The sequence below is a fragment of the Saccopteryx leptura genome, chromosome 5 (assembly GCF_036850995.1).
Source record: "Saccopteryx leptura isolate mSacLep1 chromosome 5, mSacLep1_pri_phased_curated, whole genome shotgun sequence".
Classification (NCBI taxonomy): domain Eukaryota; kingdom Metazoa; phylum Chordata; class Mammalia; order Chiroptera; family Emballonuridae; genus Saccopteryx; species Saccopteryx leptura.
Window position 1 is genome coordinate 104,398,069 of NC_089507.1, and position 466,453 is coordinate 104,864,521.

The 466,453-nt window shown below is 42.0% G+C and overlaps 3 protein-coding genes, 2 non-coding genes and 2 pseudogenes across 15 annotated transcripts; 4 read left to right on the top strand and 3 right to left on the bottom strand.

Moving 5' to 3' along the window:
• The first annotated feature begins 8,226 nt into the window (after positions 1–8,226).
• LOC136407199 (U2 spliceosomal RNA) lies at positions 8,227–8,327 on the top strand (annotated as a pseudogene).
• Positions 8,328–27,030: 18,703 nt separating this feature from the next.
• Positions 27,031–32,802, top strand: RPP38 (ribonuclease P/MRP subunit p38). Of its 6 annotated transcripts, none has more exons than XM_066386661.1 (3): positions 27,031–27,050; positions 29,265–29,373; positions 31,160–32,802. In XM_066386661.1, the coding sequence occupies exon 3, from the start codon at positions 31,175–31,177 to the stop codon at positions 32,018–32,020; it is 846 nt and encodes a 281-aa protein (XP_066242758.1). In that variant the 5' UTR covers positions 27,031–27,050; positions 29,265–29,373; positions 31,160–31,174; the 3' UTR covers positions 32,021–32,802. The 6 variants fall into 6 exon arrangements, with proteins under 6 accessions (XP_066242758.1, XP_066242753.1, XP_066242752.1 ...); XM_066386656.1 differs by lacking the exon at positions 27,031–27,050 and adding an exon at positions 27,102–27,285; XM_066386655.1 differs by lacking the exon at positions 27,031–27,050 and adding an exon at positions 27,102–27,275.
• A 2,115-nt stretch (positions 32,803–34,917) lies between these two features.
• NMT2 (N-myristoyltransferase 2) lies at positions 34,918–124,673 on the bottom strand. 3 transcript variants are annotated; one of them, XM_066386654.1, is made up of 13 exons: positions 124,460–124,614; positions 72,099–72,234; positions 71,675–71,717; positions 68,192–68,336; positions 64,445–64,563; positions 64,259–64,350; positions 64,028–64,144; positions 61,747–61,917; positions 57,990–58,098; positions 48,297–48,467; positions 38,133–38,300; positions 35,753–35,890; positions 34,918–35,571 (listed from the first exon to the last, which is right to left on the bottom strand). In XM_066386654.1, the coding sequence occupies exons 1-13, from the start codon at positions 124,485–124,487 to the stop codon at positions 35,551–35,553; spliced, it is 1,458 nt and encodes a 485-aa protein (XP_066242751.1). In that variant the 5' UTR covers positions 124,488–124,614; the 3' UTR covers positions 34,918–35,550. The 3 variants fall into 3 exon arrangements, with proteins under 3 accessions (XP_066242751.1, XP_066242750.1, XP_066242749.1); XM_066386653.1 differs by lacking the exon at positions 124,460–124,614 and adding an exon at positions 77,913–78,058; XM_066386652.1 differs by lacking the exon at positions 71,675–71,717 and having other exon boundaries at positions 124,460–124,673.
• TRNAT-GGU (transfer RNA threonine (anticodon GGU)) lies at positions 115,858–115,932 on the top strand. Its single transcript has one exon. It is a non-coding gene; the product is annotated as a tRNA-Thr (tRNA).
• Positions 124,674–200,196: 75,523 nt separating the features above from the next.
• FAM171A1 (family with sequence similarity 171 member A1) lies at positions 200,197–377,984 on the bottom strand. 4 transcript variants are annotated; one of them, XM_066386649.1, is made up of 9 exons: positions 377,692–377,984; positions 341,457–341,689; positions 286,757–286,984; positions 269,045–269,137; positions 249,338–249,496; positions 242,948–243,124; positions 207,772–207,888; positions 203,738–203,852; positions 200,197–203,133 (listed from the first exon to the last, which is right to left on the bottom strand). In XM_066386649.1, the coding sequence occupies exons 2-9, from the start codon at positions 341,485–341,487 to the stop codon at positions 201,432–201,434; spliced, it is 2,622 nt and encodes an 873-aa protein (XP_066242746.1). In that variant the 5' UTR covers positions 341,488–341,689; positions 377,692–377,984; the 3' UTR covers positions 200,197–201,431. The 4 variants fall into 4 exon arrangements, with proteins under 4 accessions (XP_066242746.1, XP_066242748.1, XP_066242747.1 ...); XM_066386651.1 differs by lacking the exon at positions 377,692–377,984 and adding an exon at positions 342,625–342,729; XM_066386650.1 differs by lacking the exon at positions 377,692–377,984 and adding an exon at positions 342,341–342,487.
• On the top strand, positions 223,826–223,948 carry LOC136407370 (small nucleolar RNA SNORA28). The gene has a single exon (XR_010751913.1). It is a non-coding gene; the product is annotated as a small nucleolar RNA SNORA28 (small nucleolar RNA).
• Positions 377,985–378,039: 55 nt separating the features above from the next.
• On the bottom strand, positions 378,040–454,121 carry LOC136406533 (cilium assembly protein DZIP1-like; annotated as a pseudogene).
• Positions 454,122–466,453: the final 12,332 nt, after the last annotated feature.

Sequence of the window (466,453 nt, forward strand, 5' to 3'; positions counted from 1 at the left end):
CCAGTATACTAGGTACAGTAGAAACTCAGCTTTCTGGAACCCATAAGGAATGAGTCAATATAGACAGAAAATCATGTTCTGGGTTTTTAAAAACTATTTTATTAAATATTACTTATAAACCAATATATATACACATATAATAAAAAATTTTATATTAAGGGCACATTTATGAACCAACTAAGTTTAAGAAATTGTACATGACTTTTACCTTTGTGATTCTACTGATTCCATTCCATCCTATGCTCCTATTTGTTCATTAATTCATTACTTTCATTCATTCATTCATTCATTCAAATAGTTTAGTTTATGCAATACATTGAGTCCCCACTATAAGCCTGGTATTGTTCTAGATTTTTGAGAGACATCAGTCAACAAAATTGCAAGAATCCTTATTCTTGTGCTGCATTCTGGTAGGAAGTTACAGGTGATAAACACTACAACAAGCAAATTACATACTTATTAAAATATGTTTGGTGATAAGTTTCAATTTAAAAAAGAACAGAGCAAAAAGAATGGAAAGTCTTGAGTGTGTAGGACGAAGGAGGTGACTTGGAATTGTAAATGGGGTGATCATGGGTCTCTTTGGGAAGATGACATTTGAATAAAAACTTGAAGGTGAGAGAGCTGACCAGGAAGATCCCTAGGGAAGAGCTTACCTTGCAAAGGCAGCATCCAGCACAGAGGCCCAAATGAACGAGCTTCCCTGGTGAATGAGAGGAACAGCAAGGAACCAGTGTTGCCAGAGCACAGGAGTAAGAGCAAAAGTCAGAGAATAGGAAATGGAGACTGGCTCTTATGAGGTCTTCTTGCACAAAGGCATTTGGTTTTAGTGTGAGTGAAACAAAACCATTGAAGGGTTTTGAGAAAGACTGACATAATGTTGACTTTTTAAATTTATTTATTCATTTCAGAGAAGAGAGAGAGAGAGAAGTGGGAGGAGCAAGAAGCATCAACTCCCATATGTGCCTTGACCAGGCAAGCCAAGGGTTTCAAACCTGCGACCTCAGCATTCCAGGTCAAGGCTTTATCCACTGCGCCACCACAGGTCAGGCTGATGTTGACTTTTTAAAATGATCATTCTCTTTGCTGTGTTGAAAACATACTACAGGGGAACAAAATCAGAAGCAAAATCTTTACTGTCATAATAATCCAGGAAACAACTTAAGAGCATCTCAAATTCAGGTGGTAGCAGTGGAGGTAGTGAGAAGTAGTTCAGATTCTGGATATATTTTGAAGGTAGAGACAACAAAAGTCCCTGACAGATTCTACATGGGGTGTGAAAGAAAAAGAAGAGTCAGGATAACTACAAGATTTTTGACCTGAATAACTGAAAGGACCATAGGTGGAATTGGTTTGGTTGGTGACAAAGATCAGAAATTCAAAGATCAGAAGTTTTGGACATGCTACTTTTGAGATATCAGACATCCAAGTAGAGATGTCAAGTAGGCAGTTTGATATCCAAGTCTAGTGTGGGTTGGGTATATAAATTTTGGATGCATTTACGTAAGGATGATATTTAGAACCTTGAGACTGGATGGCCCTGGAAACTGAAGGTATATAGAGAAGAAAAGGAAAGAGGACTAAAGATTGAGCTGTGGCCAATTCCAGCATTAAGAGTTTAGGGAGAAGAAGAAGAAGAATAAGCAAAGAAAACAGGAAGTGGCCATTGAAGTAACAAGAACCAAGAGAATGTGGCGTCCCAGAAACCAAGTCAAGAAAGAATAGCAAGTGAAGCCCTGGCCGGTTGGCTCAGTGGTAGAGCGTCAGCCTGGCGTGTAGAAGTCCTGGGTTCGATTCCCGGCCAGGGCACACAGGAGAAGCGCCCATCTGCTTCTCCACCCCTCCCCCTCTCCTTCCTCTCTGTCTCTCTCTTCTCCTCCCGCAGTGGAGGCTCCATTGGAGCAAAGATGGCCCGGGCGCTGGGGATGGCTCCTTGGCCTCTGCCCCAGGTGCTAGAGTGGTTCTGGTCGCAACAGAGCAACGCCCCAGAGGGGCAGAGCATCGCCCCCTGGTGGGCAGAGCATGGCCTCTGGTGGGCGTGCCGGGTGGATCCTGGTCGGGCGCATGCGGGAATCTGTCTGACTGTCTCTCCCTGTTTCCAGCTTCAGAAAAATACAAAAAATACAAAAAAAAAAAAAAAAAAAAAGAATAGCAAGTGAGAAAGTATATTAGGTTAGATGAGGACTAAGAATTAATAATCAGATCTAGCAGTAGAGTGTTGGCCCAGCATATGGAAGTCCCAGGTTTGATTCCCAGCCAGGGCACACAGGAGAAGCACCCATCTGCTTCTTTACCCTTCCTCTTCTCCTTTCTCTCTCTCTTCCTCTCCTGCTGCCAAGGCTCTATGGGAGCTAAGTTGGCCCAGGAGCTGAGGATGGCTCCATGGCCTCTGCCTCAGGCGCTAGAATGGCTCCAGTTTCAATGGAGCAACACCCCAGATGGGCAGAGCATCGCCCTCTAGTGGGCATGCCAGGTGGATCCTAGTGGGGCGCATGAGGGAGTCTCTCTGACTCCTCACTTCTCACTTCAGAAAAATACAAATAATCATCATTATCATCATCATCAGATTTAGGTCATTGTCAGGTCAGCAATTTTCTACCTTTTCATGTCATGGCACTCATAAACTAATTACTAAAATTCTCAAATTTTGATTTATTCACACCAGATAGCTATTGTTGTGTTGGCTGTTGTCTTTTTTATTATTATTATTTGACAATCTGAGGGAAAAGAGGTCAGCATCTCTAAGCAAATAGTCAAGTATTAATGTTTCAAAAATTCTTGCAGCACACCAGATGAAAATCACTGGTTAAGATCACTGATGACTTATAGTGGTTCAGTGGATAAAGCATTGACCTGGAACACTGAGGTGGTTGGTTCAAAACCTTGGGCTTACTTGGTCAAGGCACATATGGGAGTTGATGCTTCCTGCACCGCCCCCCCCCCCACACACACCTTTTCTCTCTTACTCCTCTCCTCCTCTCTCCTCTGTGAAATGAATAAATTTTTTAAAAATCTAAAAAAAAAAGAGAGAGATCACTGATGACCTGAAGAGAAGTTTTAATGCAGTGGTGGGGGCCAAAGCCTAATTAGAGTGATTTTAAGAGGAAAAGTGAATAGCAATTATAGAATAGTTTTAATGGCTATTTGTTTATTCCTCCACTAATATCACACTGTCTTATTAAATCCTCCCCATTTTGTTCTCCAGGAAGAGTTTTGGCACTTTGCTCTTGCATGTAAATTTTAACATCCATGAATCAAATTCCACAAAATATAAATTTTTAAATATTTCTTGGAATTGCATTGAAACTCTGCATCAATTGGGTGAGGGTAGGAAAGCTGATATCTTGATGACACAAAGTTTTACTACTCATGGCTCATATATCTTTTTCAGTTTGTCTTATTTAATGTTTTCAGAGTTTTCTAATTTTCTTTATTGATGTTTTTGCACATCTCTTGTAGATTTAATTCTAAGTAACTTTATAATTTTTGATGATGTTGTAGATAGAGTCTTTAAAAAGATTTCATTGTTTATTTGGTATATAGAAAGGGAATTGATTTTTGTATATGATCTATCCAGCGGCCTTAATAAATCTTTTATTTTTCAGTAAATGATTTTGCATTTTCTATATAACAAACATAGTCTATGAACAATGACAGCTACATTTCTTCCTTCTTGTTTTTCTGCACTAGCTGGGACCTCCAGTATAAGAACAAATGGGAATAGTAATAGTGTACATCCTCGTCTTGTTTCTTAGATGTAACCCTTTCAGTGTTTTGCCATTGAATGTGATGTTTCCTGTAGTGGTTCATTATTTATAATTTGGTAAGAATTTGTTTTCATGAATGGATGTAGAATTTTATCAAAAAGTTTTCTATGTCTCTATCAGTATGATCACATGATGTTTCTCTGTTAGGCTTTTAAAGAGATAGCTTACATTAATTGATTTTCAATTGTTAAATCAACTTTGCATTCTTTATTAATCTCAACTAGATCTTGATGAAATATCTTTTTAAAAACACACTGAACAGTTTGCTACATTTTGAGATTATTTTTGCCTCCATGTTTATGAGTGACATTAGTTTGTAACTTCCTTTTTTCAGACTTCTTTCTAATTTTTCATATCACCATTATGCCAGTTCATACAAGTTGGAGAATCATCTTCCCATTTCTGTATTCTGGAAACAGTTGTGTAGAATAGAGAAAATTACAAAAAGAGACGAACATACAGTTGCCAATGACATACCAGCTGAATTTCCTCTTGCTGCCTCCCTCACTTCCAATCCCTGAGGTTAAAACACACTTTCATTTTTTCTAAACTGTGACTCCCACAGCAAATAATTATTTATATTTTAATTCTGATTAGAAGGAGGGTCTCATCCTGGCTCAGCTAATTGATGTTTACTACCTCTCTAATACATTTCTTTTTCTAATAAGGGGGAGAGACAGACAGAAAGGGAGAGAGATGAAAAGCATCAACTTATAGTTGGGGCACTTCAGTTGTTCACTGATTGCCTCTCATATATGCCTTGACTGGGGGACTCCACCCGAGCCAGTGACCCCTTGTTCAAGCCAGCAACCTTTAGGTTCAAGCCAGCAACCATGGGGTCAGGTCTATGATCCCATGCTCAAGCTGGATGAGCCCATGCTCAAGCCAGTGACCTTGGGTTTTGAACCTGGGTCCTCAGCGTACCAGGTTGCTGCTCTATCTAATGTCGTCTATCCACTGCACCACGTCCTGGTCAGGCAACAATCTCTCATTTGTTTTAATGTTCCTCATTAAACTTGCAAAATTCTTAGGCTTTGGTGTCAATGATAATATGTAGTAGCCAAAGCTGAATTAAAGTACATAGAGATAGCCTGACTGGTGGTGGCACAGTGAATAGAGCATTGACCTGGGATGCTAAGGTCCCAGCTTCAAAACCTCAAGGTCGCTGGCTTGAGTGTGGGCTCATTGGGCTTGAGCACAGCCTAGCCAGCTTGAGTGTGGGGTCACCAGCTTCAGTGTGAGATCATCAACATGATCCCAAGGTTGCTGGCTTGAACCCAAGGACGCTGGCTTGAGTAAGGGGTCACTGGCTTGATCTGAGCCCCTGGGTCAAGACATATATGGAAAGCAATCAATAAACAACTAAAACTGATGTAACTATGAGTTCATGCTTCTCATCTCTCTTACTTCCTCTCTCTCTCAAAATAAATAAAGTCTATAGGGCTTATAATTTTGGCTCTATTCTGCTCTTTGGTTGCATGTGTTTTACATATTAGTGTCCAGTTAATGTACTCTGCAGCTGAGTTCCGTCTTCCTACTGGGGATACCACTGGTTCCCCACCGAGAAGACATACTCCTCACCTTTTTTGTCAAGAACTCTATGTCTGCTTAGTTATGGAGCCCAAAGATGCTCAGGGAAGGTGGGTCCATCTGCAGAAGAAGAATCATAATTGGCCTAAACCAATTTTTCTTGACTCATTTATCTCTGCCAGTCATTGCTTTAGGTATGAGCATATAACCAATTCTGTCCAATAAGCCACAAAAGGAAGTTGTTGGGGATTCTTAAATTTTCTGATAAAAGGAAAGATACTTATACCTTATACAAGGAGATTATATAGGTTATGATGACTTGGTGCTGTGAACAGCTAAATTGTGACCTCGAGAGGACAAGCTTGAGGGCAAATGCCAACACTCTAAGGATGGAAAAGGGGAACTATAGAAAGCCCTTGGGATTTTGATGATCTGCTGTGTAGCCAAATGAGCCAATTCTGGAAAACTTCCAGACTTCCATGGCAGATAAGAACCCCTATTAAATAACCACTTTCAGTAGGAATGTTTTGTTACCTACAGACTGCCAGCATCATCATTCCTAAAACTCGATGAAAATACACGCACCTTTACACTATATTTAATACAGATGGTACATGTATTTGCAAAAAAGTGATCCCGGCCCTGGCCGGTTGGCTCAGTGGTAGAGCGTCGGCCTGGCATGTAGAAGTCCCGGGTTCGATTCCCGGCCAGGGCACACAGGAGAAGCGCCCATCTGCTTCTCCACCCCTCCCCCTCTCCTTCCTCTCTGTCTCTCTCTTCCCCTCCCACAGCCGAGGCTCCACTGGGCAAAGATGGCCCGGGCGGTGGGGATGGCTCCTTGGCCTCTGCCCCAGGCGCTAGAGTGGCTCTGGTCGCGACAGAGCGACGCCCTGGAGGGGCAGAGCATCGCCCCCTGGTGGGCAGAGCGTCGCCCCCTGGTGGGCGTGCCGGGTGGATCCCGGTCGGGCGCATGCAGGAGTCTGTCTGACTGTCTCTTCTGGTTTCTAGCTTCAGAAAAATACAAAAAAAAAAAAAAAGGATCCCCACTTTCCTCTTAGGCAAATAGAATCTTCACTGTGCTCTAGGCCAAGCCTTCTTATCAAGTGAGGGACTAGCCATGTCTGAGACAACAGACAAGCACTTGTTTTTTGTGTGTGGTAAAATATATGTAACATAAAGTTTATTGTTTTAACCATTTTTTAAATTTTAATTTATTGTGTTTACATACATTATAGTGTTCCCCTGAATGCATCCTCCCCTCCCCCATGTTCCCCACAACATCCCCCTTTCCCCCCTCTTACAACACCCTCCCCCTTTCCCTCCAGGATTACCTTTTCTGCTCTCTATAATGTTGTGTTATGTATGTATAATTTCACCAATCTCTTTCCCTTTTCTGATCCCATCCTATCATCCCCTTTCCCTCTATCTGCTTTCCCTCTGGTCCCTTTGATCTCACCTCTGTCTCTATTCTGTTCCTCAGTTCACATTGTTCCTTGGATTCCTCAAAAGAGTGAGGTCATATGATATTTTTCTTTCTCTGCCTGGCTTATTTCACTTAACATAATAGTTTCCAGGTCCATCCATGTTGTCGCAAAAGGTAGGATTTCCTTCTTTTTCATGGCCCCATAGTATTCCATTGTGTATATGTATCGCAAAAGGTAAGATTTCCTTCTTTTTCATGGCCCCATAGTATTCCATTGTGTATATGTACCACTGCTTTTTAATCCACTGGTCCACTGACAGACACTTGGGGCTGTTTTCAGATCTTGGCTATTGTAAAGAACGCTGCCATAAACATGGAGGTGTATTTCTTCTTTTGAATCATTGATGTGGTATTCTTGGTATATATTCCCAAAAGTGGGATGCCTGGGTCAAAAGGCAGTTCCATTTTTAATTTTTTGAGGAATCTCCATACTGTTTTCCACAGAGGCTGCACCAGTCTGCATTCCCACCAGCAGTGCAGGAGGGTTCCCTTTTCTCCACATCCTCGCCAGCACTTATTCCGTGTTGTTTCGTTGATGAGTGTCATACTGACTGGTGTGAGATGATATCTCATTGTGGTTTTAATTTTCATTTCTCTAATGATTAGTGATGTTGAGCATTTTTTCATCTGCCTTTTGGCCATCTGTATATCCTCTTTGGAGAAGTGTCTGTTCACTACATTTGCCCATTTTTTGATTGGATTGTTTCTATAACTGGTGTTGAGTTTTACAAGTTCTTTATACATTTTGGTTATTAACTCTTTATCAGATGTATTGTCGAATATGTTCTCCCATTGTGTGATTTGTCTTTTTATTCTGTTCATATTGTTTTTAGCTGTGCAAAAACTTTTTAGTTTGATATAGTTCCATTTGTTTATCCTGTCCTTTATTTCCCTTGCCTGTGGAGATAAATCAGCAAATATATTGCTGCGAGTGATGTCAGAGAGTTTACTGCCTATGTTTTCTTCTAAGATGCTTATGGTTTCACAACTTACATTTAAGTCTTTTATTCATTGTGAGTTTATTTTTGTGAATGGTGTAAGTTGGTGGTCTAGTTTCATTTTTTTGCAGGTAGCTGTCCAATTTTCCCAACACCATTTGATAAAGAGACTGTCTTTACTCCATTGTATGCTCTTACCTCCTTTGTCAAATATCAGTTGTCCATAAAGCTGTGGGTTTATTTCTGGGTTCTCTGTTCTGTTCCATTGATCTATATGCCTGTTCTTATGCCAGTACCAAGCTGTTTTGAGTACAATGGCCTTGTAGTATAACTTGATATCCGGAAGTGTGATACCTCCCACTTTATTCTTCCTTTTCAAGATTGCTGAGGCTATTCATGTTCTCTTTTGGTTCCATATAAATTTTTGGAATATGTGTTCTATATCTTTGAAGTATGTCATTGGTATTTTAATAGGAATTGCAATGAATTTTATAAATTGTTTTGGATAATCGCTTCTCGGCCTTTTGGCTAAGATCAAGTGTAGTATCTGTTCTTATCAGTTTAAATTTCTTTGGGTAATATAGACATTTTAATGATATTTTACTCTTTCTAACCATAAACACGGTATATGCTTCCACTTGTTTGTATATTCCTTGATTTCTTTTATCAGTGTTTTATAATTTTTCGAGTACAAGTCTTTAACCTCATTGGTTAAATTTACTCCTAGGAACTTTATATTTTTGGTGCAATAGTGAAGAGGATTGTTTTCTTAATTTCTATTTCAAACAGATCATTATTGGTGTATAAAAATGCCTCTGATTTCTGAGTATTAATTTTATATCCTGCCACCTTGCTGAATTCGTTTATCAGGTCCAGTAGTTTTTTGACTGTGACTTTAGGGTTTTCTATATATAGTATCATACCCTCAGCAAATAATGATAGTTTTATATCTTCTTTTACAGTTTGGATGCCTTTTATTTCTTCTTCTTGTCTGATTGCTGTGGCTAGGACTTCCAGAACTATGTTAAATAAGAGTGGTGAAATGGGGCACTCCTACCTTGTTCCTGATCTTAAGGGATAACTTTTGTCCATTGAGTATGATGTTGGCTATGGGTTTGTCATAGATGGCCTTTATTATATTGAGGTATGTTCCCTGTATTCCCACTTTGCTGAGAGTGTTGATCATAAATGGGTGCTGGATTTTATCAAATACTTTTTCTGCATCTATTGATATTATCATGTGGTTTTTCTCTTTTCTTTTGTTTATGTGATGAGTCACATTGATTGATTTATGAATATTCTACCAGCCTTGCCTCCCCAGAATAAATCCCACTTGATCATGATGTATGACTTTTTTCATGTATTGCTGGATCCGGTTTGCTAATATTTTGTTGAGAATTTTAGCATCTAAATTCATCAAGGATATTGGGCTATATTTTTCTTTTATTGTGTTGTCTTTACCTGGTTTTGGAATCAGAATTATGCTCACCTCATAAAAGGAGCTTGGAATTCTTCCCTCCTCTTGAATTTTTTGAAATAGTTTGAGAAGGATAGGAGTTAGTTCTTCTTTGAATGTTCGGTAGAATTCGCCTGTGAAGCCATCTGGCCCAGGACTTCTGTTTACTGGGAGTTTTTTGATAACTGTTTCTATCTCATTTGTTGCAATCAGTTTACTTAGGTTTTCTGATTCTTTCAGATTTATTTTTGAGAGATTATATTTTTCAAGGACATTGTCCATTTCACCTAGGTTGTCTAATATTTTGGCATACAGTTCTTCACAGTATTTTCTTACAATCCTTTGTATTTCTGCTGTGTCAGTTGTTACTTCTCCACTCTCATTTCTAATTTTATTTATTTGAGTCCTCCTTTTTTCTTGGTGAGTCTGGTTAAAGGTTCATCAATCTTTTTTAAGATTAAAACCAGCTCTTGGTTTCATTGATCCTCTGTACTGTTTTGTTCTTATAGCCTATATGTCATTTATTTCTGCTCTGATCTTCATTATTTCCTTCCTTCTACTTCCTTAGGGCTTTACTTGCTGTTCTTCTTGTAGTTGTTTTTTTATTTTTATTTTATATTGAATATTTTTCATATTTTTACAGTAACAGAGAAAAAGTCTGAGAGAAGGATAGATAGGGACAGACAGACAGGAGTGGAGAGAGATGAGAAGCATCAATCATTAGTTTTTTGTTGTGACACCTTAGTTGTTCATTGATTGCTTTTTTGTATGTGCCTTGACCGTGGGGCTGCAGCAGATCGAGTAACTCCTTGCTCGATCCAGTGACCTTGGGTTCAAGCTGGTGAGCTTTGCTTAAACCAGATGAGCCTGCACTCAAGTTGGCAACCTCGGGGTCTCAAACCTGGGTCCTCCACATCCCAGTCAGATGCTCTATCCACTGTGCCACTGCCCGGACAGGCTTTTTCTAGTTCTTTTAGTTGCAGGGTTAAGTTGTTTATGTGAGCTTTTTCTAGTTTTTTAAGGTATGCCTGTAATGCTATGAACTTTCCTCTCAGGACTGCTTTTGCTGTGTACCATAAATTTTGAGTTGTTGTATGCTCATTTTCATTTGTTTCAAGAAAATTTTTGATTTCTTCCTTGATCTCATTGTTGACCCATTCATTATTTAATAACATGCTGTTTAGTTTCCAAGTGTTTGAGTGTTTTTCAGTTTTTATATTGTAGTTGATTTCTAGTTTCATTCCATTATGGTCAGAGAAGATGCTTGATATGATTTCAATTTTCTTAAATTTGTTGAGGCTCATATTCTGCCTTAACATGTGTTCTATCCTAGAGAATATACCATGAGCACTTGAAAAGAATGTGTATTCTTCTGCTTTAGGTTGAAAGGTTCTGACAATATATATTAAATCCAGTTGATCTAGTGTGTCCCTTAATTCTGCTGTTTCTTTATTAATTTTCTTTATTGAGGATCTATCTGGTGATGTTAGTGGGGTATTGAAATCCCCTACTATTATAATATTGCTGTTGATCTCACCCTTTATGTCCATCAAAGTCTGCTTTCTATATTTAGGTGCTCCTATATTACGTGCGTAGATATTTATAATGGTTATCTCTTCCTATGGATTATTTATATCCCTTTATCATTATGTAATGACCTTCTGTATCCCTTTCTATAGTCTTTGTTTTAAAGTCTATTTTGTCAGATATAAGTATTACTATCCCAGCTTTTTTTTCCATTTTCATTTGCATAAAATATATTTTTCTATTTTTTTTTTCTTTCAGTCTATGTGTATAATTTGTTTTGAGGTGTGTTTCTTGTAGACAGCATATATATATGGGTCCTGTTTTCTTATCCATTCAGTTATCCTATGTCTTTTGATTGGAGCATTTAATCCATTTACATTTAAGGTTATTATTGATATATAGTTGTTTATTGCCATTTCTTTTTAAATCTACATTTCTCTTTTACTAGTTTTTTTCCCCACTTTGTTCTGTCTACAGCAGGCCCCTTAATGTTTCTTGCAGCTTTGGTTTGGTTGTGATGAATTCCTTGAGTTTGTTTTGTCTGTGAACCTTTTTATTTCTTTTTCAATTTTAAACCATAGCCTTTCTGGATAAAGAAATCTTGGTTGTATGTTCTTGTTCTGCATTACTTTGAATATTTCTTGCCATTCCCTTCTGGCCTCAAGTATTTCTGTTGAAAAGTCGGATGTCATCCTTATGGGGGCTCCTTTGTAGGTGATTGACTGTTTTTCTCTTGCAGCTTTTAGTATTCTTTCTTTGTCTCTTAGCTTTGGTATTTTGATTATGATGTGTCTTGGTGTAGGTCTCTTTGAGTTCTTTTTTAATGGGGTTCTATCTACTTCTTGAAACTGTATGACTCTTTCCTGCATCAATTTAGGGAAATTTTCAGCTATAATTTCTTCATTCAGGTTCTCTATCCCTTGGTCTTTGTCTTCTCTAGGAACCTTTATTATGCAGATTTTGTTTCTCTTCATGTTGTCAGAGAGCTGTCTTAGAGTTACTTCAGACTTTTTGATCCTCTTTTCTTTTTGCTGTTCTGCTTCTGTGATTTCACTTATCTTGTTCTCTAAGTTGCTGATTTGATCCTCTGCTTCATCCAGCCTGCTTTTCATTCCTTCTAATATAGTTTTCATTTCTGATATTGTGTTTTTCATTTCTGTCTTGTTCTTTTTTATGATTTCAGTGTCCTTTTTGATGCTTACAATTTCTTTATTTAGGTGTTCATTAAGTGCATCCATTGTAGCTTTGAGCTCCTTAAGCATACTAACAGTCATTATTTTAAACTCTGCATCTGGTAATTTGATTATTTCCATTTCATCCAGATCTTTCTCTGGAGATTTTTCTTGTTTATTCATATTGCTTACGTTCTTCTGTCTTCCCATTGTTCCTGTTTGTGGTTTGCAGGCTTGTTCAAGTTGTGGTCTCCTTAACTAGTAGAACCTCTTTTCTGTTTTATCTTCACTGGGTCAGGTGTAAGGAGCCTTCCTTAAGATGCCACTCTAACAAGGGTTTTTAGGTCCTGAACTGATGCTCTTCATATCTGGCCTCTGGATGTGCCCTCCCTGAACTTTCCTGGCCAGAGCCTGGTGCAGACCAGTGGGGGTCACTGCCTATAAGTGACCCTTATCTATCTTTTTGGAGCAACAGTCGATCAAGATCCTATGGTGCCTCTGCTGAGTCCAGGTGCCATTGTTAATATCAACTTAGGCTGGCTTTTATCTACTTTTGGCCTGGAGGATGTTTGTTTAAATGTTCAGGTTCCCTTGAGATCTGCTTTCTGCCACCTTTTATTAGTGGCTACTTGTTGGGCTTAGTACTATAAATCAGGGGTTAGGTAAGGTATTGGATGTGGCATTAGAGTCAGTTGTGGTTCTATCTTACCTTCTTTTTTACTTTATTTTATATTTTACTTTTTTTCAACCCTCACAAGGGTGTGATCACAGGAGTCCAATGGGCGTGGCCTTTGTGTTGCCGAGGTGCATTCTATTTGCATGACCACCACCACCACAGCTGCTGCCACCTTGGGCATTCAGGCACGAGCGTGGCTGGTGCCAGCCCGCAGCTGCCGTTGCTGCTGCTTCTGCCTCGTCTTGGCGGGTGGGACTGCATGCACATGTGGCCGTCTGCAAGCCTTGGCCAGCTCCAGGTCTCCGTCCTGCCACTGTGGGCTGGACTGCATTCACACATCCTGGCTGCAAGCCTTGCCCCCCCACCTCAGCCTCTGCCTCGCCCCCGCAGGGGGGGGGGGTACTGCGTTCATGCACTTGGACTGGAGCTAGGGCCAGTTCCTGGCTTCTGCCCCTGAGGACTGGACCGCTTTCCTATGTCCTGCCACTGACTGCTCTCCAGCGAGAACTCAGCAGTGTGGGGGTAGTGTTGTAACTCAGACCTCAGCACTCAATACTGTATCCCTGACAGGCTACTTGCTAAAAGTGACTATGCTCGGACTATAGCGGAGGAGCTTACATTTGGCTGGTGACCAGCCTCACTTTGCTGGTATTGATGGTTCCAGAAAAAATATTCACTTTAGATTTGGGGAGTGACTCAGCCCAGGGGTTAGGGTGGCTATTCCTCAAAGTGTTTCTCCCTGTGCCTCCTAGATTACACTATTTTCCTGCTACTTTTATCTTCTCAGTTCTCCCCGTCCCCCGGAGCCCTGGGTGAGTGGTTGTGAAAGAGGTTTTTAGTGTGGTCACTTTAAGACAAATTCTGGGTCTGAGAAATCTGTCTCTTTCTTGCAAACAGTATCCTGACTTGTTTCACAGCTAAATATTTTCCTTACACCTCTTCTAGGCTCCGGGGATGCAGGCTGGGGCTTCAGTCCTGGGGCCGAGGACCCTCCCCTCTCTGGTAAAACCCCTCTGCTACACGAGTCCCCCGGGCTGCTGCTCACTCCCAGTAGCTGGGCAGCCCTCTCTGCATTTCCACTTTTCCTGTCAGTCGCAGTGTGGCTTCTTCAGTGATCTTTGGTTATAGATTTTTCTTGGTTTAGCCCAAAGTTGGTTTTTCCAGATGATTGTTCTTAAAATTAAGTTGTAATCCACTTTGGTTCTGGAAGGTGGAATTTGGAACGTCCACCTACTCCATCGTCATCTTGCCGCCCCTCTATTTTAACAATTTTTAAGTGGAGAATTTAATGAAGTTAAGTACATTCACAATACTGTATTGCCACCACAACTATCTACTTCCAAAACTTTCTCATCTTCCCCCAAAGAAACTCTATATTCATTAAATAATAGCTTCCCATCCCCTCCTCCCTCAGCCCTGGTAACCACTATTCTGCCTTCTGTCTCCATGAATTTTCCCCTTCTAGTTACTTCATATAAGTGTAATCATACAACATTTGTCTTTTCTGACTGACTTATGTCACTTACCACAATGTTTTTCAGAGCTCATCCCTGTTGTAGCCTGTATCAGTACTTCATTCTTTTCTAATGACTAAATAATGTTCCACTTTGTGTGTATATCATATTTTGTTCATCCATTCATCTATTGACAGATGCTGGAGCTGTTTCTACCTTTTAGCTTTGTGGATAATGCTGCCATGAGCATGACCATATGAGTATCTGTTGCATCCAAGCTTTCAATTCTTTTAGCTATACAGGGGTGGGCAAAAGTAGGTTTACAGTTTTGAGTATACAAAACAGTTTATTCTTGTATTTTTATTTATTAATTACTGTATTATTTGCCCATAGGAACAACTGAAAATCTACTTCTGCCTCACCCTGCATACTGAGGAATGGATTTGTTGGGTCATATCATTAAATCTATGTGTAATTTTTGAGGCATTGACAGTTTTCCACAGCAGCTGCACCATTTCACATTACTGTTCCACCAGCAATGTAGGGTTTTGATTTCTCACATACTCTCCCACATATTCTATTTTTAAAAAATAATATCTTAGTGGGTGTAAAGTGGTATCTCATTCTGGCTTTGATTTTCATTTCTTTACTAAGGATGTTGCACATCTTTTCATGCATTTATTGGCACTACGCATATCTTTTTTTGGAGAAACAGCTAAGTCCTTTGCTTGTTTTTGAATTAGGTTTTTATTGTTGTGTTGGAGTTACATATTCTGAGTATTAATTCTTTATCATATTATGATTTTCAAATATTCCCCCATCTGTGGATTCACTTTCACCTTGATAGTGTTGATACACAAAAGGTTTTCATTTTGATGAAGATCCGATTTACATTTTTCCTCTTGTTATCTGTGCTTTTAGTGTTATATCCAAGATATTGCTGCCAAATGCAATGTCATGAAGATTTCCCCCTACTTTAAGAGTTTTATGGCCCTGGCTGGTTGACTCAGCAGTAGATCATCAGCCTGGTATGTGGAAGTACTGGGTTTGATTCCTGGTCAGGGAACCCAGGAAAAGTGACCATCTGCTTCTCTACCACCCTCCTTCCCCTCCTGTAGCCATGGCTTGAATGGTTCTCACAAAGTTGGCTCTGGGCACTGAGGATAGCTCCATGACCTCACTTCAGGTGCTAAAATAGCTCGGTTGCCAAGCAATGGGTCAGTGGCACAGACAGGCAATGCATCGCCTGGTAGAGAGCTTGCCAAGTGGATCCTGGTTGGGTGCATGCAGGAGCCTGTCTGTCTGCCTACCAGCTTCTCACTTAATGAAAAAAAAAGTTTTATAATTTTACTTCTTATTTGATCCATTTTGAGTTAATTTTTGTATAAGATGTAAGGGTCTAACTTCTTCCTTTGCCTGTGGATGCCCGTTTTCCCAGCACCATTTGTTGAATAGACAGTCCTTTTCCCATTAGCCTCCTTGTCAAAATTAATTGACCAGGTATGTGAGGGTTTATTTCTGGGCTATCTATTCTATTGGTTTATATATCTGTCTTTATGCCAGTATAATGCTATTTGATTACTGTAGCTTGGTAGCACTTTTATAAATCAGGAAGTTGGAGTCTTATAATTTTGTTCATTTTTAACATTATTTTAACTAATCAGAAGTCCCTTGAGATATTATATGAATTTTAGGATGAATCTTTCTATTTTAGCAATTATCTGGACAGAAAATACAAACCCAAACCCAATGTCTGATTCTCACCACCAGATTTTCTGAGTTAAGGGCTGTGAGGTAGGACACAAGCATCAGGTATGATGCGGCCAAAGTTGACCTCTATTGCCTGAAATAATTAGCTGGCCTTCTCAGCCACTGAATAATATACATGATGGTCCACTATTGTTCAGGTCCTACTGACCTTTTCAACCTCACCTCACTGCTTCCTCCCCATGGCATGCACACTCTACCCACCAGGTCTACTGAACCACTACTCTAAGTTCCTTTTTCCAGGTTAATTGGTAGCTGCTGCTCCACTTTCTGATATGTCCTTCCCCAACCTTCTTAACTGACCAATTCCTCTTTCAAGACTCAGTCTAGATGGCACCTTCTCCAGAAGCCTTTAGGACAAGAAATATGTTTAGTTTGGTCTATAAGCCCATATCCATCTCTCCTCTCCTCTCCTCCCATTCTCACCTTCCTTCAAGAGCTCCTGCTGCACTGCCCCCCCCCCCCCCCGCTGTTTTAACAAGCCTCATGAAGAAGTACAGCAGTTGAAAAGTGGAGACAAATCTTACAGAACTGGGGCCTTTTTATGGAACTGCTGTCATCTCTAAGCAGGAGGAAGCTGATCCTTATACACAGGTTGGCCCCTCCCACACTACCCAAGCACAGAAAACATGGACACAAACAGAAAACAGAGTAGTAGCTCCAGACAGGTAGCCCACAGTGGATTATAAACAACTGCTGACAGCAGCCTATACCTGAACACCAACCAACAAAGAGGACCCGGAATCAACACAACTAGTAGCGGGTGGCTGACTACACCAATGCTAGACTCACCTAGCTGCACAAGTGGCATGCCCAAAGGAGGAGTCCAGCAGACACCAGACACTGTGGAGAATAAATAGGCACAACAGGACAGACACTACACAGTGTCTAGTACACGTGATTGTTGTGGTGCAAGTCACAACTGAACACATCCAGACCCCAAACTGATTGAATTTGGGAAGGTTTATTCACTGGCCAGTGGTCTGCTAGCCGCGTCTCTTGCAACGGACAGCAATGAGCTCAGGGGGAGAAGGGTATTTATAGGCAAAAAACACAAGGTTACAGATACTTCAGCAGTTTGTACAATATCTTTGCAAAAGCACACAAGCATACACTGTTCTAAGATAATAAACCACCTTCCTGCAATATCTGCAAAGCTGACGCACAAGGAACGCATCCTGCCCCTGCTAGCAAGATTAGATTTGAGCCTAAATGCTGAGGCTTGTGAGAATTTACTACTTTAGCTGTGGCTATAAGCTAAATTGGGTCAGGGGTCTTCCCTAGCATGGGCTGGCATGCCAGCACATTCCCCACTGGTTTTATCAGGGAATCAAATCATTGTTTCCTCATTGGTATGAATGGACTGATAGTGTGCCCCTAGTACTAGAAGCTTTACAGCTTAAATTCTTTTTTGTATATACTGCGTAAGGCAGTTAATAATACACGGACCAAGGGTGACCCCTACTATAAGTAAAATGAGAGGTCTGATAAGAGCAGTAAGTAATGTAGTGAGCCAAGGGAATGAAGAGAATAAATTCTCATACCAATTTCTTTCTGCCTTGCGTTTTTCTTCTCTATCCTGGAGTCTTTTTCTAAGTTGGCTGAGACTTTCTCTAATTACTCCTGAGTGATTAGTATAGAAACAGCAAGTCTCTCCTAATACTAGGCAGAGACTTCCTTGCTTTAGGAACAGAAGGTCTAAGCCCCATCTGTTCTGTATAGCTACTTCAGCAAGGAAGCTGAGTGAGTCTTCAAGCTTCTCTGTTTCCTTCTAGAGTTTTAAGGTCATAGTCTATTAGGACACTTAACTTCTTGTACTTTTGATGCCCAATTACGAGAGCTGCAGTCCCTGTGGCCGCAGCACCAGCAATTTCTAGACCTACTACCACAGGAACTAGTACGGGTGCTCTTTTTATACGGCCTGTTTTTTCTAAACCTAAGTGCTCTCTTCTTCCTTCTCCTGAGTAGTAATAAACCTGTGGAAAGATATGAGTTAGTATACACAATTGGGGGTGTCAGTGAGAGACCAAGAAGAAATACAGGGAGTGATGCCTGTAGTACAAGCAAACCAAGTTCCTTCTGGTGCTGCTAAATAATAGCTACTGTCCCAGTAGCCTTCCCGGAACTGACGGTCTCTGATTTCGCTCCTGGAGGTGCAGGAATCCCGATAGGGGGAGGTGTCCAGAGAGTAATTGCTAGATGAGAAACAGGTGCCTCGTCCCTGAAAGTCTCTTAAGGTTAGTCTGGGGGTATGTCCCCACTGACAGTCTTTATCAGATATGCTGGTGACACTAAGCTTTCGAATGTCTCCTTCTTTGTTCCCTATGTTCCAGTTAGCTCCAGTTCCTATGTAATAAGGGGGTTCAGGATTAAGGCAAAGCCAGTAGTCCTTAGTCATATTAGGGGAGGTGTGATTGAGAAAATAAAAAACGATCTGGAGGGTGTTGAAGATTTGCCGCTGGGGTGGTGCCCCTCCTGGGGGACTTTGAGGAAGTTCCCTTGGGGCAACTGCATGGGGGCCAAGGAGCCAGATACCCTAGAAGTACTAGGGGGTGCTCTGGGTGGTGTGACTGGCCTAAGAGGGGACTGAAGGGGTAGTCCTTCAGAGATAATGTCCCTAAGGGGTCCTATGGGGTTATGGGCTCGCAAGTAAATAGGATTCCCGGGTCATGCCCATCAACATACTATCTGAGACCCCAAGTTTCCCCCACTTCCTACATGTCACTTTGAAAGTCTTTTGGCTGTACTACAGCCGGATTGCAATCACCCATGGCACAGTTTTCATTGGGGGCTTTATGGTGGACAGTTCTCTTGAAGTCGAGGAGGGGATCCTTGTTCTTCCAAGTAGCTATAGTCTCACAGCCCCATTCCTTGCAAAAATAGTCCTGCACTGCATTGCCACACATTGGTGGTCCTGATAAGGAGCATATGTAATGGTTGGTTCACCAAAGTCTGCGCTCCCCACTGAAGGTGCCATGGCATACTCTTTGACCAGGCATGGAATCATGTGTGGTCTCTAAATGTCCCTTCTGTTCCCTTTGAGTTGGGTTAGGAATTTCCTAGTAATTGGCAGAGATCAAACTCAAACCTTGCTGCCCAGGAGTGGTCAGTTGGCTGATTATTTCACCATCGGTGGTTCTAGTTAGCTGCCAGGTAAAGCTGGTTGGGGAGGGGTGGTCCTGGAGTCCTCCTGCAAAGACACTTAACAAAATGATTAGACTCGTTTGAACCTTAATCAAGTAGGGTTTACGGTCTCCTGGATTACCTATTTCTGGTTGTTTGGGGGGGGGTTCAGCCTTCTTGACTTGGGAGCGATGGATCCAATGTTTCTTTCCTTCTACCTTAACAACCATTGGTGTGTTAAGGATGACCTGAAAGGGACCGGTCTACTTGGCTTCAAGGGTGTCTGAGTCCCGCTTTTTCAGCCAAACAAATTCTCCTGGGTCTGCTATCGGCATTAAAGCTCTTTCCTTGGGGTCAGGGTGTGCCTCCTGCACTAGGCGGTTGGTTTTCTGTAAACCTTTATTCCAAGCCTGTAGGGATCTAGAATGAGAAAGACAACTAGACAAACACTCCCCTGAGAACGTATAGACAGACAAAAAACAAACCAGACAAAACCAAACCTGAAACCTGACTGGCCAACCAAACCTAAAACCTAATCTGAAACCTGAGATCTCTGGCCAAACCTGAAACCTGAGATCACTGGCCACCATCATGTGCCAGGATTGGGTCATGGAGGTTATGCTGCATCCAGCCCTGCCGCCAACCCCCCTGAGGGCACCCCAACCTGTCCAGACCCTGTTTACCGGTAAGATCCTGAGCTGCTCAAAGTTCAATTGAGTGCTGCCTCGTGCCTGAGGCTGAGGAATGTCTCTCAGAGATCTCCCTCTAGGCAGGGCACCTGAAAGCCCAAATAGGCTCTGATCAAAAGAAAAGTTTGGCGATCCTAGATGAGCCTTCAAATGTTGCAGTGAAACTCACAACTGAATGAAACCAGAACCCAAACTGATTGAATTTGGGAAGCTTTATTCACTGGCCAGTAGTCTGCCCGCAGTGCCTTTCACAATGGACAGCAATGAGCTTGGGTGGAGAGGGGTATTTATAGCAAAAAACACAAGGTCACAGATACTTTAGCAAATTTGTACAATATCTTTGCAAAAGCACACAAGCACACACTGTTCTAAAATAATAAACCACCTTCCTGCAATATCTGCAAGGCTGACGCACAAGGAACACATCTTGCCCCTGCTAGCAAGATTAGATTTGAGCCTAAATGCTGAGGCTTGTGAGAATTTACTACTTTAGCTGTGGCTATAAGCTAAATTGGTTCAGGGGTCCTCCCCAGCATGGGCTGGCATGCCAGCACAGTGATCAAGGCTGACCCTTAGAGCCAGCCAGCCTGAAAGGATAACCTTACCCACGAAAGGACCAACTGCACTCAAGACTCACATACAGCAGGAAGTAAAAATAACCCTCAAGAAGCATTCCTAGAGCAAGGAACACAGGTGGCCCAGAGGTCAGTACCACTGAGCCCATCTTCCTCATAGAGATACCACAACAAATTTGAAAGTCAAAGCAGGACTACCTAATACAAAATGGGAAGACAAATAGGAACCAAATGAATCAACAAGAAAGAGAAATCCCCAGAAAAAGAACTAAATAAAATGGAAGTAATCAAACTATCAGACATAGAGTTTAAATAATGGTTATTAGGATGCTCAAAACTCTTAGAGTTAGCATGAAAACTAACACACTGAGAAATTAAACAAAGAGAAAGTAAGCATTAAAAAGGACATTAAAACCATAAAAAGAACCAGTCAAAAATCACAAATACAGTATTAGAAATGAAGACTGCACTAGAAAGAATCAACAGCAGGGTGGATAAAGTGAAGGACTAGATGAGTGACTTCGAGGACAAAATAAATGTAATCACAGAAGCAGAGCAGCAGAAAGAAAAGAGGCTCAAGAAGACTAGGGAAACTCTAAGAGACCAACATTTGCATCATAGTGATTCCTGAAGGAAAAGAGAATGAACAATGGATAGAGAACTTGTTTGACAAAATCATAGCTAAAAACTTCCCTAACCTAATGAAAGAAAAAGTCACACAAGTTCAAGAAGCACAGAGTCTCATTAAAGAGGAACCCAAGGAGGCCCATACCAAGACACATCATAATTAAAATGCCAAAGTTCAGAGAAAAAGAAAAAATACTAAAAGCTGCAAGAGAAAAGTAAGTAATTACCTACAAAGGATCCCCCATAATGCTGACATCTAGTTTCTCTTTTTTGTTTTGCATTTTTCCGAAGCTGGAAACGGGGAGGCAGTCAGACAGAATCCCACATGCGCCCGACCGGGATCCACCTGGCATGCCCACTAGGGGGCGATGCTCTGCCCCTCTGGGGCATCACTCTGTTGCATCCAGAGCCATCCTAGCGCCTGAGGCCGAGGCCACAGAGCCATCCTCAGCGCCCGGGCCATCTTTGCTCTAGTGGAGCCTTGGCTGCGGGAGGGGAAGAGAGAGACAGAGAGGAAGGAGAGGGGAAGGGGTGGAGAAGCAGATGGGTGCTTCTCCTGTGTGCCCTGGTCGGGAATCGAACCTGGGACTCCTGCACGCCAGGCCGACGCTCTACCACTGAGCCAACTGGCCAGGGCCAACATCTAGTTTCTCAACAGAAATGCTTCAGGCCAGAAGGGATTGGCAAAAAATATTCAAAGTGATGCAAAACAAGAACCTACAACCAAGACTACTCTATCCAGCAAAGCTATGATTTAAAACTGAAGGAGAAATAAAGAGCTTCATAGAGAAAACTAAGTAAAAAAATAAAAGGCTCAAGGAGTTCATTACCACCAAACCAGTACTGCAAGAAATGTTAAAGGGCCTGCTATAAGAAGATGAAAATGGGAAAAAAAGAAATAAATTAAGAGAAAGAGGGCTCTAGGTTTAAAGAATAAAATGGCAATAAATAAGTACATATTATTAATAACCTTAAATGTAAATGGATTAAATGTTCCGATCAAAAGACCTAGGGTGGCTGCACGGATAAGATAAGAGGGCCTGTATATATGCTGTCCACAAGATACCTACTTCAGATCAAAAGATACACATAGACAGAATGTGAAGGGATGGGAAATATATTTCATGTAAATGGAAATGAAAAAAAAGGTGGGGTAGGGGTAGCAATACTTATGTCAGACAAAATAGCCTTTTTAAAAAAGGCTATAGTAAGGGACAAAGAAGGTTACTACTTAATGATAAAGGGAACAATCCAAAAAGAGGATATAACCATTGTAAATATTTATGCACCCAATATAAGAGCACATAAACACATAAAGCAGATTATGATGGACATAAAGTGTGAGATCGACATAAATACAATAATAGTAAGGGATTTTAATACCCCACTAATATCAATGGATAGACCCTCCAGACAGCAAATCAACACTGAAACAGCAGTCTTAAATGACACATTAGATAAACTGGATTTAATTGATATCTTTAAAACATTTTACCCCAAATCAGCAGAATATACATTCTTTTGAATGCTCATGGTACATTTTCTAGGATAGAACACGTTAGGAGGCAAAACACGTCTCAATAAATTTAAAAAGATTAAAATTATATCAAGCATCTTCGCTGACCACAATGGCATGAAACTAGAAATCAACTACTATAGAGAAACTGAAAAACATTCAAATACTTGGAAGCTAAATAGTATGTTATTAAATAATGAATGGGTTAACATCATTGTTAAGGAACATCTAGGAAGAAATAAAAAATTTCTTCAAGGCCCTGGCTGGTTTGCTCAGTGGTAGAGCACCGGGCCCAGCGTGTGGAAGTCCCTGGTTTCACTCCTGGCCAGAGCACACAGAAGAAGTGCCCATCTGCTTCTCCACCCTTCTCCCTCTCCTTTGTCTCTGTCTCTCTCTTCCCCTTCTGCAGCCAAGGCTCCATGGGAGCAAAGTTGACCCAGGTGCTGAGGATGACTCAATGGCCTCCGCCTCAGGCCCTAGAATGGCTCTGATTGCAGCAGAGCAGTGCCCCAGAGGGGCCGAGCATCGCTCCCTGGTAGGCATGCTGGGTGGGTCTTAGGCGCATGCGAGAGTCTGTCTGTCTGCGTTCCCCATGCTCCTCACTTTGGAAAAATACAACAACAAAATTTCCTTGAAACAAATGAAAATGAAATAACAACAACCCAAAATCTATGGGACACAGTGAAAGCAGTCCTGAGAGGGAAGTTCATAGCATTACAGGCATACCTTAGGGCAAAACAAAGCTCAAATAAACAATCTGCACCAAAAAGAACTAAGAAGTGCACCTAAAAGAAGTAGAAAGTGAACAACGAATAAAACCTCCAGGAAGTAAAAGGAAGGAAATAGTAAACATTAGAGTGAAAACAAATGATACAGAGGCAAAAAAAAAAAAAAAAAAAAAAAAAAAAAAAAAAAAAAAAGGCAATACAAAACAGCAATGAAACCAAGAGCTAGTTCTTTGAAAAGATAAACAAGATTGATGAACCTTTAACCAGATTCACCAAAGGAAAAAAAAAAAAAAGGCAGAGGATTCAAGTAAATAAAATTAGAAATAAAGAAGAGAAGTAACAACTGATTATCACAGAAATACAAATACTATGAAGATCTACATGTCAAAAAATTGGACAACCTAGGTGAAATGGATAATTCCTAGAAACATATAATCTTCCAAAACTCCCATCCAAGTACTAACCAGGCCCGACCCTGCTTAGCTTCCGAGATCAGACGAGATCAGGCGCGTTCAGGGTGATATGGCCGTAGACTAATCTTCCAAAATTCAATCTGGAAGAATCAGAAAACCTAAGCAGACTGAGTACAACAAATGAAATTGAAACACTTCTCAAAAAACTCCCAGCAAACAAAAGTCCTGGACTGAATGTCTTCACAGGCAAATTTTACCAAACATTCAAAGAACTAACACCTATCCTTCTCAAGCTATTCCAAAAAATTCAAGAGAAGGGAAGACTTCCAAGTTCATTTTATGAGACTAGCATTTTCCTAATTCTAAAACCAGGTAGATACTACAAAGAAAGAAAACTATAGGCCAGTATCCCTGATGAACATAGATGCTAAAATTCTTAACAAAATATTAGCAAACTGGATCCAGTAATACATTAAAAAGATTATACATCATGATTAGGTGGGATTTATTCAGGGGAGACAGGCTGGTACAATATTTGCAAATCAATAAATGTGATTCATCACATAAACAAAATAAAGAATAAAAATCATAAGATCATATCCATAGATGCAGAAAAAGCATTTGATAAAATCCAGCACCCATTTATGATCAAAACTCTCAGCAAAGTCAGAATACAGGGAACACACCTCAACATAATAAAGGCCATATATGACAAACAAACAGCCAACATTATCCTCAACAGGCAAAAACTAAAAGGAATCCTCTTAAAATCAGTAACAAGACAGAGGTGTCCCTTTTCACCACCCTTATTCAACATAGTTCTGGAAGTGTTAGTCACAGCAATCAGACAAGAAGAAAAAATAAAAGGCAGACAAATTAGAAAAAAAGAAGTAAAACTATCATTATTTGCTGATGATATGCTACTGTACATGGAATACCCTAAAGTCTCAGCCAAAAAACTAATAGACCTGATAAATGAATTTGGCAAGGTGGCAGGACATAAAATTAATATACAGAAATCAGAGGCATTTTTATACACCAACAATAAACTGTCAGGAATTAAGGAAACTAACTCTTTCATTATTGCAATGAAAAAATAAAGTACTTAGAAATAAATTTAACCAAAGAGGTAAAAGACTTATACTCAGAAAATTATAAATCATTGAAAAAGAAATCAAGGAAGATACAAACAAGTGGAAGTATATACCATATTCATGGATGGGAAGAATTAACATCATTAAAATGTCCATACTACCCAAAGCAATCTACAGATTGAATTCAATTCCTATTAAAATACCAAAGGCATACATCACAGATCCAGAAGAAATATTCCAAATTTTATATGGAACCATAAAAGAACCTGAATAGCCTCAGTAATCTTGAAAATGAAGAACAAAGTGGGAGGTATCACACTTCCTGATATCCCAGAGGGAAAGGAGTGATAGAGGTAGGGGGAGTGGGGCAAAGGAGGTGAAATGGGAATGGAGAGACTTTGCATGGAGCATGGAGGGCACAACGTCTGGGGTTGAGGGTGTTATATTGAGTGGTACACTTGAGACCATGTTAATACAATAAAGTAAAATATTTTAAAAAATTGATAACTTGAAGACTATGCAAAACACGAAAATTGTTGTATATGAAACAAAATGAAAACAAAATTTTACCTATATTATTTTTTTAAATATAAATGTGTGCAAAAAATGTGAAACAAATTAGGAGGAAACAGAGGAAATGTTTTGAGGTAATTATGTCATGAGAACATTTTTTTTGTTGCTGTTCTGTTTGTATGATATAAATGGAAAAGAAATGTAGTTATTCATTTTAGTAAAACTCTTGTGGAAATTTTATGACTGGTCTCAAACTAGAATGCAAGCACTAAAATCATAGAAGTTACAGTTAATTTTTATTAACTTAATTCTTAATTCAGATTGTCACTGGATTCATCATGGTTATCATTATCGAGCGCTTTCTATGTGCCAGGGCCTGTGCCAAGCATCTTACATAGATTAGCTCTTCTAATCCTTACAACAGGTAGTATTATTTTTATCGCTTCATAGAGGGTTAATTAGCTTGCTTTATGGTCACAGGCCTAGTTAATGATGCAATTAGGGTTATAACCTAGCCAGCCTGGCTCCAAAGCTGTGGACTGAGATGAGGCTCTAACTCTAACTCTAAATTTGGAACTTAATGGAACGAAAACTTACATACATTTCCTCCTCTTTACTCTAGCATTTCAATTAAACATGTGTGCCTCCATTTGTCTTCTAGCTTCAAAATGAGAGCTCTGAGATGACTTTAGAAGTGCATGTTTACAGTTCATCACAATGTGTTGGATTCATTTTATGAAAGAGAGCCTACTGTTATACTCAAACTCATGTTACTTTGTTCTTTTTAATCTTTCTAATTGTGATTTAAAAAAAACACCACACTGTACTTTTACCCTGTGCTGCAATAATCTTTGACAAAAAGCAACACAGCTCTTTGTTTTGTTCATTTTACAGCCAGTTAGGTACATAAAGGTGATGAAAATTGAAAGTACAGAAATTAAACCGAAAAAAAAAAATAGGGAAACTAAATTAGCAGTGAAGAGATTGAGAAAAAAGGAAGACTTTAAGAAAAGAACAAGGAAAGGCCCTGGCCGGTTGGCTCAGCAGTAGAGCATCAGCCTGGCGAGTGGAAGTCCCGGTTGGATTCAGGGTCAGGGCACACAAAAGAAGCGCACATCTGCTTCTCCACCCCTCCCCCTCTCCTTCCTCTCTGTCTCTCTCTTCCCCTCCAGCAGCCAAGGCTCCATTGGAGCAAAGTTGGCCAGGGAGCTGAGGATGGCTCCATGGCCTCCACCTCAGATTCTAGAATGGCTCCAGCTGCAACGGAGCAACGCCCAGAGGGGCAGAGTATCAACCCCTGGTGATCATGTCAGGTGGGTCCCGGTTGAGCGCATGTGGGAGTCTGACTGCCTCTGCTTCTAGCTTCGAAAAATACAAAAAAAAAATGGGAGGGGGGAACCTGAGTAGTGAGCAGGCTCATTAGATCATAATCAACTTACTGTCTCCAAGTTCTTGCCAAGGGTAAATCAACAGATTCAAATCCCTGGGCTTGAAAATGTTCTTCAGCCAGTTTTCAATTGTCAAAACCTTCCCATTAAATCCCTTCCTAACCATTCGTCTTTCTTTATTGAAGTAGCCACAGCAGACATGTGGAGTTTCCTGCCTGCTCTTGCAGAACTCAAAGCAGCCTTCACTCTCCTTTTCTCAGGGGGCTCAAGATGGCCTAATTATTGCCTGTAGGAATGTTTTTATCCTCAAACCACTCTTCATCCCCCATTTATCTTGATTTTCGTGGTGCTGGGGATTCCCAGAGGGATTCCATGGAGATAGGGGTACTAGGACAGCGCTAGGGTTTTGCATCCCTTAGGCAAGCCAAATACAGAAAAGTGGTGGTGGCGGGGGGGGGGGGGGGGGGGGGGCCCGGGGCAGGGCGGCTAAGACTGCCAGGCGCTGCAACGTAGAAACTGGGTCACGAGGGAGAGAATGACCGTGAGAGGACCAGGTTTCAGGAGGATATTGGATTCTGAATGGTTCCCAGATCAAGCAGGGGAGCTAGCAACAGGTAATCATGGCAACCATGAGATCTCGCGAGACAGACAGTGCGCCTGCCCACAGCTGCTGTAGGTCGCTGTCTGGAGCCTTCACCCCACCCCCAACCTCACGGCGTCCTTTTTCATCCGGCTCCTGAGTTTTTATACATTTTGTCCTCGCTCTGGAGCTTCCGGGTCGCGCGACGCAGCGAGGCGACTTTTTCTGTCGTGAGTGAGCTAACGGAGAATGACGAAATGTGAGATTTTGTGAGCACCTGAAGGCGGGGAGTGGGGTGGGGGTGGGCCTTGCGCACGCGCATGGCGGCTCACGTGGACCTGGCGCCGTCGCTATCGTGAGTGGGCGGGAACCGGGAACGTAGAGGGGCTGGAAGGGGCACACTTGGGGTGGGATCTTGGCTGAGACTTGGCAGTTCAGAGGCCACGGGCGCGCAGGGACTCCAGGACTTCCCCGGGGTCGCCCGCCGCCTCCCCGGCGTGTTTTCCCGTCTTCCAGCCGTGGCTCGCGCGCTCCGTGATCTGCCTGGAACGGAGCGTTTCTGGGTATGAGAAATACTAAGGTAAAGCTTCACCCTAGCCTTTCAGTACTCCACAGCGGAAAGTGGAGGCCGACAACAAAATAACAAAATAGTAAAAGTACAGAAGGCTCTAGGTTCAGGGGCGGCAATAAAGGAGGTATGAACTGCAGTCACTGGGACCCGGCCTGGCCTCCTTCCGCTGCTGGATCTAGAAACCGGGAGGTATCCCTGAGTCCACTCTCTGCTTTACTCCCAGTGGATCACAAAGCGGCCAATTTTATCTCTTAACTACCATGTATTTCTATTCATCCCTTCTGCAGCGACTCGACTGCAGGCCATCATCATTTCTTACCAGGACTTTTCCAGGAGCCTCTGCTGCTTCCAATCTTGGCAATGACACATGCTCAAATCCACAAAGATCTTTCTGTAGTGCTTTTTAATCCTGCCAATCCACTGCTATAAGGCGGTACAGTCACTTCCTACTGTAAGGCCTTTCAGGGACCCTCTCCATCTAGTTCTTACCTACTTTTCCTAATAACCTCACTACTCTCTCTGGCATCTGCCCCTGTGACATTCACTTATTTCCTTTAATGCTGTTCTCTAGACACCCTAATTGTTACTCCCTTTGTTGTCTTTTTCAGCTATCTAGACAAAAGGTCACTTCCTCCAGGAGTCCCGCCCTTATACCCTCGACTAAGTCAGGTTTCTTTATATTCTTGAGTACCCTGTAGTTCCCTGACCTGAATGTCTTATTAGCTGCGGGATCAAAGGGACCAGAGGGAAAGTGGACAAAGGGAAAGGGGATGATGATAGGATGGGATCAGAGAAGGGAAAGAGATTGGTGAAATTATATACACATAACACAGCGTTATAGAGAGCAGAAAAGCAAATCCTGGAAGGCGTTGAGGGGAACACGGGGGGGGGGGTGATTCGGGGGGACACTAGACTCTAAACACAATAAATTAAAATCAATAAAAAAATTTATTAGCTGATACATCTTCCTCATAGATTCTGAGCTCAGTGAAGCCAGTTTTTTCTGTAATACTTTATGGCTTAGTACCTTGTGGATAATCCCGAAATATTTGTTGAAGAATGGAAGTTGTGAGGCTGAGAATGGTAGTAGTATTCCAGGCAGAGGGAATAATGTGCATGAAGATGTCCAGAAGAGAAGCTGGTGGCCTCCTCAAATAGCATGTGGTTCAGTGCTGGGTGTAATGTGTGTAATGTGCATGGTGGGCACATAAGGAAAAAGGCTGGGGTTTGATGGGGACACAGTATGGAGGGCCTTTTCTGTCACCTTAAAGAGTTTGCACAGTGGATAGAATATCAACCTGGGATGCTGACCCAGGTTCAAAACCCTGAGGTCGCCGGCGTGAGTGTGGGCTCACCAGCTTGAGTTTGGGGTCACTGGCTTGAGCAAGAGGCCACTGGCTCAGCTGGAGCCTCCCGGTCAAGGCACATATGAGAACGCAATCAATGAACAACTAAGGTGCCGCAACGAAGAATTGATGCTTCCCACCTTTCTCCCTTCCTCCTGTCCCTATTGGTCCATCTCTCACTTAAAAAACAAAACAAAACAGAAACACTTGATCCTATAGGCAGTAGAGGCCTCTAAGACATAGTTCAAAAGGGAGCTCAGCAAGGGTTTCCTGTTTTTCTCCTTCAAAGCTGTTACTTCTTACCAGTGAGTACTTTGTTTTTGGTTTACAGGACATTAAGATTCTGCTTATGTCAACTTCTTGGTTCTCATCACCCCCATCCGATTCTGAAGACTAGAGATGTTAATGCATAGATTGCCTTTCCTCCAGAGCACATAACTGTAAGTATTTATTCTGTGGTGTTTGAATGCTAACACATTAACTGACTGGCAGTTTGGCAAGAGCTCTCAGATCAATTTTGTCTTGCTCATTTTCCTGACCACCTTGAACCTGATGCCAGCCTCTGCCAGTCACCCTTGGATTTGGATGAACTACTTTCTGGTTCCCGGAGCTTGAGGGAAGGATGGGGAGGGCTGTGCAGTGGAACTGGTTTGAAGGCAACATATACTGAGTCTGTAGCAGTAGACAGGATACTGACATGAACAAGGTCTGACCTGTCACCCCATGAAACTGTGGAGACCAGAAAAGGTCAGGAAACTATTTTTTTTTTTTCAGGAGACTATTTTTTAAGGCTGTCTAGTGTGGAAAGGCATCTTGTAGTTCTTAATTCCACTTCTGTATTACATTCATCCAGGCACTTTTGTAAATGCAGATGTCCTAGCCCTATTCTCAGGATTCCAATTGAGTAGTATAAGGACCAGCCATCTTTGTGTTTTAAAGGTTTCCTCATCGATACTTTGAACAGTTGTGCAGGAATTTGTGGTACCCAAGTTAATCAATACATGGGGCAAGTGCCTTATAAATTCTGACATTCCAGAGAAACTTGCTTGTCAACATCAGTAGACAGACCGTTAAGGGGGAGTTTAATTGGGGAGAACTTAATTCCTCATCCGCATGGGGTGTTTCACGGAGGGCAGGCCTTGGTGGGATAAAGGAGGGAATATCTAGATTGAGAAAAATCTTGTTTCCTAAAAATAGGGATAGTTCCAAACTTCAGACTTCTCCAGGGATGGCTTAACTTCCTTGGGTTTTGCCACGTGGGTCCCTGTGGTTCTTAGCTGAGCCCCAGGAGAATGTGAGGAACAAAACCGAGGGAAGGGAACAGAACATGCAGTTCCCTCTGGGGAAGGGAAACAGGACATACTCTCTAGACTAGTGTTTCACATTTTCCCAGTAAGGCTCCTTCTGGTTATTTTTTCTTAGTGGATTAGTATCTTCAAATTTCATTACAAAACTGTCATAGTTCTCATCAAATTGCCAGCTGGAGGAGCACTTGGCTTGGAATAACTGTAGGAATGGGGACTGACCACCTCCATATGTATCAAATGTTTTAGGAAGGATATACAAGAAGCTCAGGGTCCAGGAAGGCAGGCTTAAAAGAGGGCATAAAAGGAAAGTATCATTTGAATTTTAATCATGTGCCTGTTACTATTTCAATTCTTTAAAAAAATCACATCTAGTTTATTATAAATGGGAAAGGCTGCGAGGGTCCTCACAGATTGTGAGCTCCATGTAAGCAGACATGGGACTTATATGGGTAGATACGGGGACTTGTTTACTGCTGAACCCCAGTGCCTAGAACCCAGCCTGCACACTGGAGGTGCTCAGTGAATATTTGTTAAATTGATGAATGGAAGCCTAACTAGAGAGGAATTTAGAAAATGGTAACAAATTTATGTTAATACCATACAGTCATTAACAGGATACATAATTTTGAACAAGTATAAACGTGGAACACTTTTATAAACGAAATAGAATTTTACTGATTGCTGTAATACAAAACATTCACATATTGCCTGTATATGAATAATGAGGAAGTCGTATAAAAAAATGGAGAAAATAAATGACTTAATCTTAAAAGAGAGGTTAAGTATATGGCCACATACCTGGTCCTGGATAATCAGGCTTGCTGTAGCCTCTAAAGAATCAGAACTAATGCAACCAGAATATTGTTAAGACATGCATTGCTAGTTAACATGAATTTTCCTTTGTCATCCTGTTTCTCAGTGAAGGATTTTTGGAATGGCTGCAGCTCCGCAGGCACCGGGGAGGGGCTCTGTTCGGAAGACAAGACCTTTAACTGTCAAGACATCATTGGACAACCCATACACGATCTGCTGGAGTGCCCTGGAGAGGGAGGACATGCACTTCATCTTACAGACACTTGAAGACAGATTTAAATCTATTGGGCTTGAGAAGATTGAAGATAAGAAGAGAAGTAAAAAGCCTTTTTTAAAAATACAAGGCAGAGACAGACGTAGCATAGATGTTGGTATCAATGAGGAGGTGAAGGAGAAAAAACAGGAAGATAACCAAAAAGTGTCAGGGTGGACTTCTGTCTGTGTCAGAAGGCAACTTGCCATTGGCATTAATGAAGTCACCAGGGCTCTGGAAAGGAACGAACTGCTTTTAGTTCTAGTGTGTAAGTCAGTCAAGCCTGTGATCATCACTTCACACCTGATTCAGTTAAGTTTAAGCAGAGCGGTTCCTGCTTGTCAGGTTCCCCGTCTCAGTGAGAGAATCTCACCTGTTATTGGCTTAAAATGTGTCCTGGCCTTGGGATTCAAAAAGAACACCACTGACTTTGTCAATGAAGTAAAAGCTATAGTCCCCAGAGTACCCAGTTTAAATGTACCATGGCTTCAAGATAGACTTGAAGACTCCAGGGAAAATTCAAAGTCTGAATCTTTGGAAAGCCAAGACAAAGACATTTTGGACACTTCCTATGAAGACCTTGCTAAACATAAGAGAAAGCTCACTGAAAGTCAGCAGAGTATAGTGCTGCAGCCCCTTAAAATAAAGAAACTGATACCAAACCCTAATAAAAAGAGGAAACCACCCAGGAACAAAAAAACTACTTCAAAGTAATCTTGTATAAATGTCACTTTATACAGTTGGAAAAAGACACCTTGTACAAAAATGTTGAAATAAACTGAGTTACTTTTACATAAGACTTGTGGGAGATTGAGAATGTTCCTTTCAAATGTGTTTAAGACTTTTTAGATAGCACAGCTAATGCTGAAGTTTAAAAACAAGTGCAGAAAATGTTCAGAAGTATGCATATCAAAAGTTTATTGAAACTAATGTCATGCTTGTGTAAATTCACTTTTAAAAAAGGCTGATACAGTGCTTGTGAGCAAGAACATCTGTATCCTACAGCATTTAACATCTTTCAAACTTGGAAAATGTACCACAGTAAACATGGTTCTGGTTAGTAGGGTAGATGAAATTGGATTGCAGATAATCATCAGTTTTAAAGGAAATCCTAAATACTGAACAGTAGACAGTCTTCAGAAACAATACATCAGTTTTTACTTCCTGTTGATTTGACTTTCTTTGGGTAGGTATAAGCATGGGCTTTGGAGAAAGGCTTGATACTTATAGAAAAGCCAGACAAAGTCTTTTGACTAGTTAGAATTCACCCCTTTACATGGTTAACATTTACTTGGGCCTGACCAGGCAGTGGCGCAGTGGATAGAGCGTCGGACTGGGATGCAGAGGACCCAGGTTTGAGACCCCAAGGTCGCCAGCTTGAGCGCGGGCTCATCTGGTTTGAGCAAAAAGCCCACCAGCTTGAACCCAAAGTCGCTGGCTCCAGCAAGGGGTTACTCGGTCTGCTGAAGGCCCGTGGTCAAGGCACATATGAGAAAGCAATCAATGAACAACTAAGGTGTTGCAACGCGCAATGAAAAACTAATGATTGATGCTTCTCATCTCTCTCCGTTCCTGTCTGTCCCTGTCTATCCCTCTCTCTGACTTACTCTCTGTCTGTAAAAAAACAAAACAAAAACAAAAAACATTTATTTGGAAATTTCACATGTATTAAAAGTGTGATGGTCATTAGGGAGCTTGGATTCGCAGGTGGATCAGTGCAACGATGGGCATCCTTCACATCAGGTAATGGAGCATAGTGAACACTGTAGTGTCTCCTACTTACAACGTGTGCTTGAATGACTGCTCTAATTTAGGGGGGTTATCAAAGTTCATTCTCAGCTTAAATTCTGGCTGACACATGGATTATGCTACCATTCAATTTTAATACTCATTTCAATTTTACTGAATGGCATCCTGGCAAAAATTTAAAAAAGGATCCCTCATGAAATAGCATTTCCATTACTGACAAAGAATGCAAGACAATTTTTTTAATGCTATATAAAACACTATATTGAAATTCAGTTCTAATAGCTTCTTAGTAAACAAGCAGTTTTACTGATTATTATTAATGGTCATTGATAATGTTTAATTTAGAGGCAACTGTGCTAGTTATTTTTAAGTGACTGAGAAAACGTGACTTCTATAATAACTGGAATTTTGTAAATGAATAAAGGAACAATGGCACAGTTTCACCATGAGGTAAGCCCATTCATTACAAAATTTCTGACTGGATCCCTGGCCAGACCCCTCAACTGGTTGGAGTGTTAACCCGAAGCAGAGGTTGCAGGTTTGGTCCCTGGTCAGGGCACATACAGAAACTGCTCAGCGTTCTTCTCCCTCTCTCTCAAATCAATAAATAAAATAAAAATTTCTGGCTGGCAATTCTAGTTATTTGAAAACCTACCCTATATGACTCTGTGCCATAAAAATGAATCGAATGTAATTCCCAACTGAGCCTTGATTCCATATTAAGTTAAAATCTCATTTTCTTAATGCTGGTGTCTCAAAAAGGTTTCAGTGAATTGGTTCAGTTTGCTTCTTGAAGTTTACATATTCTGTTCAGAATTAATGGCAATATAATTGGGTTGATGCATCCTAAATGAGAAGTCTTCCTTGAAGTCTTCAAGGAAGTACACAGCTATGTGAATGAAGTAAGCTGAACTGTGGGCCCTATGTGCGCCCTCTACTGGTAGCCTCACAAGCTTCAGAAAGGGCTTTCAGCTCCTTAGTGTAATTCAGGAACACCAAATTATTTTTTTCTGTAAGGGCCAGAGAGCAAATATGTTAGGCCTTTTGGTTCATAGGGTTTCTATTGAAATAGCGCTGCTCTTTGTAGCATGAAGTAGCCACAGGCAGTACATAAATGAATGTGTCTGTATTCCAATACTTCATTTATGAATGCTGAAATTTAAATTGAATACAATTTTCATGTGTCACAAAATGTTATTTCCCCCCAACTATTCAAAAACAAAAAACTATCTTTAGTTTGTGGGCTGTACAAAAATAGGCAATGGGTTGGATTTAGTTGATGGGCCATAGTTTGCTAGCTCCTGCTTGGCATAAGATACGACTGGTTTCATTTTACTACATATAATATGAAGAAAAGGGTATCATGCTGTCTAAAATAATTAAATGTTTCTGGACTGAACAGCTAGGCACTGAAAGAGAGAAGGCAGGAAGAAGAATCTACCTTGTGGTATTTGAGTGAAGGCCAGTTTATGTGGCCTCATTTACCATCTTTCCCCCTTAGGCTATGGGCTATATATACATGTATGTACACTGTTAAACTTGGTTTTTCAAATTCTAGATAAAAACACCATCAGTAACAAAATTATGAATACTTATTTACAAATAAGATATTTTCCATTAGTATGACAGCTTTCACGGTCAAGTTAGAGTAAAGGACTGTACAATTCAGTAGAAGTAATAAAAACATTCAAACTATCAGTATCCTGATAGCACTAATAAATTCCACTGGGCATTTTCTTTGATTTCAGTGCTTTCATTTCGTGTTCTCACACATTCTTGCTGTTGCTGAGAAGAAACAAGTTAGTGCAGACTCTTTCAGAGAGCATATTGCATGTCTACACAAAACGGCTTTTGAACCAATCTACTGACCTGCTGAAAGTTAAAGTACAAATCTATGTGTTTATTTGGCAACTTTACTTCTGGAGAAATAAATGTAGTGCCAGTACATTTTTATCTCGTTCTGCACATTAAACATCCACCACCAATCACTGAGTTGTGAAGTGCTGATTCCAGAAATGTTTTCAATGGCAGCATGGAAGGTGACATAAGGAGAAACTTCCCAAACGGATCCTTTACTCCGTTACATGGACAAACAGACCACCACTTAATAAACAGAAATGCAGCAGTTTATTGCCACACATTAGCAAAGATTTTCTTACATGGGTCTGTGACTTCTGTTCCATTCATTAAAAAAATCCCTTTCTGGATGGAAAAATACCTTCTCTTCCTCAAAAGACAGCCAAAAGTTTGGAAATTAGAGAAATGCACTCCCTGTACCCTTTCACCCCTTCTTCAAGTGGGTACACAGTGGGAAGAGTAACTAGAAAGATGTAGTATTGGCCACATAAGGATGTTTTTTCATTTTTTTCAATTGTTACCGACTATATTGATTTCACTTGTGCTTTTATTCTTCTTTGGAATGGCAGTTCCAGGAATCATTAAATAAAATAATAACAAATGATGGTGTCAAGAGTTCTAGAAAGGGAAACGTCCACCTATTGTAATACCAGTCCAACCTAAAGGGAGGGAAGAAATGGAACAGTTAAGAACACATAAGCAAGAGAAATTAAATTATAATGTAGTACAATAGATCTGTATTTTTTAAAACCTACTAAAAAACTTAATAATCCTAAAGGAAGTATGGAATTTCCTAGGTAAATTTATTAAGTTTATAAAGGGTGTATCAACTTCTCTTACCTTTTCAGAATCTGTTCCTGGACACCTCCAATTGTACAAGTAATACTGTAAATTGCCATCTCCTATACCAAACTTGAGTTTTTCCAAGAATGTCTTATTTTCCATCAAATCTAGTGCATTGAATACATCAAATCCTTTCTGCCAATGTAAAAAGGATTTAAAGTTGAAAATTTCAGAAGACTAGAGTACTTACTCTCTGTATTAAGTATTTCAGCATAATATTTATTTCCTCTAATAACCTGAATGTGCATTTATAATAAGATCCAATGTCTGTATATATAGCATAGGTTAAAAATTCAGTTCAGGCCCTGGCTGGTTGGCTCAGCAGTACAGTGTCAGCCTGGTGTGTGGAAGTCCCAAGTTCAATTCCCAGCCAGGGCACACAGGAGAGGCGCCTATCTGCTTCTCCACCCCTCCCCCTCTCCTTTCTCTCTCTCTCTTCCCCTCCTGCAGCCCAGGCTCCATTGGAGCAAAGTTAGCCTGGGCGCTGAGGATGGCTCCATAGCCTCTGCCTCAGGCACTAGAATGGCTCCGGTTGCAACAAAGCAATGCCTCAGATGGGCACAACATCGCCCCCTAGTGGGCATGCCAGGTGGATCCTGGTCAGGCACATGCAGGAATCTGTCTCTCTGCTTCCCTGCTTCTCACTTCAGAAAAAAACAACAACAACATTTTTTTCCCCAGTTCAAAACTATCTCACAAAACCAGCAGTGAATCTGAGGGAGTCAGCAAGATTATCCAGAAATGCTGAATCAAAATACAGTATGCTGGCTAAGAATGACATAATGAAATCTATTAGGAGTTCAGAAAATATTTTGTTCCTGTTTTAGAAAGAATGGTCGCCTAGATGGCTCCATCTTCAGAACTGTTAATCACCAGTCTTTCTAAGTTCTGATTTAGCTCAAGTTACAGCCAAGAAACCAAAGGTGTAAAAACTTGAGTATATTTGTCTTGGAAATAAGTTTAGCAAAATTTAACAGTAAAAATCTAATGTACTTAAATGTTAGGCAATACTGAGCAAAATGTGATATAGATGAAGCACCTAATTTTCCATTTCTCAAGGTTTGTATCTAACTTATTACAGGCCTTTTTTGGGCGTAGTTGAAAATGAGCAATGGGATCAAAGAATCAGGATAATATTGACTTTGGGATCCAGTAATGGTTTTGTTTTTTTTAAATCGATCAAATACTAGACAGATGCAAGGAAGACACTTTGATGTACTGTCCCTAACTTCTCATGAACAATATTTTCTCATATTAAGTAACTGCATCAACATATCTATTGATTTCAATTTCTTTTTAAAGGAAAATGTTTCTTTGTAGCAGTAATTTTTTTAAAAAAAAGGTTTGTTTATTGATTTTATAGAGGGGGCAGTGACTAGAAGTAGTTGCTTCTCTCTAGCTGTTCACTGGTTGCTTGTCATATGTGCCTTGACCAGGCAAGTCCAGGGTTTCAAACCAAAGACCTCAGTGTTTCAGGTTGTCACTCTACCCACTGCACCACCACAGGCTAGGCTATCACAAGAACTTAACAATTAGCCTACTTACTATACTGAGGAAATAAAAAGCAATATAGTAAAACATATTTTGAATTTTGTACTTTTCACTTTAAATTATTTAATTTTAACAATAATCCCCTTAATTAAAAAAATTAAATCCCTTTAATTTTAAAATTCAGAGACCATTTATTTGAATCAAAAAACATATTCCCTGACTGGTGATGGCACAGTAGATAGAGCATTGACCTGGGAAGCTGAGGACTCAGGTTTGAAACCCCGAGGTCACTGGCTTGAGTGCAAGCTCATCTGGCTTGAGTGTAGGTTTGCTGGCTTGAGCCTAGGATCATCAACATGATCCCAAGGTCACTGGTTTAAGCAAGGGGTCTCTCTTGGCTGGAGCCCCCTGGTCAAGGCATGCACGAGAAGTAATGAATGAACAACAAAAAGTGACGCAACTACGAGTTGATGCTTCTTATCTCTCTCGCTTCCTGTCTGTCTGTCTCTATCTCAAAAAACCCACAACTTAACTGTTGTTAATTATTCACTGTAAAACAACCACGCATGTATTTTCCTTATATCATGGGACCAAGTATTTCTTATATTCCTTATGGGTTTTATGTCTTCTTATATGTGTTTAAAGTATCTACTTTATACAAAGTGTCTTTTTGGTTAAGTTGTAATAGAACTGATTATGAAAATAACCACTAAAGTTTTAAAAGAAACTATCAAAATTCTTCCTTTGACTAATGATCAAAAGTACAAAAAAGAGAAAACTTCAAATAAATCCCTTCTCTGTGGAAGAAAATACACTAAGATGCTTTATGTACCTTGACAAATATATTTGGAAAAACACAAAGCACAGAAAGGAATGAATTGCTTACCAATTTAGCAATTATGAGTGCATCATTCATGAGGTCTAGCAGGGGTGTCTCCGTGTGAATGTTGTAGAAGGAATAGGCAGCTTTGAGGCTCTTGTGTGCAGGATGGTGCATGACTGTGGAGGGCAGTGTGTAGAAGCTCAGGAAGTCAGTAAGTTTACCACTGGAGTTCTAAAGAATAAAGGTAATGTCAGGTAAAAACCTCCTAAGACAAATTTTCTCTATGTATTTAAGCTAACTTTTTGATCTTTGATGTTTTATCTTAGAACAAAAAGCAACAACTTGGTCCTGGCTGGATGGCTCAGTAGAAGATTGTCAGCCCAGTGTGTGAATGTCCTTGGTTCGATTCCCGGCCAGGGCACATAGGAGAAGCACCCATCTGCTTCTCCACCCCCCCACCCAGCCCCGCTTCTCTCTCTCTTTCTCACTCTCTCTCCTCCTTTCCTCCTGCAGCCATGCCTCAATTGAAGCAAGTTGGCCCGGGGCACTAAGGATGGCTCCATGGCCTCCACCTCAGACACTAAAATATGGCTCTGGTTGCAATGGAGCAAGGGCCCCAGCTGGGCAGAGCATCACCCCCTAATGGGCTTGCTGAGTGGATCCAGTCGGGCGCATGTGGGAATCTGTCTCTGCCTCCCTATCCTCTCACTAAAAAAAAAAAAAAAAAAAAAAAAAGGCAACAACTCATACCTCTCCTTTGGCAGTCTGATTGGGAGTCCTATAGAGCAGTGGTCCCCAACCCCGGGGCCACGGACCGGTAACGGTCTGTGGGCCATTTGGTACCGGTCCGCAGAGAAAGAATAAATAACTTACATTATTTCCGTTTTATTTATATTTAAGTCAGAACGATGTTTTATTTTTAAAAAGGTACCAGATTCCCTCTGTTACATCCGTCTAAGGCTCACTCTTGACGCTTGTCTCGGTCACGTGATACATTTATCCGTCCCACCCTAAAGGCTGGTCTGTGAAAATATTTTCTGACATTAAACCAGTCCGTGGCCCAAAAAAGGTTGGGGACCACTGCTGTAGAGTATGTTGTACAGAAGCCAAGAAAGATATTATGGGGTTATAACCTTAGGCTAGTGCTAATGATTTGCATAAAAATCTTAAGCAGTGGAAAGTTTTAAAAGGAAAGCTTCTCTTGGGATGACCAATGGATCTCCCTAGACTTACTGGAAAAATGATCAAAGGAGAATCATTGTTTTTAAAGAAATAAGAGTGCTAAGTATTAGAAGGCTGCGTTTTCCAACCAACAGACATTGTATAACATTTAACATCTTCCTGGCACAAGGTGAGAATTGTATTAGCGTAAAGCAAAGTTGGATAGAGTTTGGAAGCTGTTTTTAGAAGCTTGTGAAAGGGCATTGGTACTACACCAAAATATACATACATGATTTACCTGAGAAGATTTAAAGCTATCAAAAGAGATTCACAAGTGATACTGATTTCATTAACATTTAGTACCAGAAATTAGCTAGTATTATTTGGGTTGTTTTACTAGCTCTATGCAGTTTGAATAAAGTTACACAGCTGAGGCTAGTCCACATGCTTGCTACTGCTAATATTTTTTTTTTAGCAGAAAAGATAATTCCATAGGGATGAAGTAACTGGTTTTTGAGTGTTTCTGATTCATTAAAACCATTTTTAGACATTAAGAAGTTACAGACATTAAGCTAAAGTGATTCTCTATTGTGTTGTTGTATTAGCAGCTCAGTTTTAGAGATGAAGTATAGACCTAAACTTTCAGCTTTAGATAAAGATCTTCAACTTAAAAATCAATACCGTGGAAATTAAAAAAAAACCTCACTGGATGGGCTTAATAATAGAGAGGAAATGACAGAGCACAGACTCACTGAACTTGAAGAAGTTAGTAAAATTTACCTAATCTGAACAGAAAAGTGAAAACAGACTGAAAAAATATGCTAAGTCTCAGGGATCTATGGGACAGTAAAAAAGTTCTAACATTCATATCACTGGGGTCCCAGAAGGAAAGAGAAAGTGTGGAGCTGAACGAATATTTGGAGAAATAATGGCTGAAAACTCCCCAAATTTGGCAAAATACACAAAACAGATTCAAGAAGTTGAGTGAGCTCTAACAGGATAAACTAAAAAATATATCCACTCCAATTTTGAATTTACAAAGTATAAACACAAAAAATTGAAAGCAGCCAAAGAGCAACAATGCATAGCCTACAGCAGGGGTCCCCAAACTACGGCCCGCAGGCCACATGCGGCCCCCACCGCACTTCCGGAAGAGGCTCCTCTTTTATTGGTGGTCAGTGAGAGGAGCATAGTTCCCATTGAAATACTGGTCAGTTTGTTGATTTAAATTTACTTGTTCTTTATTTTAAATGTTATATTTGTTCCCGTTTTGTTTTTTTACTTTAAAATAAGATATGTGCAGTGTGCATAGGGATTTGTTCATTGTTTTTTTTTATAGTCCAGCCCTCCAATGGTCTGAGGGACAGTGAACTGGCCCGCTGTGTAAAAAGTTTGGGGACCCCTGGCCTACAGAATACCAATTCAACTGACAGAAGATTCTGCATCTGAAATCATAGAGGCCAGAAGGAAGTCTCAACATTTTTTAAGTGCTAAAAGAAAAGAACCATCAACCATGAATTCTATATCTGGTGCAAGTCTCCTTCAAGAATGAAGGGGAAGTAAGGACATTCTCAGACAAATGAAAACTAGAAGAATTTGTTGCTAGTAGACATATTTTTAAGACTGACCAAAGGAAATTCTTCAAATAGAAAGGAAATAATAAGGAATCTTGGTGAATCAAGAAGGAAGAACAAACACTAAAAACAGCAGAAAGTTTTGTATAAAGTAGACCCTTGAACAAAGTGGAAATTAGGGGCACTGACCCCCTGGGCAGTTGAAAATCTGCATATAACTTTTGACTCCACCAAAACTTAACTACTAATAGCCTAATGTTGACTGGAAGCCTTACTAATAACATAGTCAATTAACACATATTTTGTATGTTATATGCATTATATATTATATTCTTAATGTCAGCTAGAAAAAAGAAAGGTTATTAAAATCATAAAGAAGACAAAATACTCATAATTCTATACATAGTTATTGAAAAAAATCAGTATATAAGTGGACCCATACAGTTCAAACCTGTGTTGTTCAAGGGTTAACTGTATACTATAAATTATGCTTCAACTCTTAACTTTTATAAATTTATGTGGTGATTGAAACAACAGTTATAATACCATCTGATACTTAGGACATTGATATAAGTCAAGAATGTAAAAGGACATGAATGGAAGAGAAGTTACTTGAAGTGGTAAAATGTTGATACTAGTATACTATTATCAATCACACATACTGTAATACCCAGAGCAGCCATCAGGGAAACTATAAAAATATGCCAAAACTAGCCTGACCAGGTGGTGGTGCAGTGGATAGAGCAACAGACTGGGACATGGAGCACCCAAGTTCAAAACCCCAAGGTTGCCAGCTTGAGTGCAGGTTTGCTGGCTTGAGTGTGGAATCACAGACATGACCCCATGGTCTCTGGCTTGAGCCCAAAGGTCACTGGCTTGAGGAACGGGTTACTATCTCTGCTGTCGCCCCCCTCCGCCCCCCCCGCCCCCCTCCCCCCCCCCCCCCCGGTCAAAGCACATATGAGAAAGCAATCAATGAACAACTAAGGAGACTAAGGAGCCACAAGGAAGAATTGATGCTTCTCATCTCTCTCCTTGTGGGAGACTGCAAGTTGACAGGGTCCTAGCAGTTTAGATTTTTGGAGGGCAGAGGTGTGGAGGATTGGCAGTAAGCTGCCAGGGTCCTCGCTGCCCACCCCCCACCTCGCTTGCTTAAGTTGCTAAAGGATAAGCTCATCCCCACAACCTCTGATCTTTTGATTAAGTTGCTAGAGGCAATTTACATGCCCTTCCTCTCACCCTTTGTTCTGCTGTTGCCTGATTTAAGTTATGATTCCTGTTTATGCCTGTTTATACTTCATACATGTGACTTTGTATTGGAGACTTCCTTATTTTGCATACAGTGCTGCACTATATAATAAAGCAAACCGGGGGGTTTGTTCTTGCTCTGGCTTGCTATCAGCTTGCAGAGCCCTCCCGACCCCACACTTCTTTCCTCTTTTATTTCTTCATTCTGCACAGTTCTCACTCAGGGCCTGGACAATTATTAGCTATGCTGGTCCATGGCATCTCTCTTCCTATCTGTCTGTCCCTCATCTGTTCCCCTGTCTGTCTGTCTCTGTCACAAAAAACAAAAACTACCAATTCTATACAATCTATTCTAGAAAATAAGAGGAGGTAATACTTCCCAGCTCATTTTGTTAGGCAAGTATTATCCTGATGCCTAAACCAGACAACAACTGTACCAACCCCCCACAAAACACAAAAATACCCAACCCCCAAAAACCCTGCAGACCAAATAGCTTTCATGGATTCAAAAAATACTCAACAAAATATCAGTATTCCAAATTAGAAAATGTATAGAAAGAATTATACACTATAACCAAGTAGATTTTTTTCTAGGAATGCAAGGGTGGTCAAACATTTGAAAATCCATGTAATATACCATATATTAACAGACTCAAGAAAACTCAAATGATCATATCAACTCAAGCAGAAAAACTCAACACCCATTCATGAGAAGAACTCTTGGCAAGTTAAGAATGGAGGGGAATTATCTCAAATTAATATGGTGCAGCTACAAAAATTCTGCAGCTAACATCATACCTCATGGTGGAAGACTAAATATTTCCCCTTAATATGAAGAACAGTGCAAGGATGTCAACCTTCACCATCCTTGCTCAATAACCTACTAGAAGATCTAGCTGCTTCAATAAAGCAAGAAAAAAAAAGGGAGGGGGATACAGATAGGAAGAGAAGAAATAATACTTTCCTATATGCAGATGATGTGATTGTCTATGTAGAAATCCAAGAAATCTACAAATAAACTGTAATAAGTGGTTCAGCAAGACTGCAGGATATAAGATAAACACAGAAAAAGCAATTGTATTTGTATATACCAATGATGCACATGCAGAAACCAAATTTAAAAGCACAGTATGATTTATAATCACTCTAAGGAAAATAAAGTATTTAGATATACAATTAAAAAAATATGAGGCCCACACCAACAACACACAGTATAATTAAAATGACAAAGGTTAAAGACAAAGAATCTTAAAAGCAGCAAAAAGAAGATAGTTACCTAAGAGAGCGCCCATAAGACTATAAGCTGATTTCTCAACAGAAACATTTCAGGTCAGAAGGGAGTGGCATAAAATATATTCACAGTGATGAAAAGCAAGAACCTACAGCCAGGACTAATTTACCCAGCAAGGCTGCCATTTAACATTCAAGGAGAAATAAGGAGCTTCCCAGACAAGAGAATGTCTGTCTGTCTGTCTCTCTCTCTCCCTCCATTCTTCTCTCACTAAAATAAATAAAGTAAAATAAAATATCTAAGAATAAATTTAACCAAAGAGATAAAATACTATACTCAGAAAATAGTAAGACACAGAAGAAAGAAACTGAAGAAGATACAAAAAGTGGAAGCATATACTGTGTTCATGGATAGGAAAAATTAACATCATTAAAATGTCCACATCACCCAAAGCAATCTATAGATTCACTGCAATTCTTATCAAGATATACCAATAGAATATTTCACAGAACTAGAACAAATATTCCAAAAATTTATATGGAACCATAAAAGATCCCATATAGCCACAGCAATCTAGAATAAAAAGAACGAAACTGGAGAACTCACACTACCTGACAGCAAACTATAATACAAGGCCATAATAATCAAAACAGCACGGTACTGGCATAAAGACAGACATATGGATCAATAGAACAGAATGAAGAGTTCAGAAATAAACCCACATCTTTATAGTCAGTTAATATTTCAGAAAGTAGATAATAACATACAATGAGGTAAAGATAGTCTATTCAATAAATGGTATTGGAATATCCAACAAATACATGCAAAAAATGAAAACTAGATCACCTTTTTACGCCATAAACAAGAAAAAATTCAAAATAAATTAAATGTTAGACTCAAAACCATAAAAATCCTAGAAGAAAACACAGGCAGTAAAATCTCAGACATTCTTCATAGTAGTATTTTTCTGCTATATCAACTCAGGCAAGTGAAACAAAAGAAAAAATAAGCAAATGGGACTATATCAAGCTAATAAATTTTTGCACAGCAAAGGAACCCATCAACCAAAAGAAAAGACAACCCACTGAATGGGAGAATACATTCTCCAATGAAACATCTGATAAGGGGTTAATATCCAAAATCTACAAAGAACTTAAAATTCAACATCACTAACAACACAACAACAAAACATTCATTAAAAAATAGGCAGGCCCTGGCAGGCTGACTCAGTGGTAGAACGTGGACCTGGCATGTGAAAGTCCCAAGTTCGATTCCGGGTCGGAGCACACAGGAAAAGCGATCATCTGCTTTTCCCATCCTCCACCTTCTCTCTCTCTCTCTCTCTCCCTTCTCCTCCCACAGACATGGCTGAATTGATTAGGGTATGTGGGCCCTGAGTCCTGAGGATGGCTCCATGGAGCCTCTGCTTTAGGTGCTAAAGATAGCTCAGTTGTAAGCATGCGCTTCTGATAATCAGAGCATTGGCCCCAGATGGGGGTCACTGGGTGGATTCTAGTCAGGGCACATGTGGGAGTCTGTCTCTCCATCTCCCCTCCTCTCACTTAAGTAAGTAAGTAAATAAATAAATAAATAAATAAATAAATAAATAAATGGGCAAAGGACCTGAACTGACACTTCTCTAAGGAGGACATACAAATGGCCAATAGACATATGAAAAGATGCTAAATATCACTAATCAGAGAAATGCAAAATAAAAGCACAATGAGATATCACCTTGCACCTGTCCAAATGGCTATCAATAGGTCAGCAAGTGTTGCCGAGGATGTGGAAAAAGGGAACCCTCAAGCACTGCTGGTGGGAATGAAGACTGGTGTAGCCACTGTGGAGAGCTATGTGGAGTTACCTCAAAAAATTAAAAATGAAACTGCCTTATGACCCAGTGATTCCACTTCTGGAAATATTTCCAAGAAAACCTGAAACACTAATTTGAAAGAATATATGTACTCAGTGTTCACTGCAGTGTTATTTATAATAGCTAGTTTGGAAGCAGCCCAAATGTCCATCAGTAGATGAGTGGATAAAAAAATTATGGTTTATTTATATAATGGAATACTACTTGGCCATAAAGAAGGAAATTTACTCTTTGAGACAGCGTGGATGGACCTGGAAATTATTATGCTAAATGAAATAAACCAGTGAGAGAAAAACAAGTACCATATTATTTAACTCATATATGTACTATAATAAACAAACAAAAGAGAAACAGACTCACAGATAAAAGAACATACACCTGTCAGAAGGGAGGAGAGTTGTGTACTGGGTGAAAAAGGCAAAGAAATAAAAAAAACAAAACAAAAACCCCTCATAGACACCGACAACAATATGCTGATTATCAAAGGGAAGGGGGTGGGGGAGGAGAATAGGGTGCGGGGAGATAAATGGTGACGGACACTGGACTTTCGGTGATGAACACACAATACAATATACAGATGATTGTTATAGAACTGTACACTTGAAACCTATATAATTTTATTAACCAATGTCATCCCAATAAATTCAATTAAAAAAACATACAGTATCTGAATGCTGAAAATTACAGAATACTAATAAAATAAATGGAGACATACCATGTTCAGGATCATAAGACTTGTCAAATTAATCACTTTCTGAATTAATCTACAGATTTAATGTAATTTTTATCAAAATCTCAGCAAGTTATTTTTCAGAAAAGGACAAGCTTATTAAAATTTTTAAATAGAAAGGTGAAACAAATACCCTCACATGTTAGTGATGATGTGAGGAAACAGGAGTTTTTATGATCTACTAAGAGATATTTGGCCATCTTTAGTAATGCTATAGATGTGTGTGACTCTTGAGACTCAGCAGTTTGACTTCTAAAGACACGTGAGGGCAGCAATGCTCCAAATGTGGTCCGTGAATCCCTGTGGGTACCCGAGACCTGTTCAAAAGTCTGTGAGGTGGAAACTATTTCCATGAGAGCACTAAGAAGTTATCTGCATTGTTTGTTCATCGTGTGGACATCTACACTGAAGACTGCAAAAGCGATGGTGGTACAAGTGCTGGTGCCTCAACGCAAAACAAGGCAGTGGCACCAAACTGCGCCTGTAGCCACTTTATTCATCATCACCACACCCTCACAGTTAGAAACAGGTTTCACATAAGGATGTCATTGATTAAGAATTCTTGATTACAAATTAACTCATAACATTTAACTCATCTTTTTAATCTTCTGTGTGAAGCATTTCACTGCAGACTGAAACATGAAGACTGTCTCAAGAAGCCCTTCAGTGTGAGCTGTGAGCTGACTAGCCACTTTTTTCATGGAACATCACTTTAAAGTAGGACTGGCAAACTGTTCATTCAGACTTGGGTATTTGACACATCCGAAAACCTGTGATGTGACCCTGTCACTTCAAGGGAAAAACTTGCAGTTGAACTTTCAGGTGCAAGTTAGATGTTTAAAAAAACCAGTATCCTCCACAAGAAGCAATATTTTATACTTTTTTGATGATGACAATGGTATAATGTCAATGAATGTGATTTTCCTTGTACAGTATTATATAATAATACATCAATATTAGGAAGATCTATGTAACTCAGTGAACCAGTGTTTTCCAAATGATTGACATAATAATTTGTAAAACTCACTAGTAAAAAAGTCATTCAAAAAACAAGATAAACCAATGGATTTTGATCTAATAGAGTCTAAAAAGTTCATTAATATGATTTCAGATACAAAATATCCACAATTATCTGAAAATGAAAAACTCATTCTTTTACATATCTCCCATACTCTGTGTGAAAGACTGTTTTCATATTCTTCAACCAAAAGAATATACCATGCCCTGGCCAGTTGGCTCAGTGGTAGAGTGTTGGCCCAGCTTATGGAAGTGCTGGGTTCAATTCCTGCTCAGGGCACACAGGAGAAGCGACCATCTGCCTCTCCACCCCTCACCTTCCCCCCCTTATATCTCTCCCCCTCTCCCTGCCTCCTGCAGCTATGGCTCAAATGGTTCGAGCAAGTTGGCCCCAGGAGCTGAGGATGGCTCCATGGCCTTGCCTCAGGTGCTAAAATAGCTCAGTTGCAGAGCAACGGATCAACAGTCCCAGATGGATAGAGCATCTCTAGGTAGGGGGATTGCCGGATAGATCCTGGCCGGGGCGCGTGTAGAAGTCTGTCGGCCTCCCAGACTCTCACTTAGTTTAAAAAAAAAAAAAATCTGTACACAAAGATATCCATTCCAGCACTGTTTTAGAAAAAAAAGTTTAAAAACAAAAACTGCTCAACTGTTTTTAGAAAATGTCCCTGTCTCCTCCACCCTTCCTGCCCTAACTTGGCCATAATCTTATATCCAGAATATGCCTGACAAGGCTAAAAATACACTTCCACAACTAAATAGTGAACAGGTCTCTCCAGTAGCTTCTAACTGATCTTGTTCCTTTCTCTCCTCCCAGTACTTACCAGTTTAAATCCCAACTTCTGAACCCAAACCCACTTCAACCAAAAGAGCTTCTAAGTGAAATGGCCTTTGTACAAAAAATTCTAAACTTTTTAAAAAATGGTTTTAAAATCTCTTATGTTAAATTTGTCTAACCAATAATCAGAAAATCTAAACTGTTACTTTTCTTTCCTTCCTCTGACCAAGGTTATGTGGCTGAATCTCAACCAAAGGAAGTTCAGTTCCAGCTTTGCAAAACCAAAGGAATATTAAACCTTGAAATGTATCTACCTCTAAGGAGGTCACCCAAATTGGCTTTTCTCAAAAGTGAGAAAAGCAATTAATTTCACAAGTAGCAATGTAAAAGTATCGTGATTTTCTATTCACAAGCAGTACAAGTGTGCTTTTATCCAGGACTGGAAAGTGTAAGAAGAAAACCTGGTTCTGGCAGGGTGAGCAGAAATCTGGAATAGAAGCAGTAAGTCATGGAGGAAGAGGAACATAATGGCACTGTGTGATCCTCTTGAAAAACAGACTTAATGGTACAGTATTTTCATACTTTTCAGAACTACTGTTATCACCTTATCTTTACCTCCACTACAAAGGTGTCAATGATGTGCTCCTGGGGTAGGAACCAGTGGGCTACTTCCTCTTCATCCATCACAGGGGCGAGATGAAACCGCTTCAGGTAACCGTTGGTTAATTCTTGAACTGCTTTGATATCTCTTGGTTCCATTGGTCTTAAGCCTGAAGTTTTTGTCACCTTGTTAGAATGAAAACAAAACGGGAAGTTTAAATACAGAAGAGTAAAAAGTACTTTGCACTGAAGTGTGTGGTCTGCAGACCACCTATATAGGTGTCACGGGGAAGCCTGTTAGAACTGCAGACTCTTGGCCCCGCCCCAAACTTACCAAGTCAGAATCTGCTATTCAGCAAGATTCCCTGGTGATGCGTATACACATTAAAGTTGGAGAAGCACTGAGTTAGAATATATGCTAGACCAGGGGTCGGGAACCTATGGCTCGTGAGCCAGATGTGGCTCTTTTGATGGCTGCATCTGGCTCGCAGACAAATCTTTAATAAAAAAAATAATGTTAAAGATATAAAACATTCTCATGTATTACAATACATTTATTTCCTACCACTCATGTTCATGGTTGCGGGTGGCTGGAGCCAATCACAGCTGTCCTCTGGGACAACACCAAATTCCATATTTTTATTGGATAATGTGTAACGTACAGGGGTCGTTGTATGGCTCTCACGGAATTACATTTTAAAATATGTGGCATTCATGGCTCTCTCAGCCAAAAAGTTCCCCGACCCCTGTGCTAGACAATGTGCTGTATTTTATCGCCACGCGCTAAGTCCTTGGTCAATATTGCCCATGACCCAAACAAAATCAAAGGAATACTCCAAGCTAAGCTATAGACTAGTGTCAAGAATTTAAACAGCCTACATGACAGGGCAAGAGCAATCTTAGCATGTCTTCTAGAGTACTGTGCTTTAAAACCGCCATGTCTGACATTCTGAAAACAAAATTGAGAAGTTGAGAAACTTATTCAATGGCCTGTGAAAATGATGTAGCTATTTTGTTCTTGTGAGCAACAAAAATGAAATCATACTGATCAGAATGGGAAGGCAAGTGTTTTTTTTTTACCCTAAACCATGTATTATACCAAATTCTAGAGTCCTTATGTTTCCTTACACCTTCTAAAACCAGTGAGAATGTGATTTCAACATCGTATTCTTTTTTTAATTAAAAAAGTTATTAATTTTAATTTATTGTGTTAACATGGATTTAAGTGTCCCACTCAATATGATACCCTCACCTCCTACCCTTGTGTCCCCCATACACCCGTTGTACACCTACCCCCTTCCCTCTGATTTGCTGTCCTGTTTTCTGTATCTATGTGTTATGTATATAATTAACTAATCCCTTCACCTTTTCTGATCCCATCCCCTCAGCCCCCTTCCTTCTGACAGCTGTCCTTCTGCTCCTTGTGACCCCACCTCTGCCTCTATTCCATTCCTCAGTTCACTTTGTTCATTAGATTCCACATATAAGCGAGATCATGATACTTGTCTTTCTCTGCCTGGCTTTTTTCATTTAGTATAATAATCTCCTGGTCCATCCATACTGTTGCAAAAGGTAAGATTTCCTTCTTTTTCATGGCCATGTAGTATTCCATTGTATCTATGTCCACAAATTTTTAATTTCCTTTTCTACTGACAGACACTTGGGCTGTTTCCAGATCTTGGCTATTCTAAACCATGTTACAATTAGCATGGGAGTGTGTATCTTCTTTTGAATCAGTGATTTTGTATTCTTAGGATATATTCCTAAAAGTGGGACAGCTAGGTCAAAAGGCAGTTTCATTTTTAAGAAGACAAGTGTCTTAATAGCCAAGATGTTTTCTAAAGGCAAATGGCTGGCTGCCAGGCACTGGCCTGGGCCTCTCATGCCATCTTTTGATTAAAGGTGATCAGAATAGGCACTTGAGTTCATTCTTCCAAAGTGTCACATTTTCCATTAGGTTATAAGAATAATAATGGTCAGGATTTGTTTGATTTCCTAACCTGAAAAGAGCTCTAGACACCATTTAGCTCTCTAGGAGAACTATCTAGACACCAGGACACTTAAGCCTAGAATGCTTATTTATACAAGCAAAACACTAAAATCTTAGGAATGCAATTTCATTTTTCCAGTTAATTTTTTTTCTTGAAGAAATAATGGTTACATTTAAAGGATAACTTATATAGGAACATTGCTACTACACCTTTCCCCTCCTAATTATTTATAAATATATTTAAATTGAGAACTGCCTCCAAAATTAGATCACTACGATTCCTGCATGCCCCAGACTAGTACTACAGTAGAAGCCCAGGTGGAAAATAGGTTTTCACCTTGCATGCTGGCTCTGCTTGATATTAGTTGTGCTGAGGTTTCTAAGGTTCCATGACAATGAATGCTTATTGATTAGTGGGGGGAAGGAGATGTGTTCTTTGTACTGACAGACCCAATAATCCATAGCTGAGTGTTTACTGTGTAAAACCCAACTGTGATTTATGTAATCTATAAAAACATAATGCAGCTAAAATACTTTAATAGTTTAAGAGAATTTAAGTCCTTAACATTTAAAAGGGAACCAGTACTTCTAGCTTTTTGTGGCTCTCAAAGCCAGAGGATGAGAAATTTGCACATCCTGGTTCCCATCCCAGACTAACCCTTCAGGCACACAGGGCAATGGATATGAGTTGAATGAATTCCTATGATTTGTACCACACTCATTTACAAGGTGAGGTGAAGGCTACATACAGACATGGAAAAAGTCACTGCCAGCTATAAAAAGACAATACTTCTATGAGCTGGCATTTACACGCAAGCCAGGCGTGAAATTACATTTTTCTTTTGTTTCCCCTGAGCCAATTTTGTATTGGTAGTATTTTTATACTGCAATTCATGGGAAGAGGGAACCTACATGTTTCCCAATACTGTTACATGTAATAAATATGTATTTCTAAATACTAGTTGGAAGACCAAAATCATACAGAATGCATACTGCAGTAATTAAAAAGATTATTTTCTGCTATGAGGACGACCTTGATAAATTTTAAATAGCCTTTCTCAATATTAGACTTTTTTCTTTTATTACTGGTTGAGTAATATCAAGCAATTAGATTAACCATTGAAAGTAATAGGACACATGATACGTTAATAGAAAACAGAAGAAGAAAAGGCTTGTCAGCTTTCTAAAGCCAACGATTCTTCTGCAGCAGTTCTCACGCATGCAATATTCATATGCAAAACCACTAAAATCAACATCCTGGAAGCAGCTGTTCGTAAATATTTTGATCAGCTCCCCTTTATGCTCTGAAAAATCACTGAGTACTTACTTCCAATGAGCTTTGCTAATATGGTTACATTCCATTATTTGTCTTACTAGAAATTAAGTTAGAAATTTTAAAACAAAAGAACATATAAGCGCACATTTCATATAGGCTCTTGAAGATTTCACAGTATACTTGTGAGATAATGAAAGTAAATGCAAATTTTTTTAGTATTATAAAAACAGCAAAAAGTATTTTCTAGTAACTGAGAAAAACCTTAAATTTCATAAGCAAACTCTTTATCTCAATCAGACATCTTTTGCTATGGTCCAACTAATATGTATTACTCATTGGCCTCTATGTACATTGAAATTCGTGTGAAATCTGCTTATAAGGGTATAAAGGGAATAAAGCTCTGAATCTACCAAAAAACAGAAGCTGTGTTGTATGTCAAACTATGTGGCATGAATGTTTTAAGGCCAAGATTCCAGAGTAGAGATGTAAGCAATGATTATGGTTATTTATTTGATTTAAAAAGCCTGGCTGGTGGTGGCACGGTGGATAAAACATCAAACTGGAATGCTGAGGTTGCTGGTTTGAAACCCCAAGGTTGCTGGCTCTAAGCACAGGCTTCTCAGTGTCAGGTTGCTGGCTTGAGCAAGAGAATCGTCCACATAATTCCAAAGCTAGCCAGCTTAAACCCAAAGGTCACTGCCATAAAAAGCCCAAGGTCACTGGCTTGAGCAAAGGGACACTGGCACAGCCCCGGTCAAGGCACGCACAAGAAAGTCAATGTACAACTAACGTGAAAGCAACTACAAATTGGTGCTTCCTGCTCTCTCTCCCCTCTCTCTTGGAAGCACTCAATGCACAACTAAAGTGAAAGCAACTATGAGTCAATGCTTCTCATTCTCTCCCCCACCCAAAAAAAGGAGGCAGACACTAAAAAAAGTCTACTGCTGCTAAATCTGGAACATCTTATGTGTCTTAGCATGTCTTCACAAGTGTGTCCTTGCAACACAGCAAAAACACTGGAAGATTAATCTGATTCCTGTTCTTTATCTGATTCAAATTACTCCATATTTACAATCACTGACAAAAAAAATATCCAACTTTGTTTGGAAATGCTCAACACCAAATGAAAAACAAACTAACATTAAAAGGATAGAGAAATGACCTGACCAGGCGGTAGCGCAATGGATAGAGCCTTGGACTGGGACATGGAGGACCCAAGTTTGAAAACCCGAGGTTACCAGCTTGAGTGTGGGCTCATCCGGCTTGAGCACAGCCTCACCAGCTTGAGTGTGGAGTCGCTGGCTTGAGCCCAAAGGTTGCTGGCTTGAGCAAGGGGTCACCTGCACTGCTATAGCCCCCCCACCCCATGTCAAGGAACATATGAGAAAGTAATCAATGAAACTATGGTGTTGCAATGAAGAATTGATGCTTCTCATCTCTCTCCCTTCCTGTCTGTCTGTCCATCGGTCTGTCTCTCTGTTTGTAAAAAAAGGGGGGAGGGTAGGTAGAGAAATGTATTATTCTTGGAAAAACCTTAGTATTTTAGATAGCAGTAGCTAATGGCATAGCCTCCAGAATAGTTTTGTCCTCACTTTAAACTGGGCAAGTAAGTCTGGTGTTTCATGTCGTCTTCTGTGAAATGGGGAAAATGACCTGTATACCTAAGATCGTTATGAATAATAAACAAGACCACAGATGCGCAATGTCTAGCATGATGGCCACAATAAATGTTAGCTCATATTCAGAAGTCCACTAAAAAGATACAAAGCAGGCACCTTAAGCAGAAAAAGTAATAATGAATCCAAAAATAAGATATCCACAGAGCAATAATTAGTTTCAATGAGGTTCTTCTCTTCATGCTTAATGATACACAACTGTCCTAATGACACATCTGCTAGTGGTGGTTCTACCTGTGAAGAGGTGATCTGGTATATACTGCATTGTCCAGCTTCTAACTCAAGAGACTGTTGTCAGTACCTTCCAATTTTTCCAATACTGTACTTCCCTCTCTTCTACTTCTTTTTCATTAATAAATTCCTCTTTATCTTTCTTCCCTTCCCTATGACTTAAAAAGCGGGAGGGAGACTGGAACATGCCAATGAAAGCTGTTTGGACCTTGACAGTTGTCCTTTCCTGTCTTAAGCTATGCTCTAGTGGCTGCACAGTAAGACATCTGATGAGACTGAACCATGATGCCCCCCAGAGATAAGTTAGACAATGGCAGGAGCAAAGGGATCTAACAGGCAAATAGAGGCCTGGGGCCTGCATCCCAAGACCTCCACTTAATAATGATAGACCTTTGTCTAAGTGTCAAACTTCATAAGCCTTTTCATCTGTAAAATGGGTCTAAGAAGTACCAACTTCAAAAGGTTATTGTAAGAATATACTGAGCCTGATCAGGCAGTGGCGCAGTGGATAGAGCGTCGGACTGGGATGCGGAGGACCCAGGTTCGAGACCCCGAGGTTGCCAGCTTGAGCAAGGGCTCATCTGGCTTGAGCAAAAAGCTCACCAGCTTGGACCCAAGCTCGCTGGCTCCAGCAAGGGGTTACTTGGTCTGCTGAAGGCCCGCAGTCAAGGCACATATGAGAAAGCAATCAATGAACAACTAAAGTGTCACAACGAAAAACTGATGATTGATGCTTCTCAACTCTCCATTCCTGTCTGTCTGTCCCTGTCTATCCCTCTCTCTGACTCTCTCTCTGTCCTTGTAAGAAAAAAAAAAAAAAGAATATACTGAATAACATATATATGCGAGAACACTTTATAAACTTCAGTTAATTGGGGAAATAAAAACCAATGCCTAGCTTGACCAGGCGGTGGCGCAGTGGATAGAGCGTCGGACTGGGATGCAGAGGACCCAGGTTTGAGACCCCGAGCTCGCCAGCTTGAGCGCGGGCTCATCTGGTTTGAGCAAAAATTCCACCAGCTTGAGCCCAAGGTCGCTGGCTCCAGCAAGGAGTTACTCGGTCTGCTGAAGGCCCGCGGTCAAGGCACATGAGAAAGCAATCTATGAACTAAGGTATTGTAACGCGCAATGAAAAACTAATGATTGATGCTTCTCATCTCTCTCCATTCCTGTCTGTCTGTCCCTGTGTATCCCTCTCTCTGGCTCACTCTCTGTCTCTGTAAAAAATAAATTAAAAAAAAAAACAAAACCAATGCCTAACCAGTGACTTATTACCAACTGTTACCTGCACTGATTAATTCTTGTACAAAAACATAAAGGCTGAAGAATGAAGTCAAGTCAAAACTACTTTTAGCAGCTCAAATTCTAATCATCGAATACACCAACAATAGGTACTGAAACTCTCTAATCTTTATTCCCTTTTGGGCAACCTATGTATAAGTGGGCACTTTCCTTAGGAACAAGCTAGACTGCCTTAGGTTCAACATGCTGAAACTGGGGGGACCAATAAAGTACAACATTAGCCTCTACTGCAAAAAGCAGATGTGCTCAAAGTTTTTAATTCAAATCACAAACAGCAAAGTAGTTAACAACTGGCAAGGAGGACAGTGAGAATAAACAGTGCCTTTTGTCACTGTGTTCCATCTCAGCTGGGTGCTGTGCCCGTTTCTCACTGACATTTGTGCCCCTGTGACTCTGTCTCTCACAGTGGCTCTGGGTCTTAGCCATTAGCAGAAATTGTTTCCAGCTTTGGAAGAATCAAGAAATATTGACTGTCACAGTAGTGTGACCTTTCTGAACATTTTCCTATTTCTTAATTTCACAGCCTACACCTCCAAGCGCTTCCCTTCCTTTCTGTTGCCCTAGCTTGAGAGGCCCGCTCCTTCTTCTGCTTCTTCACATCACTGCGTTATTTTCACCTGTTCTGTGTTCCCCCTCTCTTCCTGGCGTCACAGAGAGGCAGTGAGCTCATTAATTCAAGCCCCTACTTCTAGCATCTACAGCTAAGATAGAAGGGAAAAACATGCCTTCTGATCCTTCTGCCAGGTTGTGAAGCCCAAGAATAATGACCCTGCTTTCCTTCACCTCCAGCTCTCTCATTATTAAATTCTGTGTAAGGCCAAACATTAAGTGATTTCTGTCTATTATCAGAAAAAAAAACAAAAAAAACACAAAAAAACACAATTTGTGCAGCCTCTGATTACATTCACTGACCAAAAGAAAAAAGGGACTGGAGTGTGCTGCACCCAGAATGGCCACAGGTGAGGTCCTTGCCACGTTTGAGGAGGAACATGGTCACATTTTGTATGACCTTAGCCAAATTAAAATAGTACTAAACTACCTTGAAAATACTACCAAAATAAAATAACTCAGAAGAAATAAAAACTTCAAACAAGATCCCATCTGTGGCAGATTCTAAAATGTTCCCCAGTGAGGTCTGCCTCCTGGTCTTTATGCCCTTTATCCACTCCTAAGTGTGAGTGAGACCTCTGATGTGTGTGTCTAACCAATGCAATATGGCAATAGTGATGGGAGGTTACTTTTGTGAATTGGGAGTAAGGCTCTTAACATCCATCCTGCTGGAGGATTCTTGCTACGGACTCTCCTCACTGGCTCTGATGAAGCAAGCTGGCATATTGTAACTACACTGCGGAGAACCCCATGTGGCAAAGAACTGAGGCAGTGTGGACTGCAGCAAGGAACTGAGACCCTCAGTCTAACTGCCCACAAGGAGCTCACACCTGACAACAGCCCTGTGAGGCTACGAGTGGGTCCACCCCTGCCCAGTTTTCAGAAAAGACCTGGCTGACTCCTTGATGGCAGCTTCGTGAGAGACACGGAAAGAGAGGCCTCAGCTAAGCTGTGCCTTCACTCCTGACCCACAGAACCTAGAGACAGTAAAGCTGTTGTTTTAAGCCTCTACATTTGTAGCTGTTACACAGCAATAGATAAACTAATACACCATCCCAGCCAAGACTGGTAAGCACATTAAAACTTTTACAATGAAATATTACTCAGCAATAACAAAGAATGAAATCTTGCCATTTGCAACAACATAGATGGACCTAGAGCAGGGATCGGGAAACTTTTTGGCTGAGAGAGCCATGAACGCCACATATTTTAAAATGTAATTCCATGAGAGCCATACAATGAACCGTGTACGTTACGCATTATCCAATAAAAATTTGGAGTTGTCCCGGAGGACAGCTGTGATTGGCTCCAGGCACCCGCAACCATGAACATGAGCGGTAGGAAATGAATGGATTGTAATACATGAGAATGTTTTATATATTTTTTTAAATTAATTTTTATTTATTTATTTTTTACAGAGACAGTGAGTGAGTCAGAGAGAGGGATAGACAGGGACAGACAGACAGGAACAGAGAGAGATGAGAAGCATCAATCATTAGTTTTTTAATGCGCGTTGCAACACCTTAGTTGTTCATTGATTGCTTTCTCATATGTGCCTTGACCGCGGGCCTTCAGCAGACTGAGTAACCCCTTGCTTGAGCCAGCGACCTTGGGTCCAAGCTGGTGAGCTTTGCTCAAACCAGATGAGTCTGCTCTCAAGCTGGCGACCTCGGGATCTCGAACCTGGGTCCTTCCGCATCCCAGTCTGACGCTCCATCCACTGCGCCACCTCCTGGTCAGGCTGAGAATGTTTTATATTTTTTACGTTATTTTTTTTTATTAAATATTTGTCTGCGAGTCAGATGCAGCCATCAAAAGAGCCACATCTGGCTTGTGAGCCATAGGTTCCCGACCCCTGACCTAGAGAGTATTATGTTAAGTGAAATAAGTCAGAAAGACAAGTATGGTATGATTTCACTTATACAGGGTGGGTAAAAGGAGGTTATAGTTATGAGTACATGAAACAGAGTTTATTCTGATACTATTATTTATTAATTACCGTATTATTTTCCATACAAATGGTAAATCACTTTTGTGCACCCCTATATGTGGAATCTAAAAACAGACAAACAAAAACAATGAAAAAACACAACAGAAACAGACCCAGAACAAGCTGATAAGTGTCATAGGGGAGGTAGTAGAGGGATGGGTGAAATAAAAACATTTTTAATAATAAAAAAATACATTTTCCCTTATTAAAATAGAGACAATTTTCTCATATTGGAAATTTGCTAGTTTAAAAAGATTATTTATTAAGACATTATTTCCTCTCTGAGGTCTGTCCTCTAAACCTTATACCTTAGTTCCATTGAGTTAAGATTTCATCAGAAGCCTGTAACTTTTCTTCTCTTAACAGACCATAATATTCAAAAGTTCAAAACTTACATGTCTAGAACTTAATCCCATCCAACCACAAACTGAATTAAACAGCCTTAAAAAAACAAACTGGTATTTCCAAGTGCACTCTCTTACTTTTCCTAGCCCCTGAGTTTTACACAGACCTTTCAACTGCCTATTCAGAGCCTCAGATACATAAGCCAGTTTTTAAGACTCCTGCAAATAATTGTCTACATTAAAAGCCTCAATATTACAGTCTTGAAAAACAGCAGATCATTTTTACTTACATCCGGAAGTCTGTACAGCTTCATTGTTCTCTGTAAAGTCATATTTCTACTCAAGTGAGAAAATTTCACTTCTACCAATTTTCTGGGGTTTAGTGATCGATGCCAGTATCTGGAAAACAATAAAGATTTGAAAATTGGACTGATTTCTAACCAAGTTTTTACTCTGTCTCAGCTCAGCGGCTGTAGGACGTTTAATGAACACTTATGTTGTGTCTGTTGCAACACTGGGTTCTGGCTCTCTTCCAATGCAATTATGTTAGCCCTTTTTACCTCTAAAATATGTCCTGCATTCCTAATTATGTTCCTTTTTAGTTTGTGACCATCTCTTTCAGTAAAGAGATATCTTAAAATTGTACAAGTTATAATAATAAAGACTAGTTTGCAAGTGTAAGGCCAGTGGCCAGAGTAGCCGATGAGTGGAATTAAGAGCTGTTTGGCTAGTTGCCCATAATGAACTTTCACCTCTGGTGATCTGCACTGACAGCTGGGCTATCATGGACTGACCCTTTGGATTGCTACTTAGCACACTAACCACAGGATGGTAATGCACCGTCCACTATGGGGTCAGGCCATGTGGCAGGACTTATGGGAAATAGGACACCAGAAGCAGGTGACAGTATATCATGTCACAGGGCATGCCCCTCTAGCCCATCCTGGGAATGATGAGGCAGACACCTGGGCAAGGGTGCGATGGTTGGAGACTGCACCTGCAGGTGATGTGGCGCAGTAGCTCCACCGGCGCCTGCTCCATGCGGGACAGAAAACTATGTGGGCTACAGTTAAAGCGTGGAACTTGCCTGTGTCCTATGCAGAGGTACTTGCAGCCTGTGAGCAATGTGCAGTATGTTCCAAGGAGCACCCTCAGAGACCGCTGGTGTCACCTGGACAGATCCAGAGGGGTCATGTTCCACCGACACGATGGCAGATAGACATCATTGGACCCTTACCAAAGTCAGAAGGGTACCAGTATGCAGTCACCTGTGTAGATACTGCCACCGGGCTGCTTGCTGCTTACCCCGCCCGTAACCCAGACCAAAGGGCAGTCATACAGGCTCTGGACCGCCTGAGTGCTGCATACGGGCGACTGCTGGTCCTTGAAAGTGACAATGGTACCCACTTCACTGGTTCAATGGTGAGGCAATGGGCTCAAGAGCTGGGGGTGGACTGGAAGTACCATGTTCCCTACCACCCCCAGGCTGCTGGTATCATTGAGCGTTATAATGGACTCTTAAAGCAGGGACTGTGACAGGAGGGGGGCACCGGCTCTCTTACTGGATGGACACGCTGCTTAGACAGTACTCTAGATTTTGAATGAGAGACCTCGATGGGGGAGCCCAGCTCCAGTAGAGGCCCTCCTGCATCGGGCAGCTGCCCCATTCAGTTGCAGATATGCACCAAGGACATTTTACTCAAGCCAGGTTTTGGACAGCAGGGCAACGTGCTCTTGCCTGCCCCAACAGCCCTTCTTAAAGGCCAACGGCTTCGATGGACTTGGCCCTGGACTGTACATGTCCCCCATCTGAGATGCGTGGCCTTGTTGGCACCATGGGAAAAGGGGCTAGAGGTGGGCCTCCAGTTAACTCCTTGGGCAACCAGCACCTGGCCACCTAAGGAAGAAGTGTATTATTCCTTCAGTGCTCAGGGGACAGCATTATGAAGGGCACCTTTGTAATTTCTTTATGGCCCATAATGAGTTCTCCATCTTGCAGCACATCCAACCAGCAGACCCTGGTGTGCAGGCCAATAAGGTTTGGTATGCCAGCCTGGGGCGGCCTCTGGTACCTGCTACTGTGCTGTCTGCAGATAGAACTCTGGCCTGTATTCTGCCAGAGGGAAAGATTTGCCTCTCTTGGTGCCGCTGACAACTCTCTTGTTTTGCCCATAGCTTATGATTTGTTAATTCTATTGCTATAGTTTGTACTGTTTCTGTTTATGCAATGTATCCCACTCTTCACACAAGGACCATTGTGGAAGATACCTGTGGTGTAGATTGTAAAACGAGCAAAAAGGGTGGAATGCTGGTCAAATAAGTTTGTAAAATATAATTTTTGTTTGCCTGGCTTATAGTTTGCATTGGGGGCTGGGCAGCACCAGGTGTATGTGGTCTGTGAAATTGCAAATTACCTTCCTGCTTGGAAGAGCCATTGTTTTGCTAATGTTTGTGCGGAGAGACAGCGGAAGAGATAGAAAGAAGCCATGTTTGCAGAGTGAGAGAGGAGAGAATGCAGAGTGCTGAAGCAGCCAGTTTGTGCAGAGCGAAAGGAGTGAAGGGAACCAGAGCTGAGGGTCTTTGCTAGCTCTGCTGAGTCTGGTGAGGCCTTTGATTCTAGGAGGAACCGGAGAAGATTCACCTGGTTGTGGAACCTGAGAATGCGTCAGGGCTTAGGGAGCTCTGAATGAGAGAGAAGTGTTTTCCCTGCCTGTTTGTTCACCGGCCAGTGCAAGACTTTTAACAAAGGAATGGCCCACCGTTTTTTTTGGCTGTACTGTTTTTTTACTGTCTGTCTGAATCCAATGGGAACCTGCATGGCGCCGGCGGTGGCCACTGGCCCTACAGCAAATATTTAATAATCATTGCTGATTCTACAGAACGCAAACCAAAACGTTTAAAAACATGAAATATTCCTAGATCAGTAGCCTTCATGTTTATTTAACACAAACCAAAGAAGACAACTCTTTAAGAAACCAGCGTGATTTATTAAGTAACACCAGTTAAGGTATTGGGATAAATATTTTGTATTAATATGTACCTGTGAAGCCTTACTTATTGTTTATTTATGAATAATAGGATAGTAATTTTTTGGTTTTATATTTCATACTGTGTTTACCTGAAGTTTCATTTTGAGTCAAAAATAGTGAAGGGAAAGAAACTGATTCTTCAGAAACAGGTTAGTCAAGTGACAAGCTGATAACAGCTTTCTCAGCCTATTAACTTTTCAAAGCTTGTTAAGAACAGGTGGAGTCCAGTAAAACAGGCTTTAAACCTCTTCTTATTCCTAGGGAGTAAGTATATCTGGGCTTTCCAGATGAAGTTTATCAAGCTTTTGGAATAATATGCAGAGCATGGTATAAGGCTGAGTATTAGTGGAGGAAAGAAACTGGTACCACTATGGATATTTCCACATCACGATGCCCTGGGTTTCCCCAGCACTAATCTTTCATATGGAAGAGACACTGAAATAGGGCTCCTGGTCACTGGACTCAAGTGGCTGCAAGGTCACTGGAAAGAAGACTGGGCCTGTGGTTCTCGCTGCTAGTCTCCACCTCTGCTACCAACCAGCTACATGATCACAGGGGAGCCAAAATCCCTATGAGCTACATGTAAGGAGAATAATACCATATTCCCCCATGTATAAGATACACCCTTTTCTGAAAAATTTGGGGTCTAAAAACTGGGTGCGTCTTATACAGTGGTTGTCAAGTCATTTAAGAAGTGTGGTATTTCAAATGCCATAGATGGAACTGAGGATGAGGCAATATATAAAGACAGTGATTCATCATCAGACACAGATGAGGACAAGCTAATGGATGGGAGTTTTGACAGTGATGAGGAGTTGTATGAATTTTATGAAGAATAAAACTTGAGTTCAATAACTTCATATAATACATTTTTTGTCAAACTTCAGGCCCCCAAATTAAGGTGCGTCTTATACATGGGAGCATCTTATATGAGGAAATACGGTACTTCTAAGCAACAGGGCAAGAAGGCTCAATGCTTCAGGACAGGTAAGATGCAAGGTAAGGGTGTGGCTATTACCTGCATGTGGCCACTGGCTTAGGAAGAACCACACCAGCAGTATAAACGGCCTGGAAAATCCCTTCCAGGTTCACTCTTCTAGTTATTTCTCGAATTAACACTGGGGCTACCCGTTTGGATCTCAATTTTTTATGAACACACAGAAAGTTGATTTCAACCATCTTCTTCACACTAAGAAATAAAGATGTCAAAAATCAGAGCAAACATAAGATGAAAACATTATTCAAAATGGAATGACACCCTCCTGACTGGTGGTGGCACAGCAGTAGATAATGCGTTGACCTGGGATGCTGAGATCTTAGGTTCAAAACCCTGAGGTGGCTGGCTTAAGCATGGGCTCATCCAGCTTGAGTGCAAACTCACCAGCTTGAGCATGGGGTTGCCGGCTTGAGCATGGGATCACAGACATGACCCCATGGTCGCTGGCTTGAGCCAAAGGTTACGGCTCAAGCAAGGGGTCACTGGCTCAGCTGGAACCCCCCACCCCTGGTCAAGGCATGTATGAGAAGCAATCAGTTAATAACTAAAGTACCACAACTATAAGTTGATGCTTCTCATCTCTCTCCCTTCCTGTCTTTTTCTCTCTTGCTAAGGAAAAAAAAAGATGACACCCATAAAATTTCAAAGAATAAGGAACTGAAAGACCCCCTTAAACACAATATTTAAGAAAAATATTCCATCATCTAGACATTTCACAAATTCACATCAGTACACTATTTCTCATACAACCCTACAAAAAGATTATAACTCTAAAGGAGATGCAAACCCCTTATTCTAAATAAATTTTAGGACTTTGGTTTTTTGTAAGTTTTTAGTTTAGAAACTGGATCCAAGGTGCCCCAAACCTGTAATGTATACAAATATGGCAGTAACTGGGTCACCAGATGCAGAATCTGATAAGATGTTACTTTGGATACAATACAATCCCCAGGACCCTGAGCGGTGCTGCTTTGAACCATAATAAACCTTCTACAGCTTCAAAGCCCATTCCCTGCTCTGGTTCAGGTACACAGGCATTGCATTCAGCACATAATATTCCTTAGGAGTAAATGTCTTTTAGCAGTAAATAACCTAATATATTAAAAGCTAAACAGATCTATCTATATTATGCATTAGATCTCTGACTTTCACAGCTGGGTCTTTGACTTTCTTGACGGAATACCCAGAGCAAAAATGCATCGCACTTTTATCCTATGAAATGGAAAGATTTTTTTTTTTTTTAACAGAGACAGAAAGAGAGTCAGAGAGAGGGATAGACAGGGACAGACAGAAACGGAGAGATGAGAAGCATCAATCATTAGTTTTTCATTGCACATTGCAACACCTTAGTTGTTCATTGATTACCCCCTCTTATGTGCCTTGACCGCGGGCCTTCAGCAGACTGAGTAACCCCTTGCTGGAGCCAGCGACCTTGGGTCTAAGCTGGTGAGCTTTTGCTCAAACCAGATGAGCCCGTGCTCAAGCTGGCAACCTCGGGGTCTCGAATCTGGGTCCTCGGCATCCAAGTGTGACGCTCTATGCACTGCACCACTGCCTGGTCAGGCTGGAAAGATATTTTTTAAATCTCTCCTAAATCCCTGGACAGTTAGCTCAGTCAGGTGAGAGCATTGTCCTGAACAAGGTTGTGGGTTCAAGCCATGGTCAGGGTGCACATGGGAAGCAATCAATGAATGCCTGACTGGTAGAACAAAAAATGAATACTTACCTTCCCCTTTCCCTCTCTCGGTCTCTAAAAATAAGTAAATAAATAAATAAGCCCTGGCCAGGTAGCACAGCTGGTTGGAGCATCAACTGAGTGTAGAGGTGGCCAGTTTGATTCCTGGTCAGGGCACATACAGGAGCAGCTCAATCAATGTTCCAGTGAATTTCTCCCTGCCTCTCTCAAAAAACAAACAATCTCTCCTACAACTTTTTAAAATAACCTTTCCCAGAAATATATCTGAAATACCTATTTACAGCTTTGTTTATTCCGCTACATACATACATAGGTATATATGTACACAAAACAGATGAGACTGAGAGGCAGAGGGAGAAGGAGGGAGAGCTGCCCTGTTCTGTGGTTCACAGACCAATGCTTGAAAAACTTAACAAGCTTTATTTTGTAGAGCAGTTTTAAGTTTAGAGCAAAACTGAGCAAAGTACAGTTTCCATATACCCTTACTTCCCGAACAACCTCCCCCCTATCAGCAGCCTGCATTAAGTCACTTTTAAAAGCCCGTTTTAATTGCAGTTCTTAAAAAAGCAACACATCAACACTGCCATAGGCAAGCTCAATATGTACCTGTCATAAATCCGAATGTTGGCTGGGATGGCACTTATAAACCCTACCAGTTTCTTGTTTGAAGACACTCTGACTCCACAGTGCCACTGAAGAAGCCAGCCCGGGGGACGCAAAGCCCTGAAGACAATGTATGCAAGGAAAACAGGCTCTGGTTAGAGTGCAAGAAAACACGGACAGACAGATGTGCCACCCCACCGCCACACCATGGCCCGTGGGACCAGTGAGACTCACCATAGCAGGAACTCAGGCGAATAGTCAAACCGAAACATGTTATCATCATCCTCTACGTAATTCTCGTTTAACAAGGTGTACAACTCCTTGAGCTACAAGATCAAACAGGTGTCTTGTCTATGGTGCTCAGACCAACTGAGAAGCAATCATGTGAGCACAGGTGATGGATTTAAGAGTTTTACTCACCACTTCGGCATTACCCAAATCTAAAGTGTCCCACATAAAACCCTGTGGCAAGGAATACGGTTCCTGACGCACGTTGTCTTTGTCTGCTTCAATTGCACCGTGAGATGTTATCACTTCATCTAGAGAGGGAGAGAAAAGACAACAGAAAGGGAGACCATTTGATTACAAAGTATTCTGATGATCCAAAATGGTCCATTACATAAAATAAAATCAAACTGAGGGTCCTTGGGTTTACTATAATCTTTTAAAAATGTACTGTTATTTCAGCTAGCTCTAGAGTGGAAAAGGGTGGCTAGGTGGTGGTGGTGGGGAGTAACTTATTTCACCGCTAAAAGGAGAAATCATCTCTCATGCAAGGACAAAGTGCATAATCAAACAATAGTAACTTCTCAGTCTCAATCCTGAGATTACAGGTTAACTGTACAGCTCTGTGGGAGACAATGAAGGTTTGCTGACAGAGATGTTCCCTTTATATTCTGCAAGTCAACAAACTGGGGGGTGGGGAAGGAAGGAAAGGGCTTGCAGACACCTATAACCCCTTCTAGAAAATTCTAAAATTAATTTCAGGACTGTTTATGTCTCTCCACCTGGATTGCTGGCACTCCAGTTCAAGTCATCAATGTCTCTAGCAATTTCCACAAAGGTGCCCTTTTCCAATTTCTTCTCTGCAAACTCCCTGTAGCTGGGATAAAACCCAGCCTCCTGACCATGCCGCTGCCTGGCCACCCTGGGCACACCCACTCCGCCCAGCTCCCCAGGCTTACCACAACGACTGCCCTTCGGCTGGCCCCAGCGCAGAGCTCTGGTGAGGCCCTCCCCGTGCTCTCCCAGGGCTGGCCCTGCAGTTTCTTTCAGATATACATGTATGCACGGCTCTCACACAGCACCTTTCCCTGACTGACGTGCCTTCCTGCCTGGAGCATGTCCTCCCCTTCGACCTCCACCAGCCACCACTTCTCCTACTTTCACACCAGTTTCCCCACTACCGTACCCCAGTGCCTGGCACTTAATAACACTCAACAAATATCTGCTATGTATAATTCAGCCATAAAATAAAGAAGGAACTCACGCCATCTGGACAACTTGGGTGGACCTTGAGGGCATTATGCTAAGTGAAATAAGTCATTAAAGACAAGTACAATACGATCTCATTTACATGTGGAATCTTAAAAAAATAGAAAAAGAAGAAAGAACTCATCAATACAGAAAAGAGACTGGTGGCCATCAGAGGCAGGAGGTAGAGGGTTGGGGAAGTGGGTGAAGAAGTTCAAAAGGTACAAACTTATAGTTATAAGATAAATTAGTCCTGTAATATAAAGCATGGTGACTGTAATTAACAGTACCATATTGCACTTCTGAAAGTTGCTATGAGAATAACTCTTGAAAGTTCTCATTACAAATTCTGTAGCTATGTGTGGTGAGGATGTTAACTAGACTACTTACTGTGGTAATCATTTTGCAATAGATATATACTGAATCATTGTTATACACCTGAAACTAATAGAATGCTGTAGGTCAGTGGTACCTTAATACAGAAAACAAGCAAACAAATAAAACCAAGGAGGGAAACCCTACTGTCTGCTGACTACAAATGACCCTCAGGTACAGGTTCTTACCACCACAGACCCTTTGACAGGAGGAAGTCACAGGGTTTGGATCAGCTCCAAGGGGTTTCCTTTTTCTTCTTTCCAATCCCTGACTTTGTTGCATGCATCTTATCTCCACTGTCCCAGTGCACCTCCAAAGGAATACTTGAGGCTTCCTCAAGTCAGCCCAAGTGGCCATATTCCCAGCTGCTCCCTTAGAGTCCTTGCAGACCGTTGCTTAGGGCTTAGCTATCCACACAGCATCAGGGGACCATCCCATTCAAGTAGCTGCAAACAGCTGACTGTGTGAAGACTGAACCAGGTCTTACCTCTATAGAGAAACAGAGAGGCACTGTCTCCCCGATGTTCACACGCTCTCCCCTACACCTCAGGCTCTCTCTTCAGTACCACGGACTCTAGAACTAGAGAGTCCTACAAGGATTTAGGGAAGAGGCCAAAATGTGGTGAGCACCCAGGCTATCCTCCCAAAGAGGTGTGCTGGGGTTAGGTGCCCTGGAGGAGGCTTTCTTCTCCTCAAGACAGTGACCTAAAAGCCACCAACAGCTGGCCAAGCACCATTCAGCTAAACACATACATTCAGATCAATATACACATCCTTTTAGCTAAAGGTCACTCAATTCAGTCATTTACAATCCTGTAAATTCATTCTAGAGTGTCTTTCTCTATTACCACATACACTTCCAGAGCCTGAAAGAAAAGAGAGGGAGAAAATTTTCTTTCTTCTTTCTTTCATATTCTGAAGCTCATGCTCTTGAAGCTGCTTGTGGTGGGCGTGGGTGAGAGATAAATGCGAACTTCAGAAGTTTGAGAACAATTATTTGAAGGCACAGAAAAAAGGATTGTTCCTTAATTTATACAAACCAATTATTTGTAACATAATGGGGCTATTAAGAGTTCTGGATGTCAAGTAAGCCTTTATAATACAAAGAATCTGGAACCCAAACAAACAAGAAAGAATAATATAGAAATTATATAATAATCTATTGTCACTCAAACATTAAAAGAAACAGCAGGTTTAGCTTATAACACATTTATTAATATTAATATGGCATTTAAATAATCTTTGTTTGCATATGTGAGAGGAACAATTAAATGGTGTTTATGGAAACTTAAGTGCTAAAAGTCTAAGTGAAATATCATGGAGTGGGTATAGCGCTGAGGAGAGAGCCCTATTATAAAGGTTCTAATGTGACCCAGAGCCCTTATGAAGTCCTTCACGAGGGGTCCCAATTCCCTTATTATACTGGAATATTATCACATTGGTTATAATCAACACCACTGCTGAGTGTTCAGAGTCTTATTGTTAAGCAGTGCAAAGAATTTTCATTTCAGTAAGATTCGATAGGTCAAATTTTCCATCTTTTGAACTGAGATGTGTGACTGCTAAAAATTTATGTGTAGGAAAAATAGCTCCATGAAGCTCAATACCAAAAAATAGGGGGTTGAGGAGACTCCTTTTATAGGTACTTTTTTTTTTTTTTTTTGGTATTTTTCTGAAGCTGAAGCTGGAAACAGGGAGGCAGTCAGACAGACGCCCGCATGCGCCCAACCGGGATCCACCTGGCACGCCCACCAGGGGCGATGCTCTGCCCACCAGGGGGCGATGCTCTGCCCATCCAGGGCGTCACTCTGCCGTGACCAGAGCCACACCAGCGCCTGGGGCAGAGGCCAAGGAGCCATCCCCAGTGCCTGGGCCATCTTTTGCTCCAATGGAGCCTTGGCTGCGGGAGGGGAAGAGAGAGACGGAGAGGAAGGAGAGGGGGAGAGGGGGAGGGGTGGAGAAGCAGATGGGCGCCTCTCCTGTGTACCCTGTCCAGGAATCGAACCCGGGACTTCCGCACGCCAGGCTGACGCTCTACCACTGAGCCAACCGGCCAGGGCCTATAGGTACTTTTAATATGCTAATGTTTCAAGTGAAGGAAAACTGGATTGTTTTCTTATAGGGATAGAAATTAGATTATAATTGCTGTTACTGAAAGGCAACATCACTGCCAAAAATATATATTTTAATTAGAAAATTATTACTTTTGTGTAAATTTCTGTGAAATAAAACAAGTTAAATTAGTGAAGTAAAGCCTCTTTTGTGTTTTTTGTTTGTTGTTAAACCAGCTTTGTTTCGGGAGGGGGCAGAAAAGCTTACTTAGTTTGGGTACCGGCTGTGTGTCCCAAAACTGGTATCTGTGTTTGGCAGCCTCATCGATGTTCCTGGCGGGGCCCTGGCAGGCCGATAACAGCTCCATTGCTCTCTGGATATCCTGCAACTTCTGCATGGGAATGGCAGGATTCTACAACAGCAAAGACACACAGACACAGGCTATGAGGAAACTGCCATTGTTCCAAAGCTTGGGGCAGAGACACATGCATCTGCCTTGGAGACTACAACACCAAAAAACAAAACAGTCCTCCTCTAAGCCGGTCAGGGCCCTGGGCTCATGTATACGAACATGAAAATACAAGCAAACATGTTATGTTAAAGATAACCATAGCTCTACAGTTTTACTGGGGCCCTGACAGTTTGGGAAATCTAAAGTAAATTGAACTACACTTCGCTTTAGTTTCCCACCCATCTGCAAATGGTCTTCACCAGTACTCATCTGAGCGGAGCAGCAAAAAGTAGTGACATGCAATGCATGCATTACTGTCATAGGGCAGCCAGCCAGCCACTAGCCTTGGTTTCATTGTTAGGGTTAATGCTCTACAGCAGCAACATGGGGACAAAGGAAATAACTTCCAGAATGAAACCAGGCAGACAAGGGAAATTTTAGTTCATCAAGAAGAAGAAGGAAGAAAGAAATCTGAATTTAGTTGTGAGCTGGGAAATGAATCAGGAAAGGATATCTTGAAGGATGCCTTCCTTCTGGACCACACCCTGCCCTCTCCTAACCCTGACACCCCTCCAGAAACAAACCTTCCAACAAGGACCCAGTTGATGTTTTTCTCTCTCTTTCTCTCTCTCTCTCTTCCCCCTCACACTCTCACAAATCCCCTGGAATATCACCCAGAACCATTACCATTTTTTGTAAGCTGTTTATCTTATATTTTGATTGAAGTCTAAATCATAAGGGTCTTATCTTAATTACAAATACTAATTTAACAAAATACTTCTGCTGCTCTAAAAAGTCTAGTGCATTTTTAAATTTCTCATTTGCATCTTTTGAACCTCCAAAATAAAAGTAACTGGTTTCCAGCAAAGTGAAATTTACATTGGACCCCCAAGAGACACAACCTGTTAGGAAACCTACACCTCAAACAGGAACTAAAAGCACCGCATATTCCAGCTGGTAACACTTGAACATGTATGTATCTATTTACCTTTAAAAAGGAAAAGTAGAACCCATTCTTACAGAATGCACGTAATTTGTCATGGTAATTCTTCTTTCCTACTATGGGGTTAAATTCCCTAACCCTTATATATCAAATGAAAACTATTTTGTAACACAATGAATCAGTACCTTTGTGCCAAAGGAGCCAATGGCATCCCAATTCCATGAATAGGCATTCAGAGTGCTTTCTACTTGACCTAATTAGCCTCAACAGGTTGACCAGTAGTGTTTACATGAAATCACCATTTATAAATTTATATCCCATTGGGATTAATTTATAGCCCAATAGCATATGATTACTTTAAATGCTTTCTTATAGTAGATTCAAGCAAGCACAATTTCAAATTCATGGTACCAACGCAGTAAGGAACACTCAGCTATGATAAATTCCTAAACCTATCCGTCCACCTTCAGTAGCAGCACCACCTGGGGAGGAATGAATTCGTGTTAGGAAAGGTGAGAGTGCACACCAACCCTGCATTAGCTTCCACTCCAAATCCCTAAGGAAATGTCAGATGGGCCTCTTTTCCTTCACATCTGCTCCTTGTAATATAAGTACATCAACTGTTCTCTTAACCAATTATTTTCCAAATTTAATACTTTGTAAAGCTACAAGAATCTAGACAAATAATTTATTTTGGTTCTTGAGTGTACACCAGAATATTCTCTAAAAATTAGGTCTCACTATAATTTACAGTGTTACCAAGAGCTGGCATCAGCTTAAAAGAAAGGAGCCTAAGTTTTAAAAAATGCAGTGGAGAATAGCCACATTAAAACAAGTTTAACTTGGCCCTGGCTGGTTGGCTCAGTGGTAGAGCATCAGCCCGGCGTGTGGGAGTCCCGGGTTCGATTCCCGGCCAGGGCACATAGGAGAAACACCCATCTGCTTCTCCACCCCTCCCCCTCTCCTTCCTCTCTGTCTCTCTCTTCCCCTCCTGCAGCCAAGGCTCCATTGGACCAAAGTTGGCCCAGGCGCTGAGGATGGCTCTATGGTCTCTGCCTCAGGCGCTAGAATGGCTCTGGTTGCAGCAGAGCGACGCCCCAGATGGGCAGAACATCGCCCCCTGGTGGGCATGCCGGTGGATCCCAGTCGGATCCCGGTCGGGCGCATGCAGGAGTCTGTCTGACTGCCTCCCTGTTTCCAACTTCAGAAAAATACAAAAAAAAAACAAACCCAAAAAACAAGTTTAACTTATTCTTAATTTAAAAAAAGAAAAGAATTTCTCTACAATATAATGCTAACAGTTACTCCAGCCTTGGCTGGCTCTAGTTTCTTATAAGTGACCAGAAACAAGGGAAGGGCTCAACATCACTAGGGGTACAGAGATGGCAGAAGCTGATGGCGATGACAGAAGCAATAAGGAAATGGCAACAACTGCATATAAGTGACACCGCATTTATCTGATGAAGCAACGTGGAGAAAGGGGGGAAATCTTGCAAGCTTATAGTATGCCTTATATGAGTTACCTTGGAAATGACATCCAGTTAATAGAATATTTATTACCTGAGAACTCAGGTGAAAAGCTAGGGAGGAAGAATCCATTTTCTTCTCTCCCCACAAAGGTAGTCAGGGGAAAATCGGGGCAAGTAATTTTCCTTCTCAGTGATTCCTGGTCCTTATATAAAACAGGCACAACAACAACACTACCAGCAAGATTCACTTCATGCATTATAGGAGGAAAAAAAGTTAAACCCCACAGAACTTGCATAATGGTTACAAATGTCATGTAGACAGAATGCTTTATAATATATAAAAACCATTTAATAAAAATGATCTAATTGCAACTTCATGACAACCCTGTGAGTTGGAGACAAAGCATCGCCCCCACTTTGCAGATGAAGAACTGGGCTTTAGGAGGGGCAGAACCCTGTGCAAAGGCCAAGCTGGAGAGCCATGGGGCCAGGACTGAGTCTGGGTTACCCATCCCACCTCCTGAGCCCTTTCCATTATATACATCGCCACCATCAGAATAACTCTATTTCATTATACTTCTAATTCTACCCCTTTTCACTGTGAGTTTCTTGCATCAAGAAGGCTCTGTGCTTCCCTGAATCCAGCAAACAAAGCCTGTGTTAACACTAGGGTGACTGGGGTTTGTCCTAGAGAAAGGGGTGCCTGCCATCTGTACCACCAATGTACCAATCTGCCAACACAGTGCCCATCCAGATAACTTCTGGTTTGGTTAAAAGGGATGTTCCTTCAGGGGAAACATTAGGAGCTATTTCCCACCCTTGGCAATGGAATTAAGAATGGCCACTGAAGACTGGTCTGATTGATTCAAAGTCAATGTAAGACTTACCCTTGGCTGCTCCCGCTGAAATCTGCTGCCAGATGGTGTTGTGCTATTCAGATAATTAGACAGACACCCAGAAAAATTAACATGTGAATATCTTCTGAACTAAAAGTCATTAAATATTAAGTGTAACTTCAAAAAAACCCTAATAGCTCACATTGAGACTGTTCTATGATACAATCTATGTATATGTTAACTTGCTGAGAAATATGCAGGTGATATCCTAGGACACAAAAAACACAGCATGGACCTCTTTGTTATCTGGGTGCTGATGTCAGATTTAAGAAGGCTGTCAGTACCCTCTGGTTACTATCAGTACAAATACAAAACCCCCCTAAGTATACCTCTGATCCACTAGGTGCTGAGCTGAACAAACCTGCTCTCATATGCATGAACCACCACACAGATTAAAAGAAAACAGGGCTCTCACTTTTGAAGGCTGCTGAATCTTAATCTCCTGGGAATCAGATGCAGAGTCTGACTTGGTGCCTCCAGAACTTGGTTTCTCCTTTTTTCTCTTCTGTTTCTTCTTTTTCTTTTTGGCACCCAAGTCCCCTCTGGAACTTCTGTTAGGAAATTCACAGAGGGTAAAACAACAAATCATTATATAAAATTAATCATTTAGAACATGTCATACATAGGGAAAAAACTATGTAAAGATGTATGATATTGTGATTTACAAGAAACATATATATTTGGCTTTTGTTTATGGTTCCTGGCTCACAAGCCCCTAAAACCCTTGGAATTTCCTAAGTGATGAGAGCTTAAAGATGTCCAGTATGATAATGAGGTGACTTTGGAAAGCTCCTACAGGCCCGTTTGCCAGTAAAGTCAACCATGTGATTAGCCAGTTGGAACTTTATGTGCGAACTCCCAACTTCCAGGGATAAAAGAGGGGAGGACAATGGCTGATGATTTAATTGGTCATGGCTATGTAACGAAACCTTCATAAAAACCCATAAGGAGTCTGTCTGACCAGGCAGTGGCGCAATGGACAGAGCATCGGCCTGGCACATTGAGGATCCAGATTGAAAACCCGAGGTTGCCAGCTTGAGCACAGGCTCATCTGGCTTGACCGTGGGCTCAACAGCTTGAGCAGGGGGTTGCTGGCTTGAGTGTGGGATCACAGTCATGACCCCATGGTCACTGGCTTGAAGCCCAAGGTCGCTGGCTTGAGCAAGAGGTCACTGGCTCAGCTGGAGACCCCTGGCCAAGGCACTTATGAGAAAGCAATCAATGAACAACTAAGGTGCCACAATTATGAACTGATGCTTCTCAGCTCTCTCCCCTTCTGTCTGTCCATCTCTCTCTCTCTCTCTCTCTCTCTCTCTCTCTCTCTCTCTCTCTCTCTCTCTTAAAAATAAACCCATAAGGACAGGATTAGAGAGCTTCCAGGTTGGTGGAGGTACTGCGAGGGTGCTGTGCCTGGAGAGAAGATGGAAGCTCCATGCCCTTCTCCATGCCCTTCCCTATGCACTTCCTCCACCTAGCTGTTCCTAGTTATGTCCTTTTATGAGAAACTAGTGATCTAGTAAGTCAAATGTTCCCTGAGTTGTGTAAGCCACTCTAGCAAATTAATAGAACAAAGGGTGTCTTGGAAACCTTTGATTTATAACTGGTCAGAAATATATACATGTAAAAACCTGGATTTCTGCTTGAAAGTGGGGGGCAGTTGGGGGAGCTGTCTTGCAGGACTGAGCCCTTAACCTGTGGTACCTGGAACTGTATCCAGGTAGTGTTAGAATTGAACTGAATTCTCAGAGGCTCTGCTGGTGTCTGAAAACTGTGTGGGAAACCCCTCCTCCACCAGCACCACCAGCACTAACACACACTCAAGAACTGGGTCCAGGAACCCAAAATGGGATGTAAATGGGAAATAAAATTTAGTCCAATTAGGAAGTTAACAGGACAAATATCTTAGTCTATACTCAGTCATCCTACAAGGTGCTTAGATATCATTTCAGCAGGAAAATTGTAGATATAAACCATATTTTATAACAGAAGTCAAAGAGCTTTCAAAATTATTACTGCTCCACTAATCTACTTCTTAGCTTTCTAAAGGGAGAGATACATGTTGTAAAAAATTCTTATAAATATCTCTTGGGTACAATAAACCACTGATCTTGACAAAACGGAATTTAAAAACTACTTCTCTGAAGAGGGGGAATTCTTTCTTGATAAGAATTTACACTAAAAGAATTAACAGTAAATAAACTACATGAAAAAATATTCACTGGTAAAAACACTTCTGTTTGGAACCCTTGTCATCTTATGACTGTCATCTTCTGAAGAGCAAAAGAAACACAAGGACGTTTAGAATTTCCATTTATTTGGGCCTACCCTTAACTATATTCTCAGAATGTAAGTTAAAATTTAGAGCCAGAGATTATTATTGCACTTTTGCTCAATGTAGGGAAAAGTGATGGAAATAATCAGTTACATTCTGTTTTTCCCAATTAGCTCTATCAGTTCCCACTCATTTTCTTTCTTGATTTTTTTACCTAATTGTAAAATACATATTCATCATAGAAGACACAAATGTCATTAATATATTAACATCCTTCTTATAACACCATCCCCCTAAAGATAACCAACAGTTTTTCTGGTATATAGTCTTCCAAAATCATCTTTCTTTTCTAAGCATGTCTTTGCTCTTACTAAAAACAATTTTTATTTTTTTTTATTTTTTTACAGAGACAGAGAGAGAGTCAGAGAGAGGGATAGACAGGGTCAGACAGACAAGAACAAAGAGAGACGAGAAGCATCAATCATCAGTTTTTCGTTGCAACACCTTAGTTGTTCATTGATTGCTCTCCCATATGTGCCTTGACTGTGGGGCTACAGCAGACCGAGTAACCCCTTGCTTGAGCCAGAGACCTTGGGTCCAAGCTAGTGAGCTTCGCTCAAACCAGATGAGCCTGCGCTCAAGCTGGCAACCTCGGGGTCTCGAACCTGGATCCTCCACATCCCAGTCCGATGCTCTATCCACTGCACCACCACCTGGTCAGGCTAAAAATAATTTTTAAACAATAACTGAATCTTAAACAAACCATTTTAAAACTCCCTTTTTTTCCCCTTTCACTTCACAATATGTTTTGGACTTCTTTCCATGTCAGGATATATTGAGCTACCTCATGTCTTTTTGGCAACTGGGTAGCATTCCATTGCAAAAACATCATATTTCATTTCTGTATTAAAAATGCTGCTGCCAAAAAATATTCCGGCACCTTTGTTCATTCATGTCCAAAGGTGGAAATGCTAGGTCAAGGGCCATGCACAGTCTTAGTTTTAGTAGATAATTAAGACTACTTTAATAAATACTGTGCCAATTTGCTCTCAACCAACAGTAAACTGAACAGTTTCTTGTTCTGCATGTAAGAGCTTAAAAGTCATCACTGCATCCTAACAGTGTGAAAAATCAACAATTCTTCTTAAATCCGTAAGAGGCGAGAATACAGGACAAATTGCTGCCCCGAAGGTTGGAGAGACAGAGAGGTGAATACAGAACCCCAGTTTCCAGGAGCAGAGACTCACCAGCTGAAACTACCACAGGAACCATCATCTAGGTAGAAAAGCCTCAACTGTAAATGACCAAGTGCTGGAGGCTACACGTGGACAAGTCTAAAAACTGCCTGGGACCAGTCATAGGGGTCTGTCACTAAAACTTTTGAGTTTTGCCTCCAGGAGCCCCAGCAGGTTCCCACAAAGAGTACTGAAGAAAAGTCCCCTTGGGCTTCCACCAGGAGGAGGGGAAAGGGAACCATTTTGAAATTCCTTCCTAACAAGGTGTGCCCTCAGGAGAGATTAGGCAACCACAGCCTAACCTGCTGGAATTACACTGGGGAACAATTTTTTTTTTTTTCATTTTCTGTTGCATGAGGTTTTAGAACTGTTTCTATATATTTCTGCATCGCTGATTCCAAATCTGAAATCCATTTTTTGGTGCATGCTCTAGTTTTTATGCAATTTTAATTTATTTTTGTTACAGTTAATGGCATGCATTGGTTTTTAAACTGGAGTTAAAGGGCAACCACTCTTGGATTGAACATAACCTCAAGGCAATTAATGTTTTACAAACCTCACTTTTACATAATTGTAGTTGTTTTTAAGTGTAAAAATTATTATCTGATAAAAACATCCTCTAATTTTGTTTTAAGATTGAATCATGGCTTCTTTGAGTAGGCATAAATTTAAGAATAGTCCTGACACCTTCTGTTATATATGTGGCTGTTACACACTTCAACGTCAAAGGCGCAATATTTCATCATTTGTGATACGTGTATATATTGCCTATTTTCAAGTTCCCCTTGGTGATCAAGACAAGAATTGGGCTCCTCATATTGTGTGTCATAATTGTGAGGAAATGCTTCGTGACAGGACAAAAGGAAAACGCAAAGGAATGCCTTTTGGTATTCCTATGGTTTGGCGTGAACCTAAGGACCACAGCAGTGACTGTTATTTCTGTCTGATCCATACAAAGGGCACTGGCAAGAAAAAACAGCATATGATCGCATATCCTAATATTCCTTCAGCAATACGACCTATCCCACACTCTGAGATGCTCCCGGTTCCAGTTTTCAATGGTTTTATTTCTTCTAAAGATGAAGAAAGTGAACATGGTGATCAAGTGTATTTTGATAAGATGCATGAGGAAATGGTTGTAGAATCTGAAGGGTCTTCTTCTGATGCCAAGCAGTCACGAACCCCTCAGCAGTTTAGTCAACCCGAATTGAATGACTTAGTAAGAATGACATAAAAATTGTCCTTGACTTTCTGAAGTATGAGGAGCATAACTGGATCATTTGTGTGAATCTTAACCTGGTAAATTTCCTGCTAGGACAACAGAGAGGTTTCACAAAGTATCCTTGCTTTCTGTGTTTGTGGGACAGCCAAGCTCAGGAGAAACACTGGACACAGAAGGAGTGGCCGAAACATGAAGCTCTGGAAGTAGGGATGCAAAATATTGTGAATGAAACTGTAGTTAATCAAGACAGGATCATTAATCTCCCATTTCACATCAAACTTGGCTTAATGAAGCAGTTTGTCAGGCTTTGAATAGAGAAAGTGAATGCTTTCAACATATTATTTCTGCTTTTCCTGCCTTGTCTTTTGAGAAGATAAAAGCAGGTGTATTTGATGGACCTCAAATTTGAACCCTCATACATGACGAAGAATTTGCCAGGAAGATGAATTAAGGAGGAAAAAGCAGCATGGCAGTCTTTTGTGGAAGTTACAAAGAACTTCCTTGGCAACAAAAAAGCAGAAAACTATGAACTTCTGGATCAAAAGATGCTGTTGGCTTTCCACGACATTGGATGGAACATGAGCATTAAAATTCACTTCCTGAACAGTCACCTTGATAAGTTTCCCAAAAATCTTGGAGCTGTTAGTGATGAGCAGACTACTGCTGGAGCATCAAATGAGATTGTCATCAACAAGTACACAAATGCAAGAGCTACAAACACAAAATTTTGCCTGAATAGAACTTAAATGTTTTATGCAAATTTTATGATTAAAATAAGTGTTTTAATATGTTCTATTTTGAAATTGTAGACAAATTCTGATGCAATCATATCTTTTAGTGTATTAGTGTATTAACTGCATTATATAAATTATATTTTCACAAAGATGATGCCCAAGAAGACATTCTATTCTACTTCATTATGTTAAACTAAATGTTGAAAATTTTACAGTAAGATGAAAACCTAAAATCTTGAATTGCAAAAAAACTGTAGCTTACAGAGAAAAACTAATGTCAGATTTGGGATCAGCACACTCAAATTAGGTAAGGACAAGTATTTTTTTGTGGATGCAACAAGAATTTTGTTCCCCAGTGTTATCAGAGCCTAACTGAATTGGGGAAAGGAAATATCCAACTCCAGCCCATGTATAAGGCGCATCCCTTTTCAAAAAATTTGGGGTCTAAAGAGTGGACATGAAAAGAGCCATTATATAGTTGTTCTAGCTTGTTGTGCCGACAGAACCAAGCTGCCTCCTATGCTGATTTTCAAATACAAAACAATGTCAAAAGAAGACTTTCCTCAAGGAGTGATTGTCCACGTTCATGACAAGGGTTGGATGGATCAGGATGGGAAGAAGATCTGGTTTGAGAAAGTTTGGAGAAGGAGACCAGGTGGGCTCTTACGCAAACCTGTCCTATTGGTGCTTGGTCAGTTCAGGGCACACATAACAAAAAACACAAAAAAGATTGCTGCAGAGCAAAAAACAAAACTTGCCATCATACCTGGAGGCTTGACATCCCAGCTCCAACCATTTGATGTCAGCATTAACAAACCCTTCAAAGCTGCCATGAGAGACTAATGGAACCAATGGATGAAGTCTTCTGGGGACAATTTGACACCAACAGGAAGAGTGAAGAAATCAACTATAGGAGAAGTTTGTACCTGGGTGAAAAGATCCTGGGATAATATTGAGATTGAGATAGTTGTTAAGTCATTTAAGAAGTGTGGTATTTCAAATGCCATAAATAGAACTGAGGATGAAGCAAAATATGAAGACAGTGATTTGTCATCAGACACAGATGAGGACAAGCTAATGCAGGGGTAGTCAATCTTTTTATACCTACCACCTACTTTTTTTTTTTAATCTCTGTTAGTAGTAAAATATTTTCTAACTGCCCACCGGTCCCACAGTAATGGTGATTTATAAAATAGGGAAGTAACTTTACTTTATAAAATTTATAAAGCAGAGTTACAGCAAGTTAAAGCATATAATAATAATCACTTACCAAGTACTTTAGGTCGGATTTTTGCTAAGTTTGGCAGAATAAATCTTTATAAAACAACTTACTATAATTAAATCTATCTTTTTATTTATACTTTGGTAGTTCCGCTACCGCCCACCATGAAAGCTGGAACACCCACTAGTGGGCAGTAGGGAGTAGGCTGACTACCGCTGAGCTAATGGATGGGAGTTTTGACAGTGATGAGGAGTTGTATGAATTTTATGATGAATAAAACTTGAGTTCAATAACTTTATGTGATATACTTTTTTTCAAATTTCAGGCCCCAAAATTAAGGTGTGTCTTATACATGGGAGTGTCTCATACATGGGGAAATATGGTACATAATGGGAATACCTAAAGGAGAAGAGAGAAGGGACAGAAGAAATATTTGTAGCAGTAAAAACTGAGAATTTCCCAAAATTAATGTTAAAAACCAAACCATGGATCCAGAAAGCTCAGAGAACATCAAACAGTATAAATGCCAAGAAAAAAACCCAAACATCTACATCTAGGCATATAATTCGAGACTACAAAAAAAATCAAAGATAAAGAAAATCCTGAAATAAGTCAGAGGGGAACCAGAGGGGGTTAAAAAACACCTTCCCTATAAAGGAACAAAAAATAGTAAATAAGAATGTCAATTTCCCTACTTGTTTGCCAGCACTAAAGTATTATTACAATTCTTTTGACACCTCCATCCACAGTCTTATAGGTGGAAAAAACTCATAAATTTAAATTTCTTTATATATAATCTAGAGTGGGGCTATACATTTATTGACCATGTATATTTTTCCCATGAATTACTCATTCATATCCTTTTTCTGTTAGCTGTCTTTTAAAAAATTGATTTTTAGGTGTTTTTTATTAAAAGCACAAATAGAACCTATCATTTATTAGGTGTTTTTACTTTGGGCACTTTAAGCTCATTTAATCTTTGCAACAGCCCTATGAGATACTACTTTCTCCTATACAACATGCCTAATTTGTTGTCTACTATTATATTACAAACACTTTAACCAGTTTATTTTTTGGCTTTCGTCTTTATTTATGGTATCTTTTCCTGTACAGATATTAAAATATTTTCTCTTGTGGTTTCTTGGCTTTTAAATCAGAGGCATTTTTATAACTAACAATGAACTGTCTGAAAGAGAAATTAAGGAAACAATCCCCTCACCATTGCAACCAAAAAAATTAAGTACCTAGGAATAAATTTAACCAGGGAGATTAAAGACTTGTACTTGGAAAAGTATTAAACATTGATAAAAGAAATCACGGAAGATACAAACAAGTGGAAGCATATACCGTGCTCATGGTTAGGAAGAATAAACATCATTAAAATGTCTATATTACCCAAAGCAATTTATAAATTCAATGCAATACCAATTAAAATACCAATTGACATACTTCAAAGATATATAACACATATTCTAAAAATTTATATGGAACCAAAAGAGAACACGAATAGCCTCAGTAATCTTGAAAAGGAAGAATAAAGTGGGAGGTATCACACTTCCGGATATCAAGTTATACTACAAGGCCACTGTACTCAAAACAGTCTGCCACTGGCATAAGAACAGGCATATAGATCAATGGAACAGAACAGAGAACCCAGAAATAAACCCACAGCTTTATGGACAACTGATATTTGACAAAGGAGGTAAGAGCATACATTGGAGTAAAGAAAGCCTCTTCAACAAATGGTGTTGGGAAAATTGGACAGCTACCTGCAAAAAAATGAAATTAGACCACCAACTTACACCATTCACAAAAATAAACTCAAAATGGATAAAAGACTTAAATGTAAGCTGTAAAACCATAAGCATCTTAGAAGAAAACATAGGCAGTAAGCTCTCTGACATCTCTTGCAGCAATATATTTGACGATTTATCTCCATGAGCAAGTAGAATAAAAGACAGGATAAACAAATGGGACTATATCAAACTAAAAAGCTTTTGCGCAGCTAAAGACAATAAGAACAGAATAAAAAGACAAACTACACAATGGGAGAATATATTGGACAATACGTCTGATAAGGGGTTAATAACCAAAATGTATAAAGAACTTGTAAAACAATACCAGGAGGACAAACAATCCAATCAAAAAATGGGTGAAAGAAATGAATAGACATTTCTCCAAAGAGGACATACAGATGGCCAATATACATATGAAGAAATGCTCAACATCACTAATCATTAGAGAAATGCAAATTAAAACCACATTGAGATATCACCTCACACCAGTCAGAATGGCGCTCACCAACAAAACAACACAGAATAAGTGCTGGCGAGGATGTGGAGAAAAGGGAACCCTCCTGCACTGCTGGTGGGAATGCAGACTGGTGCAGCCACTGTGGAAAACAGTATGGGGATTCCTCAAAATATTAAAAATCGAACTGCCTTTTGACCCAGCTATACCACTTTTAGGAATATAACCCAAGAACACCATAGCACTGTTTGAAAAAAAGAAATGCACCCCCATGTTTATGGCAGCATTGTTCACAATAGCGAAGATCTGGAAACAGCCCAAGTGTCCGTCAGTGGACGAATGGATTAAAAAGCTTTGGTACATATATACTATGGAATACTACTCAGCCATAAGAAATGGTGACATCGGATCATTTACAACAACATGGGTGGACCTTGATAACATTATACTGAGCGAAATAAGTAAATCAGAAAAAACTAAGAACTATATGATTCCATACATAGGTGGGACATAAAAATGAGACTCAGAGACATGGACAAGAGAGTGGGGGTTACGGGGGGTGGGAGGGGTAGGGGAGGGGATGTCGGGGGAGGGGAGGGGCACAAAGAAAACCAGTTAAGGTGATGGAAGACAACTGGACTTTGGGTGATGGGAATGCAGCATAATCAAATGTCAGAATAACCTGGAGATGTTTTCTCTGAACATATGTACCCCGATTTATCAATGTCACCCCATTAAAATTAATTAAAAAATACAAAAAAAAATCTTGCTTAGAAAAGTCCTTCCTATTCCAAAATTACATAAACATCATTCTACACTTTCCTTTCTCTATGACTTTGGGAAAAAAATATTTAGCTTCCTAATTCAGTTGGAATAAAAGGTATATAATGTGAAATATCTCGTCCTTCTTTTTCTTTTTCTTTTTTTGTGACGGAGAGAGAGAGAGAGACAGAGAAAGGGACAGATAGGGAGACAGGAAGGGAGAGAGATGAGAAGCATCAGTTCTTCGTTGCGGCACCTTAGTTTCTCATTGATTGCTTTCTCATAAGTGCCTTGACCGGGGGACTACAGCAGACTGAATGACCCCTTGCTCAAGCCAGAGACCTTGGGTTCAAGCTGGTGAGCTGTGCTCAAACCAGATGAGCCCATGCTCAAGCTGGTGACCTCAGGGTTTTCACTGAACCTAGGTTCTCTGCGTCCCAGTCTGATGCTTTATCTACTGCGCCATGCCTGGTCAGGCTCTTGTCCTTATTTTTCAAAAATACTTTATAAACAGTCACATTATAACATAACTCATTATTAATGGGGTTAATTAACACTGTATTGCCCAAAGACTAACAAGCAGATATAATAAGACAGGTGACCATGACTACTTCTTGGATGTCATTACACAGTAAGGCTCTCTTTTTGCCAGACACAGCTCCAGGTACAAGCAGTTTCAAAACATGTCCAAAATTTCTTTGATACTTCTTCCAACAAGAGCTTAGGTCTCTTCCCCTCCCCTTGAATCCCAGCAGGCTTGTCATTTTGCTCTTAACACAGAAGAAATGCACTATGTGACTTCCAAGGCTAAGTCACAAACACAGTTTCCACCAGGTTCCTTTGGTATGTTCACCCTTGGGGCATCTAGGAGTCACATAAGAGGTCTGACTGCCCCAACCACCAGGCTAATAGTGCTGCTGAACTTCCAGGCAGCTGCTGGTGCCAACTAGCAACCGTGGGAGGGAGCATTCTTGGACAGTCAGCTTGGTCAATCAGAAAAAGACTCTCCAAAGCAGTATCTGAGCACCTGCACAAGAGGCACTGTAAAGCCGGAGGCCGAGGCCAGGCGTGTTCACATTGGATTTGGGTAGATGGTAGAGGAACTGTGGAGCCAGATAGGGTAGGGTCATTCCTGTTAGTAGATTCTTGCAATGGCAGACGAGAAAACAGGCAGGGAAAACCGTTTCTCATGGCAGCAGGAGAATGAACAGCGAAACAGTCCCTCACAGTGGTGGGCAAGTAACCCACATCAAAGGAAAGCATCCGTACCCTTACGGGAAAGCACGTCTGACACATGGCTCATGCACTAATCATGCAAAGTGCAAGCGCGCAAGACTAACACACCTGTTTCCCCAACAGGCCCCAAGTAAGAAATTGCCTTTACCAATTTCCTTACCCATAGAATCTGTACGCATGATAAAATAATTGTTTTAAGTCACCAGATTGGTAATAAAAACCAGTACAGAAAGTTGGAACCTAAAAATGGAGAGCTGCTCTCACAAAAACCTAAAATGCAAGGCACTGGCATCAAGATCAGGTGTAAGAACCCCAAGGAGACACCGGAGTGTGACGGCCTCGAGGAGGCTGTTGGTGAGGGCTCAAAAATTTTTTAAAATATTTAATTGAATGATTATTTCAATGATTTCTTCATTCTCAAAGACTGAGAAAAAAAGACCTTTGTTATACAGTAGGGGAGCATTTATAAAACTGTTGCCAGCAAAAATGTGAAAAGTAGAAAATGTTCCTAATGAACTTGATCATCTAACTAGAAAGATTTCTGGGCAGAGGGCTCAAATCTCTCTGGCTTTTCCTAGCTGTCTGTAATAAAACGAGAGAGGAGAGAGTCAAGAATGAGCTACCTAGTTTTTGCTTGAAATTTAAGTAATATATAAACCCATTCAGTACTTTCTAGATTAAAAAAAAAAAAAAACACTTTTCCTCACGCCCAGCAACTCCTGAAAGCAAAGGAAGGATACATATAATATGGTGACAAAAACTGATTTGATCTTGAATGATGGGCACAGAACACAACAGTTAAAATGCTATAGAGATGTTCACCTGAAACCTACGTACTCTTATTAATCGCCGTCTTTTTTTTTTTTTTTAAGAGAAGGAGAGATAAAGAGAGAGACTGACAGGGATAGAGGGACAGGAAGGGAGAGAGATGAGAAGCATCAACTCATAGTTGTGGCTTCTTAGTTGTCCACTGATTGCTTCTCATATGTGCCTTGACCAGGGACTCCAGCTGAGCCAGTGTCCCCCTTGTTCAAGCCAGTGACCTTGGGCTCAAACCAAAGACCATGGGGTCATGTCTATGATCCCACACTCAAGACAGTGACCCCCACAGCTCAAGCTGGTGAGCCTGCTCTCAAGCCAGCAACCTTGGGGTTTCAAACTTGGGTCCTCAGCATCCCAGGCCAACACTCTACCCACTGTGCCACCACCTGGTCATGCTAAATTTAATTTCTAAATAAAAAAATAAAGACACATATCATATAATTTCACTTATCTGTGGAATCTAAAATATAAAATAAACAAAACAGAAACAAACTCATAAATATAGAGAACAAATTGATGGATGCCAGATGGGAGGGGGTTTGGAGATGGGTGAGAAAGGGGAAGGAAATAAGTGCAAATTGGTTGTTACAGAAGTCATGGGGATCTAAAGTACAGCATAGGGAATATAGTCAAATAACTTTTTAACAACTATGTATGATATCTGATGGGTACTAGACTTACATAGGTAACCACTTCAGTAGGTACATAAAATCTAGTCACTATGTGGCATACCTGAAACTATTATAATGCTGTATGCCAACTGCAATTTTTTTCTCTTCAGAGAGAGGCAGGGAGAGATAGACAGAGTGACAGGAACATCCAGCTGTTCCTGTATGTGCCCTGACCAGTGGTCAAACCTGCAACCTCTGTGATTTGGGACAATGCTCCAACCAACCGAGATGTCCAGCCAAGGCTCCAAGGGTAGTTTTAAAATAAAAAATTTAGGCTCAGTGGTAGAGCATTGGTCTGGCGTGTGGATGTCCCAGGTTTGACTCCCAGTCAGAGCACACAGGAGAAGCACCCATTTGCTTCTCCACCCCTCCTCCTCTTGCCTCTCACCTCACCCCCCTCTCCATGCAGCCATGGCTTAACTGGAACAAGTTGGCCCCAGCACTAAGGATGGCTCCATGGCCTCTGCCTCAGGCACTAAGAGGAGCTCAGTTACTGAGCAACAGAGCAATGCCCCAAATGCAAAGAACATTGCTGCCTAGCGGGCTTGCCATGTGGATCCTGGTCAGGGAGCATGCAGGAGTCTGTCTCTGCCTCCCCTCCTCTCACTGAATAAAAATAAATAAATTTTAATTTTTTGACCTGGAATGCTAAGGTCGCTGGTTCAAAACCCTGGGCTTGTCTGGTCAAGGCACATACGGGAGTTGATGTTTCCTGCTCCCTCCGTGACCCTCTCCTTTCCTCTCTAAAATGAATAAATAAAATCTAAAAAAATATATTAAATTTAAAGTAAATTTTAAAAAAATGGCCTCAGTACAAAAAGTCAAATCAGGGTGGCCTGTAAGACCCATCATTAGGTCGGCCTGGCATGTAGAAGTCCCAGGTTCGATTCCTGGCCAGCGCATATGAGAGAGGCGCTCATCTGCTTCATCCTTCCCCCTCTCCTTCCTCTCTATCGCTCTCTTCCCCTCTCACAGCCAAAGCTCCACTGGAGCAAAGTTAGCCCGGGTGCTGAGGATGGCTTCATGGACTCCACCTATGGCACTAGAATGGCTCCAGTTGCAATGGAGCAATGCCTCAGATGGGCAGAGCATCACCCCCTAGTGGGCATGCTGGGTGGATCCCAGTCAGGGCACATGTGGGAGTCTGTCTCTCTGCCTCCCCATTTCTCACTTCAGAAAAGAAAAAATAAAATTTTTTTAAAAAAAGGATCCTTCATTAGGGCCTTGGAAAGATCTACCATGCTACCTCCTTGGCCTTTCTAGACATAAGGCCTTATAAGTTTCTGAAGGATTTGCCTTGTCCATCCTCTCTAAACAAGACAGCTTCCAAGAATTTTTGTTACACAAAAGGATCCCAACAAAGAGAAAAGCTTATCTGTAAGAGATCTGTGGGTAACTTTTGCCTAACGGAGTGGATTAAAAATTGAAACTCAGGAAGCCCATGACATTTTTTAATGAATTACTTTGTCTTGAAAGAGCCAGGGCAGAACAGAATGAAAAGAGGCCTTTGGATCCTCAAGCCTTTTCAGGTAGGAAGAAGACAGAAAAAAAACGTACCTCACTCAGATGCAAAGTTAGTTTTCTTTTGGAAGGATCTCTTTTTCTTTAAGTTAGAGGAGGGGATAGTTAGAATCCTGCATGTGCCCCTATCAAGATCCATCCTGCAGGCAACCCCAGTCTAGAGCCATGCTCAAATCAACTGAGCTATTTTTAACACCTGAAGATGACATACTCGGGTCAACCAAGCTATCCCCAGTGCCCGGGGCCCATGCTTGAAACTATTGAGCCACTGGCTGCAGGAGGAAAGATGGAGGACAGGGAAGGGAAAGGGAAGCAAATGGCTGCTTCTCTTGTGTGCCCTGACCAGCAATCAAACCTAGGACATCCATATGCCTGGCTGACACTATCTACTGAGCCAACCGCCCAGACTGGAGGGATCTCTTAAAGCGCATGACCAAGAGCCCAAAGGACAAGACCAGAGCTGCAGAGAACAGCTGCGGAGAACATCCTCAAGAATAAGGCGGAACTCGAATAAGAACTGGCAACTAAACAGACTTCAAAACTGCTATGAACCAGACTGGGGTGTGCTATTTTCCCCTTCTTGAATGGATGTCTACAGTGGCTCTCCTACTTGTCCATCATATCACAACAGGTGTATGGAGAGCAAACACAAATATCTGCTCAGTTCACAGAAATTCTGATTGACTGCGGGGGCCTCATCCACACCTAGCCTGGTTTAGATCACGAGACCCTGGACTTCGAGCCTGAGCCTAACATATAAGCTAAAAACACAATTATGATTTTGGAGAAGGTCTCAAGGAGGGTAACTGTATTCTGCATGTGGGCGAATGTAAATAACTTTTGGCCAGAAGATGAACTGTGGTTCATCTCAAAATTTTTAAGACTCCTCCCAATGAAAGATAGAATCTAGTTCCCCCGAGGAGCTGGTCAGTCAGAAGCACAAGTGACAACCTGAACTTGTAACTGGTTTTTGAAGTAGGGAGGAGGCAGTCATGCAGGACTGAGCCCTCAGCCTGTGGGATCAGAAGCTGTCTCGCCATAAATAGTGCGAGAATTGAATTGAGCTGTAGGACACCCAGCTGGTGTAGGAACACCCCCCTCACATCTGGTGTCAGAGGTGCTGTGTGTGTGACAATATCATGAGAGTAAAAGAGAGTAAAAGGAGAACTTGGTTTTCCTACCCAGATATGAGGTACACATCATTCTTGCTTGCCAGGATTCCTGAATTCCCTTTCCTACCAGCAGTTGAGAGTATGTGGCATATACTTCCCACCCCTTGAAATGCACAAGTTGGCAGTTGGCTTAGCCAATGAAAGATGAGTAGATTTAACAGGTGATTCTCCCATGTAAAAGCCTGGAGAGCCATTAGACTTTTCTCTCTGATGAATTCCCCTTCCAGCCAAGTCCTGCAGAGCCTTGTCAAGATGATGGCATCAGGAGGTGATGGCGCCTGTTCTGGCCTATGCCCCTGAGTCCCTTTAAGGAGCAGAGGCCCCTGCCACCATGCATTAATTAGTGTAGGTGGGAGATAAACCTTTGATGACTAATGCAACAGAATTATAGTGTTGTTATTACCACTTCGTAACTTGGGATATCCTACCAAAGTGTTAGCCTCATCACGCAATATCTAGGCCATAAAGGGACTCTCTTTCTGCCAGTTATTCATGTATTAAAATCATACCCTTAAAAAAGTTTTTTCTTAGTGAGAGAGCAAGAGAGAAAGAAAGAGGGGGGGTACAGACAGGAAGGGAGAGAGATGAGAAGCATCAACTTCTTGTTGTGGCACTTTAGTTGTTCACTGATTGTTTGCCATACATGCCTTGTCCAGGGTGCTCCAGCCAAGCCAGTGGCCCTGGCTCAAGACAGTGAATTTGGGTTCAAGCCAGCGACCATGAGGCCATGTCTATGATCCCATGCTCAAGCTGGAGATCTCAAGATTTCAAACCTGGGTCCTCAGCATTCCAGGTTGGCATTCTATCCACTGTGCCATTGCATGGTTAGGCAAATCATATCCTTTTTAAATTTAAAATGAATATAATTCATTCCTCTACAATATCAAAATATGAAAGGTATGTTCAATAGTGAGAAAAACTGTTTAAGAGAAAAGCACTTGAGCTATAGCTTCACATTTCCCTATTCCAAATCCTAAAATAGAAAATAGTGCTCATTTTTGGAGATAGATTGAGACCCTGACAAAAGGCACCTTAGTGGTCTAAAAATAGTAACACAATCCCACCCCAAAATGGGTAGTTTATTTTCCTTTGTGAATAAAATCTGTACTGTTATGATGTTTATATTTAAAATCATTTGGTGGCTCAGGACTCTCATACATATCTGACTGAAAATTGGGCTTAAACAAACATATCACAACCAGATACTGGAGCTCAAAATATACTGTGGTTAAGTATGTCAAACTCTCTGATTTGGGAGTCTGAATATATCAGACGTTCCCCCTTCAATGTTCCCATGGCTGGCACCTTGGAAAGTAGTGAACTTGCTGTACTCAAGCACTGTGAGCCTGACCAGGCGATGACACAGTGGACAGAGCATCAACTTGGGACGCTGAAGTCCCAGGTTCAAAACCCTGAGGTTGACAGCTTGAGCGTGGGCTCACCAGCTTGAGCATGGGACCACAGACATGACCCCATGGTCGCTGGCTTGAAGCCCAAGGTTGGTGGCTTGAGCAAGGGGTCACTGGCTCAGCTGGAGCCCACCCTCCACAGGTCAAGGCATGTATGAAAAACATTCTGAACAAACTAGAGTGCTGCAATGATGAGCTGATGCTTCTCTCTTCCCTTTCCTGTCTGTCCTTAGCTGTCCCTTTCCTTCTCTCTAAAAAAAAAAGAATTGTGAATGCATGATTTATGTATGCATTTGTTGTGAGTGTGTGTGTGTGTGTGGGGGGGGGGGTTATAGGAGAAAACTATTTATATTTCTAGCCCTAAAGTCTCTGATGCTTCCAGGCGCAACACAAGTAGATTTTTCAAACAAAAGGCTTGTTGAACAAATGCATGAATAATTCTAGCTCTGTAGTTGGACCCAAGTATAGACTGTCATATGGTAAAATAACTCAGAAAGCTACAATTCTCCCTATCTGCATGGTCAAGTCTATTGCAGACATATTCATTCAGCATCTACTATATGCTCAGCATTGTGTCAGGGAGATGGCAGGAACTGAAGTCAACTGAGAGATGGCCTTAGCTTCACAATCCAGAGAATTACTCCTCTCCTGCCTCAATCCTTTAACTGCTGGTGTTTATGGCTTTTCTAGAAGCCACAAGGACCCCAGGAACTCACAGATTTCCTGTCCAATACAGTCAGTTTAAAATATCTCCAAATTTCCATGCTTTCATTCAGACAGCAGGCTGAGAAGTTACGAATGGCGTGGATGGCTATCCAACTGGATGGAATTATCTCCACCAATGAAGAATCCAGAAATAAATATCCTGAGTGTGAATCCATTTTTTTTCTGAAACAGATAAATTAAGCTCATGGAAACTGGTGTGGATATAGAAATAGAAAAGATAAAAATAGACTGTTTCAGCAAAAATTTCTTAAGTATATGTTTCTATCACCTACAAATCATAGGACACTTGGGCAAAGAAGTTTTCTATTAAGTTACATTTTGGTAGTTAATTGATAGCATGCACCAACTATATTGTTTAAATTATATTATCTTATTTTGGTATAATGTAGAAACTACAGTGTGTCCGTAAAGTCATGTGCACTTTTGACCAGTCACAGGAAAGCAACAAAAGACGATAGAAATGTGAAATCTGCACCAAATAAAAGGAAAACTCTCCCAGTTTCATACCTATTCAGTGCAGCTGGATGTGGGCTCACGCACAGATTTTTTTAGGGCTCCTTAGGTAGCTATCCCGTATAGCCTCTACAGACTCATCACTGACTGATGGCCTACCAGAACGGGGTTTCTCCACCAAACTGCCGGTTTCCTTCAACTGCTTATCCCACCAAGTAATGTTATTCCTATGTGGTGGTGCATCATTATAAATGCGCCGATATTCACATTGCACTTTGGTCACGGATTCGAATTTAGCGAGCCACAGAACACACTGAACTTTCCTCTGTACCGTCCACATCTCGACTGGCATGGCCATGGGCTGCTCCACTGTATACATGGTGTTACATCATCATCCTATAGAAACTGGGAGGGTTTTCCTTTTATTTGGTGCAGATTTCACATTTCTATCGTCTTTTGTTGCTTTCCTGTGACTGGTCAAAAGTGCAGCATAACTTTACGGACACACTGTATAAGTATTTTTGTTAACTCTAGTTTTTCAAGGACTTATTTTTCCCTCTCAAGTATAAAACTGTCAGGGACCAACATAAACTGGCACTAAATTAGCCATCCCCTCCTCCAAACTCCTAGATGTATCTGATAGAATTTATGCAGTGATGAAAAGCAGAGCTGCCCAACCACTGCGAAGGCAGAGCTATCTTCCATTCCCCACAAGCCTCAAGGAGAATAGAATCTAAAAATGAGAGCTGACAGGTGCACTGCCTCACATCATTAGGATAACTATAATCAAAACAGGTAATCCTTCTTTGTTGGCAAAAATGTGGAGTGATCATACACTCCTGATGGAAATGTGAAATGGTGCAAGAGCTTTGGAAAGAGTCTGGCAGCTCCTCAATATGCTAAACACAGTTACCATGTGACTCAGCAATTCTACAACCAGAAATATATATCCAAGAGAAATAAACATATGTCCACACAGAAATCTACACACCCATGTTCATAAAAGCATTATTCATAACAACCAGAAAGTGGACACTTCCCAAATGTCCATCAACTGGTGAATAAAGAAAATATGGTATATCCATACAATGGAATATTATTTAGCAGTACAAATGAACTGATGCATGCTACACCATGGATGAACCTTGAAAACATCATGAAAGAAGCCATTCACAAAGGACACACAGTATATGATTCCATTCATATAAAAATTCCAAAACAGGCAAATCTACAAGAGAGACAAAATAGATTGTGGTTGTCAGAGGCTGAGAGGATGAAGAAGTTGCAAAGTGTCAGCTAAGGGATATAGGGTTTCTTGGGGGATGATAAAAATGTCCTAAAGTTTATTTGGTGATGGTTGTACAAGTCAGTGAACTGTATTAAATGTCACTGAACTGTACAATTTAAATGGGTGAACTGTAGGGTATGTGAATTATATTTCAACAAAGCTGTTAAAAAAAAATTGGGAGGTGAGGCCCTGGCCAGTTTGCCCAGTGGTAGAGCATTAGCCCAGCATGTGGAAGTCCTGGGTTGGATTCCCGGCCAGGGCACACAGGAAAAGCGCCCATCTGCTTCTCCACCCCTCCTATCCCTCCCCTCTCACTTCTCTCTGTCTCTGTCTCTCTCTTCTCCTCCTCTCCTGCAGCCATGGCTCAGTTGGAGCGAGTTGGCCACGGACACTGAGGATGGCTCCATGGCCTCCGCCTCAGGCACTAAAAAAATGGCTCTGGCTGCAATGAAGCAAGGGCCCCAGATGGGCAGAGCATCGCCCCCTAGTGAGTGGGTTTGCCAGGTGGATCCCAGTCAGCATGCATGTTGGAGTCTGTCTGTCTGCCTCCCCTCTTCTCACTAAATTAAAAAAAAAAAAATTGAGAGGTAAAATTCCTATCCCTGGTGGGTGGTGAGATGCTGCTAAGGCCCCAGGATAATAAAGGAAAATACCTGTTTGAGAAGAAAAACTGACTCAGACTTCCAGTACTTTTTCGGCTAATTAACTGAATCACAGAAGTTTAGCCCTTTTATTGATTTCTCTTGGATCTTTAAGAACAGGAGTTCCATTTCCTACTTCCCCAAGCTTTCATATGAAAGATCACAATGAAAACCTCTCAATTTTCTTGCCCCAGGAAGGACAGATACTTCACTTTATGTCTAGAGAGAATCTCTGGCATATTCAAATCACAAGTGTAAACCAATAAACTCCTTAGCAATGCAGATGTCAAATACTTAATAAGCACATCCTTTCAAAGAAGTATTCAAGGCTTTTACAGATAGGGTTAATGGAATGAGTAAAGGAATACATTTCACAGATAAGTGTCAACTTGCTACAGTTGCTCCAGGAGAAACAAGAGAGGCAGACTGCTAGCTGCCCCCAAAATCCATTGTACCCTTTCTCCCTGAGCTCACAGCGAGCTCCCGCCCCTGGCAGTGAGACATGGCCATGTGACTGAGTTCTGGCCTGTGGGACAAGAGTGGAAGGGACGTAGGTACGCCTCTTTGCTGGCCCAGAGACCCTCTTGGGCGTGCTTCTCCACACTCCGCCTTCCCCATGCTGAATGGATGTGGGTGTGGGGTGAGACACCAGAGGATGGCACAGCCATGTGATAGGGAAGACTAGCGCCAGACTGCCAGAATGAAGACAAGTATCCTGGCCATCCATCTGAACACCTTGCACAGAACTGTCCTATGAATAAGAAGAAAACCTTCTTGGCCTGACCAGGCGGCGACGCAGTGGATAGAGCATCGTACTGGGATGTGGAGGACCCAGGTTTGAGAACCCGAGGTTGCCAGCTTGAGTGCGGGCTCATCTGGTTTGAGCAAAGCTCACCAGCTTGGACCCAAGGTCGCTGGCTCGAGCAAGGGGTCACTCGGTCTGCTGAAGGCCCACGGTCAAGGCACATATGAGAAAGCAATCAATTAACAACTAAGGTGTTGCAATGAAAAACTGATGATTGATGCTTCTCATCTCTCTCTGTTCCTGTCTGTCCCTATCTGTCCCTCTCTCTGACTCTCTGTCTCTGCCACAAAAAAATAAATTAAAAAAAATCAACCAATGAGTTCATAAATAAGTAGAACAACAAATTGATGTTTCTCTCTCGCCTTCTCTAAAATCAATAAATAATTTTTTTTTAAAAAAAAGAGGATAACCTGACTACATCCAAGTTAAGCATTTTGTGGCAAAGCGATTATAAACCAAATTTAAAAATACAGAATGAGGCCCTGGCTGGGTGGCTCAGTGGATAAAATATCATCCCAGCACATCAGGGTCAAAGGTTTGACTCCCAGTCAGGGCACGTACTAGCAGCATCAATAAGTACCAACTAGCCTGACCTGTGGTGGAGCAGTGGATAAAGCTTTGACCTAGAACACTGAGGTTGCTGGTTTAAAGCCCTGAACATATGGGAATTGATGCTCTCTGCTCCTCCCCATTCTCTCACTCTCTCCTCCCTAAAATGAATAAAATCTTTAAAAATATAGATAAATAAGTATACAACTAAATGGATAAATAGAACAGTGAATTGACTCTTTTCTGACTCTCCCTCCATCAGTTCTTTTTCTCTTGCACTATCAATGGAAAATTAAAAAAAAAAAAACACCGAATGAGGCAAGATTTTTATAAAACATGCAACAAAGTGCTAATAGTCAGAATCTATAAAACCCTCTCTCCTGACTTGTGGTGGTGCAGTGGATAAAGCGTGGACCCGGAATGCTGTTTCCAGGTGGCACATAGAAGAAGCAACCACAATGAGTTGATGCTTCCCATTTCTCCACCACCCCCTTCTCTCTCTCTCTAAAAATCAATAAATAAAACCTTTAATTTTTTTATTTTTATTTTTTGTGACAGAGACAGAGACAGACAGAGGGAAAGACAGGGACAAACAGGCAGGAAGGGAGAGAGATGAGAAGCATCAATTCTTCCTTGTGACTCCTTTATTGTTCATCGATTGCTTTCTCATATGTGCCTTGACTGGGGGGCTACAGCAGAACAGAGTGACCCCTTGCTCAAGCCAGCCACCTTGGGCTTCAATCCAGCGACCTCTGGGCTCAAGCCAGAGACCATGGGGTCATGTCTATGATCCCACACTCAAGTCTGCAACCCCGTGCAAGCCGGTGACCTTGGGGTTTTGAACCTGGGTCCTCTGCATCCCAGTTAGACGCTTTATCTACTGCACTACTGCAATTTTTTTTCATTGAAAAGCTCTTTCTTCTCTTTCACATTTTACCTCCATTACAAAATAGACAGGCAACATGATAGATATCCTGACCAGAACTGCAGGCATTAGTTAGGGACTGACCATCTAGTTTTGAATATTTAGCTCCACTACTTCCTAGCTGTGAACATCATATTACTTAACCTCTCAGTGCCTCTGTTTCCACACCTATAACAGGATGACCTTTTCAACAGTGTTATCAAAACTGTGAGGATGAAATGAGTTAATACAATAGCAATAGTAGTTGGCACAGAGAAATCAGTGTTAGATATTACCATGAATAATGTTTTGCTTTTCTTCATATAACATTGTTAGCTAAAAACGTATTACTTTTTATTTGTCTTCATCTAACTAGAACATAAGGTCCAGAAAACAGCATTTTTCTTTGTATTCTCAGCACCTACAACAGAGTCTGAAGGGGTGGCAAAATGGCGAGGGAGTAGGCAGACATTCCAACTTCCACCTCCCAGAACCAAAGTGGATTACAACTTAATTTTAAGAACAACCATCTGGAAAAAACCAACTTTGGGCTAAACCAAGAAGAATCTATAATCAAAGATCACCAAAGAAGCCACACTGTGACTGGCAGGAAAAGCGGAAACCCGGAGAAGGCTGCCCAGCTCCTGGGAGCGAGCAGCGGCCCGGAGGGACTCACATGGAGGTGGGGTTTTATGGGAGAGGGTAGGGCCTGAGGCCCCAAGACCGAAGCCCCAGAGCCTAGAAGAGGCGTAAGGACAGTGTTTAGCTGCAAAACAAGTCAGGATACTGTTTGCAAAAAAGAGACAGATTTCTCAGACCCAGGATTTGTCTTCAAGTGACCACACAGAAAACCTCTTTCACAACCACTCACCCAGGGCTCTGGAGAATGGGGAGAGCTGAGAGGACCGGAGTAGCAGGAAGAGAGTGTAATCTAGGAGGCACAGGAAGAAACACTTTGAGGGACAGCCACCCTAACCCAGGCATGGCCAGCATACAGCCCACGGGCTGGATGAGTTTATGCGGCCCACGATTAAAATTTTAATATTCTCCGCTACTTTAAAATCTCAGCTACTCAGAAGCGGAAGCGTCTTTGATCATTGGAAATCAAGATATTTGAGAAGATAGTAATATGCAGAAAAGAATTCCTTCCGTGTGTGACTAATCTAGGGTTAACTTCCATAATTGATCAAATAAATTTGCGATGCTTATTTTTAAAAAAAATTCCATTATAAAGATTTATAACTTTTGTACACGACTGTACTCGATATGAACTGTGTGACATTTAGCAGTGACGTGAAACCCACATTCTTTTAGGCGGAGTTTGCCAGTGCGCACCCAAGGTCAAACAATTCGTTATTTTTATGGTCAAGTGTGCTGAATCAAGTGATATTATAGCAAAGACAATAGCTGCAGTTGATAACTGAAAACATGTCCAGGCTATTTGTAAAACGAAATAATTGTTTTATTTGAGATATAACTCCTTCAAGTTCATTCTATTAATTAAATATGGTTTCATTTTATTGCGATACAGTTTGGATATTTATACGATATGTAATTATATTTTTTTTTTCTGAAGCTGGAAACAGGGAGAGACAGTCAGACAGACTCCCGCACGCGCGGGACTGGGATCCACCCAGCACGTCCACCAGGGGGCGATGCTCTGCCCCTCAGGGGTGTTGCTCTGCTGCGACCAGAGCCACTCTAGAGCCTGGGGCACAGGCCAAGGAGCCATCCCCAGCGCCCAGGCCATCTTTGCTCCAATGGAGCCTCGCTGTGGGAGGGGAAGAGAGAGACAGAGAGGAAGGAGAGGGGGAGGGGTGGAGAAACAGATGGGCGCTTCTCCTGTGTGCCCTGGCCGGGAATGGAACCAGGACTTCTGCACGCCAGGCCGACGCTCTACCACTGAGCCAACCAGCCAGGGCCATTTTTATTAAAATAATATTGTATAGAGAAGGCAGAGGAAGGGGCGGGAGGGGGCGGGTTGTGGTGCTGCTCCTGCCCCTCCCCCGTGCTCGCGGGGAGAGGTAAATAAACCGCGCGCGGGGGCTGCAGGCTGTGCAGCGGGGCCAGCGGGGGCGGCATTTGCTGCGGACAGCGCACAGGGGAGCCGCGGCCAAACTGGCCCGCCTGCCTGCCGCACATGTCCCGGGGCGGTGCCGGACTGTAGCCTCCTGCGGCGCCTCCTGTCGGCGGGGGAAGGGAGCGTGGAAAGGCCCTCGCCGCTACCACGGTGCCCATGGAGCGGGTGCGGATGCGGATGATCAACGTGCAGCGCCTGCTGGAGGCGGCCGAGTTTTTGGAGCGCCGGGAGCGAGAGTGTGAACATGGCTACGCCTTAACATTTCCCTCCATGCCAAGACCCGGCTGCAGCATTCAAAGCCCTCACGGAGGCTGAGCCGTGCACAGAAACACAGCAGCGGGAGCAGCAACACCAGCACTGCCAACAGGTCTACACACAATGAGCTGGAAAAGAATCGTGAGAGGAGGGGAGGCAGAGATCAACTCCTGCATGCGCCAGGACCAGGATCCACCCGGCAAGCCCACTAGGGGGAGCAATGCTCTGCCCATCTGGGGCCTTTGCTCTGCTGCAACGGGAGCCATTTTTTAGCACCTGAGGTGGAGGCCATGGAGCAATCCTGAGCGCCTGAAGCCAACTCACTCCAATAGAGCCATGGCTGCTGGAGGGGAGAGAGAAGGAGAGAGAGAGAGAGAGAGAGAGAGAAAGAGGCAAGAGGGGGAGGGGTGGAGAAGCAGATGGGAGCTTCTCCTGTGTGCCCTGGCTGGGAATCGAACCCAGGACATCTACATGCTGGGCTGACTCTCTACCCCTGAGCCAACCGGCCAGGCCTATAAATTAAATTAAAGACAGCCCCACTTTACACAGTGAGTGCTAACTATATAGTTACGTATTACCCTAATAAAAAATGAAAAAAATAATATTGTATATTAAAATATTTTTCATATTTATTCATAAATTATATAATAAAATTTTGTTTACATAAACGAACCATTTTTGTATTTAACATTTTTTAATTTTAATATTTCATCCGGCCAGTGAAAAAAGTTTTCTTTCTAATCTGGCTCAGGGGCAAAAATTGTTGGCCATGCCTGCCCTAACCCCTGGGCTGAGTCACTCCCCAAATCTAAAGAATATTTTTCCTGGAACCAGCAGTACCAGCAAAGGGAAGCAGGTCACCAAACGGAAGCTCTCCTGCTACAGTCAGAGCAAAAGAATCACTTAGAAGCAGGGAGTCCGTCAGGGATACAGTATTGAGTGCTGAGGTCTGACCTACAACGCCACCCCCACACTGCTGAGAGCTCGCTGGAGGGCGAGCGGCAGTGGGATGCCGGAGGGAGCGCAGTCCTGTCTGTGGGGGTCGTTAGCTGGGAGCCGACTGCACCTGCAAGCACGTGAACGCAGTCCCGCCCCTGGGATGGGGTGGAAGCCGAAGAATCTGCCCGGCTTGCAGCCCTGGCCGCCCCAAAGCAGTCTCGCCGGTGGAGGCGAGGCGGAGGCTGGGGGCGGTCAGGGCTTGCAGACCAGGCATGCGATCGCAGTCCCACCCTGGAGGCGAGGTGGAAGTCGCAGCGATCGCAGCAGCAGGCCAGTGATGGCAAAGCCCTTGTCTGAACAAACGAGGCGGCAGCAGCAGTGGTGGCAGGCCTGCGGACAGACCACACCTCGGGAACACAAAAGCCACACCCAGTGGACTGTGGCCACACTCTTCTGAGGGCTGAAAAAAAAAATTAAAATAAAATAAAAAGGAAGATTGGATAAAACGATACCTGAGGCTAAGGGTCGCCACATCCTGAGGCTTGCCACATCCAATACCTTACCTAACCCCTTATTTAGAGCACTGAGCCCAACAAGTAGCCACCAATAAGAGACGGCAGAAAGCGGATCTCAGGGGAACCTGAACATTTAAATGAACATCCTCCAGGCCAAAAATAGATAAAAGCCAGCCTAAGTTGATATTAACAATGGCACCTGGGCTCAGCAGAGGCAGCCACAGGATCTGGATCACCTGTTGCTCCAAAAAAATAGATAAGGGCCAGTCATAGGCAGCGACACCCACTAGTTTGCACCAGGCTCCAGCCAAGAAGGTCCAGGAAGGGCCCATCCAGAGGCCAGAAATGGAGAGTAACAGTTCAGGACCTAAAAACCCATGTTCGAGTGACATCTTAAGGAAGGGTTCCTCACACCTGACCCAGGTGAGATACAGAAAACGGAAAAGCGGCTCTACTAGTTAAGGAGACCACAACTTGAACAAGCCTGCAAACCACAAACAGAAACAATGGGAGGACAGAGGAACGTGAGCAATATGAATCAACAAGAAAAATCTCCAGAGAAAGATCTGGATGAAATGGAAGGAATCAAATTACCGGAAGCAGAGTTTAAAATAATGATTATTAGGATGCTTAAGGATCTCAAAGCTACAATAGATAGACTTAATGAGCACCTAAATAAATTGTAAGCATCAATAAGAACAGTGAAATCATAAAAAGGAACCAGACAGAAATGACAAACACAGTATCAGAAATGAAGACTACACTAGAAGGAATGAAAAGCAGGCTGGATGAAGCAGAGGATCAAATCAGCGACTCAGAGGACAACATAAGCAAAAGCACGGAAGCAGAACAGCAAAAAGAAAAGAGGATCAAAAAGTCTGAGGAAACTCTAAGAGAGCTCTGAGACAACATGAAGAGAAACAATATCTGCATAATAGGGGTTACTGAAGGAGAAGAGAAAGAACAAGGGATAAAGAACCTGAATGAAGAAATTATAGCTGAAAATTTCCCTAAATTGATTCAGGAAAGAATCATACAGGTTCAAAAAGCAGAGAGAATCCCATTAAAAAAGAACCCAAAGAGACCTACACCAAGACATATCATAATAAAAATACCAAAGCTAAGAGATAAAAAAAGAATACTAACAGCTGCAAGAGAAAAACAGTCAATCACCTACAAAGGAGCCCTCATAAGGATGACATCCAACGTTTCAATAGAAACAATTGAGGCCAGAAGGGAATGGCAAGAAATATTCAAAGTAATGCAGAACAAGAATCTACAACCAAGACTTCTTTATCCAGCAAGAATATTGTTTAAAATTGAAGGAGAAATAAAAAGCTTCCCAGACAAAAAAAAAAAAAAAAATCAAAGAATTCATCACAACCAAACCAATGCTGCAAGAAATGTTAAGGGGCCTGTTGTTGACAGAACAAAGCAGGAAATAAATCTAGTAGAAGAGGACTGTAGATTTAAAGAAAAAAATGGCAACGACTACATATCAATAATAACCTTAAATGTAAATGAATTAAATGATCCAACCAAAAGACATAGGAGACCTGAATGGATAAGAAAACAGGACCCATACATATGCTGTCTACAAGAGAACCAGCTCAAAACAAAAGATACACATAGTCTGAAAGTAAAAGGATAGAAAAAAAATATTTCATGCAAGGAAATGAAAAAAAAAGCTGGGGTAACAATACTTGTATCTGACAAAATAGCCTTTAAAACAAACACTATAGTAAGGGATAAAGAAGGTCACTACATAATGATAAAGAGAGCAATACAGCAGGAAGAGATAACCATTATAAATATCTATGTACTTAATATAGGAGCACCTAAATATATAAAGCAGACTTTGATGGACATAAACGGCGAGATCAATAGCAATACTATAATAGTAAGAGATTTCAATACCCCACTAAAATCAATGGATAGATCCTCAAGAAAGAAAATTAACAAAGAATCAGCAGCCTTAAAGGACACACTAAATCAACTAGATTTAATAGATATCTTCAGAATCTTTCACCCTAAAGCAGCAGAATATATATTCTTTTGGAGTGCTCATGGTACATTCTCTAGGATAGACCACATGAAAGGGCATGGAATGAGCCTCAACAAACTTAAGAAGACTGAAATGATATCAATCATCTTCTCTGACTACAATGACATGAAATTAGAAGTCAATCACAATAGAAAAACTGAAAAACAAACATCTGGAAACTAAACAGCATGTTATTAAACAACAAATAGGTCAATAATGAGATCAAAGAAGAAATCAAAAATTTCTTTGAAACAAATAAAAATGAGCATACAACAACTCAAAATTTATGGGACACAGCAAAAGCAGTTCTGAGAGGGAAGTTCTTAGCATTACAGGCATACCTTAAGAAGCTAGAAAAAGCTCACATAAACAACTTAACCCTGCAACTAAAAGAACTACAAAAAGAACAGCAAGTAAAGCTCAGAGGAAGTAGAAGGAAGGAAATAATAAAGAACAGAGGAGAAATAAATGACATAGAGGCTAAAAGAACAATACAGAGGATCAATGAAACCAAGAGCTGGTTCTTTAAAAAGGTAAACAAGATTGATGAACCTTTAACCAGACTCACCAAGAAAAAAAGAGAGGACTCAAGTAAAATTAGAAATGAGAGTGGAGAAGTAACAACTGACACAACAGAAATACAAAGGGTTGTAAGAAAACACTATGAAGTACTGTATGCCAAAAAATTAAGACAAATTAGGTGAAATGGACAAATTCCTTGAAAAATATAATCTCTCAAAAATCAATCTGGAAGAATCAGAAAACCTAAACAGACCGATTACAACAAATAAGATCAAAACAGTTATCAAAAAACTCCCAACAAACAAAAGCCCTGGGCCTGATGGCTTCCCAGGCAAATTCTACCTAACATTCAAAGAAAAACTAACTCCTATCTTTCTCAAGCTATTTCAAAAAATTCAAGAGGAAGGAAGAGTTCCAAGCTCCTTTTAAGAGGCGAGCATAATTTTGATTCCAAAACCAGGCAAAGACAACACAAAGAAAGAAAACTATAGGCCAATATCCTTAATGAATTTAGATGCTAAAATTCTCAACAAAGTATTAGTGAACCAGATCCAGCAATACAAGAAAAAAATTATACATTATGATCAAGTGGATGTATTCTGGGGAGGAAAGGCTGGTACAATATTTGCAAATCAATCAATGTGATTCATCACATAAACAAAAGGAACGAGAAAAACCACATGATAATACCAACAGATGCAGAAAAAGCATTTGATAAAATCCAGCACTCATTTATGATAAAAACTCTCAGCAAAGTGGGAATACAGGTAACATACCTCAACATAATAAAGGTCATCTATGACAGACCCACAGCCAACATCATACTCAATGGGCAAAAGTTAAAAGCAATCCCCTTAAGATCAGGAACAAGGCAGGGGTGTCCCCTTTCACCACTCTTATTCAACATAGTTCTGGAAGTCCTAGCCACAGCAATCAGACAAGAAGAAGAAATAAAAGGCATCCAAATTGGAAAAGAAGATGTAAAACTATCATTATTTGTTGATAATATGATACTGTACATAGAAAACCCTAAAGTTGCAGTAAAAAAACTACTGGACCTGATAAGTGAATTCAGCAAGGTGGCAGGATATAAAATTAATACTCAGAAATCAAAGGCATTTTTATGCACCAAAAATGATCTGTCTGAAAGAGGAATTAAGAAAACAATCCCCTTCTACTATTGCAACAAAAAATATAAAGTACCTAGGAGTAAATTTAAAGACTTGTACTCGGAAAGTTATAAAACATTGATAAAAGAAATCAAGGAAGATACAAACAAGTGGAAGCATATACCGTGTTTATGGTTAGAAAGAATAAACATCATTATAATGTCTATATTACCCAAAGCAATTTATAAATTCAATGCAATTCCTATAAAAATACCAATGATATACTTCAAAGATAAAGAACAAATATTCTAAAAATTCATATGGAACCAAAAAAGAACACGAATAGCCTCAGCCATCTCGGAAAAGAAGAATAAAGTGGGTGGTATCCCACTTCCTGATATCAAATTATACTGTACTACAAGGCCATCGTACTCAAAATAGCTTGGTATTGGCATAAGAACAGGCCAATAGATCAATGGAACAGAACAGAGAACCCAGAAATAAACCCACACCTTTATGGACAATTGATATTTGACAAAGGAGGTAAAAGCATACAATGGAGTAAAGAAAGCCTCTTCAACAAATGGTGCTGGGAAAATTGGAACTACCTGCAAAAAAATGAAACTAGACTACCAACTTACACCATTCACAAAAATAAACTCAAAATGGATAGAAGACTTAAATGTAAGTTGTGAAACCATAAGCATCCTTGAAGAAAACAGGCAATAAGCTCTCTGACATCACTGCCAGCAATATATTTGCTGATTTATCTCCACGGCAAGGGAAATAAAGGACAGGATAAACAAATGGAACTATATCAAACTAAAAAGCTTTTTACACAGCTAAAAATATGAATAAAATAAAAAGACAAACCATACAATGGGAGAACATATTCGACAATTCGTCTGATAAGAGGTTAATAACCAAAATGTATAAAGAACTTGTAAAACTCAACACCAGGAAGATAAATAATCCAATCAAAATTGGGCAAAAGAAATGAATAGACACTTCACCAAAGAGGACATATAGATGGCCATTAGGCAGATGAAAATATGCTCGACATCACTAATCATTAGAGAAATGCAAATTAAAACCACAATGAGATACCACCTCACACCAGTCAGAATGGCGCTTATCAACAAAACAACACAGGATAGGTGCTGGCGAGGATGTGGAGAAAAGGGATCCCTCCTGCACTGCTGGTGGGAATGCAGACTGGTGCAGCCACTGTGGAAAACAGAATGGAGATTCCTCAAAAAATTAAAAACGGAACTGCCTTTTGACTCAGGCATCCCACTTTTGGGAATATACCCCAAGAACACATCAATGATTCAAAAGAAGAAATGCACCCCCATGTTTATTGCTGCATTGTTTACAATAGCCAACATATAAAAACAGCCCAAGAGCCCATCATGGAATAGTGGATTAAAAAGCGGTGGTACATATACATAATGGAATACTATAGGGCCATGAAAAAGGAAATCTTACCTTTTGCGACAACATGGATGGACCTGGAAACTATTATGTTAAGTGAAATAAGCCAGGCAGAGAAAGAAAAATATCATATGACCTCACTCATTTGAGGAATCCAAGGAACAATGTGAACTGAGGAACGGAATTGAGACAGAGGAGAGAACAAAGGGACCAGAGGGAAAGCAGACAGAGAGAAAGGGGATGATAGGATGGGATCAGAGAAGGGAAAGAGATTGGTGAAACTATACACAGATAATACAATGTTATAGAGAGCAGAAAAGCTAATCCTGGAGGGAAAAGGGGAGGGTGTTGGGGAAAGAGGGATGTGATAGGGAACATGAGGGAGGGGGGATGCATTCGGGGGGACACTAGAATCTATGTAAACACAATAAATTAAAAATTTTTTAAAAATAAGATTAACAAAGCCTGTAATTGCACAGACTTGAAAGCAGATCATATTTCTATTTACAAAAATGTATAAAAATAAAAGACCAACTTCAAAAAAAAAAAGAAACCACAGAGTCTAACATATAAAAGGTCTCCATACATGTTTGTTGGAGGAATAAGGAATCACCATAAAAATCACTAAGAAGAAGACAAACGACTGACAGAACAATGGGCTACGGATAGAATAAGCGACTTGCAAAAGTGGAAACCCTAACAAGCTATAAACTTTGTAAAGAGCTACAATAAGCTACATCACCAGCAATAAGGAAAATAAAACAATCTCAGACTCTACTTTTTATCTACTGACTTGCCAAACATTTTGAACTCTGTTACTATCGGGAAAATGTGAGAAAAGGGAACATTCACATACTTCTGGTGAAATATGAACTGATGTAGCTACTTTGGAGAACAAGCTGGCAATGCCACCATCACCATCACCACCATTGTCATAGCATCCAACATTTAGCACACTTAGTATGCATCAGGCACTGTACTTAGTTAAGCACCTTACAGCCTTGTAAACTGTCGCAACTTTATGTAGTAAGTCCTTTATTATTATCATTTCTATATTATGAAATGATATATATTCATAATATATATTTCTATATTCAAGAAACTAAAATACAGAGAGGTCAAATAACTTGTGAGCGTCACATAATGGCAGAGCCAGGATTCGAATCCAACCATCCAGCTTCAGAATCCATGTAATTACTACACTACACTGTCTGTTGTTTATGCACTTCCACTGAATGAACATCTTTTTTAGGTATTTATTGGCAATTTTTTAGGTCTTCTTTTGAGATCTGCCTATTTACAACCCCTGAACACTTTTTATTAGCCTCGCTGTCTTTTACTAAATTGTAGCAGATCTTTAGTACTGTGTTTGTGTGTGCATGTGTGTGTGTATTGTTTGTGTGTTTAGAAAACTAAGTCACTTTATTAGAGGGAAAGGAACTGCAAGGGAGAAAATGGGAGGAGGTTTTGATGCAGTTTATGAAAAACAGCAGAGATAACTCGAAGGTGCACCCCAGAGCCCTGCTGATGGAAGAGCATTCACACACACAGCTGTGGGACGCGAGCCAAGGCAAAGTCAGATTCTCAACCCTGTACTGGCCACAAGCACGCCCTCATGCTAGGTCAGGGGCACCCATCTTACACAAGTTGATCATGTGGCCACCCAGGTCAAAAATGGGCTCTAACTGCAGTTCAGGTTCTTGAAGAAATTATATGAGTGAGTCTGTCTCTCATTTATGCAATTCCAGTAATGACTTCAGCCTTCTTCTCCCCAAGTGTAATTAATGCACAACACAGTGCAAGAAGCAAACCTTCCAGCTGCCAGCATCTGATGGGACCTAAAGTAATATTTCAACTGTCTCATCAGTTGGGCAGCTTCATCTCTTTCTCAGCATGTCCCTTCTCCTACTGGGACTGATTTAATATCTGTCAGAGTCTCTTCAACGTCACATCATCTCTGGTCAAAGCAGAAAGTCCTGAAGAAGCCCTTGGAAGGCTCAGAGTTCAAAGCCACCCTAATGTTTATGGCCGGTGAAGGGTGGAACATAATAATGACCTCTATCATTATAAATATCAATCAAGGAGGCAGGTGGCTGCAGCTACTGATGCTAAAGCACTGGGCAGAGGTGACAGTGAGACCAGCAAACTTTAATATTTACATGGATGTCAGTAGCAGAGGGTGGCTGCCTGAGGGCAGTGGCTGAACCAGAGTCCTGGATTCAACCCAGGCCTAGCTGGCACAGAACCAGGACAACTGTCTTGACTAGCTGCTGCTGCTTTTCTTTTTTTTTAAGTGAGAGGAAGTGAGACAGGGAGACACACTCCCGCATGTGCACTGACTGGGACCTACCCAGCAACTCCCATCTGGGGCAGATGCTCAAATCAACTGAACTATCCTCAGCACCTGAGGTCAATGCTTGGACCAAGCTATCCTTAGCACCCGGGGCTAACGCTCGAACCAATCAGAACCCTGGCTGCAAGAGGAGAAGAAGGAGAGAAGGGGGAGAAGGGAAAGAGAAGCAGATGGTCACTTCTCATGTGTGTCCTGACCAGGAATCAAACCTAGGACTTCTGCACACCAGGCTGACATTCTATCCTCTGAGCCAACCAGCCAGAGCCTTGACTAGCTTCCGATCTACACTTTGTTAACTAATCTCCCTCTTCGAGATACTGACTTATTCCTGTTTTGAATTCTTTCCACTGTTACCATAATCTAAATGTGGGAAAGTATATCTCATTAGATTTCTCTTCCTATGATTATTACATTATCAACAAACAAATTTCAACTCTACCACTTCCACTAAAAACCATATTCTGATGAGTTAATGTTGAATCATAATCAAATTTTATCAAGGCTCACTGGCCAGAAACTAGTCTAGTGTGAAGTTTAGTTTGTAAGGTAAGACTTGTCTGTGCAGATTGTTCAAGATCAAAATAAAGGACATATTTAAAAGCCAAAAAATATTTTTCAGCTATTTAACAAACATATTTCCTAAAGGTTTACTTCTTTGCCTCTTAGGTAAAACTGTTCCTAAAGATGGAATGATGAACAAAACAAGTAGAAAAGACAATTTTTTAAAAAAGGCTTGAGGGAGTTGGCAGAATATATCCTTCATAATAGTCCAAATTAGTAAAAAAACTACCTTATTTCCATAGTTTTTAACCACCCATGCTCGCAAATGTTTTTCTGATGAAATAGCTGATACATACTATCTCCTACTTATATGATTTTTCTCATTTCTGGACCTTTCAGAGTTTATTAAGGGAAGATAATGATAAAATTATTTTTTATGGTTGAGATTCATTTCAATATTATAATAGCATTTTTATTCAATAATATTAATGTATCAACAAAGTTAATAATATCATGTGCTTTTCAAACTATGGTCCTATTTCTAAATTCCCTTGCATATCTAATTTCCCTTTCTTACATCTTCTTTTCTATATCCCAATGCTGATCACAGACCTAGTCGATTCTTTCATTAAAGGAATGTTCCATATTTAGATAAAAATCCTTGTCATTACAGAGTGTGGCAAAAAATAAATAAATTTTTTTAAAAAAAGCTTTTCTCCCTCGGAAAAATCTTGCGAAGAGTTGAGGAGCAAACTATGAATGGTCCAGAAGGAACACCGCCATCTGAGGCTGCTGAGTCTGTGAGGAGAAGCAGTGAGGATGCAACAGCATAGATAACGGTCAGTTCCAAACCGGGGACAGACCCATGCATGTGCTGGCTAGGAGATCCAGGGACGAGTGGCTCAGGAGTAGAGAATGACTAGAATAGAGAAAATAGGACAGTGCAATCAAGTAGAAGGACTGAGAGAGAAGTCTGTGATATGTGACCAAGAATAAAGGTCAGAAGTGAGACAGAAAACAGGATTCAGTGGGCCTAGTGAAGGGTCACAGGCAAAGGTGAAGCTGTGCAGAGGACACCTTTCACCAGCATTATGAACCTGAAGTCCTCACACATAAAAGGATATGACCGCCCAAATCCAGAACGGAGCTAAAGGTCATGTCTGCTTTGGGGTGGCAGAGGAAAGAGACAAGGACAGAAACATCCCAGAGCTCAGAGAAATTGTCTAAGAGAAAAGAATCAATTGATAGTGTCTTCAAGAAACAGCTTAAAGTTGGGACAAGATAGGAGAGAAGGCAGGACTGCAGTCTCTCTTCTGCAACGTTTATCCCTCCCCTTTCCCCTTGGGCTGCAACAGCAGAAAATTCATCCAAGGAGAACAATGGCGCATGATGGGCACCTGAGGCAAAGGTATATGGTCCACCCACAGGCCTGTGTACTGATTATTCAACCCAGTTTTTTCCCAGCCTGTTATCCCTGAGGGTAGCGATAAGGCCCAGGTCAAGGTATGTACTTGTTTCTTTTTTTTATATTGATTTGAGAAAAAGGAGAGAAGTGAGGAAGCATCAGCTAGTAGTAGTTGCTTCTCATATGTGCTTTGACCGGACAAGCCAGAGGTTTTGAATCGGCAACCTCAGCACTTCAGGTCGACGCTTTATCCACTGCGTCACTGCAGGTCAGGCCAAAATATGTACTTGTTAAATCACAAGACTTTGAGATACAAACTCTTTAATTCACCAATGAGGACATGCACACCCAGAGAGATTAAATTACTATTCTAAAATCAAATTGGATACCAAGATGGCGCTGGAGTAGGCGGATGTACCAACATTCACCTCCCAGAACCAAAGTGGATTACAAACTAATTTTAAGAACTATCATCTGGAAAAACCAACTTTGGACTAAACTAAGAGAACTCTTCAACCAAGGAACACTGAAGAAGCCACACCGAGACTGCTCAGTGTATCCCAAAGTTCTCTTTGCCAAGCCACAGTCGCAGAGCTCCAGGGAAAAGCAACCTGGTCTCATCTCTCCCGGCAGAGAAGAACAGAAGCTTCATATCCACACATGCTGCAGATGGCTTTTCCAGAATCATTACCAGCTAGAAGCAGCAGTCATTGGGACTTGGACGTGAGCTGCAAAGTATAGAATTGTGACAACAATTCCAGTGCCATGCGGACTTTTCCTGGATGTGGACTTCTCCTGGACTCCTGCTCCTTGGGACACAGCTACTAACAGACTGAACTGGGGTTGGGTTGCATTTATCAGGGATTTGGCATGGTGTTAGGGCCAACTTGGACTTGGTGAACATGTTAAGGACACTACTGTTTTATGGATTCTTGCTGTACTGGCCAAGAGTTTGCTTAAAGGCTTTAATCACTGTAAAAAAAAAAAAAAAAAAAAAAAAAAAAAGAAGACTGGATAAAGAAGATGTGGCACATATACACCATGGTATACTATTCAGCCACAAGAAATGATGACATCGGATCACTTACAACAAATGGTGGGATCTTGATAACATTATACGGAGTGAAATAAGTATATCAGAAAAAAACAAGAACTGCAGGATTCCACACATTGGTGGGACATAAAAACGAGACTAAGAGACATGGACAAGAGTGTGGTGGTTACGGGGGGGGTGGGGGGAATGAAGGAGGGAGAGGGGGAGGGGCACAAAGAAAACTAGATAGAAGGGGACGGAGGACAATCTGACTTTGGGTGATGGGTATGCAACATAACTGAATGACAAGATAACCTGGACATGTTTTCTTTGAATATATGTACCCTGATTTATTGATGTCACCCCATTAAAATTAATAAAAATTTGTTTATTAAAAAAATAAAAAATAAATAAAATCAAATTGAAGATTAGTGACAGAAAGTTCATGATTCCTGACTTAATACTCATTTCAACACATCATACTGCTTCCCTAAAACTTGTTAGCTGAAAAAGATTTTAAAATATTAAAAAATATTCTGAAATTCTTAAAAAAGTATTCTGGAGAAGTGATATACATGAGCTCAAAAGACTGGAAATAACCTCAGGATCCATTAACATGGGCAGATTAAAAATAATGGTGTGCAGCCTGACCAGGTGGTGGTGCAGTGGATAGAGCGTCAGACTGGGACATGGAGGACCCAGGTTCGAGACCCCAAGGTCGCCAGCTTGAGTGCGGGCTCATCGGGTTTAAGCAAGGCTCACCAGCTTGAGCCCAAGGTCACTGGCTCGAGCAAGGAGTCACTCGATCTGCTATAGCCCTCCCCCCCCCCCCAAGGCACATATGAGAAATCAATCAATGGACAACTAAGGAACTGCAACGAAGAATTGATGTTTCTCATCTTTCTCACTTCCTGTCTGTCTGTCCCTATCTGTCCCTCTCTCTGACTCACTCTGTCTCTGCCACACACACACACACACACACACACACACACACACACAAGGTATAGCCATTCAACAATAGAACATACAGTCCTTTAAAAATGAGGTTTGTCTATGTGGTTCAATATATAGGGACTTCCAATACACACTGTAAAGTGAAAAACTGAGAAACAGGAACAGAACAACATGTCACCATCTGTGTTGAATGCATGTGCAGGCACCCGTTAGTATACATATATACATGACCTTGGATGTGTAGAGACCACCAGAAGGACAGGCCAAAAACTGGCACAAGCAGCTGTTTATGGGAGAGAAGCTCAGTGCTGAGAGAATGAGACTTACTTTGTACTGGATATTCCTTTGTGTCTTTTGAATTGTGTACCATATGCTCATACTATCTATTCAAAATACTAAATCATTTAAAAATTAAGGCCTCTACAAAACCAAAGCTGATATACACATGTAATATCATTTAGCATACAGGTCAGGCTGTGTGGGTCAGAGTCCCAAAACACCAGCAGCATCTGACACGGGAGCTTAATTTCAATTTTGTTTTATAGGAAAGTCTCAGCTCCCCTCCTGGGGGTTTTGCAGGAAAAGATGGGCCAGGGCCCCTCTACCTTGCTCCCAGCAAGCCCCAGTGTGTCTGCTGTACTCACCTAGTCCCAGATGATTGCCCACCACACTATAAGCAGAGAGAGAGAGAGGAGAAAGACACTCCATGTTCCAGTAAAAAATTGGTGCTGCTTTCAAGAAGGGGTCCAACAATAGCGACGTAAGCAAATGATGATACTCTCTTCATGGACTCGCCATCAATTTCACATGATCAGGAAAGAGCTGTACAATGCCTTGAAAAGATGTGCAAGGTACACCAAACGACAAACAGGAACTTCCAGGACACTAGGAATGGTATATCTGTGTTTTCGTAAACACGTGGTAATAGGAAAATATACATATAAATATACCATGGCATTGTCTTTTTCCTTGATGATACAGTCTGACATTCTATATTAAAAATGATGTGCTTGCCTGACCTGTGGTGGCGCAGTAGACAAAGCGTCGACCTGGAACACTGAGGTCGCCAGTTCGAAACCCTGGGCTTGCCTGGTCAAGGCACATACGGGAGTTGATGCTTCCTGCTCCTCCCCCATTCTCTCTCTCTCTCTCTCCTGTCTAAAATGAATAAAATTTTTTAAAAAAGATGTGCTTTTGCAAAAAACATTTTCTTAAAAAAACTTTCATTTGGAAAAACAAAAGTCTGCTTTCACCATTTCTTTCTTCAGTTTCCATAAAATGTTACTAAATACCCAACGAGTAGTAAAGAACAAGTATTACTCCTCACCCCTGCCTCCAGAAAAACAAATGAAGAAACTATGGGAAAGTATCATAATAACTGAGTTACCATCTTGTTTCTGTGAACACAGCTGTGGGAATAAAGCAGCCCATATTTCCCTGGTGTGTTTGTGCTAACCCAATATGAGAAGCACAGTGTGCTAACAAAACTGAAACTATAAAGTTAAAACCCCAAGTCAGTAAGGGACCCCCACCAGGTGACTTGTGATGTGGGTTTTCTCCTGCGGCTGGGAGAGCATGACAGGCCACTAATTTACAGAGACTAGAGCACCCACAAAAGCACTCAGTAATACTGTAATAACTATGTCTGGTGCCAGGTGGGTACTTGAGATACTGGGGGGATCATTTTGTAAATTATATAACTGTCCTACCACTATGCTGTACATCCAAAACTAATATAAAATGTTGGATGTAAACTGTAATTGAAAAATAAAATCAGATAAAGAAAGAAAAGCACCACCTGCCCACCTCAAATGCTAAAGAGGCCAGCATGAGAGCTGAGAACTTGCTTGCTGCCCAGGCTCCCTCTAGCATCACTGTCACCCAGAGATGCTCAATGCGCCACTCCCCAGACCATGTGCTTCTCACAGGAAACTGACTCTGTAGAGGCCTGCATGATCACAGTGCTGGAGGGCGGGGGCCACCAGGAAAACGATGCTGATATCCATGAGGCTACACTGGGACAGCTACTGCGCCTCATCCTGGAAGGAGATGAGACAGTCATGAAATAAGAATAAAAGAAAAGAGATCTCACTGCAAACTCTACGGATGCTATGATTAAAAGTGGTCGTTTACGGGACCCGAAGAAACACTCAAAAAGGTTCTTTGTAATCAAGCCACAGTATTTTTTAAACAAGGAAATGTATTCATTAATTTTTAAATTCAGTAACATTAGTGTGCCCATTACACTGGTGAATCTTGGCTCCAGTTGGTAATCTCTGACTTATGGGGAGATAACCTTGAACCATTGTCAGACAAATGACTTTATCTATGGTCCTTGAGCCCATGCAGTTTACTGCAAAGGCAAGAGTTTACAGTCAGTTAGAGGACTCAGAAACTAAGTTTGAATCTAAGATGTGGCCTGAATCAATTATTTAACTTTGAACAAGCCTCCATCTCATCTGTTGTAATACTTCAATAGGAAAAACTGTATATATAAAGTAGGAAGCACAAACCAGGAGTTCAAAAACTGAGCTGTTATCTTACCATGCTGGGTCCCACACAGCATAGGGCACACAAAACCAAACACTCTCCAGTAAAGTCCTTTCAATTAGAATTAGAAAAAGAAATCCTTCATATATTCCTAAAGCACAAAGAGAAAATTATTTTAATTAAAATTAATTTGTCAACTGGGACTAAGAATCCCTGGAACACATTCAACAAATCGTTTTTATTGATTGATTGATTTTAGAGAGAGAGGAAGCAGGAAAGAGAAACATCAATCTGTTTCTATATGTGCCCTGAACTCTCCCCACAACCTCTGCATATTGGGACGACACTCTAACCAACTGAGCTATCTGGCCAGGGCCATTCGACAAATCTGTACTAAGCTACCAATGTGTGCAATGTACCAAATATTGCAATGATGGGAGACTGCAAGTGCTGTCTCTGTGCTCAGTCTCCTGCAAGCAGACAGGTAGACAAACACTCCTGTTCTGAGGTGTCGGCCTTGTCTACTATCTACTAACTACATATATACTTTGAATACAGACCTCACTACAGGTGTGGCCCTAAGTAGCCTTGTTGTACCACATAATAATCCTTTCCCTCCACATTCCTACCCCCTGCCACAGCTGACTGGGCCAAGCCTTGCTGTTGCATAATGTGAAATAAGAAAGAGTCTTCTAGTAGGTGGTAGTTAACTGATAGAAGGAGCAAGGCTAGAGAGATAAAAGACCCTGAATTCATGAACTGCCGGTCCCCAATTCTAATTTTAATACAGTTCTGCCACACTTTATTTTGAGGTAACTTACTGTACGTTTAAAATAAAATGTCCTTTAATTTGAGTCAGTTTGTAAATGATGTTACTTACACACACACTAACAGATATGAAGAACTCTGTTGCTCATTTACCAGCTATGTGACCCTGGACAAGCCACTTCTCCCTGAGTCACAGATTCTTTTACAGTAAAACAATGATCTGCCTGAGAAGATGACTGGGGACAAGGGGACAGGGGGATGTGACCAGTGGAAAGGCACCATGTGAAGGATACATTCAGTAAAGGCTAGAGGGCGTTTGGTTATGATGACCTTGGAAGGCTTCATAAAGGAAACAAACGATAGTGGAGCTGGACCCTGCATTTGCAGAAAAGGCAGAGAAGTTCCCACAGGCAAGCTCAGCAATGCATATAAGTAACTAAATACATACTGCACAGAGGGCCCTGGCCAGTTAGTTCAGTTGGTTAGAGCATCATCCCAAAACAACAAGGTAGCAGATTCAATCCCGGGTCAGGGCACATACAGGAAGCAACCAATGAATGAACAACTGAGTGAAACAACAAATGAATGCTTCCCTTTGCCCTCCCCTCTCTCTCCCTTCCTCTCTCTCTAAAATTCAATCAATAAATAAAAAACTCAGCCCTGGCCAGATAGCTCAGTTGCTCAGAGGTTGCTGGTTCGATCCCCGGACAGGGCACATACACGAACAGCTCGATGTTCCTAACGTCCCTCTGTCTCTCCCTGCCTCTCTCTCTTAAAAAAGAAAAATATATATATACTGCACAGGGAACTACTTCAATTTTTTTTTTGGAAAAAAAAAAGGCAGTAGAGATAGACCTTGAATTTTGGACAATTAAGAGACTACTGTCAGAGGGTGAGAGGACTCCTAAGACGACTGCAGGAAATGATGGCCAACATAGGTGCATGGGGAGTAATAAATCCCTTTTGTGAATAATGATGTCTGATATTAAATTTGAAGTTTTTTCTACCCTATGCTATAATCAAACCTTCCCTCATTATTTACAAAACCATCAATAAATGATATGCACAAGCAAATGCCTTATATTAGTGGTTCCTGATGGGAGGTAGGGATGAAAGGGTCAAGTATCTAAAGAGAAACACTAAAGGGGCCCAAAACATTAGGAGACAGTGATGGGGGGGGGGGGGGGAGCTGGCAGCAGCATGGATGTGCCAGAGGGCCAAGAAAACCTCAGTCCCCCCAAAATCCCACCAAAATGTATGAGCCCAAGCCATTTTGATAATTTTAGAAGGTGAAAGGATGTGGAAACCCTTGGGTTATAGAAAGACAAAATCTTAGAGGCTTCTAGACTCAAAACAAGTAAAAACAAAGAAAAAGAATCAGGTTTCCTATATAAGAAAGAGAAGTAGATTGGCAGAGAAACAACATCTGTGCCACTAAATGCTGAAAGATAATGAAACAATGTTTATGGAAATTGAAGGAAAATAATTATCATAGAATTACATGCACACCAGCCTGTGGTTTATTCATGAGGGCAAAAGAAAGGCATCCTCAAACATATATAAAATCAGAAAACGTATCATATGCATAATCTAATAAAATTAAATTTAAAAAGGAACCCCAAAAAAGAGGATGTGGTTTACAAGGAATAGTAGTAAGCAATAAAAACAGTAAAGCTTTAAGGAAAGTCTAAGGTTATTTTTTAATGAACTTATTGGGGTGACACTGGTTAAAAACTACACGGGTTGCAGGCGCACAGTTCTACAACACATCTCTGTACACAGCATTGTGTGTTTATCCCCTCCCACGTCAAGGTGGTTTTGATACTATGGATATAAATATAATATAATCATTAAGAAAAAAGCTTTCAGATACAAAAATAAAAGAAGCCAAGTGGAATTATAATTCCAAATTATTTCAACAAAACCTAGGAAAACTAAAGGGGAAGTCAAAATACTCTACACATTTTTGCCTGTTCAGTAGTTTGTTTTGGATAATGGTTAATTTTTGACATTGACAGAGAAATAAGATAAATTATGCCTGTTCAAAATTTAAAGATAATTCCCTGAAGGACATAAAGAAGATATAGGGCTTTTAACCATGTTCAGACCTGTGGAGTCTGACCTGTAGCGGTGCAGTGAATAAAATGTTAACCTAAAATACTGAGGTTGCCGGTTCGAAACCGTGGGCTTGCCTGGTCAAGGCACATATGGGAGTTGTTGCTTCCTGCTCCTCCTTCCTTCTCTCTCTCTCTCTCCTCACCCTTGTTCTCTCTAAAATGAATAAATTAATTAAAAATTAAACCACCACCGGCCCTGGCCAGTTGGCTCAGTGGTAGAGCGTTGGCCTGGCGTACAGAAGTCCTGGGTTCAATTCCCGGACAGGGCACACAGGAGAAGCGCCCATCTGCTTCTCCAGCCCCCCTCCTCTCCTTCCTCTCTGTCTCTGTCTTCCCCTCCTGCAGCCAAGGCTCCACTGGAGCAAAGATGGCCCGGGCGCTGAGGATGGCTCCATGGCCTTTGCCTCAGGCACTAGAGTGGCTCCGGTCGCAACAGAGCAACGCCCCGGATGGGCAGAGCATCGCCCCCTGGTGGGCGTGGTGGATCCCGGTCGGGTGCATGCGGGAGTCTGTCTGACTGCCTACCCGTTTCCAGCTTCAGAAAAATACAAAAATACAAAAAAAAAAAAAATTTAACCACCAAAGGAAAAAAACACAACATATTCTGCAAAAATAAAAAAGAATAAGTATTCTGAGTCCCACATAATACCTACTATCCACACTGGCTATTTATTTATTTTTAAATGCCTTTTATTTTTTTTATTTATTTTATTTATTTATTTATTTATTTATTTATTTATTATTCTTTACAGAGACACATAGAGAGTCAGAGAGAGGGATAGATAGACAGGAACAGAGAGAGATGAGAAGCATCAATCGTCACTTTTTTGTTGCCACACCTTAGTTGTTCATTGATTGCTTTCTCATATGTGCCTTGACCGTGGGCCTTCAGCAGACCGAGTAACCCCTTGCTCGAGCCAGCAACCTTGGGTCCAAGCTGGTGAGCTTTGCTCAAAACAGATGACCTGCGCTCAAGCTGGCGACCTCGGGGTCTTGAACCTGGGTCCTCTGCATCCCAGTCTGACGCTCTATCCACTGCGCCACCGCCTGGTGAGGTCACACTGGCTATTTAAATTGAATTAAAATTGAAACTAAAAATTCAGTTGCTTAGGCACACTAGCTGCATTTCAAGTGACTAGTGACCTCTGTCTTGGACATTTCCAACATCATATACAGTTCTCTAAAAGAACAAATAATGAAAAATATAATGTAATAAATGAATCCATGAAAAGTATGATCCCATTTATGTTAAATATAGTCTTTATACATATATTAATATGTGAGTTAATTAAACTGTCAATAGTGATATCTGTGGGAAATAGATATGGGGGGGGGGGGGACTTGGCCAATTGGATTAGTGGTAGAGCATCAGCTCGGAATGTGGATGTCCCAGGTTCAATTCCCAGTCAGGGCACACAAAACAAGTGACTATCTACTTCTACATCCCTTCCCCCCACCACCCCTCCCCAGCCATGGCTCTGGTTCGAGGGCATCAGCCCGGGACGCTGAGGATGGCTCCGAGGAGCCTGAGCCTCAGGTGCTAGAAATAGCTCAGTTGTGAGCATGGCTCCAGATGGGCAGAGCATCAGCCTCAGAGAGGGTTGCCAGGAGGACCCTAGTCAGTGTGCATGCGGAACCCTGTCTTTCTATATCCCCTCTTCTCACATGGAAAAGGAAAAGAAAATTAAGAAAAAAAATACCCGGGGGTTTTCACTATATACTTTATTGTTTGAATTTTTTTTTTAAGATTTTTATTTATCCGCCCTGGTGGCTGGCTCAGTGGTAGAGCGTCAGCCTGGTGTGCAGAAGTCCCGGGTTCGATTCCCGGCCAGGGCACATAGGAGAAGCGCCCATCTGCTTCTCCAACCCTCCCCCTCTCCTTCCTCTCTGTCTCTCTCTTCCCCTCCCGCAGCCGAGGCTCCACTGGAGCGAAGATGGTCCGGGCGCTGGGGATGGCTTCTCGGTCTCTGCCCCAGGCGCTAGAGTGGCTCTGGTCGCAACAGAGCGACGCCCCGGAGGGGCAGAGCATCGCCCCCTGGTGGGCGTGCCGGGTGGATCCCGGTCAGGCGCATGTGGGAGTCTGACTGTCTCTCCCCGTTTCCAGCTTCAGAAAAGAAAAAAAAGAAAAAAGAAAAATAAAGATTTTTATTTATCCATTTTTATTGGAGAGAGAGAGAAAGAGATAGAGAGAAGGGGGGGCAGGAAGCATCAATTCCCATATGTGCCTTGACCAGGCACGCCCAGGGTTTTGAACCGGTGACCTCAGCATTCCAGGCCGATGATTTATCCACTGCGCCACCACAGGTCAGGCTGTTTGAATTTTTAATGAGGATAATTTACTCTTATAATGAATAAAAGTCATTAACATATTTCAGCTGGATTAACAATAAACCAAGCAACCAACCTCTTTCTTGAACCATGGTACAGAATTTGGCTCCAATCTCTTAAGGTAACCAGCAACTCTTATATATTTACTGTTTTGTGTTTTTTGTTTTTTTGTTCTTTTACAGAGACAGAGAGAGAGTCAGAGAGAGGGATAGACAGGGACAGAGAGTTGAGAAGCATCAATCATTAGTTTTTCATTGCGTGTTGCAACACCTTCGTTGTTCATTGATTGCTTTCTCATATGTGCCTTGACTGGGGGCCTTCAGCAGACCAAGTAACCCCTTGCTTGAGCCAGCGACCTTGGGCTCAAGCTGGTGAGCTTTTTGCTCAAACCAGATGAGCCTGCGTTCAAGCTGGCGACCTCGGGGTCTCGAACCTGGGTCTTCCGCATCCCAGTCGGACGCTCTATTCACTGCGCCACCGCCTGGTCAGGCTATTTACTGTATTAATAAACAATTTCAAGATGGCACCATATGTGTAGTTTAGCCAAGATCTGGGGTTTGTTCTGGTCCCAAGGATGATAACTCCATTTCTCTTTCTTTCTTTTTTTTAAAAAAATTTCAGTTAGAGGAGGGGAGGCAGAGACAGACTCCCACATGTGCCCCAACCAGGATCCACCAAGCAAGCCCAGTAGGGGACGATGCTCTGCCCATCTGGGGTGTTATGTCGTTGCTCAGCAACAGAGCTCTTCCCAGCACATAAAGCGGAGGCCATAGAGCCATCTTCAGTTCTAGGGGTGTAAAGCCAGTGGCCACGGCCGCCATCAAAGCAGCTTGGTCCATGCAGGTTCGCATTGGATTCGGACAGTCGGTAAAGAAACAACGGAGCCAAAAACTGGTGGGCCATAGTCTTTAATCCTAGCTTGCACCCAGCGGGCAAGTAAAAACACACACTGGGCTCCAAAACCCACTCACATTCAGTGCTCACAAAGCTACTGATTTATCCGAGTTTCCTAGAATCAAAGGTTTCTAGCTCACCAGCCTTATTCTCCTCAGTTCCCCATCTCCTTCCTTATCCCAGATACAAATTCTACACAAACTGGCATCTCACTCAGCACTCCGCCATCTTGGCTGCTTCTCTTGGCCTACTCCACGTGGCCTCCTTCTGCTCTCTGCTCTGCTCTCTCCTCTAAATGATAATCTCAGGAACCAAAGCGCAAACTCCCGCTCCGTCCCCATTTTATAGTGTAGAAATCCAAACCCTTAATCCAATATACAAAATAGGGAAGTCTCTAATACAAAGTCACTTCTCTGAGGCATGATTGGATTGTACCACCCCACATCAAAACTGGTGGGAGAGGCTTAATCCCAAAACCAAGCCCCAGGCTACAATGATCCTGCCTGCCCCCAACACACATTAATATCACCTGGGCGATGGCATCTTTAACAAAGTGAGCATAATACATTTTATCCGCCCAACAAGGGGTTAACTTGCTCCAATCAAGCCATGGTTGCAGAAGGGGATGGTGTGGGAGAGAAAAAAAGAGAAGCGAGAGGGGGAAGGGTAGAGAAGCAGATGGGCACTTCTCCTATATGCCCTGACAGGTATCGAACCCAGAATATCCACACATCTGGCCGAGGCTCTACCACTGAGCCAACTGGCCAGGGCTAATAACACCATTTTAAATTCAAGTCCGAGTGGACTTTCATAACCTCAAACTATAGTTCTTGAATTGGGGAAGTTCCTCGGGCAAAGGCTGTTAGCACACCTTTCTGTTTAGATTTACAGTTGATAAGAGATCAAATTTCAGAAACGGCAGCTTTGTATTATCTCTTAAATTTTCCATCACAAATAGCAAAAATAGAAAAATCAGTTGAGAGTTGTAGTTCTTTTTTTCATCTTCCCATTTATTTCACAAAGTTGACTAAGGAAAAGGTTCCCACACCTAATTTCAACAATTTCACAAAAAGTCAGAAGTTGAAATACTGCACAAAAATAAGTTCTTTTTCCTCCCATAAACTGGGGGTGGAAAAATAGAGGTTGTATTCTTTGTTAAAAAGAATTCCAAGTTTTAATCTTTGCCATATTTTAAATTTTCTGGAAAAAAATATTCTAAAGGTCTAGGAGTAACTCTCAAATACTAAAAACCATTTCATATCTACCCCCGGGAATAATTTAATCATGTATCTGCCAACAAAGGCACATTCATATATGCTTATTTTATACCCTATGTAAATAGTCTTGGCACAAGTCTCCTATTCCACCATAGTGAATATTGAGAACAAAGCTCTGTTCTTGGAAAGATGAAAAACATCACTTTGTCTAGGAAATGTGTATTATTTTTTTTGTTGTTTGTTTTTTGGGTTTTTTTTGTTTTTTTACAGAGACAGAGAGAGTCAGAGAGAGGGATAGACAGGGACAGACAGACAGGAACGGATAGATAAGAAGCATCAACCATTAGTTTTTTGCTGCGTATTTGCAACACCTTAGTTGTTCACTGATTGCTTTCTCATATGTGCCTTGACCGCGGGCCTTTAGCAGACTGAGTAACCCCTTGCTCGAGCCAGTGACCTTGGGTCCAAGCTGGTAAGCTTTGCTCAAGCCAGATAAGGCTGTGCTCAAGTTGGTGACCTTGGGGCCTCAAACCTGGGTCCTCAGCATCCCATTCCGACGCTCTATCCACTGCGCCACCACCTGGTCAGGCGGAAATGTGTATTCTTAAAAGTCAGTGCTGGTAAAGCAAGGTGAGAGATTTGGTTTTGTTGTTAACTTAAATGCCAATTTTTTTTTTTAAGATTTTTTATTTATTTATTTACAGAGACAGAGAGTGAGTCAGAGAGAGGGACAGACAGACAGGAATGGAGATGAGAAGCATCAATCATTAGTTTTTCATTGCGCATTGCAACACCTTAGTTGTTCATTGATTGCTTTCTCATATGCGCCTTGACCGTGGGCCTTCAGCAGACCGAGTGACCCCTTCCTGGAGCCAGCGACCTTGGGTTCAAGCTGGCAGGCTTTTTTGCTCAAACCAGATGAGCCCGTTCTCAAGCCAGTGAGCTCAGGGTCTCACACCCGGGTCCTCTGCATCCCAGTCCGACACTCTATCCCAGGGGTCCCCAAACTTTTTACACAGGGGGCCAGTTCACTGTCCCTCAGACCAGTGGAGGGCCAGACTATAAAAAAAACTATGAACAAATCCCTATGCACACTGCACATATCTTATTTTAAAGTAAAAAAAAAACAAAAAAAAACGGGAACAAATATAATATTTAAAGTAAAGAACAAGTAAATTTAAATCAACAAACTGACCAGTATTTCAATGGGAACTATGCTCCTCTCACTGACCACCAATGAAAGAGGTGCCCCTTCTGGAAGTGCGGCGGGGGCGGATAAATGGCTTCAGGGGGCCACATGTGGCCCGCGGGCCATAGTTTGGGGACCCTTGCTCTATCCACTGTGCCACCGCCTGGTCAGGCAAATGCTAACTTTTATTTGGGGCCAACCTTGGGGGCCCTGTCCCAACACTGGGCAGTAACTGCTTAATGTGAGATGGTAGGCCGAATAAGAGATAATGACCATGGCTCAATGTATATATTTAACAAGTGGATTAAATGAAGATCAATGGCCCAAAGGAAAGATATATTTCCCCATGTATAAGACGCACCTTAATTTTGGGGTCCAAAATTTGAAGAAAAAAAAAAGTGTTACACAAAGTTCTTGAACTCAAGTTTTATTTATTCATCATAAAATTCATACAACTCCTCATCACTGCAAAACTCCTATCCATTAGTTTGCCCTCAACTGTGTCTGATAATGAATCACTGTCTTCAACAATGAGCGCAAAAATAAGCACGAAAAAGCAGGAAGTGCATGTAAAGAATCTACAACCACTCTATAAGATGCATCCAGTTTTTAGTCCCCAAATTTTTCCAAAAAAGATCAAAGCTGGCCTTGAAGATCAAATATAGAGAAATATTGTAGATGAAATTAATTTTTATCTGTAGAAAGTCTTTGCTAGGAAAGTAACAGTTTTTTAAACATTACCTTAGAACTTTTAATTTTCTTGAAAGTTTTCAAGTTCCCTCATGATTTTGACAAAGATCTACTTACTTCCCCTAGTTGTAACTCATTTGTTAAAGCAAGTTACTTAAAGGATCTTTCCAGGTAATCCCCTGTTACTCTAGTCTTTAATTGCTGCATATTATTTGAAAATAACAAAACTAAACTTCTTTGATTACAGGCTAATTAAAATGAACAATCCATTCCCCATGATTTTGGAATTTTTATAGTGGTATGCCACTTTTGAACTTGAGTGGGCCAAAAAGCTAAACAAAGAACACAATTTCATGAAAAGGAAGATATAAAGAGACTAATTTCATCCTGGCATGCCAAGGTGGTGGGTTCAGACCCAGTGGGGCACACATGAGAAGCAACCAATGAGTACACAACTAAATGGAATAACTAACTGAAAAAAATGAGCTGATGCTTTTTTCCCTTTCTCTCTCTCTCTCCCTCTCTCTCTCCCAAATCAATGGGAAAAATTTTTAAGTGAGATGCAAGTATTTTATAATACATAAATCATTGCTTTTAATTGAACATAAATAATATTTCACTCATGGACTTCTAGCATTATCAACAAAATAAAAACAATCTTTTTAGTTCATAAAGAAAATTCTATGGGGCCCTGGCTGGTCAGCTCAATTGATCAGAGCGTCCTCCCAAAACACCAAGGTTGAGGGTTCGATCCCTAGTCAGGACATATATGGGAAGCGACCAATGAACGCACAACTGGGTGGAACAACAAATGAATGCTACTCTCTCTCTCTCCCTCTCCCTCTCCCTCTCTCCTCCTTCTTTTCCTCCTCCTCCTCCTCTTCCTCTCTCTCTCTAAAATCAATCAATCAGCCTGACCGGCAGGTGGTACAGTGGATAGAGCGTTGGACTGGGATGCGGAGGACCCAGGTTCGAGATCCTGAGGTCGCCAGCTTGAGCACGAGCTCATCTGGTTTGAGCAAGGCTCACCAGGTTGGACCCAAGGTCGCTGGCTTGAGCAAGGGATTACTCAGTCTGCTGTGGCCCTTGGTCAAGGCACATACGAGAAAACAATCAATGAACAACTAAGGTGTTACAACGAAAAACTGATTGATGCTTCTCATCTCTCTCGTTCCTGTCCGTCTGTCCCTATCTATCCCTCTCGCTGACTCCCGCTCTGTCCCTGTATTAAAAATAAATAAATAAAATCAATAAATTGTAAAAAAAAAAGAGAAAAATTCTATAAAGAAAAGCCTACATGATAATATTTACATTGGGGCAAAATAATCTAATATGGTAGCTTCCTTTCATTTGAGGCTCTAGTTTTAACTTAATATGTCTGAAACAACTAGAAAATACGTTATACTCAATTGTGAGGGGAAATTGTTTCAGGCCATAGCAGTACTATTTAATAAATTACTGCTTTGTGCACTGACCTAGTGGTCTCAAAGTAATAATTCACCTTTAAAAGGTAAAGCGTTTACCTAATCATTCCTCCAAAGGTTCTTTGTCACTTGAATGAAGAAGCCAAGAGCAAAAAAAGGAGAATCTTTCAAATTTTTATATTTACATGCATGAGTTACTTAAGAAAAAAACGTAGGCTCCTACTGAGCCAGATCATCAGAGCACGAGCCAAAAAAACCCACAATCACTCTCCCAAATTCAGCAGATATTATCTAAATTTAAATCCCAAAAAAGTAATTCAGCCTGACCAGGCGGTGGCGCAGTGGATAGAGCGCCGGACTGGGATGTGGAGGACCCAGGTTCAAGACCCCAAGGTTGCCAGCTTGAGCGTGGGCTCACCTGGTTTGAGCAAAGCTCACCAGCTTGGACCCAAGGTCGCTGGCTCAAGCAAGGGGTGACTGAGTCTGCTATAGCCCCCCGGTCAAGGCACATATGAGAAAGCAATCAATGAACAACTAAGGTGTCACAATGAAAAAATGGTGATTGATGCTTCTCATCCCTCTCTGTTCCTGTCTGTCCATATCTATCCCTCTCTCTCTCGCTGTCTCTGTAAAAAAAAAAAAAAAAAAAAAAAAAAGGTAATTCAACAAGCACAGCAACTTGGATTTTTACTAATTTCCTTATATCCTAATAGACTACAACAAACCCATGACATCAATTTCTCCCACTAGCAGCAATGTTATTGCTCTGGGTTAAAACATTTCAGTCCACTAGGCATTCCTAAATTTTGAGTAAGTATGCTAACACATATTTAATGTGCTAAAACCAAAAACTGAAAAACTAAAAAACCAGAATCTGAAAAGGGCATGGAGATGACTTTGGGTGCTAATCTGGGAGCTTCACACAGCCTACAGCAAGGCTGCTGGGGGCAGGCCAGGATCAACAGTGATGAGGAATTCTTTGTACCCTGGACATTCTTGACCTTGTAAGCAAAGAAGTACTAACCAAACTTAAAAAGAAAATGAAAAATAAACAGAAATTACAGGGAAGGGGAAAGCCCGAGGTTTGCTCCAGAAAGATAATGGACAGGTATGCAAGATTGGGGGTAATCTACCATATTTGCATCTAATCCCATTTCTGGCTATTGCTATTGTTTCAAAAACAGATCCATACTTAGATATCTATTATAGGCAAAATTCTATTACCACTTAAACAAAACTCAACCTCAGATTTCTGTAGAATTTCCTTTCCTCTCTTTTAAAAAAGCATTCTAGACTTGAATTGGGTACTTGCAGCTGCCATTGAAGTATTCACTACAAATTTTTTTTTTAAAAAAAGGACTCACAGCATACACATTTACTCAGCTTTTCTTTTCCTTGATCTTTTATTATTTTATAACACATCAAAGCTCAGTAAAGTTCCTTTCTTAAATAAATCTTCAAGCAGACGTTAAACAGAATGCAAATACTTTACACTTTAAATCACCAATCATTTAAAGATCCTCTGCATGAACTAAATAAACAAGCCATCTGTGACTAAGGCCTCCCGTATCACGGTTTTAAGCTGACCTACTTCTTCATTAGTTATCATGGTTTGCAAAATCTCACTTCTAAGGGGCAACATGAAGTACCCTGTGATTGCGCATAGTTTGAATCCAATAGGGAAAAGCAAACACCACCTTTAACGACGCCAGTCTTTATTTAAAATGACCGCCACTCCCCCCCCCCCCGCCCTTAAAAAGAGAACTTCAATGCCACCCTTAATCGGAAGCAATCTTTTCTCCGACGCAAAGCAAATCAAATCTGCGGAGAAGAAACGGGAGCCTGTGATAAGGCAGGAGAAACACGATAAGGTGTGAAAACGCACTGTGCTTTTGGCCTTGAAGATCAAAAGCTGGCCTTGCAAGCTGGGTCCGGTCAGGGCTGTGGGAGCTATAACCCCAAGACCGAAATTAAGTCAGGGGACAGGACCTGCTCCACAGACTCCGCAGATACGCTCTGCAGACGCGCTCGGCGAGGCGACCCCGCGAGCCGCCAGGGGAGGCCAGGCCGGGAGCCCGGGCGCCCCGGGTCCGGCTGGGCGGGGGCGAGGCCGGGGAAACAACTTTCCGCAGCTCCCCTCCAGGAGGACAAGGGGCAAATCTAAACAACTCCCCTGCCAGCAGCTTCTCTTTTTCTGGCGGCGGCGGCAGCTGGAGGAGGGCTGGGAGGGTCTGTAGGGACTTCAGGAGAGGATGACAAGGAGCGAAGAGAGGACTTTCTACAAACCTGACCGTCATAAAGGGAAAAGGGCCGCGCCTCCCCTCGGCCCCAACGAGCCACACAAGGGCCGAACCGGCGGTGGGAACCGGCGAGGGCTAGCGGGCCGCGCGACAGGTGACAGCGGCGTGGCGGGTCCCCGCACCCGGGCCCCGGCCTCCCCGCCCACCACGGAGCCTCGACTCCCTCGCGCCACGGCGCCCGCCAGCCGCGCAGCCCGACCTCCGCACGGCTCGGCGCCGGGCGCACCCACAGGGACCCCCGCCTCCTCGGAGCCGCGGCCGGCCGCAGCCCGCGCCCCCTGCCCTGCGACCGCCAGGCGCCCGAGGCGCCCGCGCGCTTACCCTTTGGCGTGCTCGGTCTCCTCCTCATTGTCTCCGTCTATCCCGCAAGTGTCCTGGTCGTCCAGCTCCAGGCTCTGCTGACTGGCCGCAGACTCGCTGTCCTCCGCCATCGCGGCGGCGCAGGCTGCGGAGGCGGCGCTGGGGGCCGCGGGCGTGGGGGCCGGCGCGGCGGTGACGGCGGCGGCGCGGCGCGTGCAGCTCCCTCTAGTGCCGCCCGCCGTCTTCTCGCAGCCAGAGCCGCGGGCGCTGCCCCGCCCACCCCGCCCCGTCCCGCCTGGCCTGGGCCCGCCCACCGCGCCGGGGGCGGGGCTGGTGGGGTTCCGCGCGCAGCCCGTAGCTGGGCCGAAGGGGCGACAGGGGCGATGAGGAGGAGATGTGCAGGCTGTGGTTGCAAGCCGCGGGCGGGGCGCTGGTTGAGCCCTGGAACCCAATCCTGTCCGCGCCTCAGCCCTGGGCCGGCTCTGAATTCTGCAGCCTGCAGATGCCAGATCCTGCGAGTCTTCATCTTTGGATCACAGGCCACGCGATTTTACATCTCTACATATTAGCGCTTTTAACCGTTGCAGAGATTTTTGATTCAGGAGCGGGTGTGTCAAGGACAGAGATTTCTAGAAGCCCAGAAGCCTTCTCCTCTCCTCCTCCCATGTACACTTTTTAAAAATTCCATTGTATATCTATAGCTAAATTTCCTCTGTCTCTCTGAACTAATCAGTAAACAAAAAAATTAAGCCCTGGCCGGATAGCTCCGGATAGCCCTGGTTGGAACGTCCCGCCCCCGCGGCCCCCCCGTCTCCCCCCCACCTTGCAGGTTCCATTCCCAGTCAGGGCACGGATCAGCTCAGTGTTCCTGTCTCTGTCTCTGTCTCTGTCTCTCTCTCTCTCTCTCCTTGCCTCTCTCTAAAATTAAAAAGTCAAAATTTCCAATACAGTAGCACATCAAAGTCAAAAAGGCTTCCAGCCTTTTCACTACCTCCTTCCAAACAGGCTTGCAGCCCTAAACTCTTGACAGAAAAACTCTAGATCTGCCTCTGTTTTCACTGGACACCACAGACAGTTGGTTTAGACCACAATGAACTTTTGGGGAGAAAACTGGAATGCTGTCTGTTATGCTAAGGATTTATACTAGGGGCTTGGACAGTTACAGGTACACCACTGTGCTTCCCCAAGTGAAGGTCATGACCTGACCTCCAAGCAGAAGTCGGTGGCTTTCTAGATTGACATGATCTCTTCCCGTAAAGGGAAGAGGGAAAGGATTGCCACATTAGAGGCAGGTGAAGTTCAGACTCCTATTTGCTGTTGCCATCTGTATACACAGCAGCTCTTCCTTTGCTTTCCTGTAATGGCTGGTGTTCAAGGTCTCACCTGGCCACAGAAGGTTTTACAGTGGCAGTGGAAAGATAGTTTATCAGAAACTGCTCAATAAGGGAAATAAGACCTTTAAAAAACATCTGAAATTTTTTGAAAGAAGGTATTGGGAGTGTTTTGTGGCTTTATTTTCCCCCCAACAAGGGTGTCTGTGCCCTTAATATGAAATGAGATAGAAGTATCTAAAAACAAAAATTGCAGAGCAATTTCAAAGTCCACCAGCTTTTTATGACTGACTGATGCTGAGCCAGCTGAGGCTCTGTAAGTGCAAAATGAGGCCAACACACATAGAAAATACAATATTCCCTTTCACAATTGCAACTATTTCTGAGGTTAAAAAGTCACATGTGGCTTCTGGCTTCAAACTTTAGGATAAAGTCAAATATAGATCAATGAGTTTCCTGCTGCTCATTCCTGTAAACATGAAGTGTTAGGTAACTGTAACCTGGTTGGGTGGTAACAAGTAGGGTCCTGACCAAGTCTATAAATTAGTTATGGCCCTGGCCTGGTAGGTCTGTTAGAGCATTGTCCCGATATGCCAAGGTTGTGGTTTCAAGCCTTGGTCAGGGCACATACAAGAATCAACCAATGAAACCCTGGCCAGTTGGCTCAGTGGTAAAGTGTCAGCCCAGTGTGTGGATGTCCCAGGTTCAATTCCTGGTCAGGGGACACAGGAGAAGTGACCAGTACTTCTCCACCCCTCCATCTCCCCCTTCTCTCTCCTTCTCTCTCTTTTCCTCCCACAGCCATGGCTCTATTGGTTCCAGTGAGTTGGCCCCAGAAACTGATGGTGGCTCCATGGCCTCTACCTCAGGTGCTAAAAATGGCTCGGTTGCTGAGCAATGAAGCAATGGTCCCAGATGGGCAGAGCATTGCCCTATAGCGGGGTTGCTGGGTGGATCCCAGCAATCCCGGTCAGGGCACATACAGGAATCTATCTCTGCCTCACCTCCTCTCACACACAAAAAAAGAATCAACCAATGAATACATAAATAAATGGAACAAAAAGTGGGTGGTTTTTTTTCTCTCTCTCTCTCTCTACCCCTCTCAATCTAAAATCAAAAAATAAAAAGGTAAAAAAAGATCAGTCACTATAGTCTATCAGAATGGCTCTCTAAAAGATTTCTAAAATACAAAGCAAAGGAAACTTAGCAGACATATTTATTTCAATTTTTAAAAAGCTTTGACATTTATTTTATTTTTTTAAAACGAGAATCTCTCAAAAACAATATAAAACAAATAATCTCAGAGGTATAAAATGAGAGCATCAAAAACACTAGAAAACAATGACAAATAAGGGAACTCTGTTCCCCAGAATGGAAAGGAGTTGGCCCAGACAGCTGTTCAATAGTAGATAGAGGTATTATACAATGTAAATGTTTGTCATTGTTAATCATTTTAGGGTAGACAAAGTTTGGAAATGACCCTGGAGATGACCTTAAATTCTATTGTCATGTGTAGAAACTCACCCTGGTTCTAAAAATGTTTGCTTCTTTCCTAGTTTAATTCTAGAGTTTGGATTGAAATCAAGTGGCACCTTCTAGAATCCCCAAGATGTATTTGGGGAAAGAGAATAGTGTAGAGTGGCTACCAGTGTGCTAAAAGATGCCCTTGGGAATTGCCTATCTGCCTAACTCATCTACTACCACAATAAGACCATAGTTGTATAATTGGTCTTGTTTTACTTAAATTATGATACCTTTTGCTTTCTAAAAAAGTTATGGTAAAACACACATAAAATTTACTATATTAACCATTTCTAAGTGTGTAGTTCAGTAGTGTTAAGTATATTCACATTGTCATATAACCAATCTTTAGTTTTTTCATCTGCAAAACTGAAACTATGAGGAGTAAACAACTCCCCATTCCCTACCCCCACCACTCTATAATCTATACCTATGAACTTGGGTACTCTAAGTACTTTATATAAATGTAATCATACATTATTTGTCCTTTTGTGACTAGCTTGTTTTACTTAGCATAGTGTCCTAAAGGTTCATTGATGCATCAGAATTTCCTTTTTTGTTTTTTTCTTTTTTTTTCTTTTTTTTAAATACAGGAACAGAGATAGAGTCAGAGAGAGGGATAGATAGGGGCAGACAGACAGGAACGGAGAGAGATGAGAAGCATCAATCATCAGTTTTTCGTATTGACAGCTTAGTTGTTCATTGATTGCTTTCTCATATGTGCCTTGACTGTGGGCCTTCAGCAGACCGAGTAACCCCTTGCTTGAGCCAGTGACCTTGGGTCCAAGCTGGTGAGCTTTTTTTTTTTCTTTTTTCTTTTTTGCTCAAGCCAGATGAGCCCACGCTCAAGTTGGCGACCTCGGGGTCTCGAACCTGGGTCCTCTGCATCCCAGTCCGACGCTCTATCCACTGTGCCACCACCTGGTCAGGCTTTCTTTTTTTTGTGACAGAGACAGAGAGACAGAGAGAGGGACAGGTAGGGACAGACAGACAGAAAGGGAGAGAGATGAGAAGCATCAACTCTTTGTTGTGTCACCTTAGTTGTTCATTGATTGCTTTCTCATATGTGCCTTTACCAGGGGGCTATAGCAGACCGAGTGACCCCTTGCTCAAGCCAGTGACCTTTGGCTCAAGCTGATAAACCTTGCTTGACCCAGATGAGCCCGCACTCAAGCTGGCAACCTCAGGGTTTTAAACTCGGGTCCTCCACGTCCCAGTCTGATGTTCTATCCACTGCTCCACTGCCTGGTCAGGCCAGAATTTCCTCCTTTTTTAAGGCTGAATAATATTCTTTTGTATAAATATGTTACATTTTGTTTACCCATTTATCCATAATGGAATATTTGGGGTGCTTCCACCTCTTGCAATTGCAAATAAATCTGTCATGAGCATGGTGTGTAAATGTCTGTTTATAATCCGACTTTCAATTATTTTGGGTATATACACAGACGTGGAATTTCTGGGTCATATGATAATTATATTTTTAATAGAATTCTATTTTGATGCACTGCCATAATGTTTTCCATAGCAGCTGCACCATTTTACATTTCCACCAACAGTGCTCAAGGGGTTGAAACCAAATTTTTAATAATGTGAAGTAATTGTGTCTGTCCATTGCTCCAAAGAGAAACACTCTCTCTCTCTTCCAAGGCTGTTCACTATGTGATTATTCTTGTAAAGATATTCCAGAACAAAGAACAGTTGGTGTCTTGCCTTCAAGACTTAGAGAGAATAATGTCAGAGTAATAGCAGTGTGAGAGATACCCTTGATCTCTCCCCTTAAAATTTCAACTAATTGGGCCCTGGCTGGTTGGCTCAGCGGTAGAGCGTCGGCCTGGCGTGCGGGGGACCAGGGTTCGATTCCCAGCCAGGGCACATAGGAGAAGCGTCCATCTGCTTCTCCACCCCTCCCCCTCTCCTTCCTCTCTGTCTCTCTCTTCCCCTCCCGCAGCCAAGGCTCCATTGGAGCGGGGATGGCCCGCGCGCTGGGAATGGCTCCTTGGCCTCTGCCCCGGGCGCTGGAGTGGCTCTGGTCGTGGCAGAGCGACCCCCCGGAGGGGCAGAGCGTCGCCCCTGGTGGGCGTGCGGGGTGGATCCCGGTCGGGCGCATGCGGGAGTCTGTCTGACTGTCTCTCCCCGTTTCCAGCTTCAGAAAAAAAATACAGGAGAAAAAAAAATTTCAACTAATTGAACACTTATAATTCAGCAAAGGAATCCCAGTTGGGCTTGCAGGCACACCTGAAAGATCCTCCCACTGAATCAACTAAAGGTAGGAAGGGTAAAAAAACAGGTGAGGGAGACAGAAGATAAGAAAGACTCACGATGGGGCTCTAAAGAAGTGAGAAACCCAGAGTGACTGGGTTTTCTTCTGCTGGGATGAACAGAGAGATTAGGGGGAATTTGGAGACATACTGAACAAAAGCAGCAGGGTGTGGGGTCACCACCAATGATCCCACACCAATGATCCCACAGTCTGTTGGCAGTCTGCACTTGGAAAAAGACACAAAAATACAAAATGCAAATTCCCAGCCTCCCAGATCCTGCCTCCCTCCCCTAACAGGTATGGAGAGTGACAGAGACATACCTCACAGCTAGCTCTACAGAGTCACTCACTCCCCTGAAGAATGGAGGTGCTTTGTGTCTGGTTCCCTGGTCTGGAGCAACCAGAGGTCTGAGATCACCATTACTAAAGCTATATACCTCATAGCACATCCCACCCTTCATCATGGTGGCAGCCCACCTCAATCATCGTGACAGCAGCTTCTCAGCAAAGGCTAGCTTGGGAATTTTACAGAGCCAAAACTTTTAACCCAGCACCACCTACTGAAACAAACAAACAAAAATGAACAAACAAACAAAAAATGGAAAAACCTCTTGGAAGTCCTTTTCTCTTTGGGTGTTGGGGGGAGTTTTCTTTTCTTCTAATTTTTTGTTTTTCTTAGTTTTTTGGTTGATGTTGTTTTGTTTGTTTCTGATTATCGCATTTTTGGTTTTTGTTCTTTGTTTTGTGAGTTTTTCTCTTTTACTTTTCTTTTTAAATTTATTCTTATTTTTGTTGTGGCTTTTTGCTTAATTTCTTAACAATACCACTCTCAAATATCCTCATGGCAGAAAAAAAAAATGAATACCATGGCTACACTATAAGAGACCAGATCAGGGGGCAACAAAATATATAAGACATCCACTAATAGAAAAAAAAGAGAGCCTGACCAGGTGGTGGCACAGTGGATAGAGCGTTAGACTGGGATGTGGAAGGACCCAGGTTCGAGACCCCGAGGTCGCCAGCTTGAGCACGGGCTCATCTGGCTTGAGCAAAAAACTCACCAGCTTGGACCCAGGTTCGCTGGCTCCAACAAGGGGTTAATCAGTCTGCTGAAGGCCCATGGTCAAGGCACATATGAGAAAGCAATCAATGAACAACTAAGAAGTCACAATGCACAACGAAAAACTAATGATTGATGCTTCTCATCTCTCTGTTCCTGTCTGTCTATCCCTCTCTCTGACTCTGTCTCTGTAAAAAAAAAAAAAGAGATATAGACAAAAACACAATCATATTTGGAGATCCCAACAAACATATTTGGAGATCCCCATTGACAACTTTAGATAGATCATCCAAACAGAAAATCAATAAAGAAATATCAGCCTTGCCTGACCTGTGGTGGCGCAGTAGATAAAGCTTCAACCTGGAACGCTGAGGTTGCTGGTTCAAAACCCTGGGCTTGCCTGGTCAAGGCACATATGGGAGTTGATGCTTCCTGCTCCTCACCCCCTTCTCTCTCTCTCTCTCTCTCTGTCTCCTCTCTCTAAAATGAATAAACTAAAAAAAAAAAAATTTTTTAAAAAGAAGAAATATCAGCCTTAAGTGACACAATAGACCAAATGGACATAATAGACATTTACAGAATATTTTATCCCTATATCAGGTTATATATACATTCTTTCCCACTGTGCATGGAACATTCTCAAGGATAGACCATATGTTGGGCCATAAAAAACTAACATCGACAAACTCAAAAAGATTGAAATTATACCAAGTATATTCTCTCACCATAAGGCTTTGAAACTAGAATTCCACCGCAAAAAGGAAGTAAAGAAACCCATAGATATGTGGAAATTAAACAATATACTTCTAAAAAATGACTAAGTCAAAGGAGAAATAAAAGCAGAGATAAAAAAAATATATACAGACAAAAACTAATGACAACATGATATATCAAAACTTCTGTGATGCAGCAAAAGCAGTAATAAGAGGGAAGCTTATTTCATTACAGGCTTATATCAAAAAACAAGAGAGATCACAAATAAACAAACTACATTACATCTGAAAGAACTAGAAAAAGAAGAACAGAGGCAACCCAAAGTCAGCAGAAGAAAGGAAATAACAAAAATTAGAGCAGAACTAAATGAAATAGAAAACAAAAAACTACAGAAGAAATTAATATAACAAAGAGCTGGCTCTTTGAAAAGATCAATAAAATTGGAAAAAACCTTGGCTAAGCTCACAAAAAAAAAAAAAGAGAAAAGACTCATATAAACAAAATCTGAAATGAAAAAGGAGAAATTACCACAGACATCATATATATATACAAATGATCATACTAGAATTCTATGAAAGATTATATGCCACCAAAATCAACAATCTAGAAGAAATGGATAAGTTTCTTGAACTATACAATCTTCTTAGCCTGAGTCATGAAGAAGTGGAAAACTTTAATAGACCTATAAGCAGGGAGGAAATAGAAACAACTAACAAAAACCTCCATCAAAATAAAAGTCCGGGGCCAGATGGCTACACTAGGGAATTCTACCTAACAGTCAAAGAATATTTAGCACCTATCTTTCTCAAAGTATTCCAAAAAATAGAAGAAGCAATACTACCTAACACATTTTATCAGGCCAACATAACCCTGATATCAAAACCTGGCAAGGACAATACAAGAAAAGAAAACTACAGACCAATATCTCTAATAAATACAGATGCAAAAGTCCTAAACAAAATATTAGCAAATTGAATACAATATATTAAAAAAAATGGTACCTCACGATCAAGTGGGAGTCATTTTAGAAGCACAAGGATGGTTCAGCATAAGCAAATCAATCAATATAATACACCACATCAAGAAAACAAAGGACAAAAATCATATGATCCTATTAAGAGACATAGAAAGGACATTTGATAAGATATAGCATCCATTTATGTTTAAAATATTCAATAAAATGGGTATAGAAGGAAAGTACCTCGACAAAATAAAGGTTATATATGACAAACTATCAGCCAATATCATACTAAAGGTGAAAAACTGGAAGCTATTCCTCTAAAATCAGGAACAAGACAAGGATGCCCACTCTCTTCATTCTTATTCAACATAGTATTGGAAGTCTTAGCCAGAGCCTTCAGGCAAGAGAAAGAAATAAAAGGCATCCATAATGGAAAAGAAGTAAAGGTATCACTTTTTGCAGATGACACAATCCTGTATATAGAAAACACCAAAGACTCCACTGAAAAACTGCTAGAAACAATAAACAAATACAGTAAAGTCACAGGATACAAAAGCAATATACAAAAGTCTATTGCTTTACTCTATACACCAACAATAAAACTTCAGAAAATGAACTTGAAAAGAAATTCCTTTTACAATTGCAATAAAAAAATAAAATACCTAGGAATAAACTTAACAAAGAATGTGAAGGACCTATATACTGAAAACTACAAAGCATTATTAAAAGTAATTGAAGAAGACACAATGAAATGAAAAAATATTTCATGTTTATGGATTGGAAGAATCAGCATAGCAAAAATGGCTATGTTATCCAAAAGATATACAAATTTAATGCAATTTTTATGGAACCATAAAAGACCCTGAATAGACAGAGCAATCCTGAGAAAAAAGAATGCCGCCAGAGGTATCACACTACCTGACTTCACATTATACTATTGAGCCACAATATTTAAAACAGCATGGTATTGGCAGAAAAACTGACATATGGGCCAATAGAACAGAATCAAGAACCTGAAATAAAACCACACGTATATGGACAAATAAGCTTTGACAAAGGAGCCAAAAACACACAATGAAGAAAAAAAAAACATCTTCAATAAATGGTGCTGGGAAAATGGAAAAACCATGTGCAAAAGAATGAAACTTGTCATGGCCAGTTGATTCAGTGGATAGAGTGTTGGCCCAGTTTATAGACATCTCAGGTTCGATCCGTGGTCAGGGCACACATGAGAAGCAACCATCTGCTTCTCTTCCCCTACATCTCCCCCTTTCACTCTCTTCCTCCTTTGCAGCCAGTGGCTCGATTGGTTCAAGCATTGGCCCTGGGTGCTAAATATAGCTTGGTTGATTTGAGCATTGGCCCCAGATGGGTGTTGCTGGGTGGATTCCAGTCAGCGTACATGCGGGAGTCTGTTTCTCTATCTCCCTTCACTTATAATAAAATAAAATAAACTAGAATAAAACTTGACTACAGTTTGCCCCCTACACAAAAAATAAATCAAAATGGATCAAAGACCTAAATATAAGATCTGAAATGATACATTACATAGAAGAAAACACAGGTACTAAATGTATAGACATTGGCCATAGAGATCAATTTATAAATTTGACGCCAAAGGCAAGGGAAGTAAAGGCAACAATAAATGAATGGGACTATATCAAACTGAAAAGTTTCTGCAGAGAAAAAGAAACAGGTCACAAAACAAAAATGCAGCCCACCAAATGGGAGATGGTATTCACAAACAACGACTTCTATAAGGGGTTAATATCCAAAATATATAAACTCACAAAGCTCACCAACAATCAAGCAAACAATTCAATTAAAAAAATGGGGAGAGGACCTGAACAGATACCTCTTCCAAGAAGACATATAAATGCCAACAGATAGATGAAAAGATGCTTATCCTCACTAGCTATTAGAGAAATGCAAATCAAAATTACGTGAGATACCACCTCATACATACCTGTTATATTGACTGTTGTCAATAAGACCGGTAATAACAAATGTTGAAGAGGTTGTGGAGAAAAAGGAACACTCACCTGCTGGTGGGAATGTAAACTGGTACAGCTGTTAAGGAAAACAGCATGGTGATATCTCACAAAATTAAGAATAGAATTGCCTGGCCCTGGCCGGTTGGCTCAGTGGTAGAGCGTCGGCCTGGTGTGCAGAAGTCCTGGGTTCGATTCCCGGCCAGGGCACACAGGGGAAGCGCCCATCTGCTTCTCCACCCCTCCCCCTCTCCTTCCTCTCTGTCTCTCTCTTCCCCTCCCGCAGCCGAGGCTTCATTGGAGCAAAGATGGCCCGGGCTCTGGGGATGGCTGCTTGGCCTCTGCCCCAGGCGCTAGAGTGGCTCTGGTCGTGACAGAGCGACGCCTTGGTAGGCAGAGCGTCGCCCCTGGTGGGCGTGCCGGGTGGATCCCGGTTGGGCGCATGCGGGAGTCTGTCTCACTGTCTCTCCCTGTTTCCAGCTTCAGAGAAATACAAAAAAAAAAAAAAGAATAGAATTACCATGTGACTGAGCAATCCCTTTACTGGATATCTAACCAAAAAACTTGAAAACATTGGAATGCAAAGACATATGCTATCTTATGTTCATCACAGCATTATTCACAGTGGCCAAGACAGGGAAACGACCAAAGTGTCCCTTGATAGAGGATTGGATAAAGAAGATGTGGTACATATATACAATGGAATACTCAGCCATAAGAAATAATGACATATTGCCATTTACGACAACATGGATGGACCTTGAGAACATTATACTGAGTGAAATAAGTAAATCAGAAAAAGCTAAGAACTATATGATTTCACACATAGATGGGATATAAAACTGAGACTCATGGACATAGATAAAGGTAAAGTGGTTACCAGGGGAAGGTAGGTTGGGGGAGGGGATTAAAGATGGACAAATATATGGTGACAGAAAGATTTGACTTTGAGTTATGGCACACGACGCAATCAACAGTTCAAATGTTATAGAGATGTTCACCTGAAGCCTAGTATTTTTTTTTTTTTTTTACAAAGACAGAGAGAGTCAGAGAGAGGGATATACAGGGACAGACAGACAGGAACGGAGAGAGATGAGAAGCATCAATCATTAGTTTTTCATTGCGCATTGCGACACCTTAGTTGTTCATTGATTGCTTTCTCATATGTGCCTTGACCGCGGGCCTTCAGCAGACTGAGTAACCCCTTGCTCGAGCCAGGGACCTTGGGTCCAAGCTTGTGAGCTTTTGTTCAAACCAGATGAGCCTGCACTCAAGCTGGGGACCTCAGGGTCTCGAACCTGGGTCCTTGGCATCCCAGTCCGATGCTCTGTCCACTGCGCCACCGCCTGGTCAGGCTGAAGCCTAGTATTCTTATTGATCAATGTCACCCCATTGAATTTAATTTCTAAATAAGAAAAGCCCCACCCAAAAAGACTTGGAAAAATATGAGTGACCCATGGAAAATTGTCTCTGAACCCTATGCTTTACCTCTTCAATCTCATCCCAATCTTCTTGAAGTCAGCAACCATGTCATACCATTTGTATAATCACAACTGTAGTGAGTTGATAGTGGTCCCCCCAATATATGTCTATGTTCTATCCCCCTATAAATGTACCTTATTTGGGAAAAGAATCTTTGCAGATGTAATTAACTTAAGGATGTCAAGATGAGATCAACCTAGATTACTCAGGATGAGTCCTAAATCCAATGACAGGTTCTTCTAAGAGTGAAGCAGAGGGAGATTTAAGAATAGAAGAGGAGGGCACTAAGTATTCAGGAATGTTAGTCATTAAAATGGGCTCTGGGAGAGAAAAATGAAGGAGTGCACGTGTCGATCCTCATTCCTGCTGTGGTTGATAAGCCGCTGTCAGAAAAGTAAATTAAAAATTCAATGATGTGCAGGGACTTGGTAAACATTTCCATGATGAGGGATGGAGGGCACACATATAGCACAGTGGGCAGCTAGGGTAAATAGGAGGAGTACTAAACTGCATGGTGGGAGGTCAGGGGCATTCAAGACTCAGCCCCTACTAGCTCTATGATCTTTGCAATTCTTTTAACCCTGTAGAGTGTCAGTTATCTTGGCTATAAAATGGGACAATATTGGCCACTTACCTGTACATGTGCTTGCTATAAGGCTGCCCAGTTCATGCAAGAAGTGGTGCAAAAGAAAGTACTTCAGAGACTGTCAAACAGTATGGATGTATAGAGTTAAAACAAGCTAGGAGTGATATCAAGCATGGCAGTGCTTACCTTCCAGGGAAAGACTGTCCATTTATTACTGTCCACACTTTCATTTTGTTTGTTTTAGTCCTGTTGAAGACTAAGTGTTCAAGTGGTCTTGTTTAGTGGGACAGATTCAAAGTCACAGCATGCTGAAACTCATTGGTATAAGTTTCCTGGAGGAGGTGGGCTTTGAAATGAGTTTGGAATAAAAAGAAGACTTCTTGGATCTTGGGTAAAGAGCAGGAGTGTCTGATGACATGTCAGAGGAGAAAGAAGAAAACCTAATGTCTTTTGCATAATTGGCAGGGAAAGGATCTGTGAGTTCAATTGCGAGGTGATATAATTAGGATAATTTGATAAGGAGTCTTGAAATCAAATGTGAATAAATTGGATCCACTGAAGAAGCTTCCACCCATTATGTTGTCAAGAATGCAGGTGGGAGAAATGAATTTAACTACAGTGTTTGGAACCTCTCCTAAGAAACAAAGTCTGGATGCAAAACTGCCATTTACTGTGATTTATTTCATATGAGAAATGATCTCAGACTGTCCCAGAGACATACAGTGGAGGGGAAAAAAAACAAGACACACACACACACACACACACACACACACACACACACACACACGTGACAGAGAGAGAGACAGAGAGAGAAACAGACAGAAAGGGAGAGAGATAAGAAGCATCAGTTCTTCACTGAGGCTTCTTAGCTATTCATTCATTACTTTCTCATATTGCCTTGACTGGGGGGCTACAGCAGACCATGTGACTCCTTGCTCAAGCCAACGACCTTGGGCTCAAGCTGGTGAGCCTTACTCAAGCCAAATGAGCCCACGCTCAAGCCCATGACCTCAGGGTTTTGAACCTGGGTCCTCTGTCCCAGTCCGATGCTCTATCCACTGTGCCTCTGCCTGGTGAGGTGGCAAAAAAAAAAAAATAAAATAAAATAACAAAAATCTCCTAACATTTAGCAATGGGCCAGCTTGAGGAAAGGAATGGGAGATTATTCAGAGATTCCATGCCTGAGGGAGAGTGACAATGGTTGATCAGATGACCTGGGGACATGTGTTGGATGCTGAAATGTATGCAGTTACTGAGCTTACTTGTCAATATAATGAGGCAAGCTTGCATTTTAAATTAATTCTTATCATGTCAGTCTTTCAGTTTTTAATGTTTACTGTTACTTTGCATGTCTGATTAATTTTTTTTAAATGTATAATTCAAGAGGATGTATTGGAGGTAAGCACTGTTTTATTAGTAAGTATTTATTATGTATATTCTCTGTAGCTGATAGCGAAAAGGACATGAATGTGCATCTACAGTATTTTAGATATCAAAGTAGAGACTTTTAAATATATCATTTCTGCCTGACCAGGTGGTGGTGCAGTGGATAGAGCATTGGACTGGGATGCAGAGGACCCAGGTTCGAGACCCCGAGGTTGCCAGCTTGAGCGCAGGCTCATCTGGTTTGAGCAAAAGCCTACCAGCTTGAACCCAAGGTTGCTGGGTCCAACAAGGGGTTACTCAGTCTACTGAAGGCCCGCGGTCAAGGCACATATGAGAAAGCAATCAATGAATAACTAAGGTGTTGCAACGCGCAATAAAAAACTAATGATTGATGCTTCTCATCTCTCTCCGTTCCTGTCTGTCTGTCCCTGTCTATCCCTCTCTCTGAATCACTCTTTGTCTCTGTAAAAAGTAAATAAATAAAATTTTTAAAAAAGTTTAAATATATCTTCTTTTTTTTTTTGTATTTTTTTTCTTGTATTTTTCTGAAGTTGGAAACGGGGAGGCAGTCAGACAGACTCCTGCATGTGCCCGACCGGGATCCACCCGGCATGCCCACCAGTGGGCGATGCTCTGCCCATCTGGGGCATTGCTCTGTTGCAACCAGAGCCATTCTAGTGCCCGAGGCAGAGGCTATAGAGCCATCCTCAGCACCTGGGCCAACTTTGCTCCAATAGAGCCTTGGCTGCAGGAGGGGAAGAGAGAGACAGAGGGGAAGGAGAAGGGGAGGGGTGGAGAAGCAGATGGGTGCTTCTCCTGTGTGCCCTGGCCGGGAATCGAACCCGGGACTCCTGCACGCCAGGCCGATGCTCTACCACTGAGCTAACCGGCCAGGGCCTAAATATATCATTTCATATTACTCTCTACAACAGTGCTGAGATGTAGGTATTACCCGTATTTCCCCATGTATAAGACACACCCATGTATAAGACACACCTTAATTTTGGGGCCTGAAATTTGAAAAAAAAAAGGTATTACATAATGTTATTGAACTCAAGTTTTATTCATCATAAAATTCATACAACTTCTCATCATTGTCAAAACTCCCATCCATTAGCTTGTCATCATCTGCGTCTGATGACAAATCACTATTTTCAACAATGAGTGCAGCCTGACCAGGTGGTAGCGCAGTGGATAGAACATTGGACTGAGGCACAGAGAAGCCAGGTTCGAAATCCCGAGGTCGCCAGCTTGAGCACAAGGTCACTGGCTTGAGCAAGGGGTTACTCGGTCTGCTGTAGTCCCCCAGTCAAGGCACATATGAGAAAGCAATCAATGAACAACTAAGGTGCTGCAACTAAGATTTGATGCTTCTCCTCTCTCTCCCTTCCTGTCTGTCCCTTTCTCTGTCCAAAAAAACCGAGTGCAAAAACACATGAAAAAGCGGGAAATCAAGTAAAAAATCTACAACCACTGTATAAGATGTACCCAGTTTTTAGACCCCAAACTTTTTGAAAAATGGTGCATCTTATACATGGGGGAATATGGTATTCGCATTTTCCACTTTGGAATCTGATCCTCAAGCAGGTTATGTAACATCCAAATAGTGCCTTGCAAATTCTTCTAGCATTACAGTGCTGTGCCACAGTTGCCTGCTTTCTCATTAAAGCAGGCACTCGTCTATGCAATGTTACACTCTGTACCTGGCATCAGAACCCACTGGCCCCTGTCGACACTACCAATGCCAGCCATTTATTCACTCTTGTCGCCTCGCTCCCACTCAGGTAGCACTTGGATCTCATTTTGTTAGTGACTCATAAAGGTGCCTCCTGGGGGTTGTCAGGGAAATTTTAAGATGCGCTGCCTTCACAGGCTTGCAGTAATCCTGTCCAGCCCTCTGGCAGAGGGAAAATAGGTGAAGAGCCTTATACTCACAGGTCATAGAGCCTCTGACTTGTAAGATTGCCACATCTTGGCTTCTTTTGGAGTAGAAAAAGATTCTCCTAGTGTGTAGTTTCCTTATGTTTAAATATTGTTTTTCTTGCAGCTGAAAGCATTCCACCAACAGAGGCAGGGCAGGCTGGCCCAGGTGTTGAATTCTCACCACCCGCTTAGAGGGAGAAGTCACTGCCATGGAGACCAGGACAGCCTGCCTGCTGCTGCCCTGTGTGAAAACACCCCCCAAAAGAGGGTCTGATGACCAAATTAAGTTCTCTCATATTGAGAATTTCAACTGGAAATATAAGGAGATGGTTCTTCATTCAGCAATGGAGGGAGTAATAAAAACAAGACAAAAATTAAAAACAGAGGCTAAGAGAAAGGCGAAGTCATGTCAAGGCAGTGGAGTGTACTCCCTGAATGCTATTCAGAAACTCTCCATGCTCAGGGGAGGACGGATAACCAGAGGGAAGGGATCACAGTGTGGGCCAGTTACCCTTGTCCCTCCATGATCTATGATGCTAAGGCCAGTACCCTTCCAGGACAGGGATTCAGGGAACCCAGAGCTACTTCAGCCTTCGTCTCCACCATCAATACCATGTTTTTCCCTTGCCAAATCTCCAAACAGACCAACACATTTGCTTCAGACTTTCATGTCATTCATTGTCCCTATTAGCCCCTCAACCTGTATACCAGTTGGCGCCAATGTCCTGGACCCAGAGCAGCTGCCCAGTTTCCTAGATTGTCTCTGTGAAGCCTGGTGGTAAGGCCTTTTCTATCTGGCTTATTGCTACTTCACAGTCACAAGTAGCTATAGGGGAAGCCCCCACCAACCTGATATACGCTTAGACATGCCTGCACACAAACCAGCCTGCCTAATGCAAATGATTTGCCTCTTCTACTAAACCCCAATCTCCATACGTATTAGTCTGCTTGGTCTGCCACACAAGATAAGTGGATTAAACAACTGAAATTTGGAAGTCCTAGATCAAAGTGCCATCCGTCTACACTGACTTGTAGATGGTCACTTTCTTGCTATGACCTTACACGGCCTTTCCTCAATGGGTGTGCAGAGAGAGGGGGAGTGTGAGTGAGCTCTGATGTCTCCTCTTATTATCCTACTGGATCAGGGCCCCACCCTTATGACCTCATTTAACCTTACTTCTTTAGAGCTTCATCTACAAACACAGTCATAATGGATGGTTTCAGTATATAAATTTTGAGGGAACACAATTTAGTCTCTAGTACCTTGAAAGTGGTAGCCACACCTGATTTAGCTTTAAACCCCTATCAGTGCACAGTCCTGACATACCTCAGTGTCCAACAAATGCTAGTTCAGGAAGTCATGAATGAAATGACAGAGCTGAGATTTTTTTAATTGATTTTTAGAGAGAGAGGAGTGAGAGAGAGAGAGAGAGAGAGAGAGAGAGAAGGGGGAGGAGCAGGAAGCATCAACTCCTATATGTGCCTTGACCAGGCAAGCCCAAGGTTTCAAACCGGTGACCTCAGTGTTCCAGGTCGATTCTCTATCCCACTGTGCCACCACAGGTCAGGCCAGAGCTGGGATTTTAACTCAGGTCGTCCAGCCAGCAAATCAAATGCTGGACACCTATGGGGAGTTAAACGAAAAATAAGACATGGTTTGCCTCCTGGGAGCTTAATCTTATTGTGGTGGCAGGTCAAATAATGAGATAAATTACATTACAAAGTATTATGCCATGGTGAGTGGGCCCATTGAGAAACACAGAAGGGGGTTTTGGAAGGGGTAGGACATGAGCTGGCCCTAAGGAACTGGTTTGCTTTGGGACCTTGGGGAGGAGAAGAAAGGGCACTCCAGGCAAAAAACCTTGGGATCTGACTGGAGATGGAGGTCTGAGGTTTAGCATGTGGTCCAGGGTGCAGTGCGGAGACCAGCTGGGCTGGACAGAAGTGCAGAGAACAATTGGGGCAGGAGGAACCAGACAGCAGGACAAAGATGTGGGGAGTTCAGGAAGATTCTGAATGTGAGGATGACACCTTAAGTCTAAAGTAACCTTTCCACTCAGACCAATAGTTCTGACATTTTAACTAACCATTTAAAGTTACTAAAAAATGTAATCCTTTTTTATAATAAAAGGAATTATTTCATGATTGTGATAATCAATGGTGACTAGCTTAGGAAAGATTTTTTTTATCATATAGATTACTGACTCGGTTTTGCAGAAGGTACTATGATTTTAAAATTTCAAGTGCATTTAATATTCACGATAACATTTTAAGTGAATTGTTTATACAACATAACTTTTTACATATTTTTTTCAACCAGTACATGAATTGTATAACCAGTTATAGTTGATACTGTAACTTGCTTTTTGTTTTTCTAAAATTATTTATTATTTGGGAGAAGTGAACTCATAGAAGTATATTTCAGAGTGCAAGCCTAACATCAGAATTTTTATGTATATTTCAGGAGAAAACTCTAAGAACATTATATTTTTCAAAAAAGAACAACATGAAAGACTACATGCAATTCCTTAGAAAAACTACTGAAAACCACACCTATTCTTGGGAAATTATTCAGATAGTGTGATAAAATGAACTGCTCTCTAAATGTTAAGAAATTCAAAGTTTGAAGGGCACTGTCCTCCCACTCCTCACTGTCTGCAGTGTGTCATCATATCATCCCCTAACACCTACCAAGAATCTGCTCTTAGAGCCAATGATGTTTGAAAATTATTATGAATGCAGACTCATAAGGCCACTGTAGAAAACAGTATGGAGTTTCCTCAAAATTTTAAGAATGGATCTGTCTTTGATCCAGCTATCCCACTTTGGGGAATATATCCTAAGAATCCCCAAACAGTAATTTGAAATAATATATGCACCCCCCATGTTTATTGTAGCATTACTTATAATAGCCAAGATCTGGAAACAGCCCAAGTGCCCATCAGTGGACGAGTGGATAAAAAAGCTGTGGGATATTTACACAATGGAATACTACATGGCCGTAAAAAAGAAGGAAATCTTACCTTTTGCAACATCAAGATTATTATGCTAAACCTGACCTGTGGTGGCGCAGTGGATAAAGCATCAACCTGGAAACACTGAGGTTACCGGTTCAAAACCCTGGCTTGCCTGGTCAAGGCACAAATGGAAGTTGATGCTTCCTGCTCCTCCCCCTTCTCTCTCTCTCCCCCTCCTCTCCTCTCTAAAATGAATAAATTAAAAAAATTTAAAAAAAAGATTATTATGCTAAGTGATAAGCTAGTCAGAGAAAGACAAAGACCATATGATATCAAGTATATGTGGAATCTAATGAACACAATAAACTGATAATACAAAATAAAAACAGAGGCAGGGTCACATGGAACAGAAAAACAGCTGTCAGAGGGGAGATGGAAATGGGGACTAGATGAAAGAAAGTGAAAAGATTATCCAAAAATACATATATAAATAACTCATAGATATAGACAACAGGGTGGCAATAGTCAGAGGAAAAGGGGGTGGAGCAAGATGGAGTTGGGCAAAGTAGGGGGAAAATTGGGAGGGAAAGAGACTTTGCTTGGGGCAGAGGGGGCACAATGTGGTGTGCAGATTATATTTTATTGAGTTATACACTTGAAACCTGCATGGTTTTACAAACCAATGTCTTCTCAATAAATTCAATTAATAATAGTAAAAAAGGAGCCCCAGCCATTTGGATCAATGGTAGAGTATCAGCTGGGCTTGTGGGTGTCTTGGGTTCAATTCCTGGTAGGGAACATAGGAGAAGTGACCATCGGTTTATCTACCCCTCCCTCTCTCCCTTCTCTCTCTCTCTCTTTCTCTCTCTCTCTCTTTCTTCTCCTCCCACAGCCATGACTCAATTGATTCAAGTGTATCAGGTGCTGAGGATGGCTTTGTGAACCCAGGTGCTGAGGATGGCTTTGTGAACTTCTCTCTCAGGTACTAAAAATAGCTTGGTTGCAAGCATAGCCCCAGATGGGCAGAGCATAGGCTCCAGAGAGGTGTTGTGGGTGGATCCCAGTGGGGGTGCACGCAGGAGTCTGTCTCTCCATCTGACCTCCTCTCATTTGGAAAAAAAGAAAAAAAATAATAAAAAAATTATTTTGAGACATTTGGAGTTTTTAATATATACAAATTTAAGTCAGACGATTCTAGGAAGTGTGAGTATTTAAGAGAGCTCCTGTCTATGTATGTATGTGTAGGCCTGTGACTTTTAATGGTGTAACATTAAAAGAAGTTAGCTTTTTAATTTTTACGTTGCTTTAAGGCAGGCTCCTTTTGGATGGTGTCATACAACTTTCCATATTTGGTTGGTATATTGGTTCTGTTTATTCTTTCAACATCTGATGCATACTATTATCCCAACCTTGGGCATATTTGGAGTTTAGGAGAATAGCTATTGGGATTATAAGAGTAAAGCTAAAGGCCCTCTCACTGTTAAGTTTAACATTCAATTTTGGATCGAATGGTCTACAACCCCATTCTTTTACCTGAACTTTCATTCTTTTTCCTTATTCATATCAGCATATAGTTGTCCTGCCATTCTCTGCCCATAGCCTTCTCCCTTTTTCTTTCTCTCCCTTTGGGTAACATACAAAGAAATAATGACAGGTGTCATACCACGTTTTGCAGATTCTTCAGGAACAAAACCTCCCTGGAAGGCAAATGCAGTATAATAGGTAGTGAAGGTCAAGTTGACTCAGGGTTTTGTTTGGTTGTCCTATGGGTTTGTTCTCTGTGGCCCAGAGTCTTTGACTGTTGCAGCTTTTAGCAGAGGAAGAACAGCCTTGTACTTAAAAGTTCTTCTGCTGTTTCAACACAGGTCAGCCTGAAGGTAGGGACAAAAAGAGTGTGTGTGAGTTTCAGGGAAGCTGAATTTCCAGTTCCCTTTCAAACTTCTTGTGAGCTATCCTTCCTTCATGGATAAGGGTGAGTAAGGACACTGAGCAGCTGAGGGTAGACAAAAGTGCTGGCTTACACTTACCACCTGTCTCCTGCCTGAACATTCCTCCCTGACTCTGACTTGACACCTTGAATCTGCAATGTTCATTCAGTCAGGTTCATTAAATTCCTGGCTCTGAACTGCTGCTTCTTAGCTTACTTCTGGCTGGGATCCTGGATATAAGAACCTGATACTGCTTCCTTCTTGCCAATCTTCTAGCCTAGATTTATTCCCCAGATGTTCTGAATTCTCAGCCTTGGTTTCTTACAGAACAGGGCTGGGGATCATAACCGTGTCCTTGGTGAATACATGTGTCCTTGGATCTCTGTGCAATCAGCCATTGGACACAGCCATACAGATGCATTTTGATTCTTAGACTCCAGTTTCCTCAAGTCCTTCAGGTGAGTCATCCCACAAGTGGCTGTGGTTAGTCACAAGCTGTACAAGGTCTCAAATGAGTCCTTGGTAGGGATTTGAAGGGCTAGCATTTAGCAGAATCCTGGTCAGACAGAAAGGTCATGGAGGCAGTAGAACACCTGCCGCTAGCTTGGTGGCATCAACTGTGAAGGCCATCTTCTGTTTCCAGATTGGGGTCAGGAGTTATAAACAATGGTTCTCCCTGCTTGTAGCTTCCTGGCCTTATGCTTGTGCGAAGAAGGGACAGTTTGGGCCTGCATTGGCCCCCTCCCACTCCTGGCATCCTGAATTTCCATCTTTAGATTCCATCAGAGATAGCATGCCATCCACCCAAGTTTCTAAAGTCCCATAAAACTTTTATTTCAATTTGGCTTTACAAAATAATGCCCTATGGTGCCAGAGTTTCCTCTGTTCTATTTCTACCTCCATATGACTTGATAAGCAGGAGAAGGTCTAACCTGTCCCTCTCTGTGAGCTCTTCTGTTCCCCACTATGGCTAGGAATCCCAGGGCCTGGTCTCATCAGCTCTGTACATCATGCTGAAGGGGTATTCAGACATGAAGCTGGAGAAAGTTTCCACATTACCTAGAAGTTGGTTATATCAAAAGAAGTTTGGCCCTGGCTGATTGGCTCAGTGGTAAAGTGTCAGCCTGGCATGTGGATGTCACAGGTTCAATCCCTGGTTAGGGCACAGGGCATGTAGGAGAAGCACCTGCTTCTCTACCTCTCCCCCTCTCACTTCTTTCTCTCTCTCTCTCTTCCCCTCTTGCAACCATAGCTCAATTGAAGTGAGTTGGCCCTGGGTGCTGAGGATGGCTGCATGGCCTCTGCCTCAGGCGCTAAGAAAAGCTCAGTTGTTGAGCAACGAGCAAGGCCTCAGATGGGCAGAGCATCTCCACCTAGTAGGCTTGCTGAGTGGATCCTGGTCCGGGCCCACGTGGGAGTCTATCTCTCTGCCTCCCCTCCTCTCAGTGAAGAAGAAGCTCTCTGCTCCCACAGTTATGTTGAGAGAATTCTGTTCTCCAACTCTGTTGTTGTCAGAAAGGGTCTACACTTGAGGTTCTACCAGACAACACCTTCCCTGGAGTGTCAGCCTGCCCCAAGAAGAGGTTCTACTACTTTATGGACAGAAACACTCCTGCCTTGATTTCTCTTTATGACCCAGAGCAGTGGGCTACTCACTGGTCTCATTTCTTTCAATCTTTATGGTCATTTTATTTCAGAGATCGTACAGACCTTTATTGCTATATGGGGTTTTTCCGTGTAGCTAACAGCCCCCTTCATAGGTTTCCCTAAGTTTAAGTACTGCAGAAAAGTGACCTGAAGTTAGTCACTCAAAATGGCACCAAGCATCTTACATAAATGGGACCACCCCCCAGGAAGATATTTTTGCCAAACCAAAGACAAATGGTCCCATGAGAACTTTCTTCCAGGTGATTTGCCTTACATTCATGCAACTTAAATGATTCTTCCTAGAATTAAAAAGGTCTAGCCAGGTCTCTACCTCTAGTCATTGTGAAGAAGTAGGAAATCTACATAGCAGCTTCTGCCTTTATAAAAATTGGGATAGATGTCCTTTCATTTTTTTTTTTCAAGAGAGAGGAAAGGAGAGAAAGTGACAGGATCATCCATCTGTTCCTGTATGTACCCTGACCAGGAACTGAACCAGGAACTCCCAGATGACGCTCTAACCAACTGAGCTATCTGGGTAGGGCAGAACACCTTTCTTTCTGCTGAAGGAAATGGATATCAGAATCTTACCTCCAGCACCCATGAGCTGTATAAACCTGTGTCGTATTTTCAATTCCTCTCTCTTTTAAAAGGTAGAGAGTGTTCTCTGTGTCTGCCTGGGAGTAAAATAAAACCATTGTGTGGTGGGTAATTAGAGATGAAGAAAGGTTTACTTTCATCAAAATTTTCTAAATTACCTGTTGTACTGATAGCTCCAATCACACCTCGTTTTCTTTCTAACCAACTGTGACAGTGCAAGCTATCACACAGCATATTCTGCATGCCCGGTTGTGGCATTTTCTCAGAGTTGTAATGCATTAGGGGTGATTTCTGGGGGTTTGTGTGAATAATCCACAGACATTCAATTACAGTTCTTTCTTGTACATTGAGTGACTGAATCAAATGACACATTCTTTAACATCAGACTTTGGGAAAATGTAAAGTTTATTGATGAGGATGTGAACAAAAAGAAAAGATAAAAATTACAAATGAAAAACATTAGCCCAACTCTAATTTTATAACTGGCTGCATAGGAGAAGGTTCTCAGAGGCTGAACATTTCTCCTCAGGAAAATTTGGTGGGAGAAGAATGCAATAGTGGCAATGACTTTCTCAGACCTGGACTTAGCTGCCTTTGGCTTCCACTTTCTGATAGTTTTTTCCTTTTAATAGAAGGTTAGGAAGGGCCACCTTGGTTCTCAAGATATCCACTGAATAAGCAAGATGTTGCTGCAGCAACCCCTCTGTGGCTCAGCCCTCTTGTGGAACTCTTTTGCCAGCCTGGGTCCCACTGGTTCTTCTTCCATAAAGCAATTACAGGACATGGGAATGGCTTGTCTTTTATCATCCCATTTATGTTTACATAGAGGTACAATATATATATATATATTGTGACAGAGGGAAAGACAGAGAGAGGAACAGATAGGGACAGAGAGACAGGAAGGGAGAGAGATGAGAAGCATCAGTTGTTGTTTTTTACAGGGACAGAGAGAGAGAGAGTCAAAGAGAGGGATAGATAGGAACAGACAGACAGGAACGGAGAGAGATGAGAAGCATCAATCATCAGTTTTTCGTGGTGACACCTTAGTTGTTCATTGATTGCTTTCTCATATGTGCCATGACTGTGGGCCTTCAGCAGACCGAGTAACCCCTTGCTTGAGCCAGCGACCTTGGGTCCAAGCTGGTGAGCTTTTTGCTTAAGCCAGATGAGCATGCGCTCAAGCTGGCAACCTCGGGGTCTCGAACCTGGGTCCTTCTGCATCCCAGTCCGACGCTCTATCCACTGTGCCACTGCCTGGTCAGGCGCGAAGCATCAGTTCTTTGTTGTGGCTCCTTAGTTGTTCATTGACTGCTTTCTCATATGTGCCTTGACCAGAGCTACAGCAGAGTGAGTGACCCCTTGATCAAGCCAGCAACCTTGGGCTCAAGCCAGCGACCTTGATCTTCAAGCTGGCAACTTTCGGGCTCAAGGCAGTGACCATGAGGTCATATCTATGATACCATGCTCAAGCCAGTGATCCGGTGATCCAGTGCTCAAGCCAGCAACCCCGCACTCAAGCTAATAAGCCTGTGCTCAAGCCGGATGTGCCCCTGCTCAAGCCAGCGTCCTCGGGGTTTTGAACCTGGGTCCTCTGCATCCCAGTCCGATGCTCTATCCACTGCACCACTGCCTGGTCAGGCAGTACAATATTTATTAACACCAGATCTTAATACATCTCTCTGTACATCTTGTGCTAACCACTATGTTCCATGGAATGTCTTTAAACCTTTCTATCTGAACCCTGAATATCAGCATGCCATACCAACTTACAACTTGAACAGCTCCAAAACACAGAGACACTGTTTTGCTGTTCATGGTTGCTTTGTGGACAGAACCCTGTCACACTGATCACTGATTTTCCGGACTTTGTTTAGTGTCCCAGTAGAGCCCAAGCTCTACGTCAATCAGGAGTCCCTGATTCAACTTCCCCGTGCAATGGTACACTCCTGCTTATCAGCAGGCTGGCAGCCTCTTTGAGACTACTCTTGAGGCGGCTATGAGGATGCTACTGATCAGTGCTAACCCTAACTGCCACCGGAGGAAAGACACAACCGACACACAGAGTTAGTTGTAATAATCACACAGGCAATTTATTATTCACAAATCCTTTTGGCGTGCCTGGGTACAGCTTAAGGGGGCCCCGTTGGTGTGCTCCTCTCAGCTGTCTTTGGTCAGAGCTCAGAGGGGTGTGGAGACAGTTCACGTTCACGTTGGAGTCTGGGCGACTACTGCAGCAGGGGCCCCTCAGCTTTAGTACCTTTTCTGGCTAACGCCTTCTAACAGGTGTCAATTTATAGAATTATCACCGTTTTGGGAGTTCCTCGCAGGGAACCCCCTCTATGCCAATTTATTGAAATGTTTACATCAAACCACTTTTAAAGATGTTCTTATATACGTTAACCTACAAAGTTATGACACCAACCCACTTCTTATCTATATATAACTTCACACACACACTAACTGGGCCCTGCTTGAAAGTCAGAGTCTGTTTATCACATCTGCACCCACTATATTAATTCCTATCCAGATGGCATAACTTTATTTAATTTTAATAATTATTTTTAATATTATATTTTAATTACTTCTATATATCTTCCATATTTTTGTTTTATATATTTCTATATATTTAATTACTATACATTATATTACTACAACATTTAGTGTTTACATCATAATTGGAATGTGAGAAATAACTTGTAAATATTGAATGACATTGCATGAACTAAAACAGCAAACACTGTTATTAAGAATTTATTTATTTATTATTATTTTTTTTTTTTGTATTTTTCTGAAGCTGGAAACGGGGAGGCAGTCAGACAGACTCCCGCATGATCCCGACCAGGATCCACCCGGCACGCCCACCAGGGGGCGATGCTCTGCCCATCCGGGGCGTCGCTTGATCGTGACCAGAGCCACTCTAGTGCCTGGGGCAGAGGCCAAGGAGCCATCCCCAGCGCCTGGGCCATCTTTTGCTGCAATGGAGCCTTGGCTGCAGGAGGGGAGGAGAGAGACAGAGAGGAAGGAGAAGGGGAGGGGTGGAGAAGCAGATGGGCACCTCTCCTGTGTTCCCTGGCCGGGAATCGAACCGAGACTTCCGCACACCAGGCAGACGCTCTACCACTGAGCCAACCGGCCAGGGTCATTAAGAATTTATTATCGCCTGATCTGTGGTGGTGCAGTGGATAAAGTGTCGACCTGGAAATGCTGAGGTTACCGGTTCGAAACCCTGGGCTTGCCTGGTCAAGGCACATATGGGAGTTGATGCTTCCAGCTCCTCCCCCCCTTCTCTCTCTCTGTCTCTCCTCTCTCTCTCTCTCTCTTCTCTAAAATGAATTAAAAAAAAAAGAATTTATTATCTACTACTTCAGCCTTAAAGGATGTAGATATGTGCAAGAGGAGACATTAGAAAAACTGGAAAGCTAAATATGGGCCAAACCTAACTTTTATTTGACAGGAAATTATTGCTTAGCAGAATTCACCACCTTCTCCGCCCATTCGATTCCCAGTGAGGGCACATACAGGAACAAATCAATATTCCTGTCTCTCTCTCTCTCTCTTCCCCTTCCTCTCTTTAAAATCAATAAAATAAACATTAAAAATATAAAAAGTAAAAAATGGCAACACAGATGTGCATAGATATCTTTTTAGTGCTCATTCCTACCTCAGTATCTTGGGTGTTGAATGCTTTGGACAGATCATACCAGGGAATCCATATATAGGGAAAACAGCATGGGGAAATTTTTACCAGCTGTGCCAAGTTCCTGGTGTATTATCTTTGAAGGTCCTCGAATAACTCTATCTTTAGAGTAGAATATCTGATTTTAAAGGGCTTAACTTGGGCTGGTTGCCCACTATTGCTGTTCACATCTGCATGCCGCCTGTATATGGACAGTAAAACCAGACTCAGACTTCCATTAAGTCTGCAGCCGAGGATATTGGACCAGGTGACGTCTGGAGGTCTTTTAAATTTTATTGATTGATTATGTGTATATATATATTGAGAGGAGATAGAAACATTGCTTTGTTGTTCTACTTATTCATGCATTCATTGGTTGATACTTGTATATGCCCTGACCAGAGATCAGACCACAACCTTGGTGCATTGGGACATTTCTCTAACCAACTGATCTACCCAGCCAGGGCTTTGAAGGCCTTTTGTCTCCTTGTTTTGTGATGACATGAATTTATCAAACTAGATCTGAAAGCACTGACCCTCTCTGTCTCTCTGCATGTTTTTCTCCCATTTCTCTGAGTGACAGGTTGGAGGGCAGTTGCTGAGATTAATTTTTTAAATCCCTTAAACTGCTCAATTTTAGTAACTTCTGCTCTCTCTAATCTTTACCTGAGAGCCAATGTAGAGATCTTGTGCTGTCCCAGAAGATGGTGAGTGGATGCAGGCTCCCCATCAGGAACATACTCTCCTCTGTGGTCATTTCCTCTGCTTCTTCTGACTATCCATGCCTCTTCTTCTGCTACTTTTCTTTTTCTTTTTCTTTTTTTAGCATTACTGTACAATCACTAAGAACAAATCCTCCACTGCCTAGGATAATAGTTTTCAAATATTTTTTGAAAGTGAAATCATTTTAGAAAAAGTAATTGTACAAGGCCCCTAACATGTGTAAATCAGTAAGGATTTTAAGATCCTGCCTTGGCTTCCAGTCTCACAGAATCCCGGAACTCTTCAGAATAACTTTAACACCAATTGCTTAAGGTACTAAAGAAACAGAAAGTATAGGAGAAACTAAGCATCAGTAAAAAGCACTTTCTTGCTCCCAAGAAGCTGTTAAGGACCTGGCCGGTTGGCTCAGTGGTAGAGCATCAGCCTGGCGTATGAGAGTCCTGGGTTTGATTCCCGGCCAGGGCACACAGGAGAAGCGCCCATCTGCTTCTCCACCCTTCCCCCTCTCCTTCCTCTCTGTCTCTCTCTTCCCCTCCTGCAGCCAAGGCTCCATTGGAGCAATGTTGGCCCAGGCGCTGAGGATAGCTCTATGGCCTCTGCCTCAGGCACGCTAGAATGGCTCTGGTTGCAACAGAGCAATGCCCCAGATGGGCAGAGCATTGCCCCCTGGTGGGCATGCTGGGTGGATCCTGGTTGGGCACATGCGGGAGTCTGTCTGACTGCCTCCCCGTTTCCAACTTCAGAAAGATACAAAAAAAAAAAAAAAAAAAAAAAAAAAAAAGAAAGGAAGCTGTTAAAAATGTATGGTAAAAAGAAATAAGACCAATCTAGGTCAACTTTTAAGTTTTCTTTGAGTTCTTTCATTTTCCCGTTTATATTTATGGAGGCATCATGATCTGAGTCAACCAAAAGAAAAAGAAAAGGAATAGGGAACCAAAGACTGTGAGTCATACAGAGCTATCACTTTACCAGAACTAGATCCAAGTAAAAGAACGATGAACAGGAAATGTCCAACATCATAGCATGAATTTGAAGTTAAAGAACCAAACTCTACTGGTGAGCAACAAGAATGGAGTTAAGGCCCTGGCCGGTTGGCTCAGTGGTAGAGCGTTGGCCTGGCGTGCAGGAGTCCCGGGTTTGATTCCCGGCCAGGGCACACAGGAGAAGCGCCCATCTGCTTCTCCACCCCTCCCCCTCTCCTTCCTCTCTGTCTCTCTCTTCCCCTCCCGCAGCCGAGGCTCCACTGGAGCAAAGTTGGCCCGGGCGCTGAGGATGGCTCTGTGGCCTCTGACTCAGGTGCTAGAATGGCTCTGCTTGCAACAGAGCTACGCCCCGGATGGGCAGAGCATTGCCCCCTGGTGGGCATGCCGGGTGGATCCCAGTTGGGTGCATGTGGGAGTCTGTCTGACTGCCTCCCCGTTTCTAGCTTCGGAAAAATACAAAAAAAAAAAAAAAAAAGAATGGAGTTAAGGGTAGGGATGTAACCAAAACCAGAAAAAATGTCTAGCATAGTCTTTGAATCTGGAACTTTCTTTCTGCTAGCTTACTTTATCCATTCCTAGACTTCAGTTACTGGCTACGCTTCCATGTAGGCTTCTGTCACAGTGGAATTCAAAATAATAACTTAGGAGGGGGAGGCCAGTTATCCTGTCCCCTGCCTCTACAATACAACCCACCATCCATGCAACTGGACTTCCTGTCTCTGTGTTTAACAGGAGAATCATACCTTCCTCAAACCCTGCTCATCTCTCCCACAAGAGTTTCCTCTGTTGATCTGAAGTAAGAATTTGGCTTTTCTAACCATATCAGACTCCAGATTTTGACACTCTCAGATATCTGGAATTGTAGGCTCTATTAAGACATTTGCTAATAACATATTTTTGCAAATTAATACTTTCTTTCTTTGGTAGCCCAGACAGGTCTCTTTCTTGTGGGATCTTATGGAATGCTGCAAAAAGCAATCAATATACTCCAACATTGAATTTTTCTAGCAAATTTTATGTTAGATTTTGCTAGGCACATCATCTGAGTCTCAATTTATTGCTGCTACATAAAAGGACTGCCAACTTCTTAGCCTAGTAAAAGTTGTTCACACTATTTTCCATTCTACTCAGTGAATTTTACATTTTAGGATCTATTACATATAATTTCCCTCTTCATGGAAAAAGAAAATGTACCCATCAGGATGGAGCAGAATACACAATTCAAACAGACAAATAATAAAAGGAGTTTATTAGATCACCTTTCTAAAGTCCAGGGGTGCCCTGGCTGGATGGCTCAGTTGATTAGAGCAGTGGTCCCCAACCCCTAGGCCGCGGACTGGTACTGGTCCATGGGCCATATGATACCGGTCCGCAGAGAAATAATAAATAACTTACATTATTTTCGTTTTATTTATATTTAAGTCTGAACGATGTTTTGTTTTTAAAAAATGACCAGATTCCCTCTGTTACATTCATCTAAGACTCACTCTTGACACTTGTCTCGGTCACATGATACATTTATTTTAATAAATAAATTTTTATTAATTTTAATAGGGTGACATCAATAAATCAGGGTACATATATTCAAAGAAAACATGTCCAGGTTATCTTGTCATTCAATTCTGTTGCATACCCATCACACAAAGTCAGATTGTCCTCCATCACCTTCTATCTAGTTTTCTTTGTGCCCCTTCCCCTCCCCCTTCCCCCTCCCTCCTTCCCTCCCCCCGCCCCCCCACCCCCCCCCCCCCCCCCCCCGTAACCACCACTTTCTTGTCCATGTCTCTTAGTCTCGTTTTTATGTCCCACCTATGTATGGAATCCTGCAGTTCTTGTTTTTTTCTGATTTACTTATTTCACTCCGTATAATGTTATCAAGATCCCCACATGATACATTTATCCGTCCCACCCTGAAGGCCAGTCCGTGAAAATATTTTCTGACATTAAACCGGTCCGTGGCCCAAAAAAGGTTGGGGACCACTGGATTAGAGCATTGTCCTGAAGTGCAAAGATTGCCGGATCAATCACCAGTCAGGGTATATACAGTTAATAATAATAATAATAAAGATTAAAAAAAAATCAAAACAACAAGAACAAAAGTAAAAGTCCAATGGCATTGGAAGTCTTTATTCAGGTTTGGTTTAATCAGGGTTCCAAATCAATTTCTATGTGATTCTTTTGGCTTGCCCTCCTGCTTTCTATCAGTTGCATCCTTGGACTTTCTTTCTGATAGCAAAATAACTCCAGCAGTTTCAGCTTTCACTGTGTAGAAAGAGAGTTTCTTTTTCCCCTAGTGGGTGAACAAGTGTGTTTAATTTCATTCTGATTAGACAAACTTAGACCATGTGCTTGCTCATTCTTCAACCAATCACTGGACAAAGAAGGTGTGTCTATGTTCATTATCTTGGGTCAAACCAGGGCCCAGCGTTCCAGTCAATCCTACCTGAGTTGCACAGCTGCTACATGACAGGGTTGGAAAGAACAGAAATAAGAAGACCACTAACCATGTGCACCATACTGCCTGGAGAATCTGTGTACCAATCAACTGTGTTCTACATATGTGGCTGCCTACTCATGTGGCCTAGCAACATGGTGAGATGTTGGTCAAATAAGTTTGTAAATATGATATATATGTTTGCTTGCTTATAGTCTGCATTGTATGTGGGAGACAGGCTTTAAACTGGCAGTTATTATAGCCTAAGGCTTAGTTTTAAGACTAAGATTTTCACCACACCCTTGACTGTTGTATGATGTGGGGTGGTGCACTCTCATGAGGAATCCCATTATGCCTCAGATAAGTGACTTTGTATCAGAGACTTCCTTGTTTGTATATTGGATTAAAGGTTTTGATTTCTATACTATAAAGTAGGGCAGACCAGGAGCTTGCTCTCTCGGTTCCTGAGATTAGCATTAGAGGAGAGAGCAGAGAAAGGAGAGCAGAGAAAAGCCATGTGGAGGAGGTCAGGAGGAGCAGCCAGGATGGAGAAATGCTGAAGGAGAAGCCAGTTTGTGCAGAGAGAAGGAGATAAGGAACAGAAGTGAATAAGGCTGGTGAGGTAGACACCTTTGATCCTAGGAAACTCAGATGAGTCAGTAGCTTTGTGAGCGCTGAATGAGTGGGTTTTGGAGCCCAGTGTGTGTTTTTACTTGCCCGCCGGGTACAAGCTAGGGTTAAACTAATGGTCCACCAGTTCTTGGCTCCGTTGTTTCATTACAACTGTTCGAATCAAATGAGAACCTGCATTGGCCAGGCGGCTGTGATGGTGGCTGTGGCTACTGGCTTTACATAAGATGAAAGAGAAGTTTCCAAAAAGAGGGGCCTGGCAGGCAACTCCAGGGGTTTTCAAAAACACCAAAAGAAGTACACATTCTCCTATTCCATCTAAAGGACACCATAAAATACCGTAACAACGCAATGTCTTGAGAAGAAAACAATTTTAAAATAGTACAATGTTGGGCGGATAAAATGTATTATGCTCACTTTGTTAAAGAGGCCGTTGCCCAGGTGGTATTAATGTGTGTTGGGGTGGGCTAAAGGCAGGCAGAATCCTTGTAGCCTGGGGCTTGGTTTTGGGATTAAGCCTTTCCTACCCTTTTTGGTGTAAGGTGGTACAATCCTATCATGCCTCAGAGAAGTGACTTTGTATTAGAGACTTCCCTATTATGTATATTGGATTAAGGGTTTGGATTTCTACACTATAAAATGGGAACGGAGCGGGAGTTTGGCTCTTGGTTCCTGAGGTTAGCATGAGAGAGCAGAGAAAGTAGAGCCAGCAGCGGAAGGAGGCCACGTGGAGTAGGCCAGGAGAAGCAGCCAAGATGGCGGAGTACTGAGTGAGATGCCAGTCTGTGTAGAGTTTGTATCTGGGATAAGGAAGAAAATGGGGAACTGAGGAGAATAAGGTTGGTGAGCTAGAAACCTTTGATTCTAGGAAACTCGGATAAGTCAGTGGCTTTGTGAGCACTGAGTGTGACTGGGTTTTGGAGCCCAGTGTGTATTTTTACTTGCCCGCCGGGTGCAAGGTAGGATTAAAGGTTATGGCCCATCAGTTTTTGGCTCCATGGTTTCTTTACTGACTGTCCGAATCCAATGGGAACCTGCATGTGAATGGCCGCGATGGCGGCTCCTGGCCTTACATACAAAAAAACTAAATCTTGTAACTTGAAAATCATACTTTGGCAAAAATCTCAGTTTGTTGTCTGCTTGCTGATCATTTCTTTGATTGCTCATTGGGTCTTAAGGCCAAAAAATATTTTCTTGCTATTGTGATGGGAATGGATCCCACTTTAAAAATTTAGGAAAGGAACATTTGTTTCTTTATTCTTGAGGGCACTGAGATATAACTCTGAGACCTAAATCCCTGTATTAGTGGGGAATTAAATCTTAGTCCTTATAGGTCACTTTCCATCCTTCAGAGTTGTATAAAGATGCCCTAAGGCCTTATCTGGCACCATTGCACCATTGCTTTGGGGTGCCATCTAGGTACTTCTTTGCTGTCTTTTTTCTCATGAGTTTCTGCTCAATAGTTGTGGTCCAGGTCTACATGGCTTCTCTTTTAGCTGCTCTATTGCCTCTGAGTCTTGCTTGGGCAGGGGCGTCTTAGGCAAGACAGCCACTCTGGTGCTCAGCATCCTTTCATATCCTTCCAGCCACCCCTAGTCTTGTCACACATCTTCAGTCTCTTTCACCCCTTCTTCCTACTGTCAATCTTTTAGTCCCTAAAAATACCATTCCTTTTCACCTGACCTGTGGTGGCGCAGTGGGATAAAGTGTCGACCTGTAACACTGAGGTTGCCGGTTCGAAACCTTGGGCTTGCCTGGTCAAGGCACATATGGGAGTTGATGCTTCCTGCTCCTCCCCTTCTCTCTCTCTCTCTCTCTCTTTCCCTCTCTCTAAAAATCAATAAATAAAATAAAAAAAATACCATTCTTTTTCTTATAACAGTTAAGAGTGTCAAAGGCACTCAACACAATCTTTTTAAATTAACCGATGCTTTTATACAGAATGGAAACCCAGGTGTTCCAAAGAAATGGAATGGATTCTGCTGAAGGAGAGTGGAGGAGAAAATATAGGTCACATCAGTGTAATCTGGATATCAAAGAAGTCTGACTTATCACATAATCAAATACAACTTAAATGTTTTTCTCCCATTGTCCTTTCATAGGGGTGGGGGAGTTTCCATTATCCATCCATTGAAAACTGTCACATGGGTGACATTTCTGGTTGCTATCAAGCAACGACAGTCTTACAGACCATTAGGTGACAAAATGGGTTTCAATTCATTAATCAGAATGCTCAATAAGTCCTGTGAGCAGTCAGAACTCCTGCTGGTTCTGCCGTTAAATCTTTTCTTTTTCTCCCCAGGTAGGATCAGCCTTCAAGGAGACTATATGCTCGGAGAGGAGGGTCATGGCCAGCACCTTCCTCCTGCAGCTCTCGGGTCTCTGGATCTGGGCATGGGTGTAGGTAGGTAGCTGGAGTTCACAGCACCATTTTCTCTAAAGAAATCCTCCAAACCACTCCCTCTTTCTCTCTCATGACCATTTTATTAGTGGGCTGAGAGCTGTGGAATCAGTTCGCAGACATTAGCTTTGAAGGTTCTGCACATTGACACTCTGCTACACCAGCATCAACTTTGGGCAAAGTCTTTTCTGTTTCTGAGTCATTCAATGAGTTGTTCACAAGATGAATTTATTCTTATGAATGCAAAGGCTGCACTTTATAGCTTAATCTGCCTGGCCTCCCTGATATCTCTGAGCTCTGCCATATGTGACTGCAACACTATTTAGCAAGAGGCATCCCTCCTCTGCTTCCACACACAGGCAGCTGATGTTCCGCATTAAGTATTAATAATTCCCATAGCATCATTTTTTCTAACAGTCAGAATTCGTCTTTCAAAGATGCTCACTCTGATCATGACTGTAAAACCTTGGACAATTCTAAAAGAGACACATTCTCACAATCTTCTAGGGGTCCAGGGCAGCATCCATCTTGCATGAAACCAACACTGCTCTTTCCCATTAGTTTTTTTTCTTTTGTTCTTTTTTTTTTTTTTAACAGGGACAGAGAGAGATTCAGAGAGAGGGATAGATAGGGACAGACAGACAGGAACGGAGAGAGATGAAAAGCATCAATTTTCAGTTTTTTATTGGGACTACTTAGTTGTTCATTGATTGCTTTCTCATATGTGCCTTGACCGCGGGTCTTCAGCAGACCGAGTAACTCCTTGCTCGAGCCAGTGACCTAGGGTCCAAGCTGGTGAGCTTTTCTTGTTCAAGCCAGATGAACCCGCGCTCAAGATGGCAACCTTGGGGACTCGAACCAGGGGCCTTCTGCATCCCAGTCCAATGTTCTATCCACTGCACCACCACCTGGTCAGACTCTCATTAGTTTTTTTTTCCATGTGAATTAGCCTAAATTCAGTCACCCTTCGGGGTGAAACAGTTTCATATAGAGTCAAAGTCTTACATACTGTCCACTTGCATCGTTAATATCTCAGATATGTGTATTTGTGTCCACAGCAGACTTTTAAGTCATCAGGAGAACCAAGGATGAGTGCTCTGCCTTCTGTGGGTCACAGCAGTAATATGGGTAAAGTGGTTGGAGCATCTTCCCTAGAATCAAATTCTGTGGCTTGTATTTTGGAGACTTGGACTGGTCAGGAGTTCCACAGCTTGAAGTAAGAATGTAAATTTCCCACCGCTTGGTCAGGCTGAATGGCAATTATTTATTTATATTTTTTCAGAGAGAGGGATAGACAGCGACAGACAGGAACGGAGAGATGAGAAGCATCAATCATTAGTTTCTCGTTGTGCATTGCGACACCTTAGTTATTCATTGATTGCTTTCTCATATGTGCCTTGACCACGGGCCTTCAGCAGACCCGAGTAACCCCTTGCTTGAGCCAGCGACCTTGGCTTCAAGCTGGTGAGCTTTGGCTCAAACCAGATGAGCCCGCACTTAAACTGGCGACCTCGGGGTCTCGAACCTGGGTCCTCGGCATCCCAGTCTGACTCTCTATCCACTGCCACCACCTGGTCAGGCCTGAGTGGCAATTAAAAAAAAAAAAGAATGTAAATTTCCCATTCATATCCATTCAAACAACTTAAAAACTGCCTTGAGGCTGTTATACTCGGAAGGAGGTAGCCAGATAGAATCATCACCTGTTATCTTGGTCATCAGCATGGGAGCATGTGCAGAGACGACAGAAGTACACTGTCAGGATTTTCATCTGCAGATCCACACACTGAAACAATCAGCAGTGACTTTATCAAAGAAAACAGATAGTGGATAATCATACTCCTGAGTCATCTCATTGAGAATGTGGTGACTTAATCCTCCAAGGGGTTCTGGAATCCTGAATTCCTAGGACAGGTCAATGTTGCAGGCCTCAGAGGACAGAGGGAGAAAAAATATTGAATCATACTGAGGCATTTTTCTATTTATCCCAACAGTTATTATCAAATAAAAAATATATATATTGTTACTATGGTATTCCAGAAAACCAAGAGATCCTGACTTATCACAGATGTCATCATCTGACAACTAATGCCTCCAAGGATAAAGTTAAAACTATTTTCAGTGAAAAGATTCTTACCATTTAGTTAATTAACACATCCATCATCTTACCTTTTATTATTATTATTATTATTTTGGTAAGAACAGTTAAGTTCCACTCTTAGCGAATTTTAATTATAGAATACAGTGCTATCAACTATAGTCACCATGTGTTTTTATGAGCTTGATTTTTTTTTCTTTTGACAGAGACAGAGAGAGAGTAAGAGAGAGGGACAGACAGGAAGGGAGAGAGATGAGAAGCATCGATTCTTTGTTGTGGCACCTTAGTTGTTCATTGTTTTCTCATATGTGCCTTGACCGGGGGCTACAGCAGAGCGAGTGACCCCTTGCTCAAGCCAGCGACCTTTGGGTACAAGCCGGTGACTCTGCACTCAAGCCAGATGAGCCTGCGCTCAAGCTGGTGACCTCAGGATTTTGAACCTGGGTCCTCCACATCCCAGTCCAGTGCTCTATCCACTGTGTCACTGCCTGGTAAGGCGTTGACTTTTTTTTCTTATAGATTCCACATATGTGATACCATAAAGTATTTATCTTTCTCTGTCTGGCTTACTGCATTTAGCATAATGACTTCAAGATCCATTTGTGTTGTCATAAATAACAGAATTGAATTTTTTATTCATTTAAAATAAATAAGATACAGTTCAAATATTTGAAATGTCATATGGTAGTTCACCTCTACATCTTCTAGGTACATCTACCTGGAGTCTTAGGCACAAAGAAGAAATATTCAAAGAAATGCATCTTGGGAATCAGAACCAAGTCCCAGCAAATAGATGGAAGGTCAACCCCGTCCTAGCCTGGGTTCCTGTGGCCTCCTCTCTTCTTTTCTCTGAAAACTCTCTTGGCTTTCAAAACTGAGTGCAAGTCTCACCTCCTTCTTGATCTTCCCAGGCTCTCTTTATTATCTTATCCCTTATCTATTTCACCTTTGTTTTTGGCTAAGTGTACTGGGATTTGTCTCAGAAGACATGGCACTGATTCCTAAAATGATAGCTGTGATTGACATTGACATATAAGCTTCAGTCAAGTGAGTTGGTAGTATGTTTATTCTCTGTCATTTGGGCTTATTATATGGGTGCGTATTAAGGCAACATGCAACCATAAAGTCAGTAACAAATGGATTTGGCCCTTGACAAGTTCATGGATGTGCTTACCAAGGTGTATATAAAAAGCTTAACGTATGGCTTAAAAGAAACAAAGGGCCCTGGCCGGTTGGCTCAGTGGTAGAGCATTGGCCTGGTGGTTGTGGAAGTGTTGGTTCGATTCCTGGTCAGGGCACACAGGAGAAGTGCCCATCTGCTTCTCCATCCTTCCCCCCTTCTTTTCTTTCCATCTCTCTCTTCCCCTCCCGCAGCCAAGGCTCCATTGGAACAAAGTTGGCCTGAGCGCTGAGGATGGCTCCATGGCCTCTGCCTCAGGTACTAGAATGGCTCTGACTGCAGTGGAGCAATGTCCCAGAGGGGCTGAGCATCGCCCCCTGGTGGGCATGTGGGGTGGATTCCGGTCCCGTGAATGCCAGAGTCTGTCTGTCTGCCTCCCCCCACCTCACTTCTCACTTCAGAAATAAAAAGAAACAAAGTTGCTAAATTAGTTAAAAAAAAAAAAAAGAGGGAGAGAGAAACAATTTTAAATTAATTAAAAAGATAAACACAGGCCCTGGCCGGTTGGCTCAGCGGTAGAGCGTCGGCCTGGCGCGTGTGGGGGTGGGGGCGGATTCGATTCCCGGCCAGGGCACATAGGAGAAGTGCCCATTTGCTTCTCTACCCCCCCCCTTCCTCTCTGTCTCTCTCTTCCCCTCCCGTAGCCAAGGCTCCATTGGAGCAAAGATGGCCCAGGCACTGGGGATGGCTCCTTGGCCTCTGCCCCAGGCGCTAGAGTGGCTCTGGTCGCGGCAGAGCGACGCCCTGGAGGGGCAGAGCATCGCCCCCTGGTGGGCAGAGCGTCGCCCCTGGTGGGCGTGCCTGGTGGATCCCCGTCAGGCGCATGCGGGAGTCTGTCTGGCTGTCTCTCCCCGTTTCCAGCTTCAGAAAAATACAAAAAAAAAAAAAAAAAAAAGAAAGATAAAGACATGGGATTTAAAATTTTATTTATTTATTTTTACAGTGACAGAGAGAGAGACAGATAGGGACAGACAGAAACGGAGAGAGATGAGCAGCATCAATTATCAGTTTTTCCTTGTGACACCTTAGTTGTTCATTGATTGCTCTCTCATATGTGCCTTGACTGTGGGCCTTCAGCAGACCGAGTAACCCCTTGCTTGAGGTGAGCCTTGCTCAAACCAGATGAGCCTGCACTCAAGCTGGTGACCTCGAGTCTCGAACCTGGGTCCTTCTGCATCCCAGTCCGACGCTCTATCCACTGCACCACCGCCTGGTCAGGCAACACATGGGATTTAAAAGACAAGAAAATTATTATTTTATTTTACTTTTTTAGTGAGGGGTGGGGGCAGACAGGGACAGACAGAAAGGAAGAGAGCTGAAAAGCATCAATTCTTCATTACAGCACCTTAGTGTTCATTGATTGCTTTCTCATGTGCTTAACTAGGGGTGAAGGTAGGGGCTCCAGCTGAGCCACTGGCCCCTTGCTCAAGCCAGTGAACTTGGACTTCAAGCAAGCAACATTAGGGCTCAATCCAGTGACCACGGGGTCAAAAGACAAGAATATTAATTTAAAAACTTACTTTCTTCAAGCCAGCAACATTAGGGCTCAATCCAGCAACCATGGAGTCAAAAGACAAGAAAATTAATTTAAAAACTTACTCTCTAGCCTGACCAGGCAGTGGCGCAGTGGATAGAGCGTTGGACTGGGATGCGGAGGACGCAGGTTCGAGACTCCAAGGTCGCCAGCTTGAGCACGGGCTTATCTGGTTTGAGCAAAGCTCACCAGCTTGGACCCAAGGTCTCTGGCTTGAGCAAGGGGTTTCTCGGTCTGCTGTAGCCCCATGGTCAAGGCACATATGAGAAAGCAATCAATGAACAACTAAGGTGTTGCAACGAAAAACTAATGATTGATGCTTCTCATCTCTCTCCATTCCTGTCTGTCTGTCCCTATCTATCCCTCTCTCTGACTCTCTCTTTGTCTCTGTAAAACAAACAAACAAACAAAAACACCTTACTTTTTATTAATTAAATAATTTCTGTGTCTTTGCTTTGATGAAAATCTTCTTTTCTCACTCCCTTCTTAATATCAGGAGCAGAGACTGCTTTTTTGTAAACTGAGTCAGAGAATGATTTTGATTACCATTTATAAAATTTGTGATTGTTATATACCTTTTCTGTATCCATCATGGTACAATATTATAATTACAAGGCAGAGGAAGTCAAGAATGCTCCTTAATTCTTGTTTATAGAATGGAAAGCATCTAAAATCCACCAAAATGAGGCCCTGGCCAGGTAGCTTGGTTGGGTTAGAGCATCGTCCTGTTACACCAAGATTGTGGATTGGATCTCCAGTCAGGGCACAGACAGGAGTCAACCAGTGAATGCATAAATAAGTGGAACTACAAATTGATGTTTTCTCTCTCTCTCATTCTTACTTTTTCCTCTTTTTCTCTAAAGTCAATAAATTAAAATAAAATAAAAGCCAGCAAAATGAGAACTGTTGTTCGGTCATGGTAACTAATGATTCCTAGAATGATGACTTATGAATTTAATAGATAGTATGAGTTATTTAGGATTTTATTTTTAAAGATTTTTTTATTCATTTATTTTAGAAAGTGGAGAGAGAGAGAGAGAGAGAGAGAGGAGAAAAGCAGGAAGCATCAACTCCCATATGTGCCTTGACCAGGCAAGCCTGGGGTCTTGAATTGGTGACCTCAGCATTCCAGGTCGATGCTTTATCCACTGCACCACCACAGGTCAGGCTATTTAGGATTTTATGATTAAAATATTTTATATACTTTCATAGAAGACAAGTTAAAAACTTCTAGAGATATACCGTATTTCTCTATGTATAAGATGCACCTTTTTTCGAAAAATTTGGGGTCTAAAAACTGGGTGCATCTTATACAGTGGCGATAGTTTTTTTTTTACTTGCATTTTCTGCTTTTTCACATGGATGAGGAATTGTATGAATTTTATAATGAATAAAACTTGAGTTCAGCCTGACCTGTGATGGCACAGTGGATAAAGCGTCAACCTGGAAATGCTGAGGTTGCTGGTTCGAAACCCTGGGCTTGCCTGGTCAAGGCACATACGGAGTTGATGCTTCCTGCTCCTCCCTCCCTTCTCTCTCTGTCTCTCCCCCCCCCTCTCTCCTTTCTAAAATTAATAAATAAAATAAAAACAAAAATTTAAAAAAAAACTTGAGTTCAATAACTTTATGTAATACATTTTTTTTTTTAAATTTCAGGCCCCAAAATTAAGGTGCGTCTTATACATGGATGAAAAAATACAGTAGATTCCTGTTCATTTACCTTCCTAAGCACAAGCATGCTTTCCAATGTCTAAATTGTAATGCATTTGCATAAATTAATGTAGATATCCCATTTTACTGACTAGGTTATTTGAAGAGCTGAGCCTCCAGGTGTGGAGATGCTCAATTAAGGCCACAAGCCAAACTGAAAGTAACAGTTAAGTCTTTGATCACTTACTGTTAATAGTATAAGCAAGAGGATGAACAGAGGAAAGCACCTGCTCCGTAGTGCTCCACTTTCCTCATGGAATGCACGAGGAGAAAGTCAGCCTATCAGCACTGATGTGGAGATCATCCTACTGCAGAGGGTCCTGCCATTTTACAGACCCAGGGGCGCAGGACAGGGCAGTGCACCAAGTCTGGAGTGGGGAGGGTAGCTTCCCCCTTGAGGTGAGGCCTAATGGGGTAAGCTTTGTAAACTGCCTATCATTGGACCTGAAAAAACACACATTAGTTTTTTAACCAGGAGCAAGACTTCTGAATTTATTGGGCTACATCTGGTCTATTGGATGTTTTATTTCTGGGTTCTATTAAATACTATTCTATTAAATACTAGCTGAAAAAAAAGGGGGTGTGTGGAATTTATTAGAAGGGTATTGGGACATTTTTAATAATGAAAAGAAGGGGAGGAATAATAAAATCATGGCAACTATAGCGATATAGTTGAGCTTTGGAATCAACCAGAACCTAAGTCTTGAACATCACCAGGGCTCCCTGCTCGGCCCTTCACTCTGTTTATTTTCTCTTATTGTGACCTGACTGCCTTAGAAAAAATGGAGACTTCACTGGAAAGTTACATGGGTGGCTCAGATAATGAAAGGAATATGACTAATAACAACATCAAGAGTTTCATATGTTGTAGCTCTACGATTAGCCCTATCTTTAGCTTTCCCAGTTCTAGTTAAAGAATAAAAACAAAACCAAAACACTCTGATTGGCCCCTATCTGGATTAATTGCTGTGGATGTGGACCAATCACTCTGCTCCTCCAGCAGAGATATGGCCACTGGGCCCTACCCTAACTATTGGGCATCATTTCTAGCCAAGAAGGAATTATTAGTCAGAAAAAGCATGTGTCATGTCTTTAAACACATGAAAAGAAATGTCATTTTGGTACTATATCTAAAACTGTAAAGGAAAAAAGATTATTGAGAAAAATTGGCAAACATTTTTCATCTGCCAAAATACTTATTTTGTAAATAGAGATGTCACCAAAGGTCACAACATGGTTCAGTAACTTCATTTTTATAACTTCTTGGTAAATGTATTTATCAGCCAGTGGGTATTTTGTCTGTGTGTTTTGAACACTTATACTGTCTCTCTCTTCCCCTTAACACACACATACACACACACCACTGTGCAAGTTTCAGGATACAAAATGAATGAAAAGCAAAGTTTCTGTTCTTAGAAGCAATTACATTTCCTCTTTCCCTCTTGATTTTCATCTTTCCTGTGCTACTGTTTTATTAGTTGAATAGCCCATATCATTTATTCAGTATAAGTATCTCTGAAATTAAACATGCCTTTCCAACCATAAGATTTTCCTGAAAGTTCAACTTTTATTCTATTTGCCAGATGATAAAGTTAAGTTTAAACTAGTATGTTGTAGCCTGACCAGGCGGTGGCACAGTGGATAGAGTGTCGGACAGGGATGCCGAGGACCCAGGTTCGAGACTCTGAGGTCACCAGCTTGAGTGTGGGCTCATCTGGTTTGAGCAAAAGCTCACCAGCTTGGACCCAAGGTCGCTGGCTCGAGCAAGGGGTTACTCGGTCTGCTGAAGGCCTGCAGTCAAGGAACATATGAGAAAGCAATCAATGAACAACTAAGGTGTCACAATGAGCAACAAAAAACTAATGATTGATGCTTCTCATCTCTCTCCCTTCCTGTCTGTCTGTCCCTGTCTATCCCTCTCTCTGACTCTCTCTCTGTCTCTGTAAAAAATTAAAATAGTGTGTTGTAGCCACAGGCAGATAGCTCAGTTATTACAGTGTTGTCCTTACACACAGAAGTTATGGGTTTGAGCCCCTGTCAAGACACATACAGGAACAGTTTGATGTTTCTGTCTGTATGTCTCTCTGTCTCTGTCTCTCCCCTTTCCTCTCTCTCTAAAATCAGTAATAAAACAATAAATAAATAAGCAAATAAACATTGTTTTGTATTCTTAATAGACTAGAAGGAATGACTGTAGTTCTGGGTCATATTAAAGGACAGCTGATGTTCACATAACTTAAAACTTCATTTTAGTTCACAGTGCGATCGTTGGCTATTTATCAATATTCTACCTCATTCCAGTAATGACTTGAAAGGAACAAGCTTCAGTTTTACAGAATAATAATCTTTAAAAAGAGCCAACAATCTTTCGTATGAGACTAAGTGTTCTATGGCTAAAAATTGCTTCTGCTCTGGGTTGTCCTTTCTCTGAAGATGCTCTCTCCAGCTTTCTTTTACTCTCCAATCCAGAAAAAGGCTAACCTCCCCTCTGAGAAATAATTTTTCTTTTCTCTCACGCAAGAAAATGAAAACCTGTTTTTCTGTCCTCTTTCAATGTAAAGATGTAATTAATCTCCAATGTAATTTGAGCAAAAAAAAAAAAAAAAAAGTTACTTTATATTCATCATCATATGTGCCCACTTTGTATGTCTCTTGATATCAAACATGAAAATTTCCACTACTGGGCATTTGATCTCACATTAACCTACTTTCTCCTACCTTATTTGGCCTTTAAGGTGTGACTGATGTCATAGGACGTGAAAATATCCCACCTTGGGGATTAGGCATCAAGTTATCTTTCTAAGGCTCACAGGATCACTTAGGACCTGTTATTACCACCATATTTCTTGAAGAAATTTGTAATTATATTATTTATCTGATTGTTAGCATCTGGGAAACAAAATTTTAGCTTTCCATAAGAAAATACCACTATTTCGTATGAATTTCAGAGTGGAAGAGAGCACAGGAAAGTTACTTTTCTCTAGTTTCCTTGTCTGTGACATGACAAAAGTACTGATCTCATAGGTCATGGTGAGGATTAAATGCATTAGTCCATGAGACATGCTTAGAAACCTGTTTGAAATATTAGAGTAGGTAGCTAATCAGACATGAGCAGGGTGAGGGGACAGAAAGGGAATGAGGGGACAGAAAGGGAAAGGAAATATCGACCTTAAACATAACTATCAGCTGATAACCAAGTGGCTGTCCATGGCTTTCAAGTTCCTGATACAGCCTATGGTAGTTACAAATCGGGGCGGAGCACGGCCAAAGGGACCAACAAATAGGGCAACGACTGCTACATGACCTAACACTGGGGATGCAAGAGGTAGAAGGGAAAAATGATGAAAAAGAGCATGCATGTTGCCTCAAAACATGAACAACACAGCCATATGACCACCCACTACTGAAAGAGATGTGTGCATGTGATGGACAGGAACAAACAGGTCTAGGAGGAGGGGCCAGAAGGGGGGAGGGTGCTCAGACAAGCTTAAAGAACTGACGTGTAATCAGATGGGGCACTCAGATCAGTTTGAGTTGCCTGCTTGAAAATCTTCCAAGTGTAACAGACTGAACTGGGGTTGGGTTGCATTTTTCAGGGATTTGGCATGGTGTTGGGGCCAACTTGGACTTGGTGAACATGTTAAGGACACTACTCTTATATGGATTCTTGCTGTATTGGCCAAGAGTTTCCTTAAAGGCTTTAATCACTGTATATAGAAAAAAATAGAAGACTGGATAAAGAAGATGTGGCACATATACATCATGATATACTATTCAGCCATAAGAAATGATGACATCGGATCACTTACAACAAAATGGTGGGATCTTGATAACATTATACGGAGTGAAATAAGTAAATCAGAAAAAAACAAGAACTGCAGGATTCCATACATTGGTGGGGCATAAAAACGAGACTAAGAGACATGAACAAGAGTGTGGTGGTTACGGGGGGCGGGGGAAGGGAAGGAGGGAGAGGGGCAGGGGGGAGGGGCACAAAGAAAACTAGATAGAAGGTGACAGAGGACAATCTGACTTTGGGTGATGGGTATGCAACAGAATTGAATGACAAGATAACCCGGATATGTTTTCTTTGAATATATGTATCCTGATTTATTGATGTCACCCCATTAAAATTAATAAAAATTTATTTATTTATAAAAAACCAAAAAAAAAAACCTAGGTAGAACAAAGGGCCGGTGCGCTCTCCCTCAGATTTCTGTCGGAGTTGCTACCGCTTGGCCAAGCTAGACAATAAAGCTTTGATGTATAATCAACAGATTTTGTTCGTGTCTTCAATGTTTCGAGTCCCTCCGGATTAGGTTTAACAGCACCCACTTCACTTGCTTGCTTAAGTTGCTGGAAGCAATTTACATGCCCTTCCTCTCACTCTTTGATTCAGATGTTGGTTAATTTTTCTTATGCATGGTGGGGGGATTCTTGTTTATGCCTTGGGAGAGTTCCTGTTTTTGCCTCAGATGTGTAGCTTTGTATCAAGGGCTTTCTTGATTTGCATATGGCTATATAATAAAGCAAACTGGGTCTATGGGGCACTCAGATATTGCCATCAGCATTGAAGAGGCCTCCCAATCCCATCCTTTTTAATTAATGAGTCTGTTTTCTTAATTCTACACCGTTCTCCCTCAAGACCCAGAATTACGAGCTGCGCTGGTCTGTGGCATAGAGACCTAAAGTAAACAAACAGGATGGTCTGAAATTAAAACTAATTAAAAGCCATTTATGGTGGGTAGTCATGGGGAGGTATTTTTCTCTAGCAAAGGTCCATGCTTACTTACCTTAACCAAACCTGTCTGTTGTCTTTTGCATCTATAATAATGAACCTGATAACATGTAGGTAATCTTCTTTTCCTGCCCCCCTCAGGGCTGGCATCCCACCAGAGCAGGAACCAAAAAACCTCCTTATTGTTATTATCATGTTAATTAACCATGAACTATTTTATTCCTGTCTACATAAAAGAACTTTCAGCCTATACATTTTCACATTTTAGCCAATCTCAGATATTCCCCTGCTTTGCTTTCTCCCACTTCCCTGGTCTGTCACCAGTGGATTTCGTGTGACCCCCTTATGTCCTCCCCTTAGATTTTGATGTATAAAATAAGTGGTGAAACTGCCATTTTCTGGAGCATTTTCTCAATCTGTTGAGACTTTGGTTCCTGGCAATTGTCAACAGTTTGGTTCAAATAAACTCATAAAAAATTCTTACAGGTTTGAAAATTTTTTACATTGACAGCATGAACAAGGGGACCCGAGAAGAGCCTTTAAGCATTAAGCCCCCAAGATAATGAGGTTCTGACCCATATCTAATACATCTAGGTCTCAGTTGTGTTTTAACTCTAGGCCCAGGAAAACAGCTGTTAGGTTTGGGTCCAGGGCCCCTTACCAAAAGCTTCAATTAGCCATATTGAACTGTGGGTGACTCTCCACCTGAAAAATCCTGATTGACATCTTACTTCCTCTGCCCAACCCTGGGGCATCCTGACAGTCACCCCCATCACTTATCTGAACATTCTTTACTTAGTCACCACCACCCTCCATGCCCCATTGTTTACACCACCACAGGTAACAGAGTTTTTTCCCTGTGGCGAGAAATACACCCTAAATCAGTCCTATAGGATGAGGCTTTTATCCTCTCCCTGCTGACACCATAGGGTCTCAGCCTATCCGTCTACAGAGAAATAAACTTCTTATAAAATTCACCAGGCTTTGTGTGTCCCTTCTTTTTTTTTTTTTTTAATAATTTTATTTTTTTAATGGGGCGACATCAATAAATCAAGATACATATATTCAAAGATAACATGTCCAGGTTATCTTGTCGTTCAATTATGTTGCATACCCATCACCCAAAGTCAGATTGTCCTCTCTCACCTTCTATCTAGTTTTCTTTGTGCCCCTCCCCCTCCCCTTTTCCCTCTCCCTCTCCCCACTCCCCCACCCCCCCGTAACCACCACACTCTTATCAATGTCTCTTAGTCTCACTTTTGTGTCCCACCTACGTATGGAATAATGCAGTTCCTGTTTTTTTCTGATTTACTTATTTCACTTCGTATAATGTTATCAAGATTCCACCATTTTGCTGTAAATGATCCAATGTCATCATTTCTTATGGCTGAGTAGTATTCCATAGTGTATATGTGCCACATCTTCTTTATTCAGTCATCTATTGACGGCTTTTTGGTTGTTTCCATGTCCTGGCCACTGTGAACAATGCTGCAATAAACATGGGGCTGCATGTGTCTTTACGTATCAATGTTTCTGAGTTTTTGGGGTATACATACTGTTGGGCAGATAAAATGTATTATGCTCACTTTGTTAAAGATGACACAAGGAGGCCGTCGCCCAGGTAATATTAATGTGTGTTGGGGGCAGGCAGGATTGTTGGAGCCTGGGGCTTGGTTTTGGGATTAAGCCTTTCCCACCCTTTTTGATGTGGGGCAGTACAATCCAATCATGCCTCAGAAGTGTCTTTGTATTAGAGACCTCCCTATTATGTATATTGGATTAAGGGTTTGGATTTCTACACTATAAAATGGGGACTGAACGAGAGCTTGGCTCTTGGTTCCTGAGGTTAACATGAGAGAGCAGAGAAAGTAGAGCCAGCAGCTAAAGGAGGCCACGTGGAGGAGGCCAGGAGAAGCAGCCAAGATGGCGGAGTGCTGAGTGAGATGCCAGTTTGTGTAGAGTTTGTATCTGGGATAAGGAAGGAGATGGGGAACTGAGGAGAAGAAGGCTGGTGAGCTAGAAACCTTTGATTCTAGGAAACTTGGATAAGTCAGTAGCTTTGTGAGCACTGAGTGTGACTGGGTTTTGGAGCCCAGTGTATGTTTTTACTTGCCCGCCGGGTGCAAGGTAGGATTAAAGGCTATGGCCCATCAGTTTTTGGCTCCGCTGTTTCTTTGCCGACTGTCCGAATCCAGTGCGAACCTGCATGGGCTGGGCTGCTCTGATGGTAGCCCCGGCCCTGTCTGCTGGCTTTACACATACCCAGTAGAGGGATTGCTGGGTCATAAGGTAGTTCTATTTTCAGTTTTTTGAGGAACCTCCATACTTTCTTCCATAATGGTTGTACTACTTTACATTCCCACCAACAGTGTATGAGGGTTCTTTTTTCTCCACAGCCTCTCCAACATTTGCTATTACCTGTCTTGTTAATAATAGCTAATCTAACAGGTGTGAGGTGGTATCTCATTGCAGTTTTGATTTGCATTTCTCTAATAACTAAAGAAGATGAGCATCTTTTCATATATCTGTTGGCCATTTGTATTTCTTCCTGGGAGAAGTGTCTGTTCATGTCCTCTTCCCATTTTTTTATTGGATTGTTTGTTTGTTTGTTGTTGAGTTTTATGAGTTCTTTGTATATTTTGGATATTAGGCCCTTATCTGAGCTGTTTGAAAATATCATTTCCCATTTAGTTGGCTGTCTGTTTATTTTGTTATCAGTTTCTCTTGCTGAGCAAAAACTTTTTATTCTGATGTAGTCCCATTCATTAATTTTTGCCTTCACTTCTCTTGCCTGTGGAGTCAAATTCATAAAATGCTCTTTAAAACCAAGGTCCATGAGTTTAGTACCTATGTATTCTTCTATGTACTTTATTGTTTCAGGTCTTATGTTTAGATCTTTGATCCATTTTGAGTTAATTTTAGTACAGGGGGACAAACTGTAGTCCAGTTTCATTCTTTTGCATGTGGCTTTCCAGTTTTCCCAGCACCATTTATTGAAGAGGCTTTCTTTTCTCCATTGTGTGTTGTTGGCCCCTTTATCAAAAATTATTTGACTATATATATGTGGTTTTATTTCTGGGTTTTCTATTCTGTTCCATTGGTCTGAGTGTCTATTTTTCTGCCAATATCATGCTGTTTTGATTGTCGTGGCTCTATAATATAGTTTGAAGTCAGGTATTGTAATGCCCCCAGCTTCATTCTTTTTCTTTAGGATTGCTTTGGCTATTTGGGTTTTTTTGTAGTTCCATATAAATCCATATAAATCCATATAAATCTGATGATTTTTTGCTCCATTTCTTTAAAAAATGTCATTGGAATTTTGATGGGAATTGCATTAAATTTGTATATTGTTTTGGGTAATATGGCCATCTTGATTATTTTTATTCTTCCTAACCAAGAACAAGGAATATTCTTCCATCTCATTATATCTTTTTCGATATCCCTTAACAATGGTTTATAGTTTTCATTATATAAGTCCTTTACATTCTTTGTTATGTTTATTCCTAAGTATTTTATTTTATTTTTTGCAATCATGAAGGGGATTATTCTTTTGAGTTCATTCTCAAATGTTTCATTGTTGGCATATAGAAAGGCTATTGACTTCTGTATGTTAATTTTGTATCCTGCGACCTTATTGTATTGGCTTATTGTTTCTAGTAGTCTTTTTGTGGATTCTTTGGGGTTTTCGATGTATAGGATCATATCATCTGCAAAAAGTGATACCTTTACTTCTTCTTTTCCGATATGGATGCCTTTTATTTCTTTGTCTTGTCTGATTGCTCTGGCTAGAACCTCTAGTACCACATGAAATAAGAGTGGAGAGAGTGGACAACCCTGTCTTGTTCCTGATTTAAGGGGGAAAGTCTTCAGTTTTGTGCCATTTAATATGATGTTAAGTGATGGTTTATCATATATGGCCTTTATCATGTTGAGATATTTTCCTTCTATACCCATTTTGTTGAGAGTCTTAAACATAAAATTGTGTTGTATTTTATCGAAAGCCTTTTCTGCGTCTATTGATAAGATCATGTGGTTTTTGTTCTTTGTTTTGTTGATATGGTGTATTACGTTAACCGTTTTACGTATGTTGAACCATCCTTGAGATTCTGGGATGAATCCCACTTGATCATGATGTATTATTTTTTTAATATGTTGTTGTATTCGATTTGCTAGTATTTTGTTTAGTATTTTAGCATCTGTATTCATTAGAGATATTGGTCTGTAGTTTTCTTTTTTTGTGCCATCCTTGACTGGATTTAGTATGAGGGTTCTGTTGGCCTCATAAAATGTGTTTGGAAGTATTGCTTCTTCTTCAATTTTTTGGAAGACTTTCAGTAGAACAGGAACCAAGTCTTCTTTGAATGTTTGATAAAATTCGCTGGTATAGCCATCTGGGCCTGGACTTTTATTTTTGGGGAGGTTTTTAATGATTTTTTCTATTTCTTCTCTACTAATAGGTCTGTTTAGGCTTTCTGCTTCTTCTTGACTTAGTCTAGAAAGGTTGTGTTGTTCTAGGAATTTATCCATTTCTTCTAGGTTGTTGAATTTAGTGGCATAAAGTTTTTCATAGTATTCTATAATAGTTCTTTGTATATCTACGGTGTCCGTGGTGATTTCTACTCTTTCATTTTGGATTTTGTTTATATGAGTTCTTTCTCTTTTTTCCTTGGTAAGTCTTGTGAAGGGTTTGTCAATTTTGTTGATCTTTTCAAAGAACCAGCTCTTTGTTCTATTAATTTTTTCTATAGTTTTTCTGTTCTCTATTTCATTTATTTCTGCTCTGATTTTTATTATCTCCTTTCTTCGGCTGGTTTTGGGTTGTCTTTGTTCTTCTTTTTCTAGTTCCTTAAGGTGTGAAGTTAAGTGGTTCACTTGGGCTCTCTCTTGTTTGTTCATATATGCCTGAAGTGATATGAACTTCCCTCTTATCACAGCTTTTGCTGCATCCCATAGATTCTGATATGTCGTATTGTCATTTTCATTAGTCTGTATGTATCTTTTGATCTCTGCACTTATTTCTTCTTTGACCCATTCATTTTTTAAAAGTATGTTGTTTAGTTTCCACATTTTTGTGGAATTTTTTTCCTCTTTTTTTTTTTGTATTTTTCTGAAGCTGGAAACGGGGAGAGACAGTCAGACAGACTCCCGCATGCGCCCTACCGGGATCCACCCGGCACGCCCACCAGGGGGCGATGCTCTGCCCACCAGGGGCGATGCTCTGCCCCTCCAGGGCGTCGCTCTGTTTCGACCAGAGCCACTCTAGCACCTGGGGCAGAGGCCAAGGAGCCATCCCCAGTGCCCGGGCCATCTTTGCTCCAATGGAGCCTCGGCTGGGGGAGGGGAAGAGAGAGACAGAGAGGAAGGAGATGGGTAGGGGTGGAGAAGCAGATGGGCGCTTCTCCTGTGTGCCCTGGCCAGGAATCGAACCCGGGACTTCTGCACGCCAGGCCGATGCTCTACCACTGAGCCAACCGGCCAGTGCCTTTTTCCTCTTTTTTGCAGTTGAATTCTAGTTTCAAGGCTGTATGATCAGAAAATATGCTTGGTACAACTTCGATTTTTCTGAATTTGCTGATGTTGTTTTTGTGGCCTAACAGATGGTCAATTCTTGAGAATGATCCATGTACACTGGAGAAAAATGTATACTCAGTCACTTTGGGATGAAATGTCCTGTAGATGTCTATCATGTCCAGGTGCTCTAGTGTTTTGTTTAAGGCCACTATATCTTTGTTGATTCTCTGTTTGGATGACCGATGTAGAGCTGTCAGTGGTGTATTGAGGTCTCCAAGTATGATTGTATTTTTGTCAGTTTTTGTTTTAAAGTCAATAAGTAGCTCTCTTATATATTTTGGTGCTCCTTGGTTTGGTGCATATATATTAAGAATTGTTATATCTTCTTGATTCAGTGTCCCCTTAGCCATTATGAAATGGCCATTTTTGTCTCTGAGTACTTTTGCTGTCTTGTAGTCAGCATTATCAGATATGAGTATTGCTACGCCTGCTTTTTTTTTGGATGTTATTTGCTTGGAGTATTGTTTTCCAGCCTTTCACTTTGAATTTGTTTTTATCCTTGTTACTTAGATGAGTTTCTTGTAGGCAGCATACAGTTGGATTTTCTTTTTTAATCCATTCTGCTACTTTGTGTGTTTTTATTGGTGGGTTCAATCCATTTACAATTAGTGTAATTATTGACACTTGTGAGTTCCCTATTGCCATTTTATACATTGCTTTCTGTTAGTTTTGTGTCTTGTTTGATCCTTCTCTTTCATTTTTCTATCTTTTGTTTTTATTTGGTTGTATTCTATACATCTTTCCTCTGTTGCTATCTTTTTTAAATCATGTGCTTCCATGGTGGTTTTTTCAATGGTGGTTACCTTTAAGTAATGAAAAGGGTTCCTACCCTGTTCATTGTAGTGCACTATTTTGTGAGTACTTTTGCATTCTATTGTCCTTTGCTACTGTTAATCTCCATCCTCTCCCCCCCTTTCTTTTTGTTTTTGTCATTGTTTAAATTTGGTTTTATTGTGTTCTTCTTGGAGCTTTTACTTGTGGCTTTGTGTTTTTTTTGTTCTTTGTATCTGATTGGAGAACCCCCTTTAGTAATTCCTGGAGTGGGGGTTTTCTGATGATAAATTCCCTCATCTTTTCTGTATCTGTGAATGTTTTTATTTCTCCTTCATATTTGAAGGATAGCTTTGATGGGTATAGTATTCGTGGCTGAAAGTTCTTCTCTTTCAGGACTTTATATATTTGGGTTCACTCTCTTCTAGCTTGTAGAGTTTCTGTTGAGAAATCGGATGATAATCTAATGGGCCTTCCTTTATATGTTGTATTCTTCTTTTCCCTGGCTGCCTTGAGAATTTTTTCTTTGCCATTGGTTTGTGCCAATTTCATTATGATGTGCCTTGGAGTAGGTTTGTTGGGGTTAAGAAAACTCAGAGTTCTGTTTTCTTCTTGAATTTGAGGTTTTAGTTCTTTCCACAGGCTTGGGAAGTTCTCATCTATTATTTGTTTGAGTATGTTCTCCATTCCATTTTCTCTCTCTTCTCCCTCTGATATACCTATTATTCTTATGTTATTCTTTTTGATGGAGTCAGATAATTCCTGTAGGGCTATCTCATTTTTTTTTTAATTTTTGAGTCTCTTTCTTCTTCTCTCTGTTGTGCCTCAAGTTGCTTGTCTTCTATTTCACTAATCCTCTCTTCTATCTGGCTTGTTCTATTAGCTAAGCTTGTTACCTCGTTTTTCAGCTCGTGAATTGAGTTTTTCATCTCTGTTTGATTTGTTTTTATAGTTTCAATTTTCTGGGCAATATATTCTTTGTGCTCATTGAGTTGTTTTCTGAGCTCCCTAAATTGCCTTTCTGTGTTTTCTTGTGTATCTCTGACTATTTTTAGGATTTCTATTTTAAATTCTCTGTCATTTAACTCCAAGGTTTCCAATATATTAAATTTTTTCTCCATAGATTTTTCCTCATCTATCTGTGTTACCTCTCTTTTGTATCCATGATATTCGATTTTCTCTTCCTTAATGGCATCTGAGGGTGGTTTTGTTGATAGTATTAATGAGATTTAATAAAGAATAAAAAGTTAAAAAAATAAAAAATTGAAAAGAGGTTTTTTTAAAAATTAATAATTAAACAAAGAAAAATAAAATAAAATAAAAATTAAAAAAAAAGGAAATTATTCCCCCCCTCCTTTTTTCCTCTCCTCTCCTCTCCCTTCTTTCTTGAGAAAATCTTGTGGTAAACTCTGAATTACATTGTACTAAATAGAACAAACAATGCCTGTAATCAAGGGCCTGAATTGGGGAGAAGTATTAAAGGGGCAAAAAAAAAAAGGGGGGTATGGACCCACAAAAAGCAAATAAGGAAAAAATTTGGGTCAAGAATAAAATGATCTGCTTTTAGGTGTTGGTTGACTAAGAGTTATGATGAGAGGAATAAGAGGGAAACAGGAAAATGGGGGGACAAATTAAAAAATTACTATTGTATTTAGTGGAACAAGAGTAGATAAAATGAAGAGGCAGGGATGGGAGCACTGCTTGTGAGTTAAAAAGGTAAAGTAAAAACCCCCCAAAATGCCACAAACATAAGTTTGAGTCCCAGATAAGATAATTTGTTTGTTATTGAGGTTTGAATGATTGGAGACATAAAGGAGAAAGAAAGAAACTAATATAGAGAAAGAAAAGAAAGAGAGAGAGAGAAAAAAAGAGGGTACCACTAAAAGAAAAAAAAAAAAGAAAAAAGACGAGAGAGAGAGAGAGAGAGAGAGAGAGAGAGAGTTAAGGGTTTTGGAGTGCAACCCTCATAGAGAGAAAGGAAGAGGAACAAAAAGATAATGGGAGATGTAACACTTATGGGTAGTGTAGTTCAAGGAGAGGAGAGAGTAAGACCGGCAGAGAGTTAAACGACCAAATTGGAGGAGGAAAGAAAAATAATCAAGAATGAAGATAAGAGAAACAAACGAATAAATATAATAAAATGGGATAGGTTATAAAGTCTGCAGATTATTCTTGATTTTGAGAGGTTATCTTCTTGCTTTTTCTTTTCTCTCCCTCTTCCTGGTCGGTGACTCTGTACCCCGGGTTCTGCCCCTTTGGCACGCTCAGGTAGATGTTTGCAGTTGATAAGTCTCTATGGCGATGTCATGTATTGTGCTTCAGTCTCGTTGGCAGTCGAGGCTCATTAGCATTTATAGGCTCCGACAGTGAGAGAGTCCATGTTCCTGGAGCCTTTTTCCTAGTCTTTCCTTCCTCAATTAGTAGCCTGATAATCCAGCTATGGGGTTGCTGCTGCCTCTGCCTGGATAGTAAGAGGCTCAAAGAGCTGGCCACTCCCCACTCTATTCCCACTCATCACAGGGCTCTGGGTAAGGCTTAGTCAGTCAGAGCTGCTAGCATAATCAGGCGGGGCTTCCGCCCACTCAAAGACCTCTGGCTCTGCCACTCTGTCTGGTAACACGGGTGGGCACTCACTCCCGGGGCACTTGGAGGAAACTCTCACTCACTATCTGTGCGCAGACCAGGATATCAGGCCGGCAGTCTCACACTCTGAGTGAAACCCCCGCCCGCATGGAAAAGTTCTAGTGTTGGAATTAGTTCTCGCTCCCTCCCCATGTGCGGCTTTTTCAGGGTCCTGGGGCGGCCTGGAGATTCCGCTTTTGGCCCACACAGTGGCCTCTGACTCTGCCCTTCTGTGGGATAACATGGGCGCCCACTTCCGGGGATTTCGAAGGAATCTCTCGCCCACTATCTGCTCGTGCCAACCAGGAGATCAGGGAAAATGGCTGCCCCACTTGTCTTTCTTTGTTTGGGTTTGCTGCGAGTGTTAGCTGTATTGCCCGGGTTGCCACAGGCACAGTTTTTCCTCGGCTTGGATCTCCGTGCCATAGCCTGGTTTGGCCATTTGTGCCGTGGCCTGGATCTATTCACCCCCTTTGCCCGCCTTAGTTTCTATATTCTCAGGTCCCAGTGAAAGCAGCCCTATTTAGGTTAGTGAGGAAGGCAGAGCATTTCTTACTCCCTATTTCCTTCAGGGTTTGATTATATATTTAGCCAATTTTTCGCTCAACCATACTTCCTGGTGTATTGCGACACATCTGGAGGCTCCAAGTATAGGTTTTTCTGTTTCTGGTTGAAGATCTTGTTGAGTTTTGGGGGAAATTTATCGGTATAGCTTCCTACCATGCCATTACTCTCTCCATACTCCTGTGTGTCCCTTCTTAGGTGACCTAACAGTTGGTGATGAAACCAGGGAGGGTCCCATGTGGACAGGACCAGATCAACACCCCAGTCCCTGACAATCTTGGGCTTGTAAGTGAGCAGTGGCAGCTCATTTCAGGCTTACCTCCAAATCTGTTTGGGCCTGTGGGACCAACGTGCACTGGCTGCCCCCCCATGATCTGATAGATAAAATGGCTACTTGGCCACCATCTTAAGAACAATGCAGGCCTGATGAAGGAAGAAGGACTTTTTTACTCAGTAATCTGGCTCAGACCTTCCTCGTAGCTGGGTGCTGATAAGGGACAATTGGAATTAGGGTACAAACAATTCTGAGGAACCATGGCACCACCCATGATCACAAACAGAAGAAGCTGTCTTAGAGCCACCTTTGCCCAAGGCCCTTTGATGAATCCATATATCCCCTACCCATCCCTCCCTTGTGGCTGAAACCCTTTGCTGGTCTCGGCCTTCCTGCATCCAGGTGCTTTTAAAATAAATTTTCCTTTTGGAACACACTACCCTTGTGTTTTCAGTTCATCCCATGGTTTCTGCCTTTCATGACCCTCCTGAGCTAGCCAAGGAGGAGGTCGGACATTGGGAACTTCTCCTCTCCATTGCTGATTTCTCAGTCCACACTGGTCAATTCTGGTGAGTGACCCTATGCTTCAGGTCTTCTGTTTTGGTCTCTCCTAGATTTGGCATCTGAAGGTCCTAGTGCTAGGCCAGAGGACTTGTCTGCTTCTGGGCTTGGGACCCCTTAGACTCGGGGACACCTGACCTAACATGAAGGAGGAGAAACCAGAAGAATGCAGACGAGGGGTCCTGCAATATCTGGGATCTTACGTTCCTGCCTGTGACCTTAGTGTTCAGGGCTAAGGGAGCAAGGGCAGACAGAAAAGTTTGAAAAGTAACAAACCACTGCTGTAGACCTTGCTTGTTATCAGTTCCTTAAAATGAACTTGCAGCTCCAGTAAGAAGAATGAGTGATAGGATTAACAAGGACAGACCCTCTGGCCTCCTTTCCCCTTCCCCTCCCTAAGACACGAAAGTCACACAAGCCTGCAAACAAAGAAGTCATAGAAATCAGGCATTTGTCATGTGAAAGCTAAGCTGTAAAGGTATATAAGATGTAAGAAATCTAACTTCAGGAGCTTGTGATTTGTTCCCTCTTTTGGGGTCACACAGCTCTGCTGGCTCTATAAATTCTACTTCCTTCTTGTCTGGGTGTTCTTTTGTCCTCCTCTTGAGGAAGGAGGGGCAGTCCCTCTCTTCCCTGAGAAGGAAGAAATGAAAAGAATATGAGGGAAAGGAGCCAGCAGGGGTAACCAAGTCAGCCAGTGATAAATGAACTATATCCCATAGTTACAATTAAGATGACCAACTTTTTTACAATGAAAAGGAGGACAAAAATAAATTGAAGAAAACAATATCATAAATAAAAGAAACATTTTATTCCATTGCAACAATAATACACTATAATATGATAAATGCATAATAAAAACATTTGTAATATCTATATTGTAATTATGCTTACATGCCTATTAGTTTTTAATAATAATTGTAAGAAAAAAAGTACTTTTCCATTGAATGAATATTTTTTGTCAATGTATTATCTTGTAACACTATATTGGAAATATCTGAACAAGAAATATCTTTCATATTGAATTTTAGGGCAAGTGCCGCAGCTAGAGGATCAATATTCAATCTCGATTTCTACTTGTCCAAAAATCATTAGCAATTGAAAAAACTCTTTCAACTGCTGCATTAGTTCCAGGGCAGCACAATGTAAATTAAACAAGAATAAATAATTTTTTCACATGGAATATGTTCATTTTTGAAATGGCTGAATATTTCCACCCATCTTTTATCAATTTTGACGTGTTCATTTTCCCATTGTATTAATTTTTCAGAATTTAAATATACATACAGTCTTCTAATTTCTTTAAAGAGATAATTGTCATATATTTTGATGTCTGGCATTTCTTTAGATAAAACCTCAAAACAATATTCAATATCTGTCCAATATATTTGCAATGAAGTGAAAAAACACCATTCAAAACTGTTATTTCCATGATGTTTGTTTCAGACCATTCTTCGATATATATTGAAAACATGTCCGGTAAAAAAAATTCTGCACTTCTTTGATAAAATTTCTCTAAGTCTGACAATTTTTTTAAAAATTAAAGGAATAAATTTTTCTTCAAAATGAGATTTATATTAAAGGATAGAGTCATTCAAAATAAGACTAACTTCCATAGCTGAGTAGCTGAAACATGTTCACCTTCAATCTTTTGAATCATTTTGTGAAAAATAGATGCTTGATTATGTACAAAATACATTAATATCTCAGGTATTTTATTATTGTAAAAAAATTCCAGGATTTTAGGACATTTGTCCATACTTAAAAAATATGAACAGAGAGGCTCAAATCATTATAGAACATGCTCTATAGCAGATGTTAGAGTAAGCCATTTAACTTTTGAATATCCTAAAAGTTTTTTGTATTCAACATTTGCTTCCTCACAAAATTGTTTTAAAGTAGCAACATGTATGATAAAATGACTAAAATGCAAATACATTGTAGTTATTATTACTTCTACATCAATTGGCATAGCACATGATGCTGTGTTGATTGCATTTGACAAAATATGTGCATTACAATCTATTCCTACTATTTTCTTTTGGAGTAACTCTTATAATTTTACATACACATTATTCATCCCTTTGCATCTTCGCCCACCAAAATTTGTATTTGTATTATTAGTGCAACAACTTTGGATTTCAAATTATTTTCATTTATTACTCTGTATAGATGGTGTTGGTCAAATAAGTTTATAAATATGATATATATGTTTGCTCGCTTATAGTTTGCATTGGGTGTGGGGGACAGGCTGTAAGCAGGCAGGATCATTATAGACTAAGGCTTAGTTTTAAGACTAAGCTTTTCCCCACACCCTTGACTGTTGCATGATAGGGGGTGGTGCACTCTTAATAGGAATCCCATTATGCCTCAGATAAGTGACTTTGTATCAGAGACTTCCTTGTTTGTATATTGGATGAAAGGTTTTGATTTCTGCACTATAAAATGGGGCAGAGGAGCCCATGCAGGAGGAGAGCAGAGAAAGGACACATGGAGGAGAGGAGAAGCAGCCAAGATGGCAGAGTACTGAAGGAGAAGCCAGTTTGTGCAGAGTTTGTGCAGGGAGAAGAAGATAGGGAACAGAGGTGAATAGGCTGATGAGGTAGAAAACTTTGATTCTAGGAAGCTCAGATAAGTCAGTGGCTTTGGGAGCCCTGAATGGAAAGGGAAGTGTTTTCCCATTGTGTGTATTTCTTGCCTGCTGGGTGCAAGCTAGGATAAAGATGATGGCCCACCAGTTCTTGGCTTTACTGTTTCATTACCATCTGTTCGAATCAAATTCGAACCTACATGGGCCAGGTGGCTGTGGCTACTGGCTTTACAGATGGTTTGACAAAATTTCAGAAATTTTGCCCTCAATGGATTCTAAATTTAAAATTTTTACTTGAATGCTTTTGGTAACATTAAAATATCTTACTATTATTGGATAAAATTTAATTTCATTATGATTTGATGCATCAGATAAAATTGTTATAAATGCTACAGTTTCCAAGTCCTCTGTATTTTGTCACAGTAATTTTTATTTTTATTTTTATTTTTATTTTTATTTTTATTTTTTTGTATTTTAAATAAATTTTTATTAATGGTAATGGGATGACATTAATAAATCAGGGTACATATATTCAAAGAAAACATGTCTAGGTTATTTTGTCATTAAATTATGTTGCATACCCCTCGCCCAAAGTCAGATTGTCTTTCGCCACCCTCTATCTAGTTCTCTGTGCCCCTCCCCCTCCCCCTAACTCTCCCCCTGTCCTCCCTCCCCCCACCCCTGGTAACCACCACACTCTTGTCCATGTCTCTTAGTCTCATTTTTATGTTCCACCAATGTATGGAATCATGTAGTTCTTGTTTTTTTCTGATTTACTTATTTCACTCCTTATAATGTTATCAAGATCCCACCATTTTGCTGTAAATGATCTGATGTCATCGTTTCTTATGGCTGAGTAGTATTCCATAGTGTATATGTGCCACATCTTCTTTATCCAGTCTTCTATTGAAGGGCTTTTTGGTTGTTTCCATGTCTTGGCCACTGTGAACAGTGCTGCAATGAACATGGGGCTACATGTGTCTTCACGTATCAATGTTTCTGAGTTTTGGGGGTATATACCCAGTAGAGGGATTGCTGGGTCATAAGGTAGTTCTATTTTCAGTTTTTTGAGGAACCACCATACTTTCCTCCATAATGGTTGTACTACCTTACAGTCCCACCAACAGTGAATGAGGGTTCCTTTTTCTCCACAGCCTCTCCAACATTTGCTATTACCCGTCTTGTTGATCATAGCTAATCTAACAGGTGTGAGGTGTCACAGTAATTTTTAAATACTGATTTCAAAATAGCCTCACATTTTGTCCTGGCACATAAAAATTTTGCATTATGGAACTTTTTCAATAATTTAGTTGTACAATCCATATTATGAAAACTTTGTGAATTATGGTATGTTCCCTCCATTGCAGCCAACTGTTTTTCATCTTCAGAATAATTTGAAGTTTTAAAAAAACTTGTTACTTTACAACTGGAAGCTGATGCATCTAATGATTGCTTATGTTTGTTGGTGGTCAAGTGTTTCATTATTGCTGCTCTGCCCCCAACTGCAGTACAAAATTCTCTGCTGCAATGAAATTTAAAATAAGATATAGAGCTACATGAACGATGTAAGCACATTAAAAACTGAAAACGTTACATCATGGTAGGCAAATTTTCCAGAAGCTAAATTAACAAAACTAAATATCAAACAAAACCACTAATCTGGAATGATATTTGCGTGTATTTATCATTTTCTAATTAAAAAACGTCTGTTTTATGCAACTATTTAATCAAAATGCATTATTAACAGATATGGTTTGAGGTTAGATTTCCACTTTAAACTTGAGTTTCAGGAGAAGACATAGGTACTCAACTCATGGACCTGGGTTTTAAAGAGCATTTTATGAATTTGACTCCACAGGCAAGAGAAGTGAAGGCAAAAATTAATGAATGGGACTACATCAGACTAAGAAGTTTTTGCTCAGCAAGAGAAACTGATAACAAAATAAACAGAAAGCCAACTAAATGGGAAATGATATTTTCAAACAACAGCTCAGATAAGGGCCTAATATCCAAAATATACAAAGAACTCATAAAACTCAACAACAAACAAACAAACAAACAATCCAATAAAAAAATGGGAAGAGGATATGAATAGACACTTCTCCCAGGAAGAAATACAAATGGCCAACAGATATATGAAAAGATGCTCATCTTCTTTAGCTATTAGAGAAATGCAAATCAAAACGGCAATGAGATACCACCTCACACCTGTTCGATTAGCTGTTATTAGCAAGACAGGTAATAGCAAATGTTGGAGAGGCTGTGGAGAAAAAGGAACCCTCATACACTGTTGGTGGGAATGTAAAGTAGTACAACCATTATGGAAGAAAGTATGGTGGTTCCTCAAAAAACTGAAAATAGAACTACCTTATGACCCAGCAATCCCTCTACTGGGTATATATCCCAAAAACTCAGAAACATTGATATGTAAAGACACATGCAGCCCCATGTTTACTGCAGCATTGTTCACAGTGGCCAGGACATGGAAACAACCAAAAAGCCCATCAATAGATGACTGGATAAAGAAGATGTGGCACATATACACTATGGAATACTACTCAGCCATAAGAAATGATGACATCGGAACATTTACAGCAAAATGGTGGGATCTTGATAACATGATACGAAGCGAAATAAGTAAATCAGAAAAAACCAGGAACTGTATTATTCCATACGTAGGTGGGACATAATAGTGAAACTAAGAGACATTGATAAGAGTGTGGTGGTTACGGGGGGGAGGGGGGAATGGGAGAGGGAAAGGGGGTGGGGAGGGGCACAAAGAAAACAAGATAGAAGGTGACAGAGGACAATCTGACTTTGGGTGGTGGGTATGCAACATAATTGAACGACAAGATAACCTGGACTTGTTATCTTTGAATATATGTATCCTGATTTATTGATGTCACCCCATTAAAAAAATAAAATTATTATAAAAAAAAACAAAAAAACAAAAAAAAACCTTGAGTTTCAGGAAAATACTTGTAAATAAAATTATACATATTTGGAAATTATTAAATAGATAATGAATTAATAAAATGTGAATTGTGCTCACCTGTCTATGATTGAATATTCACTGAGAAAGAAATAATTGTGAGTCAACAATGTTGTATGTGCCGTGTCATGTTTCAGTAAGAAGTACACAAAGTCATTTGTGCACTCGGTATATTGTGCTCTTTCTCAAGGTCTCCCGAGCAGAGCACATGTGTCTCATAATTGTGTCTCACTGCACTGTACTAATCCTTAATGAATCATCATGGCAAATACAAATATGTCAAATCACACGCAATGGGTTGACTCTGCATCAATCGAATACGGACATTTACAGATTAGTCTTTCAATATTAAAAAGGAGGACATGTAGGAAGACACTTTTCAAGGGAGGATGGACCTTACAAAGGACGATTGGTCACCTTACAAATGACAAACTTACAAAGGACAATTGGTTACCTTATTACAATACAAAGCAAGAATAGCAAGATCTGTATGCAACTATGGCCAGTGATCTAGAAACTCCTTTCCCCTTGCTGACCCCACCTAAACTTTCCCTCCCCTCTCCTTGAGTCCTGGGAAACCTTAAACAAAGAAATTACATGCCCACTGCTTATATACTGTAAATGTATATAACCTGTCAGAAAATCAACTTCGGGGAGCCTGTGTTTTAGAGCTACAAACTCTACGTGCTCTGCCAGCTTTAATAAATTCTACTTCCTTCATCAAGTTGTCTGGGTGGTTTTTGTCCTTCTTTGATTCCTGGAATATATGGTGCATGGGCCGGGAACCAAGGAGGAAAGATGCCCACAATTGGCAGACTTCAGGCACCCCGTTGGGGCACACCTACTGAGCGTATGCTGGGGATTTCCCCATTCGGATGCCTCTGTTAGAACAGAGGAGGGATCTCCTTCACTGGTCCCAGCAAGGACTAGACAACGAAGGAACGAGGAAACGAGGGTGCATCAGAGCCACGGTAAGAAAAACGGGGCAAGGGAAACTAGCTAGCATCCTGCCCCACTGGGCAGAAGGGAGGCCTGATCACCCTCCAGAGAGTCACAATTTGCCCTCCATAGGTTAGGAGTGGAGACTGTGTACTCTTCACAGGTGAGGAGAGTGGTCCCCAAAGGAGTGGTGACTTGTCACCCTCCACAGGTTGTGGGGAATGGGCCCCATGGGTTAGGAGTAGTGACTTGTCACCCTCTATGGCAGGGGTCCCCAAACTTTTTACACAGGGGGCCAGTTCACTGTCCCTCAGACCGTTGGAGGGCTGGACTATAAAAAAAAAAACTAAGAAAAACTCCCTATGCACACTATACATATTTTATTTTAAAGTAAAAGAACAAAACGGGAACAAATACAATATTTAAAATAAAGAACAAGTAAATTTAAATCAACAAACTGACCAGTATTTCAATGGGAACTAAAAATAAGACAGCCCCCATCTTTTGGGAGTAAAATTAATATAAGACAGGGTCTTATAATAGGGGAAATATGGTGTGTAGTAATGTGGGAGGAGACTTTTGGGCAAAGGGAGGTTATAGGGGCCATTATGTTGTACATTTGGGGGAGCATGGGAGCCATTGTACTGTGTAGTAATGGTTATAGTGCTTTGCCTTTCTTCCTACTTCTGCTGTTATTTCACACTGCTTCCGGTGATGTGGGGGCTCCGCAGACCGGATGTGCGTCATGTGACGCGCTTCCAGAGCCGTGACGCGTGCATCCCGCGTCACCGGTAGTAGTCCTGTACATGAGCGACTCTGCGCTCTCACTGACCACCAATGGAAGAGGTGCCCCTTCCAGAAGTGCGGTGGGGGCCGGATAAATGGCCTCAGGGGGCCGCATGCGGCCCACAGTTTGGGGACCCTTGCTCTATGGGTTAGGAGGAATGACTTGTCACCCTTCACTGTTGCGTGGGAGGTCGTGTGAAAGAGAGTGAGTGCGGAGTAAATGAGAAGGACATCAGGATAGGGTTCCGACTCTCTCCCACAGGGATGAAGTGAGTGTCGGGTTCTGAACCATGGTTCCATAGGGCACCTCATACAGCTAAGAGGCAGAGTTGCATGCTGACAGTTTATACCAACCTGCCATAAGCCAAGAGGGCCCGCAATTCCCGCGAGGGAATGACCAGTGATGCACTGAAGTGTGTGGCGTCCCCTCCAAGTTTCCCCTCTCTTTCCCCTATTCCTTCTTTTGGCATGACTGTTGTCTGTCATGGGAGGTTTGAGAGGTTCACAGGGAAAACCCACTCCTTTAGTCACAATGGTCAAGTATTTTTAGAAAAGGTCCTCAGGGGATTGCAGGGTTATTATGTCCACAGGGAAATTGAGGACCCACTTTTGAGGTAGAATGGCCAACAGAAGGAAGCTTGGATAAGTCTGTTGGACAGAAGGTGTGGCAGGTAGTCGCTAGAGATCCAGGCCACCCCAACCAGTTTCCCTACATAGACACTTGGCTTACACTAGTTTGCACCCACCCACTTGGCTTAGAGGTCAGGCTTCTACAGTATTGGTAGCTAAGGCAGGGAAGCATTCCACCAGACCCAGAGAGCCACTACAGCAGCCAAAGCCAGAAAGTTTAATCCCTAGTGAACCAGAAGAAGCAGAAATTCTGGCTCTTCTACCTTACATGCCGGCGAGGCTGACTCCATACCTGACTCTCCATCCACCCCAGAGACTGCCACTGACTCAAGCCCGTCATTGCCAGATTTATCAGCTCCCAGCATAAACTTGCCCGAGCCCCCAGAGGTGACTCCCACTGCATCACCAGAATCAGGCCCAAGCCCTCCTCCCCTAGCTGGGAGGTTACACCTGGTGCCTCACAGTTCCCAGAGAGGAGGAGTAGAGGATTTTTGCTACCTCATCTGCGAAGTCACCAAGCCAAAAACTAATTCAAAAATACCCCGAAGTCTGAGCTGAAGAACCCCCCCCCCCCCCCCCCGCCCCGGTGGCTGGCAATAAACCAAAGGCCAGTGCAGATAGAGTTAAAACCTGGGGCACTGCCTGTCAGCCAGAAACAATACCCGATTCCTAGGGAGGCTGTGGAAGGAATCCAGGTGCATTTACAAAGGCTAAAGGAGGACAGAATTATTATCCAGTGCCAGTCACCCTGGAATACTTCTTTGCTCCCTCTCAGAAAACCGGGAACCAATGATTATCGACCAGTACAGGACTTGACAGTTGTAAACAATGCAGCAGTGACTCTGCACCCAACAGTACCAAATCCTTAAACACTCCTAAGCCTGCTCCCTGCTCAAGTATCATAGTTCCATTGCTTAGACTTAAAAGATGCCTTCTTAATATAAGATTGGCTCCTGAAAGCCGGAAGCTGTTTGCCTTCCAATGGGAGGACATGGCTACAGGGGCAAAGGTGCAGTACACCTGGACTAGGCCCCCACAAGCGTTCAAGAACTCCCTTACCAGAAAACCAGTTAGAAGGTGACGGAAGACAATTGGACTTTGGGTGATGGGAATGCAGCATAATCAAATGTCAAAATAACCTAGAGATGTTTTCTCTGAACATATGTACCCTGTTTTATCAATGTCACCCCACTACAATTAATTAAAAAAAAAAAGAACTCCCTTACCATCTTTGGGGAAGCCCTCGTTCGGTACCTCCAGAGGTTTCCTGCACAGGACTTCAGGTGTGTCCTCCTTCAGTACGTGGATGACCTATTGCTAGGTCGTGAAACTGACTCTCCAAGGTTGTGCTCAAGGAACAGACGAGCTTTTACGCCAGGTTCCCCAAACTACCCGCATGCGGCCCCCTGAGGCCATTTATCCAGCCCCGCTGCACTTCCGGAAGGGGCACCTCTTTCATTGGTGGTCAGTGAGAGGAGCACATTGACCATCTTATTAGCCAAAAATAAGCCCATAGTTCCCATTGAAATACTGGTCAGTTTGTTGATTTAAATTTACTTGTTCTTTATTTTAAATATTGTATTTGTTCCCGTTTTGTTTTTTTACTTTAAAATAAGATATGTGCAGTGTGCATAGGGATTTGTTCATAGTCTTTTTTATAGTCTGGCTTTCCAACGGTCTGAGGGACAGTGAATTGTGTAAAAAGTTTGGGGACCCCTGTTCTATGTTATCTAGAGAAGAATGGAGACAAGGTCTTGAAGAAGAAGGCCTAGATCTGCCAAAGGCAAGTAAAATACTTGGAATTTATTCTCCAGAGGAGGAGAGGAGGCTAGGGGTAGAATGGAAATAGGTTATTCAGAACATCTCAGTCCTCACCATGAGCAGACAAGTTAGAGAGTCCCTGGGTACAGTAGTATTCTGCCATTTGTGGACCCCCAACTTTGCAGTACTGTCCAAACCCCTCTATGAAGTCACAAAGAAGGGAGAAAAGGAGCCCATGGACTGGGGGCCAGAACAGAATTGTGCCTTTTGGACTCTTAAAAAGGAATTACAAGTTGCCCCAGTGGTAGGTCTTCCTAACCTAGCAAAACATTTTGTGCTGTATGTCTCAGAGAGGAGCAAGACAGCGGTGGGTGCATTAACCCAGGATTTGAGGTCATGGCCTAGACCTCTAGCTTACCTCTTTAAGCAACTAGACGGGGTTGCAAAGGGCTGGCCACCATGCTTAGTAGCCCTAGCAGCCACTGCCATGCTGGTACAAGAGGCAGACAAACTAACTTTAGGACAAGACCTAAAAGTGTGGGCGCCACATACAATAACGACTCTGATGAATGTCAAAGGACATCACTGGCTCACTAGTGCCCACCTCACTAAGTACCAGAGTTTATTATGTAAAAACCTAAGGCTGGTAATAGAGGTGTGTACTACTTTAAATCCAGCAACACTGCTCCCAGTGAATGAGGGAAAGTCGCAGCACAGTTGCTTAGAAGTACTTGACTCAGTATACTCCAGCCGGCAGGACTTGCTAGATCAACCCCTAAGGGAGCCCGACTCAGAAAGGCAGGCAGGGTATGCAGTAGTGACTCTAACACAGTGGTCCCCACCCCTGGGCCGCGGACCAGTACCGGTCCGTGGGCCATTTGGTACTGGTCCACAAAGAAAGAATAAATAACTTACATTATTTCCGTTTTATTTATATTTAAGTCTGAGTGATATTTTATTTTTTAAAAATGACCAGATTCCCTCTGTTACATCTGTCTAAGACTCACTCTTGATGCTTATCTTGGTCACGTGATACATTTATCCATCCCACCCTAAAGGCTGGTCTGTGAAAATATTTTCTGACATTAAACCGGTCTATGGCCCAAAAAGGTTGGGGACCACTGCTCTAACAGAGACTATAGAGGCGTGGCCTCTACCCCAAGGCACTTGCTCAGCAGGCAGCACTGATTGCCCTGACTCAAGCCTTAGAGCTCAGTGAAAGGAAAAGAGTGAATATCTCTACAAATTTCCATTTTGCCTTTCTCCCTCTCCAAGTACCTGGGGCAACTTACAAAGAGAGGACTCTTAATTGCTGGGGGCAAAGATCTTAAATATCCATGAGAAACTCTCCAGCTGCTGGAAGCAGTCTGGAAGCCAAAATAAGTAGCAGTGACCCACTGCTGAGGACGGCAGAAGGGAGGAACAGTAGAAGCCCAGGGAAATGCCAGAGCAGATGCAGAGGCAAAGAGGGCTTCTACCCTGCCCTACCACAAAGTTACTATAGCCCTTCTCATCCATGGGCCTGGGAACTTGCACCCAGATATTCTGAGGGAGAGAAAAGGTGGACAGAGAGAGAAGGGGCCAAAGACTTAAAGGACAGCTGGATGCAACTGCCAGATAGTAGAATTGTTGTTCCTCACCTGCTGGGGCCAGCAGCAGTCCAGGCTTTGCATGTTGCCACCCGTCTGGGACAAGAAAAGACAGAAAAACTGCTAGGGAGATATTTTTATATCCCTCTCTTGACAACCCTAGACAAGAAAGTCAGCCTGCGTTACTCAACCTGTCATCAGGATAATGTGAAACAAGGACCTTTAGTACCCCCCAGTATTCAGTCCTATGGGGCAGCCCCCTTTGAGGATATACAAGTGGACTTCACTGAGATGCCCAAAAGTCAAGGTTACCAGTACCTGTTGGTGTTAGTATGCACCTACTCAGGATAGGTAGAAGCCTACTCCACCCAGAGTGAAAAGGCTAGAGAAGTATCAAGGGCATTGCTCAGAGAAGTAATTCCAAGGTTTGGACCACCACTTCAGGTAGGCTCCGACAGTGGGCTGGCCTTTGTTGCTAAAGTAGTACAAAAAACAGCCCAAGAATTGGAAGCTTCACGCAGCATACAGACCTCAGAGCTCAGGAAAAGTGGACCGCATGAATAGGACTCTGAAGTTAGGGCATAGCAAATTATGTCAGGAAACAGGTCTTAAATAGGTGTAAACTTTGCCTCTAATATTGTTTAAGGTTCAGTGCACCCCCTCCAAGAACACCAGGTATTCACCTTATGAAGAATTATACAATAGGCCTCCCCTAATATTATGTAGCCTACCAGAGACTCCCCAAGAATTTGGAGAAACAGAACTACATAGGCAATTAGCAGCTTTAAGCAAGGTGGCTGGTACCATATCCAAGTGGGTGCTAGATAGGGCTCCAATCAGTTTGTTTGCCCCCGCCCATTCTTTTTCTCCAAGAGACCAGTTATGGGTCAAGGATTGGAATCCAGCTCCCCTCCAACTTAGGTGGAAGGGAACCTACACCGTGATCCTGACCACTCCCACTGCTGCCAAGGTAGAAGTCATACCTCCTGGATTTACCATAGCCGGCTGAAGCCTGTGGCCCCAGTGGAGACACCTTCGTGGACAGCAGAGACTGACCCTGCCAATCCTGTAAGTTGACCCTGAGAAGGACAACATGCCCTGCTCCAGCCACAAACTGGAAGCTGGCTGGTCCATGCATATCTGAAGCCCGAGGAACCTCGCCATGGGGATTCTTATAATTGGACTCTGGGAGGGAGGGGAGCTAGGGTAGAGGACTGTGAACTGTGTATCCATGTCACCAAGGAAGGCTAAAATGTCTCCACCTTGCTTTTCTACAGCTTCTATGAGTGTAAGGAAACTCAGAAAGGGACCTGTACCTATAATCAGACTCAATATTCAGTGAGTAACCCAGGGGATAACCATCCCCATGTCTGTTATAATCCTACAGATCCTCTTACTACAACAATATTTAAAGTAAAAATAGCAGCAGGTGGATGGGGAAATAGATAGAAGGATCAACAATAGCCCAGACCAAAGTTAAAGAAAATCCAAGTAGCCTTTTTAGGGGATGGTTCTTAGCCTTTAGTAGGTTTAAAACCCTAATAGGAGCAGTCTTACTACTCCTAGGAATTTGCTTAATAGGTCTGTGTTTGTTATCACTATTAATAAACAGCACAAGGAACATGGTAGAGGTCACAGTACAGCAATGAACAATAGCCCATGTATACTTTACCCATCACTATCAGGCCTTCCCCTTAGGATCAGATATAGAATGTGAGACTCCAGTATAAAAGAAATTCTGAAGTCTCAAAGGGGGGAATGAGGAAGGAGGGGCAGGTCCCTTCTTCCCTAAGACAGAAGAAATGAAAAGAATACAGAGGAAAGGAGCCAGCAGGGGTAACCAAATGAGCCAGTAATAAATTAACTATATCCCATTCCATAGTTACAATACAAAGCAAGAATAGCAGGATCTGTATGTAACTATGGCCAGTAATCTAGAAACTCCTTCCCCCTTGCTGACCCCACTGAAACTTTTCCTCCCCTCTCCTTGAGTCTTGGGAAACCTTAAACAAAGAAATCACATGCCCATTGCTTAGATACTCTAACCTGTAAGAAAATCAACTTCGGGGAGCCCGTGTTTTGGAGCTACAAATTCTACGTGCTCTGCCAGCTTTAATAAATCCTACTTCCTTCATCAAGTTGTCTGGGCATTTTTGTCCTCCTTTGATTGCTGCAATACTCTGATTCCTGCTACAAAGGGACTCCTCTCTCTCTTTCTGGTGGCTCAGCTATTGATGGGGATGCTTGCCCATAGATAGCCACTCCCAGGGACCATAGTCAGTCACTCACCACCCTCGCCCTTATTACCATTCTCTTTCTCTAGGCAATGCACACTCCACACCTCCAAAATCCAAAATTGTCTCGGCCTTAAGGGAGACATCAAGCCAAAATGCCTTACTTTTGCAACACTGTCTGGCCTCAATATAAACTAGATAATGGCTCTCAATGGCCAAAGAATGGCACTTTCAATTTTAGAACCTTACAAGACCTCCACAGCTTCTGTCAACACAATGGAAAATGGTCAGAAATTCCCTATGTCCAGGCCTTTCTTCAGCCTTCACTCTTGACTCTCTATCAGTCCTGCTCTACCTTTCAATTTCTTCTCCAAATTAGGAAATGCTGGCACAAAAATTAAACGAAAAGCATTAAGATATGCCATTTTGATTGTATATACTCTGTAAAATAGTCTCATTCCTAATACTCTGGGTATTGTTGCTTTAAAATGGGAACATGTAAGGAGTGCTCATTTAAATTAAAAAACATTTAAAAAAAGATTTTATTTATTCATTTTAGAGAAGAGAGAAAGAGAGAGAAGGGAGGGAGGAGCAGGAAGCATCAACTCCCGTATATGCCTTAACCAGACAAGCCCAGAGTTTCGAACCGGCGACCTCAGCATTCCAGGTCAAAGCATTGCCACCACAGGTCAAGCAAGTACTCATTTAAATTTAAATTTCAGTAGAATGAAATTTTGTACTCTGAACTTGTTCCTTTGTTCTGTAAGGTCCTGCCCTGTTAATTGTTATGCTCTGTGTTCATTCTCTTCTGTGTTAAGGGCCAAATTACAACTCTGCTATTATGCTTAATTAGGTTTTATTTATGTGCCATGCTCATGTCTCTGTCCTGTAACTGTCTTGTTTGTATGTAGTCAATTTCTGTTTGAGAGCTCGCATGTATCTCATCTGTCTGTCTGAAAGTTTCGCTGTTCTGTTCACACTGGGAATTCTGTCTCCGCCATTTGGGCTTTGTGTCATCTGGACCTTGTAAAGGTCATTTGCGCTACTGGTCGGTGTGAGGTAAGATTCACTGATTTGTGTCTCAGTCTCTCCTTTTGGAGGATTTAGTTTGCAGATATTCATTTGTTTACATTTTGTCTGTGTCTTGAATTTTGTTTTAAAATAAACAGCTTGATCTTGGTTCCACCAGAGTCCACTAGGCCATTTTCTAGATGCCTGATCAGCTTGCAGCTAGACCTGTTTTCCCAGTCCCAGGCCATATATCCAAGCCTGTATGGCGCTCAGGGATGACCCTGAGATATGTACACCTCTCTGCAATTGCTACAGAGCCTGAAAATATATATACGCAGATAAAAAAAATTCCCAAAATGGGTGAATGAATTTGTCAGTCCTTTGCCAACATTTGGGTGGCAATGCAGTCCTTGAGGTATGTAAAGCTAGTAGCCACGGCCACCATCAAAGCCGCCTGGCCCATGCAGGTTCTCAATAGATTCAGACAGATGGTAATGAAACAACGAAGCCAAAAACTGGTGGGCCATTACCTTTAATCCTAGCTTGCACCGGCAGGCAAGTAAAAACACACACTGGGCTCCAAAACCTACTAATTCAGTGCTCACAAAGCTACTGACTTATCCGAGTTTCCTAAAATCAAAGGTTTCTAGCTCACCAGACTTATTCACCTCTGTTCCCCATCTCTTTCCTTCTCCCTGCACAAACTCTGCACAAACTGGTTTCTCCCTCAACACTCCACCATCTTGGATGCCTCTCTCCTATCCTCCATGTGGCCTTTCTCTGCTCTCTGCTCTAACGATAATCTCAGGAACCAAGCTCCCAGTCTGCCCCACTTTATAGTGTAGAAATACAAACCTTTAATCCAATATATAAATAGGGAAGTCTCTGATACAAAGTCACTTATCTGAGGCATGATGGGATTCCTCATGAGAGTGTACCACCCCACATCAAAAAGGGTGGGAAAAGCTTAGTCCTAAAACCAAGCCCCAGGATGCAAGGATCCTGCCTGCCCACAGCCTGCCCCCAACACACATTAATATAATCATGCCTTGACCTGTGGTGGTGCAGTGGGTAAAGCCTCGACCTGGAAATGCTGAGGTCACCGGTTCGAAACCCTGGGCTTGCCTGGTCAAGGCACATATGGGAGTTGATGCTTCCAGCTCCTCCCCCTTCTCTCTCTCTGTCTCTCTCTCTCCCTCTCCTCTCTAAAAAAACAACAACAACAACAACAAAATATAATCATGCCCATCCCAAGCAATCACCTGGGCATGGGCTTCCATGTGGGCAGCAACATCTTTAAAAAAGTGAGCATAATATATTTTATCTGCCCAACAAGGTGTAAAAACAACTCTCCTTGCTTTACAAATAAAATTTTTGCAGGAGCAGAGGTGTGGCTCCAGAAACAATTCAAAGCCCATCAAATCTTATCTAGGTCATCTTTTAAAATGCAAGCTTCTGAAAGGTGAATCTTACTAAAAGAAAAGGAAAAGAAAAGAAAAGAAAAGAAAAGAAAAAGACCCTTAGCCATCTAAGCAGATCTATTTAACTTGTTTTTGTTGTTCCTTTCTAAATTGGTGAGTTTTGACAAAAATTATTGATTATCTAGATATTTTGAAATAACATGTAATACTGAAACACTAATTGCTAGAGGAACATTAGAAGGAGAATATGTGCCTTGACTCAGGGGCTCCAGCCAGTGACCCTGTGCTCAAACCAGTAACCATGGAGTCATGTCTACGATCCCACACTCAAGCTGGCGACTTCACACTCAAGCTGGTGACCCATGCTCAAGCAGGTGAGCCCATGTTCAAATCAGATGAGCTCGCACCAGACCTTGGGGTTTCAAACCTGGGTCCTCAGCATCCCAGACTGATGCTCTATTCACTGCACCACCACCTGGTTAGGCAGAAGGAGAATTCTAAACCTGGCCTTTAAGGTCTTCAATAATTGGGAAGAGGAACAGAGACTAGCCCAAACCTAGGCCTTACAGATGTTTGCCCAGGAGGTCTCCCAGACAGTAAAACCACAAAAAGACTGCTAAGTCCCACCAAAATACCTTCAGGAATTTTCTGGCCCTTCCCCAGAGGCCTGCTTTAAGTACAAACAGGAGGCACACTGGAGCTGCTCCTGTTCCAATCCCAGGACACCAGCCAGATCCTGCCCTCCCTGTGGTTGTGAGGGCCATTAGGGGTCAGACAGCCCATAAGCCCCTCAAGGTCCAGGTGCTGTCTCTTCTCAGCCCCTGCCTCTGCCTAGCACTGGCCTGGATGGAGCAGCACTCCTTGGTGTCCTGGGGGAAGAAGACTGAAGGAGACCGGCCTTGCCACAGGCCTCCACATCTACCATCCGAATAGCGGAGCCTCGGGTAAGTCTACAGGTTACCAGTAAGGCCATTTCTTTCCTATTAAATATGGGGGCCACAAAATGAAGATAGTAATGGCAGCATGAGAGATACTCCTGATTCTAACCATTGATATTTCAACAAATTGGCCCTGGCCAGTTGCTCAGTGGATAGAGCACCGGTGCAGTGTATGGATGTCTGGGGTTTGATTACCAGTCAGGGAACACAGCAGAAGTGACCATCTGCTTCTCTCTCCCTCCCTCTCCCCCTTCTCTTTCTCTTCTTCTCCCACAGCCAGTGGATTGACTGGGTCGAATGTTGGCCTTGGGCACTGAGAATGGCTCAGTGGGTCCCAGAATCAGCCTCAGGTGCTAAAAATAGCTCGATTGATTCGAGCATTGGCTCATGAAAGTTGTTGCCGGTGGGTCCCAGCTAGGTGCATGCAAGAGGCTGTCTCACTATTTCCCCTCTTCTCACTTAAAAGAAAATTAAATTTTATAAGCTTATAAATAATTATATCAAAAAACAAAGGCAATGATTACTTAAAGGTCATCATATATGATCACCATCTTAAAATAATAGTGAGTTCCTAATTATTTACTACACTTTATTTCTTATTCATGGTAGTTATGTCCTATAAAGTAGCTGTATTAAATTAGGGAATACAATGTTAGAATCACTGTTCCTAGGGTAAATACAGGGTTAGGTGCCTGTGAGCCTCGGTAACTATATTTTTATCAACTGAACAATACATAATCTTGTTTTATGTGTTGATGCTGTAACATTGAACTCATGGCCAATGGCACCTTAAGTCATGCTTGAAAGAAGCTTATCTAACACATGTATTTCCTCCATCAGGCACAGCACAAGCCTTCTTTCACTTAGGAACACTTGCCAGCACTTCAGCAGTAGGGTTGGGGGTCGCTTTAAACAGTAAAATCACCAAAACAAAACAAAACAACCAAAACCAAACACCAAAAATGAAGACAATAAGGCAATAAACAGACTTCAAAAATGGGACATTTATTGACAGCGAGAGCTGCAACAAGAAGGCAGAACAGTGCTGGTTAACCTCAGCTAGGAACATGGGAGTTGGGCAACTCCAATTTTTCATTGCTTTGCATATATCCATGAATGACCATGAAAACACGACAAGGATTGATTTTGGGGTTACAAAGAAATTTTAGCAAGTAGGCAGACTCGCAAATACAGAATCTGCAAACAATGAGGATCAAGTATATCTTTGACAATGCACTTGAGGTCATTTACCTTTCTGCTTCTGGTGGGAATTTAGCTGTGTTCTACAGTGCCTCTCTTCCAACTCCTGAGTGCAGTGATGCACTCTAGTTGCTTGAAACTGGCTATGTGGGAGTATTTATAACATGAAAACTGGCAATGCCACAAATCTGCTTGACTTGTTGATTGTGTAGATTTAAGAAAATGATGGGGAAAATGTTAATGCACCTTCAACTTAAAACTGTATCATATCTAGACCCATTACATTGTGACTAACACAGCAAGCTGAAGAAATAGTCTTCCAGTATTCAAAAACTATTATTTGACTCAGTAAAGAAGACACATTATGATGGATGAACGAGTAACGTTCTGACACATGTCTTTATTGTTTCAGCTTCATCTTAATCATTCATGTAAAAAAAACCCCATTAATGTTCATGTCAGAGCTACATCCTTCTGTCAATTGCCATAACAGGTATGACAAAAATCGATGAGAGCATTTTGTGAAAAGAACTATAAATGGAATTTACAATTATGTATTTTGTTAGGATTTGTAAGCTGGGTCCTTACAAATCCTTTAATTAGGAACATTTATAACCTAGATGCATTCATATCCAGAGAGCTGGTTGTTTAAGCAGCATACCCCTGCTTCTAGCAGAGTGGCCTCAATTACTTAACCCCATCCCCCAAGCCTCAATTTAGTTAGGTGTAAAACAGAGGAATAAATATAACTTCCTAACAAGGTTTTGAGAACTGAATGCATTATCATTTGCAATACATTGATTCCAGGGTCGAGACCCAACAAACATTAGTCCCATTTCCTTACCTGGAGGACAGAAGCAGGTCCAAATCACTCCTGGGCACAGCCATTCTGTCTTCCCAGAGCTGGCCCTGGATCCCTGTTTATTCAGATTGAAATATCCTTAATGAATAGGCTGGTGAAAACCCACCACTAGGTGGCATAAGCGAGATGCCTTTGACGGTTTTAGTTCTTCAGACAACATAATTGATTTGGGACACTGTGACATACATTCCCTCACCAGGCTAGAAAGAAGAAAAAATGTTTATAGTCTGCAGTCACAGTGCTCTGTGCAGACAATTTGTGTCTGGTAATCAGTGTTGGCACCCTGAGCAAAAATATTAACCTATGAGCCTCATTTTGGGTAAAGTGAAAATGAGTTAAGTCCTACCTTTGGCAGAACCAATTTCGCCTTGGCACCTTGTTTTTTAGGCACAGTATCTTCTGACCATTGCTGGCTTTTCCACACTTTTCATATTCGTGGCAGACCCAGGTATGTCCAGCCTAATGCAAAGTCAGGAAAGACCCCTTCCCCCTAATCTTTCTGCCAGATTTCCCATAACCAGTATTGACATGTTCTTCTGAAAACTGATGCTTTAAGGAGGTCACTGCATTGACAGCATCCTTAGGCAGAGCTGCAAAGGGCTGAGGATTTCCCAGCATTCTCATAGTCCCCTAAGTCTTACCCCACGTACTCTTAGAGAGACTACTTACCTTTTCTCTGGAGGGTAGTTGACAAAGGGAGTCTTAGCAGAGTCTGCAAGGGCTCACTGCTACATTGGTGGGAACGTTCACTCTCACAGGTTTCCTCACTTGTTAAACCACAGAGTCCCATTTAGATGTCCAAACACTGTGGGAGACTCTATCAACCGGTTTCCATATATATATATATATATATATATATATATATATATATATACATATATATATATATATATATATATTTTTTTTTTTTTTTATTTACTCATTTTAGAGAGAGGAGAGGGAGAGACAGAGAGAGAGAGAGAAGGGGGGAGGAGCTGGAAGCATCAACTCCCATATGTACCTTGACCAGGCAAGCCCAGGGTTTTGAACCGGCGACCTCAGTATTTCCAGGTTGACGCTTTATCCACTGCGCCACCACAGGTCAGGCTCCGGTTTCCCTCTTAAAAAGCAAAATACTAAACATAACACTTTAGAATGAAAATAATAAAAATCACCTTGATTAGTTTTCGGTCTGCCTGGAATTTTGAATAAAGAATGAATTCGCATGGAAGCTGTTCCTATAAACATTGCTTCCACCAATATCTTCTATGTTCCGATGTCTCCATTAAAGATTCTGAGGCATAATTTTACACATTGGGGATGATTCTGGTCAATTTAATGAGGTCTTTTGGATTCTTTTCCAAGGTGAATCAATACTAAACATAAAAGAAAATGTCAGTTTTCTAAAGTGCAGACATCTCTTTCTATCTTAAATACCACACAATGTTACCTTGTATTCTTGAATGCAACTAATCACAAAGGTGAATTTTTTTTTATTTTTTTTTTTACAGAGACAGAGAGAGAGTCAGAGAGAGGGATAGACAGGGACAGACAGACAGGAACAGAGAGATGAGAAGCATCAATCATTAGCTTTTCATTGCGTGTTGCGACTTCTTAGTTGTTCATTGATTGCTTTCTCATATGTGCCTTGACCGCCGGCCTTCAGCAGACTGAGTAACCCCTTGCTGGAGCCAGCGACCCTGGGTCCAAGCTGATGAGCTTTTGCCCAAGCCAGATGAGCCTGCGCTCAAGCTGGCGACCTCGAGGTCTCGAACCTGGGTCCTTCCACATCCCAGTCCAATGCTCTATCCACTGCACCACCGCCTGGTCAGGCACAAAAGTGAATTTTAAGGACTTTAATCATAGTTTAAATTCACAGTGGTCTTTGATTATAAGCCCAACAAACTGGCATTTAGACTTCCAAGATATGAACAGCAAATTCTTCACAACAACTTTGAAACAAATAATGACTCGGAATGAATGAAAAGGACCATAAGATAGTTTTTTTTTTCTTCAGTTTATTTTGAATTTTTATTTTTGGATAACCAAGCAGCTCTTTAAGGAGAATGCACAGAAGAGTCATTCTGGCACTTTTGGATAGCACATAAGATTTTTTTTTTTAATAGTCACATTCAGTCGACTTGTTCAGTCCATATTCCATGTTGGTAGAGTAAGATCAGCCCATAGGATTCCAGCGTTAATACGTAACCATATATACAAACAGCCAATAGAACCATAATACTGGCTAGTGGCCAAAGGGATGAAGTGTGTGTGTGTGTGTATGTGGGGAGGGGATCTCTAAGGTGTCCTCTAGTCTATCTTAGCTAAACAGAATCCACATCACACAGGAGAACTAGAGAGTACACTGTGCTGAAATCAGAATTCTGCACACAAAACGGGCACTTGGCAGCATGCAGTTCAAAGAAAAGGGATATCATTTAATAACTTTATAAAATCCAGGCAGTTCCATTACAAGAGTTAAGAATAACAAAGAGGATAAGTGAGGGACTGTCTGTTGTCACTGTAAAAAAGGCACTTGGAGTTAATGGGACCAGAGTTGAAGGATTCTCAGCTGATAAAAAACTTCAGTACTATTTCATTAAAAGGCTTGGATGTTAAGAGATGACACCCAGGAGCTCCTGAAAGGAGACATGGAAATAAACCACTGAGAAGCAGAACAGATGAAAATGAAGAAATAAAATCTTAACAACCAAACTGGGTTTGTTAAAAAAGAGAACCCAAAACAAGAACTAAGCAAAGCAAAAACCTAACCAAAGTAATAGCATGAAGCAGCGATGCATAGCTTTCCTTTAAGGTAATGAATACCTCCAGACACTAAGTGCCAAGCTGATTTCTCAATCATAACTTCACAGGAGCATCATTGTGATAAAATTGACTCAAGCAATGCAAAAAAGAGTTTCATCTGTTCCCGGGCTCTCAAAGGAGAACTGAGGTTATCAACACAACCCGGCAACGTCACTTGTGGTTTTTCAGTGTTCTGGGGGGGACATGTCAAGCACGTGAAAAGGCAGACACTATGTTCAGCCACCTCCTTGGTGGTGTGGCATCCATTACCATCCTCCTTTCTTCTGAGTCACCACAGTAATTCCTTTCTAACATTTACACAAATGGTACAGAAACGACCACTGGCCAGCGCTGCCATTGTTCAACTTCCTCCACATATAAGCGCTTTTATAAGTAAAAATTTTTGGCAACTTTGTTAAGATTGGGTGAATTCTGCGGTTGCTCATTTAATGTTAAATGCCATCAGGGGTCTTTCTTCCCGCTTCTGCCAGGGGCTCTTCTTGTCCTCTCCTTGATCGTCGTCATCATCTTCTTCATCGTCCTCGTGAGTATATTTTCTCTGATCCGGGCTGGCTAAGGGCTCCGGGGGGACGTCCGCAGTTCGTTTGGTCGTCTCCTCCTGCAGGCTGGGCAGCTGGCCGCCGCTCCTCCGGCTGGAGCTGTCCAACAGGCATCGCAGGGCACTGTCGTCCGGGGTGCAGACAGTGGTGCCACATTCACTGCCGCTTTGGTCCATGTCGTCCAGGTACACGAGCTGCGTGTAGGCGGTGCTGTCCGCTGTCCTCGGCTCCTTCTGCGCATGCTCCTGCACGGGTGGGTGGTTCTGCGGGAGAGACAAAGGTTCTCCTCTTCCCTTCCGGGCAGATTTTGGTTCATTCATATCTACGCCCGAGTCCAAACTGGCATCATTACTTCCATTTCTTCCAGCTCTTTGGAGGTCGATGTAAGAATGTCTAACGTGCGCGTTGGACCTGCCGTCCAGGGAGACGAACCAGGCCCGGGGGTGTGGGAGCGGCTTCCCGCCACCAAGCTCCATCAGAGCCTTTTCGGTCAGGAGCTGAACTTCGCTGTTCATCTGGGCCAAGGCCGCATCGTTCAGGGACGCTGGGATGGACAGGGACTCCGACATGGACACGTTCTGCGGGCTCCACTCCCGGCTGCCTGCATCCTGCAAGTGCTGCTGAGAGATTGCCTGGCAGGATAAGGGCTGGCCTTGGATCTGAGAGGAGGGGTGCGGGAAGATCCCCGCATGGGGGTTGGACAGCTCAGCCTGCAGTCTTTCGATTCCAAGCTGCTGGTCCCCTGGCACGACCAGGGGCTGGCCCACATACGAGTGGTCCCCGGGCAGTTTCATGTAGTGAGCAGGGATGACCAAGGCAGGCAACACCTTTCTGTAAACGCTGTCATTGACCTGGTCAACGGAGCTGCAGCAGATCAACTGGCCAGGCCGCGGAAAGGATGTGGGTCTTTCCAGGTGGTCTACGGATCGCGACATCATACATTCAGTAGGTCTGCGGTCAAGCAGCTGTTCTTTTTCGGGAGAGGAAGGGGCGGGGTACATGTGTTCCTGAATGGTGAGCTTACTTCCTGTGGAAATATGGTTAATGGAGGCCTGACTGTCTCTGTCTTGCTTTTCAAATAAAGGCTGAGACAGCATGGCATTATAACTCCTCCGGTAGTCACTGTTGCCAGGGGACTCATAGCCTTCCCTTTCCACAGATTTCCTGGACTTTAAGGGGAAAATCTCCACAGATTTATGGTAGTCTTTCCCCAACGTCCCACTGGGTGTCAGGTTATCAAAGGAGATTTGGCTTTTATCCTCTTCCTTATGAGACAGGAGTTCCTCCCGGGAGCTGAATTCTTGCGAGGTGCTGTAAGAAAGCTTTAGCATGGGAGTGTGCATGTCCACTTCTCTGTTGGAAGACATCATTTCCAAGTGGACCCCGCTCATCAGCTCCTTTGTGCCAGGGGCGTCCGGACGGGTGTGGCTGGTGACAGAGAGTGGGCCCGGGAATTCCGACTCCCGGCGGGAAAACAGCAAGTTGATGTGAGACATGGAGGTGGACTGATCTCTTTTGGAACTCTCCAGGGCTGCTGGCAGCTGCAGTTTTCTATGGTGCTGACGAGGTTTTAAGCACTTCCGTCTGCAATCAATGACACAACAATCCAAAGGTTAAAGAGTTCTTGGAACGGTCAAGTTTCAAGTAAAATCATAATTTGCAATTTCCACAGGAAGAAACAAGAAAAAACGACTAACTGGCAGTCAGACGCCTGCTCACCCCACACCCTCAGCTTTATTCTGATTCAGAGCGGCCTGATCCACAGATTTCACCCTCAGGCTTTTATAAGTACATCTGAGTCACTCATTCAAAGGCAGTTACTCAAAAAATCAACAATCAACATTCTCCAAAATGAAGCATCACAATAAAAATAGTTCTGCTTTGTCCTTGAGAATATCATGTCTGAATCAGCATTTAGGAATATTCTGAGTGAATCATAGGGCAACTGTCAACACTTTTTTTACAGCCCCCCTTTCAAGCAAAGTTATACACCAGGTGCCTCACTTTCTTCATTCATTTTCAAGTTAGATAACAAATATTAAGTTTGTAGATATTTTTCCATGAATAAAAAAGGGACTTTGATTCAGAAAAATAAAAATTAAAAAAAAAAAAAACACCTCTGTATCAATGCTTGCACACAAGACATTCCAAATGAAAAAAATATATTGCCAAAATGGTAAAACGTTACCTGCAATAATATAAAAGGAGACACAGCAAAACCAAAAGTATGAAAGCCATTCCTCCTAAAATGGCCAAAAGAAACACCGTGTGATATGTGGTAATATCCTGCGTGACAACGGGACCTAGAAGGTCAGAAAAGGGCATTTTAGATTTGTGAAAACCTTTAAATATAAAGAGGGATAACAAACAAAAATGTCATGTTTTATTACTCTTACTGGCCAGGGCCTGGAGCAGGGCAGATGCAAACTCTCTTCAGACGCTATCATGATGTCACTCAGTAAGGAGGGATGACCAGCACCATTACTGACACAGCTGTGGCCAGCACCACCCTGAACACATAAATACTACATGCAGTGTGGCAAGTCCCTTCGTAGTTAGCTGAGAGAGCCACATTCGCTCAGCATTCTAAACATGTGATTTTTAATAAAACCAAATGGATGCATTATAATATAATGAGTGGAACTCATGTTCAGAGAGATGGCCTGAATATCAGATTTTATACTGCAGGAGAAAAAAAAAATCACAAGATTTTATTATCACTTTCACCAGGCGGTCATTATGACTGTGTGAAGAACCCTTTGCCTAAATATATAAGTTAGGACCTATGCGAGAAATGTCCTATGACTTAAAAAGCATCCATGGCTTATTATGGGGTGTCAAGTCTTTCTAAAATGTGGTCCATTTAAAAAAAATAAAATCTTCCTCTACAATAACTTTTCAAAATGATTAATCATATATGGTACAGACCTCTTCAGAACTTATAGATCAGGTTATCAGAGATAAATAGACTTTTTCATTTATATTGAAAAGACTCTCATGAGGTACTTTAACTTAGACTCATTAAGCTCAATAGTTTTAATAATGTATCTTAATGTCACTGACAACAAATCAATAGCAACAAAAACCTCCCCCAATTACGATGTTTGGGCCCTTCCTGGTGTGCAGGTGTTCCGGCAGTGCACCACAGGTGGGAAGGAAAAACTTGTGGTTTTATACTGTCTCAGAGTAGTAAGGTTCTGATCACTAAATATCAAAAACATCCAGTCACATATTGATTTTTGATATTTTAAGGGATAGATTTCTTCAAAAATCTTTTGAAAGGGACAAATCTCTTAAGAGCTAGAAAACTAGTTTTTGAAAATAGTGACATTATTTAAGTGCAAAAGATAACACCAGGCCCTGGCCAGTTGGCTCAATGTTAGAGTGTTGGCCTGGCGTGTGGATGTCCCGGGTTTGATTCCCAGTCAGGGCAAACAGGAGAAGCAACCATCTACTAGACTCTACTTCTCCACCCTTCCCCCTTCTCTCTTTCTTCCCCTCCTGCAGCCATGGCTAGATTGGTTTGAGCGAGGCCTCGGGATCTGAGGATGGCTCCATGGTTTCACCTTAGGCACTAAAAAATGGCTCCAGTTGCCATGGAGCTACAGCCCCAGATGGGTAGAGCATCACCTCCTAGTGGGTTTGCCAGGTGGACCCTGGTTGGTCAGGGCGCATGTGGGAGTCTGTCTCTCCACCTCCCCTCCTTTCACTAAAGAAAAAAAAAAGGTTACACCATCCTCTCCCAAATATAATTCACTTCAATGGGGTGGAGTTAAAATTTACAAAAGTTGCAAAAATACTTGGCAACTATATCCTTCCTTCATCATTCAGAGAAACAATTTTTTACACGAAGACAACCTCCACAGGCATGGGTGGTGCCTTGCCAGGAGTCACCAAGACATTTTGGGTATACATAAAAAGCATTTCCAAATAACTGAAGCTAGATTCCTTTAAGTACTTAATATGTTATTTTAACTTCTGCCGGTAGAAACCTTTGTAACATTCACAGGCATACTTCATTTCCTTCTCAACCAGAGAATTAAAAAGGAAAACCCTAATTATTTTCTTGCTGGTTTTGGGCTTAAAACACAGTATCACTGTAATTTGTTTTAATAACAGCAATGGCTATGAAGTTACCAACATATGTGTTTCTACATTAAGTACCATCAAGGGCTGTGCTATGTATGCTTTTATAGCTGTTTTTCCTCTTTCTTCATTGCTAGAAAGCTTTGGTGAACCTACATCCAGCAGTTCTTTCTCCCCTCTTTACAAAAGTATCCATTAATCTGTCACTTGCTAGGAAAACTGATAACCAAGGTAACTTGAAATAGCTCTAAAATGAAAGTTAACTTTAATGCGTGGGTCCTGTGACCTCTACTTTTGGTACTGAAGGAATTTTTCTTTCTTTTTTTACTCTTCATCATATCCTAAATATTTCAGATTTGGAGACTGGTTCATGCCTATATTGCTACAAGAATAATATCATCAAGGGAAACATTCTGAAAACACAGACATGAAGTGTACATTTTCTCAGTATGGGAAAATAAAGTAAATGGTGACAAATTTTTCAACACCCATTTAGAAATGGCCTCTAATAAAATGGTTACTTTGGGAGTCTCAGTGTTCATTCCAGTGATAATTCCATTGCTAAAATATTTTGGATTCACATTTTTGAACTGCCTTCATGGTTAATTTATAAGAGACACTTTTCAATCATAGCACATTTTGACTTAGGCTCAATCACCTACTTTATTCACCAGACTGAGATATACATGACTCTTAGATGTACCTCTGGAAAATCAACTTGACCCTCTGAGGATAAAGATTTGCCATCAGTGAAGAGTTTCACTAATGAAGGCAATCCAAGAGATCCAGATTAAAAAGGTGCATTGGCCCTGGCTGGTGGGTCAGTGGATAGACACTGGCCCGGTGTATGGACATCCTAGGTTCGATTCCTGATCAGGGCACACAGGAGAAGCAACCATCTGCTTCACCCCTCCACCTTTCTTCCCTCTTCCCCTCCTCCAGTGGCTGGATTGGTTCGAGTGTGGCCCTGGGCACTGAGGATAGCTTAGTTGGACTGCATCAGCCTCAGGCACTAAAAATAGCTTTGTACTCAAGCATCATCCCCAGATGGAGTTGCCAGGTGGATCCCAGTTGGGGCGCATGCAGTAGTCTGCCTCACTATCTCCTCTACTCTTACCTAAAAAAAAAAAAAGGAGGTACTTTGAACAATAGAAGCCATCATTGGAAATAATTCTCTTAAGGTGACTTTTTTTTTTTTTTTTTACAGAGACAGAAAGAGAGTCAGAGAGAGGGATAGACAGGGACAGACAGACAGGAATGAAGAGAGATGAGAAGCATCAATCATCAGTTTTTCGTTGCGCGTTGCGACACCTTAGTTGTTCATTGATTGCTTTCCCATATGTGCCTTGACCGTGGGCCTTCAGTAGACCAAGTAACCCCTTGCTCAAGCCAGCGACCTTGGGTCCAAGCTGGTGAGCTTTTGCTCAAACCAGATGAGCCTGCGCTCAAGCTGGTGACCTCGGGGTCTCGAACCTGGGTCCTTCCGCATCCCAGTCTGACACTATCCACTGCGCCACCGCCTGGTCAGGCTCTTAAGGTGACTATTTTGAAAAACAATTCTGTAATAGTCACTGGAATAAAGTAGGGGATATGAGTTAAAACCCTCAACTTGTAGTCACACTTTAAAAAATACAATTTCATTCACATTTCCTAAATGGGGATGAATATTCTTCTACATCCAAAGCTACTGGTTGGCTTTGAAGTCTTTCAGAAATGCCAAAATGAGCTTTCTGCCCCAAGAAGTCATCCATGATGACTTTCTGTGAGTCCCTCTGTTGAATGCCTTTCCCTACATGTTTTCTCACACCAGGCCACAGCTGTTTCAGGAATTAGGGAGGAGGTCTGAGCTGCCACTGGGGGCTTTAGATTAAGAATTTCCTATGGCAGCTGTCTAAGAAAAACAGAGACATGAGGCAAGATGATTTTTTATGCATCATTCTTATCCTAGATGGGAACGTTCCAACCTAGGACTTACCCACCCACACGAAAAAACTTGTTTCATCATTTGATTTTTCAGACTCTCAATCACTTTGAGTAAAACGTGATGTCCCTGCTGAAGTTATTTTCAAAAGTGTTCTCGGCCTGACCGCTCAAAGACATTGTTCCCCAGTGCAGCAGATGCTGGCTTCATGTTACCTGGGTTGGGAGGAGACATGGCTGCCACCCAGTACCCCAACTGAGGGGCAATGTACGTCCACGTCAGCTGGCTGCCTTCCTGGTGCACGAGGCCTAGACCACTCTTCAGCCACGTTCCTGTGGGGTGCAGAGGAAAACTTCAGCGCTAGGCATGCTAAACTTCAACTTAAGGCTTATGTGTTATACAAGTCACCTTAAATGCTAGGTGTATAATGCATTAGATAGCTTGGGGCTGCATACAGCTTTCCTTAGAGACTTTTTTCAACATGCTTCACTTTAGTTTTTCTTTGCCTTCCTTAATGAACTCCCATCAACCACTTTATCAAACACCCCTGCTTCCAAACACAGATAATTTCAGAGGAAGCCTTTGGAGTTTGGAAGGAGGGTAAAGGTAGCTTGACCGGGGTCAGTGGAAGTGGAAAGTGGGGAAAATCTAGCACTGTTTATATTCTTTATCCTCAAATAAGGAGGTGAATTTTTTTATCCAGAATCTCAGACTGGCTATGTCAGATTTACCTAGGGAATTAAAAAAAACATTCTGTAGATTTCCTTTGCAAATACTGACTCAGACAGCCTGACGTAGATGAGTATTTTTAAAAACTTACAGTTGGTCCTGATGCTGGGAAACACTGAGTAAGTCCAGATCTGTGTTCTTTCAGTTATTACTCTGACAAGCATTTAACATAAATGAGCACCTACTACGTACTGGCTCGTCATAGTAGAGGTGTTTTATATATAGTCATCCCTTGGAATCCTCAAGGCAGTGGTTCCAGGATCCCCACAGATACCAAGATCTGCAGATGCTCAAGTCCCTTTCATAAAATGTCATAGAAAAATGCATACAGTTGGCCCTCCCCATCTGCAGACTCCCAATCATGAATCAGAGATATGTACTGTTTTTATGTTGTTGTTTTCGTTTTTGTTTTTTGTTTTTTTGTATTTTTCTGAAGTTGGAAACGGGGAGGCAGTCAGACTCCCGTATGCGCCCGACCGGGATCCACCCGGCACACCCACTAGGGGGCGATGCTCTGCCCATCTGGGGCGTTGCTCTGTTGCAACCAGAGCCATTCTAGCGCCTGAGGCAGAGGCCATAGAGCCATCCTCAGCACCTGGGCCAACTTTGCTCCAATGGAGCCTTGGCTGTGGGAGGGGAAGAGAGAGACAGAGAGGAAGGAGAGGGGGAGGGGTAGAGAAGCAGATGGGCACTTCTCCTGTGTGCCCTGGCCGGGAATCGAACCTGGGACTCCTGTACACCAGGCCGACGCTCTACCACTGAGCCAACTGGCCAGGGCCTGTACTGTTTTTAATCTGTGGTTGGTTGAATCTGCAGATGCAAAACTCATGGATACAAAGAGCTGACAGTACATTATCTGTAATTCTCACAACAACCCTACAAAGTTGGACTTAGTTTCCCTTTTTGGATGAGAACACTGAAGACAGGTGAGCTCTATAACTCTTGCACGGCCTCCCAGTGGTTGAAAGCAGAGCAGGGGCACCTAGGGTGGTCTGTCCATCCAAGGGCAGTGTTCTTTCCTCTGCTCTCCCATGCTGCATCTCCTATAAAACTTCACCGCATTTGATGACTCTCTCGCTTTGTGGGGTGTCTAGGAGAAGACTCATTGCCTAAGGTCATTTAGCTGTCACTTGTTTCACATTCAGAGAACCTTACTTTGAGGTCCATGATGGAGGCTGGCAGCAGAGGCACGGGAGTGTGCTGCCCAGGCTCCCCAAGGACATGAGGACATTCACCCTTCCACCAGCAAAGACATCGGTCGCTTCCTGACAGTTCCTGCTCTGCCTCAGTGCCCCCGGTGCTCCTGCAATTCTCTACCTGAAACGGCCAAGTGCTCAGCCTTCTCCACTTGAGAACTAAATGTACCGACTGTGCACCACACAGTCTATTCTTGGGGCTCCCAATCCTCCCCTTGCCTGTGTACTCATATCACCGAGGTGGCAACAGTAGATTTTTCCTTCCTCTTAAAGAAAGACACAATAATTGAGGCTGTTTCTAGGGCTTATTGGTTGCCATACCAACATTCAAATGCAGCAGGTGGAAAGCTGCACGGTGATGCCTCTGAGCGCATCCTTCCTCTGCTGACAGCAGCTGAGCAAAGGACGAGGAGCCCGGCGTCAGCAAGCACCTCCTACCGTCTGACGTCCAGTGCAACAGGCTGACTCGTGGCTCCAGACGGTTTCAATTCAAGTAAGACAAAAATACAAGGTGGAATATTTCTAAAAATTAATTAATTTATTCATTTTTAGAGAGAGAGAGAGGGAACAGGGGAAGGAGCAGGAAGCATCAACACCCATATGTGCCTTGACCAGGGAAGCCCAGGTTCCTGAACCTGCAACCTCAGCATTCCAGGTTGACGGCTTTATCCACTGTGCCACCACAGGACAGGCAGAATATTTCTAAAATGAGTATGAGTACAGGATGCCTAATTCCAGTTCTTTCGCTGAACAACATCGACCCAGAGATGATTAAACCACTCAGTGCTACTGAGGAAAAAGATTCAGAGAACAATGGACACAGGAAACGAAAGGGTTGCTGTGTTTGGTAGGAACGTTTGCCTGAAGGTACAGAACGGACTGCTTGTGATTGCTTGTGGTTCTGCCTGCCCTCCGGGACCCCATACTGTTTAGCTCATGTCTCACATACCACACCCCACTTCCACATGCTCTCTCACAATAGCAACCCTGCCAGGATCTTCATATCAGCCAGAAACTGGTTGCATATTCTTTGGTTTACAGTTTTCCCCAGATTAGAGTTCTGAGTCACTGCTCTTCGAATGGAGTTGATGCTGGGTTAGGCTAAAGGGGACCCAGAGGGAAGGAGCTGAGAGCTCAGAGTCCCAATTCCTTTCACTCAAGAAGCAACCACCTAACTGGATCTTTAAGCTGCCTCTGCCTTCTACAACATAACACAGCAATTGGGAACACTTAAAAACTACCTCCCAGTTACACTGGGGCAAGCCTAGGGAGTGGACACGCACTTTCCACCCAGTCAGCGAGTCCCCACGTCCAGCCTGGAGGGCCAACAGTCTGGTGGTGGTGGTGATGCTGACAGGAGCCAGAAAGGCCAGTGACTGAAGCACAAGGAGGAAATAGTGCCACCTGGTGTGGGCAGAGAAGGCTTCCAGTTGAGCTTTGATGAATAGGCAGGACTGTCAGTTGGGGGGCTGGGGAGGGGATGGGGCAGAGAGAAAGAGGAAGGAATTGCCTGCAAGCAAGAGGGCTTGCATGACACAGAGGGTGGAGTGGAGGCGCAGGGCAGGCAGGAGGGAGGGATGAAGGGAGCTAGCTGCTGGGCGGAGGCTGGAAAGGAGTGTAGTGTCCGCCTGCTTACGGCAGGCAGGACGGGGCTTCCAATGCCATGGGCAACCGGATGTCGCTGGCACCTGTGAGTGGAGGCACAGCTGGTCAGAGCCCCTCTGCCACCCCCACCCCCTTAGTTCTTCCAGGTCCATCCTCACCATGCACACTTTGACCCAAGCCTGAGACTGGCTGGCAAGTGTTGCTTCAACCTCTCTCTTCCGAAAACCTACCTATCTTTCAAGATTCAAGTCATGCCACATTGTTTTCCCCAAGTTCCTCCGGCTCTCAAGAATCTTCCAAATCTGGGCATTCCTAGGGCATGTGTTCCTGTATCACTGATTTTCCAGGAACATCTGTCTTACCGCCTCTGTCAGACCAGAGGCTCCACAAGAGTGGGCCAGATGTTAAATTCCTTTGTTTTCCCAGCACACAGAAATGTCCTTGGTGAAGGAGCTCAGTGGTACTTAACAAGGAGTGAGAGCCAGGCACGCAACCTCAAAATAACACCAGAGGCCCTTCTGTGAAAAGCTGGGTGTGGCCAGCAGGAAAGTTCTGATGAAACTGAAGTTCAGATCATGACTCTGCCTTTTCCAACTAAAGGGAAGAGAACCAGCTGAGAAAGAGGCATTGCTTTTGGTCTAAGTTTTCGTAAAATGAACACTACCTGTATTCAGGAAAGAGGGTGGCACTGTCTTGGGATTCAACAGTCACGCTGTTATTGGTAAAAGCTATTTCCAAGCATGTGTTTGGTAGAAGGAAATAAGCTACAGGGAATGTGAGAGTGAATGAACTGTGCACTAGAATCGTGCGCTTCTCCTGGCTGAAATCCTGGCGCTGCAGGATGCGGACGCTGCCCCACCTGAGGAGCTGGCACACACTAGAGGAGCTTCCCACTCATGGCCGGGGAAATTGTGCTGCGACCTGCCTGGTGATACTGACCGCAGAGCACAGACCTCTGTGCAATTTTTTTTGTTCTATGAAGTCATGTGACTGCTGGACCTTTGGCCAGGGTGCTAAGTAGGGGACCCTCTCATCCACGTGGGGGCCCCAGGTATGGCTCAGACAGAGCAGGAGAGGGAAGATGTGGCTTCTACTGTGTGGATGAGGAAAAGCTCCAGCTGTAAGGCCTCTGCTATTCTCCTTGTCTGCCCCGTGCCTACTGGATGGGGCAGCTCCTGCAAGCTCCTAGGTGACAACAACTTCCCAGAGGGTTGTCCTGATTAAGCCCATCTCCTCTGTGGTCCAGACACAGAGTAGCCCCTGAGGTCACAGCAGCAGCCCAGCAGCTGCTTCCTCCATCCACTTCGCTCCTGTGCCCCTCTTTCTCCTTGCTCTGAACCCATCCCTCCCAGCCTCTTCTCATCACTCCCTTCCGAAGGCTTGCTATAGATTCACTCAGGGTCCGCTTCACAGGTGGGCAGCCCAGGCAGCCTTTGGGGACATGTCAAGTGTTCAGGTGGGTCACCTGGTAGAGATGTGCAGGCAGGACCCCAGGTTTCCTTGTGCCCTGTCCCAGTGGCCCAGCCAGGCTGCCACTTTCTTCATGAACAGCTGCCCCGGCACAGAAAGAGGTTGTTGGTGCGGCCTACTGTTACATGGGTTTGTTGGGAGTAGGCCGGTGGCCATGAGCACCTCTCTGTTTTGTCCAATGTCTGTGGCCTATTACTGGGACTGTATGTGTGTGAGGTTCTATAGTGATTCCTCTGGCATCATCAAGGAATGAAATTCTGCATTACTGAAATTTCTAGAACAGTGGTTTTCAAATAGTTTTTAAAGCATTTGAACTTTTTAATACTTTGTCACTTTAATGTGACCTTAGCAGAAATTAATATATAAAACAGATAAAAGATAAACTTCTCTGCATGAAGGTGAAGAGAAGTCCCCTTTCCCAATGGCCACCCCCAAGACATCTCCTAAACATGTTTTGAAAGTTATTCTGTGTAACTTGGGCCTTATTTGCCCAAACTTGAAAAGGCAGTTTTTTGTTTGTTTGTTTTTGAGAGAGGCAGGGAGAGAGAAAGGAGACAGGAACATGGAGCTGCTCCTGTATGTGCCCTGACCAGGAAATCAAACTGTCAAACCTCTGTGCTCTGGGAGGACACTCCAACCGAGCTATCAGGCCAGGGCTCAATCTTTTTATGTCTACTGACTGACTTCTAGAGAGATAGACAGAGGAAGGGAGAGAGGGGAGGAGGAAGGGAAGAATTCATTTGTTGTTCCACTCAGTCGTGCATTCATTGGTTGCTTCCTGTTTGTGCCCTGACTGGAGATCGAACCACAACCTTGTTGTTTCAGGATGAAGCTCTCAACCAACTGAGCCAAATGCCCAGGGCCGAAAAGGCAGCTCTATATAATTCTAAAAAGTTTCATTTACTCCTGTCTCATAAAAGAGAATATAATTTTGATTTTTCATGATAACTCAGGGGCATGATTATGATGAACTATATAATGCTAGGCTCTAAAATATTGCTGTCCGTAAGCCCCTACTGAGAAACATAGACTTATTTGCTCTTACACTAAATACTCCCACCTACTCCCATGTTTGTTTCCCTTCTCTTCCTTCCTCCTTCCCTTTCCCTCTCCCCTTCACCCTCCCCCTTTCCTTTCTCCCTCAGGAGTAGTTTCAGTGTGTCTATTACCAGCTCTGCTCCCTCACCAGCAACAACCTCCAAGTCCCACCCGGGGTGGTCTGCTATTGGGAACTAGATAAACCAGCTCATTAAAATTGTCTCTGGAGGAAAGTCCACTGGCAGTGTGAAGGCCTGGGGAACAAAACCAGACAAGGAAAAGTACCATTCTGAATCCAGTTTGGCATTTTCTTTTTTCTTAAGTACTACCACCGATCAGGTTTTGTATGAACTGTCATTTGCTAGAATTAAACCTTACACAATGGAAAGATTTAGAGATATTTTCTAGAATAAATGCTTTGTTGAAAAATTGTCCTAGCCTTTTGACAATGAATTAGATATGTATTCAGCTGGGAAGGTTCATTGTGTATAGCACCATGAGTTTTTAAGTTGGATGCTTCACAGAACTACAAGGATTATTACACACTGTAACTGACAGACAGAGAAGATACACTTTATGCTGGTCTCTAAGAGCTGACGGCGTCTCAGCAACCACCAAGAGCACCGCTGTCTTACGTGGTTCCCAAGCAGTAATGAAATCAGTTTTTATTTATAAAATATAAAGAAAAGTGAGTTTAAAATGGCTATCCAAAGGGAAAGAACTCTAAAATAGGGCCCAAAACGTAATGTTTAATTTGAATACAACCTGTAGGCTCAGATTTATGTGGCTTCTCCTGCCCAGAAGCCCCATGTTAGCATAAAGGCAGGCCACCTCTTCTCAGCATTTGGTAACAAGCAGGCAAACCTGATGTTAGGAGCATGACTGATTTTGAAAAGGAAACTATAAGTGAAAACCCACACTTTACCGTATTACAAATTGAGGCTGGCACCTTGCACAGTAGCCAATGTACAAGGACACAAGTCACTGCTCTTACATTGGGATTGTTACCATATGGGACCTCAGAACACCGGGAAGACAAAGCCCAGCACACAGAGGGTTAACTGGCGATGGTGGACTTCCCCAACAGAGGGTAATCCTGCAAGTGAATTCCAGCTTTGGCACTTTCTAGCTGTGTGAACTGAGGACTTGCCAAGAATGGCATGGCAGAGGAACTGAAGGTCCTTGGTGATGTCACTGAGGGCGAGGGCGGGGAGCAGTCCTGGAGTCCTTGGTTTCACATCTCTTTGTCATGTAACCAGTGGTTTTCAATTGCAGGTCTGCACAGAGTTAACCATCTTGATTGTTGTATGAAGAGTACAAAGTCTATTATCATTAGATCTTTAATCTTCATACAACATCAGGGTGGTTAACTCTTTCGTGGACCTCACAAATTTTCTTGCGGACCAGCAGTGTGGACTGGCAGCTGAAAATCACTGATGTAAACAATGAATATTCTCAAGGTCTAGGCCAGGGGTCCCCAAACTTTTTACACAGGGGGCCTATTCACTGTCTCTCAGACCGTTGGAGGGCTGGACTATAAAAAAAAACTATGAACAAATCCCTATGCACACTGCACATATCTTATTTTAAAGTAAAAAAACAAAACGGGAACAAATACTATTTAAAATAAAGAACAAGTAAATTTAAATCAACAAACTGACCAGTATTTCAATAGAAACTATGCTTCTCTCACTGACCACCAATGAAAGAGGTGCTCCTTCCAGAAGTGTGGCGGGGGCCGGATAAATGGTCTCAGGGGGCCGCATGCAGCCCGCAGGCCGCAGTTTGGGGACCCCTGGTCTAGGCATTTACAGTTGGGTGCTCTACTTCCTGCAGCGAACATATTCTGATATACTTTTTCTGAAAGAAGCTGGAGTGAGTTCTACTAGATCTATAAGCTGGGACACGTGAAAAAATTCCACAGCCACTCAGAAAACCCATCGCAGGAAAGTTTTATGAATAAAAAGGTGAGTATTCATACCGTAAAATACAGCCAGTTTTACTCCTACATCTAAATTTCACTGTGAAATATTTGGCAGCACTTATGCGAGAGGTGAGGCACACAGATACATGACACAAGCATAAACTGGACAGCAGGAACCATGACTGTCTTGCCTCCCAGCTGCTGGCGATGGCCAGTAGCCCTGGGCTGTGGTGACTATTGCTGAATAATCAGCACAGCACGGACATCAACTGGTTGGAGGAACAATCTCATAAGAGGTCTGTATCTCTCAGATTCATAGCTAGTGCTTATTATTATTATCATCATTATTGCTAATTTTAATCATAGGGCCTCTCTGGATCCCTGAATATGCTGAATTTCTCTAGAAACCAGATGACTTACTTTTCCAGGCTTTCATCTCTCTGTATTATCTTAAGCTATAACCTCTACCATACTTCCCACCAGCTCGGCGTACAGAAGTATCAAGGTCTATTTTATGTACTCCTAATAACATCGGGACAAGATCACTCACGAAAATGTACGAATCCACCACATTCATCAGCGTAGTAGAAACAGTGTCATTTTATACTTTTACGATCCTGTGGAGTAGCCTTCCTTTTTTTTTTCTTTTTTTAATTTTTATTTAATTAATGTGTTTACATAGATTCTAGGGTCGCCCAGAATGCATCCCCCCTCCCCCGTATTCCCCTCAACATCTCCCTTGCCCCCCTCCCTAGCCTTCCTTTTTTCTAAATTAAAGTCTATATCTTTGAATAGTTATGTTTCCTGCTTTAGAATTATTTTTTTAAAAATAAATTTAATTTTCTAAATAAAATTATATATATAATAAAAGAATTATTTTTTCCATACAATCTGTGAGGAGGAAACATTCCTTGTTAATTACATAGCAAAGGGTTTACCTGGTGGTCAATTATCTAATCATTCTTGTTGAAAGCAATCAACCTGAAGAGCAAAAGTTATGTACAGATGGCTGGATTCTTACAGCTTCAGGTGAGTACATTTCAGGGCTGTTTTAAACAAGAATAAAATTAAGGGCAGCTTACTATAACCAACATCCTTCTGTTTGAAGCATAAAAATCACAGATATGTTGAGTTATTAGAAATTAGTACAAGAAAGGAATCTGTATTCAGCTACAACATGTTCCCTGGGTATTTTTAGGTTAATTTTTGAAAAAATAGATTCTTAAAAATAAATGTAATCTAAGCAACAGACCACCTGAGTTATCACAAGACTTACCGACATAAGTTTTAGGAGAGAGCAGTAATGAGAGACCACTAAGTTCTGGCAGAGTTATAGAAAGCTTATGTCTTAAATAGGTGGAAGTAGCAGAATACATAATAGCATTAATAAAAATTGAGATAATTTTGAAATTTACAATAGGTAGATATAAATATTCCAGAAAGTAGTTCATCAGACTACAGGCTAATTAGACCCATATATAGAGAAATTTTGTTCATTACCTAGTAAATCCAATATTTATCCTGCAATTACATTTCAGAAGAAATTGGGTGGGTTAGCTGACCGGGACACCAGTAGGCAGAGCCACTAATTTCCAGCATTCGAGAACTTGCTCAAAATGAGGGATAGTACAAGAGAGAAGTTTACAAACCATCTGGACAAATGCGAGAAGATGCTCTAAACCAGTGCTTATGTTACAATGGTGATCTGGTTAAATGCAGATTCTTATTCAGTGGGTCTGGAATAAAGTAGGAAATCCTGCAGTTCTAACAGATTCCCCACTTGTGGACCACAACTTTGAGCAGCAAAGCTCTAATTTATTTGCGCTTTTGTGGGTGTGGCAATTTTTTAAGAAAGCCCAAGGTCATTTCTCGCCCTGTTGCCATGGTCTATAAACTGGGCAACCAATGCTTGAAGCAACTTCAGAAATATTTCTAATGTTTGTAAGAAATAATCTAATCACCCGTTAGATGACAGGCCAGCAGTTGGCAAACTAAGACACAGCAGGTCCTTGAATAACGTTGTTTTGTTGTAACATTGATGGAGATACCTTGGAAACTTAACCCTTGCTCATGTCAACAAGCCTATGGTACAACTGGTTTTGTTAATATGTTCTTTGCTTAAAGTTGCAAGTTTCCTATTGAGGACGACATTAAGTGGGGACTTATTGTACCTATAGATGTTATGCTGCTCTAGCTTTTTTTTTTTTTCTAATTTTTATTTATTTATTTATTTTTTACAGAGACAGAGAGTGAGTCAGAGAGAGGGATAGACAGGGACAGACAGACAGGAATGGAGAGAGATGAGAAGCATCAATCATTAGTTTTTCATTGCGCGTTGCAACACCTTCGTTGTTCATTGATTGCTTTCTCATATGTGCCTTGACCGCGGGCCTTCAGCAGACCAAGTAACCCCTTGCTGGAGTCAGCGACCTTGGGTTCAAGCTGGTGGGCTTTTCCTCAAACCAGATGAGCCCGCACTCAAGCTGGCGACCTCGGGGTCTCGAACCCGGGTCCTCTGCATCCCAGTCCAACGCTCTATCCACTGAGCCACCGCCTGGTCAGGCATGCTGCTCTAGCTTTAAGGGGCAGTGCTGCCAGTGAACTGGCTGCTTTGTATGCAGCCAAATTGGTACTAACCTGAAGGCCTTTGCGTTGACTGTTTTTACTGCCCAGAACATTCGACCCCAAGAAATTTCCATGTTAGGCTCCTTGTTTTTAGGATGTCAGCTCAAATGTCACCTCACCAAAGGGTCTGACTAGTCAATCATTCCCTTTGACATCACTCTGCTTAAATGTCTTACTGTAGTAATGCCATCGGAAGTAAACCGGTTTACTGTCCCCATTTGGGGAAAAAGCTTTGTAATTACAGACCCTCCACTGACTTGTTTTGTCATTGCTTTATGCCAAGAGCCTAGAACAGAGTAGAGTAGTAACATTGGGCACAAAGAGGACTTTCAATAAATATTTGTTGAAATGGTTGAATTCATTTTTTTTTAAGAAAAAGAGAAGCCAAGAATAGAAGTCCATGGCAAATCTTTCAACGTTTAAATATTGGCAGGAAATTAAAACACAATAAACAAACAAATATCTCCCATCAACTGTGTGGGCCTAACCCAACCCAGCTGCGCAGGGCTGCTGCTCTGCATCCCCAGATTCAGTTCATTCCTCTACTAAGCCACGTTAAGTCTTGGCACAGAAGCAGGAATGCGCAAAAATCTGCTATACTAGAAAAGGAAAAGGAGTTGAATTTTTAAAAAAAATTTATTCATTTTTAGAGAACAGAGAGAGAGAGAAGGAGGGGAGGAGTAGGAGACATCAACTCCCATATGTGCCTTGACCACACAAGGCCGGGGTTTCGAACTGGTGACCTCAGCATTCCAGGTGGACACTTCATCCACTGCGCCACCACAGGTCAGGTAGAAGTTGAGTTTTTTTTTTTTTTTTTTGGAATTTTTCTGAAGCTGGAAACGAGGAGGCAGTCAGACAGACTCCTGCATGCGCCCGACCGGGATCCACCCGGCGGTGATGCTCTGCCCATCTGGGGCGTCTCTCTGTTGCAACCAGAGCCATTCTAGCACCTGAGGCAGAGGCCATGGAGCCATCCTCAGCACCTGGCCAACTTTGCTCCAATGGAGCCTCGGCTGCAGGAGGGGAAGAGAGAGACAGAGAGGAAGGAGAGGGGGAGGGGTGGAGAAGTAGATGGGCGCTTCTCCTGTGTGCCCTGGCTGGGAATTGAACCCAGGACTCCTGCACGCCAGGCCGACGCTCTACCACTGAGCCAACTGGCCAGGGCAGAAGTTGAATTCTTAAGGAAATCTTGTTTTTGCCTCCCCTTCTCCACTCTCTATGATCTGTGTGTGTGCAAATGAGCACTTCACTGGGCTGAATTTCAGCTTCTTTCTGATTAAGAAAGACTGCAGTCCCCTATATCCCAAGCTGTGCTACAAATAGGAATGAAAATTGTTGGTTTATAGCAGGGGTCCCCAAACTTTTTACACAGGGGGTCAGTTCACTGTCCCTCAGACCATTGGAGGGCAGGACTATAAAAAAAACTATGAACAAATCCCTATGCACACTGTACATATCTTATTTTAAAGTAAAAAAACAAAATGGGAACAAATATATTTAAAATAAAGAACAAGTAAATTTAAATCAACGAACTGACCAGTATTTCAATGGGAACTATGGGCCTGCTTTTGGCTAATGAGATGGTCAATGTCCGGTTCCATATCTGTCACTGCTAGCCGTAACAAGTGATGCAAGTGTGCATCAGTTAGTCTAGATCTGGTTGGAGATTTCAAATGTTTCATTCTGGAAAAAGTCTGTTCACAGACATACGTGCTGGCAAAGATAGTTGCCATTTTGAGTGCAAGGTTCCTGAGATTAGGATATGTCTCAGAGGGGAGAGATGCATAGAATTTAGGCAAGCTGCTTGACTTGAATGCGTCTTTCAGAGAGTCACAGCGGTGGGCTTCTTCTGTGGGAAGCCCACTGCTGCATGTTTCCCCTATTATAAGACATCTCCTAAAAATAAGACAGCCCCCATTTTTGGGGGGTAAAATTAATATAAGACAGGATCTTATAATAAGGGAAACATGGTGTGTAGTAATGTGGGGGGAGACTTTTGGGCAAATGGAGGTTATAGGGGCCATTATGTTGTACATTTGGGGGAGTATGGGGGCCACTGTACTGTGTAGTAATGGTTATAGTGCTTTGCCTTTCTTCCTACTTCTGCTGTTATTTCACACTGCTTCCGGTGATGTGGGGCTCTGCAGCCACAGACTGGATGTGCGTCATATGACGCGCTTCTGGAACTGCGGTCACCGGAAGTAGTACTGTAGGTGAGCAATGCCGCGCTTTGCAGTGCCGCCACATCAGTACTCCAGGAGCACAGGATGTGCTCCTCTCACTGACCACCAATGAAAGAGGTGCCCCTTCTGGAAGTGCGGAGGGGCCGGATAAATGGCCTCAGGGGGCCACATGTGGCCTGTGGGTCGTAGTTTGGGGACCCCTGGTTTATAGTAACACCCAGAGGCAGATTTAATGGCAGGTGCACCAGGCACGCGCCCTGGGTCCTGACTTCTGAAGGGCCCGGCAAAACCCCAACTTTACACTTTTTTCTAATGTAAGGGGCCTAATATTTTCTTCTGTACCTGGGGCCTCAATCAACCTTAATCCACCTCTGGTAACATCTGTCATACTAATGGATCAACTCAGCGGAGAATAAGTCGGTAAAAAAATGGGATCTCAAATGACCCCAGTACCCCCCAGTCTCTCCCTTCAATTCAGATACACGTCAAACTGCACATTTGAAATGGCTGGGTCACTATGTACATTACATCCACGTGACAGACACATCACAGAGCAAGCAAGGATGCCTATGTGGAGACCTATAACGAAGTGCGTTCTGCACAGGCTGGGTTGTAGTACGTGTGTGTTCTGTGTATATGTATGCATGTGCGTGATTCATGAAAAGGTGTGATTCAAGGGAGGAAGAAAAAGAAAAAAGGGCATTAAGAACTGAAATATGCCTGGCAATGTGTTGGTGCTTTGTGTACCTTTTCTCTTTAGTCTTATACAACCTTGAAAGCTAGGTATGCTGTGTTTCATTTTTGAGGCTAGAAACATGAGGTGCAAAGAAGTCTCTGATTTGCCTAGGAACAGGCCCAGCCCTAACATTTGCATAACTCAAAGCCAGAGTACAAATGAAGGTCCTCATGCAATACATCTAAACGTTGAAGTGATAAAGCAGGCGATCGTATAGTTAAAAAAACATGTCCTCTCCTCCCACAACAGCTTTACAAAATCCTAAAGGCCAGGGTCCAATGTAGAATTCTTAGATTACTTAGAGTACATACAAAAGGAGAGTCAGCTTGTGACTTACCCCACTTCTCAACTCACCCCCAGCCTTGCGTACATGGATGCAGACCCCCAACTCACATGTTCAATCAAGCCCACTTCCCAGCCACCAGCCAATTCTTCATGTTTCTGGCCTGGGGGTGTGCACAGGCATGTTGTGAGGTATGGGCTGCACGATGGTGAGTGGTGGTGTCAATTTGACCTCCAGAAAGTCAGCTTTGTGGAATCCTGTGAGTCCTTCTAGGAAGTGGGATATCAAACCCTGGAGGACCCGACCGCAGGGCACAGGAACACCATATCCACCTGCAGAATCCTGGGCTACAGCTGTGTTCTTCACAGCCCCAAAACTGTGAGGGGTGTGTGGAGGGGCAAGGGAGGGTGTCATTTGTCCTGCAGCAGAAGAGCACTGCTTTGAGATACATACCAGAGGGAAAAAATAGAGTGTCTGACGCTCCACCACTGAGCCAACTGGCCAGGGCCAATAAAGGACAAGCATGCTCTTGGGAGATGACCTGGGAGAGGCCCCGGAAGCCAGTTTAGACCTGTTTGGGCAGGGAGGTCTGGGGTCTTGGGTACCAGGAGGGTGCTCTATAAAGGGAGGTTCAGCTTCCAGGTGGCCACATCCCTTTGGCTTAGGGGACATCTTATCCCACAGGGAAAGGGTACAGCAAGATGAGGACCAGAGTGAGGCCCTCTATAATGGGGGCTTAGTGCAGGGGTCTGTCTTGCTCAGTCCAATAGCAGAGCTAGTAAGAGGTAAAATTTAATTGCAAAAGACCTACTTAAAAGATTTTCCCAGTAATGTATATTTTTCCAAGATTAAATGTTTTGTTTTTTTCTAGTGAGAGAGAGAGAGAGAGAGAGAGAAAGAAACAGACAGACAAGACAGGAAAGGAGCAAGATGAGAAACATCAATTCTTCACTGTGGCACTTTAGTTGTTCATTGATTGCTTTGTCATACTATATGTGTCTTGACTGGGGGGCTATAGCCTAATCAGTGACCCCTCGCTCAAGCCAGTGACCTTTGGGCTCAGGCCAGCGACCATAGTATGGTCATGTCTATGATCCCACGCTCAAGCCAGTGACCCCATGCTCAAGCTGGCAACCTCAGGGTTTCGAACTTGGGTCCTCAGCATGCCAGGTAGACGCTCTATCCATATCGTGCCATCACCTGGTGAGGCCCAAGATTAAATCTTTTTTTTTATTATTTATTTACTTATTTTTTAGAGAGACAGAGAGTGAGTCAGAGAGAGAGGGATAGACAGGGACAGACAGACAGGAACGGAGAGATGAGAAGCATCAATCATTAGTTTTTCATTGTGCGTTGCAACACCTTCGTTGTTCATTGATTGCTTTCTCATATGTGCCTTGACCACGGGCCTTCAGCAGACCAAGTAACCCCTTGCTGGAGCCAGCGACCTTGGGTTCAAGCTGGTGGGCTTTTCCTCAAACCAGATGAGCCCACACTCAAGCTGGCGACCTCGGGGTCTCGAACCCGGGTCTTCTGCATCCCAGTCCGACGCTCTATCCACTGCGCCACCGCCTGGTCAGGCCCAAGATTAAATCTTAAGTGTTGATGAAACTTCACCTAAAGGGGATACCAGGGCAGGACTACTTTTCATACCGATTTCTAGACCTAATTAATGTGCAAAAGTACTTTTAAAAGAAAAAAAGATATTCCCATATAATGTGTTGACCTTATTTAACAAACCATAATAAATATATCCTAATATAAAGAGCTTATAGAAACAGGTGGGAAAGTTTAAAAAAAAAAATCAAATTATAAACATTCATTTAGTGTAGTACTGATGACATGTTACTGAAGGGAACTTGTTGCCTTCAGTAAACACCGACAGCCTGACCTGTGGTGGCGCAGTGCATAGAATGTCGACCTGGAATGCTGAGGTTGCTGGTTTGAAACCTGGGCTTGCCTGGTCAAGACATATATGAGAAGCAACTACAAGTTGATGCTTCCTGCTTCTTCCCTCCCATTAACTCTCTCTCTCTCTCTTCTCTCCAAGATTTATAAATAAAATCTTTTATTTTTGTATTTTCCTGAAGGGAGAAGTGGGGAGGCAGAGAGACAGACTCCCACATGTGCCCTGACCAACCAGGATCCACCCGGCATGCCCACCAGGGGGTGATGCTCTGCCCATCTGGGGCGTTGCTCTGTTGCAACCAGAGCTATTCTAGCACCTGAGGCAGAGGCCATGGAGCCATCCTCAGTGCCCAGGCCAACCTGGCTCCAATGGAGCCTTGGCTGCGGGAGGGGAAGGAGAGATAGAGAGAAAGGAAAGGGGGAAGGATGAAGAAGCAGATGGGTGCTTCCCCTGTGTGCCCTGGCCGGGAATTGAACCCAGGACTTCCACATGCTGGGCCGACGCTCTACCACTGATCCAACTGGCCAGGGCCAATAAATAAAATCTTTTTAAAAAGAGTGATGTTTGCAAGCAACACTCTGTGGCAGATGCAAAACTGTCTGACACAATTTGAGCTTGCTATACTAACAGAGTCTAACCTATTTGGGTACTCTGTCCTTCATGAGACAAAATTTATATAGACTTAGACAATGTTAAAAAAAAAGAGTGATGTGTTGGGTTTGGTCTTTATAAACTTGACCACTCCTTAAAAAAAAAAAAAATAAGCCTGACTTATGGTGGCGCAATGGATAAAGCGTCAACCTAGAACACTGAGGTCGCTGGTTCAAGACCCTGGGCTTGACTAGTCAAGGCACCTAAGAGAAGCAACAGCTATGAGTGGATGCTTCCTGCTCCTCCCACTGCCTTTCTCTCTCTCTCAACCCTAAAATTAATAAATAAAATCTTTAAAACAAAACAAAACAGTGACATAGATGGCTAGGCTGAGGCTTCTTTTGAGCTTGTACCTATGATTCAATTTTCCTACCACTTTTCTCTAGGTGAACTTACCATGAAATGTTCCTCTTTTAACATACTTTGATTTCCTTTTTTGTTAATATGGGTGGTTTGTGTCCTTCATGTATGGCATCTATCACTGTTCAGTTCTCATTAGTCCTATCAAACAGCCTATTCATAAATGCAAATAAGGCAGTACAAGTACCTGATGGTTTCAAATTCTGTACTGAGAGGGTAGAATAAGGGGAATTAGAGCAAGGCCATCAAAAGGAACAAATTTCCAGTTGGTTATAAGATGAGTAAGTACTAGGGACGTAAGGTACTATACAGCGACTCCGGTCAACACCGCATGGTGTATATGAACGTTGTTAAGAGAGTAGGTCCTTGGCATTTTCATCAAAAGGAAAAAAACTTTTTCCTTCTTTTTTGTATCTATATGAGATGATGGCTGTTAACTAAAGTTGTGTTAATCATTTCACAATATAGGCAAATCAAGTCATTATGTTGTATGTTAACTATATCTAAATATAACTTCAAAAAAATTCTAAGTCCAGATGATGCATAATCTTGTTCATATTAACTTTTAAAAGATGATTATCAAAACCAAAACCCGAAACTTAACAATCCTGGTGGATAATTCCCAAACCTCGAAGAAGCTCTCAGGACCTACAGGCCCCAGGTGGAGAAACACAAGATCTTACTCAAGGAGAGTCTGGACATCTGGGACCTTTGTCCATCACAGGCCCCTATCCTTGGTTTCCTCCCCTGTGAAGTGAGGACAACACTACCTGTTGCTATAAAGATCAAGGGCACTGAGTGTGACCAGGGTCAAGAGCAGAGTGGTTAAAGTTCAGATGGCGGGCAGCCAGTGGGCTCACTCCCTGGTGAAACACCTGCTCTGTACAGCAAGGGACCAACAGCTCTACTTTACTCATATTTTAAAAGGCCTTACTTATTCTGAACTTTGAGAGTCATTTGGGAACAGGGAAACAGCAATGACATTTAAAATATGGGACACTTGGTAGAGCATGGGTACCAAGCCATCAGATTGGATATTTGGGACATACCAGCTACACAGTAGTCCTGGCTGAGTCTAGGAAATTGAATTCAAAGGCATTAGGCAGCCTGACCAGTGGTGGTGCTGTGGATAGAGAGTTGACCCAGAACACTGAGGTTGTTGATTCGAAACCCCGAGGTTGCCGCCTTGAAGCCCAAGATGACTGGCTTGGCTTGAGCCAGAAGTGTGGTCCTTAGTCAAGGCATGTATGAGAATCAATCAATGTACAGCTATGAGTTGACGCTTCTCACTCTCTCCTCCTCTCTCCTTTGCTGTCTCTCTCCAAATAAAATAAAATAAAATAATAAAATAAAATAAAGGCATTAGTCATTCACGGTACCTGTCCTTCTCTCTTATATTATGCTTCACTAAAAATGCACAAGCCAAATATGGGCAGTGATGATTATAATTATAATGGCTAACATTTACAGAACCCTTCAGAAAGTTCCAGGAACTCTTGTTTTCTATTCACAATAATTCCATGAAGTAAGGACAGAGGCTGCTATTCCCATTTTACAGATGAGAAAACTGAGGTTCCCAAAGGTTAGAGAACTTACTTAAGACCACACAGCTAGCAATCTTTTTTTAATTCATTTTTAGAAAGAAAGAGAGAGAGAAAGTGAGAGAGAAAGAAGGGGGAGGGAGGAGCAGGAAGCAACAACTTCCATGTGTCTAGACCAGGCCAGCCCAGGGTTTAGAACCAGCAACCACACAGCTAGCAATCTTAAGAGGCTCCAGTCTTGAAGTCCAAGCTGTCTCAATTGCTGGCTACATACTGCCTGTAACCCACAGACCTCTGCTACATGCAGTACAATCAGTAATTTTCAACTCTACCAAGAATACTTCTACCTTTTAACTACTCAGTTCAGTGGAGATAACTGAAAACATGAGACATTTAAAAAGTATTGCAAGGCCTGGCCAGATAGCTTAGTTGGTTGGAGCATCGTCCTGATACGTACACCAAGGCTGCAGGTTCAATCCCCGGTTAGGGCACATATAAGAATCAACCAATGAATGCATGCATGAGTGGGACAACAAATCTCTCTCTCTCAAATAAATTTTAAAAACATTTAAAAAGTATTAGTTTCTGACATAAACTATGGTAGCTTTACCTTCCTAATTATTCTTCACCTGGGCTGATATTAGACGAAGCATGTTAGATGTAATGCTTAAAATCCAAACCCAGCAGTCTCAGAGCGAGAGGCCTCTGAGGCTGCGAGGGGATGGGGAGCCAGCAGGACGCAGACTTGCCGCAGATAATCCACAGAATGAATATTCCATATGTGGTAATTAAGAGTTGACTGTAATAGAAGACACACTTTCTTTCAGGAGGAACATATTGATCTAAGACCACAAAGTGGGCAACAGTCATTTGTAAAGCTTGCCAAAAAGGTTTTCAGTTAAACTCAAGCATGGAAAGTTCTAATTCTATGTGAACTGATACTTTAGAAAAATTAAGTCTCTAAGAATAGGGTTTCAAACCAAAAGGGGCCCTGAACCACAACTAAAATAAAAATGTGATGGTATTATTCTCTAAAATTTCTCATCTGGTGGTGGTAGTGGGGGTGGGGGATGGGGGTGACTACAAACACAGAAGGCTTGACAATTCTTAGGAATGGACTGATATTACATGATTGTTTTTTGAGTTGCTAGGCAATATTAAAAAACAAATGTTCGTGTTCTGAGATCACTCTGCATTCATGCTCCCAATGGGCAATGCATGTGTTCCCTGCCTTATTCCACTCTCCTTGGACCAGAGGAGCAGAACACGGCAACAGTGATGCTACTGGTCCATCACGGCAAAAGATACCAATCTGTGTCTCTAAAACAAATCATTTGTTGGCCACCTGGCAGCCAAGGTCTCAGGCCAGACAACGTTTTCCCTGGACTGTCATTATTTACACCCAAATTAAGTCCTACACCTTCAGTGTTCTTTACATCATTTGAATCAGCTTTCTCTGCAGGTAAATTATCCTTTTTTCCCTCCTACATATCTAATAAAAGCCCGATTCCCTTTTATGGGCAATTTTCATGTCTGGGAAAAAGAAAGTACAGACTTTTCATGAGAGTTATTTCTTTGTTTCTAAGAAATAGCCTTTCACTGTGAGAAGACCTGTTTCAGACCACCCTTCTTAAGGCCATGTTGACATTACACTTAGATATATATGTCTGCTTCCTTCTTTGTTAATATCGTTAACTGTCAAGTCTCTTCTTTTTGAAAAAATTAATGATGCATCTGGTTCTAAAATTAATATCACATACTTAATATTACAGAAATAAACTCACTTCTTTTGTTCTAACTTTTGCCCATCTAATATAATATAGTCAGTCCATGCTTATAATTCAATCACTATACCTCAATATTGCAGTATATCCCTTTCCATTTGGACATGTGGCTCATGATACATAGAGAAAAAAAATAGCCCACTGATATTTTCATTTTCTTAAATTACAAACATAATTTAGTACTTTAAGAACTCCCACCCCTTCCTCCCTCCATAAAACAATGAAATGGAACAAAATAGTAGATCTATGTTTTAAATCAAGCTCCACATTCAAGGGCAGGCTGGCCATGACTTACCTAGGAGGACTAGTTCAATGAGCCAGCATCAGTAACATTCCCCAACGGAAGCAGAGACAAATCTACCACAGGTCACTTTTCAGTGGGTATCCCTAGTTCCTGATATACATGTGCCACACAAGATTAAGAAGCTGGTTCAATAACCACCATTTCTATAGCAACCCACATACACTCTGCAGGCTGTGTTTTGAGAAGGCAGTTAAAACCAGATTCTACAATGCAGCATCACTTAGAATATGCTTTTATTTCTGTCATCTCATTAGAATGAGAGTATTCAATTCAAGTACCCTTGAATTTAAGTTATTATTAAATGGCAGAAATGTGTCATATATATAATTGCAATTCTTGATTTATTTGCTGCTTGATGTCTGTCGGTCACTTTAAATTCAAACCACTGACCTGGTTTGCTTGTACAGAAGGAACTATCCCCGAGGGCAACAAGTCAGATCGCAGTCAGACAACTGGCAATATTGGACAGCCATCTGCTGTCCTAGTTATAGGCGAAAGACACTATAATAAATGCATGTAAAAATGAGCTGACATAATCATTTCTTACTGCCCAGAAAGCTCAGGGCTAAGATGCTTTCACCAGGACCAACAGAACTTCATTTGGGTCAAACAGCCCCCTGCCCCCTGCACAGGACTGATAAGAAAGTGTGTATGTGCACTTTGTCCCACTTGTTCAGAGACATCTTGACACCGTGGACACAGGCACTGGCATTGTACTACTTTTCAAAGGTTGGAAGATTATAAATTAAAGACATCTGTTAATTCCTCAAAGGAGAACACTTAGACTCACTAAATCAAGTGCTATCTTGCACCATAAATTAAGTGGCATTTTAACATGATGGCCTCAGTGCTGCATGTAAACGTAGTGGCAGTTTCAATTCTAGTATATGCATTGCGCCTCTTAAATGATTTTCCCAAGGCGGCCCTCACCAGTTGGCTCAGTGGTTGAGTGTAGACTCGGTGTGTGGATGTCCCAGGTTCGATTCCCTGTCAGGGCACACAGGAGAAGCAATCATCTGCTTTTCCACCCCTCCCCCACTCCCTCTCTCTCTCTTCCCCTCCCACAGCCATGGCTCAATTGGTTTGAGCACATCAGCCCTGGACGCTGAGGATGGCTCCGTGAAGCCTTTGCTTCAGGCACTAAAAATAACTCAGTCATGAGCATAGCCCTAGATGGGGGTTGCTGGGTGGATACTGGTTGGGATGCATGTGGGAGTCTATCTCTCTATCTCCCCTCCTCTCACTGGAAAAGAAGAAAAAAAATTTTTTTCCCAAGGGTACACATAACAATTAGCCAATTCATATTGTAACATACTAAACAAAATCCAACACTATGATATAAGATAGTGTTAATCTACTAAGACACCCTCCAATGAACATGTGTGTTAAAATATGAAGATGTTAAATTTTAAAATGGGAAATTCTTTGCCTGTTCCAAAAGAAAAAATTTTAAAAGATAACTGTAGCCATTAAAAAAAAGACAACCATGATAAATGGCAATGTCAAATACAGAGTCCACTTTACTGGTTGTATGAAAGGGAGCTGCCTAGGAGTAAATGTCCAGTTATCCAGCAGTCATGGATTGAAGTAATTAAGTTAGTGTTAAAAAGTGAATTTACTTTTTAAATAGAAGTCCCATAGAACTAAGAAAGAATTTCATCTTTCTTTACAGAGTTTGAAATCTTGCCCTGTAACAAAGGTGATACCACACTGAGCATCGGTAGTCACCCCTGGAAAACGCTGGAGGGTTACCTGGAGATCAGAGGATAGGAACTGTGATTGAATCAACACCCCAGTTTGACCCTGCAGAGCACACTAGGATGGTAAGAGCTTACCTGTTGAATGCATTTTGGATCAAGAATCACAAAATTTTCCGTAACAGGCCAGAGATAAATATTTTCAGTTTGTGGGGACATACAATCTGTCATAACCACTCATGAAAAAACACTCATACAGCCCATATGCAAAGTAATAGGCATGGTTGTGTTCTGATGTCTTATTCCATTCGGGCTGCTATAAAAAAGTACCACAGACTGGGAGGATCATAAACAACAGAAATTCATTTCTCATAGTTCTGGAGGCTGCAAGTCCAAGATCAAGGTCCCATCAGATTTCGTGTCTGGGTGTCTGGTAAGGACCTTCTTCCTGATTCATGGATGACAGATGCCTTCCTGCTGTATCCTCACACGGCAGAGGGGCCAGGGATCTCTCTGGGGTCCCTTTTATGACACTAATCCCATTTATGGGGGCTGCACCCTCATGACTTAATTACCTGCCAAAGGGACCACCTCCTAATACCGTCATATTGGGACACAGACATTCAGTCCATTAGCAGTCAATAAAAACTTTATTTAGGTAAGCTTACATTTTAATTTTATATAACTTCCATGTGTCATGAGATATTCTTTTTCTTTGGATTCTTTCTTCAAGTATTTAAAAATGTAGAAACCATTCTTAGCTTTTGGGCCAGTTTGTCGATACTTACTTGGGTGAAAAAATTTTTTAATAATTCACAAACTGCTATATCTGGTTGTTAAACAAGCTGGAAGTGTGGTTACTTAAACTTACCTCAGATGTAGATAATTTAAAGTGTTAAAGTGGTTTGAAGTGATCATTATACTTGAATTAGTCATAAGTAGCAGTTAATTAGTAAATGGTATTATATGCTAAAAATATGTTTCTATTTTTTTTCCTGATCTGATAATACTGCCTTGGAACTTTTTATTTTACAGAAATAATTTAATTTATACTTACATTACTGATTAAATGTAGTAATAGTAAAAAAATAAATCTTTATGAAATAGTAGACTTTTACTGAGTACAGTGAGTTAAGGAACTTAATGTTTCATTGAAATCTCCATTCATTCTTAAAGATTTTAGGAACCACATTTTAATTAATTTGATTATTTCTGAATGACTACCCAAACGTTGGCTTTTTCTCCGCACATAATCTGCTATAGCCAGAAATTCGGCAGTTATATTATTCACAGTAAAAAGACCTTTTAAATGGAAATAAATCAAGTACACAATGAAGGTTCTCAATGAAAAAAGGCTCAGTGCCATGGGGATTATTTCCAGAGTAAAACTACAAAACTGGGCAACTTCAGAGGCTTCCTTGATTTCTACTTTGTGTTCATTTTCTGTTGCTACTGTAATAAATTACCACAAACTTAGGGTCTTTTTTTTTTAAATGAAATCTTTTTATTTATTTACAGAGACAGAGAGAGAGTCAGAGAGAGGAATACAGACAGACAGACAGGAACGGAGAGAGATGAGAAGCACCAATCATTAGTTTTTCATTGCGACACCTTAGTTGTTTATTGATTGCTTTCTCATATGTGCCTTGACCGTGGGGCTACAGCAGATCTAGTAACCCTTTGCTCAAGCCAGCGACCTTGGGTCCAGCTGGTGAGCTTTGCTCAAACCAGATGAGCCCGCGCTTAAGCTGGCGAGCTCGAAGTCTCGAACCTGGGTCCTCTGCAACCCAGTCCGACGCTCTATCCACTGCACCACCGCCTGGTCAGGCAAACTTAGGGTCTTAAAACAACACAGATTTATTCTCTTATAGCTTCAGAGACAGAAGTCCAATTTCACTGGGCTATAACCAAGGTGTCGAAGGCTTAATCACATCTGCACAGCCCCTTCACCGTGTAAAGTAATCTTCACATTGTCCCAGGGATTATGATGTAGAGATATTTGAGAGGCCATTGCCACTCATATAAAAAAACCTTTTAGGAGAGTGACGTCACAGAAATGGCGCCGTGAGCAGCGCGTCCGACAGATCTCCCCAAAATCACAACAAATTTATCAACTAGAAACAGGAAAATTTATCCTCGGAGCATTCCGGAGTTCCACACAAACTGAAAGCGAAAGGACTGTTATCACTTGAATCTGAGAGACGAGGGTGTGGAGGAAGCTAACTACCGCAGGGACGTTCATTCAAGCTACGGACGGAGTGCGCCTGTGTGCTATCAACAAGACCACCCCAGATGCCAATAAGAAAGAGGAAATCGAATATTATGGATACAAAAGAAAGAGAGGTAACACAAATAGATGTGGAAAAATCTATGGAGAAAAGACTTAACATATTGGAAGCCTTGGAGCTAAATGACAGAGAATTTAAAATAGAAATCTTAAAAATACTCAGAGATATACAAGAAAACACAGAAAGGCAATTTAGGGAGATCAGAAAACAACTCAATGGACACAAAGAATATATTACCAAGGAAATTGAAACTATAAAAACAAATCAAACAGAAATGAAAAACTCAATTCACGAGCTGAAAAACGAGGTAACAAGCTTAGCTAACAGAACAGCCCAGATAGAAGATAGGATTAGTGAAACAGAAGACAAGCAACTTGAGGCACAACAGAGAGAAGAAGAAAGAGACTCAAAAATAATAAAAAACGAGAAAGCCCTACAGGAATTGTCTGACTCCATCAGAAAGAATAACATAAGAATAATAGGTATATCAGAGGGAGAAGAGAAAGAAAATGGAATGGAGAATATACTCAAACAAATAATAGATGAGAACTTCCCAAGCCTGTGGAAAGAACTAAAGCCTCAAATTCAAGAAGCAAACAGAACATCGAGTTTTCTTAACCCCAACAAACCCACTCCAAGGCACATCATAATAAAGATGACACAAACCAATGACAAAGAAAAAATTCTCAAGTCAGCCAGGGAAAAGAAGAGTACAACATATAAAGGAAGGCCTATTAGATTATCATCAGATTTCTCAGCAGAAACTCTACAAGCTAGAAGAGAGTGGACCCCAATATTTAAAGCCCTGAAAGAGAGGAACTTTCAGCCAAGAATACTATACCCATCAAAGCTATCCTTCAACTACGAAGGAGATATAAAAACATTCACAAATACAGAAAAGATGAGAGAATTTATCAGCAGAAAGCCCCCACTCCAGGAAATACTAAAGGGGGTTTTCCAACCAGATTCAAAGAACAAAAGAAAACAACACCACAAGTAACAGCTCCACCAAGAACACAATAAAACCAAACTTAAACTGTGACGACAAAGGAAAAAAAGGGGGGAGAGGATGGAGATTAACAGTAGCAAAGGACGATGAAGTGCAGAAATACTCATAAGATAGGGTACTACAATGAATAGGGTAGGTACCCTTTTCATTATTTAATGGTAACCACCCTTGAAAAAACCACCACAAAAACACTTGACTTAAAAAAGGTAGCAACAGAGGAAAGAAGTATGGAACACAAACAAACAAAAACAAATGATAGAAAAACAAAAGAGAAGAATCAAACAAGATACAAAACTAACAGAAAGCAATTTATAAAATGGCAGTAGGGAACCCACAAGTGTCAATAATTACACTAAATGTAAATGGATTAAACTTACCAATAAAAAGACACAGAGTAGCAGAATGGATTAAAAAAGAAAATCCAACTATATGCTGCCCACAAGAAACACATCTAAGCAACAAGGATAAAAACAAATTCAAAGTGAAAGGCTGGAAAACAATACTCCAAGCAAACAACACCCAAAAAAAAGCAGGTGTAGCAATACTCATATCTGATAATGCTGACTACAAGACAGAAAAAGTACTCAGAGACAAAAATGGTCATTTCATAATGATTAAGGGGAAGTTGAATCAAGAAGACATAACAATCCTTAATATATATGCACCAAACCAAGGAGAACCAAAATATATAAGACAGCTACTTATTGACCTTAAAACAAAAACTAACAAAAATACAATCATACTTGGAGACCTCAATACACCGCTGACGGCTCTAGATCGGTCATCCAAACAGAGAATCAATAAAGATATAGTGGCCTTAAACGAAATACTAGAACACCTGGATATGATAGACATCTACAGGACACTTCATCCCAAAGCGACAGAGTATACATTTTTCTCTAGTGTACATGGAACATTCTCAAGAATTGACCATATGTTGGGCCACAAAGACAATATCAGCAAATTTAGAAAAATTGAAATTGTACCAAGCATATTTTCTGATCATAAAGCCTTGAAACTAGAATTCAACTGCAAAAAAGAGGGGGAAAATCCCACAAAAAATGTGGAAACTAAACAACACTTCTAAAAAATGAATGGGTCAAAGAAGAAATAAGTGCAGAGATCAAAAGATATATAAGACAAATGAAAATGAAAATACGACATATCAGAATCTCTGGGATGCAGCAAAAGCAGTAATAAGAGGAAAGTTCATATCACTTCAGGCCTATATGAACAAACAAGAGAGAGCCAAAGTAAACCACTTAACTTCACACCTTAAGGAACTAGAAAAAGAAGAACAAAGACAACCCAAAACCAGCCGAAGAAAGGAGATAATAAAAATCAGAGCAGAAATAAATGAAATAGAGAACAGAAAAACTATAGAAAAAATCAATAAAACAAGGAGCTGGTTCTTTGAAAAGATCAACAAAATTGACAAACCCTTGGCAAGACTCACCAAGGAAAAAAGGCACAGGACTCAAATAAATAAAATCCAAAATGAAAGAGGAGAGATCACCACAGACATCATAGATATACAAAGAATTATTGTAGAATACTATGAAAAATTATATGCCACCAAATACAACAATCTAGAAGAAATGGATAAGTTCCTAGAACAATACAACCTTCCTAGACTGAGTCATGAAGAAGCGGAAAGCCTAAACAGACCAATCAGCAGGGAGGAAATAGAAAAAACTATTAAAAACCTCCCCAAAAATAAAAGTCCAGGCCCAGACGGTTATACTAGTGAATTCTATCAAACATTCAAAGAAGACTTGGTTCCTATTCTACTCAAAGTCTTCCAAAAAATTGAAGAAGAAGCAATACTTCCAAACACATTTTATGAGGCCAACATAACCCTCATACCAAAACCTGGCAAGGATGGCACAAAGAAAGAAAACTACAGACCAATATCTCTAATGAATACAGATGCTAAAATACTAAACAAAATACTGGCAAACCGAATACAACAACATATTAAAAAAATAATACATCATGATCAAGTGGGATTCATCCCAGAATCTCAAGGATGGTTCAACATACGCAAAACGGTTAACGTAATACACCATATCAACAAAACAAAGAACAAAAACCACATGATCTTATCAATAGATGCAGAAAAGGCTTTTGATAAAATACAACACAATTTTATGTTTAAGACTCTCAACAAAATGGGTATAGAAGGAAAATATCTCAACATGATAAAGGCCATATATGATAAACCATCAGCCAACATCATATTAAATGGCATAAAACTGAGGACTTTCTACCTTAAATCAGGAACAAGACAGGGTTGTCCACTCTCTCCACTCTTATTTAACGTGGTGCTAGAAGTTCTGGCCAGAGCAATCAGACAAGACAAAGAAATAAAAGGCATCCATATTGGAAAAGAAGAAGTAAAGGTATCACTTTTTGCTGATGATATGATCCTATACATCGAAAACCCGAAGGACTCCACAAAAAGATTATTAGAAACAATAAACCAATACAGTAAGGTTGCAGGATACAAAATTAACATACAAAACTCCATAGCCTTTCTATATGCCAACAATGAAATATTAGAAAACGAACTCAAAAAAATAATCCCCTTCACGATTGCAACAAAAAAAATAAAATACCTAGGAATAAACATAACAAAGAATGTAAAGGACCTATATAACGAAAACTACAAGGCATTAAGAGAAATAGAAAAAGACACAATGAGATGGAAAAATATTCCTTGTTCTTGGATAGGAAGAATAAATATAATTAAAATGCCCATATTACCCAAAGCAATATATAAATTTAATGCAATTCCCATCAAAATTCCTATGAGATTTTTTAAAGAAATGGAACAAAAAATCATCAGATTTATATGGAACTATAAAAAACCCCGAATAGCCAAAACAATCCTAAGGAAAAAGAATGAAGCTGGGGGCATTACAATACCTGACTTTAAACTATATTATAGGGCCACGATAATCAAAACAGCATGGTATTGGCAGAAAAATAGACACTCAGACCAATGGAACAGAATAGAAAGCCCAGAAATAAAACCACATATATATGGTCAAATAATCTTTGATAAAGGGGCCAACAACACACAAAATGGAGAAAAGAAAGCCTCTTCAACAAATGGTGTTGGGAAAACTGGAAAGCCACATGCAAAAGAATGAAACTCGACTACAGCCTATCCCCGTGTACTAAGATTAATTCAAAATGGATCAAAGACCTAAATATAAGACCTGAAACAATAAAGTACATAGAAGAAGACATAGGTACTAAACTCATGGACCTGGGTTTTAAAGAACATTTTATGAACTTGACTCCAATGGCAAGAGAAGTGAAGGCAAAGATAAATGAATGGGACTACATCAGAATAAAAAGTTTTTGCTCAGCAAGAGAAACTGATAACAAAATAAACAGACAGCCAACTAAATGGGAAATGATATTTTCAAACAACAGCTCAGATAAGGGCCTAATATCCAAAATTTACAAAGAACTCATAAAACTCAACAGCAAACAAACAAACAATCCAATAAAAAAATGGGAAGAGGACATGAACAGACACTTCTCCCAGGAAGAAATACAAATGGCCAACAGATATATGAAAAGATGCTCAGCTTCATTAGTTATTAGAGAAATGCAAATCAAAACTACAATGAGATACCACCTCACCCCTGTTAGATTAGCTATTATCAACAAGACGGGTAATAGCAAATGTTGGAGAGGCTGCGGAGTAAAGGGAACCCTCATCCACTGTTGGTGGGACTGTAAAGTAGTACAACCATTATGGAGGAAAGTATGGTGGTTCCTCAAAAAACTGCAAATAGAACTACCTTATGACCCAGCAATCCCTCTACTGGGTATATACCCCAAAACCTCAGAAACATTGATTCGTAAAGACACATGTAGCCCCATGTTCATTGCAGCACTGTTCACAGTGGCCAAGACATGGAAACAACCAAAAAGCCCTTCAATAGAAGACTGGATAAAGAAGATGTGGCACATATACACTATGGAATACTACTCAGCCATAAGAAATGATGACATCAGATCATTTACAGCAAAATGGTGGGATCTTGATAACATTATACGGAGTGAAATAAGTAAATCAGAAAAAAACAAGAACTACATGATTCCATACATTGGTGGAATATAAAAACGAGACTAAGAGACACGGACAAGAGTGTGGTGGTTACCAGGGGTGGGGGGAGGGAGGACATGGGAGGGAGGGAGGGAGGGAGAGAGTTAGGGGAAGGGGGAGGGGCACAGAGAACTAGATAGAGGGAGGCGGAGGACAATCTGACTTTGGGCGAGGGGTATGCAACATAATTTAATGACAAAATAACCTAGACATGTTTTCTTTGAATATATGTACCCTGATTTATTAATGTCATCCCATTATCATTAATAAAAATTTATTAAAAAAACAAAACAAAAACCTTTTACATAAATTTTTGTTATTCACGAGTGGTATAAAAAGCCAATGTGAGCAAGGGTGGTGCATCTATAGACCTGTGCCATACTGTTAGGACATATGCAGGGTGGGGCAGAAGTGCGCTGTGAGTATGCAAAACACACGAGTTTCCTCTTGTATTGTGTTTTTTTGTTTGTTTTTTTACAGAAAAAGAGAGAGAGAGAGAGAGTCAGAGAGAGGGACAGACAGGGACAGACAGACAGGAACAGAGAGAGATGAGAAGCATCAATCATTAGTTTTTTGTTGTGACACCTTAGTTGTTCATTGATTGCTTTCTCATATGTGCCTTGACCGCGGGGCTACAGCAGACTGAGTAACCCCTTGCTCAAGCCAGCGACTTTGGGTCCAAGCTGGTGAGCTCTGCTCAAAGCAGATGAGTCCGCACTCAAGCGGGCGACCTCGGGGTCTCGAACCTGTGTCCTCCACATCCTAGTCTGATGCTCTATCCACTGCGCCACCGCCTGGTCAGGCTCCTCTTGTATTGTTATTTACCAATTACTGTATTGTTTTCCAAACGAGCAGCTGTAACCCTCCTTTTCCCCACCTGTATGTATATAAACGAGACAGACCTTCATTATAGAGTTGACCCTGGGACAATGCAGTGATTAGGGACACTGATCTCCTTGCACAGTCAAAAATTATCTTATAACTTTTGCCTCTCCCAAAACTTAACCATCCCTTGGGATCCACAGGGGGCTAGGTTGTAGGACTCCCTCCCCTGAAGTTACCAAAATCCTCAGACACTCATGTCCCTCACATAAAATGGTGCAGAACATGCATATAGGTCCCTCCCCATTAGTGGGTTCCCAACTGCATAATGAAAATACTGTTTTCAATGTGTGGTTGTTGAATCTGTGGATGCGAAGCCTAGGGATTTGGAGGGCCGAGGGCATATTTACTGAAGAAAAAAATCCGGGTATAAATGGACCCATGCAGTTCAAACCCATGTTGTTCAAAGGTCACCTGTATTAGAAACATAGCCTTCTATACTCCCAGCTCTATTTACCCATGTTCAAATACGGTCATTCAAAAAACAGGAGCAGGAATAGAAGAATAACAGTAGCAAGATGGAGAACATGCAATGCAATTGTCCTTTCTCTAAATAAGAGCTCAAGGCATTATCTTTTTGTTAAACATATATACACACAGATAAGTGGAAGTAAATTCTATGTGTACAGTCACCTTAAGTGCAAATATGACGTTGTCATATCTTAACCTGTCCTGACTTGAAAAACATCGAAATGATCCCCATCTGATTTAATCATTTAATAAACATTTCTAGTCAGGTACTTGGTATGTGCCAGGTACTGTTCTTGATTATAAGGACTCAAAGATAAGGCTCAGTGAGGACACAGATAATAACTAAGAGACTGAAGGCTGTGTCCCTCCATGCTCTGGAATCACTGCAATATGGACAATGCGCCTAAACTCCTGTTTAGGAGATGGAGGAAGGGATTTGAAAGGAGAGATTCTGTTGACACAAAGTTACAAGCTATGAGGGAGGCCTCGGCATCCCCAGGGGAGGATAGGGAGTTTGGTGTGGCAGCAACAGAGGGTAGGCAGAAGACAGTGCTGGACATGAGGTGGACAGACAGCCAGGGCCAGCTCTGAAGAGATGTGTGCTGTGTGAGGGAGTGTGGACTGCCTCACAGTGAGTCGCTCCAAGACATTCTTTTTTTTTTTTTTCTGAAGTTGGAAACGGGGAGGCAGTCAGACAGACTCCCGCATGCGCCCGACTGGGATCCACCCGGCACGCCCACCAGGGGGCGATGCTCTGCCCCTCTGGGACTTCGCTCTGCCACAATCAGAGCCATTCTAGCGCCTGAGGCAGAGGCCACAGAGCCATCCTCAGCGCCCGGGCAAACTTTTGCTCCAATGGAGCCTTGGCTGCGGGAGGGGAAGAGAGAGACAGGGAGGAAGGAGAGGGGGAGGGGTGGAGAAGCAGATGGGCGCTTCTCCTGTGTGCCCTGGCCGGGAATCGAACCCGGGACTCCCTCACACCAGGCCGATGCTCTACCACTGAGCCAACCGGCCAGAGCCCCAAGACATTCTTACGTGGGAAAGTGATCTGTGGTTTTGAAAGACAGCTCCAGCAGCAACTAGATGACCTAGTCGAAGGCAGGAGAGGCAGAAGGCAGTCAGACAACTGCTGGAATTGGCCAGAAGGAAGGGAAGTCCCTAAACCAAGGCAGAGGTATTATCGAGAAGGACAGAAGTGGGTAAGTTGAAAAAACACTGACCTGACATCAACATGACTCTGCAAGAGACCAGGCATGGCTGCGTGTGAGGAAGTGAAGCAAAAGAATTTAAATTTCCTGTTGGACATCAGGAAGAGACGTCTACTAGTGAGATATGCAGAGCAGAGACTCAGACTTGGGTGCACAGGTAGCTGTGGGAGTGTGAGAAGGGACTGTAGAGAAAGTAAGTTAGGAGCTGGGTGCAGGGCAAAGCCAAGTACTGGCAGGCGAGGAGGACCCACAAGGGCAATGAGTCGGAAAACCAAGTGGGGAGGGCCCTCTACAGAGGATGGAAAACCATCACATGCTGCATAGATGTCCGAGAGGATGAGGAGGTTGCCTGACTTCACAACCACGCAGCTGCTGGCGAACTTAGTGACGCTGTTTTCAGGAGAGTGGGAAGGCAGAAGCAGGACTACAGAGTGTAGAGAGAAGGAGGCAGCACACGGGGAACAACCCTTTGAGACATCTGGGCTTAGGGTAATCTGGGAAGGTCGTCTGGATGGCATGGTACAGGAAAGCCCCTACGAATGGGGAGACCTTTGTTTACTTAATAAACTCTTAGGTCATAATTGCTATGTATTCCAGGCACTGTACTAAGCTTCTTAAAAGTGTTAACTCATTTACTCCTTGGCATGGTTGATTTTATGTGTCAGCTTGGCTAGGCCACAATTCCCAGATACCTGCTGAAACATGTCTGGATGTTGCCATGGAGGTGCTTTTAAGATGAGATAAACATTTAAATCAGTAGACTGGGTAAAGCAGATCCTTCATTATGTGGGTGGGCCTTACCTAAGCAGTTGACGGCCTTAAGAAAGAAAAAGACTGACTTCTCAAAAGGAAGAGAAAATTTTGCTGGCAAACTACCTTGGGCTCAAACGGCAACGTTTACTATTCTCTGAACCTCCAGCCTGCTGGTGCATCTTTGCAGATTTTGGACTTGCCAGCCTCCACAAATGCATTAGCCAATTGAAATCTCATTCTCACTCTCCTTCTCTTTACACACACACACACACACACACACACACACACACACACACACACACACACACACACCCTATGGTATGGACAAGTTAAGTAGCAGGGCTGGCATTCCAATCCAGAGTGTCCCAAGAGTCCCTGCTCTTAACTATGCGCTGTGCTGCTGCTCCCGAGCACTGGCCCAGGGGTGTCTGGGGCCAAGTGGGAGGGCCAATGGAGAGAGGCAAAATATACAAGGAAGGAGAATTAACAAACGCAGTCTTCTGCGAATGAGAAAACAGGCACACTTGATTCACCCACAGTGGGACTTGCAGTGTCAGGAGTAGCAGAACCCAGGTTTCCAGGGTACAAAATGCAAGCTTTCCCCTTTCTCTGTCCTGTGTTCCCTCCGTTCTCCTTCACCCGTGTCCTTTTTCCCATCAGAACCCCCCTGATCTCTTCAAAGATCTCTTAGTCACACTCCCCTCACGTCGCTTTCTCCCAGAGGCCCAGGGTTCCTTATGCTCTGACCGTGACCACATTGCCTCACAGAGACCACTGAGCTGAAGATAACGCATGTGAACGACAAAGCGCCCTTCGTACTTAGTGCAGCATGGCAACCCACCTAACAATGTCAAGTTCAGTATATGTGGTAAAATCGACGAATCCCACACAAGTGATTACGGAGTCTCTTAGTAATTATTTGGAAAGTAAAACAAAACCACCACCCCCCAACTCCAAAAATCTCAACAGGCATTTGGCTCCAAATAGAAATTTCTATAAATTACTCAACAAGTTAGGTGTCTTTGGAAATACATTTGATATAAAAAAAAAATCTTCCAACAACCTGAATTGGATTATTTGAAAATGAGAATTTACAAGCTTGACTTTCAGGGGACTGGGAATGAAGGAGTACAGGGACCCACGCGCCATCGGAGCCCAAGCACAAGCATGCACTCCTGTGCCAGCAGCATGAGCGTCGACACAGAAACTTCCTGAAGAGAAATCTGGAAATACGTATTACAGCTTTAGATTCAGTACACGTTAACCCAGCAATTCTACTTCTTCTAAAATTTTACCTTAAGGAAATAATCATGACCGTGCATGAAGATTTAGCTATAAAGATAATTTATCACAACATTGGTGAGAATAGTAATGTTTTTCCTAATTATAGGGGATTGATCAACCAAATTATGACATATGCTTGTGTGGAATACTATGTATTATTAATATTAACATTACAGAATACTAGCTAATGTTATGGAAAGATGTTTGTAACATACACATGATTTTTAAAAGCACGCTAATGGAACAGTACATAGAATATAATCCTATTTCTGTTAAATAAATATTTGGTGGAAGGCAGCCTCTTAAGAGGGCCCCACCAATCTCCCCTGCCCGGTGCTCACAGGCCGGTGCAGGCCATCCCTGCACTGAACCTGCGCTGGGCTCTGTGACCAAGAGCATTTGGAAAGAAATGATGGTATTGCCACTTTGATACTGGGCTATAAAAGACTGTGATTTCCATTTTTCCCACTTGTGCTTTTTTATTTTTACTTATTTTAAAATTTTCTCTCAGATCACATGGTCTGGCTGGAAGCAAGCTGCTGTGCTGTAAGCAGCCCTATGGGGTCACCCATGTAGGAAAGAAATGAAGCCATTGCCCAACAGCCTGTTCTGGTGAGGCCGCCATTGAGCCTGTGAGCAGACTGGAAGTGTGCTTGCTAGCCCCAGATGAATCTTGAGACAAGGAGAGCCCTGGCTGACAGCCTGTCTACAACCTGGCCAGAGACCCTGAGCCACAACCACCAGATAGGTTAAGACTGTGGGGCTGACCTTCCAAAGCTGTGAGAGGACAGGTGTTCACTGTAGTCCAAAGTTACTGGGTTTGGGGGCAATTTGTTACATGGCAATAGATAACAGATCTGTGCGTAGTGAAATGATGGAAAGAATATAATCCAAAATACTCTTCTTAGTGGTTCTCTTTAGGTGGTGGAAAATTTTTATTTTCTTTTTTTTGTACAGTGTTTTCTTTTTTTCATAAAACTGGAAAAGAAAAACCACAGGACCAAGAGAGATCATATGACTTTTCATAGAATCAAAACATACAGAATTAGGAGCTACCGGTCATTTTAGCACTAATAACATTTAAAGATTCTTTTCAAGTAAATTAACTTAAATGTGCAAAAAAGGAAAGGAAAAAAAAAAGAACTCCAAAGAACATGCCTGAATGACTCGGTGAAGTAAGTGCTACCCACCAAAAACCACGCAATGCACTGTGAGCAGCAGCTTTCAATACCTTTAAGGAAAGGAGACTTGCACAGGCCTCCTAAAAGGAAAATCAAATAGCAGTGATGAAGGCATCTGTTAGCCGACCATCGGAACAGGTGTCTTGCTTACCCAACTTCTGGTCAAACCGCCATGCTGCAACATAGGCATTGTGCCTCAGACTGCTCTGCGTGGCCAGGGGCACGGTGACATAAATGGGACCATCCACCAGCACCGGTGTTCCATCACTGCTGAGCAAGTGCACACTGACAGCTGTGACTGGGCTCAAGTCGTACCTGGTGCCATTTCCTGGAAGCAAGAGGCATTCTGCATCACATGCACAGAAAGACCTACGTGGGGCTGTGGAAAGGTTTCTGGATAAACAGTAATAGCTACCATTACTGAGTACATGGGCACTTTACACACATAATCCTCACCTCGACTTTCTAAGGTAAGAAAACACCCCATTTTTTTCTTTTTTGAAGATTTTATTTATTGATTTTAGAGAGGAGAGAGAGAGAGAGAAAGAGAGAGGGAGGGAGGGAGGGAGGGAGGGAGGAAGGTGGGAGAAGAGCGGGAAGCAGTATTAGCTGCTTCTGATATGTGCCTTGACCAGGAAGCTCAGGAACGAGCGACCTCCATGTTCCAGGTTGATGCTTTATCCACTGCGCCACCACAGGTCAGGCAGAAAAAAACCCATTTTACACATAGAGAAACTGAAGCTCAGAAAGGGCTGTAATGGAGCTGGCCTACAGGTATAGAAGAGTTGATGGTAGGGCTGGGACTAAAACTCAGGTTACCCGTTCTAATTACTGTGCTCTGTTTTAAAAGACGGCCTCATTGGGGAAGGACCTGTCTATCATGTGACAGAGAGAGGTGTGTGGAAGTCCTGGAAACTGACTGCTACACAAAGGCAGCCCCCTGAAGGTTTAATTCTTTTGCAGATCACCAAAAGGAAATCCAATGTCTTCAATTAGAGACTGATTTTGTTATTTTTTTAAAATTTATTCATTTGAGAGAGGAGAGAGAGTAAGAGTGAGAGAGAGTGAGTGAGAGAGAGAGAGAGAGAGAGAGAGAGAGAGAAAGGGGGAGAGGAGCAGGAAGCATCAACTCCCAAATGTACCTTGACCAGACAAGTGCAGGGTTTTGAACCGGTGACCTCAGCGTTTCAGGTTGACGCTCTATCCACTGCACCACCATAGTACTGATTTTTCTTTAAAGGTACATTTCTTCAAGGAGTGCCTCAAAATATTAACTTACTGCTACTCAATGTACACCAGGGGTTGGGAACCTTTTTGGCTGAGAGAGCCATGAACGCCACATATTTTAAAATGTAATTCCATGGGAGCCATACAACGACCCGTGTACCTTAGGCATTATCCAGTAAAAATTTGGTGTTGTCCCGGAGGACAGCTGTGATTGGCTCCAGCCACCCGCAACCATGAACATGAGCTGTAGGAAATGAATGGATTGTAATACATGAGAATGTTTTATATTTTTAATGTTATTATTTTTTATTAAAAATTTGTCTGCGAGCCAGATGTGGCCATCAAAAGAGCCACATCTGGCTCGCGAGCCATAGGTTCCCAACCCCTGTGGTACACTGTTGAAAACTTGGGTTTGAAATATTTATGAGTTATTTTAGTTGCCATTGGCATTTTGAACTTTTTAAAAGGAATTTCATATACCAATTATTCTGCATTAGAGGTCTTTTATCCAAGCTGATGCTTTAATGACCGTCTACTTTACAGATAAATTAGGCAATGCTTATGAGAGTGATGTTATATTTATAGACTTAAGCAATCCATTTTAGAAAAAAAACTTTTCTCCAGTGAAATATAATATCACACAAAATGTATTCTGTTATAACTTTAAACCTTTCCTTAAACACAGCAATAAAAACACAATGATAAAAACAATTTTAAACTTCATTAGAATATAATCTATAGAATTTCTAACTTAAGCTATTTATATACTTACCTACCATCAATTATCTGAATTCAAGCCTCCAATTAGGACTAAATTTAAACATTTAAAGGGGTGGGGGAAAGAGGGCCATATATTAAACCTGACAAGCTCAGGGGGAGGCCAGCATGGCAGCCTTACAAACCCAGAGACTGATAGTAACCACCTAGGATGGTCTGAAATTAAACTTCTTAACCAAAAGTGAGTCATGGTAAGTAGTCATGTCCTGGCTGGTATCTTCCTAGAGAAATGTCAGTCTTTACCTTACATGAGCCTGTCTGTTGTCTTTTTGCATCTAAGGTAGCATGCCTTTGGAATGTCTGAGTAATCCAGACCCCTCGGGCACAGGCTCCCACCACAGCTCAAGACCACAGGACTGCTCATTGTTATCTTGTTCTCCCGCATACCATCTCTATGTGCTGTAAATGTTGACTTACCTATACTCACAAATGTAAAAGAAGTATATTTGTCTCTTCATTTTACTCTTTGTCCAATCTCAGAGATCTTCCCACTCTGTTTTCTCCCACCCCCTAACCTACCACCAATGACTTTCATGTAACCGCCCCCCCCCCACCTCCATGACTCCTCCTTTGATTGCAATATATAAAATAAACTGAAAACTGAGCATTTTCTCAAGGCATTGAGATCTGACTACCCAGCGATGGTCGTCAGTTTGGCTCAAATAAACTCATAAAAATGTAGACTTTTTTAGTAAACTTTAGTTTCAGAAATTATAATGAAACCGTTCATGAGTAATTCCTATACAGCTAATGACAGCTGTATCCTTTACAATTTATATCTGTATCTGTTTTTCAATGCAGAGAAAGGCATGGAAATGCGGATTTGATCAAGAGGTCTATACTGAAGTCATAGATTCAAGTCCTGAAATCTTTTAGTCTGGCCATTCATTTTAGGATAAAGAAAACCAAAACCCATAATTTACCAGATTTCTGGTCAAAATATCTTGTGGACGGAGACCTAAATGTGTACATTGCCCAAAGGTAACACAGAAGTAAAGCCGGGTCTACAATGTGTATCTCTCTACTGAGTTCCGTTAGATTCTCTCAAAGACAAATTAAGTAACACTAGAGGCTATGTAAACAACTTAGAGATAATGTTTTCAGTTAGGTAGTGTTGCCTCCTTTCTCAGACGTGAGGCAGGAAGTCTGAAGAGGGGAGTAGTAGGTAGACTCAAAAAGCATTCCAGACCCCTGGCCTTCTATCCTTTCCTCCCACACACTGTGCCTCCTGGTTCCCAGAAATGGCAACCCTGTTGCTCCCACTCATCACCTTTCCATTCTCCTTTCCTATTATCTGACACATTCCTGGCATAAGAAGCCCGGTTCCAGTATCAACTGCTTACATGGCCACGTGACCCCGTGGCCCAGGGCAAATGACTTCACTCCTCTGGGGTTTGTTTTACTTATCTGCACAAGTACGGAAGTTGGGCTGGTTGCTTTCCCGTGAGTCTTTGGGAAGAAACAGACTCAGCTATAAACATTCAGAAGTACAGCACTATGGGTAAGGGCATATTCATTTAATGCAATATGCATTAAGTTCATGTGATACAGTGCTCTTTTAAAAGTCCTCTGTTTGGAGACACTGCCGGCAATTCTATCTACTTGCGGAGCTCAGCGCCTCACTAAATGCCTTCCCAATGACCCTTCCTCTGTCCGCCCACTTTCTTTATTCTGGAAAGATTCATACATTGAAGGGCTGAATTGTTTCTCCTCCAGTCCTTGTTAGGAGACTGAAACTTGATACAAAATATTGATTTCTGTGTATAAGGGGGTCTTTCTTTTCTATTCCATCCCGAGGTTACCTGGCTCCTGTCATGTCCGAATAAACACAGGTGTCAGGCTGCAGCAGCAAGGAGGGGAGAGGGGCGCGGCGGGGGGAGCACCATTGCCCACACTCGGAGCCTTGGATTCATCACTTGTTAATGTGTGGGGTTTTGCTCAGATAGCATCTAGGGTTCTGTCTGGCTTTGCACCCCATTTCTAACTTTTCTGCACCACAGGACAATTTCACCCATTAGTCATTTCACTGACTCCCCTCTGTCTTCTTGGAGTTACTAGCAGAAGTAATTTCTGGAAAACCCCTTGGGGATGTCACAGAACAGTGCTGTTCTTTCTCAGCAACCACAGGGGAGAGTGCAATGGTGTGCAGGCATGGTATGTGGCTCTACGTGATGCTAGGAAACTAACAGAGCAGATGGGAGGGAATGGGCGAGTGAGGAAGTAACCAAAGTTGCCATGGGACTGGTTTCTCTACTTACAATTCTGAAAGTGCCCTCTAAACCCAACACAACTCCCCTTAGGACGCTCCAAGGAAACCAGTCTTGGCAGCAGTTTCCTATCACATCTGTGGCCTCCGTTAGCCTTCACTGAACTCTAGTTACGACCTGTCATCTCATACAGGTATGTGTGGTCCAGGCTCTCACGCTACACTGAAATCTTTTTGATGCAGAATATACAACAGGAGGCAAACAACTATGGGGCAGAGAAGGCGCCGTTCACAAAGCGACCAGGAGACGGCTTCCCAGCTGACGAGCTGTCGGGGTGCCACGCTCCCACACCTGACAGGTGCAAGCAAACAAACTGCAGGCGGCTGCCCTTCCTGGAAATTCTTCCTGGGGCAACTTACCAGGTATTTCAGTGGGAAAGAAGTTGAATGTAACCTTCCAAAGACCTCTTTTCCCTTTGCAATAACAGTGATTTTAAAATAAACTCCACTAAAATCAATAGTCCTATGTCCTTGTGTTCTTCCCCCATCATCTCAGATTTCATCATTTATTCAGGAGCTCTAGGAAGCGGGCACAGAAAATTTATGAACTCCCTGCAATGAAGTTGTTTCTCCAAGTTGGGGTTTTATGACTGTGCACCATTTTGTCAGGGAGACTGGGTGGACTTCCATGTTGGTCTCAGATTACACTTTATCACGTTCTCCAAAACATGAGTTTACTCCTAGGGCTGTACATTTAAAGTAAAAGTTAACACCTTTTCCCCCAATAATGTTTACTTAAGATGACTACCATGTATTTGTCTGATTACTATTAATTGCATTATTTCACATAAAAATTAAAGGAAGAAGACACATTTCGTAAGGGGACTAAATGGTGATGGATGGAGACTTGACTTGGGGTTAGGGTGCGTAAACGCACAATACTTGTGTGCAGAGATGTACTGTAGAATTGTGCACCTGAAACTTGTATAATTTGGTTCACCAGTGTTACCCCAATAAATTCAATGAAAACACAAAACATTTCTGAAAACAAGTAAGTACCACAGAGGGAAGATAAGCAAGTGACAAATCACCAGGTCACCTTCATCTGGAACCAGTAATCTATGGATATTCTACAAAACGGATCAGATGTCGCAGGTGTAAAAGTTTTTCCAGAATGATCAGTTATGTACTCATTCTGAAATGATAGTCAGTGACAGTGTCCCTGGGAAATGCAGTAACTTACTCACCCAGGAGAACTGAACTCAGAACAGCCTCTGGTTTTTGAGTTGATGCTGTGACTAGACTAAAGTGTCTGGGAGAAAAAGAGGGGAGACAGGAAAACGACTCAGGACGTCAGAATTCACCACTTCCCAGCCACTGGAAGGACTATGGACCACGTTAGCACCAGAAGCCTGATGAACTGTGCTATTGGCTGTGAACAGAGGGGCGGCACACATCTCTAGTCTTTATTACAAATTTTCTGGCTGGTAGGTTTTACTCTCCGTGATCTTTTGGGGGTGGGAAGCACTGGTGAGCTCACCTCAGATCAGCCCCACAGCCACCATCCCTGCCAGCGGGGACACACGGGAGGGGGGGAGGGGGTGGCTGTGCTTCTCTGCAGGGCCCGGAAGACAGGCTGCTCCACCAAACACGTGGTCTGGGGGCACACGGGGCACGGCTGAGGACGGAGGGGCAGAAAACCTCTATCTTAAAGTTCAAACCTCTATCTTAAACCTCAGATCTTAAAGTTTGCTTTTTTAAAAAAACGATTTCAATAAAAAAAAATTCTCTGGATTAAATATATTCAATCTACCAAAGGAGAACTCATAGAAGGTGCTTAAGGCAGATGGTACAGCAGAAAAGCTCGAGGAGACAGTCACAGAAACTCAACGCGGCAGCGGTGCAGACTAAGTTCTTTAACCCTTTGAGTAGGGAGTTAGTTTCATGCTCGCTAATCCCCAGGAGTGAGTTTTTTTTTTTCCATAAAATAAAATGAGTTACAGTTACAGTTTTATTAACTTAAAATTATGTTCGTTTGATAACCAATTTATGGAAACAAGAAGAACATACATTTGCCTTTTTTTCATGTTGCCTTACACATTTTTAAAATATGTAAATCGATCGTACTCTGGATGGCTGGGAGGCACAAAGACGTACATGAACGTTCGTACTTCTCAAAGGGTTAAGGAACGGCTTCAACACACTTGAACTTGGACAAAGAGTTCCTAGCCCTTCTGCAATTCAGTTCTCCCATTCAGTACGAACACTTCAAGCCACGTACAAAGATTCAAACACAGAAGCCTGGCTAAAAAAAGAAGAGACTCAACTTACCTGTCCCATTTCCATCTAATCCTCGCAAATAGGGAAAACTGTCCACCTCGGAAGGGGAGCCGGCCGCAGTCAGGAAAGCCGTCAGGTCGCTGTAGCTGGTGTTCTCCGGCAGCCGCAGGGCTCTCCTCTGGAAGTGAACGCGAGGCTGTGGTCGGGCACCTGCAGAGATTAACCTTTGAGTTACATCTCCAAGAAACAGTTTCTGTTTTTAGAAGTGCAGGCCGAGGAAGTGCTTCTCTTCGGTTTCGGCAGGGCTTCCCCTGCCCCCACTCCCAGCCGTCTGACATCTCCTCCCATCCCCCATCCACGCAGGACACCGACATGTGACAACACTCTATTATGGGGATAGAAATAATAGCCCATTGTCATGTCTGGTTTGACACAGGATGTTATTTAGGTTTTTAACAAAAAGCTTTCCAAGTGCAATTTGTGAGCAGTCTTTTCACCAGCAGAGCATTTGCCTATGGATGGGGGTAACATCTTGGGAAACAAAATCCATGTAAGTGAAATAAATAGATGACAATCTCTTTACACAAACAAGGCAAGAGACACTCTGATGGGTTGCAGACACACTCTTCTCTATCTGGTGCAACTTGGCCAAACCGCACAGCCCCACTGGAAGCAGAGCCAGGGAATTAAATATACAGTCTGGACAAGGATGGCAGAAAAGAGCCCAACAGCACTGAGCCCTCTTCCTCGAGGGGAAGCTGCCACCTGGCATCCAGGCTCTGCTGGTGGAGGCGTCCTATTTGTGACAGATTAAGTCCCAGATTTCACGATGAGGCTCTCGTGATCATGTGAAGTGATGCTCCACCAAACCCAGCTCTTTCGTGCAGGACAGAGGACAGGCCCCCAGTCACAGTTACCTTGAGATCTCACCTGCACTTTGTTTTTACTCTAGATGTTGTTTTGAGTGTAAAACCTGAACCTGTTCTTACCTTATGCTGTGGAGACAGTCACAAGATGTAAAGGTGCTAAGTATTTTGCACAAATCCAGCAAAAACATCATTAAGACAAAAATGAATGGAATGGGAGTTGTAGCCTTTGCAAAAAAAGTTCACATTTCTTCTGATTCAAATAAAGTGGTTCCTTGCCTGACCTGTGGTGGTGCAGTGGATAAAGCATCAACCTGGAACGCTGAGGTCACCAGATTAAAAACCTTGGACTTGTTCAGTCAAGGCACATATGGGAATTGATGCTTCCTGCTCCTCCCCTGCCCCCACCTCTCTCTCTTAACTAAATATGAATTAAAAAAAAAAATCTAAAAAAAAAATAAAATAAAGTGGTTTCTCAAAGGCAATAGTTTGTCCTGACATTCTGGGCATCATGTATCCTACCCCAGGCTTGAGGTGGACCACGTGGTTGGTGGGGGTGCCCTCGCCCCAATCCATGGTGGTCTCCCTGCCCAGAGCCCTGCTTGCTCCAGAGTTCCTTTTAACTCCAGAAAGAAAACTTTTAAGGGGATACACCTATCCAGAAGTGTTCTAGAAGAAGGGAGTTTTAGAGCTTGAAGAATCAATTAGCCTACATGTCTCTTCCTATAGATGAGGTCATGAAAATCCAATGACTGACTGCCCACATGCATGTGTGGAGGAGGCTGCTTTGACCATGTACAGCTGAGACAGTCATGAGGCTCCCCAAACTCCTAAGAATCACTGCTTAGATTTCTCAAATGACAAGCTCGCCACTTCATAAAGCAGGCCTAGCTTCAGGGCCCAGGAGAGCCAGGTACCCAGAGCCGTGGCAGTCCTATCTAACTCTGGTCACCAGTGAAAGAAGGCAGGAACGCCAGTCCTGTTCCAGACCATCAGTGCCTTTTCTTTATCCCTAAAGTAAAACTTTGGTCATGTACTAGCATCCATGTGCCTTGTATTATGTTTATCTGTATGACCCTTAACTTCAATTTCTTCTTAGTCTGGTCTTCTCTGATTTCACAGAATACCGCTGCCTCTCTGCTGTCATCCCGTAGGTCTGCACAGAGTTTGAGTACTATAGCTTCCCGGGCTAGGAGCTGTTGGCTCCTGACCCCTTCCCTCCACCCCTCCCCTGCTGCTATCTGAGACTGAGAGTCAAAGTCAACCCTTTCTTTTTCATCTCCTCACCTCCAACTACAAAACAACTTCATTGCTCCCAATATATTTTTTTCAATGATAGCGAACTTTTTGAGACTTAATTTCCCTTTCTCCACTGTTCTGCAGTCTAAAAATGTTGCTGATACCTGGGTTTCACATAGTGGACTGACAAGGGACTTACTGAGGTATAGAGTGATGTGTCTAAAGTGTGACATTGGCAATATATTGTCCAATGAGGGTTAGGACAGAATGCGGAGTCTAGGCTGGTTCCCAGAACAGGGCAGGATATGTGCACCCTTCCAGACTTGGGAACAGCCCCTGTGAGGTGGTGGGTTGAAATCTTTGTGAAGTCTCCCTTGGCTGTAAGGAACAGAAACCAACTTACACCAGACCAGGGAAAAGGGAGTCACACCAGACCCCAGGGTAACAGGCAGCCCAGCCTAACAGGGATGGTCTGGGACCTGAAAACCACAACCAAGGCTGCTCCTCAGCTCTCAGGAGCCACTGGGATCTCGTCACAGTTCTGCACCTGTCTGTCTGTCTCTTGTACCTTTTCTTATTCTCTACGTGACATGCATTTTAGTAGAAGATGTATCTCTCCCTTCCCCACCCCTGTCCCCCCTCTCTCCCTGCTGCCTCCCTTCTCCTTCTGCTCAGAAGTTGGTCTATCTGCCATGGCTGGGGGTGGCGGTACAGAGAAGCCATGCTGAGGCAGGTTTACTGCAGGGGGATGGGGCCGGCCCAGCTGATTTGACACATGCTGTGACCAGCAAGACCTGGATACCTGTCTGCTAAGGGACCAAACACGCACCCTCACGGAGCACAGGCAAGACCTCTGGCTGGTGAAACGACCAAGGAGACAGATCTGAGGAGTGTAAGGATTGAGGCTATTCTAAGCTGTGGTGTAAATGAAATTTAAAGTGGGTATGTGTGGGGTTAGGGGAGTGTTCTGTCCTTAAGCTTGTCTTCATGTATTAAAGCTGCTAAATTCTCCACCTTCCCAGAAGGGGGGTGACAGGTGGGGATGGGTGAAGGAGAGGGGACAGGACAGCCTGTCCATCTTCTCCGGATGCCTCTCCCCTACATTCCCCACAGTGGCTGTTTCAAACTTCCTCCGTTCTTCTCAAGCTTAGAATCCCACCCACCATCCCCAAACGCTCAGACCCTCCTCTACTGAAAATACTGGGGCCACCATGTCTTCTCTCTGCACTTTAAAATCTCCCTTCCCTCTTCTCTCTGCCCCAACTCTCTTCCAAGGTTAACTCAAGTATCCTAACGTCTGCTGTTTTATCACAAGACTTGGCTCAACCAACTCTTCTTGCCTTCGTCGATAATCTACTCCAAAGGCGTTTCCAACCCAACCAACAAATCTACTCATTTCTTCCTCATCTAGAAAAGTAACAATAAAACATGACTTTAACTGTTATTCCCATATGCAAATGCCTTCTCTCCTTCCACCCAACACCCAGTGGCATGCCTTCTATCCCCCAACACTTGCTGCCCTTGGAAATGTCAACTCATTATAATCTGCAAACCCTGTGACCATTTCTCAGCCTTCATCCTCGCTGACCTCTTAACAATGGTCAGCACTGTTCACCAGCCCCTCCTCGAACCTCTCCTGCTTGGCATTCATGGTCCTGAACTCTGGTCTCCGCAGAGTCAGGCCGCTTTTTCTTCTGCGAGTACTTTCTTCCTCCTCCCGCCTCTGATCAAACAGTTCCTGCCACAGCTGCCTCTGCTGTTTCTGGGCTCTGTCCATGCGGACTCCCCCTACTGCCACAACCTCCATTGTCCCCTTCCTCTCTCTCTAGCCCGGGAATCTCTGCCAAGCTCCACGTCTGCATTTCCTCTGCCTTCTAGACACTGCCACCTGGATGCCCATCAGGCACTCTAAAATCATCACCGACCTTCTCTGCCACTTAACAATACCTCATTTTCCCCAACCCCAGTTTTGAATACAGGTTATCTCCATCATTTTCCCTCTCTATTATTCGTCACATTTGTCCAAGTGCTGGGATTGGCTAATTTTCCTTATCAATATTTCCAGCAGCATCTTTTTCTACCTTTCTGCCTCCACCCTACAATGCCCTACGTAATCCCTTGCCTTACTATTGCAGAAGTCTCTTAACTGGCCCCTTGCTTCAGACTTACCCCTTTTCATCTACTCACACACTTTTCTATAACGCCACTCTGATTACATCTTATCCCTTCCCAGGAACCTTGAATGGACCTGCACCACTTACCAATTTAACAGTGGCAGCAACAATTAGAGAACAAGTAGACCCAAACTGCTACTCCAACTGTCCTATGAGAAATACAGTTCAGTGCTTTAAGAATCTAAAAAATTCTTGGCCCTGGCTGGTTGGTTAAGTGGTGCAGTGTTGGTCTGGCAGGTCAATGTCCCAGGTTTCATTTCCAGTCAAGGCACACAGGAGAAATGCCTATCTGCTTCTCCATCCCTCCCCTTTCCCTTCTCTCTCTCTCTTTCTCTCTCTCTCTCTCTCTCTTCCCCTCCCACAGCATGGCTTGATTGGTTCGAGCAAATTAGCCCTGGGCGCTGAGGATGGCTCCATGGAGCCTCTGCCTCAGGTGCTAAAAATAGCTCGGGTTTGAGCATGGCACCAGATGGGCAGAGCATTGGCCCCAGACAGGGTTTTCTGGGTGGATCCCGGTCGGGGTGCACGTGGGAATCTCTCCATCTCCCCTCCTCTCACTTGGAAAAAGAAGGGAAAAAAAAGAATTAAAAAAGTTCTTATATACATTTTATTTTATTTAATATTTACAACAATCCTGGAAAGAGGAACTATATCCTCTCTTTATGGGTGGGAAAACTGAGGCTCAAAGAGGTTAAGCACTTGCCGAAAGTCATTCTATTTGTAAGAGGTAGAAATGAATTCTTTTCATTTGTTGGGCAGATAAAATGTATTATGCTCACTTTGTTAAAGAGGCCATCGCCCAGGTGATATTAATGTGTGTTGGAGATCGTTGTAACCTGGGGCTTGGTTTTGGGATTAAGCCTTTCCCACCCTTTTTGCTGTAGGGCGGTACAATCCAATCATGCCTCAGAGAAGTGACTTTGTATTAGAGACTACCCTATTTTGTATATTGGATTAAAGGTTGTGAAGCTACACTATAAAATGGGGGCAGAACGGGACTTGACTCTTGGTTCCTGAGATTAGCATGAGAGAGCAGAGAGAGTAGAGCCAGCAGCAGGAGGAGGCCACGTGGAGGAGGCCAGGAAAAGCAGCCAAGATGGCGGAGTGCTGAGTGAGATGCCAGTTTGTGTAGAGTTTGTATCTGGGAGAAGGAAGGAGATGGGGAACTGAGGAGAATAAGTCTGGTGAGCTAGAAACCTTTGATTCTAGGAAACTCGGATAAATCAGTAGCTTTGTGAGCACTGAATGTGATTGGGTTTTGGAGCCCAGTGTGTATTTTTACTTGCCCGCCGGGTGCAAACTAGGATTAAAGACTATGGCCCACCAGCTTTTGGCTCCGCTGTTTCTTTACCGACTGTCCGAATCCAATGCGAACCTGCATGGGCCAGGCGGCTGTGATAGTGGCCCTGGCCTTGCCTGCTGGCTTTACACATTTTAGTCTCTGTATCCCTCCTAACATACCAAGCCTACACCAGAAGTGATGCTCTCCTTACTGCCAGTCAGCTCTCAGACTCCAGCCACATGGGACTGCACAGAATTGTGCTTCTGCAAATACACCCATGCTTTTCTCCCCATCTGGAGTCCCTTCCCCTCCTCTAGTTGCATATCCATCTCAAATGCCACCTCTTCTATTGTAGGCTGTCTCGATCCTGCCTTAAGCTCTAAACTTATTTGTATCTCATAGCATTGATCTTTCTGTGCCCTGTACTGTGGTTGTTTGTTTGTTTTTTTTTTTTTTTTTTGTATATTTGCAAATCTCCCAGATCAAAGGTACCATGAGACGGGAACACAGATGGCTGTGTTTCAATCTTTCCTCTGCCACCTTCTAGTTGAGTACTTTCGTGTTTAGGTTCTTTATCTTTTATTTTATTTATTTTTGTGACAGAGACGGAGAGAGAGACAGAGAGAGGGACAGACAGGGACAGACAGGAAGGGAGAGAGATGAGAAGCATCAGTTCTTCACTGCAGCTCCTTAGTTGTTCACTGATTGCGCTCTCATTTGTGCCTTGACCAGGGGGCTACAACAGACTGAGGGACCCCTTGCTCAAGCCAGCGACCTTCGGGCTCAAGCTAACGACCATGGGGTCACGTTTATGATCCCAAGTCAGCGACCTCATGCTTAAGCTGGGAAGCCTGTGCTCAAGCCGGTGATGTCGGGGTTTTGAACCTGGGTCCTCTGCGTCTCAGTTCGACACTCTATCCACTGTGCCACCACCTGGCCAGGCCAGGTTCTTTATCTTTAAAATCACAATAGTGCCCTGGCTGGGTTTCTCAGTTGGTTATAGCATCATCCTGACACCCCAAGGTTGCAGGTTCGATCCCTGCTCAGGACAGTATAAGACTCAACTAATGAATGCACAAATAAGTGGAGCAACAAATTGATGTTTCTCTCTTTCTCTATCTAGCTCCTTATACCCCACTTACTCTCTCTCTGAAATCAATCAATCAAGAAAAATTTTAAAAATAAAGAAAGACAAGATGGCGCTGGAGTAGGCGGACGTACCAGCATCTACCTCCCAGAACCAAAGTGGATTAAAAACTAATTTTATGAACTATCAGCTGGAAAAACCAACTTTGGACTAAACTAAAAGGACTCTTCAACCAAGGAATGCTGAAGAAGCCACACTTAGACTGGTAGGAAAAGCAGAAACGCGGAGAGGGCTGCCCAGCTTCTCGGAGCCAACGGCAGCAGGGAGAGGCTCGCGTGGCGGGAAGTGAGTTTAGCAGAGGGGAAAAGGTCCTGAGCCCCAGGAACAAAGCCCCAGCCTGCAGCCCCAGAGCCCAGAAGAAGCATAAGGACAGTATGTAGCTGGAAACAAGTCAGGATACTATTTGAGAGAGAGTCTGATTTCTCAGACCCAGGATCCTTCTTAAAGGGACTGCGCAGAACATCTCTCTCACAAACACTAACCTGGGGCTCCTGGGGACGGAAGGAAAGGGGAGAGAACCACAGTAACAGGAAGAGAGTGCAATCTAGGAGGCAAAGGGAGAAACATTTTGGGAGATAGCCACCCTAACCCCTGGGACGAGTCACTCCCCAAAGCTGAAGTGAAGATTTCCCCCGGAAACAGCAATACCAGCAAAGGGAAGCAGGAGAGCAGCCAAACAAGCTCCCTCGCAGCATTCAGAGCAGAGTAGCATAGAAGGAGGGAGCTTTCGGGTCTACAGTAGTGAGTCTTAGGGTCCGAGCTGCAACGCCCCCACCCACGCGGCTGAGGGCGAGCCGGAGGGTGGGCGGCAGCGGGAGACAAAAGCACGGTTCTGCTGGCAGGGTTGGAAGCCGGCTGGCCACCAGTGGGCTCAGGTGTGAGCTCAATCTTGCCCAGCTAGGGAGAAGGGGGCGTGCAAAAGCGGCCAAGCTCAGCTGCCGGCAGCCTGTAATCCAGCCTCCGGGAGAAGGGTGGGAAACCTGGAAAGGGTGGAGACCAGCCCCGGAGCAAGGGCAGAGGAGCACAGCCCTGCCCGGCCCGTGCAACCCAGGCTTGCGGTCTGACTTGGTAGCCGGCTCCTCCCGCGGGGGTGGAGCCAAAAACCCAGAAGAGGCGGAGTTCCGCTACGGAGCTGAGCTTGAGCACGCAGCCCTGCCCGACAGTAGAGCCAAGGCTAGCAGCTGTTCCTTGAGTGGGATCATCCTGCAAAGGCAGGGCGAAAGCTCGGAAACAGGCGGAGACCCGCAGCTGAACAAAGGTGCTCGCCAGTGCCCTCAGGAACGAGCATAACGTCACACATGGGGGCGGGGCAAAGGCCAAGGCCACCAACCCTTGTGCACCCAAGCACGTGATCACAGCCACTCCCGTGAAGAGAAAATACGGAGGCAGAGAAATACAACACAAATAAACCAAGAGAAATCCCCAGAAAAGGACCTAAGTGAATCAGATATAACCAAATTACCAGATGCAGAGTTTAAAATAACGATTGTTAGGATGCTCAAAGATATTAGAACCACCATAGATGGCCATTACGAAAACCTAAATAAAGAGATAACAAATATAAAAAAGGACATTGAAATAATAAAAAAGAATCAGACAGAAATGACAAATACAATATCTGAAATAAAGAATACAATGGAAGGAATTAAAAGCAGGATGGATGAAGCAGAGAATCGAATCAGTGAGTTAGAGGACACAATAAATAAAGGCATGGAAGCAGAGCAGAAAAAAGAAAAGAGACTCAAAAAGTCTGAGGAAACACTAAGAGAGCTCTGTGACAACATGAAGAGAAATAACATCCGCATCATAGGGGTTCCTGAATAAGAAGAGAAAGAACAAGGGATAGAAACTTTGTTCAAACATATTATAGCGGAAAACTTCCCCCAATTAAGGCAGGAAAACATTTCACATGTTCAGGAAGCACAGAGAATTCCATTAAGGAGAAACCCAAAGAAACCAACACCAGGACACATCATAATTAAATTACCAAAGCTAAATGATAAAGAGAAAATATTAAAAGCTGCTAGAGAAAAAAAGACTATCACCTACAAAGGAGCCCCCATAAGGATGACTTCTGACTTCTCAACAGAAACACTTGAGGCCAGAAGGGAATGGCAAGAAATATTCAAAGTAATGCAGAACAAGAACCTACAACCAAGACTACTTTATCCAGCAAGGCTATCATTTAAAATTGAAGGAGAAATAAAAAGCTTCACAGACAAAAAAAAAACTCAAGGATTTCACTGCAACCAAACCAAGGCTGCAAGGAATGCTAAGGGACCTGTTGTAAACAGATCAAAGGAAAAAAAGAATATAGCAAAAGAGAAAAACAGTATTAAAGAAAAAAAATGGCAATAAACAATTACATATCAGTAATAACCTTAAATGTTAATGGATTAAATGATCCGATCAAGAGACATAGGGTAGCTGCATGGATAAGAAAACAGGACCCATGCATATGCTGTCTACAAGAGACACACCTTAAATCAAAAGATACACACAGACTGAAGATAAAAGGATGGAAAAAAATATTTCACGCAAATGGAAATGAAAAAAAAGCTGGGGTAGCAACACTTATATCAGACAAAATGGACTTTAGAACAAAGACCATAGTTAGAGATAAAGAAGGTCACTACATAATGATAAAGGGAGCAATCCAAAAGGAAGATATAACTGTTATAAATATCTACGCACCTAATATAGGAGCACCTAAATATATAAAGCAGACTTTGATACTTAAAGGGCGAGATCAACAGCAACACTATAATAGTAGGAGATTTCAATACCCCATTAACATCATTAGATAGATCCTCAAGAAAGAAAATTAACAAAGAAACAGCAGACTTAAAGGACATACTAGATCAACTCGATTTAATAGATATCTTCAGAACCTTTCACCCTAAAACAGCAGAATATACATTCTTTTCAAGCGCTCATGGTACATTCTCTAGAATAGACCACATGTTAGGGCACAAAAGCGGGCTCAACAAATTTAAGAAGATTGAAATCATATCGAGCACTTTCTCTGATCACAATGGCATTAAACTAGAAATCAACCACAATAGAAAAATTGAAAAACATTCAAACACTTGGAAACTAAATAGTACGTTATTAAACAACGAATGGGTTAACATGGAGATCAAAGAAGAAATTAAAAAATTCCTAGAAACAAACGATAATGAGCATACATCAACTCAAAATTTATGGGACACAGCAAAAGCAGTCCTGAGAGGGAAGTTTATAGCATTACAGGCATACCTCAAGAAGCTAGAAAAAGCTCAAATAAACAACTTAACCCTGCATCTAAAAGAACTGGAAAAAGAACAGCAAGTAAAGCCCAGAGCTAGTAGAAGGAAGGAAATAATAAAGATCAGAGCAGAAATAAATGACATAGAGGCTAAAGAAACAATACAGAGGATCAATGAAACCAGGAGCTGGTTCTTTGAAAAGGTAAACAAGATCGATGAACCTTTAACAAGACACACCAAGAAAAAAAGAGAGAGGACTCAAATAAATAAAATTAGAAACGAGAGTGGAGAAATAACAACTGACACAACAGAAATACAAAATATTGTAAGAAAATACTATGAAGAACTGTACGCCAAAAAACTAGACAACCTAGATGAAATGGACAAATTCCTTGAATCATATAATCTTCCAAAAATCAATCTGGAAGAATCAGAAAACCTAAACAGACCAATTACAACAAATGAGATTCAAACAGCTATCAAAAAACTCCCAAAAAAGAAAAGTCCTGGGCCTGATGTCTTCACAAGTGAATTCTACCAAATATTCAAAGAAGAACTAACTCCTATCCTTCTCAAGCTATTTCAAAAAATTCAAGAGGAAGGAAGACTTCCAAACTCCTTTTATGAGGCGAGCATAATTCTGATTCCAAAACCAGGCAAAGACAACACAAAGAAAGAAAATTATAGGCCAATATCCCTGATGAACTTAGATGCAAAAATCCTCAACAAAATATTAGCAAACCGGATCCAGCAATATATGGAAAAAATCATACACCATGATCAAGTAGGATTTATTCTTGGGAGGCAAGGCTGGTACAACATTCACAAATCAATCAACGTGATTCATCACATAAACAAAAGAAAGGAGAAAAACCACATGATAATTTCAATAGATGCAGAAAAAGCATTTGATAAAGTCCAGCACTCATTCATGATCAAAACTCTCAGCAAAGTGGGAATACAGGGAACATACCTCAACATGATAAAGGCCATCTATGACAATCCCACAGCCAACATCATACTCAATGGGCAAAAATTAAAAGCAATCCCCTTAAGATCAGGAACAAGGCAGGGGTGCCCCCTTTCACCACTCTTATTCAACATAGTTTTGGAAGTCCTCGCCACAGCAATCAGACAAGAAAAAGAAATAAAAGGCATCCAAATTGGAAAAGAAGAAGTAAAATTATCATTATTTGCAGATGACATGATATTGTATATAGAAAACCCTAAAGTCTCAGTCAAAAAACTACTAGACCTGATAAAAGAATTTGCCAAGGTGGCAGGATAGAAAATCAATACTCAGAAATCAGAGGCATTTTTATACACTAATAATGAACTGTCAGAAAGAGAAATCAGGGAATCAATCCCCTTTACCATTGCAACCAAAAAAATAAAGTATCTAGGAATAAATCTAACCAAGGAGATTAAAGACTTGTACTCAGAAAATTATAAAACATTGATAAAAGAAATCAAGGAAGATACGAATAAGTGGAGGCATATACCGTGCTCATGGTTAGGAAGAATAAACATCATTAAAATGTCTATATTACCCAAAGCAATTTATAAATTCAATGCAATACCAATGAAAATACCAATGACTTATTTCAAAGACATAGAACACATATTCCAAAAATTTATATGGAACCAAAAAAGAACACGAATAGCCTCAGCAATCCTGAAAAGGAAGAAAAAAGCGGGAGGTATCACACTTCCAGATATCAAGTTATATTATAAGGCCATTGTACTCACAACAGCATGGTACTGGCATAAGAACAGGCATATAGATCAATGGAACAGAACAGAGAACTCAGAAATAAACCCACAGCTCTATGGACAACTGGTATTTGACAAAGGAGGTAAGACAATACAATGGAGTAAAGACAGCCTCTTCAACAAATGGTGTTGGGAAAACTGGACAGCTACCTGAAAAAAAATGAAACTAGACCACCAACTTACACCACTCACAAAAATAAACTCAAAATGGATAAAAGACTTGAATGTAAGCCGTGAAACCATAAGCATCTTAGAAGAAAACATAGGCAGTAAGCTCTCTGACATCTCTCGCAGCAATATATTTGCTGATTTGTCTCCACAGGCAAGTGAAATAAAAGACAGGATAAACAAATGGGACTTTATCAAACTAAAAAGCTTCTGCACAGCTAAAGACAATAAGAACAGAATAAAAAGACAAACTACACAATGGGAGAATATATTTGACATAGCGTCTGATAAGGGGTTAATAACCAAAATTTATAAAGAACTTGTAAAACTTAATACCAGGAAGACAAACAATCCAATCCAAAAATGGGCAAAAGAAATGAATAGACACTTCTCCAAAGAGGACACACAGATGGCCAATAGGCATATGAAAAAATGTTCAACATCACTAATGATTAGAGAAATGCAAATTAAAACCACAATGAGATATCACCTCACACCAGTCAGAATGGCGCTCATCAACAAAACAACACAGAATAAGTGCTGGCGAGGATGTGGAGAAAAGGGAACCCTCCTGCACTGCTGGTGGGAATGCAGACTGGTGCAGCCACTGTGGAAAACAGTACGGAGATTCCTCAAGAAATTAAAAATCGAACTGCCTTTTGACCCAGCTATACCACTGTTAGGAATATACCCCAAGAACACCATAGCACTGTTTGAAAAGAAGAAATGCACCCCCATGTTTATGGCAGCATTGTTCACAATAGCAAAGATTTGGAAACAGCCCAAGTGTCCATCAGAGGACGAGTGGATTAAAAAGCTTTGGTATATATATACTATGGAATACTACTCAGCCATAAGAAATGATGAAATAGGATCTTTTACAACAACATGGATGGGCCTTGATAACATTATACTGAGTGAAAGAAGTAAATCAGAAAAAACTAAGAACTATACGTTTCCATACATAGGTGGGACATAAAGATGAGACTCAGAGACATGAACAACAGTGTTGGGGTTACAGGGTGGGGGGAGAGAGGGAGAGGGTTGGGGGAGGGGAGGGGCACAAAGATCATGGCTTTTCAGCATTTGCCATATTCCCCCCTTAATCTATAGACAGACAGCAAATATTTACATATGGTGTTCCCACTATAAAGACTGCTGTCTTAGGGACAAATGCTGATAAACTATTTCAGCAGTTCCTCCTTCTTCAAAGACTTATATGTCAACATAGAGCTCCATGTTTCATAGGACATACTCAAGCTCACTCCATGCTCCCTGGAGCTTAAGCACAAGGGAATGCCCCCCCCCCCTTTTTTTTTTTTGAGTATTTTTTCTTTTATTTATTTATTTTTTGTATTTTTCTGAGGATGGAAATGCAGAGGCAGTCAGGCAGACTCCTGCATGTGCCTGACTGGGATCCACCTGGCATGCCTACTGGGGGGAATGCTCTGCCCATCTGGGGTGTTGCTCCGTTGGGACCGGAGCCATTCTGGTGACTGGGGCGGAGGTCATGGGGCCATCCTTAGTGCCCAGGGTGGATTTGCTCCAGTGGAGCCTTGGCTGTGGGCGGGAGGAGAGAGACGAAGAGGAAGGAGAGGGGGAGGAGTGGGGAGGTAGATGGGCGCTTCTCCTGTGTGCTCTGGCCAGGAATCGAACCCGGGAATCCTGCACACCAGGCCAATGACTCCAACGGGTCTACCATATCATGCTTTTTACTTAAAAAAAAAAAAAATTACATTTCTTTTGAATGCTGATGAACAGGAAACACCAAATCTTTTTCGCCTGCAAACTACTACCTTCTTTATTAGATCTAGCTAATAACACTGTTCTGTCTTTTTTCCAAATAGCTCCAGATATATGGAAAAGATTTATATAGGCAGATGGGGATCCTCAAACCCCTCAGCGAGATCTTCTGAGAATGGCTTTAAAGATACCTAGAGGCAGAAAAAACCCAATAGAGATCAGGGGAACTACCAGCTTTTAGGATACACCCTTAAAGGCTCCAACACCCCAAAGGGGTCTCATAGGATGCCATCTGGGTCCTGCTTCAATAGTGGAAAGGAAGGTCATTGAGCTAAAGCCTGCCAGGCTTACACGCCTCTGCTGTGAGGAAACAGGGACACTGGAAGGTGGGCTTCCCCCTCGCTCCTCTAAGGGAGGGTTCAGTCTCTTCCAGCCCCGCTCCAGCCACCTATGACCTAACCTTGCCCAGAAAGCTGGGTTTGCCACTGAAGGCTGAAGGTGCCCAGGGCCGTGGGCCCCATCTACGATACTGTGGACGAGCCTAGGGTATTTCTTCCAAGAAGCAGGTAAACTGATCTCATTCGCACAAGGGCCACTTAACTATATTTTGCCTGAATAGTCAGGTTTTTTATTCTTCCCTCAAAGATCTCTGTTGTGGGTGTTGATAGTCCTATTTTCTGCTGCTTTGCTTAATATATAGTGTTTCCTTTATCCCTCCTACCCCAATGCCCCACTCATACTTCAGGCTGGGACCTACTCCTAATTTAGAGCTCTGTTTCCTCCTTTTGCCAACTTCTATTATGAATTTACCTTTGCCACCCAGCTTAGTGTATCCCAAGGTTTTCTTTACCAGGCCACAGTCACAGAGCTCCAGGGAAAAACAACCTGGTCTCAACTCTCCAGGCAGAGGAGAACAGAAGCTCCATATCCACGCATGCTGCAAATGGCTTTTTCCAGTTTACCTGAATCATTACCAGCTAGAAGCAGCGGTCATTGGGACTTGGACATGAGCTGCAAAGTATAGAATGGTGACAACAATTCCAGTGCCATGCGGACTTTTCCTGTGGGGAACTTTCCTGGACTCCTGCTCCCTGTGACAGCTCCTAACAGACTGAACTGTGGTTGGGTTGCATTTTTCAGGGACTTGGCATGGTGATGGGGCCATCTTGGACTTGGGGAACATGTTAAGGACACTACTCTTTTAGGGATTCTTGCTGTATGGGCCAAGAGTTTGCTTAAAGGCTTTTAATCACTGTAAAAAAAATAGAGGACTGGATGAAGAAGATGGGGCACATATACACCATGGTATATTATTCAGCTAGGAGAAATGGTGACATCGGATCACTTATAGCGGAATGGTGGACTCTTGGTAGCATTGTGCGGGGTGAAATAAGCGAATCAGAAAAAAACAGGAACTGCAGGATTCCATACATTGGGGGGACATAAAAGTGAGACTAGGAGGCATGGACAGGAGTGTGGTGGCTATGGGGGGTGGGGGGAGGGAAGGAGGGAGAGGGGGAGGGGGAGGGGTACAGAGAGAACTGGATGGAGGGTGGCGGAGTATGATCTCTTTTCAGGTGATGGGTATGCAACAGAACTAAATGACAAGATAACCTGGAAATGTTTTCTTTGAATGTATGTACCCTGATTTATTGATGTCACCCCATTAAAATAAAAATTTATTAAAAAAAAATTTTTTTTTAAATAAAAATAAGGCCCTGGCCGGTTGGCTCAGTGGTAGAGCGTCGGCCTGGCGTGCGGGGGACCCGGGTTCGATTCCCGGCCAGGGCACATAGGAGAAGCGCCCATTTGCTTCTCCACCCCCCTCCTTCCTCTCTGTCTCTCTCTTCCCCTCCCGCAGCCGGGGCTCCATTGGAGCAAAAGATGGCCCCAGCGAAGGGGATGGCTCCTTGGCCTCTGCCCCAGGCGCTAGAGTGGCTCTGGTCGTGGCGGAGCGACGCCCCAGAGGGGCAGAGCATCGCCCCCTGGTGGGCAGAGCGTCGCCCCTGGTGGGCGTGCCAGGTGGATCCCGGTCGGGTGCATGCGGGAGTCTGTCTGACTGTTTCTCCCCGTTTCCACCTTCAGAAAAATACAAAAAAAAAAAAAAGAAAAAAAAAAAAAGAAAAAAACAAACAAAAATAAAATCACAATATATTTGTTGTGGTGCTAGATCAGAACTTACATTCAGGAGGTCTAATGGAGCCTGCTGGTATATAGCAGGTGCATGGTAAGCAATAATTTCCCGTATCTTCTCCTCTTTTAGACTAAAGCTTCTTAACTGCAGTTGTTCTGAAACCCATCACACTGTGTCCTGTATATAGTTGTTACCCAACAAAATTACAGAACTGAACATAAAGTTGAGTTACACTGAGCAATTCACTATGTCCTAATGACGGTTTGTCTCAAGTCTGACTAGGTCAGGGCTCCTCATTCTGGGCATTATTAACATTTTGGACCAGGTAGCTCTTTGCTGTGGAATAGGGACCATCCTGTACACTTCAGCATCTCTATCAACATAGCTGGCCTGTAGCCACTTCCTGCTGGTGGCAGGTCCTAAGTCATGACACCCCCAAAACATCACCAGACATTGCTAAATGCGACCCGGGGACACAACAGTCCCCGAATGAAAACCACTGTACACACACGGTGAGCACCTCACAGGGACCCAGACAACACGTGCCGAGGGGCTCCTCTGCAGGGGCACAGGGTGTGAAGAGGAAAGGACAACGGTCCTCTCATCTGGAACTCAAGAGCAAAGAAGACATGCATGGAAAGTGCTTATTATCACAGTGTTTTCACTGTTAAAATAAGAGCTCTAGGCTAAAAAGTACATGAGAAAGTTAAAGAGAGAGCCATCAACTGTCCAGGAGGAAAGAAGTCCTGTAGGTGCGACCTGTGAACTGTATCTGAGACTGTGCAGAGGCAGGGGGGAGAGACTGCGCACCTGGACGCAGGGCTGTGTGGCAGGGAGGCTGAGAACTTCCGTGTGAGCCAGTGCTGGCTACGTGGGGCCCAGGGGCAGAGGAGAGGCTGTGAAATGCCTGGCATGTCCAGTGCGGACTCGATGCTGCCGGCTCTGAAGGTTCTAAGGTGAAGATGATACACCCCTTGTACTTAAGGTTGTAAAATGTTGGCTGGATGGGTAGAGTATACTCTCAAATATGGCAGAAAGGAAGGTATCATAATGAGACCGAGAACCTCTAGCTGGAGCGTTGTTTTAATGCACCTCTGGTTACTGAAAGGACATGAGGGGCAGTAAGGGAAAGAGGGTTGTTGGGCAAACAAGTGTGTTAGGCTTGCTCGCTTGTACTTTGCCTGATTGGTGCACGAGCACAGGGCAGCACCACGTGTGTATAGTCTATGTAAGGCTGCAGGTGCTGCCCTCAGGGCGGCAGACTGTAGATTGCAGATTGCCTGCCACCATTGGGAGGGGTCGTTTTTGCTATTGTTCGCTGGAGAAGGCGTTTTTTTCCCTGCCCTGTTTGCTGGTCAGCCCAGAGAGAAAGGGAAGCGGTCTTCCCTGCCTGCTAGCTCGTCCGTCCGCCGTTGCGAGACTCTAATAATAAAACGGAATGGCCCACCATTTTCCAGCTCCACAGTTTCTTTACCGTCTGCCCGAATCCAGTGTAAATCTGCACAGCGGAGGCCACTGGCCTTACAAGGGTTGTGCGGTATCCAAGACCGGGAGACAGAGGGATGGAAGGTACGGCAGGTTCTGGGTTCAGGGAAGCTCTGGGGTGACAAGATACGAGTTTGTGTATTTCCCCTGAATGCAGTGACACCAACATGACTCCAGAAACCCCCAGTCTGCTTCTCCCTGACCTGCTGCCAGCTGGCTCCCTTTTCTTACTCATTCTCTCTATTCCTTCTCATTTGGGCTCATGGGTGGCCTGGCATGGTCACAGACACACTGTACCTCAGGACCTTCCATCTGAGATTCTCACCTTTTCCGGGTTCTTAGCTCAATCCCAGTAAAAGAAAGGGAAAGATGAGTTTGTGCTGATGGCTCCAGCTGGGATCCAGCCCCTGGCCCCCTATGGATGAGTGCCAGCCCCTTGGCAGCTGAGGTTCAAGGGCAAGACACCAACATGACTCACAGCTCCAGGGAAAACACAGAAAAGGCCCGCTATATCCTGAAATAAACAGTGAGCATGGCTTCTCTGTATCAGAGACATTAATTACAACTGTTAGTCTTTGTTATTTCAACTGGGCTAGCAAGAGACTAAAGGTTCCTGTCTTAATGAAGAACGTAAGAAGAAAGCATAAACATTCCCTCATTTCAAGAAAACCATGGTCTCATCCTCATGTTCACTGCAGCATTATTTATAATAGCCAACACATGGAAACAACTTGAACGTCCTTCAGTGAGTGAGTTGTTAAAGAAAATGTGGTTGATATATACAATAAAATATTATTCAGCCAAAAACAGAAAGAAATCCTACTCTCTGTGACAACATACAACATGGATGACCTTGAGGGTATTATGCTGAATAAAATAAGCCAGAGAGAGAAAGACAAATATTGTATGATACCACTTACACGTGGAATCTAAAAAAAACCAAAACCAAACTGCCAGATAAACAGAACAGATTGGTGATTGCCAGAGGCAGGGGACGACAGGTGGGAGAAATGGGTGGAGGGTGTCAAAGGTACAAACTTCCATAAATAAGTAAATCCTTGGGATGAAACGTACAGTATGGTGACTATAGTTAATATTATTAACTGTATATTTGAAAGTTGCTAAGAGACTAGATATTAAAAAAATTAGTAACTACATGGTGATGGGTGTTAACTAGACTTCCTATGGTGATCATTTCATAACATATACACAATGTCAAATCATTATATTGTACACCTAAAACTAATTCAAGGCAATATGTCAATTATATTGTAAAAGGAAAACCATTACTTTCCGTTGTGAAACAATAGTAGCAAAGCTAATCAAAGAAAAATTGGGGGTACAAGGGCCAATAGGCTTAGGCCACAATGTGGTTCTAATGTGAAGGGAATAAGGCTTAAGTCTGCTCTCTTAGGGGAAGAAAAAAGTTAATTCGTGGCTTTCACTGTTTTCTCTCCCAGACTCAAGTTACACATGCTGCTAGATACATCTACTTATTTTCTCTTCAAACCCATCTTCTAAGAGCAGTGACTACATGTTCACCTCTCTGCATGTTCTCACAGTGACTTAATAAAAAAAGACTGAGTGCAGCTTATTCGCAAATGGCGCATGAATATGATTAGGTAAAAAATTATTAGTGTAAAATAGTATTAAAATACAGAAATAAAGTCAATAAGAAACTAATCTGGTGAAGCATTAAATTCCAGGAAATAGCATTCTTAAGGCCCATGATTTAGGTGAAAGAAAATGACCTCAGAACTATGTTTGACACAAGCGCTATTCCCAATTCTAACCCCAACACCAACCAAGGGGAAAGTCCCTCAAGCTTTCTATACGAGTGTCTCTGCAAGAGAAGGTAGAAGGGGTGAGGTCATATTTATACACATCATTGCACATGATATGAATTGAACTAGGGAACAACAGAGGGAAAAGTGAAACTCAAATGCTCATGAACTTTTTCCTTTTTTTGTTAGGGAGAGATTTTTTGATTGGGGTAAAAAACCTAGAACATGAAAGTTACTATCCTAACCATTTATAAGTGTGCAGTTCAGTAGCACTAAGCATATAATATTGTTGTGCAACAGATCTCTAGAATCTTCCTCTGGGAAAACTGAAGTTGTATGTGCTCAAATGCTTACAGTCCTTTTAAGAGTGACCTTGTCCACTGGTCAACGAGACCCAGACAGAGTCCTGGCTCTCACCTCATGAGGGGAATATTCTCTCCTTTGGAGATGAGAGAGGTGTGACATGAACATAGCCCCTTCTATTCTCTCAGCATTTAACAGCAGGTCATACAAGAAACAAGATCACAGCCAACGAACAGTTTAACCAAAATTCAAATGTGTTGTGCACTGATAGGTACAACAGATGGTATGTCCCAGCTTTGGATAAATTCACTGCCATCACTACTTGACAATAAGCCGTCCCTCATAAGATTTTAAGATTTTAGTAGCAGCCCAAAAGTTACTGTTGCTTTTCCTTTTTAAATATACAACATACCTTGGAATCCTGAGACTATTTGGACAACATCTTCATAAACCATTAGAGTAGCAGATCGTTCTGGAAGCAGGCCAAGGCTCAGTGAAGAAAACACTGCAGAAAAAAAATGGATGTAAAAGAATTCTGACACTTAAATCAAAATGCCCACTCTAATTTTTGTATTCTATGATTTTCTTTTTCTTTTTTTCCAAGTTAGAGGAGGGGAGATAGACAGACTCCTGCATGCACCCTGACCGGGATCCACCAGGCAACCCCCATCAGGAGCTGATGCTCTGCCCATCTGGGGTCATGCTCACAACTGAGCTATTTTTAGTGCCTGAAGCGGAGGCTCCACAGAGCCATCCTTAGCACCCAGGGCCTATATGCTCGAACCATTCAAGCCATGGCTGCAGGAAGGGCATAGAGAAAGAGATAAAGAGGAGAGAAAAGAGAGAGAGAAAAGCAGATGGTGGCTTCTCCTGTGTGCCCTGACCAGGAATCAAACCCTGGACATCCAAATGCTGGTTGATGCTCTACCACTGAACCTACTGGCCAGGGCCTATTCTCTGATTTCAAATCAATCAACAATATTGATTTTTCTTATTAATGACATAAAATATATATTTGGTCTCTGTCCCTGGTTCCTGACATAGAGCTTCTAAATCCTTTGTAATTTCCTGATTGATGGGGGTGGCAGGAGTGTCTTTTGCTCTAATGAGGTAACTCAGGTGGGCTCCTGGATGACTCCTGGATGGGGCTGGTCACTAGAAAGATTAAACCATGGTTAGAGCCTGACCAGGCGGTGGCGCAGTGGATAGAGCGTCAGACTGGGATACAGAGGACCCAGATTCGAGACCCCGAGGTTGCCAGCTTGAGCGTGGGCTCATCTGGTTTGAGCAAAAGCCCACCAGCTTGAACCCAAGGTCACTGACTCCAGCAAGGGGATACTTGGTTTGCTGAAGGCCCGCGGTCAAGGCACATATGAGAAAGCAATCAATGAACAACTAAGGTGTCTCAATGCGCAATGAAAAACTAATGATTGATGCTTCTCATCTCTCTCCATTCCTATCTGTCTGTCCCTGTCTATCCCTCTCTCTGACTCACTCTCTGTCTCTGTAAAAAATTAAAAAAAAAAAACAAAAAAACCCCCCCAAAACCCCCCATGGTTAGAGTCTTGGAATGTTCAGCCCCACGCCTATCCTCTGGGAGAAGGAGAGGGCGGGGATTCAGTTAATGACGGGTGATACTTAAATGATGGAGCCTCTACGAAAATCCCAAAAGTACGGGGTTGGGGAGCTTCTGGAGTGATGAACACACCTCTGTGCCAGGGAAGAGCTGTACCCCCACTCTGCAGGGAAAGAAGCTCTTGCCCTCAGAACCATTCTAGACCTTGCCCCATGTACTTCTTCATCTGGCTGTTCATCTGTAGTCTTTACAATACCCTGTATAATAAATGGGCAAATGCAAGTTAAACATTTGCCTGAGTTCTGTGAGCCATTATAGCAAATTACTGAATGTAGGAGGATCACAGAAACCCGCGATTGTAGCCAGTCAGTCAGAAGTACAGGTGGCAACCTGGTAATTACGTCTGAAGTGGAGGGTGGTCTTGTGGGACTGAGCCCTTAACCTGTGAGGTCTGCGCCAATGTCAGAACTGACGTGAATTGTAGGACATCCAGTCAGCGTACAGAGAGTTGGAGAATTGATTGGTTTGAGAATAAAACCCACTCATTTCGTGACAGAAGTGAGAAAAAAAACAGCTTTCTCTGTAAGTATGATTGACAAGACTTTCACCATGTCACAGTAGTACTATAATCATTCATATAACAATGGTTTACCCTATAATAGTGAACTATTTTTTTATTCATTAAAAGTTTTTAGTAAAGCATCTGAACCTCTTCATATAGGAATATATAAAGAGTTACAATGTACATACTACAAAAATGTAAAAGATATAACATTAGATATTAACATTAAGAAAGAATTCACCTGACCAGGCGATAGCACAGTGGATAGAATGTTGGCCTAGGACGCAGAGAACTCAAGTTCGAAACCCCGAGGTCACTGGCTTGAGCATGGGCTCATCTGGCTTGAGCACAGGCTCATTCAGCTTGAGCGTGGGGTTGCTGGCTTGAGCATGGGGTCGCTGGCTTGAGCCCAAGGTCGCTGGCTCAGCTGTAGACCCCCAGTCAAGGCACATACAAGAAAGCAATCAATGAACAACTAAGGTGCTGCAACAAAGAACTGATGCTTCTCATCTCTCTCCCTTCTTGTCTGCCTGTCCCTTTCTCTGTCTCTCTTGCTAAAAAAAAAAAAAAAAAAAAAAAAAAGAATTAAAAAATTTGTGCTTACATTAATGTGTGCCTGATGGTAAAAGAAAACATTCCCCCCTACTCTGGGAATAGTAAGATAATAGCACTTGTGCTATTTTGATATTAACTACCTCCTGGTAGAACTAAAAGAGTAACAAAGCCTACAAGTTTCTGGGTAAAGCACGAATTTAAGAGAAAACAAATAAATATGTTATGGCAAAATAATAATGACTAACATTACTGAACCTTTCCAACATGTCGTCATTGTTCTAAATGCTTTAATTTTAGTAACTTATTTAAATATCAAAACAACTCTATGAAATAAATATTATTAACATACCCATTTGATATGTAAGGAAACAGGTTTATAGATAAGTAACTATCTTATCCAAGATCCTGCAACTGGTAAATACTGGAGCCAGAATTTGAACTCTGGAGTCTGTTCTCAACCACCATTCTCCAAGAGCTCATATTCAAAGTCCCAGTCTCTAAGTTTGAAGATGGGGAAAGTGAGGCCTGCAGAGGGAAAGTGTCTTTCTGGGAGAATATTAGGAACAAGAAGTATTACGAGGTCAGAGTATCGACTCTTTAGCACAGTTGGCTCTTAGTAGTGCCAGAAGGAACCAGTCAGCTGGCCTTGGATATGACCTCTCTACAGAGTCAGTTTATTTAGCTGCCACTATATACACCAGAGGCAGTGTGTGCATTCAAAGGCTCTACATGGGAAGGGGCTAGAACACGTGTAAAGTAGCTGTATGATGAGCAGGATGTGGTGAGTGCCATGGGACACCTAAGATGGCAACATAGTTCTACTGAGCCTAGCTGTTCCTCAAAGTGTTAAACACAGAGTAACCACGCAAGCCAGCGGCTTCACTCCTGGGTATATACTCAAGAGAACTGAGAGAGAACACATATTCACACATAAACCGGAATTAGAATGGCCAAAAAGTAGAAACAATTCAATAACATCAACTGATGAAAAGAAAAACAAAATGTGGTCTAGCCACACCATGGAATACTGTCCACCCAAGAAAAGGAATAAAGTAAGGGTTCAGGCTACATACAGCATGACTAGACCTTGAAAAGATTATGCTGAGTGAATGATGCCAGACACAAGAGGCCACGTATCCTAGGATTCCATTTATGGAATGTCCACAGAGACAGAGAGATGAGTGCTGGCTGGAGGCTGGAGGGAGTGAGGAACAGCAAGCCGATGCTAATGGGTGCGGGTAATTTTGAGGGTGAAGAAGATACTCTAGGGTTAAGCAGGGGTGATGGGTAGATAACCTTGTGAATTGCACGCTTCAAAATGGTAAATTTTATGGTCTATAAATTGTATTACAAATACAAACTAAAAAAGAATTAAGAAAAAAACAAGAATTCACCTCAGAGGTTCAAAGTTGGGATAAAAATCCGCACCAGGTTGGGGGAGGGAGGATCAGGGAATGCCTGCCAGCCAGGGCTACAGGGAGGAGCCCTAACAGGGATAAATCTGTAAACTCACTTCAAAGGTAAACATCATTTTCTTTAACAATGACACTTTACCCGGTGGGATGGGGCACCTAGTGGGCAGAAAGAAAGGGCCAGACTGTTTTGCCTGTAGGAACAACTCACTCCCAAACTGGGCAGGTGTGCACTCTGCCTCTCAAACAGGGCCCGGACACTGCCCTGCTCCCTCAGTTCCGGGAGCTCTGTGCTAACTGCTGTTGGAGACTCTGAGCTCTGAAGTCACCTGTGATCAGTTTCCTGGATGTGTGACCACTGCAGGGTGTTCTAAAAACGTTTCTAACCTAAACATTTGGTGCTTCCATACAAGAAGCATCTGTTGTAGCAAACTGTTTCTCAAATCTTATTTCATATAGGAGAAAAAAATGATTTCTTGTCATGAGTGAGCTGTGTGGCCACAGAGGCACCAGCAGGGGCTTCATGAAGCAGGAGGGAAAGGACCACAGACCTCAAATAGACTGAGTGCCCCAGTGGGAGGGAGGTGGCAGAGAGACACTCAGATCTGCCAGTAGGTGTATTCTACCCATCATAGAGGAGATGCGGACTGATGTCTGGAGGTCCTTGTCATACCAAGTAGACAGATGTATGTCTTTTGATAAGCAAAGAAAATGGACCATCTGACTCTACCTGGGAGAAGCAGGAAGATTTCACTCATTAGAGAAAAGCCATGCTGGGCACTAAAGGACAGAGACAAGTTTGCCAGGAGAACAATGGTAGAGGAATAACGGTACCGACGGACATATGGAAGGTAAAAAAGTCGTATTCCTGCAGAGAATCACAAACTACTCAGGATGACTAGTCCACTAATGTTCAGTAAAACAGAGGATGGTTTGAAGATGCAGACTGCGCTAGCCAGAAGCCGCTGCAATAGTCCTGGATCACTGCAGAAGGTCCAGTGGGCAATCACTACGAAGATGAAAATAGCTAAGATGTGGAATTCTAGTCTTTAGTTGATGGGTTATATTTTATATAGCTAAATTTGTTTTACCTGTTTGCCAAGCTGAGTTCCCTCCCCACTCTATACCTCCTTCTTTGAAAGAGAAAAAAAATATATCCTCTGTTAATCCAAATTCGGAGGGACCCGAAATATGGAAGACAGGAACAAGGTCCATTGTTTACACATCAAAGCTTTATTGTCTAGCTTGGCCAAGCGGCGGGAACTCCGACAGAAATCTGACGGAGAGCATGCCGGCCCTTTGTTCTACTTAGTTTTTATAGTTTTGTAAGTGGGAAGTACAGAAGCAAAAATTGCAATTAGGAGCCCTTTACCGCTATTGGTTATAGTCATATGTCCTTTAACATGATAGGACCACGTTCAATTTGCAAACCATACATCATTTTGGAGAAAACAAAATTTACAAGTCAACACAATGGTAGAAAGATGTCTCTTTACATATTAAAGGCTTTCCTATATTATCTAGTGTTTATCTGCTATCTCTCTGTCCAGAGTCACACATGCATTTACATAGGAGAAGTAGTTTTGGTGGGGACAAATGCCCGCAAATGGCTCATTGCTATAAGAAAAGGTTTATTTTGGCTTTTCTCTTCCTGCACCTGGCTAGCCATTCACCCTTTTCCCCACAGGCATGGTGGAATGTCTGGGAATCCATGTTTTCCTCCCCTTGCATTTACAATACAATGCCAAGGGCCATCTTGGTTATGCCAATCACACAGTACAGAGACTATTCTCACAATTTCTCTGCACACCTTAACCCAAATTAATAAAATGTTCTCCAAGCCTCCTAAAATATTAATATTAATTCTGTAGCCTTTGGTACTTTACAACACCTGTGGGTGAAATGGCTCAGTGGCTCCTCATCCTCCAAGAACAAGTCAAGGATGAAAAAAGAAAGCCATTGCAAACTCTCACAAGTATGCTTATTCAAACACAACCATGTGTGTAATGTAGTAACAAAAGCATTTTATCTTTAGTTTCAAATTTTCAACACACAGGTGTGGGCAAAAGTAGGTTTACAGTTGTGAGTCCATGAAACAGTTTATTTTTGTATTATTTATTTATTAATTATTTTATTATTTGTTTGTGTTATTTTTCTTATTACTACTATTGTTATTATTTCATATCCTTACTTATGATTTCTCTTTTAGGTAATGATGGCTGGTCATTTAACCTACTTTTGCTCATCTCTGTATTTTATTTTATTTTTGATTGATTGACTGATTTTGAAAATAGAAGAAGGGATAGAGAAAAAGAGAGAGACATTTATTTTGTTGTTGCCCTTATTTATGGATGCAGTTGTTGATGCTTGTATGCCCACTGACTAGGGATCAAACCCACAACCTCAGCATATCAAGACAATGCTCTAAGCAACTGAGCTACCTTGCCAGGGCCTCACTCCTGTATTTTAGAAGAGGCTCCCAATTATTTGGAGTACCAAAAGTGTTAGCATTGGCCTTCAAAATTATGCATGAAAACAATAAATAGTTTGATCTGCTTTTCACAATAGGCCAGTCTAAATTTTGGCCACATTTTCTGTTAGAACCTAATTAAGAGAATCTTATGTTGACAAGGCAACCAGAGAAAAATAACCAGACATCGAAGGGTCCTTGAAAATTATTGAGTCTTATTAATTTAAGTTAGAAATGAGAAAGGCAGGCTTAGAAAGCCATGATGGGCTCACATGATCCTATTATTTGACTCACTTAAGAAAATGGACATTAGGGGAATGGCTTCTTTTTCTCAAATGATTTTGTTAGCAAAGTCAAAATGAATATATTTACAGCTGATTCTCATTATCTGTGGATTCAGTATTTGTGAATGTGTCAACTCACAAAAATTTATTTATAATCCCCAAATCAATACTCATGATGCACACAGAAAAGAGGAAAAGGACTTCAGTCACCTTCGGGGAAGCATAGTGTGGAAAGTCTCCCAAGCCCATCATGATCAATCTGTTCTATCTGGTCTATCACCAGTCAGAAACCCAAGATACAACTTACATTTATTCTAATTTGTCCTTTAGCTTATCTGTGTCCCATCCACTTCTCAAGGCTCCTGCATTTTGACTGCTAAATAATTCTCAGGTTTATCCTCTTTTTTTAAGATTTCCCTAAATAATTTTTTCAGTTATATCTACATCACTGTCCAGAGCTCACAAAACAGTGGTCTTAACCTCTCAACAACAGAAAACTTGCAAACCTGTAAGAATTTTTTTGAGTTTATTTGAGCCAAACTGTCAACAATTGCTGGGAAGCAAAGTCTCAACAGATTGAGAAAGTGCTCCAGAAAATGGCGGGTTTACTACTTCTTTTATACATCAGAATCAAAGGCGAAGATAAAAGGAGGTTACATGAAATTGACTGGTGATAGATTAGGGAGGTGAGAGAAAGCAAAGGGTAAATCACTAGGATTGGATAAAAGTGGAAATGTACATATGAAAACCCCTTACATAGAGAAGCACAAGACAGGCAAGTTAATTAACATAATAATAATAACAATGAAAGGGTTGCTTGGTTGCTGCTCTGGTAGGATGCCTGCCCTTAGGAGGCAGAAAAAGATTAACCCCACACCTCAAAGGCAGTTATCAAGTACATTATTGAAGATGCAAAGGGCAAGAGACAGGCTTCAAAGCAAACAGTGACCTTTTTCGTTCAGATAAAGAATAACTCCCTAGGACAAGAATACCCATCATAAAGCTTTAGTTAGAAAGATTTGATTTAGACCATCCTGTGTTTACCTTAGTTTCCTGTTCTCAAGGCCATTGTGTAGGCTTTCCCCAAGCTTGTCAGGTTCAGTTTGTGACCACATCTTGATTTATTAAAACAATTTTGTCCACAACCTTCAGTGAAAACTTTTATCCAGAAGTAGGGAAGGGGTTGTTTGTTAAAATGCAAATTCCTGGGTCAACCTACTCAATTGAATGGTTGAGTCTAGGGATCTGTTTGTTTTTACAAGCACCTCCTGGTGCTAATATCTATTCATCACCAAGACAGAGCCCCCCTCCAGGAAGCCTTCATTTACCCATTGAGGTTGGTTAACAGTCTTCCCCAGCACCCCCACATACATACAAACAAAGCTATCAACATTTATCTCCTTAGATGGAAGTGGCTCTTGTGGCTGACTTCACAACCTAATAATAAACTTCCTAGGGCAAGTTCTATGTAGAGCTTTACAAGCCAGGAATAACCACACTTAACTCCCATGTGTCTCCAGAGGCAACAGGGACCTTGATGGAGTGTGTCCAATGTTCTGTGGCACAGAGATGAGCACTAACACAGGTATTTTGCCAGGCAGTATGCTGGGCGCTACATATTTATGGAGCACCTATTATGTTTTAGGTATTGTAAGCTAGTTTACATAGGTTCACTACATTTTAACCAGAATGACTATGGGGTGGTATTAGCTCCATTTTACAAAGATTGGCATCAAATTAGATGGGTTCAAGCACAAACTAGAAGCCAGAACCTAGGTCAGCTGGCATCTAAACCCATGCCTCCTCCATTACCCAGCAGCATCTCTAACAGCCATCAGCGCATCCTTATTGCTAACCTAATGGTACGAAAATATCATGTGGTCCATGTACCAGATGGAGCCTTAGGTGAGGGGACAGAAGAGACCTACGGGCTGCTCCCCACCTATCCCAACCCAAGCGGAGTCTGTGTCAGGTACCATTCTTGCCTCTGGTGGTGGACCGACTACTTTGAAGTGGAGAATGGTAAAGTGATATTGTGATTTAAAATAAAAAATAGATATTTGGTCTTGATCTCCATTCTGAGTACAGAGATCCTAAAACCCTTGGAATTTCCTAAATGATGAGAGCTATAAAGGTGTCTTTTGTTATTCGTAAAAAGCCCTTTCAACCATGTTGGAATTTATGTTAATATACTGATTTTTAGAAAGCCCCTAGATCAGGCCTGGCCAACAGTTTTTGCCTCCGGGCCAGTCTGGAAAAACAACTTTTTTCACTGGCCATACGAAATATTAAAATTAAAAAATATTAAATACAAAAATGATTCATTTAAGTAAACAACATTTTATTATGTAATTTGTTTATGAATAAACGTGAGTGAAAAAAATTTAATATACAATATTATTTTAATAAAAACACATTTTAATAAAAATATAATTACATACTGTATAAATATCCAAACTGTATCACAACCAATCAAAAAACAATATTTAGTTAACAGAATGAGCTTGAAAGGGTTATATCGCAAATAAAACAATTATTTCGTTTTACAAACAGCCTGGACACATTTTCAGTTATCAGCTGCAGCTATTGTCCATGCTACAATGCCACTTGATTCAGCACACGTGACCACAAAAATAACGAACTGTTTGAACTTGGGTGCGCACTGACAAACTCTGCCTAAAAGAATATGGGTTTCCCATGGCCGATAAACGTCAAACAGTTCATATCGAGTACAGATGAGTACAAAAGTTGTAAATCTTTTTTTTAATATATATCCTAAAGAGATCATGGTTTAATAAATTTAATTAACTTAGTACATAATGTTTTTTAAATAAACTTTTTAAAATAGTTTTACATTTACAAAAAGTTGTAAAAATTCTTTCTCAGCCTTTTGACTAAGATCAAATTCAGAAAAGTAGAGGAATATTCTGTGAAAAATTAGAAACAGCAAGGTGCCCTAGGGTGAAGGCCCTGATTGGAAGAGAATCCAGGGGACTCTCTGACCCATACTGGAAACAGTGCATGCTGGAAACAGCAAAACAGCAGGATAAGATTCAGCAACAGAAAATGTTTCGGCTCTCTGATCAGAGATTAGAAGTCAGCATGTTCCTTGCACTTTTACTTCACCCGCTGAGAACTTCTTCTGTCTGCTTCCTTGAGGTATTTGTACTGGCTAATAAATATCTGAGTAAAGCTGGGGATGGTACTTCAGTGCTTCAGTCTGCTGACCAGGGCTGTTGCCTCCCCTTGGCCCCTTGGAACATTTCATCTGGTCTCTGAGTAGTTCATTGTCACCATGACAGAAAAGTTGTAAAATAGAACGGAGACTGCTTATATACCCAGACTATTTCTCTTATTAGTAACATCTAACATTAGTATGGTATATTTGTTATAATAAATGAACTAATATTGATATTGATCAACTGATTAACCAAAGTCTTTTCTACTGTATTGTATGTAGATGTCCTTCATTTATTTTAGGTACTTTATTTTTTTATTGATTTTAATTTATTGTGTTTACATAGATTCTAGTGTTGCCCTGAATGCATCCCCCCTCCTCTGTATTCCCCTCAACATCTCCCTTATGCCCCTCTCCATAGTGCCCTGCCCCCTTCCCTTCAGCTTTATTCCATCCTATCATCCCCTTTCCCTCTGTCTGCTTTCTCTCTGGTCCCTTTGATCCCTCCTCTGTCTCAATTCTGTTCCTCAGTTCACATTGTTCCTTGGATTCCTCAAATGAGTGAGGTCATATGATAATTTTCTTTTTCTGCCTGGCTTATTTCACTTAACAATAATTTCCAGGCCCATCCATGTTGTCGCAAAAGGTTAGATTTCGTTCTTTTTCATGGTCACATAGTATTCCATTGTGTATATGTACCAATGCTTTTTAATCCATTCGTCCACTGAAGACATTTGGGCTGTTTCCAGATCTTCGCTATTGTAAACAATGCTGCCATAAACATGGGGGTACATTTCTCCTTTTGAAACAGTGCTATGGTGTTCTTGGGGTATATTCCTAAAAGTGGGATACCTGGGTCAAAAGTCAGTTCTATTTTTAATTTTTTGAGGAATCTCCATACTGTTTTCCACAGAGGCTGCACCAGTCCGCATTCCCACCAGCAGTGCAGGAGGGTCCCCTTTTCTCCACATCCTCGCCAGCACCTACCATGTGTTGTTTTGTTGATGAGCGCCATTCTGACTGCTGTGAGGTGATATCTCATTGTGGTTTTAATTTGCATTTCTCTAATGATTAGTGATGAGCATTTTTTCATCTGCCTATTGGCCATCTGTATGTTCTCTTTGGAGAAGTGTCTTCATTTCTTTTGCCCATTTTTTGATTGGATTGTTTATCTTCCTGGTGTTGAGTTTTACAAGTTCTTTATAAATTTTCATTATTAACCCTTTATCAGATGTATTGTCGAATATGTTTTCATGTAGTTTGTCTTTTTATTCTGTTCTTATTGTCTTTAGCTGTGCAAAAGCTTTTTAGTTTGATATTTGTTTATCCTGTCTTTTATTTCACTTGCCCATGGAGATAATCAGCAAATATATTTCTGTGAGAGATGTTGAAGAGCTTACTGCCTATGTTTTCTTCTAAGATGCTGATGGTTTCACGGCTTACATTTAAGTCTTTTATCCTTTTTGAGTTTATTTTTGTGAGTGGTGAAAGTTCGTGGTGTAAGTTCGTGGTCTGGTTTCATTCTTTTGCAGTTAGCTGTCCAATTTTCCCAACACCATTTGTTGAAGAGGCTGTCTTTACTCCATTGTATGCTCTTACCTCCTTTGTCGAATATCAGTTGTCCATAAAGGCGTAGATTTATTTCTAGGTTCTCTGCTCTGTTCCATTGATCTATATGTCTGTTCTTATGCCAGTACCAAGCTGTTTTGAGTACAATGGCCTTGTAGTATAACTTGATATCAGGAAGTGGGATACTTTATTCTTCCTTTTCAAGATTGCTGAGGCTATTTGTGTTCTTTTTTGGCTCCATATAAATTTTTGGAATATGTGTTCTATATCTTTGAAATATGTCAATTGGTATTTTAATTGGTATTGCATTGAATTTATAAATTGCTTTGGATAATATAGACATTTTAATGACATTTATTCTTCCTAACCATGAGCAAGGTATATGCTTCTACTTGTTTGTATCTTCCTTGATTTCTTTTATCAATATTTTATAATTTTTGAGTACAAGTCTTTAATCTCCTTGGTTAAATTTATTCCTAGGTACTTTATTTTTTTGGTTGCAATAATGAAGGGGATTGTTTCCTTAATTTCTCTTTCTGACAGTTCATTGTTGGTGTATAAAAATGCCTCTGAATTCTAAGTATTAATTCTATATCCTGCCACCTTGCTGAATTCATTTATCAGGTCCAGTAGCTTTTTGACTGAGACTTTAGGGTTATCTATATACAATATCATATCATCTGCAAATAATGATAGTTTTACTTCTTCTTTTCCAATTTGGATGCCTTTTATTTCTTCTTCTTGTCTAATTGCTGTGGCTAGGACTTCCAGGACTATGTTGAATAAGAATGATGAAAGGGGGCACCCCTGTCTTCTTCCTGATCTTAAGGGGATAGCTTTTAACTTTTGCTCATTGAGTATGATGTTGGCTGTGGGTTTGTTATAGATGGCCTTTATCATGTTGAGGTATGTTCCCTGTATTCCCACTTTGCTGAGAGTTTTGATCATGAATGGGTGCTGGATTTTATCAAATGCTTTTTCTGCATCTATTGAAATTATCATGTGGTTTTTCTCCTTCCTTTTGTTTATGTGATGAATCACATTGATTGATTTGCGAATATTGTACCAGCCTTACCTTCTCAGAATGAATCCCACTTGATCATGGTGTAAGATTTTTTTCATATATTGCTGGATCTGGGTGGCTGATATTTTGTTGAGAACTTTAGCATCTAGATTTATCAGGGATATTGGCCTATAATTTTCTTTTTTTGTGTTATCTTTGCCTGGTTTTGGAATCAGAATTATGCTCACCTCATAAAAGGAGTTTGGAAGTCTTCCTCTTGAATTTTTTGAAATAGCTTGAGAAGAACAGGAGTTAGTTCTCCTTTGAATATTTGGTAGAATTCACTTGTGAAGCCATTGGGCCCTGGGCTTTTCTTTGTTGCGAGTTTTTTGATAACTGTTTCGATGTCATTTGTTGTAATCGGTCTGTTTAGGTTTTCTAATTCTTCCAGATTAATTTTTAAAATATTATATGTTTCAAGGAATTTGTCCATTTCATCTAGGTTGTCTAATTTTTTGGCATACAGTTCTTCATAGTATTTTCTTACAATCTTTTGTATTTCTGTTGTGTCAGTTGTTATTTCTCCACTCTCGTTTTAAATTTTATTTATTTGAGTCCTCTCTCTTTTCTTCTTGGGGAGTCTGGTTAAAGGTTCATGGATCTTGTTTACCTTTTCAAAGAACCAGCTCTTGGTTTCATTGATCCTCTGTATTGTTTCTTTAGCCTCTATGCCATTTATTTCTGCTCTGATCTTTATTATTTCCTTCCTTCTACTAGCTCTGGACTTAACTTGCTGTTCTTTTTCTAGTTCTTTTAGATGCAGGGTTAAATTGTTTCTTTGAGCTTTTCCTAGCTTCTTAAGGTATGCCTATAATGCTATGAACTTCCCTCTCAATACTGCTTTTGCTGTGTCCCATAAATTTTGAGTTATTGTATGCTCATTATCATTCGTTTCTAGGAATTTTTTTAGTTCTTTGATCTTACTGTTAATCCATTCATTATTTAACATGCTATTTAGTTTCCAAGTGTTTGAGTATTTTTCAGTTTTTCTGTTGTGGTTGATTTCTAGTTTCATGTCTTTGTGGTCAGAGAAGATTCTTGATATGATTTCAATCTTCTTAAATTTGTTGAGACCACTTTTGTGCCCTAACATGTGGTGTATCCTAGAGAATGTACCATGAGCACTTGAAAAGAATGTATATTATGCAGCTTTAGGGTGAAAGGTTCTGAAGATATCTACTAAATCAAGTTGATCTAGTGTGTCCTTTGAGTCTGTTGTTTCTTTGTTAATTTTCTTTCTTGAGGATATATCTCTGATGTCAGAGGGGTACTGAAATCCCCTACTATTATAGTATTGCTGTTGATTTCGCCCTTTATATCCATCAAAGTCTGCTTTATATATTTAGGTGCTCCTATGTTAGGTGCATAGATATTTATAATGCAATCTTCCTATTGGATTGCTCCCTTTATCACTATGTAGTGACTTTCTTTAGCTCTTAGTATAGCCTTCGTTTTAAAGTCCATTTTGTCTGATATAAGTATTGCTACCCCAGCTTTTTTATCATTTCCATGAAATATTTTTTTCCATCATTTTACCTTCAGTCTATGTGCATCTTTTGTTTTAAAGTGTGTCTCTTGTAGACAGCATATGTATGGGTCCTGTTTTCTTATCCACACAGTTAGCCTATGTCTTTTGATTGGATTATTTAAACCATTTACATTTAAGGTTATTATTGATAAGTAGTTGTTTATTGCCATTTTGTTCTTTAAAACTGTATTCCTCTTTTGCTATATTCTTTCCCCCCTTTGATCTGTTTACAACAGGCCTTTAACATTTCTTGTAGCATTGGTTTGGTTGTAATAAATTCCTTGGTTTTTTGTTTTTTGTTTTTTTTTTTGGTCTGGGAAGCTTTTATTTCTCCTTCAATTTTAAAGAATAGCCTTGCTGGAGAAAGTAGTCTTGGTTTTAGGCTCTTGTTCTGCCTTACGTTGAATCTTTCTTGCCATTTCCTTCTGGCCTCAAGTGTTTCTGTTGAGAAGTTGGATGTCATCCTTATGGGGGCTCCTTTGTAGGTGATAGCCTTTTTTCTCTAGCAGCTTTTAATATGATATTTTCTCTTTATCACTTAGCTTTGGTAATTACGATGTGTCTTGGTGTAGATTTTCTTGGGTTTCTCTTTAATGGAACCCTCTGTGCTTCTTGAACCTGCGAGACTTTTTCCTGCATCAATTTAGGGAAGTTTTCAGCTATGATTTGATTGAACAATATTTCTATCCCTTGTTCTTTCTCTTCTTCTTCAGGAACCCCTATGATGCGGATGTTATTTCTCTTCATGTTGTCACAGAGCTCTCTTAGAGTTTTTTCAGACTTTTTGAGTCTCTTTTTTCTTTTTGCTGCTCTGCTTCCGTGCCTTCATTTATCTTGTCCTCTAACTCGCTGAATCAATTCTCAGCTTCATGCATCCTGCTTTTAATTGCTTCCATTGTGGTCTTCATTTCTGATATTGTATTTTTCATTTCTGGCTGATTCTTTTTTATTATTTCAATGTCCTTTTTTATACTTGCTATCTCTTTATTTGGTTGTTTGTTATGATCATGTATTATTGTTCTAAGATATTTGAACATCCTAACAATCATTATTTTAAACTCTGCATCCAGTAATTTGGTTATATCTGACTCATTCAAGTCCTTTTCTGGTGATTTCTCTTGATTCAATTCAATTGGGTTGCATTTCTCTTCCTTCCCATTTTGTCTGTGTATAAGAAGGGTGTGGCTACTGTAGTCCAATGGGTGTGGCCTCTGTTTTCCCTAGGTGTGGTCTGTCTACAGGCCCACCACCCCCTCTGCTGCTGCCTTAGATGTATGGGTATGGGCATTGCTGGCTCCAGCCAGCTGAAGCCATCGCTGCGGTTTCTGCCTCTCCTCTGCAGGAGGGGCTGTGTTCACATGCCCGGGTCTACAAGCCTCGGCTTTCGCCTGGCCGCTGTGGGTGGGGCTGCGCCCCATGCCTGGGCACCATGGCAGGTGTGAGCACCTTTGCTCAGCTGTGGGTCTCCGCTTATTCTTGGGCTTTCGCCCCGTCCCCATGGGCAGAGTTGCACTCACGAGTCAGGCTGCAAGCCCTGGCTCTGTGGGCCGGGTTGGGCTGTGTGCCTGCACTCAGCCACAGTTCTCTGTCTGTTCCCAGGCTTTTGCCCCGCCCCCTTGGGCAGAGTTGCACTTATACATCAGGCCACAAGCCCTGGCTGTGTGGGTCGGGCTGGGGTGCGTGCCCACGCTCAGCCATGGGTCTCTGCAGATTCCAGGCTTTTGCCTTTCCCCTGTGGGTGGGATTGCAGGTGGGCCTGCAGCCGGCCAGACCACTTTTGTGCGCCCCTTCTGTTCCTTCCTGGTGAGTCTGAGCTCACGCTGGGCCTGTCGTGGCTGGCCCAGCTTCCGCCCCCACCGACGGGACTACGCTTCCGCATCCCGCTGCCCGTCCTCCGGCTAGCCCTCAGCACTGTGGGTGGGGGCACTGCACCTCAGACCCTAGACTCAATACTGTATTCCTTAAGGCTCCCTCCTTCTAAGCTACTCTGCTCTGAGTGCCACAGAAGAGCTTGTTTGGCTGGTGTCCTGTTCCCTTTGCTGGTATTGCTGGTTCCAGGGGAAATACTCACTTCAGATTTGAGTAGTGACTCAGCCCAGGGGTTAGGGTGTTTCTGCCTGTGCCTACTAGATTACACTCTCTTGCTGCTACTCTGGTCTTTTCCTTTCTCCCTGTCCATCAGAGCCGCGGGTGAGTGGTTGTGAAAGAGGTTTTCTGCGTGGTTCCTTCAAGAAGAATCCTGGGTCTGAGAAATCTATCTCTTTCTCACAAACAGTATCCTGACTTGTTTTTCAGCTAAATACTGTCCATACACTTCTTCTAAGCTCTGGGGCTATAGGCTGGGGCTTTGTTCCTGGGGCCTCGGGCCCTACCCTCTCCGCTAAACTCATTTCCCGCAACACGAGTCTCTCTGGGCTGCCGTTCGCTCCCAGGGGCTGGGCAGCTCTCTCCATGTTTTTACTTTTCCTACCAGTCTCTGTGTGGCTTTTCGGTGTTCCTTGGTTAAAGAGTCCTCTTTGTTTAGTCCAAAAAAAAAAAAAAGTTGTAAATCTTTATAATGGAATTTTTAAAAAAAATATAAAGAAGTATCGCAAATCCATTCGGCCAATTATAGGAAGTTAACCCTAGATTAGTCACATGTGGAATTCTTTTCCGTGTATCAGTATCTTCTTAATTATCTCGATTTCCAATGATCAAAGATGCTTCTGCTTCTGAGTAGCTGAGATTTTAAAGTAGCGGAGAATATTAAAAATTTAATTGTGGGCCGCAAAAACTCATTATGTGGGCTGTATCCAGCCCGTGGGCCGTATATTGGCCATGCCTGCATAGTCTTAGAATGGGAGCTGGTTGCTACGGGAACCACCAACTACATAGGAGAGAGTTGAAACTTTCAGCCCCAGCACATGACCTCCTAGGAGGGAAGCTGGACTGGAGGTTGAATCATCCACAGCCAGAGATTTAATCAATAATATCTATGTACTGAAGCCTCTATAAACCCCCAAAAAGACAGGTTGGAGAGCTTCTGGGTTGGTGAACATGTGGAGGTGTTTGGAGGGTTGCACACCCGGACAATATGACAGTCATATGACAGTCTGGGCTCCTTCCCACAAACCCTGCCCTCTTTGTCTCTTCAAGTTCACTGTTTCCTTAATAGCCTTTATAATAAACCAGTAATTTAGTAAGTAAACTGTTTCCCTGAGTTCTGTGAACCAGTCTACCAAATTAGTCAAGCCCCAAGGAGGTTGTGAGAACCTGTGATCTACTGCCAGGCCATCAGAGCACAGGTGACCTCCTGGACTTCAGATTGGCATCTGAATTGGTGTGTGTATGTGTGGGGACAGTCTCATGGGGCAATGCCCTTAACCTGTAGGTTCTGACACTGTCCCCAGCCAGATAATGTCAGAAAAGAGTTCAATTGTAGGACACCAAGCTGGTATGTGAGAATCTGAGAAGTGCTGGATGTGTGGAAAGAAACCCCCATGCTTGGGATCAGAAGTACCCCAAGTGAGTACTGAGAGAGAGGAAACCCTGAGCAGGTAAGAAGGGGGAAGGAGATAGATCATCTTGCAGGGACTCCCTTCACCTTGGCCAGCTTTGCTCGGAGGCTCAGGAAGCAGAGTGAGGAGGCTGCATTCCAGGGCACTGCCCTGTGCATCCGGCTGGTTCGAATGAATGAGGTATAGAATGGAATGCTGCAGGAGTAGATACTCCAAGGCTTTGACTCCATGGCGGTGTATGTAACAAGATAGAGCCCCAACCACCTTCATACCTGATCTTCCCTCTCTTCACGTAAGCGGCCCCAAAAGGTAAAGCAGTGACTAAGCAAACATTTTCCTCATCATCTGGTTTCCACTGTCAAAATCATTTCTGTGTCTGACTCCATCCCTAGCCTGACTATGAACTCGAGAAAGGTTAAGAGCACCTTACCGGGCAACCGGATTGGCTTCCACGGGGCAGAGTTTGGCACATAGGCATGCTTCGTGGCTGTGACGACCAACTGACTTCCCAGCTTATACCGGAACTTGATGAAGGTGACGCCATCTGTGCCTGAGGTGCCAGAGGCAATGGAGACCTGGTTGGTGAAAATCTCGATGAGTGCATCTGGGACGGGCTGATGGGTGCTGGCATCACTGATGTGGACCTTCAGGGTAACCTCTGTGACAGGAAAAAAGCAATAAAGAACAATGGCTGTTCATTGGGCCACTTCAACAGCGGTTCCACTATAAATGCTGCAGGAGGTGGAAAGCGCAATATGCTAAGGAAATCGAGATTTACATCCCAAATATGAATCATTTAACCAGGGAAAATTTTCTTTTTAGGCATCTCTTTTTATTTTACATGATTTCCTATTTTATTTGAAATCACTTACTTTCACAAATTGCTTTCTCTTCACTCTTCCCTGCTCAAATCAACAAATAATTGAGAGAAAAATTCTGTCCCTTTAAGACATTGTACAGCAAACAATACTTTTTTTATTCTTCCCAGCGTTGCCTGCAAACACAGCCTGAACAGGCTCAAGCTGCTCTGTAAGGATCCTGCAGGCTCTAAGACTTGCAGCCATATTCACCAAAGGCTCTAGTGAACACAGACAAGAGCAACCCAGGATCACTTTGTTGGTAGTCATGAAAATTAGACCCAAACGTAGTCCAAAATATCATTAAAAGAAAGAACCCATAGGGTGGGAAGAGACAAGGTTAGAAGAAAAAAGAAAATAAATATTTGAAAAGATAAATGAAACTGAGTCAGTAATATTGGCAAGAAAAAGATAATAAATGTGGAAAATGGACACATCCAAATTAATGTTAAAATATTAAAATGAAGTGGATCATTTTCATTTATTCATGCAAGAGATATTTACTGAGCTGTTACTCTATGTCTAGAATTGTGAGCAATTGTGCAAATTACAGCAGTGAAGAAAAGTGAGTATGAACGCAAGTGCTATTCTTGGGAGCATCTGGTGCAGGGACAAAAGGGGCACTGATGGAAAAGCATATGCAATGGCTCAGAGGCAAGATAAAGCCTTGCCTCCTGAGAAACAGAAATAGGTTCTGAAAGCTGGTTGGAAAGTGCAAGGTGCTTGAGGCTCAGTGAGAGGCAAGGATAGAGAGGCAAGTAGGGGCCAGATCACTTATGGCTTCAGAACCGATCTAAAGGGATCATTCTTTATCCCAAGGGCAATGGGAATCTCAATGGTTTTAAACAGGGGAGTGTAAATCAAATGTACATTGTGGAAATGTCTGGCTTTAGGTGACTGATGGACTAGGAGAGAGGCAAGCCTGAAGACTGAGTTTCCAAGTAAGAGGTCTTTGCAATAAATAACCTAGGAAGAGATGATGGTGCATCAGACACCAGCACCATAATGAACGTCAATTAAGAGATTCTATCCCAGAATAAACAGAGGTGTACCCTGCTCCAATAAACTTCTCCTTCTTTTTTTTTTTTTTTTTTTTTTTCTGAAGCTGGAAACAGGGAGAGACAGTCAGACAGACTCCCGCATGCGCCCGACCAGGATCCACCCGGCACGCCCACCATGGGGCGACGCTCTGCCCACCAGGGGGGCGATGCTCTGCCCATCCTGGGGGTCGCCATGTTGCGACCAGAGCCACTCTAGCGCCTGAGGCAGAGGCCACAGAGCTATCCCCAGCTCCCGGGCCATCTTTGCTCCAATGGAGCCTTGGCTGCAGGAAGGGAAGAGAGAGACAGAGAGGAAGGCGCGGCGGAGGGGTGGAGAAGCAAATGTGCGCTTCTCCTGTGTGCCCTGGCCGGGAATCGAACCCAGGTCCTCCGCACGCTAGGCCGAACTTCTCCTTCTTAGGTGCTTGATATCCAAAGCTCTTCCACAACTGGGGCACCCACATCGAGAAGATTTCCTTTTGCTTCGAGAACCTGCACCTTGGTAACTTGCCAACTACATACAATACCTATGATAATGAAGCAACCTTGTCAATACTGCAAATTTCAGCTAGTCAATCATTTTCTCACCCATTTTTTAACATTCCTACATAAGACATTTTTGGACTAGATGACTATAAAAACTGCTAAAGAACCCTACTGTACCACATAAAGGTCTCAAAACCTAGCAGAGACAAAAAAAAAAAAAAAAAAAAAAATAGTGTTACGGAAACTGAACAACAAAAAAAGCAGATAGTTCAAACCGTGCTATAGAAGGAGAAAACTAATGTCATAAGAATGATAAAATCAAAATCAAGGATATTCCTGACCTGTGCTGGCGCAGAGGATGAAGCATCGACCCGGAATGCTGCAGTCGCTGGTTTGAAACCCAGGCTTGCCTGGTCAAGGCATATGCAGGAAGCAACGATAGCTGATAAGCTGATGCTTCCTGCTCTTTCTCTCTGCCTCTCTCTCTCTCTCTCTCCTCTCTCCTCTCTCTAAAATCAATAAATTAAAAAAAAAAAAAAGTCGGCAAAGAGGCTCAAAATAGCCAAGTGTAAAATCAAGGATATGACATTACAAAACTTTAGTCAGTTCCTTCCAATCGTATCACTGTCATCTTAATGCAGATTTGCAGAATGTACCCCAACTGTTTTCTTATTTATTTCAATCTTCCTTGTACAAGTTGTAACATAAATTAACTCAGCTTTCATTAATAGTCAGATAGCAAAAGTCCTCTCCACAACAGAGCATGTGGGAAGGTGGCTTTGTAGGACCACATAGATAATTTATGCAATTTTATGGTAATACAACATTTACTAACAATTGGGGTTACAAGATTTCTGCTCTCTCTTCACTGTTTGCTGGGATGGTAGAAGCAGCTGAGGTCAGGGAAAAAGCACAAGGATTCCTGAATAAGCACAGAAAGAAAACGTTCTACTGAAAGCAATGCGCTCCAGTCTATTTATTTTTAATACAGGAAGCCTCGTTTACGTTCTGCAATTGTATACTTTGAAAGAGACTAGTGAGCTATTTTTTTTTTTTTTTGGTGTGACAGTACATGAAAAAAATATCAGTATAACTTTGTAATTATTACAGACCATTGGTGCATCATTTTTTAATTGATTGATTTTAGAGAGACAGAAAAGAGATAGAGAGATAGAGAGAGAAAGAAGCATTCATTTGCTGTTCCACTTAGTTGTGCGTTCATCTATCAGTTCCTGTCTGTGTCCTGACCAGGGATGGAGCTGCATCCTAGGTGTTTTGAGACGACACTGCAATGGACTGAGCTAACTGTCCAGAGCCTGGGGTACCATTTTTCTTAGTTTGCCGTATGCTTTATTCATATGACAGTATATCATGAATAGTCCTCCAATCCAATAGCACTAGATCTGTTCATTTTTTAAAAATACATTTTAATTTTTAAGAGCAGTTTTAGGTTCACAGCAATATTGCGTGGAAGTTACATGGTTTTCCCTTTGAGATATAATTTTTCTCCAGTAACACTTATTAGATTATCCATTCAACAACAAACAAAATTATTTGTACCATACAAGTAATCTTATGCCAAGGTGTGTGGGCCACTATTTACTAATACTATTCTCATTTTGCAGATAAAAGGGAGTTCCTATAAAGAGCCCCAGGCCTAAATATGCATTCGGGTGCCCTGTGTTCCTCTGATGGCCAGTGAGAGCTTAGAGGTCCTGCTGAGCGGGGGCACCTCACCATTCGTCCCCTCCTTATACCACACATCCATCACCAACTTCTGCTGATTTTAATTCCAAAATATATGTCTCAGAGTAGGCCTCTCCTCCTTATCCTTGATAACAAGGCCCCCATTTCAAGCCTTTGCCATCTGTCACCCAGACTGCCACTCAGCCCCTTCACAGAAACTGCCACTGTCCTCAGACCTGACCCTTGAAATCCCACTGAAGCCAGAGGGAGCTATCTGAAATACTGATGTGACCACTTCCTGTTTCACTGCAAATCCTTCAGTGTCCTACCAGATGTGGCCAAGGGCATCCCGTTTCTGTATGGTTCATGAGGTAAGAATGGTTTTTATACCTAAATGATTTTAAAAAATCCAAAGAATAGTTCATGTAACATAAGCATTATCCAAAATTCAAATTTTAGTGTCTATGAATAAAGTTTTATTGAAACATACCCATGCCCAGTCATTTACACATTGTCTGAGGCTGTTTTTGCATTGCAATGGTAGTATTCAGAAGTTCTGACAGAGTCCACATGGCCTGCAAAGCCTAAACTCTTTACTTTGGCCCTTTAAAGAAAAACCCCTGCCAACCCTTGCCGTGCAAGATGCATTTCAAAGTATCCTAGGTCACCTACAACCAGGCCCCACCTGATCCCCACATACTGCCCACAGGACCCCAGGCACTGTCTCACCTTCCCTCCCTCCCTTCCTTTCTCCCCCTTCTCATCTTAGTAGGAAATGCCATTCTACAACTGTACTTTCTTGTTGCTAATTCCTATTCATTCTTTACAAGTCCCAGTCAAGGTTTATCTGAGAAACTGTACCCCGACTCAGGTCTCAGCGAATCCTCCCCAAAGTGGGCTGGAGGCCCCTTGTCTCCACCCCCCACCCAATCTGCGCTGACACTGCCCCCAACCCCAATCACCTGTCAGTCAGCATTCACTGCAGGCCAGCCATGTGGCAGACAGTGGTGACAAGCTGCTTTCAGCTATTGGTATTTAATGAACAGCAAGTGAGATTACGAAATGGGAGAAGTGCCTCCAGGAAAATGGGGTACCACAGGAGAGCAGAATGGAGGGGGGCCTATTTTTAAGGGGGTGGCCGGGAAAGGTCTTTTGAGAAGGTCACTGAAGCTCAGGCCTGAAGGACACATAGGAACCAGCCAGCCAAAGGCAGAGCTGCAAGTGCAGAGGTTGCATAAAAACCAGCCTAGGGCCCTGGCCGGTTGGGTCAGTGGTAGAGCGTTGGCCTGGCGTGCAGGAGTCCCGGGTTCGATTCCCGGCCAGGGCACACAGGAGAAGTGCCCATCTGCTTCTCCACCCCTCCCTCTCTCCTTCCTCTCTGTCTCTCTCTTCCCCTCCCGCAGCCGAGGCTCCACTGGAGCAAAGTTGGCCCGGGTGCTGAGGATGGCTCTGTGGCCTCTGCCTCAGGCGCTAGAATGGCTCTGATTGTGGCAGAGCAACGCCCCAGATGGGCAGAGCATCGCCCCCTAGTAGGCATGCCGGGTGGATCCCGGTCGGGCGCATGTGGGAGTCTGTCTGACTGCCTCCCTGTTTCCAGCTTCAGAAAAATACAAAAAACAAACAAACAAACAAAAAAAAAACACCCAGCCTAGAGGGAGCTCAGCATGGAGGCCATTGTGTCTGAAGATGGGTGGTCCACACCGCACACTTACCACCGCTTCCTCGCATCTGCAATGCTCTGTGGTGAGGAGTAGAGGTTCTCATTTTTTAAAATTAATTCTTTTTACCTTAACACCTAGCCTGGTACCTTGAGCCCACAGATATCAATAAAAGTTTGTAAAATGAACAAATGCTGGAATGAACATAACCACTTCCTAATACTGCCCTGATGGGGACAGAAACCACTGGCCACATATGGGCATATGAATTTAAGTTTAAACTAATTAAAATAGCTTGACTTGCGGCGGCACAGTGGACCCGGAATGCTGAGGTTACTGGTTTGAAACCCCAGGCTTACCCGGTCAAGGCACATACAGGAGTTGATGCTTCTTGTACCTCCCTCTATCCCCCCCTCCCCAGTCCCCTGCCTTTCTCTCTCTCTTTAAAATCAATTAATAAAATCTTTTAATTAATTAATTAAAATAAATTACATTAGAAATGGAGCTCCTCGGTCACACTAGGCACATTTCAAGTGCTCAGCAACCACATGTGGCCATGGCTCCCAGGCTGGACAGGACAGACAGATTTCCATCACCGCAGGAAGTTCTACTGGACAGCACAGATCATGTATTACAAAGTCTTAGCTCAGAATCTGAGTAAGAAATCCAGAGTATCAGAATAGTTCCACGGACTCCCGAGGATCTGAGCATGACTCTGAGCCTCTGTGGACCTGACCTTCATCTGAAGTCCTTGAAGTGACCTAAAGTCTCTGTGTGGTCTCTGCACCCACCCACACCCCTCCTGGCCTCACTCCTGCTCCTTCCCCTTTCGGGGGTGGGAGACTGTCTCCTTGCTGGGCACGCTCTGCCCACCCCGCCCAGACACCCGTCCACGCGGCTTCCTCACCTCCTTCCCTTGCTGCTGCTTAAATGTCACCTCCCGAATGAGGCCTACAATGACCACTCGCTAGTTTCTTAAGCTGCTGTGGAACTTTCAGAACACAGATACAAGTGGAGAGCGGCGAAAGGAAAACCTCTGCACTGATAACCACATTTCAAAGACCAACTTTCTGTCATTTTGTTTCATCTATTCTCCTTCCTCCCGTCCCACCCTCCCCTTTCCAATTTTTCTTCTAAAACATTTTGAAACAAATCCAAGATATTATATTTAGTCACATTATATCCCCATAAATATTTCTGTTTACAACAGATATGCACGACCTTTTACAAAACATACCAAAAATGACATTATCATACCTAATACATAGAACCTTTTTGTCATCTCATACCCAGCAAACATCCAACTTTCTCTGATTACTACAAACAATTATTTTTAGAATTCTGACCATCCTCTCTAAAATGTTAACCCCACCCCACCCCGTTCTTCTGATACTATACTGCTCTACTTTTCCTTTTCTGCGTGTACCTATCAATGCTGGCACGATAGTTTATGTGCTTACAACTCTCTGACTAAGCTTTGAGAGAGCTCTTTTGCCTGTTACTTTTTTCTTCTTTATCACGGATCCCAAGCACACTGGATAGTGTATGGCACACAGCAGGCACTCAGCACTGAATGAGTCACTAAAACTAACAGGCATTTCTGTTATCATCTGGTATGTGATTTAAATACTGCTAGGTGTCTTTTTGTTGTTGTTGTTCCATTTACTTCTTATTCATTATTGTCTTAAATAGATACTGTCAAAATCCATTTGAAAAACAATAATTCAGATAACTAATTAATTGTAATTAATTAGCAAATCTTTACTGATCAGCTACTGTATGCTTGGTATAGATATGAGGTACTGTGGGAGATGAAAAAAAAAGAAGATATGGCTCTTGTTTTTAAGGAGTTTACAATTTTGGGGGGGAGGGGGGGTTTATAGGTAGTTAGGTCCAACCCATGTGCCAGAGAACAAAAAGGATGAAACTAGGTAAGACAGAATTTAAATACATAGCTAAGAAGAGACTAATGAGATCTAGAGTTTATTAACAAAAACAAATACAAAGAAAGTACAAAGGTCTGAAAATATCCAAGAGGTAGAATGGGTACTGGCTACACAGGTTTGTACTGCTTGGATACTGGCCCTGATCACGGCTTTCCCGAGTTCACTGAGGGATGCTTCCTGGGAGGGATGGAAATGGAAGCTGAGACTGGAAGGATGGGTAGCACGGAGACGCGTCCAGCATCTCCTGAATGCTTTCCTTCATCTGAGTATGTTCCCACATCACACCTTTGACCTACGGCAGAAGCTAGAAACTTGTTTACCCAGTCTCCTGGTAGCTAGGAAGTGGGAATGGGCTTTGGCTCTGCTAGTTTGATGCCTTCATGCTGGATTCTGATTTGAAAGCAACACAAAGAAGCAATTGCTTTTTCTGACCAAAGGGACCATGGAGGAGGCATCTGGGTGGGGACAGCAGTGTAAGCTGCCCTGAGTCAGTGCAGGAGAGCAGTAGGGTGTCCCTGGCTTAGTCTTACCATATGGCCTAAGCATCATTCTGTCTTCGACCCTCATCCTCCCAGAACTTCCACGTGCTACCTACAAGCTTTAATAAAAATATTTCCTAGTTACACTAGCTAGAGTGGGTAGCAGTGTTGCTCTCCTCAGGTTCTGTGCTGTCCTGGCAGGGCACTTTATGCCTGAGGACCATTTCCTTAAAACTGCACCCACCTGGTTCTCCTCCCAACCCCTGGGTTTCCTTTTCAGTATCTGTGATGGTTCACTTTATGTGTCAACATTACTGGGCCTTGAGTACCGGATATTTGGCCAACCATTACTCTGGGCATTTCTGTGTGGGTGTTTTTTGATGAGATTAACATTCAGGTTGACAGACTGAGTGAAGCGGACTGCCCTCTCCAATGGGGGTGGGCCTCATACAATCAGTTGAAGGCATGAATAGAATACAAAGGTTGACTTTCCTCTGAGTAAGAGAATTCTGCCTGCCTGACAGCTTTTGAACTAAGATATCAGCTGCCTCCTGCTTTCAGACTTGAACTGAAATTTCAGCTCTTCCTGGGTCTCAAACCTGCTAGCATTTGTACTAAAACTATACCATCAGCTCTCCTGAGTGTCCAGCTTGCTGACTCACCCTGCAGATCTTGGGACTTGTCAGCTTCCCGATCTGCACAAGCGAATTCCTTACAGTAAATCTCTTTCTATATGTACATAAATACATCCTATTGGGTCTGTTTCTCTGGAGGACGATGACTAACAGTGCCCATCATGGGTTCTGCTGCTTCCTCCTCACAGTGGATGGACCCAGGAGTGTCTGTTCAGGTCTCTTCTTTTTTTTTTTTTTAAGACTTTATTCATTTTAGAGAGGAGAGAAGGAGGAGAGAGAGAGAGAGAGAGAGTGTGAGAGAGGAGGGAAGGAGCAGGAAGCATCAACTCCCATATGTGCCTTGACCAGGTAATCCCAGGGTTTTGAACCGGCGACCTCAGCATTCCAGGTCGACGCTTTATCCACTGCGCCACCACAGGTCAGGCTAGGTTTCTTCTTATGCCACACTCTTACTCAGCCTCAGCACTTTATTTCATGATCAGGAATTCAGTCACTGCCTCTAGACCAGGGGTCCCCAAACTTTTTACACAGGGGGCCAGTTCACTGTCCCTCAGACTGTTGGAGGGCCCAATTATAAAAAAACTATGAACAAATCCTTATGCACACTGCACATATCTTATTTTAAAGTAAAAAAATAAAACGAGAAAAAATACAATATTTAAAATAAAGAACAAGTAAATTTAAATCAACAAACTGACCAGTATTTCAATGGGAACTATGCTCCTCTCACTGACCACGAATGAAAGAGGTGTCCCTTCCAGAAGTGCAGCGGGGGCCGGGTAAATGGCCTCAGGGGGCCGCATGCGGCCCGCGGGCCGTAATTTGGGGACCCCTGCTCTAGACCATTCTAAAATTTTCATCAGCCATGGGAGAATGAAGAAACAAACGCTCAGGACTTCTTCCTCCACCATGATTCAGAGTGCCTTTGTATTAGGCAACACAAAGCGTTTGGCTCTGTGGGCACAGACTAGCCCAATCTAAGCAGGACAAAGAACATCTGCTTTGTGGGTAGAAACCTAAACATTATCTTTTAGCCCAGCATTATCTTCTAGTCATTTCCTTTCTAACAGCCACCAATTTAGAACTAAATGCAACAATGTCATTTCTAATTGTTGGCTTGAGAGAAGTCACTGCTAAGTAGCAAGTTGAGAGCAAAAGTAATTGCAGAGCCAGGAGGAAGGAATGATGGTACATACTCCACGGGTGCAGGGAAGAACCCCCATGAGTATTGAACAAAAGTGCCTGCAAACACAGACAGGTCATGTGGAAAACGTGCCTTGTTTTTCCTTCTCTCCCTTCCTTTTCAAATAACTTACACTTTGAGTTATTTTTCTCCAGAAGACAGAACGCACTTTTATGACTTCTCATCCAAGCTTCAGAACCAATATTCTCAATGTCTCTGTCCTAACATGTGCTAACTGGTGCCACTCCAGATCACAGTCCTCTGTGCTCTTCATTGGGCACAGAGCTAGAACAATGACATCTCCCTGTCCTTTGAACAGGTAGCGCTTACCAGCTTTCTACAAACTCTGGCTTCATCTTGGCAGGCAAGTGAAGTTGGTGGAATCCCATGGTTTTTGTTTGGTGGGGTTTTTTTTAATATAAACCCCAAATCTTGATGATTGAGGTTTTTAAAGAAATGTTTATTTATTGATTTTAGTGAGAGGAAGGGAGAGGGAGATAGACAGAAACATGGATGAGTTCCCATATGGGCCCTGACCAGGGATCGAACCAGCAACCTCTGCGCTCTGGGAAGACGCTCCAACCAAATGAGCTATCTCTCCAGGCTCATCGTGTTATTTGTGTCTGTGTGTGTGTGTATGAAATTTTTTGCTCCCTTTGACCATTTTTCATTCCCTTTATATCCCCTCAAATTGGCCTCTGTCCTGAAATTTTAATTTTTACTTTCCTCTTTGTTTTCAGAGCTGCTGGTTTTCACAACACCCACTTTGTTAGGAATCCAGTATTTGCTGGGTGGCACAGACGCCTGAAGAATGAGAGACTGCCTCCACCAGGTCAAGCAAAAGCTTTGTTCCCAAGTTGCCTAGAACCCCTATGTCTGCCTGTTACCAGCGAAAAGAGCGGAAAAAGAAGTCACTCTACTTAGCCTCCAGTACTATGATTAGTTATATTTAACCCAAATTCAAAGGAGTCACGATGGCTTTTCATCTCTTAAATGAAACAATAAAAAAATCACTTGCTCATTAAAAACAGGAGGTTATTTCTGAAATGTTACCAGACCTTTGCTCTAAGAGATGTTCCCCTGTTACTTGGTGCTGACATTATACAGTATCAGTGTATTCACTGAATTTCCATGTCTGCATATAGCAATTACAGGCATGTCCTAGGATGCTAAATGTGTTTGGGGGCAGCTTTCTTTCTATTTTATAAACATAAAAGGTTTACTTTGTAATCTGATGAGGTTAGAATGCACTTTGTTACACTAGAGTTTTCTTGTCATTTATTTTCTCCAGTCTTGCACAGATGTACCTTATATTATTCCATTTTACTTTCCTCCAAAATTTAGTGAATCATATCTTTAAAGCAAATTATATATTTTCTTAAATGATCTATATGTAACACAGGGCAGGACAAAAGTAGGTTAACAGCTGTTCATATGGAAAGTAACACAATAATTAATAAATAATACAAGGCCCTGGCTGGGTTGCTCAGTAGATAAGGTGTCAACCCAGCGCACTGAGGTCGCTAGTTCAATCTCCGGTCAGCGCACAAATGAGAAACAACCAATGAGTGCACAACTAAGAAATGGAACAACTGGGTGGAACGAGTTGATGCTTCTCTCTCTCTCTTCCCTTTCCCCCTCTCTCAATTTCCCTTCCTCTCTTTCTCGCTCTCAAATCAATGGAAAATTTTAAATAAATAATAAAAGAATAAACTGTTTTGTGTACTCACATCTATAAACTTACTTTGCCCCATCCTGTATGTATGACATATATCATATATATTATATGTTACCTACAATATATATAATTATAGTGTGTATTAATATATATTAATGCACATATTATATATTAATGTTATATATGATAGTATATAACATATTATATGTTACACATAATATATAATATAGCTCAATGAAAACCTGCTACTATATCTTGGCTATTGTCAATAACACCACAATGAACACAAGTGTGCCTATGTTCTTTCAAATTAGTGCTTTGGGTTTCCTCAGATATATTCCCAAAAGTGGAATCACTGGATCATAAGGCAGTTTCATTTTTAATTTCTTGAGGAATCTCCATACTGTTTTCCACAGTGGCTGCACCAGTCTGCATTCCCACCAGTAGTGCAGGAGGGTTCCCTTTTCTCCACATCCTTGCCAATACTTCTTGTTTTTTGATTTATGGATGACACCCATTCTGATAGGTGTGAGGTGGTATCTTGTTGTGCATGATTAGTGATATTGAACATATTTTCATATGTCTGTTGGACAGCTGTATGTCCTCTTTGCAGGAGTATCTATTCAGGTTCTTTGCTCATTTTTTTTATTGGATTGTTTTTTTTTGTTATTGTTTTGTTTTGTTTTTGGTGTTGAGTTCAATAGAGGAGTGGATAAAAAGGTTTTGGTACATCTATACAATGGAATAGTATTTGCCATAAAAAAGAATGAAATCTTACCATTTGCGACAGCACAGATGGACCTAGAGGGTATTATGCTAAATGAAATAAGTCAGAGCAAAATAAATGAATAAACAACATCGAAACAGACTCACAGATGCAGACTGATGGTTGCCAGAGGGGAGGCAGTTTGGGTAACCCAGTGAAAAAGGTAAAGGGGTTAAGAAGTACAAATTGGTAGTTACAAAACAGTCATATAGATATAAAGTATAGCATAGGGGATATAGTCTGTAATACTGTAATAACTATGTATGGTGCCAGGTGGGTACTGGAAATATCAGGGAGTCACTTTACAAAACAATCTGTGCTGTACACCTGAAACTAATTTAAAATAATATTGACTGTAAAAAAAAAAACAAGCAAAAAAACCCCCTGCTACAGCCCTGGCAGGATGGCTTAGTTGGTTAGAGCATCGTCCCCAAGCACAGAGGTTGCTGGTTCAATCCCCGGTCAGGGCACATACAGGAACAGATCTATGATCCTCTCTCTCTCTCTCTCTCCCTCTCTCTCCATTCCTCTTTTGCTAAAATTAATTGAAAAAAAACCCCACTACAACTTATATATCCTAGGACTTCCTTGCATCCAGGTTCTAGCTGTACTAAAGGTTGCATTTGGCAACCTTGAGTGTGTTGAATTCTGAAAGTAATACTCAGTTTGTTGTTCTTCTGCAAAGATCAAGACTTCAGTTCTGTCACCAAAAAAAGAAGGGACAATGTACACATACTTCTCAGGGACAAATTTGCTGGCACTAGTCCTTCCGGGTTCCAGTGATCACCTTCTAGGCTGCCACTCTCTACGTAGACACCTATGTTCTTGGCTGTACTGAGAGCTGCCTCAGAGCGTCTCAATGAACCTGAGGTCACAGTATCTGACAAAGACTTCCCCACCCACGCGGGGTTTTCCTTTCAATGTATCCCTAATTTTCAGTGGAGAATTATGATCTCTGTACTTCCATTTGAAGTTCTATGCACTTGAAAAGTACACAGGAGATAAGTTTGCTTCTGGAGCCCCTGGGAAGTTAGAATCCCATTTTGAGCCTTTTTGTGTTTTACAGTCTCTGGCACCTGACTCATCCTCTGAACCTTCTGAAAAGATGACTACCTGGTCTCCTTGACACTTACAGCTGCGATTTGGAACAAGGAGGAAGAGAGGTGTGTGCAGGCAGCCCACTGGCGCCCCGCCCTCTGCAAAGCATGTGCTTTGTGCTCATCCCACCAGTCTCCACGGCTCTGCACATAACACATTCTCTCACCCCTGGTCTGTCTGTTCCGCCCACGCATAATCCTCTGCCTGGCACCACGCCAGGACATCTCCAGGCCATCGATCAGTGGATTCTTATCTCCTCCATAAGAAATTAATATAAAGATTAAACTGATAATTATCCCTTTATCAGCACTTTTTTTTTATGAATAAATTTTTATTTTAATGGGGTGACATCAATAAATCAGGGTACATACATTCAAAGAAAACATTTCCAGGTTATCTTGTCATTTAGTTCTGTTGCATACCCATCACCCGAAGAGATCGTCCTCCGCCACCCTCCATCCAGTTCTCTCTGTACCCCTCCCCCTCCCCCTCTCCCTCCTTCCCTCCCCCCACCCCCTGTAACCACCACATTCCTGTCCATGCCTCTTAGTCTCGCTTTTATGTCCCCCCAATGTATGGAATCCTGCAGTTCCTGTTTTTTTCTGATTCGCTTATTTTACCCCCGCACAATGCTACCAAGACTCCACCATTCCGCTGTAAGTGATCCGATGTCATCATTTCTCCTAGCTGAATAGTATACCATGGTGTATATGTGCCCCATCTTCTTCATCCAGTCCTCTATTTTTTTTTACAGTGATTAAAAGCCTTTAAGCAAACTCTTGGCCAATACAGCAAGAATCCATAAAAGAATAGTGTCCTTAACATATTCACCAAGTCCAAGTTGGCCCCATCACCATGCCAAATCCCTGAAAAATACAACCCAACCACAGTTCAGTCTTTTAGGAGCTGTCACAGGGAGCAGGAGTCCAGGAAAGTTCCCCACAGGAAAAGTCCGCATGGCACTGGAATTGTTGTCACCATTCTATACTTTGCAGCTCATGTCCAAGTCCCAATGACCGCTGCTTCTAGCTGGTAATGATTCAGGTAAACTGGAAAAAGCCATTTGCAGCATGTGTGGATATGGAGCTTCTGTTCTCCTCTGCCTGGAGAGTTGAGACCAGGTTGCTTTTCCCTGGAGCTCTGTGACTGTGGCCTGGTAAAGAAAACCTTGGGATACACTAAGCTGGGTGGCAAAGGTAAATTCATAATAGAAGTTGGCAAAAGGAGGAAACAGAGCTCTAAATTAGGAGTAGGTCCCAGCCTGAAATATGAGTGGGGCATTGAGGTAGGAGGGATAAAGGAAACACTATATATTAAGCAAAGCAGCAGAAAATAGGACTATCAACACCCACAACAGAGATCTTTGAGGGAAGAATAAAAAACCTGACTATTCAGGCAAAACATAGTTAAGTGGCCCTTGTGCAAATGAGATGTTTACCTGCTTCTTGGAAGAAATACCCTAGGCTCATCCACAGTGTTGTAGATGGGGCCGACGGCCCTGGGCACCTTCAGCCTTCAGTGGCAAACTCCAGCTTTCTGGGCAAGGTTAGGTCATAGGTGGCTGGAGCAGGGCTGGAAGAGCCTGAACCCTCCCTTAGAGGAGCGAGGGGGAAGCCCACCTTCCAGTGTCCCTGTTTCCTCACAGCAGAGGCATGTAAGCCTGGCAGGCTTTAGCTCAATGACCTTCCTTTCCACTGTTGAAGCAGGACCCAGATGGCATCCTATGAGACCCCTTTGGGGCGTTGGAGCCTTTAAGGGTGTATCCTAAAAGCTGGTAGTTCCCCTGATCTCTATTGGGCTTTTTCTGCCTCTAGGTATCTTAAAAGCCATTCTCAGAAGATCTCGCTGAGGGGTTTGAGGATCCCCATCCGCCTATATAAATCTTTTCCATATATCTGGAGCTATTTGGAAAAGACGAAACAGTGTTATTAGCTAGATCTAATAAAGAAGGTAGTAGTTTGCAGGCGAAAAAGATTTGGTGTCTCCTGTTCATCAGCATTCAAAAGAAATGTAATTTTTTTTTTTTTAAGTAAAAAGCATGATATGGTAGACCCGTCGGAGTCATTGGCCTGGTGTGCAGGATTCCCGGGTTCGATTCCTGGCCAGAGCATACAGGAAAAGCGCCCATCGACCTCTCCAACCCTCCCCTTCTCCTTCCTCTTTGTCTCTCTCCTCCTGCCCGCAGCGAAGGCTCCACCAGAGCAAAGCCACCCCGGGCACTAAGGATGGCCCCATGGCCTCCGCCCCAGTCGGTAGAATGGCTCCGGTTGTAACAGAGCAACACCCCAGATGGGCAGAGCATTCCCCCCTGGTAGGCATGCCAGGTGGATTCCAGTCAGGTGCATGCAGGAGTCTGAGTCTGTCTGACTGCCACCCCATCTCCATCCTCAGAAAAATACAAAAAATAAATAAATAAAAGAAAAAATACTAAAAAAAAAAAAAAAAAAAAAAAGGGCATTCCCTTGTGCTAAAGCTCCAGGGAGCATGGAGTGAGCTTGAAACATGGAGCTCTATGTTGACATAAGTCTTTGAAGAAGGAGGAACTGCTGAAATAGTTTATCAGCATTTGTCCCTAAGACAGCAGTCTTTATAGTGGAAACACTATACGTAAATATTTGCTGTCCGTCTATAGATTAAGGGGGGAATATGGCAAATGCTGAAAGCCCCTCCCTCCCCCAACCCCCTCCCCCTCCTCCACCAACCCTGTAACCTCGACACTGTTGTTCATGTCTCTGAGTCTCATCTTTATGTCCCACCTATGTATGGAATCATATAGTTCTTAGTTTTTTCTGATTTACTTCTTTCACTCAGTATAATGTTATCAAGGCCCATCCATGTTGTTGTAAAAAATCCTATTTCATCATTTCTTATGGCTGAGTAGTATTCCATAGTATATATATACCAAAGCTTTTTAATCCACTCGTCCTCTGATGGACACTTGGGCTGTTTCCAAATCTTTGCTATTGTGAACAATGCTGCCATAAACATGGGGGTGCATTTCTTCTTTTCAAACAGTGCTATGGTGTTCTTGGGGTATATTCCTAACAGTGGTATAGCTGGGTCAAAAGGCAGTTCGATTTTTAATTTCCTGAGGAATCTCCATACTGTTTTCCACAGTGGCTGCACCAGTCTGCATTCCCACCAGCAGTGCAGGAGGGTTCCTTTTTCTCCACATCCTCGCCAGCACTTATTCTGTGTTGTTTTATTGATGAGCGCCATTCTGACTGGTGTGAGGTGATATCTCATTGTGGTTTTAATTTGCATTTCTCTAATCATTAGTGATGTTGAACATTTTTTCATATGCCTATTGGCCATCTGTGTGTCCTCTTTGGAGAAGTGTCTATTCATTTCTTTTGCCCATTTTTGGATTGGATTGTTTGTCTTCCTGGTATTAAGTTTTACAAGTTCTTTATAAATTTTGGTTATTAACCCCTTATCAGACGCTATGTCAAATATATTCTCCCATTGTGTAGTTTGTCTTTTTATTCTGTTCTTATTGTCTTTAGCTGTGCAGAAGCTTTTTAGTTTGATAAAGTCCCATTTGTTTATCCTGTCTTTTATTTCACTTGCCTGTGGAGACAAATCAGCAAATATATTGCTGCGAGAGATGTCAGAGAGCTTACTGCCTATGTTTTCTTCTAAGATGCTTATGGTTTCACGGCTTACATTCAAGTCTTTTATCCATTTTGAGTTTATTTTTGTGAGTGGTGTAAGTTGGTGGTCTAGTTTCATTTTTTTTCAGGTAGCTGTCCAGTTTTCCCAACACCATTTGTTGAAGAGGCTGTCTTTACTCCATTGTATTGTCTTACCTCCTTTGTCAAATATCAGTTGTCCATAGAGCTGTGGATTTATTTCTGGGTTCTCTGTTCTGTTCCATTGATCTATGTGCCTGTTCTTATGCCAGTACCAGGCTGTTTTGAGTACAATGGCCTTATAATATAACTTGATATCTGGAAGTGTGATACCTCCCGCTTTTTTCTTCCTTTTCAAGATTGCTGAGGCTATTCGTGTTCTTTTTTGGTTCCATATAAATTTTTGGAATATGTGTTCTATGTCTTTGAAATAAGTCATTGGTATTTTCATTGGTATTGCATTGAATTTATAAATTGCTTTGGGTAATATAGACATTTTAATGATGTTTATTCTTCCTAACCATGAGCACGGTATATGCCTCCACTTATTCGTATCTTCCTTGATTTCTTTTATCAATGTTTTATAATTTTCTGAGTACAAGTCTTTAATCTCCTTGGTTAGATTTATTCCTAGATACTTTATTTTTTTGGTTGCAATGGTAAAGGGCATTGATTCCTTGATTTCTCTTTCTGACAGTTCATTATTAGTGTATAAAAATGCCTCTGATTTCTGAGTATTGATTTTCTATCCCGCCATCTTGCCAAATTCATTTATCAGGCCTAGTAGTTTTTTGACTGAGACTTTAGGGTTTTCTATATACAATATCATGTCATCTGCAAATAATGATAGTTTTACTTCTTCTTTTCCAATTTGGATGCCTTTTATTTCTTTTTCTTGTCTGACTGCTGTGGTTAGGACTTCCAGAACTATGTGAATAAGAGTGGTGAAAGGGGGCACCCCTGCCTTGTTCCTGATCTTAAGGGGATTGCTTTTAATTTTTGCCCATTGAGTATGTTGGCTGTGAGTTTGTCATAGATGGCCTTTATCATGTTGAGGTATGTTCCCTGTATTCCCACTTTGCTGAGAGTTTTGATCATGAATGGGTGCTGGATTTTATCAAATGCTTTTTCTGCATCTATTGAAATTATCATGTGGTTTTTCTCCTTTCTTTTGTTTATGTGATGAATCACATTGATTGATTTGCGAATATTGTACCAGCCTTGCCTCCCAAGAATAAATCCTACTTGATCATGGTGTATGATTTTTTCCATATATTGCTGGATCCGGTTTGCTAATATTTTGTTGTGGATTTTTGCATCTAAGTTCATCAGGGATATTGGCCTATAATTTTCTTTCTTTGTGTTGTCTTTGCCTGGTTTTGGAATCAGAATTATGCTCGCCTCATAAAAGGAGTTTGGAAGTCTTCCTTCCTCTTGAATTTTTTGAAATAGCTTGAGAAGGATAGGAGTTAGTTCTTCTTTGAATATTTGGTAGAATTCACTTGTGAAGACATCAGGCCCAGGACTTTTCTTTTTTGGGAGTTTTTTGATAGCTATTTCAATCTCATTTGTTGTAATTGGTCTGTTTAGGTTTTCTGATTCTTCCAGATTGATTTTTGGAAGATTATATGATTCAAGGAATTTGTCCATTTCATCTAGGTTGTCTAGTTTTTTGGCGTACAGTTCTTCATAGTATTTTCTTACAATATTTTGTATTTCTGTTGTGTCAGTTGTTATTTCTCCACTCTCGTTTCTAATTTTATTTATTTGAGTCCTCTCTCTTTTTTTCTTGGTGAGTCTTGTTAAAGGTTCATCGATCTTGTTTACCTTTTCAAAGAACCAGCTCCTGGTTTCATTGATCCTCTGTATTGTTTCTTTAGCCTCTATGTCATTTATTTCTGCTCTGATCTTTATTATTTCCTTCCTTCTACTAGCTCTGGGCTTTACTTGCTGTTCTTTTTCCAGTTCTTTTAGATGCAGGGTTAAGTTGTTTATTTGAGCTTTTTCTAGCTTCTTGAGGTATGCCTGTAATGCTATAAACTTCCCTCTCAGGACTGCTTTTGCTGTGTCCCATAAATTTTGAGTTGATGTATGCTCATTATCGTTTGTTTCTAGGAATTTTTAAATTTCTTCTTTGATCTCAATGTTAACCCATTCATTGTTTAATAATGTGCTATTTAGTTTCCAAGTGTTTCAATATTTTTCAATTTTTCTATTGTGGTTGATTTCTAGTTTAATGCCGTTGTGATCAGAGAAAGTGCTCGATATGATTTCAATCTTCTTAAATTTGTTGAGCCCGCTTTTGTGCCCTAACATGTGGTCTATTCTAGAGAATGTACCATGAGCGCTTGAAAAGAATGTATATTCTGCTGTTTTAGGGTGAAAGGTTCTGAAGATATCTTTTAAATCGAGTTGATCTAGTATGTCCTTTATGTCTGCTGTTTCTTTGTTAATTTTCTTTCTTGAGGATCTATCTAATGATGTTAATGGGGTATTGAAATCCCCTACTATTATAGTATTGCTGTTGATCTCGCCCTGTAAGTCCATCAAAGTCTGCTTTATATATTTAGGTGCTCCTATATTAGGTGCATAGATATTTATAATGGTTATATCTTCCTTTTGGATTGCTCCTTTTATCATTATGTAGTGACCTTCTTTATCTCTAACTATGGTCTTTGTTTTAAAGTCCATTTTGTCTGATATAAGTATTGCTACCCCAGCTTTTTTTTTCATTTCCATTTGCGTGAAATATTTTTTTCCATCCTTTTATCTTCAGCCTGTGTGCATCTTTTGATTTAAGGTGTGTCTCTTGTAGACAGCATATGTATGGGTCCTGTTTTCTTATCCACGCAGCTACCCTATGTCTCTTGATTGGATCATTTAATCCATTAACATTTAAGGTTATTACTGATATGTAATTGTTTATTGCCACTTTTTTCTTTAAAACTGTTTTTCTCTTTTGCTATATTCTTTTTTTCCTTTGATCTGTTTACAACAGGTCCGTTAGTATTTCTTGCAGCCTTGGTTTGGTTGCAGTGAAATCCTTGAGTTTTTTTTGTCTGTAAAGCTTTTTATTTCTCCTTCAATTTTAAATGATAGCCTTGCTGGATAAAGTAGTCTTGGTTGTAGGTTCTTGTTCTGCATTACTTTGAATATTTCTTGCCATTCCCTTCTGGCCTCAAGTGTTTCTGTTGAGAAGTCAGAAGTCATCCTTATGGGGGCTCCTTTGTAGGTGATAGTCTTTTTTTCTCTAGCAGCTTTTAATATTTTCTCTTTATCATTTAGCTTTGGTAGTTTAATTATGATGTGTCTTGGTGTTGGTTTATTTGGGTTTCTCCTTAATGGAGTTCTCTGTGCTTGTTGAAAACTGTGAAATGTTTTCCTGCCTTAATTGGGGGAAGTTTTCCACTATAATATGTTTGAACAAAGTCTCTATCCCTTGTTCTTTCTCTTCTTCTTCAGGAACCCCTATGATGCGGATGTTATTTCTCTTCATGTTGTCACAGAGCTCTCTTAGAGTTTCCTCAGACTTTTTGAGTCTCTTTTCTTTTTTCTGCTCTGCTTCCGTGCCTTTATTTATTATGTCCTCTAACTCACTGATTTGATTCTCTGCTTCATCCATTCTGCTTTTAATTCCTTCCATTGTATTCTTTATTTCAGATATTGTATTTGTCATTTCTGTCTGATTCTTTTTTATTATTTCAATGTCCTTTTTTATATTTGTTATCTCTTTATTTAGGTTTTCGTAATGGCCATCTATGGTTGTTCTAATATCTTTGAGCATCCTAACAATCGTTATTTTAAACTCTGCATCTGGTGATTCACTTAGGTCCTTTTCTGGGGATTTCTCTTGGTTTATTTGTGTTGTATTTCTCTGCCTCCGAATTTTCTCTTCACGGCAGTGGCTGTGATCACGTGCTCGGGTGCACAAGGGTTGGTGGCTTAGCCTTTGCCCCGCCCCCGTTTGTGACATTATGCTCGGTCCTGAGGGCACTTGCGAGCACCTTTGCTCAGCTGCGGGTCTCCACCTGTTTCTGAGCTTTTGCCCTTCCCTTGCAGGAGGATCTCACTCGAGGAACAGCGGCTAGCCTTGGCTCTACCGCTGGGCCAAGCTCAGCCCAAGCTCAGCTCCATAGCGGAACTCCACCTCTTCTGGGCTTTTGGCTCCACCCCCGTGGGATGAGCCGGCTACCAAGTCAGACCGCAAGCCTGGGTTGCACGGGCCGGGCAGGGCTGTGCTCCTCTGCCCTTGCTCCGGGGCTGGTCTCCACCCTTTCCGGGGTTCCCGCCCTTCTCCCGCAGGCTGGATTACAGGCTGCCGGCAGCTGAGCTTGACCGCTTTTGCACGTCCCCTTCTCCCCAGCCGGGCAAGATTGAGCTCACACCTGAGCCCAGTGGTGGCCAGCCGGCTTCCGCCCCTGCCAGCAGAACCGCGCTTTTGTCTCCCACTGCCGCCTGCTCTGCGGTGCGCCCTCAGCTGCGTGGGTGGGGGCGTTGCAGCTCGGACCCTAAGACTCACTACTGTAGACCTGAAAGCTCCCTCCTTCTATGTGACTCTGCTCTGAATGCCGCGGGGGAGCTTGTTTGGCTGCTCTCCTGCTTCCCTTTGCTGGTATTGCTGTTTCTGGGGGAAATATTCACTTCAGCTTTGGGGAGTGACTTGTCCCAGGGGTTAGGGTGGCTCTCTCCCAAAATGTTTCTCCCTATGCCTCCTAGATTACACTCTCTTCCTGTTACTGTGGTCCTCTCCTCTCTCCCCTTGTCCCCAGAAGCCCCAGGTGATTGTTTTTGAGAGAGATGTTCTGCGCGGTCCCTTTAAGAAGGATCCTGGGTCTGAGAAATCAGACTCTCTCACAAACAGCTGGGCAACCCTCTCCGCGTTTCTGCATTTCCGCTTTTACTACCAGTCTCGGTGTGTCTTCTTCAGTGTTCCTTGGTTGAAGAGTCCTTTTAGTTTAGTCCAAAGTTGGTTTTTCCAGATGATAATTCATAAAATTAGTTTATAATCCACTTTGGTTCTGGGAGGTAGATGCTGGTACGTCCGCCTATTCCAGTGCCATCTTGTCTCTGCTCAGTACTTTTTTTTATACTTTTATTTTTTTTAATTTTTATTTATTGATTTTAGTGAGAGAGGGAGGGAGAGAAGGAGGGAGGGAGGAAGGGAGAAAGAGACAGGAACATCAATCTGTTCCTGTATGTACCCTGACCAAGGAATCGAACCAGCAATCTCTGCACTTTTGGATGATGTTCTAACTAACTGAGCTATCCAGCCAGGGCCCTTTATCAGTACTTTCTAACCAACATCACCAAGTTGCCCAGATACTGAAATACACAGTAAACATGCACAGAAGTACAGCAATTACAGAAGCAAAGATATATACATATAGAATGCTCGATACATACATGTATGGCATGCATGACACTGACTTTCATTTTTTTTTTTCAAGTGACAGGATGCCTTTTCCCCCTCCTTTAAAAACTCTACCATGCCCTGGCCGGTTGGCTCAGCAGTAGAGCGTCGGCCTAGCGTGCGGAGGACCTGGGTTTGATTCCCGGCCAGGGCACACAGGAGAAGCGCCCATTTGCTTCTCCACCCCTCCGCCGCGCTTTCCTCTCTGTCTCTTTCTTCCCCTCCCGCAGCCAAGGCTCCATTGGAGCAAAGATGGCCCGGGCGCTGGGGATGGCTCTGTGGCCTCTGCCTCAGGCGCTGGATTGGCTCTGATCGCAACATGGCGACGCCCAGGATGGGCAGAGCATCGCCCCCTAATGGGCAGAGCGTCGCCCCTGGTGGCCATGCCGGGTGGATTCTGGTTGGGCGCATGTGGGAGTCTGACTGTCTCTCCCTGTTTCCAGCTTCAGAAAAATGAAAAAAACAAAAAAAAACTCTACCATAAAAACGGAAAATGTACAACAACCTGCTTTGACTTTTTGGCTCAGGATCCTGTTTGGCAGAAGTCATTCTCTGTTACTGCACTCAGTATAGTAGACTTTCCAGAAAGGTGAGACTTTCTGGAGCTGGTTCCATATGCAGGTTATGGTGTTAAAGCAAGGAGAAACTGACTACATTCTTGCAACTTACCAAGGGGTTATTTAGGTAAATGTCCCAGAATAATCTGAAAACTATTGCTGGAATTACTTAATTCAACTGTATAATTTATATATAGAACCAAGTGTCATCAAGCAAAATTAATGACAGAATGTTCCTATGATCTCACCTAAAAGAGTTACCCGACAGCAAACTAAACAGACACTATCCCAATCCCCATGATGTGGTGGGAGGAGGAATCGCTCAGGTATACCTTTAAAGTACAAATGAAAATATGGTTACTTATCTTGGGGGAAGTGTCTCTAAAAAATTCAAAAAATTTAAAATAATAGAATGCTTTCACTGTTCAAAAGAAATGAGAATGAAAGTAGGTATTTGGACATCAAATGATGCCCAAATATAGCTTTAAAAAAACCCCACTGTGGTTCCAACTCTCAATAACTTTCCCTTAAAAATCAATTCATATGTATAAACCTAATAATATTCTCATTTAAATCAGATATAACAACTATAATACAAAAATGTAGATATGGTAAGTGTGTTTATAAGCTGCACACAACATCCTTCACAACAGAGTAATGATGACGCCACACCGTGGTGACAAGAGGACCACAAGTATTGTCAGGAAACCACTGGAAGAAACCACTTTCAAAGGCTTCTGTTCTGTTGGTGATGTACAATTTTCACGAAGGCATAAAGACCACTTAGGACAATTTAGAAGAGTCTTGGAACTGTGAAGTTAATAAATAATATTACGTACATCTATAAAATTAACATACTTCACCAAGCTTTAAAGCACTGTTGGAGGATGCTAGTTAAATGGGTGCTAAAGGAGCCTGGTGGAGAGAAAATTCCTAGTGTGTGTTTCCAGATCTCCTTATATCTACAAATATGCATTTTAAAAGTTTCTTTTCTGTCTAGAGCTAGGTGAAGAGCAGAGTTACATGGCATTTATTTTGAATAAAGAGACCATCAGATGTTTTGGTTTTTCATTTATTTATTTATTTATTTATTTATTTATTTATTTATTTATTTAGCAAATCACTTTGCTTTCTAGGAAGAGACCAGATAAAAAGTGCTAAGAGGGAGCTGTAGTGAGAAAGCTGACTGCCTAATGGCTGTTAGAATTGAAGAAAGGGCAAATGAGGCCAGCTGCACTGGCTTGCTGGGAAGCTGTGAATGGCTCAAGTGTGTGAGGCTCTCTGGCACTTGAAGTTTTATGAAAGAAGAAAAAGGTCCTTGAAGCAACTAGAGTTCAGGCAATGTGGTGATTAAATTATACACATGTGCTTATCTTTTCAAAAACAGAGAGATATTTAACAACCTATAGTGAACTGATTATTAACACCTTCTTTTCTATTTCAGAAGCAGCTTAAATATCCAAGAACACTTTAGGGTCTTTGATATGAGTGCCTATGATGACGGGGGCGTGTGTACAGACTGTTTCATGGCCAAATAGTCCGGGGTCGGCTCCCAGGCGCCTCACGTGTTTGCCTTCTGGTCTCCGTTAAGTCCTTAGGTTTCCTTAAGCCTCCATTTCTTTGTCCATAAAATAGGGATTCCAACGGCTTTGAAAATACTGTAGCATTTGTTGGAGGACTGGCAGTGATATTTGTTAGGGGTCTGCTAGCCAAAGGTCATTCCTGGTCTTGCCTCCTGGCCCTCATGCCTCTAAATTTCCCCGGTGAAACAAAATCTCAAAACCACCACCTCTCAATGAAAGAGAAATAAAAAAGGAAAGACAGAAGACAGTGTGCTTTTAGGAGCACAGGACTCTTGACAACCTGTATTTGAATCTCATTTCTCCACTTTCTGCTTAATGCTCTTAACTAGAGCTTCTCATCTGTAAAAATGGGGGTGATGCACCCACCATTAAACATCTTAGAGAACTATAATGAGATAATAAGTGTAAGGTGCCTAGCATATAGCACAGCACATAGTGAGGGTTTAATAACTGTTAGCCATTTTTATAATACACTAACTGTTTCCCAACATTTGACTCAGATGAGGATCACCCAGGGTCTTCAAAAAGTTTACAAAAGACCTCCTAGAAAGGTTCATAGGAGGAATGGATCACATCTGACTACAGTTCATGAAGATCCATCTTTCTCTTTCCTTCACACACACCACTGACAATTCCTGAGAACACAGGAAGCTGGAGGAAGAGCAGATGCCACTGTTTGGAGAGATTTCTCCATGGGTCTCTTGTACAGTATTTCTGCATGTGTTGTTAATGAGGTATTGACTACTCTTTGGTGTGGATTCTCTTCAAGGATATTTGTTGAGTGAACATCCATAGATGACAGATAGTGCCTCCCTCTGAAGCAAAATAAAATCCTGATCACAATTCCAATGTGTGTGGTGGTGGCGGCGGTGGGGGTCCCACATGACCAAGGAATTGTTGAACACCATCTGGGTACCCTACAATTCAACTTAATTCTGACACTACCTACCTGGAGATAGTGTCAGATCCCACAGGGTAAGGACTCCGTCCTACAACATTGACCCTTATTTCAAATGCTAATCTCAAGTTCAGGTCTGTGCTTTCAACTGCTGGCTGTAGATCAGAGGCTCCCACAATGCCTTCTTTGGGTTTGATTTGCTAAAGTGGCCCACAGAACTCAGGAAACATTCCACTTAGTAGATCACTGGTTTATTATAAGAGGAGATAACTCAGGAACAGCCAGATGGAAGAGATACATAGGGCAAGGCATGGGGAAGAGGTGTGGCGCTTCCGCACTTTCTCCAAGCCTGCCCTTCTCCCCAATCTTCACGTGTTCACCAACTTGGAAACTCCCCACACCCCTTTTTTCTGGGTTTTTATGAAGGCTTCATTACATAGGCACAACTGATTAAATGATTGGCCATTGGGGACTGGTTCCACCTCTGACCTACCTGCCTTCCTTCTAGGGAGGTCTGGGGGTACAGCTAGAAAATTCTAACATTTTATTTACATGTTTGGTTTCTCTGCTGACTGGCCCCCATCCTGAGGTGTGTTTCAAAGGTTATTTCATTAACATAAAAAAAGACACCTTAATCATGCCTGACCAGGTGGTGGCACAGTGGATAGAGCATTGACCCAGGATGCTGAAGACCCAGGTTTGAAACCCAGAGGATGCTGGCTTGAGCATGGGGTCATCAATTTGAGCATGAAATCAAAGACATGACCCTATGGTCACTAGCTTGAAGGTCAAGGTTGCTGACTTGAGCAAGGGGTCACTGGCTCAGCTGGAGCCCCCTGGTCAAGGCACATATGAGAAGGCAATCAATGAACAACTAAAGTGCTGTAACTATTAGTTGATGCTTCTCATCTCCTTCCCTTCCTGTCTGTCTATCCTTCTGTTTGTCCCTCTTTCACTTTCTCACTTAAAAAAAAATCACAAAAGACATCTTAATCATTCGCTTCACTTAGGAAATTCCAAAAGTTTTAGTTCTGTGCCAGAAATGGGACAAAGACCAATTACATTTTTCTTATGATTTTTTCCATAGTGAATACCAACATGATATTTTCCACACTGTTTAAATTTATAGAATAATAATATATGCCAAGTGGATTAACAGTTCACCTTCCAATCTTTATAGCTCATATACTTGCATCACTGTCAATGAAGGGATTTTCTTTTCCACTTTTGCCTTGAAAAATGAGTTCCACATTCCTCTTTACTGCCAACTTGATTAATAATTCTGCAACATAAAGTGGAGATTTTTCCCACTTGCAGTACTGACAGTCTGCCATGGTTTGTCTTATATTTGAAAGCCAATGCTATTTTTAGCTCCCCTTCACAAGGACATTATTAAGTGCTACCTGTCAAACGGGTCACAGATACATATCTGACACTGAATAATCATTTAGCTTAGACCAAGAATGCAAAAGATATTAGAGTGGCTGGACCAATAATTACATCCCAAAGAGCCCACTGGCCACAAGAGTTAGAAATACAAGTGTAGGCAGAAAAGTCCACATATGAAAGCTATTACAGAGAAGTCCCAGGATGGCCACTGCTGACTGGCCTTCTTTGCTCATCTGCCAGGGAGAGCGAGCTGGTCTACTCATATGCATGCATGGGCATTTCTTGGGTCTGAAAATGTACCTTCGCACTGGCAATGTGAACCGAAAGAACCTGGGAATGTAAAGAAAGGAGCAGGAAGCGTCAGAGGCTTCATTCCACAAAGAGACAGTGGGTTTCTTGGTTTTGCTGTAATCTGTAATCCTGAACTTCACAGACTGAGGAATTCCCGGTTCTCATTCAAGCTCATATAGCTAGTTTGTAACTGAGATGGGGCAGTGAAAGTGAGCAGGTATATTAATCACATCTTTTAATTCTGGATGTTCAATGCTTTAACATCGTGGGGCTCTGCTGATTCTGGAGGGACTGCCCTTGCCAGGACCAGCTAATTCCTAGTGATGGCGAATGATTGTCTTCAAGGACTCAACCGGGAGCATGCTAACCCATTCAGAGCCCACACCCCAACCCACCCCCTGCTCTATGAAGCTCTCACACCCAAGGCCACTATCTCGCTGCCCTAATAACCTCAGGGCCAGATATCAGACAATTAGGGATCACCCCCATGTCCCAGGGTCCACTGAAATTATTCAAAGTCACCAATCCTACCCCTGCCTAGCCTGCTCACCATGCCTTGTCCATTTCTTCCTCAGAAAACCACAGCAAAGGCTCTTGCCTGTTTCCCCTCACTCCCTCTGCCTCCTCCCTGACCTGGTGCTTCCCCAGGTGGCCCCCCATGGCATGCCATGCCCTGTCCTCTGGGAAACTCTGAGTATAACAAATTGTCTTTTCAGCAACAGTTGTCTCCCAATCTGTTTCCTTCACCATATCTGAATAATAATAAAATCTATGTTTTAAAACAAATTAATCAAGGTTTTCCTGGCTGAGGGATATGCCATGAACAAAGTACTGGTACAGAACGAGAGTTACACTTGCTCTGAGTAAGAACTTTCCAAATGTCTGGGCTGTGTGAATAAACAGTGTATTCCACATCATAGAAGACAGTTCAGCAGTGGGAGAAAAATGACTTGTCAGAGAAGAACAATAGGAACTCAGGTCAGACCTGATGGATCTGTGTATTACCTTCCAGACTCTATGACAGCCTTAAAATGACCTAGTATAGGAGAGCAGTGAGTAAGAAACTGCAGACTGTCAACAGCAGAGGATCACTGGGATTTTTGAGCAGGGGAGTGAAGTGGTTCATCATATAACAATACGCAAAATGGACTGCAACAGAGAGACACTGTAGGTGAAAGGAATAATGAGGAGATTCTTGTTGAAGTTCAGTTCCTGAAGTTCTGTCCCAAGACTGCAACAAGGGGCTAACTGGTGCATATGAGCAGGTGTATGTGGTGGGGACAGAAATAGGAGGAAGGGTAATCTTGAACTTGAACTGACTACTTAACACAAGCGAGAAGAGAGGCCCAAGCAGAGGCTCTTAGTGGAACAGATATAACATGAGGGAAGGGTTGATGGCATGGACATAAATCTGCAAGGGACCCACTCAAGCAGTGCACATTCCATGAATATATGATAACTACAACATGGCTGTTCACTTTAGTGTGCAAATTTGGCTGTACATTTCTTGCTGGGTTCAACACTTATCTTCACATTTAGAAGTACATTTAGCCAAATTATTAGACTCAAAAAGGTTTTAAGTTATAGATTTCTATTCAAGTGTTTCATTGTGGCTAGAACAGGTAGAGTATTTTTGATTCTCCTTTGAAAAAGTCATATTAAAATATTATTATCGCACAGAGGAAAAGTGTTTAGATTATCCTTTCAACAATGTCAGAATATCGAGAGTAATGCATCTAGATTTTTAGGATGAGATGTTCTTTTAAAGTTGACTGTCAAGACCATCTGATTTGGGGTAAAGACTCTCCAGGATGACTCCCCAAAATAGAATGGAGGGAAGTGGGAGAAAACTGCATCCTAAACACATCAACCTGTACCCAGAGAACCAGCCATTACTTCCGGATTCCCGTGCTTCCATTCAATTAGGTCATACTACCTTCTCACAGGAACTAAATTCAGCAAACATCCATTGTGGCTACACTCCTGCCAGGTCAAGCTTCCTAGACCAGGGCTTTCCATCAGGCCTTTGGAATCCTGGAGTAAACCTGGATACATTTTCCAGGGCTTTGAGCTGTGACATGTAGTGGGTACAAGCACTTACTGAAATCCAGTATAGTGTTGCGATGACTTTTGTTGGGTGACCTTACTTCCAGCTTCCATGCAGGCCTGAGGGTGGAAGAATGACACCACCCACACACCCTCAATAGGGCAAATATTTTGGCTTGTTTTTCAGGAAGTTGTGCATCAGCATAAATCCTATAACTTCCCACTCGCTCGCCTGGAGTTGTTGGAAGTCAAACGTCTAGGCCATATGGGGGATGAACCCATGATCTTGGTGGAACACAAATGTGGTTCTAAAATGCTTGAGCTAATGGGCCATACATAGAATGAAATAGTTAATATTTCATCCTAAAACAGAAAGAGACTTGAGATCCCAAAACTATAACATTCACCATTACAAAAATGTGAATATGCTGTTTCAATGCTGTAATGTTTTCTTTCCAATCAAGCTACTGCTGAATATTTAGTGCTTATTTAGGAGCACAGGGGCAATGGAGGGACATGCTTTTAATTATTAGAAAGGAGTAAATATTTTTGTCATTTTTATGCTGACTATATTTATGCATTAATCTTTCAAAATCATTGGTCATTATGCACACAATCCAAATGCAACACATTATACTCCAAGCCCAAGTAGACAATCAGAGCACATAGGATTTATATAGGAAGGGAGTGTACTGTATTTAGCCAGAAAGCAAAGCTGTTACCTCATTGTGAAAGTTAATAGGTGCAACGGGGATAAAGAGAAAGTATTGTAAATAGACAAACATCTGTTAACATTTAATTTTTAAAAGCAGAAAGATAGTTTTTAAAGATATGGAAAAGCTTAAACATGTTATCTCAACAATGTCTATTTTGATCAATTCTTCCATAAGTAACTGCTCTAGTTTTTCAACTTTAAAAAAGCAAATACAATATATTTTTTTGGCATGTGTGTGACAGACAGAGAGAGAGAAACAGAGAGAGGGACAGCGAGACAGACAGGAAGGGAGAGAGATAAGAAGCATCAATTCTTCGTTGCAGCACCTTAGTTGTTCATTGATTGCATTCTCATGTGTGCCTTGACTGGGGGCTACAGCAGAGCAAGTGACCCCTTGCTCAAGCCAGCAACCTTGGGCTTCAAGCCTGTGAACTTTGGGCTCAAGCCAGCAACCATGAGGTCATGCCTATGATCTCATGCTCAAGCCAGTGACCCCACGCTCAAGCTAGTGAGCTCATGCTCAAGCAGGTAACCTTGGGGTTTCAAACCTGGGTCCTCTGTGTTTCAGTCCGACGCTCTAGCCACTGCACCACTGTCTGGTCAGGCAGCAGATACAATCTTGAATACCTATTCCCAGAGGCAGATTTAATGGCGGGCGCACCGGGCATGCGCCCTGGGCCCCAACTTCCGAAGGGCCCCACAAAACCCCAATTTTACACTTTTTTCTAATGACAAGGGGCCCAATATTTTTTCTGCGCCGGGGCCTCAGGTGACCTTAATCCGCCTCTGCCTATTCCTTGTTGCTAACCTGGTCATATATTGAATGTTCTGTTTTCTTGCTCATTTCTTATCATTATGTAATTTGTAAACAATAAATTAATCAATAAAGATAATTTAATCATAAATATAATACAAATTAGAGGCAAGCAGAAACCAAGTTTATCTATTTTCTAAAGCACATACTTACTGAAATAACCAATATTCAAATAAGCTGAACATGAGCTCCCAACTCACAATTTAAAAGCAAACCACAGTACTCATTGTTTTGGCTGATAAATGTTTAAGTTTTATTTTATTTTAAATTGAATTTATTGGGATGACTCTGGTTAACAGTTATATAGGTTTTGATGCCTACCACATTACCCCACATATAAGACGCACCTTAATTTTGGGGACCAAAATTTGAAAAAAAAATGTATTACATAAAGTTATTGAACTCAAGTTTTATTCATCATAAAATTCATACAACTCCTCATCACTGTCAATGCTCCCATCCATTAGCTTGTCCTCATCTGTGTCTGATGACGAATCACTGTCTTCAACAATGAGCACAAAAACAAGCGTGAAAAAGCAGGAAATGCAAGTAAAGAATCTACAACCACTGTATAAGACACACCCAGTTTTTAGACCCCAAACTTTTCGGGGAAAGGTGCATCTTATACATGGGGAAATGCAGTAATTCTACAACACATCTCTGCACACCATACTGTGTGTTCACCCATCCAAGTCAAGTCCATCTTCACCCCTCACCATGTACACCCCACACTCTCCTGCACCTTCACCACCCTCCCTCCCAGCAATCCCTTCACTGTTATCAGTGTCCATGAGGTGTTTTTGGTCCTTTTCCTGCTCAATCCCTCCACCGCCCTCATGCAACACCCCCGCCCAAAAGCTGTTAACCTGCTCTCTATGTAGGAATCTGTTTCTGTTTTGCTTGTTAGATGACTGCCTAACTTTTAAATGACATAGTCAAGAGCAGGTGAATTTAAATCAACAAAGAAAACAAAATATTTGGAGGTGAAGAGTCTAACTTCTGAATGCTTGTTATAGTACTTAATAAAAACAATTTATCAATTAAAAACACAAAAAATGTTGCTAGTATTTTAATGTAGAAAATCTTCACTGATCATTAAATTATTTTTGCTTAGTGATGGAGTCAGTCTTCAGTTAGGGGGAAAGAAGAGCAGAGAAGGTATTGCTGAATTCCTGACTCTGATCTCTAACTTTGGTAGATCTCTGGGATTAGTTCTTAAACAACAGATGTAAGTTGTCTTTTGGGTCTGGGACCCACTAAGTCTGACAGTGAAAGAGAATTGAGCTTAACTAGCCAATTGAACTTGATAGTTAATGTTTCCTTCTGGCCTTGAATGACCCAATGTGAAAAAGAACCACCAGCTTCCAGTATCTGTTGCAATGCTTGCAATGGAGGTGGGTGTGGATTGAGTGAAAGAATTTGGCGAGAGGAAGTTGTGGGAAGGAGTAATATAAAATTGATAATAATAACAAGAACCTCTTATAAACGTACTGGATAAGAGTTTCCAAATAATTATCACATAGGTTCTATTATTTGATCTCAGTAGGAATCCCATGACACAGAGCAGGTAATATTCTGGGCTTACAGGAAAGGGGAGTATGACCTAAAAAGCTTGAAGATACCCTAAAATGCAGAGTTGAAATGCAAACTGGTCTGGTCCTGTGGCCAACAGTTCAGCGCCCTGGATCCGCTATCTGGGCTAGCTCTGCAGAGAAGTAGCAGCTGCTCCCCTCTCGGCTACAAGCCTACCTGAGAGCTCTCCCAGACTGGCTTGTCTTTACAACAAAACTCTCTTCCTACATAAAGATCTGCTGGATCTAAGCATCAATTCTCCAGAGGTCTCCCTGTGCTGGGAAGGTGGACCTTAACCACCCAGAGGGAGACAGAGGAGGGAGAGTCCCAGAGGAGGGCACAGTCCAGGCAGCGCCGTACACGGGGGATCCCAGGGACGCAGGAAGGGACAGCAGCAGGCAGGCTGCCCTCACCTACTTCTCTTCTGAGCCTCACCTCTGATTTTCATGTAGTTACGGCCCAGAAGGTTCCCCAAGTATCCTCAAGTAACACCCATTTACAATTACTGCCTTCTTTTCCAAAAAAAAAAGGGGGGGAGCCACTTCTTTTCCCAGCATTTTTGTCTGAAAACACTGAGCAGGCTTTTGCATTTTTATAAGCACAACCGGGACTTAACCTGAGCACTCTTTCTGTCATCACAGGCATAATCTCAATGCCTCATTTCAATTTTTTTTTTCATTTGCATTTAACATTTCAATGAACTGGGAGTGGAGAGAAAAGATATAAAAAAGTTCAATCCATATTCTCTTTCGGTTATTTTTGACTCACTTGCTGTGAAAGTAGGTAATGATGTTTAAAGGCTCCAGGGTGCATGAAGTAACTTTGCCTTCTCTGGGCATGTCATTTTGTTTCCCTCTTTAAGTGGATCTGGTCTCTCTCCTGCCATTAAAAATGCCTGGAAAACATGGCTTAATCTCCATTCACCCTGGGAATTCCCTTAGATGAGTTCTCTGGGGGCTTGGGCTGAAATCGAGGCATTGGTTTCTTTCTCCTCCAGGAGAAGGGTGGCTGCTCTCATGATCCAGGAGGCACCACGTCTTCCTAGAGGAACAGAGAAGCCCAGGGAGGAGAGGAGTCTGTTTATAAGAAAGACTCAGCTTTCCTCTATTCTAGTCTTTCCAGTACATGGGACAGGGAGTTGCTTCCAACCATTCTCGTTGTGGTACATAGGGTTGATAACAGCTCAATCTAAGAAAACTGGCGCCTAAGCAGCATGCGGCCCAGGGAGGTACAGGTGCTCCTGGACAGAGGTATCCTCAGTTTACAGTGAGCTCACACCTGTCACTTCATTCCATCTCTCATTTTTATTTTGAGGTGTGTGATAGGCACCACACTGTGGCAGACAAGGAAATACACTCGGAAAAGTTAAGTGACCTGCCCGAGGTGCACAGCCAGTCCACAGCAGAGCTGGGGTTCGAGCTGCACCCTGAGTCTGGTGCTCTCAAGTCTGGGCTCTGTTTCTCACACCTGACAAGATCAGAAGGTCCCCACGCAAGGAGGCAGAGAGCCCCCATTTGTGGGGCACACCTAAAAGAATGGCAGAGTATATTCCACGTTCCAAACGGAACAACAGGTGAGAAACAGCAGCGATGCTCTTACTGACTTGTCACTGCCAACCCAAGGCCCTCTGCCTTGCCACCTGCCACCCTGCTGTTGAAGTAAACGTGAAGCCAGCTCTGGTTGGAGCCAGTGGGGTGAGGGTAGGGGAAGCAAGTGGCCTGGACTGCCACCTTTTCTGAGATCCTCACCTGCCTCACCACACCTGTAGGGCTGTGCCAGTCAGGCCAAGGGTCACAGAAGTGCCTTCTGCAAACTAAACTGTGATTTAAAAAAAACATTTGACACCTGTCCCCCTCACCCTCCCAGCTACGAGACTGCCTAATGCTAAATCAACTACCATTCAGCACTGATTTCCTCCTGGCGTGAGATCTGCATGTCCCTGCCTGTCAGCAATAGAGCACTGGTGCAGGGAACTAGCTCTGGAAAGCCCTGGAGTCTGACCGCTCATGATGAGGACTCCTCTTCCTCGGCGGAAACACTTGGAATTCCCATGCTAAACAGCAGGAGAGGCTCCTTGATGCTGCTTTGAAGCAGCAGAACCTCCTTCTGTGTCCCAGGACTCAGCAGCGGGAGGAAGGAATTGGGGACACCCAGCAGCCTTAGGAGGGAGAGTTGCAGCACCCATGGCTGACACGCCTCTAGTGTCCGCCCCTGGCAGCAGTCTGTTCCATGACTGGACAGTGTTGGATATCAGAAAACCCCTCCTTTTCCTGACCTAACATGCTTTCTTCCGTAACTTCTCTCTCCCCACTTGGCCTCCTTGGGGCCTCCATCCCGTCCTAAAGACCCAGCTTAGCACGAACATGGAGATGACAATACCTGAACTACAGACTGCCTCTAAATTGATTAGAGATACTTTAAGATGGCACTGAAGATGGTATCATACATGAAAATAGCGAAGAAAGTGATACCATTGATTGTGAGCAACTGAATTTCTTAAATTCTGACTCTAGCAATGATGAGTTCCGGGGTTCCCGGGCAACTAGAAGAGTATTTGAACATTAAAGTCTCTTCTCATTTGTTAATAACAGTGCTAATGGTTGTTAATACTGCTGTTGAGTTTACATTGTTGAAATATTATTGTGGTATATTTTATTAAATATTTTAACACACCATTTGGTTCAGAAAATTTTATTTCTTATTTTCCTCCTTAAAACCCTAGGTGCATCTTATGATCAGGTGCATCTTATGGAGCAAAAAATATGGTAACTCCATTGATAGTTCACACTGCCACCCTTATTTTGAAAAAAATAAAACACAACGGATTTTTGGAGGCCACTTCAAGATTCTCAGGAGTGTGCGATTTGCTTCCTGCTGGAACAGAGCAGAACTTTGCTGAGTCCACACTCTGATCAAGTAGGAATTGCTCCTGTCCTCTGTCCTCGGTCCCCAGAGCCTAACACGAGGTTGCAAGGGGATCTGGTCTCTCGTCCCATTGTCTTTCCTGAAGTCTTCCCTGTCTCATGCAGATATTTCCTGTTGACAATGTGCCTCCCTGATTAGACCAGAGAAGCCCACTTTCACTGCCAAAACCTGACGATGAAGGGATGGCATGCCAAGAGTAATTATACAGTACATGGTAGGACAAATGGCCAACCTATGATTGGAAAGGATTTCAAAACGGGAGGCCACATACAATGCTATAAAAACATAGGTCTGCTGCACACAGTAGACCTGGGAACTTGCAGTTTTTAACTTTTGTAGTTGCGCCTAGTTACAGGTCTTTCTGAGGCTGGCACTGTGAAGAAAACCATAATTTGTCTGGAATGTGAACCATTTTCATTGTATAAGGAAGATGGTTACTGGGCCCAGCTGACCAACACCACAGGCCAAACGGGGCAGGGAGTTCTCTGCTAATATCAGGTGATTTCTGGGAACTGAGCTCAAAGGGACCCCAGGAGCCCAATTCATTCCTAGAGCCAATCAAGGCATTTCATCCCAAACCCACAGAGGGGAGCACGACCCTGGGACTGGCCCACCTTCCTAGTGTGTCTGGGAAAAAGGTCCGAGGGCATCTGCCGCAATGCTCCTCCCTCCCCTCGAATGAGTGCAGGTAAGACAGGCCAGCAGTGACCCAAGAGCTGGCCACTCCTCACTGCCCAATCCTAAGGCTTCAGCAGCCCGCTCCGCCAGAGCCCGTCTCACTCTCCTTCCCCGGAGCTGGGCTGTGCTGTCCAATGAACCTGCCTTTCCTCACACCACAGACTGAAAATTCTCAGACTCCAGTTTGGAATGAGGAAAAAAGGCACCCTCAGGTCTTTTTTTTTTTTTTTTAATGAACTTTGTTGAGATATAATTTAGATGCACAAAAGTCTACCCAGAGTCGAATGAACTCTGACAAGTGTATAGACCCGTGTAACCACCGCCACAATGCCTATAGATAAAGACCGTTTTCCACTAGCCCCAAAGTCCCCTGGTTTGCTGGCTTGTTTTGACACAGCTCATAAAGAAAGCCAGAACAGTATCTACCTGGGGCTAAGCAGCTCTGACTCCAACTAGCTGTGTGACTGGGACGAGTTGTCTAATTTCTCTCTCTGTTTTTCCCATCTGCTAAATGGGAACAGCAGTAATATTTACAACACTGTCCTTTGTGTGTGAATTAGACAGCATGCTGAGTTGCAGAGCATTTATAAGATGCTCCTATGTATAAATGCACCTTACTTTTGGGGACTGAAATTTGAAAAAAAAATGTACTACATGAAGTTACTGAATTCAAGTTTTATTGATCATAAAATTCATACAACTCCTCATCACTGTCAAAACTCCCATCCGTTAGCTTGTCCTCATCTGCGTCTGATGATGAATCACTGTCTTCACATATTGCCTCGTTCTCAGTTCCATCTATGTCATTTGAAATGTCACAGTTCTTAAGTGACTTAACCATTGCATAGGACGCACTCACAGTTTTTAGACCCCAAGTTTTTCAAAAAAGGGTGCGTCTTATACATGAGGAAATATGGTACATTTGTGTCTGGCACAACCATCATCATCAATCAGAAATGGCTGCACTTCCTTCTCCAGGTTTGTTGTCCTATTTCAGAGGGTCTTGTGACAGGGCCCTGGGGAGATCACCTTTAAATGATACATTATCCCATTACTCTTGCAAATACGGATTTATTCACAGAGGCCCCAGGAAACACTTCTCTCAATTAAGAATTTATTCTAACTAATCAAGATCGCTGAGACCTAAGTCATACCTAAGACTTCCCTGAGACTAACCTGGTGTCCCCCTCAGGCCTAGGATCTGGCTTAAGAAGCTCTGATGTCCTTCTTATTGGGGACAAGGAGGAGGTAATATTTACATATTTAATATTTCGGTATATTTCCCCTCAGGTTTTCTTTTGTCGTTTTTTATTTTTAGCCATTCTTCTCTACATAGCTGGAAGCTTTTACTACATGTACATTTTTACAATTTAGATGCAAATCAGCATGTAAACATTTCCCTTGTCAGTAAAAACTCGTGTTAAAGATTACATAACATTTGTCTCATTCAGATGTCACAGAATGATTCCCCATTTTGGACTTGCAAATTTTCCAGTTTTCTTGACTATAGATAATGACACGATACCCCTGTGCATAATTTATCTGTTTTGAATTACAGGCATGTATGGGTTGACTGAGAAGCTGTATTTTCTGTTTAGACTATCTGGGTTGTCCTTGGAAAGTACAGGCCTCACCCCACAGGGTGGCTTACTACTTCATCAGGCCACTGACTCTCCACGTGTGGGAAGGATAAGCTTTGGTGCCCTTTCAAACTGCAAAGTTAGTATCTGTTAGGCGAAAGGCTTCTTATGGCCTTGCTCTTAGCATGAGAGCGTCCCTATGAGTGATCCAGTGCATCTGGCCCCTTTAATTCTCAGAAGCCATTCCAGCCTCCATGACTGGCTGTTTCAATGCTGACTCAGTGACTGAGGCAGGATGGACACTTCTACTCAAAAGGAGCCTTTTTACTTCTTCAGACCCAATGACTTTCTTTTCCAACCACCAATAAGAGGGAAGGTCTAAGAAGAATCACAGAAAAAAGCTCCATTTGTGAGATACCATTTTTTCAATGAACATTTTCTTTATTTTCTTAAGCAAAAATCAGTAAGTTTGATGATATATCATGTTGGTCTAATTTTGGCAAAATGGGTACTCATCATGCAGTCCTTGTTGGGAACATAAATTAGTATAACCCCTCTGGCATTACCCATCAAAGTTACAAATGCATATACGCCTGGACAGGCAATGGGCTTTTAGGAATTTATTCCACAGATAGAGTCATATATTCTGTGACACAACATAAAAGAAAAGGTGTTCTGCCCATCAGGAGTCCTAGAGGAGTTCTGGTGACCCAGGAAGGTACTATTCCACCAACATTGGAGATTCTCAGTGTTTAGTAAGAGAGAGCTGTCTAAACAGTTATCTTCTGGGGGAAGCACAAGAAAACCTATAAGGTCTTGACAGTTGTGTAGGGAAGAAACCCAGGCCCCTAAGGACTCCAGGAAGCAGGAGAAAGGAAGTTATGCCAGACAAAATGAGGAGTGTGTAGAAAGAAAGACACCTGTGTACTGGGGAGGCCTGAGGACCGGCCAGGCAGGGAAGTCCGGGAGAGAGGCTGCATGGACTGCCTGGTGGTGGAGAGAAAAGCAAAACAGTCTGTCTAGAGAGGTGGGGCTGCGGTCAGCTGCAGAGGGGCCTAATGCCATGGATCAGGTCTAGAGTTATCCTGTGGGCCTGTGGTCATGAAACTGAAGTGTAAACACCACTTACATACATTTTATCTAAAAAAGAAATCAGACTGCACTGATATTTTATACAGGTATGTGTGACAGCTTATAAATAAATACACACACCATAGAGGCACATGCTCCGTTTTATTGCAGGAGGTACACAGTCAAAGAAGGGCAGAGACAAATGATCTCAGCGATGGGGAGACTGGAACTTTCTTAGCAGGAAAGTGACATGGTTAAATTTGTTGTTAGCAAGGCCATGGGGGACTTGAGACTTCTCCTCCTTAATTCCCAGAGCAATGAGTCTGGAGAAAGGGATCAGGGACTGCTCCTTACATGTGGCCCTTTGGGATGGGAGCGGCAACGCAGATCAGTGGCCAAATCCCACTGCCATGCAGAGACGGGTCAGGAAGCTCCTTGCATATGTGTGGGTAGAAATCCATCACCTTCTAAAAGGTGACAGGGCTTCTTGGAAGAAGGTGAATGGATTTCTCTGGAAGAAGAAGCAGTTAACTCACCTATTAAGGGCTAAAATTGGTTCTTATCAGGGGTTTCATTATATTAAATTTTTTTTTTTTTTGTATTTTTCCAAAGCTGGAAACGGGGAGGCAGTCAGACAGACTCCCGCATGTGCCCGACCGGGATCCACTCGGCATGCCCACCAGGGGGCGATGCTCTGCTCCTCGTGGGGTGTCGCTCTGCCACAATCAGAGCCATTCTAGCGCCTGAGGCAGAGGCCACAGAGCCATCCTCAGCGCCTGGGCAAACTTTGCTCCAATGGAGCCTTGGCTGCGGGAGGGGAAGAAAGAGACAGAGAGGAAGGAGAGGGGGAGGGGTGGAGAAGCAGATGGGCGCCTCTCCTGTGTGCCCTGGCCGGGAATTGAACCTGGGACTCCTGCACACCAGGCCGATGCTCTACCACTGAGCCAACCAGCCAGGGCCCATTATATTAATTTGATCAATTCTTTTTAGAAGTCTTGAGTGTATGAAGTCTTATATTTTCTGTTAGAGTGTGCATAATTTATTAAGTTTTGTATTTTAGAGAGAGAGAGAGGAAAAAAGGGAGGGGGAGGGGAGAGAGAGAGAGAGAGATTGCTCTGAGGTTCCACTTACGCATTCATTGGTTGGTTCCCGTATGTGCCCTGACTGGGTATCAAACCCACAACCTTGGCATGTTGGGATGATGCTCCAACCAACTGAGCTACTGGGTAGGGAATAGAGTGTGCTCAATTATATTTCTCTCAAATCCTTCCTAAGCATGCTTAATATTTTAAATTCTCCTGCCATCCCTTTAAGACTTTCTAAGGGTCTAAGTGTGGTTGCTGAGGGAACATAGCACCCTAACTCATTGGCTGGGGTTGTAGAAATCCTTACTATTTGGGGATGATGCTTATACTCTCTTTCTTATAAAAAGCAAAAGATAAGGCAGTCCCAAACTAGTTCTGAGGAAGGAGTGACATCCTGATTTTAACTGTCATAAGGGGAAAATTTAGAGGCCTCTGGGTAGTTCCAAGAAAGAGAAAAGGCTGCAGAGATAATGAAAGGGAGAGAACAAGAAGAACCACAGTTACCAGTAGATGTCCACTCCCACCCCTACTTCTGTATAAAGGAGGCCATCAGGGTGTTCAGAGAACAACCAAAAAGCCCGGCACGAGGGTGACATGTCTGGCAGGAAACAGCTAGATCCAAAAAAGATGGTGCGAACACTTCTGGAAGCATGCAGATCCACTTCCACATCCCAGCCTGACAATGGGACGTACATTGAACTGAGTCACCGATCTCTGCCTCTCTCTTCTGTCATTTGTTCATTCATCCAGCAGAAGGTCCATGTTTGCCAAAAATGAAAAAGGATACATCTGCTCCCAGTGAAAAAATAAGACACGGCTGAGGACCTGAACACATATGAGGAAGACTTTCTCAAAAGTGGGAACGAAGAAACCGACGAAAGCAAAAACAATCCCTTAATCCAAGAACTAAAGGAAAGCATAGAACACATTAAAATTTTTTTATAGCCCTGGCCGGTTGGCTCAGCGGTAGAGCGTCGGCCTGGCGTGCGGGGGACCCAGGTTCGATTCCCAGCCAGGGCACATAGGAGAAGCGCTCATTTGCTTCTCCAACCCCCCTCCTTCCTCTCTGTCTCTCTCTTCCCCTCCTGCAGCCAAGGCTCCATTGGAGCAAAAGATGGCCCGGGCGCTGGGGATGGCTCCTTGGCCTCTGCCCCAGGTGCTAGAGTGGCTCTGGTCACGGCAGAGCGACGCCCCGGAGGGGCAGAGCATCGCCCCCTGGTGGGCAGAGCGTTGCCCCTGGTGGGCGTGCGGGTGGATCCCGGTCAGGCGCATGCGGGAGTCTGTCTGACTGTCTCTCCCCGTTTCCAGCTTCAGAAAAAAAAAAAAATGTATAACATTCTTCAGTATTTGTAGTCCTTCTGAGTAAAGAAATAAGAACATCAGTTAAGAATATTTAATATTTTATTTTTAAAAAAAAAATTTAACATATTATATTACATTAGACCGTTTAAGACCATACAGCAGTAATGCCCATGAAAAAATCACCTCCTATGTCTCCTTAAGTAGTTACAGTAATATTGTGCAGTGGACATACTAAAAATTATCAGTGAAAGGCATGAAAGAGTTTAGGTAATTCAGCTAACTTGTAATTTGCCTAAACCTAATGGTTTCTAGATAATAACTTTTATTTTGTTTGTTTTTAGAAGAGGGGGACAGACAGGGACAGATAGATAAGAAAGGAGGGAGATTAGATGCATCAGTTCTTTATTGTAGCACCTTAGTTGTTCATTGATTGCGTTCTCATATGTGCTTTGAATGGGGAACTTCAGCCGAGCCAGTGACCCCTTGCTCAAGCCAGCAACCTTAGGCTTCAAGCCAGTGACCCTGCACTCAAGCTGGTGAGCTTGCACTCAAGCCAGATAAGCCCACGCTCAAGCTGGTGAACTTGGGGTTTTGAACCTAGGTCCTCAGTGTCCCAGGCCAACATTCTAGCCACTGCACCACTGCCTGGTCAGGCTAGATAATATACAGTGTGTCCGTAAAGTCATGGTGCACTTTTGACCGGTCACAGGAAAGCAACAAAAGATGATAGAAATGTGAAATCTACACCAAATAAAAGGAAAATTCCCAGTTTCATACCTATTCAGTGCAGTTCGATGTGGACTCACGCACAGATTTTTTTAGGGCTCCTTAGGTAGCTATCCCATATAGCCTCTACAGACTCGTCACTGACTGATGGCGTACCAGAACGGGGTTTCTCCACCAAATTGCCAGTTTCCTTCAACTGCTTATCCCACCGAGTAATGTTATTCCTATGTGGTGGTGCTTCATTATAAACGCGCTGATATTCATGTTGCGCTTTGGTCACGGATTCGAATAATACTGAACTTTCCTCTGTATCTCGACTGGCATGGCTGTGGGCTGCTCCGCTGTATACATGGTGTTACGCCATCATCTGCGCATGCGCACATGCCACATCATCCTACAGAAACTGGGAGGATTTTCCTTTTATTTGGTGCAGATTTCACATTTCTATCGTCTTTTGTTGCTTTCCTGTGACGGGTCAAAAGTGCACCATGACTTTACGGACACACTGTATAATACTGAATACTTTAAATAAGAGATAAGGTAGCTTATATGATTTCCCTGTAAGACACTTTCTGCTCAGGAAAATGGGGATAAACTGAAACCCCAGCAGAACCCACAGGATCATTTAATGACTACAAACAGGTCTGTGTCCAGGGGTCTTAAGACACAAGCTCTTCTCAGGTGGGGTGTCTGTCCTCTCACTAACATTCCTGAAAGCACACGCCTCAGAATTAATTCTTACAAACACCCAATAATGAGAAAACCACTGTTTTAGCTTCAAGTCCTAGAAGCCACCAAATAGAGTGTTTTTTCTTTAAAAATTTTTTCACTAAAACTATGACTTGGTTTCATAAATAGTGGATTTAGAATTTTGTACAACTTTCACTAAAATAAAAACTTGTTTTTTCAAACATTAAACCACAAAGAAAACCCAAACACATTCTTAATTTCTCTAAGTCTAAAATGTTGATACATCCAACTAGCATTCCCCATCAGAAACCTGAACCCTTTAATAAAGAGGAAAAGAAACTGAAGCTTAACAATCAAAATGGTTTGTGCCTCAAGTTAGAACGAAAGACCATGTTGACTGTATTTCCTTTCATCATGAGCTCATAAAACTACACAGACCCAGCCCCTCTAGAAGATGAATGTTCAGCACAGAAATTGACCTGATAGTTCTCTCCAGCTCAATAGTTATACAAGGATAACATATAGCTCTGATTTTTATCATCCATTATTGTGTCACTGAGAAACAAATATTAGATACTGTTGCTGACTATCAGCCAAGACAGCTATATAAGTGCCAAGGTGCAAAATTTTGCAGGCATTAAACTAAATGGTTGTAATTCCTTTCACATGAACACAAACTCTGTCTCTTCATGCTCCAGTGGTAACCTCAGGCCTGATCTTTTAAAACTTTTGCAGAGATTAGAAGGTTACAGAAAAATACCATTGGGGGTTAAAACCAGCTTTCTGAAATTGTTCTAAATGGACAAACACTGCTTTGCTTTCTTTGACAGCTGTTCAATAACTGAATACAGCTGAAGGGAGAGTCAGCTGCCAAGAGATTTCTTTTTGGTTTGCTATCAGGTTTGCTTTTCCAGAATGTTTTCCAACACTCAAACTAGTCTCATTTATCTTAAGTGCATTAAGAAAAGATAATTCTTACTTAAATCCTTTTCCGTCAAGCTGCACCCATGTTAGATAACGCAAACTGTATTTAAAGGCAACAGCCTTGAGGTTAAGGCTATTCCACTTAAACTTTAGCTGGACACAGGTGGACATATAAATGGCTGACCACCTTTCAGTTGCCTCTGCTAGGAGACTATGCTCAGATGCACTGGTCCCTACTTGACACGATTAGTCACTATTACCAAGAGCTCAATAGTAACTGTTAATGTTTCAAATAAAAAGCATGAGGACGGCACAACCCTTCCAGCAAGTAAGCTGGACCAAGTGGTCTCCCAGAGTGGGGTAAATTCATCTCAGTCTCATCCCTGATGGAGATCTTGCTCCTAGAGAGGCCACTCTGATAGAGACTGATGAATACAAACAAAATACCAGTCTTAATTTGCAATGAAAAATACACCTCTCCTTAAGATAGCAATCTTATCAGATAACCAGTGTGTTTTTTCCCTTGAAAGTAGACCAACCTGGCCCTGGCCAGTTTATTCAGTGGTAGAGCACTGGCCCAGCGTGTGGATGTCTCGGGTTCAATTCCCGGTCAGGGCACACAGGAGAAGCGCCCATCTGCTTCTCCATCCTTCCCCCTCTCACTTCTCTCTCTCTCCTCCTCCCTTCCTGCAGCCATGGCTCAATTGGAGCGAGTTGGCCCCGTGAACTGAGGATGGCTCCATGGCTCCCACCTCAGGCACTAAGAAGAGCTCAATTGCTGAGCAACAGAACAACTCCCCAGATGTGCAGAGCACTGCCCCCTAGTGGGCTAGCTGGGTGGCTCCCAGCTGGGGCACATGCAGGAGAGTCTGTCTCTGTCACCCCTCCTCTCACTAAACTTAAAAAAAAAAAAAGTAGACCAACCCAAGAAGCCAATTTATAATCCAAAATTTACTTGATAAGACATACAGTATCAACAAAAGAAAGCTAACTATAGAATTCAAATTCATAACGGCATTCGACTAACTTAACCCAATGCATACACCTCCACCATCAGAACAGTCTTGTGAAAGAGATCATGATATGGTCTACCCTCAGTGTAAAGATTTTACTTAAGTAAGCAGAAAGTAATGACAGTCAGAAGAAAAGAACATGGTAGTAGGACTCCAGTGTGATACATATAGTACCCAATCTAGTTTCAACAGTTTAAAAATCCTTAAACACAGCACAAACAGTTTAAAAGTAATAGCCATGTACACCCCATTTTCAGTACTTCTGAGAACATAACGGTGGATCAAGTCCACATAGAGCATAAACTGCTTCAAAAACATACAAGGTGGCAGTGAGTCAATTTTGTAAGAGTGCTATCATGTAATGTTTAGCTGGAATTCTTGAAATTCATATGTAAGTGGCAAAGTGAATGACAGCCAAGATAAATCTGATTTTTAATTTCCACCTTGAGATGTGTAAGATTTGAGATGGAGCTGACATACATAATGCCTGTTTTGGATTAATAGGGAATTAGACAGCTAGGCATCTACTTGTTACGTGCCCAACCAGGACTCTTCTTCTTTTTCTTCTTCCATCCACAGTTATTTAGGCAGAGGTGTATAGCGCACGAATGGCAGACCATCTCAGTGCAACACAAATCCTCGTCCAGCGCTCAAATGACACATTCTCTAGGAGGTCCATCCTCTTTCTTCTTCGGGGGAGATGTTTTTTATATATTGTAATCAAATATATTTTATTTCTGTAGCATAATAGATTGTCAGTATTACAAATTTTAACCATCTTCTCCTGGCAACCAGCAGCCTCTGCACTATGCCAAAGCATTTCTGGTGGCATTAACCCAGGCGACTTCTGGCCTCGTGCACAACCCCATTATCATGCATAGCCAGTTGAGATTTACTGTTTGTTTTCGGTGGTGGTTTTACTCACATTATACACATCTATCCTAGGAATCTATCCTAGGAATGGTTAAGAGGTTTCCTATCGACAATCTTAAAATCTACTTAACCACCAGAGTCTATTAAAGCCTTAGTTGCACGGGTGAGGAAAACGAGAGTCCACAAAAAATAACAACAAACTCCCCCCTCAAAAAAACCACAAACCAAACCAGCCCATTAATATCCTCGCTGTCATGACAGGAACCACAACTCAGTCATGGATTTAATAACAAACTGCAGGCAGACCAACCCGAAATAAATGAAGTCCTTCGTATTGCTAATTACTCTGTGAGTAAAAACATCTGTACTGATACCATCCATCCAGCACCTGACACCCCATCCAAGGACTGAGAACAAAATGGAAAAGGAATGGAAGTGACAAGACTTGAGAAATTAGAGGCACATCGTGGAACTCACCTGTCTAATGATCAGCGACTGACAGTGATAAACTGGTTAAAGCTAAATGACAAGATGTCCTGTCCACTACTTTCCCCCACTCCTGATAGCTGGTGGGGTCCCATGTCACATTTCTTGCAAAATCTATATACCCAGAGAGCACTGTCTACAATGTCCAGTTCCTCTCTAAGTGGAGAGGAAACTTAAAGACGCTTTAAACAAAGCAACCTGGTGCAGAATCCTTTTAGCTTTTAATAATGCACCCCTTGCAATCTTTATGCAGTTGTTACACCCAAACCTTTTTCAGCTGGCAAGACTTGACTGAATCTTTCCAAAACTTCAACTTAGTCTCTGAAGGGAAAACAGTTGTTAGGCTTGCTCGTTTGCACTTTAAATGATCAGTGCACGAGCACATGGCAGCCATGTGTGTGTAGCCTAAGTAAAGCCACGGGTGCCTTCCCTTGGTGCAGATCGCTTGCCCGCCACTGCAAGGGGCCGTTCTCCTGATCACTCAGCTGCAGCCATGAAAAGAGGTTTTCCCCTGCCTGTCTGCTTGCCTGCTGTTGTGAGAATCTAAAAAATGGGATGCCTCAATGCTTTCTGGCTCTGCAGTTCCTCTACTGCAGCGGTTCTCAACCTGTGGGTCGCGACCCCGGTGAGGGTCGAACGACCAAAACACAGGGTCGCCTAAAGCCATTGGTTGAGAACCGCTGCTCTACTGTCTGCCCAAATCCAATGTGAACCTGCCTGGCCTCGGCCACCAGGATTACATCTGGCAAAGTGGGCAGGATTCAGATCAGATAAATATGGAGCTACCAACACCCCTCAGAGTGGGGCAGAGGAGTGGCCCTTCTTGAGCATGTGGTTTCCTGTGGTTACCCTGTTGGGGGCCATGGGAAGGGTGTTTTTTATGGCCCAGTGAGCAGAAACTGAAACTGTGTGAAAGCCTGCAAGAGTTCAAGCGCTCCAGTGTAAGCTGGAGACTGAGCGCCAACAGCAGCAGGAGCTGGAACAGTTGATGGAGAAGCAGCTGCGAGCTCCAGAGCTCCAGTCTGCATTAGAGGCCGAATGTTGGCATTAGAGGCCGAATGTTGGCAATGGCAGAGGTTAGAGAAACAGCTGTGGGTTCAAGAGTACCAGTTTCAGCTTCAGGCTGAGAGCTGGCAGGCGCAAGAGCCATAGTGGTCGCTGAACCAGGAGCAGCATTTGTGCCAGTGGAATGACTGAGTCACTGGCAGTGGTAGTTTCTGACTCCTTCAAAGAGGAAGAGGAGGAGGAGGAGGCTCAGGCTGAAATTGCCATCCACAGACTCAGAGCCTGGCCGGTGCCACCCAGAAGGTAAAAACCCAGCAGCCAAAAGTGTCTTGGGCAGGCACAGTCCCCTCTGGTAGTAGTTGAGCACTCTGGCCTGGCCCTACATCCAGAGTTGGTGGAGTTAGGGGTGAAATTCAGGCAGAAACCCACTGAGCCCCTGGCCACTTCATTGCTGCAGTTGTGGGACATAGGGGTGGATGGTATCTTGCTCTCCAGAACAGAAATGGAGAAATTAGGCACCATTACCAAGCACTCCTCCTTGAGGCAGTGTCTTCAGAACTATGACAACCCAGGAAGTCATGTCCTATTGGAATGGGTGATGGCTGCCATTCATTCCGCCTGGCAGAATGCTGGAGACTTGCCGGGGTGGTGAGTTGGTGGCAGTCGTATACTGAGCTGCAGCAGGTCTCCGGGAACTAGGTATGAGGAATGCTGCTTTCAACCTGAGGTCCAGTGGGCCAGATAAAGAAGTATCAATATTTACAACAGGAATGAAGGACCTTATTCTCTGTAGTGCCCTGTCAGCCCTTTATGGACTAGTGGTTATCCTGAACCCCTATGTGGGGCACCCCATCAATAATGTTACACAGACGGTGACTGATTTGGGGAAGGTGGAGGCAAAGTGGCACTACAGCGTGTGTAGGCTCCTACCCATGCTCCCCCCCTCCCCCCAGCCTCACTAACAAGAGAAGTGAGCCTGTAAAGGTCACCTGGACAGAGATGTGAGTAGATTTGATTATGGCTGGGGCAGATGGAGAGAAATTAGATGGCAGGTCTAATAGAGTCCTGTTGGAACTCTGGTGGCAGCTTAAGTTAGAACAGAGTTTCCAGCCACTGAAAAAGTGGGAGAAGCAGGTGGCCTCAGCATCTGCCAAGAAAACGGTTGTTTAGGTTGCATGGTTGCAAGATTATATATGATGGAAACAGCTAAATGAGAGGAGGATCCCCCAGGCCCATTGTTCCAGTTTGAATAGGGGGAAGACCGAGGGATCCATCTAACAGGGACAGGCAGGGGTCAGAAGCCCCATGTAAAATTGGCAATCCACTGGTCCCCTTCTAATGTGTAGCAGGTGTTGGCCTTAGTAGATAATGGGTGCTTATTCAGGAGCTAAGAGAACTGTCAAGGCAGCATAGGCCTTGAATGTGCTTGACCTGCCAGGCCCTGTGAGCGTGCTGAGGGGTTTGGATGGGGCTTGTGGCAACAGACAGAGCACTTATGGAAAGGCACTGAGGTCTGTTATCAAAGAGTTGTATAGTTAGTTGCTTGTAATGAACCTTCACCTTTGGTGATTTGTATAGACACCTGCACTACTGTGGATGATCATTGAGCAGTATAATGGACTCTTGAAGTAGGAATTGTGACAAGAGGGGGGGCACTGGCTCCCTTGTTGGATGGAAATACCACTTGTGGACAGTAATGAGGGACCCTAATGGGGGAGGGCCTGGCACCTGTGGAGGCCCTCCTGCACCAGGCAGCTTCTCCCATCCAGTTGCAGAGAAGAAGCATCAAGGACTTTCTTCAACGGACATGGCCCTGGACTGTACAGGCCCCCCACCTACCGTGGGGTAGGGGGCTAGAGGTGGTTTCCAATTAACAGCCTGGGCAAACAGCACCTGGCTGCCTCAGTGTATTATCTCCTTGGTGCTCAGGGAGACATTGTGAAGGGCACCTTTGTAATTATTGCTATTCTCAGTAGAGCTTGTGCTGTTCCTATAGTTTTTATTTTATTTTATTTTTTTATGTAATGCACCTCACTCCTTGCACAGAGACCACTGTGGATAATATCGGTCATGTGGATTGTGAGGCGAGCAATTCTACAGGGGTGGAAAGTAGGGAAAACAGCTGTGTTATAACGGCTTGCTCGCTTGCACTTTGCATGACCAGTGCGTGAGCACATGGCAGAGCCACGTGTGTAGCCTACATGAGGCTATGGGTACTTTCTCTTGGCATGGATTGCTTGCTCACCACTGTGAGGGGCCATTTTTTTGATCTGCCACCAAAAGAACAGGTTTTTTTCTGCCTGTTTGCTTATCCACCATTGCGAGTATCTATTAAACAGGAACGGCCCAAGGCTTTCTGGCTCCGCAGTTCCTCTACCATTTGCCCAAATCCAGTGTGGATTTGCCTGGCTTCGGTCACCGGCATTATAGTCCCACAAAAAGATACCTTTCTTTTCACACTTACATGGCTTATATAACATTTAATTAAAATCAACCAATTACAAACAAGTTCAGCTGGTGATAACAGTTTGAGAACCAAATTCTCTCAACAAGCCCTGAGCTCCCGGGCCAGTGTTCATGACAGGCTAGGGGGCTGCAGGCTGTATTCAGCTAGCACGGGCACCAACCCTGTGTTCCATGTGGGGACAACGATGAATCTGGCAAGCTTGGAGTTGCTTATAAAACCCGAATCTACCACCGGGTTAACTACAGATTGTTGTGCACCTTGTAACATAAAGTATGCCTGTTATTTAAGACATCTCACTAGCTCATCTCTCTGGTCAAATCCCGCAGCAGTTAACAGGTCTTCTGCACCAAGTCTAAATCGCTCCCTTTGACTGGCAGACGCCGCAGAGTCTGACGGGCCAGCCTCACTGCCCACTCCTCTCAGGGCACTCCCCCCTCCACCTCCATGTCAGGCCCCCTGAGTGCCCCTGATATGACAGTGCCTTCGTTCCAGCCCTCCTCCTGGTCTTCACTCTCTTGTCTGTCTATCCAAACCCCACAGCCGTATAAGGCCTGGTCCAATTTCATCTTCTCTTTACCCCCTTCCCAGGCTCCCCTTTCCCCCAACACTGTGTACCCCAAACACGTAGAGTCCATGGCATAGTTTTTCTCACTGTGCTAAAACTCAGGGTTTCCTGAAGCTTGTGGTGTTCAGTGTGAGCCGTCGCCGAGAATGAACCTGTAAGCTGGCTCAGTCCTAGAATGTGTGCCCCATTTCCTTTCTTCATCTCCAAATGACAAGCTCACCTTCGCCAGAGGCAGGGCGGGCTTCCATCCCCATCACCTGGGAAGTGGATGATGCGGGGCAGATGCTGAATGCGCAAGTTGTGGGCATTGACAGTGTTGCCTCACTCTGACCCGGGCGAAGGTGAGTCACAGGAAGGAAAGAGGAATTGCTCTCACAGTCCATCATTCTCTCCTCTCACATGCACTTTTACACAATTATTATTTCAGACTCCTACTTGTAAACTACATTACAGATGAAACATATCTAGATCAAATCACATTATAAATACTTTAAGGATGCTCAGGGTTAGGAAATCTATAATGAACTGTTCAGTAAAAAAACAAGAAACCCTTTTCTACTGCAGCTCATTTATCTGCAGTTTATATTCTTCTATTTTATGTTCTATTTGTAAGTGGTACTAGTCAACCGAACTCCTCGTCTACCTTCTCCCTGTCTCCCATCATCCACTATTTCATTTATAGCTGGTTTTGTTAGAGTAGACTCAGCTAATCAAAAATAAGTCTCTTGGCCCTGGTCAGTTTCTCAGCGGGTAGAGCGTTGGCTTGGGATATGGATGTCCTAGGTTCAATTCCCAGTCACGGTGCACAGGAGAAGCAATCATCTGCTTCTCTCCCCTTTCTCCTCCCCCTTCTCTCCCCCCCCCCCCCCCGCTCTCCTCCCCTCCACCAGCCAGTGGCTTGATTGGATTGAGCGTGGCCTTGGGCACTGAAGATAGCTCGGTTGGAGCATCAGCCTCAGGCACTAAAAATAGCTTGGTGCTTGAGCATTAACCCCTAATGGGGTTTCCAGGTGGATCCCAGTTGGGGTGCATGCGGGAATCTGCCTCACTATCTTCCCTCCTCTCACCTAAAAAAAAAAAAAAGTCTCTTGCCATGGCCAGACAGCTTCGTTGGTTAGTGTCATCCCGGTACACAAGAGGTTGCAGGTTCGATTTCCAGTCAGGGCACATACAGGAACAGATTAATGTTTTTGTCTGTCTCTCTCGCTCTACTTTCCCCTCTCCAAAATCAAGAAATACATTTAAAAAAAAGAATTAGCATAGTATGTTGGCCCAAAAGCTCTGCAACCAGATAACCAGGGTTCAAATCCCAGCTCTGCCCCTTGCCAGCTGAATAACCTAGAGCAAGCTACCTATGCTTCCCAGGCCACTGACCTCACCAATGTCAGGGAGTACCAAGTCAACACACACAGTGCTCACAACAGTGGCTGGCACGTGTTAAATGTCCAACAGGTCCTAGCCACGATTTTTATTCCTATGAAGAGAGCAACAATGGCCTAACTGGCCATCCCCTCTATCTCAGTAAGGACACTTGACTCAGAGAGGTCTAGATAGGGATAACGATGTGTACACTGCTTAAATTGGCCAGTACTTTTGCACCCTTTAAAAAAATTTTTTTTAATTTTATTGTTTATTAATTGATTTTTAGAGAGACAGAGAGAGGAAGGGAGAGAGAGAAAGAGAGAACAAAGCATTCGTTCCATTTAGTTGTGCATTCATTGGTCACTTCTTATACGTGCCCTGACCAAGAATCGAACCCGCAACCTTGGTGTTTTAAGATGACACTCTAACCAACTGAGCTAACTGGGCCAGAGCAAGAAAAATATTTAAAAAAATAAATATTAAATTTTGGTTTTCATCAGGAAGTGGGCTATTCTGAACAAAAACAAGCAGGTACCTTGAAGTTTAATCCTTCAAGCATAGAAAAACTGGCGCCCCTAAGAACTACCGGAGTGGCTTGCTCTTCAGATGAGAAGTAGCCTGAGCCGGGGCCTCCTTGTGCTGCAGCCTGTAGTAGTCTGGCTGCTTCCACATGGCTGAGGTCATTACTCTTTCTTCATTGTTGCCTTAATGTCCTCACCGAGTTTTGTCTATAATCCCCATCTAGCTCCCAGGATTTGGCAACCTGGTTTTCAAACAGCTCAGGCCCTGGCAAGCACCTCCACCCCAAGTTCCAGTGTAAAGCAACAGCCAGGTCTGACCTCTGGCTGTTGGGTAGAGATGAGAAACCATATGTCCATTGCTGCGTTGCTCCTTGTGACAGGTATAGCATCTTGGAAAACAATCAAAACAACCTGTAAAAAAGGTCAATTACACAAAGAGCCTGCAGCTCAAGAGGTTAAGTAATTCACTGTTGGTCATGGAACAAATAAGGAGCTTTGGCAAAACCAAGAGAGTCACTGGGACCAAGAGATTCTAATATGGTTCCAGGTGGCAGGAAGCCCTCAAGTGCAGTAACGGAGAGAGAAAGCTGTGTACCTCACTGCAAGGGTACAGGGCAATGCAAAAAGCTGAGTTGGTGTTATTCTCCTCTTCCTCCTCCTTCTCCTCCTCCTCCTCTTCCTTCTCTTTCTCCTCCTCCTTCTTTCTTCTTCTTCTCCTTCCTCCTCCTCCTCCTCTCCTTCTCCTTCTCCTCCTTCTCCTTCTCCTTCTTCTTCTTCTTCTTCTTCCTCCTCTTCCTCTTCCTCTTCCTCCTCCCCTCCTCCTACTCCTTCTTCTTTTCTTCTTCATCTTCTTTTTAAATAGGTATTCACTTATGATTTTAAAGTATGTATATTTACTCAAATTACTAAAAACTTATCAATAGGAGTCCACCAACCAGCCATAATGAATGGATGGGGACTGCAGAGAGACCTCTGTTGACTGAGAGTCTTTGATTTCCAGTGGGGGTTCTATTTGGCCCTAGGGGTGACATCCATATTATGGGTTAAGCCAATCAGCACAGCCCATTCTCCTTTGCCACCATGACTTCTGTACTAGGCACACGACCCGAGCAGCTCCAGTAAGAGCAAATGGCAGAGCTTTTTCTGGGGATACTTGGGACAGGGGTATGGATAGCACTGTTGACCTACTGGGAGCCATTTTAGGATTGAAGGGGATATCCTTAGAATAAAGTTGACACCACGGAAATGAGATGTCAACGCAGATGAGAAAAGAAACCAAGACCTCTAGTGGTGTCGCTAAGCCATATCAAGACTGTGCTTTTATGCTTCTCAGTTTCCTAAACCAATACTCCCTTTATTGTTTAAACTTTAGAGTTTAAAAAGAGTTGTCTCTTTTTACTTGCAATTTAAAAAGGCCTGTCACAGAATACATTTAAGACAAGCACTTTCTTTCTTTTCTTTTCTCTTCTGATTTTGAGAGTAAGTTTATTAAAGCTGGGGACAGTGAAACTAGGAAGAGCCTAGGATAGAAGCAGCACAGCTCTGGTCCACTGAGGAGCCAGAGAAAAGGGGGTTTTGGGGAGAGGTTCAGGGGGTTAGCCCATTGCTCCCCTGGCTGGAAGACTCCTGGGGTCCCCTAGTTTTGGAGGTGCACGCCCGTGGGGGAAAAAGAGGGAGAAGGAGAAAGCACAGGCTGCTCCCAGGAGGTGGAGCAATGCCAAGACAAGCACTTTGTCTGCTGCACAGGACGCACTGCGACCTGCTGAACACGGCCTACAGGGTTAACTCACCAGGCAAACACTCTCCCCCTTGGTGATGGCTGGCATAAACAATAGGCTTAGCCTATTCCAGACTGAATTATTTTATGACACCAACAAAATCACAGTTCCCTAATATTTCTAAAGGCACACAAAGCCATTCCTTTGGGAGCCATGGGATAGGCAAACAGTCCAGGGAAGAGAGCCGATGGATATTGAGATCTCGTAGGTGAGCATAAAAACTTCTCCAGTCACTATTACTGAGATCACCCTAATAATAAAACAAGAGCAGTGCACCAACCAAAAGCTTTTCTGTTCATTCCTCTGGCACATGGGAAAATGCCACCCATAGGCGGTCTTCTATCAACCTTGTCCACGGCCGCCTGTGGCGGAGCAGGCTCTGCAGCTCACTTTGACACCCGTGCTCTCAGTGCAGCCTGAGAATGAAACTCTCGTGGGCTGCGAGGCATTAAGAGATGTGTGTCGAAAATGAAGAGACCGAGGTCTCCAGAGTTGAGTACTGTCCTCAAGATGCAGGTCAACTAACTCAACAGTTTGGAAGTATCTTCTGCCTATGAAAGTGAGCAGACAGCCACCAAAGAAACCTTGTATTACAAATCAGCCCTAGCCCTGGCTGGGCAGCGTAGGGGTAGAGTCATCCTGGAGCTGTGATGTTGCGGTTTCGATCCTCTGTCACGGCATATACAAGAAGCAACCAATGACTGCAAACTATATGGAACAACCAAGTGGAATGGGTTGATGCTTTCTCTCTCTCTCTCTAATCAATGGAAAAATGAGCTCTAGAAACATACCCCTCTATCATATTCCCTGTCTCAGTGGCCATTCCTTATCCCCAGAGGGCACAGGGCTGGGGTTGGTACCTGGAATAGCCCACACTCAAGTCAAATAAATGCTGAGTACAGTACTGGTTTTATATTTGTTAAAAGTACAATTAAAACTCAGGAGCTCAAGTATTATTACCTACATTCTAGTCTAGAATACCTAAAACTACTATGAGAAGATTGAGGCATTTATACTTTAAGCACACCTTAGAGATAACCAAACACTGATTGTATACATATTTTCCTTTCTAGGACAGGCGAGAAAACACGTGGGTTACTTGGAATTTCCTCAGTTTTGGTGATGCCCAATGGGTCCCTTTCATTCTTTTTAAACCAGAGAGTTTCTGTGCTTCTCCGTGCTGGCTGGGCTCCAGTAGAGATAGGGCTACATTCCTCCACAGAAGGGGGCTACATCCACAAAGCTCTCTTTTGTGTGACACAAATGGTTTCCCAACCTTATCACAGGGAAGTGATGATACAAATATCAAGTCTTCATATGCTAGACCAGGGGTCGGGAACCTTCTTGGCTGAGAGAGCCACGAACGCCATATATTTTAAAATGTAATTCCATGAGAGCCACACAACTACCCATGTATGTTATACATTACCCAATAAAAATTTGGTGTTGTCCCAGAGGACAGCTGTGATTGGCTCCAGCCACCCGCAACCATGAACATGAGGAAATGAATGGATTGTAATACATGAGAATGTTTTATATTTTTAATATTATTATTTTTTATTAAAGATTTGTCTGCGAGCCAGATGCAGCCATCAAAAGAGCCACATCTGGCTCGCGAGCCATAGGTTCCCGACCCCTGTGCTAGACAGAACTTACCAACCTGAAATAACGACCGTCACTAAGTAACTCATAAATGTAGCATTTCTCGTACAAATCCAGCCACAGGGACTCACTGCCCAGGGTCCTGAGCATTCCAACCGCTCTGTGCAGTTATCTCCTGTGATCTGACTGCATTTGTCCTCTCCTCTCGATCCCCTTCTCAAAGGTTTCTTCAAAGTTCATCTCAGGAATGGGAAAGCTGGGAGCAATGAATTTCAGCTAATCTGTCTGGGTCTGGGTAGGAAAGAAACAGTTTGGAATCACTTTGCAATCCTTTGGCATTTTTAGTTTTAAAAAAAGTGAACAGACTCTATTAAGGGATGTTCTAAGAGAACTGATCTAACCTTCCCTGACATCCTTAACACAGAGCCGGCCACAGAGCTTGCACACAATACTTTTGCACTTTATCATCACAATCTCCCCATGAGACAAGCCGGACAAGACACCATTTAAATCTCTGGCAGTCCCCAGCTGCTCTCTTTATAGCCCCTGGACCCCCATGTCGACTCCCGGGAGAACTGTCACTCGAGGCATCACCTTCCTTCCAGGACTCTCTGCCCCTGGGACTGCTCAACCCTTACAGGCGTCCCCAAACTACAGCCCGCGGGCCGTATGTGGCCCCTTGAGGCCATTTATCTGGCCCCCTGCCGCACTTCCGGAAGGGGCACCTCTTTCACTGGTGGTCAGTGAGAGGAGCACTGTATGTGGCGGCCCTCCAACAGTCTGAGGGACAGTGAACTGGCCCCCTGTGTAAAAAGTTTGGGGACCCCTGCTTTAAAACCCTCTCCCCTGGCTCTTCATACAGCTTCTCAACCTATCTGTCACTGTACCAGCTCTCTGGGAAATTCATTTCAAAGCTCAAGGTTTCATCATCGGCCTTCTTACCAGAATCACTAGCCCAGGTTTTAAAATCTGCCTCCTGGATACCCAAAGCCCCTCATCTCTGGGAGGCCCTCCTCCCAGAAGTGCAGCTCCTGGTTTCCCAGTGTGTTCCCAACCCTGAAAGCAGGAACAGAGATGAACACCCAGAAGTAACAGCTATGATATTCTGGGCTCAGCAAGACTAGTTTCGGTTTAATTGCAAAAGGTTTTTCTACAGTTCCTCCCCCACCCCCTGCTTTTTTAAAATAAGAAATACATCTCTAGAAAAATGGAAAATAACTTCTAACCCTGGACTTTAGAACTTGGTTCTGTGATCAAAAAGGAGACACGATTATGTCCTTGCATGCCATTTACCGCCTGGTAAATACCACCCCATCAACCCTGTTCTGGGAAGCAGGAGGTCTGGAGCTAGCATCTCTTAAACCTTAAGTACACAATCAAAAAATTCCAATGGTTAACTACTAAAGTTATTAACCTTACTTTTGTTTATAATCTACTGGAATAGCTCACTAAAATTAACCAGGTACAATAATACATTAACAGAACATTCAAGATATATTTAAAGAGGCCGAACAAAAGTAAAATCTCAAGTGTTTCCCAAACTGTGTTCTCAAGACACCAATAACTACTGGGCCTGAAGGAAAGGGGTGCATCTGGGGACCCGGGTTAAACAAAGGTCATTTTCTGGAAGGTGGCACACACCTCGAGCTATGAAACCCAGCGCTTAATGCAGAACCAAAGCTATTTCTATCATATCATCTTGTGCTTCCAAAACATTTCTGAATGTGCTGCCTGCCTTCCAAAAATGCCTGAATACACTTTCTGCAACAGAACTGGTCCTGCAAGGATGTGGGATTCAGAACCCAATGCTCAGGCAACAGCTGCCCAGAGTGCCTCGCAAGGTGCATTGGGGATTCTGTAAAACCTGATCCAGGAAGTGCCAAAAAAAAAAAAAAAGGTTTCCAAAAAAAAGGTTTAAAAAAAAAATAGGTTTCACCTCTTACACTGTGATGAGAAATCAATACCCGCCAACACTTTACCTCATTAACAGTGCTCTCATTTATTTTATAAGTAGAAAATGATATAAATTTGAACTAATAATAAACCAAAATGGTACTCGCTGAGGGAAGATGTGAGAGGGTTTGAAATGGGTGAAGGTGGTCAAAAGGCACAAACTTCCAGCCAGAAAATAAGTAAGTTCTAAGGATGTAATATACAGCATAGTGACTATAGTTAATAATGCTGTGTTGTATATAGGGTGGGGCAAAAGTAGGTTTACAGTTGTTTTATAAAATGATACAATTAATAAATATCAATACAAGAATAAATTGTTTCATGTACTTAAAACTGTAGACCTATTTTTCTCCACCCTTATTTGAAAGTTGCCAAGAGAGTAGATCTTAAAAGTTCTCATCAAAAGAAAAAAAATGTAACTGAGGGGTGATGGATGTTAGTGAGACGTATTGCAGTGATCATTCCCTAATGTATACATGTATCAAATCTCTATGACTACACCTGAAACTAACACAGTGTTAGATGTCAACTATAGCTCAACTTTAAAAATACATTCAAAGTAATAAACTTCCACTGAAAACTGCTTTCAAAATTGATTTGCTTTACGGAAATGTGTTGTTGCTAAAACATAAATAAAAAATCATGATCTTAAAGCGCCTTATCAGGATTTTCATACAGAAAGAAAATAGAATGTGGGACAAAAGAGATTATTAAATTTTAAACGGCAATTAAATATTTATAAGACACGTGCATCTAGTTAGCAACAATATTGAGATTTGAAAAATTAAAATGCTAAACTTGTTAAGATTCATAGCCTGAAAGTGACAAGAGATTTTTGGTCTTTTTCCATTTGTGCTAGAGACTCCAGAACACATTCTCGTGTGTGAACTTCTCAATAAGCAAGCAGTGTGGACAACTATGGTATCTGTTTCCATGAAAGTGGAGTCAGAGTGCGTACACATACAAGGATACACTGCTTTTTCTCCAAGGAGTTTAAAAAGTGAAGGAGGAAGTAGGAATGAATCCCTAAGACTAATAATATAGGTTAGGTTCATTTTTATGTCCTACGAGACTCAAATTTCTGACTTGTTTAAGCTTTCATTATTTACCCAGCCTGACTAAAGAGAGGGAAAGAGAGAAACTGTTTTAATATCTACAGTTGCCCTCAGCTCTTTACTCAGCAATCTGGAACTTAATCCAGTGTCTGGTGTCAGAGATTCTTATGAGTGACAACTGTAAAACCTTTGATTTATACACAAGTCAACGCACAGTGTTCTAAGTGAGAAGGGGATAATGATGAGGGGGTCTTCTTAGAGCATAGTACCCTCAAAAACAGAGCTGAGAGAAGGGAACCTATCGGAACAAACCAGGATGCGAGGCCACCATCTGGGGGTCCTCTGTCACCCCCAGGTTAACTGGTGTCACTGGTGTTTTGTGTATGCCCCCTCTGAAGCAAGGCTGTGTTGATGATAAAGACCCAACCCCTAACCCCAAAAAAACGAAAGAAAAGGAGGACCAAATAGGGCAGTTTTAGCAGTAAAATAGATTTGCCCTATACATGCAAGAGGGAGAAAAATTTGACTGGATGTTCAAAGGTCATGGCTGCCAGCACGTGGGGGCTGTGGAGTCCGCATGAGCACAAAGCCACGAGCAGAAACACTGTCTCTGGACGGAAGGAACTGTGTCACATAGAGTTCTTTGGTTTTAAGATGTAGCTTTTCTACTCTGTTTTAATATTTTGGAAATGGGGATATGTTTATCATCAGCATGGGCCTCGGATGGGGCAGAGTCGGACCAGAAATACTGTCCCTTAGAATGACGAAAATACTTTCTCTCCACCCCCCCCCCCATTATTTTCAGCTCTATAGAAATATGGTTTTAGTCAATAAATGCCAATTAAATGGAGGGTCTTAAAACATTCAGAGGACAAACATATTTTCCCTAATCAATGATGATGCTATGTATGCAGTGGTTGTAGGGGTGCTACAAAGGGCTGGGCTTGTTTTGTCCTTGGTAAGTACTGTTTTGGTAAGAAATAGGCTCTCAGATTCAAGGACTCGGCGATTACTGTCTGGGGCTGAATTTTCTAAACATAGTGGAAACGGACAGAACTGCATCTACTTTCTTACTCTACAGTGCATTTGAGCTCTGGCCGGGATTTCCAGGGACATGCTCAGTCTGACTGCTCTAAAGGTCCATGCCCAGTTCCTACCCATGGGCAAGGTGGAAAATTAATGCTGGAAATAGAACCTCCCCAATTTTTCTTTAAGAAGATACAATTTTTAAACCTCTCAGCCAACTACGCCGAGAGCTCAAATCTTGGGGTTCCCGAGTCAGCCCTGAGCAATATGAGGAGGGGTGCTGTAGAGGGCTGGCCAGGCTGAATAGGTCTGAGTCCAGGTGCTGGGACCACAGCTGGGTTTCAGTGTTAAGCTTGGAGACAACCTGCCAGTGCTGGGCTTGGCTACAATTCTTGCAGCTTTTGTTTCTTCTGGGTCATTATATGGGTGGGTGCTATGGACTGAATGCTCCTCCTCACAACAAATTTATATGTTGAAACCTTAACCCCCAATGTGACTGTATTTGGAGGTTGGGCTTTTAAGAGGTAATTAAGGTTAAATGAGGCCTAAGGGTAGAGTCCTAATCCAACAGGACTGACAGCTAGAAAAGAAAAGAAAGGAATAGAAAAGAAAGGAAAAGAAAAGAGAAAAAACGTCTGACCAGGGATGGTGCAGTGGATAGAACATAGAGGTCCCAGGTTCAAAACCCCAAGGTCTTTGGCTAGAGTGCAGGCTCATCGACATGATCCCAAGGTCATTGGCTTGAGTCCAAAGGTCACTGGCTTGAGCTAGGGGTCACTGGATCAGCTTGAGCTGCAGCCCCTACCCTCCATCAAGGCATGTATAAGAAGCAATCAATGTATAACTAAAGTGAAGCAACTATGAGTTGATGCTTGTCATTCTCTCTCCTCACCCCATTCCTCTCTCTTTCTCTCTGTCTCTCTTAAAATCAAGTTTTCAAAAAAGAAAAGGGAGTGAGACATAGATCTTAGTTTCTCCATGGGAGGACAAAGAGAGAAGACTTTATAAGCAGAATCCACCAAGCCCCCAACTGTGGATTTCCAGCCTCCAGGGAAGTGAGATGTAAATTTCTGTTGTTTAAGCTACTCAGTGTATAGGATTTTGTTACAGCAGCTCGGCAGTGTGCTAGCACACTTAATTATTTGAGTAAGCTGAAGCCACAACGCAGGGCAGGAGAAAGTTCTGGTTCCAGAATAAACTTCCTGGAAGCTACCACAAGTACTGTAGGAACAGCCAGATTCATGATCGGGTGTGCTCCATGTATGCCTGTTTTTAAAAGGTTCAAAGCCCTATCTTGGAGGAAGGGTGCTCATTAGTAGTTAAGTTCCTAGAGCGTGTGGGCTAGAGCTACATTTGAGTCCCAGTTCTGCCAGTCAGTCAGGCAACCCTAATGAAATAGCTTGACAACTATAAGTCTTCCTTTTCTCCCAGGTAAACCAGGGAGAGCACAGCAGCACCAGTTAAGGATGCTTTCAGCTGCAAGTAGTAGAAAAGGTGGCTAACAGTGGCTTAAACAAATAGGAGTTTATATTTCTCAAAGAACAAGAAGTCTGGAGGCAGTAGATTCTGGCCGAGCTCAGTGCTCAATGATGTTGTCAAAATATGGAGATTCTTTCCAGGGGTTCATTGAACCATCCTCAGCATGTCGGCTTTTTTGTCACTTCCTAGTCAAAAGTCTTCTAGCTGGAGCAGAAGTCCTCACTACAGTGTCAAGCAGAAAGGAAGGGAGCAGGTGGCCCAGCTCCTTCTGCCACTTGTCGGGGGGTAAAAGCATCCCAAGCTTCTAGCAGACGGGATGTGCTTCCACACTCCCAAACTGGGTCCTGTGCCAGGGCGGCCCTGACCCTGAGCCTGAGCCCACCTACCCTGACACGGAAACAAAACCTGGGCTCCACGAGCAAACAGAGGACACTATAGAATCTTATTAGTGTTTAAAGTGAAAAGCTATATGTAATATGCTTAACACAGTAAATACTCACTATTAATAAACTTAATTTTCAACTTTCATGATAACCCAAAGTTATCTGATAAGCTACATTTCCTTTGGTGAGATTTCTTGGTGCAGTCTCTACACAGAAAAAGTCAGGTCTGTTTCAAGTAGCCAGTGTAGAAATAATTGGATGAACTCTGAAGGAAAAACTCGAGCAAATGATATTTTATCCGTAGCTTCATACTAGAACCACAAACTTTTCTGGTGTTCCTAAACAATAGCCCTTATCACTGGATCCCTTTTTGGTGGCTCTAACTGAACAGGGTACCCAAAAAGTATCTTTCATTTAAATACATCAAGGGCCTTTGGAAAATGGAGGAGGGGGATCCAGCAGGTTAATTAGCAATAGGAAAAGAAAAACCCTGTTCAATGTTGTTATGGTTTATTTGTCAATAAATAAACTATGAAAAAACACAACACTCTCCTTAACAGGCATACCACATAAATAGTTCAATTAAACATCTTCATTGGAATTAATCCTGAGCTCTGACTCAGATCAGTGTGATCTAATCAAGAATGTTTCAGAGCAATGAAAACTAAGTGCTCACCTGGGTCTCACAGACTAAACAAAATAAACTTAGTGCACAAGAAATGTGAATAGTTCTGTATTCTTAAAACTGGTATCTCTCCAAACACCAGGATTGCATCCTGTTCTCATTCAGATCTGGAACAGTTGAGAAGACACTATTTTGTATGCTCTTTATTTAACAACAGGTATAAAAATAAACAATACTTATGATGTGCTTGTCAGACTAAAAAATGAATGCCAATTAGCAAAGAAAAGAGCAATTAGCAAAGTCATTAATTATGATACTGCTTTTGCTTCTGTTGTCATGACTAATGATCTGCTTTGGTATCTTTTCCCTTTAGTATACTTGTTAATAATATTACTGAATAAATAAATCCACAACACAGACCTAATACTTCATATACATTTTATCTAAAATCAAAATAAAGGAGATAAATAACAGTTGAGAGGAATATACCTGACAGTATTAACAGCACCAGGATTCAAATACGGCACAGCCTGACCAGGCGGTGGAGCAGTAGATAGAGCATCGGATTGGGACGCAGAGGACCCAGGTTCAAAACCCTGAGGTCGCCAGTTTGAGTGCGGACTCATCTGGTTTGAGCAAGGCTCACCAGCTTGAGCAAGGGATCACTCGGTCTGCTGTAGCCCCCTACCCCAGTCAAGGCACATATGAAAAAGCAATCAATGAACAAAGGTGCCACAACAAAGAATTGATGCTTCTCATCTCTCTCCCTTCCTGTCGTTCCCTATATGTCCTTCTCTCTATCTCTTTCTGTCTCTGTACACACACACACACACACACACACACACACACACACACACACACACACACACACAAAGTACGGCATATATTTTCTCCCATAAAAATTGTATTTTCAGCTAATAAGCATCACCTCATAAAACTACTCCACTTCCATTCCCAGCATCAACAGTTACCTTCCTTCTTGGCATTATTTTTTAATAAACATTTAATTTTAGAAGAGTTTCAGATTTACAGAAAAACCGAAGATCATATCAAGAATTCCCATATACTTCTCACCCAGTTTCCCCTATTCTTAATATCTTATAGTAGAATGGTACATTTGTTAAAATTAATGAACCAATATTAATACATTACTATTAGCAAGAGCCCATACTTTGTTCAGACTTCCTTAGTTATTCCCTAATGTCCTCAGGATGCCCTCCCGCACACCACATCACGATGCACTGTCATGTCTCCTTAGTCTTCTTTTGCCTGTGACACTCTCAGACTACCCTTCTTCCTGTTGAGAAGTCCTGGTCAGGTATGTTGTGGAATGTCCCACGATTTGGTTATCTTCTGATATTTCTCTCCTGGTTTGACCAGGTCATGGGTTTGTGGAGGAAGACCACAGAAATAAAGTGCCATTCTCATCACATCATAACAAAGGCATGTACTTTCAACATGGCTTATTACTGTTGACATTGACCTTGGTCCCCTGCCTGTCAAGTTTCTCCACTGTGAAGTTACTTTTCCCCTTTCACACTGTCGTCTGTGAAAGAAAGTTCACTACGCACAGCGCACACGGAAGGGCTGGGGATTATGTTCTCCCTCCTAGAGGATATCAGTTTTTTGGAATTTTTCTGTGTAGATTTGTCTCTTCTTCTTCATTCATTCATTTGTTCACTCACTCATTCATTCATTCATATCGATGTGGACTCCTAGATCTTCAAAATTAATTTTTAGGATTAGACAAGGAAGGGATTTTGTTGTTGCTTATGCATGTGCAAAGGCCACTGAAGACAGAGGCCACTGATACGGATACAGGAGAGTCACTGGCCTCCCTCAAAACTATGAAGGTTCCCCTCCCACACCAGGCTCAATATTGAATGTCCTGTGCAATAATATTATAAAGTCCTATGTGTTGCAGAACTCTGGGCTCAGTCTGAGCAACTGAACTGCAAACATGAGCCCACCATGCCAAAGACCTGCTGCCCGTGTTAGTACCCACCCTTGCCTTCCCTTCCCCCCGCCGCATCCAAGAAGCCAGCAAATCACACAGGACGCCGTGTAAACACCGAGTTGGCATTCTGGGTCGGGAGAATGGCTAGGACCAGCAACCCACTCTGCAGCCTCTCACACAGACTGTGTACACGGTGGTGCAAGCATCTCCTGGGTTTTCCGTCTGAACAGTGAATTTAGGATAAATATCCGCAAGTCTGGACAGTGAGTATATCTGGATAGTGAGACTGAGCAGCACGGGGCTCCCACCTGTTAAACATGGAGTTGACAGAAGGGAGGTGTGGACAAAGTGCTAAGTGAGCCCACAGAGGATGTCACTCAGAGGAGGTGGCAGCTGGGAAGGCACTGGAGTAATAAGGGAAGGCTGCGAGGTGAAGAAAAGGGGTTGGTTCTAATTTATACCCAAACCAACATTTTTGGTATAAATAACATCCCCCCAAAATGAAGTCTAATGCTTTTAGATTTGCAATTCTGCATATGCCAGCAGATGGCAAACCTTTCAGGCGGCAGAATGCCTGGCAGTAGTGGTGGATGCTGTGCTGATGTGTAGGTATTATTATTATTATTATTATTATTATTATTATTATTGCATCTTTCCAAGTGAGAAGTGGGGAGGCAGAGAGACAGACTCCCGCATGTATCTGACCGGGATCCACCCAGCATGCCCATCAGGGAGCAATGCTCTGCCCATCTGGGGCGTTGCTCCGTTGCAACTGGAGCCATTCTAGTGTCTGAGGCAGAGGCCATGGAGCTATCCTCAGTGCCCGGGCCAACCTTGCTCCAGTGGAGCTTTGGCTACAGGAGGCGAAGAGAGAGACAGAAAGAAAGGAGAGGAGAAACAGTGGAGAAGCAGATAGGTGCTTCTCCTGTGTGCGCTAGCTGGGAATCAAACCCGGGACTTCCACATGCCAGGCCGACACTCTACCACTGAGCCAGCTGACCAGGGCAGAATTCATTCTAACAGAGACAAGCAGTATGGAGAGACTAAAAAAATGTATTGAAAAAAATTTTTTTAAACTATGATATTTTCCAGTACAAATTGAGGAAAGTCCCCAAATATTCCATTTTTGATTTGAAAAGCCTTTTGCTAGTTTGCAAAAAGTCTAATGTGAGAACTGTTGGCTTACATTATCACTCCGTGTAACAAGTCCTGTTTTCAGCCGACTGAAGGGTATACTGTAGAAGTCATTCTCTAAAATCACCATAAAACTCAAATTAGAAAAAAAAAAAAAAAAAAGATAGAGGCTTCACAAGATATATTTAAAAAACTTTATTTAAGAGTTTCCTTATTTTTTTTCCAATGGTTGATAGTCATCACTGTTCTGTTTTTAGCTCGACTATGTACTAATGAAGATTTATGGTAAGATACATGAAATTACTTAGGAGTTAAATATGGAAGACTCTGCTTGTAGTTTTCTCTTTTTCTTTCTTTTTTTTTTTAAGTCAATCTGCCTTCAAAGCAATAGGAAGAAAGAATCCAAAGAGGGAAACGGGACAGCATTGCATCAGAGCAGAGAGACAAGCTGTGCCAGGTCAGCCACTAGGCAGAGCTGGAGAGACCCCGAGAGAGACCAGGCACTGCTGAGGATGCTCATGATGTCCTCAGGCACATCGCAGGGTTAAAGGGACCCTCTTCAGAGGCAAAAAGGGCAGACACCACTGCCCCAAAGAGAGGGGGCCCATAAAAATAAAACTAAAAATGTAATAATAATCAAGAATGTCACCTTTACCTCAGTCTGGATTTCACTGCTGTTGTGCTACTCACTAACCCCTTAATGCCAGTACTGAATCCCAGGGGCTAGTTACTGAATTCACAGGCCTGTACCCAGATCCTGGCCCCTACCTTGAGGTACTATTTAGGGATCTGCATACTTAGGTAGCATCTCATGGTGCAGGTGGAGGAGGTCCTGATGATACTTGGAGACACCCTGACTTGGGGAGACACACTTCAGGCCATCTGCACTGCATGCTGAACTAGGCCACTCCACCCTGGGGGTCGCCCTTCAAGAATTTCAGCAGCAGGACAAATTTGTTCACCTGATGAGGTGGCACCAATTGGAAGAAGTCTAATCAACAGCCTGGTACCACCATTTGTTATACAACTGTTAGCAAATGTCACTGCGGCAGGCTTCTATCAGTCAGTACTTACATTCAATTATGTTCAGTTTGACAGTGACCATTCTAACTATCCCAGATCAACACCACTAAAGTCACACCAACAAACTGCACAGTATGTAGGATTAATGACAAGTGGAAAATAAGTATGATGCCAATCCCACAAAATTTCAAGCTCCCATGAAATTTCAGCTCTGAGGCATTTTAGTATATCAGATCTGATCCCTCAGCCATCTCACTAATCAATGATTTTAAAAGTGCAGTCACATATATGGGTTTCTGATCACAAAGGCCATTCCTGAAAGAGCTTGGACACCCTACCTGTGAGTCACAGCCCAGAATTAAACCTGCATGTGTTTACTCATGCAGTAAGCAAGGATTCGGTCACTCGACATCCCTCCTCCACACCGGCACTCAGAGAATGCTTCAAGACAATACATGATGCTGCAACTCAGCCAGTCTCAACTCTGGCTGAATACCAAAATTAGAGGCAAGGCTTTGGAAAAGTTAAGTGTGTTCAGACCCCAGAATCAAAATCTCTGGGTGTGCCTTAAGCATCAGCGTGGCTTTAAAATGCTCCCAGCTGATTATAATGTCCACCCAGGGTTGAGCCCCAGTGAAATGCTTTTTGTTCCTCCCAAGACAGGGAGGTGGGCAGTTTCCCACATTCTACATTACAAATGGAATACTTAAGAAATTATTGCTGAACTATACTGATCTAATATTTCCACTTCTACAACAGGCAAAGAAACTCAGGGATGGAAGACTAGATTGCCATCTGTGATCTCTTCTTCCCAACCGTGCACCACTAACACTGGTGTCACAGCTCCAGGTCGAAGGAGGGCGGGGAAGGAGCGGGCGCACCTTCTCCTCACTGTTCCTCCAGAGTAGGCTTGAAAAATGTTCTAAAAGTGGGGCTGATGTGAAAGTTGGCAAAGGCAGCAGCTTTCACCAAATATGGGGTGTTCCTCTGGCGCATCACCATGACCAAATCAGGGTTGCCAGGTTCAGTGAATAAAAGTACAGGACATCGGTGACATCTGAATTTCAGAGGAACAATAAGTTAATTTCATGTCTTGTGCAATATCAGGCATACTTAACACTAGAAATGTATTCACAGGTTACTGGAAATGACACTAGAGTGAGTGTCCTATATTTCATCTGGCGACTAGCAGGACTAGACCCAAAGTAAATGGTCTAGCTTTGATGCTTTGTTTTAGGAGAAAGGGATGATGATGTTATTTCAAGATAAAAACATTTGAAAACCTTGTGCATGTCCCCATAGACACAGGGACCATCTAGAATAAGGTCTAGAATAAGGTCTAAGCATAGTACCCCTTTCTCCCAGTGACTTTTCAAAAGACTTAGTTCTTCTGCTCTGAACAAAGGACCTTAGAGAGGAGGACTTCCCTTGTTAGCTACAGCTGAACAAATTCATCAGACAAAGCAAGCATTCAGTTCATACGTTACATCACACACACAACAAAACTTCAAGGAACTGCATGTAGAAACCAGAAACAGGGATGAAATTTTATCTGGCTAGCCTTGTCATTATGAAGTTCTACTTCCTGTTTTTGCTCCCGGGAGAGAGGGAGGAAAGAGGCACAGTTGGAAAAGGAGAAGAGAGAAGAGAGAAAAGTGGCATAATCAAATTTGCTCTCAGCAAACGCTGGCTGAGAACCAGCAGAGGGAGAGGCAGCCCTGGCCTCAAGGAGACAGATGGGTTATGGGGGTTGACACACAACCTTTCAATGCAAAGTGCTAAGCATTTGGACAAACTTTTACGCTATACCCTCTGCAGCTAGAACAGTGGCTGGGACAATGAATACTCAACAAGTATTTGTTGAATAAATAGCAAAAGCATGCACACAAACCTTGGGAGGGAGAGCGTAGACCACAGATGACTCACCAAAGGCAATGATGCCTGATGCTTCAGGAAGAGTAAAAATGAGTTAGTCAGGTCAATGCATTCTAGGCAGGAGAAGGGCCCCATGCAAAGGCAGGGCAGAGTGAGAGCGCTGGACTCCCAGGGTAAAGACATCCAACAAATAGCGAAAGCACAGGGTGGTGCTCAGAAGGGAGGTTTGGACTAGGGACAGGATCCGGTAGGCCACCAACATGACTGGTAGAAACTGAAGGCCCACTGTAGAGGATGCTCGGTGGGGGACATTCAGGGATGGAAGCCCCAGGTCACAGCTTCCTCTCCAGGGGAAGCGCAGGAGATGAGGGACTCAGAGGAGACTTAGAAAGGGCAGTCCTCGCAGGAGCCAAGGGAAGAGGTTACTGTCATGGAGATGGAGGAACCACTGTCAAAGGAGAGCATTTTGGGGTGACTGAGTGGAGAGACTGAATGTGGAAACAGCTCTTCCAGTCAAGGAATGGAAGAAATGAATAGTCTGAGGAGGCTATGGGCCAGAGGGCGCCGCTTCACAGGTATGTTATTATGGAGGAAGAGATCTAAGACCAGTAAGATGAAGAAATGGAGCCCCAGGCAGGGAGGTACTGACTGCACATCTCAAATGGAAAGCTGAATGCCATGTGCCAGGGCTAGGGGACGCCTTTTCTCCACTTCCTCTCTCTCATGTTCCCTCCATGAGCCCCACACTCCCTACAGTACGAACAAGCTGGGTCTCGAGCCCACTCCTGAGCATCCTGGCTCTTGCCCGGGTGAGAGGTGCTTTTTCTGAGCAACAGGAGATGAACATTTCAAGAGGTGAGGGACTCGAGGACTAAACTTCATTCATTTAAAGACATAAGAAATAAATAAAAACTTCCATAAACTGGAAAGACAAGTGCTCACGCAGATCGCTGTTCTACTAGTTTCTCGAAGGTCTGGAACTCTGCAGGCAGCCAAGAGAAATTACAAGACGGTCACTGCGGAATCCCACCGCCTCCGCGGTGCCTGACCCCTCTCCACGCTGGGACAAAGAAGAAAAGGCAGCTCCAGGCAGAGCCTGCCGCTGTGATCTGAGAGGGGTACAAAATCTATGTCCCCCCCCCTTACTTTATTAATGACTGTGTATCTTAAGTTTTAAAATCTTTTTATATGTGTTAACATTTACTCCTTAAAACTTTCTTAGTTAAATTTTTGGGGATAACATTGCTTAGTAATAGTATATAAGTTTCAGGCGTACAAGTCTACAATACATCCTCTGTATGTAGCACAATGTGCTCACAACCCAGAGACTGCTCTCCTTCCGCCACCGTGTATCTGACCCCTTCACCTCTTCATCCCTGCCTGCATCCCCGTTCCCTCTGGTAACCACCATTCTGTTGTCTGTGTCTATGAGTTTGAAAAACCATGTCTTTTGAATAAAGCAACTCATTCCTCCTTAAAAACGTATGAGAAAATATCAGGAATGCAACATCACAAGTAACAATAGTCAACTGTGACTTCTTTAAACAAGCCCCAAATAACAGGCAATAAATGACTCTTTCAAGATGTCATTAACACAATACTAAAAACCACACTCACATAAAACTGATCAAACTGTGCAAGCTTTATAGTTCATAACAGTCACGCTCCATTTAAAAAAAAGTATAAATAAGCAGTTCAATGAAAAGTGGAACAAGGGCAGTATCGGCATTTCTGCTGCTCCCTGAAATAGTTTTTTGGGGTCAGAAATACAGGCAGTGTGATCCGAAGTGGCCTATGGTCAGGTTAAAGATAACTGAACCAAAAACCCACAATGAGAACTACTAAGGGCTCTGAAGAGTTTTTATTATATATATAATAACTACTCTAATTATATGAATGTGTAACCAAGTGAATACTCACCTAGAAAAAGACATATAATATCCTTCTACACAACTCTTAAATGTACTAAACTAGCCTCTCTTGAAGCTAGACTTTGACTAAGGTGAGAATGAATTCTTGAGGTTCCCTTCCCTTCCCTTCCTTTATCCTCTCCTCCCCTCCCCTCCCCTCCCCTCTCTCATCTCCCCTCCCCTCCCCTCCCCTCTCTCGTCTACCCTCCCTCCCTCCCTCCCTCCCTCCCTCCCTCCCTCCCTCCCTCCCTCCCTCCCTCCCTCCCTCCTTTCCTTCCTTCCTTCCTTCCTTCCTTCCTTCCTTCCTTCCTTCCTTCCTTCCTTCCTTCCTTCCTTCCTTCCTTCCTTCCTACCTTCCTTTTTGAGAAAGTCGTGGAGAGAGGAAAGAGAGAGAGAAAAATCAACTAGTTCCACTTAGTTGTACCACTGACTGCTTTTTAAAAAAAAAAAAATGTTTGTTTTATTGATTTTAAGAGAGAAAGGGAGACAGTAGGAGAGAGACAGGAACATCTGTTCCTGCATGTTCCCTGGAGGGGGATTGAATCAGCAACCTCTGCACTTTAGGATGTGCTCTAACCAATTGAGCTATCCAGTCAGGGCCAATTTCTTCTCATATGTGCCCTGAATGGGGCTCAAACCAATGACCCTGGGATCACGCCGACAATCTCTGTGTTCTCAGTTGATGTACCATCCACAGCACCACCGGCCAGGTTGAGGCAACTTTCTTAAACTGAGAGTTAAAAACCTTCTCAGGAGAAAGTAGCTGCTCTTTACTTGTTGGCTGGCCTGGGAGCAGCACGGCACACAGTGTATGCGAGTGGCTAGATCCGATGGACAGCTTCCTGGGCAGTCTCCCTCGTCTCCCATGTGCAGTAGACAGCCTCACTTGAAATAGTACGTTCCACCCACCGCAGCACGGTGAAGAGCTGCAGCGTCTTACAGTCCATGTCAGACCCACTGAGCCAGAATCTGCAGGTGGTTTGTATCCACGTTGAAGTCTGGGAAGCAGTGGTTAGGAGAGCACCATCGCTTGGCTTTCTATAGGGTTATTCCCACACCCTGAGGTAACAGGAAGACCAAGCAAGTTATCGAGTACTACTTTCATTTTATTACAGTTCAATTTATAACTTTTTTTTTGTTTTATTTACCTTTTCTCTAGAGTTAACAGAGCTGTTTGCCTTTTCTTTATCCATAAGCCTTAATTTTCCAAAGTAGTTGGCTACATGCTTCCATCTAAAGCAATGCCAGCTTTATGTACATGAAAATAATGGGGAAATGGAAAATACTTTTCAAACTCAATTTTAGATATGAATATGTATATATTTTGGTGACAATTACTTGATTAGCAAACCAGTGTTTCACAGCAAGCGAGGAAGTCACTTAAAGCAGTATACACACATGTAATTAGAGCCACACAGAGGGCCAAGGCCGGTGCCGCAGCAAGAGCAGAGGAAGACTGTATGGGGCAGTCCTGCCCTAGACAGGTGTTCTACAACAGGCCTAAGGGCCTGCGTTTCCAGCCGGAACAGCAGTCCTGCTAACTGAGTAGCTGGCTCCACCCACGGCAAGGCAAACTCCGGGAGAGTGGGGATCATGGATCTGCTGTATGTTGCCTGACAAATAGTAGGAGGGGGTAAAAAAATATCCATGAATGAGTAAATAAATGAATAGCATATAAACCCAGGCTTATCCTACAACTCTCTGCCCTTCCCTTTCAATTCCTGCAAAGGCACAGACTTGAAGGAACCGCCAATCCATTCCTGCTTGACAAGAAGCTACTCCCCACCCCAGATATCTCTACCATGGTTTCCACAGAGACCAAGGAGGGGTCTTTTCCCTATCACTACTCTAATTAGTATCAGCTACCTTACCTTGAAGAGACTTTTAGGGAACTTTTAGGACTTGGAAAGGTTAATGCTGCACTGTCAACAACCCTTATATGTATACTGAAATTAAGTGTAAGTGGTTATTTTCAACAGTTTTTAAAGTCTCTTTCTTTGGCTGCTGAAATGGACTTCGCAGAGGTTGAACTTTCAGTACCCTTTCAGTAGCTGTGATGTGGACACAACATTAACCCAACTGAAAAAGCAAAAACAAGAATGAGGAAAGAAAATAAAGGAGATCAGTCACAAAGATGATTAACTGTTCTGAATAAATGACATTGAGATCAGCAGACTAGGCTGGGGTGGAGAAAGAGAAGCTTATGCTGGAAAAACCAACTCCTTTGATGTTAGAATATTTGGTTGAAGATTAACCAACCAAGAAGAATAAATGGGAAAAGAGGATTTATAGTAATTTGGGAGAGAAAGATAGATCAGACACGACAACAGGTTCATACTCTTTATGCCCCTATGGTCTGAGACATGACTTTATCAGCAAGCTCAGCAGCTCCACTGATAATTTTTCCCCTCACCCCCAGGAGAGCTCTTTTTTAAATACTCTATAGAAAAACTTGGGAGGATGGGGGTGTGGTCCAGAGAGTGCTTTCCTTCCCATTTCAACATGATTCTTAGCCTTCAAACCCCAGCTCCAAAGCCACTCTGCTGGGAAGCCTCCCCCACTGCTACTTAACCATTCCCTCCTCTGCACCCCCACAGGGTTTGTTTATCTCTGCCTCCTCTGGAGGGGCTGGAATTCCTGAAAAGCAAGCGCTGGGTCTTAATTATCTCTAGCTCCCCATAACTTAGAACCAGAAGAAGTGACTGATAAACACTGAGCCATGCTTGTTGGGCAGCGTGACTGCAGCACAGGAACTGGGTGACTCCGATTGAAGTCCCTGTGCAGAAATCATGACAGATAGCAAGTGTGACTGCCTAGAGTAGCCAGAGAGACATGCTAAAAGGAGAGAGGAGGAGGATGGAGGATGAGTGTGGGGTTACCACCTTCACGCTCTACCGGCACATGACTTCAAGCCACATTTTTTTTCCAAAGTATTAAAAAAAAAAACTTCTTCCAAACACCTCTCAGGATTATGAGGAACAAAACCAGATAATGGATCTGAAAGCACTCAAAAATCTATAACAGATCATACAAATTGAAGACAATAATATCAACATTTCAGGGGTAAAAGGTGAGGAAAGCAGACTCTTTGTTGGATGAGTGGGTGGGTGGGTGAGTGGATGGATGGATGGATGAAGAATGGCTCATCAGCCATGAAACAGCTAACAGGAAGATAAGGAAGTGTCTAACTTCACATCTTGCCAGTCCACTCTCTCCTGTAAACATCTCCTTAAGGATTATGAATTTAGAAATGGGAAGAGATGAGTGGGAAATAGCCCCACCCAATTAACAAAATGTTATCTAATGAGTGCACATGAACAATATCCCTGGTCCAAAAGAGAGTAACTCCTTTCTCATGTTTACTTAGCATTTATGTAGTACTTTAACATGTATTGATTTAGAATGCATAAGTTTAATATTTAATGTGACATCTAATAGATTTCCAACAGGACATTGAAAGAAACATCATTATAGGCAATGATTTTATTTTTAAATTTAAAGAAGGAAATGAGGTTCAAGATGGTAAAAAAAAATTTCCTTTTGGGGAAAATAGACAATAGACTTTTATCAACGTTTAGTCCAACAAAACACTTAAGTTACAGCACAGGAATCAATTCTAAAGAAAATACAAAGTGTGTGTTAAAAGTCAGTTTAACAGTTTGCTCTGCCAAGAGGTGAGCTGAAGGATCACATTATGAGTTTAATTTTACTAGGCAGTCTTTAAGTTTAAAGTAAAGGGGAAAAAAAGGTATCCACACAACTGTGCACCAGGTATGCCCTGTGTGCCCACAGAGGTCTCTTAGGAAGGAGACTTAACTTGACTGCAGCCATACTGGAAACATCTGACAATCTGTGGAGTCAGGGGTTTTGCACACAGAGCCTGGGGAGCAAAGCCACTTTGTAAAAGACTCCCTGTGTTCCAGAAGGTGGCTGTAAACTTGACCAGACTGCAGACACCGCATCCTCCACCCTCACCAACTGACTGCATTCACTTTTCTACCCCTTTCTCATATGCTTTTTCACACCCCGGGGACAGGTGCAGCGATGGCAGGGAACAAAGAGAGTGAGCGGTAAGTCAAGCACAAAGTGGAAAACCTTGTTCTGAAGGAGGTCTCTAAAAGCAACCACCTCCGACCTCTGCTAAGATGGAAATATTTTAAATAATTCAATGACATTAAATATAAGTAACTTCTTTTATATCATCTTTAAGAAGCAGATACTAACATTCTGTATCACAGTATTTGGAATAACAGACTTGCATTAATCTAACTCTATTCTGTTTTCCTAGCTTGAAATAACAACAACTTTTCTTAATATAAAAAAAATATATCAACACAATAATAGAGTGACCAGCAGTTCCCAGAGGATGACTTTCTGTCACATTAAACACCAAATAAATGTAGGACTCTGAGATTCCGACTTCAGGAATCAGACTGAACAAATGTATCTCATGAGCATTGAACAATAAAATGTCCTAAGTTAAAAAAAAAATCCTCTCTTTTTATAACATCTGTTTTAATATAAACAATAGAAAGGCTATTTATGCCACTCATTCTGTCTGCACAGAAGTTCAAAGAAGCCAGGTAAAGGGCTTGGGAGAAGGACCTCCGAGAAAAGGGTGACAGTATACGTGGCAGGGACCCTGCGCCCAGGTCTTCCTGTTCTTCGCCTGAATACGCTTTCTAAAAACCCAGGCTGCTCTGAAATAGAATAAATGTCAGAAAAGGCCACATGAGAGAAAAAACAGATCTGAAAAGAGAAGACCTGGCTCGAACACACACTTCCTCCCCCACCCCAACGTGGATCTCAGAGACAGCTGGGTTCCATGAAACTGACACGTGGACAGGCACACTCACCTGAAATGCCGAATGTTGATTTTTAACATAGTTATATGCCAACTCAAAATTAATGAGTTAGTAATGCGAGGCCCTGTCCACCCAAAGCCACTACGGGGCATCCGAGGCATGGGGCTTCTGAGCAGGAGTAGAGGAGAACCAAGTTGGACAGAGCCACCCAACACTACAGGCACACCTCACCCACCAGGCTGCCTGTGATGACGACACAGCAGCGAGGACAAACCCCTGCCCCAGGTGTGCCTTGGCCCTCCCTACACTCCAAACTGGTGTTAGGGGCTTAGCATGAGAATTAGACAGCCATGACCTTCAGAGACAAGGAGCCTGGGGAAACACTGTTCCTAAAAACTCAGCTCTTTCTCCGCCGGCACCTCACCTACAGAAACCCAGCAGGCAGAGCTCCAGGTGAGACAGCATCACTGACAAAGTCGGAAATGCTCTGACACCAACAACTTTTGTTCTACTGCAGGTACTGCTTGCTGCTCAACTAACACTTTTATCACTGAAACTTGTCAACAGCCGATAGGTTAATGGCAAGCCAAGGAAATAAGGAAACAATCATGTATCTTGTCTAAATTTCCAAATGGTACACTCAGTCTTTAGCAGAGCTTCGTAAATCTCAAACAACGCAGATTTGAATTTTCTGACTTCTGTAATATGTTTAGACCTTTATCCTGACTTTTTAAAAAGGCTATTAAAATACTTTGTGAAATTAACTCAGTACACTAATGACTCAAAAGAGTTAATGAAGTGTCCAAAGTAACTTGCAGAAGCTTAGTCATTAAGGGATGCTGGCACTTACTTGAGTGTATTGACACAAACAACTGGTATACACATTTTGGTTTTCTTTAAGGAGAAGAGGAGTGGAAACAGTCCCATTATAACCTCTAGCGGTGCATCAGCAGTATGCAAATATTAGACTCTGAAAGGGCTATTTTTTTTTTTTTTTTTTTTCATTTTTCTGAAGCTGGAAACAGGGACAGACAGTCAGACAGACTCCCGCATGCGCCCGACCGGGATCCACCCGGCACGCCCACCATGGGGCGACGCTCTGCCCACCAGGGGGCGATGCTCTGCCCATCCTGGGCGTCGCCATATTGCGACCAGAGCCACTCTAGCGTCTGGGGCAGAGGCCACAGAGCCATCCCTAGCGCCCGGGCCATCTTTGCTCCAATGGAGCCCTGGCTGCGGGAGAGGAAGAGAGAGACAGAGAGGAAAGTGCGGCGGAGGGGTGGAGAAGCAAATGGGCGCTTCTCCTGTGTGCCCTGGCCGGGAATCGAACCTGGGTCCTCCGCACGCTAGGCCGACGCTCTACCGCTGAGCCAACCGGCCAGGGCGCTATTTTTATTTTCTCTTTCTCTCCCATTCCTTTCCACCTAGACACACACACATGAACACAGACGAATGCACCATGGTGGTAGGTACGTAATCAAGTGGTTCCACCTGATCAGACTGGATATTCAATGAGGAGATAATTTGGTCATATGATTGACTTAAAATTTTTTTTTAAAGTCTATATTAAAACAGTGTTTAAAAGATATGAACATAATGGTGGAACCTCAATTTTGATTTCTAAAAGTGCTTCAACATTCTTGAAATACCAAAGCCATTTATAGCTGGAAAATAAATGTATGTACAATATTGTTTGTCCATCTATCTATTTATCTATAAATCTGTCCATCAACATGGTTGAAGTTAAAAAGACTAACACTACACCAAATGTTGGTGAACATGTGGAGCAATAAAAAATTCTCATACCCTTTTTTATTTTTTTTGGTGAAAGAAAGATACAAATTTGGAAAAAGGTCTAGCAATTTCTTATGAAACTAAACATTCACCTACCCTATAATCCAGAAATTCCTCTCTTCGGTATATTCCCAAGAGCAATGACAACATATGTCCACAGAACAACTGAATGAAAATGTTCATAGCAGCTATATTTATAATAGCCAAAACCCAGGAAAACTTGTCTATCAATAGAGGAATGGGTAAACAAACTTCAGGACAGTCATACAGAAGAATACTATTTATCCATAAGAAGAAACAATCTAATGATAAAAGCAACAAAAAGATGGATCTCAAAAAACATGGTGACTAAGAGAAGACAGAGTACATACTGTACATTTCCATTTATATGAAGTTCTAGAACAGCAAAAAAGTAATCTCTGGTAGAAAATGTCTGAACAGTGGTTTCTCCTAAGGGATAAGGGAGCAATTTGCAGAGAAGGGGCATTAGGGAACTTTCTGGAATGGTGGTAACATTTTGTATCATGATGGAATTTGGGATTACACAGATGTATGCATATGTCAACATAGATTTTGTATATTTCCTTGTATGTAAATTGCCCTATGAGAAAAGAATCACAAAAACCTTGAACGCTAATTAATAACATGCATGCTACAGTATTGGGAGGAAAGACCACTGATATGTGAGACATACTTTAAAATGCATCAAAAAATAATATAAATTAATGAATAGATCAAAGAATAAATAGATAAGTAATGAAGCAAGTAAGATGTTAGTTGTACAATCTAAGTGGTGGTGAGTATAAGTACTCACTGTAAAATTCTATTTTTCTTTTTTGTTTGGCTGAACATTTTCACAAAATAAGTTCAAAATAATCTGTTACAGTCCTATAATATCATTTAAACATTTATTTTCAGGATCACTGCATAAGCAAAGAGGAACTAAGCAGCTTTATTTGAGTGAAAAAGATTCAAGTTTCACAATTAAGTTCAAATACTAAATAAACACAAGTCAGTGTATGTCACACTCACTTCACAGTCAACAAAGCTCCAACTTGATCCCAAAGGAGAACAAGGGCATGTCATGATGTTTTACAAGCCACACACACCTGAAGGACTGTTCTACAAATCACCGCATCCTTCCCTAGTTCCAACTCTCTAACTGATGGGTTCTAACAAGTTTCTCTTGTTATATAAACAGTTTGCCAAATACTAATGGACTTGAAACACAAGCCAGAAGAGTCCCTTGCTCCCAGCTGGGTGTAACCCTAAACCCCACCCTGCTCCACTGCACCTCCCTCAAGAGCTCATCAGAGTTACTTGTGCAACTTCTTATCGCTTCTACACCTCTGAATCCCACACAGCACTGAGCACAGAGCTTTGCTCTTAAGAGTTAGTAAATAACCGAGCTTGTTTTCCATGGTTAAAAGGCAGGCAGGGATCACATAAGGGGGGTACTTTTGTTTTTCTGCATAAAAAATGACCAGGCCCTTTAATAGCCCATTTTTACATTGGTAAAATGCCATAATAATTAAAATTGTGAAAAATTATCATCTGATCCTCCAATGACTTCGGGAAACTGGTGTAACTTCTCTGTGCTTCAAATTCCTCTTCTATAATGTGAGACTGATATTAACACTTCACAGGATTGATGTGAAGATTAAATAAAATAATCCGTTCAGGCATTTAGCATCACGCCTGGCATTCAACAAGCACCTAATACACGTCAACTAATCCTTATTATTTTTTCATGACTAGGTGAATGAAGCTGAGAGTGCCTATGACTGTTACACTGATTTAACATTAAGGATAGCAGAGATACCTAAATATTTACCACTAAAAATTTTTAAATATCAGTTATCAGAATAAAACTTACAGGTTTTCAGGGTCAAAATACAATACTGAGCACCACTTTAAATACAGCACTTGGTATCAAATAAGCTGCCTTAGGTTATCATTGCATATGAGTTCATAGAGGTTAGAGCTTAGCCCACAGAGTTTGCCACCTAAAGTCTCAGGGCAGAAAGGCACACAGAAGTCACTCATCTAAGCCCTTCTCGAGACTCACCAAAAGGACACCCTCTGCATTCTTTTTCCCTGTTTTCCTCAACCTTCTCTATGGAAGGGAGATCTGCCTTGCTCACCCCTCTACCCATTGGCGCCTGGCTGATCCACCCTCTTCATTATGGCAGAATGAGCCTCCTAAAGACACCCATGCCTCACCCCTGGAACTTGCCAATATCTTATGTTAAATGGGAAAAGGGACTGCAGAGGTTAACTAAGGTTACAGTCTCTAAAATAGGGAGATTTTCCTAGACTATCCAGAAGACCCAATCTAATTACATGATCCCTTAAACACAGAGAACTTTCTCTAGTTGCGGTCAGAGACAAGGCAGAAGAGACAACTGAGAGATGTGATTTGTGAGGACTGGATGTGATGATGCTGTCTTGGCAAAGGAAGGGGCAAAGTGATGAAGACTACAGGTGGCCTTAAGGAGTGACGAAAGGCTCCTGCTGACAGCCAGCAAAGAAACAGGGACCTCAGCCCTCTATCTGCAAGGAACTGAATTCTGACAACTTGAATGAGTTTGGAAATGACTATTCCCCAGAGCGGGGGTCCCCAAACTATGGCCAGCGGGCCGCATGTGGCCCCCTGAGGCCATTTATCTGCCCCCACCGCACTTCCAGAAGGGGCACCTCTTTCATTGGTGGTCAGTGAGAGGAGCATAGTTCCCATTGAAATACTGGTCAGTTTGTTGATTTAAATTTACTTGTTCTTTATTTTAAATACTGTATTTGTTCCCGTTTTGTTTTTTTACTTTAAAATAAGATATGTGCAGTGTGCACAGGGATTTGTTCATAGTTTTTTTTAGTCCAACCCTCCAATGGTCTGAGGGACAGTGAACTGGCCCCCTGTGTAAAAAGTTTGGGGACCCCTGCCCCAGAGCCTTAAAAACTAGCACAGCCCTGTTGATGCTTTGAATTTAGCCCTGTGAATCTGAGTCATGCTGTGCTCAAACTTCCTACCCAAGGAAAATGTGGGATAGTAATGGGTGCTGATTCAAACTGCTATATGTTGAATAATCTGTGAAGGCAGCAATAGAAAACTAATGCAACAGTCCTTAAAATATCTGAGGTTTCCTAAATGGTCTCCCTGCATCTTTTCTGGTCTACACGAGTGGTTTTCAACTGCTGGTCCACACACCAGTGCTAGTCTGCCAGAAATTTCATGCTGGACCACTCAAGAGTTACCATCCTGATGTTGTATGAAGATTATAGAGTCTAAAATCATTGGGTCTATAATCTTCAGGGGGATGTTTCAACCATCTGAGTTATTCAGCCAGGGCTTGTCTGCCTGGCTTTTAAGAACAATAGGCTCTGGGCCTGACCTGTGGTGGCGCAGTGGGATAAAGCGTCGACCTGGAACACTGAGGTCGCCGGTTCGAAACCTTGGGCTTGCCTGGTCAAGGCACATATGGGAGTTGATGCTTCCTGCTCCTCCCCCTTCTCTCTCTCTCTCTGTCTCTCTCTCTCACTCCTCTCTCTCTAAAAAATCAATAAATAAAATATTTTAAAAAAAAAATGTTGAAACACTTGTAATAAAATAATAAAACAATAATTGAAAAAAAAAAAGAACAATAGGCTCTGGCCTGGTGGCTCTGTGGATAAAGCATCAATGTGGTGCACCAAGGTCATAGATTCGATCCCCAGTCAGGGCAAAGGAAACGCAATCAATGAGGGCACAACTAAACAGAACAAAGTGGAACAATGAGTTGATGCCTCTCTTTCTCTTCCTTCCCTTCTGTCTCTTTCTCCCTTCCACTCTCTCTCAAATCAATGTAAAAAATTAAACAACATGCCTGTGTTGTCATTTCTCCAACTGATGAACTTAGTTCAGCATTTCCGGGGCTGAGCCTGTAATGACCGATGAGGAAGAGCTTCTGTTGGAGGGCTGTGTGACCACAGGGGCCTGCAGGTCCGCCCAGCACTCACTAATGTCATGGAGGGATAATCGTATGACACGGATAACAACAGCATACAAAGCCAAGTGACCAGATTTCAAGATCTCCTTTGAATTGTGTCCTGAAGGGTCAATCGATCTTAAATCTGGTATCTAGAACCAAATACAATGACACAACAGGATCATGTCCTAACCTGCTTTCTAGAAACCAGGCATTCATATGGGCAGCCCAAGATCACCCTGGAAGTTTTGGTAACCAAGTCACACTTGCTATTATTTACTTACTACTTAAATAATCTTGTAGTCCAGCGATTTTCAAGTGTAGTGCAAAAATCTTTAACACATGCAATATCTGACTAGATTGTCAAAAAAAAAAAAAAAATGACAACAGTCAACACAACAATAGCCTGCCATCCGGTATGAATGAATCAAAATTATCCTTTTTTTTTTTTTTTTTTTTTGGTGTACCACAGAACTTTAGTAATTAGTCTGTGTGTGCCGAAGAGATGAAAAAGGTTGATAATTGGAGTCTCCTAAAAGATGTCTTTTTTTTTGGAATAGGTTTTTTCTTTCTATTCTGCAATTTACTTTAACCCATACTTACTGGTACAAAGTGGTTTTTTTGTTTTTGTTTTTTTTTTTGTATTTTTCTGAAGCTGGAAACGGGGAGAGACAGTCAGACAGACTCCCGCATGCGCCCTACCGGGATCCACCCGGCACGCCCACCAGGGGCGAGGCTCTGCCCCTCCGGGGCGTCGCTCTGCTGCGACCAGAGCCACTCTAGCGCCTGGGGCAGAGGCCAAGGAGCCATCCCCAGCGCTTGCGCCATCTTTGCTCCAATGGAGCCTCGGCTGTGGGAGGGGAAGAGAAAGACAGAGAGAAAGGAGGGGGGGGGGTGGAGAAGCAAATGGGCGCTTCTCCTATGTGCCCTGGCCGGGAATCGAACCTGGGTCCCCCGCACGCCAGGCTGACGCTCTACCGCTGAGCCAACCGGCCAGGGCCCTGGTTTTTGTTTTTTTTTAACCTAAATTTTGCAACAGACTTACTGTTTGTGTTCTCTTAAAATTTATGTTAGAACAGGGGTCCCCAAACTTTTTACACAGGGGGCCAGTTCACTGTCCCTCAGACCGTTGGAGGGCCGGACTATAAAAAAAACTATGAACAAATCCCTATGCACACTGCACATATCTTATTTTAAAGTAAAAAAACAAAATGGGAACAAATACAATATTTAAAATAAAGAACAAGTAAACTTAAATCAACAAACTGACCAGTATTTCAATGGGAACTATGGGCCTGCTTTTGGCGAATGAGATGGTCAATGTGATCCTCTCACTGACCACCAATGAATGAGGTGCCCCTTCCAGAAGTGCGGCGGGGGCGGATAAATGGCCTCAGGGGGCTGCATGCGGACCGCGGGCCGTAGTTTGGGGACCCCTGTGTTAGAACATAATCCTTAATGTTATTATATTTGAAGGTAGAACCTAGAGAGGTGATTATTTCATGAGGTTGGAGACCACATGAATGGGATTAGTGACCTCATAAGAAGACACCACAGGAAGCTCCTTGTGAGAACACATCAAAAAGATGGCTATTAACCACTGTGACCAGATACAAATCTTCTAGTGCCTCGATCTTGGACTTCCCAGCCTTCAAAACTCTGAGAAATAAATTTGTTGAATATAAACCAGCCACTCTACGTTATTCTGTTATAGCAGCCTGAACAGACTCTAAAACACCCCCTTTCCACCTTTATTTCATTAAGAAAGCATAATCAATTTCCCAGATAGGTACTCATCCAAATCATAAATAAAATATTATTAATAATAAGCTATAAATTATAAATGACTAATAATCAAAGAATTACAAAGAAAATGTTAATATAATACTAAGACCCAAGTACATATGCTTAAATTATCTCTGTTAAGCTAAATTTCCATTAGAAAATGCTTCCTGTTGACCTTCTCTTGAAGAGGAGAGATCTAAGCTGCAACTGTGGTACACAGGAACCAAACCACATCCACACTCTAATCGCACCAGTGTCAAGAGGAAGAGAGGGAACCTTATCCACTGATGCTCTGCTACTAATTACTGATTTGAAATCAGAAGTCTTACTAATCTGACTCACCTTATTGATTGAGGATAGCTTTGATCAGTGTTCAGTGTCTTTGATTCATCTCTGTCAAAATTGCACTAAAAACTAATTTAAAATCTTTTCCTCAATATGAATTCAATAATTTTTCCACTCAAATTCTGGGTTCAAAAAGTAAGTTCAAACAAATAAAATGTTCATCTGACTTGAAAATAGCTGTCTTCCCTTATAAACTCACTTCTCTATTCCTGTAGGGTAGCATAAAACAAAACTAAATGATGAAACAAACCAATCTTTTATATAAACTCAATACTAACTTCCAAGGAATCTTCTCCTAAGCCAGCTTTTCTGATGCCACTTGCTAGGAAAATATTTGAATATGTATTTATACATTTTACATAAAATTAAGAATTTAAAATATTTGATGAACATACTAAATTCATATTTACTCTCTCTCTCTTTTTCTTTTTTAGATTTTATTGATTTAGAGAGAAAGAGGTGGTGGGGGAGGAGTAGGAAGCATCAACTCCCATATGTGCCTTGACTGGGCAAGCCCCGGGTTTCAAACCGGCAACTTCAGCATTCCAGGTCGACGCTTTATCCACTGCGCCACCACAGGTCAGGCCATATTTATCATCTTATCTCCCCAAGCAATTTAAGTAATATGAGCTTTACAAAATTGTTTCTGTAATTATTTTATTCGGAGCATCAATTATTAGAAATCACTATAGAACCAGAATTTTCCAATACATGTGTTTGCTACTTAAATATCTGATCATTAAAAGGGGCATTCTTGCCTGACCTGTGGTGGGGCAGTGGGTAAATTGTTGACCCGGAATGCTGAGGTTGCCAGTTCGAGACCTTGGGCTTGCCCAGTCAAGGCACATATGAGAAGCAACTATGAGCTGATACTTCCCTTTCTCTCTCTCTCTCTTCTCTCTAAATCAATAAAAATAAATAAATAAAAGGTGTTTACTTAAAACTTTTAAGAATACTCAGTGATGTGCTAAAATACTTATGCTCTAGAAATAAAACTTCTTATGTCTCACAATGTATAAACTCTTGGAACATGCAGAAATAAATATCACAGACAACTGATAACTGGACTTTTCATTATCCAAGTATTAGTGGATTTTATATTACTCAAGACACTCTTGCCTAATTACCTTAAAAGTATCTTAGTGATGTACTTCTTACTTTACAATTTTATTTTTCCATTTTTCCAACTGGATTGTAAAACATCATAAAGACTTCTAAATAGTCAAACTTACACAAAAATATATTGTTCCCCCTCCAGCTACCATTTTTTGTCTAATAAGTAGCATACTGTTTTCATACATCAAACACTCAATATTTAGGACATTAAGAGCAGAAAAGAAGGCCATAGCTGTAGGTGAAGGGAAGTGAGGGTGTGCACGGACCATGAGTGGTACATTCTAGCTGGAGAAGTTGATTTAAACTGGCAAAGAATAGAAGATAAAGTTAGAACAGGCATGGGAAAAAAGGAAGGAAGACTGTAAGGCCAGACTTAGTATGCACATTAGTAAAAATGAAGAGAGCTGAATGAATGTTTATGAGACACGCCGGGAAGGTAAGCATAATACCTTTACAAGAAGTAAGGTCTTCAGCCTTAAAATAACTGAGAAATTCCCTTTCTTTCTGCATTATTTATCTACCACTTGGTCAAAGCTCTAAAATTGAGAAGGTTCAAACTTCTCTCCATTCTTGAGTTAATTTCCCTGGGAAGCGACTCAAGCCAAGACATTGCATTTCCCTTCTCCCAGCCCACAAGGTTTGAATACCCCACTAAATTGCTAGTGACCCCTTTAGCTGCTGTTCTGAAGCTACCCAAATGTCATATGCCTTCCTTCTCGGGACTACACTGAACTTAATTCTTTTGCTCCCAGTGAGATGGAAAACTCACAAGACAAGCATTTGCCTAAGAGAAGCAGAGAAGTATCAGAGGGGCTGTGTTGAGCCTCTGATACAACACCTGGGAGGCCATTCCAAGTTGGATGGGGACCCTACGTTACATGATATGAAGGCATTGGGGGCCTACGATGGCATTCAGTCACAACTTTCTCTTACCTCATTTATTACCAATGCTGTAGATATGTTTCAACAAAACTAGAGTAAAGCTTAAAAGCAAGCAAGATTTCTAAAAGTGGCCTGTGGCAGGGATTTGGGAGCTACACGTTCTCCCTTCGGGTGTGAACAATCCCACCTCTGGAAGGCACACAGAGGACTCATGCACCTTGCTTACAAATATAAGTCACATCCACCGATCTCATCAGGAAAAAAGTTAGTATTTTGGTGGTTGTAGTAAGGTCCTTGAAGCAATCCTCAAGGATCCCCAACATGGCTCCAATTTGGGAAAATGTTAAATAGATGCAAAAACTTCATGCCTTTCTCCAACTGTTACCTTTAGTGGCTTGGTCCCAAGAAGTAGCCTACATTCTACCATCACCCTGTCTGTATGGGTGCAGCTCTTCTCATAATTCCTGAGGATTAAGGTCTGTATTAGTTTCCTATGGCTACTATAACAAATTATCATAATTCATTGGCTTAAATCAACATGGATTTACTATTTTACAGTTCTAGAGGTCAGAATCACTATAATCTAGCTAAAAGTAAAGATGTTGGCAAAGCAGCAATCCTTCTGGAAGCTCCAGGGTAGAATTTTTTTCCTTGCGTTTCCCAGCTTCTACAGCCTGCCTGCATTCCTTGGCTCATGGCCCCCTCCCCTACCTCCACAGCCATCAGTGTAACATCCTCAATCTCTGATTCTTACTCTGTGCTTCCACTGTCATATCATCTCAGACTCTACCTTCACCTTGTAAGGATCCTTGTGATTACACTGGGACCAGTTGGATAATCCAGAATAATGGATTATAATCTTCCCATGTCAAGATCCTTAACTTTATCAATTCTGTAAAGTCCCTTTGCCACATAAAGTAATATAGTCACAGGTCCCAGGGGTTAGGGAATGGACATCTTTGGTGGGCCATAATTCTACCTTCCACGAAGTCTGTGTGGCTAGAGAACACCATTATCTTAGGTAACCTTTCTTCTCTCAGCTTGGGTTTCTTTGTCTCCAGAACAAGGAGTATAAACTTGACCTCCAAGATCCTTCTGATCCTATATACATACATATATCTTAATCTAAAACCATATATATAAAGATGCTATATAAATGCACCTGCAAGATTACCAATGATATAGATTATAAGGTAGAGAAAGGACCTAAGGGGATACCCAGATTTCAAGTCTCATTGACAAAGCACTTTAGGTATACTGGGTTGGAGAAGGAGGTTGGAAGGTATGGAATTACATGTATACTTGGTGCCCTGAACTGGAAGTGTCTAGTAGCTCGATGGATATAAAGAAATAGAACACAAGGTCAAGGAAAGAATTAGAAAAAGTAGAGTCACCCACATAAAAGGGTTCAATTAATGGAATCTGTAAGGATTAATAAATTCTGTAAGACATAAATAAAAAAAATAAAATTATTTGTAGACTGACTGAAATTCACGAGGAAGAGGAGCTAGCAAATCATCTCAAGCAGAGGCTTGATCGGAAGGCAGGATCATCTTAAACATGCTGATTGAACTGTTTATTTTAAGGAAATATTATAAACCACTTTCTAAGGTGTTTAATTGCCTCAAATTTTGCTTATTTACAAAAATAATACTTTTCTTAATGTAGAGCATACTATATTATTGGGTCACACTATCGAATTTCTTAAAAAAAAACAACACCAATTCTTTCTGTTTTTTCTTTTAGTTAAGAGGCAGGAGATAGTGAGACAGATTCCCACACATGCCCTGACTAGGATCCACCGGCAATCCGTTCAGGCCATGATGCTCATCCAATCAACTGCACTCTTTTTAGCCCCTGAGGCTGATGCCCAGACCAATCAGCGCCTGGGGCCACACTTGAATCAATCAGCCACTGTTGCAGGAGGAGAAGAGGGAGAGAAGGGGGTGGGGGAGGTGGAAGAAGCAGACAGTCACTTCTCCTGTGTGTCCTGACCAGGAATCAAACCTGGGACATACATATGCTGGGCTGACACTATCCACTGAGCCAGCTAGCCAGGGCCAAAAACAATTATTTCAAACAATTAATTCGTCTATTAGAGTGCCAAAGTTTAATTAAAAAAAAATGCATCCAGTTCCATGTTTGTTGGACCTGAATAATTTAGGTAGAACCAGGGTCTTTAAAAGTTCCGAAGTCATATTTGGTGATATCAAATGAAAATGACTTGTTTACAATTATTTATCTGTAACTTGGTCAAACTACAATAGCAATATTGAAAATATTGAACTATACTATACTTTACATTAACATATTTCACAAAAGGTACAGAGAGTAGTTGTTATCATAGGACCAATTCTTTCATCTAGTTTTTAAAAAATATTTATCCATGTTTCCTTCAATATATAGTATTATACACATTTACTGTCTGTCCAACTTATTCCCAAGTGCTTTTTTAGTATTTATCAACAATACTAAAGATGTACAGTTAAATTTACAGAGATATCATCACTAACATGTTTAAAATGAAGACTTGATTAAAACTTAGTCCTTTCATTTGCAGGCTATTGGTTTAGAAATCCAGGCAGCATTTGTATTATAGGACAAGTATAGACAGGATACAAAAATAATTCAAGTCACTTCAAAGACTTTGCCAGAAATTCCCTAGACTTTGCTATTGCTTCTGCACAGAGGTCTCATACCTGGCTTGCAATGAAGTCCGGCAGTTTCCCAGGATGTGTGCTTGTGAGTTCTATTTAGACGATATCTTTTCATTATTGTGGGTTAATCCTTCTGATATGTCACTACATGGTCTTTCATTCAAATGATCACAGTGTTCTAATAAGTGAAATTTGAGTTAGGCAAAGAGTAGATCTCTCAGAGAGAAGAGAAACAGGTAACCACTCACCTCAAATGTTATGACAGATTATAGTTTCTCTGAGATAAACAAAAAGTTAACACATCATTGAAAACTAGACAGTGAACAGCAAAGTCAAGATTATACAACAGAAGTTGGAGCTTGAAGTTATCCTTAACCTAGCTCTCACTTCTACTGGGACATAAAGAGTGCTAGGCTTCACCTGGCCCGTGGTGGTGCAGTGGATAAAGCATTAACCTGGAACACTGAGGTTGCTAGTTTGAAACCCGGGGCTTGCCTGGTCAAGGCACATGTAGAAGTTGATGCTTCCTGCTCCCCCCAACCCCCTGCCACCTTCTCTCTCTCTCCCTTCTCTAAAATGAATAAATAAAATCTAAAAAAAAAAAAAAGGAAAAGAAAAAAAGAGTGTTAGGCTTCGAAAATACATCCCTAAAGAGCACATCTGCACAACTTACTGCTCTTTAGGGACAGCCCCTCTATCAAGTCAGCCTAAATGCACAATTTGTAAGAGATGGAGAAAGGCAAAATTAGTCCACACTTCGGAAAAACAGTTTCTAAAAAAAAATTTAAAAAAGGATAATATAAACACTTCAGAGCAACTTTGATGAAACACTTAATAAAAATATGCATTCATATTCTAGAACTAGTTCAAATTCATGATTAGCAAAGCCTCACTGTGACAACTAACTGTTGACTTTGAAATACTTTTGCTGATTCAAGGCATCTACAGTAAAAGGAATCTGAAGCCAAACCTTAAATTTTATCTTGAATATATAAATAGCAAAGTTATGCCAAGAAATTTTGCAAGATGTTAGTTTCCTCATATGACATACTAAAGATTCATTTAATAAAGAAACTGTCATTTAGTCCCAAGAACCTAACTAGAATACTACAGTATATGATCAGTGTGCTCTAGGTCTCTAAGATTTTCCCAAGTAATTTCTTCTTCTTTTTTATTAAGTGAGAGGCAGAGAGACAGATTTCTGCATGTGTCCAGATGGGGATCTACCCAGCAAGCTCCCTAAGTGCAATGCTCTGCCCATCTGGGGCTGCTGTTCCATTGCAACAAGCTATTTTAGCACCTGAGGCCAGGCCATGGAGCCATCCTCAGTGCCCAGGGCCAACTTGCTCAAACTGAGCCATGGTTGTGGGAGAGGAAGAGAGAAGAGAGAGAGAGAGAGAGAGAGAGAGAAAAGGGGGAGGGGTGGAGAAGTAGATGGTGGCTTCTCCTGTGTGCCCTGATCAGAAATCAAACCCAGGACTTCCATATGCCAGGTGGATGCTCTACCACTGAGCCAACAGTCAGGACCCCAAGTAATTTCTAAGTCCTGTTGGTACACAATGTCTGTGTGTGCACAACTGCTGTTCAAAGTATGATTCAAGTTAGTGTCAATAATGAAAGTAAAACTCCTACAAATTAGGTTTCAGAGAAAGTAAGCATTGAAGTTTTCTCTCTCAAACACGTGGTAACGATGATAACCACATGTCGCACTACTGCAGAGATTTCACATTGGCACTGCAAGAATTTTAAAACATGCAATACTTGACTATTTAATCAGGGTCACTGACCTCTTTTCTCTTAGACTGTCAAAAAAAAGACAACAGCCAACACAACAATAGCCATCCAGTGTGAATGAACCAAAATTGTACCTATTTTTTTGGTCAGATCAGCCAAAAATAAAAAAAAATTAAAAAGTAAAATATATGTATATTTATATATAAAATATTTGTATGTATTTAAAGCAACAATGGTACCTTTGGCATTTTTTAAATTGACTTTAGAGATGAAGGGTTGGAGAGAGAGAGAGAGAGAGAGAGAGAGAGAGAGAAAGATTAATTTGCTTTTGTTTTTCATTTATTCATTCATTCATTGGTTGATTCTTGTATATGTCCTGACTAGGAATCAAACACACGACCTTGGCATATTGGGATGACTCTAACTAAATGAGCTACCCGGCCAGGGCTAAAAAAATATGTTTTTTTGATGTGCTAGAGAATTTTATTATTTAGTTTATGTGTGCCGTGAAATAAAAAAGGTGAAAATACTGCATCATAGTATATGTACTAGCCACCTTCATCCCTTCACCATCGCAGCACTGACCACGTGCAAAATAATCTACAAACCACTGTGGAAAATGCAAAGTGAAATTAGATGTGGCATTTGTCTTCATTGTGTATGTGATCCAGGAACGTAGAGAAACATTAATTTAAAAACTACATTACAAGGTAAGTGTCAAGATGGTGTGAAGAATGCAGTGGGGTGAAAGAGACCTTAGAATGTCAAAGGAGATAAAGTCCATTCCCACAAAAACGGTAGTAGCTCCAAATCCAGATGGTAGGTAGCGAGTCTCAGACTTTGGTGAAGGCTCCTAGGCTCAGCTCTTTAAAAAGCCACCCTTATCCAATCAAGGAAGTAATCCAGGTGGAAAAATACTCCACTCAACCATCCCACATGCTAAGAATCTCTTAGCCGTGACATTCTCTTAGCCTCACAGGCTGACCATTTCTCTTCCACTTCGCAGAACATTCCATTTCTGAGTTGAGTTACCTGATTTTTAGCAGCAAGAGTCTGTAATATGTGGTCTCCAATCTAAACCTAGTAAGTTTTTCATGACTTTTTCTTTTCCAGTTGAGGTTAACCAAGCCTTCCCCTATTTTTCAAGTACATGAACTTAATGTTCTATATATCGCATTTCAAGTGAAAAACATAAAGTTCAATCTCTTCTTTGGAATTAATGGCCCCCTTGAAATGCAAATATCATTTATTAAAATAGCTGATTCAAAGAGCAGTACAGCATCAATGAAGGAAACTACAATCCAACACCAGTGACCCAATGTCCTAAACATTCATTTTCTACATGAAGCGATACATGGTCTTTATGTACCCTGTCAAGGTACCCTCTTCCATAATTTACACTACTAAATTACACACAATTTAGAATGGTCACATCATACTGTAGCTACAGCAAAAGCAATGCATAAAAGAGATGCCTGCAAATGGTGCAGCAAGGGATGGATATGTAAACTTTCAATTCAACATGAAGGTAACAAACTAAACCCAGCAAACTATGGGTAAAACCGTCCTCCCTGTCACAACATCAGGACAGAAGGCCATCCAGGTTCTCAGCTGCCTATTTGTTATAAGGGAAGAGGATTCGCATGAGGATGAGGATAAGGCAGGGTCTGAGCAAAAGGACACTGGATGGAGCACTTTTGGTTCATTTTGTCTGCAGGACTGACTGACTTCACAGGACACACACCTCTCTGCAAGGAAAGGACGTGGACAAGGAGACTGGGGCGCCTCCCCAGGGTTGCAGGGGGATCCTCAGGTGAGACCAGAGGGGCCCGTGGGAGTCGGCAGCAGGGTCCTGCGTGGATGCTGATGGTCCTATGCGGTGGCCTCAACTCACCCTTTTGAAAAGGCGGACAACAGAGATGCATTCGGATTTTGTCCCCACAAATGAGTGCAAAGGAAGATTCGGGTTTCTTCCTCAAATAAATATGTATGTTAAAAAACAAAAGACAGGCTCCTGGCCTTTCTCAGAGGCAACCACATTACTTCCACGGCTGGAAAGCAGGTTTGCAGAGACCAAAGACTAGACAAAAGACTGGACCTGGCGAATATACAAACCTGGAAAGGATTGTTGTTGACAGAAAGTGATTAGGGTCTCTTAGTTCCAATTCTGTCTCCCCTTTCCGAGGGTGATTCCCGGGCCGATGAGGAAATCCCTCACGGCCTGGAGAAGACGTCGGACGGGGAGGAGGAGGAGACCCCCAAAACTTTGCCGAACTGCGGCAGGCCGGAGGCTGGCAGCAGCTGCGGACCTCGAGGTCCGGGTTGCAGCAGCCACCCCCTCGCCATCACAACAAAAGGGTCGCAAGCAGCTTTTGCACCCCGGCTTCTAGGACCGGAGCCGGGAAGGGAGAGCGGGCGGCGGCGACCCGGGGGCGGCCCCTGTCGCCGGGGCGAAGGAGGAGACGGAGCCGCCGCGTGTCGTGTCACGGCATAAAGAAAAGGACCTTCGCAGGCATAAGAACATGCCACCCGAAGCAGCAAAGCTGGTACCACCCGCACCCCCGCTGTCCCCTGCCGCTCGGGAGCATCTGCTCGAGGCCTCTCGGCATCCCCGGGCGAGGCCGCCCCCTCCGGAGCGCGGCGCGGGGGCTGCAGGCCCGGCTCCGGCGGCCGCGACACAATGCGGCCCGAGAGCCTCCCCGACGCCGCCTCTGCGGCAGGCCGTGGCCCACACAAAGCCCGCCGCCCGGCCTCGCCGCCCGGCCTCGCCGCCCGGCCCCGCCGCGCACCCACCTTGGGCTCCGGCGCCCGGATCCCGCAGCGTCTTGGTCACCGCCTTCCAGACGTGGCAGCCCAGCAGGCAGAGCAGGAGCGCCGCCGACCTGCTCATCTCCGCGCGGCGGAGTCCCGGCCGCTTCGGCCTCGCAGAGCACCGGGACAGAGCGGCGCGTCACGGGCGGCCGGCCGCCGCGCCTGCCTCCATGTCGCCAGGCTCCGCGCGCACCGGGCCTGCCGTCCAATTGGCCGCGCCCCCGCCCGGCGTGGCGCTGGGCTCCGCAGCCCCCGGCCGCTCCCTCCTCCGCGCACCCGGGTGGGTTCCCCGAAGCGCCGGCGCCGCGGCCCCGCCCACCCATTAACCCCTTAGCGCCCTGCCGCACCCGCGGGTGGTGTCCAGGTCCAGGGTCTTGGTGCCACCTGGCGGCCGCCGCGCCGCGGGGGAGGACGGTGCGCCCCGGAACCCAGTTCCTGCTGCGCGAGCCTCCCTCGCTCACATACCCCCGTGCACGCGCCCGCGAGTCGCCGCTAGAGCAGGGAGCGCGACCTCTGGCACCCGTACAGCCCGAATCCTCCAACTCCTTACTGCTTTGGAGAAAAAAAACAACACCTGCCTTTCAGGTCTGAGGGCTTCGCACCTGGTTAATTAACTAAGGGAGGGTCTCAGGGTGTGACCTCCCTCGGTTTCCTCAGCATAATGCCATCCTGCAGCTATTCTTGTCCCCATTCACCTATCCTACTAAGGGTAGATTTGAACCTAAAGGTCAGCAGGAATGGTATCCTAACCCGGAGGGCTGACAGATGAACACCTCCAGGTTGAATTGCGCTTAGACATTTTTAGAGGGTTAGAGTGGATAGGACATTTACCTTGGTTGAGGCTCTAGGTTCTTATTCACTTTGTCTTCACTATACATAATCTAAGAGGTAGGTATTTTTATTCCCATTTACAGATGAGAAAAGGAGTATAAGGAGAATCAAGGAATTTGTCATTAGCACACAGAGCTAAGGTTCAATCAAATACAACAGGCTGGTCCCAAAGATGAAGCTCCACACAAAAACATCAGGCTTCCCTTAAGTAGAGGTACACTCACCCCTACCCAAACTTCCCATTCTCTCAATTTGCTCCTGTCTGTGTTCCTTCCTCCACACAACCCTCAGGATGCACCCTTGACTCTCTCTACCCCATCTCCAACCAGCACTGCAGTGACCCCAGAACCTCTGCAAGGGACCCAGGCTCTAAGGAAATCCACACCAGATTCACTCTGCCCATTGCTGCCTCCAGAACACTAGGCGAGAGGAGGGTTATGACTGTAATTTCATTAATTGGGCATTAAGGCATGCCAGTTGGCTTATAACAGACAAGCTATTGTGAGACACAGTGAAAAACAGGAGGTGGAAAAGTCCATGTGGGTTTTATTGTCACCCTCAGGAGCAATGTTACAATTTGTGCAAATTGCACACCTGCACAGGGTGTCAGGTAGTCAGGAAGGTGGAAAGAAAACCCACAGTTAGGGACTGCCTGATCCGTCTTCCTTTTAACTGCCAGTGTCAATGCCTCAAGGTCCACCTCAGAGTCAGGAGAGGAGAGTGAATAGGATGACAGTCTATCTCAGCCCTCAGTTGCAGTGTGGGTGCCAGTCAACAGGAGCACAAAGAGTCCAGGCTGGCTAGATGGCCAGGTAGAGGATGACTTCATGAAGCATGGCAATCTCAAGTTTTCAAATCACTTTTTTGGCGTAGGGAGCTGCCTCTAAGAGAAGTGGCATTAAGCCCATCCCTGAGTTGAAACTTCTCCAAACAGTTTGAGAATGTGCCTTTTTCAAGAGACAGAAGCAACCTGGCAGGGGTGGAGGGCAGACGGGAATCAAGAACCAGGTTGATTTTAAAAAGATCACCTAGGACTCATAAAATCCCGAGAACAGAAGTGTAAGGTCACATGAGGGAATACTATTATAGTTGGGGTCCCTAAAATATGCTACTCTCACTGGACTGGAGATGTTTCCTCATAACAACTTCCCTGGTAGTATTATTGTTCCTATCCTACAGATAAACAAACTGAGTTTGTCAGTGAGAAATAATTTGCCCAAATATTTAGGTCTAATGATAGGAAACTTGATTATTTACACAACGTTACCCCAAGGATAAATTTCATGCAAATGACTTGTTACCTGTAGCTACATCCAAATGATTTTAAAAATCTGTTCTAATCCATGTTCTAATCCATGTAAGGTCTGAATCTATATAGTTAATAGTATCTAGTGAATGGTATTGTACCTATGTCAGTTTCCTGGCTTTGATAATATACTATAGTTATATAATATGTTACAAATGGGGAGAGTTGGGTGCAGACTGTCAGAGACCTCTCTATACTATTTTTTGTAACTCCTGAATCCATAATTATTTCAAAATAAAAATATAATAAAAAACAAAACTCTGTTCTATGCCATTTTTTATACTGATTTTTAGAGAGAGAGGAAAGGAGAAAAAGACGGAGAGAAATATTGATTTGTTGTTCCACTTATTCACGCTGTCACTGGTTGATTCTTGTGTGTGTTCTGACTGAGGATTGAACATGCCACCTCAGCATGTCAGGACAACTCTCCAACCAACTGAGCTACTCAGCCAGGACCTATACCATTTTTTATAAGCTTTCCTGTTCACTCAAAACACTGGTGTTTGTAATCTTAGTATAATGTTCTAGAACTTTTAAGAGTGAGAGAACTCTTAGTAAACACTAAATGATTAGTCTGATCAAGTTTGCGACACAATCATGACTATACATAGTCATAATGGTTGTTATTATTGTGTGTATAACAAAATTTTTGTGGATGACAAACACTTTTGGGGAGATTTATGTACCTTTATAGCCACACCGAGGCTTGTATAAGTAGTGTTCGAACTCTCCCTCTTTTTGCCTATACCTATTTAGAAACAGAAAGAAGTCGAGTACTTTGCACCAGTGCCCCCTCAACCTACAAGCCAGTCTCAATGCCAAGAAGAGAGCTGGGACCCCCATGTGCATCCTTTGTTTGGATGGATGTTCTCCAGTTACTTGGGTGGGAGGCTAGGAAAGCACAAATTCTGCTAAATCACACAAACAAGTATACAGTGGTACCTTGAGTTTTTAATTCCTTCTGTAATCGAGCTCGTAAGTCAGTCAACTCATATATCAAGCAAATTTCTCCCATTTAAAATAACTGAAATAGATTTAATCCATTCCAGCCCTGTGAAACATCCCCAAACCATCCTAAATTATGAAAAAAGACATGTTTTTAATTAAGAAACACACATATATACTTTACCAATGCATAACAAAATATATGAAATAAAAGAAAAAAGTGTTATTTAGTAATGTGTTCTTACCTTGGAGACAGACAAGTGCGGCTAATGGAGGTGAATGGTGGAGGAGGAGGGAGGGAGGAAGGGATGCAGGCACTGTAGACACGTAAACTAAAACTGCACTTTCTTAACACTAAATGTAAACTAAAACTGCATTTTCTTTACTTTAAACAAAACTAAAACTGTACTTTCTATACTTAAAATAAAACCACAAAAACTTAATTGTAAAAAATGCACTTTCTTAACTTTAAACTTAACCTAAGCTTAACATTACGTATTTTTCATTTAATCATCACCTATTTTTGCCTTTTTGGCTGCACTTTCAGCACTTTCACTTGAAGGACTTTTGAATAAAAATCTATCCAAAGAGGTTTGCTTTTGCCTGCCTTTTAAAATGTTACAGAAATGTAACAAACAAGTGTCATTAAAAAGTGTTGAAGCGGCCCTGGCCAGTTGGCTCAGTGGTAGAGTGTCGGCCTGGTATGCAGGAATCCTGGGTTCGATTCCCAGCCAGGGCACACAGGAGAAGTGCCCATCTGCTTCTCCAGCCCTCCCCCTCTCCTTCCTCTCTGTCTCTCTCTTCCCCTCCCGCAGCCAAGGCTCCATTGGAGCAAAGTTGGCCCGGGCACTGAGGATGGCTCTATGGCCTTTGCCTCAGGCGCTAGAATGGCTCTGGTTGCAATAGAGCAACACCCCAGATGGGCAGAGCATCGCCTCTGGTGGGCATGCCGGGTGGATCCCAGTCGGGCGCATGCGGGAGTCTGTCTGACTGCCTCCCCGTTTCCAACTTCAGAAAAAAAAAAGTGCTGAAGCATGACCAGTTGAAACTTTTTCTGGGTGTTTCTTTTCAAACCAGCCGTGACTTCCTTAAATGTGTATCTTTTGCTGCCTTTTTTTGAGGTTGATGGTTCTTTTTTCTTCAAATCACCGTAAATAATACGTGCCTTTTCGCACATTAGTCTCCGTCACTGTATCTCCTGCCAGCTCTTTCTCTTTCATCCACACCAGCAGAAGTTTCTCCATTTCTTCATGGATATTTCTCCTTAATTGGGACAAAATTATAGTTCCTTTCACTGGATTTGTGCTTTTGATGGCATTTTTTTGTTTAAGGATGGTACAAATTATAGACGTATTGCGGTCATACAGCCTTGCCAGTTCAATCACTCATACACCACGCTCATGTTTTTCTATTATTTCTTGCTTTATTTCTATCGAAGTCATTCTCTTCTTCTTCTCACCACTGTCCTTTATATTCACTTTCTTCGGCCCCATGATAGCACACAAAAAAAGTTAGTAAAAAATGCAAAAATGATGCAAGAACGAGTACAGCACACGAGATTCAACTTGATTCTGTGGGTAACACGTGAGAAAGAACGAGATGCTGGTGTTGTGCTGCTAATACTGGACCCGTGCACCAACCCGCCAACTAGTGGCAGCTTTCTGATTCAGGATTTGTATCTCGGAATTTTGCTCAGATCTCAAACAAAAATATGGACCGAATTGCAGCTCATATCTTAAAAAATGTTGGTCTGGCCTGACCAGGCAGTGGCGCAGTGGATGAAGCAATGGACTGGGATGTGGAAAGACCCGGGTTTGAGACCTCGAGGTCGCCAGCTAGAGCACGGGTTCATCTGGTTTGGGCAGAGGCTCACCAGCTTGGACCCAATGTTGCTGGCTCGAGCAAGGGATTACTCTGTCTGCTGAAGGCCCGCGGTCAGGGCACATGTGAGAAAGCAATCAATGAACAACTAAGGTGTCGCAATGAAAAACTGATGATTGATGCTTCTCATCTCTCTCTGTTCCTGTCTGTCTGTCCCTCTCTCTGACTCTCTGTCTCTGTAAAAAAAAAAAAAAAAATATATATATATATATATATATATATATATATATATATATATATATATGTTGGTCTGCTCATATCTCAAGGTACCACTGTACTTGCATATTATCTGCCCAAAGAAATGTTAGAATTAAATAATCACACTTCTCCTTTATTGGAATAAAAGAATATGGTTTACCTTTTTTCATGTTTTAATAAGCAGACTCCCATTTAGTAACTGGGGGGAAAATCACTGCATGACAGGGAGTGTCTGAAGAACAATGAAAATTAGAAGTGTTCTTTCCTTCTAGGACTTTTCCAGTTACTCTTATGAAGATCTCACATTGTTTGAATAGAGATGAATTATGACTGTAATTATTTGAAATTGCTTAGAAGTTGCCTGACTATGCAGCATTTGATTTTAATTTGCAAGTTCCCTGCCAAAAGCGGTGATACAGAACTTTTCCTGTCTGAATTTTCCAGAGACCTTGATTTCACAGGCTCTGCATCAAGGTTTCTGAGCCCAAGATTATTTATGCTATTGAAATCTTTCCTACGGTTGGTGCCCATGTGTTGGAATTTTAATTGTCTGAATTTACTTTAAGAGACATTTTCCTTCCTTCTCCCCTTACTACTCCTGTCCCCCTGCCCCTCCAACCCTCACCCCACCGTCTGCCCCTGAGTAAAAAGTTGCCTGTGAAAAACAAGTTTTTTATGAAGTCCGTACAGATCAGGAAGTGTGTCACGGACATTGTACTTTTGTTTGCTGCTGCTTTTATTAGAGTTAGACAAAATGTAGCCATAGGTAGCAATAGTAAGGGCTCAGTATTTTATTCAAAACCCATTTGACATTCATTTCAAAAAGAAAATGATTAAATTATTGAAAAGGAATTGCTGTGTTTCTTTTAACCCTGGCATTCTAGAACCTTCTCCACTACTTGTGGCTCAGCACCCCATAGGTCAATCTCTGTGCCTTTCCAAAAGGTTCTTTCTTCCAAAGACATCTTTTTATTTTATTTTCCCTACAATCTCCTTTCTCTCATTCAGGTTCTCAGACAGGAACCACATTTTATTAAGGAAATAATTCAGTGAATGTATGTCTAATGTCAGCTTCATGTGAGACATTGCAAGTGTGACACCCAGATCCCCTGTATGCTGCGCTCCTCTGCATGTCCCACAGTGATTACAGGAGTCTGGGACACATCCCAAGGTCCTGGCTGTTGGAAAGAATATTCATAGGCTAGTGGCATGTTAAGAATCTGGTTGCTAGGCCCTGGCTGGTTGGCTCAGTGGTAGAGCGTCGGCCTGGCGTGCAGGAATCCTGGGTTCGATTCCCAGCCAGCGCACACAGGAGAAGCGCCCATCTGCTTCTCCACCCCTCCCCCTCTCCTTCCTCTCTGTCTCTCTTTTCCCCTCCTGCAGCCAAGGCTCCATTGGAGTAAAGTTGGCCTGGGCGATGAGGATGGCTCTATGGCCTCTGCCTCAGGCGCTGGAATGGCTCTGGTTGCAACAGAGCAACGCCCCAGATGGGCAGAGCATCGCCCCTGGTGGGCATGCCAGGTGGATCCCAGTCAGGCATGTGTGGGAGTCTGTCTGACCGCCTCCCCGTTTCCAACTTCAGAAAATTACAAAAAAAAAAAAAGAAAAAAGAATCTGGTTGCTCAGAGATGTATTTTAGGCCTGTTTCAGTAGAGCGGGGAAGTCTCTAGCACAACCCGTTGCTGGCCATTGAATACTGTCATGTAGACAAGGAAAGCTCAAGGGGAGTGGGAAGTGAGCTTCCAAAATCTACCAGGAAGAAATGTGTGTTTGTAAGTGCTAGGTCTGCCTTCAGAGCCTTCCAAGGGAACATCGGTCCAGCAAGGCAGAAAATAGAAAGTTTTTTTTCCAAAGCAAACTTAAACAGTTATGGAGAAAACAGGAAAACAATGGAGAAGATGGAGAAGGGAATTAGCATGGACTGAACTCTTGTTTTTGTGGCTCATTTTGTACCTGAAAAGAGAGAAAAGCTTCCTGGTGCTAGAGGCCCTAACTCTTTGAGTGGCACTTTCTTATCCTTCCTTTCATTACCTCTGTTTAAGTTTGAAGCTCTGGATCCAAGACATTACTGCCAGGACATTTCTTTTAATGCCCTAGTCCTGTTTAGTTCTTAAGCAAAGGTCTCTTCCACCAGCAGTTCCCTTCATTACAAGTCCCATAAACCTGGAAGTGGAGGTGAGGAGGAGATTTGTCTGGGCAAATAATACAGTACAATAGGTTTAGATGCATTCACTTTAAATCACACAGCCTAAGTGATCATTTTCTGTACAAAATGAAAGGGCTGGATTGCCCTGTAGGCTTCTGAAATTTCGCTCTGAGTCTTAAGCTAGCCTGCATTGGCTGCTGGTATTCTCTTATCATCTCACCTTCTAAAGAGATGGAAACTTCAGTGAACAAAAGGAAATTCACTGGTATATAAAGTTTCATGAAAATTTTAGTAAATATTTTATAGTTGTATTCTACTGAAATCTTCAGAAAGTAAATAAAAAAGGAAAGACATTCCCTCCCCCCAAACACACACACACACACACACACACACACACACACACACACACACACACACACACAGCCAACAAATAAAAATCAGCTCAGACTCCTAACTTTCCTGTTGGGGAAGTATTGGGTAAAAACCAATGCTATTCTTCAAAAATGGAAAAGAAGGGGGAAAAAAATCATTCCTTCCATAATCCTTGAAAGGTCTGGTTTTATATGAGTCCTTGGTTTTACAAATGCATTTATGTCTCAAATGTTGATTTGTAAGTTGGTGGTATGACTCAATGTTACAAATTCTGGTTAACTCCTCTGCTAGGAAACATGTCTGAATGCATGGCAATTAGTTCCAACCTAAATATGCCTGAACCCTTCTGCTATCAGAATGTTCATTCCTGAGAGTAATGGGTAGGGCAGAGAAAGAGAGGTTCTTTATGTAGGGGGTATATTTCTTAGTGTGATGGTTAATCTTATCTGACAACTTGATGGGCCAAGGGATGCCCAAATAGCTGGTAAAATGTTATTTCTGGGGGTGTCTGTGAGCATGTTTCTGGAGGAAGAGATTGGCTTTTGAACTAGTGAGCTGAGTAAAGCAGATGGCCTTCACCAATGTGGGTGGGCATCATCAAATCCTTTGAAGGCCCAAATAGAACCAAAAGGTAGAGGAAAGGCAAATTTGCTCTTGGCTTGAACTGGAACACCCATCTTCCCCTGCCTTCAGTAATCAGTGCTTCTGGTTCTCGGGCCTTGGGTCGCTGAACTGGGACGTACACCATGAGCTCCCCTGGTTCTCATGCCTCCAGGATGAAGCTATAATACCAGTTTCTCCAGCTTCCAGATGGCAGATCATGGGACTTCTCAGCTTGTATAACCATGTGAGAAAATTCCAAATAACACATCTCTCTCTCTCTCTCTCTCTCTCTCTTTCACTCTAATATACTTGGGAACTATGGGTCTGCTAATGATTTAGAAATAAAGATGTGATAAATTAAAAACTTTAATAACCATGGTTTGGAAATGAAGATGTGATTAAAACTTTAATAACCATGGTCTGAAAGAACATTTCCTTTTTCTGAACATTGGTTAGAGGCTCCACCAATAAGGGCTCAGTTGATGGAAAGAGAAATCTAAGTTTTTAGCCAGACGTTCTACGGGGAATTAGGTGCTCATGAAATCTGTGGAAGGGCTACAGGAGGGTCTCCAGACTGAGCCCCCCAGACCGACCTTCAGAGATGCATGATACTTGGGGAGCTATTCCTCAGCCCTAGTCAGGAAACTGGGAGTGTGAAGCTACAATAGCAAAGGTTGCATTCTGGAGTCTGCACTCTTGTTGATCCAGGGATCAGGCAGCGGGGCTCCACCCTGCCCTCCTGCCTATCTCCTTCCTAGGCACAAGGAAGCTGCCACTGCAGAAAAGCCCAGACTTCCAGGGCAGTAACAGGGAGACAACCCTCTCTTACTTTTGCTTCCAAAATCTCTACCAAGGGCATCTCATTGACAGAACCTAACTCTCACCCAGAAGACTGGCTACAAGGAAGTCAGGAAATGTAATTATTTTAAGGAATTTATGATAGCATCAGAAGGAGGAGACACAGATGCCAATGCCAACTTGCCACATTGCTACAGAGCCTTAGAACCTAGAGGTTGGGTGATCAAGCATGAATATCACCCCAGTTCTAGGTTCAAGGATAACTGAAACATCCAGTGTCCTCTTTAGATGGTTCCAGTGTACTTTCCACATTTCTGAACATGAAATACAGTGGTAGAAATGGGATACTGGAACTCAAGGGAACTTGAAAGAACTGGTCTATCCTCTTCATGTCACAATTAAGAAAGCAGACATTATAACAGAATAAAGGGCAGCCTAGAGTCACCGAACTCTGCACACACTGGCAGGTGACTTCCAGGAATCTTGTGAGAAAGCAGCCTGTAGTGGATAAAATGTAATATTTCTAAATTTACCAAAAGCTTTGAACAGACTGAAAGACCTTATGACCTAGAGACTTTCCCTTTACTCATCTCCAAATCAGTACTTTGTTTAAAGTATGATCCTATTTCAGAGCTTTAAAAATATTTGAAACTTTTGAGAGAGAAGTGGGCTTTTTCCAACTGTAATAATGAGAGGAGAGGATTAAAGCCACCAACCTCTGGCAGCCATCTTGCCACCATGAGGTAAAACTCTAAGAAGGGAGTCAAAACAGTGTGAGCTAAAAGATAGAAAAAATGAAATGAGCCCCTGAATCCAGTCAGTATCTGAGCCATTTCTCCCTGGGACTTTCACTAGTTAAGCCAATAAACTCCTATCTTTTTCCCTTTAGCAGCCTAGAATTGTGCTTTCTGAATTTACAACCAAAAGAATCTGGCTCAACCAGTTGAGCTGAGATAGTGGATTCCCATAGTTTGCTGGTTCTGGATGCTGCCTGCCGGATGAGGTGGCATCTACCCAACTTTCCGATGTCCATGGACCGAGACTCTTTTGGGAAGGTACTTTTAGGTTATTTCCCATGTGGATAGCATCTGAGAGACACACAGGAACAAAAGTAAAAACTCTGGACATGCTGGTCAATCATTTCTTTAAATCTTCATACCAAAGGATCATTTTCTCTTTTTGTTTGTAACAGACACTGACAGTGACAGATATGTCTTTTCACTTTCATAGTGAAAACCTGAATGTATTTGGTGACCAAATATTCACAATGCACCATCACCTGTGAATGCCTTCTGGGTAACTGCAAGGCAATAGCAGCCAGTCTTTTGTGGGGGCGAATCACAAAATCCAGACCGAGTTTGGTAAATGGTTTAGAATCCAAACATCTCTGAAAACTAAATTTCAAAATATGAAGGTTATCTTGGCCAACAAAAATAGAAATCATCATAGAGGACTTAATTAAACATAATAAACAGTTCAAGCGGAACAGGATACTGCTATTTTTCCTGTCTCCAAAGCTTCTATTACAGGGGAAGGAAGAGCTAATCAGCAAAGAAAGAGTCAGGAACATGAGAAGAATGGGAGACTCATAGCAAAGACTCAGTGTTTGGCACTGAAGTCACAAATTTAATCCCTGGTGGGTCTCAGCTCATGCCTGCAGGGAGGGGCAGGGAATAAAAAACTGTGTGGATCAGCCTGACCAGGCGATGGTGCAGTGGATAGTGCATCGGATTGGGATGCAGAGGACCCAGGTTTGAGACCCCAAGGTCACCAGCTTGAGCGCAGGCTCATCTGGTTTGAGCAAAAAAAGCTCACCAGCTTGGACCCAAGGTCGCTGGCTTGAGCAAGGGGTTAGTTGGTCTGCTGAAGGTCCATGGTCAAGGCACATATGAGAAAGCAATCAATGAACAACTAAGGTGTTACAATGAAAAACTGATGATTGATGCTTCTCATCTCTCTTTGTTCCTGTCTGTCCCTATCTATCCTTCTCTCTGACTCTCTGTCTCTGTAAAAAAAAACAAAAACAAAAAAACCCAAAAAACTGTGGATCAGTTATCTATAGAATCTATCACATAAAATGACAGTTATGGTTACAACTGGGATTTGTATGTAGGTGTACCAAAATACTTTTTTGATGATAAGATAATACATGTCAAAGGACTTTGAAGACTGAAAAAAAGTCAATGCAGAGAAAGGTATTGTGTGGCAAAAGTAGGAGACAGATGTAGGAGAGAAAGAGAAGGTGGAGGGACATGAGAAAAAGTCTTCTCCTCTTGAGTCACAGAGTTAAAGACAACTCTTTTAAAAAACCAAAAAGGGCCTGACCTGTGGTGGTGCAGTGGATAAAGCATCAACCTGGAAATGCTGAGGTCACCAGTTCAAAACCCTGGGCTTGCCTGGTCAAGGCACATATAGGAGTTGATGCTTCCAGCTCCTCCCTCCTTCTCTCTCCCTGTCTCTCTCTCTCCTCTCTCTCTCTCTCTCTCTCTCTGTCTTTCTCTCTCCCTCTCTCTCTTCTCTCTAGAAATGAATAAATAAAATTAAAAAAAAAAGAAACCAGAAAGATCCCTGGCCGGTTGGCTCAGTGGTAGAGCCTCGGCCCTGCGTGTGGGAGTCCCAGGTGCGATTCCTGACCAGGGCACACAGGAGAAGTGCCCATCTGCTTCTCTACCCTTCCCCTTCTCCTTTCTCTCTTGTCTCTCTCTTCCTCTCCCACAGCCACTGTCTCTCTGCTTCCCTGCTTCTCACTTCAGAAAAGAAAGAAAGAAAGAAAGAAAGAAAGAAAGAAAGAAAGAAAGAAAGAAAGAAAGAAACCAAAAAGAAGCCTCACTAGGCAGTGGTGTGGTGGATAGAGCATTGGCCTGGGATGCCAAGGACCCAGTTTCAGATCCCTGAGGTTGCTGGCTTGAGTGTGGGATCATAGACATGACCCCAAGGTCGCTGGCTTGAAGCTCAAGATCACTGGCTTGAGCAAGGGGTCACTGGCTCAGCTGGAGTCCCCAGCCAAGGCACATATGAGAAAGCAATCAATGAACAACTAAGGAGCCGCAACAAATAACTGATGCTTCTCATCTCTCTCCCTTCCTGTCTGTCCTCCTACTTTCTCTCTCTCTCTCTCTCTCTCTCTCTCTCTCTCTCGCTAAAAAGAAACTAAAAAGAAAATACACTGGTCTCCAAAGATGTAAATAGCACTGAGACTTGTACTAACTTAAAAAGATTCAGTGTGAAAGTGGACGAAAGATTTCTACGGGATTTTTCCAAAATCCAAGGCCCTTCTCCTCACAACCGAATCTCATAAACTTAATGGTGACTGAGCTGAGCAGGAGACCAGGAGGGGCCACCACTTTCTGCTGTGCTCTAGGATTCCACACATCGCATGCCATTTAAAACATGGCATCAGTGTTGAGAACAAGACTGCCCTTTGCTAGATGTGAGGAGGCTGGGACGAGAAAACGGAGCCTTTTCTGCTTTGCTGGAACACAGGCCCATGCCCCTCCTACACAACCTGAAGATAGTCACTCACATCTGCTTGGTGCCTCCCCCACTGAGCTCGCCATCTGTCCTGTGAAAAACTCGGGGGCCTCCTGGCTGAGGAGCTGCTGCAGACGCAGCCCCACAAAGGGCTCTGGGGTCCAGTCACGAAGAGTAAACCCTAGAAAAAATCCTCATGCGGAGCTGGTTCATGTTCAAAGTAGGATTGAGGAGTGATAAAAACATTTTTTTTTCTATAGTTTCAACTTGTCCCAAAAATATCCATTTATGCTAAGGTCCTGAGAGCTGGAGGTGGGGAGCATGTGGGAGAGTGGACAATTATGAAGAGAAGAGGGCTGGAGGAAAAGAAGAAAAAGAACAAATTGTGATTTTCCCACTTTAATACCGTGTATTGCTGTAGTAGAAATGCAGAAAGAGGCAGGTAAACTGGAGAGGACCTGGTGGTGGATGCAGGGACCATCTGGTAGGAAAACTAACATAAGTTTTCTACAGCTGACCAAAATGCAGTTAGATTTATAGTAAGAATGAAGCTGAGGATACATCCTGAGTTATGGAAAGAGATGAAAACAATCTAAGAAGAAACAAAATAATTTAACTAACATTTTGAGATGGAGTCATTCAAATAACCAAGTAAATAAACTTGAGACAAGAAATTTAGCTTTAAACATACCCCAACCGTAGCAAAATAGAAGCCAAAGCTGAACTGGTTTAGTATACTGGGAATTATTTTTCAAGGAAGTCATTGCAATACTCAGGATTTTATACAACTTCAAGAACTCTCTGACCATTTGCATAACTTTTGCCAAGTTACTTTCTCTTTCAGACTCATTCTCCTCAGTCCTGAAAAAATGAGATAAAAATAATTATTTTACAGGGTAGTGGAGATGATGAAATGTGACTGCATACAGAAACAAGCACTTTGTAACCTGAAAGCTCTAAACAAACGATAGTAATGACAGTCAACTCCTTAATATTTTGAATTTGACCTGTCTTTATGGAGTCACATTGTGGTGGGTGGTGGGTGGGGGGTGGGGGGAGTCATGAGTTTTACAGTAAAGTTAAGGATTTAGCATATAATTTAGATGACTCTAAACACTGGCCACTGATAGAAACTTTAGCACCTTGGAGTAGGCATCAGGAAAACTGTAAAAGTAAACATTACTGTGGGCTGTCTTTAGGTGGCTGTCACAAAGCACCAGGTCTGACACCAACCGACAATATTTGTAATATAAGGTGAAAATAAGCATTGAAAGAAAGTGTAGTTAATTCAAAGAGGGTGTAATCAAATGCTGAGTGGCAGTGTTAAGTGTAGGAAAGGGAGGCACCACCAGAGTTGCTCAGGCCCAAACCCATCAGTTACGGGCAGGGGAGTCGGAGTTATTGTTCAATAGGCGCAGTTTCAGTTTTGTAAGTTAAAACAGGTTCCGTGGATGGATGATGGTGATGGTAGCACAATAGTGGGAATGGACTTAATGCCAATGATCTGTGTACTCTTAAAAATGGCTAAGATGGTAAATTTTATGCTATTTTTATTTTGGTACAATTTTTTTACATCACGAAAAAAAGAAAAAACCCAACCATGAGCACCTTTGATTCCTATATTTATTAATTAATAAGATGAGATAAAACAAGGAGAGATTTTTGAGAGGATGGGAGATGAGGTTCTGGGCAATGAATGTTGATGTAACTCTTTTGACTCCTTGGCTGGTGACCTGGAGGCAGAGGTGTTTCGGAGTCCCATGTCTCTTCTCGCCAGTGATGCCTCCAACACAGCTTCTGTCACCAGACTACACCACGCTCATGCATTCAGACCTTGGGCCCAGGGCTATACCTTCACTTCTCATTCTTCAGCTTGGCTCTGGGTGAGAGGAATAGGGAATAGAGGAGAAAGGTATTTAGAAATCTAAAACACAAAACAATCCAGCATCCATTTCCATAACAAAATGATGTGACTTGCAGTTATTTGCTATTATTTCTGAACAATAGGAAGACTCACCATGATCTTACAGATTCCGGAGGCCCATAGTTTTGATATCCTGCCCCTGATGTTTCACTGTTGAACAGAAGCAAAAACAAGCAAGTGAATACTCTGGGAGCAGGATTAAAGACTTTGACCAGAAATAATTTCCCAAATCCTGTGTCAATAGGTGATGTATAACACACAATTCCCATCCTGGCAGGTCCAAAGCTAAAACTGAAAACAAATAAACCAAAGTAACAGCAGTCCAGGAAGCTAGTATTAAAACTTCCCATAGTTTATTATTTGAAGGGGTTTTTTTTAGAGAGGAGCTATAGGCTTCCCCCTTGATTCTTGTTGCTAACACTGGAAATTGCAGAAACGTTAGGCATGGGCAGTAGAGCAGAACACAGAGCGGTGGTACTTCAGGGGGATCCAGAGGCTGATCCTACAGGAGACATATAGTCATGAGAAGCCAGGAGGCCAGAAATGCCGTGACATACGAATGGTTCATTACCTTCAAAGGGAGGGTAAACTGCAACAGCATTTCAAGGATGTTAAAAAGTTCTATGTGTGTCTGTGTTTTTTAATTGTTTACTCATGGTCTACTAATTCTACTCAGAAATTTTCCATGTGAAAATAATCAGTCAAGTCCAGGATGATTTTTAAAGCATTACTTATAATAGCAAAGAAAACTACCGGCAACAACTTAAATGTTATATTGAGTAAATAAATGGTGATATTTTAATACAATGAAATATGAAGGCACTAATATGATGGTGGAAATCTATTTGTAGATGTGAAAAGATACATATAGCTTGGTAACATGTATCAATGCTTCAAAGAAAATATATAAACTTTAATTCTTCCTCTCTCAGAATTTTATCTTAAAAAATAACAAATATACAGTATATTCAGCACAGCATTGTTTATCATACAATGGTTACTGTTACAAACATTTCTGTAACATGACACTCTATTGAGACTGATTAAATATGTTATGATGTAATTATAACATGGAATATCATGCAGGCATTAAGATTATGCTTTATCTTAAATTTTTAAAAAATTTATTGTGTTGACGTGGTTTCAAGTGCCTCCCTCAATATAACACCCTCAACCCCCACATCATGTCCCCCATGCCCCTGCACAGTCTCTCCATTCCATTTTCACCCCCTTTGTTCCTCCTCCCCCCACTCCATCTCCCCTTTTTTTCTGGGACTTTCGATCCTCTTATCTGTATCTCTGTGTTAAGCATATATAATTTGGCTATTCACTTCACCTTCTTTGATCCTATCTCCTCATTCCTCTTCTGACAGCTATCTATCTGTCCCTTGTGACTCTGCCTCTGTTTCTATTTTGTTCCTCAGTTTATTGTGTTCATTAGATTTCACATATAAGTGAGATCATAGGATATTTGTCTTTCTCTGCCTGGCTTATTTCACTTACCATAATAATCTCCAAGTCCATCCATGCTATCACAAAAGGTAAGATTTCCTTCTTTTTCACAGCTCCGTAGTATTTCATTGTGTATATGTTCCATGGCTATTTTATTCACTTGTCCACTGGTGGACACTTAGGCTGTTTCCTGATCTTGGCTATTGTAGACAATGCTGCAATAAACATGTGGGTGCATATCTTCTTTTGAATTAATGTTTTGGGATTATTAGGATATATTGTATTTCTCCATGTATAAGACATACTCTTTTTTGAAAAATTTGGGGTCTAAACACTGGGTGTGTCTTATACAGTGTTTATAGGTTTTTTACTTGCATTTCCTGCATTTTTGCATGGATGAGAAGTTATATGAATTTTATGATGAATAAAACTTGAGTTCAATAATTTTATGTAATACATTTCTTTTTCAAATTTCAGGCCCCAAAATTAAGGGGCGTCTTATACATGGGAAAATACAGTATTCCCAGAAGTGGGATAGCTGGGTCATAAGGCAGTTTCATCTTTAATTTTTTGAGACAATGCCATACTAGTTTCCACAGTGGAAGCACACAAGTCCTCATTATTACCAGCAGTGCAGTAGGGTTCCCTTTTCTCCACACCCTCACCAGCACTTGTTATTTGTTGATTTGTTAATAAATGCCATTCTGACAGGTGTGGGGTAGTATCTCATTGTGATTTTAATATGCATTTCTCTGATGATTAGTGATGAGCATTTTGTCACATTTCTATTGGCCATCTGTATGTCCTCTTAGGAGAAGTGTCTATTCATGTCCCTAGCCAATTTTTAAATTGGATTACGGTATTTACTTTTCTGGTGTTGAGTTTTAGAAGTTCTTTGTAAATTTTGGATATTAACCCCCTATCAGATGTATAAGTGAGTATGTTCTCCCATTGAGTGGGTTGACTTCTTATTTTGTTAATGGTGTCTCTTGCTTTACACAGTAAAAGCTTTTTAGGTTGATATAGACCCATTTGTTTATTTTGTCCTTGGTTTCACTTGCCCGTACAGAATATTGGCAAAAATATTGCTACAAGAGATGTCTGAGAGCCTAATGCCCATGTTTTCTTCCAAGATTTTATGGTTTTGTGACTTATATTTAAGTCCTTTATCCATTTTGAGATGATTTTTGTGAATGGTATAAGTTGGTAGTCTAGTTTCATTTTTTTGCATGTACTTGTCCAATTTTCCCAATCCATTTATTAAAGAGACAGTCTTTACTCCATTGTATTGAATATACTCTTGTCTTCTTTGGCATATATTAATTGACTGTAAAGACGTAAGTTTATTTCTAGTTTCTCTGTTCTCTTTCCTAAATCTGTATGTCTGTTCTTATGCCAGTACCAAGCTGTTTTGATTACAATGGCCTTGTAGTATAATTTGATATCAGAAAGTGTAATATCTCTCACTTTGTTCTTTATTTTTAAGATTGTGGAGACTATCTGAGTTCTTTCGTGGTTCCATATAAATTTTTGGAATATTTGTTCTAGATCTGTTAAGTATGCCATTGGTATTTTAATAGGAATTGCATTGACTGTATAGATTGCTTTGGGTAATATAGACATTTTAATGATGTTTATTCTTCCTATCCAGGAACACGGTATATACTTCCACTTGTATCTTTCTTGATTTCTTTTTCAATGTCATAATTTTCCGAGTACAAGCCTTTTACCTGCTTGGTTAAATTTATTCTTAGGTACTCTATTTTGTTGTTGTTGTTACAATAGTGAAGAGGATGTTGACTTAATTTCTCCTGTCAGTTTTTGTTAGTGTATTAAAATGCCTCTGATTTCTGAATATTAATTTATATTCTGCCACTTTGCTGAATTTATTTATCAGATCTAGCAGATTTTTGGCTGAGACTTCAGGGTTTTCTATGTACAGTATCATGGCATCAGCAAATAATGACAGTTTTTTCTTTTCCAATTTGGATGCCTTTGATTTCTTCTTCTTGTTTGACTGCTGTGGCTAAGACTTCCAGAACTATATTGAATAAGAGTGGTGAAAGTGGACACCCCTGCCTTGTTCCTAATCTTGAGGATTCCTTTTTGTCCATTGAGTATGATGTTGGCTGTTGGTTTGTCATATATGGCCTTTATTATGTTGAGGTATGTTCCCCGTCTTCTGACTTTGCTGAGAGTTTTGATCATAAATGGGTGCTAGATTTTCAAATGCTTTTTCTGCATCTATTAATGTGATAATATGATTTCTGTCCTAATGTGATGAATCATGTTTATTGTTTTACAAATATTATACCAGCCTTGCCTCCCCTGAATAAATCTCACTTGATTATGCTGTATGATCCAATTAATGTATTGCTGGATCTGGTTTGCTAATATTTTGTTGAGAATTTTAGCATTTATGTTCAACAGGTATATTGGCCTATAGTTTTCTTTCTTTGTAGTATCTTTACCTGGTTTTGGAATTAGAATAATGCTTGTCTCACAAAATGAGCTTGGGAGTTTTCCCTCCTCTTGAATTTTTTGGAATAGCTTGAAAAGGATAGGTATTAGTTCTTTATTGAATGTTTGGTAAAATTCACCTCTGAAACCATCTGGTCCAGTACTTTTGTTTGCTGGGAGTGTTTTGATAACTGTTTTAATTTCATTTGTTGTAATTGGTCTGTTTAGGCTTTCTGATTTTTACAGATTCAGTTTTGCAAGATAGTATGTCTCTAGAAATCATTCATTTGCCTAGGTTTAAGTTGTCCAATTTTTTTGCATATAGATCTTTATTGTATTTTCTTAGAATCCTTTGTATTTCTGTGATGTCAGTTGTTACCTCTCCTCTTTCATTTCTAATTTCATTTATTTGGGTTATCTCTTTTTCTTGATGAGTCTGGTTAAAGGTTCATCAGTCTTGTTTACCTTTTAAAGAACCAGCTCTTAGTTTCATTGATCTTTAGTATTTCTTTTTTAGCTTTTTTTTTTTTTTTAGCCACTTATTTCCACTCTGATCTTTACTATTTTCTTCCTTCTACTTCCTCCGGGCTTTATTTGCTGTTCTTTTTCTAGTTCTTTTAGGTATAGGATTAGATTGTTCATAGGAGCTCTTTCTTGCTTCTTCAGGTATACCTATAATGCTATGAACATCCTCTGAGGACTGCTTTTGCTATTTCCCATAGATTTTGGGTTGTTATATGTTCATTTTCATTTGTTTCAAGTAAAATTTTAATTTCTTTCTTGATCTCATTCTTATCCCATTTATTAATAACATGCCATTTAACCTCTAAATGTTAAATGTTTTTCCGTTTTTCTATTGTAGTTGATTTTTAGTTTCATGCCATTGTGGTCAGAGAAGATGTTTGATATGATGTCAATCTTCTTAAATATAGTGAGACTTGTGTCCTAACATATGGTCTATCCTAGAAAATGTACCACAAACACTTGAAAAGAATGTATATTCTGCTACTTTGGGGTAAAATATTCTGAAGACATCAATTAAATTCAGTTTATCTAGTTGTCATTTAAGCTCATTGTTTGTTGATTTTTTTGTTTGTAGGATCTATTGATGTTAGTGGGGTATTAAAATCTGCTACTATTGTATTTCTGTAGATCTTGCTCTTTATGTCCATTAAAATCTACTTTATATATTTATGTGTTCCTATATTGCATGCATAAATATTTACAATGGTTATATCTTCTTGTTTGATGGCTCCCTTTATCATTATGTAGTGACCTTTTTTATCCCTTAATATACCCTCTATTTTAAAGGTTATTTTGTCAGATATAAATATTGCTACCCCCTTGAATTTATTTCCATTTGCATGGGATATTTTTTTTATCCCTTCACTTTTAGTCCATGTGTATCTTTTGTTCTGAGGTGGGTCTTTTGTAGACAGCATATATATGGGTCTTGTTTCCTTATCCATTCTGGCCTATCTTATGTCTTTTGATTGAAGCATTTAATATATTTACATTTAAGATTAATAAACATATGAACGTATTTATTGCCATTTTATTCTTTAAACCAATAACCCTCTTTCTCTTTCCCCCCCCCTTTCCTCTTATTATAGCAGGCCCTTTAACATTTCTTGTTGTAGAGACCCTGAATAGGAAAACACAACAGAGACAGAGTTCAGTGCCCTGAGGCAAAGCCACAGAGACTTTACTGACAAAAGTTCTGGATGCAGTACTGTGCTGAACACAGCACAATAGGAACAGAATTAGCAATTCTGATTAATCAATAGGTGGGGACATTTGAGCTACTTCACTTGCCCTTTAATCTGCTTTAAAGAAGTTCCCCTTCCTGACCTCCTTATTCTTGTCCCTGTTTCTATTTTGTGTATCAATAAATATTCATAAAAACTGGGGGTCAGGGCTGTCTCATGAAACCTGTATAGAGGATTGTGAGGCGGTCCCCCTAGGTCCCTCAGTGTACACCATGTGGTCTTCAAGAAGTCATTGTTTCCTTGACATCTTGCAATACTGGTGGGGTAATGAACTCCTTGAGCCTTTTATTTTTATATATTTTTTGACTAGGAAGCTCTTCTCATTCAATTTGAAATGATAGCTTTGTTGAATATAGTCTTGGTTGTAGGTTCTTGTTTTTCATCACTGAATATTTCTTGCCAATCCCTTTTGGCTTCATGTGTTTCTGTTGAGAAGTCAGATATCAACCTCTGGGGGCTCCTTTGTCTCTTATCTTTGGCATTTTCATTATGATGTGTCTTGGTGTGGGCCTTTTTGGGTTCGTCTTTAATGGGAATCTCTGTGCTTCTTGAACTTGTGTGACTTTTTCCTTTACCAGGTTAGGGAAGTTTTCAGCTATGATTTCTTCAAACAAGTTCTCTATCCCTTGTTCTCTACTCCTTTAGGACACCCTATGATGCAGATGTTGTTTTGCTTGATGTTGTTGCAGAGGTCTGTTAGAGTTTGTTCAGCCTTCTTAAGCCAATTTTCTTTTTACTGCTCTGCTTCTGTGCTTATGTTTATCTTGTCCTCTTTTTAAAAAATGTTTATTTTATTGATTTTAGAGAGAGGAAGGGAGAGAAAGGGAGAGACAGAAACATCAATCTGTTCCTGTATGTGCCCTGACCAGGATCTAACCAGCAAGCTCTGAGCTTCCGGATGATGCTCTAACCAACTGAGCTATCCAACCAGGGCTATCTTGTCCTCTAAATCACTGATTTGATCCTGCACTTCATCCAGTCTGCTGTTGATTCCTTTTAATGCAGTCTTCATTTCTGATATTATATTCATCATTTCTGACTGGTTCTTTTTTATGGTTTCAATGTCCTTTTTTAAAAAAAATTGATTTTTTTTTAGAGAAAGGAAAGAAAGAGAGAGAGAGAGAGAGAGAGAGAGAGAGGCAGTGGGGCAGGGGAGAGGGACAAGAAGAATCAACTCATAGTTGCTTCTTGTATGTGCCTTTACCAGGCAAGCTTGGGATCAAACCAGTGACCTTAGCATACCAGGTTGTCACTCTATCCATTGTACCATTACAGGCCAGGTTCAATGTCTTTTTTAATGCTTACTATCTCTTTATTTTAAGTTCTCACTGAGATGATCCATTCTTACTCTAAGATCCTTGAGCATCCTAATAACTATTGTTTTAAATTCTGTGTCTGGTTGTTTGGTTGCTTCTCTTTCATTTAATTCTTTTCCTAGTGATTTCTCTTGTTGATTCATTTGGGGCATATTTCTTTGATCATTTTGTCTGTGTATTAGGAAGCTCAGCTTTGACTCTCAAATTTGTTGTGACATTTTTATGAGGAAAGTGGTCTCAGTGGTACAACCACCAGGCCACTCAGGCTCCTTGGCCTAGGAATGCTTCTTGAGTGTTATGTTTACCTCCTGTTGTCTATGAGTCCTGAATGCTGTTGGTCCTTTTGTGGGTGGACTTAACGCTTCAGGCTGGCTAGATCTAAGGGTCAACCTTGATTACCTGTATTAGATGCTGTGCAGTGGCTGTCCCCTTGGGTGTAGTTATTCTCAGCAGGGTCTGGTGCCTGCTGAACTCCCTCTTTGGGCATGCTGCTTGTGTGGCTAGTTGAGTTTAGCACTGGTGTGGTCTATAACCCATTACTGGTTGTATTAGTTTGGGGTCCTCCAGAATGGGGTTCGGGTATGGGTTGATGTGAGACATTGTTTATTATCCACTGTGGGCTACTTGTCTGGAGCTGCCATTCTGTTCACTGTTTGTGTCTGTGTTTTCTCTGCCTGGGTGTGTGTGGGAGGGGCCAACCTATATATAAGAATCGACTTCCTGCTGCTTAGAATTGAGAGCAACTCTGTAAAAGGGCCCAAGCTCCTTGAGATTTACCTTTGCTTTTCAGCTGCTCCAACTGCCCTTCCAGGTGGCTGGTCTTCCCACAGAGTCTTCTGCAGAAAGACTGTAGTGTGGGCTCAGACTGGCCTCACCCCAATGACCCCTCCACAGGTTGCAAGCTTGGTGGATTAAGTCAACTGAGGTAGAAAGAGAACATTGGCAGGACTACCTCCTTGGGGATCTCTTTGTTTAGGTGCTCAGAATCAGGAAAGTGGCCTTTACTCTAGAGCCTAATTCCTCAGCTACTGCTAGATACTCTAATTCTATTTCTCCTCAGAGAGGTGAGCAGCAGGTTCAGGCTGGATAGGGCCAACAGTCCCCTCTGTGGAACTTCTCTCAGCTGAGGAGCCACTGGTCTCACAGAGGAAGACTGAGAGATACTTCCATTGGGGCTGATTGTGAACCTTCCCTAGGAAGTGGCTAAGCCTTTTGACAGGTCCCAACAATAGGCTCCAAGGTACTGACACTGGCATGTCTGAGCCTCCCCTCTGTGGATCTAAGCCCAGTGTGACAGGGTATATGCAACTTGGGCTGGTTGAGTGGGAGGCTCTGCCTCATCCAAAACATGCAAGTTGCTGTGCAAGTGCTGGCCACTGGAAGCAGAATTTGTCTCAGCTGGGTTTGGTACCTGACAAGCTCTTCCTTTGGATATGAAGCTAGTAATGCTAGCTGGATCCTGCTCTCTGATGTTATTGGTAGCTGGTCATTGAATGTGTTGGTTCTGAGCCTCTTAAGAGGGAACCTAATGTAGACCAGTGTAAGATACTGCCAGTGACTGACCCTCAGGAACCTTTTAAAGCTATAAGTGATGAAGAGCTTGTGGCTGCCTCTGCAGGGCTTAGGTGCACATGGAAGGACCAAGCTGCACACTTATGTTTGCTTTTAACAGCTCCAGTCCTGGGGGAAGGTCAGCAAAAGACTCAAGTTTCCCTGAGACTTTCCTCCTGTTACCTCTGTTGCTAGCTGCTTGTAAGGCTCGCTCCCTAAAACAACCTCTGGTAAAGTTTAGAGGCTGGGGCTAGTCAGGTGTCAGGAAGGGTGGTGGGTGAAGCTTCCACCCCAGATCCCAAGGTATTGGTCTGTCTTGAATTTTTTCTTAGATATCAGTAGGGTGTGGTATGGCCACTAGTAATCCAGTGGGTGTGGCTTCTGGAACCCAGAGATTTAACCTGCCAATAGCCCAGACATTTTCTACTGAATAACCCTTGAGGAAGAAGCAACAGTCATATTCTCAGAAAGTGGGAAGAAAAGCTCTGGCCTCAACACTAGACAAGTGAGTCACTGTCACTCCTGAGTCATTTTAGCTCATTGTTTTCTGGCCAAGGTTGCTTTCTTCTTAACAGGACCCAATCTCCATAGGATGGGGCAAGAGAGATTCCAAAGGTGGGGCAGTTGCTTTACTCCATATTGATGCCACACAAAGGGGAGTGATCCACCCAAGAAAGATGGCAACTGTGGACTGGCTAATGAGTCAACACAGAGATCCTGGTAGCTGTCCGCACACTGTGTCTCTTCCCAGGGCTGGCAATCTGAGACTCTTTCATACTAGTCTGCTCAGCCCTCCCTCTGCCAGAGCCCACAGTAAGTGGTGTGCAAGAGATTTTCTGTGTTGGCTTTTTAACAGGGTGCTGTGTCTCTTTCTGCCTGACAGAAACCTTGCCTCTTTTCACCACCAAATGCAATGTGGGCACCTCTTCTTGGCTCTGTTGCTCTAAGCTGGGGAACCGGGCCTAGGGCTTAGGGTCCACACCTCTCAGGGATAACCTCTCCAAGCTGAGATGTCCCTCTAGAACCTAGGCTGCCACTCGGGAAAGCTGGGGTAGCCCTTTTTGCATCTCCTCCCTTTTTACCGTCTTGATGTAGCTTCTCTGTGAATCCTTGGTTATGAGATTTCTCTTTATTTAGTCCTGATTCAGATTTTCCAAGATGACTGTTCTTATATTTAGTTATAACTCCAGTTTGGTCCTGGGAACTGGTGAGTGGAATATCCACCTACTCCACTGCCCTCTTGGATCTTCAAGAATTATGTTCTTAAAGGAGAATGAGAGTTTGTGTGCATAAACTTAGTCATCCTAAGACATCTTAAACTTACTTAGTTCCCTATTTCATTTTCTTATTTGCATGTAATTAATTTTTTTGCATATACATGACAGCTGCCCCTTCAGTGTACTCTGCTGTCCAATTTCTCTTCAACAACCAAATTTTCGGAGATGCTGAGGGGTACAACATGAGTTTAGTAGACTCATACGTTCTGCCTGCTCTTATTCCTTGTCCTTAAACAGGTATCAAGCCAAATAACATCCCTTAAATTAGGATGCAGAAATTAAATTCAATATCTGCATCCTAATCTCCCTTTGAGTCAGCCTTCCACTGTTATCCAAGCCTGTAACCAGACTAAAGCTCAAAGAGTATTATACCCTTAAAATTAGGAACTGTTGGCCATCAGTTCATCTCCAATTTTAGAAACAAAGGCCTATTTAATTTTTGCCTTCTTTACAATGATTTCAAAAGTTGGGTTACATTTCATGTTTAAACTCATATTATAAAAATACATTTTAGAAACTACATTTGTTCTCTTTTCCACATTTCCCAGGGAGAAATAATCACACCCAGGACTTGGAGAAATTTCCATTGCATATGGCAGAGGAGGAAAAAAGTGAAGGAAAGAGGAAGGGAGGGACTGGAATATCAGAAAGTAGTTTCTTTGGGCCCGTCCAGGGAAAGCCACAGGAATTTGCCAGAAGACAATCTTCCTGATGAACGATGGATTTGTTTCTCTGTCTTTCCTCATGCTCCACATACTATAACAACATTCTGTTCATATGCTCTCTGACACTTATTGCTATGAATGGGGTTGAAGGACCCAATTAATGACACTATGTTCTCCTCTGAGCACTAAGATTAAGAATATACACAGGAGAAGAACAGGCATCAATGTGTGAGCATTATTGCTGTGTGTGTATCTATGCCCAAGCAGGCTTCTTGCTACTACTTCCCTAAATTGAACAAAGTATCTGGGTCCCAGGCAGAGGGTAGGTTGCTCCCACAGAGGCTGTTTTATCCCAGAGTGCATTTTGATTGGAAGAGACAGGACAGAAAGGTGAGGAATGCAGCTTGCAGCAGAAAACCACCCAACAAAGAGTCAGAGATGTGGCCTTTATGAGAGTATCTGCCTTCACTGAGTTCACCAGTCCTGAAGAGAATATGGACCAATCCCTCAGACTCCCACCGCCTCACCAGACATAGTGAAGAGCCAGTGAGAAGTGCAGGGCAAGCATCAGCTTCCTCCCTTCTAGTTTCCTGGGAAGATGGGGGTCTCAGTAGAATTTCTTCTTTGAAAAAGAAGAAAATGATTTCTCCTGTGAAATACAAGTATTTCCAAATAAATTGTATCTTTCCATTCATTCAATATTTATTGAAGTTCTACTATGTGCCAAGCATTATGCTAAGAGTAATGGATCAAACACAAGACAAAACAAAATGCTTCTGTTCACTGTTTTGTCATGTAATGTCCCACCTCACACAGATATTAACTCCCAATTCTCTGTGGCCACAAATGCTAAGATGATAAATATTTTTAAAGGTTGGAGGAAATGATTCACTATGTGAAAACATTCACCTGACTGTGCTACAAAAAAAAAAAAAAAAAAAAAAAATCCCAAACCAAACCCCCCCCTCCAAAAAAAAACCTCAAAGTGACTGATTTTACAAATAAGGTGCTCTGGGATCTGTTTAGTTCCAGAAAGAATACGTAGAAAAGTAAAGGAGGCTTATTAACCGAAGTGGAAAGTTGAGGTTGATGGGATAGTGGGAGAAGAGAAATAAAAACTAGTACAAACTTACTACTATAGGAAAAACAGCAGGCTGGACTCTTGGAGGTGCTTTCTATTGCTTTCAAACTTTATTAATCCCTCTTCCAACACTGTAAAGTAATTGATGTGTATATATACAATGTGTATGTATTATGTATAGTGATTAGCTTAATATCAAGAAAAAGTTACTTTATATAGTATTTTTATTTTCTAAGGGAGTACATGTTTTAAAAAGTTTTCTAGGAAAAATAATTAAAAAATAGAAACAGCTTTTAGTTTTGTTGAATATATGTTCATCTAAAGAACTTATTTCTTCACTGGTCTGAAAAATTAAATGTTACTATACATTGTCCACCATGGGGTTGGTGTTATAAAGTTCCCATGGTCTTGGAGGAATAAGAAAGGTTAAATTAAAAATAAACTGTAGTTCTGACTGGTGGTGGTGCAGTGTATAGAGCATTGAACTGTGATGCTGAAGTCCCAAGTTCGAAACCCCAAGGTTGCTGGCTTGAGTGTGGGCTCATCCAGCTTGAGCACAGGCTCACTAGCTTGAGTGTAGTGTTGTCGGCTTAAGCGTGGGATCATCGACATGACCCCATGGTCAATGGCATGAGCCCAAAGGTTGATGGCTTGAAGCCCAAGGTCATTGGCTAGAGCCCAAGGTCTCTGATTTGAACAAGGGATCACTGGCTCAGCTGGAGCCCCCAATCCTGGATCAAGGCACGTATGAGAAGCAATCAATGAACAACTAAAATGACTCAATTATGAGCTGATGCTTCTCATCCCTCCCCCTTTCTGTCTCTTTCCCTTATTAATAATAATAATAATAATAATAATGGAACTATAGATTTATTAAAAGTTAAAACAGTTGCATTTTTATAATCTTGGGAGGGTAGGAGTGGGAGTTGGAGGGAAAAAGTTTTCTGTAGATGTGACAAAACTCTAAAGTTATAGGGACAAGTTTAATCAATTTAGTTATATAAATGTTCATGTTTCTGCATGACAAAACTTCCAGCTAGTACTGGTTTCTATACCCTTATCAGCATTGAGTTCTAAACACTTCAACTATGGAAATATACTTAGAAAAGAATAGAAGGAAATATAAAAATAAGATTACATGGCTACCTCTTGGTGGTGAGTGTGGGTAATTTTTTGTTTATATTTACACTAAGAAAAACTACTGAAATGATAATATTAGTGGGGTAATAAAATTTTTGCTTCCTGGATAGGCTTGATTGAAAGATGATTAAAAACAAAGTGATTTGACAGCCAAAAAAAAAAAAAAAAAAGGTGACATAAGGCATCAACTAATAATTCGGTTTATTATTTCTATAGTATTAAAATACTTAACTGAACTAAGATGCTCATGAAATTTGTTTAAAGAATCTAACACAATGATTGAAAGGTATATAAATATCCCATTAAAACTGATACTGATATACAAGCAAAATTGATGGCTTTTTCTTTATGGTTCCTGTTGTTTGAAGGAAATTAAGCTTAAAGTCAATTGAGAACAATGTTTATTTGCTAGTATTAAATAAATGCAAATCAAAAATAAGGTGAAGTCTGTTTGCTTATCAACTTGTTATAGATTTAAAATAAAGACAATCCTTATGCAGTTGGGGCTTGAATGAATGGGCCCTTTCATCCTCTGACCTATAGATTAAATATACTTTCTGGGGAAGCAATTTGACATTACAAATCAATATTTATACACTAGAATCTGAACTGTATAAAGAATTATATACCAAGGTCTTAAAAGAATACATACTAGAATGTCAGTAGTAACTATCTGAATGGTGAAGGTAAAAAATATTTTAATACTCTTTTTAATTTTTAAAAATGATTTTCATAGAAAACAACTGGAATCAACCAAAATATTTAACAACAGGAGAAAGGATGAATCAAGTGTAGAATATATATATTTTCTCCTTTAAAAAAATGGTTAGGCACTTCCCAGAGTGGGCAATAGGGGAAGCCACCCACCCTCACTTTTTGGAGTCCAGTAAGTAAATGCTTGGAGTGTAGTGAGCAAAGTTGTGAGGATAGCAATAATTTTAAAAAAGGAAGAAAGAATAGTTAAAGTCTCCACATCTCCACACCAAGGGACCAGAGCCAACTGAGTGGCTCTGTTCCACAGTGACCAGAAGATAAGCCCGGGGCAGGGTTAGGTTGGGGCTCTGTGGGAGGGCTGGTGGTGCTGAAGCAGGGCACTCTTGTGTCTCATCTCCAATTGTCTCATTTCCCTTCCTCCCTCCCTCCCTCCCCTCCCTCCCTTCCTCCTTTCTTCCTTTTTTTTTTTTTTTTGTATTTTTCTGAAGCTGAAAACGGGGAGACAGTCAGACAGACTCCCGCATGCACCCGACTGGGATCCACCCGGCATGCCCACCAGGAGCGATGCTCTGCCCATCTGGGGCGTTGCTCTGTTGCAACCAGAGCCATTCTAGTGCCTGAGGCAGAGGCCATGGAGCCATCCTCAGTGCCCAGGCCAACTTTGCTCCACTGGAGCCTTGGCTATGGGAGGGGAAGAGAGAGACAGAGAGGAGAGGGGGAAGGGTGGAGAAGCGGATGGGCGCTTCTCCTGTGTGCCCTGGCCGGGAATTGAACCCGGGACTCCTGCATGCCAGGCCAATGCTCTACCACTGAGCCAACTGGCCAGGGTCCCTTCCTTCCTTTTTTCCTTCCTTCCTCTCTTCCTTTCTTTTTTCTTCTTTCTTTTCTTTCTTTCTTTCTTTCTTTCTTTCTTTCTTTCTTTCTTTCTTTCTTTCTTTCTTTCTTTCTTTTCTTTATTTTCTTTTCTCTTTCTCTTTCTTTCTTTCTTTCTTTTTAGAGAGAGAGAGAATGAGAGAGAGAGAGACAGACAGGAAGGGAGAGAGATGAGAAGTATCAACTTATAGTTAAGGCACCTTAGTTAATTTATTGCTTTCTTACATGTGCCTTGACTGGGGGGCTACAGCAGAGCAAGTGAGCCCTTGCTAAAGCCAGTGACCTTGAGCTTCAAGCCAGAGACCTTTGGGCTCAAGCTAGCAATCATGGGGTCATGTCTATGATCCCATGCTCAAGCCAGCAACCCCGTGTTCAAGCTGTTGAGCACATGCTCAAGCCAGCAACCTCAGTGTTTTGAACCTGGGTCCTCAGTGTCCCAGGCCAATGCTCTATCCACTGCACCACCACATGGTCAGGCCTGAGTCACTGTTTCTTAAAGTAAGTTTTCTGCAGTACAGAGTTATAATTTCTAGTAAAAGAGAACATAAAGAATTATTCATTCATTCACTAATTCATTTAAAAAGTAGTAAAAAGTTCCAAGATGGCGACAGAGTAGGCAGACATTCCAACTGCCACCTCCCAGGACCAAATTGGATTATAAATTAATTCAAGAACAATCATCTTGAAAAACCAACTTTGGACTAAAGGAAGAGGAGTCTATAACCAAGGATCCCAGAAGAAGCCACAACCGAGACTAGTAGGAAGGGCAAGATGAGGACAGGGCTGCCCCGCCCCCAGGAGCAAGCAGCAGCTGAGGCTCTGGAGGGTCTCTCACTGCAGGGAGGGTTGCCCTGAGAGGTGTGGGTCCTCATCCCTAGGCCTGGCACCCCAGCCTAGAGCCCCAGAATCTAGAAGAGGCACCCACACAGCATTCAGCAGTGAAAAGTGCTGAGGTTTCTGTCTGCAAGAAGGAGATGGAGCTCTCAGAGACACAGGCTTTATCATTGGAAATTTCATTCCCATCCACTTACCTGGGCTTCCATGGGGGAAGGCTGAGAGGTTGAGAGCTGTGTGAGGAGATTGTGAAGTTGGTGGCCCAGGGAGAGACACTGTGGGGGATGGCCACCATAATTCCTACATGCTCCCCAGTCTATGACTGGTGCTTCTGTCACACCTGAGATTCAGTAGAAACTGTCCTGATTGCGAGAAGACCACACTCTGGGTATCAGAGGCCACACCCACCACCCTTTCTAATTCCTGAATTGCTGCAGGCTCTAGAGTCTACTAGAGACTTTTTCAATGGCTGAACCCAAAAAAGCAGGTAGCAGGCAGAGGCTGCAGGAGGTGGGACCCAGGGAATTTTGGCCTTTTAAGCGCACCTTCCCCGGGCCCAGTGTGGATAAAAACCAGCCTAAACATGCAGCTTGGTATTTCCATGTGCACCTGGGCCCAGTAGAGGCAGCTATAAGTACTGGGTTGCTTGCAGCTCAAAGAAGGTTGCTGAGGACCAGTCACGGGCAGTGTCTCCCACTGGTTTGTGTTGGGTTTCCTCAAAGGAGGCCCAGGGCTGATACATCCAGTGGCAAGCTTTGGAGAGCATCAAATCAGTACCTAACAACCCTTGCTAGTGGAGTATCCTAAGGAAGGGTTCCTCACATCTGTACCTGCTGAGGCAAGATCCGCTTTCTGCGGCCAACACTGGCACAGCAGCTTATGTGCACTGGATAGGGTGGAACTTCACAGCCAGCTGCCCGAGTACTGGATCTCCTGTCATGCTGGGCTAGATTCCACAGGGGGAAGGGAGAGAGGTTTGGAGCACAGACATTAAATTGTGGGTCCCCAAGAACCAAGAGCCCATTGGTGGGTATGTTCAAGGGGCTTAGCCACTTTCTGAGGGGGCACACTCAGCCCCAGGAGAGGATTCTCTCAGTCTTCCTCCCTGAGACTCACTGTAAGAACTTCTGCAGAGGGGCCTGTCAGCGCCACTTGATCTGAACCTGCTGCTCACCTTGCTGGGGAGAAATAAAATTTGAGTATCCAGCAGTGGCTAAGGGATTAGACTCTGAAGTAGAGGCCATTTTCCCCATACTAAACTCCTGACCAAGAGACCCCTGAATTAGGGAGTCCCACTAAATGTTATATTCCCAACCTCAGCTGCCCTAAAACCCACCAAGCTTTCAACCTGTAGAGGGTTTGGTTGGGTGAGGACAGTCTGAGCCCAGACTATACAGTCTTTCTACAGAAGACTCTGTGGGAAAACCAGGCAGCTATAAGAACAGGAGGAGTAGCTGAAAAGTAGAGGCAAATCTTATGGAGTCTGGGGTTTTTACAGAGCTTCTGTCATCTCTAAGCAGGAGGAAGCTGATCTTTATACACAGGTTGTTCCCTCCCACACTCCCCAGGCACAGGAAATGCAGACATAAACAGCAAACAGAGCAGTAGCTTCAGACAGGTAGCCCACAGCAGGTTACAAACAATGGCTGACACCAACCAAAGAAGACCTAGAACCAACACAACTAGTAGTGGGTGGCAGATAGCACCAACCCTGACTCAGCTAACTACACACAAGCAGCTCACATAAAGGAGGAGTCCAGCAGAAACCAGATAATGTGGAGAATAAATACACCAACAGGACAGACACTGCAAAGTGTCTAATACACAAGATAAAAGTTGACCCTTAGAACCAGCTACCTGAAGGGATAATCATACCTACGAAAGGACCAACTGCATCTAATACTCACATACAACAAGAGGAAAATTAATATCCTCGAGAAGCATTCCTAGAACAAGGAATTCAGGTGGCTTGGAAATTAGTACCACCAAGCCCACTTTCTTCATAAAGATACCACAACAAATTTCAAAGTCAGACAGTGCTAACTAATATGGAGACAAAATGGGAAGACAAAGAAATACAACCCAAATGAATCAACAAAAGAAATCCCCAGAAAAAAAAAACTAAATGAGATGGAAGTAACCAAACTACCAGAAGCAGAGTGTAAAATAATGATTTTTAGGATGCTCAAGGACTTTAGAGCAACAAGGGATGGTCATAACAAGTACCTTAATAAAGATTTAGCAAGAATTAAAAAGGACATTGAAATAATAAAAAAGAACCAGTCAAAAAGGAAAATACTATATCAGAAATGAAGACTGCACTAGAAGAAATCAACAGCAGGCTGGATAAAGCAGAGAATCAAATCAGCGATTTAGAGGACAAGACAAATGAAAGCACAGAATCAAAGCAACAAAACAAAAAAAGGCTCAAAAAGACTGAGGAAACTCTAAGAGACCTCTGTGACAACATGAAGAGAAACAACACCCACATCATAGGGGTTCCTGAAGGAGAAGAGAACAAATAAGGAATAGAGAATGTGTTTGAAGAGATCATAGCTGAAAATTCCCCTGAATTGATGAAGAAAAAAGTCACACAGGCTCAAGAAGTACATGGAGTCCCATTAAAAAGGAACCCAAGGAGGCCTACACCAAGATACATCATAATTGGAATGCCAAAGTTAAGAGACAAAGGAAGAATACTAAAAGTTGCAAGAGAAAAGCAGTTAATTTCCAAAGAGAAGCCTCCATATGAATGACATCTGACTTCTCAACAGAAACACTTGGCCAGAAGAGATTGGCAAGACATATTCAAAGTGATTCAAAACAAGAACCTACAAGCACAACTACCATTTAAAATGGAAGGAAAAGTAAAAAGATTCCCAAATAAAAAAAGACTCAAGGAATTCATAACAACCAAAACAGTACTGCAAGAAATGTTAAGGGGCCTTCTGTAAAAAGAGCAAAGGAAAAAAGAAATTGAGAGAAAGAGGATTGTAGATTTAAAGAACAAAATGGTAATAAATAAGTACATATCAATAATAACCTTAAATGTAAATGGATTAAATGCTCCAATCAAATGACATAGGGTAGCTGCATGGATAAGAAAACAGGACCTATACATGCTGTCTATAAGTGACCCACCTCAATACAAAAGATACACATAGACTGAAAGTAAAGGGATGGAAAAAAGTATTTCATACAAATGAAAATGAAGAAAAAAAGCTGGTGTAGCAATACTTATGTCTTACAAAATAGCCTTTAAAACAAAGGCTATAGTAAGGGATAAAGAAGGTCACTACATAATGATAAAGGGAGCAATCCAACAGAAGGATATAACCATTGTAAATATTTATGTGCCTAATACAGGAGCACCTAAATATAAACTTTTTTTTTTTTTTTTTTTAGATTTTATTTATTCATTATAGAGAGGGGAGAGAGAGAAGGGGGGAGGAGCGGGAAGCATCAATTCCCATATGTGCCTTGACCAGGCAAGCCCAGGGTTTTGAACCGGCAACCTCAGCGTTTCCAGGTTGACGCTTTATCCACTGAGCCACCACAGGTCAGGAGCACCTAAATATATAAAGCAGATTTTGATGGACATTAAGAGTGAGATTGACAGCAATACTATAATAGTAGGGGATTTTAATGCCCCACTAAGATCAATAGATAAATCCTCCAGACAGAAAATTAACAAAGAAACAGCAGCCTTAAATGACATACTAGATCACCAAGATTTATTTGATAACTTCAGAACTGTTCACCCCACAGCAGCAGAATGTAAATTTTTTTCAAGTGCTCATGGTACATTCTCTAAGATAGACCACATGTTTGGACACAAAACAAGTCTCTGTAAATTTAAGAAGATTAAAATCATATAAAGCATCTTCTCTGATCACAATGGCATGAAACTAGAAATCAACAACAGTAGAAAACCTGAAAAACATTTGAACACTTGGAGGCTAAAGAGCATGTTATTAAATAACGAATGGGTTAACAATGAGATGAAGGAAGAAATAAAAACTTTTCTTGAAACAAATGAAAATGAACATACAACAACTCAAAATCTATGAGATACAGCAAAAGCAGTCCTGAGAGGGAAGTTCATAGCATTACTTGTATACTTTAAAAGCAAGAAAAAGTTAAAATAAACAACTTAACCCTGCACCTAAAAGAACTAGAAAAAGAACAACAAATAAAGTTGAGAGGAAGTAGAAAGAAGGAAATAATACAGATCAGAGCAGAAATAAATGACATAGAGACTAAAAACCCCCCACAAAAGATCAATGAAACCGAGAGCTGGTTCTTTGAAAAGGTAAATGAGATTGATGAACCTTTAACCAGACTCATCAAGAAAAGGGAGAGGACTCAAATAAATTAACTTAGAAATGAAAGTGGACAAGTAACAACTGACACTGCAGAAATAAAAAGGATTGTAAGAAAATACTATGAAGATCTATATGCCAAAAAATTGGACAACCTGGGTGAAATGGATAAATTTCTAGAAACATACAATCTTCCAAAATTCAATTGGAACGAATCAGAAAATATAAACAGACTAATTACAATCAATAAAATTGAAGCAGTTTTCAAAAACACTCCCAGCAAAGAAAAGTCCTGGACCAGATGGCTTCATTGGCAAATTTTATCAAACATTCAAAGAAGAACTAACACCTGTTCTTCTTAAGCTACTTCAAAAAATTCAAGAGGAGGGAAGACTTTCAAGTTCCTTTTGTGAGGTAAGTGTTGTCCTCATTCTAAAACCAGGTCAAGACATTACAAAGAAAGAAAACTAGAGGCCAATATCCCTGATAAACATAGATGCTAAAATTCTCAACAAAATATTAACAAACCAGATACAGCAATACATCAAAAAGATGCAAGAGATGCATATATCATGATCAAGTGAGATTTATTACAGGGAGGCAAAGCTAATATAATATTCACAAATCAACAAATGTGATTCATCACATAAATGAAAGGAAGGATAAAAATTACATAATTATATCAATAGATGCAGAAAAAGCTTTTGATAAAATCCAGCACCCATTTATAATAAAAACTCTCAGCAAATTGGGAATACAGGGAATGCACCTCAACATAATAAAGGCCACCTATGACAAACCCACAGCCAACACCATGCTCAAAGGGCAAAAATTAAAAGCAATCCTTTTAGAATCAGGAAAAATTCAGGGATGCCCCTTTCACCACTCTTATTCAAAATAGTTATGGAAGTCCTAGCCACAGCAATCAACAACAAGAAGAAATAAAAGGCATCCAAAGTGGAAAAGAAGTAAAGCTATCATTATTTGCTGATGACATGATACAGTACATTAAAAACCCTAAAGCAGGGGTCTCCAAACTACGGCCAGCGGGCCACATGTGGCCCCCTGAGGCCATTTATCTGGCCCCTGCCGCACTTCCAGAAGGGGCACTTCTTTCATTGGTGGTCAGTGAGAGGAGTATAGTTCCCATTGAAATACTGGTCAGTTTGTTGATTTAATTTACTTGTTCTTTATTTTAAATGTTGTATTTGTTCCCATTTTGTTTTTTACTTTAAAATAAGATATGTGCTGTGTGCATAGGGATTTGTTCATAGTTTTTTTATAGTCCGGCCCTCCAATGGTCTGAGGGATAGTGAACTAGCTCTCTGTGTAAAAAGTTTGGGGACCCCTGCCCTAAAGTCTCAGTCAAAAACCTACTAGACCTGATAAATAAATTTGCCAAGGTGACAGGATATAAAATTAATGATCAGAAATCAGTGGCATTTTATGCACCAACAATAAAATGTCAGAATGAGAAATTAAGAAAACAATCCCCTTCACTATCACAACAACAAAAAATAAAGTACCTAGGAATAAATATAACCAAGGAGGTAAAATACTTCTACTCAGAAAATTATAAGACATTGAAAAAAGAAATCAAGGAAGATACACACAAGTGGAAGTATATACCACATTCATAGATAAGAATTAACATTATTAAAATGTCTATACTACCCAAAGCACTCTATAAATTCAATACAATTCCTAGTAAAGTACCAATGGCATTCTTCAAAGGTATAGGAAAATATTTTAAAAATTTATATGGAACCAAAAAAAGAACACAAATAGCCTCAGCATTCTTGAAAATGAAGAATAAAGTGGGAGGTATCACACTTCCTGATATCAGGTTATACTACAAGGCCACTGTGACCAAAGCAGCTGGGTACTGTCATAAGAATAGGCATAGAGATCAAGGGAACAGAACAGAGAACCCAGAAATATACCCACACCTTTATGGACAACTGATATTTGACAAAGGAGGTAAGAGCATACAATGGAGTAAAGATAGTCTCTTCAACAAATGGTGTTGGAAAAATTGGACAGCTACCTGCAAAGAAAATGAAACTAGACCAGCAACTTACACCATTCATAAAAATAAACTCAAAATGGATAAAAGACTTAAATGTAAGTCATGAAACCATAAACATCTTGGAAAAAAACATAGGCAGTAAACTCTCTGACATCTTTTATAGCAATATTTTTGCCACTGTGTCTCCATGGGCAAATGAAATAAAGGACAAAATAAACAAATAGGACTATATCAAACTAAAAAGGTTTGCACAGCAAAAGGCACCATTAACAAAATAAAAAGACAACCCACACAATGTGAGAACATATTCGCCAATACATCTGAAAAGAGGTTAATAACTAAAATTTATAAAGAATTTCTAAAACTCAATACTAGGAAGGTAAACAATCCAATTTAAAAATGGGCAAAGGAACTGAACAGCCACTTCTCCAAAGAGGATACACTGATGACCAATAGACGTATGAGAAAGGTTCAGTGTCCCTAATTATCAGAGAAATGCAAATTAAAACCACAATGAGATACCACCTTACACCTGTCAGAATGGTGCTCATTAATAAGTCAACACACAATAAGTGCTGACGAGGTTGTGGAGAAAAGGGAACCCTCCTGCACTGCCAGTGGGAATGTGGACTCCTGTAGCCACTGTAGAAAACAGTGTGGCATTTCCTCAAATAATTAAAAGTGGAACTGCATTTTGACCAAGCTATCCCACTTTTAGGAATATATCCTAAGAATACCAAATCACTGATTCAAAAGAAGATATGCACCCATTTATTGCAGCATTGTTTACAATAGTCAAGATCTGGAAACAGCCCAAGTGTCCATCAGTGAATGAGTGGATAAAAAAAAAGCAGTGGTACATATACACAATGGAATACTACAGATCTCTGTAAAAGAAGGAAATCTTACCTTTTGTGATGGCATGAATGGATCTGGAGATTATTTTGCTAAGTGAAGTAAGCCAGGCAGAGAAAGACAAATATATGATCTCGCTTATATGTGGAATCTAATGAACAAGGTGAACTGAGGAACGGAATAGAGGCAGAGACAGGGTCACAGGAAACAGAGGGACAGCTGTCAGAGGGAAGGGGGATAAAGGGATAGGATCAGAGAAGGTGAAGGGATTAGTGAAATTATTTATACATAACACAAACACAGATACAGATCACAAATCAGCAAATCCCAGAGGGAAGTGAGGAGGGAATTTGGGGGAGGGGGTCAAAGAGAGTGTAATGGGGGGCACATGCTTGGGGGGTGAGGGTGTTATATTGAGTGGGACACTTAAATCCATGTTAACACAATAAATTAAAATTAATTAAAATATAATAAATTTTAAAAAAGTAGTATTAAACTTTTGCTATCAAGAGTGAGAGTGAGAAGAGAAATGAGGCAGGTTTGTTTATTTTTCCTGAAGGTATTAGTGCTTGACAGGGGGAAGAAATAAGGGGATATATAAAAAATAACTTCCCAAATTTGATCGTATAAAAACAACGGGAAGAGAGCCTTTATTAATGTCTATCCTTTTCTAGATGAAATCCTAACATTGGTAAATATTATTTGATTTAATGTTATTTAGTTGAATAAATACTTCTTGAAGACTTATGAGGGTGAGTCTTTGGCAATGAACTAGACAATGTTCTGGTGGGAACACCAGAGGACTGGTAAAGTGGATTTAGATTTCTCTGTACACCCAGCCCTGTCCCACTGTGAGTTGCCAGGGTTCATGAGAAAACCAAATTTAAGGAATTTAGGATCATTAAGTTCATTAAGATCACACACAAGATCATTAAGTTGTCCATGTTTATTTTGTCTTTTTCAGGTGCATAAACTACTTCCTATTATCCCAAATTACTTCTGTGATAGCATAAAACATTTAATTGAACTGTCAGTACCTGTCATTACTAGTGTCTTGGCTAGGTTTCTAAGTGGAATTTCCCTTATGCTATCCTCTATAAAACAAAATTTTTAAGGTCCTGATGGGTTGGTTCAGTGGTAGAGCATCAGCCTGGCGTGTGGCTGTCCTGGGTTCGATTCCCTGTCAGGGCACACAAGAGAAGTGACCATTTTTTCCTCTGCCCTTCCCACTCCCCCTTCTCTTTCTCTCTCTCTTCCTCTCCTGCAACCATGGCTTGATTGGTTCAGGCACATTGGCCCTGGGCACTGAGGATGGCTCTGTGGAGCCTCCACCTCAGGTACTAAAAATAGGTTGGTTGTGAGTATGGCCCCAGATGGGAGGAGCATTAGCCCCAGATGGAGGTTGCCAGGTGGATCCTAGTTGGAGCACATTTGGGAGTCTGTGTCTCTATCTCCCCTCCTCTCACTCAGAAAAGAAGAAAAAAAAAACACCCCAGAATAGTTTAAGAGTTGGCTGACTTTGTGTCTTGCTGAATAATCATTGAGATAAGTTGTATTTCTTTGAAATGGAAAATACTGTTTATACTTCCCACTGGACTTAGATGATAGTTTCAGTATTTCAGTAGTTGCTGAAATTTGTGCTGATTTCTCCTGAATGAATCCTTTTGTCTTGATGGCTCTCCTTATATAAACCAGTTTTATTTTCTTTGGAGACTTGCTAGCAAAAGTACTTGTTAATATTAGAATAATTTCTTACCCCAGTTGGAAGGGAAATAACTGCTAATCTCCTCTCTCTTTTTTTGGCATCTAAATATGAAGAAAGAGTAGAGCACTTGCCCTAGAATTGTGGACTCCATCTTTGGAAAACTGTAAAACACAAAACATTTTTATTGACTTCTGGGAGTTAATTCAGCATGCTCCTCAAACACTGTTTTTATTACAGGGAATTTCTCATTATTTTCTAAATTAAAGCATAGGTTTTCCTCTTATACTAATAACTTACTCCAATTTTTAATTTTATAATTTAATTATAAAATATTGTATTGCTTTATTTATACTGTTAGATGATTCAATATTTACTTTAACTTCTTTTTATATGAAATAAAACGACTATTTTGACTCACATGAATGGTAGTTTGTGAATAAGAAAAAGCAAATTAGAAAACACAAACCAAGAAACAGAAGACTGTTGTTTTGGTAGTTCATACTGTTATCCCCTAAACCTGGCTTCCAAGTAATACTGACATAAACTGTCCCTAACAATGGGACATAAAGACAGTTCTGCACCCAGCTCCAACCTGGTGATTTTCCCTCCCACCAATTCTCAGACACCCATCAGGTGTCCTACAATTCAACCTAATACTCACACTAGCTACCTGAAGATAATGTCAGATCTCACAGGGTAAGGGCTCAATCCTACAAGACTCCCGCTCCTGCTCCTTGCCCCTACACACACACACTTTGGATGCTAGTCACAATTCAGGTTGTCACCTGTGTTTCTAACCAATTGGTGATAAAGTGGAGGCTCTAAGAACCTCCTCTTTGGGTTTGATTAATTTTTTGCTAGAGTGGCTCACAGAACTTAGGGAAACATTTTACTTAGTAGATCACTGATGTATTCTAAAAGGATATAACTCAGGAACAGCCACATGGAAGAGATGCACAGGGTAAGGCGTGGGGAAGGACATGGCGCTGTCATAACATCTTTGGAGTAACACTCTTTCAGCACCTCCACATGTTCACCAGCCCAGAAGCTCTTTGAACTCCTCCCAGGTTTAATGAGTTTTTAATCAGGACTTTCCTCTGTGGTAGTCGGCTCAGGCTGCCATAACAAAATACTACAGATTGGGGGTCTTAAACAACAAAAATGTATATTCTCATGGTTCTAGAGTTTAGGAAACTAGGATCGAGTTGTCATTAGGGTTGGGGCCACTGAGGTCTTTCTTTTTGGTTTGCAGACGGTTGCCTTCTTGCTGCCTCTCCTCATGGTTGTCCCTTTGTGTATGGGAGCCACCTCCCCCCACCAGTGTATCACTGTACATTCTAACCTCTTCTAATGTGGATGCCTATCAGCTTGGACTAGGGCCCACTTTAACAGCCTTATTTAACTTAGTTATCTCTTTTAAGGCCCTATCTCAAAATGCAGTCACACTCTCAGGTACTGGGGGTTAGGGCTTTGCCATATGAAATTTGGACTTATGTGAACTTAACAGGCTTCTGGATACAAGTTCAGAATATAATTATCAATTGCATTTCTATATGTTAGCAATTAACAATAAGAAAATAAAATTAAAAATGGAATTTACAATACCAAACTTCTAAAATACACCGTTATATCTAAGAGATGTGTGTAATGTCTGCACTAAAAAGTACAAAAGTCTTGCTGAGAGAAATGAAGGTCTATGCTACATTCATGGCTTGAAGACTCAATGTTGTCATCAATTCTTTTCTTTTCTTTTTTTTTTAGGTGAGAGGAGGGGAGATAGTGAAGCAGACTCCCACATGCGCCCTGACTGGATCCACCTGGCAACCCTATCTGGGGCCAGGGCTCAGGTACAGAGCCATTTTTAGCACTTGAGGCTGATGCACTCCAGCAGAGACACCCTCAGCATCTAGGGCCACACTTGAACAGATCGAGCCCCTGGCTGTGGCAGGGGAAGAAGGAAAGAAGTGAGAGAGGAAGAGGGGAAGAAGCAGATGGTCGTTTTTCCTGTGTGCCCAGACCAGGAATAGAACCTAGGATATCCACATGCCAGGCTGATGCTCTATCCATTGAACCACACCAGTCAGGGCCTGTTGTCAATTCATACCAAAATGACCCATCGATGCAATGCAACCCAATTAAAATTCAAGCAGAGTTTGTTAGTTTTCGGTGAAAATTGACAAGCTGATTCTAAAATTTACATGGAAATGCACAGAACCTAAAATAGCCAAGCCAGTCTTTTAAAAGAAGTACATAACAAACACATATACCATCAGAAACCAATTTAATATATAATTCTAAGACACAGGGCTGTACTAGCATAGGGAAAGTCAAGCAGATTAGTGGAACAAAACAGAGAATCCAGAAACAGACCCAAACATACAGTTTACTAACTACTCGATTTATGACAGGATCTCTACTGAAACTCAGAAGGAAAAGGACAACCTTCTGAAAAAAAAAATGCTTGATCAAGTGGCTATCAATATAAGAAAAATAAAGTATTTCTCTTTACTACTATATCCCAAATTCAATTGAATACTATTGTATACCTAAATATGACAGGTTAAAAAAAATAAGATTTAGGACAATAGCATACAATAATATCTTCATGATCTTTAAACAAGGAATGATTTCTTAAACAGAAAATTGTACTACATTAAAGTTAAGAACTTTTGCTCGCCATAAGAAACCATTTGAAAGCCGAAAGGGCAATCTGTGAATAGTACACAACATTTACAACACATATAACTAATAAGTGGTTTACTTTTCAAATATATTAAGAACTATAAATTAATAAGGAAAATACATATACACACAACCCAATAAGCAAATGGGCTTGAGCAGCCACCTCAAAAAAATAAAAGAGTATACCTAAATGGTCAATAAACATGTGCTCATCTTATTATTAAGCAGGTAAAGTAAAATTAAAACCACAATGTGGTAGCATGGTATGTGTGCCAAAATGGTCAAAATTAAAAAGACAACATTTGGTGTCAAATGTTGGAGAGGAAGTAGAGTATTTCTCTCTCACACATGCTGTTGGTGGGGATGTAAATTGCAACAATCACTTTGGGAAATGGTCACTATTTTCTGAAATGAAAGAAACATGGGCATTCCCTACGAGTAGGTGATCATGTTCTGGTTTTTCCTTAACACTTTTGGCTTGTGCATATTTTCTCAGAATGCTCTTTAGTTTAGCATTTGTCTTAGACTTTTTCATTTCAAAACAAAATTATGTTTAATAGTTACATTAAAATAAAGCAGAAAAGGTTTAGTGAACTTCTTTCCTCTTCCAGCTTCTGCCAGGATCTTGTGCATGGAATGTCTAAACAGTAGAGTTCATACATGAACACATTGTTGTTTTTTTATTTTATTTTATTTTAAAATTTTTTTTATTTTTCTGAAGCTGGAAACGGGGAGAGACAGTCAGACAGACTTCCCGCATGCGCCCGACCGGGATCCACCCGGCATGCCCACCAGGGGGCGACGCTCTGCCCACCAGGGGGTGATGCTCTGCCCCTCTGGGGCGTTGCTCTGTTGCCACCAGAGCCACTCTAGCGCCTGGGGCAGAGGCCAAGGAGCCATCCCCAGCGCCCAGGCCATCTTTGCTCCAATGGAGCCTCGCTGCGGGAGGGGAAGAGAGAGACAGAGAGGAAGGAGAGGGGGAGGGGTGGAGAAGCAGATGGGCGCTTCTCCTGTGTGCCCTGGCTGGGAATCGAACCTGGGACTTCTGCACGCCAGGCCGACACTCTACCACTGAGCCAACTGGCCAGGGCCATGAACACATTGTTAAATCTTTATGGCAACCAGAGAAAACACAGTTTGCTTTTCCCAACTCTCTCCTGATACCACATAACTAAAATTCCCTTTGATGGACAGCATGAAGAGTGCTTTAAAAACATTCTGGGGCACAGAAACCTAGGGAGCACTGTCTTCTCAGTTTTGAATTGTAGTGAAAGAAGTTCTTGACCCTGCTAGCCATTTGGTATAATACCAGCCAGTTCTACCATGGCCCTTACCCATTGGCCCTTAAGAAGCATAAAGCCCATAAATGGCCATATTGTGTGGTCAGTGGGAAAGTTGAGAAACTATAAGTTAGAAGTATCTGAAATATGTGCAAAAAATAGAAGCTGAGCTCTCCTGTTACAGAGTGAATCAAGGCCCTTGCCAGGTAGCTCAGTTGGTTAGAGTATTGTCCCAATACACCAAGGTTGCAGGTTTGATCCCCAATCAGGGCACATATGCTAAGCGACCAATGAATGCACAACTAAATGGAACAGCAAATGAATGCTTTCCTCTCTTTCTCTTTCTCTCTCTCTCAAATCAATTTTTTAAAAAAGAGTGAATTGAGAGTAGTGTATATGCTCTTACAATGGTGGTTTTGTTATGTATTGTATGGTATAAATCTACAATAGTTCATCTATTTATGTCATTATCTGGTAATGCTTTTTTATTTCACAATAAATTTTCTTGGGAGCAATGTGCTCAAATAAGTGGAAGTATATATTTAATAAAAATATTAAGTACTGTTTTAGTTTCTCAAGGAAGGTGATGCTAAGTGTATTATTTTCACAAATATTTGTTGACATTGTGGGGTGATATCACTGACCACAGACAAATGTACTGAAGAAATATTATAAAGTGGTAGGTATTTTAAAAGAGCTGTTAGCACCCATAAAAGGTTAGTTTATATATATCACTCCATGAAGCATGACTAAAAATTGACATTAAATGGCCTTGACCATTTGACTCAGTGGATAGAGTGTCAGCCTTGAGTGCGGACATCCCAGGTTTGATCCCCAGTGAGGGCACACATGAGAAGCGATCATATACTTCTCTCCCGCTCTCGCTCCCCCTTCTCTCTCTCTTCCCCTCTCACTGCCAGTGGTTCTGTTGGTTCAAGCATCAGCCCCAGGAGCTGAGAATAGCTCAGTTGATTCGAACATAGACCCCAAGTGGGGGTTGCCAGGGTGGATCACAGTGGGGGCACATGCAGGAGTCTATCCTTCTATCTTGCCATCTCCCCTCCTCTCACTTAAAAAAAAAGATCAATGGCCATTGCATATTAATTTTGTTCATTTATTAATTTTGAATTTTCTTGTGGAAACACAAAATTTGAAATGATAGCTGTCAGTGTGTTCTATTAGCAGAACATGAAGAACTTTTCAATAGTTAAATAATAATAGTATTATAGCAGTGTCATTGATGCCTCCAATAGAAAATCAATTACTTCAATAATGGTTGAATTTTTTATCTCTAATTCACAGAGTCAAAGTAAAGATTCTAAAATTCATTCTATCAAAAGAAAATGTATGACATGGTGATGAATGCTTTTATAGATTTTTTAAAAATATTCAACACTGAATATTTTTGTGGTGATAATACAAGTACAAATTTTGGTATCGCATTGCATTGAGGTTAAAACAATATTCTTATTAATAAGAAACCTATGGAGTAGCAATGTAGTTGAAAGTGGTTGTGGTCCACAAATAATGTGTCAATGTGTCAAAAGATATGTTATTATTTTGCACATTAAAAGATGCTATCAAAAGAGTGAAAAGACAACCCACATAGTTGGAGAAAATATTTTCAAATCATATATCTGATAAGGTATTAATAGCCAGATTATATAAAGAATTCTTACACTTAACAAAAAACCAGACAACCCAATTAAAAAACAGGCAAAAAACTTGTATCTAGAAGTCTCCAAAGAAGATATAAATATCATCAATAAGCCCATGAAAAAAAATCCTCAACATGACTAGTAATTAGAGAAATGCAAATAAAAATCACAATGAGATTCATTTCACACCCACTGGGATGGCTGTTATAAAAAACCAAAATGGCAAATAGCAATTATATCCCTTGTGCTTTGCTGGTGGGATATGAAATGGTGTAGCCATGGTAGAAAACAGTATGGCAGGACCTCAAAAGAGTTAAATACAGAATTACCATATGTTCCAGAAATTCCACTTCTAGGTATATACTCCCAAAGATTGAAATCAGAAACTTAAACAGATGATATCTGTACACTAATGTTCATAGTGGCATTATTTATAACAGCCTAAAGTTGAAAACCATCCAAGTGTTCATCAGTGGATGAATGGATGAACAAATATCTACATACAATGGAATGTTGTTCATCCTAAAAAGGAATGAAACTCTGATACATTCTAGAACATGGATTAACCTTGAAAACTTAGTTTAGCATTGAACTAATAAATAAACCATACCTAAAAGAAAAAATATTATATGACTCCACTATTATGAGGTACTGATAATAGGCAAATTAATAGAGACAAAAAGTAGAATGGAGGTTACCAGTCAGAAGAGTGAGGGAAGGTTGGAAAGTTACCATTTAATGAGTACAGGATTTTTATTTGGGAAATAGTTTGCTCAATAGTATGAATGCACTTAATGCCACTGAATTGTATAGTTAAAACAGTAAATTTTAAGTTATCTGTATTTTACCACAATAAAAAATGTGCTATTCCACCACCTAAGTAGAAGCTGTACTTGTCTAAATGTTTTATATATATACATATATATATGTATTTATATATATGTATTTATATAGAAATACATATATATGTATTTATATAGATATGGGTATATATTCTTTTGATATTTGCTATTCATTACTAATCAGGCTTGAGAAATACCTGAACATTTAAATTTTACTTTTTAAATAAATCTAATATCCTGAAATTAGTATTAGAAAAGGAGCCTCTATAGTTTGGTTGAATTTTGTTCAGAATATATTGAAAATCTTAATCCAGCACCTGGCCAGGTAGCCCAGTTGGTTAGAGCAGTGTCCAGATATGCCAAGGTTGCAGGTTCCATCCTGGTCAGGGCATATACAAGAATCAACCAATGAATACATAAACAAGTAAAACAATAGATTGATGCTTCTCTCTCCCTCCCTCTCTCAAATCAGTGGAAAAAACTAAAAAATATATAAATATGTTCTTTAAAAAAATACTTGAAGGTGTATCTGAAAGAAATTTCAGATACAAATTCACAAAGAAAGAGGGTCACAGTAAAAAAAAAAAAACTTGAAGAAAGACAAGATGGCGATGGAATAGGCGGACATACCAACTTCCACCTCCCAGAACCAAAGTGGATTACAAACTAATTTTAAGAACCATCATCTGGAAAAACCAACTTTGGACTAAACTAAGAGGACTCTTCAACCAACGAACACTGAAGAAGCCACATTGAGACTGGTAGGAAAAGCGGAAATGCTGAGAGGGCTGCTCAGCTCCCTGGAGTGAACCGCAGCTGGGAGAGACTTGCGTGGTGGGAAGTGAGTTTAGCAGAGAGGGGAGGGTCCTGAGTCCCAGGAACAAAGCCCCAGCCTGCAGCCCCAGAGCCTAGAAAAGCGTATGGACAGTATTTAGCTGAAAACAAGACAGGATACTGTTTTTAAGAAAGAGACTGATTTCTCAGACCCAGGATTCTTCTTAAAGGGACAGCGCAGAAAACCTCTCTCACAACCAGTCACCCAGGGCTCCGGGGGACAGGGAGAGAGGAGAGGACTGAAGTAGCAGGAAGAGAGTTTAATCTAGGAGGCACAGGGAGAAACATTTTGAGAGACAGCCACCCTAACCCCTGGGACGAGTCACTCCCCAAATCTGAATTGAATATTTCCCCTGGAAACAGCAATGCTAGCAAAGGGAAGCAGGACACCAGCCAAACAGGCTCTCCCATGGCACTCAGAGCAGAGTCGCTTAGAAGGAGGGAGCTTTCGGGACTACAGTCAGTCTTAGGGTCTGAGCAGCAGTGCCCTACCCACACGGCTGAGGGCTCGCCCGAGGGCAGGTGGCAGTGGGACGTGGAAGTGTGGTTCCATAGGCAAGGGTGGAAGCCAGCTGGCCTCCACTGAGGCCCAGGTGTGAGCTCAGTCTTGGCTGGCTGGGGAGGAGGGGACATGCAAAAGTGGTCAAGCTCAGCTGTGGCCGCCTGCAATCCAGCCTGCGAGGGGAAGGGCAGAAGCCCCAGAAGGGGCAGAGACCTGCCCTTGACCAAGGGTGCAGGAGCACAACCTTGCCCTGTCTGCAGAACCAAGGCTTGTGGCCTGACTTGGGAGCCGGCTCCTCCCATGGGGGTGGAGCCAAAAGCCCTGAACAGGCGGAGTCCCGCTACTGAGTGTGGGCATGAAATCCCACCTGGCCTGTGGAGCCAAGGCTTGCAGCCGTCACACCAGTGGGCTCCTCCTCCTGCAGGGGTGGGGCGAAAGCCCGGAATCAGGCGGAGACCCGCAGCTGAGCAAAGGTGCTCACCCCCGCCCTCAGGGCCAAGCATAACGCCACCCGTGGGGGCGGGGCGAAGGCCAAGGCCACCAAGGCTTGTACACTCGAGCATGTAATCACAGCCACTCTGGTGAAGGAGAGGCGGAAACCACAGCAACAGCCCCAGTGGGCAGGCACCGGCAATGCCCATACCTGAATGCCCTAGAGAGCAACAGCAGAGGAGGTGGTGGGCCTGCAGACAGACCACACCTAGAAAACACAGAGGCCACACCCAGTGGACTCCAGTGGCCAAAACCTTTTATTTACACAGACAAAATGAGAAGGCAGAGAAATGCAACACAAATGAATCCAGAGAAATCCCCAGAAAAGGACCTGAATGAATCAGATATAACCAAATTATCAGATGCAGAGTTTAAAATAATGATTGTTAGGATGCTCAAAGATATTAGAACAACAATAGATGGTCATTACAAACACCTAAATAAAGAGATAGCAAATATAAAAAAGGACATTGAAATAATAAAAAAGAATCAGTCAGAATGACAAATACAGTATCAGAAATGAAGAACACAATGGAAGGAATTAAAAGCAGTATGGATGAAGCTGAGAATCGAATCAGTGAGTTAGAGGACAAGATAAATGAAGGCATGGAAGCAGAGCACAAAAAAGAAAAGAGACTCAAAAAGTCTGAGGAAACTTTAAAACAACATAAAGAGAAATAACATCATTATAGGGGTTCCTGAAGAAGAAGAGAAAGAACAAGGGATAGAGACTTTGTTCAAACATATCATAGTGAAAACTTCCCTCAATTAAGGCAGGAAAACATCTCACAAGTTCAAGAAGCACAGAGAACTCCATTAAAGAGAAACCCAAAGAAATCTACACCAAGACACATCATAATTAAAATACCAAAGATAAGTGATAAAGAGAAAATATTAAAAGCTGCTAGATAAAAAAAGGCTATCACCTACAAAAGAGCCCCCATAGGGATGACTTCCGACTTCTCAACAGAAACACTTGAGGCCAGAAGGGAATGGCAAGAAATATTCAAAGTAATGCAGAACAAGAGCCTACAACCAAGACTACTTTATCCAGCAAGGCTATTGTTTAAAATTGAAGGAGAAATAAAAAGCTTTCCAGACAAAAACACTCAAGGAATTCACTACAACAAAACCAATGCTGCAAGAAATGCTAAGGGGTGTGAGGTAAACAGATCAAAAAAGAAAAATAATATAGCAAAAGAGGAATACAGTTTTAAAGAATAAAATGGCAATAAACAACTACATATCAATAATAATCTTAAATGTAAATGGATTAAATGATCCGATCAAAAGACATATGGTAGGCCCTGGCCGGTTGGCTCAGTGGTAGAGCATCAGCCTGGCGTGCAGGAATCCCAGGTTTGATTCCTGGCCAGGGAACACAGGAGAAGCACCCATCTGCTTCACCACCGCTCCCCCTCTCCTTCCTCTCCGTCTCTTTCTTCACTCGCACAGCCAAGGCTCCATTGGAACAAAGCTTGCCTGGGAGCTGAGGATGGCTCTGTGGCCTCTGCCTCAGGCGCTAGAATACCTCTGATTGCGGCAGAGCGACGCCCCAAGATGGGCAGAGCATTGCCCCCTTGTGGGCATGCCGGGTGGATCCCGGTCAGACACATGCGGGAGCCTGTCTGACTGCCTCCCCGTTTCCAACTTCAGAATAATAATAAAAAAAAGACATGTGGTAGCTACACGTGGATAAGAAAACAGGACCCATACATATGCTGTCTACAAGAGACACACCTTAAAACAAAAGATGCACATAGACGGAAGATAAAAGGAGAGAAAAAAAAATATTTCACGCAAATGGAAATGAAAAAAAAGCTGGGGTAGCAATACTTATATCAGACAAAATGGACTTTAAAACAAAGACTATAGTAAGAGATAAAGAAGATCACTACATAATGATAAAAGGAGCAATCCAACAGGAAGATATAACCATTATAAATATCTATGCACCTAATATACGAGCACCTAAATATATAAAGCAGACTTTGATGGATTTAAAGGGTGAGATCAACAGTAATTCTATAATAGGGGATTTCAATACCCCACTAACATCACTAGATAGATCCTCAAGAAAGAAAATTAACAAAGAAACAGTAGACTTCAAGGATATACTAGATCAACTTGATTTAATAGATATCTTCAGAAATTTTCACCCTAAAGCAGCAGAATATACATTCTTTTCAAGGACTGATGGTACATTCTCTAGGATAGACCACATGTTAGGGCACAGAAGCGGTCTCAACAAATTTAAAAAGATTGAAATCATATCGAGCACTTTCTCTGATCACAATGGCATGAAACTAGAAATCAACCACAACAGAAAAACTGAAAAATACTCAAGCACTTGGAAACAAAATAGCACGTTATTAAATAATGAATGAGTTAACAATGAGATCAAAGAAGAAATAAAAAAATTCCTAGAAATGAATGATAACAAGCATACATCAACTTAAAATTTATGGGACACAGCAAAAACAGTACTGAGACGGAAGTTCATAGCATTACAGGCATATCTTAAGAAGCTAGAAAAAGTTCAAATAAACAACTTGACCCTGAATCTAAAAGAACTAGAAAAAGAACAGCAAGTGAAGCCCAGAGCTAGTAGAAGGAAGGAAATAATAAAGATCAGAGCAGAAATGAATGACATAGAGGCTAAAGAAACAATACAGAGGATCAATGAAACCAGGAGCTGGTTCTTTGAAAAGGTAAACAAGATCGATGAACCTTTAACCAGACTCACCAAGAAAAAAGAGAAAGAACTCAAATAAATAAAATTAGAAACGAGAGTGGAGAAATAACAATGAACACAACAGAAATACAAAATATTGTAAGAAAATACTATGAAGAACTGTACGCCAAAAAACTAGACAACCTAGATGAAATGGACAAATTCCTTGAAACATATAATTTTCTAAAATCTGAAGAATCAGAAAACCTAAACAGACCAATTACAACAAATGAGTTTAAAACAGTTATCAAAAAACTCCCCAGAAAGAAAAGTCCTGGGCCTGATGGCTTCACAAGTGAATTCTACCAAATATTCAAAGAAGAACTAACTCTTATGCTTCTCAAGCTATTTCAAAAAGTTCAAGAGGAAGGAAGACTTCCAAGCTCCTTTTACGAGGCAAGTATAATTCTGATTCCAAAACCAGGCAAAGACAACACAAAGAAAGAAAATTATAGACCAATATCCCTGATGAATTTGGATGCTAAAATCCTCAACAAAACATTAGCAAGCCCGATCCAGCAATATATGAAAAAAAAATCATACACCATGATCAAGTGGGATTTATTCTGGGGAGGCAAGGCTGGTACAATATTTGTAAATCAATCAATGTGATTCATCACATAAACAAAAGGAAAAAGAAAAACCACATGATAATTTCAATAGATGAAGAAAAAGCATTTGATAAAATCCAGCATCCATTCATGATTAAAACTCTCAGCAAAGTGGGAATACAGGGAACATACCTCAACATGATAAAGGCCATCTATGACAAACCTACAGCCAACATCATACTCAATAGTCAAAAGTTAAAAGCAATCCCCTTAAGATCAGGAACAAGGCAGGGGCGGCCCCTTTCACCACTCTTATTCGACATAGTTCTGGAAGTTCTAGCCACAGCAATCAGACAAGAAAAGGAAATGAAAGGCATTTAAATTGGAAAAGAAGAAGTAATACTATCATTATTTGCAGATGATATGATATTGTATATAGAAAACCCTGAAGTCTCAGTCAAAATACTACTAGACCTGCTAAATGAATTCAGCAAGGTGGCAGAATATAAAACTAATACTCAGAAATCAGAGGCATTTTTTATACACCAACAATGAACTCTCAGAAAGATGCCTGACCAGGCAGTGGCACAGTGGATAGATCGTCGAACTGGGATGCGGAAGGACCCAGGTTTGAGACCCTGAGGTTGCCAGCTTGAGCGTGGGCTCATCTGGTTTGAGCAAAAGCTCAGCAGCTTGGACCCAAGGTCGCTTGCTCGAGCAAGGGGTTGCTTCGACTGCTGAGGGCCCACTGTCAAGGCACATATGAGAAAGCAATCAATGAACAACTAAGGTGTCACAACGAAAAGCTGATGATTGATGCTTCTCATCTCTCTCTGTTCCTGTCTGTCTGTCACTGTCTATTCCTCTTTCTGGCTCTCTGTTTCTGTTAAAAAAAAAAAGAAAAAAAAAAAAAGAAATTAAGGAAGCAATCCCCTTCACCACTGCAATAAAAAAAAATAAAGTACCTAGAAATAAATTTAACCAGGGAGATTAAAGACTTGTACTCAGAAAATTATAAAACATTGATAAAAGAAATCAGGGAAGATACAAACAAGTGGAAGCATATACCGTGCTCATGGTTAGGAAGAATAAACATCATTAAAATGTCTATATTACCCAAAGCAATTTATAAATTCAATGCAATACCAATTATAATACCAATGTCTTACTTCAAAGATATAGAACACATATTCTAAAAATTTATATGGAACCAAAAGAGAACACGAATAGCCTCAGCAATCTTGAAAAGAAAGAATAAAGTGGGAGGTATCACACTTCCTGATATCAAGTTATAGTACAAGGCCATTGTACTCAAAACAGCCTGATACTGGCATAAGAACAGGCATATAGATCAATGGAACAGAACAGAGAACCCAGAAATAAACACACAGCTCTATGGACAACTGATATTTGACAAAGTAGGTAAGAGCATACATTGGAGTAAAGACAGCCTCTTCAACAAACGGTGTTGGGAGAATTGGACAGCTACCTGCAAAAAAATAAAACTAGACCACCAACTTACTGCATTCAGAAAAATAAGCTCAAAATGGATAAAAGACTTAAATGTAAGCCATAAAACCATACGCATCTTAGAAGGAAATACAGGCAGTAAGCTCTCTGACATCTCTCGCAGCAATATATTTGCCGATTTATCTCCACGGGCAAGGGAAATAAAAGACAGGATAAACGAATGGGACTATATCAAAGTAAAAAGCTTCTGCACAGCTAAAGAAAATAAGAACAGAATAAAAAGACAAACTAAACAATGGGAGAATATATTTGACAATATGTCTGATAAGTGGTTAATAAGCAAAATTTATAAAGAACTTGTAAAACTCAACACCAGGAAGACAAACAATCCAATCAAAAACTGGGCGAAAGAAATGAATAGACACTTCTCCAAAGAGAACATACAGATGGCCAATATGCATATGAAGAAATGCTCAACATCACTAATCATTTGAAAAATGCAAATTAAAACCACAATGAGATATCACCTCACACCAGTCAGAATGGCGCTCATCAAGAAAACAACACAGAATAAGTGCTGGCGAGGATGTGGAGAAAATGGAACCCTCCTGCATTGCTGGTGGGAATGCAGACTGGTGCAGCCATTGTGGAAAACAGTATTGAGATTCCTCAACAAATTAAAAATTGAACTGCCTTTTGACCCAGCTATACCACTTTTAGGAATATACCCCAAGAACACCATAGCACTGTTTGAAAAGAAGAAATGCACCCCCATGTTTATGGCAGCATTGTTCACAACAGCAAAGATCTGGAAACAGCCCAAGTGTCCTTCAGTGGACGAGTGGATTAAAAAGCTTTTGTACATATATACTACGGAATACTACTCAGCCATAAGAAATGATGACATCAGATCATTTACAACAACATGGATGGACCTTGATAACATTATACTGAGCGAAATAAGTAAATCAGAAATAAACTAAGAACTCTATGATTCCATACATAGGTGGGACATAAAAATGAGACTCAGACATGGACAAGAATGTGGGGTTACAGGGTAAGGGGGAGGAGAGGGAGGAGGTTGGGGGAGGGGCACAAAGAAAACCAGTTAGAAGGTGACAGAAGACAATTGGACTTTGGGTGATGGGAATGCAGCATAATCAAATGTCAAAATAACCTAGAGATGTTTTCTCTGAACATATGTATCCTGATTTATCAATGTTACCCCATTAAAATTAATTAAAAAATACTTGATGTGGTTAAACTCTAATTTACATATGTGAATATGTACCAAGAATAGTTATTCTGTTTTTGAAAAACTATATTTAGATTAAAATATGAGTATTTAAAAAATTTTACTGTATTGTGTATGGACATATGCTATTTCAATATTTTAGAAGGGATTTATTTTTGAAAATCAGTTTTAAAAATCTTTGTATAGGTCTATCAATTTAGTAAGCCAATTTGGTGATAAATAAATAAATTTAAATTATTTTTAATATCTTTACTCTTAAAAGTGTCCCAGCTTAGATGACTAAAATATATGTATGGTCACTCTACCTGTGACTTTGCAATTTTACTTTATGGATAGGTCCAGCTGAAATGTGTACATATAAGCAACATAAGACACATGCAAGAATGCTTATTTGTCATAACTTCAAACTGGAAACAATCAAATAATCAAAAATAGAATGGATAAGCAGCTATGGAGACACTTTAAGATAATCTGCAAGGCTTTCAGACCACCTCCCTGTGATTCTTCCCTCAGTCTCTAAGACACACTGCTAGCACCTTCGTTAGTACTTAAGAGAACTCTGAGACCCATGCCTTCATCCTGACTATTCCACCTGCTCAAGACTTCTGGGTGGAGCCAGACACAAAGCTGAGTGTGAATTCAGTTCACTGAGCAGTCACTGCTCTGTTTCCTTTCTTCCCAGGCCCTCGTCTAATCCTGCCATTGGAGATGCAGTTTTGCAGTGAGTGGCTAGGCCAGATCCCACGTCAGTCTTGGAGAGCTGGGGCTAGGCTTTTAATGTTTTGCTGTCCCTCTAGATCAGCTCAGAAAATAGAAGGAATAGGACAGTCTCACAAAGAATTTAATGTTTCCTCACCAGATGACTTCTATTCTTATTTCCAGCTTGGAACATGACTCTGTGTTTCATGCTTCCAAGTAACAAAGTGAGAAGCATCAGCACCCTCTGTGAACCCCTGGGCAGAGACAAGGATAATTTCCAAAGGTGGCTAAGGCACAGGGGAGAGGGGGCCGCAAGGAAACTACCCCTGCCCTTCCTCAACGGTGAGCTTAGCTTCCACAAGTGCTACTGCTTTCCCAGTCTTCTTTACTGAGAAAACTTCTTTCTTAAAAATTTTAAAATGTAAGCTGAAAAACATCATACTGGTGACTTACCAACCTTCCCAGAAGTGGAAAAATTAATGTTTGGAGAAGTTACATGATTTGCCTTTTCAGTATCCCCTTAGTGGTTGTAATGCTGGTGGCCAAGGCCAGGCAAGTTCACATTGGATTCGGACAGATGGCAGAGAAACTGTGGAGCCAGAAAACATTAGGCCATACCTATTTATTGTAGGCTTGCCAGGACAGGTGAGCAAATAAACAAACAAAAACAAAACAAAAATAAAGTGCAAATGAACAAAGGAAAATCTACTAGTCACAGTAAGGACAAGGGAGCAAGGAAAACCGTACCTCACGGTGGCAGGAGAGGGATCTGAAAGAATCGCTGCCAAGGGGCAGCATCCATAGCTTATATAGGCTATGCGCATGTGCCTTGGCCACGTGCTCAGGTACTAATCAAGCAAAGTCTTGCAGGTGCTTGCAGCTGGTAAACCCACGAGCAAGCCTAACGCAGCTGCCTCACAAGGTAAAGTCAGGACAGAGTGGCGTGCAGAAGCCTGAACATTTGCAGCAGCTTTAGGGGCCAATGGGCTCCCTGTTCAGATGGAGCCATATTGAAACCAGCTGGGCTGGAAGTATTTACACCACAGAACTAGGCAAAAGCTGCACACCTGGGCTCTTTCTGTCTCCCAGAAGGCTGATCGTTAAGCCTTTGCCAGTGCGCCTCTCCTTAGCACCCTAAATTCCACTTGCCAGTGCACCTCTCTTTAACACCCTAAATTCCACTTTATGCCACACCATTCTGAAATAAGTCATTTTAAGACTGTCTTTTGGTAAGCAATAGTATAGTATAGTAGTTTGTAAACAACAAAACAAAACTTTACTGTAGGGCAGCTGTGTTAGGCTGGCTTGCTGGCTTACCAGCTACAAGCACTTTGCCTGATAGGTACGTGAGCATGTGGCAGCACCATGTGCATATGGTCTATATAAGGCTAAAGGTGCTTGCATTCAGGAGATTGCGGATGGTGGATCGTGGATTGCCTGGTGAAGGGCCATTCTTGCTGTTTGTTTGCCTGACCTCACCTGCCATTGCATGACTTGATTAAACGGGAATGGCCCAATGCTTTTTGGCTCCACAGTTTTTCTATCTGCCTGAAACCAATGTGGACCTGCCTGGCCTTGGCCACCAGCGTTACACTTACCATTTGAAATGCTTTTACACCATTGCTATGTGTTGGGCAGCTGTGTTAGGCTTGCTTGCAGGGTTACCAGCTGCAAGCACTTTGCTTAATTAGTTAGTGTGTGAGCACGTGGTAGAAGCACGTGTGCATAGCCTATATAAGCTATGGGTGCTTCCCCTGGGCGGCGATTCTCCCAGATTGTTCTCCCAGATTGTTCTCCCACCTCGTGAGGTGCGGTTTTCCTTGCTATCTTCCCCTGACTGAGAATAGCAGATTTTCCTTCGTTTATTAGCTCTTTCCCTCTTGTTGTTTATTTGCTCACCTGTCCTGGAGAGCCTCCGTTTCCAATAAACAGGTATGGCCTGATGCTTTCTGGCTCCACAGTTCCTCTACATCTGCCCGAATTCAATGGGAACCTGCCTGGCCTCCACCACTGACATTACACTATGTTACACGTTCCACTTGACTACTTTAATTAGTGTTAAGGAATAAAATTAATACGTTAATTACAAAAGCTTTTCTGAGGCACTGTACTTTTATATTTCATGAATCACATCAGCCTACTTCATGGGACATTTCTGTGTAAAGTTATTGAGGGCTCAGCAGATGGCGCTGCGACACTGCCTTTTTAGTCAGTTTTCAGAATTCTTGCTTTCTGGGACACTCATCAGAAACTTGTAATATTCTTAGAATAGGAGTTGAGAGAGAAACCCAGATCTCTTAACCTAGTTTCAAACAGGTACCAACTAAGATTCTAAGTCTCCTTTGTTTTTTTCAAATCCTTTAAAATTCTATGCCTTGAGTAAGTAGAGATATTGTCTAAACATCCATTCCTTAGGCATTTATCTTTAATACCTCTTATCAGATGATCTGAAGGTGGTATGCTATTATTTTCTCTCCAGGTCCTACAATTCAGATGGGTAAATAAATCTCCTCCTCATAACTTCTTTATTATTTTTTTCTACATGAAAAACAACAAAGTCCAGAGAAGTCGTTTTACTCTGAAAATTGAGTTTTGCCTGCCAGAAAACTGCCTTGCAATTTTTAAAATACCACTAACATTAAAAAATAACAAAAACTCTATATGATGAGTGAATGAAGCTGGTTGTTAGCAGCATCTTTCCTGCCACCTGTAGGCCCATCACTGGAGCAATTAATAGGCATCTTGTTCCATTTTTTCTTTTGTCTAACATATTATTAAATTTGGGGGGATACAGTGATGTCTGAGAAATGGCGGCATGAGAGATACTGCTCATCCCTCCCCCTAAAATTTCAACAAATTTTATAACTATATGCAGAGAAAAAAAACCGAGATGAACCTGAAATATACACACATGGGATAGACAAAGGTATGATCATGCAAGAAGGTGGGTTGAAGAAAAAATAATACCAGAGGACTGAGTCTTTCTCCTTCCTCATGGAGAAACAGGGAGGCACTGTTTGGGCAGGCTTTGTCTCAGACCCGAAGTAGCCGGGAAAAGAGTCTGGGGGTAAGGAGCAGAGTAAGGGGCAATGACCAAGAATGGGGAGCAGGGCCACTTCCCAGCATCTGCTGCACCCATGATTGCAGGGCTGAGTTATTACAGGCATGAGGTGCACACAAAGTCAGTGGCAAGCTCCCCAAAACTGCAGATGAATACCTTGTGAAGATCAGCCCACAGGACACTGGGGCGTGCCTGATCTACCCACCCGACTGGCACAATTTAGCTTTGTGGCACCAGACACACTTGATCTGGGATATGGGATCTGTGCCCCACCAGCTCTGAAGCTTGGGGCTTGCCAGAAGGAGTTTAACGGGTGTGGATGGGAAGCCCCTGATCTGTGATCTCTGCCGCAGCTGCTCCCGAAACTCAGGGACACTGGCTTGTGGCGCACACCCCCGGCACAGTCCAGGGCTGTGCCTGGAGAGTTTAGAGTAATATTGGGGTAGGGACTGGACTCTGTCACCACAGCCTCCTGGTTCCTCATTGTTCCCCTTGCTGTGAAAACAGCAGTGGTGGCAGACCCCCCTCCACTAGGTCCCCAGGCTGCTCTTTCCTGTGAGAGGTGGGGGTACCCAGAGAGTAGACCCACACTGCTCTGTGGAGATGAGGGGGGAGGGCCCTGGAGGACCCTGGTCAGCCAGTGCCGGTATCATAAAGTTGCAAAGCCCTAGCAACAAGCCCCTCCTACCAACGTGACAACTCTGCCTTCATCATTATAAAGGTGACAGCTAGGCCTTAGCAGATCACCCAAGAATCTCACAGAGGCAAATATTGTAGTGCAGCACCCCCTGCCAGAAAAAGAAATAATTATTTCTTAACAATATCACCCGCAAATGCCATCAAGGAAAAAAAAGTCAAATATGGATACACAAGACAGAGATGTAGCTCAGATAGATGATGAAAAAATCTCCAGAAAAAAAAAAGTCTTAATAACATGGAAACCTTGGAGCTTAATGACAGAGAATTCAAAATTAAAGCTCTACAAATACTCAATAAGATACAAGAAAACACTGAAAGGCAATATAGTGAGCTCAAAAAACAACTTAATGAACAAAAAGAGTACTTCACCAAGGAAATTGAAACTATAATAAAGAACCAAACAGAGATGAAAAACTCAAACATGAACTGAAAAATGAGGTAATAAGCTTAGCCAATAGAACAAACCAGATAGAGGAGAGAATCAGTGACATTGAAGACAGGCAACTAGAGATACTACAGAGAGAAGAAGAGAGAGACTCATGAATTACAAAAAAACAAGAAAGCCCTATAAGAATTGTCTGACTCCATCAGGAAGAGCAATATAAGAATAATGAGTATATTAGAAGACAAAAAGAGAAAAAAGGAAATGGAGAACATATTGAAACAAATAATTGATGAGAACTTCCTAAACCTGTGTAAAAAGAGCCTCGAATCCAAGAAGCAAACAGAACGCTAAGTTACTTCAACCCAAACAGACCTACTCCAAGGCACATTGTAATGAAATGATCACAAATCAGTGACAAAGAAAGAATCCTCAAGGCAGCTAGTCGAAGAAGGATATACCATATAAAAGAAGGCCCATTAGGCTATCATCAGATTTCTCAGCAGAAACACTGGAAGCTAGAAGAGAGTGGACCCAACATTTAAAGTACTGAAAGAGAGGAACTACCAACCAAGAATACTATATCCATCAAAGTTATCCTTCAAACATGAAGGGGAAATTAAAACATTTACAGACATACAGAAGCTGAGGGAATTTATCACCAGAAAACCCCCACTACAGGAAATACTAAAGGGGGTTATCCAACCAGATATAAAGAACAAAACAAGATAAAATTACAAGTAAAATTTTCTTAACAAAACCACAATAAAAACAAGGATAATCTATGACAACAATTACCTAAAAAGGAAGAGGTCAAAGATCAGCAGTACCAAAGGAGGATGGAGTGCAGAAGCACTTATGAGATAATGGACTCTAATAAATATGATAATTTTCTTCTATAACCTAATGGTAGTCACCCCTGAACATGCCACTACCAAAACACATTGCTTAAAAAAAGAAATAGAAGATAGAAGTATGGAACACCACCAAACAAATGACAGAAAAACAAAAGAAGAAGAACCAAACAAGACACAAAGCTATCAGAAAGCAGTATATAAAATGGCAACAGGAAATTCTCAAGTGTCAATAATTACACTAATTGTAAATAAATTGAACTCACCAATCAAGAGACAGAGTAGCAGATTGGATCAAGAAGCAAAACCCAGCTGTATGCTGCCTTCAAGAGACACATCTAAGCTACAAGGATAAAACTAGATTCAAAATGAAAGATTGGAAAATGATTCTCCAAGCAAATAATATCCAAAGAAAAGCAGGAGTAGCTATACTCATATCTGACAATGTTGACTACAAGACAACAAAGGTAACCAGAGATAAGGATGGACATTTCATAATGATAAGGAGGACAGTGTATTGAGAAGACATAACACTCCTTAATATATATGCACCAAACCAAGGAGGACCAAAATATATAAGACAACTACTAACTGATCTAAAAGTGCAAACCAAAAAAAAAATAACCATAGTTAGAGACCTCAATACAATATTGATGGCTTTATATTGTTCATCCAAACAGTAAATCAATAAAAAATACCAGCCTTAAATGAAACACTGGAATTAATGGACATAATAAACATCTATAGGACATTTCATCCCAAAACATCAGAGTATACATTTTTCTCCAGTGTACATGGAACATTCTCAAGAATAGACCATATGCTGGGCCACAAAACCAACATCAACAAATTCAGAAAGATTGAAATTATACCAAGAATATTCTCTGACTATAAGGCTTTGAAACTAGAATTCAACTGCAAAAATGAAGTAAACACACCCACAAAAATGTGGAAATTAAACAACATACTTCTAAAACATGAATGGGTCAAAGAAGAAATAAAAGAAGACGATCAAAAGATATATACAGACAAATGAAAATGATAACACGACTGTATGGCCAGTAGCCACGGCCACCATCAGAGCCACCCGGACCGTGCAGGTTCACATTTGATTCGGACAGATGGTAATGAAACAATGGAGCCAAGAACTGTTGGGCCATTAGCTTTAATCCTAGCTTGCACCCGGTGGGCAAGAAATACACACAGTGGGAAAACACTTCCCTTTCCATTCAGGGTTCCCAAAGACACTGACTTATCCGGATTTCCTAGAATCAAAGGTTTGTACCTCACCAGCCATATTCACCTCTGTTCCCCATCTCCTTCTCTCTGCACAAATTCGCTTCTCTTTCAGCATTCTGCCATCTTAGCTGCTTCTCCCCTCCTCCATGTGGCCTTTCTCTGCTCTCCTTTATAGTGTAATAGTGTAGAAATCAAAACCTTTAATCCAATATACAAATCAGGAAGTCTTTGATACAAAGGCACTTATCTGAGGCATAAATGGGATTCCTCATAAGAGTGCACTACCTCCTATCATGCAACAGTCAAGGGTGTGGGGAAAAGCTTAGTTTTGAAAAGATCTTAGTATTAAAAGGGTGGGAAAGGCTTAGTCTTAAAACCAAGTCTTAGACTATAATAACCCTGCTTACAGCCTGTCCCCCACATCCAATGCAAACTATAAGCGAGCAAACATATATATCATATTTACAAACTTATTTGACCAACACATGACATATCACAATCTCTGGGATGCAGCATTACATGCTTATATGAAAAAGTAAGAGAGAGCTCAAGTAAACAACCTAACATCATATCTTAAGGAACTAGAAAAAGAAGAACAAAGGCAAACCAAAACCAGCAGAAGAAAGGAAATAATAAAAATTAGAGCAGAAATAAATAAAATAGAGAATAGAAAAACTATAGAAAAAATTAATACAACAAAGAGCTGGTTCTTTGAAAGATCAATAAAATTGACAAACCCCTGGCAAGATGCACTAAGGAAAAAAGAGAAAAGACACATATAAACAAAATCCAAAATGAAAGAGAAATGACCACAGATGTCATAGAATACAAAGGATTCTCATAGAATATTATAAAAAATTATATGCCACCAAATTCAACAATCTAGAAGAAATGGATAAACTCCTAGAACAATACAATCTTCTAGCTGAATTACAAAGAAGTAGAAAGCCTAAATAGACTGATAAGCAGGGAGGAAATAGAAACAACTATCAAAAACCTCCCCCAAAATAAAAGTTCGGGACCAGATGAATAGACTAGTGAATTCTACCAAACATTTAAAGAATTGATTCCTATTCTTCTCAAAGTATGCAAAAAAATTGAAGAAGTAATACTTCCAATCACATTTTATGAAAAGGCCAGCATAACCCTCATACCAAAACCTGGCAAGGACAACACAAAAAAGAAAACTACAGACCAATATCTCTAATGAATACAGATGCAAAAATCCTAAACAAAATACTAGCAAATTGAATACAACAACACATCAAAAAAAAATTCATCATGATCAAGTGGGATTCATCCCAGAATCACAAGGATGGTGTTTACATACATAAAACGATTAACATAACACACCATATTAATAAAACAAAGAACAAAAACCATATGATCCTATCAATAGTTGCAGAAAAGGCATTCGATAAAACACAACATCCTTTTATGTTTAAAACACTCAACAAAATGGGTATAGAAGGAAAATACCTCAACATAATAAAGGCCATTTACAACAAACCATCAGCTAACATTATACTAAATGGTAAAAAACTGAAAACTTTTCTCTAAAATCAGAAATAAGACAAGGTTGACCAATCTCTCCCCTCCTATTCAACATAGTGCTAGAAGTTCTAGTCAGAGCAAACAGACAAGAGAAAGAAATCAAAAGCATTCATATCAGGAAAGAAAAAGTAAAGGTTTCACTTTTTGCAGGTGATATGATTCTGTATGTAGAAAACCCCAAAGACTCCACAGAAAAGCTATTAGAAACAATAAATCAATATAGTAAGGTAACAAGATACAAAATTAATATACAGAAGTCTATTGCTTTCTTATATGCCAACAATGAAGCCTCAGAAAAAGAACTCAAAATCATCATCCCTTTTAGAGTAGCAACAAAAAAAATGAAATACCCTGACCTGTGGTGGCACAGAGGATAAAGCATCGACCTGGAACCCTAAGGTTGCTGGTTCAAAACCCTCACTTGTCTGGTCAAGGCACATATGGGAGTTGATGCTTCCTGCTCCTCCCCCCCCCTTTCTCTCTGTCTCTCTCTCTTCTCTAAAATGAATTTTAAAAAAGCACTAAAAAAAAATACCTAGGAAGAAACATAACAAAGAATGTAAAGGACCTATACACTGAAAACTACAAAGCATTATTAAAGGAAATTGAAAAAGACACAATTAAATGGAAAATTATTCCTTGCTTATGGATAGGAAAAATAAATATAGTTAAAATGGCCATACTACCCAGAGCAATATACAAATTTAATGCAATTCCCATCAAAATTTCAATGTCATTTTTTAAAGAAATTGAACAAAAAATTATAAGGTTTATATGGAATCATAAAAAATCTTGAATAACCAAAGTAATCCTATGGAAAAAAGACGAAGCTGGAGGCATTACAATACCTGACTTCAAACTATACTACAGAGCCATGATAATCAGAACAGCAGAAAAATAGACACACAGACCAATGTAACAGAATAGAGAGCCCAGAAATAAAACCACATATATATGGTCAAATCATCTTTGATAAAGGAGCCAAAAACACACAATGGAGAAAAGAAAGCCTCTTTAATAATGGTGCTGGAAAAATTGGAAAGCCACATGCAAAAGAATGAAACTTGACTACAGTTTACAAATTCCTTGCACAAAAATTAATTCAAATGGATCAAAGAACTAAACATAAGATCTGAAACAATAAATTACATAGAAGAAAACATAGGTACTAAACTCATGGACCTTGGCCATAAAAAACATTTTATGAATTTGACTCCAAAGGCAAGGGAAATAAGGGCAAAGACAAATGAATGGGGCTACATCAGACTAAGAAGCTTCTGCACAGCAAAAGAAACTGTCAACAAAACAAATAGGCAACCAACTAAATGGGAGATGATACTTTAAAACAACAGCTCAGATAAGGGACTAATATCTAAAATATATAAAGAACTCACAAAACTCAGCAACAAACAAACAATCCAATAAAAAAATGGGAAGAGGACATGAACAGATACTTCTCCCAAGAAGAAATACAAATGACCAACAGATATATGAAAAAATGCTCATCATCACTAACTATTTGAGAAATGCAAATCAACACTACAATGAGATATTATCTCACACCTGTCAGATTACCTATTATCAACAAGACAGGTAATAACAAGTGCTGGAGAGGCTGTGGAGAAAAGGAAACCTCATTCACTGTTGGTGGGAATGTAAAGTAGTATAACCATTATGGAAGAAAGTATGGTGGTTCCTCAAAAAACTAAGAATAGCTACCAGATGACCCAGCAATTCCTCTACTGGGTATCTACCCCACAAAACTTGAAAACATGAGTACGTAAAGACACATGCACCCCTATGTTGATCGCAGCATTGTTCACGGTGGCCAAGACATAGAAACAGCCAAAATGCCCTTCAATAGAGAATTGGATAAAGAAGATGTGGTACATATATACAATGGAATACCACTCATCCATAAGAAATGATGACATAGTATCATTTATGACAACATGGATGGACCTTAATAATATTATACTCAGTGAAATAAGTAAATCAGAGAAAGCTAAGAACTGTATAATTCCATACATAGGTGGGGCACAAAGTTGAGATTCATGGACAAAGACAGGGGTGCAGTAGTTACCAGGGGGAAGGGAGGGGTGGAGTGGGAGTGAGATGGGGGAAGGAGATGGGCTTAAAGAGAAACAAAATATAGAGTGACAGAAGATGATTTGACTTTGGGTGATGGATATACAGCATAATCAACTGTCCAAACAATGTGGAGATGTTTTCTCTAAATCTATGTGCTCTAATTGACCAATGTCACCCTGTTAAATTTAATTGTTTAAATAAAAATTTTTTTTGGGGGGGGTGGATACTAAAAAGGATAATCTAACAAACCTACGTGCAACTAGCACTCAGTTTAAGAAAGAAAAGATCATGGGTACACTTGAAGACCCTATGTATTATTCCTATTTGATTCATTATCCTTTCTTTCTAGAATTTAGAATTCAGTTTTTTCATTTGTGTCATAGTCATCTTTCCTACTGTTGTTTTAACTTGCTGTTTTTCCTGTTCAAAATTATGATTTGTAAAACTATCTTCATTGATAGCTAGTTTATTCATTTGTACATTTGCACATTGAATGCATTCTCCACACTTTGTTTAAACCATTCATTCTTCCACTGATATGTATTTATATTGTTCCCAACTTTTCACTATTATGGACAACATACATTTTGGTTTATGTATGAGATATTCCTACAAATCTGTACTGTATGCACCTTAGATGTTTCACAACAACAACAAAGCATAAAAAGTGATATCTATAGTCCATGCAGCCAGTTATCTTCCCATTTCCTCATGAAATGTAGCTGTGTTACTTCTCATAGCATTCAATATTTTATTTTATATTAATTTTTGGAGCAAGAAAAGGTTATTGATCACGAAGGCCTAGCTAGAGAAGATGGAAAAACTAATCCTGAATCCATCTTAGAAACAGCTACATAATTTTTTTTAAATTTATTGACTTTAACAAGAGAGGTAGGGGAGGAGGCAGAGAGAGAGAGAGAAAGAGAGAGAAACATAAATTTGTTCTTGTATGTGCCCTTACTGGGGATCGAATGACAACTTCTGTGCTTCTGGACAATGCTATAACCAATCTAGCTATCAGATCAGAGCAGAAAATAGCTACATTTAATTTACAAAATATCCAAGGTGAAGCCTGTTCTGCAGAAAATGTATTGAAAGTCTAAAATAATTGTTTTATAACAACATTCTTTCAGTGTTTCAAAGCCATGGTAAAGGTACTTCTGGAAAATGTATTTAAGATAGGCCTAGCTATATTTTACAGTTTTAAATTTCTATATGAAAATTAAGCCATCTACCCTTAAATTTTCATGGACTCCACTAACTCAATATTAAGTTTACTAACAGCATTTTATAATAAAACATTTCTAATGGAATATCATAGATAAGAAGAAATATGAAGTTTTAATCCAAATCAAAACCTACTATAATATATAAAATTTTCACTTAAAATCTAGTTAGAAAATATACACTGAGACAAAAGGATCCAAGATACTGATGAACAAGGTAGACGTCCCACTAGCCTCCTCCCAGGACCAAACTGGAGTTACAACTAAATTTAAGAATAATCATCTTAAAAAAACAAATCAGGACTAAGTAAAGAGGAGTGTTCTAAGCAAGGATTCACAGAAGAAGCCGCACTGAGACTGGTAGGAAGGGCAGAGATGTAAAAGGGCTGCTCCAGCTCTCACGAGTGGCAGCTTAGGTTCTGGAGGGACATCTCAGCTGTGGGGAGGTTTTCCCTGAGAGGTGTGGATGCTAGGGCCCAGGCCTCGCTCTGCAGCCTAGCGCACGAGAGCCTAGAAGAGGTGCCCACATAGCATTTGGTGGTGAAAAGAGGCGAGGTTTCTGTCAGCCAGTAAGAGATTAGAGTTCTCAGAAACACAGCACACTCTTAAAGGGCCAATGCAGAAAATCTCTTGCACACCCACTTACTGTGGGCTCTAGCAGATGGAGGGCAGAGTAAACTAGTGTAAAAGAGTCTCAGATTGCTAGCCTTAGGGAGAGACACAGTGGGGGCCCCTGTGCTGACTCACTAGCCAGTACCACAGTCACCATCTTTCTTGGGTGGAGCACTCCCCTTAGTGTGGCATCAGCCTGGGGGATAGCGACTACCCCACCTTTAGAATCTCTCCTGTCCCACCCTATGGAGATTGGGCCCTGCTATGAAGAAAGCAGCATTTGCTAGAAAAGAGAGAGCTGAAAAGACTCAGGGGGTGACAGTGACTCAGTTGTCTGGCATTGAGGTGGAGCTTTTCCACCATTTTCCTCAGACAAAAAGACAACCCACACAATAGGAGAATATATTCCCTGATACGTCTGATAGGGGTTAATAACCAAAATTTACAAAGAACTTTTAAAACTCAATACCAGGAAGGTAAAAAATCCAATTAAAAAATGGGCAAAGGATCTGAGGAAATGACTGGTGCTTCTGCCTCAAAGAAAATGCAGTAGAAACTCTCTGGGCCGTTGGCAAGCCAAATCTCTGGGTTTTAGAAGTCACACCTACTGGTCTCCTAGTGGCCACTCTGTACTGAGGTCTGAGAAAAAATTCAGGATTGACAAACACCTGGAGCTTTGGGGTGGAAGCCTCACCAACCACATTTCCTGAGACCTGACTAGCCCCAGCCTCTGGACTCTACCAGAGGTTGTTTTAGGGAGCGAGCCTAACAAGCAGCTAGCAGTAGAGGTAACAGGAGTAAAGTCTTAGGGAATCTTGGGTCTTTTGCTGACCTTCCCCCAGGCCCAGTGCTGGTAAAAGCAAACGTAGGTGTGCAGCTTGGTCCTCCCATGTGCACCTAAGCCCTGCAGAGGCAGCCACAACCTCTGTATCACTTACAGCTTTTAAAGGTTCCTGAGGGTCAGTTACTGGCAGTATTGCGCACTGATATACATCAGGTTCCCTCATAAGAGGCCCAGAACCAAAACACCCAGTGACTAGCTACTGACATCAGAGCAGGATCTAACCACTGTAATCAAAACAGCCTGGTACTGGCCTAAGAACAGGCATACAGATCAGTGGAACAAAACAGAGACCCCAGAAATAAACCGACACCTTCCGGGTCAATTAATATTTGACAAAGGAGGACAGAGCAGACAATGAAATAAAGACAGTCTCTTCAATAAATAGTGTTGGGAAAATTGGACAGGTACATGCAGAAAAATGAAACTAGACCACCAACTTACACCATGCAAAAAAATAAACTCAAAATGGATAAAAGACTTAAATGTAAGTAGTGAAGCCATAAAAATACTAGAAGAAAACATAGGCAGTAGATTCTCAGACATGTCTCGTAGCGATATTTTTGCTGATATATCTCCAAAGGTAAGTGAAATAAAGGACAAAATAAACAAATGGGACTACATCAAAGTAAAAAGCTTTTGCACAGCAAAAGACATCATTACCAAAACAAAAAGACAACCCACACAATGGGAGAATATATTCGCTGATACATCTGATAGGGGTTAATACCCAAAATTTACAAAGAACTTTTAAAACTCAATACCAGGAAGGTAAACGATCCAATTAAAAAATGGGCAAAGGATCTGAATAGACACTTCTCCAAAGAGGACATATAGATGGCCAATAGGCATATGAAAAAATGCGCAATATTACTAATCATCAGAGAAATGCAAATTAAAACCACAATGAGGCCCTGGCTGGTTGGCTCAGTGGTAGAGTGTTGGCCCGACGTGTGGATGTCCCAGGTTTGATTCCTGGTCAGGGCACACAGGAGAAGTGCCCATCTGCTTTTCCACCCCTCCCCCTCTTGCTTCTCTCTCTCTCTCTCTCTCTCTCTCTCTTCCTCCAAATAACTCAATTAGAGCAAGTTGGCTCCAGGCACCGAGGATGGCTCCACAGCCTCCACCTAAGGTGATAAAAATGGTTATGGTTGCAATGGTGCAAGGGAGCCCCAGAGCATTGCGCCATAGTGGGCTTGCTAAGTGGATCCCAGTGGGGGTGCATGTGGGAGTCTGTCTCTGAGTCCCCTCCACTCACTACTAAAAAAAAAAAAAGGCAACAAACCCACAGTGAGATATTGCTTTGCACCTGCCAGAATGACTTTCATTAACAATTCAAGAAACAACAAGTGCTGGCGAGGGTGTGGAGAAAAGGGAACCCTCCTGCACTGCTGTGGGAATGCAAACTGGTGCAGCCACTGTGGAAAACAGTATGGTGTTTTCTCAAAAAATTAAAAATAGAACTGCTTTATGGCCCAGCTATTCCACTTTTAGAAATATATCCTAAGAATCCTAAAACACTAATTCAAAAGAAGATATGCACCCTCATGTTCATTGTAGTACTGTTTGTAATAGCTAAGATCTGGAAATAGCTCAAGTGTCCATGATGAGTGGATTAAAAAGCTGTGGTTCATTTACACAATGGAATATTACACAGCCATAAAAAGAAGGAAATCTTACCTTTTGTGATGGCATGGATGAAACTGGAAATGATTATGCTAAGTGAAATAAGCTAGGCAGAGAAAGACAAATGTCATATGACCTCACTTATATATGGAATCTAATGAATATGATAAACTGAGAAACAAAATAGAAACAGAGGCAGGGTCACAGGGAACAGATAGATAGCTGTCAGAGGGAAGGGGGAAGAGAGAACAGGATCAAAGAAGGTAAAGGGGTCAGCCAAAATCATATACAGAACATATAGATACAGACAAGAGGGTAGTGCTAGCCAGATGAAAGGGGGGATAAAGGAAGGGGGCTGGGGTCCAAAGAAGGGGAAATGGGGGTGGACACCAACTTTGCCTGGGGTATAGGGGGCATGATGGTGTGTAGATGGTGTTATATTGATTGGGATACTTGAAACCACATCAATACAATAAATCAAATAATGAAACTAAATACACTGAAACACTGGAGTACCGTAGTGAAGAAAAAAATATTTTATGACTTCAGTGACACAGTATATTTAAACAGCAGAAGTCTTAAACATCTTTGCATGCTTTAAAATACCATTGATAACTTGTTTTTCAATACTGTATAAGGTGCCACTGAAGAGACTCTTGTTCTCTGAATGAGCTTCCTAGTTATTGTGGAAATGCTTTTAGGTAAGAAGGAGCATGAATATCCTATTGGCGTGTTACTAACATACTGTGATACTGAACCACTGTTGGCACCTGGATCTTCTAACATGTGGGATTACAGTTATACATGAAGAGTCACTCCAATTAGTCACAGTTACTAAGCTGCTTTTTAGGGCACTTGAGTCATCTTGAAGTCCTTCACCCTGTGCCCCTCTAAGAGTAGATGCACCCCAAGCATTTGGCACTTGAGTAGAATGCGATCCATGCTTCAAAGGTGGAGGTTCTTCCTGCTCTTTCTCGGTTATTTTCCCCAAATATTTTTCTTTCACTAAGGATGATATATCCCAGCCATCATCATCTATATCTGAGCACTTTAGATCTTTTAATTCTCTTCCAAAGAATGCCTCAGATAAATTAATCCCACCAATTGGCTTACTCACCTTTTTTTTTTAATTTGAAACCATCTTTTCAAATTGTTAGTGGAGATACCTGTGGGCTTGCAAGATATTAAATTAGAGTCCTCAGTTTCACTTCCTTCAGTCCTGTCAGTGTCAATTTTGATGGTTTTCCTTCCAAAGCCACTCTTGTTTTTAGATGACTACACAAAAAGTAAGTCTAGGAATGCGTATGCCTGGATGAGGTGGCCAGCATCTAACTCTTCCTCTAAGTCAGTGGTAGTCAACCTGGTCCCTCGTGCCCACTAGTGGGCGTTCCAGCTTTCATGGTGGGCAGTAGCGGGGCAACCAAAGTATAAATAAAAAGATAGATTTAACTATAGTAAGTTGTTTTATAAAGATTTATTCTGCCAAACTTAGCGAAAATCTGACATAAAGTACTTGGTAAGTAATTATTATTATTATATGCTTTAACTTGCTATAACTCTGCTTTATAAATTTTATAAAGTAAAGTTACTTCCCTACTTTATAAATCACTATTACTGTGAAACGGTGGGTGGTTAGAAAATTTTACTACTAACAAAGATATAAAAGTGGGTGGTAGGTATAAAAAGGTTGACTACCCCTGCTCTAAACTAAAGGGAGGTGTCATAATAATTGAACTTTTGGGGAAAGTGATTTCTATGATAGTTTCCTTAATTTTTAGAACAGATGTTCTATCAGTGAAAACAGGTTCTTGTCTAATCAATTGCCTTTTGGGAAGAAGTTTTATTGCTTTGGGTCTTTCCACTTGAGGAGCACTGTACTTATATGAAGACAGTAAAAGTTTCTTCTCAATTTTACAGCTGACCTGATGTTCAAGAATTTCTTGAATTCGCTGAATGTTAGGTATCTTTCTTTTTTTTTTTAATAGTCATTTTTATTGTTACTTATTTTATTTATTTATTTATTTATTTTTTTACAGAGACAGTGAGTCAGAGAGAGGGACAGACAGGAACAGAGAGAGATGAGAAGCATCAATCATTAGTTTTTCGTTGCGTGTTGCAACACCTTAGCTGTTCATTGACTGCTTTCGCATGTGTGCCTTGACCGCAGGGCTTCAGCAGACTGAGTAACCCCTTGCTGGAGCCAGTGACCTTGGGTTCAAGCTGGTGAGATTTTGCTCAAACCAGATGAGCCTGCGCTCAAACTGGTGACCTCAGGGTCTCAAACCTGGGTCCTCTGCATCGCAGTCCGATGCTCTATCCACTGCGCCACCACCTCTGGTCAGGCTAGGTATCTTTCTTGATCATGTCTTTTGGATTCCATGCTTCTTAGCAGTCTATTCAGTTGATCCCTCGGAATATCATATGTATCTGCATTAATCTCTAAGGCAGGGGTCCCCAAACTATGGCCCGCGGGCCGCATGCGGCCCCCTGAGGCCATTTATCCGGCCCCCGCCACACTTCCGGAAGGGGCACCTCTTTCATTGGTGGTCAGTGAGAGGAGCACATTGACCATCTCATTAGCCAAAAGCAGGCCCATAGTTCCCATTGAAATACTGGTCAGTTTGTTGATTTAAATTTACTTGTTCTTTATTTTAAATATTGTATTTGTTCCCATTTTGTGTTTTTTTTTTTTTTACTTTAAAATAAGATATGTGCAGTGTGCATAGGGATTTGTTCATAGTTTTTTTTATAGTCCGGCCTCCAATGGTCTGAGGGACAGTGAACTGGCCCCCTGTGTAAAAAGTTTGGGGACCCCTGCTTTAAGGTTTCCAATTTCCACACCAAACTCTGTTCTGAGAGTGTTCTTATTTTCTTAGTGAGAGAGGGGTTATTCTTCAAAGCTTTCCTGAAATGGTTCTTGTTATCTAATTTCTGTTCATTATCTCTTCCTTTTTCTTCCTCTGAGAGTATATGCGATGAGAATGCCTGTTCATGTGCCATTGTTAGACCTGACCTAGCATCCAAAATCTATGAGGCTGGGGCATTTATAGGTACAGCTACAGTAGTTGATTTAGATTCAAAAGTTTGCCAGATTAAAGGATTTCCTTTGGGTTCAATGACATTGTTTAATGGCTTACTGGTAAACTCTTTAATATGTTGTCTCTGACTGATAATCAGTTCATTCTGTTCCTGGAGTCTCAGCCCTTGCTCTTTTCTTGTAGAAAACATTATTTGTATTTAGATGGTCTATCACTAAGGTTTAAAGTTTTTATGTGACTGGAGTCAACCATTTTCTTTCTTGTGTTCTTGATGAAGAGTTTGAACTTGAACTGTCCATTTGCTTTCCTATCAAGAAATTGCATCACATTTTGGAAATCCTGGGGATACTGAAGATGTTCTTTAAACTCACAAGCATCTTTTAGCGTGCTTCAGTTGGGCTTGATCTGCAGATTGGACTTCTGGATTTCTGACAATTGATAGTCTAATGCTGATTTCTTGGAAGTTAATGCTTTAATCTCCTTCTTACACATTTCCTTGAAGTTTTCCATTTCATCAGCAATTTCTCCTTTTCTTCTTTCCATCTATGAAATAACTTCAGAAATTCTTTCTCTTTTGTTTTCTATATTTCATATTCCTCAGAGACTCTGACTGCATGGACTACATGTCATGCTATAAAGCCTCTAACCTGAGACTTGGTAAGCTGCAGTTGCTCCTTCAAGATGTTGATCTCATTTTGAAGCTTATTGTTCTGATCTTTTTTCCTATATTCCCTTTTTTTTTTTTACATGAAAGGAGGAACCATAGTGAGACAGACTCCCACATGCGTCCTCACCAGGATTCACCCAGCAACCCTATCTGGAGCCAGGCTCCAGTATCCAGCTATTTTTAGCACCTGAGTCTGATACGCTGGGACCAGAGAAACTATCCTCAGTACCTCGGGACCATGCTGGAACCAATGGAGCCTCTGGCACACAGGAGGGGAAGAGGGAGAGAAGGGGGAAAGAGGGATGAAGAGAAGCAGATGGTGGCTTCTCCTGTGTGCTGGACTGGAATGGAACCTGGGAACACTGGGCCAACTCTCCATCCACTGAGCCACAGGCCAGGGCAACTTTTTCTTATATTCAATGTTAGAATCTTCAGGGTAGCACCACTTAATATGACTTGCAGAAAGGCTTCATTCATAAAGACCTTGTCACAAAAATGGCACTGGTTACAGCAGGCTTTGGCCTTCATCATCATTAGTGGAGTGGAGCTTGTCTTCTGTGTTTACTCTTTTCCTTTTGGCACCTGATCTCCCCAGCCTGCTGGGGGAGGAGCTCCTTGCTCTGCTAGCAATTGGCCAGGCTCAGGTGCAGCCACTCCTCCATGTTGTGTAGCTGGATAAAGCCAGTAGCCACGGCCACCATTACAGCCGCCTGGCCCATGCAGGCTCACATTGGATTCAAACAGATGGTAATGAAACAATGGAGCCAAGAACTGGTGGGCCATTAGCTTTAATCCTAGCTTGCACCTGGCGGGCAAGAAATACATACAGTGGGAAAACACTTACTTTTCCATTCAGGGCTCCCAAAGCCACTGACTCATCCGAGTTTCCTAGAATCAAAGTTTTTATCTTACCAGACTTATTTACCTCTGTTCTCCATCTCTTTCTTTCTACACAAACTCTGCACAAACTGGCTTCTCCTTCAACACTCCACCATCTTGGCTGCTTCTCCTCTCCTCCACATGGCCTTTCTCTGCTCTCCTCCAGCATGGGCTCCTCTGCCTCATTTTATAGTGTAGAAATCAAAACCTTTAATCCAATATACAAACAAGGAAGTCTCTGATACAAAGTCACTTATCTGAGGCATAAATGGGATTCCTCATAAGAGTGCATCACCCTCTATTATGCAACAGTCAAGGGTGTGGGGAAAAGCTTAGTTTTAAAACTAAGCCTTAGGCTATAATGACTTTGCCAGTTTACAGCCTGTCTCCCACACCCAATGCAAACTATAAGCCAGCAAACATATATATTACACTGGGGAACACGTTATTTTTCATTTTCTGTTGCATGAGGTTTTAGAACTGTTTCTATATATTTCTGCATCGCTGATTCCAAATCTGAAATTCTTTTTTTGTTGCATGCTCTAGTTTTTATACAATTTTTATTTCTTTTTGTTACAGTTAATGGCATGCATTGGTTTTTAAATTGGAGTTAAAGGGCAATGACTCTTGGATTGAACATAACCACAAGGCAATTAATGTTTTACAGACATCACTTTTACATAATTGTAGTTGTTTTTAAATGTAAAAAATGATTATCTGATAAAAAAACCCTCTTATTTTGTTTTAAGATTGAATCATGGCTTCTTCGAGTAGGCATAAATGTAAGAATAGTCCTGACACCTTCTGTTATATATGTGGCTGTTATACACTTCAAGGACAAAAGCTCAATATTTCATCATTTGTGACACATGCATATATTGCCTATTTTCAAGTTCCCCTTGGCGATCAAGACAAGAATTGGGCTCCTCATATTATGTGTCATAATTATGAGAAAATGCTTCGTGACTGGACAAAAGAAAAATGCAAAAAAACGCTTCTTGGTATTCCCATGGTTTGGCGTGAACCTAAGGATCACAGCAGTGACTATTATTTCTGTCTGATCCATACAAAGGGCATAGGCAAGAAAAAACGGCATATGATCGCATATCCTAATATTCCTTCAGCAATATGACCTATACCACACTCTGAGACAATCCAGGTTCTAGTTTTCAATGGTTTTATTTCTTCTAAGGACAAAGAAAGTGAACATGGTTGTAAGGTCTGTGGATAATGGGGAAAGGTCAGGCCCGGGAACTTTGGCTAAGACCGCCCACAACCAAGCACACCAAAAGAAACTTCCCAGGAGCCCTTTGGAAAAGAGCGACACCTCCGTCAGCCAGTGAGATTTTACCACATCATATTAGCTCGCCCACCCTAGGGACCCTTTAAATATCTCTCACGTGGGTCAGCCCTTGCGACTCCTCTGGTCTCTGTCCCCTGGGACCAGAGGACCTCGTCGGGCGGGATGCGCGCTGTACTTAATAAAGCCTTTTATTATTACACATTTTTTTTCTGTATTTTTCTGAAGCCGGAAACGGGGAGAGACAGTCAGACAGACTCCCGCATGCACCCGACCGGGATCCACCCAGCACGCCCACCAGGGGGCGATGCTCTGCCCCTCCGGGGCATCGCTCTGTTGCAACCAGAGCCACTCTAGTGACTGGGGCAGAGGCCGAGGAGCCATCCCCAGCGCCCAGGCCATCTTTGCTCCAGTGGAGCCTCGGCTGCGGGAGGGGAAGAGAGAGACAGAGAGGAAGGAGAGGGGGAGGGGTGGAGAAGCAGATGGGCGCTTCTCCTGTGTGCCCTGGCCGGGAATTGAACCCGGGACTTCTGCACGCCAGGCCGACGCTCTACCACTGAGCCAACCGGCCAGGGCCTATTATTCCACATTTTGTGGCTCTGGCCCCTTCCTTCTTTCTCAGTGGGGAAAAATACCTTACAATGGTGATCAAGTGTATTTTGATAAGATGCATGAGGAAATGGTTGTAGAATCTGAAGGGTCTTCTTCTGATGCCAAGCAATTATTAACCCCTCAGCAGTTTAGCCAACCTGAATTGAATGACTTAGTAAGAGATTTGGGCCTATCAAAGAAAGCAGCTGAGATATTAGCCTCCAGGCTTCGAGAAAAGAATGTACTTCACTGGTCAGCTAAAATATCTCATTTCAGGAAGCATGAACAAATTTTTCTAGACATTTTTCCTAAGACAATCACTTTGTTTAATGTCATGATATCAGTAGTCTTCTCAGCCAGCTAGGTGTTACCACTTACAGTCCAACAGAATGGCATCTATTTCTTGACAGCTCTAAACGGAGTCTGAAATGTGTTCTCCTACACAACGATAATGTTTATGCAGTGGTTCCAATTGGTTATTCAACACATCTGTGAGAAGATTATAATGACATAAAAATTGTCCTTGACTTTCTGAAGTATGAAGAGTATAACTGGATCATTTGTGTGGATCTTAAAATGGTAAATTTCCTGCTAGGACAACAGAGAGGTTACACAAAGTTTCCTTGCTTTCTGTGTTTGTGGGACAGCCGAGCTCAGGAGAAACACTGGACACAGAAGGAGTGGCCAAAACGTGAAGCTCTGGAAGTAGGGATGCAAAATAGTGTGAATGAACCTGTAGTTAATTGAGACAGGATCATTTTCCCCCCACTTCACATCAAACTTGGCTTAATGAAGCAGTTTGTTCAGGCTTTGAATAGGGAAAGTGAATGCTTTCAACATATTATTTCTGCTCTTCCTGCCTTGTCTTTCGAGAAGATATAAGCAGATGTATTCGATAGACCTCAAATTTGAACCCTCATATGTGACGAGGAATTTTCCAGAAAGATGAATAAGGAGGAGAAAGCAGCATGGCAGTCTTTTGTGGCAGTTACAAAGAGCTTCCTTGGCAACAAAAAAGCAGAAAACTATGAACTTCTGGTTCAAAGGATGCTGTTGGCTTTCCGCGACATTGGATGTAACATGAGCAGTTAAGATTCACTTAAGATTCACTGTTCAGGTAAAATTCACTTCCTGAACAGTCATCTTGATAAGTTTCCCGAAAATCTTGGAGCTGTGCTGGAGCATCAAACGAGATTGTCCTCAACAAGTACACAAATGCAAGAGCTAGAAAAGCAATTTTTTTCCTGAATAGAATTTAAATAAGTTTTGCGCAAATTTTATGATTAAGATAAGTGTTTTAATATGTTCTATTTTGAAATTGTAGACAAATTCTGATGCAATCATATCTTTTAAGTGTATTAGTGTACTTACTGCATTATATAAATTATATTTTCACAAATGATTCCTAAGAAGACATTCTACTTCATTATGTTAAACTAAATGTTGAAAATTTTACAGTAAGATAAAAACCTAAAATCTTGAATTGCAAAAATACTGTAGCTTACAGAAAAAAAACTAATGTCAGATTTGAGATCAGCACACTTGAATTAGGTAAGAACAGTGTTTTTGTGGATGCAATAAAAATTTTGTTCCACAGTGTTTACAAACTTATTTGACCAGCAAGCTGCGAGGTGAGGAACTCCCATGAGTGCCTCAGGTGCTGGATGTAAATAAAGTTGTTCCAGGCAGACTAGCTTCAGCTGCACCAGGTTCTCCCGGACTGGCAGTGCGGGCACTTTTCATATTCCAGTTTGCGGAAGGTGATGTTCACGGTGTTCTGCAGCGTGAGCACGTCTCCAGCCCCGCCCCCTTGACCCGGTCCACGGCGCTCCGTTGGCGCCAGTCAGCACTCTCCAGCCTGCCTGAACTGGAAGAACCTCAGGGGGCCCCCGAAATCGGCAGGGGGTGGGGAACAGGCCTGGGCTGCGGCGCCAGCCGCTGACCCTCCGGGCCGTCAGGACCCTTCAGACCGTTTGTTGAGTGGTTCGTAGACCTGCTTGTGGAAGTGCATGCCTGGAAGCAAATCGGCCACCTGTGCTGGCCTCAGAGGGGAGAGAGGTCTGAGCTAGTGGACCCCGCGCGCCCCTCAGGAGCAGGAGAGGGCCAAGCCCCAGGGGATCGCGGCGCCTACCACCCGTCTAGGCATTTAGCCCGTTGCTATGGCAGCGCCCCCGCTGACCAACCCCCTTCCCCCGGACTAGGACTCGCCCTTACACACGTGCGTGGCAGCTGCATTGTTTTTTTGAAGAGGCTAAAACATTTCTAGCAGCAACTTGTAGACCGCTGGCCTCTTATTCTTGGGTCTTCTGAGGGCTGCCGGCGGCTACCATAGAGATCAGTAGGATGAGGAAGAGCCGAGCGCGCCTCAGTCCACCTGGGAGCCCCCGCTTGGGAAATCTCCCCCATCAGGAAATCTTTTGTCTTTCCCGGCGGGTCCCTGAACTGTGGGCCCACCCATTGGGCCGCAGGATCAGCGGGGACAAGGGCCATCACCGCCCTTGCTCACCGTTACATCCCCAGCACCGCAGCTGCGTGCTCAGGGGCGGGCGCCCGCGCTGCAGGCTGGCGGGCGGCGTTGGGGACTCAGCCCAGGGACGCGCTGCTCGTGGCCCCAAGCCCGCGGGGACCCCGGCCGAGGCCCCGGAGCGGCCAGGCGGGACGCGGCGGGCTGGCTCCTTCCAGGATGCAAGAGAAAGCCTGTCTGGTGTGGGTATCTTGTGGCGAGGCCGGCCGCCTGGAGCTGCTCTGGGCCCTCCCAGACTCCAGGCCACTGGCGCCTCGCGATCTCTCAGCTTTCTCCCTCCCCCCTCCCCTCCACGAGCTTTCTCCGGCTTCTTCCAGTCCCAGCTTCTCTTGGGGTCAATAATTTAAAAATATTAGAAGACTGGGAGTTTAAAAACCTTTTAGAGTGTAACTCCGCCCCCAGAACTTGTTTCCTAAATACCAAGGAGTGGCCTGGTAGGATTAGGGTTGTAGCTGTGCTTGTATTACACTTGACTTCAAATCTCTGTGTTTGAGAACTTCCACTGCTCATTATCTTCTCAATACTGTCTGTTCAGCAGCACCCTCCCCCAAACCCCCCCTTTAAACTTTTTGTTATTTAAAATTTCTGTTTTTCCGCCTGACCTGTGGTGGCGCAGTGGGTAAAGCGTCAACCTGGAATGCTGAGGTCGCCGGTTCGAAACCTGCACTTGTCTGGTCAAGGCACATATGGGAGTTGATGCTTCCTGCTCCTCTCCCCTTTCTCCCTCTCTCTCTCTCTCTCTCTCTCCTCTTTAAAATGAATAAAAAAAATAAAATTTCTTTCCCCCCCCCCTTTTTTTCAATTAAGAGGAGGAGCGCTAGAGAGACTCCCACATGTGCCCCATCCAGTATCCACGGGGCAACCCTGGACTAGGGCTGATGCTCTGCCTGTGTGGGGCCATGCTCCCAAAGGAGCTATTTTCAGTGCCTGAGGGGGAGGGTCAGTGGAGCCATCCTTAGTCATCATCAACCGCAATGCACTTGAACCAATCAAGCCATGGCTGTGCAAGGGGAAGAGAGAGAGAGAGAGAGAGAGAGAGAGAGAGAGAGAGAGAAGAGGAAGGGGGAGGGGTGAAGATGCATATGATTGCCTTTCCTGTGTACCCTGACTGGGAATTGAACCTGGGACATCCACATGCCCTAACGCTCTACCACTGAGCCAACTGGCCAGGGCATTATTAAAAAAGTTCAAATATATACAAAAATAAAGAATAGAATAATGAATTTTTGTGTTCTTAACATTTTGTTTTAACAATTATTAATTCATCACCCATCTTGGGTTTTACAGACTGTTGGTCAAATAAGTTTGTAAATATGATATATGTAAATATGTTCACTCACTTATAGTTTGCATTGGGTGTGGGGAACAGGCTGTAAGCAGGCAGGGTCCTTATAGCCTAAGGCTTAATTTTAAGACTAAGCTTTTCCACATACCCTTGACTGTTGCATGATAGGGGGTGGTGCACTCTTTATGAGGAATCCCATTTATGCCTCAGATAAGTGACTTTGTATCAGAGACTTCCTTGTTTGTATATTGGATTAAAGGTTTTGATTTCTACACTATAAAATGGGGCAGAAGAGCCCACGCTGGAGAATAGCAGAGAAAGGCCATGTGGAGGAGAGGAGAAGCAGCCAAGATGGTGGAGTGCTGAAGGAGAAGCCAGTTTGAGCAGAGTTTGTGCAGAGAGAAGGAGATGGGGAACAGAGGTGAATAAGGCTGGTGAGGTAGAAACCTTTGATTCGAGAAAACTCGGATAAGTCAGTGGTGTTGGGAGCCTTGAATGGAAAGGGAAGTGTTTTCTCACTGTGTGTATTTCTTGCCTGCCGGATGCAAGCTAGGATTAAAGCTAATGGCCCACCAGTTCTTGGCTCTGATGTTTCATTACCGTCTGTCCAAATCAAATGTGAACCTGCATGAGCCAGGTGGCTGTGGCTACTGGCTTTACACAGATTCTTTCTCTCCCAGTCTTTGAAGCATATCTTGTCATTCTAGGATATTAATCTAAAATATAAGAATTCTTTCTTTTAAATAATGGCAATACCACAATCACACAAAAATAATTAATAGTCCTTAACAAAGTAACCAATGGGGATACAAATTTTCACAATTGCCTCATACATTTTTATAGTTTATTTGAATCGTGATTGTAAAGCCAGTAGCCATGGCCACCATCACAGCTGCCTGGCCCATGCAGGTTCGCATTTGATTGGAACAGACGGTAATGAAACAACGGAGCCAAGAACTGATGGGCCATCATCTTTATCCTAGCTTGTACCTGGTGGACAAGAAATACACACAGTGGGAAAACACCTCTCTTTCCATTCAGGGCTCCCAAAGCCACCGACTTATCCGAGTTTCCTAGAATCAAGGTTTTCTACCTCACCAGCCTTATTCACCTCTGTTCCCATCTCCTTCTCTCTGCACAAACTGGCTTCTCTTTCAGCACTCCACCATCTTCGCTGCTTCTCCTCTCCTCCACATGGCCTTTCTCTGCTCTCCTTTCTCTGCTCTCTCCTCTAATGCTAATCTCAGGAACTGAGAGAGAGCAAGCTCCCAGTCTACCCCATTTTATAGTCTAGAAATCAAAACCTTTAATCCAATATACAAACAAGGAAGTCTGATACAAAGTCACTTAGGGTGGGAAAGGCTTAGTCTTAAAACTAAGCCTTAGGCCAGGGGTCCCCAAACTTTTACACAGGGGGCCAGTTCACTGTCCCTCAGACCACTGGAGGGCCAGACTATAAAAAAACTATGAACAAATCCCTATGCACACTGCACATATTTTATTTTAAAGTAAAAAAACAAAACGGGAACAAATACAATATTTAAAATAAAGAACAAGTAAATTTAAATCAACAAACTGACCAGTATTTCAATGGGAACTATGCTCCTCTCACTGACCACCAATGAAAGAGGTGCCCCTTCAGGAAGTGCGGTGGGGGCCGGATAAATGGCCTCAGGGGGCCGCATGTGGCCCTCGGGCCGTAGTTTGGGGACCCCTGCCTTAGGCTATAACAACCCTGCCTGCTTACAGCCTGTACCCCATACCCAATGCAAACTAAAAGCGAGCAAACATATATATCACATTTACAAACTTATTTGACCAACAATGATCCAAAACAAGATATGCAAATTGCAGTTGTTGATATGCTTCTTAAAACCCTTTTAAAATAAGGGTTTCTTTACCCATTTCTTTTCCCTCTCTTGATATTTATTTACTAAAACACTGGATGGCTTGTCCTGTAGAGTCTCTCACAGTTTGGATTTTGCTGTTCACCATGTGCCAGCTTGTTGAACTTGCTCCTCCGTCTCGGTATTTTCTGAAAACTGATGTCAGATCTTGATCAGCTTTTTGGATCCCGTGGTTTAGAGTGCTCTTTCTTGTATGTCCTTTCAGGAGTTCTTTTTAGTTTAAAAATTGGGCTTCCCTATGAGGATGAAGGTCATTTAAAACAATGAGAGTCAACATTCCCAGTTATTCATATACTTACTTGTTCTACGGTGATTTTTCCCTTTTCTCTTTATCTAAATCTAAAGATAATATCAAAGGGGAATTGTTAGACTGAAACACTTCTGGCGTAAAAATAATAAGCCAAAAACTATTCCTCATGCACTTTTTATCCTGCAAGTCTCTGTTCCTTCTGCATTTGGTAATCTCATTTTATTTTGCATTCATTTAGTGCATTCAGGATTAGAGTCAGAAAACTTAAAAATTATCTTTATTGTTCTATTTAATTACTCAGAAATAAACCAGCTTTCTTTCCATGTTTCCAGGCTATCTGGCTGAATTAGGAGAAAGCAAAAAAAAAAAAAAAAAAAATAGTGAAAGCTAATTGCTCCCCGCAAACCCCAGAAAAAAGTAAGTAATAGGACATTTTCTCTAAAATCTACAGCCTTAGTGAAGAATACATTAAAGGAAAAAAAAAAGATGTGTGTAATATTGTTGAAATCTAATTTCTTATTTATCACTTTTCTCTTTAATTCTGGACAAAGAAACTAAATCTGAGAAACCATAAAGAAAAAGAAGACCTTCTGATTTAATTTGATATAAAGATTATAATACTAGAGTGGAACCTGGCATTTTCTTTTTTTTTAATTTAAACTTATTATGTTTACATAGATTCTAGTGTCCCCCTGAATGCATCCCCCCTCCCCTGTGTTCCCCTCAACATTCCCCTTGCCCCCTCCCACAATGCCCTCTCCTCTTCCCTCCAGGATTTTCTTTTCTGCTCTCTATAATGCTGTGTTATGTGTATATAATTTCACCAATCTCTTCCCCTTCTCTGATTCCATCCTCTCATCCCCTTTCCCTCTGGTCCCTTTGATTCTGCCTCTGTCTCTATTCCGTTCCTCAGTGGAACCTGGCATTTTCATGCTTAGTCTAAGTAGCTAAGGGGTTTCAAATTATCAATAAAACATAAATAGAAAAGGGGAGAAAGCTTTCTATTATGTTTCTGAGCCTTGGGATAGTGTTGCTCAGATAAGTTTGTAAATATGATATATATGTTTGCTCGCTTATAGTTTGCATTGGGTGTGGGGAACAGGCTGTAAGCAGGCAGGTTATATATAGCCTAAGGCTTAGTTTCAAGACTAAGCTTTTCCCCACACCCTTGACTGATTGCATGATGTGGGGTGGTACACTCTCATGAGGAATCCTATTATGCCTCAGATAAGTGACTTTGTATCAGAGACTTCCTTGTTTGTTTATTGGATTAAAGGTTTTGATTTCTACACTATAAAATGGGGCAGAAGAGCCATGCAGGAGGAGAGCAGAGAAAGGCCACATGGAGAGGAGAAGCAGCCAAGATGGTGGAGTGCTGAAGGAGAAGCCAGTTTGTGCAGAGTGTGCAGAGAGGAGGAGATGGGGAAGAGATGAATAAGGCTGGTGAGGTAGAAACCTTTGATTTTAGGAAGTTCGGATAAGTCAGTGGCTTTGGGAGCTCTGAATGGAAAGGGAAGTATTTTCCCACTGTGTGTATTTCTTGCCTGCCGGGTGTGAGCTTGGATTAAATGTAATGGCCCACCAGTTCTTGGTTCCGTTGTTTCATTACCATCTATTCCAATCAAATGTGAACCTCTATAGGCCAGGTGGCTGTATTGACGGCCATGGTTACCCCCCTTACAATACCTTAACTGAAAAATACTTTATTTCTAAAAATGCTAGCCACTGTCTGAGCATGTTAGGAAAATGGTGCCAAGAGACCTGATTGACAGAGGGGTCCCACTGACCTTCAATCTGTAAAAAACCCATAATATCTGTGAAGAGCATGGATCAAAGTGCAATAAGATGAGGTGTGTTGTATGTAAATACATTTTGGGGGAAGGGCAGCATTATTTGAATTATTGCCTCTCAAAGTCATTTGAAAAATGATCAGTTTTGATTATCTTTATTGTTTTTGTTCAAATTCAGTTCAGTAAAGTATCTTTTAGGAAACAAAATCTAAATATTGATCAGTAAATAATTAGGTAGTTGATTGATTAAAATAGACTTTTTTACTTTGAGACTGATACGAGTATGTGTGGACACAAAGTATTTCACAGGATAGAGATATTAACTAACATTTTTATGATGAAGTGTTGGGCTTTCTGAAGTTATAAAGCTAAATTATCAAAGAGTTTCATGAATAATAACTATGAACCATTCTTGAGCACAAAGAGTTCACTAGCAATCTCTCTTACACACAACTGATAGAGGTAGGGTAGTAAGCACACATAGGGCACACTTACTGAATTGGCCCATTTCCACCAGGTGAAGGAGAAGAAAGGCTAATTAGATGTGCCAGATGACACGTATTGGGTTAGCACTGGGGCAAGGGGACTCTAGGATTACTTCATCAATGGGAAAACCAGGGTATAGAGAGGATAACTAAGTAGCTTAATATCACGGACTTCATTAGAAGTGGAGCAGTAAGTAGAATCTAGAAACTCTGTTTCGGAGACCCTTTTCAATCCATTCTGATGACTTGTTAAGCATTAAGGACAACAAGTAAAAGCACTGTTATGACCAGACAGTGGTAGTTGTATGTGAATAATATACTATGTTATGGCCACAGGTCAGAACACAGACTTCAGGGTGTATTAAAATAACGTTGTTGTTTTTTTCATGCTCTTTCAATTACACATTGGAAGAATTAACACCTTCAGCAGAATTATCTTTTGGAACAGTGAGTGGTAAACATTTTACAAGAACACATACCATACAGATACTTCCATTTGGGGGGATTAACCACCAAAGGGTGACAAACTTTCTTTTTCCATCTAGGATGAATATAATCTCATCTCTTATTGAGCTAACTTACTCCCTGGGAGAACAGGAGGATCGGGCCCCTTTCTGCCTATTTCCTCTACTCCTGCATCACCTCTTCTCATTTGCTCTGGTCTGGGCTGTGTCAGACTATCCCCTCCAGTCTCTTGTTTCTACACTTCCATAGTGCCGCCAGAAAGGTATTTATGACTACATAGCTTTCCTGTTTAAAATCCTTCAAGGACATAGCCTCTTTTGGGATTCCATGGCATTTAGTACATGCTTCTAGTTTAGCCATTTATCACATGGAACTGCAGTGATTTATTTAGGTGTCTGCTTCCACGCAAGCATATGAACTTTGCTAGGACAGGAACTTGCCTCTATTATTTATTTATCCATTTTTTGGTAGCATTGACTTCTAGCCTAACACACAGAATGCTGTTGACTGACTAAACAAACTCTATTTATTGTCTAAGATATTTTGATACACACACAGGAGTCTACTCACTCTCCTTTCCATGCTTCTGATTCACACAATATGAGACTGTGAAGGAGCCTGAATTGTTACCTCAACAAGGGCACCCATCATTGTATCCATTTAAAGAGGGCTCCATAAAAATGGAGTTAACCATTGCTGTCAACCTATGTTTACATATTTAAAAAATTGAACACCTTACAGGGATGAGTTGACAACTGAGAACAAGAAAGAGATCTGGTCTGGACACTGAGGAGTGTGAGGGGGTAGGTGCCTGGGAGAACAAGAGGGTATGAACAGGGTGTCTCAAGGGAGGCTTTCAATGAAACATTAGATCTCACAACCAAGGCAGTGTTGGCCCCGGCTGCACCAGTAACATCTTCTTATTGGCTGTTTTTGACATGTGCTCCATTTTCCTAACACTTGAACAAAAAAATTGAGACAAATAATCAATTTAAATGTCTTAGTTTTTTTTTTTTTTTTTTAACCTGGTAATACATGCATATGATAAAAAAAACTCAAGTAGTACAAAGGGATAAAATAAAACTTGTTTTAAACATGGTAAGCAAAAATCTGTTATGTTGTCTATATCATCTTCCTTGGTTTTTCTTTTTCCTTATTCAAAATACCTCCCTCTCCCCAAAGTTTGAAATGATTTTATTTTCAAAAGGATTGGTCTATAATCATTATACTTTTAAAATTTTTACTGATCACAGTTTTAAAGGGTCATATCTAAAGTGTTAGGCAATCATTCATATCTCTCAATATCCTTCTCAACTCTGGGAATACCAAACTGATCAATACACTTACCAAAATCAAGACTGAGAAGACAGCTGGAAGAGAGCTGGATTTGAAGTGGGCAGCGGAGGGAGGCAGCAGAGTCCCCTTCTGGCCAGGGTAGATGCCAGCAACGAGGGTGGCAGGTGAACCAGATGTCTTATATTTGTATCAGATGGTTGTAAAATGAAAGATAGAAACCCTCAGCATGGTTTATCTGAATTTGCAAACGTTTCTTTTCACATCTTGCTGGCAAATGATATTCAGGGTGAAAAAAATCTGGGATTGAATAATATGATTATTCTGTTTTGTCTTGACATAGAAACTATGCCTAGACTGCTATGAGTTTAGAAGAAAAGCTGAGAGTTAATGCAATATCTAAATAAGTCTCAGTTGTAGAAGTTCTGAAACAAAAATATGTTCATGGAATGTTAATATTTCAAAGCTGTAATGTGAGGAAACTTCTCTGTTTTGATTTTAAATGAATATGATTACTTAACATTTACTCCATTTTAAAGATATACATTTTTAAAGGATGTTGACAATTTAAATATTTTTTAATGTGGTCCCTATTACATTATTTTTAAAAGCTGTGGAAATGGAAAAAGGACTTCGGACTAAAGACATGCTAAAACTTTGGGGGAAATCTGAGCATGCGATAAATGAAAAGAAGAAAATATTTTGAGACACAGACCAAGAAAACCCAACACGCAAGGTTTTTTTTTTTTTTTTTTAAATGACAATTTGAGGTTTCTATGGCACAGTGATCTGACCAGTTGTCCTTCAAGATGAAGGTATTTAGCAGGCCGCTCTATGCAGAGAGGTGATCAGTAAATATTGGTGGTGGTGAACAGTTTTATATGGAGGAAAGGGGAATTTTATGGATGAAGAAAAATAAAATTGTAAGGCAGCATGCCCAAATGTCTTCAATGACTTTAGAATGTTTTTGAAATATAGGTAATTGAATAAACTATATTCTTCAAGTACACAATAAGAATTTGAAGGGATGATTTGAGGGAATAATTTGAGCTAATTATGGCCTAAGACATTTCAGATAGAAATAAAAATGTAGCTTAATTAACATTTTATTTATCTAAAATGTTCAGTGATTCACATAAACCTGGTAGCAGCAAGTGTTATAGGTAATTATTCAGATATGGTACTGAATATTGACCGTGATTTCTGAGTGCTCACATGTTAACTCTTCTTGAAGAAACATCTCCCAAGTTATTCTGTTGGGATGCCTTTCTTCTAGGGAGCATTGTTTTGTTACATTATTTACATGAAGATAAAGCTCTGCTGTTTTTCCATTTTAAGTGAGCAAATTGGTTGTAGGAGAGTCCAGAATGAGAAAAACAATGACAATTTGAAAAGTATACCTCCCTTATTTTAGAACTTTGCACTGGATTTGTGCAGCTGGCCAACCATTCTTGTTTTGCCTCTTGTGATTTTGTTTGGGACGAAGGACTGAGAAAATGACTGGCACAGCTGGATTTGAAGTGGGCAGTGGAGGGAGGCAGCAGAGTCCCCTCTTACCCAGGGAGGTTGCCTAATTTCCAGCATAGGACATGGAGTCTCATTGCATGCAGATCCCGCAAAGGTTTCTTTGAGCTTCACAGAGGTCAGAAAAATTTCATTCCCTTGGGGTTCACACTCATTTGTGTCCTCTCCAAATCTCTGATAGTGCCAGAAGAACTGCTAACAATGAGCTGGACAGAACTAAAAACGACAGAGTTCATCGCCCCACATGGTGGTGCTGGAATCACAGAGCTCAGTTCTATAAGGGAAGAAAGTCTGCTAAGTGTTAGCGGTCACTTCCACGGCGATATGCAGGGTAATGCAGAATATCACAGAAGCTGTCTGTGCCAAGATAGACACAGCTCTGCTCTCCTTATAGCGTGGGCAGTCATGCCGAGGAAACTAGCAGACTCACAGAATAGAGGGTGAGGGAGAACATTAAGTAAAAGGAACTAAAAAAACCCATATCCTTCATTTTTTTTGGTTTGTTTTGTCTTTGCTAAGTACAGCTTATAGAAGTGGAAGTAGAAGAAAAAGAGGGCCTTGGCCAGTTTGCTGCATGGATAGAGTGTTGGCCTGGCACGTAGATGTCTGGGGTTCGATCCCAGTCAGGGCACACGTGAGAAGAGACCATTCTCTTCCCTCCTTCTCCTTCTTCTCTCTCGCTTCCCCTCTCACAGCCAGTGGCTCGATTGGTTCGGCATTGGCCCTGGGTGCTGAGAATAGCTCAGTTGACTTGAGCATCAGCCCCAGATGGGGGATGTCGGGAGGATCCTGTTTGGGACACATGCAGGAGTCTGACTGTCTATCTCCCCTCCTCTCACTTAAAAAAAAATAGGTGAGAAGGGAGAGGACTCAGATTTCCATGGTGAAAAGCAGTTCTAGGAGAAGTGAAGCTTGAAAGTTGGTAAATATAATAATTTTATTCTCCTTTTAATACTTCATTAATTAAAAAAATATTTCTCGAGTGGTCCTCTTCTGTTGCCAGACTGTTCTAGGAGCTAGGTCTACAGTAGTGAAAGACCAAGTCACTGCCATATGACATTTTTATATATATATTATAATATATAATACACACAAATTGTTATTTATATATAATAATGCATACACATAAATATATATTATTTATTTAACTATAGTATTTGTGTATATACAATATATATAAGCAACAAGCAACTTATATATACAAATTGTTTTTATATATAATAATTCATACACAAAAATATATTATTTATTTAATTATACTATTTCAGTGAGACAGACAAAAACAAAGTAACCAATTAAAAAATAGGTAGATCATGTAAATTCAGGTAGTGACAGATGCTGTGAAACAAAATAAAGCAGGGTCAAGGAGCAAAGAGTAGCATTTGTGTGTGTGTGTGTTTTATTTTATTTTATTTTTGTATTTTTCTTAAGTGAGAAGCAGGAAGGCAGAGAGATAGACTCCAGCATGCCCACCAGGGGGCGAAGCTCTTCCCATCTGGGGTGTTGCTCCATTGCAACAGGAGCTGGTCTAGTGCCTGAGGCGGAGGTCACTGATCCATCCTCAGCGCCGGCGCCAACTTTGCTCCAATGGAACTTGGCTGCGGGAGGGGAAGAGAGAGACAGAGAGGAAGGAGAGGGGGAGGGGTGGAGAAGCAGATGGGCACTTCTTCTGTGAGCCCTGGCCAGGAATCAAACCTAAGACTTCCACATGCTGGGCCAACGCACTACCGCTGAGCTAACTGGCCAGGGCCTGTGTGTGTGTTTTAGATAAGCAATCAAGGAAGGCTTCTAGGAGGAGGTGTCATTTGGAAAGAGAATCTGGAATGAGGATGTGAGTGATTTATCAATAAAACTGGGGGGTGCTGTCCTTTTCTTCTAGACCACGATGCAGGCTGTTCCGCTTCTAGAAGGAAATTAAGCTCTTCCACTGCAGTCTTGTGCGGTAACTGATGTGAGGGCTGTGGCTGGGCTGGGAGGCTGGATCTGAGATTGGTGAAGGGGTAGCAATACCTCCAGTTCCCTTGCAGCTGCGGCCCTGGCGACAGACTGGGCTGGGGGTCTGTGGGGGATATTTGGCTCTGAAAGTATAGGGCTTGAACTCCAGCACTGCTCCTCATCAGCTGGGTGACCTGAACAATTTATTTAATCTCTCTGGTACATTGTTTCTTTATCTGGAGAATGACGTCAATGAAGGCCCCTCTGTCACAGGGTCACTGTTAGGATTAATCAAGCTAACATATATGTAGGGTCCGTAAGACAGGGCTTGGCACATAATCAATTCTGAGCAAGTGTTGGTTGCTATTAACATATTGCCCTCCTTAGGGGGCCCAGAGCCCTTCTGGCTCTCTGCACCCCTACTGTAAGGGTTGATTAAGGAGCACCGAGGAAAGGTCATTATTTTACCCTGTTGAAGTCAATGTCTTCAGGGCCTACCCAGATCCTGAGCTTCCCTTACCCAACCTAAACACAAGAAGCCTGACTGTTTTTACCTCCCAGATAGTATGGTATCCTGAGGGCAGGTGCCATGACTCCTGGCAGCCTTTCCCTACTCTTGGAAAAGATTTCTTCTATTGTGATGGATCCGACTTTCAGGCCTCTTTCCACCTAGAGCTGAGGGCAAAATTTTTACTAATTTAATCTTCCTTGGGAAATCTAGCTATGTAGTAAGCACCTCTGCCTTTAAGTCTGTTTACAGAGAACTGTATTTAATAGCTTATAGGAAAACACAAAAGAAATAGAGAACAAAAGGGCCAATCTGGTCATGTCACTCCTCTGCTTAAGGCACTTTAATATTAAAATTGCCCCACTGTCAGTTGGACACAGTGCAAACCCCGAGAAGAGAACGTTCACACCCTGCCCTGCCTACCTTTCCAGCCCCATTGCTCCACACGCCACGGGTCTCCCTGGCAATTCCAGCCTCACAGGAATTTTCTTCAGCTTCTGCGGCCAGCCAGGCACTTTCCGGCCTCCCATTTTGCTGTGTGCTATTCCTCAGCTTGGAGCACTGCCCTGTCCCCAATCACTGCTATTCTTTGCCTGACCAA

Bases quoted from the DNA above. Each gene is read 5' to 3' on its own strand.
- FAM171A1 (XM_066386648.1), bottom strand. From the start codon at position 377,788: ATGAGCAGGTCGGCGGCGCTCCTGCTCTGCCTGCTGGGCTGCCACGTC. The intron at 269,138-286,756 runs GTAAGGTGCTCT...TTTTTTCTGCAG, and splicing joins GAAGCCAATCCGGTTGCCCG to TGTTTTCTTCACTGAGCCTT. The intron at 203,853-207,771 runs GTAACATGAAGC...CTGACCTTCTAG, and splicing joins CATGTCTCCTCCCAACCCAG to GTCCCGTTGTCACGCAGGAT.
- RPP38 (XM_066386661.1), top strand. From the start codon at position 31,175: ATGGCTGCAGCTCCGCAGGCACCGGGGAGGGGCTCTGTTCGGAAGACA.
- NMT2 (XM_066386652.1), bottom strand. From the start codon at position 124,569: ATGGCGGAGGACAGCGAGTCTGCGGCCAGTCAGCAGAGCCTGGAGCTG. The intron at 58,099-61,746 runs GTAATAGCCACA...ATTGTTTTCCAG, and splicing joins AAGCCAGTGGCCACATGCAG to ATACTGGCATCGATCACTAA. The intron at 35,572-35,752 runs GTAAGAGAAGTT...CCCTCCCTTTAG, and splicing joins CAGGAACAGATTCTGAAAAG to GTTGGACTGGTATTACAATA.